Source organism: Sorex fumeus, unplaced genomic scaffold (assembly GCF_029834395.1).
Source record: "Sorex fumeus unplaced genomic scaffold, SorFum_2.1 ptg000111l, whole genome shotgun sequence".
NCBI lineage: Eukaryota > Metazoa > Chordata > Mammalia > Eulipotyphla > Soricidae > Sorex > Sorex fumeus.
The window spans coordinates 7,322,796-7,830,070 of NW_026606168.1; the positions used below are offsets into that span (position 1 = coordinate 7,322,796).

At 42.2% G+C, this 507,275-nt stretch overlaps 4 protein-coding genes, 1 non-coding gene and 1 pseudogene across 6 annotated transcripts; 3 read left to right on the top strand and 3 right to left on the bottom strand.

Annotated features, from left to right (window-relative positions):
* Nucleotides 1-104,565: 104,565 nt before the first annotated feature.
* On the bottom strand, nt 104,566-211,251 carry CEP152 (centrosomal protein 152). The gene is made up of 27 exons (XM_056135373.1): nt 211,158-211,251; nt 206,474-206,570; nt 196,722-196,825; nt 196,420-196,492; nt 196,072-196,338; nt 193,968-194,133; nt 192,334-192,474; nt 191,123-191,262; nt 182,677-182,877; nt 176,131-176,278; nt 173,297-173,388; nt 172,051-172,214; nt 163,352-163,556; nt 158,884-159,012; nt 157,889-157,998; nt 157,020-157,148; nt 156,751-156,886; nt 142,286-142,567; nt 138,513-138,644; nt 131,484-132,131; nt 126,833-126,953; nt 118,431-118,592; nt 115,513-115,609; nt 114,110-114,213; nt 111,831-111,987; nt 111,461-111,580; nt 104,566-105,574 (listed from the first exon to the last, which is right to left on the bottom strand). The coding sequence occupies exons 2-27, from the start codon at nt 206,561-206,563 to the stop codon at nt 104,566-104,568; spliced, it is 5,127 nt and encodes a 1,708-aa protein (XP_055991348.1). The 5' UTR covers nt 206,564-206,570; nt 211,158-211,251.
* A 15,876-nt stretch (nt 211,252-227,127) lies between these two features.
* Nucleotides 227,128-366,091, bottom strand: SHC4 (SHC adaptor protein 4). The gene is made up of 11 exons (XM_056135420.1): nt 365,339-366,091; nt 322,355-322,425; nt 288,649-288,712; nt 284,237-284,356; nt 270,695-270,748; nt 263,714-263,765; nt 254,585-254,708; nt 253,132-253,306; nt 251,312-251,372; nt 232,467-232,720; nt 227,128-228,068 (listed from the first exon to the last, which is right to left on the bottom strand). Exons 1-11 carry the CDS (start codon nt 365,951-365,953, stop codon nt 227,913-227,915), a joined length of 1,746 nt encoding a protein of 581 aa, XP_055991395.1. The 5' UTR covers nt 365,954-366,091; the 3' UTR covers nt 227,128-227,912.
* LOC130043131 (uncharacterized) lies at nt 238,757-238,850 on the top strand (annotated as a pseudogene).
* On the top strand, nt 275,546-276,161 carry EID1 (EP300 interacting inhibitor of differentiation 1). Its single transcript, XM_056135421.1, has one exon. The coding sequence runs from the start codon at nt 275,576-275,578 to the stop codon at nt 276,143-276,145; it is 570 nt and encodes a 189-aa protein (XP_055991396.1). The 5' UTR covers nt 275,546-275,575; the 3' UTR covers nt 276,146-276,161.
* An 18,797-nt stretch (nt 366,092-384,888) lies between the features above and the next one.
* SECISBP2L (SECIS binding protein 2 like) lies at nt 384,889-451,367 on the bottom strand. Of its 2 annotated transcripts, XM_056135418.1 has the most exons (18): nt 451,159-451,367; nt 441,007-441,185; nt 437,354-437,678; nt 434,063-434,198; nt 427,905-428,134; nt 427,593-427,617; nt 426,956-427,071; nt 417,818-417,952; nt 414,490-414,570; nt 413,646-413,813; nt 413,370-413,511; nt 408,558-408,730; nt 407,335-407,467; nt 404,107-404,269; nt 400,175-400,395; nt 397,697-397,851; nt 394,904-395,123; nt 384,889-389,125 (listed from the first exon to the last, which is right to left on the bottom strand). In XM_056135418.1, the coding sequence occupies exons 1-18, from the start codon at nt 451,180-451,182 to the stop codon at nt 388,443-388,445; spliced, it is 3,309 nt and encodes a 1,102-aa protein (XP_055991393.1). In that variant the 5' UTR covers nt 451,183-451,367; the 3' UTR covers nt 384,889-388,442. The 2 variants fall into 2 exon arrangements, with proteins under 2 accessions (XP_055991393.1, XP_055991394.1); XM_056135419.1 differs by lacking the exon at nt 441,007-441,185 and having other exon boundaries at nt 451,159-451,366.
* Nucleotides 389,350-389,453, top strand: LOC130043127 (U6 spliceosomal RNA). The gene has a single exon (XR_008795322.1). It is a non-coding gene; the product is annotated as a U6 spliceosomal RNA (small nuclear RNA).
* Nucleotides 451,368-507,275: the final 55,908 nt, after the last annotated feature.

Sequence of the window (507,275 nt, forward strand, 5' to 3'; positions counted from 1 at the left end):
TTTAGCATATCTGGTATGTCACGGGTAGCTTGCCAGACCTTGCCGTGGGGGCAAGATACTCTCAGTAGCTTGCCAGCCTTATGTTTAAGTGAAATAAATCAGAAGGAAGACAAATACCAAATAGTCTCACTTCATTCTTGTATTACATATAGAAAAGCAAAATGAGAAAATATGTAGAAAAGCAAAACACCAGGCGGAGGGGCAGAAAGTAGTGAACAATGAGAAAATCTTGGCCTTGGATTATAAAAATGAGACTATTAAGTAGTGGGCAGAGTACTGGGGCAGTGAAGAGGTGGACTAGAAGTAACATAAGGGGCTGGAGAGACAGTACTGCGGGTAAGGCTCTTGCCTTGAATGTAGCCAACACAGGTTTTATCCCAGGCACTGCATACAGTCCCCCGAGCCCCACCAGGTGTGATCCCTGAATGCATAGCCAGGATCCCTGAGTGCAGCCTAGTGTTTCCCCTTCCCCCACCAAAGAAAGGGAACATAAGAACATTCATGAAGGATCTTGGGCACTTTGGTGGTGTTAAGGAGTAACTGTACATCAAAATCATAAATGTTAATACTATTTTAAACATGTTACCATGACTACAACAATATATTTATTTATTTATTTAAAGTTTGTTCGTTGGGGGTTATGGTGCTGCCAGCAGGTCAATCTGTACCTGTGAGGTGAGTGCATCAGCAGCCTGATGGTGCCTTCAGACTTCCAGATACCCCAAAATTGCTCCTGTGCGTTTGGCCAGACCCCAAAAACTTGGGGCAAAGTTTACCAAGAAAGTAAACGGCCAAAAGTTAGGTATGTGGGAAACACACCCACAAACCACCTCCGGCTCAGCTATATAATTGGAGGCATGACCTCTCTGGTTCCTGATCAAACTGCTTAACGGCCATGATCCCAGAGACACAGAAACAAATCTCGAAACCCAGTGGCTTTTGGCAGAATTGCGTGCGGACCCTGCAGTAGGTTACCGGTGCTGGGCCAACCCAGGTGGGAATAGGTTTCATGCCTTGGCCTGTTCCCCCGGGTGGCTTTGTGGCTGCCATCCTTCAGAAGCCACTGGACAGTCAGGTTTGGGCCCCCAGTGACGAGACATGCGGGCCTCATGGGATTGGGGGGAGTCGGGCTTGTCCTCCCCATCCCAACAAGTCCCCAAGTCATCGCCCATGAACAGCCTCTCTGGCTTCTGATCAAGCTGCTTAATGGCCATGATCCCAGAGATTCAGAAACAAATCTCGAAACCCAGTGGCTTTTGGCAGAAATGCGTCCAGACCCCACAGTACATTACTGTCGCTGGGCCACCCCAGGGAGGGAAGGGTGTTGCCACTCCACCTGCTCCCCCTTGGCAACTCGGTGGCCATCATCCTCCAGAGGCCATTGGACAGTCAGGTTTGGGCCCATAGTGACGAGACATTTTGGGCCTCACGGGATGGGGTGGAGCCAGTCCTGTCCTCCCCACCCCAACAAGACCCCAAGTCATCGCCCACGAACGGCCTTTCTGGCTCCTGGTCAAGCTGCTCAATGATCCCAGAAACTCAGGAGAAAATCTCGAAACCCAGTGGCTTTTGACAGAAATTCCTCCAGATTTAAGTGTTAAAATTTCGGAATTTCAAAATCATGTGGCCCTGCAGTCACACAACATCATATGTTATTCATAACCAGCAATAGAACACTAATTGTCTACTGTTGCCTTTTTAGCAGATCTGAGTGTTGGAGTAAAATCTCAAATAATAATGGTGGGTCTGATGTTGAAATATTGAATGTGATCAAAGTAGAGAAAGAGTAATGTGGAAATCATCTGCCCCACAGGTAGGGGGAGGGTGTGGGATGGGGGTATACTGAGGTTTTTGGTGGTAGAGAATGGGCACTGGTGAAGGTACGGGTGTTTCATTGTATGACCGAGACTTAGACCTGAAAGCTTTGTAACTGCTCTCACGGTGATTCAATAAATAAAATTATAAAAAATGAAAAAAAAAAGAAGGTGGAGTTCATGCACAATTCAATCAGCTAATCAGTGGCTGAATAAATAGCAGTACTCCTACAAACAAACAAACAAAAACAAACAAAAAAAATTAAGTTTGTTCGTGATTGGGTTTCAGTCATACAATGTTCCAATGCCCATCCTTCCACCAGTGTACATTTCCCACCACCAATGTCTCTGGTTTCCAGCAGGCACTTTCTTCTCTCCTCTCCCCCACCTGTCCCTGTTTATCTCTCTCCTTTTGGGCATTATATGTTAAGGAAAGACCTAAACCTCTCCAGAAATTGATGGAGCCCCAGTGTCTCACACTGCCTGCTCATTCCTTTCTGGGAGGTTATATGAATAAGTAGCTCTGGCTCTGAAAAAGAAGGCACAATGGGGGCCAGAGTGATATTACAGTGGATAGGGAGCTTGTCATGCCTCTGACCTGAGCTCAATCCCTGAGCTCCCATATGGTCCCCAGAGCCCCACCAAAAGTGATCCCTGAACACAGAGCCAGAAGTAAGCACTGAGCACCCCATCTGTGATCCAAACAAACAACTCACTACCCCCCACCGAAAAAAGATAGAATTAAGTTACCTAGTTGAAAGTGAGTATCTCTCTGTGTATAAACGTAATATGTACTTATTCAGACCAGGAAGATTAAATTTTAAAGGGCTGGAGAACATACTTAAGGCTCTAAATTCAATCCTCTGCCCTATCTGCCCCCCTGAACACCACTGGAGTGTCCTTGCGAACCCCAGCATTGAACCAATCCCATACAACTGAGCCAAGTATTTGTGGGAGTGACCCCTGGTTTCCTGAGCACTTGGGAGTCCCCTTCAACGTTATCCATTTCAGGACCAGAATGATAGGAAGTGGGTAGGGCATTTGCCTTGCACGTAGCTGAATCGGGTTTGATCCCAGTATCCCATATGGTCTCTTAAGCACCACCAAGAGCAATTCCTGAGTGTAGAGCCAGGACTAATCCCTGCATAATCCCTGCATCACCAGGTGTGACCCAAAAACCCAAAAAAAAAAAACCCAAAACAAAAACCCAACTAGTTAAAAAAAAAGTTATCTACTTCATTTAACCCATTTCATAAAAGTCAGTTGTTATGTATTTAAGTATGCCAGAGCTGAGGCCTTAGCAGTAGAAATATTCTTTCTGCCTATAATAATCAGAAGTTCTAGGATCTTGAGAAAGGGTATTATAGTGACAACTAGATGGGAAGTTAGCAATGTTCTTCCCATTTTACAGTTTGATAGAGGTTAAGGCTTAAGGAAGAGCAGATTAAAATGAAATAGTATAGCAGCACTGCAAGTATAAAACAATAATACTAGTACCATTGTAAAAACAATAATAAATAAGCCATATATTAGTTTAAAATAATAAATATAAATCGTTGTATATATAAAGAGAAAAATAAAATAAGGTAAAAATGAAAAAATGGGCTAGCTAAAAGTAATATAAAATGATAGTTTTTAGAAAACATTTTTACATTTTGTGTCTGTATTTATATTTAGAACCATAAGAAATTTTCACTTCAATATAAAACTGTCTTTGTGAAGTGGAAAAAAAAAGAATACAGGTTAAAAAGTATATGCTAGATGGGACTGGAGCAATAGCACAGCAGGTAGAGCATTTGCCTTGCACGTGGCCGACCCAGGTTCGATTCCCAGCATCCCATATGGCCCCCTGAGCATCACCAGGGGTAGTTCCTGGGCTCAGAGCCAGGAGTAACCCCTGTGCATCACCGGGTGTGACCCAAAAAGCAAATAAATAAATAAAAAATAAAACCCTGAGTCTGAGCATCTTTAAATAAAAAAAAAATTATATGCTAGAGAAGAGGGTATTTTTTTAACTTTAATCATTTTCATAAGTTTTTTTCTATTTAAAAATATTTAAAGTTCGTAGGTTAAGTTTTCTTTTAAAAAAGCATTTTTCTGATTATTGGAGAGATAGTGCAATAGATAAAGTGCTTGCATTGTATGTAGCAGACCCAGGTTTAGTATACCACATATGGTCCCCTCGGACCCATATGTGGTGATTCCTGAGTGCAGAGCCAGGAATAAGTCCTGGAGTGGCCCTAAAACAAAACAAAAATTATTTTCCTGTCATTCCCCCACCCTAATGCAACCACTTTGCCTTGTTCTGTAGACTTTGTCCATAGGCTACATCCTACCCAATCTATCATGACTTCTTTCTATTGTTTTATTTTGAAGCCCCGTTATTGACAATACTATTAATAATAGGGTTTCATGCACCCAGTGTTCCAACACCACACCTTCCACCAGAGTGCCTCCTTTCTTCCACCATTGTCTAAGGGTCTCCTCCCAATCATACCCCTCACCCTTGGAAAACTCTATAGAACAGTTCTCTCAAGTTTGTTCGATTTCTTTTTTTTTTTATTTTGACCATTTGTTATTCGCTTACTATTCGTTATATCCTGCATATATGAGAGGGATTATCCTGTCTGTACCTCTTCTTCTGACTGATTTCATTCATTATGATACTCCCTAGTTCTATTCACATAGCATAGGGCAGACTGCATGATTTTGTCTTCTCCTATAGCTGAGTAGTATTCCTCTCAGCATCTAGACCACAGTTTACCCAGTCACCTGTTCTTGGACATTTAGACTGTTTCCAGATCTTGGCTATTGTGAATAGTGCTTCAATAACAAAGGAGATAAATCTCTTTTGAAACGGTGTTTCTGGGCCTTTCAGGTAGATGCTGAGAAATAGAATTGTTGGGTCATATGGTAGCATATGGTCAACTCTTAGAGGTTTATAGAAGTGTTCATTTTATTTTCTCATAACTCCTGAAATCTATGGGACCTCCACCAGGAATCATGTGACCCAATGTGGCAGGGAGGAGGGGTCCACAAAATTTTTGTTTTAAAATGAATTTACATTTAATTATCAGGAACTGCTTGGTTTGTAAACCTATTTTATATACCCAGGGTCATTCATGAAAAACCTTTTCAGGCAAAAAGAGGTCATGAGGGCTTGAGTGATAGCACAGCGGGTAGGACATTTGCCTTGCACACAGCTGAACCGGATTCAATTCCCAGCATCCCATATGGTCCCCCGAGCACCTCCAGGAGTAATTCCTGAGTGCAGAGCCAGGAGTAACCCCTGAGCATCGCCGGGTGTGACCTAAAAAGAAAAAAAAAACAGAGGTCATGAGTGGGAAAAGGTTAAGTAGCCCTGGTAACCAGGATATGTCTGGAATATTTTGTATTCTATTCAAAGAGGAATGTTTTTTCCAGCATTTCAATGTTTAACCTGCATTTTCAGAGATGGAGTTCATGGGTGAGGTTTGACTAGCTGTACTTCTGGCAGAAAGCGTGCACAACTGTTAAATTATGTTATTGCAATAACTTTCATTACCTCAGTCCCCCAAAGCAGCAGCTCCTCTCCACCCAAAACAAAAGCTCTTGTTCCCAGGCTTTATTTCAGCTGTGTTTTCCATGAGTTCTGTGACCCACCCTGGTATTCCCTGTCAGTTTTTCTAGCAGACATAACAGATACCAGCCCAACAGCAGAAGGGAATAAAGAAAAGGCCTGGACAGCAGGAAAGGACATAACATTGCATCCATCACAAATTAGAAACATATTCTCTCTCAGATCCATGGAACTCAATTTACCAAAGGTTGACTCTGTTCCAGACTCTGGTAAACCCTGCAGAAGCCACCAGAGAGTATACTCTGTTTTAGCTCCAGAGGGTTACACCCTCTCAGGTGGGACAAAGCCAGTGCATGTAGCAGTGATCAGCAAGCTTTCCATAAAGTGGCTGCAAATATTTTAGATATTGTGGGTGGAGAGGCAAAAGAAAGCAAACGTCCACAAGCATTCTGACAAGAATATATTATTGGTGCACATTAAATTTGAATTCCTATCATTTTCAATGTAATTATCCCTCTTCCTTTACATTTTTTAGCAATTTAAAAATGCAGTCATCATTCTTGACCTCCATATATGTCCATTCAGGTCCTATAAGAACAGGCTGTGGTCAGGTTTTCCCAGTGGGCTGTAGTTTGCCAAGTCTTAATCTAAAAGAAAGAAAAGAGCACATATAATGACTGGAGATCAGTCTCCCAAAGGGGTGTCACCCAGTCAGGGGTCCAGAGAGGAAATAAGTGGGGTAAGGTGAGCTGGTCCAGTCAGGAAGACTTAAATTGAAGAGATGGGATTTCAGCCCAGTCATGAAGGGAGGGTAGGACTTGGCTGCAGAGAACAGTCTGGGGAGAACATTCCAGGCGGAAGCGATGAGCATGAGGCAAAGGCACAGAGGGAGGGAGGAAAGATCATGGGCCAAAGGAGACATATGAGGTGTTTCCCATCCTTCACTGTGACACAATTCCAGCTCTTTGAGTTTTCTCTGACACACCCTGGGCTGGGTGTTCATGAAGGGGAGTGGGCTTTGTGGCCTGTAGGAGGAGGCCTTTAAATGACAATGATTAATCATATTATATGAATATTTATAGCATTTATCACATAGAACATGTTGGAAACGCTGAGACCCATTGTAGCTGTAGGTTAAAATTCATGGAGGACAAACTAGACTTCATCTTTCTTCAGAAGAGATATATATTCCAGTTTGCCACTAGTTTAAGGATTTTTTTAAAATAAATAATGAGATTTGGGGCGGGAGCCATAGCACAGCAGGTAGGGTGTTTGCCTTGCATGCAGCTGACCCTGGTTCAATTCCCAGCATCCCAAATGGTCCCCTGAGCACTGCCAGGAGTGATTTCTGAGTGCATGAGCCAGGAGTAACCTCCGTGCATCATCGCCAGGTGTGGCCCAAAAAGCAAAGAGAGAGAGAGAGAGAGAGAGAGAGAGAGAGACAGAGAGAGAGACAGAGAGAGAGACAGAGAGAGAGAGATATCTCCAGATCTTAGTAACATTCAAATTAACACTCAGAATCAAGCAGGAAATACCACATACCCTAAACCCAGATTTCCAGGACCAATCCAAAAATCTGAAGCAAATTAGTAAAGAGGAGTCCTTTTGGTTAGTGGCATTTATCAGTCTCTGTATCTACTTTTGTGTTTGTTTTTCACCTTTTCACTTTCACTCTGCATTTTTCTCTAAGTAGCTAATAAGTAGTAGATATTAGTGGATCCTTTCAAAAATGTTCTGACTCGTGGACTTTATTCTCATGATTTCACCTCCTGCTCATAAAATGCTACTAACTCCCAGATCTGTAACTCCAGTCCAAATCTCTCCTGGGCGCTTCCAGTGCAGGCATCCAAATTCCTACATGGTATCACCACCTCATCATCCCAGGGCTTGATCTTTAAGCCTCCAGATGGCCCAGAAGATTCTCATTCTCTCGTGCCCACACCTTTGGTCAATCCTCTCTGCTGCACTTCAGGCTACTACCTGTGATTCACTTCCAGAGGAAAGCAGGTGGCAGAGTTGGTGGAATGTGGCTTCTGAAATGAAACCACAAAGAGATTTTGAGCTCCATCTTGCCTGCCATCGCCCCACTCCCATCCCACCATTTTTCTTTTGTTGTTTGCTTTGTTTAAATTGATGGAGGTGGGACTGGAACAACAGCAGGGTGGGTAGGATGTTTGCCATTTGCCTTGCACATGGCCAGGGGTTTGATTCCCAGCATCCCATATGCTTCTCTGAGCACTGCCAGGAGTAGTTCCTGAGTGCATGAGCCAGGAGTAAGCCCTGTGCAACGCCGGGTGTGACCCCAAAAAGAAAAAAAATAAAATAAATAATAAATTGACGGAGGTCCTGTGATGAACCTCAATGTTGTTGATAATGGTTTTCCTTGAAGATATTCACTTGCCTTTTCTTGCTCTTCTGCTTGCTCAAGCTGTAAGCAGGCAGGGTTTTAGCTGGAAGCCAGCTGCTTGTGGCCTACTGCCTTAGGCAATATCCTGCAGCAAGAAAGTGAGAAAAGTCTTGGCCAAGGACTAGTGAGACTTGCAGGCGCAGCTACTGATGAATTAAACCCAGCTAAGAACCACAGGAGTAGTACTGCAGCACTGTAGCACTGTCCTTCCATTGTTTATCGATTTGCTCTAGTGAACACCAGTAACGTTTCACAACAAGTTGTGAGACTTGTTGTTACTGTTTTTGGCATATGGACTATGTCACTGGCAGCTGGCCAGGCTTTGCCATGCAGGTGAGATGCTCTCGGTAGCTTGCTGGGCTCTCTGAGAGGGGCGGAGGAATCAAACCCGGATCAGCCGCATGCAAAGCAAACACCATACCCGCTGTGTAAGTGTGGAAATATTCCTCTGACACTGCAAGTCCAGTCAGCACCTAGATTTCAGCTGTGAAAGACACCAAGCCCTGGGCACCAAGCTAAGCAGTGGCCGGCTGGTGACCCCTGCACACTGGGAGATGATAAATGGGTGGTGATTGAAGCTGCTATATTTTAAAGTCATGAGTTCACAAAATAAATATATAACTAACATCACAGCAAACCCCCTAAACCTGTTCTTTCTCCTATATATTAGCACAGCTGGTAGGGCACTTGCCTTGCACGCAGCTGACCAGGGTTCTTTTTTTAATTGCTTGGCCAGCCATGCGTCCACTCACCTACACTGACAATGGTGCTTGCTAGAGGGCCTTGATTTGTGTTTCTTGCATTTACAAAGGCTCCAAGGCATTTGCATTCCCTCTAGGAATCTGTAGGCTTAAAATGTGCCCCTTCAAGAGCCATCTGGAAATCAAGCCATTTATGTAACAGAACATGCTGCAGCTTGAACTTTCTCCATTTCTGCTTGATTCTGCAAGCAACAATATTAATGACATCATACCAGATATCTTTCCACGATAGTAACCCCCTGGGAGCTTTCCAGAAGATAGAAAGGGGGCAGAGAGAGTCTGGGAGGTTTTAGAAAATGATGTCTGTGGCTGGCAGGACAGCCACATAATGAGAGATGGGCGGAGCCTGGAATTAATTAACACATAAAATTTGGGATCTGGAGCTTCACTATGAATCTGCTGATATTTCAGAAGTTCACTGTACTATTGGGGCCTCAGTTTCCTCTTTCAGAAAATGAGGGGTTAGATTTCAGGGAAAGCAATGTCACGGTGACTTGCTTCTGAATGAGCTAAAGAATTAAACTTCTCATCCTTCACCCCCTACCGAGGTCATGAGTTGCCCCCCACAAGTGGCTCTCTGGCACGGCCATGGCTCCAGAGGCGAAAGGACTTAATCCAGAGCCCGGCAGCTTGAGGTGGAAAAGTGACTCAAGAATGGCCGAGATTAGTACCAGGAATTTTACTCCATTGCTTGGAGGCCAACCACACATGCTAGGGGAAAAGGGAGCTCAGATAGAGAAGGGAACACCAAATAAAGGTGTTGGGAGGATGCTCCCAGGATGGGAGAAGTATGCTGAAAGTAGACTATAGACCAAACATGACTGTCACCCATTGCCTCTTTTGCAAACCACAACACCCAATAAGAGAGAGAGAACAAAAGGTAATGCCCTGCCACAGAGGCAGGGTGGGATGGGGGGGATGAGGGGTGGGAGGGATACTGGGATCTGTGGTGGTGGGAAATGGGCACTGGTGGAGGGAGGGTGTTTGATCATTGTATAATCAAAACCCAAGCACAAAAAATTGTAAGTCTACAACTGTGCCTCATGACGTCTCACTAATTAAAAAAAAAAAAAGCAAAAGTGAATGGACCATGTGTTAAACTACAGCACCATGCCTCCCCAGGAGGGATAGGGTGTTGCTCCCTTCCACCTTTCCCACCCTCCCCCCCACCCCCACCCAGCAGCAAGGTGGCCACTACTTCAGAGTTTACAGGAAAGCAAGGTATGAACCAGTGGTGATGGGGCAACTGCAGTCTCATGGGAAGGGTGGCAGTACCAGCTCATCCTACCGAGGTCAAGTTGCCCTCCCAGGAGCAGGAGCGGCTTTCTGGCACAGCCATAAAACCAGAAAGAGGGAGAGAAAGAGAAAAGGAGGGAGGGAGTGAGGGAGAAAGAAAGTGAGAGAGAGAGAGAGAGAGAGAGAAAGAAAGAAAGAAAGAAAGAAAGAAAGAAAGAAAGAAAGAAAGAAAGAAAGAAAGAAAGAAAGAGAACAGAGAGGAGAAGAGAGAGTCAGAGACAGACAGACAGACAGACAGGAGGTAAATTCAGCCTGCGGCCTGGGAAATGAGCGTGTGCAATGAGAACATGGCAGCATCAAGGAGACAGGACAGAAAGAATGCTGCTGTGGTGGAACCATCAGGACTAGGTCAGTACTGATATCTCAAAAGCAATTTGGAGGGGAAGGTGAAAAATGATGCTGAGGGGTGAAGCTGATTGGCCAAAAAAGTGAACAAAATTAGAAAATGAAAGAGAGGAGAAACGTGGAATAAATAGCAATGATGCTGGCTAGAAATTGCATCGCATAGTAACACAACCACAAATTTTATGCTAAAATTGGTGGTGGGGGGGACAGGTGAAGTGCTATCAAGTAAATCTTTAAAATGTTTTAAATTATCATTTAGGTAAGATAGTTACAACAGTCTCAGCCTGCATATTCTTGATGAATAAAGTTAGTACACCTTTACCACCACCAAAGTGTCAAAGACCCTCCACCATCCTATCCTCTTCATGTATCCCCTAATCTACCGTTCTCTTCCTCCACCCCCATCCCCAACTACTTGATACCAGTTTTTCACTCAAAATCCAACAGTTTGTCCTCATTAGATATATTCCATCCCTTTATTATGATTCCCTATATGCTACAGATGAGTGAGATCATCTGGTATTTGTTCTTCTACCTCTGACTTACTGTGAATCTCTCCTTACTCTGCCAGCATTACTGAAGAAAACAGGGTGTGACAGGTATGTGGTAAAATACATTTATGTGGTGATTCGTGCTGTTTGGAGCTCCTGGGGGTTTGGATTTGTGAGCATCTGTAAAAAATTATATTCACCAGTGAACTAAAGTTGAGTTTTCCTAGAATCTAGGTTTGATTTCCAATAAACCTGCAAATTAACCTGGGAGGGATAAATCCCCTTGTTAACAAGCTTTTTTTTTTAAATTTTCAGATACAATCTTGTGTTCAGATTCTGATAAGAAATGGCAGGCATTTTTTAGTAATTAAAAAGAAAACCAGGAGATATCCTCTACCTACCAGAAATAAATATCTGGAGAAAAAAATTAAAAATCTATACATCTTTATTTGGAATGGTGGTAAGGATTAGAGGATTAAGAAACTGTTTTAGGAGCCTGGAGTGCTAGTCCAGCAGGCAGGATGCTGGCCTTGTATGCAGCTGACCCAAGTTCTATCCCTGGCACCTCACTTGGTCCCCAGAGCAATGCCAGGAGTAATTCCTGAATGCAGAGCCAGGAGTAACCCTTGAGCATGGCCCACAAGCAAAATGAACAAACAAAAAGACAAAGAAATGTATTAATTGGACCTGGGAGATAGTACAAAAGGCAAGACACTTGCCCTGCACGTAGCCAATCTGGGTTTGAAACCCCAGAACTACATATGCTTCCCTGAGCACTGCTCAAGGCTCTCTCAGTCCAGAGCAAGGAACCACCACCTTGACCACCACTGGATGGCCCAAAGCCCACTCCATTCTCCACTGGAAAAAATACTGCATTCATGAATCACATTCACTTATGGATGATTTGTGAATGGTAAATATCAAAATTTCACATGTATGCTCAAATGACATCAATTAAAGAGAGCTTTGCAATTTTTTTATGGGGAAAAAACATCCTTTGTTTAAAAGCTGGTAGATGGTACACTAACAAATCCCTATTTCCAGAGTGAAATTTGCAGCTAGTGATACCTTTCTGTTGCAAATCATAAGTTTAAATGCTTTCATGAGATACTCTAGGAAACAGTAACTTCCAGCACTTCAGCACTAAAGGCATCAAAGATAAACTGATATCTTCTTTTTAAAAATATAAAAATGTAGGGCCAGGGTGTAGTTCAGTAGAGCACTTGCTTCGCATGTCTAAGGCCCTGAGTTTGATTCCCAGTCATGGCCCAAACCAATACAAGCTTAGAAGTCTGAGCTTTGATCCATTTGGATCAGATGTCACTCAGAGCTTACCACCAGTGAAGAAGAAGGGAAAGACACCATAGAGAAAATGGAGAAGAAAATTGATTAGCTGCACCCTAAGCCTGGTTAGTTTTAGTTTACCCTTACCATTTTGATTTTATGACCATCAGATATTTACAAACTTATGTTATGTAGGCCACTATGGCAAGAGGACCACCTCAGCTAATAGCCTCCTTGTTCAATTAGTTTTTGTTAAGTTTTCTGAAGACTTTCACTCTGTGCTTAACTGAACATGAATAGCCAAAGCTGGGGGATGGTTCGGGGGCTAAAGCGCCTTACGTGTCTGAGGCCGTGAGTTTGATTTCTAGCATCGCACCTGTATGTTCCAGTAGAGATCCCCAGGGTCACAAAAAAGTTGTGTTGATCTCCAGCACACAGCAGTGCAAGGACATCACAATGAACCCCCACAACACGGTAGAAGGTAAGCTAGCAGTCAGGAAGCATTTCTGAAAACCGTATTAAACCCAACATTGAAGAAAACACACTTTATAACTCGCGAACAAGGTCCAAGACAATCTGGTGAGCAATGAAAGACTGATCTCTCTGCTACCAGTCAGGAAAGGGGCGGGAAGGGGCGAGTGGGAGATCAGATATAGGAATCTGGAAAAATACACAAGAACTAATAATATCAAAAACCTTTTTAGGGGGACCAGACCAATAGTACAGCATTTGCTTTGCACGTGGCTTACCCAGGTTTGATCCCTGGCACCCCGGTGGTCCCCCAAGCACTACCAGGAGTAAGCCCTGAGCGGAGCCAAGTGTCTCAAAACCAAACAGAAAGAACCAAGTGTGTGAGCATTACAACCAAGTGGGGTGAATGTGTCACCCCAATTATGGCAACAGCAGCAAAGGGAAGGAAGTGAACAGATGGATAACCATTTCCATTTCCACTGTACCCATCAGTTGGATAGCACCAGAACATGGAGATGATATATGGCTGTCCTATTGTTGACTGGACAGTTTCACCACTGTTTCTAGGACAGGATTGGCAATACTACTCTCCTAGGACTCTAGACCCAGAAGAGAGACTCAACCTGGTGTGCTTTGTTCAGGACACCCTTTGACATTTGCTTCTTTGCTACTTGGCTCTCACCAGGCCAACTTTCCTTTTGTCCGAGCAACTCCCTTGCCAGTTAGCATTCTGCTTTGGCCCAGACTTTATCTCACACTCAAAATGTGTTTTCTCTTCAAAGTGGACAATGGTGTTCTCTGCCAAGATCTCCTCTTTTGAACTGATACACCCACCCCGAAGTTGCTGGGAACTGCTAATAGCTTACAGCTGGCCTTTAACTAAACACTGCCCATGGCTGAGGGACTTACCTAACTCAAGGTGATACCCCCTTCTAGGGTGTGGTCAATATTTTCAACATTTCCAAAAGTTCAGCACTTATCCAGATGAAAGGACAGAAGATATAAATTACCAATATCTGGAATAAAAGACCAGATATTATTAAATATGAAGCATGAAAACATACAAACATGAAAAGGCTAAGAAAAGGCTTCAAATACATTTTGAAATTAAGCTACAGCAAGTTTGACAACTTTAATGAAAAGGAAAAAAATTCTTGAGAAATAAAAATTACAAAACTGATAGGAAAAAAACTAGAAAAAGCTGAAAAGCCTTCAACTTATGATTTAAAATATTTCCACAAGAAAAACACCAATACAAGTGCCCTCTCTGGTATACTTTGCCAAATATTTGTAAAAAAAAATCCGAGGATTATTTTAAAATAATTATTCTGAAAGTAGAAGAGAGGCAAACTCTTCCCAATTTATTTTATTTAATAATTCCTCTCCAAAACAAAATCTAAACAAAAATATTGCAAGAGAAAGTTCAGCACATCTTTTAGAATAGATAGCAACAATATTTAACAAAATTTTTGCCAGCTTCCTCTTTAAGCCCAGGTTCTCCCTTGAACACGTATCTCACTTGCTTTTCTCTATGTCTCTTTGCTTGTTATTTTTCCACTCTGGAGATGCCCTTGATTCTCTCTTGAACGCATATTCCCTCTCTTTCTCTCTCCTCACATCTTTCTAAGTATGCTTGCTCAACAGAAACAATCAAATTTCACTAAAATTAAAATGCTTTAGAATTTTTTCAAATCAAACCAATCAATGTATAGAAAGAAAATGTATTATTAACAAAAAACTTTACCACAGAAATGTAAAATAGGGTTATTTTTTTTTCTTTTTGGTCACACCCAGCAATGCTCAGGGGTTACTCCTGGTTCTGCACTCAGAAATTGCTCCTGGAGGTGCTCTGGGGACCATATGGGATGCTGGGCGTGCAAGGCAAATGCCCTACCCGCTGTATTATGACTCCAGCCCCAGGGTTAATATTTTTTAATAAAAGTTTTAATTGTCAATAAATTAAAATAAAATATATGACCACCTCAGGAGAGATTTTAAAAAGTTATTTAATAAAATTAAAAACTAAACTCTAGGAAAATATTTTAGTAAATGAGTAATGAAGGGAAAATCTCAGGACCAGAGAGATAGGACAGCAGAGAAGGTGCTTGCCTTGCATGCAGACAATCCAGTTTGATCCCCAACACCATAGATGATGCCCTGAGCTCCACCAGAAGTGATTGCTGAGTGCAGAGTCTGAAAAACTGGTAAAAGTTCCAAACAGACTTTCACCAAAGAAGATACATGGGTGCAATAAAGCATATGAACGGATGCTAAATATAGCAAGTAAAAATAAAATGAAATACCACTAATCATCTATTACAATGACCCAAATTCATAATAGTGTCAAATAGCAAATGATGACAAGAATGTATAACAAAAATTCACATTTTATTGCTCTAAATATGCAAAATGATACAGCTATTTTGGAAAACATTTTGGCAGTCTATTCCTACAGTCATATTGCTACTGTACATCCAGAAATCACGTTCAACGTAAAAACTGATTTAACTCCTGTCTGTGGATGTTTACATTAGCTTATTCATCACTACAAAAACCCGGAAGCTTGGAAGGAACTAAATGTTCTTCAGTAGGTGAATGTTTAAATAAATGGTGGCATGTCCAGATAAAGGAATAGTATTCCACCCTGAAAATGCTATGCCATGGCTACCCATGAAAAACACTGAGAAAAATTTTAAATATTTCTACCAAGTTAAAGAAGTCAACCAGAAAAGACCACATATTGTATGATTTCAACCTTACGACATTTCAGAAATGAAAAAACTATTGAAATCACTAACAGATCAGAGGTTGTTAGTTGAGAATTAGCTATAAGAAGGAATGAAAAATAGGCAGAATGCACACGTTTTTTCCAAACAGAAAATTCTTTTGTGTGATACAATAATGTTACATGAAAAAATGCTCTATGTCACTAATCATCAGGGATATACAAGTCAAAATAACAATGAGCTATCATCTCACACCACAGAGACTGGCACACAACAAAAAGAACAAGATGTCTCACACAGTGCTGGCGTGGATGCAGGGAGAAAGGGACTCTTCTGTTGGTGGGAATGCTGATTGGTCCCGCCATTTTGGAAAACAATATCGGCATTCCTCAAAAAGCTAAAATCTGAGCTTCCATACAACCCAGCAACACCACTTCTGGGAATATATCCTGGAGGTCCAAAAACACACAGCAGAAGTACTGCCGGCACTTCTATGCTCATCACAGCACTGTTCACAAGAGCCGGAACCTGGAAACAGCTTGAGTGCCTGAGAACAGACGACTGGTTAAAGAAACTATGGTACATCTACACGATGGAATGCATGAAGCTGTTAGGAAAAATGAAGTCATGAGATTTGCTTATAAGTGGATGGACATGGACAATATTATAGTGAGCCAAATGAGTCAGAAGGAGAGAGATAGACATAGAACGACTGGACTCATTGTGGGATATTGAAAAAAAAAACATATTTATGAGACCAATACCCCAGGGCAGTAGAAACAAGGGCCAGGATAATTGGTCCATGACTGGAAGCCAACCTCAACTTCTAGGGCAGAAGGCAGTTGGAATGGAGAAGGGACCACCATCACCAAGAGAGTTGGAAATGATCACTCTAGATAAGAATGATGTGCTGGAAACAGATAAAGGAACAAACATGATAACCTCTCAGTACCTGTATTGCAAATCATATTGTCCCAAACTGGGTAGACACAGAGAGAGAGAGAGAAAAAATGAGAGAGCGAAGGGGGGGGAGAGAGAGAGAGAGAGAAGGAAAGTGCCTGTCATAGAGACAGACTGGGGGAGGGAGCGTGGCAGAAGGGAAAATGGGTACATTTGTATATGTGGTGAGAAATATACACTGGTAGGGGGATGGGTGTTAGAACACTGTGTGACTGAAATTTGACCACGATAAGCTTTGTAATTTTGTATCTCACTGTGACTCAAAAATTAAAATTTAAATAAGAAAATAATTGTATATACAAAATGCCATTCTATGTGTGTCTAAACTCATTGAATTTACCCCTTCAAGAAAGAATCTAATAGCAACTCTGGATTTCAGATGATTAAGAGATAAAAATGTAAGTTCATCATAAAAAATGTCCCAATCTGGGTAGAAACCCACACTCCCTTCACCCCAAATTGATTTATAGGATGTTAAGCAACATGGAAAGGCTAAACATAGTCAGGGGCTATAGGGGAACTCTCTTGCCCTCATTTTTCCCGAGAACTTTAATAACACTGTAAAAAAATAATAATACAAGAAAAATGTAAAAGCAGGGCTGGAGTGTTCGCAGTGCGTAGGGCATTTGCCTTACACGCAGCCAACCCAGGTTCAATTCCCAATATCCCATATGGTCCCCCAAGCACTGCCAGGAGTAATTTCTGAGTGCATAAGCCAGGAGTAACCCCTGTGCATCACCCGGTGTGACCAAGAAAGAAAGAAAGAAAGAAAGAAAGAAAGAAAGAAAGAAAGAAAGAAAGAAAGGAAGAAAGAAAGATGTAAAAGTCCGAGCAAGCCAACTCTTTCTGCTTGGTGTATCCTGCTAGTTATGGCCAGGCCCTTTCCAACAAGATGAATTTATACAAAAATCTGCAAGAGTCAGGAGAAGAAATTATTCCAGCTTCTTTTCTCACTCTTCCTCTTGGTTCGCCAACCCTCTATGCCAGCTTTTGGAGATTCATGTATTTATAGTTCTTAGGTTAGAAGTAATACTGTAAACACAAACAAATATTTCTCTCAGGTGAAAGTGTAGATTCAGCTCCTGATCAAAAAGAGATCCTTGACTAAAACAGCACAAATAGGCAGGGATAGGATAAAAAGGATGGAAGAAAAAACTACTGAGATGGAAGACTGGACAGATGGACGATAAATTCTGAGAACTTCACCAAAAAGTTGGCTTTGATTTAAATCTAAAAAAAATTCCAAGCTTTTATGAATACCTGGTTTCAAAAGTACAATTGTTAAAGTCAACAATTTTTTTTGCAGATGGAATGCTATAAATTTCTCTGCCATTCCCCCGGATTTCTGATACTGGATAAATTAGTTCTCTATGAACCAGTTTTTCCCAGCTGTGAAAGAAAGACACTTCTTGCTTACTGCCAAGGCCATTCATGGGAGAGGGTGGAACCTGGTATAAATCATAGCAATGTGGTCCCACCCTAAATATTCTGACATAAATGGAACCAAATTCAAATGAGTATCAAGCATAGCTTTAAAGGAGAAGGGGAACCACAGAAAGGCAGCCTGCAGTCTCACCGGCAATGGCAGAGGACAGAATTGCCTGGCTGCCCTGCTCATGGTGGGTGTCTTGGAGAAGCATGAATCCTCCTCATAATGCAGCTGTGCTCGGCTAGTTCTTTTTTTTTTTTTTTTTTAGTTTTTGGGTCACACCTGGCGATGCACAGGGGTTACTCCTGGCTCTGCCTCAGGAGTTACTCCTGGTGGTGCTCAGGGGACCATATGGGATGCTGGGAATTGAACCCGGGTCTAGCCATGTGCATGGCAAACGCCCTACCCACTGTGCTATCTCTCCAGCCCCTCGGCTAGTTCTTAAAGCAAGCTAATAGCATTCCCTTGTATCCATCACCCCGAAATCATTGGTATGTCCCTGCCCTGCTGTGATTTCCCTTCTCCTAGTTCCCCTGGGTTCTAAGCTTTTTTTTTTCTTTTTGGGTCACACCCGGTGATGTTCAGGGGTTCCTCATGGCTCTGAGCTCAGGAATTACTCCTGGAAGTGCTCGGGATGGGATGCTGGGAATCGAACCCAGGTTGGCCGCATGCAAGGCAAATGCCTTGGCCACTGTACTATAGCTACAGCCCCTCTGTCACTGTCACTGTCGTCCCATTGTTCATCAATTTGCTTGAGCGGGCCCAGTAACGTCTCCATCGTGAGACTTGTTGTTACTGTGTTTGGCATATCTAATACATGACGGGTTGCTTGCCAGGCTTTGCCGTGCGGGCGAGATACTCTCGGTAGCTTGCCAGGCTCTCCTAGAGGGCTGGAGGAATCGAACCTGGGTCGACCAGGTTGGCCACGTGCAAGACAAACGCCCTACCTGTTGTGCTATCGCTCCAAATCTACCAGCCCCTCTAAGATTTTTTAAATAATATTCCATATCTCAGAATAAATTTATTGAACAAATTTAACACAATGATACTGGCATGTACCATTGGTGGCATACACTTGGATGTCCCATCTGACAGACTGTACCAACAGAAATTATTATTGTTACCAATATTTCATTATTACACTTTAGTTTGGTGCCATCCAACAGAGCAGAATGAAACTGCCAGATGGTGAAAAGCACAAATTGCAGTATCAATATTAATGTGTTAATTAGAAATATCTGCTTTTCGTAAAATGTATCTCTTGATTCTTAGAGAGTCACTAGCCGCTGGGGCCTGTCACGAAAACAATTAAATGTGAAAAGCCAACATGCAGTCTACTGTAAAATGCAAAGGAAAAATGGATGGAAAGATAGTAAGGATGACTCACATGCAGCCGACCCCAGTTTGATTCTCAGCACCCATACGAACCCGAACCCCCAGGCTCTCTCAGGAGTCATCCCTGAGCACAAAGGAAGGAGTAAGTCCTAAATACTTCCTGGTGTGGCCCAAAGAAGAAAGCCCCAAAAATTTAAAAGATGGGGAGGTAGGGGAGGAAAGAATGAGAGAGAGAGGTCCAGAGACAGATACAGAGAGAGAGAGAAAGACAGATAAAGAGAAAGAGATGCACAGAGAAGGATAGAGACAGAGATAAAGATGGAGAGAAAAGGAGATAATGGCCTCCATTACCAGGAGGCCAGGTAGTGCCGTTATTTGCTGAAGACTTGTGAGCTCTACCCAGGGAGAAATGAGGAAACCTGGTAGATCAAGATGCCGCTGAGAATTACCCTGGCTTGAGAGAGAAAAAGGAGAAAGCAAATCAAAATTATTTACCTATTCAAGGCTAAATAAAGTAACCTAAAGAATGAGCTAGTAACCAAATTGGTGCCAAGAGAAATTTTTTATCATCATCTGACAGAAAATATTTCAATCAGGGTCTCCTAGAAAGTACATTGTAAGGCAAAGACTTGCATGCGAGCACTTTATAAAGAGTGCAATCTCAAGGAGAAAGTGAAAAGAGGGTAACATAAAATACTATTTAATGCTGTTTCATAAAATTACTAAAATTATACACCTAAATATAGATGAATGCCTTCATGGACACCCGCCCTACTCTCTCTCTCTCTCCCCCTCTCTCTGTCTCTGTCTTAGAAAATAATAGGGTGCACCACAAATGATCTCTGAAAAACTTCCCAAAAATAGTATGCTCAACTTGAAGACTTAGGGAAAATTTTTTTTATAAATTGTTATAATAAATAGTCTTTAAATGAGTTATTTGAAGTCCCAGAACTTTACCTTAATTAGGAAAGAGGAGAAGCAGAGAAATCACCTAGGAGATGCAGGCAGTTGTCCAGGCGAGAGATGACAGCAGCCTGGCCTGCAGTGACACTGGTGGAGATGAAGAGGAGTGGACATAGGCAAAGGAGGGCCTGGAGATAAAACAAGTGAGGATGCTGATGTGGGGCTAGAAAAAAAGTCAAATATGAGTTCCAGGCTAGTATGGGCAAAAATCGAGTATCTGCTTCAAATGCTCCAGGATGTGTATATGGTGTAGCAAAGCAAGGTTGTGCAAGTGTAGGTCATTGTTGGAGCTGAGTGATGTGTATGAAGCCATCATTTATCATTTGCCACTCTATGCTTTAAGTTGTGTTTTTAAAAATATACTTATAAAGGTGTTGTGATTTACAATACTGCATAACATGTCTTGAGGGCCAGCAGAATATCTCAAGAACCTGGAATGCACAAGGCCCCAGATTCAATTCTTAGTACTTCATGGTCTTCATAGCACTGTGGGGTTTCCAGCACCACTAGAAGGCCAAGCTGAAAACAGTTGTAAAACACCAATGCAACTTTACTAGTATTCCAAAACTCATTTTCAAGGAAACAATCAGAACTTTCAAAAGATGGCCACCTGAACTAGGAGATACTAAGTGGGTAGGGTGCTTGCCTTGCATGTGACCAACCTAGGTTCAGTTCCCAGAACTTTGTATAGTACCCCCAGCACCAACAAGAGTGATTCCTGGGGGAAGAGCCAGGGGTAACCCCTGAGCAGCACCAGCTGTGGCCTAGAACCAAAACCAAAATAAAGGTGACTACAGCAGCATTACTTCAGATGTTGAAATAATTCATTGATTAACAAAAGGGTGGGCTGGAGCGATAGCACAGCAGGTAGGGAATTTGCCTTGTAGGTGGTCCATGCACCGACCCAAGTTCGATTCCTCTGCCCCTCTTGGAGAGCCCGGCAAGCTACCGAGAGTATCTCACCCACACGGCAAAGACTGGCAAGCTACCCGTGACGTATTTGATATGCCAAACAGAGTAACAAGTCTCACAATGTTACTGGGCCCACTTGAGCAAATCGATGAACAACGGGAGGACAGTGACAGTGAATAAAGGGCAACTGTTAAATGTATTATGAGATATTCATATGGATATGTTGTATGGGTATGATTTAAAAGTTAAAATCACATCATGAATGATTTGAGAAAATGCATGAATATAATCACAATCACACAATCACAACCATCCTGTTATTCGTCGATTGCCTCGAGCAGGCCCCAGTAACGTCTCCTTCGACCTAGCCCTGAGATTTTTTTTTTTTAAAAAGTGCCATATTCAAGGCTCTTTCAGAGTTAGGAGAATGAGACCCTTCATTGTTACTGGTATTTGGCATATTGGGTACGCCATGGGGAGTTTGCCAGACTCTGCCGTGTGGGCCAGTTACATTCGGTAGCCTGCCAGTTTGTCCAAAGTAGGAATGAGATGATAAGATGTCAGGGAGCTTAGTGTGATAATCTCTGGATCCTGGCCATTGTTGAATATAATGTAAAATGAAAAAATTTAAATTAAAAAATCCAAAATATAACCACATTTTACCACTATTTATAACACATATCACATGCAATTATCATATAATCAATATTAAATTTTTATATGCTACATATTGGTAATATATAATATTTTTTATTTGTGTAGAAAATACCAAACAAAAGCACACATAAAAATCTTAGCATAGTACTAGTGGGAATTTTAGTGATTTTTTTTCTTTTCTACCTATATAATTTACTACACACATGCATTAGAGATAAGAATTATTCTAGAAGGCAAGAAAAGAATGATTTGATAGAATTCATGTCCTCAGCATGGCTGTCAAAACCACAATTAAATTCTTTTCATTGTAGGATAATTTGGGCATTATTTACAAAGTAGTATTCCATAGTGATTCGATGCCATTCACTAGAAAAAAAATGATCCATGTTATATTTGTTAAAGGAGAGGAGATAAAGTTGGAGAAAACACCAAGAGAGGTAACTAGTGCTTAGGAAGTTCAGGGCAAATTTCTAGAAAGATAATAGGTCCAATTTGGAAGAATTCAAGTTCAATAGGGCTCATAAGAATTCTTCACCCATTTTCTTTATCAATATAATCTTAAAATTCCAGGTGGGGGGGGCTGAAGGGTGTGGAAATACATCATATGTTGCAGTTCCATGAATTCTAATTTCCTGATGAAAAGTAGAAGTGTATCATTTGATGACAGTTGCTACAAGAATGTGTCTACGTTACTTGCAAAACCCTGGGAGGCAGAGATATACCCTTTTCTGAGAAAAATGAGTAAACATTACAAGAATTTGTCATAAAAGTGCTGAAATTACAATCCAAGCTGGCAAGGTTTTCTAGTTTTCCTTTTCTTTCTAGTCTTCTGGGAAGGCTCTGAGCTTCCTCCACCCTGAGATTGGGGATCTTTCTAGCAGGCCTGACCAGTATGAATATGGAACCAGCCAGAATCTCAGAGTAAAAGTGTTGGTGAGCCCAGCAACTCAGCCTCTGACTCCTTGTTGTAATCAGAAACCTGAGAAAACTTTTCTTTGGGCTCCATTTCTTGGACAACCCTCTTTTTGTTTGTTCATTTTAAATAAGGATGGGGAAGGCGCCTAAAGAGCAAGGGTTATTTTCTTACAACTCTCTCTCTCTCTCTTTTATTATTTTTTTCAACATGGCAAGTTTTTCTCTGGAGACTCATTGCTTCTGGAGCACACAAGGGCATGTAACTGTAAGTTTTAGACACTGAGTGCCCCCACCTGCTCAGTACCCTTTTCTACGGTGTTTCACTAAAAAAATTAAGAAGAAAGAAAGAAAGAAAGAAAGAAAGAAAGAAAGAAAGAAAGAAAGAAAGAAGAACCAGCTCAGTTTATTCTGTAAATATTTCTATCACCTATGAACTCCTTTGAATTAAATAGGTATGATTTCTGCTCTCCAGTGAAGCAAGCTGGGCCTTTTGGTCTGGGAAAACCTACCATGGGTTCATGGGTTCAGGCAGCATCTGGCCCAAATGCAACAATTCACAGCTTGTCAGCCTCTTCAGTATCAAAAGGAGTCTCAAGTTGTGTTCTTTTTCTAGGGCTCCAAAGTGATGTTAAAAAGGCAAGACTTACACTTGAAAGAAATCCAGACTAAATGTACAGATACCCAAAGAACAGTAAACTAAGATATTATGATTTATTACAAGGATTTATTCAAACATTTAGACTGACTTCTGACTTCTGATGTTTGTGTGTTCTAGGACAAGAACTAGAAACAGTCTGTAAAATAAGTTAATTAGACTTGGGTAGCTTTGATATCTAGTGGGACATTCATGATGTATTTTATGTATCTTATATGTGACACATGATGATTACGACATATGAGGTAATGTTATACAATACATGGTGTGCATGAATTAAGAGAAAAATATGCAGCACATAATCATTTGGTACACAGATTCTTGAAAGCCAATTTATATTCTGAAAGGAACAGATTTTTAGCTCATTGAGTTTGAAGTTGCATATATTACCAAAGTATAAACAACCATAATCCTATTTCTTCTAGGCAAATTATTTTTTATGTTGACAAGCATAAAGTGACTTTTCTTCTATGGAAATTACTGGAAAACTTTAGCTCCTTAACAGGAAAACACCTTTCTTGAAGATGAATGAAACTTTTGAGATCAGATAACTAGAGAATTTTAAAAAGAGTGACATCCTTATTTAATTAATAGTTTCAAGTGGATACAAACTACATGATAAAGAATACCAGGGAAAACACTGTATCTATAAAATGTATAATGTATTTGTGTACATAAAAAAGAATTCTCATAGATGCCATAAATGTGAATTACTAAAGAAAAAGTGTTTTCTTGATAAAAGTAAAGTTTTTGTACCACTTCTTATGGTGCTGGAGGCGTAAGGGTAACTCTCAACACTCAGGGGTCTCAGAGGTGCTTAGAGGTTCATGATATGTTAGGTGTTGAACCTGGTCAGCTGCATGCAAGGCAAAGCCCTAACCTCAGTACTGTATCTCAACCCCCATAAAAATATGTTTAAGGTCCACAGAGATAGGACAGAAGGCAAGATCTTAATTTTCATGCATCCAACTCTGGTTCAAATTCCTGACACCACATACGGTCTCCACAGTGATCCCTGAACAGAGTCATGAGTAAACCCTAATAACAACTGGGTGTGGCCAAAACAAAACAAAAAGTAGGTTTGTATTTATCATTAATGCAGTAGATTTATGAGGGGATAATGAAGGGATGTCGCATTCTATTTTGTGGGGAAACATAGGGCGGGGTACATTCTTCCTAAATACCATCAACCAAAAGGCTTAAGTACAAAATTACATAGTGCAGTACAGTGTAGTATAGTGTGGTATGGCCAGGCATAGTGTGGTTTTGTGGAATCTGGTTTGACATAGTGCAGTGCTATATTATGTATCTATTAAAGTACTGTCCATAGTCTCTAGCCTAAGAAACTCCTGATTTGTTAGAGACTATATGATTAAATATGAAACAAAGAACAAACCATTGAAGACTAATGAATAATGGTTGCACACTGAGAAAACGTTTGGTTTGGAAGCTGAGAGAAAGGAGATTGTGAGAGGACCAATGAAGTCTCCATAGAGGAGGTGATACCTGCATTAGGTAGGTGTGACCCCTATTTAGGTCAAAAGAAGAGAAGGCTATCCTACTGAAGTAGAAAGGCATGAACATAAATGAATGAGCACTGTGTATTTGAGATATTAAGAGATCCACCTAAGAGTGGAAATTATGCATAGAGGAAAATGAAGAAAATATTTATATATGTTGGATCAGAAGTGGAGGATCTTTGGGTCAGAGAGACAGTACAGGGGTTGAGGCACCTGTCTGGGATGCATCCTATTTCAGTTCATATCAAAGCACTGCAAAATGGTCCCTGAAAGACCAGCTGGAACACGGAGCTGGGAGTTGACCCAAAACTGCTGGGTTGTGGCCCAACCCCAAATTAAAGAAATAGAAGTTCTGACCATGAAGGCCATGGGAAGCCAGGCAAGGGATCCATGTTTGATAGGAGCAGAGAAAGGTAAGAGGAAAGCAATGTGTAAGGAATATTTGTTGGTCCACAGACAGGATGAACTGGAGCCAGAAAGGGTGATGTGCTGATCCAAGAATGGGCTGGAGAGAAGGGAGAGAGAGATGGCAGTGGCAACAAAAAGGCGATAGTAATTGAAAGAACATGGGAATTCAGCAGTCTGAGTATCAGAGAGAGCATAAGTGACTGAACTCATGGTCTCAAACCTGGAAAATGAGAGAAGAAAAAGCTGATTTTGATGAAAGAGATAGAAAACCCAGGAAAGATGACCAGTTGTGGAGAGACAATTTCATTTCTATACAACTTGAGTGGCTTTTTGAAACTTTAAGAAAGAAGTATCTTTGAACTCTAGACGAAAACCAGAGATTTAAAAAAATTTAACCCATTTGTGGGACATTCAGAAGTCTGAGGTGGGAGCTGAAGCTGCGATAATGAAGGTTCCAGCATTTCTAACAGATATTGACTGAAGCGGGAAGAAAGGAGCCACAGATTCTGGGAGATCTTGTTTTTCTTCCTCACAATCATTGAGGAGGAGTGAATGAAGGCAACATATGCTGGATTCCTAGAATCCCTCCAAATGGCACTGAAGGGACTGCCAGGAGCCATGAAGAGACTCATTAAATGTTAAGCCTCTTGAGGTTCATATAGGGCCGCTACCTACTTGTAGACACAGAAAGTAACCTCAAAGAGAGCAAATGTTTTTCTTGACTTGTTCCTTCAGATCACACAAGCACTAATGTCTGGAACCCAGTTGGCACTCCATAAATATTGAATCAATGAGTCAAAGAACAAAACAAAATCTTCCTAAATATACATTTCCAACCTCCATGAAGATAAGGTATAAAGGAGTTAATACTTGTGACTTGGGCCACATGGGCCGTAGGACTGAGCAAACCACACAATGAACTGCATTTCTGTTGTGGAGAAATGGGAGATAAAAACACAACCAGATCCGATGTTATACTGCAGGATTGAGAGCAGGACTGAAGATGGAGCTTCAAGGTATGGGACAAAGAAGAGTTGCTCAGAGTGTTGGAAGCCATTACCTTTCCTCATTTCCCTGTTCTAGATAATAGGCTACATAAAGAAAGCACAGCACAGCCCGGGTGATCTCATACTTAGTAAAATTCCCTGAAGCATGCATAGTCATTGTCTAATTCAGGCCAATATCTGCAGCCAACACCACTCCTCCCAGCAGTGAAGCGGCACATGGGATCCACTGGGACATCGCCACCCCAGAAAACACGGTGTTCCGGCCACACATTCTTCCTGCATGTGGGATGCGGGGGTCTCCTCTGAAGGGTGGGGTTTTAGTTACAATGAGGCCCTTTCTTCCTAAGCCTGAGGGAGTTTGCACTCTTGATCTTGCCGGGTGGTTTTCTATGAGTTAAATTTAATAAGCTGAAGCTGTCTTTAGTCAGACTTTGGCCTTTCTGGGTGGAGATGACTAAACTTTTGTGATTTCTCACTCCCCTCTGATTTGATGGGTGGTGTTTCTGCCAGAAAGGGACAGAATCAGTCCAAAGGATTATCTTTTCCCATCAGAAAGTCTGTCTGTTGTCTAAAACCCTGATCAGAGTGCCTAAAATAAAGTACTTTCTCAAATTTTATATAATCCTGCAGGGTTCAAGGAAAGATCAACAGGTCCAGGGTCTGCTATTCATGGCCAATGGGGCTGAGTTGGTGACCTAGAATGGGCAATGTGAGTGACTGGGTCTTTGTCAAGCTGAGACTGAGATACCCACTTTGAAAATTCACAATGAGGAGACTTTGCAAACCTGGGCTGGGTGGATAAAACACATCTGTATGCCAATCAAGACCCTGGGCCAAACCTTCATTTCACCAGGTTCAGAGGAGAGGCAAGAGCATCTTGAAATAGAATGCAAGATCTTATGCCAGATCTCTTACTGGAGCCTGGGTCTCCTGGTGGAGAATTTCTTCACACTAAAGTAAACTGCTGGCCAAGACAAACCAGAAGCAGGAAACACACACACAGAGAGAGAGAGAGAGAGAGAGAGAGAGAGAGAAGGAAGGAAGGAAGGAAGGAAGGAAGGAAGGAAGAAAGAAAGAAAGAAAGAAAGAAAGAGAGAGAAAGAGAGAGAGAAAGAAAGAGAGAAAGAAAGAGAGGAGGGGAGGGGAGGGGAGGGGAGAGGAGTGGAAGAGGAGGGGGAGGGAAGGAAGGGGAGGAGAGACCCTGGAAACTGACATTTTCTTCTTAGGACACTTGCTTACAGCTTAAGCACACCATAAAAACCAAAGGAGAGGGAGGCCTGACCCCTTCAAAGCCATATGTGGACCTTTCTTGTTTCTACTCAACCATCTATTGAGCACCCACATGTCCCAAAGTCTTCTGAATAAGGGGGTATGAAGATCTAAGTCTGTTTCCACTTTCCCCTTGAGTACAGGTCAAGCAATACCAAAAGCGTTAAACTGGAAAGAAATATGGAGCTCCTTGTTGGCTTGGTTGTTGTGTTTTTGTTTTAAGTGAATGTTCCTTCATGTCAAAGTGGAGATGTAAAGAGCAATTCTTGAACCCCTGCTGCTAGCTAAATTCTCATTCAGATTTTATCCTCCACTCAGGAACCAGGTGGACTCAAGAACATGCTGACTCACGTGAGGTTGTTACTCTCAGGTAAGCCAGTATGTTTGTCTTTGCATGAAATATTTGGGCTCTATCTTCCTCCCTGAAGGTTTGAAAACTCTTCTTCTGTCAATTTTCAAGCTGCACACAAACATCCTGGTTCTCAAACAGATCCAGTTCACTCCACATCACAACTTCATGTTTTCTGTTGAGTGTCTTTCCCATCCATCAATCTGATATTTGAAATGTCATCCTTCAGGTCACAGTCCAAATGCCACCAGGAAAGATTACCTTGTCTGAAGTGGCCCACAAAATCACAATTCACAATGACTCATATATCTGAGTTTTATGAGTATGTGTTGAATATGGGATGGCAAGAGTAGGGTGAGCCTTATTAATAGATGATCTTGGGTTTTTATCATCTGTATCATTCCCCCCCCCCCATTTACATGTGTGTTTCAAGACAGAGACCCTATCTGCCTTATTCACCATCATTTTCCCTATGTTCCAAACAGTGCTTGGTCCTTAGAGAAACAGGACAAATATTTGATGGAGGAATTCAATTGTGTTCAGTGTCCCATAGTTAATCAGTGGAAGAGTCAGGTTTTGGACCAACTGTATCCAACTTTTAGTTCTTGACCTTAAACACTGGGTCTCAGAGCAATAACTTTGCCAGTGAATTGTCTGAGGAAGGATCCACTAGGTCTGGGAATCTCAAAAGCACTCACGAATCACGAATCACGACCATCCTGTTATTCGTCGATTGCCTCGAGCAGGCCCCAGTAACGTCTCCTTCCTCAGAAGCACTGGTTAAAAATAAAACAGCTAATAATCTAGTCAGAGTTCTACCATTCATTAGCACAGTGAATTATATAAGGCTAATTTTAAACAAGATTGTAGAGATCAACTACTCTGAAGACTTTGAAAATACATTGAGCACCAATAACTGTTACTTAAGCATAGCAACATAAAACCCTGAAATGAAAATTGGACAAAGCAAGTTTGCGGTAAAAGCACAGGAGGATCCTGAACCTGCCCTTTGGACTTAATCTTCACCCCACTTCATGTCTTCTTTGAAGCAACATCTGAATTAGTCCAATTTCTTACCAGCTCAACAGTCCCTAGAATCAGAATTTTTTTTCCATCTGTACAACCCACCCTACTGCTATTACAGCTACAAAAAAGCCCAACTTCTTCTTGACCCAGAGCATCCATTTCACAAAAAAGGGACACTCTGCTCTGGTTCTATGGCAGTAGGGAAAAGCCAGTGTCTGTACTGAATAAAAGAGTCCTTTATATACTTAAAGGCAATTTCTAAATGGCTGTGTTTTCTTCAACCTTTAAATACTTTCTTTTGTAGATTAAGGAAAATGATAGTTCTTATCCCAGGGGATTGTTGAAAAATTTCGGGACTGTAATGTGGAAATATTTAATACATATAACATCAGACACAGGTCAAGTTCTTAGTAAATAAATTTGAGCTATCATTCTTGGGATCGTCATTTTAGTCTTTATTTATTAACACTTCATCCCCCCTTACTAATACCACCACCGCCCACTACTACTATTACCCTCAAAGAAGCAGTCAAGTACACCAGTTAAATAAGTGCACCCTTGAGATAAACTCTGTTATAGAGCTAAAGACTTTACATATAAGTCAATTGCACCAGGACATTAACTTGGATTAGCAAATACAAGATACCAATTGATTTCTCTTCTATCCCTTGAAACTACTGAATTTTTAGAAAATTTTCAGGATCTGATTAATTTGAATCACTCCTGTTCTCTAAGACCTTCAGAAACAGCAACATCAATATCAGTGGGGAAATGTGTTAGGAATATGCATGTTTTTTTAAGCTCCACTATATACCTACTATAGTAGAATCAGCATTTTAACAGAAGTTCTAATAATTCAGACACTTCAGGTCAGCGTTAAAATTTGAGAAATATTACCAAAGCTCAATGTCCTCATCTGTGAGATAGGGTACACATTTTTTGTTTTGTTTTGGTCTTTGGCTATGGGGTCACACCCGGCGATACTCAAGGGTTACTCCTGGCTGTGCACTCAGAAATTACTCCTGGTGGTATGCCGGGGATCGAACCCAGGTCAGCCACATGCAAGGCAAGTGCCCTCCCTGCTGTACTACTGCTCCAACCCAGAACAATTGTATTTAATTCCTGACCAGGGTACATGGGAGAACAGAATGGGATGCTGTGTCTGAAAGTAGCTTTAGAAGAACTCAACCATTAATCAGTCCTTCAGTGCCAACCAGATTCCCCATACATAGAACTTATAAAACAAAGATTGATTTATAAAAAGAATTTATCAGCAGACCATCCTAATTGGCCTCTGCATCAATTATCGACTATCTGGATCTTCATCCTATCTTTTGCTTATAAGTAATAAGTGTTCTCTGGGAACCTCAGGAAATTCCAGTAAAATGAGTTCTGCCTTGATGTATATTCATGTTCTTGAGTCTGCACGGTTCCTGTGTGTTCATCTTTCAGAATTCACTCTGACCTATAGTTATTACTCCCACTCCATTTTATGGAACACTTTCAGCCAGCTACATGATTTAATGGACTTAAACACATCATGATTGCCATTATTTCATCACTCGTGTGCCTAAAATAATACATGACACATTTTAAAATGCATCTTAAGACTTATTTTCAAGTTTTATTATCTTGAAAATAATTTTAAAAATAATAAAATCTACTTATTAAATCTTGCCACCCAGGATATCTAAGTCTCGGGTCTAACTGGTAGTTGGGTGGTCAAAACAAATTTAAGAGATATTTAAACCCCTGGTATCAAAAGAAGGTGAAAGCCAAATACCACCAGGGCAGAGGTGGAGGGGGTGGGGTGGGGGGACTGACATATCAGTATAACTCTCTTAGGTGGCCCAACATAAAAACAAATGACCCAATAGTGAGTATAAAGCCCCCCAAGTGATTTCATGGAGGTAACCAGTACAAGCACTTAGAATAAAATGTTCCTTAAATTCCCTAGAGGGTTAGCTGTGAGTCACAAGCTATTAGGAGAATAAGCAGAAACTTGGAAGGGTTAAGAGGTAACCCAGGAAGGCATGATGGCAAAGACCCAAGGTGAGGATTTATGAAGACAGAATAGGTGGTCCCTCAGGTGCTTGGATGACTCATGGCACTCTCTAGCACTCTCCACATTACAAAAGGCAGCAAGAAGATAAAAGCAACGTAAGCATCAGAAACCCATGTACAAATGTTCAGACTGGGGACACAAAAGTCAACATCTTCCCCACTGATTCAGGACCATCAAGACTATCCTGCTGCCTCTGTTCATTTCCCAGTTGCTTTTTCTGTGAGTAGTTTCCTAACCAACTATGTCCTTGGGACCTTCTACCAACCTTCCTAGGGCAAATCATAGAGCGTACCAGCATCAAGTGAGCTCTGTGGAGCCAAAGCAAGCATTCTGACTTTGTGGCTGGAAGTGGAGCCTCATTCTCCATGGCCTTGTACACATGAGATAGAGAACAAGTCTTCAACTAGAGATCTCACTGACCAATATGCTTTTGGAACTGCTTTGTTGGTTTTTGTATAGATACTGAAGCAGGAAGGGATGATGAGATCATTTAGTTCCAATTCTCATTCAGAGAGAACTTACTCCCTGGAGATCAAAAATGTTTCAAGCCTACCACTCGGAGCTCTGAACTCTCCCTGACTAACTTACAACTGCAGAATTCTCCTCATCAAACTTATGAAAATTCTAAACAGTCCAAGTCATCCTCCCCTTGCATGTAAATTTCCTTGACCCTCATTTGTTGCCAATTCAACTTTAACTAGAGTCATTTATATTAGTTTTTAATATGATATAATCAAGATATCAGTGATGGAATGGGTGTATGATACAACCTGTCTGGCTAAATGGAGGTTATGACAATATTTTTGATGCAAAGTATAGATCCCCCAACCATATAAAAAACCATAATGATGGCTCTTTTGTATATTTCCTTCCTCCCCCCCAATTCATGACAGACGCTAGTGCTCCTCATGCCTCTCATCTTGGCTGTTTCCCCTCACTTTTCTTTCTACCCCGCCAACCTCCACTATGCCATGACATAGCTTGCTCCTTCCTTGTGGCTACAGAGTAGTAAACTCCCTTTTTAGTGGAAATCATCTGTGATTTATACCTCAAATCTTTCTGTACCTCAAACCTATTATTATACTCTATTTGAAAATATCGGTCAAGTGTGAGCCCAGGTTTAACTGCAAATCAACAAACTTGCCTAAAGAAAGAAGGCAATTCCACCAAAACCCCCCACCCCAGAAGGGTGCTGAGAAGAGGAATGGACACAGAGTACACCCATCCTGCTCACCAGAACGTCCTTTGTTATGCTGTCATCCCATTCACCTGCAGATTTAACTTTAGAATTGAGGCATTATGTTCCCTTTGGGGGCCTGACCAATGGGCTCCTACATGAAATGTTGTGGCCACATGAAAGTGTTCTAAGTGTGTAAAGCAATGAATAAAATCTGTTTCAGTGATTTGTAAAAAAATAATTATAATAATCATAGTCACGGTTCTCCCGTTGTTCATCGATTTGCTGGAGCGGGCCCAGTAACGTCTCTATCGTGAGACTTGTTGTTACTGTGTTTGGCATATTGAATATGTCACGGGTAGCTTGCCAGGCTTTGCTGAATGGGCAATATACTCTCAGTAGCTTGCCGGGCTCTCCGAGAGGGGCAGAGGAATCAAACTCCGGTCAGCCATGTTGGCTGCGTGCAAGACAAACGCCCTACCTGCTGTGCTATTGCTCCAGCCCAATAATAATAATAATAATAATTTTAAAAAATGTTGTAACCACGGTATCTAAGGACATGAGTTGTGTTGGTGTGAAACCCTCCAAGACCAGAAGATTTTCCCAAAGGGATGTTGTGGATGAAGGAGACTGGGAGAGAAGAGTGAGCATAGGGATCTTGAATTAGAAGAATTAGATTGGATTTGTGGGAAAATAGTACCAGCCATATGTCTCTCAAAACACGTATACATTCATGGCCAATATAGGAAACTTCTATATATTGGCCATGTGTGTATACCAGAGAGATAGTACAGTAGGTAAGGCATTTGCCTTTCACATTGCCAACCCAGGTTCGATTCCCAGCACCCCATATGTTTCTCTGAGGCCCACCCAGAGGTGATCCCTGAGCACAGAGCCAGGAGTAAATCCTGAGAGCTACCGGGTGTGTCCCAAAAAACAAAACAAATAACTAAAAGAAGATTCTTATCCAAACAGAATTAGCAGAAAAATACAGAAAGAACTGATTTTATGTAAAGGTAGGATGGTGAGGACTGCTCAGAATCTTCATGCTGCTCTCCCCTGTCCTTCTCTCTGCAAAGTGAAAAAAGTGAACCTCTGGGAATCAAGGACATAATGAGGAAGTGTAGGAAATACGTCTTCTTTTATCTCAGATTGAAGACTTTTAATTCAGAATTTTTGCAGTTTAACCAGATCAATGGCTGTGAAAATCATGCTCCAATTCTACCTATCTGAGGAATGTAGAAGAGACAGAATACTAGACAGAGAGATAGTTAATAAGGAAGAAGAAAATTAAACTTCTGCTTTGTGTTTCAGAGTGAATGTGTTTTAGCCACTTACGTATTTTTTGCAGGATTAATTTTTCAGGATGGAAAGCCCTTTTAATCTGTTCATAATCCTGAGAATTTGTCTGGTATTTGTATACTGGTTGAGTTAATTCTTCACATAAACCAGTCAGAACAGAGTGAGTGGGTTAATTATCACTAGGCTCCTAGATGAAATCAATCTCTTAAAACAGAGTAATCATTTTAAGTGAGATTTCCATAAACCTGTTTTAATAATAACAAATATTCTTAGTCATAATTTAATAGCCTTTGATGCATAAAAATAAAACAATCTTGTAAAAAATCTAAATAGAAACAACTTCATAAGACATACTTAAACTATATTTTAAGTATTTGCCATACAAATACTTCTATATTTTTCTAAGTAGAGTCTAATGACTGCATTGTGCTTTGACTTTTTAAATTTAAGACTTCTGGGGCTGGAGAGATAGCACAGCGGGTAGGGCGTTTGCCTTGCACACGGCTGACCCGGGTTCGATTCCCAGCATCCCGTATGGTCCCCTGAGCACTGCCAGGAGTAACTCCTGAGTGCAGAGCCAGGAGTAACACCTGTGCATCGCCGGGTGTGACCCAAAAAGCAAAATAAATAAAAAAAAATAAAATTAACACTTCTGAGATAATCTCTTCATCAGCCACCATCCAGATCACATGGCTGCTTCTCCCGGAAGGGAGCATAACATGAGGCCCCCATAGTCATGCCACCAGACTCTGCACCAGGCTGCTTCACTTGGGGCTTCCCAGAGGTGGGTGGGTGATAGCCCTCCCCACCCCAAGGGACCCAGCCCCAGCAGCCGACATCCACAACCAACTACTGCCATGCTCAAGACTGGTCCCCACACGCTCAGACCGAGCCTCACATATGAGTGAATATATTCCTGAACCACGAAAGCAGCTACATAACACAACATAAAACACTCCTTACCCATTCTCCATAATTACCACACCATATTTTATGGGGTTCAGACAGTAGGCAACGAATCATAGAGAGAAATATATATATATGCATACATACATACTTTCAGAAATATATACTAAAGCTCACATCACCCAAACTTTAACAACATATTAGTGATATCCTATAGAATGTCTTAATGGCGCCTACCAAAATAGAAAAATCTTCACTCTGTTTCCCATATGAACAATTTTTTGTAAGCATGTTCAGCAGTTCTTCATAACAGACAATACAAAATATATTCTTTCAGTTGTGCTTTGGGACAGGAATTGGGACTTGGGATGGAAACATCCTGAATTTGGTGGTAGGAAGGTGTAAAGGTGGTGGGATTTGTGGTTGAATATTAAATGTAATCAAATATTGTGAACTAACCTATAAAATAAAAAAATTAAAAATAAAATAAAATGAAGACTTTTATTAGACTACCTTTAAATTCACAGAAACATTGAGGGAAAGATAGATTTTCCATCTCTTCCCTGTCCCCCACTATCAACACCTTCCTTCCCTCAGAGTAGACATTAGTTATAGCTAGGAATCTCCTCTGACATTTCATTACATTCCACTTTTAGTAGTGTGCATGCTGTGGGTTAAGACAAATACATAATGGCATGTAGTCATCATTATGGCCTCATGTAGAATAACACTGTAGCACTGTCCTCCCGTTGTTCATCAATTTGCTCAAGCAGGCATCAGTAACATCTCCATTGTGAGACTTGTTGTTACTGTTTTTGGCATATTGAATAGGCCATAGGGAGCTTGCCAGGTTCTGCCATATGGGCAGGATACTCTCGGTAGCTTGCAGACTCTCTGAGAGGGACGAAGGAATTGAACGCAGGTTGGCCGCGTGCAAGGTCCTACCCACTTCACTATCACTCCAGCCATTGCCCTAAAACCCTCTGTGCTCTGCCTATTCAAGCCCCCACTAAGCCCTGGCAGTCACTGGTATTTTAATTGTGTCCTTATTGTTTCATTTTTAAGAATGTCATAATTTATTTTCCACTTTTCAGGTGTGTGTGTGTGTATGTGTGTGTGTAGGTTAGATAACACCTGGCGATGCTCAGGGTTACTCCTGGCTCTGCACTCAGGAATCACTTCTGGTGGTGCTCAGAGAACCATATGTGATACCAGGGATCGAACCCCCATCAGTCACATACAAGGCAAGTGCTTTATCCACTGTACTATCTCTCTGACCCTGATTTTTCTTTTTTTTAAAAAAAAATTCTTTTTGTTTTCTATTTGTGGATAGTGAGTGCTCCCAAAAGGTGTTTGGGGAGCCAGGGACTACTCCCAGTGATTCTGAGTCTATCAGATCTGTAGTTGAATTTCAGGGTGCAAGGACTCAGCTATGCTCAGGGACCACTAGCACCACCCTAGCAGTGTACCAGAGCCTCTGTGGTGGGGGACAGAAAGAGCATGTGATGCTGGGGATCAAACCAGGGTCTTGCATATATATGCATTATTTTCATCTAAGTTCTGTACTGTCCCCCTGCTTCTAGTGTTTTTAAAAAACATAAATTGCTTCTGGGGGATGGAAGGAATGGGTCAAAGTGCTCATTAAATGTGGTAGACAGTAGCTAGATCTTCGGGGTAGGCATAATATAGACACATTTGCTGAGGTGTGAAGCAACACTTCAGAGACATATAGGACAGTAAACCAATGCTACCCCAAATTGATTTTTTCTAAAATGGCAACTCTTAGTCTAAAGTCTTTGTCTACTTGTGATAACTGAGTTTGCCTCGTGTTTAACTGGAATCAAAGCTGCAGTAAAGATATTTAGAGCTTTCCCAATGTAGTTCCATAAATAGCATCTATGTCCATATTTCCATCCCAGACACATTAATAAGTTCTAAAGCACTAGACACTAAGTAACTTGTCCCCCAGATCACACATCTCTGAGTGACAGTTTTAGGACTGGAACCTAGATTTTTCGCACCAAAGCACATTATTTTGTTTCATGCCCTCAGGTTTCTGTCATGACTGCAACCGCCAGACCTCAAGATAGAGTAATGAGTTCCTGAGGCACAGTCATGTGTTCCAGAAGAATTTGCACAAGCGCCTAGAGGCAAGGTGGGTTAGCAGTGGCCATCTTGTTTTGGAGGCAAACCAGAAGAAACTATTCTCCCCGTTCACAGTGGGTGGGCTCTCTGGCTGCCTCCATTCTCAGTGAGAAGTCTGCACCAATATACGTCTTCCTCCTCAGGCTGGGACAATGAGATTCCATCACTTGTCAACACCTGGAAAGCTCTGGAATATTTTGGAACAAGCAGTAGATGTCACTTCTCGGTTTCTCAAAGTCCTCCCAACAGATCTTGCTTCTCTGATCTTTCACAGCCCGAGGGATGTCATTTCTTTTGTATTTTTTTTCCTTTCACCAACCCCTTGACATATTTCCAATTTCCATATTCTTTATTGAGATTCCTATTTTCTCAGTGCTGGCCTTCCTACTTTCAAGTATTTGACCTGCTTTAAAGAGCTCCTCATTTCTTCTAATAAGCCAGAATAAGAGTTGTATCATACATCTTGTTTTGTTTTGTATTTTTTCATCTTTAAACTCCAGCCCTATGGGATTAGTGATTGCCTCAGGCACAAAAAAAATATAACACAAACAAGGTTATTAAGTTGTTTTGTGTATGTTCCATCTTCTTCAGTTTTTAATATATCATTACGGTTTGCCTTCAAAATACCTACTAAAAATAATAAAATTGCCTATTTATCACCAAATTCATGATGCCAGGGTGGTACTTCTAGAAAATATCAATAAATTATTATCCAAAAAATTAATAATATGCTACTTTGTCTATATTTATTATATATATAAACATATTAAATTTTAAAAATTATCTTGATACAATTCTCAAAATTATTTTAGTAAGAAACTTTTTGGGCAAGCTCTTAACATTAGTTCCTGCAACATTATCCAAATTGTATGAAGGCATCTGAATATATTAAAATATGTGAAGTATTTAAAATGTTCGCTTGGGAACTTAAACTGTAGAAATTTACAATAATGATTTACAATGATAAATATTTAATGGGCCTCTGAAGGCAAATAAAAATGTTTGCTGAGTGTGGAAAATAAAGGCAGATCTTTTTTTTTTTTTTGCCTAGAGACATTCTTAGAATCCCTACAATCAATGGAATGGTGACAACTTGATCTTTTGTCACTCAGGAATGTTATAACTTTAAGAAATCTTCCTTCAATGCTATAAAGGATATTTGGGGATCAAGTTAAATGCTAACTCCATATAGAGCATGTAAAATTATTCCAATTCAGTGAGAAATAAATATGAGTACATCACCTGCTTTTTTCCAGTGAAATAAAATGAGCATATGTTAAAAATTAAGAATAAAATAGAAATTTAATAGAGGAAGACTGGGTGGAACGAGACCATGGAAAGAATATACTTGATGAGAGTCTGGGGCTCTTTCTGAAAGTCATGAATTAGTAAGATTCTTTACTAGTCTATATGGATCCCCAGTTTTAACATTTGTCAACTGAATTTATTTATCCAGTGGAGTACTTATTAGATCAATAGTCAAGTCCTGAAATATCCTGGAATATGCCTCCCAGCAAAATTAACACTTGATAAATGCACCTGGAAATAGACCAGTCCTATAGGGAGGGCAAGAAGCCAATACTTACTTGTTATTTTCATGAGGTGATGGTGTCATGGAATTCCAGAATATAAATCATATGGTTATTTCCCTATGGTTATTGTCATTGCTCTCTAGATTCATTTATCAGAAAATCCTTTCCTGGGGGTTCTATGGGACAGAAAAATGAATAGAACATTTAGTACAGCTCCCCTCTGGCAGAAAATTAGTCTGGGTGGTTTCTTCTGTTTTACTGTTCCATAAATTTGAGTCGATAGCATAAAAGGAGGCAGCAAGGGAGAAAGAGGCCATGGAACAGGAAAAGGAAGCCAGAGGGTACTGCTACACCATGTCCCACATTCACATCCAACCTACTTAGAGCTTAGAGCTGGATGGGAATGAAAAAGTCCATTAAGATAGGAAACTGCTTAAGTCCTAAATTCCTTACACTGACCACAAAGAAATAAACAAATTCTCTTATCATGCTTACAACTGTTTGTGCTTTGTTCATTTTGCCTATTTTCTGTCCTTGCTGGTAATAATGAAACATCTTGTGTGATGCTATTTGACCTCCTCTCAATATACCAACTACAGTCAAAAAGAAGCTTCTGATAGACATACACAGGCTGGAGTGACAGCACAGCAGGGTAGTCTTGCATGAGACTGACCCAGGTTCTATTCCTCGCTCCTCTCAGAGGGCCCAGCAAGCCACCGAGAGTATTTCGCCCGCACAGCAAAGTCTGGCAAGCTACCCATGATATATTCGATATGCCAAAAACAGTAACAAGTCTCACATGTTACTGAGCCCGCTCAAGCAAATCGATGAACAACAGGAGGACAGCAACAGTGACAGTGACCTAAGGAAGAGGGTCGCTGGAATAATTCTAGGAATCAAATCCAGAGCTCCCACATTGAAAGCATGCACTCCCATCCTTAGCCATCATCCTGTCCCCTTATTCTTGACTGATATAAAATTTATCTATTTGTTTAAATTAACAATGGTTAACAATGTACTGAGTGATTATATCATGGGTAAGTGATATGAAGACAGTGAGACCTTAAGGGACAGGTAGGAGGAAGGGGAATGCTTTGCACAGGGTACTAGCATGACATATGAGATGGAATAGTTTTTTCTGGACTCTGATTATGTATGTATATCTGTAGCACTGTAGCACTGTCCTCCCATTGTTCATCGATTTGCTTGAGCGGCACCAGTAACATCTCGCAAAAAAATTGTGAGACTTGTTACTGTGCAACAGTTAAGATTTGGAACATTCTAGTATATGCCTCACAGCAAAATTAACACTTGATAAATGTACCTGGAAAATAGACCAGTCCTACAGGGAGGGCAAAAAGCCAATACTTGCTTGTTATTTTCATGAGGTGATGGTGTCATGGATGGCTGCACTTTCAATTCTTTGGGAAATTCCTGGCCATTATTACTTCACATATTTCTTCTGCTTTCTTTCTGACATCCCAATTGCATGTATTTGGAATAGTCCTTTAAAAAAATTGTCCCACCGGTTTGGGATGTTTTGTTCTACTTGGTTTGGTTTGATTCTCATTTCTTTCTCCCTGCATTTCAGTTTGAGAAAATTCTGTCATTATCTCCTTAGCTGTATCCAGTCTACTGATGAATAAATTAAGGGCATTCTTTCCTGTTACCATTTTTAATTTCTATTGATTTGAATCCTTAAAAAAATTGTTATATCTATGCGTACATTGTCTTTTCACTGTGCATGTTATCTATTTACCATTGAATCCTTAAAATCACTAGTAATAGTCATCATTTTAAAAATCCTAACTGAACATTTCAAATATGAGTCATATTTGAATCTGATTCTGATACTTGTTTTGTCTCCAGAAATTTTTCTCTCCTTTCACCACACACTGTGTCTTTTTGTTGAAAAAATACAGTATTGAGTCATGGGAACTACAATAAACAGAATTTTAGTGCAAAAATTATATTTATCTGACTAATGCCTGGCTTTGTCTAATGTCTGAGGTGACTCTAGGCATCAATTCTTTTAGAGGACTTGCTTATATTATCACTTAGTCTGTGGATTTCTCTTAAATCTTTCAGCACTTTTACCTACAAGCTCTGGAGTCTTATTGGGGTGGAAGCTAGGGAATTAAAGTCTGTAACTAGTGACCTATATCGCTGGGCTTGAGAATATTCACTAGTGTTTCTGATCTCCCCATCTCCGTTATGGGAGACAAAAAGATGGGAAGAACCAGAGTCATGGCTGATAGGGGTCTGATCCTCAGCATCCCATATTGTTCTCCAAGCACTGCCGGGAGTGAGTGCTGAGCTCAGAGCCAGGAGTACACATTGAGTCACGAGCAAGCGAGGTATGGCCCACTGCCCACCCCACTCCACCCCCAAATACATAAAGCAGAGAGGGGCTAAAATCAGATAGAAAAAGGTGGGCTCAAACTCTGGCAACATTTCTCATTGGAAAGTAGGCTGTTACGATGGAAAATTCTTGGTTCTTTTTCACAACAGATCATCCCATCTGCCTGCCAGTATTATGAGGGAAACTTTCTCGGCTCTTAGTCAAACCTCATCCTTCAAGACACTTTCACACTAAAAGCTAGTCCATTTTCAGCCTCGGCTAATTCATCTATTACCAGTCCAATATACCTATCCGTGGATGGTTTCACTTGTTCTGTAAGTTAGAATACCTCAGCTGTCACTCTCTGTAGTTGCTTGTCTTCAGGTTCTAGAGGAAGAGTTAAAGATGGTGACTTTGAGTTTGTACAGCTTTTTCTTGTGAATGCAGAGACGATGACTGGTAGGTTCCTTATGTATCTGAGACCAACACACTGGATGTGCAACCTGCATTTTAATAAGTACATGAGAGAGACCAACAGATTCTAACAGAAGAAATACCAGACCTTTTAAAACAAACTTTCTCACTTTGAGAAATATTAAAACAACAGTTAGGCCCCAGCAGTCAACAACCTCCAGAATTCAACTGCTACCATGCGCACAGCTGCTCTCTACACTCTTGGGCTGAGCCTCAGCTACAAGTGAACCCACACAAAACCCAGGTATATAGGACTTGTGACTGAAAACTCCAAGTTCAATGGAACCTGGAATGGGTGACCTTCCCCCCATATCCCCCTGTTTCCAGCAACTTGTCAGTCACACCCACAAGCCACCTCTGGCTAGTGCCAGATAATCTCATCAATGTCCATGATCCAGAGACTCATTGTCCTCTCTTGGACGAGAGCATAAAATGACTCGCCATAGCCATGCTGCTGGATCCCAGGCCAGGCTGTTTCATTCGGGGCACCCTGGAGGAGGTGGGTGAGGCCCCTCTCTGCCCCAGAGAAGCCATCCCTGGCAACTGAAAACCTCCAGAATTCAACTACCATCATGCTCATGGCCGCTCTCCACGCACTCAGGCCAAGCCTCAGCCATGAGTAAACCTACGTCTGGACTGTGCAGTCACAAATACCTCATACCACTCATACTCCAAGTGTAGCATATCACATCTGGCGAGGTTTAAAATAGAAGGCAACTAATCTTAGAGGAAAATATATTTTTACAAATACATATATACATATGTATATATATAAATGCACACGAGGCTCAACCCTTAACAACATATTAGTAATCTCTTAATGGCCCCTGGGTGAAATACAACAACCTTCACACAGTCTCCTCTAAGGAAAGTTTTTGGAGCATTTTCAGGGGGTTATTCATAACAAACAATACAAAATAAATTATTTCAGTCCTGCTTGGGGGCAGGGGTTAGGATTCAGAATGGAAATATGCAAAATATGGTGGTGGGAAGGTGGAATGGTGGTGAGGTTGGTGTTTGAATATTAAATGTAATTAAATATTGTGAGCTAGTTTAAAAATAAAACTACAAAAATAAAATAAAATTTAAAAAACAACATTTAGGAAATTGATTATAAATAACTTGTCTCAATTGCTTTAGAAAACAAAGCCCCCAAGGAACATCACTAAGCATTTTGATTCAATGCTTCTGAAACAGTTCCTTAAAAATCCTTCAATTAAAGCTTTCCACACATTCACATCTTTTCCACAATGTTTTCATTTAGTGATGACATAAAGTAGATGTAAATGAAAAGATGTATGTGTATGGTTATGGTTATATTAAAATTAATAAAACTATGTAACTACTAGAAGAGACTTCAAGAAATAAAAATCATCATTGCTTTAGCACTTTTTTATGATAAAAAAGCAGAAGCATGTACAGGCTGGTGGTAGAAATTGCACACACAAATACACACAGAGGAACACACACATAAAAGAATTCAAGAATTACATTGTCAAATAAGAATTATTAATCTGACATCATCCTCATTAAAAATTCAGCATCTTATTATAAATGACTTTCCAGTAAGTGTCGCGAAATTTTTATTTCATACATTTTTTCACTAAACCATTGATGGAGAAAATGTTGACATATGCACATCCATTACAACATTGCTCATAATGGCAAAAAAATCAAATTAAACCACAAATACAGTAAAATTTTGCATCATATTTAAATACAGAAATTAACCTGTTGCTGAGAGGAAGCCTAGTCCGGAAAACCCAATATTAGGAAGGAAATCAAAAGAAACACTCATTTTGTTTTAGATTTTGAGGGAAAATAAAGAGGGAAAAATTTAATTCCAATAAACAAAAAGTGGATATTCCAATGAAATGAAAATGACTCTGTTGGAGAAGGACATAATCTTTCGGTGGATTATACTACACACATTCCACATTTATTGGAGTATAGAGAAAATAGCTGAATGTTACAAATATGTGGTTGACTCTATGACCCAGGAAATAAGCATCAGAGAAATCAGAAACAAACAGGACAATTAACAAAAGCTGTGACTACTTATGACAACCTAATGAGATTATAAAGAAATTGTTAAGATTTTCTGTAAGTAGAAAATGAAACTATGGATGGTTCTGATTACATATGATTTTTAAATGCCTGATTCTAGTCAGACAAGACAACAAGATAGATCTTGTAAAAGGATTCTGTTTGAATGGGGATAGGAAATGAACTCAACTTCCAAGAAGAATATATAAGGACTGTCACTCGGCATATAAAAACGTAGGCCTCATCACTTATTGTTAGGGGAATGCAAATCAAAGTGATAATGAGGAATCATCCCACACGAGCAAAAATGCATAGATCAAAAAAAGCAAACAAACTCAGAAACAACCAGTATTGACAGGATGTGGTGGAAAATGAATCCTCATTTACCATTAGTGGGGATGTCGTCTGATTCAGTCTCTCTTAAAAACAATATGGAGATTTCTCAAAACAATAAGAGCTTCCACATAACCCATCATTTCTACTTCTTGGCATTCTTCAAAAAACAAAAAAAAGTATAAAATATATGTACACATATATACATGTTCATTGCATTGCTAAGTACAATACCAGGATATGGAAATAAATGCCCAATAACAAATGAGTGGATGAAGAAGTTTAGGGTATATAGACACAATGAAACTCTACGCAGTTATAAGAAATCATGATATTAAGCAGATTTCCACTTGGCTAGAACTGGAGGATATCACTGTAAGCAAAATAAGTTAGAGGTAAGACAAATACTGAATCATATCACTCACATGGTATATACATAAATAAAACAAAGGTATTATATTACAATAAGACCTTAGCCCTGAATTACAGCACTGAGAACACCAAATAAGTGGACTGACAGTAACACAAGAGCATTCATTGGTGGAGCGTGTTGGCACATTGGTTGTGGGGAGGTGAAGTAACTGTGCACATCAAAAACATTAACACGATTATAAATATTTGGCCTAAACTAAGCTAAAAATTTTATTAAAGATGAATTCATACATTTACTACTATGCACATGGAACTAACGGACACCATGCTGAGTGAAGTCGGTTAGTATGTCAGGGACAAATACAGAATGACCTCTATAGTACATGGAAAATAAAGTAACAGAGAATATATACAGGAATAACAAATGGCTGATGGTAATCGATCCCGAGAGTCTACCTAGAGAACAGAGCTTGCCAAAGGAAGCTGAATAGGGTGAGGAAGGGAGTAAGAAGGGACCTTGACATCAGTGGAGGGATTCTGACACTCTGGTGATGGGTGTGGTGTTGGAATCTTATAGACCAGAAATTATTAACAGTATTATAAATCATGATGCCAAATATAAATTGAAAAAAGGATAGGGTTTTATTTATAATAAACATTTTAATTTTTCAAAAAAAATTTTCAAGTTTAATTTTATTTTTATAAAGTTGTTCACAATAATTTATTACATTCAATATCCTAACACCAATACCACCATGGTTACACCTTTCCACCACTATTATTTCTAATTTTCCCAACCACCATCCAAGCCTGCCCCAATAGCAAGGCTTTTGTATTGCTTGTTATGAATAATTCACTAAAATTAAAAAAGATTTCCTGAGAAGAAACTGCAAGAAGATTGTTGTATCTCACCCTGGAGCTATTAAGCCCTTGTATAAGAGATTACTAACATGTTCTTACAGGTTGAGCCTTGTGTGTTAATATTTTCTTAATCGAGATTGGTTGCCTTTGTAGTAGACATTTTGGAAACATGACATCACTGTTGACAAGGATGACAATCAATGGTTAATGATTAATTACCTAGATATTTGATGATATAAGGAAATAAAAATATATTATTAACATTTTTGTATGATTAAAAAAAGAGTAAAAGCATTTTCTATTGTATGTATGCTTTAAAGGAAGAATGGAGCGAGCAAAAAGTGGACCAAGGAACCAATCAGATATAAACAGGGATGAAATATATTCAGAGGAACAAAAGAGGTAAGGGAACAAAGGATTATTCTGGCAATCTAATTTAATTATTGGAAATTCAGCTTGAAATAAGAAACTTGGGCTCTTACCTGAATCAAGTTTAGTGTTTTTTATGGGCCGCGGAACCTGAAAGTGTAGAGGGCCCATTCCCAGCTCTCTGCTCAGGAGGTTGCTCCTGGTGGTGCTCGGGCAGTCATGCAAGGCTAGGGATCAAATCTGAGTCTTCTGCAAGCAAGTCTATACCCAGCCTATTGAACAATCTCTGCAGAACCTCTGCGCGTATTTTTTTTTTTTGGTTTTTGGTCACACCCAGTGATGCATAGAGCTTACTCCTGGCTCTGCACTCAGGAATTACTCCTGGCAGTGCTTGGGGGACCATATGGGATGCCGGGAATTGAACCCGGATTGGCCATGTGCAAGGTAAATGTCCTCCCTGCTGTCCTATCGCTCCAGCCCTGTACATATTTTTAAATGATTAGAGTGAAATGAAAGCTTTTGAAATAGATTTGCCTGTAGATTTAACTTGAAATCTATATTTCTTCATTATTTTCTCAAAGTTCAGGTGAAGCAATAGATGAAAATGGATATGGTTGGGAGAAGCAACAAAAATTATGACCATTAAAATATTTCAAGTATTTTTATAATATCTTCAATTATTGTTACTGAGTTAAAAATTCCCTTAGGTTAAAAAACTGTTCTAAGAATGTAAAGTTTAGCTGTCTACTAGATAGGAGTCCTAAAAAATGCCTTAAAATAATTTCTCTGATAAAGTTTAAGAAAGGAACCAAATTAAGGCCAGAGCATAGGGCACTTGACTTGCATACAGTTGATTTAGATTCAGTCCTGAGCACCCCATAGGGTCCTTTGAGTCATGCCAAGATTGACCCCTGAGCACAGATTCAGGAATAATCCCTGAACAGTGCCAGTTGTGGCTCTTCTCTTCCCACATCTCTGCCAAAAAAAATCACCAAGTTATAAACAGTTCATAATTATAAATAGATATGGGTACAATAAAATGTAAACATTTAAAATTGCAACTACTGTTTTATTATCTTTAATTTCAACAGCAGAACATGCTCACTTTAAAATTTAAAAACCATAGAAAACTTGCCTCACAAAAAAAAGGAAAATATATCCACAATGCCTTCAACCATAGTATTTTGGGGACCTTGAAGTAGATGCCAAGAAGTGGAATTGCCAGATCCTATGGAAGATCAATTATTAGGATTTTTGAGAAGTTTCCATAACGTTTTCAGAGTTAAAAATCTAAACAACAGTGAAGGAGGATTCCCTTTTACTTACATCGATGCCAATGCTGATTATATTCTTTCTGATTTGTGCCAGTCTCACTCATGTGTGGTGATATCTCATTGATTTAATTTGCATTTCCCTGATGATAAGCGATGGAGAACATTTATCAAATATATTTTAGTCATCTACGTCTCCTTTAAGGAGGCGTCTTTATCTCTTCTCCTCCCTTTCATGGGTTGTTTGCTTTTTTGTTGTTAAGCTTTACAAATGCTTCTTGGATATTAACTCTCTGTCAGATGGGTGTTGGACAGATATTTTCTCCCAGTTTGTGGGGTGTTCTTTTTATTCTATTCACTATTTCTTCTTCAGTACAGAAGCTTCTGAATTTAATGTAGTTCCATTTGTTTATTTTTGCTTGTTTGCTTGGCCACTGGCATTGAGTCATTCAAGATGCCTCTAGAACCAATGAATAAAGAGCTCTCTCTATGTTTTTCTCAACATAATTTATGGAGTCAGGCTAATACCAAGGTCTTTAATCCTTTTGGAATTGATTTTTGAGTACTGCATGAGATAGTAAGTTCTTTTCCCCCTTCCCCTTTTGGCAGGGGCTAACCTTTTCCCAGCAACATTTGTTGAATAGACTCCACTTTAAGACACCTAGATAATTATCAATAATTAAGTGTCTATATACCTGAGTGTCTGTTTCTGGGACTTCAATTCTATTTCATCGGTCTAAGAGTCTCTGTTCTATACTGTCTTAACTATAGTAGTTTTGTAGTAGAATTGAAAGTTGGGGAAGGAAACTCTTTTCATCTTCTTTTTTCCTGATTGTTTTGGCTATTCTGGGGGATTTATTACCCAATTATAAGTTTTAACAGTATTTGGTCTTAAAGTATTTGGTCTATGTCTCTGAAAATATACTATGGATACTTATTTCTATATGAGCTGCATTGAATCTACATAATGCTTTAGGTAGGGTGGCCACTTGGACAATATTAATTCTTCCAATCCATGAACAAAGGGTCTGTCTGTTTCCATTTCACTGCACCTTTTTTTATTCTTTTAGGAGGGACTTATAATTTTCTTCGTATAAGTCTTTCACATGTAATACTAATAGCAACTACTATAGTTGATAAAATAACATTCTTTAATATTCAGTGGTAGTCTATTTGCAACTGATAAATACGGTACTACATCCATAACTGTTCGGGTCATTATTCAAGCACCAGTAGGTTGTGACATAAAGCACTCATTAATATGAATCAGTACCAATGCCTGAGTACTTTGTACTCTCAGTTCTACTCTCTGAATACCACAGCAAAACATCTCCAGCTGCCTCTCTGTAGCACCTCAGCTTGTCACAAGTTTCTATTAGGAACTCCAACCCTTTGATATCATCACCCTTTTCCTGTGCATCAATCCTGATGGCTCTTCACTCCCTTCTTAACCAGCTTAGATACCATGGACAATCATTAAAACTACTCCCTTACATTCAACCCAATTCCATTGTCCTTCAATCTTTACACATTTTCTGCCTGGAAGAACTTTCCCACACTTGCCTAACTACCTCACTGCTACCATTTTTTCCCTCATTCACCTCACTCTGGTCATGACATCCTTGCCATTTCTGAACAAGTCAAGTACATGCATACCCCTGGGCCTTTATGCTTTCTGGTGCTCTGTCTATGAAGTGCTACTTCTCATGTTCACAGAAATCTTGTCTTTCTTTTGTCATGCATTTGCCCAAATGCCAGTTTATCATAAAAATCATTTCCTGAGCATCCTAGAAAAAAACATATAACATACCTATGTAGAATTAAGCTCAATTACTCATTTTTATTGATCTTACTGCCACTTTTCACACATATATCAAATATCTATTTACTTGTCTAACTCCTCCAAGAATTAAATTGTCAGAGCAGAGACTGCCAGTCTTCCCAATGTCTAGAATTCTGCCCAGGACACAGTAAGTGCTCAACAAAATTTTTAAACGAAGAAGAATAATAACTAGAAATGCATATGCTTCCCCACCATAAATGAAAACTTAGTAAAATCAAATTATTACAATCTGAGAAGGAAGTTTTTCTTGGCCATCACACCACTTTTTTGAAGTTATAGTATATGAATGTGGGACTCTTATGACATGGACTACAAACCACAGAAAAATTAAAATAAATCTCAGGCCACAGAGAAGCAGAAAGCAATAATTAAGGGCTAGAAACTGGATTAGAAACAATTAGTCACCCCTTGTTTTGCCAGAGTAGTTGTATCATGTCAGGAACAAGAGAGATCTGGGTTTGAATCTAATGTCTGGTACCAGTCTTACTATCCTGAGCAAGTGTGTTACTCTGATTCTGAATTTTCTGATCTATAAATGTGGCTAATCCCATACAGCATTCGTAAGAATTATATGCCATGATATTCTTTAAATATTTTTGACATAATGTTCTTAACACAGCCCCTGACATTTAATAAGCATTTAGCATATGCTGGTTGTATTTGTTATTTTAACACATTGTTATACTACTCTTCGACTCACCATAGCATATTTTATTAAGTGACACAGCAGTTGCACACACATCCTCCAAGAGAATTCTCTCAGGGCCAAGGGGCTATTTGCTGGCTCCCAAGATTCTTCACGCTGTGGTTAGATAGAATCACTTAGCACAAATATACACACTATACCATTTAGGGGTTTGTTCATTCAGAACTTAATGAAAAATACACAAATACTTGTGAGAAAAAGTAAACCCATACTCTGATGAGACCTCAATTCCATGACTTACACAAAGCCACTTAGAACATGTTTTCTATATAGTTCCTGTTTTTGTTCAAACACTGCAAGAAGTTGATGATAGGTCTCTGTTATGAGGCTAGGGAGGAGTCTTTATGCTGACTGGGTGAGTTTCCACTATGGGTTCCATGATGTTCTTATTCTATATTCTGGTTGATCTGTAAAGGGCATCCTTTACTGAGCTTCAGCACTTCTATTGCTAATCTGGATTCTAGTTTATGCGCTTCAAAATCCCTGAGTTTTGAGTCTCCTTATAAATACCATGAGTAGCTAAGGGATACAAAGGTCCGTAACAATCCCTTTCTTCTTAATCTCTTAAACATACTGTAAAACAAACTACAATGCGAAGGTAACAGAAAACAAGATAAACACAGAACCTGATCTCCCTTCTGGGTGGTTGAATCTAATAAAGAGCAAAGATATTGAACTCTGTGTGTGGTGAGTGTATGGGGTGGCGTGAGGGGGGAAATGGTAGGGTGTGCACACACACACAAGTATGTGTAAGAACTGGAATGAGTGGATTATAGTGTTCTCTGCAATACTCAAGAGAGGCACCACACCCTAATTTAAAATTCCAGGAACTTAAAGAAATTACATTTAAAGAAATATTTTTCAAGCCTTTTGACCATGACATACATTAGAAAAACAATCTAGAGCACTACTCAACACATATATACCACAACACAAAATCAAAATGACATTCCATGAACAACTAATTTTTCTTTTTTTATTTAATTTTCTATACTTTCTCTTACTGGTAATTACCTACTATGTTGATTTTGTGCTCTTTTAATTAGTGGTAGGGCAAATTTGGAGAATACAAATCTAATGTAAATACAAAAGATAAGTATCAATTAGCCAGTTCTGCTGTATAGATTAAAAGTAAATTCCCAGCAAAATATGTAATAAACAAAGCCCCAGAATTGAACTATGTTAAGTCATTTCCTCTTATCCTCTTAGCCTTTACAATCAATTGTCTGTTCACTTTCTTCTAGGATGACTTCTTCAATGATGAGATGGGGAGTTTAAAACTACACTTCCCAGACCCCTTGCAGCCTGGTGTTACATCTGAAATAGGTTCCACAAGTGAACAGCAGTACCATGATTCAAGATTTGGAATTGAGTCAAACCTATCTTGCCCTAGATTTTAGATTTTTTGTGCTGGATGCAAGGTCTTCAAAACAAGGAATACACATGGTATTGGTCAGGCACAGAATTTTGTTGTCCATTTACAAGCTTTGTCCACTGAAAGATACTTATTTTCTGTGGTGGCAATAACTTCCCGACAGATTGGGATTCAAATAATAAATTATTTAATATTATTTAATATAATGATAACCTGAAATTTCTGCTCTCTTTCAATGACCATAAACACTTAATTTTCTATGGTAAATTTCTTCTTAAAATACTTAAGTTGTATCTTGACTCAGGTTTTTCAGATTCCAAGATGAAAAATTGTATGCAAGTGACTTATTAAGGCAGTTATTTTAATAGAAACCATGAAGGGGGGATGGAAATGGGACTGAAAAAGAAGCTAAGTGTGAGTACGACTTTAAACATAGTTCTAACCTTAGCCAGATTCCACAGAAGTGCTGTGGAGGTAAATTAGTTGAGTCAAGATTACTGGGATTTAAAATCCTGACACTATTACTAGCTCTGGTCTTAAGTAGGCCATGAAATCCCCATGAAATCCCCTAGACAATGAGGTTCCAGAAACTTAAAAGCAGTCCTCTATAGAAACGAGGGTAGTTAAAAACAAGGGTTTACAGGGGTGGGAGCGATAGTATAGCAGACAGGGCATTTGCCTTGCACACAGCAAATCTGGGTTCGATCTCCAGCATCCCATATGGTCCCCCAAGCACCGCCAGGAGTAATTCCTGAGTGCAAAGCCATGAGTAACCCCTGAGCACTGCTGGGTGTCACCCAAAAAGCAAGCAAACAAACAAAAAAGCCAAGGATTTACAAGAACTGGGAGTTTGTCCTCCTGTTATTCATCGATTTGCTCAAGTGGGCCCAGTAATGTCTCCATTTTGAGACTTGTTGTTACCATGTTTGGCATATTGAATATGTCATGGGTAGCTTTCCAGGCTTTGCCATGCAAGCGAGATACTCTCGGTAGCTTGCCGGACTCTCTGCTAGGGGCAGAGAAATCGAACCTGGCTTGGCCCGGCTGGCTGCGGGCAAGGCAAACGCTCTACCGCTGTGCTATGGCTCCAGCCCAAGAACTGGGAGTAGGAGTCATAAATGCATGAAAAAGAATACACATAAGGGGTGAGAGTGGGAGACAGAAAAATAAACGCAGGGGCTAAGGTGCTTTCCTTGCATGTAGCCAACCCCATTTCAATCTCCAGCATCTGGTTCCCTGAGCACTGTCCCTGAGTACCTCCAGGTGTGGCTCCCAAACCAACACAAGCACAAAAACGTTGTGTGGAATTAGAAGGAATATGGAGGATATGGGTTCCACAGGATAATTTCTGTTATTCACCGGGTAATTACCAAACCTGACAGAGACAACTAACAACAAAGTTCACCAAGTTATTAGTTGCTCAGTTCTACTTATTATCATGTAGACTATAATAACTCACGCTAAATACTGAAGGTGAACTTACAACAAAAGTACTTTTTATTTTCAGAATTGTTATCTTTTATGTAAACATTAAACCTGGACTCCGCACCAAGCTGTATCCAATCGGGCGCTCCAGAGGGAAGCGGGCGAGAGTCCTCCCCACCCCAAGGGACCCAGTCCTGGCAGCTGACCTCCACTACCCAACCGCCGCCACGCTCCAGGCCATTTCCTGAATCACTCGTCTGCTTCGTGGCTGCGCAACACATCATTGAACTCTTCCTTCCCATTGTCCATAATTACCACACCATGTTTTATGAAGTTCAGACAGTGGGCAACAGATCATAGAGAGAAATATATATATATATATATATATATATGCCTCTCAGAGTGCCTGGCAAGATACCGAGAGTATCCCCCCTGTATGGGCAGAGCCTGGCAAGATACCCGTGTCATATTCGATATGCCAAAATCAGTAACTATAACAGATCTCATTCCCCTGACTCTGAAAGAGCCTTCAATCATTGTGAAAGATGAGTGAGGAGAGGCTGCTAAAATCTCAGGATGGGGACGAATAGAGATGTTACTGGCGCCCACTCGAGTAAATTGATGAACAACAGGATGACAGTGACAGTGATACGATGATGTAAACATTAAGCAAAATCCTGGATTCAACCCTTTGGACTTTAACTTTTTCTACCTCAGATGCAGAATTTTGGTTAAGTGTGGAGGTATTTCCTCCTATTTCCATAGATTTCTAGAAAGAAGAGAACAATAATAATAATTTTTTAAAAAACCAATAGCAGGCACTCAAGTTGTCAAGGGATCCTGTCATCCTACCACATAGCGCAAGTATGGAACCAAATTAAATTCAAACTCCAATGTAAAGTTCATACACTACTAGGCCCCCCTGGTGGTTTTCTCCATGAATGTGCAAAGAAGCGTGCAAGGGCATGTAAGTGAGCGGGAGAAGGAAGGAAGGAAGGAAGGAAGGGAGGGAGGGAGGGAGGGAGGGAGGGAGGGAGGGAGGGAGGGAAGAAAAAAGAAAAAAGGAAAGAAAAAAGGAAGGAAAAAAGAAAGGAAAAAAGAAAGGAAGGGAAAAGGAAAGAAACCCTTGTCATAGTTGAGAGAATAAGATTTACTTTTATGTGCCTGTCATAGAGGCAGGCTGGGGAGCAGAAGTTGCAGGGTGTTGGGAGAGAAACTAGGAACACTGGTGCTGGGAAATGTACACTGGTGGAGGGATGGGCGTTGGATCATTGTATGACTGAAACCCAACCATGAACAACTTTGTAATGGTCTATCTCCTGGTGGTTCAATTAAAATATTTAAAAAAATAAATAAATAAGAGGCAGAGTGAAATTATAGCAGTTAGAAATTTCCTTGCATACTCCTGACCCGGGTTCAATCCCCAGCACCCAATATAGTCCTCCTAGCACTGCCAGGAGTAATTCCTGAATGTAGAGCCAGGAGTAACTCCTGAGCATCACTGGGTGTGGCCCAAAAAGCCAAAAAGCAAAAATAAATAAATAAATAAAATGCTAGGGAATAAAAATAAGATTTATTTTTATGCAATACTATTTTTTCCCAAAGTACTTCAACTTTAACTTACAACTTGACAAGCAATCTTTGCTTAAGTTTACAAATTCTCTTCTCTTTTTCTGGCCTTTAACTTTAAAAACTATAATAAATGAATTAAATGTGTGCATTTAAACACCAGATGTAGAAATTAATTCACTATATAATTACTTAAAACACTGACATTCTTTCATAATTTCTGGTAAAAATTCACATCCAATATTTTGCTGACAAATATGTGTATAGCAGCAAAAATACCAATTAGAAACTCAACATACATCAGGAATAAGACATGACTATACCAAGGCAGCAATTTAAATTTTGCCATGATATTTCCTGTAGAATGTTTTTGCAGATTACTTGTATCTAGGCATCCTGGCACATTCCTGCCTAGTTGGTCCCATAAACCATGACTTCCCGTAAACCATGAACTCCCACAAGTAAGGGGATGCCAGAGCATTCTTCCTAAAGCAGCCTAGGAGACAGAACCCAAACACAGGTGCATTTCTTGACTGGTATATCTATTGGCACAAGCTGAATAAAAGAGGTGTTGGAGGCGTCGGTGTCCTTATCAACACAAACTTGGCCAAGAGCATTGATTCATTTGAATGCCTAACAACCCGAATCGGACGTTTACATTTGAATAGATGTGGCTCACTGCCTGCAGTTTCTATCTTCGTTGTCTACGCACCAACATCTCATTATGATGAAAGAGAAATCGAGAAGTTCTACATGGAGCTAGAGAAATTCTATAAAGAAGACCACACCTTCTACAAGATCATTGTGGGTGATTTTAATGCCAAGATAGGACCGAGAAGATCAGCTGAAGAACTTCACATCGGGACCCATGGCCTAGAATGGAACGAACAGGGTGAGAGACTGTCTGAGTTCATCATGTCGACCAAGACCATTCATGGTAACTCACAGTTCCAGAAGGCAGAATCTAAACGATGGACATGGGAGTCTCCCGGTGGACGATTCCACAACGAAATAGACCACATCATATTCAATCGACGGTTTTGCCTGACTGATGTCGCTGTTGTCCCAAAATTTCTAACGGGATCGGACCACCGTCTCCTTCGTGCAAAATTCTACTTCACAGAGCGGGGAGAAAGGGCTGCAAAGTTCAAAAAGAGAACTCCCAGAACGACCACCAACTGGGAACTCTTTGGTACTATTGCGGCAACATGGGAAGATGCCATTGTTGACAACATTGACGAGGAATACGATCGACTGGTTCAGCACCTCCATGAATGTGCGAGGAACGCCAAGAGAGAGATAGCCACAAAAAGTCGCCTATCTTCGAAAACTCTTGAGCTAATTCGCCAGCGTGGTTTGGCGCATGCTTCAGGCAACCGCAAGCTAACGTCCGAGCTTGCAAAGCAGTGCAGAGATGCGATCAAGGAAGACCTCAAAGAGAGAAGAGCAGAAGTACTGGTAGATGCGGCAGAAGCCGGGAAAAGTATTCGTAACGCCCGCCTGTCCTTCGCCAACTATAAGACCAAGATGACTGCCCTCCGACGTCCTGATGGATCCATCACATCCTCCAGAACGGCAATGGAGAAGATTATCCATGACTTCTACTCAAATCTCTTCGATAGCCATGTCCACTTGCCGACATACCAAATTCCACAGGATGGGTATGTCGTTCCCAAAGTTCTCCCTTCCGAAATCCGACACGCCATTTCGTCAGTAAAGAAGCAAACAGCACCCGGCCCAGACAAGGTCAGACCTGAACACCTGAAGAACCTGCCGTCAGTACTCATCAATACACTGGCTCGGCTCTTCACTCGCTACCTGTCTGAATGCAAGGTTCCATCTCAATGGAAAACCAGCAGGACCGTACTACTGTTCAAGAAGGGAGACATCCATGACATTGGCAACTATCGCCCGATCTGCCTATTGTCTGTCATCTACAAGTTGTTCACTCGAGTCATCCTGAATAGGATTGGCAGAACACTAGATGAAGGACAACCATGTGAGCAAGCAGGGTTCCGCAAAGGATTCAGCACCATCGACCATATCCACACGATAACCAAACTCATTGAGGTTTCTCGGGAGTTCAAGATGCCGCTCTGCTTAACGTTCATTGATTTAAAGAAGGCCTTTGATTCTGTTGAGACGGAAGCGGTCATTGAAGCCCTAGCCAATCAGGGCATACAAGCCCAATACATCAGGATCCTCCGTGAGCTGTATTGCGGATTCACTACCAGGATCTCACCATTCTACAAAGAAGTGATCGTTGATGTCAAGAGAGGGGTGCGGCAGGGTGATACCATTTCACCAAAACTCTTCAGTGCCACCCTCGAGAACATCATGCGACGACTGGAATGGGAAGGAATGGGAGTGAAGATAGATGGTCGGCAACTACACCACCTCCGCTTTGCTGATGACATTGTTTTAATAACACCAAACATCAGCCAAGCGGCACAAATGCTGGCCGACTTTGACCGTGAGTGTGGAAAGGTAGGACTACAGCTGAATCTTACGAAGACAATGTTTATGAGAAATAGCCTTGTTCCTGACGCCCCATTCGCTCTCAATGGAACGACCATCTCCGAATGCAACAGCTATGTGTACCTAGGTCGAGAGGTCAACATGACAAATGACCTGGCACCCGAGCTGCGCAGGAGGAAGAGAGCGGCTTGGAACGCCTTCAAGAACGTCGAAGAAATAGCTAAGAGGACGAAGAACCTCCGGCTCCGGGCACATCTCTTTGATTCCACTGTTCTTCCTGCATTAACATATGCCTCAGAGACCTGGGCCCTACGCAAACAAGATGAGAACGCCATTCAGGTCTCCCAAAGAAGAATAGAAAGAGCTATGCTTGGAATATCACGTTTCACTCAAATGAGAGAACGAATCCGGAGTTCTGACATCCGTCGACGATCAAGGATCAGGGACGCTGTCTCATTTGCCAAGGTGTCGAAAATCAGATGGGCTGGTCACGTAATGAGATTTAAAGACGACCGTTGGACTAGAGCTGTTACTGATTGGATTCCACGGGATGTCAAGAGACCGCGTGGCCGCCCACCTACCAGATGGTCAGACTTCTTTGTCAAGGTCATGAACGATCGGTTTGAGGCCCTCCATGTTCCCGGAGTGAAGAGATGCCATTGGGCTACACTAGCACGCGACAGGGACAAATGGAGACGTTACTGGCGCCCGCTCGAGCAAATCGACGACTAACGGGAAGTTAAGTGATTAAGTGAATAAAACTTGTCTTTCTTTACGGTAAAAATTCTATTTCTTAAGTTCAGAGACATAGAACAGGAGGTAAGGGACTTGCTTTGCATATAACCAACTCTAGTTGGAAACCAAGCACCACATATACGGTACACAGAAAAACTCCCTGAGCACAGAGTCAGGAAAAAGCCCAATTTCCTCCCCCCAAATTATAGTCCTTATATTTTCATAGACTAAGGATGAGTGAAGGGTGGTATGGCATAAATGGGATGGAACAGTATTCAAGATATCTTTTGATTTATACAATCCTTGAAAGGCTTTGTTTTTGTATAAAGGCCATTCAGAGGAAAGGAACCTATTTGAGAAAGGTGGTCTTACTATAGGTAACAAAAATAGATAAAATATTTATTAGACAATGCTAAATAAAATTTCTGCAATCATTTTAATATCCTTGTAAAGGATAATTCTCTAAGAAATTACTAACCACTCATTAACCATTGCTGCACAACAAATTCAGCAGTCTCAAACAATAACCAGGTTTTTTTAAAAAAAATTTTATTAGTGAATCACCATGAGGTACAGTTACAGACTTACAAACTTTTGTGCTTGCATTTTAGTCATACATTGGTCGAGTACCCATCCCTCACCAGTGCCTGTTTTCCACCACCAATGGTCCCAGCATCTCTCCCACCACCCCAACCCTGTCTCCTCCACCCCACTTCACCTCTGTGGCAGGGCATTCCCTTTCTCTCCTTTTGGGTGTTGTGGTTTGCAGTGGAGGTATTAAGTGGCCATCATGTTCAGACTATAGCCTAATTTCAGCCTGCATCTCCCATCCCGAGTGGACCCTCCTAGCATCCTTTACTTGGTGGTCCCTTCTCTATCTAAGCTGCCTCTTCCCCCAGCAGGTTTCTAAGCTGTGGAGTAATTCACCTGGTACTTATCTATACTTTTCTTGTGTGTTAGTCTCCCATTCTGTTACTTTATATTCCACAAATGAGTGCAATCTTTCTATGTCTGTCCCTCTTTTTCTGACTCATTTCACTTAACATTATACTTTCCTTGTTGATCCACCTATATGCAAGTTTCATGACTTCATCTTTTATAACAGCTGCATAGTATTCCATTGTGTAGATGTACCAAAGTTTCTTTAACCAATCATCTGTCCTCGGGCACTGGGCTTTTTTCCAGATTCTGACTAACAATAACCAGTTATTATAGTTCTTGAGTCTATGTGAAAACTTCCTGGGCTCAATTTTTTGTAGTCATCTGCAGGTTGACTAGACATCTCAGCTAATATTGTGTGGAGCTATGTTTAGGGTTAGAGAACTGTGATGTTTCATTCTCTAACAGGTAAGCTTAGGCCTATCCATGAAATAGAGGTGGCAGGATTCTGGGAGCAAGAACAAAATCACACAAAGATATTTGAGGTACAACCTTGATAATCATATGTTGCCATTTCTATCAAATATTACTGGACAAAATAGATTACAAATTCAGATCCAGTGGCTCAGAGAAATCTACTTCTTAATATAGCTGCAGAGTTGCACCATGAGGACAGGAGGTATTGTCAAGTCCATTGATGAAAGAGAAAATCTGGATATACCATGAAAGTCATGAAAAGGATGGTCAGAGAACTATTATCAAAATTTACATCAGATCCAAATTGTTCCATCAGTGAGTTTTTTCAAACACTTAAGGGACAAGAAGTTTCAGTTACCATAATGTCATTCAGAAAGCAGAAAAGACTTTTACTCTTTTATGAGCTGGTATAATGGTGATATTGACATGTTAAAAAAAATCTCGTTCCAATTTTAGTATATGTGCTGCCGAAGCGAGCTAGATCAGCATTATTTGTGATTATAAATCTAAAATTATTGACTGATACATTAACAATAAAATACAGACTAATAACAGAGATATAAACCACATAACCATGTAATTGATAGAAAATTAAATAACAAAAAATCTATTAAGATGATAACGTTCATCAAAAAATGCACTTCAGGGACTGGAGCAATAGCACAGCACGCGGTTGACCTGGGTACAATTCCCAGCATCCCATATGAACCCCCGAGCACCGCCAGGAGTGATTCCTGAGTGCAAAGCCAGGAGTCACCCCTGAGCATCGCTGGGTGTGACCCAAAAAGCAAAAAAAAAATATGCACTTCAGTCACCATAGTTAAATATGAAAAATTCATTTGGTAATATTTATCATTTAACTACTATTACAGTAGGAATTTAAAATGTTTATGTAAAATTGTTTAGGGCCAACTTCTAATATGAAGAAACATGTAAACAACCAGTTGGGTAAGATTATAGTTTTTGTGTTTTAGAAGAAAAGAAGGAATGCCCATGGATAGTTATTAAATATGTTTAGAAAGGGATAAACACATCATAAAAAGTTGCCATTAATTATTTGTGAAGGAAATTTTCTTAAAAGGGAGAGAGCAAAGGTAACACATGAGAGAAGATTTCTCACACATTCAAGAGAAAACACGAACTTCTTTAGAGAAGGGAGAGTCCATCCCATGAAGTGAAAACACAGAATTACACCACCCAAGTTGGGATGTGGAAATCCCCAAATGGAAAGCATATGGCAAAAAAATGTAAAGCAGTGTCTTTACTATACATATTTCAGAGATTTGAATACAGTAATATATTTCCAAAATATACCTAGTAGGTACTCTTTCTTAAAGAAATTGAGTCTTTTAAAAACACTGATGCAAAGACATGTTTCTTTACAATTAGAAATAAGTCAAGAATGAATCCTGTATCTCTTTGATTTAAAGTCATTCTAGATACTATGTAGCTGTCAGGAAAGATGAAGTCATGAAATTTGCTTATAAGTGGATAGACATGGAGAGTATCATGCTAAGTGAAATGAGTCAGAAAGAGAGGAACAGTCATAGAATGACTGCACTCATTTGTGGAATATAAAATAACATAGCTAAGACTAACAGACAAGGACAGTAGAGACAAAGGCCAGGTAGATTGCTCCACAGTTTGAAGCCTGCCTCACGAGCTGGGGAGAAGGCAGCTGGAGAAGGGAACACCAAGCCAATAGTGGTTGGAGAGATCACTCGGTATGGGAGATGTGTGCTGAAAGTAGATAAAGATGCCATCACTAAACATGATGGCATCTCAGTATCTGTATTGTAAACCCTAATGCTCAAAAGTAGAGAGAGTAAGAAGGAAATTCTCTGTCACATAGGCAGGTCGTGGGGTGGGGTGGGAGGTGGTGGGAGGGATAATGGGGACATTGGTGGTGGAAAATCTAAACTGGTAAAGGGATGGGTGTTCAATCATTATACGATTGAAACTCAATTATAAAATCTTTGCAACTGTATCTCACCATGAGTCAACAAAAAGAAATTTTTTTAAAGGTTAAAAAATAAAGTCATTCTAGAAGTGTTACTAAGACAATCACTGAAGCTAAAAAAAAAAACCCCACAAAACAGCAACCACAACAAAAACGTGATACAATTTGAAAAGGAAAAAGCAAAAAAATAATTATTATTTATTGCTGGTGATTGTCTACTTGTAAATAAAAAAAACTAGATGGCAGTTTAAGATATTAAGAAAACAGCCTTTTACCAATTAATATGTAAAATCAATGTATTAATTCTGATTAAAGCGATAGCATAGCGGGTAGGGCGTTCGCCTTACAAGCGGCCGACATGGCCGACCCGAGTTCGATTCCTCCGCCCCTCTCGGAGAGCCCGGCAAGCTACCGAGAGTATTCGATATGCCAGACACAGTAACAACAAAGTCTCCAATGGAGACGTTACTGGGCCCGCTCGAGCAAATCGACGATCAACGGGAGGGCCTTTACCTTTACCTTTACCTAGTCCATGAAAAATTACAATGCAGAATTGCTCCTCAAACCTGTGTTCTCCTTAAACACATATCTCGCTTGCTTGTCTCTCCCCTCACATCTTTCTAAGTTTCATTCAATAAAAACTTCTTGTTTCACTAAAAAAAGTTAATTAATAAAAAACATAAGCATCCAATACAACAATTTTTTATCAAAACTGCTCAAAACAAACAAACAAAAACTGTCCTCCCGTTGTTCATTGATTTGCTTGAGCGGGCCCAGTAACGTCTCCATTTTGAGACTTGTTGTTACTGTGTTTGGCATATTGAATATATATTCTATGTAGCACTGTAGCACTGTCCTCCCGTTGTTCATCGATTTTGCTGGAGCAGGCCCTGTAATGTCTCCATCATGACACTTGTTGTTATTGTATTTGGCATAGTTTGGGTAGCTTGCCAGGCTTTGCCATGCGAGCGAGATACTCTTGGTAGCTTGCCAGGCTCAGAGGGGCGGAGGAATCGAACCCAGCTCGGCCTGGCTAGCTGCTTGCAAGGCAAATGCCCTACCGTTGTGCTACCGCTCCAGACCTCAAATATTTTCTAATTCTCTTTGGAAATGTTCTCCCTCTTTTACCATGAAATAGAAGTATATTTGTTTAATTTCTACATATTTGAAATTTTAGTGGCATTATTCTGTTATTGACTCATAGTTTAATTGTTTCATGGTCAGAGAATATACTTTGTACAAATTTAATTTATTACCTACCTGTGACATGTATTCGATATGCAAACACAGTAATAAGTGTCACAATGGAGATGTTCCTGGACCTGCTTGAGCAAATCAATGAACAATGGGAGGACAGTGACAGTGATCTACAAAGATAATACAAATATGGTGAATATAGAAAATTAATTCTAAAATGAATAAAATAACTCAAAATTGCATCTTAGATCATTTCATTCCCTAGTTGATAATTATTGAAATGTTTATTAACAACTTCCTCTTTTGTGTTTTTCCTTGTCAACTCCACACCAAGCACATTTGTTTTCCTCTTTGATAGCCTCACTCATTTCAGAACCAACATCTGAATGAAGTCTACAGGTTTTTTGTTTTGTTTTGTTTTGGTTTGGTTTTTGGGTTTTTTTTTTTTTTTTGCTTTTTGGGTCACACCCAGCATTGTACAGGGGTTACTCCTGGCTCATACACTTAGGAATTACTCCTGGCGGTGCTCGGGGGACCATATGGGATGCTGGGAATCTAACCCGAGTCGGACACATGCAAGGCAAATGCCCCACTGTGCTATTGCTCCAGCCCTGAAGTCTACAGTTTGTGGAAAATTCTGCCTCTTATATACAGATTCTCTCCCTCAGCCTATAACAATCCCAAGCTAATAATCTCTAGGGCTCAGTAATTTCTGGGATAGTACATTCCCCAGCCCAGAAATCTGGAAAATGTACAATGGTATCAATGCCTAACACCATCTGCTCCACTGCTGTGAGCTTTCCCTTATTTGTCCCAAGACCCTCCAGCCACAACTCACATGGAGAAACAGCTCTCCCAGGGAAAACTCATTTTCACTGATTCTGATCTACACGTAGTATATATCTCATTTATAAACATATATAATAAATGCTAATTAAAACCACAGTAAAACTGTCTGTTTGTACAAATGGCAAAGATTGAATGTAATGCCTAGAACCGATGAAGAGATAAGCTAATGGGTGCTTTGATGATAATAAAAATATGGTAAACGTACAAAAAATGTACCCTTTATGATGAATGTATAAAAGATGTACCCTTTATGACTCCAAAAATTCATTTATGAAAATCTGTCACTGTCACTGTCCTCCCGTTGTTCATCAATTTGCTCGAGCAAGCCCAGTAAATATTTTAAGTAAATAGTTAATTAAGATTCTATAGAAAAGAGTTCCGCTACAATATTGTTTACATCAATAATAAATCAGGCATGTATAATATAATACTATGCAATCATTAAACATTTTATATGGCTCTAAGCTTAAGTGACTAGCCATAAGACTTATCAAGTTTATTTCAAAGACCACATACTTTTGTATTTCATCCCCCAAGATTTTGATTCAGGAAGTCTAGAATCAATTTTTTTAAACTTCAACTTCAGAGATGATTCTTACACAAAGTAATTCTAAGGAAGAACTCCTCAATTATAATGGTTTGTTTCAAAGTTATCTGAATTTCAGTTGTTACCATAATTATGGACACTACTGGCACATAAAATAATGTCCAGAAACAAATAAATTTAAGAATTTACTCTATGAGCCAAGCAAGATTTTTACACCTTTGGATTATTACTCAATATAAAGAATTATCACACCCTTGTAAATATGACATGGTGACCAAAAATACTTCCAAGGACTAAAACTTAAATATAAAAATTAAATTATAAGAGTGCTAGTAGGACACACTGTACACATACACGAGAAAATAAAGAAAAATCTGAAAGATTCTTACTCAGGATTTGTCCAAAATGAAAAATATTTTCTTTGTACACTTGAATTCTCAGAGACAAGATAAAACCTGGCATGGAGATGGAGAGATACTATAGCAGGTTGGGCACTTGTCTTGCATAGAGCCAACCCTGGTTTGCTCTCTGGCACTACATATGGTCCCCAGAGCACCACCAGGATTGATCCCTGAGCAGAGAGCCAGAAGTAAGCCCTGAGTACCACCACGTGTGGCCCCACACCCCTCTCCCCTACACACAAACACACACACACACACACACACACACACACACACAAACTGTGGCAGAATATATTGAAACAACACAATTTCATCAGGTTACCTTTATGACATCCAAATCACACAATTTTATTTGAGTCAGAGAGCAAGTGGTCAATCTTCAGTCAATTTAGTATTGGAAAAGACTCTTTTCCCAGCCTAAAACATTCCAACCTGAATGATTATCATAGTAGATAATAATCTATAGCAGATGGATATGCTAATACTCCCTATTGATTGACTTCCTTTCCTTGTACCTTTGAGGGAAATCCAGCTGGTTAATTCCAAAATAACTTAGTCCGTACCATATAATTTCTTTCATTTCTTCATAATTATCACAAAGAAGCAGAACCTATAACTGACATAAACACTGTTTAATGGAAGAAATGTAAAAGATGACTTGGGATAGTAGTCTGATGAAGGAACAAATAGCTCTTTGTTTCCTGAATGAAAGGCCTTTTATTCAGAGAGACAGACTTTTCATGTTATGGGTAAAACAAAAGCAAGCAGTAAAGTCACCTCCATCCTTTTGAGGCTCAGTAGGAAGAGAAAAAGGAGAAACCCTAGTCAAACCAGGGTCTAAAGGTCACCGTTCTGGGCACTTTTTACAGATTGGATATAATGGCAGATACATCAGTAGAGTTGGTCTTATAATCTGTGGGACCCCAAGGAAAAGGTACTCCTGCCATTTGTGTCAAAGGTGTTAAATAAGTTTTAAAATGTGATTGAGTCACTTCAAATGGCCCTGACACACATTGGCAGCAGCAGGTGAGGATGCAGTATCATGGAGCAGGCTCATGAGACTTGGGGCTGGCTTTCTGTAGCTGTTGGACCAGATGGATATGATATTGGCCATCTTCAGGAGTAGACAGGACCCTAAAGTGTTTACAGACAAAACACTATAATGTCAGGAATCTGCTTCAAAGTGAAGTTGTATATTAGGGAGAACATAAATAAAACAATTCACTATTGAGTAAACACTAAAGTTTAATATTTCAGATGTACTCAAAGTTCAAACTAGTGAATGATAGTCTATGTGTATAAGTTCTATATTTACAAACCAGAGACTTTATTTGGTCCAGAGAGTTATTATTAATTTCTCGAAGCAATCTCCGGTTCCAAAAGGAGATTGTTTGAAACCCTCCACAAAAATGCAGTCTAAAACCCGTGGGAAGGTTAAGTTGTGTCACTTTATTCCAGTATCAACTCAGGACATAGTGGGAGGTCTTTACAAATATACAGCCAGCTATCAATCCACAAGAACTCCAATCTTGTTCCCCTCAAACCCACGTAGAGTAGCTTTCAATTCCAGTGAATAAGCAATCCCTTGCAGCTTATTCTAAGAGGCAAATCCAATCACGACAGCCTGATTTCTATCAGCCAAGACACTGATAAGTCTTATTTCAAACTTTGGGACTTATCCCCATTTTTTTCCACTTAGTGTGTTTTCCAGTGTTGCTAACCAACACGTCTTGAAACCACCTAAATGGGTTTTGAGATCACTAAGGCCACAGCATTACTATTATGAGAAAACCAAGAGTTTCATTTTCTAAGGCAGTGGTTATTAGGTGGAAAGTCTGCTGAGACCCAAAGTCCCCAAATTACTATCTTTATTTCCCCTTTACTCTAATTTTAACCAGAGGTCATTCTCATTAAAAAGTCTCTGGGGTCTCTGATAAATGTAAGTTTTATACTTGCTGAGAGCTCCTTGGCCCTTTCCTGTGGTTGCACGCATGCCAGTCACCCAGCTGCTATCAATTAACATTCCATCAATTTCTCTGTCAGTTTGGGTTAGGCTCGACTGAGTCACAGGTATAGTCTACTTGGCAATATTTTGATCTCAGTGTGCTCGCCATACTAGAGTTATAATTTTTAATGAAGTCTTCATTCAGGAACAAAACATTTATTGAGGACTTCTTATTAATAAATGAAAAATACTTCTTAATAATTGAAAAACACTTTTCTGAATCCAGTGACAGAAACTGATTGTTCTAATTAGTAAAGACTAGACTAGTTTCTAAAAATATGTTACTAAACTGTGCTAGGACAAGAATAATAATTTTGGCATTTGTTTACATTATGTGAATGATAGAAAAAGGAAATAAAAAAAGGAATAGGAGGACAAGAGATAAGAAAAAGAAACACAAGTGTTTCTCATTACATAGAGAAGAAAAGGAAATACTATGTATGCAAGAAAAACAAAAAGACAAGAAAGAAGCAAGTGAACAATAAAAAATAATTGAAAAAAGAAAGACAACAAGGAGAAAGAAAAAACTAAAAAAATTAAATATTTTCTTTAATATGCTGAGCTAAATAGTCAAAAGTTTTCTTCTGGTAAAATACTCTGAAACACTGGACAAATATACATATGTTAAAAACCTACAGATCATTAAATGAACCATTGATATTGCAAGAAAACTAAAAAAATTAAAGAGATTTAAAATCATAAGAAAGCATGAATTGATAAGGTGGACCAAAGCTGAATCCAAAGGTTGAACAAAAAACAACAATATAGAATGACTGCATGTATTTATGGTATATATATATATGAAAAAAATAGTATGAAACTAATATCCAAGGCTATCGAAAATGGGACAGGAGGACCAATCAATGATGGCCAATGGTGTGGGAGATGGAGGGTAGTTAAGATAGAGGATAAGATATTGTCCATTATGACAATACTAGCTGGAAATGATCACTCTGGATAAGAACTGAGTGTTGAAAGCAGGCAAAGGAATATACATGATCATCTTTTCAGCACTGTTATGTATCGCAAATCATAATGCCTAAAATGAGAAAGAGAGAGAGATAGAAGAAAGTTTCCTGTCATAGAGGCAGACTGGAGTGGAGGTGGTTTGAAAGGGTGGGAGGGAAACTGGGTATGTTGGTACTCAGAAATTATATTAGTGGATGGATGGGTGTTGGAATATTGTATGACTGAAACACAATCATGAACAATTTGGCAATGCTCTCATGGTGATTCAATAAAAAATAAATAAATGTTTCCTGTTCTCGAGGCTGGAAAAATATCACGGCATGCAGGACGTTTGCCTTGTTCACAGCTGACCTGGGTTCAACCCCAGTCACCCCATATAGTCCCTCGAGCCTGCCAGTAGTGATCCCTGAGCACACCAGGTATGACCCCAAATTTAAAAAAATAACTTTTAAAAAAAGATGCTTCCTTTTCTCTTCTCCATATTTTTTCTGAGCTTCCAAATACATAAACATTATTTTTTGGTTTTGTTTTTGTGCCACACCTTGCTAGGCTCTGCACACAAGGATCACTCTTAGTGAAATCAGGGGACCATACAGGGCGCTGTGGATCAGATCCAGGTCTGTTGCATGGAAAGCAAGCACCTTAGCTACTGTACTATCGCTACAGTCCCTCAAATGAGTATACATTACACCTCTTGAACATTGTACCACAAATCTGTGGAATTCTTAAAGTCAGAAAGATAGTCCAGCAGGGTAAGGTGTTTGTTTCGCATGCAGTCCAATGCCTAGCATGACATATGGTTCTCCAAGCACCACCAGGAGTGATCTCTGGCACTATATATGGCAAAAGCTCTCCCCATGCCCCAAATCCTTGAAATTTTTTTCCTTTTAGTTTGGCTCCATTTATTATATATTAGACAATTCTGGTGAGCAGCCCATTCTCCAACTGATCCCCTGCTGCTGTCTGCAGATGTTAACACCATCAGGTGACTGTTATTTTTCAGGTAATTTCATTTCCATTAAAAATAGATTCTTTTTGTGATTTATATCCTTGATAAAATGTCCTATCTCCCTGATCTTCTGCTTGCTTTTCTGCCATTTCAGGTAAGGCTCACCTTTAGCTGACATCTCTGGGTCTGTTCAGGAAGTGGAAGCAGAGTCAGTTTCTCCCGTGTGGGTCCCAGCAACCTCCACAGCCAATCTATGCCACATTAGGGAACCCACAAGCACAGGTCCTTCCTGATCTTCTGCTTTCTGTTCCACTATCCTAGTTAGGCTTCTGGTCATTCTGTGAGGATGAGCAGATAAGAAAGAAACCTCCATCCTAATCCCTCGGCATCTTCCAATGGAGTTAATTACAAAGACTTACCCCCAACACAGCAAATTAGCAAACCAATGGGAAAAACACATAGAAGCCCACCTCGTTCAATGAGCAAAAAGAGTATCACTGAAGTCATAATCAACATCACTCAGCTCAGTATATCCTCAATGTTTTTAGTAGCACCATGAGAAGGATGATCAATTAGCTCAAAGAAATGACAGCACAGGGAGTCAGCAAAGCATAAAAAATTATGAGTTAAAATGAAAAAAAAACCTGCTACAATCAGAAATGACAGAAGTAAAAAGAATGTTAGGTGATATTAAAAAATAAAAACTCAGAATCACTAAATAGCAGAATAAAAGCAGCTGCACAAAAGTCAAGGAGCTCCAAGATGAGGAGGAAACTGCTAGGAAACCATAGAAGGTGAAAAATAGTCCAAAAAGAAATGAACAGCATACCTGGAAACTATGGGATGAGTTCAGGAGGAACTGTACAAGAATCATCGGAGTCCCTGAAGAACAGGGACAAATGTGGTGAAGAAACAACAGTTAAAGAAGCCACCAGTGGCATCAACGGCCTTGATCCAGAGCAGTGAGTTCCAGAAGACAGCAGCTCACTGGAGACCTCTCTGGACCCCCGACGGAGCAAATTCCACCAGGCACCTCAGATGGAGCAGGTGTGTGTCTCCACCCACTCCAGATGAAACCCCAGTGGCCACGAGTTTCCAGAAGAAAAACCCAAGTGCGCAGGTTCAGGGACTAAGACTCCAGACCACATGGCGGCAGCAGAGACAGGCCATCCTTCCTGTCTCCCCGGCCACTTGGGGTCCTGGCTGTCATGCCCACAATCTGCCTCTGGGTGCCAACTCATTGTGTCACCAGCTTTGATCCAGAGACTCCCAAATGAATCTCAAAATGAATTAGCAACCTACAGAGATGTCTCCAGACCCCAACCATTTACAACTTTAGAATTCCAGAAGTCCGAGGCCACTTTTGCAGCTGCATTACATCTCGTGATATTCATATAATAAGCAATAGAAAATAAATTATCATCTGCCCCTGTCAGGCAGGCTTGAATGGCAGTGGGAAAATTCAAAATAATGGTGATGGGAAGGTGTAATGATGGTGGGATTGGTGCTGAAATATTGAATGTAATCAATTAATTGAACAACCTTATGAAAATAAAATTTTTATAAATAAAATAAATAAACCATCAGTAAGAAATTCTTAGAGTTAAGAAACATAGGCAGCAAGATCCAAGAGGCCTGAAGGGTCACAGCAAAAATAGACTCAGCTAGAAAACCTGATCACACTGATCACTGACATTCTGTTGGTCCTCGAGCAGGCCCCAGTAACGTCTCCTTCGTCCTAGCCCTGAGATTTTAAAAAGTGCCACATTCGAGGCTCTTTCAGGGTCAGTAGAATGAGACCCATCATTGTTACTGGTTTTTGGCATATTGAATACGCCACAGGGAGTTTGCCAGACTCTGCTGTGTGGGCAGGATACTTTTGGTAGCGTGCCAGGTTCCCCAGAGTAAGACCTAGATAATAAGATGTCGCGCTTCCGGGAGCAGGGTTTTATAGTCTCTGGGTCTTGGCCAATGGTGTGGAAGATGGAGGGTTATATGTAACGCCTGGAAGATGGGGGATCTGGGTGGAGGAGGCCCCAGGCCCAATCTGAGCAGGCTTGGAGATCTACGCCCCGGGTCCCGCACACCTGGGTTCCTCTGCCGGTTCCTTCATGCGTGAGGCTCTTCCGAACGTGTGGAGAGTGCTCTTAAACATGGCTATGGCTGGAACCGAAGGTCTTCAGCTGCCGGGGCTCTGCTCGGGGTGGGAAGGAAAACTCAACCCACTCTCCTCCAAGGGGCCCCAGTGAGGACAGAAAACCTACAAGGCTCATCAAATTTAAAATTTCACTGTCACTGTCACTGCCCTCCCATTGTTCATCAATTTGCTCGAGTGGGCCCAGTAACATTGTGAGACTTGTTACTGTGTTTGGCATATCAAATACATCACGGGAGCTTGCCAAGCTTTGTCGTGAGGGCGAGATACTCTCGGTAGCTTGCTGGGCTCTCCGAGAGGCGCAGAGGAATTGAACTCAGGGCAGCTGCGTGGGCCGCGTACAAGGCAAACGCCCTACCCACTGTGCTATCGCTCCAGCCCAAATTAAAAATTTAAAAGAATCAAAGATAGAGACAAAATACTGAAAGCACCAAGATTTAAAAAGTTAAGTTACTTACAAAGGAAAGTCCATAAGATATACAGTAGACCTATCAAATGCGACTCTATGAGCCAGTAGAGTATGGAAGGACATAGCACAAAAACTCAATGAAATGAACATTTCAACCAAGGATAATCTATGATTTCAGATTTCAATGTTTGACTAAAAACATTGAGGATTTGAAGGAACTACACAGAGCTTCGTGGATGGGCAATAATTTAGGGAATTGTCTTGAAACCATTTTTTAAGGAGTGTTAAAAGAGTTCCCTTAGGAAAGAGTGCTGTCTCTCCACCTGCTCCCCCTTGGTGGCTCGGTGGCCGCCATCTTCCAGAGGCCATTGGACAGTCAAGTTTGGGCCCGCAGTGACAAGACACATGGGGCCTCATGGGATGAGAGTGGAGCCAGCTCTTTCCTCCTGCCCTAATGAGACCCCAAATCGCCGTCCACAAAAGGCCTCTCTGGCTCCTGATCAAGCTGCTTAATGGTCATGATCCTAGAGACTCAGGAACAAATCTTGGAACCCAGCAGGTTTTGGACGAAATCCCTCAAGATTTAATTGTTAAAATTTTGGACTTCCAAAATCGTGCGGCCACTACTGTGGCCACGTGACATCATATGTTATTCATAACCAGCAATAGAAAACAAATTGTCTACAGTTGCCTTTTCGGCAGATCTGAGTGTTAGGGTAAAATCCGAAATAATAATGGCGGGTCTGGTGTCAAAATATTGAACATAATTGAAGTAGAGAGAGAAAGTAATGAGAAATCATCTGCCCCACAGGTAGCGGGAGGGTGTGGGATGGGGGGGATATATTGGGATTTTTGATGGTGGAAAATGGGCACTGGTAAAGGGATGGGTATTTTGTCATTGTATGACTGAGACTTAAATCCGAAAGCTTTGTTACTGCTCTCACAGTGATTCAATAAATAAACTTATAAAAAAAAAGTAAGGTGGAGTTCATGCCCAATTCAATCAGCCGAATCAATGGCTGAATAAATAGCAATACTCCTACATTAAAAAAAAAAAAAGAGTTACCATAGGGACTGGAGCACAGCAGGTAGGGCGTTTGCCTTGCATGCAGCTGATCCGGGTTTGATTCCCAGCATCCCATAGGTTCTCTCAGCACTGCCAGGAGTAATTCCTGAATTTAGAGCCAGGAGTAACCCCTGTACATCGCCGGGTATGACCTAGAAAGCAAAAAAAAAAAAAAGTTCCCTTAAAGGACAGGAGAAACTTCCCATTGTGTGGCTTTGAGAAACTTCCCATTGCGTGGCACTCACTAACGGTGCATATGGTTGTCTTTTTTAGATTAAGAAAGGATAAAAGTAATTAATGGTCATGAATTGATTCTAATTCATTTTTTGATAATTCTGTTTTATTACAACAAATCATATGAGCAAGTTATATACCTGGTAAGGGAGAAGGCTGGGGGGTGGGAGGGAACCTGGAGAGAGTTGTGAAGTTTGGGGCCACTAGTGGTGGGATGGGTGTTGGAAAATTGTATGCCTGAAACAACTCTATTTTGAGCAACTCCTTAAATCAGTGTATTTAAAAAAAATTAAAACTACTTCATAAAAAAAATAAAATATCCCATCTCTTTATTCATTGAAAGCATATTTTCCTTTATATCACTGGGGAGTTATATTGCCTATTTTTAAATCTTTGCTAATTCTAATAGCTAGATCATAATCATAATGAGCTTTGTCTTTGTCATTTTTGTCAAGAATGGATTTTTTAATTTATATTGAGTAATTTTGGATTATATTTTCCTTTTTTCATTCTGGTTTTTGTTTTTAGGCCACCCCGGCAGTTCCCAGGACTAACTCCTACAGAGCACTCAGCAGGAATTACTACTGGGAAGTCTCAGAGAACACTATGGAATGTCAGGAATCTAACCCAGGTCAGTCACATGCGAGGCAAGCACCCTACCACTGTACTATTGCTCCGGTACCTATCCTTCTCACTTTTTACATTTATTCATTTGAATATTACGTGAGGAGATTCTAGATTCTGTTATATTCCTTTGAAGTATATTTATTATTATTATTATTGTTCCCTCCTTTCCTCCCTCCCTCCCTCCCTTTTGGGCATTAGTGGTTGCAATACAGATACCGAAAGGTCATCACACTTGCTCACTCACTGCTGTTGGCATACAGTTATCCAAAGTGATCATTTCCAACTATCTTTGTCATGGTGGTCCCTTATCTATCCCAAATGCCTTCTTCCCCAGCACTTGAGGCAGGCTTCCAACTGAGGACCAATTCTCCTGGACCTTGTTTCTTCTGTCCTTGGATATTAGTTTCATATATCCCACAAATGAGTCCAATAATTCTATGTCTATCCCTCTCCTTCTAACTTATTTCACTCAGCATGATACTCTCCAAGTTCATCCATTAATAAGCCAATTTCATAACTTCAATTTTTAAAAAAAATTTAGTAGTGAAACACCAAGAGGTACAAGAGGTACAGTTGTAGACTTACAAATATTTGTGCTTGGATTTCAATTATACAATGATCGAGTACCCATCCCTCCACCAGTGCCCATTTTCCACCACCACTGAGCCCAGTATCCCTCCCACCCTCCACCCCTCCCCCATCCCACCCTGCCTCTGTGGCAGGGCACTCCCTTTTGTTCTCTCTCTCCTTTTGGGTGCTGTGGTTTGCAAAGGAGCATTGAGTGGCAATTATGTTTGGTTTATAGTCTACTTTCAGTATGCTTCTCCCATCCTATGAGGATCCTCCCAACACCCTTTATTTGGTGCTCCCTTCTCCACAGAGCTCCCTTTTCCCCTAGCGTCTGTCCTCCAAGCCATGGAGTGAACCTCCTGGTACTTATCTCAGCTATTCTTGGGTGTGAGTCTCCTATTTTGTTACTTTATGTTCCCCAGATGAATGCAGTCTTTCTATGTCTGCCCCTCTCTTTCTGATTCATTTTGCTTAGCATAATACTTTCCATGTAGTACCACTTGCTTGTAAATTTCATGACTTCATCTTTTCTAGCAGCTACATAGTACTCCATCGTGTAGATGTACCAAAGTTTCTTTAACCAGTCATCTGTTATTGGGCACTCAGGTCTTTTCCAGATTCTGGCTATTGTAAAAAGTGCTGCAATGAACAAATAAGTACAGATGTCACTTCGACTATACTTTTTGCCTCTCTGGGATATATTCCCAGGAGTGGTATTGCTCTAGTATTACTCTCCAAGTTCACCCATTAATAAGTGAATTTCATAACTTTATTTTCCTAACAGCTGTATAGTATTCTATTGTGTAGATGTACCATAGTTTCTTTAACCAGTTGTCTATTCTCAGGCATTAGGATCGCTTCCAGATTCTGGCTATCATGACTAGCACTGCAATGAACATAGACGTGCAGATGGCATTTCAGCTGTGTTTTGGGGCCCCATATTGACTTTTTTCATGTTTTTTTAAAATCTTGCTCAGAGTTTATAATGGTGATTTTGAGATAAATACTTTAGTAGAAGCTTAATCAGACATTTTTGAAGTGAAGAGCTTTCCTAGCAGATTATAGTACCAGGCAACTCCTGGCACCTCACATGGTTCCCTGAGCAACACAAGGAGTAATTCCTGAGTGCAGAGCCAGGTGTGACCCCTCAGCATTGCCGGATAGGAAATGACATTTATTTGGAGAAAAGAAAGAGCAAACATTCTCTGGAGGATAGTAATGAAAGTTTCAGGGGAATTAAACTTTTTAGTGACCTTAAAATTACAGACCAAGAAATATAGACGAAATACAAAAATATCTATGCCAAAATCCAAATTTGTGCCCATCAGTGGTAGGAGGAAGGCAAACCTGGACTTATTTAATCAGTATTTGTTTTTTTAGGCATTTTTATTAACATGAAACCTTTCCCTCCTTGTGAAAGCTCCTCCCCTCAAAGAATTCTCTGAGCCCAATAATACACTAACTGAATTAATTTCTAATTTCCTCTAAAGCCAATGATTTATCATAGTTGATGAGCACCTCAGTGGCTGGGAATAAGCTTTCTATATCCATGGAAATAATAAGTTCATATGTTCAATATTGCCACTTGTTATGAGAAGATCTACTTAAAAACCAACTATGTGGGTCAGCAAGATAGTACAGGAGATAAGTCACTTGCCTTACATGTGGATGCAGCAGTTATGATCCAAATTCAAATTCCTGACACCATGTAATGGTGCTATGAGCACTGCTAGAGGTCACTGCTGAGCAACAGCCAGAAATCACCCTTGTGCATCACTGGACATTGCCCCCAAACCAAAACGAAACAACATGAAAACAAAGGGCGAGATCTTGGATAAGTCATTTCTCCTTTATGGTTATTTTTTTTAACCTACAAAATGAGGAGAGTGAACTGCTAACTTTAAGTTTAACCTTTTTGAAAATTAAAATTTTATAGATCCACATAGATATTCCACAGAATATAAATATGCTTGAAATACATTTTTAATAACTTTTTCCTCTAAAATCTATCTTATACTATACTGAGGGTATCATGTACTATATAAAAATCCACTAGAGGGGAGTAAAACATTAGATGAGAGTTTACCACAATTTAATGTAGGTATCCCATTTAAATCATTTTGGCAACTATTGCCTAAGGCTTATTGTTCCAATCAATCCCTTGTAATTGCTTTGAAGTTCAAAGATGTGAGGTAATCTCTATTTTCATATGGAAATCTTCTGTAGTGTATTATCATATCAGGGGCAAGAGTTTTTGTAGTGTTTAAAGTCACAATGGAATAAGCATACACATTCCATTTCTAGTCTTTCTATTTTCAGCTGAGTTACAGTGGCCTATAATCCTTAATTCAGAAGTATTTCTTGACAACTAATTCTTCCTGAAAGTCAAGAGCAACCTCGGAGTTGCTTACATACCCCTTTAATGTAAAATATTTTAAGAGCCCTCAAAACAAGAATGGCCTTCTAAAATATTTGCACCTGAAAGGGTGAAGGAAATATTCCTTCTGGGGGTCCCCTGGAGTGAAGGTTATTAGAAATCCACGAATCACTGCTTTAATTCTTTTATTTTGAGGAAATAAAGTTTCAGTATAATTTTTCATCTCTTTAACAGTAACGTTTTTAGAGGAAAATTTGGGCCTCATGTTCATTTTCCAGGAAAGGGGAAGAAGGAGAGAAACAAGGGTCCCAAGGAGTATCAGCACCAAGGTTCAAGTATCAAGAGGACCCAGTCACACATTTCTTCATTGGACAGGTTTCTGAATTTCTGCAGAATGATTAAGCTGAAATTGTACGTGTTTTAAACTGACTTGGAATAATCTTTGACAGATTTGAGTTATCTTGATCACTTGATCACGTGACATCCCATTACTCATCGATTTGTTTGAGCAGGCACCAATAACGTCTCCATTCGTCCCTGTTGCGTGCTAGTGTAGCCCAATGGTGTCTGCTCATTCTATGAACATGAAGAGCCTCGAACCAATTGTTCAGGGTCTTGATGAAGAAGTCTGACCATCTCGTAGGTGGCCGGCCACGCGGTTTTTTGACGTCCTGTGGAATCCAGCCGGTAATGGCTCTAGTACAGCAGTCGTATCAACATCTCATTACGAGGCCAGCCCATCTGATTTTCAGTGCCTTGACAAACATGACAGCGTTCCTGATTCTTGACTGTCGATGGAGGTCAGAACTTCGGATTCTTTCTCACATTTGAGTGAAGAGTGATACGCCAAGCATAGCTCTTTCAATTCCTCTTTGGGAGATCCAAATAACGTTCTCATCCTGTTTTCGTAGGGTCCAGGTCTCTAAGGCATATGTTAATACAGGAAGAACAGTGGAATTGAAGAGATATGTGTCTGGAGCCAGAGGTTCTTCGTCCACTTAGCTATTTCTTCATCGCTCTTGAAGGCATTCGTCCAAATAGCATTTTCCACTTAGCTATTTCTTCGACGCTCTTGAAGGCATTCCAAGACGCTCTTTTCCTCCTGTGCAACTCAGGTGCCAGGTCATTTGTCATGTTGACTTCTCAACCTAGGTACACATAACTGTTGCATTCAGAGAAGTTCGTTCCATTGAGAGCAAATGGAATGTCAGGAACGAGACTGTTTCTCATAAATAGTGACTTCATGAGATTCAGCTGTAGTCCGACCTTTCCACACTCATGGTCAAAGTCAGCCAGCACTTCTGCTGCTTGGCTAAAGTTTGGTGTTATTATAATGATGTCATCAGCAAAGCGGAGGTGGTGTAGTTGCCAACCGTCTATCTTCACTCCCATTCCTTCCCATTCCAGTTGTCGCATGACGTTCTCAAGGGTGGCACTGAAGAGTTTCAGTGAAATGGTATCACCCTGCCGAACCCCTTTCTTGACAAGGATGATAACTTCTTTGTAGAATGGTGAAATCCTGGTAGTGAATCCGTAATACAGCTCACGGAGGACCCTGATGTATTGAGTTTGAATGCCCTGTTTGGCTAGGACTTTGATGATTCCTTCCGTCTCAACAGAATCAAAGTCCTTCTTTAAATCAATGAACGTTAGACAGAGTGGCATCTTGAACTCCTGAGAAACCTCAGTGAGCTTGGTTATCGTGTGGATATGGTCGATCATGCTGAATCGTTTGCGGAACCCAGCTTGCTTGCACGGTTGTCCTTTATCTAGTGTTCTTCCAATCCTATTCAGGATGACTCGAGTGAACAACTTGTAGGTGACAGACAATAGGCTGTTCGGGCGATAGTTGCCAATGCCGTGTATGTCTCCCTTCTTGTACAGTAGTACAGTCCTGCTGGTTTTCCACTGGGACGGAACCTTGCTTTCAGACAGGTAGCGTGAGAAGAGCCAAGCCAGTGTATTGATGAGTACCTATGGCAGATTCTTCAGGTGTTTGGGTCTGACCTTCTCTGGGTCAGGTGCTTTTCGCTTCTTTACCAACGAAATGGCGTGTTGAATTTTGGATGGGAGAACGTTGGGAACGACATATCCATCCTGTGGAATTTGGTATGTGGGCAGGTGGACATGGCTATCGAAGAGATCTGAGTATACATCATGGATAATCTTCTCCATTACCCTTCTGGAAGATGTGATAGATCCATCAGGATGTTGGAGGGCAGTCATCTTGGTCTTGTAGTTGGTGAAGGACAGGTGGGCCAATGCTTTTCCTGGCTTCTGCCACATCTACCAGCACTGCTGCTCTTCTCTTTTAGGTCTTCCTTTATCGCTTCTCTGCACTGTTTTGCGAGCTCAGATGTTTGCTTGCGATTGCCTGTGGCTTGCGCCAAGCCACATTGGCAAATAAGATCAAGAGTTTTCGAAGACAGGCATTTTTTTGTGGCTATCTCTCTCTTGGCATTCCTCGCACAATTATGGAGGTGCTGAACCAGTTGATCGTATTCCTCGTCAATGTTGTCAATGATGGCATCTTCCCAGGTTGCTGCAATAGTTTCAAAGAGTTCCCAGTTGGTGGTCTCTCTGGGAGTTCTCTTCTTAAACTTTGCAGCCCTTTCTCCCAGCTCTGTGAAGTAGAATTTTGCACAAAGGAGATAGTGGTCAGATCTCATTTGGAATTTTGGGACAATAGCGACACCGGTCAGGCAAGAACGTTGATTGAATATGCTGTTGTGGTCAATTTCATTGTGGAATCATCCACTGGGAGACTCCCATGTCCAACATTTAGATTTGGCCTTCTGGAACTGTGAGTTACCATGGATAGTCTTGGTTGATCTTGGTTGACATGATGAACTCAGACAGTCTCTCACCCTGTTTGTTCCACTCTAGGTCATGAGTCCCAATGTGGAATTCTTCGGCTGATCTTCTTGGTCCTATCTTGGCATTAAAATCACTGACAATGATCTTGTAGAAGGTGTGGTCTTCTTTATAGAACTTCTCCAGCTCCATGTAGAACTTCTCAATTTCTCCTTCATCATAATTGGATGTTAGTAAGTAGACAATGAAGATAGAAACTGCCAGCAGTGAGCCACGTCTATTCAAGTGTAATCGTCTGATTTGGGTTATTATGCATTTGAATGAATCAACGATCATGGCCAAGTTTGTGTTGACAAGGACAACGACACCCCCGACACCTCTTTAGTCACATGTTCCAAGGAACAGTTTTTCTCCAGTGTTGAAAACAGCTTGATGTGATTGATGCCTTCTTGTCTCGGTCAGACCGATGATGTCATACTTGATCTTTCACGCTTGTACCATCAGGTCCTCGATGGATGCATCCGATACCAGCATACATGCATTCAGTATACAGACAGTCATTTTTGTCTTTTTTTGTTTTGACAGCCTAGTTAGGCCTTGAGTTTTTTTCAGTCTCTCCTTCCTCATCCTTCTTAACGCTGCCGTATTGGTGGCTCTTTCAGGATCAGGGAAATGAGATCCACTGTATTACTGGTTTTGGCATATTGAATACGCCATGGATAGCTTGCCAGGCTCTGCTGTGTGGGCAGGATACTCTCAGTAGCTTGCCAGGCTCTCCAAAAGGGATAGAGACTTTTAGGGAGGCCTTTAATCACCCTTGTAGGTGTTCCCATGGTTCAAACAATATTTGAATTCTATCAAATATGGTGTGGCAATCCTGGAAGATGGGTATTAAGTGTCTTACAATGTGTTGCGTGGCTGTTTTACAACACATCACAAGACACTTAATACCCATCTTAGTGGAGGTAGTGGAGGTCTGCTGGTGAGGTATTTATCTCGTACTGGTAGGGTGGGTCTTCTGTGTGTGTAATCCCTGGGTCACAGGCAGTTAGTGGAAGCAGACAGGGCAAGGTATGGTGGGGCTCGTCCACTACCTCCACTACCCAGCCGCCGCCATGCTCCAGGACACTTTCCAGACACTCGGTCCAAGACTCACGCATGAGTGAACCCCCACAGAACGAGGTAAGTGGAACTCTGAGACCTTGAACTCCAGCTTCAACAGACCTGGGAACAGAGATTCTCTGCCTGCTCCCACCAAACACAGGTGACCAGGGGATTATTTGAGTTATATATATTATATATACATACATACATATATACATATGTGTGTATGTAACCCTTTCTGAGTCCTAATACGAAGTGGTCTAGAGGAGCCCCATGAAAAGAAGCCTAGTTTCATTCTCATCTCTAAAATGCCCTGGACAAATGAGTGCAGTCCTTCTATGTCTGTCCCTCTCCTTCTGACTCATTTCACTTAGCATGATACTCTCGTCTATCCATTTATAAGCAAAGTTCATGACTTCATCTCTTCTGACAGCTGCATAGCATTCCATTGTGTAGATGTACCAAAGTTTCTTTAACCAGTCATCTGTTCTAGGGCACTTGGGTTGTTTCCAGATTTTGGCTATTGTGAACAGTGCTGCAATGAACATATAGGTACAGATGTCATTTCTACTGTGCTTTTTTGCATCCTCGGGATATATTCCCAGAAGTGGTATTGCAGGCTCATTTGGAAGCTCAATTTCTAATTTTTGAAGGATTGTCTATATTGTTTTCCAGAAAGGCTGGACTAGTGGGCATTCCCACCAACAGTGAAAGAGTGTCCCTTTTTCCCCACATCCATGCCAGCACTGGTTGCTTTTGTTCTTTTGGATGTGTGCCAGTCTCTGTGGTGTGAGATGATATCTCATTGTTGTTTTGATTTGCATCTCCCTGATGGCTAGCGATGTGGAGCATTTTTTCATGTGCCTTTTGGTCATTTGTATTTCTTTTTTGAGGAAACTTCTTTTCATTTCTTCTCCCCATTTTTTGATGGGGTTGGAGGACTGCACTCATTTGCGGAGTATAAAACAACATAACATGAAGTTGACACCTAAGGACAGTAGATACATAGGACAGATAGACTGCTCCATAGCTGGAAGCCTGACTCATGCGCAAAGGGGAGAAGGCAGCTGGAATAGAGAAGGGATCACTAAGAAAAAGATGGCTGGAGGAATCGATCGGGATGGGAGATGTGTGCAGAAAGTAGATTAAGGACCAAACATGATAACCTCTCAGGGACTGTATTGCAAAGCATAATGTCCAAAAGTAGAGAGAGATTATGGAGACTCATATCTGCCACGGAGGCAGAGGGAGGGTGGGAAAGGGGGGTTATACCGGGGATATTGGTGGTGGGGAATGTGCACTGGTGGAGGGACGGGTGTTTGATCATTATGTGATTATAATCCAGACATGAAAGCTTATATCTATCTCATGGTGATTCAATAAAATTAATAATAAAAATAATAATAAATTAAAAATAAATAAATAAATAAATAAAATTCCCTGGAAAGACTGAGACCATCCCTGCCAGAGCAGTCAGCTATGCTGTCCCCACTCACACGGTCAACTGTACCCAGGAGACCCTGGAGGCCCTGCAGTCACTGCGCTCTGCTGCTCAGTTCCTAGAATTATCCAGTGACCTTCTTCCTTAGGCCACTGAAACTGTCCTCTGTTGTTTGATTTGCTGGAGCAGGCCCAGTAACATTGTGAGACTTGTTGTTACTGTGTTTGGCATATCGAATACCTTACGGGTGGCTTTCCAGGCTTTGGCATGTGGGCGAGATACTCTTGGTAGCTTGCCGGGCTCTCTGAGAAGGGCACAGAAATTGAACTTGGGTTGGCCGCAGATTATTATTATTATTATTATTTTTGCTTTTTGGGTCAGACCTGGAGATGCACAGGGGTTACTCCTGGCTTTGCACTCAGGAATTACCCCTGGCGGTGCTCAGGGGACCATATGGAATGCTGGGAATCGAACTGGGTTGGCTGTGTGCAGGGCAAACGCCCTACCCGCTGTGCTATTGTTCTGGCCCCAAATCCAAATTATTTTATATATATCCCTCTCCCTTGCCATGACTGACTCAGTATATTTTATATATAAACTCACTCCCTTCCCAGAATTGTCTACAGATCTCCTGCTCACCCACCCCCAGAATGAACTTTCTCCCTTAGCAGCCCAGAAACACACAATAAGACTCAAGACTGAGCAGAGTGGACATCTCTCTCTGGGGGCCTCTACTGTGTCCATGTGACCAGTGAACTTTTAAATTAACTTCCTTTCCCTCACCTAAACTGTTTGCTCTCTCATCACTGCACAGCGTAGTCAGCAGGGCCTCATATGTGAACTCTTCTCCCTTCACCATAGATGTAATAAAATTCCTTGGAGACAAGGCACAGAAATTCAAATCAAATTAGGGAAACAATGTTATCCAACAGTTTTGCTTCCCTATTTTTTCCTCTTTCCAGCTCTCCTTCCACCCTTTTCTCTCTCTTCTCTAGCCCTTACATTTCATTCTAATAGCACAGATTTTTTCATTCGGCTAGTGGAGGGTTAATAATGAGGGAGAAACAAAGGACTACAGTGTCCAGATAAAAGAGACTGTGCCATTAAAGTTAAATATGAGATGAGTGATTTTTCACTGTGAGCACCATGAAATATTTGGGACATAAATTAAGACAGTATATACTATTTACCTGAAATTAAAAATCTCAGTGTACCATTCATATTTAAAACACATCTATCTAACTACATATGAGCAAATTTAGGACAGATGCACAAACATGTGACATACATATCTGTATGACATTCCCAGCTCAGTTTACACCATTTCTGCAGAACACTATGGACATGCAGCACTGTGTACATTCAGAGGTGACATCCTGGCTTCTGTTAGCAACCCGCCACCTCTTTATGCTTTGCATATCGTTAGAGGGAGCAGTATGGTGTACCACTGTGTACTACTGTCTTTTGTTAATCAGCTTCCTGTGATGACCCATGGCCTCGATGCCATCCAAAGGCCTCAGGGGCTAGGTTAGCATTAAGATTAGGATGCACGCACCAATTCATACTCAGAATTTCTCTTCCACCATGCTGATTCCCTCTTTCAGGATAAGTTACCTGCTAGCAATACTTAAGTGCCATTTGTAACAATAGCCGCCCTGAAGGAAGCTAGTAATCCTCAAATTATATTAGGACACCATAAGACTCAAGTCCAATAGATTCAATGATGGGTCTTAAATTTCCAAAATTTATCTTCTAAATAAATCAAATAACACCTGCATATATTTATGAATTATGTAAAGTTGTATAAAAAATAAACTGAGCTAGAAAAAAATTACCAAAAAACCATGAAATGTCATCTCCAGTATGAAGAGTCCAGTATACTGAGTAAGTTGTGAGACATATCACAGGTGGTTACTAATGAAGACAAGATTATTGACAATTTAAAATTCTTTTAAGTAAATCTTGGAAGAGAGACACAAGTTGCAGAGATCCCTCCAGACTCCGTGCTAGGCTGAGTCTCACCCAGAGCAACACAAAGGGAAGCGGGTAAGTCCTTCCTCCCACCTCAAAGAGCCCTGGCAGCCAAATACCTCCAGAACTCAATCGCTGCCATGTTCATGGCCAATCTTCACAGGCTTGGATGAGCCTCATCTATAAGTGAATCTGCTGAAAAACTCAGGTATGCGCGTTTTGTGACCGAAATCTCCAGGCTCTCACAACGTCAGGAATGAGCAACCTCCCCGTATCTCCCTGTTCTTCTGGGAGCCTGGCAGTCATGCCCACAAACTGCCCCTGGTGCCACACAAGCTCATTAATGGCAATGATCCAGAGACTCACAAATAAATCTTGGAAGAGAGCCACAACCTGCAGAAGTGTCTCCAGACCCCAAAGTCACCATCCAGTTAAAAATTTAACACCAGCTGTATCACCCTATTTAAACTTCTAGAATTCCTGGAGTGACATCTCAAACTCTACACCACTGATGTAACAAGAGTAGCATAACACATTTGATGGGGTGTAAAGAAGGCAACTGATCGTAAGTCAAAAAAAAAAATTTGCACACAGGCTCAACCTGTAATATATTAGTAATCTCTTGTACAAGGGCTTAATGGCTCCAGGGTGAGATACAACAACCTTCACATACTTTCCTCTAAAGAAACTTTTTTGGGTCATTTTTAGAGGATTATTCATAACAAGCAATACAAAATAAATTATGTAGGTCCTGCTTTGGGGGCAGGCTTTGGGGGTGATGGGAGTATTCAAAATAAAGGTGGTGGGAAAGTGTAATGGTGGTGAGATTGTTGTTGTAATAGTAAATGTAATAAATTATTGTGAACTTTATAAAAATAAAAATTAAATTTAAAAAATAAATAAATAAAATGCTTTTAAGAATAGAGGGACCAGAGATGGTACAAGAGAGGTACAAGAGATGAAGCATGTGCCTTCCTTGTGGCTGACCTGGGCTTAAATTATCCTCAGTATCACGTATGATCCCCAACCACTGCCAGGGTACACTCCTGAGCAGAGTCAATAGTACTGAGTACTCAATAGCCCTTGAGTACTGCAGATGTGGCCCAAGAATCTGAGCAACAAGGTGCAAAGGAAGATTTTCTTACCCCACACTACACAAAGTCAGCTCTCTGCAGCCTTATCTGACTGATAGCAGGCAGTCTGAATGAAAGCCTAAGTAAAACTTGCTTTGCAGAGATTTAAAAAAATATTCAAAAAGCAACTCAGCAGACCTCCCACTGCTTGCTGTGCCCACGCTCGGCCCATTTTTGAATATTTGAACATCTGGTTGCAGCCCAGGCCTTGTCAAACCTAGTGCCATGGGCTTTGTCAAATACCACACTGTCAGACCACAGAATGTTTCCAAGATCTGCTTGAACACAGCAGGAGAGTGGCTGCCAGGTGCTGGCAAACGTGAATACCAGGGTAGTTATACAAATCTGCTCAGTGTTATAGCTGCTATTGGGCACTCGTGAACACACCCCTGTTGATGCCCTGGCCTGCTAGACATCAGCATTACAGACATTGTCAGGTGCCAGCAGCACTGGGACTATCAGACCTGATGTAGTAACTGCTGTAGCATACTCGTGGAGGAAGTTCCTTGCAGCTGTCCAGAGCAACAGAGACTTAGCGTCATGGTGTCCGTCTGGAACCAGCAAACATGAATCAAGTCCGGATTGTTTTCCAGAAAATGCATGAAATCAGAACCTCACCTCTACCTCTCTCACAGCACCAGTCACCTTTATGATGAAGACAAAAGTCCAGGAAGGACCTCAACCATATCCAAGCTCCTCAACCATATCCACAGCACCAGTCACCTTTCTTTTTCTTCCTTCCTTCCTTCCTTTCTTCCTTCCTTCCTTCCTTCCTTCCTTCCTTCCTTCCTTCCTTTCCTTCTTTTTTTTTCTGTCACACCAGGCGATGCTTAGGGGTTACTCCTGGCTCTGCACTCAGGAATTACTCCTGGCAGTGCTTGGAGAACCATATGGGATGCTGGGAATCGAACCAGGGTTGGCCGCGTGCAAGGCAAATGCCCTACCCTCTGTTCTATCACTCAAGCAACCAGTCACCTTTCTTGATAAAGACAAAAGTCCAGGGAGGACCTCAACCATATCTAATCTCCCAAAGAAAAACTTCAAAGAATTAATGGTAAAGATTTTCAATGAATTAAGGAAATCAATAGAGCAGAATTCCAGAAAGGACAGAAGAACTATGAGGAAAAGTCTATCAGAAATCACTAAAGAACAGATAGTTGAAGTAAAAAAAAAACAAACAACAACAACAATAACCAAAAAAATAACCTCAAAAAGCCAGAGGGACTCAAAGCCAAGGAATGAATCAGTCTGTTTAGAAACAAAGTAATAAAACTATTAAAGAACACTAAAAGGAAATTTAATGAAGAAAATGCAAGAGATATCTGGAACAGCATAAAGAACATTTGCATTGTAGACATTTCAGAAGGAGGGGAAAGAAAGGGAAAGAAGTACTGGATGAAGAAATTATAGCAGGGAGATTTCCCAATTGATGAGGATACATAGAGATGTAGGGAGCTCAAAGAGTTCCATAAATAAAAAGAACTCCACACAAATATCTCCACATTTGAAGAAATGATATTTTCAGACAAATAACAATTAAAGAGATTCATAGTCAATAAACCAGATACGCAAGTAATATGAAATGGTTTTTGATAAATGCTAAGAATCACTTCTTGTTGGGGACGAAGTGATAGTCCAGCAGGTAGCACTTTGCTTTGAACACGACTGGAATTGATTCTCAGTATCCCATATGATTCCCTGAGCACTGCCAGGAGTAATTCCTGAGTACAGAACTAGGGGTAACCCCTGAGCATCGCTGAGTGTGACCCAAAAAGCAAACAAACAAATCAAAAAAAGAATCTAATTTTAGAACTCCAGATATATACTTTGTGATGATATGAAGACAAATATACTTCAAAGATACAAAGAAGTTGTAAATAAATTTGATTATTACAAAGCAAATCACAATTCCTAGAATTCATAGAGCAAAAATAATAAATTGCTTTATTTCAGTAATTACATTAAATAGCAATGGCTTGAACTCACCAACCAAAAGTCAAAATAATCAGATGAAAACTGAAAACAAATAAAATCTTCAGTGCTTAGAAGAAATACACGTGTGTGGGGTGAATGACAGTTAGGATAGAGAGGGGACCAGTATGACAAATAGTTGAAATTATCACTCTGGACAAGAACTGCGTGTTGAAAGTAAAGGGATATACATGATAACCTTTAACTATCTGTTTTGCAACCCATAATTACCAGGAGAGAGAGAGAGAGAGTGCAACCCATAATTACCAGGAGAGAGAGAGAGAGAGAGAGAGAGAGAGTGCCTGCCATAGAGGCAGATTGTGGGAGGGAGGGAAACTGAGGACATTGTTGATGGGAAATATATACTGGTGAAGAGACAGGTATTGGAACATGATATGACTAAAATTCAATCATGAACAACTTTGTAACTGTGTATCTCACTGTGATTCAATTAAAAAATAAAATTGTTTTTTAAAGAAAGAAACACACTTGAACTTTCATGGTAAAATAGGCTCAAAGTCAAAGGCTGGAAAACAAACAACTCGCATTTGGAAAAGGAATGAACAGCCATACTTAGACATCAAAATAAAAAGGTAATGAGAGTTGGGCATTCGACTAGTTCGGCCCTTTTGGAAAACAGTATGGACGATTCTCAAAAAATTAGAAATTGGGCTCCCATTTGACCCAGCAATACCACTCCTGGGAATATATCCCAGAGAGGCAAAAATGTATAGTCGAAGTGATATCTGCACTTGTTTGTTCATTGATGCACTCTACAATAGCCAGAATCTGGAAAAAACCTGAGTGCCCAATAACAGATGACTGGTTAAAGAAACTTTGGTATATCTACACAATGGAGTACTATGTAGCTCTTAGAAAAGATGAAGTCATGAAATTTACATACAAGTGGTACTACATGGAAAGTATCATGTTAAGCGAAATGAGTCAGAAAGAGAGGGATAGACATAGAAAGTTTGCATTCATCTGGGGGATATAAAGTAACAAAATAGGAGATTAATACCCAAGAATAGCCGAGATCAGTACCAGGAGGATTACACCATAGCTTAGAGGCCAGCCGGGCATTCTAGGGGAAAGGGCAGCTCAGATAGAGAAGGGAGCACCAAATAAAGGGTGTTGGGAGGATCCTCCCAGGAGGCAAATGCATGTTGAAAGTAGACTATGGACATTCTTCAAAGAAATGGAGCAAACACTCCTGAAATTTATATGGAACAATAAACCCCCACGAATAGCTAAAGCAATTCTTGGGAAAAAGAAAATGGGAGGAATCAACCTCCCTAACTTCAAACTTTACTACAAAGCGGTAATAATCAAAACAGCATGGTACTGGAACAAAGGCAGAACTGCAGACCAATGGAACAGAGTTGAATACACTGACATCTCCCCTCAATCATATGATCATCTAATCTTTGATAAAGGTGCAAGTAATGTGAAGTGGAGTAAGGAAAGCCTCTTTAACAAATTGTGCTGGCATCACTGGACAGCTACATGCAAAAAAATGGGCTCAGAACTCTGCCTAACACCATGTACAAAGGTAAGATCAAAATGGATTAAAGACCTCAACATCAGACCAGAAACCATAAGATACATTGAAGTCAAAGTTGGCAAAACCCTCCATGACATTGAGGCTAATGGTATTTTCAAAGATGACACACCACTGGCCGAGCAAGTGAAAACAGAGATAGATAAATGGGACTATCTTAAACTAAGAAGCTTCTGCACCTCCAAAGAAACAGTGACCAAAATACAAAGACAGTCTACAGAATGGGAAAGGATATTCGCCGAATACACATCTGACAAGGGGTTGATATCAAGGATATACAAAATACTGGTTGAACTCCACAAGAAGAAAACATCCAACCCCATCCAAAAATGGGGCAATGAAATGAACAGAAACTTTCTCAAAGAAGAAATCCGAATGGCAAAAAAGCACATGAGAAAATGCTCTACATCATTAATCATCAGGGAAATGCAGATCAAAACCACAATGAGATACCATCTCACACCTCAGAGACTGGCCTACATTCAAAAGAACAAAAGCAACCGATGCTGGCGCGGATGTGGCGAGAAAGGGACACTCCTTCACTGTTGGTGGGAATGCCGACTGGTTCAGCCCTTTTGGAAAACAGTATGGACGTTCCTCAAAAAATTAGAAATTGAGCTCCCATTTGACCCAGCGATACCACTCCTGGGAATATATTCCAGAGAGGCAAAAATGTGTAGCCGAAGTGACATCTGCACTTGTTTGTTCATTGCAGCACTCTTTACAGTAGCCAGAAACTGGAAGAGACCTGAGTGCCCAAGAACAGATGACTGGTTAAAGAAACTTTGGTACGTCTACACAATGGAGTACTATGTAGCTCTTAGAAAAGATGAAGTCATGAACTTTACATACAAGTGGTACAATATGGAAAGTATCATGCTAAGCGAAATGAGTCAGAAAGAGAGGGATAGACACAGAAAGATTGCATTCATCTGGGGGATATAAAGTAACAAAATATGAGATTAATACCCAAGAATAGCTGAGATCAACACCAGGAGAATTACTCCATAACTTAGAGGCCAGCCGGGTATTCTAGGGGAAAGGACAATTCAGATAGAAAGGGGAACACCAAGTGGAGGGTGTTTGGAGGATCCTCCCAGGAGGGGAGATGCAGGTTGAAAGTAGACTGGACTGAACATGTTCGCCACTCAATGCCTCTTTTGCTGATCACAACACCCAAAAGGAGAGAGAGAACAAAAGGGAATGCCCTGCCACAGTGGCAGGGGGGGATGGGGGGATGGGGGATGGGGGGGAGGGATATTATCCTGGTGGTGAAAAATGGGCACTGGTGGAGGGATGGGTATTTGATCGTGGTATGACCGAGATCCAAGCACAAAAATTTGTAAATCTACAACTGTACCTCATGGTGTTTCACTAATAATAATAAAAAAAAATAAGAATTGAACACAAGGCAAGCACCTATCTGCTGCACCAATGCTCCAGCCCCCTAGACTATTTTTTTTTAATTTCTTACATAATAAGACTTTTCAGTGCAGCAGCAGGAAGAAAAAAAAAAAAAGAAAGTAGACTATGAACTGAACATGATTGCCACTCAATGCCTCTTTTGCAGACCACAACACCCAAAAGGAGAGAGAGAACAAAAGGAAATGCCCTGCCACAGTGGCAGGGTGAGATGGGGGAATGGTTGTGGGAGGGATACTGGGATCCATGGTGGTGGAAAATGGGCACTAGTGGAGGGATGGGTATTTGATCATTGTATAATCAAAACCCAAGCACAAAAATTTGTAAATCTACAACTGTACCTCATGGTGTTTCACTAATAAAAAAGAAATAAAATAAAATAAGAGATGGGCATTACATAATGATTAAGGTATAAAGTAGAAAACAACATTCACTAACATGCACCAAATGAAGAAGCATCAAAATATATAAAGCAATTACTAATTGGCTGAAGAAAGTAATACTGTATTTACTCTAACCACTGCATAGATCAACTAGATCCCTACACACAATAAAAAAAAACAACAAAGAATAACTTTAAGGGCAAGATTTAGTAGACATATGCAGGGATTTCCATCCTCCAAAGAGCAAAGTACACATTCTTCTCCAGTGTACATGGGGCATTTTCCAAGATAGATAACTTGTGGGGACTCAAATGTCCATAAAACCATGAAGATAGAAATCCTATCAAGTATCTTTTTAGATCACAAAGCAGAAATTAATCATAAACATTGAAATTAATCACAAAGTAGAAATTAATCACAAAAAGAAAGCTGGGGGATATGTAAACATTTGGAGACTAGACAATATACTAGTGAACAACCACTGAGTTAAAGAAGAAATAAAAATCTTCCTGGAAGCAAATGAAAACTAAAACACAAAGTATTACAATATATGGGACAGAGCGAAAAGAGCAGTAAGGGGATTTCAGAGCAATATAGGTTTACATCAAGAAATAATTCAAAAAGATAACCTAATCTCAAATCCCAAGAACAGAAAATAACAACAAGTGAAATAAGTAGTAAGTAGTAGGAAGGAAATTATAAAAAGTAGAAAAAATTGAAAATTAAACCAAGAGTTATTTTTTAAAAGAATAAACAAGATTGACAAACTTCAGCTAAATGCAAAGAAAAAATAAAATGAAACTCTAATACTGAATCAGAAATGAAAGAGAAGAGGTTTTAACAGATACCACAGAAATACAATCACAAGAGATTTCTATGAACAATTTTATGTCACTGGAGAAGCTAGAAAAAATGGATAAAATTTAACAATCACACAACCTCTAATCACTCAAACTCTCAAAACAAAAATCAGGGAAAAATTTAAAAACCTTGAATAGACCAATTACTAACAAACAGTAATCAAATCCCACCCAAAATCAAAATCCAAGTAAAAGGTCCCGGGAGTGCTTTCAAGCCTTTAAAGAGGACGTATTTTTTAAACCTTCTCAAGTTTTTCTTAAAGCAAGTTAGACAGGAAATCTTCCTAATAGTTTTTGTAAGGATAAAAAACCCTGATACCATGAGATAGAAACATCACTGAAAAAATATTACAGATAAATATCCCTGTACACAAATGCAAAGATCCTCAATTAAATCTTAGTGAACTGAATTCAATATATATTAGAAGGATTAAAGACCATGACCAAGAGGAATTTATTCCATAGATGCAAGAAAGGTTTAATATATGCAAAACAACTTTGAAACACCACATGAACAAAAGTAAGGAAAAATATTTAATTATATCAATATATGCAGAGACATTTTTGAAAAATTGGGGGGGGGGGTTTGGGCCACACCCAGAAGTTCTAGTGTGCCAGAAACAAAACTGGGTCAGTTGTGTACAAGGCAAGGTACTTGTCCTCCTTATAGTGCTCATTTATGATACAAACTCAAATCAGCATAATAAAAACCCTATGCAACAAACTGATACCTAATATTAGACATAAAAGGCACAAGATGTCCATTCTCACCATTATTATTCAACACAGACTAGAAATCCTAATCACAGCAACCAAGCAAAAAAAGAAAATTAAAGGGACACAAACTGGCAAAGAATTCAAATTACTACTATTTGCAGATCACATACATAGAACTCTAAAGGTTCTATTAAACATGTCTTCATTTTTTTGTCTTTTTATTTTTTATTAAATCACCGTGAGAGTTACAAAGCTTTCATGATTGAATTTCAGTCACGAATGGTTGAACATCCATCCCTCCACCAGTGTGTATTTTCCGCCACCAATGTCCCCAGTATTCCTCCTGCCACTCCCACCCTATCTTACCTCTTGCCTCTGCAGCTGTCACCTTTCTTCTTACTCTCTACTTTTGGGCATTGTGGTTTGCAATACAGGTACTGAGAGGCCATTGTGTTTGGTCCTTTATCTACTTTCAGCACACATCTCCCATCTTGAGTGATCCCTCCAACCATCATTGACTTCATGGTCCCCTTCCCAACTGCTTTCTCCCCCAGCACATGAAGCAGACTTCCAAACCAGGGAGCAATCCTCCTGGACCTTGTCTCTACTGTCTTGAGTATCAGTCTGATATTATGTTATTTTATATTCCACAAATGAGTGCAGTTATTCTGTCTGTGCCTCTCTTTCTGACCCACTTCACTTAGCACAATACTCTCCATGTCCACCCACCTATATGAAAATTTCATGATTTCATCTTTTCTAACAGCTGCATAGTATTCCATTGTGTAGATATACCAAAGTTTCTTTAATAGTCATCTGTTCCTGGGCACTAGGATTTTTTCCAAATTCTGGCTATTGTAAATAGTGCTGCAATAAGCATACAAGTGCAGATGTCATTTTTCTACTGTACTTTTTTGCATTTTTGGTATATATTCCCAGTAGTAGTATTTCTGGGTCAAATGGGAACTCAATTTCTAGTTTTTTGAGAAACATCCATATTGTTTTCCAGAAAGGGTGGACTAGTTGACATTCCCACCAGCAATGAAGGAGAGTCCCTTTCTCCCCACATCCATGCCAACAACAGTTACTTTTGTTCTTTTGGATGTGTGTCAGTCTCTGTGGTGTAAGATGGTATCTCATCAAAACAAGTCTTTAAAGACAAAAAAAAATCCTATATAAAGTTCAGGCTACTAAATCAATACACAAAATCACTTGCATTTATATATGTAAACAGTGATACAGAAGAGAAGGAAAATATTTCATCTCATTTACAACTGTGTCACAAAAAATCAAATACCTAGGAATCAACTTAAAGAATGTGAGGCATATATTGAAAATTATGTAATTATTAAAATAGAGGGTGCAAAGAAATGGAAAAATATTCTGTTTATAGATCTGAAGAATTAACATTATAAAAATAACTATCAGACCCAATGACATTATATAGATTCAATGCAATCCCTAACAAAGTTCCAATGGCATTCTTCAAGTACATAGAAAAATATACTAAAATTGGTGTGAAACCACAAACTCTCCAAATAACAAAAACAATCCTGAGAAAACAAAGACAAGAAAGCACAGAGTCCCTATTTATTTAGTTTTGTTTGGGGGCCACATTCAGCAGTCTTAAGGGCTTACCCCCTGGCTATGTGCTTAGAGGTTACTCCTGGTGGTGTTCAAGGAACCATATGTGCTGTTGGAAATTGAACCCCAGTTGGCCACATGAAATACAAGCACCCTACCTGCTATATCTCCTCCCCCACAACCCAACTCACATCTTGCATTCCCTAATTTTAAACTGCTTTGTGAAAAGATAGTAATTAAAACGGTATGGCACTAGAATATAAGCAACTCTCAGACTAATGGAATAGAACTGAGAGTCTCAAAGTAAACCTTCAGTTACATGAACAATTTATTTACAACAAAAGAGTAAAGAGTATAAAGTGGAAAAAGTAAAATCTCTTCAATAAATTATGTGTGAAACACTGGTTAACCACAAGTGAGAAAAATGATACAGGCCATGATCTCACACTATACACAAAAATTAATTTAAAATGGATTTTAAAACTCTACATTAGATCTAAATCCATTAAAATACATCAAGGAAAACAGAATTCTCCATATTAATTTTAAAGAAATCTTCAATGATTTCAATCTACTGACAAATAAAAGCAAAACTAAAATAGCACTGCATCAAACTAAAATCTAAATCGTGAAGAAACTGACTGATAAAAAAGAGAATAAAACTTATAACTGATCATAAAACTGATAAAAGAGAAGAGAATTGTGAATTGAAGAAAATACCTGCAAATCATACATATGACAAGAGACTAAACAGCCAAGAAATATGAAACACTCACAAAGCTCAAATGTAATAAAAAGATTACAAAACTGGAAGAAGTAAGCAGATAGTACTCAAAAAATAGAGAACACCAACAGCCATATAAAAAAATTCTCATCATTTCTATCAGGAAAATGCAAATCAAAACCGTGATAAGTTATCATCACATATATTGTGGCCAGACTAAGCCGTCAGAATGCCCACACAGACTGTCCCGCAAACAGGCAGGCACAAGGGATCCATGAAAATGTGCAAGATTATTCATGACTGGTTTGGATGAGGCTGAACATCTCTTTAAGCTGCCTGCAGTAAATAATTTCATAAATTTCAGTATGCCGAATCATTCTTCCTCTTCTCACAGATCCTAGGTTCTTACTTAGCTGTTTATTTTCAGTATGCAGATCTCAGGTATTAGCCTAATTGTTTTTAGTATGCAGAAGTTTTTGACTTTGCATGTTCTCCCTGTAACTTTTTTATTGACGAATAGTATGAACAGTATGATGGTAACAAAAGGACACTCTACCTTTGTCACAGGGCCTGAGCAAACCCTGTGATCCTCTGTGAAAAATAATTTCTCTCATGTTCCTTTTCTCAGCGCCTCTGACTGCACGGATATTCATGCAACACTCAATACCAATGGGAATGACCTAAATTAGTGAAAAATAAAACCTCGTTCACTGCTAGTTGAAACAAACTGGTTCAGCCTCTATGAAAAACAGTATGGAGACTTCTGAAAATAATAAAAGTATGCTCCTCTATATTTATTGCAGCACTATTTACAATAGTCAAAATCTGGGGAAATTATTAACAGCTATGTGAAAAAAATGTGGTACATGTATATATAATGGAATTGTACTCAATGAGCATAGATACCTTACATTTTGTTAGAAAAAGAACTAGTGTGTGTTGCATGGTGAAATAAGACTCAGAAATATAAAACACATAATGGTCTCACTTGCATGTGGAATATAAAGAAAAAAAGCAGGAGAACAATGTTCTATGGAAACAAACCCTTAAAAATCTGGTGACAAGGACTGGAGTGATAGTACAGTGGGTAGGCATTTGCCTTCTACATGGCCAACTAGGGTTCAATTGCCGGCATCCCATATGGTCCCCTGAGCACTGTCAGGAGTGATTTCTGAGTGCAGAGCCAGGAGTAACCCCTAAAAAAATATGATAACAGAATGGATATTGGAAGCTGGGAACAGATGAAGGAATAGGCAGACAAAAAAGGGACTTAAGACAGTGGTAGGAGTACACTGGCACTTGGTGGTGGGTATAATGCAACAACACTGTAATATTAATGCTACTGCAATATAAATATTAACACTATCGTAAATCATGTTATGATGATAATTTTAAATGATATAAAAGAAACACAACAGTGGGATTGCCACCACTTATGCAAAATGAGGGCTACTTATACATATATTTCTGCATACAGACTTACAGAGATTCTATTTTCTTTCTTTTTTTTTTATTAGTGACAAACCAAGAGGTACAGTTGTAGACAAATAAATTTTTGTGCTTGGGTTTCAATTATACAATGATTAAGTACCCATCCCTCCACCAGTGCCCATTTTCCACCACCACGGATCCCAGTACCCCTCCCACGCCCCATCCCCCCATCCCACCCTGCCTCTGTGGCAGAGTATTCCCTTTTGTTCTCTCTCTCCTTTTGGGTGCTGTGGTTTGCAAAAGAGGCATTGAGTGGCAATCATGTTCAGTCTATAGTCTACTTTCAGTATGCTTCTCCCATCCTGGGAGGATCCTCCTAACACTCTTTATTTGGTGCTCCCTTCTCTATCTGAGCTGTCTTTTCCCCTAGCACGTGTGGCTGGCCTCCAAGCCATGGAGTAGATCTCCTGGTACTTAAGAGATTCTATTTTCAAGGTTGATGCCTACAGTGGAAGATATCAGTCAAGAAGGAACTTTCACAAAGTATTTTCTTGCAATTTTTATCATTTGTAAATATTAAAAACAATATACTTTTTGTTTTTAATCATTTAAAAAATAATAAACTTATTAATGTTTTCCATACATATGTGCACATACACATACATACACGAATGTGTCATTTCATTTGTTGCACCTGCCACACATTTTGGGGTGTAAGTAAAAAGCCTAGAGTAGGTAGCCATTGCTCTCCATCACTTTCTTAAGGCCTTTCAAAGTTTAATCTGTTGTGGCAGAGATGTATTATCCCCCCATGCAGGTATGGCCACTTACAATTATGTTCCTCCTCATCAAACACATGGCTTACACCTATGTACTGACCATTGGCATGGCCACTGATCCCATGTGCTTAACAGTATTGTACGATAAATATTAACCCGGTTGAGGAGGGGAATGGAAAAATCTCAATAAAAAGAGCCAAGTTTTCTGGACTAACTTTAGTGAGAGCTCCCAAACAAAGGAATACATTTTATATCCATTTAAATAGAAAACAGGCATCTCCACTTAGGATGTGCATTTTGATTAAGAGAACAAAATTGCACCACTTCAGAGGAGGCAGTAAGTCTACAAGATACATGGTAGAGGGGGCTTTCTTTCTCTGTCATTTCTCCAACAGAAAGTTACATTATGAGTTTGAATTGAAACAATTATCTATGGTCTCTAGAATGGAGGTAGGAAAGGGGAATGAGGACACATTAACTTATTTTGCATGTTAAAAAAAAACCCACAATGAAGCTTTATGTGATTACAAAGCTATGGATCCAAATGAGAGTGAGGTTTTGCCAGCTGGAACCATTGAGGAAAGAGCTCTTGGTGGTAACGCCACTATGTGTCTTGAGAAAACAACCAGTAGGGGTTGCAGGCTCAGTGGAATTTGCTTAATTGGTTGCACATTTGTCATTGTAGGTCAGTTCTTTGGGTGCTTGGAAACATAACTTCATTACATAATCAAATAGTTGCCCCTAATAGAATATGAGAACTAAAGAGTGTCAATCACGCTGCCATTTCCAAAAGTCTTTCTCTGTGTTCTGAGTTTGTCGAAAGCTAAGTCGTGCATTAAACCTTGGCAACCCGACCCGCCTCCAGAACTGGCACTTAACCTTTGAACCTTCTCTGAAAGACTACTGAATTGGCCTCTCTACACAGGTTAGAAGCCCCAGGAAGGGAGAGAGCAGCTGTTACTTCATGATCTTGGGCAGAGGTGCAAAGTCAGAGGTTTCCAATGTGTTCATTGCAGTCTTGGCACTGGTCAGTTACAGCCATAAGTTAATTACTCTGAGGAACTTAAAAGGACTTAAAAACAAAACATCTCTCTTCTTTGTGTTTTTTTTAATCAGCCCACATTCATCCATAAATCCAAACCTACATACATCCATAAATCCAAACCTACATATACCCTAATCTATATAAACCCAAAGATCTTTAAAGACTTATTTTTAAAATAACAAAAATTGTTTTGTAAAAGAGTTTCTTTTGCTAACCTTTCATTATTTTGGGTTTTGACATGATGTTTTATTTTTACTTCAGAGTGAGTAAATGCTTGCAAATATCTTGATTTGTTCTAGAGAAAATCTTCTTGGATACTTTACTTAGGAAGTAACTTGAAGATAATTTATTTTTAATATGTGATGCTTCTTGCCAGAGGCCCCCAGACTACTGAGCTACATTCAGCAGTGCAGGTCAGCCTTCCTTTGAAGTGTGGAAGACGACACTTCAGAAAGGAACATTTTCCAGAAGCCTTCCAACCCTCCCTTACAACTCAAACAGGGCTCATCGTCCCACCCCAACCCCACTCACTCACTCACATCAGGAATTGTGGCTATTGGGAGAAGTAGCTGAAGAGCTGAGCCTGAGGCCTGTGGAGAAGGAACAGACACACTCCTTTGCTCTGCCAACAGGGACGATATATGAAAAATAATGCTGAAGAGACAAGTGTCAGCTACATACCCTGCTTTCAAATGTCAGTGATGGACTACAGATTTGAACCACTTTTGATGCCAAAGCCTAATACTAATCACAAACCCAGTCTTCTAACCTGAGCAAAGCGTGGGTAGTACTAACTGGATTTGAGTTTATTCAGCAAGGAACAAATTTAATTTTAGGATGTTTTCAAAAAATATATAAAAATATATTTTAAAACAGGCTGGAGCGATAGCACAGCGGTAGGGCGTTTGCCTTGCACGCAGCCAACATGACCGACCCAAGTTCGATTTCTCCGCCCCTCTTGGAGAGCCCAGCAAGCTACCGAGAGTATCTTGCCCGCATGGCAGAGCCTGGCAAGCTACCCATGATGTATCCGATATGCCAAACACAGTAACAACAAAGTCTCCCACGGAGACATTACTGGGCCCGCTCGAGCAAATTGATGAACAATGGGAGGACCTTTACCTTTACCTTTATATTTTAAAACAATTCCTAATTAGAACTCCTAATCATCTTTTATATTTAGCAAACCATTTAGCATGAAGGTCTATTGCTGATATACTATGTTTTCAAAATACAGTTAGAGGCTGGAGAAATAGTATAGGGATTAAACTGCTTGCCTTGCATGAGGCTGGGTTCAATCTGCAGCACCACATAAGGTCTCCCCAATTTCTGCCAGGATTGAGCCAGGAGTAAACCCTGAGCATAGCTAGATGTGGTTCCAAAACCCACCAAAAAAAAGTATATATGTGAGTGAGTGTGTGCGTGTGTGTGTGTGTATGCATATACATACTTTTAATGCTAAATTGATACTAGTTCATAGACAAATTTTTGCAAATATATGAGTTCATAACCACTGAACAGTATCATGAATCCTAGAAAAATCCCCTCACCAACTTTAACCTTTCTTATCTGTAAAAGATAATTCTTAGAAAGGCTGGTGGAAAATAAAGGGTGTTGGGAGGATCCTCCCAGGATGGGAGATGCATGCTGAAAGTAGACTATAGACCAAACATGATTACCACTCAATGCCTCTTTTGCAAACCACGACACCCAAAAGGAGAGAGAGAACAAAAGGGAATGCCCTGCCACAGAGGCAGGGTGGGATGGGGGGGATGGGGGGGGGTGGGAGGGATACTGGGATCCGTGGTGGTGGGAAATGGGCACTGGTGGAGGGATGGGTAATTAATTATTGTATAATTGAAACCCAAGCACAAAAATTTGTAAGTCTACAACTGTACCTCATGGTGTCTCACTAATAAAAATTAAAAAAAAAAAAAAGGTTGGTGGAAGGATCAGGACAAAATTTATGATGGCAAACCTATTGTAGGAACCTTCCCCAAAATACATACATTCTATTGTTTCGTGTTCATAGCTAGATCAAACTGTAAGAAACTGAACAGATAAGCATTTGGGAAGCATTTATCTAATTAGAACAGAAATTTGAATTAATGGGATACTTAGAAACCATTACTGTATGAATGCTTGTTCATCTAAAAATCAAAATAAGTGTTTAATAAGACTCTTGCAGGGTAAAATGGGAAATTGCACTGTCACTGTCACTGTCACTGTCCTCCTGCTGTTCAATTTGCTCGAGTGGGCCCAGTAACATCTTCATTTTGAGACTTGTTGTTACTGTGTGGTTGGCACATTGAATACGTCACGGGTAGCTTGCCAGGCTTTGCCGTGCAGGTGAGTTATTCTCGGTAGCTTGCCAGGTTCTCCGAGAGGGGCGGAGGAATCAAACCCGGCTTTGCTGGACTGGCTGCACGCAAGGCAAATGCCCTACCACTGTGGAAATTGCACATTTTAATAAATCTTCAGAAACCCACTGGCAACCAATGAAACAACTGACATCTATAGGGCTTTTGTAATTATGAATGAACTGGACTCCTTATGTTCTTCACAAAATAAGTCAATGGGGTTCATAAAATCTAGGAAGAAAAATTTGGTCCTGTACATTATGTGCAATACATGATTAATTGTGGAATCAAATTTGTTATGTGGAAACAGAAATCTTTCAGAAAAGAACTATGCTTGAACCAAAACAAATAATTTAAAAAACCCACATTTTTGTTGTGTCTATTCAATTTACTCATCAGGCATATTTAAGAACATAGATTTCATTTGATCTCAAAGTTTTCATATTATTGCTGAATTTTATAAAAGAACCATTCCCAGTTACGTTACTTAAAATATATATTTCTTGGGGCTGGAGAGATAGCACAGCGGGTAGGGCATTTGCCTTGCACACGGCCGACCCGGGTTCGATTCCCAGCATCCCATATGGTCCCCTGAGCACTGCCAGGAGTAACTCCTGAGTGCAGAGCCAGGAGTAACCCCTGTGCAATGCCAGGTGTGACCCAAAAAGCAAAAAAAAAAAAAAAATTCTTTCGGAAAGAATGTATGTTTAAATGTAGCCTGTTTAAAGGACAAATATTTAATAAAGCCTTTGGGGTTGTTTAAAGTCAGTCTTTAGTTACATTTATCATTTCTTTCACCAAATCATTTTGAGGGCCCAGCAGTTTGGATCATACCTGGAGGTGCTCAGATATCACGCAGAGCAGTGTTCCAGAACCATGTAGCGACAGGAATGGAACATGGGCCTCCCGCATTAACAAACTAAATTTCAAGAGAGCTCTACTATATCACAGGTATTCCAGTTGCTTTGGTAAAACTCTACTTGTAATCTAGCTTCCATTTAACATTCTCTTTCACAAGTCCCCATGAAATAAGACCTATATTCTTATTTACGTTTTTAAAAAGCTACCCAAAAAAGCAAATTCAACTATTTCACACATGGAGCTACTGGCTAAACTCATTTCCTACTACTACAGAAAAAAGAAAGACCAAACACGAGGAAAGGAAAGAAACTATCTTTAAGGTAAATTGTGGGACCAAAGCAACAGTACAGCAGACAGAGCATTTCCCTTATATGCAGCCAACATGCACTCGAACCCTGGTGTGGCATACGGTCCCCCAATCCAGGAGTGATTCCTGAGTCAGGAGTAAACCCTGAGCACCACCAGGCATGACCCCCCAAACCTAATACAAACGAACACATAAAATGAATTTCAGCTCACCTCTAAGCCAAACCAAATAGTATAAGGAGGAAGCCCATGGACCCTGGAGTTTTGTGGAGGTTTTTTTGTTAATTGGACCTAAATGAAATTGATTCCCTAAGTAATGACAAATTCACACCAGTGACATAAGACATTAACAGCAGACAAATCTGAGTGAGAGATCCATGTGGATTATTTGAACTGATTTTACTAAACCTTTATAAATCTCAAACTATTGGCGGGGGGGGGGGGGGGGGGGAGAGAACATGGATGTAACTTGTGACTCTGCCTGAGCAAAGTCACAAATTATTTAACTCCTCCAAACCTCCAGTTCCTGCAGCCAAAAAGTGTCCATATGGAGCCAACTTAAAATTGCTCTGACAGGGCTGAAGCAATAATACAGTGCGTAAGGCTCTTGCACACGCCCAACCTGGACCCGATACCTGACAACACATATGGTCTTTTGGGCTCTGCCTGGACTGATCCCTGGTCACAAAGCCAGGACTAAGCTCTGAGCACAGCTAGATATGACCCCTAAATAAGTTTTGAAACATCTGCTCAAGAACTAAATGAACTAAGGAAGTGGGTGGTCTATATTCAGCCAGAAATTGGTACCTATAAATCAGCTGTAATCATTAATGTATGCCCACTGAAGCACAGGCACTTAAATCCACCACTGAAATCCCTTTCATTTCTGTTTTGGGGCCACATCTGGCAGTCTTACTTCTGGAACTGTGTGTGACCTTGCATGTGTCAGACACTTAGGTTTAATCCCTCGCACCACAGATGGTCCCCTGTGCCCTACCAGGAGTGATCCCTGAGGAAAAGAAGCAGGAGTAAATTCTGATCAATGCTACATATGGCCCCAAAACAAATAAAATACCACAGAAGTTGAACATACAAGAAACGATGATGCTATTAGAATCATCCCCTGTAAACCTCTAGACAAATCTTACCATCTCAACATGATCCAGTCACACTGATTCATTTGAAATCATGACTGCTCCCATCTTCCCCTCACCTGGCCTTATTTTTCTACATACCGCTTAACAGTTTCTAACATGTCATAACTTACGTACATTTATTGTCTCACCTGACTAGAATGTGGGAATCATAATGTGGGTAAAACTGCTTTGACATTCACTGTATCTCCACAAAATACTAACAAATAATCATTACATTTCAAAAATATTTGCTGAATGAATTATTAATCAATGGACAGATATTTTTCATAATGGAAGAAAAGCAGCGAGAACTCATTGTGAGGGCAAACAACAAAGATCTAGAAACAGTGTAACATATTACAGTGACAACAGGAAATTTTGAGTGTAGGAATATTTAATATGGTGATGGCATTTTGGCATATTGAATACATCATGGGGAGCTTGCCAGCTTTGCCTTTATCTGTTTTCTGTGTGGGCGAGATACTCTCGGTAGCTTGCCAGGCTCTCTGAGAGGGGTGGAGGAATCGAACTCGGGTCAGCCATGTTGGCTGCGTGTAAGGCAAATGCCCTACTGCTGTGTTATTGCTCCAGCCCATATGCCAAACACAGTTACAAGTCTCACGATGGAGGCGTTACTGGGCCCACTCGAGCAAATTGATGAACAATGGGAGAACTGTGACCGTGATGACATTTTTGAAAAATAGTTCTTGTTTTTCATAAATAAGGCTATGCATGCTAAAATATTTAAGGATACATTTTCATGGTGTCTGCAATTAACTTCATGGTTAAGGAAAAATACATACTACATATAAGCATGTGTGCCTGTGTCTATCTATGTTCACAAATACATCTAAAACAACCGTGGAAATACAATGATTGGTTCATTTCAGTCAGTTTTCCAAAGCGGGCTAAATAGGGGTTGTTGGAACTATAAGGGGAAGGAGGGCCGTGGAAACAAGCTTGGGGATTGTTGGAGGGAACTTTCTTTGTTTCTTACAGAAAGCAGATCTCTGGGAGGGTGTTAAGTGATTTCTTTCTGAAAGGGTGGTTGGCAAAATAAACTGAGGGCGTGGGTGGGTCTCTGATCTAAATGAAGGCTCTGTAAGTTCATTTTATATAGTCTTAAAAGTTTTTTAAAATTCAAAATTGGGAGATAAAGAAAAACATACATATAGATATTTCAGGGACTCTAGAAATGAGTCAGAGGTAAATAACAAATTATTGATAAGCTGCTAAACTTTGGAAGAGGAGCAGAACTTACATTCTTACCTGGGGCTACCATCATCTTCCCCCCAGCCTGCTTGGGGATGTCCTGCTGAGAGGGCAGAAACAGCGGTGAAAGTCATCAGCTCCTCTGCAGGAGTGAGCAGGCTTGCTCTGTAGTGAAAAGCAATGGACCCGTGATGTCTGTTTATACCATTAGTTAAAGCAGCAAAGTCAGAAGGTTAAAAACCGGCAAAAAGTACTAGTAAGGTTGGCTGAGAGTATGGTCCCATCTGGGATAAAAGACCTGGACATTAGTTTCTTAAAAATAACAAAACTAACTCTTCTCTGAATAGGAGAGTAACATAGGTCGAGAAGATCTGAGAACCTTCCATCATCTGGGCTGACTGAAGATATACTTGTAGTCAAAATATATTTTTGAACAGTCAAAAGAAGAGAATGTGGAGGAAAACTCATAGACTTAACTGACTGTGCACCCTACCATGGCTACACCAGCAGAGGGTAGAAGCTACTGACTCCAGGCTTAGAGCCACAATGTCTGGCCAATAATTTAAAGACCATCTGAGCGCTACAGATGGACGGGGCATCCCCTAAAATGTCAAGTTAAAAACTAAAATATGTTTGAATAACTGAGGTAGAGAAGTCAGCTGACATACACCACAGAAAAGAGATTTTGATGATTAAGTCCAGTCAAATTACAAAACAAGTAAATCAAAACAGCACAAATAATTGGTGGCAACCTCCCTCAGGGGAACAAAGATCAAATCCAGAGCTGCCACACTTATGAAAGAACTCATTTCCCACACATTCATGAAGCATATAAAGTGATAGGAAAGAGTGACCCATACTCAAGGGAAAAACAACTGCAGGGAGAGAAACCCAGGTGCTCATAAACTGAATTAATAAAGACTTCAACTCACAAAAGGACAAATGTTGTGTGCTGCTCATTTAACTAGATATTTAAAACAGTCAAAAACAGAGTGGAATCCCAGTTGTCAGGGAATTAGGATGCAGTAATGGGGTGGAGATGGGAATTGAGAGTTGCTGTCCATGGACATGAAGTTTAGTCATGTCAGATGAATCAATTCTGATGATCGGTTGCATAACCTGGTGCCTATAGTGACAACACTGTATTGTGTATTTTTTATTTATTAAGGCCAAGGACGTAGCTCAGTGGTAGAGCACACGCTTTATGTGTGTAAGCTCAGCTTGGCCATCAGCACCAAAAATAAGTAAACAAAAGTTGTAATGTGTTTAACATTCTAAATTTGTTATATGTTTAATATTTGAATTTGTTATATGTTTTTTTGTTTTTGTTTATTTTTTTTTCTTTTTGGGCCATACCCGGCAATGCACAGGGGTTACTCCTGGCACTGTACTCAGGAATTACTCCTGGTGGTGCTCAGGGGACCATACGGAATGCTGGGAATTGAACCCAGGTCGGCCACGTGCAAGGCAAATGCCCAACCTGCTGTGCTATTGCTCCAGCCCCTGTTATATGTTTAATACTCTAAAGGGAGACCAGGAAGATGACTCACGTGGCAGAAGAAAAACCGATCATGTGCAAGATCCGAGGTTTAACACTCAGTACTGCATGCCCTCAGCAGCACTGGGGAGTGGCACCCAAAGGGCCTGATGGCTTCATCTAGAGAATTCTAGGCAGAGCTTAAAGAAGCAATATCACTCTACACAAATGCCTTCAGAAACAGGCAGGGAAATAGTCCAACTTACTCTAAGATCCCAGTATTACTGTTTGACTAAAGCAAGTCAAAGATAGCACAAGGAAACAAGAGACCAACGGCACTTATATGAAACATCCACATGAAAATTCTAAACATATTGGCAAATAAAATCAGCAATAGAAAAAAAAATAAAGAGAAACATGATGAAGTGGTCAGATTTACATGACTCCATCACTGGAGCTCCCACTTCCTCTCTCTGACCTCGCACTCAGATGCTACAAATCCCCATGCACATGCTTATGTGTATGGCATAGGGAATGAAGTAATCTTATCCTTTCAAAATTATCTATTAAAAAATAAAATTACTATAATAAAAATAGCAAAAATCAAGAGACTTGAAAAATTTCAACCTCGAGACTGAGAGTTTAGATACAACAGGATGAAAAAAATCCATGTACAAGGAGCAAGTTCTCCACTCACGCATCTGCAGTTTTAAGTATTCACACGGGACATAATGCAGTAGGTGTGGGGATTTTCTGTTACACTAACAGTTGGAGAAGGCGCTCTGAGTCATCGAGAATTCAAGCAAGATTGCTGCAAAGGTGGATGCTGGCTTCTCTAACTGCATGTCATCTCAAGCTCTGAAATTCAGTCCCATTTTTCAGGCTCATTCACATGCCAACCACAGTTAAAGTGATTGTGCTTCCTAGACCTGAGGGATTCGATTTTTAGATTCTTGCAGTTGAGAGCATTGTTAGGAGTTTACTGCATCATGACATCCATCCTCTAAGTTAGCCTGGTTGAAAAGAACAGTGGAATAACCCACGAAAAGTTCATAACATTGCTGGGAATGAGAAAAAAGTGACAGCTACTGTTTTCAGAAAGCAGTTGTATATATCTAAAACTTTCATATACATCTCTGAGAATCTGAAAATGATTTCAGCTAGAAACAAAGTATTTAGATGGTTATTCATGTCGATGCAGTTTAGAATTATAAATCTACACTTCATTATAATAAACATAAGAATCTAATATAATTTTTATATTATCCAAAAATTAATTTAATATATTTATTTTGGGGGAGGAGCGATAGCACAGTGGGTAGGGTGTTTGCCTTGCACACAGCCAACATGGCTGACCTGAGTTCGATTCCTCTGCCCCTCAGAGAGCCTGGCAAGCTACCGAGAGTATCTTGCCTGCACGGCAAAGCCTGGCAAGCTACCCGTGATGTATTCAATATGTCAAACACAGTAACAACTCTCACAATGTTACTGGGCCCGCTTGAACAAATCGATGAACAAGGGGAGGACAATGATCCAGTGATATTTATTTTAATAAATTTATTTTATGAATTAAAATAAATTTTATAATATTGTTATTTACTAATGTCATTAATAATAAATAAAAATAAACGTATTTAATTAAACCATTAAAAAGTATAAAACCAAAAAGGAAATCATCTAGATGTCACAGGATTTTTTTTTTTTTTTGCTTTTTGGGTCATACCTGGTGATGCACAGGGGTTGCTTCTAGCTCTGCACTCAGAAGTTATTCCTGGCGGTGCTAAGGAACCATATGGGATGCTGGGAATCAAACGCAGGTCGGCCGCGTGCAAGGCAAACGCCTTACCCGCTGTGCTATCTCTCCAGCCCCTCACAGGATATTTTAAATGTCACATTAACTAATGCAAATGTCAGTTAAAAAATTGACCAATATGGGGCTGGAACAACAGCACAGCAGGTAGGGCTTTTGTTTTCCTTGCATGCGGCTAACCCGGGTTTGATCCCCAGCATCCCATATGGTCCCCCGAGCACCACCAGGAGTAATTCCTGAGTGCATGAGACAGGAGTACGTCCTGTGCATCACCAGGTGTGACCCAAAAATCAAAAACAAAAAAGATCAATACTTAGGAAATTAACCCAGAATACAGCTTGATTGTTGCAGCAATTCTTGTAAAATCTCTTTTCCACTAATTGTCAGCAAGGATTACAATTCTAAATAGGTATTTTCAGAAAAAGCATATGTAGAGTAATTCTATAATAGCTTCATTAGACATAGTTAATTTCAAAAATTAAATTTATCTGGTAAAAATACAAATCATAAAAGTCTGCAGTTTGGGGATGAATTTCAAATACACCACCACTGCCCATTATGAATTAAAAAATAATTCATAACAATTCTATAGACCATAAGCAAGTTTATTTAAATAATTTAACACTGCCTAGAGAACTAATTCAGAGGTATAAATAAAATAGATGGCTTAGTAAAAAAATACAAGCACCACACAAAAGCAGACTACACATACACCAAGGGCTTTTGGAAGATTAAGGCAACATTAATATCTCAAAGTAATTTTATGAGAACACTTTACTCATGTGATTGATAGATGTTATCAAAACATCTCAAAGTAAGCAGAGGCCACAATTTTTTTCAGTATGAAGTCTTCCCATCCAGTTTCCTTCTCAATATATCAGTGATTCTTCTTCTATACTGTACAGCAATTAGTCTTCATTAACAAATGGACTATCAAAGCCACTGTCTTGTTGGCTCAGCAGAGGAACCACAGCTTTTCTCAGAGGCAGCCGGTGCACTGGGGGTGGTACTGCAAAGATTGGCTTCTTAACATCTGATGCTAACAGATCAGTGTCATGAGGTAAGTGCCCAAGTCTGCCGGTCTCCTCTGGCTGGGAATACATGCGTTCTTCTCCCAGGTCCGGAGTCCGGCCACTCTGCCATGTCATTGATTGACAATTCATATTCTTCTCTGTAACTGACACACTGCTGGCTGCTGAAAACTGTTTGGAATGAACAGACTCAACGTGTGGATCCAGAGTTTCTTGAGACCGGCCGAAGAGATAAGACACTTCCTGAACACTGCAGGGTGGAGTGGCATGCCTGGACGGTTCGCCCACAAAGTCGCGTAGGTCTCCTCTGTCCTTTACTGGAGCTTCCTGAACACCCACACTTTGATTTTCCTCAGGGGTCGCATTTCCACCTACTGATAATGGAAGACGCTTACATACTTTTAACCCAAGTCTTTCGTTAGGACCTGGAAAAGCTGTACTTGTGCAAGCTGACTCAGGAAGACCAGGGGTATATCTAGGTAAGGGTTTGCTTCTACTAGATCCGAGAAGGGAGCATGTGGCTGAACCAAGAAGTGACTCTGAACCAGTGTCGCCGAAGTCTTTCTTCTGGTGCAATCCAAAACCTTTTTCACTTTCGCAAGAGAGAGTAGGAAGAACATCCTTTGGCAAACCATCTAGGTGTCTATAGGCACACCAGAAGTCTGTGTGTGACCCTTTGGAACCCACTTGCTTGGTGTCCCCATGCTGTATGCCCTCCATCCGCTTTTCCAGGTTACAGGCAGCTCTCCTCTTAGGGGCCTGGTCGCATGTATTCCTGAGCACAGTTTTTGTACCATTTGATTTGCTTTCCACGTGACAGGGGATATTCTGACTCAAGACATTTCTTTTTGATTTTTCGATTCTAATCAGCGTCTCTGAAGTCAAAAGAATACAAAGTTGGGGGAATAAAAAATTAGGAAAAAATTAACACTGAAGGGGAAGAATACATACATATTTTAAACATCATTCTCAAGAGTTCATCAACACTAGGCATTTTAAAATGTTCCTTGACATTGACTAAGCCCATTAGACAAATTTCAGTAAGTTTGTTATTAAAAATCTAATATATTATTATTGCTATTCATCTGATCTATTATTTTCTAGATTATCAAGAGTAAACTGCAATAAATGTAGCCATTTGCTTGGATGTCCAGTATGGCATTTCTAATGAAGAAACTTGACTACAAGAAACTCATTACATAACTATTTTATTCTTGTTATTTGGACCACACTCAGCAGTGCTCAGGGATACTTCTTGCTCTGTGCTCAGGACTCAGAGAACCACATAGGGTGCAGGCATCAAAAACTAGATCACCCGGGTTTATCACATGCAAGGTGAAAGTCTCATTACTTTTATAAAACCAATACACACACACACACACACACACACACACATTCAGGAATAGAAAATATCTCATTTAGTGTACCTTAGAAACTAAAGTCTGAAATAAAGGGTTTTTTCCTACTGGACATTATTTGCATATTGTCTATCTAAATCTCAACTTTTTTTCTGATCATATGCCACTGCCATTTTATATTTAAAGTTTACATCAATAATAGTTTAAAATTCACAAGAATAATTGCTTTGTGTCTTTCTTTGATTTGTTTTGTTTTGTTTTGGACCCATACTCAGCAGTGCTCAGAGATCATATGGAAAACCAGGGATCAAACCCAGGTCAGCCACAGGCAAGACAAGAGCTTTGTCCTCTGTACAAGCTCTCTGACCCCTGTACTTGTATTTGAATGTTTACAAACATCAAATAGGTAGACTCTTGAAATGTTTCAAGTTCTCCAGGAATTAAAAAAAATAAAAATAAAAAGCACTTACTCAGCCCTGGAGCGATAGCACAGCGGTAGGGCGTTTGCCTTGCACTCAGCCAACATGGCAGACCCAAGTTCGATTCCTCCGCCCCTCTCAGAGAGCCCGGCAAGCTACCGAGAGTATCTTGCCCACACGGCAAAGCCTGGCAAGCTCCCCGTGACGTATTCGATATGCCAAACACAGTAACAACAAGTCTCAAAAAATGGAGATGTTACTGGGTCCACTCAAGCAAAGCGATGAACAACGGGAGGACAGTGTTCTGACAGTGTTTCCTCAGCCCAGTGTCATAGTGAAGTTGCCAAACTTTCATGTACTTCCATCAGGTTTTGCTTTATACATTCTAAAGTGTTTTTTTTTTTTAATACACACACTGGTTTATGTTGGATAACACTGTGTTGTCTTTACTCCTACAGGGAGCTTAAGGTTTCTTGAGCCACTCCCACAACAGTGTAACTGAGGCACAACTAATAATCCTATATTGTTTTTCTCTTTTTTTATTTTATTTGTATGGTTTATTTAGTAATGTCCTTTTTATATAGACATAGGAAGATAATTGACGCTATGCTATGTAACATGGGAGTTAATTGACTCCAAAATAACATTTACTTCTGGGCATCCATATTTATGTTTGTATTGCTTTTCTGTTAGATTCAGCTAAAGTAAAATTAAATGGTATTTATCTTTTTCTGTCTTAATTTACATAGTATAATGCCCTCAAAGTCCACCCATCTTTTTTTTTTTTTTTTGGCTCTTGGGTCACACCCAGCGATGCTCAGGGATCACTCCTGGCTCTGCACTCAGGAGTTACTCCTGGCGGTGCTTGGGGGACCATATGGGATGCTGGGGATCTAACCCAGGTCGGCCACATGCAAGGCAAATGCCCTACCCACCGTGCTATTGCTCCAGCCCCCAAAGTCCACCCATCTTGCCAGAGAATACTAATCTTTTTTATAGTTGAGTAACATTCTTGTGTATGTGCATGCACCTTATAATCTCTATCGATTCATCCATGATGAACACCTAGATTATTTTCATTTCTTGAGTAACATAATGTTGCTGTGAACATAAATGTGCACATATTTTCAAATTAGTATTAGCGACCTGGGTTCGATACCTCCGTCCCTCTCAGAGCCTGGCAAGCTACCGAGAGTATTCCGCCCGCACAGCAGAGCCTGGTAAGCTCCCCATGGCATATTCGATATGCCAAAAACAGTAACAAGTCTCACAATGAAGACTTTACTGGTGCCCGCTCAAACAAATCAATGAACAACAAGAGGACAGTGCTACAGTGCCACTTTCCTTAAATAAATATTCAGAAGTGAAACTGAAGATTGACTTGCTAGTTCAAATTTTTTATTTAGAGAATTCCCCCCCATTTTTCAGCTATACCCTGCAGTACTGGGAGGTCACAACAGTACTGCAGGATTCAACCAGGGTTAGCCATGTGCTAGGCAAGTGCCTTATAGCCTGTACTATCTTCTTACTTTCTATTTCTGAGGAAAATAAAACTATAAAACTAAAGTCACAGAATAAAATGAGACTGCCAAAGGGAAGAAGTGGATAAGGGTGAAATATATGGGAAACAAGATAGAAACTCACAGAAAAGTGTTATGGAGCTGTAATATACAGCATAGTGTCTGTACTTATACACTGTTATATAAGTTGCCAGGAGTTTAATTTTAAAAGGTTTCATTACCTACAAAAAGCTTGTAACTATGTCTGGTAATAGATGGTAAGGACTTACCATGATAATTTCAAAATGTATACAAACACAGAATCATTGCATTGTTCATATAAAATGAATATAATGCTTATGTCAATTGAATGTCAATATAATGCTTATGTCAGAGTCTCCTGCCCCCACACCTGGCTGTCCTTGCCGGGGCCTCTTGGAGGGGAGTGGGTTGAGTTTCCCTCCCTGCCCCGATCAGGGCTCCAGCAGCCGAAGACCTCCAGAACCAGCCACCACAATGCTGAGACCACTCTCCGCACACATGAAGGTACCGGCAGAGGAACAAAGGCATGCGGGTCCCGGGGCTGAGATCTCCAAGCCTACTCGGATCCGGGCTGAGCATCCTCCACCCAGATCCTACACATTCCAGTAGGCGGGGGTCATACCCACCAACTGGGTCCCTGGCGCTGTGTAATCCCATCAACGGCCAAGACTCAGAGACTATAAAATCCAGCTCCCGGAACCGCGCAGCTGCAAATGCAGCCACGCGACATCTTATTATCTCATTCCTACTTTGGACAAACTGGCAGGCTACCGAATGTAACCTGCCCATGCAGCTGAGTCTGGCAAACTCCCCGTGGCATACCCAATATGCCAAATACCAGTAACAATGATGGGTCTCATTCTCCTAAGTCTGAAAGAGCCTTGAATATGGCACTTTTTTAAAATTCTCAGGGCTAGGACAAAGGAGACGTTACTGGGGCCTGTTCGAGGCAATCGACGAATAACAGGATGGTCGTGATCGTCGTGATCGTCAATTGAAAATAAACTAAACATAAATTCGTTATCTTACCCAACCAACCACAAAAAGAAATCAATTATGGTTTTTTGAAGGCTGTTCCTTTGTTATTATGAATAAAACTTTTCCCCCCACTTTTTAAAACCTGGTCCACATCCAGCAGTGCTGGGGAGAACGGGGCTGGTCTGGGCAGCTCTTGGTGATGACTGGCTTCATGATGCAGAATAAGTTTCATTGCTCGGGGACCACAAGACAACCTGGTGCTCTAACACATGAACATATTTCCTGGCCTCCACTGGAGATCTTATTTAACTCTAATTTACCTAATACCAAATTTCCAATTTCTCTACTATCAACATGGTGTACACTATTGCCCATTCTCCATTTTGAATCTCTGATTTTAGAAAAATAATATATCTGTATTTTCACTGACTTTGTTTTCGGGGGACTGCAACCAGTGATGTTCAGGGATTACTCTTGGCTCTGTGCTCAAAAAATTAACTTCTGACAGTGCTTGGAGGATGATGTGGGGTGCTGGGGAGTGAACCCTGGGTAGCCACATGCAAGGCAAGTGCCTTACTTGCTGTACTATCTGCCTGGCCCTTTTCAGAGACTTTTAACTTATGATCTTCTAATAAGTCATACCATTCACCAATCTGATTACTAGTATTCAACCTATTATTACTGTTCTATATAAACCATGCTTACTCATTAAATACTTCTTCCTGATTCTATTAGATTGAAAGCATATTCTTTCAAGTTTTCCACTAAAAAACTGAAAGTTACTTTCTATATCTGTCCCTATTAGTTAACCTGAAATTTTATTTTATTTTTGTTTTGGGGCCACCCCCAGTGGTGCTTACGGCCTACTCCTGATTCTGTGCTCAGGGATCACTCCTAGAGTTCAGGAGTCCGTTTGCAATGTCAGAGAAATGAACCGGGGTGTACCGTGTGCAAAGCAAGCAAGCCTTGTCTGCTGCCCTATCTCTCCAGCCACCCCAAAACCATAAAGTTTAATCTTTATACTCTACCTTGAAGCTATCCATCAAAGTCTAGAGTTATTAATATCTACATCCTCTCCTTGAAGAGGGCCAAAATCATAGCATAAAAATAGTTTGTGCAAGGATATTCCTATCCTCTAGTTTCATCCATCTTGCTGCAAAGTGCACAATTTTGTTATTTCTTAGAGCAACATAGTATTCCATTTTACATATATACACTGCCGAGCCTGCAAGCTACCCATGGCATATTCAATATGCCAAAAACAGTAACAGTAACAGGTCTCATTCCCCCAATCCTGAAATAGCCTCCAATATGGCAGCGTTGGGAAAGACAAGTATAGAGAGCTGCTAAAACCTCAGGGCTGGAACAAATGGAGACAGAACTGGCTCCGGCTCGAGTAAATCGATGAACAACGGGATGACATGATGACAGTGATGATTCTACTTCTCTAAGTTCCATCGTTTGCTGGGTCAATTTCATTTCCTTAGATATGTTTTGTTGCTTGTTTTAAGTCTGGTGTCTTTTGGGGTGCTGGCTTTCTATGATAATGTAATTATTTTTAGTTGAACACCTATTAGTTAGATGTTCTAAATGTGGAATCTATGTTACTGTGGCAGGGAAATACCAGGTGGTGGTGGTGGTGAGGGTGGGAAGGGGCGGTAACAAATCCAAAGGTGGAAGCTCATGAACTGCTCCTGCAGGGCTTGACCCTTTTAAAGGTGCTGGGAATAGAGTGGGACCGAACGAACTTCTGGACAGACAGATCCAGTAGCTCCGAGCATGTGGAACTACTGTAGGGGACGTAATTTCTTCTGATCTTACCCAGAGCAATTTCAGACTTGGGGGACAGAGAGCAGGAAGAGAAATAAAGAGGGTAACTGTCCGGGTTACTGCTGCTCTAGAACACCTTCCTACAACTGTCAGACTTACTACTTCTAGAACATGCCGCCTCTGAACCAGCAAGATCTTGCTCTTCCTGCTCTTGAACTCGGCCAGCTTGGAACTGAGCTTTTGGACCATCTTTTTAGACCGCCTCCTTACTGTCAAGGACATTCTTAGTTTTGGGTTTATCCAGTGTAACTTTTTACAACTATAATTTCTTCTTCTTCTCTATTTGCTTTAAAAATCTTTTTCATCATTTCTAGGGAGGGGAGAAGCTGGTATGCCCAGACCACATAAACTGGGAACACAGCTCGCTCTTCCTTTCTTTCTTTCTTTCTTTCTTTCTTTCTTTCTTTCTTTCTTTCTTTCTTTCTTTCTTCTTTCTTTCTCTTTCTCTTTCTTTCTTTCTCTTTCTCTCTTTCTTTCTTTTTTTGCGTTAACAAATTTCTGTTAAATTTCTAGCTTTAAGTGACAAAGAAAGGCAACTTAATAAACTAAATCTCCTGCTTCACACGCCCTACTCTCTGCACCCTGGACATGTTAACTATCATCTACCATAGAAGGGGGGCAAGAAATTCTTCATCTGGTGCATTTTGGCATACCTGATTCGGCTCTCTTGCTCACCGCATTTTCAGCAGTTTTAGAAGTGGGCGTTTCCAGCAGTTTTGCCATTGTAACCAGTTTGCTAGCAGCATTCATGATCTTTTTCTCAGCCCTGTGGGGGAGTTCCAGAATATTAAATTAATAGAGCATAAAGGAAAAAACTAAGTCTGCTTAGCCCCAGGATTTTGTTTTCCCGGTGACTCTGCCAGCATTTTGGGTGGCATGGCTACAAGCCTCTCCCAAGCCCCCAGTGCTGATCGCATAGAAATAGTTAATCTTGTGGTGAAGGAAAAATGCTTAAAGAATGACAGCACCCTGTCCTGGTACTCTCAGGACACACTGTTTGTTTAGATGAAACTCACCCTTCCTGTTTTCCATTATCATGCAGAATCTGTTGCAGGCAAATCAAATAATATTTACGCATCTTTCTGGAGGTTTCTTGCCGCTCTCTCAACACCTCTGCCTTCACCATTTCCGCGGCTCTTTCCCTACTCTCCTGAATATAACGCAGCATATCACCTGGATGTGGGGTGCAGAGGGATGAAATGAACAGAGGAATTCCACAGAATGCATGCTTGTTAGCATTTTAAAAAAAAAATAAGCACAAGAGGCAGACTTCAAAACAACTTCCTGGGAGATGAAGTGATCATCTAAGGCATATTTTAAAAATCATACTCCCACAGTCATTAAAGTAGGGTATTTTTTAGATTAACAGACTCAAAGGAGAAGAAATGCAAAAGTCCCTTGAGAAGGCAGACAGGTGTGTGTATGGAAAACAGCATTTTCACAAGGGAAGTTCCTTCATATTTTAAGAGATTACAGCAGAAACAAAATTTATTAACAAGAAAGAGAAACACATATTTTAAACATATATCATGCATATCTATATCCAGTTAAGAATAAAGAAATAGAGGCTGGAAAGACAGTATAGCAGGTAAGACACTTTCCTTGCACACTGCTGACCTGGACTCAATCCACAGCACCATATATGGGAAGGAGGAGGAGGAAAAGGAGGAAAAAGAGAAGGAGAAGGAAGAAGAGGAGGAGGAGGAAGAAAAGAGGAGGAAGAGGAGCAGGAGGAGAGGAAGAGAAGGAGGAGGAGGAGGAGGAAGAAGAGAAGGACAAGGAAAAAGAGAGATAAGAGGAGCAAAAAAGTATTCCAATTCTGCTTTCATTCAGCAACACTTTTGTATTTAACTGAGATTGCAGTTTTTAATATGTCCTGCCTCTCAGTACCAGCAACAACTAAAAAACATAAACTGAAAGATCACAAAGAGAATACGGCTTTGGCAGCATACCTGGCAATATTCAGGGGTTACTTTTGCTTTTTGAAATATCCACGTAATTTTGAAGTTCTACAAGTTATATCTAGTTCCTAATACTTTTCCTATTCATTTTGTTAACAGTAAGGCAAATTTAGGAAGAAAATTTCTCCTACATAAGCACTGGCTATTGTCCTGGAATCACACAAATTCTCTGCAAGATTGTAGTTTTTTAAAACCCAAGAAGTACTCTACTGGGAAATATAAACCAGACAGATGGTTTACAGGGTATGTCATATTATCTAGAATTGCAATGAACTTGGGGATAATTAAATTTATGGTTTAGTCAAATATCAAAATGAGAAACAACAGAACAACTTCTAACTAGACTCATTTTCCACAGTCCTTAAAAGTTTATGCTGGGAAATAATTGTTAATTTCAGAATTACATTGAGGTCAGGGAAGTAACTTCAACGCTATATATTTTTCATATATGATTCTGTAGTTACAGATGTGCACACAAAAACTTAAAAACTCTAGGGTTAGAACGATAGTACAGCAGATAGGGAGTCTGCCTAGTATTCGGTTGACCCGGGTTCAATACCAGCATCTCATATGGTCCTCTGAGCAGTGCCAGGAGTAATTCCTGAGCGCCAGGAGTAACCCCTGAGTACCACTGGGTGTGACCCAAAAAAGAGAAAAAAAAAAAACAGGCCAGAGAGATAGTATAGTAGATAGGGCTCTTGCCTTATACATGGCCAACCACATATGGTCCCTTGAAACCTCTAGGAGTGATCCCTGACCACAGAGCCAGGTATAACCCTGACCATCACTAGGTATAGTCCAAAAACAAACTAAAGAAAGAAATAAACTTATGACACTTTGCTACCAATTACTTAAATTATAAGACTATGAAATTTTAAAATGTGCTCAATGACAAAAATAGATTAATCAACAATATACAAATTACTCTAACCTCATGTCACTTTCAAAAGATTATTTTTTTCTTTTTGGGTCACACCCAGTGAATGCACAGGGGTTACTCCTGGCTCTGCACTCAGGAATTACTCCTGGCGGTACGCAGGGGACCATATGGGATGCTGGGAATCGAACCCGGGTTGGTCACATGCAAGGCAAACGCCCTACCTGTTGTGCTATAGCTCCAGCCCCCCAAAGGATTTTCACTTGGAAAAATGATTCAGTATTGCATAATTTAGAAAGATATCAAGCAAAGATCTCCCTTAAAAACAGGTGAGATCTTAGTACAAAGTAATTTGGAAAATACAACAAAATCATAACTGCTAGTTGATACTGAGATATTTAACAACAAAAGATTTAAATCATCAGTTAGAATCTTGGGTTTATCTTTTGAAACTTACGTTTGATTTTTTTTACAGCTTTGATGTACTGCCCACGAAGTTCCTCCAAGGCTTTCCCACTGTATTGCTGACAACTGTTTTCAATAGCCCCCTCTGATAGCGACCTTAAAATAAAGCATTAATTGCAAAAACAGATTGTAAGTGAAAAACTTCATTTGGGAAAAGAATGTCTGGTATATATTTTAATAAAATAAACTGAACTGTGTAAAAAATTCATATGAAAGACAATTCACCTTACAGTTAATTTTAAAGGTAAAAAAGGTAAAGGCCCTCCCGTTGATGGTCGATTTGCTCGAGTGGGCCCAGTAACGTCTCCATTGGAGACTTTGTTGTTACTGTGTCTGGCATATCGAATACTCTCGGTAGCTTGCCGGGCTCTCCGAGAGGGGCGGAGGAATCGAACTCGGGTCGGCCATGTTGGCCACGTGTAAGGCGAATGCCCTACCCGCTGTGCTATAGCTCCAGTTAATTTTAAAAGGAGAAAAATGGAAGCAACTTAAGCATTGTAGTTGCTTAACTAGATAACACCCACATGATGAAATATCTATGCTGTTACTAAAAAGTATGATGTGGGAACTGCCTACTGACATGGGGAAATGTTTATCTTAAGTGACGAGTTCACACCTCAGCACTTTTATGTGTGAACAAAGAAACTTCCATGATAGGGATTGGGAAGACTTTTTTCTTAATACATTTTGCTATATAAAATAATCCCGCACGGCAAAGCCTGGCAAGCTACCCGTGACATATTCGATATGCCAAACACAGTAACAACAAGTCTCACGATGGAGATGTTACTGGGCCCGCTCGAGCAAATCGATGAACAATGGGAGGACCATGACCGTGACCGTGATATAAAATAATTGCTATGCTTGGTATGGGTTTGATGTGATATAAATGAGTTGAAGATACTTAGAAATAAACTATTTATTATCACTACTATTATTGGGCTGGAGTGATAGCACAGCAGTAGGGCGTTAGCCTTGCACACAGTCAACATGGCCGACCCGAGTTCGATTCCTCCACCCCTCTCGGAGAGCCCGGCAAGCTACTGAGAGTATTCGATATGCCAGACACAGTAACAACAAAGTCTCCAATGGAGACGTTACTGGGCCCGCTCGAGCAAATCGACGAACAACGGGAGGGCAGTGACAGTGACTATTATTATTATTATAGTTTACACAACAAGTTCACTAGAGTGTTAACATTTTTGTTCTTGATGTACAGTTACCACATCTCACCATCCTAATGTGGTCAAGGCCCTCCAGCCCTATCCTTATGCCATTTCTAGTCCATCTCTTTATTCTCCCCTCTCCCTTCCCACCTGCTTGGTCATTTCAGTTTTGTAAACTAACGCCAAGGAAAAATAAGCAATTTCTTAAAAAAAAAAATAAACACCCTACCTTGGTGGTACATGACAAAGTTCTTGCAGTTCCTCCAATTTATTCTTCATGCCATTGTTTTCTTCTATTAATTCTTCAACAAATTTACCATTCTCTTCTAAGAGGGAAAGTTGGTATTTTATTGGTAATCTACTTTTTTCCCTCAGTCTTTCTTTCCATTCTGTTCCCAACACAAATATTTATAGAGGAGATGGAATCATTTCCAGTCGCTCCCTCTTGACAGAAACACCCTGTCAAATCTGTATCCAACCGCCATTTTGCTCTGGGTTAGGAACTACCCTGGGATAGGCTACAAGTTGTTTCCTATGCATGAATTTTCCACCTAGAACTGGAACTCTATAAAGAAATATAGTAGGTTTTCTAATTTCAGATTTTCTGTGGACCCCACTGTACTCTCTAGGCTCAGATTAGTCACATTGAGTGAGTATCTCTATAGGAAAGGAAACATAAAGCTGAAGCAGCTGCCATTTTCAGAATTAATATAAGATCTTCAATTCCTTGAGTTTTTAGAAAGGATGAGGAGACTAATAAAATCCATGTGATATACAGGCCAAAGCAGGAATTCTGACTGAGAAGGACATAGGTTTAAACCTTAACTCTGCTTTCTACCAGTTGGGTGAGCTTAGGCAAATTACTGAACTTGCTAAATGGGGATAACTTTTTCCTACCTTGAAGATTTTAATAAAATTAAGAAGTTAATGAACAGCATCTTTTACAATACCAATGCTTAATACAAGCTGTACATTTTGTGGGGTTTTGGGCTATACTCTGTGAGTGCTAAGGGGCACTTAGCAGTGTTCCAGGGACCAGATACAGTGCCAGGAGATCAAACCTGGGTCAGTCACATAAAATGCAACTGCCGGGGACTAGAGTGATAGCACAGCGGGTAGGGCGTTTGCCTTGCATGCGGCTGACCCAGGTTCGATTCCCAGCATCCCATATGGTCCCCTGAGTACCGCCAGGACTTATTCCTGAGTACAGAGCCAGGTATAACCCCTGTGCATCACCAGGTGTGACCCAAAAAGGAAAAAAAAAAAGCAAGTGCCTTAACCCCTGTACTATCTCTCCACTCCTAATCCATACATTTTAAAACGAGTCATTCATATCTTTAATATGCTACCCAGATCATGGAAGATGGAATTTTAGCAGTAGCCATATAAAAATATTATCACTTAATAGATTTATAATTGAGGGAAATGAAATCACATTATCAAATGACGCCCATTCACACTCTTACCTCTTCATTAGCAGCTATTTTGAACTAAGTACTAACTCTCCTGGATTATTTACATAAGAGCCTCAAAAAAGCAGGATGTGGTGCAAGGTGTTATGAATTACAGTTTATAAATATTGTGTATCTAACTGCCCTTGTCATTTCAATTTAGAAAAGAAGAAAGGTCTTAGTTTAGCAGAACATGAAAGACGTGCAGAGAAAGAAGCAGTGATACCCATCCTGGACTCTTCTGAGAGGGCAGGGTGAGGAGACCCAGCCAAAAGGCTAGAAGGGCTTTGACAACAATGTAAAATGAAGTGTTTATATTTCACACTGACTTGTCAGTCACTCAAAAGTGAAGGGTTTTTGTCAAGACTATCATGGTTCAATTTACGTTTTGGAAAAGGTCACTGTAGATGCCCTTTGGAGAAAGGATCAAAGCAGCAAGACTAGAAGCAGAATGACTCAGGAGGCAACATGCTATCCAGGCAAGTGAAGGAGGTAAATGTGGGAAGGGGGCAGATGACAATAAGCCCAATTATCAGGACCCCTCTAATGATATAATTACTAGGGATTTTTTCCAATGTGGGGGTATTCTTTTCTTCATTCAAGCCTTTATTACTGCTGGTGTGTAGGGGGTACCATGACCATAAGAATAAAAACTATTCCTTATTCTGAGGGATCTAATTGGTTGGAGAGGATATTAAACAAGTGAAAAATAAATACAGATGGTAACAGACTAGTTCAGTGCTCCATGGACACACAGCAATGGCCAATAGAATCCAGACTCAGGAAAAACAAGGAAGGCTCCAGAGTTCCTCAGGTGAACCCTAAAGGATAAGGAAGAACTAGGCTAAAGAAAGAACAAGAGGGCAAAGAATAGCAGCAAGTGATAATACTGTAGGTAACGCCCAGCAGTAAACTTCCTGACTGACTCAGGAATTGAGTATTTCTAATGCATCGTGTACAGAATACGGGGACTAAGTGAAAAGAGAATGGGAAGAGTGGGCCTCAGGAACAGTAGCAGGGTGAAGTGACAGCAGAGTAGGTGGGACACTTGCCTTGCACACAGCTAGCCCAAGTTCAATCCCTGGCACCTCAAACCAACCAGGAGTGCAGAGCCAGGATTAACCTCTGAGCACTCAAGGTCTGAGCCAAAACAAAAACAAAACAAAACAAAACAACTAAGCACAACAGCTTCCTTTCTTAAAGGGCAAGGAGAAATGGCATAAGGTCCATGAAGAACAAACCGGAAGTTTAGACCCGACCCATATGCCTTGTCTTCCCTCTTTGCTAGAATACTGCTCTCTTTAGCAAAGACTTGGCTAAACTTTTCTCAACTCTTACTGGAAGAAGAGTTCATTAATACTTTTTCCTACCAACAGCACACAAAGATACAATTATTCGTCTATTTTTAGCCCTCGGGGTATTGAGTCCTACATGACTCCAGTGGTCTCTCTCCAACGACTGGAATACTGCTTAAAACAGTAGCCAATCAAATGTGACCTTTTTACTAGAGTTCAAGTAACCCTTCTGAGTTCAGCATTAATTTGGTTAAAAATAGTCCAAATAATTTCATATCAATCCCCGTATGAGAATCAATGCCTATATTAACTTAAAAGGGAAAAAAAAACCACCACATTTGAACATTTCAGTCAAGCTCAAGGAGACTAATCCTGGTAGCAATGCGACTGTAAATGCTAACCTCCAATTTTTTCCACTACAGTTTTGTGTTTCCTTTCTAAGTGCTGAAGATGCCTACAGCATTTCTCCAGTTTTCTTTTCAGATCTTGACATTCCAGCTTTGCCTTTCCAAGTTCTTGGAAGCAGTGTTCACAGCATGGATCTTTAATTTCAAGGACCTTATCTGCAAAAATTAAATAATAGCAAACTTTTTTTTAATCAATTTTGGCTAAGAATGACCACACCCATCCTTCCCCGAAAGGGGGAAGGAAAACCAAGGGACATGACTAAAGGGTAGAATCTAACAGAAAGATGCATGATGCTTCAAAGAGAACAATCTAAATCTAAGCCCTAGTTCTGACTGTGTGATTCAGTGGATTATACATCCTCTCTGAGACTTACGCCACGTGTACCACTGAATAATACTATGCATCTTGAAAACTGCTAGGAAACCTCATGCTCAGGACTTAGTACTGAATACCATTCCCACCAAGAGGAACCAACGATCCTCAAGAAATGGATGATTTCAGTATTGGGACAAGGTATATCGGAAGATGAGACTGGATATTTTCCTGTTCCAGAAAATAAGAGATGACTCGAAATATGGGCTATTACAAGCATATAAGAGTTGGAGTGAAATAGCTAAATCTGAGACAATATAACATAATAAAGAATTACAAAATACTAGCTAGTATAAATTATAAAATAGTACGAAAAAAGAAAATTTGTGAGTCACATCAATAATTCTAGTAAAAATAGACAGATGGATGGATGGTAGATAGAGATTTAGATAGCCAGGCATAACTAGATAATTACTACCATAGACAAATGAGAGGAGAATTCTCAATTATAACATACCAAATGCTAGTCGCTAAAAGTAGATTGTAGGTCAAGAGTAGAAATAAATTATAATTTTGCTGCCACCAAGTTGTAAAAACTGTATCAGGCAAACACCATCAATGAGGCTAAATCTAGAAGAAAGTTTTAATGAGAAGAAAAATATTTTCATGATCTTGAAAGTTTCTCCCCACAGACTGTTTATAGTTGCAAGAGGAGGGGGAAACCCAATAATTATGTGGTGAAGGAACTGGACATGCCATGACCAAAAGTATACAAATATAATCCAGACTCAGGAAAATCAAGGAGGGTTTAGGAGCCTCACCAATAAAAGACCATGGGCTTGGTCAGCCTTCCAGATGTGATATAGCACATGCTATGTTCCAGGCAAAAAGAAAGAACACAACCAGAATTTAATCATGAAGAAATGTCAAACCAACCCTAAACGAGGAACATTCCATTAAACGTCAGGGAAGGGTGCAAGGTATTGCAGAAAATGTCTCTCAGAAATATCAATGCCACAATGGACCAGGAAAGGAAATGGAAATATCCTAGATTTAAAGATACTAAAGAGACAAGATGACTAAACATAACACCTGAAACCAAAAGAGTTCTACAAGGGAGTGGGGAAAAAAATGCCAAAAGGTATTAATGGCTCAAATTACAAAATTAGAATACAAACCTTAGGAGGCTGGCTTCCTTTCAGATGTCTTTGAGACTGTCCCAAGTTGTTGCACATATCAATAATTCCATTGCGTTCTTTTTCATTATTAAGTAGCATTATATTGTATGGATGTACCACAGCTTATTCATTCACTAAAGGATATTTTTCTAGTTTTGGGCAGTTGCAAAAAACTATAAAGCTTCACATACAAACCTCCTGTACATGAGTAAATATAGTTTTCATTTCTCTTCCATAAATACCCAGGAGCAAGATAGCGAGATAGCCCAGTAGCACAGTCCTCCCATCGTTCATCGATTTGCTCGAGCGGGCACCAGTAACGTCTCCATTGTGAGACTCGTTGTTACTGTTTTTGGCATATCGAATACGCCACGGGGAGCTTGCCAGGCTCTGCTGTGTGAGCAGGATACTCTCAATAGCTGGCTGGGCTCTCCGAGAGGGACAGAGGAATCAAACCCAGGTTGGCCATGTGCAAGGCAAACGTCCTACCAGCTGTGCTATCACTCCAGCCCAGGAACAAGATAATACAGTTAATATGGAAAGAATGCTAAGTGAAATGAGTCAGAAAGAAAGGGATAGACATAGAAAGATTGCATTCATCTGGGGAACATAAAGTAAGAAAATAGGAGACTAACACCCAAGAATGGCCGAGATTAGTACCAGGAATTTTACTCCATGGCTTGGAGGCCAACCACACATGCTAGGGGAAAAGGGAGCTCAGAGAGAGACAGGAACACCAAATAAAGGTGTTGGGAGGATCCTCCCAGGATGGGAGAAGCATGCTGAAAGTAGACTATAGACCAAACATGATTGCCAACCATTGCCTCTTTTGCAAACCACAACACCCAATAAGAGAGAGAGAACAAAAGGGGCCTTCCCGCCACAGAGGCAGGGTGGGATGGGGGGATGGGGGGTGGGAGGGATACTGGGATCCGTGGTGGTGGGAAATGGGCACTGGTGGAGGGATGGGTATTTGATCATTGTATAATCAAAACCCAAGCACAAAAATTTGTAAGTCTACAACTGAACCTCATGGTGTTTCACTAATAAAATTTTTTTTTTTAATTTTTTAAAAAATACAGTTAATACATCTTTAACTTCACAAAGAAACTGTTTCCTAGGGTAAGTGTATACTATCCTATCTTATCAGTAATATGTGATATACCAATTATTGTTCTATGTCTTTGTAAGACCACAGTATTTTTTTTACTTTAGACTCTTTATAGGTGTTTATTGATATAAATATTTCCAATTTTCAACTTTTTATCAACATTATTACTAGATTTAAATTGTTAATATTATTTTAATCATTTTCTCAAATTTCTAATAAAAACATATTTTCATATACTTATTAAACTTATTAAATCCAAGTGTTTCTCTTTTTCTACTTATTATTAACAGTGTCACCAAATCACAATATCTAAATTAAAATTGGAAGGGAGATTTTTTTTTTCTTTTTGGGTCTCACCCGGCCATGCACAGAGGTTATTCCTGGCTCTGCATTCAGGAATTAGTCCTGGTGGTGCTCAGGGGACCATATGGGATGCTGGGAATCAAACCCAGGTCAGCTGCATGCAAGGCAAACGCCCTACCCACTGTACTATCACTCCAGCCCCAAGATTTTTTTCTTTTTTTTTTTTTTATAATTTATTTATTTATTGAATCACTGTGGGAAAAGTTACAGAGCTTTCGGGTTTAGGTCTCAGTCATGTAGATACCAAACACATTTCCCTTTACCAATACTCATTTTTAACCCCGAACCCCAATAGACCCCCACCTCCCACCCCTCCCAATTCTTGTGAGGCAGATGAGTTCTAGTTAATACTCTATCTACTTTGACTAGATAGATTATTTCGATAGAAGATGCACAATTATTGTTTAGAGTTTACGACCCACCCCCCACAATCAGACATGCTGAAACAGCGTTGTGAAATGATTTGCTTTCTACAACTTGGTTTAAGAATAAAATGATGTCCGCGATAGCGGCCGCGCGGTTTTGAATTTCTGCTATTTTACTTATTGACCCTGGAAGAATTTCTATTAAAAGTTAGCTAGTTAAGAGATTGGTTTCTGTGCCCTGGAGTCGTGGCCGTGCCGGAGAGCCGCTCGTGGGGGGCAGCTGGCGACCTCGGTGGGGCGTGGGGGACGGCCCACAAAGCCCCCCTTCCCATGAGGTCCCTGCCGCTCCCGCCTCCAAGATTTTTTTCTTAACTAAATCAAATAATACCAAGGTATAATGTTATCAATACTGTATGGAAGCTCAGAGTCTCCTGCCTCTGAGCCTGCCTGTCCTCACCGGGGTGCCTTGGAGGAAGGTGGGTTGAGTTTCCCTCCCCACCCCGAGCAGAGCTTCGGCAGCTGAAGACCTCTGGTTCCAGCCACAGCCATGCTTAAGACCACTCTCCACACGTTCGGACAAGCCTCACGTATGAAGGAACCGGCAGAGGAACCCAAGTGTGCGAGACAAGGGGTGTAGATCTCCAAGCCTGCTTGGATTGGGGCTGGTCCTCCTGCACCCAGGTCCCCCATCTTCCAGTATGTAGGTGTTACACCACCAACTGCCCCCGGCGCCATGTAATCCCATCAACGGCCAAGACCCAGAGACTATAAAACCCAGCTTCCGGAACCGTGCGGCCGCTTTTGTGGCTGCGCAACATCTTATTATCTAGTTCTTATTCTGGAGAACCTGGCAGGCTACCAAAAGTATCCTGCCCACACAGCAGAGTCTGGCAACTCCCCGTGGCATATTCAATATGCCAAAAACCAGTAACAATGATGGATCTTATTCTCCTGACCCTGAAAGAGCCTCGAATGTGGCACTTTCTAAAATATCAGGATTAGGACGAAGGAGAGGTTACTGGTGCCTGCTCGAGGAAATCGACGAACAACAGGATGACAGTGATACAGTGATACCGTATGGAAGTAAATGGTATATATAAATATTCTTTGAGGCTGTTTTTACTTTTGTAACTTTTTAGTAAATTTTAAATTATCTTAAATTTGAAAAAAATTTATAAATGTATAAAAACTGTTAGGCAAATACATAATAATAGCTATTACTATTGGTAATATACAGAATTTGTGAAATGAAAATATGTTAAAATATTAGAAAAGAACCAGGAATCGGCCCTGAGTGTGCCTAGGTGTGAACAAAAAAGAAAAAAATAAATTAAATTTAAAAAATAAAATCTTTGGAAAAGAAGGTACCCAGATGGATTAAAGACAGAAACGCCACTCAGGGTGGATGAACCCTCATCACAGGTCAACAAGCTACAACTATAAAGAGATTTCCAAGGTGGTGAACTTTATTCTGGGGAGTGGACACAGGGAAACTGCACCAAACACCCAGCATGACAAGCCTATCATCCTACACAATATTGGAGTAAGATGCATGAATCTAGAGAGCATAAACAGGAGTCTGGGGCACTTGCAGGTGCCAGAATTCTTGAAACCTTGCTGCTATCATGCTGGTGGACAACATACTAAACCTCACTTTTCATACTAAAGACCTTAAGAACTAGTCAGCTTCTGCTTCCCACCACCCCTAGAGTACACACTCTGACATCAACAGGCATGAAGACCCCAGCCTCATCTTACATCCACCCCACTGGAAGCTCCCCAGTTACACAGAAGTTCTGCACAACTGAGGTAGCACTGGTGATCTTGAACCTGACTGCTGTCCCTTCAAAGTTGGCACACTGGTGTCTCCACACTTTTGCCATCTTGAAACCCTGGTCATTGCCCAAATCAACAAAAGGATGTTTAGCTTCCACCCATGGCCATAGGGAGTACCAGACAATGAAGAAAGGGAATAAGTCACCCACATGATGAACTCATAATATCCTGGGAAGAATGCCTTACATAGCAGAGCTACGCAAGCTACTAAGAAGATTTCAAAGTAACACTCCTAGTGATGCTTACTAAAATAAGATCAATGAAAGATAACGTCAACAAAGAGAAAAAGGACAAGAGAAATTAAGAAAAGTCCAAATAAAAGCTGGAGAGCTACAGATTATAGAAGATGAAGTTAAGGGGAAAAAATTAATAGAGTTAAAGAGATAACTCAAAAGATTGAGAGCTTGCTTCATGTATGGGAGACCCATGTTCAGTGGTCCAGGAGTGAACACTGAACACTGCCAGGTATGACCTGGAAAAAAAATAGTCACAGGAATTCCCAAAGCAGGAGAGAGAAAGTGGCAGAAATCTTATATGAAAAAATAACAGCTGATAGCTACCCTAAGCAGAGAAAGAATTTAGATTCCCAATTTTGGAGATCTCAAAAACCAAACTAAACCAAAGCAAATGCACAACTGGACACATTATAATTTAAATGGAAGATGATTGCATTTAGAATCAAAGATAAAGAGCGAATCTCTAAAAGAAGAATCAAAGTTGGGCTGGAGCAATAGTACAGTGGTTAGAGCATTTTTCTTGCATGCGGCTGACCCAGGTTTGATCCCCGGCATCCCATATGTTCTTCTGAACAGCACCAGAGGTAATTCCTGAGTGCAGAGTCAGGGGTAACCCCTGAGCATTGCCAGGTGGACCCAAAAGGGGAAAAAAAAAAAAAAAGAAAATGAATCAAAGTCACAAGCAAAGAGTCACATAGAAGGGAACCATAGAGAGAAGAGTACAAAATTCCACAAGTCAGAAGAATACAAAATAATGGATGGAAAAGATCTCAATCCCAAACAATCCCAAAATATTTGTGAAGGAGGATTTGAGTTTTTCAAACAATAGCCAAGGGACTCCATTATCACTGAACTGCAACTCCCCTCTAAGGGACATCTGTAAAAGGAAAAGTGATGAGGCTGGAGCGGTAGCACAGTAGGTAGGGCATTTGCCTTGCACGCGGCCAACCCGGGTTCAATTCCCAGCATCCCATAAAGTCCTCTGAGACCTGCCAGGAGTAATTCCTGAGTGCAAAGCCAGGAGTATCCCCTGTGCATGGTTGGGTGTGACCCAAAGAGCCAAAAAAAAAAAGTGATGAACTAAAAGTAATAAGATACCTTTAAAAAAATTGTGGAAGGAGAAAGAAAACAATAATGAGGATATTTTTCAAGTTTACTGATTCTTTCCTTGACATCTCCTTCCTGTTAAGTTTTAAGCAGAAATTGTATTGTTTCAAAATCTTTAGTTTCTTTTAAATGATTCCCATAACTCACCAACCATAATACTGGTCCTTCCAGAAACATAACGAGTAAGTTCTTCTTTCGCATTTTTTTTGCTCATTTTTATTTGCTTGATCTTTCTGGTCCAGCCTGTTTCTTCATTTACAGGATCATTCATTTCATTAAATTATCACTTCTTCAACTACATTATCACTTCTTCAACTACATTATCTGATGTTATTATTATAGACACTTGGTATTATTTTGCTCAGCTCAACATTTGGCTCAAATCAGGGTTGATCTATATTGATTTCTTCTGAGAATATTGCCAAAAATTACTTTGTTGAATAATTTTAGATTGTATACCAGATATTTGATATGCCTAATTTTTGGATTTGGATTTGATCTCTGGATTTGGATTTGGTCTCTGGATTTTTTTTTTTGATTCCTCTGAGAAAATATTCCTTTTGGTTTCTCTTATTTTCGGATTCACTCAGTAAGATTTACACTGTACAAAATCTTAGGTAGCAGCTGAAATTTATTCTCAATTCTTTTATTTCCTCATTAGTATGCTTTACTTTGACACATACTTGTGCAATTTAGAGGACTTAAGATATTCAGACATTACTTACCTACAAATTGTTTTCTAACCTTTCCATCACCCTTTACTCTTTAGGCTTTCTGATAACAAATGCTACCGGAAATTTACAGTTGCTTTATTTGTCTCAAACTTTCTTCTGTATTTTAAAGTATAGGAAGATGTCAAGTTTGCAATCCAGTTTTTACCCACTCTGCTACAGGTATCCTGCCCACAGGCTAGAGACTGTATAACGGAAACCCCACTGGACCACTAAGTCTTGCTATACTTTTCAAAAATAGCTATGCATTAATACATGCTCCAGCGCCTTTAGAAATCTGAACTTTTGATTCTTATTTATTTTATGGTTTATAATTATTATGCAAGAGTTCTAATTACAATATAAACTCATTTCACCATAGAAGTGGGACTCTCAAAAGTAAATTCCTGGGGTTGGAGCTATAGTACAGCAGGTATGGGGTTTGCCTTGCACAAGGCTGGCCCAAGTTCGATTCCCAACATCCTATATGGTCCCCTGAGCACCGCCAGGAGTAATTCCTGAGTGCAAAAGCCAGGAGTAACCCCTGTGCATTGCCGGGTGTGACCCAAAAAGGAAAAAAATAATAATAAAAAAGTAAATTCCTCATAATAATGTTTAAGAGTGGGCAGGAGTGATAGCATAGCGGGTAGGGCATTTTGCCTTGCACACAGCCAACCCGGGTTCAATTCTCCGTCCCTCTTGGAGAGCCCGGCAAGCTACTGAGAGTATCCCGTCCGCACAACAGAGCCTGGCAAGCTCCCTGTGGTATATTCAATATGCCAAAAACAGTAGTAACAAGTCTCACAATGGAGACGTTACTGGTGCCTGCTAGAGCAGATGGATGAACCGGAAGATAGTGCTAATGTTTAAGGACTATCAGAACCTTAGCCCCTCTTCCACATCAATTCTTGCTCCGTTTTCCCATAAGTCACCAACCATACTACTACCAGAATCATTATGAAGAGAAGGAAGGTCATTTGAAAGATAAAAAAGGACATAAATCAGTCCTCTCTTCAAAAATTAAAATGAAATCAGAAGGAGAGGACACATATTACATGGCAATAACATTACTTATTTGCTCATTCTAAAACACTGTACACATCTTTTATGCTCACAGCAACCCTCTGGAAACATTACTGTGGGTGTTACAAATACCAGTAGGAAAAAACTGCATTACCATGTTCGACGATTGTGTCTTGCAAGTCCAAGGGCTGAGCGCAGTGTTCAGATGTAGGTGCAGGATGTCCTGCCAGTACTCCAGGGTCTCCTGAGTCAGTGACCCCAGTGATCTTATTTGTCTGAAATAGATTATCTCCATAGTTAATGGCTAGCAAAAGTCTCCATGCAATTCTCTACTTGAAATGTTAATGGTTAAAAATACAAGAAGGAAACAATGCCTTAAAAACTGCTGTCTAGAGACAGTAAAGGAGTTAAGGTGCTTGCCTTGTATTGGGGCCAACCCCAGTTCAATCCCTAATAACACAAAGTCCCCCAAGTATCACTAGGATTGACCCCTTGGCACCACTGGATATTGTCCCAAATCCAAGCCATCCACTCCATCCAAAAAACTTCCCACTTAAACAAGCACCGTTATCTTTCATAAGATGTCATGCAAATACTGCCATATCTAAGTTTGAGTATCTTATATTTTCCAAATTAGAACCTTATCTGACAAAAGCCAAGATGGGCTGGCAATGAAAGATAGGAAATACATCTTTTACATACAACATATCTTATGGGTGTAAATAAATTTAAACTATTTTAGTGGCTTACATAGTCAAACCACAAAAGAGATTATATAAAGTTAGAATTCTTCTGAAAATCCAGGACACTTCTACGATAGCAGGGGACCAAAACTCATTAGAAACTAATGCCAAATATTTGCTTTTCATGAATCATAACAACAGTTAAAAGGAAAGAAAGGCTTTTAATGAACGTGATATATTATAGACTGCTATTATTTTAATATACAGTTATTTTGTAAGGCATGCTAGTTAAATTCCAATATTAGAAAAATTGAGGGTTTTGCACAAGTCCATTATTTCACTAATATTTATTGGTAGCTATTCCCTAATAGAGGTAATACAGCTACTAAATTTACTGATAGTAAGCAATGCCTTCAGGTAGTACTTTTACATTTTAAAAACTACTAAATCTCAAAAGAACAAAACAAGTGATCTTGAAAAATCTTTCTTGTTGAAAATCTTGTTGAATTACTTAAAACAAATCTAGATACTTGATTCTGGAAGCCTCGATTTTGACTCTGAGACACTCTCAGAAAATCAGATGATGACCAACTAAAGCAGAGGTCAGCAGATACAGGAAAAGTACAAGCTCCAAGCAATCAACAGGACTAGTTAAGGAATAATAAAGCTGAACCCAAAGTCAGTCCATGTTTGGGTTTCTACTCAAAACAGGACAAAGTCAGCATAACCAAAACTGGCAGGAAAGTTGCAAGTTAGTTTTAACTTGACATTTTGGTAAAGAGAATGTGCATCTGAGGTTTGCTTGAAAATTTTGTTTCAATCAATATTTCTGTTTTCTTTTATTCGTTATGAATTGTCATATTAAAGTATTTTAAACAGCATTTGGTTTTTAGGAATACTTTTAGCTGTATCCTAGCCATCTAATAAAACTTTTGATCACTATCTAAGTTATTTTAATAAGAGCACAGTTTATATGTTCTGAAAACTTTCTTATGTAAATTTGCATTAAGTCTTAAAAGCTATAAATTTAATAAATTTTAAATTATAGTTCATATTTATGAACCTTTTATAACCAAGTCATAATCTTTCTCTGCCCTCATATTTGGAGCTTAGTTGGCACTAAAACAGCAGAAATCAAGTAATTACTCTGACAAATGCCAGATTAGGCACTTTAAAGCCACCCTTTTCTTAGGAATGAAATCTGATCCAACAAGTCACAAAAGTTCTTAGACTCTTAGCCAAATTATCTGACTCCTTCTTCACAGAAGTGTAAGTCACATTAAGTCACACAAACGGTCTTATACAAATTATAAATACTATAATAAGTATTATAAGCCTTATAAGCAGTACTCAGTAGACTTGAATCACTGAGATTACCTATTGTTATAGCAAAAGCTTAGAAATGAAGACAAAAATTATGTCACTGCGTCTTTCAGATTCCTTCAGCTCTAAATTTCCATTTCATTTCAAAGACCAGCGATACAAAGGAAGCTTTTTCATGTGTATCTTACCAAAAGTCAAGGAATTAGGCCAGTGATCTGTTATTTATTTGCTTGCTTTGGGGGGTTAGAACCAACAGTGCTCAGGGCTTACTCCTGGCTCTGCACTGGTGTGGGGGGGAGGGAATCACTCCTTGGGGAACTTGGGAAACTATCTGGGGTGCCAGGGATCAAATCTCAGTTGGCCACATGCAACGCAAGCAGCCTAACCACCTTCTGTACTTCTGGCTCTGGTTCCAGGCCAGCTATTTTTGTTTTTCAACCAGCAACTGACGATATATCTATGAAATCATAAATTCTAGGAAGTTCCAAGTATAGAAGAGAAACTCAATTTTTTTCACTAGTTTAGTAATATAATAGTTATTAGCATAATAATAGTTATCATTAGGTATGGGCACCAAATGCTCCAATCCTGGTCATGAAAATCTTTAATCATAGCACCATAAAGAACCCTAAGTCTTTTGTTTCAAATATCTATCAGACAAACCTCATAATATTGACATTTTGTCCCACCCAATTCCAAATTAGAATCTGATACTAAGTCCGTTAAAACTAGCTTATCTCGGGGCTGGAGCAATAGCACAAAGGGTAGGACATTTGCCTTGCATGAGGTTGACCCGGGTTGGATTCCCAGCATCCCATATGGTCCCCTGAGCACTGCAAGAGTAATTCCTGAGTGCATGAGCCAGGTGCATCGCTGGGTGTGACCCAAAAAGCAAAAAACAAACAAACAAATCTAGCTCATCTCCAGGTCTAGCTAAATCACTTCTAGTTTTTTTTTTTTAATCAGACCTAAAGACCTAACTTATTTAATTTTAAGAGTGCAAAACTTTGGTTTTAGCAGATCTTCCAAGTAAAGTAAAAGCAAGTGTCAGGGAATGCTTATACAGTAAAAGAATACAATTTATTCTATGAGCACAAATACAGCATAGCAAAAAAGACCAGGTTTCAGGACTTTGTGAAAGTGAGCCGCAGCTCTATTTGCTTATTTATACCTCAGCATTCTTTCTATTTGGTTGGCAGATTTTGCCAACATGAAATACAAATTCTTCAAGGGCAAGAATTAAGACTTCCAAACTAGTTAAGAAGCTTCTAAGAAACCCTAGTTAAAGCAATGCATATTTCTAAAAGTAGTCATACCCAAAAAACAAAAATAGAAATAAGAGTTATTTTCTAAAATCCCAGGCCTTTACAAAGAACTACATATTATGTTAAGAAAAAGAAAATCTCTCTAAGAGCTAAATGCTCTGCCTCATACTTATGCACTATTTAAAAAGTTTTTAATTTTTTTTATTGGTTTTGGGGCAATACCTGGAAATGTTCTGGGCATACTCCTGGCTCTGTGCTCAGAGAACACTCCTGGCAGGGCTCAGGGGACCATATAGAGAGTCAGGGATAGAATCCAGTTGGCTACATGCAAGGTAAGCACCATATTCCACTGTACTATCTTTCTAGCCAAAAAAGTAAAACTATTGATTCATAAATAAATCTCAACAAAGATCAAAAAGTTGCAGAGATGATTTCAGACCCTGCGCCAGACTGAGTCTCATTCTGGACACCCCAGAAGCAGGTGGGGTGTGGGGTGAGCCCATCATCCACCCAGAATCCCCGCAGCTTTAAACCTCCATACTCCATAATCACCACCACGCTCAAGGCCTCATCCAAAAATTCATCTGCCTCTGGCGCCAAATAAGCTCCTTAACCAGTCATGATCCATAGACTCTAAATCTCAAAAGAGATCAACTGCAAAGATGATCTGCAAAGATGCTTTGGACTCCAAAGTCACCATCCAGTTAAAAATTTAACTCAAGCTGTATCACCCCATTCAAAATTTTAGAATTTCTGGAGCATATCTACACCATTGATACATCAGGAGTAGCACACCACATTGGATGGGATGTAATGTAGAGGGCAATCAATCTCAATTAAGAAAATATTAACAAACAAGGCTTAACCTATAATAACGTGTTCATAATCTCTTATACAAGGGCTTAATGGCTCCATGGTGAGATACAACAATTTTCACACACTTTTTTTCTAAGGAAAACTTGCTTGATCACTTTTAGAGAATTATTCATAATAAGCAATATAAAAAATTATTCCAAATGCAGTATAAAATAAATTGGGAATAATGATGGTAGGAAGGTGCAATGGTGGTGGGACTGGTATTGGAATACTGAATGTAATAAATCATCATGAGCAACTTTATAAAAATAAGTATTTTTTTTAAAAAAAGCAAAAACTTGGAGGTAAAAGAATAAATAAATATACGAACCTTTAGAAAAGTTTTTTGTTTTGTTTTGTGAAAAACTACACCCTGCAGTGCTAGGGGCTATTCCTAGCACAGAACTTGGGGGTGAGAGAGTTTGGGGAAATCCACAAGGTGCTGGAGATTGAACCTGGGCCTCCCACATACAAAGCGTGCTGAGCCTTCTGAGCTATCTTCTAGCCCCTAGAAAAACCTTTAGGCCACCAGTAGGAACATTAAGTCTTACTTTAAAGTACAAAACACAAGAAAAGGAAGTGGGGGGAAGGAAATCCCCGACTTTTTTCTTCTAAGATCCCACAGGTTTCCACAATCATTTTTGAGGTTCATAGTTCTTTTCCCTCCCGAGAAACACACCTTTTCACATTCTGAGCTAGCATTTTCTATTGCGGCGAGCATGTCTTGAAACGCTTGCTGCACACAGGTCTTGAGTTTTTCAAAATATTGTGCAGATATCCATTTTGATGAGCACTTTGACATAAGATCCAAAAGTTGCATGTTCTCCAAGTCACTGTCAAACTCCTTCTGTGTATCCTTCAGGAGGAAATCTAGTATAGTGAGGATGTCCTCCTCATACTGATAGATTTCTAGCTGGATCCGCCTGGCCTCCTGCATAGCCCATTCTCTACGGCTCTGGTCTAGACAAGCTTGTAACTCTGTCTCCTTCTGAAGAAGCAACTCCGTTTTTTGTTTCATGAAGTCTTCTTTAGCTGCCGCAAGCACTTCATTTATTTTATTTCGATGATCATCTAAAAACTGTCGGAAATCTTGCTCATTCTGTTCTTGGAGTTTTTGGATTTCTTCTTGCTTTTCTTTGTTCCACTCACTCCGGGCCTTCGCCAGCTCCGCTCTGATAACCACTGGGGTCTCCTTGTTCTTTAACTCAAGTTCCCTCTGTAGAGACTCAATCTTCTCTTCCAGTTCCTTTCCAGATAGTACATTTTTCTTCATATTTTCAAGTTCACTTTTCCACTTCTCTTTAGCTTCAGAAATAGCCAACAACATCTAAAGGATATCAGATGTATAATTAAAGGCCTTTATTATTATCCACAACAACAAAATAATAAGGCAACTATTTGGGTTAATCTCTAAATTTAATAAGGGACCATAAGTCAAATAAGACATTATTCTTAACATACACTTAAACAAAACTAAAGGATCATTTTTGCTTTAAAGCACCTAATAATTTATGTCTTGTTTAAAAGCATTCATTTTTAAATGGAGAACTAGAAATTTAAACTAACCGAAGTATATATAGATAGCCAGTGCTAATTTCAGTGAAGAAATTCATAGAATTTTTCAATACAGATGTGATTTTAATTTTACCGCAGTCCCCTTGAAATTAAGCATCTTTTACAGGAAGCAAAACCAGCCTCACATGGGAATCTTACTGAGAAATATTACAGACCCCTGAATACTTATTAAATATGGCCATAGCATTTTAATGCAACCTCAGTTCATTAAAAAAAACATCAAATAGCAAAATATTTTTTTTTCATTAAGGCAATTTTCTTTTACAACAGAATGAAAGAACTAGATTATAGAAAATAATAATACCTAAGCAAAAAAGGATTAAGGAATCAGGGAAACTGGGCTGCGGCTCCAGTTAAAACACTGTCACTGACAGTGCAGGGCAGCCCAGCATGGTGCTCCACAGGACAGGTTCTGGACAGACTGCTAGAATGACCTTACAGCAGCAGGGCCACAGACCCATTCACCTATTTCTTAGAGCCTCAGTTTTCTCCTCTATAAAATGGGAATAATCATGATGACCATTCAATAGAAAAAAATTTGTACTCAATTACAAAAGGAAATAATCCAATTAAAACATATAACCTGGTAGATAACAAAGATGCTGAACAAATAGTATGTAGCTATTACTAGTAGTGAATGTGTGGCCTTACCATAGTCACTCAATCTTTTTCACTCAGCGTCATCAACTATATAGAAAAGACTGGGTTAAAGACCTTGAGTCCCTTTTATTTCTATTATTCCCTGGGTAAAGTCAAAACCTAAGAATATAAGTTTCAGAAGTTGAACTGGGCCTCTCCAAAGCCTGGCCATAGCCATGGTGAGCACAATTATTCGATACTATACAACATTACATATACGCTCTGAATACCGATAACTTATCTGCTTACCAAATTTTTCAGTTATTATTATAATTGTAAAAATCACCTTCATTTACATACATAAATTTTAAAATACGTGTTTATTGGTCTTTTGGGGGTAGGCAGGGCCAGAACCAGGCAGTGCTGGGGGGATACTCCTGAAGGTACACTCAGGAGTGATCCTCGGAGGTGCAGGGATTGAATGGAATCTACTAAAGTGCAACGTAAGCTCCTTACATCCTGCTATCTCTCTGGCCTCCATGTTAGTTATTTTGTGTGTTGCTGAATATTTATAAAGGAATAAAAAATTCTAAATTCTATATTCAGCTAGTTCAAGTAACCCACTGCTGTTAACAAAAGAGCTTAGCCCTTTTGTCGACAGCAGAAAAATTCAGTAGATTTGAAACATCTTTCAAGATTACTTTTAGGGAAAGCATGTCGCAATAGAAGCCTGGAATTCATTACGAGGCAATTTTGGTGGAGGTGGTGGATCCCACGGAATTCAGATGACCCGCCCAACCTCAGGGAGAGTGCATGTCCTCTCATGTAAAGTTTTATAAGGAGAATTTGAGAGCATTAATCAACTCAGTGGTTCTTGATGTCACTACATACTAGGATCACTTGTGGGTCCTTCAAAAATCTTGATGTCCACTGCAATGGTAATTTTTAAGGAAAAGAAACAAACAAAAAAACCCGAAAGTTTATATGAAATCATTAAAAAGACCTCAAATAGCTAACAGCAATCCTGAGGAAGTAAAAGAAAAATAAAAACATAGTTTCAAACTATATAAAATAGGTATATTTCAAACTATACTATTAAGTAACAATAATTTTTAAAAGCCCAGAGGTAAAACCACACATTTATGAAAATGTAATTTATGACAAAGGGGCTAAGACCTCACAATGGAAAAAGAGTCTCTTCAAAAGGTGGTGGGAAAACTAAACAGTTCCATTCAAAGAATGAAACTAGACTTAACTCTATAACCCTTATATAAAAACATATTTAAAATGGATTAAAAGCCTAAATGTAAAATCCCATGTCATAAAATACACAGCAGATAACAAAATTGAAATATTTAGTGGCATTATCATTATCCGCTTTCTGGACGCTCGGGCCGGAGCCTCACGCAGGAATGAAGTCCCACGAAACTGCAGTAATGAGGAATTTTGTGACCTTTAACTCTGGACTCAATGGGACCAGCAGCAGAGATCCTCTGCCTGCTTCCCAAGGTCTCCAGTGACCCAGGGGTCACACCCACACCAGCCACACCAGATAATCTCCTCATAGACCACCCTCCAGAACTCAGGCTGTTGCTCCCAGAGGGGAGTATAAAATGAGGCCCCCATAACCATGCCACAAAACTCCATGCCAGGCTGTTTTCACTCGGGGCACCCCAGAGGGGGGCAGGCGAGAGCCCTCCCCACCCCAAGGGACCCAGCCCAGCAGCCAACCTCCAATATCCAACCACCGACATGCTCCAGGCCACTTTCTGGACATATCTTAAGACACTTCCTACCCATTTTCCATAATTACCACATTACCACACCATGTTAGATGGAGATCAGGCAATAGGCAACAAATTATAGAGAGAAATATATATATATATATATATATATATATATATATATATATGCCTCTCGGAGAGCCCAAAAAGCTACCGAGCATATCCTGCAAGCATGGGCAGAACCTGGCAAGCTTATATATATATATATATATATATATATATATATATATATGCCTTTCAGAGAGCCCAGCAAGCTACTGAGCATATCCCACAGGCACGGGCAGAGCCTGGCAAGCTCCCCGTGGCATATCAATATGCCAAAACCAGTAACTATAACAGGTCTCATTCCCCTGACCGTGAAAGAGCTTCCAATTGTTGGGAAAGACGAGTAAGGAGAGGCTGCTAAAATCTCAGGGCTGGGACGAATAGAGACATTACTGGCGCCCACTCGTGTAAATCGAGGCACAACGGGATGACAGTGATACAATGATCATTAGAAATATTTTGGGCACTCAACCCCCAATAGCAAAAAGAAATGTAAATAAAGAAAAACAATTGGAACTGTATTATAAAGCATTTCATAGCAAAATAAAACAAAGACTGAAAAGACAGCCTAATAAATGACAAGATACTTGCACTACATATATCTGATAAAAGTTTAATATACAAGGTATATAAAGAAGCATATGCTAAGAAGAAAAACAAAACCCCATTCAACAATAACAACAAAAAGTGGGCAGACAATTCGAAACATTTCTCCCAAGAAGTAATTCAGATAATAGTCAGATCAAAAAAATGCTCATCTTCAGGGAAATGTAAATGATGACCACTTATACTGTTATGAGAATGGCTCACATCAAAAGCAGCAACAACTATTGGAAAGGTTGTAGAGAAAAACTTTCATGCACTGCTGGTGGGACAGTAGACTGTTTCCACTTTGGAAAAAGGTCTGGAGCTTCCTCAAGACAGCTGTCATACCCTGCAGCAATCCCAATTTCGGAGATCTAGCTATTGATCGTGAAAACATACAAGAAAAGCTACACTCCACCTCATTGTTTATGGTAGCACGATTTACACTACCTACATTCTGGGATAAAGTGATTAATCAATAGAGTCCAAACAACAGATGACTGAATAACAATGACATGGAACATTTGATTCATGGAATACTATTCTGCTATTTCAAACAGGTTGAAAAAAGTTGCTGCTCACAACAAAATGGAACAAGCTTAAGTGAATCATAGGAAGTGAAAAAAAGATGGAAAAAGATAAGCAAAGGATTTTATAAAGATATAAAAATGGATAACAAAACAACACCAAAAAAATACTTAGACTGGGGATGTGATTCAAAAGCAAAGCATGAGCACTGCATGTGCGAGGCCTTGGTTCAGTCCCTGGTACTGCTGGGCCTCCTAAGACCATTAGGGATGGCCCCGACCCCCAGACCTTGTAAGAACAATCATGACAATTATAACGATTAATTCATTCATTCTTCATTAAATCCTGTGGGCATTGATAACAGAACTCACCTGAAGGGAAAGGGGTGGGGGAAAGGGAGCCGTGTGAAAAAATAATAGAAGTACAAAAAAAAAAGTTCCGGGGCTGGAGTGATAGTACATAGTACACAGCAGATAAGGCGTTTGCCTTGTATGCGGCAGACCTGGGTTGGGTCCCGGCATCCCATATGATTCCCCCAAGCACCGCCAGGAGTAATTCCTGAGTGCAGAGCCAAGAGTAACCCCTGAGCATCGCTGGGTGGGACCCAAAAAGGAAAAAAAAATTCCTTGGGGCTACAGCAAGATACAGCGGGTAAGGTATTTATTTGCCTTGCCGCTTGCTGCTCGCCCGTGGTGACCTTTCAGCACAGAGCCAGAAGTAAGCCCTGAGTACCACCGAGTGTAACCTATAAAAACAACACACAAATAAATTCTTTGCCCAGGTCACAGCCTGTATTCATAAAAACAAGGCATGGGAACGGAACCAGGCAATACAACTTTATTAAAGATCCTCGATCACCAACATGTAGCAAAGTATGGGAGCCAATGAATCAACCTACTCTGGACTGTGGACTCTACATTTCTAGGATCCTAAAGGATCGCACTAGCCTCCAGTTAACTCTCCAGTTAATCAGTATAAAACTCATCCTTTTCTTTTCCCAGCACCTATGGTGTGTAAGAAGGAGTACACACGCTACTACTTGGCTAGGTATCTTCTAGGATAGTGCTACTCACAGCCAGAGACCACGACGTCATACTGCCACAGGGCCTGTTTGAAACACAGCTTCTCAAAACTCACTCCAAATGCCCCCAAAATGGAATCTCTAAGAGAATTCCTGGCATCTGACCCAACAAGCTCTCCCAGTGGCTCTCACAGCTGCTCCAGTTTAAAAGGAAACACTCTCTCTACATGTCTGCATTCTCAAGCACACATGCAGACCTCCTGAATGTAAGGAAAGAAGAGGAGAAAGAGCTTAAGAAAGATCTTAAGAAAACTCTCTTATTTATTTTACTTTGTATATTCTAACCAACTTTATTATTCTTGACTTGTGCAATGGGGCACATATACACAGCATATTGTTCCTTCCCTCTAAAATTTCCCTTTGAAATATTTCAGCATATTAACAGATGTAGAGAATAAGATAATAGACCTCACATACGATCATATAACTGACAAAACTACTAAAGCAGATTCTACATTTATGTCACATTATCTCTTTAAACTTATTTCTTTACTTGTGGAATAAGTTTATTAATGCAATGTGCCAATTGTGTGCAATGTTACAATTATTTTCTAAAGTGGCTATGCTATCACAATCACAGGTGGTGGGGAGAAGACCCAAAAGGCTGGAGCAGGAATTTCCCTTGACAACACCCTAACAAACGCCTACCCAAGCAGGGGCAGGTTAGAAAAAGCCCTACTATAAAATTAGTTTTGTAAAGACAAGTAAGGGGCACTCTCCTCCTCAGAGATCCACCCCCTCCACGCCATCCTAACCAAGCTATAATTCCTTTCTTTTTCTTTATAGCTCATTCTCAATTTTAAAGTTTTGCCCACATCTCACTGTGAGATGTGTATTCTTGGTGTGTTCCCCTTTGATGAAGCCAGTTGGCTTTCTAGAACATGGTTCTCTCTCCATCCCTCATTCTCCCCCATATTTCTCTAAATTAAACTGTTTTCACTTGGGGGGGAAAAAGGCTGGAACCCATACTTTACATATGGAAGGGCTTAGTTCAACTGCATGGTCCACAGAAACTGGTTATTTGCAAAGAAAAGTATGCTAAATAATTAATGAGCAATGTATAAGATAGGGAAGGATATTACTGTATATTACTGTATAATAACAAAGAGACAAAGAACTGTTTCCAACTTCTTAAGATAGGGGAATGCAGAATAGGATTTGTTTCCATTATGGCGCCCTACTGGCAGTACTAGCTTTCCCGGCCCTCTCCATGCATATCTGGGTAAGAACAGGTCCTCCAATAATAAATAATTGGTTTTGTAACAACAAGGAAGGGGCATTCTCCACCTTGGAGATCCACCCTCCATCCTAACTGAACTATAATTCCTTTCTTTTTCTTTATAGCTCATTCTCAATTTTAAAGATTTACATATGGAAGGCCTTAGCTCTGAGGCTCTGAACTAAAGATTCATACGCATTATAGAAACAAATTGTTCACCAACACTGGGGGAAGGCACAAATTCCTGAATGAAGTGGACAAGGATGCCAAGTGGCCCCACAGACCTCTCTCTGCACTCAGGAGAGCACTTACCCTTTTTGCTACAGAACTCTCCTGCTGTTCTTCCCACTTCTTCTGTTCCACCCTGATTCGTGCTTTATACTCAGCAAGATCCGGCAGTTCTTCCAGCCAGCGATGACGAGCATTTTGCACAGCTACTTCGACCTGTGGGATAATTCAAGAAGAGATAAAATGAATATAAAACAACGACACATATTGTGACTACACACAGACATATAAACACAAAGGTAAAGTTGGTACTAGAGATCGTATTTTTACAAAAATGCTTATTCACAGGTAAATTCCAGGGAGTTCAAGATAGAGGAAAAAGGGAGAACTCCTATAAAAGTTCATATTCCTTAAACAAAAAGACCACCACACATGAATGGGTTGTTCTTCAAACCCACATTCTCCAGCTATGGTCCCAAAACCAAAGAAAAAAATGTTTTGCCTATTATGAACAATTGTTACTGTTACTGTGAACAATTATTTCTACTATATTATGCCTATTAGTTTTCTTCCACAGGTATCTTGCTTATTTCTATAGTTTGCTATTTGGGGGCTTTATTATTATTATTCACTTGTATCACTTGATATCCCGTTGCTCATCGATTTGCTTGAGCAGGCGCCAGCAAATTATTATTTCATGGGATGTCAAAAGAACACCTGGCTGTCCACCTATGAGATGGTCGGATTTTTTCGTCAAGATCCTAAACAAACGGTTTGAGTTTGTGTTTGTTCCTGGAGCGAGCAGACGCCACTGGCCTACGCTAGCATGTGACATGGACAAATGGAGATGTTACTGGTGCCCACTGAAGCAAATCTATGAGCAACAGGATGACAAGTGATACAAGTGATTATTATCGAATCACTGTGGATTACAAAGTTGCAAAGATATTCCTGACTGAGCTTCAGGACTACAATGTTCCAACATCAATCCTTTCACCACTGTCCTTGACCCTCCAATGTCCCAGCTTCTTCCTGTACCCAGTCCCAGCCCGCCCACCTCTGTGGCAGGCACATTTTCAATCTGCAATTGTTCTACTGTTCTGTTCTCTTCCCTATCCTATTCCCCCAGTCCCGACTCAGTGGTAAGCGTCCTATTTTGCTTACTTATTTCCACCCTGGAGAAGCCTGAGTTCTCTCTTGAACACATTTCCTCTCTTTCTCTCCCCCACATCTTCCTAAGCAAGTTTTGCTCAATAAAAATTACCCTGCCTCACTTTTAAAAAAACAAAACAAAACATAAACATTGAGTACTATTTACAATAGCCAAGATTTAGAAACATCCCAACTGCTCAATGATAGAGTAAAGAAGTCATTATATACACACATACACACACATGCACACATATGTAAAATTATGCACACATGTGTAAATATAATTATGTATATATGATTATGCATATGTCTATAAATGCATATAACTATTAATGTGTATATGTGTATAATGATATATTATGTATACATGTACATAAATAATACACATATATACACAATGGGAATACTACTATGTTAAAAAACAAAAAAAGATAAAAAATCCAAGCATTTTTGTAACAATAGTGGTGGGAGACATATTAAATAAAATAAGGAGAAAGAAAAATACCAGATATATCATGAGATCATGGGTAGGTGGTATATAAAGAAATGGAATAGACATTATCTAATAAAAATAACTTGTATATTCTAAGAACAGAACAGAGGGTCAGGGAAATGAACGAAAAGGGTTTTATGATAAAGGGATACTGACATTTTGGTGGTTGGTGGTGTGTATCCCTACAACATCTAAGTATTTACATTATTTTACATCAATATTACTTCAATGATATTTTCATATTATGGGGGTGGAGTGATAGTACAGTGGGGAGGGTATTTGCCTTGCTGGGTTCAATCCCCGGCATCCCATATGCACCCCCAAGTATGCCAAGAGTAATTACTGAGCACAGAGCAAGGAGTAACCCTTGAGCACTATTGGGTATGGTCCGAAAACCTGTCACTGTCACTGTCACTGTCCTCCCGTTGTTCATCGATTTGCTCGAGCGGGCCCATTAACGTCTCCATTGTGACAATTGTTACTGTGTTTGGCATATCGAATACGCCACGGGGGGCTTGCCAGGCTTTGCCCTGCGGGCGAGATACTCTCAGTAGCTTGCCGGGCTCTCCGAGAGGGGCGGAGGAATCGAACTCGGGTTGGCCGCCATGTTGGCCGCCTGCGAGGCAAACGCCTTACCCGCTGTGCTCTCGCTCCAGCCCAGCCCGAAAACCAGAGGAAAAAAAAACTTCCTATTATAAACAATCATTTCTATTATATTATACCTATTAATTTTTCCACAAAATTTATGATTTCATAAATCCAAAGCAGCGACCTTAATACTTTAATGGTGGCTTTTGGTTGTTTTTTTGGGGGGGAGTGTTTTATTTTTGCCTTTTGGTTTTTGGATCATACTTGGCAGTGCTCAGGGCTCCTCCTGGCTCTGTACTCCGGAATCACTCTGGTGGGGGGTAGGAGGGAGAGGAGGGTCGCCCAGGGGGCCATATGGGATCCTAAGGATCAGCTCAGATTGCTACATGCAAGGATGCAAGGCAAGCGCACCACCCACTCTACTATCTCTCTAACCCCAGTGTTGTCTTTTTAAAGACTTCATATTATATATTAAGTCTAAAATGAACCTCTAAGGACTAGAAACTGGGGGTGCCCTGTGAAGTCAAAACTATTTTCACCATGATATTCAGATAATATCTGTCTTTCCAGTCCCAGTTTCTCGTGTGCAAACACAGGAGACCTTCAGAGATTGTACACTATGTGATCTGTCACTTCTCTGGCACCCAATGAAATGTAGGAAATGTTGGATCATTCCTGGTTTTTAAAAATATTCCAGACTTATTTTTAAACACAGTGAATGGGTCTAAACTCAAAAAGCAAAGGTTCTTTCAAGTCCTCGACATTTTAAAAAACCACAAAATCTAAAATTCACAATAATAAATAATACAAATAACAATGATGCTTCATCTCACTATACTATTAACTCATACAAACTTTCCTCAATATGACATTTTTGGGAAACCACTTGTCCCAATTAAGAGGGAATTGGTTTTCTGAGAGCAGCCAAAGGAGGCTAATGGCATTGAATGTTGCCAGCATGTATTGATACAAAATTCCACTTAAAGACATGCCTGAAGATTCAGCTTGGCAAATTTCACAACAAATACTTTTAAGTACTTTATTCACCTTAAAGTTGTTTAACTATAACCGTTTTACTGAAATATTGTATATAAAGTGAAACTTTAAAGACTCACGATTAAAGTGTAACTCCTTATTCTATAAAAACAAAATCTTTAACCTTATGCATCTTAAAGCTAAGGCCAACCTGGGGCCGAAGTGATAGTACAGCGGGGAGGGCGTTTGCCTTGCACGCAGCCAACTGGGTTCGATCCCCGGTGTCCCATATGGTTACCCAAGCACCGCCAGGAGTAATTCCTGAGTGCAAAGCCTGAAATAACCCCTGAGCATTGCTGAGTGTGACCCAGAAAGCAAAAAGAAAAGACAACAACAAGAAAAGCTAAGGCCGACCTCAGAGGAGCATTTTTGTGAACTCAAAGATGCAGGATGATACAGGAAAAGAAAGGTGTCAGTTTTGTGACAGAAATACTGAAGAATATTTTAAGGAACAGCATCAAAAGTTCTCTAGTGAGGAATGCACAAAATTTTAAGACTAAGTTGTTAATTAATTTAAAAGCAGTATATTATAGGCATCATGAATAGATGGACAATTCCAATAATTTACTACAGTAGAACTGCCTAGTACCTGCTTGGCAATATTTGTACAATATTTAAGCTCCATTTCTGTCTCCAATTTCTCCAAACCCCCCTTGATGGCCCTTTCCTTCTCTTGCTCCAAGTCCTGATGGATCTTCTGCTTCTGCTCTTCCAATACGGCCGCCATCTCTTCCTTGGAAATCACATCAGTGGTGGTTACTTGGTCCGTCTGACTACAACAATCTGAGGTCTTCTTTTTCACTGCCTTTAGGGTTTGATCCAGCTTGAACTGCCATTCTTTTTCAAGTTGTTGAATAAGTTCTTGTTTCATCTGTTTTCATATGAGAAGAAAAATATTCAAATAAGTAACAACTAGAATGAACAGCGAGCCAAAAAGGTAACCACAGTTGTAATTAAAAACCATCGAGAAATCCAGTCAATAAAAAGAATCCTTAGATAAAAATCAAAAAGTTATTCGATGACCTTATCTATATGACAGATGACATGAAAGACTTCAATAAGTTTTCAGGCCAGGTTATACCTTGTAAATACTGGAAGCTTCAAAAACTGCCAAGAGCTTAACATGTCACTACAGAGACATACACAATTTTTCCATAAAGGAGAAAACTGACTGCTGGGGAAATGGGACAGAAGTTGGCCTTGGTGGTTCCCAGCAGTGAAGCATCCTGAAATCCTAGCATTGAGCTATCCCCCTGGTTGGTCAAGCATCACCAGGAATGGCCTCAGGGTTCCCTGATCATTGCTTGGGAGACTTCCCCGACTCCACACCCTGGCCCCCCACTCCTGCAAAAAGGGGAAGAAAATGTTTGCTATTAATACGTACTTTAACCATCAACTGACTTTCCATAAAGCAAGAACTTAGTCTAAGCAGGGCTGGAGCGATAGCACAGCGGTAGGGTGTTTGCCTTGCACGCAGCCAACATGGCCGACCCGAGTTCGATTCCTCCGCCCCTCTCGGAGAGCCCGGCAAGCTACCGAGAGTATCTTGCCCGCACGGCAGAGCCTGGCAAGCTCCCCGTGACGTATTCGATATGCCAAACACAGTAACAACAAAAGTCTTCCACGGAGACGTTACTAGGCCCACTCGAGCAAGAAACCTAAATAAAGTCTAAAAATTTAACACTTTTAAAAGGGTTCTCTCACTTTAACATTAGAATCACATTAGAATCTGGTTTGCTACACTATTCAATTCTATTCTGAAGTCTGCATTCCAAAGGAGAGCATATTTGGCAAAACCATCTTCAGATTTCTCTCCACTTTCAAAACAGCAGTGGGATGCACCCAATCTCAGGGAAAACTGTGAAACAGAAAAAAAGACTTATCCCTTTTCTTATTTCCTAACTCCTCTATATCCTGGGTTCTCAAACTGCTTAAATGCCAACAAGGAGCCCTTAACAAGATTGCTTCACTGGAAATGACCAGCTTGCACTGCACTTTATAGTCCAGACATGCTCACAAAAATGATTAGATTCACTGTCTAGCTCATCTCCCTGGTCAATAATGGGTCAACAAAGATAACAAAAACCTGCAGCAATTTAAACATAGGGGTTTTGTGCCACATACAAACACACACACACACACACATATATATGTATTTTATATTCAGTTATATGTTTATATACTTTTCTGAAATCTATGCATATGTACATCCATACACACAGACATGAATTACATAATTTAAATTGTAAAACCCACATCTACTGTATGTAGCAGGCTCAGGTTCGATCTCTGGAACTGCATGGTCCCCCAAATAGAAGGTCTTGATTCCTCTAAGTAACACTGGGTGTGGTCCCCAAGTCAGAGTTAAATCAAATAAAAACATCAAGTCTGTGTATGTACATATAGAAATACACAAAATGTACATATATGCATATATATACATAAATAAAATTTAAAGTGACAAAAAAAAGTCTGGTGCCAACACTGGATTAGTAACATACTCTCTGGGAAAAGTCATGGATGATGGAAAGTTGTAAGACAGAACAATAACCTACTATTCCACCTAGAGACAGCCCTAATCTCAATTAGTAGCAAGCTTCTGGACAGAAAAATCTAGCACAGGGGCTGGAGTGATAGCACAGTGGGTAGGGCATTTGCCTTGCACGCTGCCGACCTGGGTTCAGTTCCCAGCATCCCATATGGTCTCCTGAGCACCGCCAGGTGTAATTCCTGTACATTGCCAGGTGTGACCCAAAAAAACAAAAACAAAAAAAAAAAATTCTAGTACAAATAAGCTTGATAATTTGTTTCAATTCTCAAGTGAACTGATTTTTAAAGGTCACAATTTATTCTTAACTCTAGGAAACTCTTAGTATTCTAATCTCATTTGTTAAGTAGAAAAATATAATGTTTTTGTTTATAAACCTACATGATCATTGCTTCCTTCTAATCCACAGTATAAATTATTTGATAACTATATATTGGTATAGAGTTATTAGAATCACTTCACAATATGAAATAAGGTCATGGTTCAATTTTGAGTCCCCAACACCAAGTCCCATTGAATTGGGTTGAAAAATCAAGAGGAGGAACATTTTTTAAAAGTGGCAGGGTGGCATTGGTGGTATAGTGGTGAGCATAGCTGCCTTCCAAGCAGTTGACCTGGGTTTAACTCCCGGCCAACGCACACTGTCAGCTTGGAGTGGAGCGATAGCACAGCGAGTAAGGCGTTTGCCTTGCACGCGGCTGACCCAGGTTCGATTCTCAGCATCCCATATGGTCCCCTGAGCACCCCCAGGTGTAATTCCTGAGTGCAGAGCCAGGAGTGACCCCTGTGCATTGCCGGGTGTGACCCAAAAAGCAAAAAAAAAAAGTGGCAGTAATTATACATGAAACTCAATTAAAAATTATATTTCTGTTCAAGAAGATTTATTTCTCATCTGTTAAACTGTGTTTTTAAACATGGCTAACTAGAAAAGAAATTTAACTCACACTTGTTTCTGGTTTTTATCCCAGTATACTTTGGCTAACACAACTTCATTTTTCGATCACTGTTTAATATCAATTCCTTGTTCTTTCAGCCACTATCCTTTTCCATTATAATGGTATCTTGGTACTTTTCTTCAAGTTCCACCTGCAGTCTGTTTACATATTCATTTCTTTTCTTTAATAACTATTGTCTCTTTAAACAAAATTCCAGTAAGAGATCTCCAAGTTTAATTTATACTACCAATCTCCAAGTTAAATTCATAAAATAATGGTTGTAACCATGTAATCAAGAGCAGCAAGAGACAAATAATTTCCCTAAATTGTAACACTATCACTTAAATAAACTGCCTTGTAAAGTCATGCTTACATCTCAAATAATTAGACTAAAAACATTTTAATCCAAAGGACAGATTAAATCCGTTTAATAAAAAGGTTGTTTTCATCCTAAAGATGGTTTTATTAAAATAAAAAGCATGTTGGGTTCAAAGTTAATAGAGTAGTTAGGGCACATGTCTAGATGCATCTAGCCCGGGTTTAATTCCCAGAACCACATGGCCAGACATGTGTAGTTCTGAAGCATGCCCATACCCCCCTCTCCCCCGCACCAAACACCACCAAGGTGGTCCCCATAGATATCTCCAGAGATACACATAGTTTGAGTCGCATGCCATTCCCAGGTCTGGCACTGAAGAGTCAGTCTTATTTGCTGAGAATTGACAGTTGGGTCCCCAGACATCCTGAGCACTGCTTGGGACCTCTTCCCATCCCACCACCACCAAATGCTCTTCTCAAAAACAAACCAAAAAAAAAAAAAATCAATGAATGAAAGAAAAAGCTTTTAGTACAAAATAACTCTCAGAAGACAATTTTTTAAAAATAAAAAACGACTTATTCTTATATTCATATCTTATTCATCATGACGCCATCAATACAAAAAAAGTCAAAATTACCATGTCATCCTAAGAATTAGAATCTTATAAATCCTGAAAGACTTTTATTTCCATCATCATAGATTTAAAAAAAAATTAATGAGCTAAAACATCAAATAGGATACACCAAGTGTCGATTAAAGGTAACCAGTGTTCTCTATTTAATCCCTTGTTTTTTATTACAATATTGAAATTCTGAGAGTTTCTGCCAAAAAAAATTGTTGAAATGATATTTTGGACATCCTACTGAGGTGCCCTGAGAAGTCACAGAAGCTAGCAATCCACATTGCCAGAGCAGCATCAGTTACCTAATTGCTTAAGAGCAATAGAACTTCTGCTTAGAGCCTCTTTTTGGCACTCTTTCTGATTCAGAGTACTCTGGCTGCGTGGGAGTCTTCTGGTTCACAGTTCATCTGAATTATCCATCTGATCTTTCTTCACCACTGGCACATACCAAGAACACAGTTGTCTGTGTTTGTTCAGAGCTGTATGATTTCAAAAAACTTTCAGTGACTGGGGCACCTATTTAATCACTACTAAGTCACAGGGATCACAGTTCAACTAAGAATGTAGGACAGTCTCAAGAGCACAACTGAGGAGTTGCTGAGTGTCAAATCATTTATCATTTTCATTTGACTGTGCAAGGAAACCTACAAGTTGTCTTGTCTCTGTGTGTCTGTCTTTAAGTCATTCCCATATGGATCTACATTTTTTCTGTGTTCATCAGTCTATCAGTTAGCTTCATGACATGATATACCAGACAAAATTTAGTGCTTAAAAACAAAATCTTCAGGGACCAGAGCAACAGTACAGCACGTAGGGTGTTTGCCTTGTATGCGATCAACCAGGACTCAATCCCTACCACCACATATGGCCCCCTGACAACTGTCAGGAATGATCCTCGAGAGCAGAGCTAAGAGTATATATACCCTGCGTCTCATCAGATAGGGCCCCAAAACAACCCCAAAAATCTAATTCTCATGGTTCTTTGGGCCAGCTGGTGTTGGTTCTAGTCTAAGCCAGCTCACTCTGACCTCCGCAGTCTAAAATAACTTCACTCCTGTGTGTCATATTACTTTCATATTCAATAGGACAATGGTGATGACTCTAATCATGTGTCATTAGCCAGATGACTGTCCTTGATCCTGGTTCCACAGAGCATAAAGCTTGCACGCCCCAGTGCATCAATACTTTGCAAATCTGTTTTGGTTAATATTTGGGAATGTCCCCCCATTTAAGTCACCATGTGGCCAAGCAAGACACAAGGAATGAGAAACTCTACCTCTGGGAATAGTTACAAAGTCACAACAACGTTCAGGAATGTGGAGTCATGCAATCCACCAGTGAGGGAAACCTGGCTTCCTTATTTACAGAAGAAAAGTAGTAGATCTGCTATTCTCAAGGATCTGTCACTTGAATATACTACAGGAATATTGAATTCAGAAAGTTTTGCCCAGGGCCAGAGAGACAGGACAGCACAAGTCACTCACTTTGCATGTGCCCAACTCCTAGCCTCAGCATCCTATATACGTCCCCTGACCTCAACCAACAGTGATCCCTAAGCATCACTGGGTGTGGCCCCCAAAACAAAAACAAAACAGGGGCTTTGGAGAGACAGTACAATGGATAAAGCATGCTTGCCTTATATGTAACCAACCCAGGTTCGATCCCTATTACTCCATATGCTTCCTAGAGCACAGCCAGGAATGATTCATAAGCTCAGAGCCAAAAGTAACCCCTGAGATTTGCTAGTGTGGCCCCCAAAGTACATAAATCTTTAAAAACCAGTTTCACCCAAAAAAAAGAAAGGAGATAGTTCAATAGTTTTAAGATGTTTAAATTTGTTTTGCTTTGCAAGAGTCTCAGAGAACAAAAAATTAAAAGCTGCTTCCATATGTATCACAATATTACATGAGTCTTGTAAAGTAAAGGCCCTCCCGTTGATCATCGATTTGCTCGAGCGGGCCCAGCAACATCTCCATTGGAGACTTCGTTGTTACTGTGTCTGGCATATCCAATACGTCACGGGGAGCTTGCCAGGCTCTGCCATGCGGGCGAGATACTCTCGGTAGCTTGCCGGGCTCTCCAAGACGGGCGGAGGAATCGAACTCGGGTCGGCCATGTTGGCTGCGTGCAAGGCAAATGCCCTACCGCTATGCTATACCACATAAGTCTTAAAACACCAAATATTAACATTATGAACGGGAATATTAATCATCCTTCCCCTATCTATGAATCTTCAAGTTTCTCAGAAAATGACTTCCTTTTTTTTTTTTTTTTTTTTTTTTTTTTGCTTTTTGGGTCACACCTGGCGATGCACAGAGGTTAATCCTGGTTCATGCTCTCAGGAATTACTCCTGGTGGTACTCAGGGGACCATACAGGATGCTGGGAATCAAACCCGGGTTGGCCGCATATAAGGAAAATGCCCATCCCGCTATACTATCACTCCAGCGCCTCCCCTGGCTTCCTTTAAACAAGCCAAGTTAACAGGTGAGTTTACAGACTAAGAGTTACCAAGTGGTACATGTAAATAATAACTTTAAACTTAAACTTGAGACCTTAGACAGTACCTTGCAGTGGTCATGCCCAGTTCTACCCAGAGCAACACGTGATCCCCTAGGCACCTCCAATACAGTTCTGGAGACACCTGAGCACCATCAGGTAATCCCTGATACCGACAAGATGTTGCAACATTCAGATAAATATTGCTGAAAGAGGGCCATGAGTCTCCTGAGAACCACTTGGGTAGCGTCTGTTCCATCTTCTCACTTGACACTTGACCACTTGACATCCCGTTACTAATCAATTTACTCGAGCAGGCACCAGTAATGTCTCCATTCGTCCCTGTAGCATGCTAGTGTAGCCCAATGGCGTCTGCTCATTCTAGGAACACGAAGATCCTCAAACCGATCGTTCAGGGTCTTGACAAAATCTGACCATCCCGTAAGTGGGCAAACACGCGATCTTTTGACGTCCCGTGGAATCTAGTCAGTAATGGCTCTAGTCCAGCGGCCATCTCCAAATCTCATTATGTGTCCAGCCCATCTGATTTTTGATGCCTTGGCAAATGAGACAGCGTCCCTGATTCTTGATCGTCGACGGAGGTCAGAACTCCAGATTTTTTCTCTCAATTGAGTTAAGTGGGTTACTCCAAACATAGCTCTTTCAATTCCTCTTTGGGAGACCTGAATAGCATTCTCATCCTGTTTTCGTAGGGCCCAGATCGCTGAGGCATATGTTAATACAGGAAGAACAGTGGAATCGAAGAGATGTGCCCGGAGCTGGAGGTTCTTCGTCCTCTTAGCTATTTCTTCAACGCTCTTGAAGGCGTTCCAAGCTGCTCTCTTCCTCCTTCGCAACTCAGGTGCCAGATCATTCATGATGTTGACTTCTCAACCTAGGTACACATAACTATTGCATTCGGGGATGTTCATTCCATTGAGAGCGATAGAATGTCTGAATGAAACTGTTTCTCATAAACATTGTCTTCGTGAGATTCAGCTGTAGTCCGACCTTTCCACACCCATGGTCAAAGTAGGCCAGCATTTGTGCCGCTTGACTAATGTTTGGTGTTATTAGAATGATGTCATCAGCAAATCGGAGGTAGTATAGTTGCCGACTGTCTATCTTCATTCCCATTCCTTCCCATTCCAATTCTAGTCATCGCATGACGTTCTCAAGGGTGGCACTGAAGAGTTTCAGTGAAATGGTATTGCCCTGCCAAACCCCCTCTCTTGACGTCAATGATCACCTCCCCGTAGAATGGTGAGATCTTGGTAGTGATCTGTAATACAGCTCACGGAGGATCCTGATGTATTGAGTTTGAACGCCCTGTTTGGTTAAGGCTTCGATGACTGCTTCCATTTCAACAGAATCAAAGGCCTTCTTTAAATCAATGAACATTAGACAGAGCAGCATCTTGAACTCCCAAGAAACCTCATGAGCTTGGTTATCATGTGGATATGGTCAATCGTGCTGAATCCTTTGCAGAACCCAGCTTTCTCGCATGGTTGTCCTTTATCTAATGTTCTGCCAATTCTATTCAGGATGACTCGAGTGAACAGCTTGTAGATGACAGACAATAGGCAGATCGGGCAATAGTTGCCAATGTTGTGGATGTCTCCCTCTTGTACAGTAGTACAGTCCTGCTGGTTTTCCATTGGGACAGAACCTTGCATTCAGACAGGTAGCATGTGAAGAGCTGAGCCAGTGTATTGATGAGTACAGACAGCAGGTTCTTCAGGTATTCGGGTCTTACCTTGTCTGGTCCTGGTGCTATTCACTTCTATACTGACGAAATGGCATGTCAGATTTTAGAAGGGAGAACATTGGGAACGACATATTCATCCTGCGGAATTTGGTATGTGGGCAGGTAGATGTGGCTATCAAAGAGAACCAAGTAGAAGTCATGAATAATATTCTCCATTGCCCTTCTTGAAGATGTGATAGAACCATCAGGATGTCAGAGGGCAGTCATCTTGGTCTTGTAGTTGGCGAAGGACAGGCGGGTGTTGCGAATGCTTTTCCTGGCTTCTGCCGCATCTGCCAGCACTGCTGCTCTTCTCTCTTTGAGGTCTTCCTTTATCTCTTCTCTGCACTGTTTTGTGAGCTTGGACGTTCACTTGCGGTTGCCTGAGGCTTGTTCTAAGCCACATTGGTGAATAAGCTCAGGAGTTTTCAAAGATAGCCGTCTTTTTGTGGCTATCTCTCTCTTGGTGTTCTTCACACAATCATGGAGGTGCTGAACCAGTCGATCGTATTCCTCGTCAATGCTGTCAACAGTGGCATCTTCCCATGTTGCTGCAATAGTGCCAAAGAGCTCCCAGTTGGTGGTCGTTCTGGGAGTTCTCTTCTTAAACTTTGCAGCCCTTTCTCCCCGCTCTGTGAAGTAGAATTTTGCACGAAGGAGACGGTGGTCTGACACATCATAAGACACTTAATACCCATCTTGCAGGTTTGCAGCACCATATTTGATCAGGGTTCAAATATGGTTAAAACCATGGGAACACCTGCAAGGGCGATTAGAGTCTGCCCCAAAAGCCTCTATCCCTCTCGAAGAGGATGGCAAGCTACCAAGAGTATCACACCCGCACGGCAGAGTCTGGCAAGCTATCTATGGCGTATTCAATATGTCAAAACCAGTAATTACAATTGGTCTCATTCCCCTGACCCTGAAAGAGCTACCAATACGGCAGCGTTAAAAGGGATGAGAAAGGAGAGACTGATAAAATCACAAGGCCGAACTAGGCTGTCGAAACGAAGAAAGACAAAAATGACTGTACTGTCAATGCACATTCCATCTTCTCACCAAAAACAAAGCACAAGCAGGAACTAAGCTACCACATGACCCACGTCCTAACTCAACAGTTTCAGAAAAAGGCACCTCTCAAACAGAAAAGTACACCCTTTGACTTGGATTTTCTGTTTTAATAATTCTGTATCCAGCCACTGTTCACTGAAGAGCTGCAAATGCAGGGGAAATGATCTGCAGGAAAGGGCTACCCCAGACATCCCCATATTCTTCCACTTGTCTATGTCTATGACACATTTCCAAAGAAAACAGGCCCATCTTTGCCTATTATGGAGGACATAAGAAGTCCACATAAAGAAGTTCCCTCTGGACTTTTTAGAAAGGAAAGAAGGAAGGAAGGAAGGAAGGAAGGAAGGAAGGAAGGAAGGAAGGAAGGAAGGAAGGAAGGAAGGAAGGAAGGACAAACAAGGGAGGAAGGAGAGAGAGGAGAGAAGGAGGGAGGGAGGGAAGGAGAGATGAAGCAAGGAAGGAAGAAAGGAAAGAAGGAAGGGAGGGAGGGAGGGAGGGAGGGAGGGAGGAAGGAAGGAAGGAAGGAAGGAAGGAAGGAAGGAAGGAAGGTTGAATTTCTAAAATTTGGCAGATTACATCTAACTACAAAGAGAACATATGCAGGGGTATGGTGCCACCAGCAGGTCAATCTGTACCTGTGAGGTGAGTGCATCAGCAGCCTGATGGCACCTTCAGACTTCCAGATACCCCAAAATTGCTCCTGTGCATTTGGCCAGACCCCAAAAACTTGGAGCAAAGTTTACCAAGAAAGTAAATGGCCAAAAGTTAGGTATGTGGGAAACACACCCACAAACCACCTCCGGCTCAGCTATATAATTGGAGGCATGGCCGCTCTGGTTCCTGACTGAACTGCTTAATGGCCATGATCCCAGAGACTCAGAAAAGTCTCGAAACCCAGCAGCTTTTGGCAGAAATGCTTCCGGTCCCTGGAGTAGGTTACCTGGGAATAGGTTTCCTGCCTTGGCTTGTTCCCCCTGGCGGCCTGATGGCCACCATCCTCCAGAGGCCACTGTACAGTCAGGTTTGGACCCGCAGTCACGAGACAAGCAGGGCCTCACAGGATGGGGGTGGAGCTAGTCCTGTCCTCCCCGTCCCAACGAGACTCCAAGTCATCGCCCACCAACGGCCTCTCTGGCTCCTGATCAAGCAGCTTAATGGCCATTATCCCAGAGACTCAGAAACAAATCTTGAAACCCAGCGGCTTTTGGTAGAAATGTGTCTGGACCCCGCAGTAGGTTACTGTCGCCGGGCCACCCCTGGTGGTTCGGTGGCCGTCATCCTCCAGAGGCCATCATCCTGATTGGACAATCAGGTTTAGGTCCGCAGTGACGAGACATTTTGGGCCTCACAGGATGGGCAGGTTTGGGCAGAAATCCCTCCAGTTTTAAGTGTTAAAATTTCAGAATTTCAAAATCGACACTACTGCAGCCACGCGACATCATATGTTCTTCATAACCAGCAATAGAAAACAAATTGTCTACTGTTGCCTTTTCAGCAGATCTGAGTGTTGGGGTAAAATCTCAAATAATAATGGTGGGTCTGGTGTCAAAATATTGAATGTGATCAAAGCAAAGAGAGAGTAATTGGAAACCATTTGCCTCACAGGTAGGGGGAGGGTGTGGGATGGGGGTATACTGGGATATGTTGCGGGGTGGAGAATGGGCACTGGTGAAGGTACGGGTGTTTCATTGTATGACCGAGACTTAGACCTGAAAGCTTTGTAACTGCTCTCACGGTGATTCAATAAATAAAATTATAAAAAATGAAAAAAAGAAGTAAGGTGGAGTTCATGCACAATTCAATCAACTAATCAGTGGCTGAATAAATAGCAGTACTCCTACATTAAAAAAAGAAAAGAAAAGAAAACATACGATTTTTTTCAAGGTGATGAAACTGTCCTGTACCCTGATCAATGTATTCATTACTAAAAATGTCTAGAAAATTGAGCTGTTTGACATTTTAAAAAAGGGGGGAAAAAATCTGATGTTTTTAAGAAAGAAAAAAAAGTAACATACTGTAAAGTTTTTAGGGAAAGGCCAAATAACAGCAAATAACAGTTTAAACTTTCCTTCTTGTTCCAGTCTACAAATATTCCTGAATCAAAATATCAGCCAGTAGCAGCTATTAATTACAACTAACCAATTATATGAGATTCAAATTTACAGCCAAATTGATTCTTTTGAAAATACTAGAATGTATATTTTTTTTAAAAAGAGTCATACCTTCCTCAGAAAATTATTATGTTCTTGCCAATTTATATATTTTAAAAAAGAAAAGAATCACACTAGAGATGTTTTCCCCATTTTCATTTTTTAAAACATTACTGAAAATGAAGTCGGTCACTTCTAAGTAATTTAAGATCCCTTTTAACTTTTATACTGCCAGTACTAACTAAAATACAAGCGCTCCCTTTAGAAGTTCTTTTCCTACTACATGATATGTATATAAGACTTGTTTTTTTTACCATATTAACTAACCTACTCAAAAATAATCAACTAAAATATTAAATGAACCAAATTTTTCCTGTGCCCTTTAATGTTCTTTTACAGTTTGTGGAAGTTAACAACTATCTTTAGTAGAATAAGTAAAGTAAGTAAAGTAAAGGCCCTCCCGTTGATCGTCGATTTGCTCGAGCGGGCCCAGTAACGTCTCCATTGGAGACTTTGTTGTTACTGTGTCTGGCATATCAAATACTCTCGGTGGCTTGCCGGGCTCTCCGAGAGGGGCGGAGGAATCGAACTCGGGTCGGCCATGTTGGCTGCGTGCAAGGCAGACGCCCTACCCGCTGTGCTATCTTTAGTAGAATACTTTTTCGAAAACCTCTAGGTTGACTGTTTTACTCAAACCTTTAAAAATATTTTCTGATCCTGACACAGCAGTGAAAAAACCTGGTCGGTGGGCACCACAACACCTGGGGAATTCTTTAGGCCCCATACCGAGCTGATATCGCCAGGAGGTCCCAGATAGAGCAGGTGCAGTCTCCCCGCCTTCTCTAGATGGAACCCCAGAGACATGATCTTCTACAAGCATGGCTCCAGTATGTGGGCACCAGGACTATTCTTCAGAACTGCACGGCCGCTTATGTGGCCGCATGCCTTTCCTGATATACAAAGTAAGCAATGGAAAGTAAATGATCTAATGTCTGTCCCTGGAAGGCAGGCTTGAATGGTGGTGGGAAAACCTGAGCAAAATATAATGGCCAATCGAGTGCATCTGGACTGTGCATTTAACTACCGTGCTATGCCACCCTGTGAGGGAAAGGGTGTTTGTCCCTCTACCTGTCCCCCCTTGTGGCGGCAGCATGGTGGACTCCATCTTTTGGAGCCTAATGGATAGCCAGGTATGGGACTGCATTGACGAGGCACTCAGGGTCTCATGGAATGGGGGTTGGAACTGGCCCTGCTCCACAGCCCTGACAAGGCCCCGAGTTGCCGCCCACGAACACCTCCTCCAGCTCCTGAACGGCCATGATCCCAGAGGCACACAAACCAATCTCAGATACCACCAGCTTTTTGCAGAAATGCATCTGGATTGTGCATTAAACTATGGTGCTGTGACACCCCAGGAGGGGAAGGTTGTTTGTCCCTACGCCTTTTCCCCCTGGCGGTGGCAGCATGGTGGCCACCATCTTTCAGAGCCTAATGGACAGCCAGGTATGAGACTGCAGTGACAAGGCATGTGGGGCCTCATGGGATGAGGGGTGGAACTGGCCCTGATCCACAGCCCTGACAAGACCCCGAGTTGCCACCCATGAATGCCTCCTCCAGCTCCTGAACGACCATGATCCCAGAGGTACACAAACCAATCTCAGAACCCAGCGGCTTTTAGCAATAATCCCTCCAGACTTATTACTAAAATATCAGAAATCCAAAATCGCATGGCTGCAACAGCAGCCATGCAACATATGTTCTTCATAATCAGCAATAGAAAACAAATTATCTAATGATGTCCTTTTGGCAGATCTGATTGTTGGGGAAAATTTCAAATAATAATGGATAATTTGTCATAATATTGAACGTGATCAAGGTAGAGAGAGTAAAGTGGAAATCTGCCACACAGGCAAGGGGTGGGGTGGGAGGAGGGTATACTGGGGTTCTTGGTGGTGGAAAATGTGCACTGGTGAAGGGATGGGTGTTTGATCATTGTATGACTGATCAAGACTTAAACTGGAAGGCTTTGTGACTGTTCTCACGGTGACTCAATAAATGAAAAATTAAAAAATTAAAAGTTTAAAAAATTAAAATTTGAAAAAAAAATTTCTAATCCTTATGCAGGTGGCTTTCAAATTATGGTCTGCAGGCGGCCCAGAGTAGAAGGGAGGGTCTGGTGAGGCTGGAGGAGGTCAGAATAGGGAAGGATAGGAGAAGGGCCAGAGGCTGATATGTGATTGACTCCTGGTCACTCACCAATGGCCACTGGGAAAGATCTATAGCACCCTCAGGTCCTGAAATACAAGTTTCAGACTAACCCCAGGACCTTTCTGCAGTCTGCACATTACCCACTGTTCGACAAGGAAATGCAGTTTGCAACTCCCTCCCAGCTTCCCAGAAGAACTGAAGGTCAATGAGGTGTTAAGGGAGAAATGGGCTAGAGGATAATGTCACAGATGCAATGCTCAGGGCAGTGCTTAGACAGGACTATGCAGCATCACCTGAGTAGCCAATAAATCAATGCAAGAGGAAGACTCTTAGCTTCTGGACTCAAAACGAGACTGGCCCACTCTTGCTTATTCTAACAACTTCTATTTTTTTAATTATTTTTTTTAGCTTCCTAGAATAACCCTTAACAGAATAACCACTTTTCATTACATTCCATTTTCTACAAATAATTCTATTTCCTACTACGATTTTAATAGCCATTTTACAGTTTGCTGTTAGGGTTTGTGAATTTTGTCAGAGTAACACGGTTCAAGGTAAAGCTAAAGGTAAAGGCCCTCCCGTTGTTCATTGATCTGCTCGAGCGGGCCCAGTAACGTCTCCATTGGAGACTCTGTTGTTACTGTGTCTGGCATATCGAATACGTCACGGGGAGCTTGCCAGGCTCTGCCGTGTGGGCGAGATACTCTCGGTAGCTTGCCGGGCTCTCCGAGAGGGGCGGAGGAATCGAACTCGGGTCGGTCGTGTTGGCTGCGTGCAAGGCAAACGCCCTACCGCTGTGCTATCGCTCCAGCCCGACACGGTTCAAAGCAAAGCAAAAAAATAAAAGTCCATGGATGTGTTTCCCATATCACAAGAGAACATAGTGTTTGAACTGAAATTGAAAACGGTAAGGTCAGAAAAACAAAAAGAAGCCAACACAGTGTGAAGGTATGTACCTTCTCCTCCTGAGCATGATGCTCCTTTTCCATGGTCTTCCTGATACTTGATTCGAGAATATTCTTCTCTCTGCACACTTCTAGGTAACACTCCTGCACAGCAGTCAACTCCTTGTTCAACTTATCTAAGTCAGACCTTGAATATACAAAATGAGCCACAAAATGACCACACAATGCAAGGGCTATAGAATAAACAATATGCCTCTACATTATAGAAGAGGAAAATGTAGTCTCTGTAACACAGGACAGTTTGATTCATTTACTCTCACCTAAGCTGCAAACAAGTCCCTTCATAAACCTCAAAGAGTTGCTGCTTCTCCAACGTATGCTTTGCTAACAGGCTTTCCCGGATTTGAGATTTCATGGCCTCATGGTGTTGCTGGTAAGTCCTCTCACACCTAGGAAGAGATGAGAGACAGCAGCATCTAAGACCGTGCCCACAAGGCTGGAAATACCAACATCAGTTTGTCTCCTACCCTCCTTCCTGCAACCCAAATTATAGTGAAAGTCACACTGGCTTTCTCCAACAAAAGCAATAATCATTGATTTACAACAGTTGGCCTAATGAAAATATTTCAAATAGTCTTTCTCCATGTGCATCTAGAGAAAAACTAGAAATCTAGAGATGGGAGAATGTCTTCATCTGTAAAATAGAGGTAACTATCCTGGGCCAAGGAATTCTGCTTATCAACAAATTAATTAACTGAGATTATGAATCCAAAATCCCAAGTCAACTCGTATCTAACTTACAAATAAGTGATGTTCCAAAACTCTGTTTCCAAATTTATGATTTTGTATTTGGAAGACATATTTCTTCCTTCTGAAGAACAGCTTTCTAACCTAGCCTTTAAAATACAAGAACAATTTCTTAAACTAGCCTTTAAAATACCATTAAACTGTACTATTGAAGTGAAGTACTGTTTTGATGGTGCTATAGAGCCCAAACTACTATGGAACATCATTTCTATGGAAAACATGTTCCAAATTCTATTTTGAGAAGAAACAAACTCATCTTCTCCAACCCAAAATCTTGATAGGAAAGGTGGATTTCATTAATTCTCTCGATCCTTATTTGGAGGAGAGGAGGGAAAGCAAGGGAAGGTATACCAGGAAGACACTGGGCCTCTACAGGCTATACCTCTCCACAGCTTCCTGCTTATCATGGTCAAAATCTTGTACCATTTGTCTCATTTGGTTACATAAGTCTTGATTTTTACTTTTCAGTTTTTCTTCAGTTTCTTTAAGTTCCTAGATAACAAAGAATAAAGTGTTAAGAGGAAATAATCTTCACTGATTTGTCTAATCTCATCCTTAAACATCCTCCATGCTTTAACAGGACCCTGGAAATAGTATTTGACATATAATTTTTAAAATTCTACAGAAGAAAAGGCAGCCTGATGCTTTGACAAGAACATTGATTTATTTCTCGGGCACCTAGCTTTTTGAAAGAAGTAAAAGGTCAAATTTTGTATTTTAAAATAGATTAAAAGCAAATGTTGAGGCTGGAGAGAAAGTACAGAGGGTAAAGCACTTGCCTTGCACATGACCGACCCAGGTTCAAACCCTGGCATCCCTTATGGTTCCCTAGCACCACTAGGAGTGATTCCTAAGCATCGCCAGGAATGGCCCCAAAACAGCAGAGCAGAGCGTTGAATTCAGTCAGAGTTTTAGCTAACTCATGCCTTACAGTACGGCTGGGAGGGGTCAGGAATTTGTCTTAAGCGGTAGAGCACATGTATGACCCTGTGTTTGATCTCCATTACCCCGTATGTGATCCCCTCCTCATAGGGCCCTGAACACAACCAGGATTGGCCCTGACTACTAACAACAACAAAAGAAAATTTGTCTTAGAATTCAATAATCTTCTACAATCACCAAAATGAAAGAAAATACACCTCAATCAATCATGCTTGACAAAGAGGAAAATATGTTTCCACTAACTCACAAACTACTACCCTGTGACCACTAGGGTAACGAAAACAGAATAATCACCAATCAATATACTTACCCACTAACTCAAATAGCTCATGTATTTTCAGGGGGAAAAAAATTAAAAAACCATTAGTCTTGTGAAAAAAAAAAAAGTTAAGATCATGAAAACTCTCACCAAAAAAAGCACAATGTTTTAATTACCTGAATTTGTTGTTGTAAAACTTGAATTTCATTTTTTAGTCGCAGAATATCATCCTTCACCATCAAATCACAGGTAGAAGAGTCAGTACATAATGGATTAGTGTTTCTTTCACAGGCTTTTGCTTTTGCCTAATTGTTAAAAATAAAAAAATTTAAACTTTTTCAAGTTGATAAAATCCTCAGCACTCACTTTGAAATAATTCTATACATATTTTTAAAAACTGAAAAAACATTATAAATAATACAAATAAATAAAAAATACAAATAAATATCACAAAAACATCACAAATATTGTTCCCAGATAGAACCTCAATAAATCAAGACCAGGAAAGTTTGTTGGAGGCAAAGGAATACAAGGCAAACACCTCTCTAACCTTTCCCCCCCACCATGACATTTTTAAAAGAGTATTATCTAATTATTTTGTAGGTTGTCCCTTAAATTGGGTTTTCCTGGTGTTACTGAGTCTAAGTTCTGTACTTCTAGCACAAATGCCCTAGAAGTGGCAGATCATTATTTTTGATCAGTTGTGAAGTGGTGTCTCCTGGTACCTCTGTTTTCAAGTCACTTTCTCTACTTTTAAAAGAGCCTTATTAGGTGCTGGAGCAATAGTACAGTGGGTAGGGTGTTTGCTTTGCATGTGGCCAAGTCGGGTTCAGTTCCTGTCATCCCATATGATCCCCCAAGTATCATCAGGAGTAATTATTGAGTGCAGAGACAGGAGTAACACCTGAGCAACATTGCTGAGTGTGATCCAAAAAAGATTAAAAAAAAAAAAAAGGGGGGATGGAGAGAAAGCACAGTGGTTAGGGCATTTGCCCTGCACACGGCCAACCCGGGTTCAATTCCCAGCATCCTAAACGGTCCCCTGAGCACCGCCAGGAGTAACCCCTGTGCATCACCAGGTGTGACTCAAAAAGAAAAGAAAACAAAAAATTAACAAAGTGCCTTATTAAGAGAAATGTTGAGACTGTGTAAGAAAAGTCCCATGTTTCATCACTTATTTTTCATCTATTCTGTATTTATTTCTTTACATAATTCATATTGACTCGTGATTCAATCAACAGATAAAATTATTTTATTGAGTGCAGTTTATAGCATTGTATGTTTTAGTATACCCCCTCAAACTTTTTCAAATGTAGTCAACACACTATGTACTATCACAGTAGTTCAATATGTACAATTTCTAAGATTCTTTGATAGACTTTGGGCGTTTTTTGTTTACATACAAGTCATACAATGAAATTGTCAGGTAGTACTTAGTCTGCATTCCTTAAAAGAAGCTTTAGGGGCTGGAACGATAGCACAGCGGGTAGGGCATTTGCCTTGCACGTGGCTGACCCAGATTCGATTCCCAGCTTCCTATATGGTCCCCTGAGCACTGACAGGAGTAATTCCTGAGTGCATGAGCCAGGAGTAATGCCTGTGCATCACTGGGCGTGACTCAAAAAGCAAAAAAAAAAAAAAGGAAGACGCTTTAAACCAGGACTGTAATGGGTGGAGAAAGTATCAGAATTTGTCTCATTTTTCCGATTCAGTGGAGGGCAGCGGAATCCTAAGGTCCCTTGGCAGCAATTTGTTCCAGCTGCTGACTTTTCTCCTTCCACTTGACATCATTTCCCATGTATGCCATCGCCCCTACCCCGGGCAGAAGCGGGAGGAATACCTACCCTCATAATGTCTCTATAGATTTGAGGGTCCTAATGAGACATTAAAGGTTTGGGCCTATTAGAATGGACTTTCTTTTATTTCAACTTGACCTCTATTTTATCAATTGTAAAATATTCATTTTTATCTCTTTCCCCTCTGGAGATATTTTTGTTTTTTAATAAATTCATTTTTAGGCTGTTAAAGTCCTTCCTTCTTTCCCTCCCTCTCTCCCTCCCTCCCTCCCTCCTTCCTTCCTTCCTTCCTTTCTTTGTTTTGCGGGGAGAAGGTCTGGGCCACACAAGACAATGTTTATAATAATCATTTGTATTTCTTTCCCCACTGGAGAGATTTTGTTTTTTAATAAATTTTTTTTCAGGCTATTAAAATCTTTTCTTCCTTCCTCCCACTCTCCCTCCCTCAAAGGACTGCATGTGTTGCTGGGGATTTGAAGCAAGGTTGTAGCAAGCTGCAAAGAAGGTACCTTACCTCCTATGTGCTCTCTGTCTGTCTGTCTGTCTGTCTGTCTCTCTCTCTCTCTCTCTCTCTCTCTTTCTCCCCCCCCCACCTCCAACTCCTCACTAGTTATATTTTATTACTAAGAATGGAAGTAAAATCACACTAATAGACTACAGAAAAATGTTCTTTATAACCAGTTATCATACTCAAGTTTTGCCGTATTATCATACTACAAGCTCATGAGTACTGGTTACTTGTCAGCAAAAACAAAAAAAAATCCTTTAAAGAGAGGTAGTTAACCTACTTAAATGTCACAACAATTTCCTTTTCTGCAGACATCTTCCATGAAAACTTGAAATGTGATACACTAATCTGCTTACTGTAGCACTGTCCTCCAGTTATTCATCGATTGCTCGAGAGGGCCCTGTAACATCTCCATTGTGAGACTTGTTGTTACTGTGTTTGGCATATTGAATCGAAGACAAGTAGGCCCGGTCAGCTACAGGCAAGGCCGCGTGTGAGTTTGATTCCTCCGCCCCTCTCGGAGAGCCCAGCAACCTACCAGGAGTATCTGACCCGCGCGGCAAAGCCTAGCAAGCTACCCATGATGTATTCGATATGCCTAACACAGTAACAAGTCTCACAATGTTACTGGGCCCGCTTGAGCAAATTGATGAACAATGGGAGGACAGTGAGAGTGATAAAAGAAATATGCCGAGTGAGTCGGAACTGGCCCCCGAGCACTGTGCCAGGAGCAGCACTGCCAAGGCACGGATCTCCTAAAACTGATATTGAATCATTTATATCATTAAAGATTTTAGAAGACTGAACTTCTATGTATAATTAAGACTTCTATTTGCATGGCCTAATTACAGTTGCTAATTTGCTACATCCTTTTTTGTACTAAAATAATCCCTTTTTATTTCACTATGGATTTAAATCAAAAGTTACCTCTGTAACTACTTTACTAAGTGTGTCTTACAATCTTGCCCAACCCTGTTCACTGGATTTGTCATTTCAGTCAATCTTACTACACAGATGAACACGCCCATCTCCTTATGGATCTCTACTTGGGGCATTTTAACCATTAATTACATATAGTCACAGTGACTTGAAATGTTCCATAAATCAAAAATGCACACCAGATTTCAGGAACTACAGCACATACACAAATGCAAACTCTCAATAATCATTTTAAGCTGATCAAATAATAATAAAATATATAGCACTGTAGCACTGTCGCCCTGTTGTTCAGCAATTTGCTAGAGCGGGCACCAGTAATGTCTCCATTGTGAGACTTGTTACTGTTTTTGGCATATTGGATATGCCACGGGGAACTTGCCAGGCTCTGCCATGCGGGTAGGATACTCTGGGTAGCTTGCCAGGCTCTCCAAGAGGGACAAAAGAATCGAAACCGGGTCAGCCACGTGCAAGGCAAACACCCTACCCACTATGTTGTAGCTCCAGTCCTAAGTGCCAAGTATAATGATAAAATATCTTTCTTTCTTTGTAGAGTTTTGTTTGTTTTTGATTTGGGGGGTTTGGGGCCACATTCAGCAGTTCTCAGGGCTTTATCCTAAGGCTTAATCCACTGTGCTCAGGGATCACTCTTGGCAGGTCTCAGGAGACCATATGCAGTGCTAGGGATCAAACCCAGGTCAGCCACATGCAGGGTAGGCACCCTACCACTGTAATAAGTCTCCAGCCAGAAAATATATTATTTTTAGTGGCATGTCCATCTTTAAACTTGCATCCAACCCAGGTTCAATTCCCAGCACCACAAGGTCCCCAAGCATTGCCAGATGAAGCTTTGGAGATCCCCCAACATGGCCATGTGTGGTCCTGGAGGTCCCCAGCATGGATGGGGTGGCCCCGGTGTCCCTATCACCACGTGGCCTGTTCAGCATAACAATCATAGCAATCTTAGCCCCTTACATTGAACCACAGGCCAAGTTGGCCAATAACTGTCAATGAAGCCCCCAGACCCCTTAAGCACTACTTGGGACTTCCTGCCCCACACCAAAATAATTTCCTCTGAAGAGAAAAAAATACAATGTCTCTGAAAGATAAGGCTTTACTTTAAATGCATAAATTATGGCTCTTCAAGCCTGTGTTCTCCTTTGAACACCTATCTCTCTTGCTTGGCTCTGATTCTTTGCTTGCTGATTTCACTCTGGAGAAGCCTGGGTTCTCTCTTGAACATGCTCTTCTCCCTTTTTCTCCCCTTACATCTTTCTAAATAAGTTGTAGTAAAAACCATCTTGCTTCACACCCCTCCCCCCCAAAAAATGGGGGTGGGCAGGAAATTCTGTTTTGACTGAACCTTCTAAGAATAGCTTATGTGTACATACAAACTTGACAAACCTCAATCTCCATGCTTTTTCCTTCCTTCTCCGCTCCTTGCAGATCTTCAATTTTCTTCTGACAGTCTTTGAGATCATTCTGTAACTGAGACACCAAGTGACGCTTCACCGAGTTGCTCCCCAGCAAATGCCGCACTTCAGCCTTCAGCTGCAGAATGACCTCATCTTTGGAAAGCTCTTCACTGGGATGCTCCTGCTTCACAGAGCTAACAGAGAAATGATCACTGTCAAGATTGAATGAAGCTACAAGTCAAGTACAGCTAGTCCTTTAAAACTGAGAGACAGAGAGGGAGAGAAAGAGAGAGAGAGAGAAAAAAAAGTGCCTGCCATAGAGGCAGGCTGTGGGGGTGGATAGCAGGAAGGAAACTGGGATCACTGATGGTGGGAAATGAACGCTGGTGAAGGGATGGGTATTAGATCATTGCATAACTGAAACCCAATCATGAACAGCTTTGTGACTGTGTGTTTCACCATAACTCCAATAAAAGTAAATGTTTAAAAAATTAAAATAAAATAAAAAACTACTATATATAAAGGGGCAACCAGATTGGGTGAAATCCTGTGTATAGTTAATACACAGAATTGCAAAAACAATTTTAAGGTGTGTCATATACAAAGATGCCCCGTACAGATCGCCAGGACACTCTTTTCCTCTCCATTTCTTTGTATCAAAGTGGCAATGCTATCTAATGAAAATGATGAAAATTTAACAGGGCAAGAAATGCCAAGTTTCCAGCATAGTATCTGCCACGTAATGAACACTCAATAAGCAAACTGCTAAACGCAGTTACCATATAACTTAGCAACTGCATTCCTAGACCTATGCAGATAAGGAACAAAATCATATGACCATACAAAAATTTCTGCACAGTGATCATTACATCCATAACAGAAAGTAGAAACCATCTAAATTAACGTCTATCAGCTAATGAGTTAATAATCAAAATGCCATTTAATCATGTAACACATTGTTACTTGACTGCAAGATGGAATGAAACACAGATGAACTTTAAAGTCATTACATGAAATGAAAGAAACCAACCAAAAAAAGACCACATATCACCTGATCTCACTTATGTGCAACCGTCAAAATAGGCAAAATAGAACTTTGGGAGGTAAGTAGATAGACTAATGCTAAGAGGCGAAAAAAAAAAAAAGTAATGGGGAACAACTCGTAGAAGATCTTGAGCTTCTTCAGGCGATGCTGAAATACTTGAAAATTAGTTTTTAGCGATAGTTGCACAAGTCTGTGAATGCCACTGAACTGTACGCTTCAAATGGCTACGCTTTAAACCATAATGCCCATAAGCAGAGAGATTAAGAAGGAAACTGTCTGCCATAGAGACGGGGGAAGGTTGAGACAGGGGTGGGAGGGTAGGGGGATACTGGGGACACTGGTAGTAGAAAATGTGCACTGGTGGAGGGGTGGTGTTTAATCACTATGTGACTGAAACTCAAACATGAAAATTTTGTAACCGTAGCTCATAATGATTCAATTAAAAAAAAAAACAGTGGCTATGCTTTATGGTATCTGAAATCTATTTCGATAAAGCTGTAGATTTTTTTTAAAAAGCTGATATATTAGGGTTTTTTTGTATAAACACAAACCCAACCTATTTAGTGTTTAGGTATGAGTAATTAAGTCTTAAAAAACAAAACAAAAACCAGAAACTGATTGTCATAACAGTTCAGGTGGTAACTGACTTAAAGTTATGACTGGAAAGAGTAATGTGGACAGCTGCTGGTAATGTTTATTTCTTGGGTGGTGTTTCCGTGAGCATTCACTCTATAATCATTCTTTAAGCTATGCACTTAAGTTTCATGCACTTCTCTTTATATGTTATTTTTTTATTATAAGGAGATCAAAATGTAAAATAAAACTATAAATAATACTAGAAAAATACCATCAAGAAATCAGGAACGGGAAAAGAGTGATAGATCTACTGCATAAAAATTTTAAGCAGTAAAAGTGATAGCTATCGACACTGGCTAGGATTACAGAGAGAGGCCCTACCAAATTATGTGGGTAATAATGCAAACGGTAAGGCTGCGGGACCAAAAAGCCACAAATATGTGCACACCTGTGCAAGAACATCCATCGCATCCTACAGAAAAGGTCAAAGATGTGAATAAAGGCTTGACTACAAGAACATTTGCAATAACATCACATGATGCATAATAATGTTTAAGTGCATTAGTAATTAAAATAGCATTTTCATCCATATGCACCTATAAATCTAAATATCAAAATTTACTGACACTGAAAGACTGAAAAATGTACCAAGTTGAAAGACACAATAAAATGGTAGATCCAAAATTGTTTCTTTTAGAAACACACTAGAGATGTGGATTTTAGTTATATACCAAATTTGTAATGGTTTTCTTCATGGGAGCTGCAGATTATGCAGATTCCGATTTTCTTATGTTTTCTTAATTGGTATTTTCTAACTATTCCATAATAAAGGAGAGTATTACTTTAGAAAATAAATGGGGGCTGGAGAACTGGCTCCAAGGGTTGCTAAATGCTTAGCCAGCAGAGGCTCAGGTTTGATCCCCAGCACTGCACAGTCCCCAGAGTAGTTTTAGAAGGAACCTCCTCCAGCACGCCAGGTGTAGTCATTTGAGCCCCTCAAGTACAGCCCCCTCCTGCCAAATAAACACTCCCCCTAAAAAGGAAAGAACTGTGATAGTATATACCCTGAATATAATGTGATAAAAGTGGAACTTTTTCTCCATGAAATCTATGAGAAACACATAATCATGAGAAAAACCCTTTCACTACAGAGGGGGTTTCCAGTGCTCTTAAAACTCAGATGTCAAAAACAAAGAAAATTAAAAGCATTCACAGGAAACTTAATTCCTAAATCTAATATGGTAACGTAGGTATAATCCTGGTTAGAAATTTCTGTATTTTTCTGTAAATTTAAAATTATTCTAAAAGCTAATCCAAGAAAAAGAAAGTGCAGCATTTAATTTTTTCATTTTTTCAGTTTCAGGTGATTCCAAATAAAATGTCATTTGAATGTTCACATATTTACACAGAGAGAAAAGATGAATAGGCTTGCTTTTGAAAAAAAAATTAGGAAAGGAACTCCTGCAGATTCCAAATAAAAATGGAAATAGCCTATAATCCAGTGCGATGACTTCTAGGCATTTATCTGAAAAATATAAAAACCCTAATTCAAAAGTTATTTTATCCCTGTGTTCATAAGTAGCGTTATTCACAAAAGCCAAAACCACGAAACAAACTAAATGCTCATCAACAGAAGATTAGATGAAGAAGCTGTGGTATGTATACGCATTAATATATTACTCTGCTTTAAAAGAAAGAAAGGAAGGAAGGAAGGAAGGAAGGAAGGAAGGAAGGAAGGAAGGAAGGAAAGAAAGAAAGAAAGAAAGAAAGAAAGAAAGAAAGAAAGAAAGAAAGAAAGATGAATTGTGCCATGTGGAAGAAGAAGGCTGGATCTTCAGGGGACTATGAATAAACTATTGGATGGTTCCACTCATGTGTAGAGAATAAATCAGTTAAGCAAACAAACTGGTAGAAACCCACAAAGCTAGCTTAATTACAAGATTCAGTTTTTAAAAAGCTAGACTGAGTGAGAGATACAGGGGCTACCAGAGGGAAAGTGAGATGGGTGAAATGGGTAAATTGGTCTTTTGGGGTGGTGGGTGACACTGGGACATTGTTGGCAGGGGCAGTAATTCCAAAACACATATAAAAGTGAAGTGTTAAACCATACTCTTGAAATTTCACAATACGTTAAGCCATGAGAAACAGAGAAAATATCTCTCAACAAATAAATATCTCCACCAAAAATAGTAAAAGGCATACTTTGCAATCCACAACCTACCAATCAATAACAGCAACATATCTATCTATCTATATATATATGTCAATTTATATGAATATCACCTATTTGAAATGCTGGCAATTATTATTATATTCTAATATAAAATACATCTCCCCATGTTATGAAATTTTGGATTAACTTTAACCTTGCTGAAATATTATTTCGTCCAGTTAACAAGTTATGCATCCCTCCATGCATTTCTCATTGAACACTGACCCCTGGAAGAAAGAGCACAGCATGTACTTCTTGAGGAAGCCAAGTCAGAGAGCAGAGAAAGTGCTTGCTAAAATAATTTTTCTCTTTTTTTCCCAAAAGGGAAAAAGTCGGCAGTGGTGGCTGGTCCTACAGAAGGCTCGCTCCCCTAAGTCAGTTCCTCTCAATCTAAATAAACTGTAGTCCCTTATGAAGCCTGCTGAGAAGACCAAAGGGAAAAGGCATTCCACTTGTTAAATGTTTATTATTCAAGCTTTGCAGCCAACTATAATAAGGGAAAGGGGAAGCTGTCTGCAAGCCGCATGCACATTTAGCTACTCAAATGCCATGAAGGTGAAACAGAACACTGAAGGCAAAATCTGAAAATTTCCTAGGCAGCAGCTTGAGATAGGCAGAAGTTGGGGATAAAAGCTTGGATCTGTGCTATTATTTGATCTGTGCTTTGAAAGCAACTCAAGTTAAGCAAGAATTAAGATTCTCCACCCTGGGAAAAGCACTGCTTCTTCTTGTCCTAAGAACCATAGTCATGCAGAGACAGGGTAAGATCTTTTTCCTTAAGTCCACTCTCATCTTGGGCCTGGAGAGATGGTAGAGGGGGTAGGGCATTGCCTTGCATGTAGCCGATCCAAGTTTGATCCCGTTATCCTTTAAGGTCCCCCGAGTACTGCCAGGGCTGGAGCGATAGCACAGCGGGTAGGGCATTTGCCTTCAATGCAGCTGACCCGGGTTTGATTCCTCCGTCCCTCGGAGAGCCCGGCAAGCTACCAAGAGTATCCTGCCCTCACAGCAGAGCCTGGCAAGCTCCCGTGGCATATTCGATATGCCAAAACAGTAACAACAAGTCTCACGATGGAGACATCACTGGTGCCTGCTTGAGCAAACCGATGAACAACAGGAGGACAGTGCAGTGCAGAGTACCGCCAGGAGTGAGCTCTGCATGCAGGGGCAGGAATAAGTTCTGAGCATCATTGGGTGTGGCCCAAAAAACAAACAGACAAAATCTACTCTCATTTTGAACTGTGAATAATTATTTTTCTTTTTCCTCAGAGTCTCAATTCAGTTCTTCTCTACAAAACGGTTGGTGGGATGAACAGACTATCTGCTAAACTTCTTTATTATGTGTCAATAAATGCCTCATTGACTACCCTCTCTGTGCTTTCCTGACTCTAGATCCAAATGACTAGAAATGACATTCTTTTAACTCTGATCGTGATGTGATGCCCCAAGTTTATTTTCTATAAACTTCAAAAAAAATTAAATAATATTGGCTGAGTACTAATTAAATAGAAAGGGGTAAGTAAAAGTAGACTACATTTAAGTAGCTGTGAAGATAAAGTAAATCCATTGAAAAGATTAAATATATACATTATATTAATCCTCTAAAATTAAGGGGATAAAAAGAAAGTTTAAGGCAAAAATATTTCACTTTCATGTTAATATAGAGAAGATATACAAACAACAAATTTCTGAATTAAAAAGCTTGGTTCTGCTGCTAATAATCTGTCTTCTTGGGCAAGAGTTTGGCTTTTCAACTCAGGTTTGCACAACTCTAAAACGGTAATAATGGATCCAACATTTTTCCCAAAATTGAGATGAGGATCGAAGGCTTTTTATAAAGTATGTGTTGAATTAAAAGTGAATTAATAATAGTAGCCACAATTAAGCACCAATATGCACTAGAATATATTGCATAAATTCCCTTACAGTAATTATCTATTCGAATCCTTACTTTATAATCCTCAAGGATTAATACAAACATCAAAGTATCATTCACTTAACAGAAAAGTCTGATAAGAAAACAGACTTATAAAAGTCAAGAAATTTGCCCAAGGACAAATGGCACAACCATGATTCAAAACAAATCTGCTGCTCTTTCTACTAGCTTCTTGGAACAAATTAATCTGGTTTGAAAAGGAAATGAGACATTCACAGCAGCAAACTTTCCAGATGCCTACGATGAAGTTTTAAAACTTTAAAACTTGGGGGACAGAGAAATAATACAGCGGTTAAAGCACTTGCCCTGCATGCTGCTGGCCCAGGTTCTATCCCTGACACCACAAACGCCCCTTCCAGCCTTGCCAGGAGTCATCCCTGAGCGAAGAGACTGAAGTAAGCCCTGAGCACTACTGGGTGCAATCCGAAAACACAAAAACAAAATAAACTCATGTAAATCTGTCTAAAAAATAAAATCCAGGTGACAGTTCCAGTGATATGTAGGATATGCCTAGAAGGTGAGTGATCCTCAGTTTAATCTAAATGCTCCCAGCCCAGTACCAGAACCACTGGATGTGGTCCTAGTGGCTCCCCAAACATCTATTTTACATACAGGCATGTACTACATAAGTACGTTTGGTTATATCACACATTCATCTTCTTTCACTTTAATTAACCAACAGCAGGCATTCTGCAACTACTCGGGATCAAGCCTGTGGACACGCTGCTATGGATCATAGTTGCAGCCTCTTGTTTCCTCTTTGGAAAGCTGAGCTGTCTTGCTGAAGCAATGGCAGTACCTCTCCCAACACCCAGCTCCAGATGCGCTTCCCAGATAACTCTGACTGCAAACAGATTTGTAAAGGGAAGATGGACCCAGGAGAAGAGCCAGAAAGTCACATAACCTAGTTCTGTCATTTGCTTCTTTCTGATTTGTAGCTGTGAGTGTAGCTAAAGACTGACCTCCAGACCCACAGTCTTATTAAACTGAATTAGTATCTTACTTCACAGTGTCACTTTAGACTTCAATTTATGGAATCCCCGACTACTACTCTGGAAATAGACTTATAATAATGTTTAAAATACGTTGAAAGCCAATGTGAAGTGTGAACCTTTCCAGATATGTCTATATATTTCTAAACTTTTACTTAGCTACATGGCAACAAAAACACAGTGGGTAGTTATCACTCTCACAAACAGTAATGATGGCAAATTCAGACCAGAAAAATGGGCTAGAGCAATAAATAGGAGAGTGGGTAGGGCATTTGCCCTGGGCAAACTCCTGGGTATCCAATAGGGTTCCCCAAGCCCCACAGGAGTGATACCCGAGTGCAGAGCCAAGAGTAACCCCTGTGCATTGCCAGTGTGACCCAAAAAGAAAAAAAAAGACTATAAAATGAAAAGGTGGCATTGTAAAACAAATGCATTCACAAAAGACTTTCAGGCTAGAGCGGCTGTCCCCACTTTGATGCCCTGCACGGCATATGGTTCCCCAAGCAGGGGCAGGAGTGAAGCCAAGCATAGAGCAGGAGTAAGTCCTAAGCATCGCCTGGTGTGGCCAACTCTCTCTCCCTCCCCCATATAAAAGAAAGACTTTCCTAAGCCTGAACACAATCTCTTCCAAACACCCACATTTCTCATTCTTGTGCTGGGCCAGCAGAGCGAATAGGCAAAAAATAACCCCCTGCCCACAGCGCCGTTTCAGATATGTCTCTCTCAGCCTGACTGCACAAAATGCAAACTCACTCTGGGAGGAGAGAGCTCCCGAGTCGCTTTTGTGCTCAACTCCAGAAACTTGCACCTTTCTAAATTAACAAGAACTTTAAAATGACAGCCTCTTCCTCACCTATCTTTTAAGTATTTTATGAGGCCTAAACCACATCCCTCCCCTGCCAGTCCCTGGGAAGGACGATTAAGTATTCCCTCCCATCACATGTCCACACTACCTGTGCTAAGTGTTGATATAAAAAGTAATCCCTACTTTAAAACGAGTGTAGCTAAAGACTGCACATAATATGGCTTCTAGGGAAAATGAAGGCTTACTTCCTCATGCACTACTGATAAATGCTAGGTACTTAGTTTCAATATACAGTATTACAAAGAATATGGCCTTGGGGCTGGAGCGATAGTCGAACAGGTAGGGAGTTAGCCTTGTAGGCAACTGATCCAGGTTTAATCCCTAGAACCCCATATGGTATCCTCAGCCTGCCAGGAATAATTCCTGAGTACAGATCTAGGGGTTACCCCAGAGCGTCGCTGGGTGTGGCCCAAAAGGCAAAATATAATAAATAAATAAATAACAGAATATGGCCTCACCTTAACAGAAGATACTTAATCTCAGTTGTAAAATTTACTTTGCATATATTAACTAAATTAATCTTTCTTACCTTTTAATTTAATTTTTTTTTTATTTTTGCTTTTTGGGTCACACCTGGAAATGCACAGGGGTTACTCCTGGCTCGGCACTCAGGAATTATCCCTGGCGGTGCTCAGGGGATCATATGGAATGCTGGGAATCGAACCCGGGTCAGCCGCGTGCAAGGCAAACGCCCTACCTGCTGTGCTATTGCTCCAGCCCCACCTTTTAATTTTAGATAAAATTTCTAATTTTGTTAGAAATCACTGAAACTTACTATCCCACATTCAAGAACGCACTCTCAGTGGGCCAGAGCGATAATACAGCAAGTGGGTAAGGCACTTCGGTCTTTCCTGCAGCTGACCCTAGTTCCATCTCATAGAACCGCCTGAGCCCCACCAGGAGTGAGCCCTAAGTCCAGAGCCAGAAGTTAGCCCTGAGGACCACAGTGCTAGCCAAAAAAAAAAAAATCCCCTAGTCAGGTCATCATTACACACTTGGTGCCACTTATTTCCATTATAGTCAGCATGATAAATGTGGGCAATTAAAGTGTTTTCTTGATACCTCTTTACTTTAGACTTTTTCCAGTTGTTTTTTTTAATACCCAAATCCACATATGATTGAGTAAGCTCCACATTTAGCTCTCCTTCTGAGTCGCTCGGAAGTATTCCCAGTTTTTCAGCAGATTCATAGAGAGAAATTTCATCTTTTAGTTGTGCTACTTCTTCCTAAAAGACAAAAGTGAAAATTATTTCCCAACATAAATGAATTTGTTGCCCTCACTATGTTTCAAGTTTTATTTTAATAACCAGGAGAAATTTGAAACTCTTCTTCCAATACCTTACCAGCATGCGTAAAATATAACTTCAAAGGGTGGAGATGTGGCTCAAATAGCAGAGTCCGTGTTTGGTATACACGAAGCACTGGGTTCCAGCCCAGGAATTGCACGATCCCCAACCCCCAGCACTGCCAGCCTAATACCACCAGACAGAAGCACTATCAAGTATCAAGCCTGGCCACACATAAAATAACTTTATAAGGGCCAGCAATGAATCATGTTTTCAAGAAACTGAATGAATAAGTGGAAAATTAAATGAGGATACAAATATTAACAATTTCTCTCACACCTAACTTGCTGACATTTTGTCCTCCGTGAAAAGCATTCTTTTTGGGGGGGAGGAACAATGGTGGGGAGAAATGTTTGGGTCATACCTGGCAGTGTTCAGGGGATATTTCTGGCAAGTGCTCAGGGGACTATATGGGATGCCAAGAAGTGAACTTGGATAGACCACATTCAAGGCAAGCGCCCTATACACTGTACTCTCTCTGGTCCCTTTTTTGGGGGGGTAGGGGGGCATTCCTTAAGCTGGGAGGCTGATGGCAGCCTATTTTTATTTTTTCTTTCTTACTAATACGGAGCAGAGAGTAAACAGGTAAGCCAAAAACCCTTCAGTTGGCCAGCAGCAGTAATACCCGAAGTTCATCCTTCAGTGGAAAGTGTAAGCAGCACTGGAAATAAAGACACCCCACACCTGCAGATAAAATAATCTTCTGGAATGAGCTAAAAATAAGAGGAAGTAGACCTGGAGCAGAAGGGGCAGCCAGGCAGCCATACGAACAAGACTCTAGCCCTGCAGTTAGACCAACCCATGCTTGACTGCCAAAATATTGGGTGATATTGTGCATAACTCTCCTGGGTTTGTTTGGATCCAGTGACCCGGCTCTCAGAAAAGGTCCAGTTCAGAAAGGTGAGGCAACCATTATCATTATCTAGTTCAGGGACCCAGAGTCTCCTCTGAGTAACACTCACTTGCAAAGTTTTGTTCATGTTTTCACTCATAGCAAGTGACTTCTGTGCTTGAAGCAGCTGCAGACGGAGCTGAGATACCTCCTGTACTGAGCCTGTGGGGGGAGAATGAAACACACGTAAAGGGATCAAGTACCTCCTGTGTACAGCACTATAGACCACTAGGGCTCCAGAAGGCAGAGGTATGCTATATTATGCATTATCGTTAAGAGCATATAGATAAATAGCCAGAGGGACCCAGAAACAAGAAATCTGGTCAAAACACTTTCCAAGATCTAATAAAACTCCTCATATGTCTTTGGGAAGTCAAAGACAATGAGCCCCAACGATTTACAATGATCTAGCTTGGGTTCAACTTAGTCACATCAACAGATTCTTTTTTTTTTTTTCATTTTTGGGTCGCACCCAGCGATACAAAAGGGTTACTCCTGGCTCATGCACTCAGGAATTACCCTTGGTGGTGCTCAGGAGACCATATGGGATGCTGGGAATCAAATCTGGGTCAGCTGCGTGCAAGGCATACACCCTACCCGTTGTGCCAACAGATTCTTAACATAGCAAAAGTTCCTTAATTAGAGCTGAACATTCCAGTTCATAGAGAATCAAGGAGAAACATCTTTGGATCCCACTTCTACTGGGTCATAAGGAAATGATGTCTTGCTGCTTTATATTTCTTTCTAAATGTTTCATTTCCACCACCTCCACCCACCACATGTAAAGGAAACAAAGGAAGACCTTCCTGAAGAAACTTTAGTAACCTGGTTATTTTTAATGTATTAGCCTTCCATTTCAAAGGACTTTGTTGGGTTTCCTAAAAAGAAAAACCGGCATCTGGGAAATGGTTAAGCAAAGGAATAATGGCATATTATTCAACAACAACAACAACAAAAAATCCTATTTTCAAAGTATTTGATGGCAATAAAAGAAATTCCCTGAATATAATACAAAAAATATATATAAAAGAACCAAAAGAAGAAACCCTAGTAAAGATGATGGACCAAATTCTGCCCCCTTTAAAACACAAACACATATGAAGACAGTTTTTGACCTTAGTATTTTCAACTTTGAAATAAAACCCTCACACTGTCTGAGCAATCTGAACTGACTTCTTATGCCAGTGTGACTTTCATAAACCAGCTGATAACCACTGAGCTATTTTTACAAGGTGACCTATTTTATCAAACTTGGTAGTTTAATCAGTACAGTAGCAATCGTATAAACATTGACTACGTTACTGCCTTTTATTCTAAAATAATTTATGAAAATTAATGAGAGGTATTGCTGAAATTAAGAAGCCTCTGTCTCATACTCAATACCATGGGAATCATTCTAGAAGTCTGAAGCATGAAATAAAACGTAGGTAGGTGTGTGGTTAGATAGTAAGCAGGAGACAAAATGAAAGTGGTCAGAGAAGCAGTACATGGGTTCAGGTGCATGCCCTGCATGCATCAAACTCTGAAGGGTGCAATCCTAGAAGTCACTGAATACCACTGGTATAGTCCTAGAGGGCCCTGAATACTGGGGTGGCCCAGCTAACCCCAACATCACAGGGCGAAGCAGTACTGCATCTACAGGCCCTTATACAGAGCCACGACCCCAAATGGCCAACAACTGCTGCCAGGGGTCAGACTTCCTGAGCACTGCATAAAAGCCCTCTTCCCCCCCAAAATGAAAGAAGTTGTACAAAACACTGTATAATAAAAGATCAAGCCTGATTAGGAGGACTGGTCAATGGTTGGAATCAACCACCAGTGTGTGAGGGGCACAGGGTAGGTAAGGGGCTAGTGTGACAATAATAGCTATAAATGATCACGCTGGACAACAACTAAGATTTTAAAAGTATGTAAAGGGATATACACAACAACCTTTCAGTATCTGTATTGCAAACCACAATGCCCAAAAGGAGAGAGACAGAAAGAGACAGAGAAGGGGGAGGGAGGGATGGAAGGAAGGAGAGAAGAAAAGCTCCTACCATTGAGGCAGGCTGGGGGTGGATGAGGAGTGTAGGAGGCAAACTGGGGATACTGGTGCTGGGAAACGTAAGTGATGGAGGGTTGAGTGTTGAAACACTGTATGACTAAAACCTAATCATGTATAGCTTTGTAAGGGCTTGCCTAATGGTTATTCAATTTAAAAAAAAAATCTTTAAAAGCATAAGAAGAAAATAGAAAGGGGAAAAAAGATCAAGCTTGAAAAGCAAATATAATGGGATTTCACAACCATTTTTAGCTTTCAGTTGTGAAAGCAAAGATGTACTCTACTTCATAACACGTATGTTACTCTTCTATTCTTGCACATTTAGCTTTATATACTTTCAGAAATGGAGTCCCTACAAAATATAGCCTCTACTGCCTATGTGTGCATCTATTTCATTTGAGGGAAAAATTTAAATGTTAACAGCAATCCCTGCATAGTGGGTTCACTGGTTTTTTACACTTTATACTTGCCTATAATTTTCAAGTGATCTAAGGAAAACTCACTACAATTTTATACTGTAGCACTGTAGTACTGTCCTCCCATTGTTCATTAATTTGCTCGAGCAGGCATCAGTAACGTCTCCATTGTGAGACTTGTTACCATTTTTGGCATATCGAATATGCCATGGGGAGCTTGTCAGGCTCTGCCATGCGGGCAGGAAACTCTGGGTAGCGCGCCAGACTCTCCAAGAGGTACGGAGGAATCAAACCTGGTTCGGCCACATGCAAGGCAATTGCCCTGTGCTATCACTTTTATGCCCAACACTTTTATGCATATATGATTTTTACACTGATCTGGCCATCTTTTGTCTGTGTAGTAGACTGCCTTCTGAGGAGACAACAGTGCAGTCAAGCACCCACCTGACTGCAGCAAGTTGGCACACTGCTTCTGGCTTTCCTCAAGACTTCTGGTCAACCTGCTAATAATCTCTGTCTTTTCTAAGTTGGTGGCATCTTGATTCCTTTCCAGTTGTTTCACTTGGTCTTTCAAGCGACAGCAAATGTTTTCCTAAATAGAGAAATTATTCAAAAAGTCACTTTCATGATTAGTTCACATCCTACAGAGTCATAGCTGAACCCATTACATGGTGGTACCTTCCTACTATAGTGAGGTTACCGTGAACAGGATTGCAAGTCAGGAAAACAAATGGACCTGATCTTGGGTGTGTCATCATCTTCTCAATCTGTTGTTATTTCTTTTGAAATTATGCTGACAAATGTTGAATAGGGTCGTTCCTCCAGGACTTTCCTGCTCTACAGCCACAAGAAGCTATTATTCTAAAATTAGGTTTTATTCAAGTCAAAGGAAATGTGCCAAATTCCTATTTGCATTGTACACTGCCAGTAGAAGTGTTTGTATACATAGTTAGACAAGCCATTTGAACCCTGGAATTTGTATCCCCAGGCAGCAAGGATACACAGATAACAAAAGGAAAATCACACTATTTTCAACAGCCAAAAGCTCACTCTCTTCTGAGCAACCAAAAATAATTTCTCCCTATTCTGAACTTGTTTTAAACTTTATTTGTTTATCTGTTGTGTTCTCTCCTTCTGTCTTTTACTTGTTTCCCTTTATTTCTCTTCATAATCTCTCCAAAAATGCTTATAGGGTGTCTTATAGTGAGAGTTGCAAAGAAAATAATGTTTTAAATAAATGACAAAAACAGAAGGATAAATGTGAGTGTATATACCTGCATGTACCTACATAAAAGAAATCTATGGGAATATATAAAATAAGAGCTTGTGTGAAATATATTTGTTTCTTCGAAGAGAAAATGTGCTGCGGAGTAATGGGTCATGGAACTCCCGTGCCCAAGTAGGGAACTTTCACCTCTCATTCACAAAAGATTACAGGGAGCTAGTCATACAGCTGAAATGGTAGACTTCATGCCTTGTATGTTCATGGTTCTGGGTTCAATCCTTGGCACTGCTGGATATGTCCTCCAACACCAAGAAAAATTTAAATTTAAAATAATTTTTAAAGCTTCCCAGCTGACTTCAAAGCAAATAGCAAAGGATGAGAGAAGCATAAGAGTAAATTAAAATATCTGGTTAAAGCTGCCTAGAAAAGCCAGAAGAAAATAAGCACATGCAGTATAGGAGTTTCATGAAAAAATCTGGAAGCAGAAAGAAGGCATTTGGGGCCTGATATGTTGGTCTGTATTGGACCCATTAAAGTCCAAAAAAAAAAAAAAGTCTTCAGGATACTAATATAAGGCAAACTTCATATGATTATTAGACAGAATTTGCCCTAAACAGAGCAAAGGGATAAACCTTGACTATTATCCTTTCATGGCTTAAAAATTCCTGTGAAGTTTATATCCGATTTCATAATGTCTCCATGTTTGCTTTAAGTACTTTTTACCAATTTTTTTTTTAGTAAAATAAAGCTTTGGGGGGAAAAATATTTTTCAGAAATTGGTTTCTGTTTAGTCAATACCGCAAATCTTTTGCCACATTGATTCTAATGTCGAGTCCAGTTTGAGATGCTTGCTTGAAAGCATCAGTGTAACATGTCAAACACAATGAATAAGATGATATTAATGATAATGTGAACATGGGTTCAAAAGGGGGTAGAAAAACAAGTCACATTTTTATGCTGAGAAGATCACATAGTTTTTTTTTATAAGAGATTGGGAACAGGCACATGAAGTCTAAGGTAAATATTTTAAGGCAGCCTGAGAAAAATGACTATATATAATAAGTACTTAAGTCATGTTGTTTCCTATTGACAATTTAAGAGAAATCAATTATATTCATAAAATTAAAACATAAGTACTATAAAATCAACACAATAAAATAAGTGTTAATATGTTTAACAGATGATGCAAAACAAAATTAATAGTGCAAATGATGATTAGTAATTCAAGTGCGAACACAGAAGTCAAGACTGATAAATCTTTCTGAGACAAGTGTGGTAGCAAAGAGATAACAGCTGAACATCTGAGAGCAAAGAGAACTAAACAAAATTATGGTACACAGGAAAATGAGAATTTGGTCACTCACAGAGATCTGCTGCAAATCTCACAGCCAAGAGAAATATAGACTTTGGATATAACATTAAAGAAAAAATATTTGGTAAAGATCTTGACACAGAAACTGTAATCTAAAAGCTGAAGATTCAGTAAAAATCAGGTTAAAAAAAGCTTCTGTTTTAGTTTTGCTTGCGGGGGAGGGGTCATGCCCAGTTGTTCTGAGGGATTATGCCTGGCTCTGTGCTCAGGGGCCATTCCTGGAGGAGCTCAGGAGACCATGTGGAGTGCTGGGTACTGGACACAGGTAGCAATGAGGAATGCAAGAGTCTTGCCTATTATACTATCTCTCCCGTCCCTAAAAAAAAAAGGTTTTATACTATCAAGGAGATAAGGACTTCTTAGTAGTCTAACAAGAAATCAAGAAACTCTTAATGGTATAACAACATTTCTGAAAATAGCAGAAGGAGGAAGGGAATAGTTTGCAGAGAAAGATCTTGCACCATGTCACATCTATAAAAGAGAGAGGCACAAAACAGTTTTGGAGAAGGTCTAAAAAAGAGATAGTTTGTATCAAAGGGTTGTTATTCTCTAAGTTAAATTCTATGTCTTATCTTCTTTGCCACACCATCAAAACGAAGAGGAACTCAGGCAAAAGAATAAAGAAATGCTAAAACATGCTGTCCATGTTTACGATCTTTTCTACCCAGAAAAGAAAATGGCTTAAAGATGGTTAAGGAAAACATTAGATGAATAATACAATTTTACAAGCCATATTTTCTCAAAATATTACTAATTATGGACATTTTTTTAAAAACCACCTATATCATATATCACTGCTTCTTGCATCGCATAGACAAAAAGACAATCCTCATCCTGAATTTTCTTTAAAAATATAATAAGATACACATAAAGCCTGTTTAGATCATGATGTTTAGCAGTTGTTCAATAAAAGTGTGTTAAACGAATGGGAATAATATAACTGCTCAACAAAGTGGGCCTTTCCACTGAAAACAACTTTTTTATAAAGCAGTGATGTTCAACCTCTTGCACGGGGAGTTATGAACATCTTGAAAAAATCTGAATAAACTTTAACGAAAAAAACTGCATTTGGGGGCCAAGAAGATGGCTCAAAGGTTTGGTGCACAGGCTTTGCATGCTAGAAGCTGGGTCTGATCCCCAGCCCCACATGATCTTCCAGAACTGTGGGGAGCAAATCCTGAGCATCCCAGGCTGTGGCCCCAAAACAGACATGCCTTCAACTTATACCCCAAAGAAAAGAATATCCACAATTTCTGAAGATCTGTCAACTCAATGCCGCCTAGTTAGGACTGCATGAGGAGCTGCGAGGTTACACATCTGTAACTACCCAATGTCCCTTGTGCGAACATCTATGCTATTAACACCAGGAACATCCACATACAACTGTGTATGGATGGTGGATGCCAGAGGAACTGCTCAGATAGCAGACATTAGCAAACACATTCAGGCTTTTCTGAAAGAAAACTCTTCTATTCAGACCTTACTACTATTGTCCAAGAGTTGTTTTACTTTTTTTTTGCAACCTTCCCAACAGAATGTATTCAGAAAAGGTTTCTATGACACAAAAATATTTTTATACCTCTTTTTTAAAGGGGAAGGGGCAAAATGTAGTAGCGATATGTATGTATGTAGGTAAGTACCCTTTGTGTTTACATGACACTTGCACCTTTCTGATTCCAGACAGTCATCTCCCTCGCTCCTGCTTGCATGTATGACACCTCTCCAATTGGTAATCTCAATCTGGATTCTGAGATAAAGGAAACTGAGTTGTGTGTGTGGTTTTTGCTTGGGGGATTTTTTTGTTTGTTTATTTTTTGTGTGTGTGGACACACTGTGCTCAGGGCTTATGCTAGCTCTGTGCTCAGGAATCACATCTGGTGGTTCTCGGGGGCAATACATGGTGCTGAGTATTGAACCCTGGTCAGCCAGAAGCCAGGCAAGCAATCTACCTCTCTATCTCTCTGATCCCCTGCATAGACATTTTATTTCAATAATTTTGAGTCAGGCTGGGGATGTGGCTCAAGTTGCAGAGCACATGCTTTGCATGTGCAAAACCCTGATCTCCACCTGATACCACAAGGTTTCCCAAGCACCGCTAGAAGTGTCCCTGGTTCCCAGGATGTGACCAGCAACGAAGCATCAAATACTTCTGGGCTAAGTGACAGCAAACTTTCAGCACAAAAAAAAATACTGTAAGAAACATTCCCAGGGGCTGGAGCAATAGCACAGCGGGTAAGGCGTTTGCCTTGCACGCGGCCAACCCGGGTTCAATTCCCAGCATCCCATATGGTCCCTGAGTGCAGAGCCAGGAGTAAACCCTGTGCATCACTGGGTGTGACCCAAAAAGAAAGAAAGAAAGAAAGAAAGAAAGAAAGAAAGAAAGAAAGAAAGAAAGAAAGAAACATTTCCAGAAAGAAACCATAGAACATTAGAACACTGGGTTCATCACTACATACAGCAGTTATAAAATTATATGCAGAGGTTAACATCCAGACTGTGTTCTATTTAAAAAATAAATAACAGGTAGAGAGCTCAACAAGTTGAGTGCATGTTTTGCATATAGGAGACCTGGGTTCTTCCCTCGCCTGACACTCCATGACCCTCTGACTATTACCTGGAGCAATTCCGAGCACAGAGCTAGGAGTAGCTCACAAGCATGTCCAGGTGTGGCTCAAAAACCAAAAGCGGGGACTGGACCAATAGCACAGCAGGTAGGGCGTTTGCCTTGCATGCAGCTGAGCCAGGTTCGATTCCCAGCATCCCATATGGTCCCCTAAGCACCGCCAGGGATAATTCCTGAGTGCAGAACCAGGAGTAACCCCTGTGCAGCGCCGGTCGTGACCCAAAAAGCAAAAAAATCAAAAGCAAAATTAAATTAAAATGAGTCACAAAATGTCACAGTAGAGGAAGACCTTACCAATACCTTGAATGTATGGTCCAGGGGTCTGAAGCCAGGTCAGTGCAGAACCAAGACTAGAATCTGATGTTCTAGTCTAAGTTTTACCCATTGAAGTGAGCAGGATGTGGGAGGCGGGGAAGAGACTGGAGTGGGTACAGAGCTAACCACTCTATGAGCTCCTGCCAGTTCTCCCTTGGGAAACTGTGTCTGCATCAGTGGAGATAAAGATCCTCTCAATGCAGCATCCGACTCCACTCCTCATCATCTACATAGGAGCACTCTCAAAGAGCAACCCACTCCCAGCTATCACAAATGCAGACGAAAATTAATGATACCTAAATTCCTTCCATTAAAAATAATATAAAAATGCTTTGGGTTCCATTCAAACTTCTAGACTTTTCAGTAATTTGGCAGAGCATTTATCTTTTCCCAAATATATATAACCACCACCTGATCAAATTCACTTTACCCACACACACACACACACACACACACACACGGCCAGAGACAATGCTCAAAGGGGTTCAGTCCCAGGAAAACCTCTGACATGGTACCCCACGCATGTCAGAGACAGTGGCCACTGAGCACAGAGTCAAGGTATGGCACCAAAAAGAGTATGAGGAAAAGAAACCTAATAAAAACTCAATGTACACAAAAATGGCACATAAATAATTATTAATGCTACTAACAAAGCCTTATACAGTCTCACTTAAATCATGGAAAAAGTTAGGGGCAACTGTGTGCATAAAAAAAATAACCCAAATCAGAATGAATTTTAAGTATAGTGGGATTTTCCAGACCCTCCCATCTTATTTTTCTTCTCTATTTCCTTAGGTTAAATTAGCTCTGAAATTACATTAAGAAAAACACACTGTGCAACTCTATTATTTTCGTTCATGTTTTACCTGAGGCTTTGTAGCACAAGCAAACCTACTAGCTGACGCACACTCCACTTACAATATTCTATTCCTTTGGGTCAAAATAATAAACACTGAATGCTTTTAGGTCAGACTTTCTTCCTCTTTTCATTTATGATACTACTCTCAAAATAAACTCTTCTCTCCCAAGAGCCATTTCAAGATAACCTTTACTGACAGGTTAATTACCAAATTCTGGGAGGATGAAGAAAGAAAGCCTTGTCACTGGCTCACTCCCAGGAAGACTCTTAAGTTCCGGCCAACTCTCAGAACACTCATTCCTTTTAGTCTGTATTTGCTCTAGAACAATGTGAACATGTATAAAGACCCTGTAAATTATGAAATTCAGTTCATGTGAGAATCGAGAAAGTGCTAAGTGAGTCTGGAGGAAGAATAATTTCCAAATTATGCTCTCGGGAAAAATTCCTAGATAAAAGCCATTGAGGATTTATTCACAGCCTAAGACCTGCTGCTACAAACTCAGTTTCCTACTTGACAAACCACCAGACGCCAGTTCCACAAAAATAACCAGCATTAGTGGTTGATAAAATGGTGGGTCCCTTGAAATCATCCCGACCTGTTCCTTCAGTGCAGTGACTGTGGCGTCCAGATTGCTCTGTAAGGTCGAGACCTGCTGTTCATACTTCTTTGTGAGTCCCTTTACGATGTTCTCGTGCTGCTCTCTGGCCCGCTGAAGTGACTCAGAATGATGGAGCTCCAGCAGCTGCTGCTTCATACTTTCCAGCGCCACTTCAGTTGTTCTGGACTTCTTAATTATCTGGTAAGGACAAACAGGACATCCATGTTTACCAGGTTTTGACACCATTGATGAGTAACTCTAAAAATCAACCAGGCTTCCCAAGAGAGAAGCGAGGTTTGCCCAGAGCTGCCCAGATCCGTCAGACTTCTTGAGCTGGGGAGCCAGAGAGAGTACAGGGGATAAGGCACTTGCCACATGTCACTCCATGTCCAGTTTGAATTCTAGGGCACTAGCACAGACCAGGAGGCGCTCCTGAGCACCAGCGGGTGTGTCCCCTTCTGCTCCCCTCCAAAAAGGACTTTCCTAGCTGGAAACCACCAGGATTGCCAGGAACATCATTCACGAAGGGGAAAAACAAAACAAAACAAAACTGGTAGTCACCCGGGGAGAGTGAGAAAGGATTTTACGCAGCATGATGGTTATGTGGGTATCTGGCATGTAATCCTGCTACTATGGCAATGCTTCCCAAACTTTCTCACAGGAGTCAATTGTTAGGTCATAAAAAATGACTCTGCTTTGGGGCTGGAGAGAGAGTACAGCATGTAGGGTGCTTGTCTTACACTCAGCCAACCTGAGTTTGATCCCAGGCATCCCATATAAACCCCCTGAGCATTGCCAGGAGCGCTTCCTGTGTGCAGAGCCAGGAGTTATCCCTGAGCATCGCTGGGTGTGGCCCAAAACCAAAGATGACTCCGCTTCTTTACACTCTGGAAACCTGTCAGCGGTCACATACTAAAACTTCTCAAAGCACTTAACTGTAGAGCTGTTGCACAAGTGCCTGTGAAATTACATAATGACTCCCCCAGAGATATCTTCTAATCCCCAAAAACTGTGCAGATAATATGTTCTAGGAGAAGGGAACAGTAAAGCTGCAGCCCACACTGAATTTGCTAATCAGATCAACTGACAATAGGAATATCCTAGATTGTCTGGATAAAGCCGATATTATATATATATATATATATATATATATATATATATATATATACACACACACACACATGCTGGTCATTTAAATGAAAAATGAGGCAGCAAAGTATGAATCAGTGACACTGACTTGAAAGATGGAAATGGGTCACAAGCAAAGGAATGCAGAGCAACTCTGGAGGTCGGAGCATGGGTCCTCCCAATTGGCTCCTAAAGGCAACCTCGCCCCGCGGACACCTGGCTTTTCCAGCCCAGTGAAACTCATGTCAAGTCTTCTGACCTCGAAGCTGGGAGCTAATAAATCCATGCTGTTTGGGTTTTTTATTTTGTTTTGTTTGTTTTTGGCTTTTTGGGACACACCCGGCAACACTCAGGGGTTACTCCTGGCTCTGCACTCAGGAATTACACCTGGAAGTGCTCAGGGGACCCTAGGGATGCCGAGGATCATCGAACTCAGGTCAACAGTGTGTAAGGCAAACACCCTACCCACTGGCCCCAATTGCTCTGGCCCCAAACCACAATCCATTTTAAAGCATTAAGTCTGTGGCAAACTGTTACAGAAATAAGAAACCAGTACACTGGGTGATTCTGTGGTTTTGGTTTAATGCCACCCTATTTTCTGTAATACAATTTCTGATCTCAAAAGACTACAAATTTATAACCTTCTACAACATAGCAACAATTCAAAGCCTTAATAACTTTTATCAGTTCTTATAAAGTTAAAAATGGTAGGGGCCAGGAAAAGCAGGGTGTTTGCCTTGCATGCAACTGACCCTGACTTAATCCCCAGCAGTGCACATGGTCCTCCAAGAACTGAGCTGGGAGTAACATTGGGTATGACCCAAAGATTCCATTTAGGTATATGGTAATAATCTGTCATTAACAAATTAAAAAAAAAAAGTAAAAGGGGCCGTAGCCATAGTATAGGACCAAAGGTGTTCCCCTTGCATGCGGCTGGCCCCAGTTCAATCTCTGGCAGCACATACTCTCCTGAGTAGAGCCAGCCACAGCTCAAGAGGACCCAAGGGCCTGCTAGGATTACCCAAGTAATCTGTTTCACCACAAGGCCCTCATAGCACCATATCTTCAGGCTTTTGCGTTGAACTCCCAATCCAGTTGGCAAGAATCACGGGAGAGGCCCCGAGACCTCCTGACTTTGGTGGATCCCACCCCTTACCCTTCAGTTTAAAAAAAAAATAAGTTTGGGAGGAAATGTCAGTATATTCAACTCTGTTCCATTGGTCTGCAGCTCTGCTTTTGTTCCAGTACCATGCTGTTTTAATTATTACTGCCTTGTAGTAGAGTTTGAAGTTAGGGAGGTTGATTCCTCCCATTTTCTTTTTCCCAAGAATTGCTTTAGCTATTCGTGGGGGCTTATTGTTCCATATAAATTTCAGGAGTGTTTGCTCCATTTCTTTGAAGAATGTCATGGGTATCCTTATAGGGATTGCATTGAATTTGTATAGTGCTTTGGGAAGTATTGCCATTTTGATGATGTTGATTCTCCCCATCCATGAACAGGGGATATTTTTCCATTTCCTCGTGTCCTCTTTTATTTCCTGAAGTAGCGTTTTGTAGTTTTCCTTGTACAGGTCCTTTACTTCCTTAGTTAAGCTGATTCCTAGATACTTGATTTTCTGGGGCACAATTGTGAATGGGATTGTTTTCTTGATGTCACTTGCTTCTCTTTCACTATTTGCGTATAGGAATGCCATGGATTTTTGGGTATTGATTTTATAGCCTGCCACTTTACTATACAAGCCTATTGTTTCTAGGAGTTTCTTGGTAGAGGTTTTAGGGTTCTCTAAGTATAGTATCATGTCATCTGCGAATAGTGAGAGCTTAATTTCTTCTTTCCCTATCTGGATGCCCTTAATATCTTTTTCTTGCCTAATCGCTATTGCAAGTACTTCCAGTACTATATTGAACAGTAGTGGAGAGAGTGGGCATCCTTGTCTCGTCCCTGACCTTAGGGGGAAGGGTCTCAGTTTTTCCCCATTGAGGATGATGTTTGCTGTAGGTTTGTGGTAGATGGCTTTAACTATATTGAGGAAAGTCCCCTCTATCCCCATTTTGGCAAGGGTTTTCATCATGAATGGGTGCTGGATCTTGTCAAAAGCTTTCTCTGCGTCTATTGATATGATCATATGATTTTTATCTTTTCTTTTGTTGATATGATGGATTATGTTGATTGATTTCCGAATGTTGAACCATCCTTGCATCCCTGGGATGAATCCCACTTGGTCATGATGTATGATCTTTTTGATGAGTTGTTGTATTCTATTGGCTAGTATTTTGTTGAGAATCTTCGCATCCGTGTTCATCAGGGATATTGGCCTGTAGTTTTCTTTTCTTGTGGTGTCTTTGTTTCCTTTTGGTATTAGAGAGATATGGGCTTCATAGAAGCTGTTTGGGAGAGTTTCTGTTTTTTCAATTTCCTGGAAAAGCTTGAGAAGAATTGGCAATAGGTCCTCTTTAAATGTTTGGAAAAATTCGCTAGTAAATCCGTCTGGGCCTGGGCTTTGGTTTTTGGGAAGACTTTTGATTACAGTTTCAATTTCCTTGATGTGAATGGGTCTATTCAGGTACTCTATATCTTCTTGATTCAGCTTTGGGAGATGGTAGAGATCCAGGAATTTATCCATTTCTTCTAGGTTCTCGTGTTTCGTGGCATAGAGACTTTCAAAGTAGTCTCTGATGATCTCTTGAATTTCTTTAGTTTCTGTTGTGATATCCCCATTCTTATTTCTGATTCGATTTATTAGGGTTCTCTCTCTCTGTTTCTTTGTGAGTGTTGCTAGTGGTTTATCTATCTTATTTATTTTCTCGAAGAACCAGCTCTTGGTTTCATTGATCTTTCGGATTGTTTCTTTGTTTTCCATGTCGTTGATTTCTGCTCTAAGTTTTATGATCTCTTTCCTTCTGCCTGATTTAGGCTCTTTCTGTTGATCCTTTTCTAAGGTCTTGAGCTGTGAGGTCAAATTGTTTATGTGCATCGTTTCTATCGACTTAAGATAGGCTTGCAGAGCTATAAATTTTCCCCTTAATACAGCTTTCGCTGCATCCCATAAGTTCTGGTAGTTTGTGTCTTCATTCTCATTTGTTTCCAGGTATCTTTTGATTTCATCCTTGACTTCGTTCCTGACCCATTCATTGTTCAGCATCGAGTTGTTTAATTTCCAGGTGTTTGATTTGGTTCTCCGTGTCTGTGTGTGATTCACTTCTATCCTCAGTGCATCATGGTCTGAAAAGATGGCTGATACTATTTCTATCTTCTTGATTCTGTTGAGGTATGTTTTGTGTCCTAGCACATGGTCTATTTTGGAAAATGTTCCGTGCGCACTGGAGAAGAATGTGTATTCTTTCTTTTTGGGGTGTAAAGCCCTGTATAAGTCCATAAGCCCTTTCTCTTCTATTACTTCTTTCAAAGCCAATAATTCCTTGCTGGGTTTTGTTCGTGTTGATCTATCCAGAGGTGATAAGGCGATGTTGAAGTCTCCAAGTACTATTGTGTTGGTAGTGATGTCCTCCTTAAAATCTGTTAGCAGTTGTTTTAAATATTTAGCTGTTCCCTCATTAGGTGCGTATACATTTAAGAGTGTGATTTCTTCCTGTTGTACGTATCCCTTGATGAAGAGAAAATAGCCTTTACTGTCCCTTCTAATCTTTTTCAAGGTGAAATTAATGTTGTCAGATACTAGTATGACCACCCCAGCTTTTTTGAGGGAGTTGTTTGCTTGCAGGATTGTATTCCATCCTTTGACTTTGAGTCTGTGTTTGCTCTGGCTGTTGAGGTGAGTTTCTTGTAGGCAGCAGAATGTTGGGTTCTGTCTCTGTATCCATTTTGCCACTCTGTGTCTCTTAACTGGTGAATTTAAACCGTTGACATTGAGAGAGAGAATGGTTATGGGGTTTTGTGTCATGTTTCTGTGCGGGTGTGTTGTGGTTGTAGGGTTTGTCTTTTCTTATAGTAGCCCCTTTAGGCCTTGCTTTAGGTTTGGTTTTGAGTCTATGTTGAATGTACTGACATTTCCTCCCAAACATATAATCATCTAATTTTTGATAAGGGGGCAAGAAAAGTGAAATGGAGCAGGGAAAGCCTCTTCAACAAACTGTGCTGGCAAAATTGGACGGCTACATGCAAAAAAGTGGGCTCAGATCTCTACCTAACACCATGCACAAAAGTAAGATCAAAATGGATTTATGACCTCAACATCAGACCAGAATCCATAATGTTTATTGAAGACAAAGTCGGCAAAACTCTCCATGATATTGAAGCTAATGGTATCTTCAAAGATGTCACGCCACTGGCCGAGCAAGTGAAAACAGAGATAGACAAATGGGACTATCTTAAACTAAGAAGCTTCTGCACCTCCAAAGAAACAGTGACCAAAATACAAAGACAGCCTACAGAATGGGAAAGGATATTCACCAAGTACACATCCGACAAGGGGTTGATATCAAGGATATACAAGGTACTGGTTAAACTCCACAAGAAGAAATCACCCAACCCCATCAAAAAATGGGGTGAGGAAATGAACAGAAACTTTCGCAAAGAAGAAATCCGAATGGCAAAAAGGCACATGAGAAAATGCTCTACATCACTAATCATCAGAGAGATGCAGATCAAAACCACAATGAGATATCATTTCACACCACAGAGACTGGCCCACATCCACAAGAACAAAAGCAACCGGTGCTGGCGCGGATGTGGCGAGAAAGGGACCCTCCTTCACTGCTGGTGGGAATACCGGCTGGTCCAACCCTTTTGGAAAACAGTATGGACGACTCTCAAAAAATTAGAATTTGATCTGCCATTTGACCCAGCTATAGCACTCCTGGGAATATATCCCAGAGAGGCAAAAAGGTATAGTCGAAGTGACATCTGCAATTGTTTGTTCATTGCAGCACTCTTTACAATAGCCAGAATCTGGAAAAAACCTGAGTGCCCAAGAACAGATGACTGGTTAAAGAAACTTTGGTACATTTACACAATGGAGTACTATGTAGCTGTTAGAAAAGATGAAGTTATGAAATTTACATACAAGTGGTACTACATGGAAAGTATCATGTTAAGCGAAATGAGTCAGAAAGAGCGGGATAGACACAGAAAGATTGCATTCATCTGGGGAACATAAAGCAACAAAAAGGGAGAGTGACACACAGGAATGGCTGAGATTAGTACCAGGAATTTTGCTCCATGAATGGAAGGCCAGCCACACGTGCTAGGTGAAAAGGAAGCTCAGATAGAGAAGAGAGTACCAAATGAAGGGTGTTGTGAGGGCCCTCCCAGGGTGGGAGAAGCATGCTAAAAGTAGTCGATAGACCAAACATGATTGCCACTCAAAGCCTCTCTTGCAAAACACAGTACCCAAAAGAAGAGAGAGAGAACAAGGGGGAATACTCTGCCACAGAGGCAGGATGGGACGGGGGGGGGGGGGGGGGGGGATGAGGGTGGGGGGGGTGCTGGGACCCATGGGGATGGATGACGGGCACTGGTGGAGGTATGGGGACTTGATCATTGTATAACTGAAACCCAAGCACAAAATTTGTAAGCCTATAACTGTACCTCATGGTTTTTCACTAATAAAAAAAAGAAAAAAAATAAAAAAACACTTAAGATTATTTTTTGTTTATTTTTTTGTGCCACACTTGGCTGTGCTCAGGGCTTACTCCTGGCTTTGAGACCAGGGATCACTCCCAGCAGGCTCAGGAGACAACAGGAGGTGTCAAGGACTGAATCCAAGTCAACCCATGCAAGACAAATGCTCTACCCACTGCACTATCGCTCCAGCGTGTACACTTAGGAATATTAACAATACCTGAGTATCACTGCCCCAAACCAAATTGAGTTTTAGTCCAAAAACCAAATGATAATAATCATGTTAAACAACAACAACAACAACAACAACAATTGCCCTAAGTTACCAAATTTCAATCCACAATAAAGCTATAGTCATAGCCGTATAAGAAGATGAGTAGAGAAATACCAAGAAAAAAACTATACGTTAGATCAATTCTGTGCAGCAATATTGACTTAAAATATACTAACCACCTATTATATACATACTGGATTCATGTGATGGGATTATGAAGAGGAAGGAAGCCTATTCTTGCCTTCAAGATGTTCTAGGTCTAATATAACAGATGTAGAAACAGAGGAAGGCAGGAGACATAAAGGGGGAAACTATGAGCAGGGCCTGTTAACCCTCTAACCACACAGCATTCTGGTATGGAAAGAGCTTTCCAGAGAAAGACTTCTGACTATAAGTGCCTTGTATGGGATATTCAAGTACATAAAAACAATAGACTGCTGAATTTGAGAAATATAAAAGAATAGAGATGCCTTCCAGTTCCATCCAGGTTGCAGCAAGTTGCACAATTTCATTGTTCCTTGAAGCTGCATTAATATTTCATTGTGTATCGCATCATCATAATCTATTCATCTGTCATTGAACATCTACATGGGAGGGAACTTAGAAACACTGGTGGAGGGAAGATGACACTGATGGAGAGACTGGTGCTAGATGATCATTGTAAAGTTTTAAATAAGCAGGGGGAGGGAATGTCCAGCTCACAGGACATATATATCCACAAAATTATCTGTTCTGGTCTTGATACATGATGTCACAGACATGTATGCTTTTTGTTGCCTGCTTGAGTCCATCTGCCTGCATTGATGTTATGCGTATACAAAAGATCCTTGGAAGTAAAAAGGCCCTCAAGTCCCAAAACTAAGGAAGAGCATAATCAGAAAGATGATATAATGTTAAAAAGATTATTCAGATAATCATAAGAGAACTTGAGGAAGAGACTAATGAAGAGACTTGTAATAGATAAAATTCTCAATAAAGGACATACGGGTGGGACTGGAGCTATAGCACAGCAGGCAAGGCATTCACCTTGCGGCCAACCCAATTCCCAGCATCCCATAGGGTCACCAGGAATAATTCCTGACTGCAGGGACAGGAGTAACCCCTGTGCATCGCCAGGTGTGACCCAAAAAGCCAAAAAAAAAAAAAAAAAAAAAAAAGGAAAGGACATAGGGACATAGGGGTGGAGAGAAATGTAGAGACTCAAGCAAACTTAGTGGTTGACTGGATGATGGAGACCAGAGAGGAGCTGTGGTCTGTGGTCTTTCCAACTCTGGTGCAGATACCTAGGACATTGCAGCACAACTTCAAAATAAGGGTTGGAAAAGCATAACAGGGTACAAAAAGATAAATTTCAAAGTCCTTCTAAATTTAGTACTACAAATCTAAAAGTTTGTCAAGTGACATGACTTTTCTCTTTAATGACTAAGTTTTTACCATAGACATGCAAGGTAAATATCTACCTGTTCTTCATTGGCTTTTAATGCTTGTATTTGAGTCTCCAGAGCTTTTATTTGTCCTTCAAGCTGTATCTCTCTCTCCTTTCCATTCTCAAGGAGTTTCTGGGATTCACAAAGGCTGAGAGTCAAACCATCCTTTTCATCTAGAGTATTAAAATGTTGAAATAATGTTACTGTAGAAGGGCACCAATTGCTATATTCCTTACAAATATCAGATTTATGTCACATACAATTGGTATTGCACTCAAATCCAACAATGAATGTTAGTTCATTTAAAGTAGAGAAAATGATCCAAAAAATAAAAATAAATGAGACCTGTAGATAATCAGAAACACTTTCTTCAAAAATGTTACTGCATCAAAAAAAAATGTTACTGCATCCTTTTGTGGGCCGAAATAGTTCCAATTATTGCTAGATTTCTTAAATACTGAGTATCTGTATACTTGAGAGGCTACATACTTACGTATAACAAACCATCCTTACTAATCTAAGAAAAAATTTAAGGACGATTTCTTAGCGATTCCTGCATTGAACTCTTAATTTCACCCACCTAAAATTCTTCCCACATCCTTGACTCTAACAGTTCACTAGCTCTTTTCTCAAAATAAATTTTATGAGCATTAGAGAAAGAGACCTTTTCACTATCAATTAAGTTTGAAATGAACTAAAGTTCAGTCACAAAATTACTCTACAAATGAAAGTTCAACATTAACCCAAAACCCCAGAAAGCACAGAGGGCGAGCAATCACAGTGTGACTCTATATCGACTTTATGTGCTTCTCCCAGATATGGCACTGTTTTCTCGCTGGCACTACCAAAGAGTCCAGATCACCTACTCTCACTTGGATTTAAACAGTATGCTAATTTTTACTCAGAAATGTCCTATAAACGGAGTGCAAGACTTTTTAGGCATTCGGCTACTTCACCTAAAGTAAACTTACATAAGGAATTCGCAACATTCGAGTTGCTAACAAGGCTGTCAGCCTCACTCAGTAATGTTTATTGATTCTACCAGTTTAATAGAGAAACGGGGAAAATATACTCTCAAAGTAGTGTATTTCAAGGCAAGGTGTCTAAAGTCCTGGGTTTCTTGTTTCATTCCCATGAGCCTTCTGACCAAGAACATCGCCTCTCTCTGCTTTTTAAAATGAGTGAGGCCATCGGAAACAACATCGAGTGTATCTCAAAAGAAGCTCGGAGCTTAGTTATCTTACCTTTGATCATCAGTAGCTGGTGATTTAGATATCTTATTTGACGTTCACTTTCACTCAATTTTTCAACTAAATTATCCAGTTGTCTATCTTTTGCTTTGTTAAGAACCTGAAGTTGAATTACTTGCATATTCTCTGCAGCATCTCCTTTTGAATTAAAGACAACTAGTTAGATAAAAATATCAAAATAAAAATCTTTAATCATTAATGGTGATGTCTTTTTAAACTTTACACACTAAATTAATTTGGCAGATGGAGAACTCTTTTTTAAGGCATTTTTTAAATTTTATTTTATTTTTTATTGAATCACTGTGAGCTACACTTACAAAGCTTTCCTGTTTGAGTTTCAGTCATACAATGATCGAACACCCATCCCTCCACCAGTGCACATCTTCCTCCACCAATGTCCCCAGTATTCCTTCCCTCCCCCCTTCCAACCCCATCCTCTGCCTCTATGGCAGACAATTTCCTTCTTACTCTCTCTCTACTTAGGGCATTAAAGTTTGCAATTTAGATTCCGAGAGGCCATCATGCTTGATCCTTTATCAACTTTCAGCACTCATCTCCCATCCCGAGTGATCCCTACAACCATCACTGACTTAGTGATCCCTTCTCTATCCCAGCTGCCTTCTCCCCCTGCTCATAAGGCAGGCTTCCAAATATAGAGCAATCTTCCTGGCCCTGTCTCTACTGTCCTTGGGTGTTAGTCTCATATTATATTTTATATTCCACAAATGAGTGCAGTCGTTCTATGTCTGTCCCTCTCTTTCTGACTCATTTCACTTTAGCATGATACTCTCCATGACCACCCACTAATAAGCAAATTTCTTGACTTCATCTTTCATAACAGCTGCATAGTATTCCATTATGAAGATGTACCAAAGTTGGAGAATTCTTTTTTAAAAGATGTTAATAGAATATGTCAGAGTACATCATGTAGTTTTAAAAAAAGCATAATTTCATGGCCATTTCAGTTATATTTACTTATTTATACAAATAAATGTTATGGATCACAAAATTAACATATATACTTATTGTGGTACAACAGAAAATTTGTAAAGTCACTGGTTTAAAATGATTGTGAATCGCCATCATTTTGGCTAATTAAAAATAAGTAGCTGCCAAAGCAATACTTATGGCTCTATCTCCATGTGGTAAACCCCGGTTTAATCCCCAGCACCACATAGTCCCCAAAATCTGCCATGATGAGGGCTGGAATGATAGTACAATAGGTAGGGCATTTCCTACATGTGGCCTTCCTCGCACGATTTGATCCCATATGGTCCCCTAAGCACCACCAGGTCTGACTCCTGAATGAAGAGCCAGGAATAACCCCTGAGCATCATGAGGTGTGGCCCCAAAACAAACTAACAAAAAAGATCCTTCGGGAAAGACCTCTTCCCCCAAAGTAGGGCTGGGAGTAACCCCAGAATCCCTAGGTGTGGTCTTAATTAAAAAATAAGTATATATTAGTAACCATGGAACTGAGTTCACGTCAGTTTATTCATAAATGCTTCAGAATATATTTCTAGAAATTATGGGATTATTTAAAATAATAATAATAATCCTCAAATATGTTTAAAGTGACCAAATCTCATTGCTTTGCTAAGAAAAATATATATAAACTTGATACATACTTTCATTAGTTCCTAAAAATTGTTGTTGCAGGTCTTCAAACATGTCACCTCCTGCTATTTCCTGGGCTGGAGAGCCATTATTCTGTACAGAAGATGGGTAAGGTTTATATGTCACTCTATATGGTTCCAGAGTTGGATGACCAGGACCATGTGATGTCCCAAAGAGCTATTATAAGATTATAAATAAAATTCACAATTAGAATTTGGTCTTTTTTGGGGGTTGGAGCAATAGCACAGTGGGTAGGGCATTTGCCTTGCACATAGCCAACCCGGGTTCTATTTCCAACAACTCATATGGTCCCCCAAGCAATGCCAGAAGTAATTCCTGAGTGCATGAGCCAGGGGCAACCCCTGTACAAGGCTGGGTGTGATCAAAAATCAAAAAAAAAAAAAAAGAATTTGGCCTTTTCTTCAAAATTATTTGAACTCCACAACAATTTTATACTACATGGCTTAACTGTCATTTACAAATTTTATTCAGACATGTTTGCTTAAAAATAGCTTGGTAGGCAATTCAGCCTCATGACAGATGGAGGGATGTTAATAGTTGAGTTACTCCAGGTAGGCCCAGCCATCAGGAGCCTTGGTGAATGGGGGCAGTCCAAGTCATGAAACTCAGAGCCTGCATATATGGCCTCTAAGCATTACAGAGCTGACAGCCCAGTAGAAGCACAAAAAAATTAGATGGGAAAGTTGCGTAGAAGCCCACTAAGCTCAGTGAATGAAAACAATAACACAGCAGGCTCAACTCGCACCTAACAGTTCAGCATATCTTCAAAGGCTTCAGTAACACCACTACAAAATATATGTTGTAACAAGCTGCATAAAGTAAATTATTTTGTGCCTGCTAAGGGAGCAAGTGTGAGGGGTGGATGGGAAAAGGGGGACAGAGATGGAGGGAAGTTCAGTTTGGTGGTGAGACTGTTGTTGGAATATTGAATACATGAAACAGCTGTATTGTAAACAATTTTGTAAATCACGGTATTTAAATAAAGTATCACACCAAAAAAAAAAAGTTTAGTAGGGTCAGAAAAATAGTACAATGGGTAGGGAGCTTGCTTTGCATGCGGCCAACCCAGGTTCTACGACCTGCACCACTTATGGTCCTCTGACACCACCAGGAGTGATCCCTGAGTAAAGAGTCAGGAGTAAACCCTAACCACAGCTGGATATGGCCCACGCACAAAATAAAACAAAAATTTAGTATGCAACACTGTGAATTAAAAGTCTGCAATATGGAATTTCACCTTTAAATGATAATCTCAAGCAAAAAATAGGGGCAATTTCAGAAATAACACTTGAGAATTCCAATAAAGTTACATACAAAATATTTACAGATGACTAAGATTATAACAATGTTAAAAACATAAAAATGTACACATTCATTACTGAGCATGTAATACAATTCCTCATATTTAATAACTCATGGAATGAGATTCTATCTTATTCTACAGTGACATAGTTCAGAGATACTGAAAATCTTAAATCATTGAAAAACAGAAGATAGCTATTGGCAAAAGGTGCCATTCCTTGTCATTGAGAAAGTCTAAGAAACAACCAGCTGCATCACAATGTTTTCATTAAATTCCTCCCCAGTAAAGATAGTTTCTCTCCTGAACAATCATCCTTTATTCTGCTCCATCATCAGAAAATATCTTTGAAGCATTTCACTTACAATTTGTTCTGGGGTGAGAGAAAATTGGGAAAACTAAATAGCAATATCTACATAGATAAACTGCTTTTGAAATTCATCAAGATATTGTATGCCTGATACAATATCAAGATAATACCTGAATATAGCTTCTCACTAGAGAATAGTGAAATGATATGTAAGAAGCAGCAATAAATAAGAATGACTATTTTTTCTTTGAGAGACTTAACTTTCACTATTAACTATTTGTTTCTATAAACTCTCCACTTTAAACTTTTGACTTTAGATCATGCTTGCATTAGATTACAAACAGAAAATTGCACACCTAATTTAACATGAGCCTGAGTAAATTATGCATTCTCAAAAATTGTTAAACTTAAAATACCACTGCTTACACATGAAAGCAAATGTATGTACATACACAAATTTGTTAAAATCAAGCTTTTACACTACCTGAAAATGATTCCTCTGAGGGTCTGAAAATTTTACTACATTCTTTTGTTGCCCATTAAATTCCTGCTTCTGACCATTGGAATATGGCCTAAAGTTTTCAGGAAGGTGATATAAGTCAGTCTGATCATATTTACTGGGAGGACTGTAACCACTTCTGCCTTCATCTCCACATTCTCCAGGATGTAGGTCAATGGTTTTACTTTGTCTGTCTTCCCATACATTGCCACTTTCATCTCGAACATATAAATCCTGAATCTCACTCTGTTCCTATTAGATAGTAAGAGTAAAGTCTAAGTGCTAAGATTTGTTCCCACTTTCATCAAAGTCATTATCAGATCAGATACTTACCTTGACACTTTGAGATTTAGGCAGCATTTGGTGCTCATTCCAGGTCACCTTCAATTCTTCTGAATGATGTGATCTTAAGAAAAACCAAGACTTTAGATGGAAAGTTTATCATTCGTTTGGACAAAGAGATTATAAAGAACCCTCAGATTTTAACATTTTCCCCTTGAACCTTCACCTAAGAGTCTAAGAATAAACCTGGGTTTTGAACTGCTATTGCAATTATTTCATTGTTAGCAGCAGAGAATCGAAAGTCAGAGTCAGAGTATTGTCACACACAACTGAAAATCAGTGTAGGTCCTTACTCTCCCTCTGCGTCATCCTCACTGCAGTCGGAATAGTGGAGCTCGGGGGAAGACAGATCATCATCCAGCATATCATGAGGAAGGTCTGTGAGCAGCTGCTGCAACTGAGAGAGAGCCAGCATCAATATCATACTGATTTAAACCCCCAATGCCAAATCAAGATGGCCTAGGATGAGTGGCCTTGACTATAGAAGAACTTCTTCAGGGACCTGAGATAGTACAGTGGGTAGGGCACTTTCCTTACAGATGGTCAACCCGGCTTCGATCCCAGCATCCCATTTTGTCCCCTAAGTACACAAGGAGTAACTCCTGAGTACAGAACCTGGAGTAAACCTGATTATCACAGGATGTGGCTAAAAAGTAACTTTTGCAATTTCTTCATTTAACACATTTCTTAAATGCCACATAAATTCATCTTCATCATTTCACTTACAGAAAAGGGAATACTTAGTATCTGAATTTATACTAGAAGGGCTTACCTTATGCAACACAGCTGCTAAGATTTAAATACATGTACATTACCCAAAAAACTAAAACCCCTATCTGGAAAGACCCAGAGCAGACTGGGTCTCAGAATCCTGTTCTACCAGTAATCCAACCTTGGGGACTTGACAATCAGACATCCTCCAGGGAATATGAGCAGCCAGATGCACTTTGCCTGGGTGGTGAGAAAAACAGCAGCAACAGGTGGCCTTGAGGTCCTTACAAGCGGTAATGATGTGACAGAGCTCTCTCGGGAAGTAACTAAATAGTGGACAGCCTTATAATGCCAATAATTAAAAGACACACAATACTCTGCCCCTGCAAAGCAGCAGAGTAAAAAGAGAGTGGAAGGTTCTAGTTTTTGCAGATGGTACTTTCCAAAGCTCAACTCTAAACCTGATATAACTTAGGACTTCGTTCTTAAATGATTTCCTGTGAAAATCAGTTCTTTAGCATTCTGCCTATAAAAGCTAGGTGGGGTGAAATTCATTCAACGCTCAAGATGAATTCTGGTTTTCAAAAAACTGTCAACTTTATTGAATTTCATTATCTATCTATATATGTCTTTTTTCAAATTCCAGTGCAATGTCTTTAAATTCCTAACAGTTAAAAGACTCAAAGATTAATCTGTAAGTCTACAACTGTACCTCTTGGTGTTTCACTAATAAAAATTTAAGAAAAAAGGTAAAGGCCCTCCCGTTGATCATCGATTTGCTCGAGCGGGCCCAGTAACGTCTCCATTGGAGACTTTGTTGTTACTGTGTCTGGCATATCGAATACTCTCGGTAGCTTGCCGGGCTCTCCGAGAGGGGCGGAGGAATCGAACTCGGGTCGGCCATGTTGGCCGCTTGTAAGGCGAACGCCCTACCGCTGTGCTATCACTCCTAAAATAAAATAATAAAAAAAAAGACTCAAAGATTATAATTACCAAATAGGAGAGGAACTGGTTTTTTTAAGAAATTAAGCACAAGTTAAAAAGTAATAAATTGACTCAATCCTTTCACAAATTAATCTCATAAAAGCATGCAATAAAAAACCGCAAGATATAAATCTGTAGGATATGGAGGAGAAAAATGGGGTGCACTTTAGTCTATGGCAGAGCTTTGTTCCCCCACTTTCTTTTCTCACAATTTTTAAATGAAATATCTGAACACTGCATATTTAATAAAAACTTGATAGTACATATGTGGGAAAAAGTTAAATCTATTAAGTAAATTTTGGTAAAGTCTAATTTGGGGTAAGAAATGGGGTTAATGAAATGGGGGGAAAGAGATAACTCCTCAACCCCAAATATATTTCTAATACTAGATTTTAAAAGGTTTCCTCAATCCATTTGGTCTTCAAAGGCAGACTCAGAAATAAAAAAAATTAAATAAAAACATAGTCCAAAGTTATCTTCATCTTAAACATTGACACTAATTTCAGCAATGAAGCTCCTGATTTACTGACTCCCTGCTCTTAGGATAACTTAAGGAAAAATCATTTTGAGAACTCACAGTAAGAGAGTTGACCAAAAGACATAAAGAAATAGAAAGAAAAAAAGAGACAAAACTAAAAGCAGGGGCCTAAGAAAGAGAGTACAGCAGGCAAGGTGCTTGCCTTGCACATGGTTGACCTAGGTTCCATTCCCAGCCCCCCATGTGGTCCCCCAAGCTCTACCAGGAATGAGCCCTGAATGTAGATCCAGGCGTAAGCCCTGAGCACTGCTGGGTGTAACCCAAAAGCAAAAACAAAACAAAAAAAAACCAAAAGCAAACTAAAACACATCAACATATTCATACTCAACAGGGCTCAGATGAAAGATAACAAATGGTTTTCAAAAACAAAATTCACCAGGAAAAACAGTCTTTTAATAGCAGACCAACCTATTTTGTCTATAATTACACATAAGTGCCTTAAGTGAAAAGACAACCCCACATATTACCCAGGAAGAAATAATAAAACTTGCATACTTACATCAAGTAAGGATTCATGTACAGAAAGAATAGTTTCTTCTAAACCTTCAATGAATTTCAAGTACATAGCCACAGAGTACAGGGGAAACTTGACAAGGACATCTGAACAGTGGATTCCTCTGACACATACCAACAAAGCCAAATAAATAAATAAAAAGGCTACATGCTAACCAAGCAATTACTGTCGCTTTGTAGCATCACAAAAACTGATCTCCATGGACGAAAATTAACTTGATTATAAATAAATGCATTGAAATGCTCCTGAATCCATGGGAACAGCTTATCGACTGGCAAAACCTCTACGGCATTTGGTGTCATTTTATGTACATATATAAAAATATATGCAATCATTTTATATCTTCAATCACTTCAAAAAATTTGACCATCAAGCTCTTGAGCACAGTTGGATCCTGTTCCTTGACTTCTATATCTTTCACGAAGAAAGAAAATAAATGAGGTGAAATCCTTCAAATAAGGCCCTTCAGAAACAAAACCCCACCCCCAAGGCTTGCATCTCCTAGGATCAAAGTGTGCCCTTCTCACATTCACCACACACAGGTTTTGCTTTGGATCACTGAACACTATGCCACAAAACACAAAACTGCCATATCAATTTATGCATGTTACCCACAGAAACCCTGTTTTACTTATTAAAGATCTCACAACTATCAAAGATTAAAAGACAAAAATATTAAGACCTTAGAAATGAGACAATTTAATTTCACTCACTGATTTCAGTTTTAGATTTTTTTTTACTGCAAATAGTCATCTCAGAATGATGTTATTGTGCTTGAAAAGAATTTAATAATTAAAGGGAAACCACTTTTAATTATTTAGAGAAAAAAAAGATAATTTGCCACTGCTACACTTCCTTGAAATGCATTCTAAGTGACTCTGTAGACCTCTTTCCCTTTTCTACTTTGCATGTTTCTTCCCTAAATAAAAGAAAGTGAGCCTTTTATTCAAGGGAATTCATCAACAAAACATTTTATAATAACTCTTATAGAGCATTTTTAAAAACTAGGGCAAAATGAAAGAGAAAACACAAATGTTTTGCTAGAACTTTCAACTTAAACTAATGTCTTAAGAGCCTATAAGCCTTGCAATTCAAGAAAATAAGTTCTCATACTACAAAAAACGTAAGGTGTCTTCTCCCAAGAGAAAAGCGGCAAATGGAGAAACCAACATTCATACTTCCCTTTCAACAGGTGACCTCGGGAGTACACTGCAAAGGCTGATAACGTAAAAGTATACAGCTTGAGTATTGTATATATGATACACACTAAGCAGAATCTTCAATTTTACTTCAGTTTAACTTGGGAGCATTCTGTGTGTGTTAGTGGGTGGGAGTTCGGGGGGAGGAAAAAATGAGGGGTTAATGGCAGCTAGAAATCCAGAGATCCCATTCATAAAGTATGGAATGTGCAGAATGTAAAACAGAAAAAAAGATTAAATAATTCCATCCATTAAACAATGTTTCTGGGACTTAGTGCCACATACCTGGAAAGGATCTTATGGCAACATTTACATGACAATGATTAATGGCGATACTGTAAGTTGGTACTTAATAGAACTTTAGGCCTGGCAGGACACAAGAACTTATCTAAACCCAAATTCTTGTAACAGCGAGCAAACCAAGGCCCAGAAAAAGTAAAGGGCAAAACCCTGAAAAGTGAGAGAGCAACAGCCCCAGAATCAGTCCCAGAACACAAATCTCCCATTCCCACTGATATTTGCTCCACAGTATTTAGTTGGATATGGAACACACCTGGCTCTAACTTGATTTCTGTAGACGATGAAGCTTCAGTTCTGCCACAATTTAATTTTTTTTCCTGAGAAATAGCCATACATTAGGGGAAGTTATGGGGAAAACTCATACGATACAAAATGGGATGGACCGTTAACAAATGCTAAGGGAAAAAAATCAGAAACATATCTGAATACTCAATCTTTGTTTCTTTGATGTTCTTGATAGAGGACAAAAAAAAAAATCCCATGAAATAATTTTTTAAAAGAAATGCAAATAAATGCTAGCTTTACAACTCCCTCTAGTGGGGACAAAATACCAAAATGTTCCCATAATTACATCAAACAAGTCCGTTTCAAAGTGGAAGAATGGCAACAATGTAAACCTTATGATCATAAGCTAAATTGAGCATTATTGTTCTATTATACCAATATAAAAACCAAGAGGGAGTCAAATTGTTTGGCATCTGCCACTTAAACCACCTATCTTCCACACAAAACCATTTTCCAGATTTCAAAAAAGAAAATATCACAGGAAGAATTATCTTGATTTCATAGCTACTGAGTTCTTCATCCCCAAACCACCAAATCCAAAATACACACATACATGCACATATGTAAAATTTCACTCTCCAGAGCTAAGGAATTATCAGAGGTTACTTCCAGTAACCAGAAAGTTCATGTATACTCCAGCAAAACATGAGACCCAAAAGAGTTTTCCCAGCAACTCTAAAGGATATAGTCACCACTGTTTTTACACACACACACACATACACACACACACAATAACAATGAAATCAGAGTGTAGCCATTCCAGGTATTTTACAAAATCACTTTGTTACATGATAGAAGAGTTAGTAAAATTTTTCATATTCCCTTTCTCTGGGCAAAATTTTTTCAACCTTTTTTATTGACTGAGGTTCTGTGGTTTACAATATTGTTAATTCTGTTATGTGTGACATGAACAGTATTAGCATAATAGCACATCCTCCTCACCCACCTGCACCCTTATCTATCTGGCAGTGTTTAAGAGAGAGTTTCATTTAAAACACTGGGAGATTATGGACTTCTCTGCTATTCTTTGATCCACAATTTTTTTGTTATCTTTTTTTTACCAGTCTACCACTTAGAAACGATTATAATTACTAATTGTTATGTAAAATTTTTCTGTTTTTTAAAATTCTGGAGGTTTTTTAAAAATGGTACCTATTCATCAGTAGCTTAAGAGTATTTAAACTCACGGGGCTGGAGGGATACCACAGCAGGTAGGGTGTTTGCCTTGCACGCAGCCGACCCAAGTTCGATTCCCAGCATCCCATATGGTACCCTGAGCACCACCAGGAGTAATTCCTGAGTGCACGAGCCAGGAGTAACCCCTGTGCATTGCCGTTTGAGACCAAAAAGGCAAAAAAAAAAAAAATTTAAAAATAAAAAAGAGTATTTAAACTCGCAACATCATTTTAATATCTGACAGCTCTCTATCCTGGTCTGTAGCTTGAGAGTCTACTGTTCCACATATCCTCTGGGTACTGAATCACTATACACCCCTTCCTTTTCTGAAAATCAAATGCACTTGAGATCCCATTTGCTCCTCAGTGCAAATGATGGCGGGAAGAGAAACAGAAAAGGCATGATTCTAAGTGTAGAACTGCTAATGAGAACGCCATGGAAGCTGGAATTTGACGACTCATTCGCTGGGCATGTATGGGCAAGTATGGACAGAAATCACAAATGGCCCCAAACAACAAAACTAAACTCACCTTGTGTAAAACATGCTGCATTAACAACTGGCCATTCATACTAGAGGATCAAAAGCAAGATTATTCTCCCAAATTCACTCAGAGAGAAATCTCACAAACTCCTTAAGCACTGTCAACAGTAAATCAGATAGAAGCCGTGGAGCTGGTGTGCAGGACATACTGAGGAATATCGGCATTCCTTCCACATAACATTAATTGATTGACTTGAATTGAACTAATTTGTAATTGAACTAATTACAAAGTGATTGACTAAGTAGAGAAAATGATATGTATTAGCCCCCAACTGTAGCACTGTCCTCCCATTGTTCATCAATTTGCTCGAGCGGGCCCAGTAACATCTCCATTGTGAGACTTGTTGTTACTGTGTTTGGCATATCGAATACGTCACAAGTAGCTTGCCAGGCTTTGCTGTGCGGGCGAGTTACTCTCGGTGGCTTGCCAGGCTCTCCAAGAGGGGCGGAGGAATTGAACCCAACTTGGCCAGGCTGGCCCCATGCAAGGCAAACGCCCTACCGCTGTGCTATGGCGCCAGCCCTTGCCCCCAACTAGTAGTTAAAATCTCAAAGGTGTCGGGGGCTGGAGCCATAGCACAGCGGGTAGGGCATTTGCCTTGCACACAGCCGACCCGGGTTCAATTCCCAGCGTCCCATATGGTCCCCTGAGCACCACCAGGAGTAACTCCTGAGTGCACGAGCCAGGAGTAACCCCTGTGCATCGCCGGGTGTGACCCAAACAGTAAAAAATAAATTAAAAAATAAAATCTCAAAGGTGCCAAGGAGGCAGGTAGGGGGAATTGGTGTTTTCCCTTAACCTCTCAAGACCCTTTGAAGAGTTCTCTCTGCAGGATGGAGGAGACAAGAGCTTGAAAGGCTTCTCAAGATGCAAATCAGCCTCAGTTTGATCAGTTCATGTATTATTTTTAGAAACATTATGCAGCTGAATTTTAGGAACAATAAACTCCTGAGTAACTCTCTGGTCTCTTATCTCACTTCTTCCCCAGGCACTTCAAGAAGGTCAGGGTTTTGTCTCTATTGTTCTGGGGGCCACACGCAGAGATGCTACACCTAAGAGAGGAACCTGGGGTGCCGGAAATCAACCCAGAAATCAACCCGTCAGGCTCCCCTGGGCATCTGTCCTACCCCTTGAATTTTTTTTAAAAGGTAAAAACAAAGCGTGAAAGAGGGAATAAATTTTTTTAAAACAAATCACAAAGTAAAAACACTTTCAACCTAATTTATATGATCATCTCGTAGTCCAGTTAGCTATATATGTCTTTCCTTCCACAAAGCTAGATCCATCTCATTCATTATTATATTAATTCACCTCTTGAGTGCTCCTTTTTGAATCCATAAATTCCCTAGCTCGGCACATAAGCTATCAAGCTATCAATGGCTATGTTTTAATAACTTATACTTTCTTTAAAATTTCTTAAGCAATACCTCTGGAAGTAAGCTCTTTCTAATGCCCTGTTTATTTCCCAATATTTTTTAAAAAATTTTAAAGCCCTATCAGAATGCATTTTTCTTCTTTAACGCACACTACAGTAATTACTTCAACTGTGCTTCTCAAGAACCCCAGTAGCTAAATTTCAGCAAACATAAAGAGCCATGAAAAACCTCATGCTGTGAGTTCATAAAGCCACAGCATATGGTCATCCCCCTCCATAACACAGGAATTGCTATCATGGGCCCTGCCAAAACCTAGAAAGCCTAGCCAGGGTCACAAACTCCAACAATCCTTGGCAACACGACCAGGAATTTCTAGGAGTGACAGCGTGAGCACTAAGCCATATCTGTGTGTGATGTGGGGAACGGGGCAGTTGGAAAGAGAGGCTGCAGATAACAAGATTTCAAAGCATTTTAAGGCAAGTCAGAAATAGCATGGGTCATGTGAAATTTTCCAATCTTTAACTACAGATTCAAGGGCACAGAGAGATAGAACAAGGCTGGGTTGCTTGCCTTGTATATAGCTGGTTCCTGGCACCACAGAGGGTCCCAAGGATACCACTAGGAGTGATAATCTGAGCACAGGGCTAGGAGGAAGCCCTGAACACAGGTGGGTGTGGCCCAATACCCCCTCCCCATTTATTTTTTAAATATAGGCTCACCTTGTAAAATACACTGAATGAAACACAGACATCTAAATGAGCACAATCATGGAGCTGCCAGTTTTCTCTCTCGACCTAACTCCACTGCAACTCACACATACGTCTGATCCTATTTTTACTTCCTGTTCACAGGAAGCTATTACTTGATAGTAAAAAACGAATCATAATAAGCATGGTTTCAGTGCAACAAAAGCCTGTTATCATTAAGAAATCCGACTTAAAATTTGTAGCAAGTAAACTGACTTTCACTCTATTAGTTTCCACTACTTACTGACCAGTTCCTACATATAAAGAATTTGCTTGATTTGCTTGAGCGGGCCCAGTAACGTCTCTATCATCAGACTTGTTGTTACTGTATTTGGCATATTGAATACATCACGGGGAGCTTGCCAGGCTTTGCCGTGTGGGCTAGATACTCTCGGTAGCTTGTAACTATTAAATAAAACAAAACCAAAAAAATGAACTCCTCTTCTTACTCAGTTTCTCTAGTCTATTTATTATTTTCAGACATTCCCAACAGGGCCTGCTGGATGATTACACTGTCTCTTCCCCAACTTCAGGCTTTACAAAGTCTTGACAGAATATTCTCCTGGTGGCTTCTCTGTAGCTGAATCTTCCTTGAGTCAAGGAATATTTGAGTCAAAGATATTTGCGTCAAGCTCAAATATCTTCTCCAGGAGACCTCCACTCACCAGCCATTTACCAATTTCTCACTGTCACAGGGCTTTCCCTATCATTATCAGTTTATACCCAAACTATTTTATTCATTTGCTTACTTGCTTATCTGTTGGCCACCACTAGGGCAGAATCTACCCACAGCAAACAATTGTGCCAGACTTGCTTAAGGCAATGTTTCAAGCAACTGGAAACCAGGAGACTGTCACCAAGGAATCTCATCATGTATATGATGGCATCCTGCACCTCTGGAAAACTGTGTTCTATTCTTCTCCCAAAAGAGAAATCGACTCTTCTACCTTTTAAAAGACTGATCAGACTTTAGGGATAATTTGTTGCTACTGTTGTTGTCTGTTGCATAACACTGGTTTGCCCTTGCTCTTCCCACAGGGAGCTTACTCCCACCACTGTGCTCCTGAGGTACACCCAATTCCATCAGGCACTCCTAGTCCTATATTGCTTTTCTCTTTCCTTTATGTCCTTTGCATGATTTAGCAATATTCCATTTGTATAGACACAGGAAGACAGTTGATGCTATGCTTTTATAACATGGAAGTTAATTGACTCCAGATAATATTTACTCCTGTGTCTCCATATTTACTTGACTTAAGCCTCAGTTGCCCTTACTTCCTAACATCCCCAAAAGGAGGGAAGATAAGTATATATTAAGTATATAAGAAGTATAGTAAGTTAAGAGCACGGTCACGGAACAAACTCTCCCATGACCTGAAAAGAAGTAACTGAATAATGACCCTCTGGGGTTAGGAAAGACTAATTTGGCCTGAGGACTGTAGTCTGGAATATATAGTAAGATTTCCCCAGGAAGAGCCAACCTTTAGGCATAATATATCTCTTAACTGTGTTCATACAAAATAACTAGAAATATTAGAAGGGAGGGAGGCAGGGAAGGAGGGAAGCAGGCAGGCAGGCTTATAAATTCTCTTAAATGACATATATAGCATTTTCACAAGAAAATAAAATTGTTAAAGATTAGACTTAGAGTCTTTTTTCATCTCGGTAACTTACCTCTTTCTCCCTTTCATAGTCTTCTTTGTCATATTCTTCTTCATCTTCATTTTGTGTCTGCAGTGCTACACTGCCAAAGTCCAATGACATGGCTTACCTGGGAGGAGAATAAGATGTTTGGTTTCTAAAAAATGCCAAACAAAACTATACAAAAGATGTCATACCCAAAAAGACAGCAGTAACCTAGGAGAAAATATATGTAATTCATGTATGACAAATAGTATTCTGACTATAAAGAGTCCTTCCAAATTAATTGTGATTCACAGAACATAGCTGAATAGCAGCAATCCATAGAAAGGGAAAACATAAATAACTAATAAAGCTATGGTAAGACCTTTATAGAGCTTAGAAAGCATATCTTAATATTATGACCTTTGTCCACACAAAAAAAATGATTAGAAATCTGTGAGAGTGGGGCTGGAGCAATAGTACATCAGGTAGGGCATTTGCCCTGTATGCGGCCAACCCAGGTTCAATTCTCAGCATCCCATATGGTCCCCCGAGCATTGCCAAGAGTAATTCCTGAGTGCAAAACGAGGAGTAAACCCTGTGCATTGCTGGGTGTAACCCAAAAAGAAAAAGAAAATAAGAAATCTGTGAGAAAGAAATAATTGGGCAGGAGCAATCATACAGTGGGTAGAGCCCTTGCTTTGCATGCGAAGGAGGGAGAGGGAAGAAGAGGAGGAAGGAGAAGAGGAAGAAGAGAAAAGACAACTGTAAGACTAAGTTTCACATTTCTAATCTGAGGTGCTAAGTATGACATAGGTAGTATTCTCCACAATGCTTCATCCTTTTAATCACAAATCCAATGTCATACTTTACAAAAAATAAAAACTGTAAATCCTGAGTCAGTGATTGCTACCCCCCAAACCATTTGAAATCTGGCAAAGGCCATATTGTGCGCAACAAAAATAGAAGTAAATTAGGTTCCAGCATAGGAATAGGAAAAAACAGAAGTGGTGGCTGTGAAGCTATCCCTCTGTGTAGCTCCAGTTACAAAGGCTCAGGCAGAAACAGCTGCAGGAGATGGACTTCAAGCACTTCAGCCCAAAGGCTATTGCTGAACCACAAGATATGTAAACATCCCAAATGGTATATAAAGATCCCCATACAACACATAAATTACCCAGCACTTCAAAGCTCTAAATAATCCAGACAAGAAAGCAAACAGGTGGTGACAGGTTTCAGGCCCAGTGTGTCATTAAATTTGGAAGTGAAGTAACAACCAGAAAATCAACATGCATTTTACCATAAAAAAAACCTGTCAACTGTTAGCAGACAATAACTATGATCACAAACTTCTCCAAAACTCAACAGCTCTATAAAGATATTCCTTTAATCAGATCTAAAGTGCCTTTGATTGTATAATTTATCTCAAAGAACAAGGTGTGGCAATTAAATTGTAGCACATCACTGATTTTAAAATGAAACCAATCTTTGTACATAATATTTGAAAAGAAGAAAATGAGTGCTTTAGATAAATTATGGCAGCACTGGAGAATACAACCAGGAGGGTACTTGCCTTGCATGAGATCAACGCAGGTTTGATCGAGGAATCTAGCACCAACAGGAGTGACCCTTGAACTAAGAACCAGGATTAAGCCCTCAGCACCACTGGTTGTGGACGAAAAAAATAAAAACACCGGTGGCTGGAAAGACAGCACAGCTAGCTGGTAAGGTGCTTGCGTTACAAACAGCTGACCTGGGTCCAACCTTCAGCATCACATACGGTCCCCTGAACACCACCAGGAGTGATTGCCAGGAGCAACCCCTGTGCACTGCTGGTGGGGGCCAAAAATCAAAAGGCGGGGGAGGGGAAACAGAGTTGTCAGGGACTTTAATAATCAGAATAAGAGAGCTTGGCTTATGTTGTTGCTATCTGCTTTTGTTTTGGTGCCACACCTGGCAGTGCTCAGGGCAGAGTATTTATGCTTACTTTTCTAAAATTAGCAAACCGATTAATACTTCTCCTGGGTACCTTTTACTACTGACAAAACTATTTGTGTCATCTTGTTACATACACTCAGGTTGGAGGGTTTAGGTTCACTACACATTTTGCTACCCATTTTGTTTTCTTTATCTTCCTTGCAGTAAAACTCACCACTGGGTGTTTAGTTGGACAAAATGTTAAAAAGCACAAGCAGCATTATTTCTGCCTCATCTAAAGGCCTAAAATTAACTCTGAATACAGAATTAAAACGTATCTCCAAGATAGTGAAAGAGCTCGAAGAGTTGAGTGCACGGTTTGCATGTCTGGATTTTATCCCAGTCGCTGTATTGTCCCCACCCAGCACAGATCTAGAACGCTTAGTATTAAAGCACTTAGTATTAAAACTATCAAGGGCAGAAACACAAATATGTGTTGAATGAGTATGATACATTCATGTTCCCCTATAGGAATTATTTCAGTACAATGTGACTAAATATCTAATGTGTGTAGTTGTCCCTGTAAGTGGCACCAGTTGTCTCTGAAACATGGTCCCAGCCATGGGGAGTCTACAGTCTCTTAAAGAAACAGTGATTTAAATTAATCCTCACAGTTACATTTTAACAGTTTCTACAACAGAGAAAAGTGCTTTGCCTCACAAGCAAAACTGAAGTAAATTTGACCTTAAGACTTTCCTTTAAGGGCTGGAGCAATAGCACAGCAGGTATGGCGTTTGCCTTGCACGCAGCCAACCTGGGTTCAATTTCCCAGCATCCTATATGGTCCCCCAAGCACCGCTAGGAGTAATTCCTGAGTGCAGAGCCAGGAGTAAACCCTGTACATCACCGGTGTGACCCAAAAAGCAAAAACAAACAAACAAACAAAAAAAGCAGGACTTTCACGACTTTCCTTTAGAGGGGTTGGAGAGAACACAGCGGGTAAGGCCTTGCTCTAGCACAACCAGAGTTTTGATCCCCAGCATCCCTTAAGGTCTCCCCAAGCACCACCAGGAGTGATACCAGAGTGCAGAGCCGGTAGTAACCCCTAAGTGCAGCACTGGGAGTAATTCCTGAGCATCACTGGGTGTGCCCTGACCAATCCCGACAAAAAAAAAAATGAAATACATTTTCTGTTAGACTCCCAACAACAAAGAAAGGAAAGGAGGATTTTTTTTCAATTTTTAAAAATTTAAAGTAGAGTAGAGATGCAAGAAGTTATATTAGAAATAAATCTTAAAGGACACATTGCTGCTTTAAGTCAGACAACATGGAATCAACCCTGACTTCTGTTTGCAGTTATGTTACAACCTTATGCAAAATGTGTCCAAGTCTTCACTAAACTAATGGGAGTAAGAATGGTCCCTACCCCAAAGACTGGTTATGAGGATTCACAAATAATGCAGATAAATGGTTGTATTGTACTCATGGCATAAATAAGATGAATCCGGGCTGCCAGCTAAAATACAGGTTAAAGTAACCAAATACATTTAATAAAGTTTATGGGGGAGGAGGGCAGAGTTATAGTACAAAGGTAGGGCATTTGCCTTGCACACTGATGACCTGGATTGGATCCCCATAGCATATGGCTCCCTAAGCACTGCCAGGAGTAATTCCTGAGTGCAGGACCAGGATTAACACCTGAGCATCACCAGCTGTAGGCCCCAAAACAAAGAAACAACAACAAACCAAAAGTTTATCGAAAAAAGGTGCATCCACCTGGAAAAACTTAAGTTTAAATAATGCAATCTGTTGCAGGATGAATACGGTTCAAGTTGCTTTTCCAATGCTATTTCCCAGCGAAATCAATCTCCCCTTTGCATTCTTTTTTTTTTGTTTTGCAGCCCCTTGTACCCTGTGTTTCTTAATCTTTCCTTATGACTTCAACCTCAGCCTCTCGTTGTATGCAAACAAATCTTGGAGATATATACATATGTATATATATATATATATATATATATATATCATATGCATCATGCCTTGTTAAGGATATAGCGAAATTAGACTTAAATCAATTCATGGCTAGAAATAAACTAATACAAAATTGGGAGTGGGGTGCGTAAGAAAGCCCCAAGAAATAACAAATCCTGTTGACCTGACTGCCCGCCAATAGCTTCCCTTCTACACACCGCCCCTGGCAGATTCGCGGTATCAGTCTGCGGTCTAGTTACCCATCAGCGTTCAAAATTACAAAGGATAGATGGATTGACGGAGGGAAAGAAAACAGACATAACAACAGATGACAAGTCTTTGAGATCAGTCCTCATGACAGCAGTTTGCACGAATCGGAATCGAGTCGGAGCGCCCAAATGATGGAACCAGTTAACAACCACAGAGCAATGAAGTGGCCTTACCAAGGAACTCTGGCGTCAAGCACTGCAAGACAACTGGGTACCGCGAGATCGAAGCTGCAGGGGCTGCCGCCGGCTTGCTCGGGCTGCCAGTCACACGTACTTGGTCAAACACACGTGTACAAAGCAGCCACTGTGAGGCAGGCACCGCGCCTGGGCGACCCCCGCGACCGTCCCCGCGGCAAGAGGCAAGAAGGGCTACCCAGGTGCCCCTTCTAGATAGTTAGGAAGGGTCTCGACGACACATTCAAGTCCTAAGTGGAGCCAGACCCGCAGCCCGCGGACAGTCCATCATTGCGGGATTTGGGGAGGGGGCCAGCTGGTCCTTCGGAAAGCTTCAGCCAAGATCCCCAAGGCCTTACACCTCTTCTAATTTCATCCTCTCAGCTCAGCAGCGACGGAAAACTCACCTGAGGCCACCGGTGCTGTCACCGCCCGGAAATTACAGCCCGGGCCGGAGACCAACTTCGAGCAAACCCCTTTAAACTAGTCTCTAATTCTGAAGTTCCTTCCTTATCACACCCAAACTGGAGCGCTGAGGCCATTGAGGAGCAGCCGCCTCCTCCAATCGCCGTCTAGATACTCGCGTTTGTGGGCGGGGCCTACCGTGTCGGGGCGGGGAATGGAGGCGGAAGTCTTCTCCTCTCTCAAGCTTGGTTGAGAATTTCGCCCGCAGTTGCAGAGGCCCGGCTGTTTGAAAGCGGGCGCCAGAGGTGGCGGGAATCTGCTCCCATGCACCCATTGGTGAATTCCTCAGCCAATCACGAAAGGATAATTCTCGAGGGCGGGTTTATCGGTTGCCTAGAGACACCCAGGCACCACGCCTCCTTCTTTGCACTGCTCCCTAGCGTCTCTCACTACTTGGTCCTTGGAGACCGAGGCAGTGGCTTTTGCTCACCCGGTGGTAGTTTTTCCACTCCGTAGTCCCACTTCTCCGCTGCAGCACACCTCACACCTCACTTTTCCGCACCGGACCCCACCTAAGAGGTTTTGCAATTGGACCCTTCTGAGTTTGCAATTCGGCCCTTCTGGGTTTTTTTGGTTTTTCCTGAAAGGGGTGTGTATGGGGGGGGGGAGGGGGGTGTTTGTGTGTGTGTGTATGTGTGTGTATGTGTGTATCGGAGTTCCGAAATAACAATCTTTTTGTTGTTGCCTGAAAGGAATGTGTGTCTGTGTGTGTCTCTGTATGTGTCGGGAGGTTGGGGGGCCAGGGGAGACACCTACCTCCTTGCTCTGTTTGGGGATTGCTCGTCATGCAATGCTCCTATTATGCCAAGTTCTCTTTGTGAGCTCTCTCCTGTCCCTTCAATAGTCTCTTGCATACCAGGTCCTGTCTAGTTTATTTTTGTTCCTTTAATTACCGATGAACTGCAAATGTTCCTGCACCTATATTTTCACTGCCTGAATTTCCTCTCACGTGAACGTCCCTGTTAATTCGACCGCATTGCTCTGTCTGCAGTAACACCCATGGGGGAATGAACCTCCCGTGATGAAAGGATTCCAGCACCTAATTCACATATTCTTTTTTTTTCTTAAATTTTTATTAGTGAAACACCATGAGGTACAGTTGTAGACTTACAAATTTTTATGCTTGGGTTTCAGTTATGCAATGATCAAATACCTATCCCTCCACCACAACCAGTCCCAGTATCCCTCCCTCCCCCCATCCCCCCATCCCGCCCTACCTCTGTGACAGGGCATTCCCTTTTGTTATCTTTCTCATTTTGAGTGCTGTGGTTTGCAAAATAGACATTGAGTGGCAATCTTGTTTGGTCTATAGTCTACTCTCATCATGCACTTCCCATCATGAGAGGAACCTCCCATCACCCTTTATTTGGCGCTCCCTTCTCTATCTGAGCTGCCTTTTCCCCTAGCATGTGCGGCTGTCCTCAAAGCAATGGAGTAATCCTCCTGGTACTTATCTCGGCTATTCTAGGGTGTTAGTCTCCTATTTTGTTACTTTATGTTCCCCAGATGAATGCAATCTTTCTATGTCTGTCCCTCTCTTTCTGACTCATTTTGCTTAGCATGATACTTTCCTTGTAGTACCATTTGTATATGAATTTCATGACTTCATCTTTTCTAACAGCTGCATAGTACTCCATTGTATAGATGTAGCAAAGTTTCTTTAACCAGTCATCTGTTCTTGGGCATTCAGGTTTTTTCCAGATTCTGGCTATTGTAAAGAGTGCTGCAATGAACAAACAAGTGCAGATGTCACTTTGACTATACTTTTTTGCCTCTCGGGGATATATTCCCAGGAGTGGTATTGCTGGATCAAATGGGAGCTCAATTTCTAATTTTTTGAGGATTGTCCATACTGTTTTCCAAAAGGGCTGAACCAGTCGACATTCCCACCAGCAGTGAAGGAGAGTCCCTTTCTCGCCACATCCGCACCAACACTGTTTGCTTTTGGTCTTTTGGATGTGGACCAGTCTCTGTGGTGTGAAATGATATCTCATTGTTGTTTTGATCTGCAGCTCCCTGATGATTAATGATGTAGAGCATTTTCTCATGTGCCTTTTAGCCATTCGGATTTCTTCTTTGAGAAGGTTTCTGTTCATTTCCTCGCCCCGTTTTTTGATGGGGTTGGTTGTTTTCTTCTTGTGGAGTTCAACCAGTACTTTGTATATCCTTGATATCAACCCCTTGTCAGATATGTATCTGGAGAATATCCTTTCCCATTCTGTAGACTGTCTTTGTCTTTTGGTCACTGTTTCTTTTGAGGTGCAGAAGCTTCTTAGTTTAAGATAGTCCCATTTATCTATCTCTATTTTCATTTGCTCGGCCAGTGACATGACATCTTTGAAGATACCATTAGCTTCAATGTCATGGAGGGTTTTGCCAACTTTGTCTTCAATGTACCTTATGGATTCCGGTCTGATGTTGAGGTCTTTAATCCATTTTGATCTTACTTTTGTACTTGGTGTTAGGGACAGATCTGAGCCCACTTTTTTGCATGTAGCTGTCCAGTTTTGCCAGCACAATTTGTTAAAGAGGCTTTCCTTGCACCACTTCACATTTCTTGCCCCCTTATCGAAGATTAGATGATTATATGCTTGGGGGGGAATGTCAGTATATTCGACCCTGTTCCATTGGTCTACAGCTCTGTCACATATTCTTTTAAGCCTTATTCATACATTCTAAAATGGAGCCAAATGGTTGCTCATGAAGGTTTATATTCTGGATAACTTTTCTTTGTTTCAGCAATCTCATGCACCTGTGATGCTAGATTGGCAATATCTACCAATCTAGATCACTCCGGGGTTGAAGTGACAGTAGAGTGGGTAGGGCACCTACCTCACACTTGACCAACCAAAGCTCGATCCTCAGCATCCCAGTATGGTCCCTCGAGTCTGCCAGGAGTGATTGCTGAGTGCAGAGCCACGACTAAAGTCCTGAGCATTGCCAGGTGTTCCCAAACAAACAAAGAATGGATCGACCACCCCTAAAGCCTTATCCACTAGTGTATGGGGTTCTAGAACATAACACACTCCATTCTGAGAAACAGAAAAAGGATAATCCTTGACTGTACATCCCAAGATTCCCAGAGTGCTTTTGCTTCTTGCTAGTGTTTCTTTCCCCCAAATTGCACTTCTCCACCTACTCAGTCCACAAGATAGATAAGCTCCTCTGGTGTTTTTCCTGGCACACCCTTCCCTTCCTTGGCAGAACTGATATTTGCCACATCTGTGCTCTGTATGCATGTCTTCTTGGCCATACCCAGCAGTGGAAGGGGTCTATTATTGCTGGATCTGAACCAAGGTCAGTGGCAGATAAGGCAAGCACCTTCCCACCTGCACTACCTCTCTATAATAGTGCTTAATATTATAATTCATTGATAATTAGCTCTTTGCTCAATCCGATGATAATACCTGGAGGTATTTGGTTCTTAAGCATCTTGTATCTTTTATAATGCTCCTTGGTAGACATTCAGGCTAAATATGTTGGATAAATTAATGAGTTGAAAAGCGAAAAAGGCTTTTGTGCGGGTGAGGGACAGGGGGAGGGGGCACCAGGAACACTTGGGTTGTGGCAGTTGTTGAAACCTGAACCTGGGTGTCTGTTTGTTAGTGAGAACTAGGCTTGGAGACTTTTCACAAGCTGTTAGCATCCTATGCTCAGGGTTAAGATGGAATGCCCTGGCAAGTATGCAACGTGACCCTGGACACAAACTGCTAGTTTCTTAGAGAGAGGAAAGCATAAAATGTGTAAGAGAGAAATCACGTGATGAGACAGCTTTGTAATCCCATACATAGTCCTTCCCAGGTGAGTTAGCTCACAGACACTAGCTTGGGGTTAGTATCCCAATCCACAGGAGGAGAAGTGACCCCAAAAATCAAGTGCCTTGTCCAAATCTATACCTCTCTCATGCAAGAGGGTTGGAAGTTAAACCCAGCTCCTCTATCTCTAAATCCATAGAAAATACTTTAGTGAAATTTAACCACTGAGGGTACAGTTTTAAAAATAAATTCCCGGGGGACTGGAGCAATAGCACAGCAGGTAGGGCGTTTGCCTTGCACGCAGCCGACCCAGGTTCGATTCCCAGCATCCCCTAAGTTCCCCCGAGCACCGCCAGGAGTGATTCCTGAGTGCAAAGCCAGGAGTAACCCCTGAGCATCGCCGGGTGTGACCCAAAAAGCAAAAAAAAATAAATTAATAAATAAAAATAAATTCCCAGGGCTGGAGCAGTAGCACAGCAGGTAGGGAGTTTGCGATTTCCAGCATACCTAATGGTTCCCCAAGAGCCAACAGGAGTAATTCCTGAGTGCAGAGTAAGGAGTAACCCCTGTGCATCGCCGGGTGTGACCCAAAAAGCAAAATAAAATAAAAGTCCCTTGCCTCTAAAAATGAAATTTGAGAGACTAAAGAGATAGCACAGCAGGAAAGTCACTGTCTTCCACACAGCAGACCAGGGCTTAATCCCCAGCTCTCAAGCCCTTCCAGGAATGATCCCTAAACATAGAGCCAGGAATAATTTCTGAACAATACTGGTCATAACCCTCCCTCATTCCCCCCACCAAAAAAATATGGGGTAAGAGGAAAAACTGCCAAAGACCTTGAGTGCTGGACAGAAGAATATTTGTGTAATAGGTCAATGTTCGCCTTGCATTTTTAAAACAAACACACCTGTGAGCTGGGCAGGACACTACATCTACCAGGCCTGTTTAAAGGGACATGTTGGTGAAATGTGATCCCTCTGAATAAGAAGCATTTATAAAGATGACACTAAACCATCCTTTCTCCTTTTTTCTACCTTCTCTTTGACATCAAAAATTCAGTTTGATGTCAAAGTTTAAGAGGGCTGGGCAGAGAGTACAGTGGGTCTGGTGTACTATATACACAGCTGACTCGGGTTCGATCCCCAGCACTCCACCTGGGACCCTGAGTCCTGTCAGTGGTGATCCCTGAGCATACTCAGAAGTAAGGCCTGAGCACAGATGTGTGAGCCCCCACCAAAAGTCAATATTTTACCAAGTCTATGCAATGCCATGCCAAAACAAGAAGTGCTATCGTTTATAGAGCACTAAATTCAAAAGCGATCCAAAGAACGCAGCCGACCCAGGTTCGATTCCCAGCATCCCATATGGTCTCCTGAGTACCGCCACGAGTAATTCCTGTTGTGCAAAGTCAGGAGTAAACCCTGTGCATCATCAGTGTGACCCAAAAAGAAAAAAAAAATAAAAGATACCAAGGTCTAGGACATAGTTTGCCTAGCAAATATTAGACTTGAGTTTGATCCCCAGTGCCATCTACAAACACAGTGCTGCTGTTTGGGACCTTCCTCACCACAAGGGACTGCCCACAACTAATGTTTTACAACCCCATGTGAGTACACAATGAAAGATGTGGGAGCAATGAGGCCAATCAGGACCATAGCCAAAGGTGTAAACACCAGCACCAAGCTATATGCAGCCCAGATCATTACAATGCCAAACAACAACAAAAGAAAAGGGGTAAATCATTTTATTTTATTTTTTGTTATTTTGTTTTTGGACCCCATCCAGCTGAACTCAGGACTTGCTTACTTCTGTCTCCCTCCTGGCAGGCCTTAGGGGACCAAATATGCCGGGAATTGAATCCACATCAGCTGCATGCAAGGCAAGTGACTCGCCCATTGTATTCTCTCGTTAGCCACAGAAAAATTATTTTTAATTAAAATTAAAAATATCTGAGTTTGTACATTTACACAATGGAGTACTATGTAGCTGTTAGAAAAGATGAAGTTATGAAATTTACATACAAGTGGTACTACATGGAAAGTATCATGTTAAGCGAAATGAGTCAGAAAGAGAGGGACAGACATAGAAAGATTGCACTCATCTGGGGAACATAAAGTAACAAAAAGGGAGACTAACACCCAGGAATGGCTGAGATTAGTACCAGGAATTTTGCTCCATGACTTGGAGGCCAGCCACACGTGCTAGGTGAAAAGAAAGCTCAGATAGAGAAGAGAGCACCAAATAAAGGGTGTCGTGAGGATCCTCCCAGGATGGGAGAAGCATGCTAAAAGTAGTCTATAGACCAAACATGATTGCCACTCAATGCCTCTCTTGCAAAACACAGTACCCAAAAGAAGAGAGAGAGAACAAGGGGGAATACCCTGCCACAGAGGCAGGGTGGGACGGGGGGGATGGGGGGCGGGGGGGATGCTGGGACCCGTGGTGGTGGATGATGGCCTCTGGTGGAGGGATGGGTACTTGATCATTGTATAACTGAAACCCAAGCACAAAATTTGTAAGTCTATAACTGTACCTCATGGTGTTTCACTAATACAAAAAGAAAAAAAATTAAAAAATAAATTCCAGCTCTCTTAGCTACTAGCTCTTGTCCACAATAATTTATGTGTTCTCTCTCAGTCTCAACTTGCTTATTAGGAAGGGTGAGAAAAATTTTCACAGGACTATAAACTACAGGATGAAAAAATAGGAATGGCGAGGGAAAATCTCCTTCAGAGGAGTCTAAAAGTGATGAAATAAGAATGCGCAAAAGAGATTTAAAATATAGAAATAGTATTTAACAGTGCTATTTAACTGAGCAGCATCACATTTTTGTAGCATATTCATTCAACAGTACTTTCTAAATATCTCCTGTCAGGCTGGGTCAAATGCCTGCTAGATAAATGCTCTCCACAGAATCTGCTTCTACCCACAGCCATAGTGACCTCTCTACCTTATCACTTCCCCACAGCACCAAGATCTGGTCATACCTAATTTGATCAAAAGTGAGCACCATACACAAGCGAGGCCAATTACGCTTCCTTCCCCCAACAAAATTTTTGAAAGACTCCACAAAAAAAGAAGTTATGAAATTTGCCTATAAATGGATGGACATTTATATGGATATTCACACTGAGTGAAATGAGTCAGAAGGAAATGGACAGACATAGAATATCTGCATTCATCTGTGATATATATACATATATTTTTAAAATTAGTATGAGACTAATATCCAAGACTAAGAAAAATGGGCCAAAAGTACTGGTCAATAGTTGGAATCTACCAAAAGTGTAGATTTTTCGAAGGAGGGGCAGAGGGCATGTAAGAGAGAAAGGAGACCAGTATGACAATAATAACTAGAAATGATAATGCTGGACAAGACTTTTTAGTACTGAAAATAGGTAAAGGGATATACACGATAACCTGTCAGTATCTGTACTGCAAAACACAATGTCCAAAAGGAGAGAAAATGAGAAAAGACAAGTGCCTGCCATACAGGCAGTCTGTGGGGGTTGTGGGAGAGGGAGTTGGGGGTGGTTGAGGGAAACTGGGAACACTAGTGCTGGGAAGTGTACACTGTGGAGGAATGGATGTTGGAACCCTATATGACAAACCCAATCATGAGAAGCATTGTAATGATCTATCTCATAGTGATTCAATTTAAAAAAATTTAAATTTAGAAGAAAAAGAAAGACTCCACAAAACTGCATAAAGTAAAAACGTGAGTCGCACAAAAGAACACGGGCTATGACACTTACCTGTAGAGAATGGGAAATACACTCTCCATCATGTGGCATGCTACCTTGTGGACTCTATAAACAATTGTCTCAACCTTTTTTCTGGCCGTGGTCCCTGTCTGACCTTGTTTCCTTCCCATGGTCCTACATGTCCTACTGATTAGCTCCGTAGTCTTACATATGGCTTCTCATTTATATGATTGTCCTCTGTGGCCCCACTTGGGATCTCCTAGGAACCCACGAAGAGCTATATGGCCCCTAACTAGAAAATGATAGTCTAGAATAAAGATCAAAAATGTCTGCCACTGCACACCACTGAGGTGCCTGATTTTCACACCAGCATTTTCTTGGACTCTATGATATCTGAACTTGAAAATATCTCTTGACTTGAATTGACTTGAATCATGAAGAGCTGAATAGCATCCTTCAAAATGTCCTCTGGGCCAGAACTTCAGGATTTGATCTTATTTAGAACATGGCTCTTTGCAAATGTAATTAGTTCATAGGAAATTGTACAGGATGAGAGTGGCCTCTAAAACTCACAAACTGTCTTGCAGTATAGAAGGAAAGACAGCCAAGTGAGGTGGGGGGCAGAAATTAGACTTACCTGTTAGAATTCCCCTAAAGTCAAACACGTTCCCAGTACCTAGTATACCAGAAAACCAAACATTGTCACACCAGCTTCTGCAAAAAGGGTTTCAGGGTTTTTTTTCAAATTTTGTCTTATTTTGTACTTAGTTCAGATTATAGGAAATTCGGAGTAATGCTCAGAGCAATCTCCCTGTTCCTTTGTTTTAGAGACTACTTACACAGGTAAAAGGTTCTGAAAAGTTCTGTCATCTATTTCTTGAAAAAGAGGAAGTATGACTGCATCACTACTAGTTCAGGTGGTATGGTGCTTGCCAATCTCTAGCACTATATATGGTCCCCTGAGCACCACCAGGAGTGGTCTCTGTGCACAAAACCAGGAGTAAGCTGTGGAGCAAAAGTGGCCTTGAAGAAACAAACACATTGGAAGCAGTATAAAATGGGCCTTGAGGTCACAAAGTCATCTGGCCTCCTGGGTTTTATTTGTGCATTTATTCACAAGGATTTTACTGTAATAATTTTAAGTTCTTTTGGTGATCCTGAAAAGCAAAAGGCAAGCAAGGACAAAGAGTATGTGTGTCTATGAGTTTTAGCTTGTTCTTCTACAAAAGTTTTAAATATAGTTGGCAAATAATATTATGCCACTTTCAGATATATAGCATCATGACTTGAAATTCATAGCTATTGAGAAGTGATCACAAGTTCAGTGAACTTCATTACTATACAAATACAGGTGCATAATTACAATAACAATAGAAATCCAATCCTTATCACTAATAATCCATTACTAAAATTATTCACTCATAATACCCCTGAAATTTGTTGACACTTTACTAAAATGTGTTGGCTATAAATCTGTTCTATTTAGATATAGACAACACATTTTCAGGGCAAGTGAAAATAAAATTTTCTAGAAAACAATTTATAAGTTTGGGGAACATAAAACCATATGAATGAGATCATATTCCTCCCTGAAAAACAAATCATTCCTATTGTTCAAATAGCAAATGTTTTTCTTGTGATGAGAACTTTAAAGATTTGTATTCCTGGCAACTTAAAATATGCAATACACTATGTTTAGAATCCTTAAAATTAGCACATTAAGTTTTACCAAGAATGTTTTGTCATCATTTATGTGGGCACCACTGCAAAGTTTTATTTATATACACTTGAGGACAATTGAAATCCCCATGTTTAGAAGAAAGCTATGAATAGTCCCATTCCCCAAAGATCTTGGTTTCAAGAGTTATAATTCTTGCTTCTTGATTATGAACTATCTTTGCTTGGCTTCCTCAATATCAATTAAATTTTTGTGAGTAGTTCGGTTAACTAAATGTGTGTAGTGTTAAATATTTAAAGACATTATTTTGGACTCACCCCGTAGCCATGCCCCGGACCCCAGGCCAGGCTTTTTCATTCGGGGCACCCTGGAGGGGGATGGATGAGGCCCCCGCCCTGCCCCAAGGGAACCAGCCCCGGCAGCCAAAAAGCTCCAGATGTCAACTGCTCATGGCCCCTCTCCACACACTCAAACTAAGTCTCACCCATGAGGGAACCTATTCCGGGACCTCTCATACCTCACACCATTCATATTCCAAGTGTACTGCACCACATTTGATGGGGTTCAAAGTAGAAGGTCACCAATCTTAGAGGGAAATATATTTTCGCAAATGTAATAATTACACAAGTTCCAACCTCTAAAAACATGTTATTAATCTCTTACAGAAGGGCTGAATGGTGCCTGGGTGAAATACAACAATCTTCACACACTTTCCTCTAAGGGAATTTTTTGGAGCATTTTTAGTGGTTTATTCATAACAAACAGTACAAAATAAATTATTTCAGTTCTGCTTTGGGGTAGGGGTTGGACTTTGTGATGAGAATATCCAGTATGGTGGTGGGAAGGTATAATGGTTTTGGGATTGGTGTTTGAATATTAAATGTAATCAAATATTATGAACTACTTTATAAACATAAAATTAAATTTAAAAAATTAAAGGCATTATTTCATGCTTCTCCCATAATTTGTAAATGTCTGTTGAGTTGGAGAGATAGTACAGGTGGTAAGGCATTTGCTTTGCACATGGTTGCTTGGCTGCATCCTGGTTCAATCCTCAGCCCCGCATATGTTCTCTGGAGCACTAGCAGGAGTGATCCCTGGAGCACCAGCAGAGGTAAGCTCTGAGCACCATTGGGTGTGGCCCATAAAAACAAATGAATAAGTACATGATAGATCCAATCTTTTTATCACCAGTTGTCTATTACCAAAATCATCGATTTATAATTCTTCTGAAATTTCTTATACTTTACTGAAATGTGTTGGCTACAGTTTTGTTCTATTTAAATAACTTATAATAGATTCTCAAGGAAAGTAATAAAATTAAGATTTTTTACTTATATTTTGTAATATAGAATCTTATGAGATCATTATCCTCCCTTAGATGTAAGTCAACAGTTTCTTTTTGTTTTTTATCCTTTTGTTTCATTTTGTTTTGGGGGCCACACTTAGGAGTTACTCCTAGTTCTCAGAAATCGCTTCTAGGCTGGGCTTGAGGGACCATATATGATGCCAGGGATCAAACCCTGGTTAGTCACATGCAAGGAAAGTGCCCTATCCAATATACTATTGCTGCAACCCCAGCAATTCCTTTTTCTCCTTTTCAGTTCTTTATCATCACTGAATTATTTTTTTCCTAAGATAATTTCTTTTTAAATGTAGAGATTGAGGGAAGAAAGATACATGAGGCAGTATATCTTTTCAGTCATCTTTGGTCCAAAAAGTGTGAATGACAGTTACCTGAACTTAATACTTACGATTTCCAATCACAAAAGGTTTCTTCATCAGAAATATATTAAAAAGTATTAGGAGTGATGATGTCATTCAAGAAAGATCAGAGCTGAAAGAATTCTATTTTAACATGAAGTGCAGACGTTTCTGCATGTCACACACTCTGATTCTTGCAATATACAATCAATGACAAAGTATCCACACAAGACTTAAAAACTGGTCTATATATGGTTACAAAATATGCAATGCATGTGGGTAAAATACAACATTTGTAAGAAAATCTCAGCATTTAGCACAAATGTTCACTTGAATATTTAGTATAGTCCAATGATAGGATATGTATTTTAAAGTGGTTTGATGTGCTTTTCTGGTCCAGTTTCCAGAAGTGAACTTTGGGTAAAAGCCTGAGTATCAATTTATGCTCCTTTCCTCTTCCATATATATCTAGTCCTGGATGTAGCTTTTATTACTGTGCATAATTCTATGGTCTCTCTAAAACAGAGACCATAAGGTTGCATCTAGCAGTAATAATTTACCTATTATTGAAGAATAATAGCCTGCTTAGCTATAGTATGGATATATCACTATTTGCTTAAGTATTTGCCTGCAGAATGAATATCTTGGTTGTTTCCAGTTTAGAATAGTTTACTATGAACAAAACTGTAATGAACATTTCCTGTGTATATTTTCATATGAATGTAAATTTTCATTTTTTGGGGTTCTATATTGGTTTTATTTCCAAAAAAAGGAGAAAATTTCTTTGGAATATTCATAAATCAACAAAGGTTTACTATGAGCATAAGTTTTATTTCTCTGTGATCAATCTCATGTGTAGAATTTCTGGATATAATATTATCTGTGCATTTTCTTTTTGAATCAACCATCAAACTTTTTGAGAATGGCTGTAATATTTTGTGTTCTCACCAGGATATAATCTACTCCCTCCTCATTACTACCAGCATTATATGTGCATACAATCTACTTCCTCCTCCTTACTGCCAGCATTTAGCACTGTTGTCACTTCTCATTTTACCCATTCTGTTAGGCACGTGCTCAGACCTCACTGTGGTGTTAATTTGCATTTCCCTGTTGGCTGATGTTGGACATATTTTAAGTGCTTATTTCCCACCTATATAGCTACAGTGAAATGTCAGTTTGTAGTTTTTCCTATATTCTAGTTTCAATTCTTTTCACTACTGACTTTAAGCATTGTGGAGTTTTCCATATCAATTCTGGGAATTAGACCCTTATTGGATTAGGTGTTTTTCAAAATTATCTCCCAGTCTAAAATTTGTCCTTCATCCTCTTTCACAGAGCAAAATTCATAACTAGAAGCCACATATAAATGTGTGTGTATACATATATATGTATATATATTATATAGTTTTACTTTTAATGGACCATGTCAAGTGTAAAGCCCTTTGCTTAGCCCTATATCCTGAAGATTTTCTCCTGTGTCTTTTTTTCTTTTTCTTTTTTTAATTGAATCACTGTGAGACACACAGTCACAAAGTTTTCATGATCAGGTTTCAGTTATACAATGTTCTAACACCCACCTTTACACCAGTGTACATTTCCCACCACCAATGTCCCCAGTTTCCCTCCTGCCACTGCCTCCCCGCTCCCCCATTCTGCCTCTATGGTAGGCACTTTTCTTAATTCTCTCTCTCTCTCTCTCTCTCTCTCTCTCTCTCTCTCTCTGCTTTCGTGCATCATGGTTTGCAATACATACACTGAGAGGTCCTTTGCCCACTGTCAGCACACATCTTCCATCCAGAGAGATCCCTTCCAACTATCATTGTCATAATGGTCCCTTCTGTCTTCCAACTGCCCTCTCCCCCAGCCCTATTTAGGCATGCTTCCAACCATGGACAAATCCTCCTGGCCCTTTTTTCTACTGTCCTTGGGTGTTAGTCTCATACTGGTTTTGTTTTCATATCCCACACATGAGTGAAGTTATGTCTGTCTGTCTCTCTACTTCTGATTCATTTTACTCAGCCTGATATTCTCCACATCCATCCATTTATAAGCAAATTTCATTAATTCATATTTTCTAACCGCTGCATAGTATTCCATTGTGTAGATGTACCATAGTTTCTTTATCCAGTTGTCTGCTCTCAGGCACTCGGGTTGTTTCCAGATTCTGGTATGTGAACAGTGCATGCTTTTGGTGTAGGGGCAGTCATAGTAGGCCTTTGTGTTCATTCATAGTTCCTGGGTCCTACAATATACGAGGACGCTCAGACTCTCCAGATAGCTGTCCTGCAGTTCAGTCAGTCAGCGGACTCTGTCCCAGGGTCAGCCCAACCCGGTGCCTGGGTCTGCCTTCATCATAGCCTGAGGCCATGTGAGGACAGTCTTCACAGGATCCGGCTGAGAGACTCTCCCAAGCTTCTCCAGGAGTCGACCCAGTCCGTGGTAAGGTCTCCAGTTTCTCTTCCTATGTCTTTCTTTCTTTTTTTTTAATTTAATTTTTATTAGTGAAATACCATGAGGTACAGTTGTAGACTTACAAATTTTTGTGCTTGGGTTTTAATTATACAATGATCAAACACCCACCCCTCCACCAGTGCCCATTTCCCACCACCACGGATCCCAGTATCCCTCCCACCCCCCCATCTCCCCCATCCCACCCAGCCTCTGTGGCATGGCATTCCCATTTGTTCTCTCTCTCCTTTTGGGTGTTGTGGTTTGCAAAAGAGGCATTGAGTGGCAATCGTGTTTGGTCTTTTTTTCCCAAATGTTTAAGTTTTACATTTTACATGTAAATCTCTAGTTCATTTGCATTCACTCCTTTGATCCGGATGCTCAATTGTTCTAGTACCATTTGCAGAGACTACCCTTCATCCACTGGAGCAAATGTCCCAGCTCCTCTGGTGGAGTCACTTAGGGCGGGCTGAATCTCTCCTTTGCAGATCATCACATCATCATCATTTCTATGCAATTCCCCAAAGGCAGTCTTTCACACAGCTCTTTCTCCAATTCTTTTAATTTTTATTTAATTTTTGTTTGTGCGCCACACCAGGAGGTGCTCAGGGCCTACTCCTGGTCCTGAGCTCAGAGATTGTGCCTGCATTGATTTGGGAGTCCATATGGATTGATGGATACAACTTTGGTCAGTAGCATGCAAGGCAAGCACCCTTCTGCTATCCTATCTTTCCAGCCCACAGCTCTTTCCATTTCCATTGCTGCTCCCTTCCCTTCCCCCTTTAAGGGTCCCAGGGCTTAAGATTCTCCCTTAGGGTCACCCCACTGTCTGCTCACACCTTTGGAAAACGTCTCTTTATGAACTCTTCTCTAATTACCTCATTTAAAGGAGACATCTGTTTCATGTCAGAACCTGATACATCGTACAATGATAAGAGGCCCAAATCCCAAACATCAGGCATAGGCTCTCATTTGTCACAAAGCAATAATCATTTATTTTTTTTGAAAAATGTTTTACAGGTTTTTATAAGCAAATGAATTTCCACTTGAAGACAAAGATAAGTGTGTCATTGAAATAGCATGCAAGCAAATTTTCTGTTGTTGCTTCATTGTGTTTTGTGTTCATAGTATTTTGAAGCACAGTATTTGCCCAACTACTATACCATTGTAGTCAAATACTGATTATCCCTACGTACTTCTCACATTTTTAATACTCTCAGTTTCAATTTTTATAGGAATTTTTTTGTTTGCTACCCATTTAGCATTCTATTCAGTGAGACTAAACCACAGCTCTGTTTTTGTCTCTGATCACGGTCTCTTACCATAAGTATCTATGGTCTATACCCAAAGCAATCCCCTTGATGAGGACAGATAGTCAAGAATTAGGGCATATTAAAAATTCATGGAAAATGCATTATTTCCTAGTTGTATACAAGGAAACAAACATATCTAAGAAATTAAATACACTAGAAGTAAAATAGAGCCATAAGCCTTAACATAAAAATATTAAAGATGACTGTGCTTTGATTTTCAATGATTTCTATGCAAAGAAGTTTCCCATGTTTTATTTAAATCCTAGCAAATCTGTCAACATTGCAAACAGTAAGTTGTATCTACTTAGCCAAAATGAAATGGAGTTAAGGCAACTGTCCAAATAATTCAGAAAAACAAACAAAAGCCTTCTCAAATCACGGCTGTATCTCTATATGAAAGTGAAGTAAAGTACTGAAACCCTTTACAGTTACTCAAAACAAACAAATCCACTTCTCCTGTAATTACTTCTATTTTTCCAAAATATCCACGCTTTGACTGAAAAGCTTCAGGCATCCATTATCTGATCTCAGATGTTCCATTCATTCTGGAATACAGATATAGACTAAAGTGGGCAGGGGGGGATAGAATTTTTCACCTTAATTATATAGACATTCATTCCAAACAAAGAGAGAACTTGTTTTTAGAGATACACCATGTTATGACTAAAATAAACCTCTGATTTCCTCTAGCCCAGCCTACTTGTTTTTCCCTTTGAGTTTTTGTTTGTTTGTTTGTTTGTTTGTTTGTTTTGGGTTTTGTCTATTTGTTTGTTTTGGGGCCCACCAAAAAGTGGGGTCACTCTGTACTAAGGAACTACTCCTGGCAGTGCTCTGGGAACCATATGGGATGAATCCCAGAACCTGTCTGAGCATGCAAGGCAAGCACTCTACATGCTATACTATCATTCCAGCCCCTAGTTTGCTTACTTTATAAACAAGGAAAGTGGGGTCCAGATAGTGGTCTGCAACTTGTCTAAGGTCACACTAATGTGCCCCAATTTAACACTTTTCTCTCTGTTGCATTTAATGACCAGTTTTCATTTACCAAGCTTCCATTTATCACAGGGGGCAAACTGTGCTAAGTGATTTGTTCAGTATGTTTTCTCTCTTCTGCTCTTTGTCTGATAACATCTGGAAAGGGCACTCGGGTACAGGTAGGCAAGGGATTGAGATTCAGTCAGAGCCAGTCAACAGGATTTCTCCCCATACATTCACATAAATTCTGCACTTAAATGAGAATGAAACCAATCTGAACACTGTATGTGAAGGACAATGGTTTCTATGATTTTAAATCCATGGTGGGGTGGGAGTGATAGGGTGAGAAGGAGGGAAAAATAAGATTAAATTAGAAATGACAGATTCATTTGGCTTTTTCAGTATGTTACATGCTGCATACAGAACATCCAGATAGCCAACTCTGGGCAGCACCAAGTCAAGAATTTGTACCTAAATCCTTTAACAAGCAAGTGGACAGATCCATGAAACAGACCAATGTTCTCAGTGGTTCTGAGCCCACTGACACAGGCATAGTCCGAATTTGATGTCAACTTTATTTTTAACATTGCAGTGAACATGCTACTAAACAGAAAATGTACTAAAATCAATAACTATCAAGCAAATTGCTTCTTATTTTTGTAACAAGAGAAGACTTTTTGGCAAATGGTTCTGTAGTTATAGAACATGAAGACACTTAGAACTAATCTTCCCCAATATGAAAATGTCCCCAAAGGTTAAAAGGCACATACCACTGCCCCGGCAGTTCGCTCAAGTTGTCTTTAGCATGAGAAATTTTAATTGTGCTTTTTAGCTTGTTATCAACACAATATGGCCCTTTAAAAAAGTGACATCCGTGCTCATGTTTAACTTCTCTTCACATGGATGAATCCGTGTCCCCCTAATCTGATGTGCACTTTCTCAAAATGAATTTCTGTTAGCTCTTTGTTTTATAAAAGACCCAGTTCATGAGGATCTTGGAAAGATGCACTTCACAGCCTGAGATCTATCTTATCTAGAAACCAAACTGGAACTACCCCTTGTGTCCTTCCACAAAAGCCATTTCTTGAAATGTCAGCAGGATGGAACAGCCATGGTGTCAGTTGCTCAAATGCATAAGTCCTGGATTATTACTTTTTCTTACTGGTTGCTTGAGACTCACTTCGCTTCCAGAAGAGATGATTGGCAGACTATTATCCATGTGATAGCGGATAAGATGGCCAACATTATCAAAAACATGGTCCTTGGTCCTTACCTTGAAAAGAAGAGCAGACATGGGTTGGGTTTAATGATAATACTTCTCCTGACATAAGCGAGTATATGCAAAAATGCAACCCTGAGGGCAATAGTGAGATATTTTGTTGAATGAAGCAAAGAAACAGGATGGGAAGTAGCTCAGGAGTGGAGCACATGACTCATGCTTGGAACCACCAAAAAAGGCTGATGGTGGTATTTTTTTGATGGGTATCCTTCAGTTTTCTCATTCTCTCTTAGCAACCATCCTTCTATTTAGAAAAATAATTAGAACTTGTCACCTGATCTGAATTTTCAGTTGACCAATTTTCCATGCTACTACCGGTGGATCTATCCTATAATGTCACCATTCCTATAACTATTTAAATGGGTTGTAGAGAAGCCAGAATTCCACCACATTTTAATCCCAACTAGCGGAGTGCTTCTGTGACATCCTGCCTTTGTAGGAAGCAGGACCTTCTGAGTTTAACCTCTCCCGGGACAAATTCTGTTCCACAAAGAAGCAGCTTCAGACCTCTCTCATAAGTTTTTGTCTCTCCTTCCTGCAAATGTCACAGGAGCTAATTCATTTCATGAGCCTAAGATGCTGCTCTCTCTCAGACTCCACTGAATAGGTGGCCTGGCACATGCTCCTGTTTGCAAGAGAACGAAAAAGCACAGCCAACAGTGTTTTGTAACACCACCATCCCTCCATGAGGGGCTCTGTTCTATATATACACATGACATCCACACACTGATTGGAATAATGGGCCAAATTTGATATGGACTCAGACATAGATAATGCCATTGTGACTATGTTTATCACATTTCTTGATCTGGATCACTCTATTGTAGCTACAAAAGAGGGTAGTTGGTTCCTTGGATACACTCAGAGGATTACGAGGGAAAGGGCACATGGTCTCCAACTTACTCTCAAATGGGTACAGTCCTTGAAGAGAAGTCTTATCTCCTGCAGCTCATCCCCAGGCCACATCAAATCCGCCCTGCCAGCCTGTGTTCTTAATCCCAACTCCCTTTGCTTTCTGTGTCCCGGGTCTCCTGCCTCAGTTTGGGCTCACTCTCATGAGCATTATTTGATAGGGAGTTTATAGCTACAGAAAACAGTGCTCAGGGCTTACTCCTGACTCTGGGTTCAGGGATCACTCTTGGTAGGGCTCAGGCAGCCCTATGGAGTGTCAGGGAGAGAACCTGGGCTGGCTGAGTAGAAGGCAGACGCCGTACCACTGCCCTATCTCTCTGGCCCTCACATTAGCTTCTAATAGAAGCGCCTAATTACTTTCTCTGTCCTTGGTCTTTCCCTTTCTTTCCACCTGATCCTACAAAAAATGTTATATTAATCTCCCTAGTGCAAGAGATCACAAACCAGCCACTCTGGCTACATGCACCAGGAGATATTTTCAATCAGCTTGAGAGAGACCCGGGGGTAAGGCAGAAGCGACACAAAAAATGTTCTGGTATTTTGTATTTAAAACGGGGAAGGTTGGAGAGGTAACTCAAAGGGCGAAGCACATGCCTTAATGCAGGAAGGCTGGATTCGATCCCAACACCACATGCTCCCATGAACACTGCAGGAGAAACCCCAAACATAGAAATAGGAGAAAGCCTAAAAATAATTCATATAAAATTTCACATAAAAATATGGCTTTATGGGTTCCTTGGAAAGATCAACTCTGAGTGAGGGCAGTTGACAGGAGCGAAGCAGAGGTCACTGCCCTTCACAGTGAGTCACAGCCACCTGCATACTGTGTGTTTGGTCTCCTGCCCAGATTCAACACACTGTTACAAGGGCCTGCTGTTAATCCTCACATATTTGTAAACTTCTCAGTTTTTCCTACTACTAATATCTAGTTTCATTCACTATAACAAGAAAAGTTATCTAAGGACCAGAGAGATAGTACAGGGACTCTCTTGCAAGTAGGTTAAGGACCTCTCTTGCATGTAGCTACTCCAATTTTGCCCTAGCACTGCATAGGATTCTCTGAGTACCACCAAGAGTGATCCCTGAGCACAGAACCAAGAGTAAGCTCTGTTTATAGGAAAGGAAGGAGGGAGGGAAAGAGGGAGGGAAGGAGGGATGGAGGGAGGAAGGCAGCAGGGAAGAGAGGGAAGGAGAGAGATAGAAAAGGAGGGAGGAAGAAAAAAGAAACAAAGAAAGAGAAAGAAGGAAAGAAAGAAAGAAAGAAAGAAAGAAAGAAAGAAAGAAAGAAGGAAGAAAAAGGAAGGAAGAAAGAAGAAACAAAGAAAGGGAGAAAGAAAGAAAAAGAAAGAAACAAAGAAAGAAAGAAAAAAGAAAGAAGAAACAGAGAAAGAAAGGAAGAGAACGAAAAGAGAAAGAAAGAGAGAAAGAAAGAAAGATACATGGCACAATTGCAACCTCGAATTTATTAAAACTGGTTCGGAAGGGGGCCATAGACATAGTGCAAGATTTAGGCATTTGCCTTTCACATGGCTGACCCAGGTTTGCTGCTGTGGTTTCCTGAGCATTACCAGAATCGGTCCCTGAGCACCGCTGAGTGTGGCCCAAAAACCAAACCAAACCAAACCAAAATAATTAAAAAAAAAAAACACTCATTATCGCCTGACATGCTATGACGGTATTTATGACATAGTTGTGACTATTCCAAGTCTTATTTCCAATGACTTTGATCATTTCTTCTGTTTTACAGTCAGTTAAACTCCTGGTACTAAGATGGTTGAGCTGGCTTTCGGGCTATTTTGAACTCTCCAAAGCACTGCAGAAATTCTACTCAGTTTAATAGATGTGGTTATTTTGAATGCTTTGTCACACAAATCCTACATTTCCACTTCTCGAGGATCAGATTCTGGATCTGGCCTTAAATAGGAAAAACGTTCAGCAGTCAGGCAGAGTAGTGATCTCGGGGACCTCAAACCTCTTCTCAGATCTGTGGCTGGGAGAACCTTGAGCATTTTGGTGCCAGGTACCTCGATCTCTAGCTCCCTCTGGTGTCTCTCCGTATACTGCAGACTCTCCGGGGCTAAGGCAGGCCTCTCTTACCTACCTGCCCTTGTTCACAACGTCTGCCCCAGATATTTCTTATTGGTTCCCTGAGACTGAAAAAGGTACAAGGTCCCTGGACATCGGTCTGAAACACAGAGCAAGTAAATATCTGCTGCACTCAATGCCCCCTCTCAATATTCTTTCTGTTTTGTTTTTGCTTGGAGTGGCCACACCCAGCAGTGCTCCGGGGTTATTCCTGGCTCTGCACTCAGGGATTACTCTTGGTGGTGCTCAGGGACCCGTATGTTGTGCTAGGGATCAAACCCAGGGCAGCAGTGTGCAAGGCAAGTGCCCTACCTGCTGTTACTATCTGTCCCCTGACTCGATGCCATTTTACTGTCCTCTCTGCTCCTGTGATTCTTTCCTTGTGCTCCCTTTGGGGAAGGGCGTTGGGTCACACCTGACAGTGTCAGGGGCTATTCTTGGTGGTGCTCAGGGACTATATGCAAGGCAAGCTCCTTGACTCCATGTGCTTTATCTCTGGCCTCCCACGCTCCCCTTTTTAAATTTTTCCCTCGTCCAGGACTCATCTTACACCTCAAACCTGCAAAAAGCTTTCTCAGCTGCCTTAGCCGGAGCCACTTCTCTTACTCTGAGAAACAACTTAATGCTTCGGTCAGACTATTTTTATGTCATCAATCCTTAGTTTACAATGATTGAAGCATCTGTTCATGAAATTAAGCTGTTAGAGTAAGGGCTCTGTATGTGATGGCGAGGAACTGTCAGCTGAGATTCCCCATAGCTCATGGAGCACTGAATTCACAGAGCTGAACTGAGACAGGCAGAAAGAGGCTGTCCTCTCCTGATCCCCTGCGGGGCTCCATGCAAACCCTCTCGCTCACCTCGACTGAGCATTTTCTGCTCCAATAATAGGGTCAAGGGGGAAAAATCAGTGCTCTCTCTTGGGCTAGAGAGCTAGTACAGCAGGTAGGGCACTTGCCTTGCATGTGGCTGATCCGGGTTCAATCCCCAGTACCCCATATGGTCTTCTGTGCACCATAATTTCTGAGTGTAGAGTCAGGACTAACTCCTGGGCACTGGTGGGTGGTACAATACCAAAAAAATACATACATCAATATATAATATATATTATATTTGTTTTTGTTTTGCTTTTTGGGTCACACTCAGTGATGCACATGGGTTACTCCTGGCTCATGTACTCAGGAATTACTCCTGGCGGTGCTCGGGGAACCATATGGGATGCTGGGTATTGAACCCAGGTCGCCTGCATGCAAGGCAATCACCCTACCCGCTGTGCTATTGTTCCAGCCCCCATATTAGAATTTTGTCTTGAACATCCCTCAATATCAGAGAGTGGATGCATCCCTCTGAGCAATTTCATCACCCATCCTTGGAAGGCAGCACTGGGGGCTTTGATACCTTGCCTTCAGGATCCACCAGGAGAAGATGTTTGGCCTGGCCTCCCTGCAGCCCACTCAGCACATACTGGCCAGGGGACGTTGCACTTTCTCGAACCAGAAAGTCTCCATCCTTTACCAAGAGGCTCTCTGCCGCCTTCCTGCTCAGCTTGCCGTGGTAACACTCTTCGCTCCGCAGCTGCTGCTGAATATGTGGCGAAGGATGTGAGCTGGCAGGCTGAGCCTGGGCACCCGGCTGAACGGTTTCTGGTGTCTCTGTAGGCAAAACACACAGACGGCATCATCAGGCTACCTCCTCATCCACCCATGCATCCATTCATCAACTCTTTCACTCAGCAAATAATCTTGCAGCCCTACTATATGCAGGGCTGTGTCTAAATAATACTGTTTCTGGAACAAGTGTGGTTTTTGTTTCCAGAACTTTGAACAGACTCTAATTTAATGGCAGATCTAAACATTGCCCTTGGCTTCTGTTACCAGGAATGGCTTGCCCAGGTGCAGTGGTTTTCCTTACGGATGAGAAATGGAACCAACCCCTGAGAACTGCTTTTATAACGACAGAGAGAGGCTCTTTATGTCTCCGGGGCTCTGAGTTGCAGGGAAAAAAAGAGGCTTATGTTGTAACTGGATCACAGGTAACTTCTAAATTGACCCCAAGTTCTTTGAAAATGCCTACAGTAACTTTAAGCTGTGCATTTAACATTTGCTAGGCAAGCGGTGGGCGGGGAGGGGGGTGTTGAACCACACCCAGCAATGTTCAGGAATGACTCCTGGTGGCGCTCGGGGGACCATATGGGATGCCAGGGATGAAACCTGGGTCGGCCATATCCAGGGCAAGCTCCTTACCCACTGTACTATCCCTCTGGCCTTCCATTTAACATTGTAAGAACAAAAATTAATTAATGTGCTTCTAAAGATGCTTCTGACTCAAGACTTCAAAACTGTGCAGAGCCTCAGAGCATTCCTATAAAATTGTCCCTCTGTTGTTTGTTTCCTCCATCTGCCTGGACAACAAGGAATGGACCAGGTGAGAGAAGACAAGATGAGAGGGAGACACTGCCTGAGTACTCCCGTGGACCCTGCGGAGGAAGTGTGATCCAGAGTCAAGAGCACCGGAAATGCGATGGGATGTTCAGATCGCACTTAGTATGACTGATATTCAGAGTTATAATATTCTGCAGATCCCATTTACAAACTATAACAGGCACAGCTAGGAGCTATAGTTGTTGTTGTTGTTTTGCTTTTTGGGCTATACCTGGCGATGCACAGGAGTTCCTCCTGGCTCATGCACTCAGGAATTACTCCTGGCAGTTTTCAGGGGACCATATGGGATGCTGGGAATAGAACCCGGGTCAGCTGCATGCAAGGCAAATGCCCTACCTGCTGTATTATTGCACCAGCCCCTAGGAGCTATATTTTTTTATTGGGCTGGAGGGCTACCTGGTGGTTCACAAGGGCTATTTCTGACTCTGTGCCTGTGAGAGACCCCTGACAATATTTGGAGGATTGACTTTACGCAGTGCCAGGGATCAATCTGGATTTGCTGCACTTGGGTAAATGCCTTGCCTCTGGTGCCAGAGGTAAGTTTCTCATAAGTAGAGATCTCCAGCCCCCGTTGCTCTATACACATTCTCCCATTAGCTCTCATAGTTAGACAGGGAAGAAATGAGCCTTAGAACTGTTAAATGTCTAGGGTGCTGTACTGATAGCACAGCGGGTAGGGCATTTGCCTTGCATGCACTGACTCGGGTTGGATTCCCAGCATATGGTTCCCTGAGCACTGCTAGGAGTGATTCCTGAGTGCAAAGCCAAGAGTAACTCCTGTGCATTGCCGGGTGTGACCCAAAAAGAAAAAAAAAAGTTAAATGACCAATCCAAAATCACACTACTACGCTGTTGTCAATCTGGGATTTGAAGTGAAATCTGACTTCAAAACCCATACTCTAAAACCCTCGTCATGGAAGAAAAGTCTTTCTGTCTTCAAAACTGGTGCATCTACTTCACCTTTTGTGTTGAATTGAAGTTTAGGTGACATGGATGCAGTAGTGTTACTACTGGTTTTGGCGTACAAAGTTATTGCATCTTCACCTCCGCTGAAGTGCCCAAGACCCTCCACCACTGTCCCACTGTGTCACTTCTACTTTGCCTCTTCCTTCCTCCTCTCCTGCCCCCACTGATTGGTAATCTCAATCTTATAATCAAAAGCCAAGGGTTTACCATCACTCAATATTTTCTATTCACTTATTTTGTCCCTCTGTTTTCACAGATGAATGAGATCCTCCAGTATTTGTTCTTCTTTTATTTCACTTAAACACGATGCCCTCCAGTTCCATCCACTGGAACTGTGTGATCTAGAGTCAAGAGCACGGAAATGTGACAGAATGTTCAGGTAGAACTGAGTATGACTGACATTTACAGTGATAATATTCTGCAGATCCCTTTACAAAGTATAACAGGTCTAGCTCAGAGCTTTTTTTTGGGGGTTGGGGTGAAGGGCTGTTGCCATTATACTCGGTGGTGCTCAAGTGCTAATTCCCTGGCTTTGTGTTGCAGGAAACTATGAGATTTCCTCTTTCATTATGGCTGCATAGTATTCCATTGTGTACAGATATTGTGTACATTCTTTACCCATTCATTTATCATGGAATATTTGAGTTGCTACCATATCGTGGCTATTGTGCCAAGCACTCAATGAATAAAGGCATACATATATCTTTTCCAGTTAATATTTTCTGTATTCTTGGGGGTAGGTGACAAGAAGTGGAATGACTGGGTCATACTGAAGCTCTGTTTTTGAGATATCTTAATACAGTTTTCCCATAGAGACTGAACCAGATGTCATTCTCACCAACAGTAAGTGAGGGTTCCTTTTTTACCACATCCCTGTCAACTCTGCCTATTTCCTGTATTTTTGATGTTGGCTGTTTTCACTTATGTGAGATAGATGTTGTTTTGATTTGCATTTCCCTAATAACAAGTGACTTTGGAATATAGACAAAAGCCTCTGATAGTAGTTAGCAAAGCTATCAGGAGTAGGAACACAAAATTCTTTTTTTTTTTTTGGTTCACACCAGGTAATGCTCAGGTGTTACTCCTGCTTCTGCATTCACTCCTGGTGGTATGTGGGGGGCCATATGGGATACTGGGGATAGAACTGTGTTGAACTGATAGAACTAGGTTGTCTGTGTGCAAGGAAAATGTCCTATCCACTGTACTATCTCTCCGACCCCAGTAAGTAACATAAAATTCTTACGTCAGAAACCAGGCAAAGGTTTATGTCTAATAACAGAAATCAAATCTTTTCCCCTTTATTTCTTTATTCTATTATTTTACTTAATCACCATGAATTACCAAATTATTTATGATTGCGTTTCAGGCTTATAGAGTTTCAACACCAATCCCTTCACCAGTGCCCACTTCCCTCAGATATTCCCAGCCCCATCCTCCCTCCCCACCCCGTTTCCCTCCCATCCACCAGTCTGCCTCTATGAGAGGTGATTTTCAAAGAGAGAAAAAACTTCTGGCACCAAATTTACAGTACTGCTACTGACAGGGTTTCAACGCTCAACTCCCCCTCCTCCTCCGGGTTGCGTACTTCTCTCCATCACTGTTGTAGTTTCTTCCCTGTTCTATCTCTTTAACTCCCCTACTTCCTATGGAAGACCAGTTCTCAAGTTCTTTGTTTCCATTGTCTTTGGGCATTTATTCCACCATTATGTTCCTGTCTATTTTTTTAATGCAAAGAATCTTTTACATAGGAATTTGCTTTATAAACGCAAAGGATTGTCTACATATTTATGCAAGTGTCTGGCAAACAAGAGATCCTCTTGCCCCTGTTTTACACCTATACATGAGAGTTCTATAAAGTCTTTCAAAGCCAGTTAGGCAACCATTGCGCTGCTGCCCAAGTTTGTGCGGTACAGTCTTGTCCCTACTTAAAAACTATCTCTAGAAAATATAATTATGATGCAACCTTCCCAAATTTATCTTTAAAAATCTCTTGACTCTGTATCTAGTGACCAAAAATATTCTCTCCTCTATGGGCATTCAAGCTTTCTTAGTGCTGCCAGAAAATGGCTGAAGAAATGTGTCCTGATTTAGTGACTAATCCTCACAGTTAGCCTGGGTTTTTCTGCTTGGTGGCACAAGGAAGAACTTCTGATGAGTATCTATGTGTGGGCTCGTGTATGTGAGAGAAAAAATGTTTGTATGAGAACTGGGGAGATGAGCAAATGGGGGGAGTGGGGGGTGGGTTACAGATTATTCCAGAACAGCTTTTGACTTTTTCTTAGATTGTGGTAGATAGCTCTTGGACAAGCACAAAAAGAGAGAAAAATAGACATGATATCATCTCTAAAGGAGGTGACAGATCATGGGCCAACCAAGGATATGGACATAATTTTCCTAACACAATTCTCCAAATTAGCACAAGGACAACATACGCTGTGCTGGGAGATTTCAATCACCCAAACATTTGCTGAAAACCTAATTCTGCTAAAAGCAGCATATCTGACAGATGTTGTTAAATTTTTTTTGTTTTTAGTTGAGAAGTGACATGTGCTAAGTTTTCAATTTGGGGGGTCTTCCAACTGATGCTCTCCCAGTGATTCTCGGACAACCTGTAATACAATGCAAGGAACGGAAGATGTGATGCTGCCTGAGCCCTGCAGTACTGGCGGTACCTGGGCACACCCTGCAATTCTCTAGGGCCTCTGGGATTGTACTGTACAGGGCACTAGGGAACATACAGTGCTGGTGATGAGACAGGGCAGCTACATAAGACACAGGCTGTGAACCCCATACTATTTCTCCAGGCCCAAAGTTTAAAACATTTTAAGCTACTTAAAAAATTAAATTACAAATAAAAATAAAATTACATACATTCATATTAACTTATTATGCCAATACACATACCAATCTAATGTACTGCATTAATGCATGTTAACATAATACAGTAATAAAAGCCATAGTTATGAGTTAAAAAAAATTAACAAACTGGCATAGAGCATGCAAGCAGACTAACAGAAAATGTAAAATAAAGGTCCTGAATAGTTTGCAGAAAATGTATGAAAAAGCCACAGAAACAGGTTGACAGAAAATGTATAATAGAGGGACTGGAGTGATAGTACAGCAGGGAAGGCATTTACTTTGCACGAGGCAGACCCAGGTTTGATTCCCAGCATCCCCTATGGTCCCCTGAGCATCACCAGGAGTAAATTCCTGAGTGCAGAGTCAGGAGTGAAGAGTCAGGTGTGACCCAAAATGTTAAAAAAAAAAGAAAAAAAGGAAATAAAAGAAAATGTATAATAAAGGTTCAGTAATGGATTCACCTGCATACCTTATGTCACCATAAAATCCTCAGCACCACACAATTCTCACACCCTGTTTTTCAAGTCCAAAGATTGGTTTGAAATCTTTTAAAAATCTTCACATAATTCACATAACCCATTAAAAATATATTTATAATATTTGCAGGGCTGGAGCGATAGCACAGTGGGTAGGGAATTTGCCTTGCACGCAACTGACTTGGGTTCAATTCTTCAGTCCCTCCCAGAGAGTATCCCGCCTGCACAGCAGACCCTGGCCAGCTCCCCGTGGCGTATTCATATGCCAAAAACAGTACCAAGTCTCACAATGGAGACGTCACTGGTGCCTGCTCAGGCAAATCGATGAAAAACGGGTCGACAGTGCTACAGTGCCACAGTGCTACTACTACTGCATCATAGAACTAAGTTTTAGCTGGGCACACAGCCACCTAGCTGGAGTAACGATTCAAGCCCCCTGAGAGATAAGTTAGGATGTGTTCTGCCTTTGGAATTATGTCTGCCAATTCTTTGTGACGTGATGTCTTTTAAAGGAATGTAGAGGTACATCCCCTTATTTTTCTTCCACCTGGCTGAAACCTAATGATGGGATGATGAGAGTTGTAGTAACTACCTACAGCTAGAGATTTAAGCCCGGATCAAGTTCAACTTAGTCCTGTCCACTGTCTCCAGTCTTTGGGATACTGAGTAAGTTAAACTTCATTTATTTTGACACCCTTTTTAATAGACAGAAGGCAAACCTTTGTTTGCTTGAGTTATGAGTATCTTTTTTTTGCAGTGGAAGATTTGATTAGCAATTTGATTGTCACCTGGTGTGGGCCATCTACTCAATTGCTTTTCTAGTAAATATGCTGTTGCTTTGAAAAATGCAGGAGTTGAAAGCCATTGAATGTATACTTCTAGGAAGTTACTTTAAAAACCTGATGTCTAGGAATGTTTTTTCAATAAGCCTTTTGTTCTTTGTTTAGTGCTTGTTTCGACAGCACATATACTGAAATGAGAACTTAACAGATAAGATTAGTGAGGATGAGATGCAAATTCATGAAGCATTCCATATTTTTCAGTGGAAAATAACTTTTAAAATATATATATATAAGCTGTTTGTCTAGCAAATATTACTTCACATAAACTCCTCTATAGTGAATAGTCTAGTTTACCACAGAAATCTTAATTCACTGCATAGCCCATTATCCCTGGCCCCAAATGTGCCTCTAGGGTGGACATGCAGATTTACTTCAAAAAGGGACCAAATGCCTCTCTCGGTCAGCAGCCAGCCTCCAGCCGGTGATTGCCTCAGGGCTGGCTCAGTCTTGCCAAGGGCTTCCCACTTGTGGTCCACATTCTAACATGGAGGTAATTGAACTAAAAGGCCTAGGAATGGGGGGTTGAGTGTGGAGCATCTCTGAAATCTCTCACTTGCACTCCTTGGCCAAGACTTTGTCAAGCCTCTCTGATAATTCCAACTTTCCCTTTAAGCAAGCTTGCTTCCTCTCCTTCCCTTTCTGACTGTGATTCCAATCAAGATGTGACCTTTTGTTTACCCAATGGCTCAGGAACTTCATAGACTCATTGTCACTGTCACTGTCCTCCCGTTGTCCATCGATTTGCTTGAGCGGGCCCAGTAACGTCTCCATCGTGAGACTTGTTACTGTGTTTGGCATACTGAATATGTCACGGGTAGCTTGCCAAGCTTTGCCGTTCATAGACTCAAAACCAAACTTAAAAGAAGGACTAAAGGGACTACTGTAAGGCAAGAAAACCCCCTACAAGCACAACAAATCCCTACAGAAAGATGGCACAAAACCCCCTGACAATGGAATGTGCCTGCCACAGAGGGGGAAGGAGGGGAAATAGAGGGGTATGAGAGAGATCATGGAAACATTGGTGGTGAAGAACGGGCACTGGTGGAGGGATGGGTACTCGATCATTGTATGACTGAAACGTAAGCATGAAAGTCTGTAAGTCTTTAACTGTACCTCACGGTGACTCATTAAAAAATAAAAAATTATTTTAAAAAGTAAAATAAATAAATTACTTATTAAAAAAGAGAAAGACCTGACCTTGCCAAACTCCTTGTCAGTGTCCACATCCAGAGTCAGAACTGTATTATTTGGGTGCCAAGACTGATCTTGGAAAGCTTGCCGCAAGAGGACCCCAATTTCCAGCTGGTTGGAAGTGAGAACCTGCATTTCTTAGTCTAAAGAGTTAAAGTGCTCCTGGGGAGCCAAGTCAGCAAAATCTCCTTTTAAATTTCTCCTTGCCACTACAGCTACGCCAGCTGGAAGCCTGCCCATGGCGGTCCTGGAGGGGCTTCTCAGGCTAGTGAAAGAACTTTCTCAGCCACTGGTTCACCATCTTTGGAGCAGACCTAACTTGACATCAAGCCAATCTCTGAACCCAACCAGCTTCAATATTTTATGAAAAGCATTTTTTGTTTATTTATTTTTTCAGTTGATTATGGCTTTTGGCTTATTTTGCTTTTATTTATTTATGTTCCTGTTGATGCCTATGGCCCTGGAAGCAAGTTGGCAGGAAAATAATGTTTGTCTTATTGTATTTTCTCTCAGTAAATGGTTGAAGATATCTTATTTGACTTTTGTATAGATGGCTTACTAAGGAATCTGAAATGAATAAAATTAACACCATGCCCAAACAGGGCCAAAATCATGCCATTGTTCCACGTGAAAACAAGCAAACTCAAAATTATCTCCCAGCATTGATAGCTCATCAGCAAAAGCATACAGAACACAAAGTTAGGAGTTCACTTAAAGTGTTTGAAGAGATCATTAAAATCAAAGTCCCAAAATACTGACATCTGTGGCCTTGCCACAAAGTTTGAATCTATTTTGACTATTGCAAGGGATTGGTTTCCTCTTTTAAATATATTTTGCTACTTGAAAATCAAAAGATTAAAATAGCCTTCTTTAAAATGAAAGACAGGACTGGAGCAATACTACAGGAGTTAGGGTACTTGCTGTGCAGATGGCTGACCCAGGTTTGATTCCAGGCACCATATATAGCTCACCACACCTGCTAGGAGTGATTCCTGAGCACAGAGTCAGGAGTAAGCTCTGAGCACCACTGGGTATGAGCCAAAAGCAAACAAAAAATTCATAAAGAAATAAAAAAGTATATAGTTAGACAGTGGTCTCAACAAAGGTCTGCTCAACTCCTGCTCACCTGCACCATCCAATCCCTGTGAATGTGACCTAAGTTGGAAAAACGTCTCTGCAGATTGGAATTATGTTAAAAATCACAAGATAAGATCTTCCAGGACTGGGATGGTTTCCAAATCCCGTGACTGTTGTCATGTAAGAAAAATGAGAGAGAGAGAGAGAGAGAGAGAGAGAGAGAGAGAGAGAGAGAGAGAGAGAGGAGACACAGAGCCCAAGGCCACGTGAAGATCTAGGCAGAGATGGGTGTGTCCAAATGCCAAAAACTACTAAGAACTGCTGACGCCGTCAGATGCTAGGAGAGAGGCCTGGCATGGAGTCACCTCCAGAGTTTCCAGAAGGATCCATTCCATCTCCACTTAAGTCCTCTGGGCTCCAGCCCTGTGACAGCACATTCCTTTATGCATGCTGCTTTGTGATCCCTCGCTTGTGGTGTGGCCACTTGTTCCAGCCTCCGTGGGAAGCCAACACAGACAGTGAACAGCTACTTACTTTCATGGGCTCCCCAGAAGGTGAGATAAGCCTTGGTTTTGGGCATAGCTAAGTGTACTTGGAAGAGCCTGTGTATTGATGTAGCGGGGGCCATGAGAGAGGTCCACTAAACATGTGTGCTTCAGTAATGAGGTGTTTCCTTGGGACGGCACCTGTCTCTCATGTGCATTACCTGCAGTGATTAGTCATGCTTTTTTTTTTTTTGCTTTGCAAACAAGAAATCAAATCATGTTTGAGTCTTGGGTTGAGCAGAAGTGAAAGTCCACTCCTTCGCAAATGAGGGTTGAATGTAGACTTTTAGGTTGGACCTGTAAAAACAAGCTGAACAACAGTCTTGAGAGAGAGGATCCTCTCCTTGGCTCTCTACTCTGCCCTTCCACTGACCCCTGACTTCCACAAACAGGAGACAAAGCAGGAAGATCCAAAGCAGGTCTATGGGGAAGAAAGAGGGCTGACTGCCCGCCCACCAGCACAGACCCACACCCAGCACTGCCTGGGCTGTAGTGCAGGAACCAAGAAAGCCCCTGTGCCATCTGGAACTTGCACATCCTTTAATTAAAGTACCCTTCAATAACACGCATTACTAAGTCTTAAACTATGAAGAGTGGAAGGTCTGGCTTCTCTATCTGTCCAAGGTTTTGTTTTGCCAACTCTGTCTTGCACCAACAGCTGTGTTCATTCTGCAATTGAACAGGTCTTAAGTTATCTCCTGCTTACTCTGTTTTTTTTTCTTCCATCCTATTTTTAGCTAAAACAATCTTTTAAAAAGTGAAAATCTGTGGCTGGAGTGATAGCACAATGTGTAGGACATTTGCCTTGCATGTGGCTGACCAAGGTTAGATCACCAGCATCCCATATGGTCCACCATGCACTGCCAGGAGTAATTCCTGAGTGCAGAGCCAGGAGTAACCATGAGCATCACTGATTGTGACCCAAAAATAAATAAATAAATATAAAGTGAAAATCTAAGATAGTATAATAGTACAGAAGGTAAGATGAAGGTAAGTGTAGAAGGTAAGATGGTCTTGCATGCAGTGGACCTGTGTTAAATCCCAAGCACCATATGCAACCCTCCCCAAGCACCACCAGAAGCCACTTCTGAATCAACAGGAAGGAACTGCTCCAGAGCATAGAAGGTTATGACCTTCAAAGCAATAATTAATTAAGTAAAAATCTGGTCCTTTTCCTCAGAGTCTTTAAAACACTTTACTTGGGGCTAGAGGGATTAAGGTACTTGCTTTGCATGTGATAGACCTTGGCTCATTCCCTGGCACTCTGTATGTTTCCCTAAGTATCTCCAGGAGTGAGCCCTAAACCCTTCTGGATGTAGCCTCTCCCCAACAATAAAACAATAAAAACCCCTCACTTGCTTTCCACTGAGCTTTTGTAACACTCGAAGTGTTTGACAAGCTACAGGCTTGGTGCTCAATTGCACGTTTTCTCTTGTGACCCTCAGCTCTCAGATTCTCTGGGATCACATGGGCTGCCTTAAAGCGTAATATACACCCCAAGACCATCTTATCCAACTGTTAAGCTCTTTCGTCTCCGTTAAGCTCTTTTTGTCACCTTCAGGAATCAATTTAAACATCATTCTTGGGGAACTTATGATAGTACAATAGGTAAGGTGCCTTGCACACAGTCAACCCATGTTTGATCCCAGAGACCCATGTGGTCCCCAATACCCCACCAGGAGGGCTGGAGCGATAGCACAGCAGGTAGGGTGTTCGCCTTGCACACAGCCAACATGGCTGACCCGAGTTCGATTCCTCCGCCCCTCTCGGAGAGTCCGGTCAGCTACCGAGAGTATCTTGCCCCCATGGCAAAGCCTGGCAAGCTTCCCATGACGTATCCGATATGCCAAACACAGCAACAAGCATCACAATGTTACTGGGCCTGCTCGAGCAAATCAGTGAACAACGGGAGGACAGTGACAGTGTGACCCCACCAGGAGTGATCCCAGAGCACAGAGCCAGGAATAAGCCCTAATATGTCCTCAAACTAAACATTTCTATTAGGACCTTCCCTCATCTTCTCAGAGGAAACCAAGTTTCTCTGCTTTCCTCATGATCTGAACTTCATCTTAGAAGCCCACACCAAAAGAAGAATTCACTCATTGATTATGGTTTTTTTTTACATCTGTTCTGAATGTAGACTCTGTTCTATAAGAACAGGGCTCCTGATGGCAAATTCTATTGCTGGCCCAGCCTAGCGCATAGCACACCATCAACAATTACTGAATAAAGGAAAGTGAGTACAAAGTTTCACTCTTCACGAACTAGTGGCATGAATTCTTCACACCATCCCGTTAGCACTGCTTCAAAAATGGCAGGATACAGGCTAGACAGATGGTACAATAGCTACTGTTTGCCTTGCACACAGCTGACCAGACTTCAATTCCAAGAATCCTATATGGTCCTCTGAGAACCGCCAGAAGTGATTCCTGAGTGCAGAACCAGGAATAACCTCTGAGTATCACCAGGTGTGATCCAAATACCAAAGACAAAAAACCAAAAAAGAATAGCAGGATGTATCATTTTTTTCTTTTCTGCCTAAGTGCATGCATTTATAGCCCAATTCTCCTATTATTGAGGGATTATAGGACAGCATACTGGAATTTATTTGGAGATGGTTCTGGGAAGATATCATTTTTGTACTATATTTACAATACAAATTATTTTTGTAATTTTGAAATTATTTTTAAATAAAAATGAGCAGGGTCAAGGCTAAGTGGGGAAGCTTATATTCTGCATGCAGGGGAGGGAATTTATATCTTGCATGTAGAAGGCAGGGGTTCAATCCCCAGTGCCACATGAACCCCCAAGCACCTTGGGAATGAATGCCGAGAATAAAATCAGGAGTAGTTTCCAGAACTGCTAGGTATTGCACCAAAACCAAAGAGTTTTAAGATAATTTCTAAACTGTCAAGTTTGAAAAAATTGGTCTCTCAAGTTAAAAACAGTCAAGACTTGAAATGTAGATTTGTATCTATTCCATTAACAAGTGTTGTTTAGTGCCTAGAGCTACCTAGTGGTAGTATTTATTCAACCACTGTCATTACTAAGATTGCTCTTTTTGGGGGGATCAGAATACACCTGGCTGTGCTCAGGGCTTGTTCCTGGTTCTGTGTCCTGGGATCACTCCTGGAAATGCTCAGAGAATTATTTGGGGTTCTGGGATTGAACCCAGGTTGGTGCATTCAAGGCAAGTCCCTTAACTACTGTACTATCTCTCCATCTCCTAGCAGGATGGATTTTAATTTTTTTTGTCTTTAAGTCTAAAATTGGGGCTAGAGCGATAGCACAGCGATAGGGCGTTTGCCTTGCACGCAGCCAGCCCGACCGAGCCGGGTTTGATTCCTCCGCCCCTCTCAGAAAGCCTGGCAAGCTACGGAGAGTATCTCGCCTGCACGGCAAAGCCTGGCAAAACCTCGCAAGATCCCCGTGACGTATTCAATATGCCAAACACAGTAACGACAAGTCTCAAAATGGAGACATTACTGGACCCGCTTGAGCAAATCGATGAACAACGAGAGGACAGTGACAGTGAAGTCTAAGTTTGAAATCTTCTATTTTGTGTTTAATAATACATGTATCAGATATTAGTATTTGCATATTTAACATATGCGTGATTTATTTATTATTTTTTTTTCTTTTGTTTCTGGTGCCACACCTGATGATGCTCAGGACTTACTCCTGGCTCTGTGCTCAGGAATTACTCCTGCTGGTACCATGCAGAGGGCTGGAGATTGAAGCTAGGTCAGCTGCACGCAAGGCAAACGCCCTACCCTCTGTATTATCTTTTTGACCCCTGATTTATCATTTCTTTAAATATATCTGCTCAAAAGAATTTACTGCAAGTGGAACAAGAACAACAGTGTAAGAGTTCTGCTCCTAAATTAGTATGGGATGGGTGTTAGAATACTGTATGACTGAAATCCAGTCATGAACAGCTTTGTAAGGGATTATCTCACAATGACTCAATAAATAAATAAATAAAAAGTTTGAATACAGTAATAAAAAAATAACAAATGTTACATTTACCCAAGGAAATCTGGAATTTTACATAAGCTATAAAACATTTTGAGAAAAATTAATTTTTTATCACACATTGTTGAAGTCTCCTGCCCCCGCGCCTGACTGTCCTCGCCGCCGGGGCCCCTTGGAGGGGAGCGGGTTGAGCTTTCCTCCCCGCCCCGACCAGGGCTCCGGCAGCCAAAGACCTCCAGGACCAGCCACCACCATGCTGAGACCACTCTCCGCACACATGAAGGTACTGGCAGAGGGACAAAGTCACGCGGGTTCCGGGGCCGAGATCTCCAAGCCTACTCGGATTTGGGGCAAGCATCCTCCACCCAGATCCTCCAAATTCCAGTAGGCGGGGGTCACACCCACCAACTGGCCCCCTGGCGCCGTGTAATCCCATCAGCGGCCAAGACTCAGAGACTATAAAAACCAGCTCCCGGAAGAAGAACAGTGCAGTCTCCTGCCCCCGCGCCTGACTGTCCTCACCGCAGGGGCTCCTTGGAGGGGAGCGGGTTGAGCTTTCCTCCCCGCCCCGACCAGGGCTCTGGCAGCCAAACACCTCCAGGACCAGCCACCACCATGCTGAGACCACTCTCCGCACACATTCCACATTCGCGGCCGCGCGACATCTTATTGTGACATCTTATTATCTCATTCCTACTTTGGACAAACTGGCAGGCTACCGAATGTAGCCTGCCCACACGGCAGAGTCTGGCAAACTCCCTGTGGCATACCCAATATGCCAAATACCAGTAACAATGATGGGTCTCATTCTCCTAAAGAGCCTTGAATATAATCTCAGGGCTAGGATGAAGGAGACATTATTGGGGCCTGCTCGAGGCAATCGACGATTAACAGGATGATTTGTGATTTGTGATTGTTGAAGGATTAGAGATCCAAAACTATGATGATGTCCATTCTCCACACATTAATATACAGATTCAATATATTCTCAATGTAATATCCCAAAGTATTGAAAGGTTCTTAATAAAATGTTTTTCTTATTGGTTAAAAATAAAATTAAACAGCTTACTGAACCTCTCTAATACTCAGCTTCACAGGCGTCAAATAGGAGTGCCCAGCTTTCATGAAAGAAAGTAGAATTAAATGATGGAATGTGGGTGAGACACTGAGCAGTGTGTCTACCTTGTAGTAGCTGGTATTCAATAAGCATCTGCCCTCCTGACTCAGTTGTTGGCTTTTTCATCGATGTTGGGCCTCTGCACACAATGCTTGTCCCTTGTTGCAAGATCCACACTGCCCCTTTCTTTACCCATCTCCCTTCCTTATCCTGTTACATTCCGCCCTGAATCATCCTCCTTCAGAATGGCTTGCTCCTTGACTTTCCCTCTAGCAGTGGTAGGTGCCTCTTTATGACACATACAAAGTATTTGTTTATTTCTGTGCTGCTGCTTGAAACACCAAACTCCGTGAGCCCTTGAGGAGAGACTAGATTCCATATCTGTGTAATTTCCGCTTCTGAAGCAGATGCTTCGAAGGAAAATGTTTGTCAGATGAATGAACAGATGACTCAATACCTTTTTTTCCCTTTCCTAACACCCTCAACCTCACACACTGAAGACCTTGAGTTTACCCCTAATCCAGGGAGCCCCCTTGCCTGCTCCTCATAAGCACTGCCATAAGCTGTGTCTTATTTATACAAAATATTTCAAAATACAGTTTATCTAGAACATATTCCTTTTTTCCCCCAAATGTGTCATTATATTTAAGTCAGTAATGCTGACTCACACAAAAAAGAAAAAGGTGTCTCACCCTGTTCCCAAATTTAAAATTATATTAGGAAAAAGTGTGTGGTTGATGAAAGCTTACCCAAATGTCAGCCATGATGCATTCCAAAAGTTCTATTATTACCCTGTAAAGCTATCCTGAAGATCTGTGACAGAAAGTATATATACATAGACAGCATATACACTGTGAGTATCAAAGTTTTTTATTTGGTTTTAAGCCCTTAGGGTTTTAGTGGGAATTTAGCGTCATTTTCTATTAAAAATATCAACATTTCCACTTTAATCTAAAGGCTGTGGAAACATCATTCCATTTTGCTAATTATTTTTTTTCCATAAGGGAACTGAGGATTAAGGATAGAGGTCTTTCATATGTCGGGTAATAAATACACTTAACTCCCTCAACAACCATAAGCTTGACACCATATTTGTAATACACCAGAATTCAAGTTTTAAGTCAATATTTGAATAAATAAATGTCTTGGTAGGGAAAAAAACCAACCCTTCTGGAAAATATTTGTATAGGTGTCTCTCAAACCCTTATGAATGAAATCTCTAGGAAAAACCATAGCAACTGTCTCTTTGCTATTCTAACAAATGTTATTAATTTCCTCACCTGTCAAGAATTTCAGATCTCTTTTTAAACGCATGCCTAAGGAGTCACAGGAATGCCTCAAAATAAAACCTTTAGTTCTGGACTGTCTGTATATGACAGGAAATTTGTAGGAAAATCCTTCCTGCCACAATAGATGGGCCATTATGGTAGCTCCTGGCAACTCCGTTGAGGGAGTACCCTCCCTCACATTTGATTTTAGTGACTGGGATTTGGGAAAATGGTATCAGTGAGTGCCAGTTCCTACTAAACTTTAGAATGTACTTTACTAAGAACACAAAGATTTCCTCAGTGATATTTCAAGAAGGAAAAATATTCAATTGGAGGACTTTTTGTGAGAATTACAAAGATTATAAACACTACCCTTCTCTTCCCTTCAATTCTGAAAGGTCTTAGTTATGGACTGCTACTAACTTCCATAAAGGAAGGCAGTATTCTGATGTTCTGTTTTCACTCCAAACTTTCCCCACAATGAAAGAGTAATAAAGACCAGGTACTTACAACAGAATTTCCTGTTGTCATTATGAAATGTGTCTAAGCTTCAGCACAAGGCAAGTCAGCATAGAAGGATACTGTGCACTTGTCTATGCAAAAGCCAGTGTAGCTAAAATTAATTTTATGGGAAAATGTATTCCAGGCCCGAAATAAATGTTCACCACAAAAAGTATGTTCATGAGTTTGGATCTGCTTATGGTGGCTTTGGGCATGCATAAACCATGAAAATATAAGGGGCTACAGTTGGTTGGTTTAAAAGAGAAACAAAATCAAGATCAACAGGAACAATAAATCAGATTCTTTGACAAGGTTATACTTTCAAAAAAATCTTGAATAAAGTTGAAATAATACTTTCATACTTTCATAATTTCTTCATAAATCGTTTGGGGAAGGACACTTTAAGTATGCAAACTTAAAATCAAGGTGAGAGCTCTTGAGGTAAAAATAAAGAAAACATGCCTGCTTTCTGCCATTGTCATGTTATCTAGCATAATCAACACAAGTCAGAAATGTTCAAGATCTTCATTCTGCAAGACCTCTCATAAACAAGGAAACTGAGGCCATGAGGACATGCCATGGCGACTGTTGAGTGGAGAGAGAGGAACTGAGCTGAGAAGAAAGATATTCTGGCTGGAGACATGCAACAGGGCACTTGCAGTGCATTTGGTTAACACCAGGTCAGGCACTTGCTTTACATGCAGTTAACCCTGGTTCAATTCCTGGCACCACCACCAGAAGTAACTTCTGAGCACAGGACCTGGAAAAGTCTCTGAACATTTTCTGGTGTAGCCCCCGAACATCACCCCTGCAAAGGGAAGAAGGGAAGAAAGAGAGAGGGAGGGAGAGAGAGGGATAGACTAAGAAAGAGACTCCCTTAGGGAGATCCTCTATAAACCCCTTCAAGATATTTCCCTGCTACTTGTTCCCATAACATCTCAGGCTTTGAAACGCCCAGTGCATCTATAAGCATTTGTTTCAGATGTGTCTTTCTGGGGAAACAGCCAACAATATGAACACCAGTTATGTCCCATCTTAGAACTTAGAACAGAGCCTGACCCATAGGAGGGTCTCAAGAATAGTCACTGAGTGAACTGCTGAGTCAGTGGAAAATACAGAATGAGGAATAAACAGGTCATGGAGATATTTATATGAGAAAGTCAGCACAGGTGGAAAATGATTATGATATGACAAGGCATGTGTGGTTGAATTCCAGCTAGAAAACACTAAGGTAGTGCAAATAAGGAAGTAAGGAATAATATATAGCTCCCAGTGATCCTAGCTTTTAAAAGACATTCACATTTACTGCTATTTTAATTTGCTTTTGTCATGTTATCAAGAATTAGTTTGACACTTTGGTGGCAGTGGTGTTCAAAAACTTGTGCATTAATTCCATCATTGAACACTATGGTAACCCTATTACTTAAACTTTAATTTTAAAAAATTTTAAGAAATAATTAGTTTAAAATTTTGACAATTTTAAATAATGATCTGAAATTTTAATTTCTATCATGAGCACCAATAATTTTATTTTTAAATTTAATTTATTTATTGCTTTTTTGGGGGTCACACCCAGCGATGCATACAGGTTACTCCTGGCTCATGCACTCAGGAGTTACTCCTGACGGTGCTGAGGGGACTATATGGGATGCTGGGAATCGAACCCGGGTCAGCCACATGTAAGGCAAACACCCTACCCACTGTGCTATTGCTCCAGCCCCCAGTCCCTATAGTTTAAGTTTTCTATTTGTTTGAAGGTGACTGGCAGCAATGGCTAAATAAGTGATGCTGCTAATTTACCGCCAAAGATCAATTTAGCACATCAGTATCTATTTCCTTAGGACCCATTATTTTAAAGAATATTAAATATTTCCATATCTCACTATTCTGTTTCTGTCTGGTGAGGGAAGGTGGCAATCAGAGATGAACTCAAAACAATAAATCTTCACATATTCCTGTTGCATAAGAAATAATGCATTTAATATGTTACATGGACATAATTTCATAGAAAGAATATAAGCAGCCTTGAAAGTGATCACCTGAGTATCAATCTCCTAATTTAAGTCACTAACACATAGTTATTTAACTTTATCCTCCATTACACTACTTTCAATAAATACTTCAAGAATAAGTTCCTCCCCCTCTGCCCCCATCCAGAGGAAACAAAAGTCTTCCCTGCAGAAGAAAACTCTCATGCTCAAAGAAATAAAGGATCTCAAGGGGCCAGAGCAATTATACAACCGGTAGAGCATTTTGCCTGGCATACATCTGACGAGGGTTGGATCCTTGGTACCCCTTGTGGTCCACTGAGCCTGTCAGGAGTAACCCCTGAGCACAGAGCCAGGAGTAAGCCCTGAGCTTCACCAAGTCCAGCCCAAAAGGAAACAACAACAACAACAACAACAAAGAAATAAAGTATCTCCACAATTTATAATAATGAGTAATTAACGTAACCACTTGGTTTCATGAAAATATTTTCCCAATCTGAGTGCTGAGTTTCTCTATTTGTGTTGTGTCCAATGTGAATGATCACTTGCAACGATAAAACGTGAAATACCAAGGCAAGTGAGGGTAAATGGACCCTGAATTGGGACTCTCACATTTCAACTTTCTTTTTGCTCCCTTTGCCAAGCAGAAATAAAGATGTTATCTTAATCCTAATGTATTTGACAAGCACCAATTTTCACATTAAATTACTGTCTGGCCTTTGTTGAGGTGGAATGCCCTTGAGTTTTGAGTCACGAAAGCACCTTTTTGTCAAGAGAGCTTTCTTGATGTCAAAACAAGTTCAAAGGGGTAGAAAGATAGTATGGCAGAGCGGCAGAGTGAGGGGAGACTCATGCCCTGGGCCTCTCACAAAGGCCCCATGTGCTTCCTTGTATACACATGACACCCCCATCAAACACACTCAAGCAAGGACCACACACCACCATATGCCGAAATAGGAATCAGAAGAGTGGCAGATGGAAGGATGATTGTACCTACCTACCGCCCTGCTTTGTTCTAGGCAGTTCTCATATACACTGCTGCACTTGGCATTTCCAGGCTGTATGGACAAGAAAATGGGAAATATTTACAGAGAGAAAACACTCATAAACTTTCAAACAAAATAGTACTCCCAGCAGAATGCAGTTTACTTCCTCTCACCTGAATCACCTGAGAAGCCTGAAGCAGGAACAGGTTTTAGAGGGGTGCATAGAATCCTCATATTGTGCCTGGATTGGGAATTGCAGAGGTGGGTTTGACGGGGGTTGGGGGGAGAGAGAGGTGGGGAAGGGTCGACTGATTGCATATGACCTGGGTCCTCAGGGTGACCAGCTCTGTTTGCGTCTTCCTATTTGAAGACTGAATACATGTCTATTTTGGGTTTGTTTTTGTTTGTGCTTTTGGATCACACCCAGCAATGCCTAGGGGTTACTCCTGGCTCTGCACTTAAGAATTACTTCTGGCAGTGCTCAGGGGACCATATGGGATGCTGGGGATCCAATCTAGGTTGCCTGCATGCCAGGCAAATATCCTGCCCACTCACTGTGGCCTCTGGAGACTTGGCCTCTGGAGACTTGGCCAGAAAGTGTGATTTGCAGGATACCTGTGTAAATACCAGCCATTTCACAAGCCTCTGTCTCAAAAGATTCCCAAATTTACTTGGTCTTTTCAGGAAAAAAAATATATATATATTTCACCCCTTGGAAATTTTCCTTCTTAGTCCACCCTTCTTAGCTTAGAGTCTACCTAACCCTGGTTGGTGGACCGGAGCCTTTCTCTACTGCCACTTGTTCCAAGTCACTTTTTATTACTGACAATTTCATGCCGCCAAAGGACTTCAATGATGCCTTATTCAAACAGCTCACTTCAGTAACAAGATGAGGATGCACTGGTGCTTTGGAGAGATGGATCAGGATCCTACCTGAGATGGATCAGGTGGTGCAGGATAGGAAGGCATGAGGGCATGAGGGACGAAAATAGACATGAGAAAGAGACATTAAGAATCATCTGAGCAAGTGAGGGCCAGAACTTTGAAGGATGCAACAGAAATGGAAAAGGTTGGAAAAAGAAAAGGAAAGGAGTCAAAAGATATTTTCAGACATTCCTAGGTTTGGAAGACTGGATGACATGGGCACAAAGTGTAAGAAAAACAACAGATTGAATTGAGGAAAGCATGGCAGTACTGTTAACAAACGAGAGTGAGCCAGAAGAGGACCCTGGGTTAGAGTGAAGGAGAAAATGCTGAGTCGTGTAATGTTCCAGCTACTAAGCACAGACCAGATCTGAGAACTATAGCGTGGGCAGGGATGCAGAAAGAAACACAGTGTATTCTAGAAATCTGTGGGTGCAAGGAAAATGCAAAGAAGGTTATTAGCTGTTAGTCGGGTTGTTGGAGTTGAAGTTTACTTGCACAAAGAGGGAAAAACTATGAGAGAGAGAGAGAGAGAGATTAAAATTTAAAAAAAAAAGGACCCCAAGTTGGCAGGCGGGGATGAGATCCAGAGGTTAACTTTGGTGTCAGTAGCTGAGAATCACAGAGCACAAAGGAAAACGCAGAGACCGGGAAGCTGGCGAGAGTGTATTGGTCCGAGCTAGTCTTTCCAGTGAAGTTAGCTCTGAGGTGTCCTGCTGAGGTCAGGCTGGGGAATCTGGAGTTTGATTTATCCAATACAGGCACCGGTTACTCTCAGAAATGATTCACTCTCTGGCTCCTCACCCACCGAGCTTTAAACTAGCATTTGGAAACCCTCAAGTTAAACTCCTCAGTAGTAAGGACAGAATTAAATCGCTCACTCCACTGACCTGAAACCATCACTTACCAAATAGCACAACTTCTCACACCGGATGGGGCAGTAAGCCATTTGCTCTGTGGCTTGAACTTTAATACGCATGTCTGAAACACCACCGATGGGCGGCTGTTTCCCTGGGATTTCATTGTAATATTCATGATCTTCTCTCTCCTCACCATGTGAGCCTTCAGTATGCACTTCCTCACTGTAGACGAAAGAAAATAGGACCCCCAAGGGCAGACAGAATTCAAATGCAGTCGGGGAGACAGAGGATTCAGAACTACTCAAATTCTTCGAAAAAAATTTTTTGCCTTGATGCTTCAAGTTTAAAGCTGTGTTTAAGTGTTGCCAAACATCTGGATGGAAGCAACCAGATGTTTGAGATGTTTCGCTTTCTGTAGACAATTAAAGTGGAGGGAGCCAACAAAAATTGCCAAGGGCGATATTTCTGTGTCATTCTCTAGTGATTTTATATATATGTGTGTGTATGTAGCATAGGTACATACATTATATACACATATGTATATGGACATTGTACACATATAGTAATACATATGCATATATTATGATAGCTCTGAATGTAAAACACTTGTACCAATAAATATAAAAACATAATTTTTTTCTGGACATCTCCAGAAACTTTTATTGTTCCATTTTGAAAATGCTCTGCTCAGAGAAAGTTTAGATATTATTCTTTGAGCAGAGTGCCTGATCCAGTTACTCCGCCAACAAAGAAAAGAGAATAAAAGAGCATAGGCCAACTGTCCTGTCTGCACAAATCTGGAGGAATATATGGGATTCATAAAGACATATTAGAACCACATGTGGCAAGCGGGTAGATTTATGTAAACATGCATTACTTTAAAAATTAAAAGAGAGCAAAAAAATAAACAGAACTTTTCTTCCAAATTGGAATTAGTAACTAAGTTTTATATAAAAAAAAGCATAAATCAAGTCCTTTTGGATTGAACTGATTCCATCTACAACCCACAGGGTTTTTGTCAGACTCATGCATGAATAGAGCAATTGCTCCAAAATGTGGGTCTATCCTGGGAAAAAGTCAATAGCAAGGCCTTTGTGTAACCGCGTTCCTGTGCTACCCTCCACCACCTCATAAAGAGTGCTGATGTCTTGAGTCATGTCATCTTCAACCCCTGCCTCAGTCTAGCAGCAGTGAATCTATTTACTAAGAAAACCAGACATTTGAATTCTTATGATCTTTTTTTTGGTTTTGTTTTGTTTTGTTTTGGGTCACATCAGGTAGTGCTCGGGGTTTTCTCCTGACTCAGGGCTCAGGGGAGTATATTGGGTGTCAGGGATCGAACCCAGGTCAACTGCGTACAAACCTAGTACAATTGCATTATACTATTTATAGAATTGATGGTATCTATCTGCTGTATAATCGTTCCAACCATTAAATGTCATATTAGTTTTAAAATGAAAAAAATATATATGAAGTCAAGTTATAGGACTCTTGGCTGACCTTTCACAAGAGGTATTCAGAGAAGAATTTTTCAAATACTGTTTAAACCGGAGTTCAAAAGCTTGCCCAATAGTACTGATGACATCTTGGGCCATTCCGTTCCGGCATTCCAATATGTGGCAGGCTGCAAAAAGACACAGAAGAAGAATATTATAGTAAATTTTCAGTAGGAGATAATTATATAGAGTCAAAATCCTCCCAGAATGTGAACTGAAAACAAATTCAAAGGAAGCAGATTTACAAACTCTTTTCAACTCTGAGCTCTGGTTTATACAGATAAAGTTTTATTTCAAATGCATCAGAAAGGAAACATTGATATCTCACCTCAAAATATGTACATATTTTACATATCAATATACACACATATTTATCTACAAAATTTGAGGCAGGTATTTAGGGTCCATGATTTTATAAAAGTGAACTGATCTTGAGTTCTCTTAAAACTCATGTTTAGTATCAGCTGTAAAATTCCACACAGTAAATGCTTAAGGCAGCAAACTGACAGGAAGATGAGATCCTGGCTTTGCATGATACCCCCAGAGATCTAAAAAGATCACTTTTCAGCCCACTTCTCCAAAATGAGACTGAGTTGCTAGTGAAAAGGAGGTGTTAAAATACTTCCCACTTCAAATCAACCCTCAGTCTAGGCATCGCTACTCTCAGTTAATAATGATCTTCTGCACTTTCAAATGCTACTAAAAGGTAAAGGAACAAACATGATAACCTCTTAGTATCTGTGTTTCAGACCATAATGCCCAGAAGGGGAGAGGGAAAGGGGTAGGGGGAGATAGGGAGAAGAAGAGGGAGAGGGAGAGGGAAGAAAGGGGAGAGGAAGAGAAAGAAAGTGTCATAGAGTCATAGAGGCAAGCTGGTGGGGGGCAGCGGGAGAGAAACCAGGGTCATTGGTGATGAAAATGGACACTGGTGGAGGGATGGGTGTAGGATCATTGTATGACTGAGACCTGATCATTAACAGCTTTGTAACTATGTATCTCATGGTGACTCAATTAAAAAATATAATTTTTTAAAAAAAATGCTACTAAAGAGCTATCACCAATACCCATCAAAAACATGGCTTTTATGAAAATAACATCACAAAGCTATTTGTGTCTATACATATTTAAATCAAAGTTACTTCATCGGATAAGCAGTTACTGAACAGGGGCCAGATTTTACAAACAACTTAAACTGTAGAAAGCGATCTAATATTAAAACAACCAAGAAAATGTGTTACTGATACATAAAAATAGGAGATTATGTCTGGGGACTATTAATGAATCTCCCCACTCTATGAAATACCATTCTTGCCTTGGTTAGAGTATGGTGTCATGCTTAGGAGCTGACAAGATAAAGATATAACTGAAATTAAAATTGAAGTTTTATAAAGATGTCATAAAGTTCTAAGGATGACTTAAAGATAGAGGCAAAATAAGTCTCATGAGCACTTATGAAATTATGAGAAAGTTCTTTTTCTGGACCATGTGTGGTATGCTGGGAATGGAACTCCAGTCAGCAGCATGAGCCCTGCCCGATGTAGTATTTTAGGTGTGGTTCTGAGTTCTTCCCATTCCACCTGTAGTCACCCAGTGTCACAGCCCTATCAATGGGAAATCAGTGAAAATTTGAAAGTAGGGTGATTGTTTTTTTAAATTTTATATTAAAAATTTTTCATCTGGTTTCCAAATTGGGGAGTCAGACAAGAAGCTGAGAACAATGAGTAGAGGATGCCAGACCCTTTCATTTGTTTTTACGTATTTACTTTGGTTTGAGACCATCCCCGGCCATGCTCAGGGGCCGTCCCAAGCTCCGTGCTGGGGGGTGATCCCTGCCAGGGGCCGCGTATGGTGCTGAAGATTCAAACTGAGTCACGACCAATACAACTGCCTGCAAGGCGAGCGCCTTACCCCCCTGCACTCCCTCCCTGGCCTTCCTGAGGACCTTCTAATAAGACTCTGGATTTGTTTTTAATAAGCAAATTTTGTATTTGCTTGTTTGGTGAGTTTGCGTTTGGTTTTGCGGCTAGAAACCTAGAAATTCTGAGTGCATCTTCTCAGATACACCACTAGATGGTGGTATGTGATTAGAGCACAGAAGCCGTGACTCCCCCCCCCCCCCCCCCACCACCCCCCTTAATCAGAAACAAGACCTAAGGAGAGAACCAGCAAGCCAGGCCACTGCTACAGCTATGCATTTATTTTATAAACATAAACGAAAACAAACAGGTTATTTTTGGGGGGTCATACCCATTGATGCTCAGGGGTTACTCCTGGCTCTACACTCAGGAATTACTCCTGGTGGTGCTCGGGGGACCATATGGGATGCTGGGAATCGAACCCGGGTCGGCCACATGCAAGACAAATGCCCTACCAGCTGTACTATCACTCCAGCTCCAAACAAGTTATTTTTAAATGATTTTATGTCCGTTTGTGGTGTGTGTGTGTGTGTGTGTGTGTGTGTGTGTGTGTGTGTGTGTGTGTGTGTAGAGATTCAGGATTCAGAACCATGGTCTTGCTATGTCTAGTATGATGGTACCATAACCCATAACCCATTTATCCGTCCAGGTAAACTACAGACTTCACAGACTCAAGTCAAAGAAAATACTTAAACCTTTCTGAAATCCCACACACTGGAAATCTGAAGGGGGAAAATATAAATTTTCTCATTTATGGCAATGACAGGACCAGGCTGTATTAGTCACTAAGTAAACTTAGGAAAATATTCTTATTGGAGCTTACTGTTTTTCTGCAGAAAAGGCCTTTTTATAAAAAGAGAAGCTCACAAAAGGGTCATAGCCAAGAAGGAAAAAATGTGGCAATTGCCCTCACTGGACTAATAACAAAGAATCAAAAGACTGGGAGACAGTGGAAAGACTAAGGATTATTAGAAGGGTCCCTGGCTCTCCTGGTCTCCACTTCCTGCATCCGCTGCTCCTCATCCCTGAAGTCTGGATCCTGTCTTCACCCATCTACCCAGCCTGAGCTTTCCAAGGTGACCAAGAGCCTGTTTACTGCAGGACTAAATCACAGTTTTCAAATCATTCCATGTGTGAGGCTCGGGGATTCCTGCTGGAGAAACTTACTCTTCCTCCTTCTGATTTTCATTTTCTCTCTGCCTACTTGCCCTGCCATCTGCTTCTTCACCGACTGCTCTGACTTACTTCACTGCCAAAGACCCCAAGCTCTCTCCTTTCTGGCTTCCTCCCTCTGTGCTCTTACTCATTCTTGGATCAATGAAGTTGCAGTTCACCTAAACCTGCACCTGAGCATAAAAAATGTCCGTGTGCCTCACCCCTCCAGCACACACCCCATACACACACACCACTGAGTCTTGTCTTCAGATCAGCACACACAAATGTATACACATACACACACAAACACACATACACACAGAGAGAGGAATCCAACTCACCAGATCCTCTGATAATAATGCCTTTCATGTTTTGTTTTGTTTTAGTTTTTTGGAGGGGTCACATTCAGCAATGTTCGGGACTTACCCTGGGTTGAGCACTCAGGAATTACTCCCGGTGGTACTCAGGGAACCATATGGGATGCTGGGGATCTGATCCAGGTCAGCTGTGTGAGGACAAGTGCCTTCTCCTCTGTACTATCTCTCCAGCCCCATTAAATTTTTTTTATTACAAATATAATAAATATTCATTGTAGAACTTTAGAAAATAAAAAGAACCCAAACAAAATAACGACTGAATTTCACTCTCCAATGATAACTGCTATTGATATTTTGACACAGTTTTTCTAATCTTTCTTGTACGGTTATCTGCAAAAAATTATCTGAGGTCACCCCATACATACTGATTCAGAATTTCCTTTTTAAAAAAACAAATTCCAAGTTCTGTGCTTAGGAATCATTCAGGGGATTATATATGGTGCAAGGGATTAAACTGGAGGTCAACATGTGCAAGGCACATGACTTAACCCCTATGCTATCTCTCCTGCCCTCATAACTTTCATATTGCATGCAATTCAAGCTGAAGATTTCCCCCAAGTTACTATATATTCTTCTATAACACTACCCTTAATTGCTACATAAGGGTACACTCAGTAGTTCATTTAAATAGCTGCCTCTTAACGAATATTGATTACATTTAGTTTATCGATTAGATCAATGACAATGATCTTTATCACTTAGCTTTTTCCCCTATTCTAATTATTTCTTTAGAAATGAAATTTGGTTGGTTCAGAAGTATTGACATTTTTTATGCTTGATGCAAATTTTCAAACTCTTCTCTAAGACATTTAGATCAACACTCTCAACACTGGTGTTCAAGAGTCATCATTAATATAAGTGACAATTGACCTGTTTTTCAGTATTTCTGATTTGATCATGAATTAGTACGCTGAATTATAATGTGTGTTCCTTTGCTAATAATGATGTTCAGTTTTTTTAAAAAAAATTATGATTCTTGGTGCCTGTTGTTCTTTAGCAAAGAGGTCTAGAGTTCTTCACCCTATTTACTGGCTGGGGGAGCTTAGGAAAGCCACATTAAGTTCTCAACTCCAGTGTTAGTGAGCATCTACATAAAAGGAATTATCACTGTGCCCTCGCAGGGTTATTGTGTGACAGAAGAAGACAATCCAGGCAAAGAATTACAGACCAGCTTGTGGCATTCAGAAAGCTTGCAAAGGAAAAAGAAAAGGTAGTTGCACCACCATCACACCACACACACACACACACACACACACACACACACACACACACTCCTCTTCTTCTATAGGATCATTTTCCTTTTTGTAAAAATACTCATTTCTTTTCTTTCTTTTTTTTATTATTATTAGTGAAACACCATGAGGTACAGTTGTAGATTTACAAATTTTTGTGCTTGGATTTCGGTCATACCATGATCAAATACCCATCCCTCCACCAGTGCCCATTTTCCACCACCAGGATAATATCCCTCCCCCCCATCCCCCCATCCCCCCTGCCACTGTGGCAGGGCATTCCCTTTTGTTCTCTCTCTCCTTTTGGGTGTTGTGATCAGCAAAAGAGGCATTGAGTGGCGAACATGTTCAGTCCAGTCTACTTTCAACCTGCATCTCCCCTCCTGGGAGGATCCTCCAAACACCCTCCATTTGGTGCTCCCTTTTCTATCTGAACTGTCCTTTCCCCTAGAATACCCGGCTGGCCTCTAAGCTATGGAGTAATCCTCCTGGTGTTGATCTCAGCTATTCTTGGGTATTAATCTCATATTTTGTTAAAAAATACTCATTTCTTTAGTGGCAAGTCACCATTTTAAATAACACAGGACAATAAAAGCTACTATTTATAGCAGATTTCCTATCATCCCGGCATTGAAATATTTGCATTGCATACAATCTCTCATTAAGCACTCAGGAGCATCAAGCTTCTATTTCTTCACCAGCTATCAAAAGTTCTATCAGTTCACAGTTTGGTCCAAACTATCCCACCCTCTCGAGGGTAGAACATGAACATGAACCCTCCTGCCATGATAAACAGATGATTTTCAAATTCAATTCTACAGTTTATGGGCTGATTTTCTGACCTCCAGCATCACTTGTACAGATACAAGTGCCAAAAATCATCATTGCAAAATTTCAGTGGAATACCAAATGTCAGAATAATTTTTCAGAGTGCAAATTCTTCAATGGCCCAAGCAATCTTCCAGAAGGCAGAACCCCCGCAAACAGTCAGGCCTATTTTCAGCTTTGGTTCCCCTAATTCTTACTCTTTCCAATCCCTATACCCTCCCTCCTCCGCACCTTTGCACACACTCTCACACTCCATCCCAAATACACAGTCCCAGGCCAGATCATACTACAGCTCTTTTACCTGGGCCTTTATTTATTCCACGCCGACTTCAACCCTACTATGTGCTGAACTGTTTTTACATTCCCCCTTTTCTAGAACACATTCTACAGGATATGCTTCTCCTTCCCCCTAAGTAATGAGCCCATGGTGGCTAAAGAGGATTTTTCTTCCAGTGATTAGCCTTTCACAGATTGGCATGCCTTGAATAAGGGTGTGTCACTCAGAGCTGTGTCAGAAGCCTGAGCAGGAACAGAAATGCAGAGGCTGAGGGGATAGAGAATCTTAACACTAGTGGTTGAGCAAGCAGTGGGTATATGAGGAGAACATAACGCGGCTCCTCGGGTCTCTCTAACCAAGACGAACAGGAATGAGACGAATGGGCAGGGAAAGGGGCACTAAGTGGCAGCTATTAACTTCTCAACTCACAAAAATCATTCTGTGTTTCTAAGTCAGCTACCAGAGACATGTTTCCGAGGAATTTTCTAGGGAGGATAAAAGATGAGATAAGAGAGGAAGGGAAATAATAATTTCCTTGTACCATCTTAGTTATTAATCCTGGCTATTGCAGGTAGGTGTTATAGATCCCACAAGAAGAAATTGAGGGACTGGAGTGATAGTACAGTGGGTAGGGAATTTGCCTTGCACAGGACCCATCCGGGTTCGATTCCCAGCATCCTATATGTTCCCCCGAGCACCGCCAGGAGTAATTCCTGAGTGCAGAGCCAGGAGTAATCCCTGTGCCTCACCAGGTGTGACCCAAAAACAAAAAGAAAAAAAAAGAAGAAGAAATTGAGGGTTAAGTTTCAGTGGGGGTGGGGGAGGGTAACTTGACTGATGTCATATAATCAGAGGTGGTAGACGAATCTGGGTTCTTGCCTGGTCTCACTTCAGAATCCTCCTTACATATACTGACTGGGGACTTTGAAAAAACAGAAAGAAAAGAAAAGAAATGTACCAGAAAATTTTAGTTGGTTTGTTTTCTGTGTCCATTCTTTTCCTAACTCTCAAATTCTAACCATTTTGTCAGCTGAAGCACTCATAAAAGCCTTCTCAGAATCACCCCTCCCCCAGGACATTCCCAGTCTCAGAATGCCCAGAGCATCCCCAGGGGTCCTCTTCCAGCAGCTCTGCTCTGGCCTCAGGGCAGGAGCTTTCAAGGTAAGGGAACTATATCTTTGTCTCTGCCTCTGCTGTTTCACTTAAGCAAGGGGTGGGGATGTGATTTGTAGGCACCAGGTTTCTGCTTGGCCATCAGCCTTAGCAATAAACATTAATCTTTGCACTCATCACCATCACAGAGTCTGACATGCCCAGAAAATTTGATATCCGATGACAAGTCACTAAATATAAAGATGTCCTCATCAATCTGTTCACCCTTTCCCTCAAGTCCTTTCCAGGTTGGGAGAAAGGTTTTCTCGACTTTCCCACATAGATTTCAGTTCTTCTTTTCTAGGAATTTTCTCTTGTATGTACAGTGGTGGGGGAGAGCCCGGAGTTACACTGGGCTACTCCTGACTCTGTTCTCAGGGGTCACTCCGGCAGTGCTCAGGGACCCATATGTTTTGCCAGGATTGAACCAGGGTCAGCCACATGCAAAGCAAGCACCAGAGCCCTGTACTACCTCTCTGGTACTCTGTGCAGTGATTCTCTGGCAAGACTAAGGCAGTAATTAGAAGAAGTTGCTCCTTTCTGATGTCCTTTGTTGCTGTGTTTTGCTCCTACACCTATTAATCCTCTTCACTAATTCTTGTCTCTGCTTCTCTCTTTTCAGCGATTCTTTTTTCTGCATTTCACTGGAGTGCTGCACAGCATTTATCACCTGTGTCGTTTCTCTGAGCCATATTCTTTTGGCAAGCATTAACTGAGCATCTACTTTTGTGCCAGCTTCTGTTTCAGCAGCTGCCTCTCATGATTTTGTTTCTGACAATTCCAATAATTTCCAAATGAATCTCACTGCCTTATGTTCCCCTTGCTTGATCTACTGCACCCTGTTGCCAAATCAATCTTCCTAAAGATCTGCTTTGTAAATGTCACTCTCGAGCTATTTGCTCTACTTATTGGCTCTGCCCAACAAGTCCTCTTGGGTGCCTCTTGGACTTTTCTTCTCTCTTCGCAATCTACATTCCAGTAAGCGTGCCTGATCCATTTGCCCCACTAACACACCATGTGCATTTCCATCTCTTTGTCTCAGAACTTTTTAAAGGTCCCAATTCCACTTACTCTGTGCATAATAAGGTTCCCAACTCTGACAAAGGATGACAACCAATTTGTAGGTTCTAGTCAAGGAGGAGAATTGATCTAATACTCATCCCTAAGGAGAGTCTCAGGATCCCGAATGTACAGATGGGGCAATCCAATGGCCTAACAAACCTCAGGCCCTTAACCAAAGTTTCTTATGTCATCTTGTTAAATCCTGAGACAACAAATTCAATCAACTCCATCTTTCATTAAACAAAAAACACTAAGCATCATCTAGTGGTTAGACATTGTGATCAAAGCCTGGGAAACAAACAGTGAATAAGATAGATGAGTTTCTGCCCTCATGGAGTTTTCAGAAGAAAGGACAGACATAAATACATCAAGAAGTTAGTGACTAAAATAACAGCCATGTAAGATAAGTCTTAAGAAGAGAAACCTGAGCCTGAGAGACAGTACAGAGGTTAAGGAACCTGCCCGGCATAAGGCTAGTTGGAGCCCCAAGAATTACACATGGTCCCCAAGCAATGCCAGGAGTGATCCTGAATACAGAGTCAGAAGTAAAATCTGAGCACAGCTGGATGTGGCCATAATTCTCCACTGCTCAAAAAAGAAGAGAAATCAAGTGTTGATGATGCAGTAGGGAAAGATGGGCAGCAGGAGAGGGGAAGTGCTGAGAGTCAAAGAAGGTACCTATGGAGACAATTAAACTGAGCTCCAACTTACCAGGTCCTTAAACAATTGTTCAAGCTACACACACACACACACACACATACACAGCAAGCAATGTCCAGGCTAGCAGAGGCTAATAACCTCATTGGCTTGGACTTTAGATACCACTCACTTCTCCATTGGCAGTCAACCCCTTCTACTAGAATCAAATACCATCCTGTCATTCACAAAAATAAGAAATAAGCTTTTTGGTGTAAGGGTCTCTCAAAGGAGTAGAATTGAAAATTTACATGTACATCTGTGAATTGCTCTGCTGGCAAGGCTACTCATTTCCAACTCAAATACACATCATATTTCTAAAAATCCAATATAGGACTCCAGTGATCCCCATCACTGTCCACTGAAAATAACCACTTGTTACTTTTCAAAGTTGGTGTATAATAGCGCTTAAGAAAATCTGAAAGTTGTTTTCCATACCTCGTTGATTAACTGGATCTTTAGCTACATAGGCAACATAGTCTGTGGTATCCTAAGGGGGAAAAAAGAGGAAGAAAAAATAATTGAATTTAAAATAAATTAATCGTACCACTGAAAAATAAGAGTAAATTTAGGACATGATATTTAGGCAAAGATGTAAATAGTATGTTTTGATTTAGAGAGAGAGGGAGAAAGGAGAACTTAGGAGAAAACAAACATGGACTATACAGTTGAGCAGTTAACACATATTCTCTGCCTTATGGGGACAAAATGAGAAGATTAAAACTCTTGAGGCAGACCATGATACAAAGAATAAAAAGCCACACAAGCAAGGAATGTGTTTAAAAGCATGTCTTTTAAGGTTAGGAACCATGATTGCCTTTTGTGTTAAAAACTAAAATTCCAGGAGCTGGAGAGATAGCACAGCGGGTAGGGCATTTGCCTTGCACACGGCCGACCCGGGTTCGATTCCCAGCATCCCGTATGGTCCCCTGAGCACCGCCAGGAGTAACTCCTGAGTGCAGAGCCAGGAGTAACCCCTGAACCCCTGTGCATCGCCGGGTATGACCCAAAAAGCAAAAAAAAAAAAACCACTAAAATTCCAGAAGTCACGCAATCACAAAGATGCAATAAATTACAATTTTTCAGATGACCTCAGAGATACCAAGTGAGACAGAGAATAAGTCAATAGAAGAGATATTGCGTCTTCCATTGCTCTGTGTGTGTGAAGTGCATGCAAACTGGAGGGCTAATAAGGCAAAAAACAAGCATTTGTGATCAATTTACAGAAAGAAAAGATCATTTTTGAAAAGGAGAACCCATGGAGAACCCTAAGGAGATTAAAAGGGGATCTGTTGCCAGTGCAACAAAAACAAACAAAAAGTCACTTGGTAATTCTGACTTTTAGTGAAAACAGTCAGCTGATGAATGATAAGATTTTAATAATTAAAGAAGCTTTTTGTTATCTCAGTTCTTGGGGGAAAAAACCACACGCAATGCCATTTGCAGATGAGAAGTATGACTCTCTGGAGGGAAAATGCAATCAACTGGCAGGAAATAAAAACCCATGTTTGTAAAGCCCTCAAGGACAATCACTTAATAACTCGCAATGAATCATACAGGAAGCAGAACTAAGAGTCAGCATAACTTGTCTTCATTCATTTTATTTTACTTTTTTTCACTTATTAAAAAATAATACCTAAGATATAATCACTTTGTGCAAAGAGATTTGATATATCTTTCAAGTAAATATGGTAGTTGCTGTGAACTTGGTTTCATGAGTCTAGTATCAAAGCAGGATTTGCTGTGGGGGGCTTAGCTGCTACCTTTCCAGTTGAAGTAATTTGGTATGAAGTCGTGTGATAAAGACATGATGGGGGAAAGAGACTCAGTTTCCTCATCTTCAAAACAGTTTTCAGGGCAGAGAGAGAGAGAGTAATGGGGTTAATGTGCTTGCCTTAATACAGATAAGCCCAGTTTGATCCCTGGTGCTGCATATAGAGCACCCCCACGAGCACCACCAGGAGTGAGACCTGAGTACAAAGCCAGGAATAGCCCCTGAGCACTGCTTGGTTCATCGATTTATGGTTCAAAAGCAAAAACAATGGCCGGAGTGATAATAAAAAAACATCCCAGCAGGTAGAATGTTTGCCTTGCACGCAGCCGACCCAGGTTCAATCCCCGGCATCCCATATGGTCCCCCAGCACTTCCAGGAGTGATTCCCAAGTGCAGAGCCAGGAGTCACCCTTGAGCTTGAGCATCGCCGGGTGTGACCCAAAAAGAAAAAAAATGAATAAATAAAACTATCCCAACATCCTTATAGTCTTAAGATGCTAAAATGATCAAAATCTAAAAGATGATAAAGCATGTTCAAAGTAAAACTCAAATAATGGGGGGAAATAGATAACAACATACTTGATCCCAACATTTTCCTAATGCCTGGATGATATGGAGAACACATCTGCAGATTCAGAAACATCACTCCAAATTTTCCTCAGGGCTAATGGATGGCCGGAAAATAATTGGATTTTGAGTAGCAAGTCAAGGTGAGAGAAAGCAAAGAATGAGGAAGGTTTCAAATTTTGGAGGGTATTTGCTAGAAAGAAGGATCCTACACTGGACGCCCTCGGCTTTTAGCTTCCTCCTTGGGTCTGGTTAACTATGAGATGGCAAATTGTCTCAGGCAGTGATTTTTAGAGAATTCAGACGGTCCCATCTGGTCACTCTGCCAGGCCCTGTGGAATAGTTCACATGCTTCCCACAGCACTTTAAAACAAGGCTGACCAACCCCCATCCATCAGACAAGAGCTTGAAGGGGGACATAAGCCAAGTCTACTTATCCCTAAAGTCAGGCACTCAAAACTTCACTCAGCAGACCTCTACTGTCAAGACATCTATCTGGGTGGCTCTCACTTTCTATTTTCAATCCAAACCAGTGAGCTTTCTCACAATTCTCTACCAGGGGTTCTACATAGACCTGGTGCTTTGGTACGACAAAGGAACCTCAGAACAAAAAGCTCATGGAGACATTCTGAGAAGTGTTAGGATTTTGGACCAGGGGAATAGGCATCAGGCAGGCCAGCCAAAAGTCCATGAGGTTGTGTGTACTGCTCTGAAAATGACAGCAACCCACGAAACTTAAAACGGGAAGCGTGAGGCTGACAGCAATGATATACTCAATGACACTCAGAACTCATTACTTTAAATATCCTAGAGAAACTATTTGAGATCCTCCCTGGGTAACCGATCCCTAATTAGGAGAAGACACCATGCTGGCCTTCCCAGCTGGATTCAGTCCCCTCCTCTCTGTCACCCAATGTGAATGTCCCTTTGTGTCACCAGGAAGACAGAATACAAGGCTGGAGGAGGTTCTGCTGGTATGAGGTTCGCACTCTGCTAAGTGTCAGGTACCTGGCAGGCCCCTATCAGAGACAGAAGAGAGCTCTTAGAATTCATTTGCATCTGCAACAGAGGGCTAGTAGGGGGTTCCCAAGCTGGGCTTAGGAGGTCCAGGGGCCCCCATAGAGATTCTCAATCAACCAAGCAGTCGGCTCAATGCAAGGTCCAAGGATGAGATGCTGCTCACACCCTGAGGTGCCTGGGATGACCCAGATTAGCCCAGCAGTGCTGGGGACTCCAGGGCCACACCTGGGTGCTTCAGGAACCCATTTACTTTTATTTGGGAGTGTCTTCTTTTGTTTCGGTTTTGGGGCTACACCTGGTAATGCTCAGGAATTACTCCTGGCTCTGCACTCAGGAATTACCCTTGGTGGTGTTCAGGGAACTATATGGGGTGCCAGGAATCAAACCCGGGTCTGCTGTGTGCAAGGCAAGCTCTATACCTGCTGTGTTATCATTTGGCTCCCAATTTACTTTTAAATGATGGCACTTTAAAACTAAGATTTTCATTTGAAAATATTTATACCCCAAACTGATTAGTGAAGAATAGTGAAAATTAGGAAAACCAAGAACTTATTGTTAAAATCAAATAATGATATTTAAATCCAGTAAAAGCGAATTTTCTCTCATTTGTTTCAAAGTTCCGAGGTAGACATAAGCATATCTGAGTCTGACAAGCTTAAATACTTTGAGTCAAAGAGAAGACAGGAATTATTGAAATATTCTTAAGGATTGCCAAAGTTAAATAGCTCTTTTTTGTGTGTGTGTGGGGGGGCCACACCCAGTGATGCTCAGGGGTTATTCCTGACTCTGCACTCAGGAATCACTCCTGCAGGCTCAGGAGACCATCTGAGGTCCAGAGACCATACCCAGGTTGGCTGCATGCAAGGCAAGCGCCCTCCCCGCTGTCCTATCACTCCAGGCCTAAAACAGCTCTTGACTATCATTTCATGCACACAAAGTTATCCCAATGCCTTAGTGAAGAAACTTGCTTAAATATTTCTGATGCCAGTAAAGGAAATAATGATTATATGGAGCAAACATAGAGTTTTACTCCTTTTAGGAAAGATAACCATTTTCCTTTGAAATATTTAGCATAAAAATCAAACCGAAACAAAACTTTGCAATGATGTCAAATCTGCCAGATTTGTTTTTACTCTCATCCCATACCTTTTTGGGGTTTCTGGGTGATACATCCTATCATTTATGACCCTAAATTTTATGACTCAATTGAAAGTAATAAACTAAATATAGTAGAAAAGAAAAAAACCCTGTTAGGTTGGATTTTATTGTCTCACTTCTAAAGAATAGAATGTTTAGCGATCAACACTTTGTCAACAAGAAGGTAATATAGTCTCAATAAGAGTCACTGTCACTGTCACTGTCCTCCCGTGTTCATCGATTTGCTCGAGCGGGTCCAGTAACATCTTCATCATGAGACTTGTTGTTACTGTGTTTGGCATATCGAATACGTCACGGGGAGCTTGCCAGGCTCTGCCGTGCGGGCGAGATACTCTCGGTAGCTTGCCGGGCTCTCCGAGAGGGGCGGAGGAATCGAACTCGGGTCGGCCATGTTGGCTGCATGCAAGGCAAACGCCCTACTGCTGTGCTATCACTCCAGCCCTCCCCCTCAATAAGAGTAAGGTTAGCATATTTCCTACACATTTTCTTGCTCTCACCAATATGCAACAGTATGAATATCACACTCTTTTTGGTAGGGTTTTTTTTTTGTTGGGGGTTTCACACCTGGTGGTGCTCAGGGGTTACTCATGGCTCTGAACTCAGAAATTACTCCTAGTGGTGCTCTGGAGACTGTATGGGATGAAGGGGCTCAAACCACAGTGAGACACGTGCAAGGCAAGTGCCCTACCCGCTGTACTATCACTCCAGCAATGAATGTCACACTCTGCCTTCTTTTAGCCTTCTATGCATTCACAGGCATAAATAAATAAATAAATAAATAAATAAATAAATAAATAAGAGCCGGAATGTCACAGAGAAGCAAAATATTTTACCCACTCCCTTAAATAATACATGTGTTTCCTGTTCAAGCACAGACTTCTAAACGTCAGTGCCTCTCTGGTTTAGGAGTGCCCCACTGTGGTGGGGGGTTGGTTGTGTTTTGTTCTGGCAGAGAAATGATGTGAAAGGAAGTCAGGAATGACCCTTCATAGTAGAGAGTGGGTTGGAGAGAGTGCCACCCTCATTACCCAGCTCATGAAGAGGAACAGCTACCCAGCATCTCAGGAGAGGAACAGCAAGTCCCCTCCACCAGTGCCCACCGGCCTGGCTACTCATTCCAGATAAGACATTCTAGGTGGCTTATGCTGTCCGTCAGAATAGCAAACAGGCTTCCCTTCTTGTACCAAATCCAAGTGACTAGTAAGATCTACCTGGAATTTCATGTTGAGAATTCTAAGTCTTTTCGTTAATGGCTTTTTCATGTTATCAACAAGAAATTTAGTGGGATGTTCTAAGGATCAAACCTAGAGCTTCCTACCTGGGAAGCATGCACTCTACCACTGAGTTACAGCCCCAGTCCCCAAGAAACTTTTGAGACTATAATTTCATGACCATTAACCTGACAGTGTTATTAACTCATCTACTCATTAATTTTTAAATCATAATAGTTTAAAAATCAATGATAGAAGTATTTTTTCAAAATTTTTACTATCTGATATATGTATCTGTATAGGCTCTGGGGCAGCTTGGGAAGGCCCTGGAAGCTTTCCCCCTCACTGCCTGCGTTGGGTAGTCTCGGGCTGCTCCTCCAGCCAGAGGTGGCCCATATCATGGGCAGCTGGAGGAGGAAACAGGGGCCAAATAGGTTGGTTGATCAGTTGCCGTTTATTCCATTCTCCCCACACACCTGTTTTAGTCTCTTTGAGCCCCCCATTCTAGTCTCATGCTGCCCCTCATTCTCGTCTCCTCCTGTCTCCCCCGTTCATCTCTCATCTCTCTAGGCTCCATCTTGCAGCGTGGTCTCTCTCTCTCTCTCTCTCTCTCTCTCTCTCTTTCTCTCTCTCTCTCTCTCCAGGCGCCTGCTCCTGAATTCTGCCCCTACATCCTCTCCCTCTCTCCCCCTTGCTAGTCTCTCCATGCTCCATCTTGCTGCCAGGCTCTCTCTCTCTACTCTCCAACTCTCCAGCACTGGGGGTAGACACTATACTTAGTCCAGTAGCAAAATCAACATAAGAAAGCCCTTCCTTTGCTCATGAGCAAAATACCACTTAAGGTGTTTTTCTCCTTACCTCAGTCCAATAACTTAATTAACATCTTAATTAACATCTTAATTCTACTTCTTTATATTAGTTTTTTTTGTATGGACACGAAAAGATAGAATGAGTAAGAGATAGATTGAGCTTGTAAAATGGCTCTCTTGGAAACATCTTGACACAGACTCAGACTATAGCTGGATTAATCATTCTTAACCCTAGTAGGGTCTAAATCTAGTTATTACTTTTTGGATCATGACAGCATTTGTCCATAACTTATAGTTAAGCGTTATGGCACTTTGACCAGGACCATTTTGATGCCAGGGTAACACACAGCTCACAGCTTGCCCTGGGTCCATCCAGTCCCTCATGGGGACCCTACTTTTGGAGTGCTAGGAAGTAAGGGCAACTGGGGCTTAAGTCCAGAGAACAGATGTCCAAGAGGTAAATATCATTTAGAGTCAATTAACTCCCAAGTTACAAAAGCATAGCATGAACTGCCTTCTTGTGCCCATACAAAAAGGACATTGCTCTGAATTAACAATCAAGGGACTTAAGGAGAAGAGAAAAACAATGTTTACAAGTCAACAGAGCACAAGGAAAGAAGTTACAAACAAACACAGAGGAATGGGAGCACTGTGATGGGAGTAACCCAATAAACCTAAGCTCCCTCCAGCAAGACAGAAAGGACAACCCAAACAAACAAAAAGGTCAAACTATCCTACATATAGCTATTTACAAACTATAAACTATATATTTACAAACTATTAAACAATATTTAAGAAAAACCCATGTTGTGGCTTGTAATATGTTTTACATGGAAGTTTCAAAACTCTTAGAAAAAGAACTTTATGAATCAATACTTACGGGATCCCCTCCAGAGGCAAATGAAATAGACTGCATATGATGATTTGCAATGATCTAGAAAATAAACAAAGATGATGTTAGAATCATTTTCTCCTAAGTCATATAACTGAACATGTGGGGGGGGGGTGTGTATGTGTGTGTGTGTTTGTGTGTTTCACCTGCTCAGCATTCTTTTGGAAACCATCCTACTCACATGCCATAATAATTTATCTAGTCCATGAGGTTCAAGTGACTATCATGCTCATTCCATTGTCTTTCTCCTTGAAGATGGATGTAATTCTGGTCTAACCCATTAGAAAACTTCATCACTTGTACACATCAGAGTAAGACCATTTCTAAAAGGAGGAACTGAGATGGATAATCCTAGTGATTCCTCCTCTCTTCATTTAAGGAACAAGCAGGCCAAGGATTCTGGTAGCTACATCTTGGGGCAACATGTGGTAAAGTTGCTTTTAAAAACTAAGCTTTTTCTCTGGAGGAAATCAGAGCTGAGTATTAAGAGAAGACAAAGTAGTTGTTACCTTCATTTCATTACTTCAACCAACATGTTCCACCCTTCCTTTTATCTTTTTCCTCATATAGATTTCCTTTTATCTTTTTAATGTGTTTTTTTTAAATATGAGTTGGGCTTCAGTCTTTAGCAACCTAAAGTATCCTTACTAAAGCCCTATTAAGGCTTCCAATAGGAAGCAAGATTGTCCAAGGGAACTGCATTATTTAACCAAGAAGATGATTTTTTTCATATGTGAGTACTAGGGCTGCCTGTTTGGAAACCACGGTACAGTGACCAATGTGAAGAAAAGTATTTGTTATACTGTTGTGAAGGCTCAGAAACCTTTAAACCAAATGGGAGTCAATTAGTGACTCCTGTCTTAAAAATTATTTAATAGAGTTTCAAAATGACCAAGCAAATTTGCTCTTTATATGCAACATAATTGAGAAAGCATGAGCACCAAAAGATATTCTCAAGAAAGGTAACAACCGCCATCCCTGTTCACTTTTCAAACTGGAAACAATCCCAGTGATGACTGGAATATCCAACCAAGGGACAACTACACAGCAACCTGTTTCTTGCGGGGAGGAGAGGACGAAGGGCAAGGTCAAAGAACACATGCTGCATACTTTAATTGATATAACGTTCAAAAACAGGGGAAAGGGCCTGGTTTTGCTTCAGGTAAGGACTAGTGGTGACTTTTAAGGTCAAGGAAAAGAAAACGTGGTTTCCTTAACTCCTGCCAATAATGTTTCTTGATCAGGTGGTTGTTTCATGAATATGTTCTTTTTGTGATAATCAAGCTGTACGCAGGATTTTTTTCACTCTTCTATACTATTCTCTATATTTATATTTATCTTTCAGTTTAAAATGAGTGATAAAAGACTGGAGAGATAAGTGTATGGGGTAAGGCAAATGCCTTGCAAGTGGCTAACCCTGGTTTTCTCCCCAAGATCATCATGGTCCCCTAAGCACTGCTATCACTACCCTCCACAATGGCTGAATCCAGAAGCAGCATCACAGCCTAGAATTCTTGCATTGGCCCAGTGGGCTGAGCCAATGAACACTGGCCCTGTGGGCTGAGAATTGCTGGGAGGAGGCCCTGGGTCTCATGAACACGGCTTGGGACCCTCTCAAAGAAAAGTTAAAACAAAATCAATACACAAAGATCAATATCATTCTCCTGTATCAGCGTCAGTCAATTAGACACTATGGGGTAGAGAGGGAGGTTTTTGCTTGTTTGGGGACATACCTGGTGGTGCTTAGGATTTGCTACTGGCTCTACACTCAGGGATCATTCCTGGTGAGGCTGGGGAGACAACAGGGGGTGTTGGAAATTGAACCTGATCGACCACATGCAAGGCAAGACATTTTTATATGAGTACCTAAATACAAAACATATACATATTTAGAAAAAAACACCTAAGACTACTTGGGAAATTTCACTGAAGCATATGAATAAGAATTAGATAAATGGAAAGATACACGTTAACTTTAAGGACAAGAGAGTAACATCATAAAGATGTGAATTCTCCCCTAAGCTATTCTAGAAAACTGATTTCCCCCTAAATTTATAATTCCATGTATTTATAAAAATAATTCCACCACGTCATTCAGGAAACTTCTCATGCTGCTATTCAAATTCACTGAAAGAATTAATGGGTGGTAATGGTGGGAAGAAGGCTGAAGCGACAACTCAAAGGGCTGAGCACACGATGCCAGAGGCCCAGAGACCAGAATGCAAAGCTGGGATCAGCCCCAGAGCACTTTGCAGCTTGCCCAACCTCTCCAAATCCAAACAATTTGTTTCTGGAAGTTTTTTAGGGGCTGGAGAGATAGTATAGCGGGTATGGTGCTTGCCTTGCACATGGCCAACCCAAGTTTAATCCCAGGCCCCTGTACTGTTTCCAAGTCCAACAAGGAGGGATCCCTGAATACAGACCTAGAAGTAAACCCTGAACACCAATGGGTGTGGCTTAAAAATCCAAAACACAAACAGAAAAGGGTTTTCTAAAAACAAAAGTTAAGATTTTCTTACATTTAACTAAACACCTACTCATTACCTGTTTTTAAAATTCATACAGAAGACCAAATGTGCAAGAAATGCTATAGCAATTTCTAAAGAACAAAGAGACAAAGGTTTCCCTGTCAGCAGGGCATATTATAAAACTACAGACATTCATTAGAATGCATAGTCTAAAAACAGACTCACATATTCATAGACTTCCAGTCTATGATAAATGTGGCATCACACAGCGGACAAAAGGACAAATGGTTAAATTAGTGAAACTGGCTGAATTTGCTATTATATATAGAAAATATATAAATAGATCCTGTCTTCATACTATTTATAGATATAAATGATTCATAAAAGGGCTATAAAGAACATAAGCAGACAGATAAAAGATTATGCTTGTATTCACGGAGAGAGGAAAATCTATCTTACTAGAAAGAAAAAGGCATACAGTAAAAAGAACTTCGAATCTAATTACAAAACACCTTTGTGTAAGACCCCTGAAAGGCAGAGCATGCTCCAGACCCTGTTTGATCCCCCACATCACACAAGCATGGTCGTGCTGTGGTCCTGGTGGTCGCTGGCACCCCAACACTCCAGCTACATAACAAGTTCAAGCCCTTGCACAGAACCTCTAGCCAACAGAGTGACTGAAAGTGGCCCTGACCCCTAGGCTATTGCTTGAGAAGTTTCTTCATCCCCCAAAGCAAAGACCCCTGAGACAGGACAAATGACCACAGGCAAGAAGAATACATGTATAAAAAATATGCAACAAAATATTCATAGATTATAAGATATTCCTACAGTTCTACAAATCAGTAAAAAAATGAGGCAGTTAATTTTCAGGAGAAATGAAAATGTTTGCTAACCACTCAAAGACAATCTTCAAAAAATCAATACTTCAGAACAAGATGGCATTGAATTTGTGGAACTGCAGAAGTTAAACAAAATCCTACGTGGGTATTTTCAAATAGTATTTAGATAGAGCATATATTTTTACAGAAATTTTGGAGAACAACTTGACAGGATTTATTAAAACAAAATATGCATATTCTATATTCCAGCCCTTTCACTTCTACATATTTATTCTAGGAAAATATTTGTCATAAGGTTGTCACTAGTTTATAGTATCACAAATTGGCTGCTTGTAGGTCAGTTGTGATATAATTATTTGAAGGATTGCTATTAAAATATTTATCTGTACCAACAAACTTTAATATTCAAGCCATTGCTGCAGGTTTGATTTACAAGTTGAAGAAAGTTCATGGAAAACATATAAAACACAAACAGGAGTTTTCCATGAAGATATCAAGAACCTTGCAAACGCAAGTGAGAAGGACTTAAAGAATAAACACGAATAGAGTGATTTCATTCTCTAGACTTCCCCAGGCACCTTTCTCCAGAGAAATGGGCCAAATACCTCATCACTGCAATTTGATGAGCATGGATAATGTAACTTATTTGTGAATGCAATCTTTTTTAACTTTATTTAAACACCCTGATTTACAAAGTTATTCATAATACAGCTATTACAGGCATTCAATGTACCACCACCAATCTCGGCATCAATGTGACCTTCCCTCCATCCACCCTTTTCCCAGTTTCCCATCTATTCCCAAGCCTGCCCCCTCAGCAGACACGAAATTGTTCAGTTTTTATTACTTGTTACATCACACACTAAAATAATTAATATTAATAATTCCCTTTGTCGTGGGGGTTGTTGCTTAGATACATGGGATGGCACATGCATGCTGGCTCTCTGAGGTTGCACAGGCATGCTGATGCTCTAAGGTTGCACAAGCGCTGGCCCTCTGAGGTTGCACAGGCATGCTGATGCGCTAAGGTTGCGCGTGCATGCTTGCCCTCTGAAGGAATGTAATTTTTTTTTAATGAAGAAAGTAAAAGAGCTGAATGGGCTGATTCTCAATGTATTGATAGGGAGAGTTGAGAACACTGCATGACTTGGCGGTATGGGCTCAGAAGACAGGCGGGCACAGACAACGAACGGTTAAAATCTTGGCCTCCCCCGCCCCTTCCGCCCCCCTGGCCGTGCCTGGGCGCGGAGGGAGGAGGAGGAGGAGGAGGGCGGGGGCTGGGGGGACCGGGCGTAACCGTTAGAGACCACCTGCTTAGCAGCACCCTGCGCGGCAGAGGGATGGGCAGAGGCGAGGCCGGAGCGGGGCGGGGCCGGGGTCTGCACGGCCGCCGCCGGCCTCCCGTTCCCGCGCGCCGCACGCCCCGGCCGACCCCCGCGGGGGGCGCCGCGCAGGCGCAGCGGGTCACGCGGGCGCGGGGCGTCGGCGCAGGCGCACGGCGTCCCGCGGCTGCCCCAGCGTCCCCGCGCGCGAGCTCGAGCGCGAGCGGTGCCGGCGCCATGTCGGAGATGAGCGCGCTGTGCGAGCTGTACGAGGAGTGCGCCGAGCTGCAGATGGACGTGATGCCCGGCGAGGGCGACCTGCCGCCCATGGAGGTCTCGGGCGGCGGGCCCCGCGACGCGGCCCCGGGCGCCGGGCGCCTGGAGGAGGAGGGCCCGATGGAGGAGGAGGCGGCGGCGGCGGCGCAGCCCGCGGGGGGCCGCGGCCCGGCCGGCCGGCCCCGCGCCCCCACCCCCGCCGCCGCCGCCGCCGCGCGCCCCGGCCTCCCGGGCCTGGAGAGCGAGGACGAGGCCGAGGACCTGGACGACTGGGAGGACGACTACGAGTGCCCCGAGGAGGAGCCGCTGGGCGGCGCGGGCTGCCGCGTGTCCGCCGCGCTGGAGGAGGCCAACAAGATGTTCCTGCGGACGTCCCGCGCCCGCGAGGCCGCCCTGGACGGGGGCTTCCCGCTGCACTACGAGAAGACCCCCTTCGACCAGCTCGCCTTCATCGAGGAGCTCTTCTCGCTCATGGTCGTCAACCGCCTGACCGAGGAGCTCGGCTGCGACGAGGTCATCGACCGGGAGTGAGCGGCGCGGCGACGCGGAGGAGGAGGAGGCGGAGGAGGAGGAGGAGGAGGAGGAGGAGGAGGAGGAGGAGGCAGCGCTCGAGGAGGGAGACCCGCCGCCCGCGCCTCTGGGCTCGTTCCGCATGGATCGTGCCAGCGAGGAGCGATCTTCGGAGAGAAAAAAACGGTTTTGTTTTGCCTTGTTTTGTTTTGCAGAGTGGGACAAATGGGGCAGTGGCCGCTCAAAGAAGCAACGTTCTGAAGAAAGAAAGAGGATTTTAGGATTTTTTTTTCCCAAGACCGTCCCCACGGCAAAGGCTTTGACTTGGTCATTGATCCAGATTTACTTTCCTTGCGTTGGAGGAGGAAGAAGCTGTCTCACCGTCAGGGCTGGTTATGCAAGAGTTAAGTCATGGCGAGGACGAGCTGCCCGCACAAGAGCCCGCTGATAATCACGATCCAGAAAAATAACTGATGATGCATCCGACTTGGGACATGCAGTGTCTGAGTTATTTGGACTGGAAAGCCTGTTGAGAAATCTGAAGATTCCACTTTGTGATCTGTCCAAGCAGTGGCTAAATCAGAAGGCTAAGTCTTTTTGTGTGAGATTGAATTCGTAATGCCCCGAAAGAATAAGCAAATCCAAAATGAAGTATGTATTATGTGTGCTGTATCTTAAAATGTGCTCCTAAGAGCAGCTGAAATTTAATCTGTACGTGTATCTTGCTCATTTGTGACTTGTAATTAAAGAAAATTCATTGTCAATCAAATTTTGATGTCCTGAATATTCAGATTTAGATATTAAAATGTATGTAAAAGAGCAGAGAAAAAAACCTATTTCCAACACCCTTGAATACTAGAATAATTTCCTGCTTTATTTGCTCTCATTTTTATTCAACTTTGCAGGCAGAAGACTGGTTGAATTTTACATTGTAAGAACAGTTGAGTGAAAATTGTCAAGTCAAAGGAAAACCCCATCTCTGAGGAAAGATTTTATGAACAATTACACCATCAACCTTTTAAGGTTTTAAAACCTACCCATAAATCTACCTTAGTTTATGGTTTCTCTCTTGTCTCCTCCTCTAAGCTTGTTACTGGTTATGCACCAGCATTCAAGATAATAAAATTTCTTGTTCTGTGTATTTTGTTTGACTGATAATATTGCATACACACTTCCCCCCGATTCTTTATTGTACTATGTATTACTGCAGCCACTTTATCTTAGCCACTTTCATAGGGAAAAATATTCTGGCTTCAAATATTTGACTTTAAAAGTAGTATATAAAAATATAATGAATTCTAGAAGAATTACCAACCTAGGGAAACCTGCCTTATCAATGAGCATGTTGCTATGGTTATTTCATTAAGATGCCAATGTTTGATAAGAGTGTCAGAAGACAGAGCCTAGTAAAACAGTGTATTAGCAAATCTTCTAAAAGGTACAAGATACTTCTCTGTATGCCAGTAAAGGACACATATAAAACAAGACAACAACTCAGCTTTTATGTTTTAATTGTGTTATGGCGAGGGAGCTTCTTTCCTGTAAAATAAAGGACAAATGTGGTCATAATCACTCAAATCCTAGGATGGTGGGGAGAATAGTCAGATGGGGAAAGACGTGACAGGATGCTTATTGGTACAGTAGCACTGTCCTCCGGTTGTTCATTGATTTGCTCAAGCGGGCCCAGCAACATCTCCATTGTGAGACTTGTTACTGTGTTTGGCATATCAAATACATCAGGGGTAGCTTGCCAGGCTTTGCCGTGTGGGCGAGATACTCTCGGTAGCTTGCCCGGGCCCTCCCAGAGGGGTGGAGGAATCGAACCCGGCTCAAACGAACCCGGCTCAGACGAACCCGGCTCAGCCGGGCTGGCCGCATGCAAGGCAAAGGCATGCAAGACTACTGCTGTGCTACCGCTCCAGAGTGGCCGGACCCAGCAGACCCGGGTTCGATTCCTCCACCCCTCTTGGAGAGCCTGGCAAGCTACCGAGAGTATTTCGCCCGCACGGCAAAGCCTGGCAAGCTAACTGTGACGTATTCAATATTCCAAACACAGTAACAACAAGTCTCACAATGGAGACATTACTGGGCCCACTCGAGCTTATTGGTACATAAGCATCTAATCTTACTCTCCCATGTCTTTTCATGTTTCAAGCATAAGTACAAAGCTGTAGTCAGATGAACTTGTGGAAAAGTAATTGCTTATGTGCTGTAAGTAAACAGTGCTCTGAAAAATAATATTAATGAGGCTGTTAGTACACAGGTATTATCTACCTCCAGACAGATGCCAGCAAGTCGTTTCAGAAAATCTTGAGATCTACACAGAAGAGGTTTAGTTCCCTTTCTAGGCCTAGGAATGAATCAATGGGGAGAAGAAAATGGGCAACCTCTCTGTGGGTCCCGTACAGGTCCGAAGTAAATATGAAGGCTCTCCTGAGGAAGAAAGCTAAACTCTGTCACTGAATCATTTATTTATTGGTTTGTTGGTTTTAGGAATCAGTAGTAATCCAATAGTGTTGAAGTTAACATTTACTGAGGGAAGAAAAAGGAAACATTTTAATATCCCTTTAAGGTAATATAAAATCATCAGTATGTCCTTTAAGAGTCATCACAGACTACAGCTGTTTGCCATATTCAGATTTGAGCTCCAATACTTATTCTGTAACTGGGTAAATCTCTGCTTTGGGGTTCTGAACTGAAGGTAGGAATAACTGGATATCTTAGAAATGGTGAGGATTAAATGAAGTGTGTGTGTGTGTGTGTGTGTGTGTGTGTGTGAGAGAGAGAGAGAGAGAGAGAGAGAGAGAGAGAGAACACAAACTAAAGGCTAAAAGGTTTCGAGGAAATTCTGATGTAGGTTTTGTGATGGGTGAGAGGATAAGAATGGAATAGGAAGAAGGACTTTAAACCAATGGGAACACAGTGTGATTTGGCAGGATCTACATCTATTCATATATATTGCATATACTTGCTTGGATCAGATGTCCCACATTGTTTGCTCTATGAACACATCTATTTTTGCTTGGCTCGTACCTATAATTTTCATTTCCTAATTGAATACCAACACAATCATAAATCACAGAATAAAACTCCAAGATTTCTATTTTTTTAGAAGTGAAAAAACTGCAGTAACTGCAACTCAAATCTTTACCAGAGTGACATGGTGAGGATGGGGGAGATAGGAGAGGGGTGGTAAGAGTGGAGGCAGGGGCGAAGGGGGTTAAGGTGGGGAGGGGGGAATCAGATTGACCTTCTTATCAGAAAAGTATTCTGTTTACATAGTTCCCAGGATTTTCTCACCAGTACAAGACCAAGTGACATCATTACGCATCATATACCACTGTGGGGTTTTTTTGTTTTTGTTTTTTGTTACCTGGACAATTTGCATTAGCTGCTGGCCTCTATAGAATTTTGAATTTGCATCTTCTTATGGAGGCTAAAGAATGTCTCCATTTTCCTTCCATTGCCAGTTTTTTCTTGCTTCCTATTAAGTATCCTATTAAGTATCTATTAAGAAATAATGGGAGGGCAGAGGGTAGAGAGATAGTATTGTTGGTCTAGTGTTTGCCTTGGAAGCGGCTGACCCAGGTTTGATCTTCAGCATCCCATATGTCCCCAAGTGTATGATAACACTGTTTTGTCCTTCCTGCATAGCCTCAGGTAGTTTAGGTATAATGGGTTGCTCCCATCACAGTGCTCCTATTCCTCTGTGTTTATTTGTAACTTCTTTCTTTGTGTTCTGTTGACTGTAAATATTGTTTTTCTCTTCTCCCTAAGTCCTTTGCATAGTTTATTCAGAGCAATGTCCTTTTTGTATGGACACAAGAAGACAGCATGCTTTCGTTATGTGACTCTCAGTGATATTTTCCTCCTGGGCATCTGTTCTCTCACCTAAGGCTCAGCTGCTCTTTCTTCCTAGCGCCCCCCAAAAGCAGGGTCCTGGATGGAACCAGGGCAATCGGTAAGCTATGTGCTACCTGGGCAATGAGATGGGCCTGGCCAAAGCGCCATAATGCTTAACAATAAGTTAAGAGCTTGGTCATGGACAAATGCTGTCATGATCCAAAAAGTAATAACTAGATTTGGACCCTGCTAGGGTTAGGAATGATAAATCTGGCCTGAGCACTGTAGTCTGAATCTGTGGCAAGATGTTCCCAGGAGAGCTGCCCTACAAGCCTCAATGGCATCTGTTACTGTGTCCATACAAAAGTAACTAGTATTAAGATGTTGATAGTTATTGGACTGAGGAAAGGAGAAAGATACCTTAGGAGATATTTTGCCTGGGGCAGTCAGGAAGGGCTTTAGAATACCTTTTAGGTGGGCCCTCAGGAAGGGCATTCTTATATTGATTTTGCTACCTGACTGGGTGTAGTGTCCGCCAGTGCTTCGGAGTTTGAGAGACGAGAGCTGGAGAGAAAGAGAGAGAGAGAGAGAGAGAGAGAGAGAGAGAGAGAGAGAGAGAGAGAGAGAGAGAGAGCAGGGCAGCATGATGGACTGTGGAGAGGCTAGCAAGGGTGACAGAGAGAGAAGAATGTAGAAGAATACAGGAGCAGGCGTGTGGGCGGGGGGAGAAAGAGAGAGAGAGAGAGAGAGAGAGAGAGAGAGAGAGAGAGAGCGCCCAGGCTGCGAGATGGAGTGCGGATGAGAGAGGAGAGAGGAGATGAGTGGAAGAGAGAGGAGACGGGAAAGAGGAACAGCGTGAGACCAGAATGAGCAGCTCAGAGAGACTGGGGCACACTCCGTGGGGAGAATGGAATAAACGACAACTGATCAATCAACCTATTTTGTCCACCCTCTGCCCCATGGCTTGGGCCACCCTGGCTGGAACAGCAGCCTGGGCCCACCCTGAACGCTGGTGGCTAGGGGAAGAGCCGTCGAGAGCTCCCTCCGGCCGCCCCTAAAGAGTTTATACACCCAAGCACTGTCAGGAGCAATCCCTAAATACAGACCCAAGGGTAAGCCTGTCATCTCCAGATGTGGCCCAAACCACCACACATACACCACCACCAAAGGAAAAAAAAATAATGGTAGTGGGAGCTACTGAGACAAAATTTTGTTTTGTTTTGCAGTCACACCTGTGGTGCTCAGGGCTTACTCTTGGTTTTGTGCTCAGGTCATTCCTGGAAGTGCTTAGCAGACCATACTCAGTAAACAAAATCACTTAAGTTTTCAGTCAAAATTATGCTTTGGAAGTGGCAGGGAATGAGTGTTAACATTTCTTAGTATTTAACTTAGAACTACAAAGGATAGCCTTGAAGAAATGCTTTTACTGAGTTGTTTTGTTTGTTTTGGGGGGGTCACACCTAGTAGTGCTCAGGGTTTATTCCGGCTCTGTGCTCCTGGTGAGGCTCTGGGGACCACACAGGGTTCCAGGGATAAAATATAGGTCATATACAAGGCAAGTGCTGTGCCCACTGTGCTATTGCTCAAGCCCCTCTTTTACTGAGATATTATTGAATAACTCCTTTTCTCATGCTAAGCTAAACTAAACTTTTTAGTCATAAATGATGGAAGGGTACCACCTCTAAGTGTCAGAATGGTTTACCCTCCACCCAGGTGTGTTGTACCTTCCATGTACACTCCGAAATATTCTGTAAATCAAATGCCAATGGAATGCCACTTTCAGAGAATCAATTCAGAACCCAAACAGACAGCAATCAATCTGTGGTTTTCGTTTTTATTTTGGAGTGGATTTTTTTTTGAGGGGATACACCTGATGATGACTCCTGTCTCTGTGCTCAGGGATCACTCCTGGTGGAGACCAGGGAATTCTAAATGGTGCAGGAGATAAGTGCCAGGATGGCTGCATGCAAGGTAAGTGCCTTTACCCACCCCGCCCCACTCTCAGACCCCCTCTCATACTATCACTGGCCAGGAATCTATTTGTGTGGGGTTTGGTTTTAATTTGTTTAACATATTTTTTTAAAAATTTACTCCAGGACCTGGAGCAATAGCACCGCAGATAGGGCGTTTGCCTTGCACACGGCTGACCCGGGTTCAATTCCCAGCATCCCATACGATCCCCCAAGCACCGCCAAGAGTAATTAATTCCTGAGTGAAGAGCCAGGAGTAACCCCTGTGCATCGCCGGGTGTGACCCAAAAAGCAAAAAAAAAAAAATTTACTCCAGTCCCCACATCATTGTTTTATACTTGCAGTGCGGTGACAGCAGACCCTCCACCAGAATAGACAGGAATCTATTTGAACTTTTCAACATTAAGCACTTTATAACACTACATAAGCAGTATATTTTATTCTGCTTTTGAATTGTGAAAATCAATTTGCCATCAAAATGGCCAAGAAATGGGGACTGGAGCAAGAGTGCAGCAAGTAGTGCATGCCGTATGTTTCCCTGCGCACCACCAGGAGTTGTTCCTGAGCACAGAGTCAGGAGTAACCCTGAGAACCACTTGGTGTGGCACCGCCTCCCCCCAAAAAAGGCAAGCGTATATTTTAGAAGAAAATTTTTGTATAGACTATGTTAACAGGTCAAAAAAATTATATATTATAGCATGCTTTCCTTAAGCACTGAGTATATGAAAATGTCTCCAAGAATCAGCAAGTAATAAGAGGTTCCAAGTAATGGAAACTGATTTACATTCATTGTTTTACTTCATCCTCTAAATAACCCTTGAGATATGTACCATTGTTAAATCCATCTACGTCTTCTCAAGAAAGATTCCTATGAGTAGATATTAAAAATTTTTTAATTTCACTTAAGAGAAAAACTGAGTAGAAATGTGTATTTGGAACAGAAAGGCAACCTTATTTGTTACAAAGTGTGAAGATTTCAACCTATATGTAACCTCTTAGTGTTTTATCATTACAAAGTGATTAAGTCTTCAATGAGTTCTTGAGCAACAGCACTCTATATTGTAAAGATTTAAGTATTAGAACCACAAGTAACTAAATATTATATAAAATTAGCCTCTGATACACCTAAAGCTGATACAATTAAAAGTAAGCTTTTCAAAAATGTATGCTAATTTAAGACTTTTTTTGGCCATTTGGGTCACACCTGGTGATGCCTAGGGCTTATTTCTGGCTCTGCACTAGGAATTACTCCTGGTGGTTCTCAGGGAACCATATGTGATGCCAGGGATCAAACCCAGGTCGGCCACATGCAAGATGAATGCCCTACCCACTGTACTATCTCTCCAGTCCCTTTAGATGCATATTTAACTGTATGCCTAAATATCTTTCTCTAGCGGAAGGGGAGGAGTAAGCCCTGGCTCTACACTCAGGGGTGACTCCCGGAGATGCTGGGGACCTTATGCAATGCAAGTCATTGAATCCAGCTCAGCTGTCTGTAAGGTAAGCAAGCACATTTACCCCCTTTACTAGCTTTTCCAGCCCCACTGTCTGCATGTCTTTTACACTTGCAACTGCATTTAGCTTGTTTGCTGTTTTGGTTTTGAGTCCATATCTGGCAGTGCTCAGGGCTTATTCCTGCTCTACACTCAGGGATCACTCCTGGCAGGGCTTGAGAATCCATATGGGGTGCCGGGGATTGAACCCAGGTCACCCACATGCAAAGCAAGTTGTACTATCACTCCAGCCCCCAGCAATGCTGTTTTTAAAGAAATTAGTTTACAATAAAAATTCAAGCATATGTGACATCATGAACCATCAAAGAAAGAAAAATTATGTTTATATGAAATATTTTATGCCTTCAACCTCATGGATTGGAAGAAAACATTTGCTACTTAAATTTCAGTTAACTAGAACATGAACCCTAACATCACCCCTTTTCTCTTTTTTCATCTGTGTCCCTGGTACAACACGATATTTTAATTATGCTAATAGAATTACTTTCAAGGGTCAGAAAAATGTCAATGACCAATTTAGGGATATGAGTTACAAAATAGTATCTGTTGGTTTTTGCACCTTAGTTTCTATTAAAACACCAATTTGGTAAGAACAAATATGCAGACAGTTAAATGTCCCCATGACGGTTGTCCTAATTATCATTATGCATAAATTCTTGGCAGAATTGTTCCCTATGCCTTATTAAATTATAAGGACACTGTTTAAATATTCGTTCTGTTTATTATACCCAGGGTCCTGCAGAAAATAGGTAATATGCAACTATAAATGACATTTATGACCTTACCTGTTGGTTCTCAAGACTCATCAGTGTGAGACTGCATGTTGAAACGGTCAGTTTTATGTTCATTCCAGAAAACTGAAGATTACTTTTGCCAAGAACTGTTGATTGGAACTTGACTGGAGGCTTTAAAAATAACAAAACAACACTGCAAGTTACGGGTTTTGTTACAGCATAAATTTGTGATGCTTATTATTTTTAAAATGGACCAAAGTACATGCTCTTCCTCCCTTAAAAAATCAAATGAGACAGAATGATATATTCAATAAAAACTCTCATTTTAGTTGGAAGGTAGCAAATTATTCAGTAAGCACAGAAGTTTGAGTTCTCAGAAATTTTCCTTCTTCCCAAAAGCTGGGAGTAGGGACATGATTTGTGTAAAGGAATTTCCTGTGTGAGTTTGGACTAGTGAACTCTCAAGTCCTTTTGAACACAACAAGTCTAAAAAAAGTTGCCATCTAGGTTTCTTGGGATGATCAAAAGAGTACAAAATACATATTACGCCAAAATTTATGAGACTCGGTGAAAGCAATGCTCAGGGGAAATTTTATGCAATAAACACACTAAAAAAGAAAAATCTCAACAACCTAATTTTACAACTTCAGGAACTCAAAAATGAAGAACAAACTAAACCCAAAGCTGTCAAAAGAAAAAAATCATAAAAATTAGAATGAGGATATAAAGACAACAGAGAAAACCAACAAAACAAGAGAGTCCACTTTGATCAGTATATTTAACAAATTAAACAGACTAGGAAAAGAAGACCCAAATTACTAAAATCATAAATGAAAATGAAGTCATTATTACCAGTTCAATAAAAATACAGAGAATTATAAGAGAATACTAGGGACAATTGTACACCTTATTGGATTCTTTAAGTGAAATATAGAAAAATTCCTGGAAACAATCTGACCCAAGACTAAGCATAAGAAAATATATGTAAAAAGAATCAGGATAAATCTATAACTTAAAGAAAAACCAATTTAGCAAAAATGTAGAGACATTTATGCCCTTATATATGGTTGGTAAAAATGTACGATGGTACAATCACTACGGAAAATAGTACAGCAGGGTCTCAAATACTTATTTATTTGTTCTTTTCTCCTCAAAAAATTTTAAGCAAAATTAACTCATGACCCAGTAATTCCATTTCTTATTCTATATCCCCAAAGAATTGACAGCAAAGGCTCGACTAGACATTGGTCCATTCATGTTCCTAGAAGCATCATTTACAATATGAGCATGGAAAAAATGCAAGTGCTCACTGACAGATGAATCAATAAACAAGATGTGTTATATATACACGCAACATGGTGTTATTCAAGCTTGAAAGAAGAAAACACATACTGTGTAATTTCACTTTTATGAAGTACTTAGAATCATCAAACCACAGCGATAGAAAGTAAAGGTAAAGGCCCTCCCGTTGATCGTCGATTTGCTCGAGCGGGCCCAGTAACGTCTCCATTGGAGACTTTGTTGTTACTGTGTCTGGCATATCGAGTACCTCACGGGTAGCTTGCCGGGCTCTCCGAGAGGGGCGGAGGAATCGAACTCGGGTCGGCCATGTTGGCCGCTTGTAAGGTGAACGCCCTACCACTGTGCTATCGCTCTGGCATTATAGGAGGTGGAGAGAGAAGTACAAGGGGTTTCTTTCCATGAGTAGAGTGTTTCAGTTACCCAACAAAAAAGAGTTTAGGAGATGGGTGGATATGGAGATGGCTGCCCAGAAATATGTACTGTATTTCATAAAATGAAATGGTTGATTTTGCTGTTTGTATTTTACCTCAGTTTTCCCCCACTTTATTTAAACACCATGGTTTACAAAGTCTTTCATGATGCATATGTTACAGGCATTCAATATTCCAACACCAATCCAATCACCAGTGTGACCGTCTCTCTACCACTATCCCCATTTACCTAATCCCCCCCCCCATCCTGCCCTCTTAGCACACCCAAAATAATTTATTTCATACTGCTTGTGCTGGAGCGATAGCACAGCGGGTAGGGCGTTCGCCTTACAAGCGGCCAACATGGCCGACCCGAGTTCGATTCCTCCGCCCCTCTCGGAGAGCCCGGCAAGCTACCGAGAGTATTCGATATGCCAGACACAGTAACAACAAAGTCTCCAATGGAGACGTTACTGGGCCCGCTCGAGCAAATCGACGATCAACGGGAGGGCCTTTACTTTACTTTACTATACTGCTTGTTACAACAAAATGGCTAGTGGGTTTACAGAAAAAAAAATACTTCTATAAAGAAAATTTGTGAAAATTGTTATAGCTCATCATTACCTCAATGTTTTTAATTGAAAACTGTCTAAAACTATTCAGTGTTTGGAAGACTTCCTATTAAGCTGATGTACTCAGTAAGTGCTATGAATGGAAATTAATTTTAAAATCTCCCCATTTGAGGTTGTGGGTACATTGGTGAGGTTTGGGAATTATGTACCTTGGAAACATTATTAACAGATTAACAGTGCTGTAAAGCACAGAACTTCAATCTGTAAAACAAGTTTTTAAAAAATCCGTTCCTTTCCCCGCCCCCCCCCCCCCTCAGTCTTTACAGATGATTATTCTGGAGTAATGACAACCTAGTTTGTTTTGCTTTGTGTGGACTGTATACTCCTGAAGTGAAGCTATCTTAAATAACTGATCCTGCCTGTTAGAATATTACAGTTGAAGCGCCCTCTTTCAAAGGTTATAAGGAGCAGGAAGAAGCTAAACTACTTGGGGCCATGGTTTCTGTTAAAAAAGAATAGCAGGGCAATTCAAGTGCCTTTTGTCGGAGATTCTCATACCATGTGGCTCAGTTCAGCCACTGTTTGTATCAGGGAGCTCAATTTATGCAAAGTGGAGAATGAGTTCTTAAAAGAGGCAGGGTAGGGGCTGGAGCAATAGCACAGAGGGTAGGGCATTTGCCTTGCATGCAGCTGACCTAGAGTTGATTCCCAGCACCCCATATGGTCCCCTGACACTGCCAGGAGTAATTCCTGAGTGCATAGCCAGGAGTAACTCCTGTGCATTGCCAGGTGTGGTCCCAAAAAAAGCAAAAACAAACAAAAAGAGGCAGGGTAGTAGGGAAGTAGAGCACTAAGTCAGAAATCGGAAGACCTGGATTTCACAGGTCTTCATCATGCTAGTGACTCAGGACTAGTCCTCTTTCCTCTGAGCCACAGTTTGTAGCTGGCAAGAGGTGGATCTGGAAGTTGGCTAAAATTCCTACCCTATCTTAAGAGCCTTTGTAACTCCCCATTGGACTTTTTAAATAAGCAAGCATTCTAAAATTAATGAATTCTATTCATTTAATTTTTATACAACTATATAAAATAAGTGCTATTTGCTATCCTTTGACAAATAAGGAAACAAACTCAAATGCTATATCATTTCAAAGTCTTCTGGTTCTCCCAAGAAGAATGCAGTGTCCTTTCCTTACTTTATGATTTATTTGTTTTTGTGTTTTCGGTCACACCTGTCCATGCTCATGGGTTATTCCTGGCTCTGTGCTCAGGATTGACCCCTGGTGTTGTTCAAGAAAACTTATGTGGTACTGGAACTGAACTATGGTAGGTAGGCTACATTGTAAAGAAGAGATCTTGTCCCCAGAGCCATTTCTCTGGTCCAAATGTTCTTTTGGTATATTTAAACAAATTTTGTATTATAGCTATTTTTGCATTTTTTCCATAATGCCTCAACACCAAGAGTCTTTCATCTGAAACACCTATATGAACAACTGCCAACTTAGTTATGCGCAATTAATATTTCTGAATAGTGAGAGCTTATAATACCTAGGGGTTAAGTTTGCAAAATAAAGAATAAACGCATGATGTGTTATGCAAAAGAGATAAGAAAATTATGACTCCAAAAGGTAGAATGACGTATCCAAGACCACATTGTTAGTGGATGGCAGAGGCAGGGTTTAAATTTAAGTGAATCAAATATCAAATGCGGGCTTTCTTTCAGCGTGAAAGTCCCTTTGGTCACCCCCACCAGGACTTATAGTCTGAAAATGGTCAGGGGATCTATGTAGAATCTAAAATGTTAAAACGTAGAATAAATACGTTATGCATTTGAAATGGAAAGGGGTCAACCTGGCCATCCGGCTAGGCACTTTATATAAACAAGAGGGCCTCAGAAACTTGTGATAGATGCCATTTTCTGAGATGAATAGAGACTCAGGTGGAGAAACCCCAACTTGAAGTCTAATGTCTTTCTCCACACTCCCTCTCTGAACATCCAGCCAGACAGTATCGTCTAATCAGCTGAATTTGGGAGACCAGAAGCACAGTGTGAGCAGCTGTGATAGCATGCCAAGAAATAACAGCTGGTTTGAACTTTGAGTCACCCGGTGGAATGAATGAACAACCATTCTCATTCTCTTTCCTGTTTGGAAATGTAAAAGAAGACCATGCCAATAGTTACCTTTCGTTTTTTAACCGCTCCGGATGCCCCAGGAACAGCCTCACACAGACGGCTTATTGCTTCCCTACAAAACAGAAAGCATAAGATGATTTAATCCACTCACCGGCACACAGTAAATGCTCCACAGACATTAACAGGCACCAGGAGGCACACACGCCTGACAGACCAACCTTTCTGTTGTCCCATAGGATAACCCACTGAGTTTAGTCCTGAGGAAGTATAAAACCAAGAATATCCAGCATCACCTTAACCCTGAAAGACTGCATTGGAAGAGGTCAATTAACTTCCTTTATCTTTCCTCTCAGATTTTTCAGAGTTAGGTGTGTGTATGTGTGTGTGTGTGTGGGGGGGGTCCCTTTTAACCAAAAAGGAGGAGTGGGACTTTATTGTCTTAGAATATTCCCAGCTTTATCTTTAGCAAAAGTCTCTGTTCTGTTACAAGCTTTCTCCTAACAAAGAATACAAAAGAAGCTGACCCTGGAGGAAGTTTAAAGGAATCAGGAGAGAAAAAAAAAACTTGAGGGGGTCTCCAATGGAGCCTTATTGACCAAGTTACTGCTACAAGTCATTGAGCGTTCATGTCATTTCACAGAAGAAAAGAAAATCAATAACAAATTTCCTCCTTTGCTTATTTTTTCTGCCTGCACTATATATTGCACTTCCTGAGAGAAAGGCACCACTAAAGTAAGCCGTTGAGCCTTAATGGAAGTGGTGAACAAACTGGCGCCCTCCACGCCTGAAATGCAGTTATAACTAAGAGCTTTTGTCTCTGAGAGGCTGAGCATCAGACCCACCCGCCCCCTCAAGCATTCATTCCCTGTAACGTGAACCTTCCCCTTGTGGCTTTCAACACATGTATTAAACTTTTCACAAAGCAAATGGAAATATCTCAGTTCTTTCACAGATCCCTTGGAGAGCAGTGCTTAAATTAGTAAACTACATTAATGCACACACACATATGCAACATCATATCACAGTTTTTACGTATATGAGATGTTTTTTATTCCCAAATGCAGAATAGAGAGTATTAAAAACCCATTAAGCAAAAAAGGGGAGGGGGTGGGGTAGCTGAGGTGTATCCCAGTGCAAGAGCATATATCTTGCATGGATTACATTAGATCCTGGGTTCTATACCTAGCCCTAAATTATGTAAGTGCAAAACATGTCATCAATGCTATTGTGCAAGACATTTGGAAAGAACAAGCAAATATTCCCAGGAAAGCGCTCCATCCCACCCCACAGCCTGGAGGGGCTGAATGACTAAGAGCTTTCTTCAGTGAACTACAAAAAATTTACCCCAGAGAACAACAGGCACAATGGGAGGGTGTGGAAAAGTCCACTGGACTTGAGGAGTGAAGATAGTAGCCCAGAAGAATGCCAGCACCACCAGCTCTGTGATTTCTGATAAAGGTTTTCGGCATACCATGATGTAGATATTTAATGAGCTCAAAAAAATAATGATATGGGTACAAGGAAGTATAAGAGTTAATTTCTAATGAGAAAACTACAATCAGAAGTGATGAAACTGAAGAGTATGGTAGGTGAAATAAAAACTCAGTGGAAGGCTGGGGGGATAGAATAAAAATGAAACAAATGCATCACCAACAATACTTTACCCAGCTAGATTATCAGATTTGAAGGAATGATATAAAATTTCATGGACAAGCAACAGCACAAATTAATAAATTGGAAAAACAATTTTAAAAAAAGCAAGAGCTCTTTTTAAAAAAAATAAGCAAGACTGACAAACCATTAGCAGGACAAAGAAATAAAGAAGAAAGATAGAGAAAAAGAGAGAGTAACCTAATCAGAAATGAAAGGGAAGATATCAAAATAGATGTCACAGAAATAAAAAAAAACACAGGGAATTGCTTTGAAAATATTTATGCCATGCAACTGGAGAATCTAGAAGAAATAGATAAGTTTTTGGACTCCTGTTACCTCCCAAGATTGAAAGAAAAGGAAAAATAGTGTTAGTACAGTTCAATTACTATCATGGAATTCAAAACAGTAATCAAAAGTCTCCAAAAAACAAAAGCTCAGGTCCAGACAGGTTTACTACTGAGTTATTCCAAATGTTTAAAGAAGATCTATTCCCAATTCTTTTCAGGCTTTTTCAGAAAGTTGAAAAAACAGAAATCCTTCCAAACAGCTCCTTGAGGCAAACATTACCCTGACATCAAAAACAGAGACATCACTAAAAAAACTAAATGATAGATCTATATTCCTGATGAAGATAAAAGCAAAGATCCTCAGCAAAATATTAGGAAGCCAAATTCAATAATACATCAAAAAGATCATACACCATGCCCAAATTAGGTTCACCCCAGGGTTGCAAAAATGGCTTAATATTTGCAAGTCAGTTAAAGTAGTAGGCCTTATCAACATAAAGAAAAATAAAAATCATATGATCATATCAATAGGCACATAGAAAATATTTTATAAGATTAAAAACCCATTTGTTATAAAAATACTCAATGAAATGAGGGTTGAAGAAATTTTTCTCAACATAGTTAAAGTAATTAACCACAAACCCACAGCAAGCATTATATTCACTGGTGTAAAGCTGTCTTTACTCTACGATCAGGCACAAAACAAGGCTGCTCACTTTCATCAATAGCATTCAATATAGTATTGGAAGACCTTTCCATAGTAATTAGTCAAGATATTAAGACCATCCAGATTGGAAAAATGAAACTCTCATTATTTGCAGATAATGTAATAGTATCCTGAGAAAACCCTACCAAAAAATTCCTAGAAACAATAAACTTTATAGTAAAGTGTAAGGCTACACAGTTTATGCACAGAATTCCATGACTTTTCTATATATGAGTAAAAAAAATAGAAGAGTCAGAAATTTTTAAAAATCCCATTCACAATTATGCCTCAGAAAATCAAGTGCCCAGAAATCAGCTTAACCAATGAAGTAAGCTGATAGTAGACTAAGGACCAAATATGATGGTCTCTCAGTATCTCTATTGCAACTATAATGCCCAAAAGTAGAGAGAGAGTAAGAAGGAAATTGTCTGTCATAGAGGCAAGGGCTGCGGTGGGTTGGGGGTGGTGGGAGGGATACTGGGGACATTGGTGGTGGAAAATGTGCACTGGTGGAGAGATGGGTGTAAGACTGAAACTCAATCCTGAAAGCTTTATAACTATATCTCTCGGTGATTCAATTAAAAAAAAAGAATTGAAAGAAAATTACATATTCCCACTAAAAGATACAAGAAAATGGAAACACATTCCCTGTTCATGTATTGGAAGCATTACAAGTCTCAAAATGAAAATCCTGCTTAAAACACTATAGATTCAATATAGTCCTTATTAAAATACCCGTAACAGGGGCCAGAGTGATAGCACAGCAAGTAGGGCGTTTGCCTTGCACGCGGCCGACCTGGGTTCGATCCCCGGCATCCCATATGGTCCCCCAAGTACCTCCAGGAGTAATTCCTGAGTGCAGAGCCAGGAATAACCCCTGAGCATTGCTGGGTGTGACCCAAAAAGCAAAATAAATAAATAAATAAACAAAACAAAACAAAAAAAAATACCCGTGACACTATAGAAGACATAGATCAAATATTGTTGAATTGTATATGGAATAAAAAAAAAACCTGGAATAGTTAAAGCAATCCTAGGGGAAAAGAAGATGGCAAGCTTCTCTTTCCCCCATTTTAAATTATATTATAATATAAATATGTAGCACTGTAGCACTGTCCTCCCATTGTTCATCGATTTGCTTGAGTTGATACCAGTAACATCTCCATTGTGAGACTTCTTGTTACTGTTTTTGGCATATTGAATTCGCCGCAGGGAGTTTGCCAGGCTCTGCCAGGCTAGCGAGATATTATAGGTAGCTTGCTGGGCTCGAGACAGGTGGAGGAACTGAACCCGGGTCTGCCGCATGCAAGACAAAAGCCCTACCTGCTGTGCTATCGCTCCATATAATATATATATTATATGGATATATATAATACACATATATATACTGTATATATATATGGAATACTACATAGTTTTAAGAAAAGATGAAATCATGCAATTTGCTGCTGCGAGGATGGATTTGAAGAGTACCAAGCAGAGAAAAGTTAGTCAGAGGAGAGGGACAGATACAGAACGTTCTCCCCTCATATCTGGGATATAAAGAAACAGTAAGGAGATAACTAAAGCCCAAAGGCAACAGAAACAGAATCAGTCTTTAGTAGGAAGCATATCACTGCAGGGGGAACATAGGGAGAGCAGAGAGGGAGAACACAAACAATGCTGGAGGAAAGCTGACAGCCTGGTGGAGGATGTGGTGTTGGAATGATTTATGCATGAAACTCTGCCATTAGCAGTATTGTAAATCATGGTGCCTAAGATAAAATTTAAATAAAAAGATATGGAAGCAACCCAAGTGTTCATTGATGAATGAATGTGTACGCCAAATGTGGTATAATACGATGAAGTATCAAAAACAAACAAACAAACAAAAAAACAATCGATGAAACGTCAGGATGTTATGCAAAGTGAAGCAAGCCAGTCACAAAAAGACAAATACAATATGATTCCACTTAGCTAGATGCATAGACTAGTAAAAGTCATAAGGATAGAAAGGAGAATGTTGATTGTCAAGTGCTAGAGTTCTTAATTCACTAGGTCAAAGTTTCCATGTGAGAAAGGGAGAAGTAGGTAGGTAATGAGGGCTGCACAACAACCAATTGCACTCATTTTATCTTTAGAACAGTACCTTATAGAAAGGGTTACGAAGATTACATTTTGAGCCCGGGATAACATGGTGCTTTTATGCTTGCCTTGCACAGTTTACCCAAGTTAAATCCCCAGCACCACACATGGTCCTCCAAGCACCACCAGCAGTGATCTCTACGGACAGAGTAAAAAGTAAACCCTGAGCATCACCTGGCTCCAAAACAAAGCAAAAGTTTTAAAAAGATGCTAAGATTTGTGCTATATATATTTCAATACACTTTCAGTACTCTTTATTTTTGGTGGGGGCACACTCAGCGATGCTCAGGGGTTACTCCTGGCTCTGCACTTAGAAATCACTCCTGGTGGGGCTGCAGCTATAGCACAGCGGGTAGGGTGTTTGCCTTGCATGTGGCCGACCCGGGTTTGATTCCCAGCATCCCATATGGTCCCCTGAGAACCTCCAGGAGTAATTCCTGAGTGCAGAACCAGGAGTAACCTCTGTGTAGTGCTGGGTGTGACACCCCCCCTCAAAAAAAAGTAAAAAAAACACCAACAAGAAATCATTCCGGGGGGAGGATGGGGGGTGGGAGGGATGCTAGGACCCGTGGTGGGGGAGGATGGGCACTGGTGGAGGGATGGGTACTTGATCATTGTATAACTGAAACCCAAGCACAAAAATTTATAAGTCTATAAGTGTACTTCATGGTGTTTCACTAATAAAAAAAATGATAAAAAAAAAATCATTCCTGGTGGTGTGCTCAGGGGACCATATGGGATGCCTGGGATCAAACCTGGGTTGATAACATGCAAGGCAAGCTCCTTACCCTCTGTACTATTGCTCTGGCACCCTCGATATACTTTTTAAAAATGAAACATTAAAATAAATCTTTTGAGATTTCAAGATTGATTCACAGATTCTCTCTCCCAGATAAAGAGGCATGTTTGTAAACATCCATATTCAATTTTAGAGGGCTGAGCTCCTCCACTTCCACTTCCAGAAAGTAATCTGTGGACCTCACGGGAATCCACAGGTTCCCTGATTAAGAACCACTTCTCTAGGGCTGGAGCGATAGCACAGCAGGTAGGGCATTTGCCTTGTATGCAACTGACCCAGGTTCGATTCTCAGCATCCCATATGGTCCCCTGAGCACCATCAGGAGTAATTTCTGAGTGCATGAGCCAGGAGTAACTCCTGTGCATCACCGGGTGTAACCCAAAAAGCAAGCAAGAAAGCAAGCAAGCAAGCAAGAAAGAACCAATGCTCTAATCCTGAGGATGACTAGCCAGGGAAGTCTGCCTGGCATTCTATATTATTAAGACCATTATCCCCACCAATCAAGGAATTAAACACAGATCCCTGCCTGGATTTCAGCATAAAATGGACGATTTCCTGAATCCAGGCAGCTCCTAGGAAAGGATCTTCAGGTGGAATGACACACAGCAGCTATATGGGATGGGGACATTCATTGAGAAGCATGACTGCATGGGCCCCAGACAGCCCCAGATCAGTTTCAGAGGCTTCTAAAGTACAAAGAAACAGGTTGGGGGTGTGCCACACATGGCTCTGTGTTCACATCCACTCAACTGGGGAGCAAATGACTGGGAACTGGCTTCCTGAGTCACAGCCAGCACTGGGTGTTGTCTCTGTTGTGGCTGTCCATCTGGCTGCAGACTGCCATTCCTGAGATGAATGCTGCCCATCGCAGGCCAACAGCTGAGCAGGCTCATGACTGATGGACACTTGCTTAAGCACGCCAAGAGACTCAGTCCCAAGCCTGGGTTCTGTCCCCAGCAACACATGGTCCCCTAAGTGTTGCCCGAAGCAATTGTTCTGCATAGAGCTGGAATTGCCCCTGAATCCTACCAGTGTGACAAAGAAAAACAAAACAAAAAAAATTTAATTTATATAAAAAATACATGGTAATCCCAAAATATATAAAAAAAAAAAAAGTAAGAACTATCAATGTGCTATCAGGGAAAAAAAAAGCTGGAGGGGGAGGGAGAGACAAAGAAACAATGACTTTAAAAACTACCCAAAACATTTATCTTGATCACTCTCTATAAATGTCAACGCATTAAACTTCCCTGTCAAAAGGTACAGAGTGATGGGATGGATCAAGAAACAAAACCCAGATTTCTGTTGCTTAAAAGAGATACATTTGAATATTCTTATGATAAAAATCAGGTTAGAATGCTGGAAAACAGTCATAGCAGGAGATGAAAGTCTTTTTTTTTTAAAAAAAAAAAGAACAGCAACACTTTTATTAAACAAAACAAAATTCAAATTAAAGAAAGTAATAAGAGATAAGATTAACATATATGCTAAGAATATTTAAAACTTACCAACGTAAATAAACCAAAATATTAAAAAGGACAAAATGTTCTTAAAGCAAAGACTAACAGTCCTGGTTAGACAATGACTGACAGTTACAGTATAATAGTTTGAGGCTTTAACATTCTACTCAGTAGTGGACACATCACCAGACAGAAAATTAATAAAGAAGAAACCAGTCTGAATTAGGAGTTATGGGTTCTGGACTTTATGTACAAGGACCTTCACCACCAAAAACCAAATATACTTTCTTATATTTGGTTATATTTCCTATAACCAAATATATTCAGTGCATAAAGACCATCCTCCAGGACAGTCCATGTGTTGAGAAATGAGACAAGTATCCATAAATAAATAAAAATTGAAAACATCTTCTTTGGGAAAGTGTTTGTTTATTTCCTTGACCTATCAGTGGATGGGATCACACCATTATTATTGAACATAAATTGGCATTCCTATCTATAACACTTAGGCAAGAAAAAGTTATTAAAGAGACTCAAACTGGAAGTTAAAAGTCACTATTCCTTGATGACATGAAAATATACGTTAGAAAACCCTAAAAACTGAACCTAAACCTTTAGAAATTAATAAAGGAGTGAGCAAAAAAAAATCAATCCATAAAGGTCTGCTGGATTTCTATCTGCAAACAATGAGCTAAAGAGAATTTTTAAAATACATTTATAACTGTGTCTGAAACATAAAGTAGCTATCAATTTAGTTAACAAAGAAGAAATGTGGGGCCAGAGTGATAGTTACTTGTCTTGCAGACTGCCAAACCAGGTTCCACACCCAGTACCCCATTTGGTTCCCTAAACCCCACCAGAAGTGATCCCTGAGTATAGAGTAAATCTTGAGAACCACCAGGCATGGCCCCAAACAACCCCCCAAAAGAGATGAAAGATTTATATAATAAAGTTACTAGAAGAAATAACAGAAGATGAGGAAATGGGAAAATATTACATGTTTACAGATTGAAAGAATTAGCATGGTTAAACTAATCATCTTACACAAAGCATTATACAAATTCCAAACAATTCCCATCAAAATTCCAATGGCACTCTTCAATAACATTAAACAACAATACTAAAATTTGTATGGAGCCATGAGACTTCCTGACTAGACAAAGAATTACAAGAAAAAAATAAAATGGGACGCATTGCATTTTCTGACTTTAAACTACACTATTAAGCTACTGGACTAGAGTGATAGCACAGTGGGTAGGGTGTTTGCCTTGCACACGGCTGACCCAGGTTCGATTCCTCCGTCCCTCTTGGAGAGCCCGGCAGAGCCTGGCAAGCTCCTCGTGGCGTATTCGATATGCCCAAAACAGTAACGACAAGTCTCACAATGGAGATGTTACTGGTTACCACTCGAGCAAATCAATAAACAACAGGATGACAGAGCTACAGTGACAGTGCAGTGCTATCAAGCTACAGTAATCAAAATTGCTTGTTACTGTAATAATTCAGACCAATGAAATAGAATAGAGAATCTGGAAGTAAATCCTCAGAGGCAGGGATGGACAGTTAATTTATAACAAAGGAGTTGGTAAATTGAGTGAAAGAAAGAAAGTCTGTTCAACAACTGGTTTGGGGAAAACTGGATTATCACATGCAAAAAAAAAAAAAACCAATGGGCATGACTTTATACCACATACAAAGTTATTTCAAAATGAGTCAACAACTTCAATATTGGGCTCAAATCCACAAACTACAGGAAGGTAATGTTGACAAAACCCTCCATGGTATTAACTTCAACTATGTCTTCAATTATTTGACTCCATTGGCAATGAAAACAATGGCAAAGGAAATAGGCATAATGAAACCACAAAGTTCCTGCAATATAAAAGTAACTGGGGTTAAAATTGAAGGAATCCCTGCAGAAAGCGAAAGAATATTTACACACCATGGATGTGACAAAGGGCTCAATATATAAGGTACTAATGAAACTCAAGAAGAAAATAAACAATCTCACCAAAATATGGGAAAAAATGATGAACAGAGAGTTCTTCAAAGAAGACATACAGATGACCAACAGGCAAATGAAAATGTGCTCATCATGACTGATTATCGGGGAAATGCAAATCAAAACAACAATGAACTATCACCTCATACTAGGAGAACTGCCAATATTAAATGGTTCAGAAACAATAGCGCTAGCAAGGATGCAGTAACAAAAGAAGCCCATTCACCTTAGCTGGGATTTCATCTGGTTCTATTTCTCTGAAAATCAGGATAGGGACTCCTTCACAAACTGAAAATAGAACTCCCATATGACCTAAGTGTTCTAAATCTTGGCATCTGTCCCCAAGACAGAAAAACATGAACTCAGAAAGATTTATGCACACCCATGTTCACTATAGCGTTACTTATAATAGCCAAATCAGGAAATAACACAAATGCCCAAAGACAGATAGGGATTAAAGAAATGTGGATATAAGGGCTGGAGTGATAGCACAGCGGGTAGGGCATTTGCCTTGCACGTGGTCAACCTGGGTTTGATTCCCAGGATCCCATATGGTCTCCTGGGCACCTCCAGGAATAACTCCTGAGTGTAACCTCTGTGCATTGCCAGGTGTGACCCAAAAAGCAAAAAATAAAATAAAATAAAATGAGGATATATAGATTCTACGGGACACCACTTTGTTACAAGAAAAGATAAAATCTTGCTTTACTGGGTGTCATGTTCAGCAAAGTAAGTCTCAGGGGGAAGAATAAATGCTGGATGGTTTCGTTCATCTGTGGAATACAAAGAAACAAAGCAAGGGAATGGACAGCATCGAATGATACCAAACCCTCAGCAGAGCTAAAAGTAATAGGGGTGTGAGAATGAGAGCAATGGGGTAGACTACAAAGGGTGTCACAAGAAGGATGGTGGAGGGTTTGGGACACTTTCGGGTGGTGCTATAACTTCATATGCCAAAAGCATAAATACTGCAAGCCACCTAAGTTAACCTCAATAATAATAAGATTTAATTTTTTAAAAAATAAAATGCAATTAAATTCATATATCTGTATGTATATATACAAAGAAGAAGGAAGAAGGAGACGTTTCTGGTGCCTGCTCGAGGCATTCGACGAACAACAGGATGATCGTGATCATGATATATAAATATATACACATATATATGTATATATATAACAAATTGCTCAAATTCTACTTGCTTGCTGATACACCCTGCCCCAACACACACAGTTAACTCTTCTGTTAATGCCAATCCCATGCATTTTGTTGCCTTTCTTCACAAAGATCTTTTCTTCCTCTCAGACTGAGACTAAGAGATTAGCTGTAACCTTTTTAAGAACAAATAGTACTTTTTGTGCTTTCCTGGCATTTCAGCCACACCCTCCAATATAAGTGCTGACTTTACAAATGCTGAAGGAAAGGAAAACAGGGGAATCTCACTGAACTAGAGGTGCCTTCTCAAACATCTGTGTCTCCCTAGCCTGCTTGGCGCTGACTTCGCCTGACATTCTTCTGCTTGCACGCAGGCAGCAGACAGCCTGTCTTAGAGGAGCAGTGGTTCCGATTTTAATGGCTAAAGGTCCCATCCTGGGAGCCTGTACTAGAAAGAAAAAAGGCAGAAACGCCCGGCAGAACCAACAGTGGACACTTTGTTTATTGTTTTGCCATAAGAGATGGAAGGGGAGAAGTGGACTGATGTAAGAGAAGGAGAATGCAGTTGAAGATTTGCTTTTAAGCATATAAAACCCTGCCAACACCATAGGACCAAAAAAAAGATATTTTGTCTGTCTTAACAGAGTCCAAGCTAACCATCCAAACAAAGCCACCTTTCTTCACGGATGCCCTGCCTGCAACAGTGCTGAAGTTACAATCTTTCTGTGTCGTTAACCCTTAAACAGTTAAACAGTTAAGTTCATCAGCAAGTAATGTTGCCTCCCCACTCCCCCTACTCCCCCTCCTCACTCCAGGTTTGGAAAGCACTAGCACAATGCAAGGAGAGAGAATATTTAGTGAAGGAGGAGGGGCTGCTGGATAGATAGTTTCTAATGAATGTCAAAATGCTGTAAATAGGAAAGCCAGAAAATTAGTAACATGAAACCAGGCAAATGGCCCAATGGAATGGTTGAAGGAAATTGGCCCTTTTTACTCATGCACTCACACACACACACACACACACACACACACACACACACACACAGAGTGAAGGAGTGGTTTCAATATTGTACAGGCAAATAGAAGTGAGAATAATTTTAAGCACAGTTAGAAGTGTCTTTCCAAAATAAAACAAAAAAATTGCAGGCAAAACAAAAGCATTTGTGTTTCCGAGGGGACTAACCCTTACTTTTGTGTCTCCAACAAGAGTCTTAAAGAAATGAGTTTAAAGTGAGGAAGGGAAACTTTGCCACCCGAATCTCTCCAACCACTTTCCTACTGAAGGAACTAGTCAATGAAGGGACTTGCTATTCCCACTCCTAACCATTATGTTGCTTTAATTTGGGGGAACCTAGTAGCTTCTCTTTTGAAATGTTTGCCTTCAGAATATCAAGGCTCAGTGATCCATGTGGTCACTTTTGCTCAGCTTGCTGAAATGAAAGACATCCAAGAATTTGTGTGAGCCCTCAGTGAGACAGACACCATTTAGAACATGAGCCTGCCTCCTGCTGATAAGCACACAATGAATGCCTCAATGCACATTGACCAGCTGAGAAAGGAAAGCTTCCAACTCCCTTTGTGCTATTATCAAGGGGCATCACCCATGCACTTTAGGAGAGCAGGCTAGCCCATAAAATACATCCTTTCTTTTCATCTAGAGATGCGCCTGCTCTCAGGATGCTCAAATAAAACCTTCCAGGGCTGCCCACGGTATTTGCTCTCACCATTGACTTATCCAACTGCTCCATTCAACTGGAATTATAGTTAAAATCTGATTCTAAAGTACTTTTGCAATTCTACCGCACTCAGCCACCACAGGACACAGGTGGTTCTGTCTGCTGCAGGATTTTTGCCGTTTGGTCCTGATGCAAATGTTGACCTTCAAGTGCACAGTAATGAAATTAAAGCTCATCCCATCCCCACTATCTCTCCTCCCCTGCCAACTTCTCCTGGTACTGATTTTCTCTATTCCACACAAACATTTCCTCTAATGGTCTCATATTTTTCAGGGAGATTGCCCACATTCACAAGTTGATAACAACGATTACACCTTCAAGTGTTTAGGATTTACAATTTCAAGTATTTAAATTTGTTGAAAATGATCAGGAGAAATGGGGTACAATTTCATATAAAACACACTGGAAATTTATAAATCCAAAAGACAGTCCTTTAGAGCAAACTGCACTTTTCAAAACAACTTTGATTTTAATAAAAAAAAAAACTTATGCAGCTATTTCTTTTGGTGCTAAAAAGTAAACTTTTTATCAGTGTGTGTGGTCACCGAGGAATCAAAGCTCTCACATAGAGAGCTTATTTATTTTTACTTATTTATTGTGGTGTTTGGGTCTCACCCACCGGAGTTTGGGGGTTATTCTTAGTTCAGTACTCAGAGGACCTGTGGTAACAATCAAACCCTGCGCTCCTATATTCAAAACTATACTACAACCCTTTGAGTCATCCCTCCAGCCAAAGCTCATTTTTTGAAAAATCAAAATAAATCCAACATAATCATCCCTTTTATTCACCATGTATCATTTCAAGTGATGATTCTCTCTTTAAAAATATTAGGCTTGGGAAACTCATCTGGTCAGAACAAACACAGACTCAACGTTAAAGGATGGAAAACAATCCTGAGAGCAAACAACTCCCTCAAAAAAGCTGGGGTGGCCATACTAGTATTTGACAACATAGATTTCAGGTTGAAAAAGATTAGAAGGGACAGTAGCGAAGGTCATTTTCTATTTATCAAAGGGTTTGTACAAGAGGGCTGGAGCGATAGCACAGCGGGTAGGGCGTTCGCCTTACAAGCGGCCAACATGGCCGACCCGAGTTCGATTCCTCCGCCCCTCTCGGAGAGCCCGGCAAGCTACCGAGAGTATTTGATATGCCAGACACAGTAACAACAAAGTCTCCAATGGAGACGTTACTGGGCCCGCTCGAGCAAATAGACGATCAACGGGAGGGCCTTTACCTTTACCTTTACCTTGTACAAGAGGAAGAAACCACACTATTAAATGTACATTCACCTAATGAGGGACCAGCTAAATACTTAAAAACAACTGATAACAGATTTTAAGGAGGACATTGTAATACAATAGTAGTCAGAGATTTCAACATTGCCTTATCACCTCTGGATAGATCAACAAGAACAAAACTCAGCAAGAAAACACTGGCTTGAAGAAAGAAATAGAAGAGAGAGTGCTAACAGACCTATACAGGGCTTTATACCCCCAAAAGAAAGAATATGCAATCTTTTCCAGCGTACATAGAACATTCTCTAAAATAGACCACGTGCTGGGTCACAAAACATAACTCAATAGAATCAGGAAGATAGAAATTATATCAACTATCTTTTCAGACTCTCCACACTCCTTCCCGGAGTCCCTTGGAGGGGAGCGGGTTGAGCTTTCCTCCCCGCCCCGGCCAGGGCTACGGCAGCCGGAGACCTCCAGGACCAGCCACCACCATGCTGAGACCACTCTCCGCACACCTGAAGGTACTGGCAGAGGGACAAAGCCACGCGGGTTCCGGGGCCGAGACCTCCAAGCCTACTCGAATTGGAGTCGAGCATCTTCCACCCAGATCCTCCAAATTCCAGTAGGCGGGGGTCACACCCACCACCTGGCCCCCTGGCGCCGTGTAATCCCATCAGCAGCCAAGACTCAGAGACTATAAAATGCAGATCCCGGAACCGCGCGGCCGCATTCGCGGCCGCGCGACATCTTATTATCTCATTCCTACTTTGGACAAACTTGCAGGCTGTCGAATGTAGCCTGCCCACAGGGCAGAGTCTGGCAAACTCCCCGTGGCCTACCAAATATGCCAAATACCAGTAACAATGATGGGTCTCATTCTCCTAAAAAGCCCTGAATATAATCTCAGGGCTAGGATGAAAGAGACGTTACTGGGGCCTGCTCGAGGCAATCGACGATTAACAGGATGATGAAATGAAAAAAATGTTGAACATTGAGTGCGTCAGGAAGGAAGTCAAGGAAGAAATCAAAAGATACCTGGAAACAAGTGAGAATGAAGACATGAGCTACCAGAACCTATGGGATGCAGCTAAAGCCGTGTTAAGAGGAAAATTTATAGCCTTGCAAGCTTTCCTCAGGAAGAAAGAAAGAACCTACATAGATAACTTGACTTCACAGCTCAAGATCTTAGAAAAAGACCAAAAAAAAAAAACCAAATCTGGCCAAAGGAAAGAAATAGTAAAACTTAGAGCAGAAATTAATGACAAAGAAACCCAAAAAACAATTCGAAAGCTCAATGAAACCAAGAGCTGGTTCTTTGGGAAAATAAACAAGATTGATAAACCACTAGCAAGACTCACAAAGAAAGAGAAAGAGAAAATCCTAATAAACCAAATCAGAAATGAAGAAGGGAACATCACAACAGAAACCAAAGAAATTCAAAAGATCATGAGAGACTACTTTGAGAGTCTGTATGCCACAAAACAAGAGAACCTAGAAGAAATGGATAAATTCCTGGATTCCTACAATCTACCAAGACTGAGCCAAAAAGACTTGCAATACCTGAATAGACCCATTCATATCAAGGAAACAGAAACCGTAATTGAAAGTCTTCCCCAAAACAAAAGCCCAGGACCAGATGGATTCACTAGCGAATTCTTCCAAACATTTAAAGAAGACCTGTTGCCAGTTCTCCTCAAGCTTTTCCAGGAAACTGAAAAAACAAGAACTCTCCCAAACAGTTTCAATGAGGCACATATCTCCCTAATACCAAAAGCAAACAAGAACACCACTAACAAAGAAAACTTCAGGCCAATAATCTCTAATGAACATGGATGCGAAGATCCTCTACAAAATATTAGCAAATAGAATCCAACAATTCACCAAAAAGATCATACACCACGACCAAGTGGGATTCATTCCGGGAATGCAAGGATGGTTTAACATTCGGAAATCAATCAACATAATCCAATATATCAACAAAAATTAATATAAAAACCATATGATCATATTAATAGAAGCAGAGAAAGCATTTGACAAGATCCAACACCCATTTATGATGAAAACTCTCACCAAAATGGGCTTAGAAGTAACTTTCCTCGAGATAGTCAAAGCCATCTGCAACAAACCTATGGTAAGCATTATCATCAATGGGGAAAAACTAAAGGCCTTCTCTCTAAGATCAGGGACAAGACAAGAATTCTCACTCTCACCACTTCTGTTCAATATAGTACTGGAAGTACTTGCAATAGCATTAGGCAAGACAAAGATATAAAGGGCATCAAGATAGGAAAGGAAGAAATGGAGCTCTCTCTATTCACAGATGATATGATACTATATCTAGAGAACCCAAAAGCCTCTACCAAGAAACTCCTAGAAATCAATAGACTTCTACAGTAAAGTCGCAGGCTATAAAATCAATACCCCAAAATCCATGGCCTTCCTATACACAAATAATGAGACAGAAGAAAGAAACAGGAAAAACAATCGTGCCCCAGAAAATCAAGTACCTCGGAATCAACCTAACTAAGGAGGTAGAGGACCTCTACAAAGAAAACTACAAAATGCTACTCCATGAAATAAAAGAGGATATGAGGAAATGGAAACATATCCCCTGCTCATGGATAGGAAGAATTAACATTGTCAAAATGGCAATACTCCCCAAGGCACCATGCAGATTCAATGTGATATCTATAAGGATACCTATGAAATTCTTCAAGGAAATGGATCAAGTACTTCCAAAATTCATTTGGAACAACAAACGCTCACGAATAGCTAAAGCAATTCTTGGGGAAAAGATAATGGGAGACATCACCCTCTCCAACCTCAAACTCTACTAAAAAGTGCTAACAATTAAAACAGTATGGTACTGGAACAAAGGCAGAGCCACAGACGAATGGAACAGGGTAGAATAAACGTACACAGCGGGTAGGGCATCTGCCTTGCACGCAGCCAACATGGCCGACCCGAGTTCGATTCCTCCGCCCCTCTCGGAGAGCCCGGCAAGCTACCGAGAGTATTCAATATGCCAGACACAGTAACAACAAAGTCTCCAATGGAGACGTTACTGGGCCCGCTCGAGCAAACGTACACACAACCCCAAATATATGAACATCTAGTCTTTGATAAGGGAGCAAGAAATGTGAAGTGGAGCAAGGAAAGCCTCTTTAACAAATGGCACTGGCATAACTGGACAGCCACTAAAAAAAATGGGTTTAGACCTCGACTTAATACCATGCACAAAAGTCAGATTGAAATGGATTAAAGACCTCAACATCAGACCAGAATCCATAAGGTACATTGAAGACAAGGTCAGCAAGACCCTCCACGATATTGAGGCTAACAGCTTCTTCAAAAATGACATGCCACTGACCAACCAAGTGGAGACAGAGATAAATAAATGGGACTATCTTAAACTAAGAAGCTTCTGCACCTCAAAAGAAACAGTGACCAAAATACAAAGACAGTCTACAGAATGGGAAAGGATATTCACCCAATACCCATCTGATAAGGGGTTATTATCAAGGATATACAAGTTCAATACCCCAAAATCTTGTGTTTGAACTCCACAAGAAGAAAACATCCAACCCCACCAAAAAATGGGGCAATGTCAGCAAGTGAAAACAGAGATAGATAAATGGGACTATCTTAAACTAAGAAGCTTCTGCACCTCCAAAGAAACAGTGACCAAAATACAAAGACAGTCTACAGAATGGGAAAGGATATTCACCGAATACACATCTGACAAGGGGTTGATATCCAGGATATACAAAATACTGGTTAAACTCCACAAGAAGAAAACATCCAACCCCATCCAAAAATGGGGCAATGAAATGAACAGAAACTTTCTCAAAGAAGAAATCCGAATGGCAAAAAAGCACATGAGAAAATGCTCTACATCATTAATCATCAGGGAGATGCAGATCAAAACCACAATGAGATACCATCTCACACCTCAGAGACTGGCCCACATTCAAAAGAGCAAAAGCAACCGATGCTGGCGTGGATGTGGCGAGAAAGGGACACTCCTTCACTGTTGGTGGGAATGTCCACTGGTTCAGCCCTTCTGGAAAACAGTATGGACGATTCTCAAAAAATTAGAAATTGAGCTCCCATTTGACCCAGCAATACCACTCCTGGGAATATATCCCAGAGAGGCAAAAATGTATAGTCGAAGTGACATCTGCACTTGTTTGTTCATTGCAGCACTCTTTACAATAGCCAGAAACTGGAAGAAACCTGAATGCCCAAGAACAGATGACTGGTTAAAGAAACTTTGGTACATCTACACAATGGAGTACTATGTAGCTGTTAGAAAAGATGAAGTCATGAAATTTACATACAAGTGGTACAATATGGAAAGTATCATGCTAAGCGAAATGAGTCAGAAAGAGAGGGATAGACATAGAAAGATTGCATTCATCTGGGGGATATAAAGTAACAAAATATGAGATTAATACCCAAGAATAGCTGAGATCAGCACCAGGAGGATTACTCCATAACTTAGAGGCCAGCCGGGTATCCTAGAGGAAAGGGCAGTTCAGATAGAGAAGGGAGCACCAAATAAAGGGTGTTTGGAGGATCCTCCCAGGAGGGGAGATGCATGTCGAAAGTAGACTATGGACTGAACATGTTTGCCACTCAATGCCTCTTTTGCAGACCACAACACCCAAAAGGAGAGAGAGAACACAGGGGATTGCCCTGCCACAGAGGCAGGGGGGGATGGGGGGATGGGGGTGGGGGGATATTATCCATGGTGGTGGAAAATGGGCACTGGTGGAGGGATGGGTATCTGATCATTGTATAATCGAAACCCAAGCACAAAAAATTGTAAATCTACAACTGTACCTTATGGTGTTTCACTTAAAAAAAAATGGGGCAATGAAATGAACAGAAACTTTCTCAAAGAAGAAATTCGAATAGCAAAATAGCACATGAGAAAGTGCTCTACATCACTAATCATCAGGGAGATGCAGATTAAAACAACAATGAGATATTATCTCACACGACAGAGATTGGCCCACATCCAAAAGAACAAAAGCAACTGGTGCCGGCGCAGATGTGGTGAGAAAGGGACCCTCCTTCACTGCTGGTGGGAATGCCGACTGGTATAGCCCTTTTGGAAAACAGTATGGAGGATTCTCAAAAAATTAGAAATTGAGCTCCCATTTGACCCAGCAATACCACTCCTGGGAATATTTCCCGGAGAGGCAAAAAAGTACAGTCAAAATGACACCTGAACTTTTATGTTCATTGTTGCATTATTCACAATAGCCAAAATCTGGAAAAAACTCGAGTGCCCAAGAACAGATGACTGGTTAAAGAAACTTTGACACATCTACTCAATGAAATACTATGCAGCAGTTAGAAAGGATGAAGTCATGAAATTTGCAAACAAGTGGTTCTACATGGAAAATATCATGCTAAGTGAAATGAGTCAGAAAGAGGGACAGACATAGAAAGACTGCCCTCATCTGGGGAATATAAAGTAACAGAATGGGAGACCCAAGAGTAGTAGAGATAAGTACTAGAAGGTTTGCTCCACAGCTTGGAAGCTGGCAGCACATCTGGGGGAAAACTCAGCTCAGATAGAGAAGGGAACACCAAGTAAAGGGTGTTTGGAGGACTCGCTTGGGATGCGAGACACACGCTGAAAGTAGGCTAGAGACCAAACATGATGGTCACTCAATACCTCTATTGCAAACCACAGCACTGTAAAGGAAATAGAGAGCAAAAGGGAATGCCCTGCCATAGAGGTGGGGTGGGGGGGAGCGGGGGGCTACTGGGTTCATTGGTGGTGGAGAATGGGCACTGGTGGAGGGATGGATACTTGATCATTGTATAACTGAAACCCAAACACAAAAATATGTAAGTCTACAACTGTACTTCATGGTGTCTCACTAATATAAAAAATACATTAGGCTTGGGGCTGGAGTGATAGCACAGCGGATAGGGCATTTTCCTTGCACTCGGCCAACTCAGGTTCGATTCCCAGCATCCCGTATGATCCCCTGAGCACCGCCAGGAGTAATTTCTGAGTGAAGAGCCAAGAGTAACCCTGTGCATTGCCAGGTGTGATCCAAAAAGCAATATATATTTAGGCTTATGTTCATAGAAGGGATATTGATATTCCTTAAAAACTACTGGCCACTCAATGATATCCCATTTGGATTTACCCTCACCTTGATTGCTCAGTCTGCTGGGAGAGATACTTGTTTGGCATCATCTCCTTTCCCCTTTAAGCCTTCATTCCTGCAATGTTCCTAGAGGAAGGGCTCCTTAAACCCTGAATTTTTTTACTCAAATCCCACCCCACAATCTGTCTTCAGTCTCCCAATCACCATCCCAGTGGTGATAACGAATAATCTGCATTCTCATACCCATCTGGTCACCTTGATGCCGAGAGGCCTTATCCATCTGTCCTGCAAAGAGCATTCATGTTATACACATGAGTTCTGAACCTTCTCTACACATTGAAAAAGGGGCCGGTGGGGGTGGGGGAGTCGGGCATGGGAGAGCTTTAATAAATTTAAAATCTAGGGCTCATAAACATTCTCATTTAATTGGCAGAGTGTGAGGATTGGAAACTGGGAATGGTGCAAATTCTCTCAAGGGTTTGTAACATACCTAAGGTTGAAGAAGTCTCTCTAGCAGCCCTTGGCACACCTTTCCTATGGCTCAGGCACCAAACATCTTAGGCTTGGGAGCCCACAGACCCCGTCACAACCCTTTTAACTCTGAAGGTTAGCTGGAAAAGTGGCCACAGACAACATGTGGGAAACAATTAGGACAACACATAAACTAGTGGACATGGTAATACGCCACAGACATGGACATGAAATATGAGTTCCATTGAATTTTTACATGCTAAGAAATATTTTTATTTGGATTTCCCTTCTGCCATTTAAAAATGTTAAGACCGTTTTGGGTTTGGCAAGCTGGCAAAATCAAAATCACATAGCTGGCTGTGTTTAGCCTGAGAGCCATGGTTCGCTAACACCTTGTCTGAAGTAAAGCAGAAATAAGTGTGGCAACATTTGGATCAGGCTGTTGGAATCTTGGATAAGTATGGCAACATCTGGATCAGGGTGCTGGAATCTTGGAGTGCTCCATCCAGTAGCACTTTCTAAAGAAAACCCAAAAGGACCACGAGCAGGAGATACTAAATTGCACCCATATATGACAATCTAACATGGACTGGTCTAAGGAGGTAGCACAAAAAGCTGAGCACATGCTTTGCATGCAGGAGGCCCCTGTTTGATCCCTGGAACCACATGATGCTCTGAGCACTGCCAGAAGTCACCCCAGAGCAGACCAGAGCAATAGTACAATGGGTAGGGAACTTGCATGTAGCCAACCTGGGTTCAATCCCCAGCATCCTATAGGGTCCCCAATCACTGCCACGAGTGATCCCTGAGCAGAGAGCCATGAGTCTGTCCTGAGCACCACAGGACGACATTGTCCCAGAAACAAACAAAAATGTGACCCCTGAGTCCTGAGCCAGAGTGATCCCTAAGCACTACTGGGTGTGGCCCAAAAACAGACAAATAAAATGTATGGATCTCCTTCAAATGCAAAGGTCTTAACAGGACTCATGCACATTAAGGTTTGAATTAATTTGTTTCTCTTTAAATACTCTCCAACCTCAATTCATTGAAACTGAGATATGGCAAATAGCTAACAATTTATACTTAGGTTGGGGAATACGTGTCTCTGCCTGTTGGACAAAGTTTGTGTGAGTATGAGTATATGTGTATGTGAGTTCAGGGCACAATATCTACACATCTAAAAGTTTTTATAGATTCTTGTGGGTAAGTGAACAGACCATGATTTTAGCTGCAATGTATTTTTAGAAACTACTTTATAAAATGAATCATGTTTTCCATGCAGAGATACCATAATTGGGAGTTTCATTCCTTGACCAGGGACTCTTTCAACAAATAAAATATAGACACTGTAAACAGTCTGTCATGGCACAGAACTAATGACCATTTTATAAACATCTATAAATATCTAAAGTACTACAAGATGCCTTAAGTCCTATAAACGGGGCATAAACATATACAAAACCTATACACATAACCTCAAAGTTCCTTGTAACGTCCAGTCCTCTAATAAAACTATAGCCCAATTGGAATATGTTCTGAGAGTAATACACCATCTACAATAATATTAAATATTTGACTAACAATTTTGAAAATTTTTGTGGACATTTGAAGTAATGACTTTAATAGTCCAAATCTTTCTACTTTAGATGTTCAAAAAAATAAATTAGCCTAATATCTTCTTTTCTTTTCAAGGTATTGCCTCCTTTTGATAAGTCTTTTTCTCCTACTTTTTCCTTCCCATCTTGTGCTCTCCACCATTATTATTCCAATTTATGATTACTATAGAACTATTGTGCTGCTACAGTGCAAAAGTCCAAAAACAATGAGTCCAGGATTAAACTCCAATCACTGTCATAACTGGAAATTTGATATTTAGGAAGAGTGAACCAGAGGAGCCAAATCTTTATGCTCTTGCCCTGACCCTTTGTTCTTCTGTGGATCTGATTGTTCATAGATTTTCATGTTCCATAAACTGATCCACATCCTTTCAAAAAGTCCTATTGTACTTAACTAAGAAAGTTGGAGCTGTAGTGGAGCACAGTGGGTAGGGCATTTCCCTTGCACACTGCCAACCCGGGTTCAAATCCTCCGCCCCGCTCAGAGAGCTCAGCAAGCTACTGAGAGTATCTCGCCCACACGGCAAAGCCTGGCAAGCTCCCTGTGATGTATTTGATATGCCAAAAACAGTAAAAACAAGTCTCACAATTTGTTGGTGCCTGCTAGAGCAAATCAGTGAACAATGGGAGGACAGTGCTACAGTGCTACAGTGATAATACAGTCAGAAGGGCATTTGCCTCATATGCAACCAACCCCATTTCAATCCCTGGTATCCCATATGGTCCTCCAAGCACCGCCAGGAATAATTCCTGAGTGCAGAGCCAGGAGCAGCCCCTGAGTATTGCTGTGACCCAAAAAGCCAAAAGAAAAAGAAATTTGCACAGTGGGTGACAAAAATATGTCAAGATGATTACTAATAAGCACCATGTAATCCCATTTTAGATTTTAAGTATTCGACTAGGAAAATTTTGCCCCAGAGTTCTAACTCTAATGACTTGTTCTATCCAATGACTTGTCTGGTTTTTCTTTTGCTGTACACTACTTCCAATTCCCACACAAATCCAGATTACATTTTGTAATTAGGAGAAAAATAGTGGGATATTTTAAGAGGTAGCTGCTCCACCAAGGACTGACTTCAAGGATAATGGCCATCATCATCATCAGAGCCATGTTGTCTCTTACTCAGACACTTTTTTTTTCTGAGACACTCAGAACAACCTTTATTCCCTTCGATGCCTTCCACCATCTCTTTCTAGTCACAGCTACAACTTTCTTTTTTTCTTTTTTTTCTTCTCTTTTTTTTTCTTTTTTGGGTCACACCCAATGATAGTCAAGGGTTCCTCCAGGCTCTGCATTCAGGAGTTAGTCCTGGTGGCACTCGGGGCACCATATGGGATGCCAGAGATCAAACCCAGGTTGGCTGCATGCAAGTCAAATGCCCAATCTGCTGTACTATTACTCTGACCCCAACAGCTACAACTTTCTGGGCTCCAAACTGAAGTCATTTCAGTAGGAAATATTAAGTGATACAAGGAGACCATTTGGAGTGAGTGAGTCTGGATTTAAACTCTGGCAGAGGAGCTGTGTGATCTCAGAAGGACACTCCTCTTCTCTGAGCCTCAGTTTCCTCAGACGTCCAGTGGGAAATTATAGTGCTCTGGATGACAATGGCCCATAAGAGAATATGGATGCAAGAGCTCTAGGCTGTGAACAACCAATGTTAGATGTGAAATGCTCTGACTCCTTTCTCACCCTGCTAATGTCCTCTTGGCCAGCCTGGCTTTGAGTTCAGCTTCTTTGTTAAGAAATCAGACAAGGCCACTATGCATTCCCTAGCAAGTCTTTTTAGCTGTAGGACCTTCAAAAAACCCAATCCCTGAAGCCATAGTTATCTTGCTTGTCCAAACTCTATGTTTTCCTATTACATAAAACTCGCTTATACCACACTGAGTCTTCCTAAAATGAAGCTTAAACTTCTGAAAATTTGAACTGAGACCTATGCAAAAAAAAAAACTTCACCATTTTAGAGTTTGGGGTGGTAGTGAGTGAGTTCACAATGGTGTGCGACCACAAATTCAAATCCTTGGAGTCTCAAATGTTCCGGGCATGATGTGAACATCTCTACTGTTTGTGGCTCTACTCTCTGTGGTCCCCAGCACCACAAGCAATTTCTGATCACCCTGCAGCCCGATGTGTGTGAGCACCACAAAAGGAGGGGCAACTACCTTCAGGCACTGCAACTGAAAATACGTAGGCATTCTACATTGAGAAGTGCCACAGGTGGGTGTACCACAACCACAGCCCATGGGCCTCAACCAAGAGTATGAGCTGCGGTGAGCATGTGGGCAAGTGCCGAAGTTAAAGAAGCACAAACCTCAGCAAGCTTTGCAACCAAGAGAGCAAGCACCACAACCTGAAGTGCAGCCGCTAGTGAACATCACTGCTGACACTGTGAGTACCACAGCCCGGTCTGCATTTGGGCCTAGTCAACCCAACAACCCACACAAACCCAAGGGAGGAGGGAGGAGTGGAATAAAAATAAACAAAACTCAAATCAAACACAACTCAAAAACACAGTATCTGTCCTTTTGTGACTGGCTTTATTTACCATCATGTCTTTTTTTTGGGTGGGGGGGAGGTCACACGCGGCAATGCCCAGGGTTTACTCCTAGTTCTGCACTCAGGAATTACTCCTGGCAGTGCTTGGGGGACCATATGGGATGCTGAAAATTGAAACTGGGTCAGCCGCATGCAAGGCCCTACCCGCTGTGCTCTAGCTCCAGCCCCACCATCATGTCTTGAAAGTACGCTGTGGTTTGAATACTACCAGGTAGGATATTTGGGAGGAAATTAAGCTACGAGGATGGAGCATTCTTACATGCTGTCAGAGCTCTGATACAAGAGTTCCACAGGGCTATCTGACTCCTTCTGGAACGTTAGGATATGAGAAGGCATCAGTTACCCAGAAGACCTTCACCAGCCTTCACCAGCCAGGCAGCACCTTGCTTTTAGCCAAGCAGCTCCAGAACCGAAAAATGCCTGCTGTTTTGAAGTTCCTGAGTTCACCTGTTTATTATGATAGCTTGAACAGAATGAGCAGAATGATAGGGTTCAGCCATGCTGAAGGTGTGTCAAAGTTTCCTTTCTTCTGTTTCAATTCATTGAGGTGACAAACTGACAAATAAAATGATCATGTACTTGAAATACACATGTGGTAAGATGTGTATCAATATGTATAGGAAATAGATTTTGATCATCATTTAATTCATACATTCATCACCTCACATATTTATCTTTTGGGAGATGGGGTATGAATACTTAAGATTTACTCTCAGCACATTTCAATGATATAATATAGTATTATCAGCTATCATAACCACGCCGTGAACTAGATTTTTAGACCTTAATCATAGCTGAGTATCTTTATACCAATAGTTCCTCATGTCCCACCTTCCCAGTTACTGGAAGACATCAGTGGTATCTTTTTCTATGAGCTCAATTTCAGTGTTTTTGTTTATTATTTTAATTTTTTAGATTAAATAGATAAGTAAGGTAAGGTAAAAGGTAAAGGTCCTCCCGTTGTTCATCATTTGCTCGAGTGGGCCCAGTAACGTCTCCATTGGAGACTTTGTTGTTACTGTGTTTGGCAAATAGATAAGTAATAACAACCAATATCTGTTTTCCTGTCTGGCTTATTTCACTTACCTAATGCCCTGCAGGTTAGTTAATAGTGACACAAGTAGCAGAATAATTCCCTTTTTTTCAAAGGCTATCAGTCCGTTGAGTGTGTGTACGTACGTATACTACACTCAATATATCCTCTTAACCAGCTGTATATATTTGGGTGACTTTTATACTTGAGATATTATGAATAATAAAGAAAATGTGTGTATATAATGCAGAATGTATTATTTAGCTGTTCAAGTCGCTGCTTTTCAACATTTGTAAAAATACAACCAGCAGTGCAATGCTGGAGAATCAGAAGTTGTATTTCTTAAGAAACTGCCATATTGTTTTCAACAGTTGTTGCACTATTTTACATTTAATTCACAGAGTTCTAATTTCTTCACATTCTTACCAACATGCTTTTTTCTTGGATTTGTTTTTTGTTTTTATTTTTAACAGTCATTTAAATAAGTATGGTGTTGTGTCTTTCATCCTGTGTTTTTTGTGCATTTCCTGAATGATAGTGTTGTTAATCTTTTCATATTCTTATCATTCATGTGCAGATCATCTTTGGAGAAAATTCTGTTTAAGTCCTTTGCTCAGTTTTTAAAGGGGATTTGGATTTTTTTAATTGTTGAGTTGTAGTGACTCAACAATTTATATGCTCTGGACATTAACTTTTTATCAGGTAATATGACTTGCACATATTTTCCCCATTTCTGGAACTGCCTTAATCACTCTGCTTCTTGGCCCTTCACCTGTTAATTCAAATATTAACTGTGTACCTGTGTGTGAAAGGCAGCAGACTAAGGACTGAACCAGAGGAGCAACTGACTTTCAACCCCTTCTTCTTCATATTTGACTCTGTTATGCTGTCATAATTTTTTCCTGCTCTTTGGGTACATTATTTTTTAATTACTAGCTTTTTGGAAGGCATCAAAAAATGAGATTTTAGTCTGGAAAATGCTGTGAGAAACTAACAGACAGTGAAAGTTGAAAGTAGAAGAGATGGTCATTGTGTGTGCGCGCGCACACACAAGCACACACACACACACACACACACACACACACACACATTTACGTATACTGTCAAAGTCTCAGGCCAGGGTTTTCTGCCATCTGCACAAACATGAAGCAAGCAAAGCCTTACCCCAGAGCTGGCCAGTAAAGTTTTATTGTAACTGCTCTGGCCAGCTGATAAAGCTGGTGGGTCTGGGCCGGAGGCTACCCACCAGACCCTTTCTGAGTCTTGACGTTGCTTCCTGCCCCAAGGATTTCTTTAACCTTGGTACATCATGTTCCTGCCAGAATGCTGCTTTTCTATCCTTAGCAGGCCACCAGGATCTTAAACTTCAAAGCTTTGATTTTTTTTCCCCCTCTTTATAAGTTTTCTAAATAAATTGCTTCATTGGAAAGTGTTCCCTAGCCAGGCAACACTAACTCCAAGATCTTTTATCTCTGCTCTGGTGGTCTTTATTTTACAGGCCCTGTGGGCTGCAATCCTGCTGCTAATGCCTTGGTGGCCTCAACCACAGCCTCCACACAGAGGCTGCTGCACAGACTCCCAAGCCTGACATGGAGATGCACACCCCAGCCCGTGGGTAGCTGCCACCAACCTCATTCCCACATTCCTTGGGAAGTTTAGATAAATCCCAGCCTGTTTTCAAACAAACGCTTCCTCATTCAATGCTCTTATAACCAACACACAGATACTTGACCTCTACTGAATACTTTCCCTTGGAATGTATTCTCACATGTCTCAGAAAGGCTTTATGTAAATATTCCACTGCATCTTAGATCTGCTTTGTATCTACGGGTTGTGCATGTATACGCATGCGCATGCACAACACACACACACACACACACACAGTGTGCATTTGTCTCAGAAGAGCTGCCTTTAATGTCCGATTGTAGCCAAAGAATCAAAATTTCAAGAGAGTGAATTAAATCTGCAGAATCGATTCTCAGGAGCAATAATGTTACACACAGGAAATTAGCCCAATTATAATATCCTCTGAATTATGGTCTCTGCTTTCCTGCTGCTCTACTTAGTACCAAATCACCCGAACAGCCGGCTTTCCGCACAGAGAAGCAGTTCAGAACTAGTACACACCTACGCCCGGTATGTTCTTTGCCACAGCATGGAATGGAATAGAATGGAATGGGGCAGATAAATCAACCACAACATGCAGCCCCAGGGGCTCGACCTGAGCAAGTGATTCTTTAGCCAGGACCCCTCAAAGAGAGTCTCTGGTTCTTTAACAGCTCCCCCCTTTCCCTCCCAGGCCCTCAGGAATACCCATCACAGAAATGAGACAATCTGGGGTTGAACTGCTGCTTCCCAGCTGTCGGGAGCCTCCTGGGGGTGGATCTTGTGCTGGGTGCCTCCAGCTTAGCCTGGCTGATTTGATTACCAATTAGAAGTCACAAATGTAAGGCAGGAAGCACAGGAAGAGGACAGAGCAGTAAGACAAAGATCTGGAGGTGTGCCCTGCTCCCCTGGGGAAAATTATGCCCTGTGGCAATGTATTAAATGTCACTGCTATTCATGGTTTCCTTGAAAGTTCTATTTTTCAGAGCTGAAGTTCAAACCCTATGCATTGAACAAGTTTTGTGTATGTGTGTGTGTGTGTGTGTGTGTGTGTGCATGTGCGCATGTGTATGTGTGTGCATGCACCCACATGGGCTTGAAATTAAATTAGTGAGGGCTGGAGCGATAGCACAGTGAGTAGGGTGTTTGCAATGCATTCAGCTGACCTGGTCGATCTGAGTTCGATTCCTCCACCCCTCTCTGAGAGCCCAGCAAGCTACTGAGAGTATCTCTATCTCACCCACACGACGAAGCCTGGTAAGCTACCCGTGATGTATTCGATATGCCAAACACAGTAACAACTTACTGGGCCCACTCAAGAAAATTTATGAACAATGGGAGGACAGTGACAGTTTCTTTTCTGAGGCTTTTAAAATCACGATGAGCACATAACAGCAAAACACTGTTATCTTTTATTTTCCTTTTCATTTTAGAATTTTTGATGGAAGGGGTCATACCTGATGTTGCTCAGGGGCAATTCCTGGCTCTGTGCTTAGGGATCACTACTGGTGGTGCTTGAAGGAACCACGTTCTCTGCTGGGGATCAAACCAGGGTCTGTGACAGCACCATGTGAGGATTGCGCTTTATCAGCTGTACTGTTTCTGGTTTCACTCAGTTGTTTTTTGGCATGATTTTCATTATTTTCCCACTGATTTTGGTCTTTGTTTTCTAGGTGAATTTTTTGTTTGCTTGTTTGGGGACCCTACCTGGCAATGCTGGTGCTGCATTCAAAGAATCACTCCCAGCAGTGCACCAAGGACCATATTGGCTGCTGGGGATTAAACACAGGTCAGCCATGTGCAATTTACTATGATTGAAATCTGGTCTAGGATTGGTCCAATTTTAGTGAAAAGAGTAGAATAAAAAGCCATCCAAGATACTCTTTCAGGGACTAAATCCAGTAAGGGGGGATGATGCCAGGAGCGTTTTGGAAGGGGTGTGGTTTGGGGCACTGCTAAAAACATGTGTGGCCATTTGTCCTTTTCCTTGTCTCTGCTCTATTGGAGTGGACTCTCCAATAGAGTGCTCTAGGTTCCATACAGTCAACTCTCACATACTGAGTGGATAGGACCCTTTTGATGATAAAACTCTACTCAGTTCTGACCCAACTGCTGGGTTTGAACGTGGCTCCTCCTTTATGACCAGGAATGTATATTGCTCTCCTTCCCTCTATTTCCTGGGACAGGCACTAACTAATATCTAGAGATAATGGGACCATCTACTGGAGGTAGGTCTTCACCATAAAGTGAAATTGTTGGTACGTAGATTGGCAACTGGTTAACAATTAGCATTCTCAAGTGACTGATGGTAAATACTAGGAGATTGTTACAGTTACAGTCACACAAAAGTAAGTTCTTGAAATTCTAACTGATTCCTGGGGGTAAATTTTTTGATAGGGGCCCCGCATGGCAATCCTGGGCTAGGTGGCCCGGCCTGGAGCTCCCCTAGAAATACACATTTATGGATTTCATATGCATTAGACTTGTGCTCTATCACTGTGGCTAGCTTCCCAGCCACTACACTGGAAAACATTTCTCTTGGATTAATTAAGATTATGATCTAAAAAAGATTATGATCTAAAAAAGATTATGATCTAAATGAAACAGAATACATGAAAATTAACTCTAAACTAGTATGAAATCTGATTCAACACTAATGTTTTAATGGTAACAGCCAAGGCACTTAGAAATAGAGCAACTTGGATAGTGTGGTTGGATGTGAAAAATATCAGGAATTATGGGGGCTAGAGAGAGCACAGAAGTGAAGGTGTTTTCCTTGCATGTGGCCAACCCAAGTACCAGCAGGAGTAATCCCTGATGACCTCTGGTGTGGTCACACACACACACACATGCCATCAAAATATATAGAAATTAAAATAATAATTTGAAAGAAGGGGAAATTTTAAGACAGGAAAGACTAGAAAGTAGGAAAGTAGTGTAGAATTTAGAGGTTTGACAAACCCAGGTTCCATCCCCAGCACCACAGACGTTCCCCTGAACCCTCTGGAACACAGATCCAGGAGTAAACCATGAGTATCACCAAGGGTAGCCTAAAACCAAAACAAGCAAATAGAGATTTGGAGAAAAGTGAATCCCTTAACACTAGACATATGAAGATATGGGGTCACTTGTGGCTCTTATACCACTCACGTGATTCTAATGATCACACTAGACCCAAAATAAATTGATTAGGGATGTAAAGGGTCCTGATCCCAAATAATATGGACCCTTCAGTCCACATATAAAAGGAGATCTGTTTACTATTATCTCCTGTAACACTGAAGCCTATAGCCTTTGGAGAATAACCTCTAAGGCCTAGAATTTCAAGGATTTCCCTCTCCTTGACCAAATATGTAAACTCCTGGAAAAACAAAGAATGAAAACAATTTTTTTTCCTATTGAATTTTCTTTGAAATGCCTGCAAGGAACTCACTACTTAAAGGACCCCTAAGGATGAATTCAGCAACCATCTTTTTTTTCTGTTTCTTCAGTAAATTTAGGGTTTTATAAACTGCTTGAAGTAGAGCAAACCTATCACTGCGGCAACATATTCAATGTCACCGCTATTGATGGTTCCTTGAAAGTTCTATTCCTTAAAACTTCTTCCCTTTCTCCTATCTTACCTTCTCAGTGGGCTTTCTCCTTCTAAGTTAGAAAGTCCCAGGTCTATTGCCAAACCCATAAGCTATAGTATCTCTCCAGCTCTCCAGCACCCAGGAAGCTATCCAGAAAGCCAGGTAAAGCAGCCTGAAGCAGAGAGACTGGGTTAGTCTGGCATACAGAAAGCAGCTTCACTGCTTTTCAGCCACACCTGAGATAAGGTTCCTAGGACACTGATGGTTGGTTCTCCTTCCTCAAGACAAAGTATGCGGTCCTATCAGAGTTTCTTTATCCTCCCATTCAGTTGGTCTCTCCCTCCAATGAGTTGGGAGAGATCGTTTACATCTACTCTAAATGGTGTACACATGCTTTTACCAAACAAAGGTTGTGAGTCTTGTCAAGGTTGACACTGGATGCCGATAGGAGCCTGGAGTGTCCTTCTCCCAGAGGACCCCTCCCCCACCTCATCACTAGATCCCCACCAGAGCCTTGCTCAAGTGTCAGCTCCTCTCAGAGACCTTTCTCACAACCAAATCTAAAGAAAACACCACCCCCTCAAACTTCCACAAATCTGTTCTGCACAGTCTGCCATGCTGGCGGCAAACCCAGATATTTCTGGGAAATATCTCTAAATACTACACAGGAGACTTTCCACTGGGTGTGTGCTCTAGTCACACACGGAATCTTCATGGCAAAGATCAAAAATAGCCTTTAAGCTTTCAGTAGGAAAACACAGACTTACACACTGATAAAGATTTTTTTAAATGGGTACTAATAAAAAATAGATATATAGCCAGAAGGGAAAAGCACCAACCAGCAGCATTCTTCTACAGGACAATCTGGTTCTATGTATCAGAAGCCTTCAAAATATTTCTTTTCTTTGACCTAGTGGTACGCTTTGGGAGACATTATCCTAAATAATATAAGCCAGTGACAAAGGGATAAATGCTCTATGATTCCATTTATAGGATGCACTTAGAGTAGCCAAATTCATAGAGACAGAGAATGATGATTGCCAGCGGCAGGGTGGGAGGGGAGGGTTTGGGAAGAGGAAAGAATGAGAAGTTCATTTCATGAACAGAGAATTTCAGTTTGGGAAGATAAAAACATTCTTTCTGTAAATGGATGGCAATGTTGGTTGTGATATGCCACCTTACTGCCATGAACAGTGCATAGAAAAATGCTTAAAATGACAGGTTTTTAGGTTCTATGTCTCTTACCACAATTTAAAAAAGTCTTTAGGATATCTAGCAACACTAAAATGTTCAAGTCAGGAGCTATAATATCAAAATTATAATATCAAATCAGGAGCTATAATATCAAAATTATAATATCAAATCAGGAGCTATAATATCAAAATTTATCAAATGTTCATATAGAAATTATGACATGCTTGTGTATGGATACAAAAAGGACAGATTGATAGTCCCAAACACAAAATAGTTATGAGATACTATGGATGATTTTTAAATGTTCACAAGAATAAATACAGCATTTTTATGCCAGAATATACAATTTGAAGATTCATCCTTGAGGCCAGAGTGATAGTACAGTGGGTAGGACATTTGCCTTACATGCAGCTGACCTGGGTTCAATCCCTGACATCTTATATGGTCCCCCAAGCAATGCCAGGAGTAAGTCTTGTGTATAGAGCCAGAAGTAACCCCTGAACATCACAGGGTGTGACCCAAAAAGCCAAAAAAATTGAAAAAAAAATAAAGACCCATCCTCTACCTCTTTATCCTCTTACCTCTGTTATAGTAATGACACCTGCTACTAATGTGAAGAATACACTGTGTGCTTGTTTTCTCCCCCTAGTGTGGTTCTGCAACTGGAATGTAAATTTTACGATGACAGAGGTTTTGACATCCTTAATTCTTGTATTTTGGGTTTTGGGGAGACACCCAGCCGTATTCAGGGCTTACTCCTGGCTTTGTGCTCAGGGATCACTCCTCGCAGGGCCTTGACTGCTGTACTAACTCTCCATTCCCATCAACATCCTTAATTCTTAAAGTTTTATGTCCTCTAAGGGAACTCCATAAACAATTGAATGAAAGTGGATGTATCAATAATTAAATGAATGGATGAATAAGTGAAAATTCAGTCCTTCTTGGGGGAAAACCAGTGGGCATTTTTCTGACCTGTGGGCCCCATTCTAGGTACCGGAGCAGTCCCTTCCTCTCATATGTAATATACTATTGGATTGGATTGGAAGAAGGACTTTCCCCAGGGCAGGAATTATCAGGAGTAAACAAAGCTTAAAATGTGTTCAAAGTAGATCTGGCAGAATAGACTCTAGTCTAGAAACCAACTACATGAAGTAAATAGAGAGATAAATGGACTGAGAATGCAAGAAGATTTAAATTCTGGAAAGTAGTGAGGTGTAAATCTGCATTTATTCAGTAATTAACTCTGGGCCTCTTCCATGTGCCAGGGACCAATTTAGCCATAAAAGAGTATACCACTAACAATAACAAAACCCACCATTATATTATGGGTGAGAAATTGGAAAGACAGAGCTGAACACATTATAGAGTCTGCAACAGTATTTCCTAAAGTGCATTTCATAGAACCCTAGAGGTACTTGGGATGTTCATTTATATTACATAAAAGAAAGGCTTTGGGGACCAAATCAATTTAGAAAATCTTGAAATAAAGTTAATTTTTTTAGCTACAACACAAGATTTCTCTAAGTCTTTAATAGACCACATACTGTGACTCTTCCAAAGAGCAGTATACGTCCTTTTCCTGATCCAACAGAACATTACAGACCCATAATTCCACACTTAAGTATTATCCTCCATTCAGGATGAGAAGATTTCTCCTTTGGAGTAGGTAACCTGTAGCTGTGGTTGTAAATGGGCATATTACTAACCCTCAAGGTGCACATGGGCACCTCATGCAACAGATGTCCAAGTCTTCCGAATCACTCACAGGAATCCAGGGTTCTCACCTTACCCCCTCACAATTTTTCCAGTTACCAGTGTTTGTGCTCAATTATGCCTTTTTTCATTCTTCCTTTGAAATTGGATTTTAAAAACTGCCTTATAATTTCTACTTCTGACTTAAACTGTGTAATAATGATTCTACTTCCCCTCTATCTCCTGGAGACCCCTGGGTAAGGCCTCCCTGCTTTAACTCTTGTGTACAACCCATTCTATGTAGAAGAGGGAGACTTAGATTAGAAGCAAGAGGGATTCCTATCTGGATGCTTTCCATGTGAAAAGCTTGGTCTTTCTGATGTGAAAATTCTTTCCCTCATCTTATCTTTGGTGATTTTTTCAAATACAAGATTTTGTAATGCCTTTATTCTAGGCATACTTTTAAATACCAGTGTCTGGTAAATCAACTAATCCTCTATCACATCATCTGAACAAATCTTACCTCAATACAGACACTTCACACACCATTGGGCAATCATGATGAATAAACTCACCCATCCTAAGTCCACTATGCTAGGTCAGCTACAGAAGCAAAATCCAACGATGCCGTTGAAGACTTGAGTGAGACTACTTGGAGAAAGATTGGTTGGTCTTTAGACTGTAGCCCCAAAGCCCTCCCATTTTTCTTCTCTTACCTTGTAACTTGTGTTCTCATCCCAAAATCCAGTGACCTCATTGATTGCAGCACTTCAATACAACCCATGTACTTGAATAGAAAAAGAAAAGAACAAGTAAGGAGCAATAGCATTCAGATGTCTCTTAGTTTTATAGCAATTCCTGGGAAATACTTTAAAATAATTCCTAATAGCAAGTTGTATTTGCATAATCAGCCTATCCATGTTATTTCCAACTATTAATGCACTTTTAAAGTCCATAAATAAATAACACAACTAAATTCAAACAAAGACAAATGTGAATGCAGTGGTAAGAGCTCTGTGCATTTGTTTATTTGGGAGGCGGGGAGATGGGTTCCTCCTTGGGTGTGACGGGGGCCACTGGAACTATATCAGATCATTCCTGGGAGAGACCAAGTGGTGTCAAGGATTGAACCCAGGTCCCCATGCATGCCAGTTATCTGCTTCAGCTGTTTCAGCCAGCTCCCCACTCTAATCAAATGAATTTCAATCCTGACTTTGCTGTTTATTAGTTATGGGGCCTCAGCAAATTATTCAGCTTCTCTCTATCATTATTTATCATTACCACTGGTAAAGTGAGGATTCAATTGGAATACTATGGGAGTTAAATTATTTCACACTGTTATTTTAAGCAGCTATAGGAACATGCATTACTCAAATAGGAAGCAAAAGTAAGTCCAAAAATGTCAAGTCTTGGGGCCAGAATCATAGTACAGCAAGTAGGGCGTCTACCTTGCACGCAGCCAACCCAGGTTCGATCCCCAGCATCCCATATGGTCCCCCAAGCAATTCCAGGAGTGATTCCTGAGTGCAGAACCAAGAGTAACCCCCGAGCATCATTGGGAGTGACCCTCAAAACAAGTAAAAAAATGTCAAGCCTTCTAAGGACAGAAAACTAGCATACAAATACATATCATACAGGATTTAGTAAAGAGAATCTTTATTTCTTTTATGGAAAATTATGTATATAGAAAAGGGTTGAGGTGGGTCAAGAGCTATATCTTACATCAGAAACTAGTTCATTTAACTTGGACAGAGAGTACTGGAAGAGGAACTGTGATTTGCAAAGTTAGAAGATGATTTCTCTTTCATGGAGCACCAGTGAGAACCACCACGCCAGCCAGCGGCTGAGACAATGATGTGATTCGATCTGTGTTTGAGGAGCCTTAAGTCCACAGCAGAGGGAAGGTGGTTAAACAGAGGGAATGTGCGATGCTCCTGTGTGTCAGGAGGGAAGTAATGACAGCCCATACCAGGGAGAATTGGTGGCAAGAGGAAGGAGAGAACAGAATCAAGTGACATAACGGAAATAGATACTCCAAGATTCGGCAGTTGCTGTGATCTAGAGACTAGGAGAGCCGATGACTCAAGGATGACTCAGACGTTTCCAGCCCACAGAGCACAGGGAGCAGGGACTCCATTAGCAGCAACAGGAAGAGCCGCTGGAGGGGAAGAGGAGGAGAGGTGTGGGACTCACTGACTGGAAGTCACTGGTAAGGCAGCCAGGAAAAAAAAAAAACTGGCAGTTGAAAATTGGATTTTTGGAATTGCGGAGAGGAATTAAGTCTGGAGACGAGACTTAGTTGTCTTCTGTGCAGTTTGGGGAGAGGAAGTCATGCAGTAAATCCCTGAGGCAGAGACGTGGTGAGGGAAAGAGCATCGCTTTGGGAATGAGCTGAGAGCCGACTGAAAGTGATCTGTGGGCTCCTTGGAAACCATATGCTCCCTCAGTAGCTTGCCTTTGGAAGCTCCCAGCCTCCCTCTGTTTGGAAACAGCAACAACAACAAAACCTGAACAACAATAAAACAAAACAACTGTGGAAAGATGGTAAGAGCGAGGTCTGGAGTGAGGCTCCTTGTACTATTTCCTTTGTGTGGGAAGTCTCGGGGACCCATAAGCAACTCTTGGCCAACAGAGTGTGTGCTTCAATGCAGAGCCTGATGCTGCTCAGGCCCACCATTTCTGAGATGCCCAGGCCGTTCTGGTGATGCTCGGGGCTTCCACGGGACCCCACACAAGCCAAGCAGATGCCCTGACTACTTCACTAGGCCTTGCCCTGATAACTAGTGTTTCTAATTGGATATGGAAACTGAGTATTTTTCTAGTAAGTGAGTTCACCAAGTGCTGCAGAGACTGTGTTGGTAGAGACAATAGCCTGGCAGTCCCCAGCTCCACTACTATCTGTCACGTTCTAGGAGTCCCTAGAATGGACACAAGTTTTGGGAATATTCATTCTGTACGGGACCGGGGCGTAGATCTCCAAGCCTGCTCAGATTGGGACAGGGGCCTCCTCCACCCAGATCCCCCATCTTCCAGGCGTCATACCCACCAACTGCTTCCCGGCGCTGTGTAAACTCATCAACAGCCAAGACCCAGAGACTATAAAACCCTGATCCCAGAAGAGAACAGCGCAGAGTCTCCTGCCTCTGCTCCTGGCTGTCCTCACTGGGGCCCCTTGGAGGAGGGTGGGTTGAGTTTCCCTCCCCACCTTGGGCAGAGCCCCAGCAGCTGAAGACCTCTGGTTCCAGCCACAGTCATACTTCAGACCACTCTCCACACGTTCGGATGAGCCTCATGCATGAAGGAACTGGCAGAGGAACCCAGGTGTGTGGGACCCGGGTCATAGATCTCCAAACCTGCTCGGATTGGGACTGGGGCCTCCTCCACCCAGATCCCCCATCTTCCAGGTGTTACACCCACCAGCACCATGTAATCCCATCAACAGCCAAGACCCAGAGACTATAAAACCCTACTCCCGGAAGCACGTGACCGTATTTGTGGCCGCGCGACATCTTATTATCTAGGTCTTACTCTAGAGAACCTGGCAGGCTATCAAAAGTATCTTGCCCACATGGCAGAGTCTGGCAAACTCCCCGTGGCATATTCAATATGCCAAAAACCAGTAACAATGATGGGTCTCATTCTCCTGACCCTGAAAGAGCCTCGAATGTGGCACTTTTTAAAATATCAGGGCTAGGACGAAGGAGACATTACTGAGGCCTGCTCGAGGCAATTGATGACCAACAGGATGACGGTGATACACTGATATTCTGTCCAATGACACCAAACCTCCCAAAACTCGAAGACTTTGGGGAAATAGCTGAGGTCCAGAATTTTCTGTCTAATAAACAGAAATTATTAGCAGAGTAAGATAGAAAGCTCATGTCGGGGCTGGAGCAATAATACAGTGGATAGGGCATTTGCCTTGCATGCGGCTGACCCGGGTTTGATTCCCAGCATCCTATATGGTCCTCTGAGCACCACCAGGAGTAATTCCTGAGTGCAGAGCCAGAAGTAATCCCTGTGCATTGCCAAGTGTGACCCAAAAAAATCACTTCTTAAACACTTAACTTCCCGTTAGTCATTGATTTGCTCGAGCGGGCACCAGTAACATCTCCATTTGTCCCTGTCGCGTGCTAGTGTAGCCCAATGACATCTGTTTGCTCCGGGAACATGAAGGGCCTCAAACCGATTGTTCATGATCTTGACGAAGAAGTCTGACCATCTGGTAGGTAGGCGGCCACGCGGTCTTTTGACATCCCGTGGAATCCAGTCGGTAACAGCTCTAGTCCAGCGGTCGTCTTTAAATCTCATTATGTGACCAGCCCATCTGATTTTCGATACCTTGGCAAATGAGACAGCGTCCCTGATTCTTGATTGTCGACGGATGTCAGAACTCCGGATTCTTTCTCTCATTTGAGTGAAACGTGATATTCCAAGCATAGCTCTTTCTATTCTTCTTTGGGAGACCTGAACAGCGTTCTCATCTTGTTTGCGTAGGGCCCAGGTCTCTGAGGCATATGTTAATGCAGGAAGAACAGTGGAATCAAAGAGATGTGCCCGGAGCCGGAGGTTCTTCGTCCTCTTAGCTATTTCTTCGACGTTCTTGAAGGCGTTCCAAGCCGCTCTCTTCCTCCCGCGCAGCTCAGGTGCCAGGTCATTTGTCATGTTGACCTCTCGACCTAGGTACACATAGCTGTTGCATTCGGAGATGGTCATTCCATTGAGAGCGAATGGGGCGTCAGGAACGAGGCTGTTTCTCATAAACATTGTCTTCGTAAGATTCAGCTGTAATCCTACCTTTCTACACTCATGGTCAAAGTCGGCCAGCATTTGTGCCGCTTGGCTGATGTTTGGTGTTATTAAAACAATGTCATCAGCAAAGCGGAGGTGGTGTAGTTGCCGACCATCTATCTTCACTCCCATTCCTTCCCATTCCAGTCGTCGCATGATGTTCTCGAGGGTGGCACTGAAGAGTTTTGGTGAAATGGTATCACCCTGCCGCACCCCTCTCTTGACATCAATGATCACTTCTTTGTAGAATGGTGAGATCCTGGTAGTGAATCCGCAATACAGCTCACGGAGGATGCTGATGTATTGGGCTTGAATGCCCTGATTGGCTAGGGCTTCAATGACCACTTCCGTCTCAACAGAATCAAAGGCCTTTTTTAAATACCCAGAACAAGATAAGCGGAACTCTCTGAGACCTTGGACTCCAGGCTCGGCGGACCCAGGGACAGAGCTTCTCTGCTTGCTCCCACTAACCACAGGTGACAAAGGGATTCTAATCAGGAGCCCCACCCTACCCTGCCCTGTCTGCTTCCATCAACCACCCAGGGATCGAATTGCGCACAGGCGACCCACCCTACCCAGATAAATACCCCACTGGCAGACTTCCACTCTCGACACTACTCCCACTACCCAGCCGTCGCCACACTCCAGGACGCTTTCCGGACCCATTATAAGACATTAAATACCCATCTTCCGGAATTGTCGTACCGTATTTGATAGGGTTCAAATATGGTAACACCTACAAGGGTGATTTAGAGGTCGCCCCAAAAGCCTCTATCCCTCTCGGAAAGACTGGCAAGCTACCGAGAGTATTCCGCCCGCACGGAAGAGCCTGGCAAGCTATCCGTTGTGTATTCGATATGCCAAAACCAGTAACCACCAACTGGTCTCATTCAACCAAAAAAGTAAAAAAAAAAAAAAGAAAGAAAGAAAAAGTAGAAAGCTCATGTCAGAATTGTCAGAATTGTCCTTAAAGGCAATTCCAAAGGTCCAAGCACTGTGCTGAGGTAGATTAGAAAGACTATTTTCACAGTGCAAATAACTTCTAGGCAAGGTGAAATCTATAGTGGTTCCCAGGGGAAATGAGAGAAGGGAAGCACAGAGACAAAGATCCTTTCCATGGTGGGTGTGGTGGAAACACAGGCATTCATGTAAAAAACTAACCTCTGATTCCCTCTGAAATCCCATAATATTGTGAACCAATAAAAAAATCAATTAAAATCAATGGATGTGGGGGCATTGGGTCACACCCAGTGTTGCTCAGGGGTTATACCTGGCTTTGTGGTCAAGGGACCATACGTGGTGCCAGGGGATTGAATTGGGTCAGCGAATGCAAGGCAAGTGTCATACCTACTATACTATCTCTCTGACCTATCAATTAACTAACTTTTAAAAACACATTTTTTAGAGATTGGTTTTACATCCTCACTGGTTGCTCATGCTTTTCCTTCCCTTCAGTGTCTTTCCCCACCCCAGAACTTAGTTTCTGATGTGCTTCCCCCTCATCCTCCCCGGGAAAGAGCGGAGCCTCCCACAGTCTGGGGGACAGTCTATGTTGTACCCCCTGGAGACCCTCTCTTACAGAGCCCTCTTTCCTTGAGGCTGTCAATCATTGATTTGATATGAGGTGAAGCCACCCAGCCTTTTATAGCAAACTTTTTGAAAATGTGATTAATTCCATAGTCTGATGGACTGATTTTTTCATAAATGTCTATCAGGGCATGTCCCATCATTGCTTAATTCCCTCTGGAATTTATCATCCAAAGAAGCATATAATTACAAATCCCCATATCCTGTGTTTTCCAGATCTTTTTACCCCTCAGCTTCATCTGCATCACTCTCTCACTAGCCATTGGTTGCCACAAAAATTTTAGTACTTGAATAAACTAATTTTTTCCAAACACAGGGCCTTTGCACTTCATAAGGTCCACTGAGCACCACCAGGAGTCACCCCTGAGCACCACTAGGTGCGGCCCAGAACAACAACAAAAATGTTTTAAAATAAATTAAAAAAACTGACTCCTTATCCTTCAGGATCAAATTCAAGTGTCACCACTTCAAAGCCTACTCCTGTCCTGCTTCATCACAGATTCCATTTGTCACCTTCATGCCATTTGTTGATAATGAGATTAACTGTTATTCAACTTTTATCACTTGTCTCATTTTCTTGGCTGTAAGTTATAAAGACCACATCACTGCCATATTCCCAATACCTGGGACAGTGCTTAAGCTCTGGAGGGACTCAATAAAAATGGGTTAGAAGTCTCAAAGAAAGCTTTTATTGTTGAATGCCAACAATATCTTTAAAATGAGGAGGGAGAAAAGATCAAGGCGGTGACCCATCTCTGGGTTCTGGGGAAGGAATGAGGAGGGCAGAACTGAGATCAAGAAAGATACAGGAGCTACAGGCCAGGAAGTTAGATAGCTTCAGGTTTTGATATTTCTTTGACATTTACTCCACCTTTGTTATTTTTGTTCTTCTGCCTTTCTTAGAGAGTAGCAACAATCAACCCGAATGCAGAGGGGGTTACAGTGAAGTGGGAATCTGAGGAGAATGCGTTCTATTCACGCTAGGGATGGGAAAGGGTTGGATGGGTTAGAGATAGGAATTCTCTGAGGGGGGAGCATCAGAGAGTAGGGAAGAGTCTCAATCTAATGGAAAAAATTAGTACTGATGGGATTTGGGTTATCAATGAGAAGGATATTTAAGAGAAAATAGGCAAGGAATAAGTAAGGCAGGAAGAGATGAATTTCCCAAGACTCTTCCTTTTTAAAAAAATAATATTACCTTACCCCATCCACCACTCAAGTGCTCATAACACTCCACTGAAGTCCATAATCCCCTTCTCTTCCACTCCCCCACTCCTTGGTGCCTCAGAATCTATTACTATTATTGTTGTTGTTGTTGTTGTTTAGGTAACATGGTTACAATAGTAACCAAAATTACATAAAAATAGTTACGGTTTTGATGCACAAAGTTACTGCCTTTTCCCACTAAAGTACCCAAGACCCTCCATCACTGTCCTTATGTTTTGTCTAGTTGACCTCTTCCTGATTCCTGCCCCCTACTGCTTGGTAATCTCAGTTGATTCATCTAAGGCAAGACTTGGTTCTTCATCACACTCCAAAGCCATAACTACCTTACCAGCCTCCTTCTAAGGCAGGTGCAGGTTAGGCTTCTAGGTCCCTTCTCTTCACTGAAACCTCTGACTTCCCAGACCTGTTGGTTCACAAAGACCCACGGCACCTGTTGCCAGTCTCATTGTGATTAATGGAAGGAAGAGACGTGAATCATGGCCTGAGGTGATCATGACAATGAGTACATCGTTGCCCTTCCACACAGTCAAGTGCGGAGGATGGTTTCTACCTCTCAGTGCCAACAGTAGCGTTAAACTGAACAAGACGGATAGAGATGATGGGGCTCTCTGTCCTCAGGGATAAGTAGAATATTCTGAAGAAATATGAACCATGGCCTGAGGAGAGCATGACAACGTGAAGGGAAGGGATCGATGCCTGATTTTTGCCACAACTACTCCGAAGTCCAAAAAGGGCACTAGCAATCCCCTTGACTGTCATTGTCCATTTCACACAGAAACCATTTCTGTGAGGAAGCAGAGAGAGGGGAGAGTATCACAACAATCTGACTATGTCTCTCTTTCACCTGAGGCCTGCATGAGCAGAGAGCAGCTGGATGGAGAAGCACAAGAAAGAAGTTCTGAAAGTATAGTTTGTAGCTGTGTTGGGGATGACAATACCTTCATTCATTTCTTAAACTCAGATCTGCCGAAGACAGAGGCTCTGTTCTCAAGAGAGCCTGTCCCAGAAGTACAGGACAACCATGAAAGAGATGATTTATCTTTTCTTTCTATGAGGTTAGTCATTGTTGTTAATTCCATTTAAAAGATGAGGAAATTAAGGCCTATTAAAGGAAGTGCCTGGCTCAGTTTCATTTATTCAGAGAGATTGAATCAGGGTTTATTTTAGTGTCTGCGGTCCATTTGCGAGCCCCTGTGAGTGAGTCTTGTGTAACTGGATGGGTGAAAAAGGAAAGGATCATCCAGCTGGCTCCTGCTGTCCTTGCCTTGGGTCTACCAGGTGGGTAACAGATGATCTGGGGCCACAACGGTGAGAAAAGGCATATAACTGGGCTGTCTGGGGCCTTTGGGGGTGGCACATGAGACAGAAGACACTCCCGCATTCCTGACCTCGTGAGGACACTAGGAACCTTTATGAGCGGTCCACAGGGTGTGAGAAATTGGCGGAGCTCAGCAGGCTCGGACAACCTTCCCATTCAGTACCTGCGAGACAGTTTACCCAACTTCCAGTCCCCTCTCCCTTCGTGCCCCAAGGCAGCAATAATATTTTTGTACTGTCTGAGCCTCCACCGCTTGCTCCCAGGGAGAGGTGAACAGCCTATTCATGACTGTGTACATCCAGATTTGGACATTCCAGAGAAGACATGACCGAGGTTTTCAGAGAGAAAGAGCGAGAGCTGGTGTCTGAGAATGTCTCATCTGGCAATGATGGGTTTGGGTGTAAAACAAAGCAAAAGGTTATATCTGTAGAAAGAAAAAGTCTGATGGATATATAAGGAACTGTTAGAAGTCGCTACCTCTGAGAATCAGAAAGAGGTGGGCAGTCTTTTACTTTTTACTTTATGCTTTTGTGTTGCTTATAGGTTTTATAGACTTTGTACTTGTGCCTTGTGATTTACAATGCTGTCGGTGGTACTGTTTCAGAAATCCAATGGTGCTAGACCTCACCCATCACTTCACTCTTAGCAGCTCTCCGTGCTTATATGCTTTTGTCAATAAGGAGGCAGCATCATCTTAGAGTTAAAAAGAAAAAGAAAGAAACATCTTACCTTAACTTCTAAAAGATCCTTTTTTTTCATAATTACTAGCAATAAGCCCTCTTTTGCTCCCCTCTTCCTTAGCATGGGACTTCCTCTGGTCTAGTGTTGGAATACAAGGAGCTTAGGTTTATCAGGTTGCACCCATCACAGTGCTCCCGAGTCACTTCCATTCCTTTGTTTATCTGTAACCACTTCTATGCTCTCTTCCCCAACGAGTTAGTTAGCTTTTTCCCCCTGATCAGAATCTGTTAATTTGTGAGGTCAGATCCTTCTAGGACACTGAACTTGTATTGTAAGTTAGTATTGCCTTTCTCCTCTCCTTATGTCTTTTGAATAGTTTAATGCAATGTCCTTTTTGTAGAGATACAGGAATGCAATTAATATTATGCTTTGTAACTTAGGATTTGATTGGCTTTCAATATTATTCACTCCCGGGCATCTGCTTTCTCAACTTAAGCCTCAGTTGCCCTCACTTCCTAGCGCCCCCAAAAGCAGGGTCCCAACGAGGGACTGGATGGAACCAGGGCAAGCAGGTAAGCTATGTGCTACTCTGGCATTGAGATGGGCCAGGCCAAGGCGCCACAATTCTTAACTATAAGTTAGGAGTTTGATCATAGACAAATGCTGTCATGACCCAAAAGTAACGATGAGACTAGGACCCTGCTAGGGATCGGAAAGACTGTCTGGTCTGAGCACTGTAGTCTGAGATCGAGATGGCCCTAGGAGAGCAATTCTACAAGCTTAAAGTATTTCTTACTGTGTGCACACAAAATGATTTATATTATGTATGCTTATATGTTTGTTGGACAAGGAGAGGAGAAACACACCCAGGGGATTCCATTCTAGGGTGGGTTGATCTGAATTGGGGGGCACATTCTTTTCATCATCTTGAGCCATGACCTCCACTTCTTTTCTAAGGTGGGGGCTGATACCACACTCTCCTATCCACGCCAGTCCTTAATACCCAGCACAAACTGCATCCTTAAGGCAGATCTCTTCACCTTAGAGAACTCCAGAGTTGCCCATTTATTCTGCTTTAAAGGATCTAAGAAACTGCATTTTCATAAGCACTGAGGTGATTCTACCTTTAGTGGTCCAAGAACCACTGTGAAGAAAACACCAGTCTTCAAGAAAAGAGTCAACTTTCTTTACTTGGTTGCTAAGGCCCTCAATGTGTATCACCATGCAGGAGTCAGTTCTCTATCATAAACCTTTCCTCTTCTTTCCTCCAGGCCCTGGAGGCCCACCAGCAGGCATAGCCCCAACTCTTTCTCTCCAACAAAGAATAATCACAATTTTAAAATTCATTGCCTGATAACTAAGATAGTCACAAGTAAAATGACTCGATAAAAGAAAGTAGTCAGATGAAGGCTAATTTGTGTCACATGATCTACAAGCAGAAGAAAATCAACCTACTCACACTAGCCCCAAATGACATGTAGGAATCTGGCTTTTCAGGAGAAGTCAGAAATTAGACTTCACCTGTGAATTCTCTTGCCTTCAAAGAAACCAAACAGATCACAATGAATAATTTTTAAAAAATCAAATTAAGGACCCAGAAGATGGCACATAGAGTGAGACTGCATGCTTTGCAAGTGTGAGACCTCAGTTGAATGCCCATCCCCACATGGTTTCCCCCAACCCCCATCACAGGACTGTGAGATCTGGCCCCATGCTCAAACAGCCATAATTTTCAGCCCTAGCACTGAGTTGTCTGACCATGCTAGCCAAGAGGCACCAACAGTAGATCCTAGGGCGCTAAAACACTGCGTAGGAAGCTCCCCACAAAAAAAGTAGAAAAAAGGAAAGCAATTCCATTTACACAAGTATTAAAAAATAAAATATTCATGAATATACTTAAAAAATAAGGTAAAAGATACTTGAAAACTATAAAACATTAAGAAGATCAAAATTAATGGAAGCATATTTTATGTTTATGAATCAGAAGATAGCAAATTGTCCCCAAATGGATCTACAGATATAACTCAGTTCCTATAGAAATCTTAATGAATTATTTATAGAAATTGATAAGCTGATGCTAAAACTCACATGTATATGCAATAGACTCAGACTAAACAATCTTGAACAAAAAAGAAGTTGGAGGAATCACATATCATAATTTCAAAACATATTGCACAGCAACACAATTAGTCTATTAAAAATTATTTTTTGTTTGGAGGCATGCTAACAGTGCTCAGGGGCTATCTGCAGCTCTTTGTTCAGGAGTAATTTCTAGTAGTGCTCAAGGGACCACGAAGGATCAAGCAGCCTGGATCCTATATGGAAATCATATAACACAACCCTTTGAGTAACCTCACTCCACAATTAATTTTTGACACTGATTTTTAGGCCCTCCCGTTGATCGTCGATTTGCTCGAGCGGGCCCAGTAACGTCTCCATTGGAGACTTTGTTGTTACTGTGTCTGGCATATCGAATACTCTCGGTAGCTTGCCGGGCTCTCCGAGAGGGGCGGAGGAATCGAACTCGGGTCGGCCATGTTGGCCGCATGTAAGGCAAACGCCCTACCCGCTGTGCTATCGCTCCAATGAGGAAAAATACGGTATTTTCAATAAGTGATGCTGGAGCAATTGGATATCCACAAAGAAAATAATAATATTGAATGCCTTCCCATATGCAATATAAAGTGGATCCAAGAATGACACGCAGAAATTAAAGGATAAAATTATCAAAAAATATATATATATAAAATGTCAGGACCCTGGATATGATGTCAAAAACATGTGCAATCAAAGAAAAGTAGAACAAACTTGATGAAAGTTAAATCGTTTTGCTTCAAGTGACCCTATCCAAAAAATGAAAAGATCACGCAGAGAATGAAAAGAAAATTTGTAAATGACATATATGCTAAAGAACTTGAATAATCCACTTTTACAACTCAGCAATGAAAAGCCAATTTCCTTTTTACACAGACAAAAGATCTGGACAGACATGTCTCATAGAAGACATAGAAATGGTCAGTAGACATATTGCTTACTATTTCATCAAGTAGTGCACACACTGGAGAAAATAGCTTGGCTGTAACTCAAGAAGTTAAGCTTAGAATTACCATGTGACCCAGTCATTCTGCTCCCACATATATGCAAAAAACTTCAAGACATATGTCCACAGAAAAATTTGTACACTGGAGCCAGAGCTACAGTATAGTGAGTACGGTACCTACCTTGCATGCAGCAGACCCTTGCATGAAGAAGTTCTGGCCTCACACATGCCAGATCCCTGGCATCCCATATAATCCCCTGAGCCCACCAGCAATGATTCCTGAGTGCAGAGGCAGGAATGAGCCGGAGCGCCGCTGGGTGTAACCTCCAAACTAACAAAAAACAATTTGCACATAAATGCTCATAGCAGCACTATCCCTAACAGCCAAAAAGGTGGAAGCAACTCAGATAACCATCAAGTAAAGTAATAAAAAAAAGTGGTATCTCATGCATGGAATAATATTTGACAATAAAACACTTGAACCACTGACTCTACAATATGAATGAACATCTCAAATATTTTCCTAAGTAAAAGAGGGTAGTCATAAAAGACCATGTGGTGCATTATTTCATTTATATGAATTGTCTAGAATAGACAAATCTATAGAGGCAAAATGGAGAACTGGGGGTCAGGACTGGGTAGTTTAGTGACATAGCACAGGCCTTGCATTTGGAAAAGTGGGGTGCTAGAGATGGAGCATTTCTTTGTGGCTGAAAGAATGTTCCAAAATTGGTCGCAGTTGAACAATTCTGTGAAAATGCTGGAAATGACTGAATTTTCCATATCATATTATTTCATGGTGCTGAGTATTAAACTCAGGGCCTCACACATTCAAGGCATATGATTTATCACAAAGTCACATCTCTAGCCTTTAAGTGGGTGACTCGGATAGTGTGTGAATTATATCTTCATTCAGCAATTACCAAGCCACAATAGCAACAATAATAGGCCAGAGGAATAATATCTGCATGCAGTGTGTGACCTTAATAAAAACTCTCAGGCCATATGCCTGAATGGATGAAGAACAAATAACTATTGAATGAGATATCCAAAATCATGATAGCTGTTTGAAATTTTCAGTGCCCTACAGACTAGAGTTCACTGGCCTTTCTTTAGGTTCCCAGAGCATCTTGGTCATACCCCAAGGTTGCTGTAATTCACCTACTTAATTGTCTAAACCATGTGCTGGACTGTGGGCATCTCAAGGGCGCATAGTGAGTCTTAATCGTCATTATCTCCAGCACCTCTTACAGTGCAATATATGATTTACTTGAATGAAGTAGCCAAGGAATGATATTCAGGAAGTCTCAAAATAACCTGCATCCTAAGTGAACCATCTGTAATGTGCTCCTTAAAGGAGCATATTACCAGTTAATATAGTTCTGAAATGAAGCTGACCCAAGCCATCCCAGTGCCAGACATGACTCAGAATGTGAGTTGTGAGGAGAAAATGACAAGTTCTTCCCTATTTAGCACAATGCTAATCGAATGAAACCTGGGCAGGTAGCAAAAGGAGAAGGATCTCTCCCCTGGAATATGAAGAAATACTAGATGCAAGTTTAGAGGACATTCAGGGAGACAAACAAGGAAATAGGCCCCTCTGAATGCAGCTCAGTGGAAGAGGCAGTGATCTGGATAAACACTGGCTTCCTGCATGACCTTACAGCACCACTGAACTCTGACCCAAGAGCACAAGGATACTGATATCTGCCATTTTAAGTCATCTTCTGCTCACTTTTCTTTGGGGGTACTCACTGCTGACAGAATTACTTTTCTATCTGTTGTCAGGCTCACTTAACTAGAAGTTTTGTAGCAAAGAAATGAGACTGCTTGATCCCTGTTATCTAGAACACTGCCTGGCACTATGTATTTCAATACACAGACATTTTGAATTGAGTACAACATGGTTTTCAATATTCAAACACCTACCCTGCTGGAAGCCCTTTCTCCTTCTTCAGGTTAAAGAGTCAGAAAATCCAGAACACATGTTTGTTCACAGGTCTAGGGGCTCAGCAACCAGAAAAGCATCTATCCTCTGAGTCTTGAGTTGTGATCTTCAAAAAATATATTGTATGTTCTGACTGTTCTTTCACACACAAAATTTTCCTCTCTAGAATTCTTGTCTGAGCAAAGCAAGGCTACAGAGTGAGTAGGTGGCACATGGATGAACTCACTTTCTCCGTTCTTTCCCTGCAAAATAGAATCCTTCGGCCACAACAGTTGGAAAGGGCATCTATTTTCTTTAGAATCCCAGTCCTACTCCCTCTAAAGCAAGCTGAACTAGCAATCTCCTGGGGATTTCAGAATAAAATAATAAATATTTTGAGGTGATCCAGAAAAGCAACTCTAAAGTTTGATTTTGACCGTAGGCAACCCAGATCCTGCGAATAGAGTGAGAGTCTGGAAGACACTTGGGTGGGCCTCTAGCAGACTAGGATGTAGATGGTCTACTAGTGTCCAAAGAAACTGTCAGTTGCTCTACGTGGGCGAGAAAAGTATGACAACCATCTGTGGCACATGAAACCACTATGTGGTGCCTCATACCAACAGTCCCACTCCCATTGAAAGTCCCTTACTTCAGGGATTTTTGTGAAGTGAGAGACCCTACAGATCTCTCTGCCTACAGATCCCAGCACAAACAGCTATTCAACAGGAAATCACCTCTGAAGCTATAGGCAAACACCAAGGAGAGCTAAGAGGGCTAGGGCCTCTCCTCTGAAACCTCACCCCTCCATGCTGGGAGAAACTAGTAGAAACTTCTGCTGCTGGGCTCAGTGAGAAAAGGCCTCTTAAGTGATGTGGTGCTTTTGCTGGAGCTGTCTATACTCATGAGTTTCACTCAATTGATTCTCATGATGATGCTCTGACAAGACATGGGTGGGGGATATAGGCTGCCCCTTTTAACAGGTGGGCAAACTGCTTCTCAGAGATTTGGTTGTCTGATCAAGGCTGGTTAGGGGAGAAGAATTCATCTTTTCTGCACAAAGCATTAAGCAAACCTGGAAAAGTCTATCATTTAGTCCATCATTCAAATGATAAATCTATAGAACCCATTCAAGCCAGTAACACCAACTTAAATAGACTTAACAGGGAGCCATTCTATCAACAAAGCATTGATAGAATGCCCTCCCCCACCCCACCACCACAGAGTCCAAGGTGATGTTTAAAATTAAAAGAGGACAATAGATAATATAGAGAGGTCAAAGTGATTGTCTTGCACACAGCTAACCCTGGTTTGAAAGTCAGCACCACATATGGTCCCCTAGCAGATCTAGGAGTAAACCCTTAGTGCTGCCAGGTATGGCCCCAAGATTAAATAAATAGAATGAAATGAATTCAGGGTCTGGAGAGCTGGGACAGGGGTAAAAGTGCTTGGTTTGCATGTGGCTGTTCAATTCCCACCACCACATAAGGCCCCCTGAGTACCACCAGAGGTGGCCCACCCCCCAATAAATAAATGAATTCAGGTAACTGATCATTCCTGGACTGAAGACACTGCATTGTTTCTCTTCTGCGTCCACCCACCTCAACTCTCACTATAAATGGCAAGTGTACTGCATGATAAGAAGAAAGAACATAAGGGAAGTCTCCTCTCCAGGTCACTGTGCCTTTCTATGCAATTATGACTCACCGTGACTTAAGAGTCACGCACCGTGGCTGCGTCCATTGCCCAAGTCCAGCAGTACTGAGCTTGCTTCCAGGCATGTCAATCAGCCCCTATTCTCTCAGAAAACTGGAATTGATTCATACAAAAGTAAACTGTCATTGACCAAAATATTCTCAGTGCATTCTTCACAAAAACTCTTGGGGAACTTTGCATCTTATACTCAATTTTCATATTGAGATTGAGATTCAAAAGCAGCCTTAAGCCAAAGTCCTTTGGGGGAAGGCATGAAAATGTGAATCTTTTCCAGACTCCTAAGAAACTTTTACAAGATGTTTAACTCATGTAGAGCCCTCATTTTAGAAGACCAGAAATGCTATTTTTTCTCTTGTTCTTGGAGAAGATTCTCTAAACTAGCGGGACTGGTTCCCCATGATGAAAATAAGAATGAAAAACTGGCCTGCAAGCTGGCCTTCCTCATATTAAGTTGCTTTTGTAATAGCAATTGACTCTTCCCTGATGGATGCTGAGAAATCCCAAGTTGTATCAAAGCATAAATACATGCAGAAGAGAAACCTTAACAGGGCTGCTTACAGGAAGAACAACTGAATAATTGATCCCACCAACCCTTAACCAGAGCCCTATGATTAAAAAGGCAGGCTTTTTCTTATCCCCTGAAAGGCTCTCATTCCTCTGAGCACTTGATCGTCCTCTTTTGTTTTCATTCATCTACTTCCCCTACTCCTTTCTTTGCAACTGCAGACTGTTACCCAGTTGCATCTAATTTCTTTTTTTAATCTTCCGAGCCCATAGTAGGACTTCACTTTCTCTGCCTTTTTCAAGTTGGAAGTGCACTTCTGGATCTGGCTAATGACATTCAAACAGACTTTAGGTGTAATTTTCCGCATTCTTTTCTCTTACAACTGGGAAACACAGAGCCTCCGCCTCCCCCTCCCCATCCCCACTTACCTTAGTCCAGTTCCCCAAGGAGGAATCCCTAACTGCAGAAGCCCCTGGGGAATTCACTATAGACACTAGGACTAGGCAGAAGCAAGAAATAAGCCATTTTTTCCATCTAAGACAACAAGATATGGCATTACTTGCTCATGCAGAATAACCCAGTCCATTCTAACTGCAAATGGGGAGGAGGTAGATAACATGCCATTTGAAAGCAAGAGTCTTGAGAAACAGGACTGGGGTTGTATCCAACTTTGCATCTACTTGGGGCTGGAGAGATAGCACAGCGGGTAGGGTGTTTGCCTTGCACAAGGCCAACCCGGGTTCGATTCCCAGCATCCCATATGGTCCCCTGAGCACCACCAGGAGTAACTCCTGAGTGCAGAGCCAGGAGTAACCCCTGTGCATCGCCCAGTGTGACCCAAAAAGCAAAAAACAAAAAAAAACACAACTTTGCATCTACTAGCTACAAAATGTTGGACAAATAGCTCTATATCTCCAAGTCCTCCTTTCCTCCCCTATGACATAGGGACAATGGCGTATCTGTTTCACAGGGCTATTATGAAGATCCAGGTAATACATGCTATATGGTTCAAATTAGGTCATGCTAAACATAGACAGTGGCACATGGTCAAGAAAGTCTTCCAATCTTCCTCTGTCTGTCCCACCTGCCTCCTAGTTAAAGGGATTCAATCATGAGGTTGGGGCGATAGTACAGCACGTAGGATGTTTGCCGTGCATGTGGCTGACCTGGGTTTGATCCTCGGCACCTCATATGGTTCCCTGAGCTTCACCAGGAGTGATCTCTGAGCAGAACCAGAAGTAAGTCCTCAGCACAGCCAAGTATACTCCTCTCCCTCTCCCCAAAAGAGGGGGACTCAATAGGGAGCACTGTTGGGTACTTATCTAACTGCATAGTATTCTGGAAGTGTGTAGGAAGGGTTCCCAGCCTCACAGAACCCAGGGAGATTTTTCAGAAAGTTCCTAAAGGGGTTGTTGAGGGAAGGACTTCCACACAATAAGGGCAATAAATGCAAGAGATAAAAGCAGAATCATGGTTGCTCCAAAAATACCTCAATCTTTAATGTGACAGAAGAGATATGGCTGTGGAGTATAGACAGGGGCTACCAGGCATTCATTGTTTTAGCTCATTGTCAGCCTGTACAGTTCAACAGGCTCTTGAAGGATAGAGCTGGGTCCCCATGACTTGTACTCTTAGACTCTGGTACATGATCCCCAGAAACATATCAACAGACCCTCCTAAAATGTCTGATGATTAGAATCACATTTAGACCACCCAAGCTTTAGTGTGATTCCAATTTCTCCTCATCATTCCTTAAGTTTCTAAACAATACTTCCACCTAGCCCATTTCTCAGACCCAAATAAATGCAAGCTAAAAATATAGCCCAGGTCATGAATCATAAATGAGATGGAAAAGCAATGACTCATAGAAGTTAATCTGCTTCCCAGGAGAGTATTGCTGGATGTCCTTTGCTCTGAAAGGTTAGGCAAAATGCCAACATCATTACTGCGCAGATAAGGCGAGTGCAATTCCCATACCTGCCAGTGGGTGCCCATCTGGCATTCTAAAACTCTCACTTAATGGCACCAACGGGCAGCTGCCCTGGGTACCCCATAAAGGCAATCAAGGAATGCGCCCAGACAAAGTTAACAAGGGTGCTTAAAGTATACACCCCAGAAAGTGTGCAGAGCCCTGTCTAGCATCTCAGTGATCAACAACTCCCAACAAATTACAGGTCATGGCCATACTTTGCAGCCAAGTCAACGCCTTTGTACAGTAGCTTACAGATGGTGTGCCAATAATATTTTGTCTCTGGTCTAATTAAGTTAGGAACTTAGCTGAATTTAATAGTGAGGTTGTATCTATAACCATCTCTTTTGCCAACCCATAATCCACTTAAAATGCCACATCTTTGGGTTTTTGTAATCGTATTTCTCAATTCTGAACTCCTAAAAAACTATTAGATAAATTATGCCCTATAGCCAAGAATCATGTAAATCTAACTCAATCTTGAGTGATCATAACCTGGAGTTGTTTTGTTGTTGTTGTTGTTTTTCCTTGAGTAAAAATGTTTTCTGGAGAAACACCACACCTGCGAGGGAGTCTGCCAGTACTCCTGTCGGGGAGATAGACGTCATAGGCCCCATCAAACTGTTTTCTCTTTCCTTTCCTCTATCTAGCAGTGTCTGCACCCTGTTCCCCGTTAGCATAAATTTTAAATTTATGCTCCTACCTGGTTTATCTGCTTAAGTCCCACTCACAATAAATAGTTTAAAATCTTGGGCAGCAGTATACCTCACTAAACCTCTACTTAAAATGATGAGCACTATTGAAAATGTGACCCACAAAAGCCAGTTGAGAAAGATGAACTTTGCTCCTAGTTGTTCCCGTGTTTAGACACACAGGGTGTTCCCAGGAAGGACATGGAGTCGATGGTGGTTTCAGTCCTCCTGGCACTCTAGGATTCTCCCCTTTCCCACTCTGTGGTTATGTCTGGAGGCCATGGGGTCAAAAAACTCATTCACACAACCTCTCTTCAAGTCACAGCACTGACATCCTCCATGAATGGTCAGTTCTTTCAGGCTGAAACCACAACTCCTATTACTCAGTCTCCCCATGGTGATAAACCACTGAATGATACTGTACCAATTTTCAGCTTCTATGATCGCCCTGAAAACGAAGCCACCAACAAAATACTTTTGCAGAATCACCGCCCAAATGTTAACCATCTCTCATTACACTTCTTTCTACATGAGACACAAGGGTTTTCTGTAGCTCAAGAAGTGCAGACACCTGATAATTGGGTGAAAAGAATACTAGGACTGGATGGGAACTTAGAGATTATCCATTCCAATCCTTTTGACTTTTCATGAATGAAAATTAAGTGAAATATCTGATGTCACTGAATGTTTAAAGGGCAGGTTGAGTGGAGTCCAGTAAATATCAAAAAGTCTGAAATGGACAAGGAGAATAGAAGATTATGATATAGTGGATGTCAAAGGCTTACAGAGTTTCATGAAGGAGGAGACTGTTTATTGAGTGCAGGGCAGGAGAGAGGAGCAATGGAATAAAGAGCTGGAAAATGTCCACTGGAATTCGCAATTGTTTTAAATGTCCTGAGTGGAACGATAGCAGTGGAGCAGTAGGAACAGACGCCAGAGAGCAGGAATGGGAGAGTATGGTAGAGAGGTGAGGAGAGTGATTTCCTTTCCATTTTATTTCGAAAAACGTGCATTTTAACAAAATAGGAAAGATAAACTGAAGGGAAGGGTCTTTAAAGATGGGACAGACTTGCACATGGTCACATGATAAAAAGACAGACAATAATAAGAGAAGGGGGTTATTTGATGAGACCACAGTCCTTGGAATCGCAGAGGTGCAAACTACCTATGAAACAGAAAAGGCCTGCCTTGAATGCATCCTTTTAATAATGAGTCAGAGAGTCCCCCAAATCAAATAGCTTCCAAAGTTGCAACAAACATTGTCCTCTCCCTATGTTGGATACTATTGGGTGGGGGAAGGGTTTCTTTTATCTTTTTTTTTTCTGGAGGATGCCACACCCAGCAGTGTTCAGGGCATACTCCGGGCTCTACATGAGTGCTCTTACTCCTGAAAGATCAGGTATCACTCCTCACATGATTGGGAGATTATTTGAGGTACAAGGATAGAACCTGGTTTGGCTGGGGGCAAGACAAATGCCCAAATTGCTCTACAATTGCTCTGGCTCTGGTGGTGAGGATGGGGGCAGGGGGCAGGGGGCAGGGGTGAGGGTTGTTTCTTGAATATTCCTATAAACAATCCAAACAAGACTAAAATTCTGCAAGCAAAAAGGCTACTATGGTGGACAGTGGCAAAACCCTATAACTTCGATAACTTCAAGGTCACTTCACTAATAAATCTCAGGAACATTGTAATAGGAGCAGAAAGGAGTGACCTATTTTTTTTTAAAGCCCAAAATTTTTGTCTAAAAATTCTGGGTTGAAAACCTTTGTTTAAACAACTTTATTTAAAAACTTATGTTAAAAAACTCAAAAACTTCTCACTGAAAACAATTCTTTTCCCCAACCCCATTTACATTTGAAAATGTTATTTTCAAAGCACTAGAGTGACTTGAACAATGTTTTGCAAGCACAGCACTCTATACAGGTATGGAAGCGTGCCAAAGTGTGCACTGCATCGTAGATATCGGATTCTCACGCAGATGTGTGAATCAACCCAACAGTGTCTTTAGGTTACAGTGACATTGTCATAAAGCAATCCAAGAAAAGTGTCAGGTTCAATGTTCTCATTTAGTATTCTGTTTACTACCTGATGTATATGTTGTCCTCCTTTATAATCCGAGGATTTTTAGTTGAAAAGAAAAGGAAAGTGCTCCAGTTTCCTTTAAGATTTGTAGCATAAGGTAAAGTATTAGAACGATTGGTTATTTATTTATTGTGACAGCTGTGTGCTGACTTTACTCTTGGCTCTATGTTCAGGGATCACTGCTGGTGGGCTCATAGGACTTATGGAGTACCAGAGATGGTACCCAGGTCAGCTGTGTGCAAGGCCCTCCCCTTGTACTCTCTCTCCAGGCCCTAGTAATATGACTTTCTTCAATGTAAGAAATGAAGAAACAGGATTATGGAGTAAAGAGAGGTCAACTGGTCATAGGTAATAATCAGGGCACTAGTTCAAGTTTGAAAAACAAGAGCTTCTCTTTTTTGAGGTCCCTGCCATAAAGGTAGACGGAGTGTGGGGGAGGGGAAAAGAAACTGGGGACATTGATGCTGGGAAATTACACTGGTAGAGGGATGGGTGCTGGAACATTGTATGACTGAAACCCAATCATGAACAGCTTTGGAATGCTCTATCTCACAGTGATTCAATAAAATAAAAAATTCATATTAAGCAAGCAAAAACAAGAAATCCTCTCTTGCCCTAGCCTACACCAGGGAGCCCCAGTCCCTGACAGCCCAGAATCTACCTGATGAGGGGCTCACAAATGGAAACCAGGAATGGGTGCATCCAAGCCAATCATTCCTATACTATCTGAAAAGAGCCTCTGTTCGTAGTATCATTTTCTTCAACAGTCTTCCCAAGTCTCATATCCTCCAGAAAGACCTCTCATCTTCCCCCTGAAGAATGAAAACGGACAATCCAACCATTGCCCACGCAATGCCTGTTTTTATTGATAGTTTAAGTCTACCAACTTTGAAGTAGTTCAGGGATGAGCAGCTGTAAAGTTCTACCCAGCTCTGTGTGTCTCATCCATCTTCAAACATGAGCTCCCAGGAAGCCGTGGTCAAGGCTGCATTGCTTATCTAGATCCTTTCACCCATTCCCTTGCCTCCTTTCTTCCTAACTAACTAAACCACCAAAGTGATCATTTCCCATATTTCCTTGAAGCTAGGAGGTGAATGAGGATGTCATTGGAGAACTTAAAAAAAAAAACAATTTAAGGGGCCGGAGCGATAGTACAATGGGTAGGGTGTTTGCCTTGCACGCGACCGACCTGGGTTCGAGCATCCCATATGGCCCTCCAAGCACCACCAGGAGTAATTCCTGAGTGCAGAGCCAGGAGTAACCCCTGAGCATCGCTGGGTGTGACCCCAAAAAAGCAAATCAAAAGGGTTTGCCTACTCAGCCAAGAGGTGTACCACTTTCGTGGCTGCCCCCCTCACTGTCCTGCTTGAAAATTGGCATAATATGTGGCTGAGAGGCTCACCTCTTGGAAGCCAGTAAGATCTAAGTTATAGAGCAATCTATTCCTGAGAGAAAGCACTTTCTCTTTCCTGGAGAACTCCACAATCAATACTCCTCCTCAGGACCCCAGGCCCTTTGACAGCAGTGCCCAGGTCTGATCCTCTTCTCCAGCTTCTTTCCTCTCCTCCTGTCCCCAAACTCTTTCTTCCCCTCAGCTGGTTCTCTCCAGGTGACAGCCTAAGGAGGTGAGGAAATCGGGAACTTCTCCACATCAGCCAGGCCATCTCTCTCCTGCTCCATGGCGGTGTGCTCTAGGACACTCTCCCCTCTTCACTGATCATCTTCCTCTCTCTGTCATACATAACTGAACTCAACCTTCCCCACACAGTTGCTCTGTCTGGGTGAGGCACGATGTTTGCAGTCCTAGCCTTTATTTTCTTAGAACTTTGAAACTTATTATCGTTTTTCATAAAAGACTATAAGAGCTGATGTTGAATAAGGGTGTCTTTGTTTTTTCAGTGGATAGAGTATGTTATAACTGCTCCAGAAGAGTTAACATTTTTCAAAACTTATCTTCATTTTTTAAAAATTTTTATTAGTGAAACACCATGAGGTACAGTTGTAGCCTTAAATTTTTTTGTGCTTGGGTTTCAGTTATACAATGACTGAGTACCCATCCCTCCACCAGTGCCCATTCTCCACCTCCAATGCTCCCAGTATCCCTTCCACCCCACCCAACCCCCATCCCACCCCACCCCTGTGGCGGGGCATTCCCTTTTGTTTTCTCTCCCCTTTTGGGTGCTGTGGTTTGCAAAAGAGGCATTGAGTGGCAATCATGTTTGGTCTATAGTCTACTTTCAGCATGCACCTCTCATTCTGGGAGGATCCTCCCAACATCCTTTACTTGGTGCTCCCTTCTCTATCTGATCTGCCTTTTCCCCTAGCATGTGAGCCTGGCCTCCAAGCCATGGACTGAACCTCCTGGTACTTATCTTGGCTATTCTTAGGTGTTAGTCTCCTATTTTGTTTCTTTATATTCCCCAGATGAGTGCAGTCTTTCTATGTCTGTCCCTTTCCTTCTGACTCATTTCACTTAGCATGATACTTTCCATGTAGAACCACTTGTATGTAAATTTCATGACTTCATCTTTTCTAACAGCTGCATAGTACTCCATTGTGTAGATGTACCAAAGTTTCTTTAACAAGTCATCTGTTCTCGGGCACTCGGGTTTTTTCCAGATTTTGGCTACTGTGAATAGTGCAGCAATGAACATAGAAGTGCAGATGTCATTTTGACTGTACTTTTTTGCCTCTCCAGGATATATCCCCAGAAACGGTATTGCTGGGTTAAATGGGAGCTCAATTTCTAATTTTTTGAGAATCGTTCACACTGTTTTCCAAAAGGGCTGTACCAGTCGGCATTCCCACCAGCAGTGAAGGAGGGTCCCTTTCTCACCACATCCACGCCAGCACCAGTTGCTTTTGTTCTTTTAGATTTGGGCCAGTCTCTGTGGTGTGAAATGATATCTCATTGTGGAGTGTTTTGCCAACCTTGTCTTCAATGTACCTTATGGATTTTGGCCTGATGTTGAGATCTTTAATCTATTTTGATCTGACTTTTTTGCATGGTGTTATGTTGAGGTCTAAGCCCTTTTTTTTCGCATGTGGTTGTCCAGTTATGCTATCACCCTTTGTTGAAGAGGCTTTCCTTGTTACACTTCACATTTCTTGCTCCCTTACCAAAGATTAGATATTCATACATTTGGACTTGTGTGTACGGATATTCCACCCTGTTCCATTGGTCTGCGGCCCTGGCTTTATTCCAGTACCATGCTGTTTTAATTATTACCGCTTTGTAGTAGAATTTGAAGTTGGGGAGGGTAATGACTCCCCATGTCTTTTTCCCAAAAATTGCTTTAGCTATTTGTGGGCGTTAGTTGTTGCATATGAATTTCAGGAGTGCTTGATCTATTTCTTTGAAGAATTTCATGAGTATCCTTATAGAGATCGCATTGAATCTGTATAATGCTTTCAGGAGTATTGCCATTTTAACGATGTTAATCCTTCTTATCCATGAGTAGGGGATATGTTTCCATTTCCTTGTATCCTCTTATTTCATGGAGTAGCGTTTTGTAGTTTTTGTTGTAGAGGTCCTTTACCTCTTTAGTTAGGCTGATTCAGAGGTATTTGATTTTCTGGGGCACAATTATGAATGGGATTATTTTTTTATGTCACTTTCCTCTCTCTCATTATTTGCACATAGGAAGGCCATGGATTTTTGGGCATTGATTTTATAGCCTGTGACTTTAATGTACAAGTCTATTGTTTCTAGGAGTTTCTTGGTAGAGGATTTAGGATTCTCGAGATATAGTATCATATCATCTGCGAATAATGAGAGCGTGATTTCTTCCTTTCCTATCTGGATGCCTTTAATGTCTTTTTCTTGCCTAATCACTATTGCAAGTACTTCCAGTACTATATTTAAACAGAAGTGTTGATAGTGGGCATCCTTGTCTTATCTTGTCCCTGATCTTAGAGGGAAGGCCCTTAGTTTTTCCCTGTTGATGATAATGCTTGCCATGGGTTTGTCATAGATGGCTTTGACTATCACATCAGAAACCAAAATAAAAACCAACAGAAAATCAAAAAAAACTCTTGTCCATGGTTCTCCAGTAAACCAGTCAGGTCAGTGGGCTGGAGACGGGGGACTCCTGTATTCCAGCTCTCCTTCCACAGTCTGTACCTTCCTCCTTGTGTTCCAAAGTTTGACTAGTTTGATTTCTAGAAACTGAGTTGAAATTTAGTATTGAAAACCACCAAGACCCACCCCCTCCACCAAAGTATCATCATTTTCAGATGTCCCCCACCCAAAGCTAGTCAGTACCCTAGTTATAAACCAACAGCCTGAACACATGTGCAGAGAATCAAGATAACTTCAGCGTTCTTCCCTAATAGAAACATGCTGACCACACCCAGCAGTTGGTGTTTCCTAAGCAACACTCAGCTATTGGCAGACACAGCCCCCCTGTACTAGGGTGAGGTGCTCAGCCTATTAATGTCTCCTAGTGGGACCAAAGGTCAGCTTGGGAGGACCTCAGCATCTCCGGTTCCAATCCAAGTGGGGGAGGCATGTTCCTTTTGTTTTGTTTTTGTTTTTTTGGGTCACACCGGGCGATGCTCAGGTGTTACTCCTGACTTTGCACTCAGGAATCACTCCTGGCGATGCTCAGGGGACCATATGGGTTGCTGGGAATTGAACCCAGGTCAGCCGTGTGCAAGGCAAATGCCCTACCTGCTGTGCTATTGCTCTAGCCCAAAAGCATCTTCCTTGACAGGATCTCTGGGGCCCCAAGCGCCCACCTGCCCAGCAGTGCCTGGCTTGGGGAAGTGATTACATGCAGGTGAGGAAAAAGTTGAGCTATAAAAAGACAAGAAACAGATTCTCACTGCAAAGCTGAGGATACCTGTATCAATGAGGGGACTGGCATGCACCCAGCCACCAGGCAGAATGGCCCCCAAGGCCTCTTGCACATCTGCCAAGCAGAATCTCCATCTCTGCCCTCAAGCCTGCATCTGGGGATATCTGAAGACACTTAAGGAAAAGCCTGCAAAACTCCAAAGCAAGCTTTGGAGAGCGGGTGATTATCCCAGAGTAGGGGCGTTCATCTTCACTCCCCCCTTTTTCTTAATGGAATCATACCTACTGGTACCGGGGGCAGGGGGTCTGGTGTCACTGCTGAGACACTTAGCAGTGCTCAGTGGGCCTTGTGGTGCCAGGGATGAGTCCATGGCTCGTCCATGCTAGGCATGGCTTGAAACACTTGACAACATTCACCTTTTATCTTCTGCATTGTTTCAATGTTTTCCCAAATGAGACATTTCAGAAAATTCAATAAAGAAAATAATTTAAAAGAGCTCAGGAAAGTTAGTCCTCATCACTCTTCCTCTCAAGTTCTCCCATTTTTGGAAAAATGCAAGAGAATAGTCTCATTCCCCTGTTTGCCCCACCATGAATGTTGGGTAAATAAGTGTTTAAATATATTCATTCACTGCATTAACCATCACGGGTTTTGGCAAACGAAGAAGCAAAACCAAATTGGTTCATGGTAGAACTGATTTCCAGTCATTAATTCAAAAATTCATTATGAATTTTTACTGGATGACAAACAAAAGCTACCGAGAACAAATTACATCTACCACCTTGTAAAAAAATTATTTTCTTTTTGTTTAATGTTTATTAATTAACTGGAGATGCAAGAGGTAGATAAAAAGCAGAGAATCAAAAACCAAAATTTCCACTAAATTTTAGACTGGTCAAAAGGTCGACATCAGTGGTAATAACTAAAATACCACCTTTTTGGTTTTCTTTGAAGAGAGGCAAAGGACCCTAAATGAGTTTCTAAGTTTATACCTCCATCCCCAGAGATTCCCTTCTCATTTCTGAATCAGTTTTATCTCCAGAAAAGAGGATTCTGCCAGACATTTGGAATATCTTCTCTGTTCCTCTCTGTGGTTTTTTATTTTCTATTTTGCCTTGGGACACTCTTTCCCTGAACAGAAACCTGTTTGATGAGTAAGTACATTCATTAAATACTACTTGCTCTTCAAGGGTAAATTGTTGTTAATAGGGAAAGCAGTAGAATGTAAACTATGATCATCATTTAGGTAGATAATAAACAAACTGATAAAACATGTGGGTTTCTTTAAATGTCAGTCACTTCGGTCGAAGGGTCACGCCTGGTGCTACTCAGGGATCACTCCTGGCTTTTTGTTCAGGGAACCACACAGTACCATACTCAAACTGGGGTCAACCATATGCAAGGCAAGCACTTTAGCCCCTGTACTAGATCACTGGCCCTAAAAGCTAGTCACTTGTGAAAGTGACGTCAAAAGCTCTGGAAACGCTTTATGACAGGAAGTTGTTTTTCAGGGAGAGCAAAAGGGGTGCTGTTAGGGATTAAACCCGGAGTTTCATCTACATGAAGTAAGCTCTTTATCACTGAGCTACCTCCATGGCCCACAAGCAAATTGTATTTTAAGACAATAAAATTAAATCAGGAGCTGGGAATGTGGTTCAAATTGTAAACCACAAGCTTTGCAGGCGCAAAGCCCTAGGTTGGATCTTTAGCATTGCATGTCCTTCAGATCACGCTGTATGCGCAAGTGACAAGTATGCACTCCCCTACACAAAATGATGAAACAATAACAATGTTAACTGAGACGTGGCTCTGACAGCTCTAAAATATTTTTAAATGAAACTGATTCAGGGCTCTGGGTGCTTTGGAGATGCCTTGATGAGTGTATCTCACTTGAAAGCAGGGGTGGAATCCTTTTTCTGCCCAGAACCACTTGGATATTATTCATAATATCATTCACCAGCCATAGAATACAGGCAGGCAAGCCAAGGAGAACCACCTCTGTCTTCCTGGATAGGGTCCCAAGGCCAGGTCCCATAATTTTATAGCCTGCAGTTCTGACATTCCCCACCTCCTCCTTTAAAGAAACTGGGTAGAATTGAGGCAGTAGCAATATACTTCATTCATTGCTCTTAATTGTTCTAAAACTAATAAGAGAAAAGGCCCTGTCTCCATAACACAAAAACATATTTACTTAAGTTTGACTTCTGTGTCAGTAAAATACCAAAACCTTTTTATCAGAGAAGCATCTTTGTACTACATATACTTAACAATCTGGGCCACTATATATACTATATATACACTATATATACTTAACACTGGGCTGCTCTTGAAATCACCCACAGTGGTTCTACCTTAACAGGGACATTCAGATCAAGTAGCCCCTGCTTGTCTTCACTCCCTGAGTCAGTCTCCCCTCTGTGGCCTGCTCTTCTGAACCTTACCCTTCCTCTCCACTGCTTCTCCTCCAGGCCTTTTCTAGCATATCCTCCAGCCCCAACTCAGGCCTAAGATTGATCTCTGCCTCCTTTCTTTTCCCTCTTGATCATACCTTTCTTTCATCCTATCCCTACGAGTGTTCCTTTCCTTCATGGGCTGTGTGCTAGGCAAATGCCCTACCCTCTGTACTGTCTCTCTGCCCCCACCCCAACTGATTTGCCTTTGAAAGGGCTTCCTTACCTCCAGGCATGTAATCCTCTTCACATGACTAATTACTCTTGTCTTCTAGCAAGCTTCTACACTCCTAGTCTGATATCTAAAAACTGCTCATATCTGGCTCAACTCTTAATTTGTTATCCACCAGACTTTTCCAAGTAAGCTCTGTTTTAGTTTAATGCAAATCAGGGCTCTGCCTGTAGAACCAATATTCACAATAGCTTAGGAATATCTACATTCCCATATGTTTCCTGAGGATTGCGTTGTTTTATACCTCCCATGGTTCCACTCATATGTTTTTAGAGCACACCCCAAATGCCATGCTCTGCCCCATTAACCTCTGAGCACCCAGCAAAACATTGTCTGCAGCTAGTGCAGACCTAGTTGACCATTTTCTTTAAGCAAGTAACATTCTGCTTCCCACTTAATGAGCCTCTTGCTTCTTCATTTTTGTTTTGTTTTGGTTTTTGGTTGTCTGTGGGGACACTCAGCATTGTTCAGGGATCACTCCTGGTGGTGCTCAGGGGACCCTTTGGCGTGCTGGGGATCAAATTTGGGTCAGCTGATGCAAGGCAAGTGCCTTACCCGCTATGCTATCCCTCTGGCTCCCCCCTCTTGCATTCTTATTGTCCATCCCTTTCACGAAATAGGAGTTCCACAAGAAGATGCTGCATAGTACAGTCCCAACCTAAGAAATTGTGGTGGAAAGGGAAGGAGACAGGTGTGCATGGGAAAGGTCAGAGGGTGGAGCTGAGAAGACTTCCAGAGGAAGGAGGTCGCACGGGCAAAACAGGGTGAGTGGCCTCCAGTAGCCAGGGCCCATATGACACCCTGCAGTCCCACAGGATATTCCAAGAAAAATCATGGAAATGTCGGACCATAACTTGAGACAATGGGGTCAACCAGTAGCATCAGTGGGCTTTGGTGGGGAAAAGGAAAAAGTTGAGAAACAGCTCTAGAGTGAGCTCTGATTTCTTTTCCTTCCTTCCTTCCTTCCTTCCTTCCTTCCTTCCTTCCTTCCTTCCTTCCTTCTTTTCTTCCTTCCTTCCTTCCTTCCTTCCTTCCTTCCTTCCTTCTTCTCTCCCTCCATCCCTCCCTCTCTCCCGCCCTCCCTTCCTCCCTCCTTCCTTCCTTCCTTCCTTTCTTTCTTTCTTTCTTTCGTTCTTTCTTTCTTTCTTTCGTTCATCAAATCGCTGTGAATGAGATAAACCCTTACAAAGCTGCTCATGATTAGGTTTCAGTCATACAACGTTCCAATGCCCATCCCTCCACCAGAGTACATATCCCAGCACCAGTGTCCCCAATTTCCATCCCATTACCCCTCACCGCAGTCTGCCTCTATGACAGGCACTTCTCTCTCTGTCTCTCTCTGTCTCTCTCTCTTTTTCTCTCTCTCTCTCCTTTTTGGCACTGTGGTTTGCAATACACATACTGAAAGATTGCCGTGTACATCCCTTTCCCTACTTTTAAAACTCAGTTCTTGCTCATGAGGTCGGATATCTGACTGAGGGATCCTGCTGGTTGAGAGGAGAGAGGAGAGAAGGAAGGGAAGAGACAGCCAATTATGTATTTGGTTTGTAACAGCTTATTTCAGTATAATTGTTGAGAAGAAAGCAAGAAGTAATAGGCCAAGCTTGGATTTCCTCTCAGTTCTCATCTTTCTAGACTCCTCCTTAGGTTCTGGGTTTTCATTTGGTCCAACCTCTTTCTTCTCCAGAACCCCTCCTCCCTTTCCTTTCTGTCCCTCTAAAGTTTGCTCTGCAACCAAAGCCCTTTCTCCCTGTCTACCCACATCCACTACTAAAGGGGCCATTCCAAAGCAACCCTCTCTCCCAGTTTTAGCCCCTCCTACCGAGGCGGCATCCATTCTGTGGGCATTGACTACAGAAGTCACAAAAAATAATGTCCCCTCCATTCTATTTTATTTTCTGCCAAGGATTTCCACCTGATTGCTTTAAGGTCACCTTGAATGCAGCACATGACAAATAAAACTCACCCCAAACCTCAAATCCTTTCTGCTTCCACACTTCTGTCTCTAATGAGCAACTTGCTTCTTCTCACTGTCATAGCCTTATTTCCATTTTGCTTCTCACCTACTCTTGTTATCCTGTCTCCCTCCTTTCAGACTCCCTCTAAGTATTATAAGCCACACAGCCTTTCTAGAATTTGCCTCTGAGGTTATGGCCATTCCCCTGTTTTAAAAAAACTCAGTAGATTCAAGGACAGAGAGTTATCCAGAGGGTAGGGTGCTTGCCTCGCATGTAGTCAACCCTGGATCTATCTCAGGCACAGCATATGGTCCCTGGAGCACCACCAGGATTAACACAGATCACAGAGCCAGGAATATGCCCAGATCACAGCCAGTTGTGCCCTCCCCCAAATAGCCAGTAACTTCTTGCTGGAAACCTCAACTTTAGACACTCAAACCTCAACTTCTTCCATCTGTCTTACTCTCCCTCTGCTCTCCTGCAGATTCCTCATGCACTGCCCAAGCAAGGCAATTACTCACTCTTCCCCCAAATGCCTCCTCCCCATTCCCCCCACTAAGTCTTCGCTACATCCCTCTCTTTGCCTAGAAACTTCTTGCCTCTCTGACCTTGGAAGCCTTTTCTCAGACTCGTTTCTAAGCCCTCCTCCTTCATGAAGCCTTTCTAATCATCTCACAGGGAAGGCGTCCACCTTCCTCCCTTAACTCCCCACTTGGCCTCTCTGATCGCTTCAGCGGCACACGTTCCACATGGGCTCTGGCTACAGTCATCTTTGTGAAGGGAGAGTCTTCGCTCTCTCTTCACAGCTCCACAGGTAACAACCATATCTTTCAGGAGACTGTGTCAAGAGCCCTGGCTCTGGAGTCAGGAGACCAAAATTTTAGTCCATGCTCCTCCTCTGATGAGCGCTGGAAACTTGGAAGGCTTAATTTGTTATGAAACCAAATTCTGTGGTCCAATGCCCGAGGCCTGAGGCTAGAGTGAAGGGAGCGAGGAGGGAAACTGACTTTCAAGGAGCTGGAGTTGGCACCAGTTAAAAGAACTGAAGTTCGAATTATACATTTTACCATTTCCTACTGCGTGATTCATAGGAATCATTATCTGATGACAGGCAGGAAGAAGCCTAATGTCTGGGGTTGTCCTTAGAGCATTCAGGCTTTTTCCACAAGCCACAGGCTTTTTGGCACGTTCTCCCTAACTTAGAGAAAAGTCCAAACCTTAAGATAGGTTTTTTTCTTAAAATTGTCTTGCAAGTTAGCTGGTGAAACCCTTCGTGTGTTTCCCTTTGGAAATGAAGTTACCAAGGACAGTAGGTGACTATGGGTATGATGCCAGGCTATTCTGGAAGGCCATCTAGGCCAGATGTGTCTGAGCAAAAGCTAATCGGCCACTGGCCGAAAACGATGTCCCAGTGAAATGCCAACATCAAAGTTAGTCTGTCTCAGACATTTCAGCCACAGCCCTAGACCTTTAAAGTTCATTCTCCTCCCTTCTCCTGGGACTGGTATGTGGCAGATCCTGTGCTAAGCTCTTGAGCTGAAATGTTCTCACTTCATCCTCTCCCAAGCCCAGGAGAGAGTGTACCGACTTGACATTATTTCCCCGGGAACAGCCACCATTCCAGGAACTGATGCAAACAACTCACACATTCCCATGCACACTTATTTCACCCTTGAGCTTTGCAAGCCTAAGGTCTCTGCCACCTTGTCAGAGTGCAGGAATGCTCTCCGAGTTGAGTCAAGCTCTGCTTCCATGGCTCAAACTCTGACTCAAGACTGTCCTGTTACCCCAAAGATGAATGCCTTGGTCTGTTCCCTAGAAGAAAGACTCAGGGGCCAGAGCGATGGCACAGTGGGTAGAACATTTGCCTTGCATGAGGCTGACCCGGATTCTCTCCCCGGTATCCCATGTGGTCCCCTGAGAACCACCAGGAGTAATTTCTGAGTGCATGAGCCAGGAGGTACCCCTGTACATCGCAGAGTGTGACCCAAAAGCAAAAAAAAAAAAAAGAGTAGAGCAGCAGCCCAGCCATCAAAATGTGCCTTTGTCACAGGCAAGAGGCACCATTTATTTATGTGGAAAATTCTCTGGCCACTTATTTACATGGAAAACTTTGTGAGCGTTCCCAGACCCCCCCAAATAACCTACCAAATCAAACCAAGTAGCATATAAAACTTAAATCACTCTCACAGGGAGTAAAATCTCCCGAGTGAAACTGTAACTACACGGCCTAGGGCATGTGGCCTCCAGGGCAGAGTGGGGTGGAGCCACACACGCAGAGAACAGCCGACACTGAACAACACTGACCCCTCTCTCTGACTTCTGTGGTCAAAGCAGAAATCCTCTAGGGTTTCTTTTGTTAGAACACGGATGCTAATGCAAGCCTTCCAAATGTAGCATGGCAGTGTAATGTAATGTAATGTCCTTCACAAACTGAGGGACGCCTGTGTTCTGAATGGGACCCTGGAAGACCAGGGTTTGGAAATGTCTTATTCCAATGTCACAGGTGGAGTGCTCCAAGAGGCAGACTGATAACTTAGGGAGGGATAGCGGCTGTGTCCCCTGCTGGTGGCCTGGTAGACCCGGGGGATGGGGCCGAGAACTGCCAGCTGGGAGAGGTTAGTTGAAATTGTTTTACTTAACAGGCATCGCCCCCAGCAGGATTGGAGAGACCCCAGGGCCACGCCCAGTGGTTGGGAGAAAGGGTGCAGGTGGGACCAGGGATAAAATTCATGCTCTCTTCGGAGCCCCTAAATGGTCGGAGTTTGTTATGTGGATGTCTTGGCTTTGAAATGTTAGACTCAAGCCTAGTTGTTGTTTTTTTTATTATTATTATTCTTTATTTGACCAAACCAAACTTGCCACTGAGCAGTGGGTTTATGTGTTCCAGATTCTTTCGGGCTTGGTCACTGTTCTGAGCATTCTTCTGCTCTCTTTTCGCTTCTGTCTATCTGTCTGCCTGTCTCCCTCCCTCCCTCCCTCCCACTTCCCTCTTTCAAGACCACCAGCCTCCACAGATGACGCAGTTTCCAGTTTTCCCCAAGAAACATCAGTGGCCTCACTCCTACAGAATCCTTGGCTGCCTGTGTGTGAGTCTGGCCAAGGGATGCAGTGCTCTCCACTTCATCAGTGTCTACAGACAGAGGTGGACTTCCCTCCTCGAGTTGTGTCTCCCCACCCACCATCCGCCACTGGAACATCACTCCCTTGGATTGCTGGCTGCTTCTGGAGTTCCCGTGAGCTTGTTTAAGCCATTTGCTTCTTCAATGGCATCAATGAAAAGACCATGTTGGTATTGTTGGTATCTCTGGGCATTGTGACCCTCAGCCTGCATCCTGGCCAGGCTCCAGTGATGTGGCAAGGCCGCCCAAGAGGATGACTGTAGAGTTAGCCAGGTGAGAGTCTCAAATGGAGGCCTAGTCAGGGACACTTCCTAGAAGATCATCAAAATTCTTAACAGTGGCCTCAGAATCCAAAACCCACTACCGGGCAATGAAATAAGCCCTCGGATTCACTACGGGGTCCAGCTTACAGTCTGGATCACAAATAAGGATCTAAATTGAACTTGTTGTGCATCAAGCAGGCTAGGAGTTGAATTTCATGTGATTTAAATAAATAAATATGTCAATGACATTTCTTGTACAACTTGTTAAAGGCTCCAAATTTATACTTTCTTCTTCTTATTATTTTTGCTACAACACCAAAAAATTCCATAGAATGAGTTTATTCTAGTCAATGCTTCCCATAAAAAATTCAGTTTGGGGGGCTGGAGCAACAGTACAGTGGATAGGGCTTTTGCCTTGCATGCAGCCGACCCATGTTCAATTCCCAGCATCTCATATGGTCCCTGAGCACCATCAGGAGTAATTCCTGAGTTCAGAGCCAGGAGTAACCCCTGTGGATCCCTGTGTGTGTCCCAGAAAGAAAAGAAAAATTCAGTTTGGGAACAAGAGTGAGACACCTGTCTTGCACGCAGCTGACCTGCATTCAATCCACAGATGACACGTGGTCCCCTGAACCTCTCAGGAGTGATCCCTAAGTACAGAGCCAGAAGCAAGCCCCAAGCAAAGCCAGGTGTGGTTGCCAGAAAAAAAATATTAATTCAGTCCTTTGAGGCCTCTTGACTTTTCCAAAAACCCCCTCACAAAATTCTCCTGTTTCAGATGTAATCTTTTCCTACAATAGTTATTTGTGGTCAACTTTGAGGTCTTCATCTTTCAGGCACCATTAAACTTGATACTTCTATGTAGGTAGGAACATGTGCCGCTGAGACTGTCAGGAGGTCTGGGTCATTAGGAGGGGACCTCGCTACTTCAGAACGCTGCTAGAAGAGAGCCGAGGGCAAGCCGTCTCCCGAGTACTGTGTGGCTCGTAGGCCCACCCTGGCCATGGAACCATCACCACCAGGAAACAGGGTAGTTTCAATCCAGTTCACAGGATGGCATGGTGCTGGCTTTAGTGTACTATGAAACAGAGGTAAGAAGGAGTGCTACGCATATGCTGCCTGAGCCCACGCAGCCGAGCACATGTGGCACCTGAGCACATGTGTCGCCTGCATCTCCCCTCTTGATATGTATACTTTCATTCTTTTGTATCTAAAGCTAGGATGTGTGTAGGGACTCTCTCTGCCCTTGGAGAAGCCCGTGTTCTCTCTTGAGTGTGTTACTCTCTCTCTCTCACTCTTTCCACCTCCACACCTTAAAGAAAACCCTCCAAATAAAATCTATTTGCTTTAAAAAAAAAAGAAAGAGAGAGGTGCTGTAGAGGCAAAATGTCCCCAAAGGTGGTGGAGTCTGAATGAAACAGGCCAGTTCACGCATCTAGCAGAAGACTGGGTCCAACATGGACAAGCCACCATTCACAGGCATCTCCCTAAACAGAAGGGCAATGAAATTGAGGACTCGGTGGTAGAGACATGTCTCCCATGTGTGAGGCCCTAGGTTTAATCCCTGGCACTGTCCCCAAAAGAAGGGAGAGTAAAACCGGCATTTTGGGTTCCTTATCACTGTTCCTGGCTCTCTTTCCCTCATTAGTTGATGAAGGCAATTTTCATATAAGAAAAATAAAACTTCCTGGGGACCAGAGAGATAGCACAGAGGGCAGGGAACCTGCTTGCATGCAGTCCATTCAGGTTCGACCTCTAGCATATTATGAAGTTCCCAAGCACTACTAGAAGTGATCTCTGAATGCAGAGCAAAAGAAAGGAAGAAAGAAAAAAGAAGGAAGGAAGGAAGGAAGGAAGGAAGGAAGGGGAGGGAGGGAGGAAAAAAGGAGAGGAAGGGAGGGAGGAAGGAAGGGAGGAAGGAAGGAAGGAAGGGAGGGAGGGAGGGAGGGAGGGGAGGGAGGAAAGAAAGAAAGAAAGAGAGAGAGAAAGAAAGAAAGAGGGGCTGGAGTGATAGCACAGTGAGTAGGGCATTTGTCTTGCACACGGCCGACCTGGGTTCGATTTCCACTATCCCATATGGTCCCCATGATCACTGCCAGGAGTAATTTCTGAGTGCAGAGTCAGGAGTAATTCCTGTACATTGCCGGGTGTGACCAAAAAAGAAAAAAAAAGACAGGAAAAGAAAGGAGGGAGAAAGAAAGAAGAGAGGAAGACAGAAAGAGAAAGAAAGGAAGGGGGAGAGAGAGAAAGAGAGAGAGACAGACAGACAGAAGGAAAAAGAAAGCAGGAAGGCAAGAAAGTATTTTTGACTGAGGCCACTCTTGACAATGGCCAAAGGTCATTCCTGCCTGAGTGCTCAAGGTCACTCGCTGAGGGACCACATGTGAGCCCAGGAATCAACCCAGGTCTCCTGCATGCAAAACCCGCGCTCCAATCTATTGAGCTTTCTCCCCAGCTCTCAATTATTCCGATTCTTAAAATAATTTTCTTGAAAAAGTAAAAGTATTTTAATCAAGTAGTGATATTTGGCATATCTCATTTAGATCAGGGGATGAGAGCAGGTGAATTAGAATAGAAGTAGAAAACAAAAGTGGTATGCGTAGAACTGAGAACTCTTGTCAGGGACCCACCACTACTGCTTGGGGCAAGTCTCTCCACATCTCCAAACCTGTTTCCATCATAATATAATAGATTTGGACTTGAGGATCTCTCAGACTCTTTTCATTGCCTGGTGGGCAAGAACTAGACAAATCAAGGCATATATGGAAGTTCAAAACCAACAAAATAGATAACAATTACGAGGATTTCCCTAAGTTCGAGCAGAATCTATTTCTACAACTCCAAGAAAGAACAGGAAGAAACAGAAAGCAAAAATTAACGCCCCTAATACCAAATTGGCCCGTTTGGCTGGGATGATTTCCTCCTACCCACATCACCTCCCTTTTGACTGAGAACAGAGGGAAATGAGGGAGGAAAGAAGGAAATGAGCAGAGCTAGAGAGCCTTCTCTATTAGCCATGGCTGCCTGGGCTGCACTGCTCAAGATGGGCTCTATTCTGCATAAGCCAACTGTCTTCAGGTTTTCTGGCATTATAATTTACCTCTCTCTGAGGTCTGAGTTGCCAGATTGTCTATGTGGATAGCAGTCCTCTTTCTTCTACCATTTTTGTCCAGAAGAACAGAGAGAGCAGTAAACTGCTGCTCCTATATTCCTTAATGTGGATGCTAAAACCCAGCCTGGAGCCAGAGATCACACAGGGGTTTAGGCCCTTGTCTTGCATGCACTGACCCTGGTTTGATCCCCAGTAGTGTCCATGGTCCTGCTAAGAGTGATGCCTGAGCACAGACAGGAATAAGCCCTGAGCACCATAGAGTGTGGCTGAAAAGAAAACAAAGTTGAAAAAATAAAACAAAACAAACACATCCTGTCTTAACCCACACAAACTATGTTCCTCAAATCCCCATCACCAGGGTTCAACCTGACTGCTCATTCTCTGCTCTTGCCCTGAATTCTACCGAGGGATGCTTTTGGTTCCACATCCAGGCTTGGTTCTCACTATGTCTTCCAAAGAGACCAACTATACCCCTATCAATACAACAGGTCTTTCTGCTCTACTAGAGAAGCCGTTTCAGTGTGAGGTAGATGGTGCTGAGGATAGTCATGCTTCTCTGAGAACACAAAGATGTTAGGAATGATTTCCTCTCGAGGCGGGGGGCGGGGGAGGGGTGGAGGACAAAGGCTAGAAAGGATAGTTACAGAGGAACAGAAATCTGAATAAAATGCTGATTGGGTACACTGGGAATGTGGGGGAGTGGTATATCTATGTATCCGAAGCACAAACTCAACAACACTGAAAGCATCAGATCCAAACTCTAAGCACTAAACTTTAAAATGTGTCTGTCAAGGTGGCAGGCAGAGGGAACAGGAGGAAAGTTGACACTGGTGGAGGGAAGTTGACACTGGTTATGGGATTAGTACTCAAATATTATATGCCTAAATCTCAGCTATCAATAACTTTGTAATCCATAGTTCTATGATTAACTTGGAAAAAAATATATAAAAAGAGAGACACAGTAAAAGAATATTACTTCCTTAAGGAACCTGTTTTTCCACCAAAAGAGATCCAAACAGATTTCCAACCAATAGAAAAGGAGATCTGGACTCCTACAATCTTCAATCACATTTGTTCAGATTTATGTTCTTAAATATGAGAAAGTGAGTTTTGAAGAGGTGAAGTGACTCACCCAAGGCCACACAACTGCTTAGCACCAGACTTGCTACTTTTAAGGCCTCACAACTTCTAGGGTGTTCTCTGCTGTGGGAAAGATAGCTGGGGTGAAGAGAACACTGTGGAACATGGGGAATTTTGCAGAGAGAAGATGAGACAGTAGCAGTTATTAATTCAGTAAAATGCATTAGGATAGAGAGGGTGAATGGTAGCTGTATGCAGTGAGATAGGAAAAGAAAGAAACTTCGTCAACACAAATTCATGTTTACTCACAAAGCTGATGAACCTATCACTGTATCACTGTATCACTGTCATCCTGTTGTTCATCGATTTGCTCGAGCGGGCGCCAATGATGTCTCCAATCGTCTCAGCCCTGAGATTTTAGCTGCCTCTCCTTACTCGTCCTTCCCAATGGTGCCATATTGGAGGCTTTCAGGGTGAGGGGAATGAGACCCGTTATTGTTACTGGTTTTGGCATATCGAATATGCCATGAGGAGCTTGCCAGGTTCTCATGAGCAAGAATACTCACAGGGACATATACTTTTCAATACATGGTTTTGGGGGCTGTAATGGGTTGAACTATCAACTATAATGGGTTAAACCATCACAGGTTAGAAGAAGGCTCAACCCTCAAGATCTCTGAATACGATCTTAGGTGGAAACAGAATCTTTGCAGATGGGAAAAAGGCAAATAATGTCATACTGGGTTAGTGCAGTCTATAATCTAGTGTTTTGTTAAAAAAAAAAAGGGGGGGTGGGGCCAGTGCTATAGTACAGCAGGGAGGGTGTTTGCCTTGCACACAGCTAATCTGGGTTCAATCCCTGGCATCGCATGTGAGTGCAGAGCTCAGTGCACCCCTGAGCATTGCTGGGTGTGACCCAAAATAACAAGCAAACAAACAAAAAAACAAAAAGGGAGGGCCAGAGAGATAGCAGAGGAGTCAGCTGTGTGCAAGGAACCTGGTTTGATCCCCAACACCACATAAGGTCCCACCGAGCCCCTCCGCAAGTGATCCCTGAGCACAGAGCCAGTACTAAGCCCTAAGCACTGCCGGAAATGGTGCCACCGCCCGCCCCCCCCCCAAAAACGGGGAAATTTGGACACAGAGACAGGATAAGATGCTGAGTTTGAGGTCAGGCATCGACAAGTCATAGGACACTCAACATTTCTTGGCACCAGCAGCAGCCTAAAGAGGCAAGAAAGAACCCTCTGCTAGGGACCTTAGAGAATTGATGATTTACCTGTTTCCAGCCATATCTCCACCCCCCTTGCCAGTCATATCTCCCCCCGCCGTGCCCCTGGCCCCCCCCCCCGCCCCCGAAACCCAGCATTGTGAGAAACAAACATTTCCAGTGCTGAAAGCTCAGGAGTTTGTAAAGCCTACTACAGCCCTGGGAGATAACTGCAATCTGGGGAAATGGTTGGACTGAAGCGAAGCAACTGAAATCATTTCAATCAAGGGAACAGGGCCAGTGCTGTGGGTTTACTAATTAAAGCTCTCAGCAGCATGGGGACCTTCCTCCCAGCCACTCCACGCACACACTGCCAGGCCCACCTGTCCCGTGTGGGCTGGGGTGACTGCGCATCAGAGTGAGACAAAGCTGAACTTGAATCCTCAACCTGCTACTTCCTTAGGTAGTAAAGTGAAGACTAGATTACAGACTCCAGGGACTCAGAGTCCTCTCTTGCAAAACACAGCCTTTCTCAGAGTTATTTTGAAAATGACTGCCATTTTGTTGCTCCGTTTTTGTTTGTTTGTTTGTTTCGTTTTGTTTTTCCTCTAATTGCCTTTGAACTAAGCTAAGGCCATGAAACATGTGGCTGTTAGGACAGGAACAGTGCTGAAGATTAAACACCTTGTGTGTGGAGAAAGGTATTATAGATGGATTGGATGCTGGTGACGGGCTCATCATCAGGGCACTCCAAAGCAACCCTCTCCTTCTAGAGGTGAGAGCCTGGGTGCCATGGTCTATTTTCCACATTCACACAGGCCATCCTGGGCCTCTGAGGAGACTTTTGAGTTAATGTTCGTAGTTTGTGGATGCACAGAGAAGTCTGTAGTTGACTTGGGGAGCCCTTAAAAAGAAGCAAGACTTAATTTTAAGGGAGGAATAAAGACTTGGCATCTTTAATGGCCCTCGGCCTCCTCCCTGCTTTACTCAGATGAGGGTCTGGCTGGCCATTTCTGGTTCAACATCTCTAAGAATGCTTTGCATGTGCAAGGTCCTGGCTGCATCTTCTCCCACCAAGGATGGCCCTGGAGGCTTCCAGTACCACTAGGCCCAAGCTGTGAACTATTAAGTCCCCACACCTTAGCTGAGTGTCCACAGGAGTGGCCCTCAGGTCTTCTGAGCACGGTTAGGGAGGCAAAAATTTTTTTTCATAAAATTCATATGGTTTATAAAGTATTTTTGGCTGAAAAACACATGTTCATCAGTAATTACACATTATTAGACCTAAAGAAGAGTCATTTACAAAAAATTATACAGAACGCTAACTCTAACGGAGGGCAGATGGTAAATGTACTACTACATGTGTCCAGAGTGCTGGGTTTCCGGCACCGAGTCCAGTTAGTAGACTCAGCAGGTAACTCCTTGCATCCTTCCAGCTTGCAAAGTCGGAATTTTATTAAAACGAATGAATTCAGCTTTCCTATGGTATCTGATGAACTGGTATTGGCAAGAGTGTCACTGATGGGGTGAGGGGTCAGCACTTTCCCTGGAATCAACTGTCATCACCAAGGAAAGACAGTGTCCTCACCGAAAACCAAAAACTGGGCCTGAGAAATAGTACAAAGGTTAAGGCGCTTGCCTGGCATGTGGCTGTGACCACTATCCTGGTCTGAATCCTGTACACATGTGAGGGGTTCCCCTGAACACGCCAGATGTGGTGGCCCCAGGGCACAGAGCTTGTGTCCCCACACCACCAAACAAAATCAAACACTCAGATGGAGACCCTGCATGGGGACTTGGAGACCACAGAGCAAGTCTTTCTACGCTTAAATTTCTAGAGGTGTGTGGGATGGGAGAGCGGCCAGAAGGTCAAGAGGGAAGGAGGGGCAGACAGACTGGAAAGGGTATTGAGGAGGTTTGACTTTAGGTTGGGTTTGGACAGTCACTCATCTGCCCATTAGCACCTGGCCAACACTTAAGTTGGACAATTGAGAATGTGCCCAAGAACTTTGAATAGATACATGAAACTATTTTCATTATGAACCAATCACTGTGCAGAAGGGCAGGAGCTAAGTGTCCTAGAAATTTATCATCCTTAGAGGTTTGAGCTGTCGCAGGCTGCTTTCAATGAGCCTTCCATTGTTCATTCTTTGGCCTTCCTTGAGATCTTGTCCACCGGTTACAGTTACTAGACTATATCTCTAATTGATACCTTCAGATCAGACTTCTCGTGCTAACATAGCATGACTCTTTTTTTTCTTTTTGGGTCACACCCGGCGATGCACAGGGGTTACTTCTGGCTCTGAACTCAGGAATTACTCCTGGCAGTGCTTGGGGGACCATATGGGATGCTGGGAATCAGACCCAGGTTGGTCGTGTGCAAGGCAAACTCCCTACCTGCTATCACTCCAGCCCAGCATGACTTTTAATGGTGTGTCAAAAGCATCCTGAATCCCCTTCCCCCAATTATGTTCTATCACAGGTATCGCACATCCAGTTCTGAGGCCAAAGTTGAAGCTCTGCTTTCCTCTCTGCATTCCTTCATCACAATCCTCCACCTCCTCCACCAACAGCAAAAACAGATTCCCCAATCTGTTCCATCAACGGCCACACTTCTGTTTGTATTTTGACCTCAAATGAGCTGATCAATACCCAGTGCTATTGAGACTTCCTGCTGAGTTTCCTGCATCTTCCTCTCATCTTCCCATGGTCTCGTGCATCAGGCCTAAACTCCCAGAGGGTCATTTGCACAGTCTCTGACCATCTAATTCCCTCACCACCACCACCACCCCTTTAATCTATTTCAAATCAATCCACAGATGAACCTTTTTGAAACCACCATCGCCAAGTCAATGCGTGCACATGAGCCTGTAAGTGTGCTTGCCTCAAGCTAGTGTTAACAAGCCCCTCACTCAGTGTGCAAGAGCTTAGGGTAACAGCTCCTTCCTCCGCTGGTCACCAATGCTCTACATCCATGCATATACCCTCGTCCTTTCTGAGAGCACCAGCTGTGTGCCAGCCACGTTCTCCCTGGCCCACTGTCCACCAGCAGCTCATGCTTCTCAGGAAAGTCAGCATGTCATGCTTCTCTGCCGTCGACACAGAGAGCCTGTCTCTGCTGCTCTACCTGCCCTGCCAGATGTCTCTTCTCCCTGCCAATCCCACTCTGCTCTCTCTCTCCAGATGCACTCTGTACCTGAAACCTTCCCAGGAGAACAAAGCCCAGCCCACACAACCTTTCCTTCTCTTCCAAATTCCCTCTGCATTCACTTGCATGGGGTATTCATCACTAATTCTTATTGTTTCACATGCACCCACTGCACTCCCAATTGGAATGTCAACTCCAGAGGAGCAAAGGCCACTACAGCTCAGACATCTTGATTTCTCCCAGATCTGCATGAGGGCACATACAAAGCCAGAAAGGGTCTTGATTTTGCACACTCCATCATGGGTCAGACCCACCAGCCAGAGCATAAGCGGGGGGTGGAGGTAGGGTGAAACCAGCTCCCAGCACCAGGCTAGGAACCAACCCTAAGATTTTGTTCCGTGTATGTTAAAGACTGAATTAAAATTTTAAAGATCATCCAGGTCCCTTTCATGCCCTGTATACCTCATGCACAGAAATGTCTCCGAAATACAATGGCCGGCACCACCTACTGGGGTATCCAGCTCCCAGCAAATTTGAAATTCTGCACCCTTTTTAGATCGGAATAACAGTAGTGGCAGTGGAGATGGGGAGGCCACATCAGGCTGTCCCCAAGGAGGGGGACACAAAGCCGTGACCTACAAGTCAGCCCCAGCTCACACCCTTGAACCACAGGTCCCCTCGACTGTGACCTCGGGCAGAACCAGGTGAGGCGGAGGTCTCTTACAAAAACTCGGGAGGACGCCCCCTTCCCCCAGGAGTTCTTAGAAAGAGCGTGAGAGGGGAGTGAACTTACCCGCACGTAGAAGTTCATGCCCATCCCCAACAGGTGCTGCAGAAAGAACCTGTCTGGCCTGCTCCCCGGGGTGGGCTCCCCGGGGCCTGGGAAGGGACAGGCATCCGGGGTCCGGGTCAGACAGGCGGCCCTGCCACCCCCCAGCTCCTGCGCGGGCAGCTGCGGCAGAGGCGCGGTTCTGTTGAGAGCGCCGGTTCGGTTGGGACTGGGTTCGGCGGGTGCCGGGCTGCTGGGAGCCGAGTCCTGGCTTTCTTGGAGCTTCAGCCGGGGCACCTCCTTGGTACCCAAGCAAAAGTTTTTCAGACTCAGCAAGGTGGCCGGGTTGGCCAGCTTCACGCTGGCCAAGCGCGGGATCAAGGTGCACAGCGGGGTGGGGCTCTCCTGGGTGGCCGAGGTGGCATCTTCGGGGGGCAGGTGAGGTGCCAGGGCGGGATAGGGAGGCTGCGGGGCGCCCTTGTTGCCCACCGAACCTCCTCCGGGATTGCCTTCATCCAGGGACGTGATGGACTCGTTCCGAAAGCGACTGTACTTGGTTCTGTGCAGCATCCCGGGATGCCAGAGGAGTCCTACATAGAGCACCAGTCCGGCCAGGCTGTCCTGACCGCGGTCTCGCATAGCCCTGGCGGTGCTGACACTGGATCTGGTTGCATAAACCGCCTCGCCCGCCTGCTACATGCGCGCTCCTGGGCGCCCGCGCCTCCGCGCCCCGCGCCCCCTCGCCACGGGCCACCCCCTGGATGACAGCCCCGGGCCCGGCCCCTCCCCGGCCCGCTCGGGCGTGCTGGCTGCAGGCAGGCGGCGGCCGCAGCCGGGGCTCCCCTCCTGGGAGGGCTCCGCGGGCCGGGCCGGGCTGGGCCGCTGCCCCGGGCTTCCCTCCCGCCCGGCTCGGAAACCCGCCAGCCCCGGGCCGCGCCGCGGTCGCAGCGGTGCGGGACAGAGTTAGCGGCCGCCACCCCCAGCGCGGCCTGCCGCACGCAGCAACTTTCGAACCTGCTCCCTCCGGCGGGGCGGGGCAAGGGCTGGCCGTTAACCCCTTATTTGTTGCAGGGAGTGCTCATTCCGAGGCGCGGCGGCGGCCCACCGGCGCCCCGGGGCCCTCCTGCGGAGTGGGCGGCGGCGTCGGAGGGAGGGTCGCCCTCCCTCGGAGGAGCTGGTCTCGCATCCCGCCCGGACCACGGGCCTGGGTGCCGGGAACGGCGCGGTTCCGCGGTCTCGCCAGGACGGGCGGTGTCCCCCACCCCGCGGGGCTCCTCTCCCCGCCGCGCCTCCCTCCCCGACGGGCTCCGAGCTTCTTTCAGGACTCCGCTCGCCCGCAGGAGACTGGGAGATGCGGAGGAGAAGCAGTGTTTAAATTTTTATGAATGAACTTTGCTGAATGAATCTCTCTCTCTCTCTCTCTCTCTCTCTCTCTCTCTCTCTCTCTCTCTCTCCCTCCCTCCCTCCCTCCCTCCCTCCCTCTCTCTGTATGTGTGCAGGCTCATAAATCTGTGAATGAAGCTGAGAATAGCTATAACTGACTGATGGTCTCAGGGGTGCTCGGTTTTTATCCAATCAGGTGGCAGCCTGATGACTCATGCACCATAAATATACTAAACTAGTAGCCAAGAGAAATAAAGCTGGAGGAAGAGAGATTCTTGCTTGTTTGTTTTTGTGATCGCCCATGCAAGGGTTAAAAGGAAATGCCGTCTTTTACTATAAATCCTCAGCAAGTTGAGAAGGAGCAGGTTCAAAAACTTATTCCCCACCCCACCACCACCACCACCACCACCACCACCCTTTCGTTCTTTTTCGTGGTTGAGCTGGCGGCGAAAGCCCAGCAGAAGAGCTAAAAATTAGATCCATTGTTCCAGGGATATTAGGACATATGGTACACTACTCCTGAGGGAGGCAGTGATGCATTTTTCTTAGAAACATAGCTCTTTTTTTTTTTTATTGATTGCTGGTTCCATCTCCCATCTGGTGCAACTTCCTGTACCAACTAAATGTATCCTGAAGATGTGATGACAAGTGCAAGAGTCTGGGCACACAGGAAGCTGAGAATGGAACCGGGAAAGGGAAATGCAGGTTCTTTAGGAGAAGAGGAAAGTGCTGAGACAGGGGAGGGATGTGGATGTCACTGATGAAGGCCCTGCTAAAGGTGACCTTACTGGGTATGAGGGAGGTGGGGGGGGGGGGGGGACCAAGGTTCTCATGCCAGAAACTGTTCATTAAGTCAAACGGGAGAACATGCCCAGAATCCTTGGGGTTTAGGGACTCCACTTGGATTGCACTTCTTCCTCTTGGCTGCATTAGGGTCTTGTGTATTCATGACATGGGCCTCCTCAGACTTGCTGGCATCCAAACACAGATTCAGAATTAAGTGCTTGCTTGGGAGTCACCAAAGGGTCTTCTTTCTCGCTCACCTAAAGAAAAAAGGTGCCTTTGGGGCCCGAGACCCAGGACATTAGGTAGGATGCTTGTTTTGTCCTCAATCAACCCCAGTTTGATCCTCGGCAAAATATATGGTCACTGAAGTCCCACCTGGAGAAACCCCTGAAGATAGAGGCAGGAGTAAGTGCTAAGTGGAAGGAAGGGAGGGAGGGAGGGAGGGAAGGGAGGGAGGGAAGGGAGGAAGGAAGGAAGGAAGGAAGGAAGGAAGGAAGGAAGGAAGTCTTTTCACAGCATGTGTACCAAAACTGTTAGATTGGGTCTCTCTTGGGGAAGGCCCTCTTGTATCTGCAAAACCTTCCCCTACAATCAGGGTTTCCCTCCACTCTGCTTGTGATCCCCACATCTCCTCCTGGCAAAGCGAGGGAAGTGGCTGAGGAGTTTGAACATATCTGGAGAGCAAGACATTGGTGAAGCAACTAACCTGGAACCTCTGATTCCTAACTCTTCTTCTTCTTCAGCCCTGCTGTTCCTCACCCCCGTAACCCCTGCTTGCTGCCCTGGGGAAGCTCTTTTACCCTCCTGTCTGCCTGGAGCAGGGGTCTCGTGGCATGCTCTAGGGGTTCGTTCCCAAGAAGCAAGGGCTCAGCTCCATATCCCACCCATGCCTGCCTCCTTAGGTACGTGCAGAGCACTTGAACCCAGGCCCCTGTCCTTCAGCTGCGACTCAGACTCACTTTCTCTCCAGTGCCATCCTAAGCCGTTAAAAAGGTTAGCCAATGCAAACACGAAGAGGTAGACAATGCCAAGCAGACCTCTTTGAGGAAGTCCCACTAGTGCCTTTGATGGAGGTGAAAGGAACCAGATTAGCAACTAGGCAGTAGGGATCGAAAAGTGGGGGGTGGGGGTGGGGGGGAGCAGAAGGCAAAGACAGGAGCTGAGCAGCTGTCCCCAAAGCCAACAGAGGGCTCCTTCACAGAGCAGCGTTCAGCCCAGGCAGGAGGTACGCAAGGCTTTATGACTTGCTTTCTCCCAGATATCAGACAGCCACACCCACGAAACTTTCTTCCAAACATCCTTTTCAAATGATCACTGTCACTGTCACTGCCATCCCCTGGTTCATCGATTTGCTCAAGCGGGCGCCAGTAATGTCTCCATTTATCCCAGCCCTGAGCTTTTGGCAGCCTCTCCTTACTCGTCCTCCCCATGCTGCCGTATTGGAGGCTCTTTCAGGGTCAGGGGAATGAGACCCGTTATTGTCACTGTTTTTGGCAGAGCAGATATGCTAAGATATGCTATGGGGAGCTTGCCAGGCTCTGCAGTTCAGGTGCGATACCCTCCATAGTTTGCCAGGGTCTCCAAGGGGTCAGGAGATTCTGTGTTGCTCTCTTCTGGGATCTTTATTTTATAGGCTCTGGATCTTGGCTGTTGATGAGATTACATGGTGCTGGGGGAGGTTCGTGGATGTGGCTGCCAGACTACTTGAAAACGGGGGACCTGGGTGGAGGAGGCCCAGTCCCGATCCGAGCAGGTTTGGAGATCTCAGCCACGGGTCCCGCATACCTGGGTTCCTCTGCTAACTCCCTCATGGGTGAGGCGTGTGGAGAGTGGCCTTTAGCATGGATGTGGCTGGGTTCTTGCGGTTTTAGGCTGCCAGGGCTCTGCTTGGGGCAGGAAGGGAGGCTCAACCTGCCCCCCTCCAAGGTGCCCCAGTGAAGACAGCCTGAGGTGGGGCAGGAGATTCAAATAATAACTTATGAAAATCATATTAACTCAAGCTACTGAAGCTGAAGTGAGAGCACAGTGAGTCAAGTGTTTACCCTGCGTGCAGCCGATTAGGGTTCGATCCTTGACACTGCCTATAGCTCTTGAGTCCCACCAGGACTGAGCCGTGAGAGCACAGCTAGGTGTGGTCCCCAGACCAGACCAAACCAAAACAAAAATACTACTGTTCATGAAACAAAAGACAGTTACCTGTGTTCTCATCCAACCACTTTACCAACTTGAGGTATTTGATGCTGTTCCTAGCACTGCTTCCAAGCTGCGGGAACAGTAGTGAGAGCCAGGGTCAGGCTGAGGGGTCCCTCCAGTCTAAGAGCAGAGCCGGTGCAGGGTGTCAGTGTGTTTGCTGCCTTCCAAGGCACCAAAAGCATCTGCAGAGAGCCTAATAAGCCACACTGCAGCAGAGGTCACCGAGGCTCAGAGCCACCCTGGACATCCAGTTTATCCAGGCCCACAGCCCCTATGGTCAGTCGGCCGACTCTGTCCAGCTTCAGACCCTTAGCTGCTGTGGTACCAGCCAGCATGGTGAAGAACTGAACCCAGTCCTGGCCATTCATGAAATGTTAGCTTTCTGTTTCCCTCTACTTGAAGAGTAGAGCTTTAATATTCACGCCAGTTACCTCACTAAATGGCCCCGGGGGAACCTAAATAATAGATTTACCCCCCCCTAAAAATTATTAGAGCCTGGCAAGAATTCAGGGGTAGAGCAGTGGCTTTGCAAGGCTGAGGTCACATATCTGATCCCTGTACTGGCCCACATGTGCCAAGCATCATCCCAGTGGCAATGCCAGGGATACCCTGACACCACAGCAGTGTGTGGCCTCAGTGTGCAATCTCTGGGAGAGTGAGGAGGAAGGAAAGGAGGGAAGGAGAGAGGGAGGGGAGAGAGAGAGAGAGGGAGGAAGAATGGAAGGAAGGAAGGAAGGAAGGAAGGAAGGAAGGAAGGAAGAAGGAAGAAAGGAAGGAGGAAGAATGGAAGGAAGGAAGGAAGGAAGGAAGGAAGGAAGGAAGGAAGGAAGAAGGAAGAAAGGAAGGAGGAAGAATGGAAGGAAGGAAGGAAGGAAGGAAGGAAGGAAGGAAGGAAGATTGGAAGGAAGGAAGATTGGAAGGAAGGAAGGAAGAATGGAAGGAAGGAAGGAAGGAAGGAAGAATGGAAAAAAGAAAGAAAATGGAAGAATGGAAGGGAAGAATGAAAAAAGGAAGAATGGAAGGGAGGAAGGAAGAATGGAAGGAAGGAAGAATGGAAGAAGCAAGGAAGGAAGGAAGGAAGGAAGGAAGGAAGGAAGGAAGGAAGGAAGAAGAAATTAATACTTTGCAAAAATTTTAAAAAATTATTATTGGCTTTAAAACAGTGGAGTACCATAGCTCTTCTTATCACCCCCTTTGGAAAATGGGGTTCTGTTTAGACCACTTCAGGCTTGAGATACCCCATTCTCTTCAAGGGTGCTTATTCTAAACCAATATAAACATATTATTTGCTTTGTTTGGGTCTTTTTTTTTTGGTTTTGGGGTGACTCTGGGCAATGCTCAGGGGACCGTGCAGTGTCAGGGATGGCATCCGATCTTCTTGCATGCAGAGCTCATCACACTCTAGTGCTCTGAGCTGACATGAAAGGTTTCTAAGAGACAGCCTGCCATGGCTGGACTTCTTGCACACAACAAGCCGGTTCAAGTAACAGCTAGAATAGTAGGGTCCTGCTAGGACTCATTCAAGGAGCAGAGAAGGGGCAGGAGCCAGAGTGACCACGCAGCATGTAGAGCCGATCCTGTGGGGAACTGGGTGGAGGAAGGGTGTGCTGAAGCGGGGGGGGGGGGGGGGGGGTGAGGTGGACACAGAAGAAGACAGGAATAACTGCGGGGTGGAGGTGGGCCAATTGCTCCTTTGGAACAGGTGGCTTCAGGCTGTAGCTTACCGACCCCTCCTGCCGCCTCCATTTCTCTCAGACTTCCTGAAGAGCTCTGCTGGCTGCTGGGATTGGGCGGAGGATGAGTCTAACAGTCCCCAGAAAAGAACAAGAAAGAATTACTAAAGCTCTATGGGGGAAGAGGTTTTTTTTTCTACCCAACAATATTTAATATTTATAAAAAGCTCTTGACAGAGCTCAACATAGCTTTTGTTTGTTTGTTTGTTTTTTGTTTTGGGGTCATACCCGGCGATACACAGGGGTTACTCCTGGGTCTGCGCTCAGAAATTACTCCTGGCGGTGCTCAGGGGACCATATGGGATGCTGGGAGTCAAACCTGGGCTGGCTGCATGCAAGACGAACACCCCACCCGCTGTGCCATTGCTCCAGCCCCTCAACATAGCATTTTAAGGACAGAGAAGTGAAAGGGTGAGTCTGGGGGGGAGTCACTGCACCCCTTTGTTGCTCCTCTGACACAAGTGTTTCCTGGGTTCTCCTGCACATCCACACGGATCAGTAGCCGGTTCTCTGGTGATCATGGTTGGCCCTAACTGGCTCTTCTGGAACCAGGACAAGTTAGAAACTGCCCCGGGGAAAGAGTCTACTCTTTGTTGTAAATGAGATAAAGTTCCATCCGAATATGCTCTGTGAAGAGTTAGGCGTCTGCACAAGTTAAAGAAGATGTATTATTTAGAGGGTCAGCTGCAAAACATAAGCAATCAAGCAACCAACCAAAAGCCACAAAAAATCCAAGAGCAGTGACTTAATTTCCAGTAAGTAGTCATGGAAAGATATTGGCAGTTTGCAGGGATAACTGTACCCCGGCCCTGCACAAATACACAAACTATTTGCAGTCTTGTAAACCCATGTCAACTCAGTTTTTAAAAAATAATCAAAATGTCCTTGAAGAAGTTCAGGGCTAGTGTCAGCTATTGATAATTTCTATAGAGTAGATCTTTTTCAGAGACCAAAACTGCTGAGGAAGCGCCAGCCATCGCTTCTGCATCCCAGGCAGAAAATGAATCAAAGGGTCAAAAAGGACTGACTTGTCCATGCTCTTGAAAAAAACAGCCTAAAAGCATGATAGAGTTTTCACTTACATAACACTAGCCAGAACTCAGTCACATGGCTGCACCTAGCTGTAAAAGAAAATGGAACCTTCTCCCTCTGGAAACAAAGGAGCTTTTGTCTGGGTTTATGACAGCTACACACACATACACATACACACACACACACACACACACACACACTTAGTGGTTTTTTTTTTTTAACTGGAGAAGAAGAGAATAAATATTACTGTAAACACTCATCATCTCTGTCATGGTAATATATTTGGAATTCCTTCCACCTAAGACAAATTGAAGGGAGCGCAGGATAAAAATGTCCTTGGTCAATGTGGCCCAGTTTTGTGCCTTTTTTTTCTGCACACACACAAAGCTTTGAAATGCCCCAAGCAGACTCAGGTGCTGTCAGAATAGAGGCTGGGATCTGCAGGGATATTGGCTGGGGTGCAGTATTTAGGACTCCACAAGCTGGCCAGGGACTCCCAGGGCCGGCAGTGGCGGCGACAGGAAGTCTATCTAGGCCACCGCAGATGGCAGTCTGAGAGGGTAATGGGGGTCAGGGAGAGCTCTCCAAAGGCAGTGAGTGGGCGTGGGACAGGTGGTCAGCATGGTTACCGGGGCGTCTGACTCAGAAACCAGGTTCCTGTCCTAATTGTAGACTGGCATAAGAAAGAGGCCAAGAGAAGGGGGGTCTGCATGAAGGAGACTCTGCCCCCCAAGTTGGCTCTTGCAAACGTCACTCCTGATCCTCTTTCCTTGGACCACCTTCACTAGACAAAGCTAAATGCTCACTTTGTGCGGGCAGAGATGTCACTGCGGGGAGAGAGTGGGGGGCTGAGGTACATGCCTCATAGCTCTGGGGTCTTCAATGTCCTGACAGTCTCTCAAGGGCTTTTGGGAAAATGCTTTCCTGATGGAGAAGGCAAATGAAGGTGGCACAGCCCACCCCCCCACCCCTCCCAAACCTCCACCCTCTTCACCTCTGCTCGTTCAACTCTTTTCCCCAGTCTCCACCATCACTGAATCCCTGAAACAAGACCAGTAACCACCTCTAGATATAGCATTACACGAGAAAAAATAAACTTTCATCCATTTGAGCCTTGCAAGTATCCATCAGCTATCTTGTTTGCCTTCAAGTTATGGGCCCGAAGATGGCTAATTGACTACAACTATGGTGACAAGTCCAGCAGTAGAGGGATAGGAGAAACAATGCAAGGGGTAAGTTCCTTGCCTCACATGTGGGTGACCCCCACTCCATCCCTGGCACCATATACGATTCCCTGAGAACCCCAGGAGTCATGGTTGAGCACAGGGCCAGAAGTAGCTCTTTAAACACCAACAGGTAGTCCACCCCCCTCTCACACTCCCCAAAATAGGAGTACAAGACAAACCAGGCCTCTGCATCATTGTGAGAAGACGCTCTGGAATCTGGTAGAGAAAATTCAAATGCAGTACAGGTTAGCTTGGGTTCCAGTGTGGGACAGTGGAGGGGGACAGATAGCCTTGTCCTTCTACTGGAGATGAAACCAAAGAAACCTTGCAAATGTGAAAACATAAAGGAGCTTGAGGTGGGAAGATTAAGTGGACCCAATCCAGTCACATTTATTCTTCCAAGCAAAGAATGTTCCAGCTATAGTAGAAGCTGAGAGACTTGGAACAGAAAAAGGAGACTTGAGCAGGAGCAAGAATTAACCGTAGGTGACCGCTTTGAAAAGGGGCAAGTCAAGGGTTAGACTGATAGTACAGAAAGTAGGCCACTTGCCTTGTACATGGCCAACTCGGGTTCAATCCCTGGCATCCTATATGGTCCCCCAAGAACTGCCAGGAGTAATTCCTGAGTGCAGAGCCAGGAGTATGCCCTGAGCATGGCCAGGTGTGACCCAAAAAGCAAAAAAAAAAAAAAAAAAAAAAAAGGAAAAGAAAAAGAAAAAGAAAAGAAACAAGTCAACGAAGTTGCACAGGGTCCTGAGCAGACAGTCAACAACAAAACAGAGATCTCAGAGTCTCAGCAGCAAAATGGAATAACAACAACCCAAACCCGAAGGGGGGGGGGGCAGGACCAAAACAAAAGCCCAAGGAATGCTTCTCTGGAGCCTAGAGAGAGGAATGTAGATTAGCTAACACTTCGATCTTAACCTAGGGAGATGTGCCAGACTACTGGCCCAATGGTCAGAGCATAAGAATCAAACTTGAGCACCACTGAGCCTGGCTCCCAAACATCATTATCAACATCAACAAAAACATGATAATTGAGAATCTGTATAATGGGTATTATGAGAACCATTGTGGGGTCATGGAGATAATACAGTGGGTAAGGAGCTTGTGACCTGCATGCTGCTGACCTGGTTTGAATTCTGGCACCACATAGGGTCGTCCCCTGAGCACTACTAGGGATCACTCCAGGGCACAGAGCCAGGAATAGCTCTTGAGCAACTGCCATGTGTCAACCAAACAACCCCCCCCCCCCCCACCACCTAATATGGATTGTGGGGCCAGGACTTTGCTCAAAGGGCTGGAGCGACAGTGCAGAGGCAGGGACTTCAATCCCCAGCAGCCCCTGGTCCTCCAGCAACACAGACAGTGGTGTGAGGGCACCCAGAGGGGGAGCAGTGCCCACCACCTCCGATGTGGACACCAAACAAAACAGTAAGTCAATATACAGTGTGTACAAATGCATATCCATTGTACCATACATATCCACTGCTCCACTTTTCCTGCAAGTTTGAAATGTTTTTACGGTCAGATCTGAAGGACGACCGGGAGGGATGAGATTTTTGCTCTGCAATCGCTTTGCATGCGGCGGCCCCTGGTTCGATTCCCAGCACCCCTGCCATGAGCCCCGCAGGATCCCTGAACGCAGAGCCAGAAGTAAACCCTGAGCACAGCCGGATGCGGTCCAACCACTCCCCGCCCCAAACACACCCCAACCCTCCCCCTCAAAGAAATATTTGCAAGAGGAAAAAATGTACATAACCTCCTATGCATTCCTAATTGTCTTAGAGCACGTTTCTAGCAGTGGCTTTGCTGGGCTCCAGGAGGATGCGCCCCGCCCAGCTGAGCCGAGGGCCGGAGGACGGATTTTCCCAAGCGACGGAGCACGGGAGGCGGGGGCTGGAGCGGGCGGCCCCGAGCCCCGAAGCCCCGGGTCGGGCGCGCTCGGGGTTCGCTTTCGCACGGCCCCGCTGCAAAGGCCCCGCGCCGCGCCCGGCTGCCAGGCGCGCAGCATCAAAGCTGCAGGGCCCGGGAAGAAAAGGGCCAGTGTTGGCCGGCGCAGCTCCGAAGCTCTGCTCGGGGGCCCAGCGCTGGCGGGGGAGGGGGCAGGGCGCTGGAACCGCGCGCAACAGAGTGGGCAGTCAGGCCGCGGGGGCCCCGCCGGCACAAAAGGGCCTCAGTGCCCGAGCCGCGCAGCCCCGGGGGCCCGGGGGCGGCACAAAGGGCGTCTGTGTCCCCGCGGCCCTCAACGTCACCTTTGTCTTCGCAGGCCAAGTCAAAGGGAGGTGACCGAAGAAGCCTGCGGGCGCTCCGCCCGCGCCCGGGGTCTGGTCCACAGACACGGCCAAGTTCTGCTCCCCCCAAGATGCTGGGAATCCAGATGAAAATAGAAACGTGCTCGCTCGCCCGTTGGCTGGGGCAGTGGGCAGCGTCGATGCATCCAGCCGCGTCCTCAGGTCGGGGCCAGCCAGCGGGGGAGGGGGGGTGGTACGTGCAGGGTCCTAGGAGCGACGCTGGGAGGGGTGCCCAGGAAAATGGGTTCCAGAGTAGTAAGAATTCACCCTGTTGGGGGGGCAGAGGTGGGGCAGGGGCGGAAGGGAAATGAGAGGAGGCAGATTCCTATCCATCAGCCCCTAAGCGGTAAATACGGCCCAGCTGCCTCTTCCCTAAAGCTCGGGTCATTGTGCCACAAGGACAAAGAACAGCAGGAGAAAGTCGGTGTTGGAAGGTTCCAGGCAGCTTTACCCACAGCTGACCTCTACTTAGCTCTCCTTGGGTGAGCAGAGGCCGGCAGGAGGTTGGCATCTGCCAGCAAGTGATGGGGGAAGCCACTGGCTGAATTATCTAATTCCAGCGGCTTACAGCACAGGAACAGCTGCAAGGAAGCAGATGCCCAAGTCCCACGCATTTATTATTTCTTCAGACAAGTGACAGTCCTGCCTCCTCCAGCCTTAGCCCTGAACTATGGACCTGGTTGGTCTGGGAATCTCCAGGAGGAGATTCTCCTGACCTCCTGAGCACTGCTTGGGGAAGAAGCCGGGCACAAAAGTAAATAAATAAGGGCCAGAAAGATAGTACAATGGGTGGAGCACATGTTTTGCAGTCAGGGTAAGGCGTTTGCCTTGCATGTGGCCAACCCGTGTTTGATCCCCAGCATCCCACATGGTCCTCCAAGCACCACCAGGAGTAATTCCTGAGGGCAGAGCCAGGAGCATCACCTGAGCATTGCTGGGAGTGACACAAAAAGCAAAATAAATAAATAAGTAAAATCAACACACAGATTAAAAACAAAAGTGTTGGGTAAACTGGAGGGCATGAGATCAAGTGCAAGTCATTGAGGCCATCAACAACATTGCATCAGAACTATTCAGAGGATGGGGCTGGAGCAATAGCACAGCGGGTAGGGCATTTGCCTTGCACTCGGCGAACCCAGGTTCGATTCCCAGCATCCCATATGGTCCCCTGAGTACCTCCAGGGGTAATTCCTGAGCGCAGAGCCAGGAGGAACCCCTGTGCATTGCCGGGTGTGACCCAAAAAAGCTCGAGCGGGACCAGTAACGTCTCCATTGGACTTGGTTGTTACTGTGTTTGGCATATCGAATACGTCACAGGGAGCTTGCCAGGCTCTGCCGTGCAGGCGAGATACTCTTGGTAGCTTGCCGGGCCCAAAAAAGCAAAAAAAAAAAAAAAAGAACTATTCAGGGAGGGCTGGAGAGACAGTGCTGCTGGCTTCGCCTGACTGGCATGTAGCCAAGCCTGCATCAATTCCCACCACCGCAAGGCTCAGGAGGACATGCTGAAGTGTCGGAGATACCATCCTCGGTAACCCACAGGAGGACTCGCCTTTGGGAGGCAGGTCTGGTGGACACTCTCCTCTCTGTTCCCACACATGTTTATATCCAAGTATATACAGCTGGTATGAGCAGACACGCCCTGGAAGCTGTGTGCTATGAAGCCGGTTTTGGCAAGGGCTGGAGCGATAGCCCAGTGGGTAGGGCATTTGCCTTGCACGCAGCTAACATGGCCAACCCGAGTTCGATTCCTCCGCCCCTCTCGGAGAGCCCGGCAAGCTACTGAGAGTATCTTGCCCTCACGGCAGAGCCTGGCAAGCTACCCGTGATGTATTTGACATGCCAAACACAGTAACAACAAAGTCTCATGATGGAGGCGTTACCGGGCCCGCTCGAGAAAATTGATGAACAACAGGAGAACAGTGACAGTGACAGTGAAAGAAGCACAGAGGCAATTTTCTTTTCACTGTCTACCTTTCTCTCTCTTTCTTTCTTTCTTTCTTTCTTTCTTTCTTTCTTTCGTTTTTGGTCTATCTTTGGAATTTTGCACCACATGTAGACAAGTGCTTATTTTAAAAACAACTAGGATTTTTCATTTCTGCTGGATTGTTGTGTGTGTATGTGGGGTGGGGGGAGTGGAAGGCAGAAGGTACTGGATACCAAAGACCTGGGTTCTCATCGCTTCTCTGCCCCTGGATAAAGGTGGAGAAGAATCCATTATCTTTTCTGCTTCCCCATTCATAAAAATAAGTGTAGGAATGCCTTCCTCTGGGGCGTAGGGAGATCAGCCCAGAACTATATCCCAGGGGAAACCAGGGTGCAGAGAGGTGCTTGCAGGGCTGGGGACCCAGACGATGCTCTTGCTGCCACCTTGAAGAGAGCACTGGTCTGTCCAGGAGAGAAAGAGGTTTCAGTCCTCACTGGACTTTTATGGCTGGGTCCGTGGGAAGCCCCAGAATCAAATCTTCCTGTCAAGCCTTCAGGCTTCCTCTGCCTGTCACATCACAAACCCGCATGAGGGATTCACTCTGCTGTTTGGTTCTCAGTAGCTGGCAAGTGTTGGGGTCCTGGCCAGTCAACCCGGCACACTGAAGTACAATCCCCTTGGCTGCTGGACTTACTCCCTCTAGGAGAGGGAGTGGGAAGGGGAGAAGCCTCTGCCCTGGCCCTCTGTGCACTGCGGACACCTGCTGCCATCGAGAAAGAACCACGCAGAGGGGAAAAGCAGCAATCCATTTATTAGCTTTCGCACAGGGGTTTTTATACATACATCTTAGGGGGCAATCGACGTGTATCACATTTAACTTGTCAGGCTCCATACAGATGTTAGTTAATGACTGACATCTCCCGCTTTCAGGGCCAGGTGTATTAGCTCAGGCTGATGGTAACTGTTACATCCCTCATCCTCAGCCAGAGTGCCTACATGGGTGGGGTGCTGAAGCAAGTCCCTGGGCCCCTGTAAACAGGGCCAACTCTTTCGTTCAGTGGCAGGGGACTGAGTCAAAGTCTCAGGCCGTTACTGAGACCCCACCAGGCAAGGGCGCAGGGCGGGGTCCTGTCTGGTGGGCGGAGCTAGACAGTAACCTTTGGGGAAGATTGCTCTGGTTGATGCTGCTGCTCTTGGGCTGTTTTCTGCTTGGTTAGAGGAAAATCCCACAAATAGCCCTTAGGTCTGGGCTCAAGAATGCTGTAAGCCCCCCAACCCTGAAAGCACAGTTATAGCTTACCTAGTGCTAAATCAGGGGCGAGAGAGAGTACCCAGTAGAGCACATGCAGGGCCTGTGGGAGGTCCTGAGTTTGCTCTCCGCACTGCGTGCCCTCCAATTCCCACCCCAAGCACCATCCAGGGTGATTCAGGCATTTGAACCCTGGATTGTTAAGCTGATAATCACAAAAGTGGCCCAGGGAGCCTCCTGAGTATTATGGAGGGTTGCTCCTCCCCAAGAAAAAGGAATGAGAGATAGAACTGGGGCTAGGGGCACGGGTTCAAGGTTCTGAGGAACAGAATGGAAAAGCACGGAGACTGGAAGAGCTGGGTTCCTTGCTACGCCTCCCTAAACTGACGTGACTTGGGATAGTATCAGACTGCGCCTGGGGCTTGCTGCTCAGTGGTCAGGGAGGGCACTGGGTGCAGTTACTGCTGAGTTTCTCTCCACACCAGAGATGTTCCATCTGGGGGATGACCTGGGTTGTGCCACCCGGCCTCACCCACGCCGTTCATCAGTGCGAGTTAGTTGGGGGGCCAGAACACGGTGGCCCTGGGTTGTTACCTGGTGAGTGACATACTTAGATCACTTGTCACTTGTCCTCCCGTTGTTCATGGATTTGCTCGAGCGGGCACCAGTAACGTCTCCATTCATCCCTGTCACGTGCTAGTGTCATCCAATGGCATATTAGGGGCTCTTTCAGGGTCAGGGGAATGAGCTCTATTATTGTTACTGTTTTGGGCATATCAAATACATCACGGGTAGCTTGTGGGTGGGATACTCTCGGCAGCCTGCCAGGCTCTCCGAGAGGGAGAAACTGCATCACTCTCTTCTGGGAATTTTGTTTTATAGTCTCTGGATCTTGGCCATTGATTAGATTACATGGTGCTAGGGGCAGTTTGTGTGTGTGACTGCCAAGCTACTGGAAAATGGGGGATCTGGGTGGAGGAGGCCCAGTCCCAATCCGAGTGGGCTTGGAGATCTCAGCCCTGGGTTCCTCTGCTGGTTCTTTCATGTGTGAGGCTGGTCCGAGCATGTGGAGAGTGACCTTGATCTTGGCTGTGGCTGGGTTCTGGAGGTTTTCAGCTGCCGGGGCTCTGCTTGGGGTGGGGAGGGAAACTCAACCTGCCCCCCTTCAAAAGGGCCCCGGTGAAGACAGCCTGGCGTGGAGGCAGGAGATTCTGTGTTCTTCTAGATACCAGGACAGCTCAGCGCAGCAGTCCCAGGGCAGTGGAAGCCAGGGCCTGTGCAGCGTCTCTGCACAGGGCGTGTGGTTCCAGTTCCAATTATGGCCCATTTCATGGCTGCTGGGGAAACTGTCCTGAGTTCCCAGCCAGTGGCTCCTAACTCTCTGCAGACCTGTGTGTGAGCTTTCCAAATCCGGGGCCTGGGGCGGGGGGCACCTCACTCAGCCAGGGGACCGCAAGCAGAGACAGGAATTCATTTAAAATACATTCACGGGCTGGAGCAATAGCACAGAGGGTAGAGCGTTTGCCTTGCAGCCAAGCCGGGTTCAATTCCCAGTATCCCATGTGGTCCCCCGAGCACTCCCAGGAGTGAGATTCCTGAGTGCAGAGCCAGGAGTGACCTCTGTGCATTGCCAGGTGTGACCCCAAAATTTAAAAAATAAATAAAACTCCCAAATGGCCTCACACAGCAACTTAATCGGTTTTTGTCTTGAATGGCAAGGGGACTCACGCTTCCTTGATGCGCCTGGATTGTGAAATGAAGCCCCACTCCTGGGGAACCCTTTCCTGGGGGGGCAAAACAGGTTGTGATAACTAAACAACGATGGCTCTTGTGTTCCGTTCTCCTCTCCAGACTGGCTGCTCAGGCCTCCACAAGCCCCTGACGCTCCCACAGCCTGAGAAGCGGCAGGAGCAACCTGCAAAGGGCCTGTCTGTGTGGAGCTGGGGGGTGGAGTGGGGGTGGGTGGGAAGGCGGCTGGATGCCCCTGACAGTGTCTAGGAGACACAATCTAAATCTTATTAAGCCTGCTTCGGTTGTGTAGCCAGGCCAGAACCACTCAGGGGCAGGGCCCTCTGCTAGCCCGCAACTCGTGCTTCTTTTGGAATATTCACCAGCAGCCTGACCAGAGGGGCCTCCCCGTCCTTTTTGCTCCTCACATGCCTGCCCATGTGACAGGAGAAAGTGGGAGATGTGGGCTGCGGCACTGGCATGTGAGCTGGCCGAATCCTTCTCCAGGAAGTGGGGGAAGGGGAGAGGACTGCTTTATCCAGGAAAATCTGATGTGTGCGCGTCCACCCTGGAACATCAGAGGCAGCCTCAGCCTGTGCCATTTGATGGCTGAATGCACAGCCTCCTTCAGGGTCCCAAGCCTGTGTGCATAATAAGTATGTGCATGTGTGTGTGTGGCGGGGGGGTGGCAAGGGGTGGTGGTGGTGGGGGGGATCAATCCTATGCAAAGTAAGAAGTGCAGCAGCCACTCTGGTCTCTCCTCACTACATGCCAGTGAGACTGACAGAAATATTCCTGACGATTGCTCTGGAGAGAAAACAACCTTCCAGAACTTTCACAGTCTCAACAACATATGATGCGTGCCCTTTGTGTGTGTGTGGGGGGGGGGTGTGCTAGAGGGCAGAGGAGGAACCAAGAGAGAAAGCTTCCAAGAACATTTAGACTTCTTTTTCTTTTTTTCCATTTAGACTTTTTTAAGGGCTGGAGCGATAGCACAGCAGGTAGGGCGTTTGCCTTGCACATGGCCAACGTGGCTGACCCGAGTTCAATTCCTCCGCCCCTCTCGAGAGCCCAGCAAGCTACCGAGAGTATCTCGCCCTCACGGCAGAGCCTGGCAAGCAACCTGTGACGTATTTGATATGCCAAACACAGGAACAACAAGTCTTACAATGTTACTGGGCCCTCTTGAGCAAATCGATGAACAACGGGAGGACAGTGCAGTGCTACAGAATTTTTTTAAAAAAGCTTTGTGGTCAGGCGAACTAGAGAACATGAGCCTACCTACCAGTCTGGAAAATGCTGCCTGACACACCAGAATTATTTTCCTCATGGACAGTCAAGATGCATTAGGGGATACTAAAACATCTGACATTAAGGAAATTTGTCCAATAGAGAGTTTGCTTATTTGCATGACCACTAGGTGTTGGTGAGTCCTGTCTTAAAACGCAGGCCCCCCAGCCCACTGAGCATGGGTTTCTTAGTTCCAAACCTGGGAGCCTCAAGGAGTAACAGAGAGTACAAGGGGTATTTGCCTCAGATGGGAGATGTGTGCTTAAAGTAGACTATAGAACGAACATGATGGCCAGTTAATACTTGCATTGCAGACCACAACACCCTAAAGGAGAGAGTAAAAGGGAATGTGCTTGCCAGAGGTGGGGATGGGGGGTTGGGATGGCGGGTGGTGGGCAGGATACTGAGATCATTGGTGGTAGAGAATGGGCACTGGTGGCGGAATGGGTACTCAATCATTGTATGACTGAAACGTAAGCACTAAAGTTTGTAAGTCTGTAACTGTCACGGTGATTCATTAAAAAATACAAAATAAATTTTTTTTTTTTACAAAAGGGTGTTTACCTCACACCTTGTTGACCCTGGTTTAGTGCCTGGCACCACATACAGTCCCAGCATCACCAGGAGTAATGATTCCCTCAGTGCAGGCTAAAAATAGCCCATGACCACTGTTGGCTTGGGCCCCAAATCCCACCACCAAGATAAAAAAAAAAGTTTAGGGGGCTGGAGTGATAGCGCAGCGGGTAGGGCGTTTGCCTCGCATGCGGCGGACCCAGGTTCGATTCCCAGCATCCCATATGGCCCCCCAAGCACCACCAGGAATAATTCCTGAGTGCATAAGCCAGGAGTAACCCCTGTGCATCTCCGGGTATGACCCAAAAAGAAAAAAAAAGTTAAAAAATTCCAAGGAGAAATAAATTGACCCAGCCTGAAATAACTACTAGGAGTTCCTAGAGTGGGGCCCTAGAGGTAGTGCAGGACTTAAGGTGTTTACTTTGCACATGACTGACCCAGTTCAGTCGCCAGCAGCACCTGGTCCGTGTTGTGTGACCCCAGTGCAGAGTGGGGAGTAGGCCCCAAGAACTGCTGGTTGTAGCACAAACCTGTATTCCCTCCTACCCCAAAAGCACCCAAACCAACCAGTGATTTCAGGGTCTTATTGCTCTTATTGCAAATAAGACATTCAAATCCCCTGGTGGAGCTGGCAGGAAGAGGTGGCAACACCAACCAAGTAAGGGTCAGCCGAGCCAGGCAAAACAGATGCCAGGTCATTGTCTCATACAGATTTCCTTTCAAAGTTGGGTTTTTTTTGGCTTGTTTTGGGGTCACACCTGGCGAAGTACTGGCTCATGCATTCACTTCTAGCGGTGCTCAGGGGGCCATATGGGATGCTGGGAATCGAACCCAGGTCGGCCATGTGCAAGACAAACACCCTACCTTTTGTGCTTATAGCTCCAATCCCGGGGTGTGTCTTGGGGGCCACACCTGTACTCAGGACTTACTCCTGGCTCTGAACTCATGGATCACTCCTAACAAGGTCGGGGGGACCGTATGTAGTGCTGGTGGGGAGGGGGGAGGAGAGGGAAGAAAACCTGACTTAGCTGCACGCAGGAAAGACACCTTACCCACAGTACTATCACTCCAACCCTAAATGTTTTTGGTTTGTTTTTTAAATTATATGCTTTGTCTAAAATACCTTGGGACTGGGAAGATAGTTCAAGAGGCAGACAAGATGTTTAGCACGTGCCAAGGCCTGAAGTTTGATTCCCAACATTGCACACATGCCCCTCTGTTCCCAGCACCACGGCTAGAGGCACTCATGTCCCTGCACTCACTGGTATGGTTCTTGTAGACTTCAGCACTGCCTGCCATGGCACCAGACCCCCAAGCTCCTCTGGGTGTGACCCCCTATAGAAAGTTAGAATTCCTGGGCAATTTCATCATCTTGATTTTTGCTATTTCAAGGAAACTGACAGTAGCACAAATCGAACCTTATTATAGTATTTACAAGGGCACAATCTGTTCTTTAAATCTTGACATAGAAGACAGTTTGGTTTATTTCAGGGATCAATGATGAGGTCACTAACTAGCCAGAAGGGAGTTGGTTATGGGACAGGTCCAGAGCTTTTTGTATTAAATTGTATTCCAGGTAGTTATCTCTTTAGCAGTTTGCTATCACGAGTAGCAGGGAGAATCTTTATATTTCTGGTGCAGTGAAGGGCTTGGCATCGAACTCAGGGCCTAGCCTATGTAAGACAAGTGCTCTACTGCTGAGCTACCTCCCTGGCCCAGTGAGGAGACACCTTTGAAGAAGGCCATCTTGGGCTGATTGGGACACCACAATCATGCCCAATTTCTGAGTAGCCCTTATGTGCTAGTCAGTTCAGGGGCTCTGCCAGGTGGTTCATTTTAACAGATAACACCAGCTATCCAAAATCGGCTTATGGGGGGAAGGAGAGGACCAAACTGGGTGTTTGGGGCTTATTCCTGGCAGGGCTCAGGGGACCATATCGGGTGCCAGAGATTGAACCTGGGTCAGTCAAGTGTTCTGCCCACTGTACTCTCTGGCTCCCAAAGTAGACATTTTTGTTACTGCTTCATTTTTATTACTATTTCAGCATCTTCTCGGGCAAACATAGGAAAAAACACTACACAATGCCACAAGCCAGGCTTTTCTTTACTCAATCCTCGATACTGTGCACAAATTATGCATCTATTCTGGAATAAAAGACAGAGTCATAACTAATTAGTTTATTAGTTAAGAATTATTTCCACTATTATTTACATAGTGCAATAACTGTTATTACCCCTAAAATGTGATATAACAATCCTTCATACAGCAAAAGAACAAAATGAAAATCCCTTCATGTTGCAATTCATATTCATTTTGCTAATTCTTTATTAGATCATTAAAATTAAGACATTAAATTATAAATTCATGTGATATATTTAGAAATTAAATTACAAAATAATACAAATACTTTTAAGGTGTGATGTGCCAACGGTTTTAAGTCTGTGTCATTAATTAAGATTCAGATTTCAGATTAGGCTAACAGTTTGGTTGATTCCGTGACTACATGAAGACTGGAAGGAATAAGGAAAGAGGAAGTTGTAAATAAATTATTTCACAGAAAAATTTTAAATTCAAATCAAAAACAAACTTTTTAAGTAAGTTAAGTTAATGTTCTAAACTGCTGGCACAATGTACAGAAAATATTTAAATGACAGGAGTAAGCAAAGAGTGGCTTTACAAATAGTAATACTTCTTTATATATATATTAAAGTAACAATGTATTAAGTTTTTAAGTGTTAAAGAGCTGAAAAATGAATGGGACTGTTCACTACTCATTTGCACATTACAATTTCCACACCCCACCACCCCCAGCTTATTAAGAAATCAGACAAGTACATTATTTGGATATTAATTTCTCAATATTTAAACTATGTCCATTCCTTTTGACTAACTCTTTTCCAAATACTAGAAGCATATAAAATACCATCTCTGCAAAAATGACGTCCAGTGAAAGCCTTTAAAAACTTTTCAATGTATAACAGATTACTTTTCCCAGGTTTAGTCAAAAGAAATATATTACATCATTTACAAACATATTTAAACCAAAATTAAGCTATTATGAACACTTGTCTTGTGTGAAGTAATCTCCACAGCAAACAAACCCAAACTGCTGAAGCAGAAATCTAGTTTGGAGAGTACGATTCATACTGTAATTCATATGCTTATGTACTGAAATAGAAATCTAATTATTAATTATTGCCAGTAAAACCTTTACACACCAAGAAAAAAAAATAACTCTGGCCTGTAGTTCTTGTGATGATGACCCCTTCCTCTGTGACACCTCTGTGTAGGTCTCTGCAGAGATACTCATCCCCTCTTCCAAAATAAAACACTTCCTAATTGTCACAACTCCTACATATAATACACACAAAGCCCCGAATGTACCCAACAGAAACAAATTAGAAAGACATTATTAATACTTAGTCAAGCCTATTTTCAACATAGTAGCATTTCCTTTAATGAATTTTGGGTCACCCTCTAAAGGTGACCTGTCTTGTATACAAAAGATTGTGTGGTCCCTTGATGCTGCTGGCAGAATGCACTGCAAGTTCAAGTGCATAGAGAGCACATAACTGAACACTTGTAAAGTCTAGAGCAAAAAAATAAATAAATGACTGGTGTTCTGGAGATTTTTCTCAACTTTTTCTATACAAATGTCAAAAACCTACAATGACAACTCTCGTTCAGAAAAAGATACAAAACACGAGAGACCTTTGAAAAGCCGTTACCTCAAGATCAAGAGTTCTATGAATTACTGACAGCAAGCAAAGGACATATACACCAAAAAAGTATGAAAGGTTTTCTGAAATTTATTCTTGAGATTGTCAGTAGTTCAAGACCTCTATCATTTCTTTAGCCCAACTAACATTTCCAAATGTGTTGACATTTCAAATCTGCCACATCTAACTCCATGATTACTCTTCCAGGGGCTTCATTCCTTGCCACTGCATTCCTTTCAGATCTGGGTAATTAGGTACTTAAGTCGGTACTAGGGAGGACCAGCTTACACATGAAAGTAACAATAGTACCCCTTTCAGTAAACTGACCAAGCTGAAAGATATTTCCTATAGAGCAATGCTTCTAAACTTTAAAAATTCACAAACACTAAACCATCAACCAAGAGTCCACTTCAGGAATAAAATGCCAGCTGCATAGAACCTGTAACTACTTCAGTAGTCCAAATGAGTTCAGTAAAGAACCTGCCCAATTCTTCTCTCTGGCCTCTGAGAGGCAAAACCCTAGCCTTTATAAAAATGTAGGACAGAGAAACAGTTCTTTCCTTCCTTGGTTGGCTTTGTGCCTATTTACGTGAGCTAGATTAAGCATCAAGCATGCATGAGTGTACGTGTGTGTATGTGTGTATGGGTGCATGTGCCTGGCTGTGCTGTTCAGCTGGATGATAGGTCACAGGAGACTGGAGGGAGCACAGAAAAATAACGCATGATTCTCCCACTAATAGACACACCTTACAGAGGCCACCACCAGGGGGTGACTGATGAGCAAATAAAATGTAGTTAATTTAACTTCTCCCGAGCAAGCGTACAAATTCCTAGAAAAGGGCAGAGGTAAGTAACAGAGATGAAGAATACCTGCGTACACTCAAAATCATCTAATGGTTTCAACACAATTAGAACGACTTTCTCTTTTCTTTGAAACTTCCTTTTCCAAATCTTGATTATCGGGATACATATTATAAACTGTATAAAGGTCCTTTCCTTGAACTCCTATTAATCACTACAGCTGATGTTCTGGAGAAGGTATTCAAGGCTAAAGGCAAAAAAAAAAAAAAAATCAGATGCATTTAAGAAGGTAAATGGAGTCTCACTCAGGACAGGCCTGGACAGCCAAACCACCGCACGCTCAAATGAAGGGGGTCACAAATCAGATGCATGCCTGAGACCACCACAGGTCAGACCATTTCCAGACGATTTGCTCGTAAGTGCTGCAGACATGTAAGTGACTGGCCGGTCACCGGTCAAAATGTGTCACCCTGATGTGACCAAGCCTATGTGCGAGTATACTTGAGACAAGTGAGAGCAACCATGAGACACCACCTAAATGGTTCCACCATGAGTGACTTATGGGTGTCGCTTGTTAACCAGTCAGCGGCCATCAAGCACAGTGGGTACTCTGTTCACCTCAATTGTGGAGGCTCTGTTTCAGCAAACCCCAACTCTGACGGATTATAAGAACCAGTGGTTTCCTAACCAACATCTGTGACTCAAATGAAAGCTGCACCAATTTGGAACATACTCTGTGGATTTAGCCTCGGCCTATAATTTATTTTCTAACTCTACCTCCAGTTCTTTTTTTAAAGAAGCCCCGGACATCATTCTGGCCAGATAAATTACAAGTGAGGGCAGAGTCTTGAAGCAAACACTGGAAACTGCTCCCTTCTTTAGAACTTAACTTTTACCCTTTAAAATGTCTTTACATAGGCATTTGAAATTAAAAAATGTGCCAGGCACATTTCTTTTTTCAGTCATTATTTTCCTTTACAAAATAAGCTCAAACAACTCTGAATTTTCCACACAGTTCTTAAAAAGACACATAGATGCTAACTAAAAGCTAAGCCATAGATCATAACAAGGAAAAGACAGTTACAAAAATATCTCTGTCAGGAATTAAATACATATATTAAATACTGGACAGTGCAAATGTCGAGATGAAGCACAGATTCTAGCAGAGTGGACGAGAGAGCGGGAGTGTCCCGGAATCACACACTGGGGGGCAGACAATTAGCATCGGGCCGTTCCTTGCTGGGCGAGCCGCAGGTGCTGGGCTTGGGCAGCTCCTGGCTGGCCGGGGGGTCAGCAGTCCAGGCCTCACTGTCTGCCCCGGGCTCCGGCGCCTCGGCTGCCTCTGCTTCCTCCTCCCCACTGTGCTCTGTGTGGTCTTCCTCAGAACCGTTGAGGGTTTTTCCCAGCTGCAAAGTTTCCATCGTTCTCTGGGTCTCTGAGACCCAAGATTCAATTCTACTATTGAGCTGAACTTCTTCAGATATGGGTTCGTGGGCATAGTCTTCCTCCTCCTCCTCCTCTTCATCATCCTCCTCCTCCAGCATGCCGGGCACGAGAGTGCTGGTGGTGCTGGTGATGGAGGAATTCAGGAGATCGCGGCAGCTGCCATCCAGAGAGCCCGTCTCTGTGCTCTGCTGCGAGGCCCATTCCAGGTCATCGGGCTTCGCGTCCTCCTTCTCGCCGGTGACGGGCTTTCCCGGGCTGGGGGCTGAGGTGGGACTGCCCGCACCCGCTGTTGACGGCTGCTTCCCCATGGCGGGCGAGTCAAGGGCGAGTTTACTGGGCTTCTCGGATGCGCTGTGCTTACAGGAAACCTCTTTCTCATTTTCTGATGTTTCCAGTCCATCTGAGGTTTCCACCATATTTCTCCAATTTGTTTCTGCAAATATCAAACAGATTTTTTTTTCCCTTTAAAGAGAACACTGCTTGGGAATCATGAAATGTTTAAAGAAAGAACAACAGGAATTTGGTGGCTCACCAACTGACTGGAAAAGCTAGAGCTCAGTCTATTCTAACACTAGTATAAATGATAGAAAGGAAAACTACAAAAATGTGCTCTGGCAAGACAAGTGTATCAATCAATGCCTCAAAATATGAAAGATCGTGCTCGCTTCGGCAGCACATATACTAAAATTGGAACGATACAGAGATTAGCATGGCCCCTGCACAATGATGACACACAAATTTGTGAAGTGTTCCATAGTTTTTGCAAACTACAACAGCCGAAAGGAAAGAGAGAGCAAAAGGGGATGCTCTGCCACGGAGGCAAGGTGGGGGGGGGGGGGGGGGAAGGGCGGGGGTGCAACTGGAATCATTGGTGGTGGAGAATGGGCACCGGTGGAAGGATGGGTGCTCAATCACTGTGTAACTGAAACACAAGCACAAAAGTTTCTAAGTCTACAACTGTACCTCATGGTGTTTCACTAATAAAAAAAAATATATGAAAGATCTTATACAGGAGCAGATACTCAAATACATATATTCATACAAATATGTATAATTTATGTATTTATAAAAATCACAGGGTGCAGAGCCAGAAACAGTTCTCATCTGACAGGTTTCTATCATGCTCCCTCAGCAAATTACATAAGCATCATCTTTTGGCCTACAAAGGAACTTCCGCTTCCATTAGTAACAAAGAAGTCATCCATGTGTTCTTAACACTGGTGAAAAGTTATGTTTTATGATATATGTGGCCTGGCTTATCATGTTTCTTTGCAGGCAAAAAAAAAAAGCATTATTGTAATATTTTAGTATCATTCTCTAGGTGCCAGGAATCCATTCCAGACACACACATGCAAGCCTAGTGCTTTGTCACTGAGCCACATCCTTTATCATTTCTAATAGGAAGTGTTTCCTCCTAAGTACCATCACAATATTTGCATTTTTTTACACACTGTCTTCCCCAATTTATTGATTCACTGTTTTCGTTTGTGGGTGCCTCTCAGGTCATAACCTGTACCACCATCTCTCCAGATTCAGTGCACTGGTCAGCGCTGAGTAAGAGGACTCTTTAATCCGACTGCTGCATTTTTTAGCGAAACCAACAAGACAAGATCAAACAAAACAATCAACCACTCCCACTCCTGACATCTGCATGAGCTTTAAGCACGGACTACCATTTTGGACCATTTCTCATGGGCAAGAACCATGCCACAGAAACTAGGCAGGCAGTTCTGGCCCCAAGCATCCTCAGCAATTAGCTTGAATTTTCTAACTGCAATTTCATCAGTCCGCACTGCATTCAGACTCATTTCAAAAACATGACCCTGGAGGCCATGAGATGCAACTTGGGTCCCTGTGTTCTCACAACTTAAGTGCTTTTACGGGATTTCTTATACTGAACACTGTGGGACTTTCATGTCATGCCAATCTTCCATAGAAAAATACATCAACTGCTCTCTTCTTCTTTGCCACCTTTTGTAAGGCAATTATTTTTGCCAAATGCAACACTGCTACTCAGCTAAAGCTCCAGACAAAATAACTCATGAGAAAACTTAAGATACATGGGGCAGGCTAAATGATGTTATTTTGTAACACAGTGGTAATAATCTGATTTGTTTCTTTCTTTGGGGGGGGGGTCACACCTGGTAGTGCTCAGGAATTTTACTCCTGGCCATGCCCAGGACGTATTCCTGGCAAGTTCAGGGGACTATACAGGATCCCAGAAGTCTGGTGCCTTCCCCACTGTATTATCTCTCCAGCCTCCTGGATGACTTTTTTCATTTGAAGTCTATGTTGTCTGACATAAATATGGCCACTCTGGCTTTTTTTCCCCTCTCTTTTGGGTCACACTTGGCAATGCTCAGAGGTTACTCCTACACTGCACTCAAGAATTACTCCTGGCAGTGCACAAGGTCAGCCGTGTCCAAGGCAAATGCCCTATCTGCTGTATTATCACTCCGGCCCCCGCTCTGACCTTTTTAAGGAACTTATTTGCTTCTTGGCCTTTGACTTTGAGCTTCTGTTTGCCCTGGCTCTTCAGATATGTCTCCTAGAGGAGGCAGAAAGTCGTATTCAACTTCTGACTCATCCTGCCCGTCACTTGACTGTGGAGTTCAGGCCACTGATGCTGACTTAGAGCACTGAGGCGAAGAAACTGACTGCTACCAATTTGTGGAAGTTACTGTTTGTCAAGTTCGTCCTGTCTTTTCTTTTATAGCAGCTTCTTTAATGCTTCTAACAAAACAGGTTTCAAGGCCCCAAACTTCCTAAAGCATTATTCCTTCAAATATATCCATAAGGCATTATTCCTTCAAATATGAATGATAGTCTAGCCAAATTATGTATTCTGATGAGGGCTGATTTCACTGAGGTTTCAAGCCCGCTCCCCACCCACCCGCAGCCCAATCTCCCATGTTTCTCTTCTCATATCCTGTGCTTCTCTTTTGGCCCATACTACTTTATTTGATAGCTCTGCTATGAATCTTACAGGCTTTCCTACATTGCATTCTTTCTTTGACCATGATATTGATTTGGGGGGGTGTGGTGGGGGCACACCTGTTGGTGCTCAGGGATCACCCCCAAAGGAGGACTATGACGACCATATGGGATGCTGTGTCGGCCGCATGCAAGACAAACGTACTACCTACTATAGTATCACTCCGCCCCATGATCTTGCTGCTTTCAATATTCTCACTCTGGCTTTGGCTTTTGCTATTCTAATTACAATGTGTCTTGGGAGCATTTCTACTAGGGTCTATTTTCACTGGGACCCTTCAACCTGATTTTCTCTTTCTCCCTTACCATATACTGAACTCATCACTCTAAGTTGTTCTTTCCATACAAGATTTATTTCCTACTTTACCTTTCACATTCTACTGATCCAGTAAGAATCATGCTTAAATGTTAGTGCCTTTGGGAGCCATTTCCTCAGAGACAATTCACTAACTGGAACTCCCACAGCACTTCTGAATATATATTTCATAAATGCACTTGTTTCTTATTTGCTGGTTCACACTCTTCTGTCTCCTCACTTTCAAACTCATCTCTGTATTCCTACACTCGGTGGCATACACAGTAAGTGCCGGGGGAGGAGGTTTGGGAGGAAGACCTACTTAAAGTATGATGCCCCCAGAAATCTTTAAGAAGAGCTAAATTAAAAAAAAAAATTATGTGCCAGATAAATAGCACAGAGGTTAAGGTGTTTGCTTCACCTGCAGCTGACCCCGGTTTTAAGCCCAAGTCCCGTATATGGTCCCCCCAGCACCACCAGGTGTGTTCCCTGAGCATAGAGCACTAAGCACAGTAGACCCTGAGCTCGGGCAGATATGGTCCCAAAACCTACTCCACCAAAAGAATTTTTAGATGCATATTTGTACTTTATTTCAATAGTTGTTTTCCTGCCTACGAAAGTACCAAAAGCATTCACTTGGGGTCTTAGAAAAAGTTCCACCTCTCCCTTGCCAAGGAGGAAAGAGGAAAGTGAGACCGAGCAGGTCCTCCTCCCGGATACTCGGGTCAGCAGAGTCAAGTGAGGAAAGAGATGAGACAAGTGGGATGGGGGCCGTTGGCAGCAGCACCTGGTTCCCCAAGCCGCCTCCCCAGCCTAGCTTATAAAACCTTAGCTAAGAATGAAACATTCTAGATGACTCAGCAAACCCTCCTCATTTTGCTAAGAAAGACCAGTGATTAATCAATTATGCATGAAGTCCCAAGGAAAAGTATGAAACAGCCAGAGAATCCAATCTTGAAATACTGTAAATCCAGAGCTTTTTGGAAACAGTTCTTAAATCTTTGAAAGACTCTTTTTATAACTTTTCCCTGGTGCAAATGAAGATCACGGTTATTTACCCAAACCCCAGCTGTATGAATTTATCTTGCAGTCTGACTTTAAGATCTCACAGCTGAGGTAGAGAGACTGATCTCATTTACAGGGTTGGCATTATCTCTGGACAAACTAGCTTCTGTCTCTAAGTCAGGACCTACCCTCCAAATAGTTTCCGTAACTGCCTCTGGTTTTGGAGTTTTGTTTGTTTAAAAAAAAAAAAAGAGCTTTGTGAGAAAAGCATTCCAAGCATCAACTACAATCACAGACAGGATACCAGAGATGGGAGTGTGAGAGGAAAACCGGAGTTCGGGTTTTGAACATGTTCAATGTTAGCTGGTGTTCTACTAGACTGACTTCGAGAGATTAAAAAGAACAAAGAGATGAACAAGGAGTCACACTGTTCCCCAGCACCACTCGAAGGACCTGGAGCACTGAGTCAGAATAATCCCCCAAGCGTGCTCAGTATGGCCCCCAAACGAAGCAAAAACAAACAGAAAAGGAACTAGAAAACAAGTTATGTGGATTTGTAAGACAGAGCAAAAAAGACAGTTACTTTAAACATGATTATTTCTCTTTTCTTTTTGGTTTTGGGCCCATACCTGGCAGTACTCAGGGATCCCTGATGGTGGCGCTTGGGGGACATACCTGGTGCACTTGCATGCAAGACAAGCACCTCGCCCGCTTTGCTTTCTTTTGTCACCGCCCATAACTGGTTCTTAATCTTGTTTGCTTTGTTCTGGGGTCATACCTGCTAATGCTCGTGGGCTGTAGCGGTGGTGCTCAGAGGACTGCACGTGCTACTGGTGAACTGAACCTGGGTTGTGGCCACGTTGGCCTGGGCAAAGCAAGTGCCCTACCTCCTGTAGTATTTCTCTGATGCCTTGAAACTATTTCAAGTATTATGCTCTAATTTTTATAACAGCTTTAATAGGATACATAATTTTTTAAGTTATTTCTTTTTGATTACTATCAGATTTAATGCAAAAACAAATGTCACGAGGGACTAGAGATGTGACACTGTGGCAGAGAGCAAGCCTTGCACATGCTGTGTCCTGGGTTTGAGATCACCCCCCACCCACCAGCTGCCACCGGGGCCATGCCCTAGCACCAAACCCTGTCAGGGGCAAGCCCCCAGCACCAATAACAACAGTAATGAAAAACGTTACAGGTCTAGAACTTTTATCAGCTTAGACTTCAGGTCTTTCACTTCCTTAATAAATAAAAACTTTCACTAGTTGGGAGATTGCATAGAAGGTAAGACACTTGCCCTATATGAGGCTGCTAAGGCAACTGAGGGGTCACTCCTGAACTCGGACCCAGAACCAGCACCGAGCACCACTGGATGTGGCCTAGGACAGGAATAAAGAAGCATTCAAGGACTTATTTAGTTATAGGTCACAAAGTAAGTCTATTTTATGACTGAGATACATTTTCTGCAGGGTCTGGATGGGGCTGTGCCACACCTAGCTTTGCTCAGTGCTTACTCCTAGCTCTGTGCTCAGATTTTTTTTTTTTGGCAGTGCTGGGGATCAAACCCAGGTCTCATGAATGCAGGGAGTCTCTGAGGGATTACTTCCTTGCACTCCATAATTACAAACATATAACAACAAAGATTTTAAAACTATGAATAAATTCCAAGATCTTAGTAAGCCCCAGCTCCCAATAGCCTGACTGTTACTTAACCTGCCGGTTGAGGGGTGGGGGTGCCAGAGTGCCTCGTGAAACATGAATGACATTCCTGATCCTTAATAACATATTTAATGGAATTTTGCAGACCAAAGTTTTGAGCAAAATCTGATTAAAGATAAAAACACAAAGGTAGCATGGAAAGTCACTTTCAAAATGATTTTATAATCTGCTGTTTTAAATGGGTCTGCAAAAACTTACCATACTCCTTTTCATTGACTTCAGAGATGGGCTCAGAAATCACGCTGCAGAAGGAAATGGCGCTGGCTGCAGAGGGGTTCCGAGAGTGCCCCATGTGGTGTGGCACCTTCTTTACATTCTTCAAGGCTTCCTCGGCCTGCTCCTGTTCCATGGCTGCAACCATATCCTTATACGCTTTCCTGGCTTCCTCAGTTAACTCCACCAGCTTATTAAACAGGCTCTAGAAATACGGAATTTTCATTAGGTCACATGTTACTCTAGTTTTCAATTCCTATTATCAGTAATGGGCTGGAGCATTTGCCTTGCACACAGCCACCCCAGGTTTGATTCTTCCGACCCTCTCTGAGTATCCCGCAAAGCCTGGCAAGCTCCCCATGACGTATTCGCTATGCCCAAAACAGTAACAAGTCTCACAATGGAAACGTTACTGGTGTCTGCTCGAACAAATTGATGAACAATGGGAGGACAGTACTATTATTAGTAATAATTATCTCTGGTTTTAGAATCGTATTTCAATTAGCACAAGATCTAACTGATACATGCCCCAAAAAACCTTACAAAATAGCAGCAGCTTATACACGCTGCTTGTTTAATTCTGACAAGCCTTGATGAAACTTGATTCAAGAAATGTGAGCAAGTGTGTTGTATCAACTCTTCTGGCATCATTCATCAGTTCAACCACTGTATCCTTTAGAATCTGGCTGTACAATGGGTAAAAATTAAAAGACTGAAAAAACCTCTCTGTTCTCAAGGAAACTCAATGAGGCTGAAAGAATGACTACAGATACAATTCAAGCCATGACATCTTAAAGACCTCAAGACATACAGAGTACTATGACTTTGGGGGGTCAACAGTGTCTTGTCTTGAAAGTGCGAGGCCTTGGGTTCACTCTCTGACAATGCAGAATAAAGTCTTTTGGAGGGAACATCAACTCTGTTGGACATCAGTAAGGCTTCACAAAGATTAATATAATAATACAGGCCTGAAAACTAGGGAAAATTCTGAAAAGTAGCAATAAAGGGACAGAGAGATAGTACAGGAAGTAAGGTGCTTGCCCTACATGTGGTCGACCCCACGTATTTCCTGAGTGACCCCTGAGCACAGAACCAGGAGTTATCCCTCAACACAGCTAAATGTGGCCCAAAAGAGAAAAAGAAAGGAAAAGTGGAGATAAGGTGGTAAATAAGCATGTAAAAGTATAAATAAAGGTAAAGAGTGAAGAAAGTCTAAAGTTAGTCTGGGGAACAATAAGGAACTGTATGAGTTAGAGTATCAGAGAATGACTGCATGTAAAGTGAGGTCTGAGGACAGAGAAGATGGCAGTCTCCAGGTGAATGACTTGACAGAAGAACACAAAGGCAAAAAGAGAAATCAAATAATCTGGCTAGTGAGGACATTAGAAATGATGGAAACATAACATGCAACAGACAGAAACAAAGACAGAGGATAAAAATTTAAAATAAAGAACTAGGACGAAAATGCAGAGCAAAATGGTCAGAATGTGGTGCTAAACTGTCCCTGGGGTCTCCCTCAGTGAAGGGCAGCAGGAAGGTGCAGAGGATAGAAAACGGCTGTGCTTATCACACAAGAGCCATGTGGCTCTGGATTGTGTTTCAGTAACTATGATGAGGCTCAGGGAAGACCCAAGTTTCTACAATCCACCAGAAAGACAATGATTTTGAGCCACTGTCTCAAACACCAAAATAATTAGTTCAGAACTGAGTAGATACCATACAATTTGCTAAACAAACAGTTATTCCCTGCGCATGCACAAGGCAGATTACAGGTGTTAGAAATATAAAGACAAGGGGTGTGCCCTCAATGAATTTACAGTAATTTTTAAATAAAAAAAAAATTCATCAAGGCAGGTATTTATAGCCAAGAAAAGCATGGGCTATTATAGGAGCATAAAGGCTAAACAAATAGGTGAGCAGAAAATAATTTCATGGCTGGTGCAAGAGAAACGGAATGGATAGATGAATGAGGGGTATGAAAACATGGTGATCGCATAGGAAAAGACATAATCATAAAACACTATACTTGGGAAGAGAGAAAACAGTGGGTCCGTGGTATCGAAGAACCAACTTCATAAAAAATATCAAAGTATCATAATTTAGTATTTCAAATGAGTGATTTGTACATAGCAGCTTCTATGGGCAGTTTTTTTTTTAAATAATTAACCAACTGTGAGATGATGATGAAGGTATCATGGGTAGAGAAAAATGCTTTAGGAATTTCATTTCCTACAGGAAATCTCCCATGAAAGGATTCTCAGAGCTGGAAAGAGAGCACTGGGGTCTTTGTGTGCAAGGTGCTTGCCTTGGACACAGTTGACCCTGGTTTGAACCTGGGCACCACATATGGTACCCCAACACAAGTGGGTATGGCCCCACTCCGTCTCCTCACCCTCAGAAGGGAAAAAATACTAAGATTCTTTTCTTCCATAATTTCTAAAAGTACAAATTATCACCAACATACTGACTGAAGAAAATCAGTTTGACTCCTGATCTGACAGTTAAATAAATCCCCATGTATTTCACAGTTAAACTCAAAAAGCAAAAAAACATACTACAGCAGAAAAAGCAGCTAAAATTTTGAAATACTGTGGGGCTATTTCCCACCAAGTGACTTGTTTAGTCTTTCCACACTGAGAAAGGATGTGTAATCACCAGAAAATTCCATCATTCACGGATCGTGATGAGCCTGTACTTCTTCAAACACTCCAGCCTGACACAGACAGGTGAAAGCAGCACAGAGCACTGAGGGGGAGTGTGCACATCCTGACGTCTTACCTCGGCACCAAAGTAGTTGAAGATGCCCACCACACTGACGGGAACCAGCTTGTTCACACAGCGACCAAGAGCTTTTCTTCCCAGGGCAAACACAAAGGGGATCTCCTGTTCCCGGGCCATGGCTATGACATTATAGAGCGCCTCATCCAGACCACCTACAACAGTCAACACACACACACGCACACACAAACATTAATTTAATTAACTCCCAAACAGAGATGATTAAGCACCCAATGGCTACAGAATAAAACAGAACACTGAACTTTTTTAGTTAGTGACTGTGTTGCTATTAGACACACTAGCAATTCTCAACAGGACAAGGATGCGAACAATATTAAAGGAAAATAGGAAATGGCCTACCAAAATACTGATAAAACCAATCTACATACCTGAGGAGTTGAAGAGATAGATGCTGGCATAATAGATTTAGAATTTACCCAAAATATTTTTTAAAAAGATAACTACCCAATCAAAAACACAGACAAAGGATTCACTAAACATTTCTCCAGAGAAGCTATTTAACTAGCCAATAAACATATGAACAGATGTTTTACATTATTAGCTATTAGGGAAATCAAAACCATAAAAAGATAACCCTTCGTATCTATATTACACCAAAAACAATAACAATACCAAAACTGAAATGACAACTCTTGGTGCAGAGAAGAATGTAACTATCTTACATTGCTAGAGGGAACGTAAATAAAAAAACCTTTTTCTCTTGAGGTTTCTCAAAATATTATAACAGAACTACCAAATGACCCAGCAATTCCACTCCTAGATATATATGCATATGCTCAAGAGAACTGGAAACCAGTGTTCAAAGAAAGTGCTGTACACAAATGTTTATAGCAACTAAACACAAATAGTCAAAATAGCAACAAATTTTGTCAGCTTTGTGGCAAATTCATGTACTAGTCATAAAAATGAGAAGTGCCATTTTTATTAACAGTATGGATAAATCTTAGTAGCATGAAATGAAACAAGCTGAGATACCAAATACCATGTATTACAGGATTTCATTTACTGTCCAGTAGGTAAATTAAGAGAGAAAGCAAATTAGTGGCTACCAGGAACTGGGATAAGGGAGAAATGGGAAGTACATGTTTCATGAGTCACTGTTTCCTTTGGGGATGATGAAGAGTGTTTTGGAGTTACTGGTGATGACTGCACAACACTGCGTTTAATTTCAATGTTTGGGTTTTGAGCATCACAGAGTGATGCACTAGGGCTTCTCCTGGCTATATACTCAGAAGTCACGACTGGCAGTGCATGAGGGACCAGGCAGTGCTAAGGGCTGGACCTGATCATCCAGCTAGGGAAGCATGCGTAGTCAGCCCTTGAAGCTACCTCTTCAGCCCCAAAGTATCATCCACTTTGGAGACAACTGTCTCGATTATATGTGACAACTGTTACTGCTATGGATCCATTATGAAAAATGTCTATTACTGCTAACCGATACACTGGTATACTATCACCATCTGAAGGGGTTGCTCCATGAAAATGGATAGGTATGGGCTAAGTACGTGGCTCAGTGAAATCAAGTTTTACACACACACACACACACACACACACACACACCCTTCCTGATAAAACACACACCCACAACAGCAGCTATAGTGCATGACAAAGTACATAATACTTTGTGTGTCCTGGCTAAAGAAATGAACATTAGTAGTCCACACTTCGTACGTAGGTCAAGTAGGTCTTTCACTAATGTTCACAGATGGGGTTTTCTTTTTTTTTTTTTTGAATTTTTATTAGTGAAACACCATGAGGTACAGTTGTAGATTTACAAATTTTTGTGCTTGGATTTTGGTCATATCATGATCAAATACCCATCCTCCACCAGTGCCCATTTTCCACCACCAAGGATAATATCCCTCTCCCCCCATTCCCCCCATCCCCCCTGCCACTGTGGCAGGGCATTCCTTTTTGTTTTCTCTCTCCTTTTGGGTGTTGTGATCAGCAAAAGAGGCATTGACTGGCAAACATGTTCAGTCCAGTCTACTTTCAACCTGCATCTCCCCTCCTGGGAGGATCCTCCAAACACCCTCCATTTGGAGATGGGGTTTTCTTTACAATCCAACCTCAATTTTACCACTTAATTTCACCTACCAAAAGACTTAATTTTCCTTCCTTACACTCAATATTTTGTTATATAGCTAGATCCTACAAAGAAATGGTTAGTAGCTTTCTAAAGTTTCTAATATGGTTTCTAATCTAAAATTCACTACTCATTATGCTGGAGAAAGAGTTCACAGGAGCTGAGCACATGTTCTGCACGCAGGAGACATGGGCTCAGTCCCCAGCAAGCACCACATGGTCCCCAGACCTATACTGAGAGCAAACCCCCACCCTGAACTGAAGCTGCTCCTCAGCACTGCCGGGTGTGGCCTAAAAATAAAAACAAAAATTCACTGTATATATTACAATTAAGCTAAATGTCCAAATGCATCAAAGGAAAAATGTTCATACCTTTTGACTGGATTTTTTCACAGTTTGGAGAAATTATAACACATTTGATTTTGTTTAACTTCATATGTTTGGTGACCTCCCGTAGGCCCATAACTAGTCGTCTCCTTGCTTTGGCTCTTGCGGGATCCTTTTGATAGATGCGTTCCTGGAAACTCACAAGCTCTTGGAGAAGAAGAGTCACACATTCATCAATCTCTTTGCAAAGAACCTGGTTACAATATCTGTAAAGAAAATAAAAAAGAGCTAAGTGCATGCTAATTTATTTTTGTTTAACTGTAAAATGGCTCAGAAAAAGAACACATCTGTTCATTCTTTAATCTTATACTCAGAAAAACAAGACAATTTCTCTGAATTACACCAGGATTCCTAAGAAGCTGAATCAAATGTTAGCTTGCAGTTGAAAAAAAGATAAAATGCTGGTGTAACAGTACAGTGATTAAGGTGCTTGCCTTGCATATGGCGGACCTGTGTTGAAGTCCCAATATCCCATATGGTTGCTCGAGCCTACTAGGTGTGATCTATGAGCACAGATCCAGAGGAAGCCCTGAGTACCACTGGGTGCAGCTAAAAGAACAAAACAACCCCCCCAAAAAATACAACCAAAAAATACATGAAATGTTTGGTAAATGTGTGTGTATATATATGTGTGTGTATATGTATATATACATATACACACACATATATATATACACACACACATATATGTGTGTGTATATACATCCACGGCCATGCTGGGACCACTCTCCACATGCCCGGACGGGCCTCATGCATGAAAGAACTGGCAGAAGAACCCAGGCATGTGGGTCCCGGGGCTGAAGTCTCCAAGTCTACTCGGATTGGGACTGGGCCTTCTCCACCTAGACCCTCCATCATCCAGTAGGTAGGCGTCACACCCACCAGCTGCTGCCAGCGCCAGGTTGGTCCCATCAATGACCAAGATGCAGAGACTATAAAACTCAGCTCCCGGAAGCACGCGGCCGCAAATGCGGCGACGCGACATCTTATTATCTTTCCTTTGGAGAACCTGGCAGGATACCAAAAGTATCCTGCCCGCATGGCAGAGTCTGGCAAACTTCCTGTGTCGTATTCAATATGCCAAATACCAGTAACAATGATGGGTCTCATTCTCCTAATCCTGAGAGAGCATTGAAATGGCTCTTTTAAAATCTCAGGGCTAGGAAGAAGGAGACGTTACTGGTGCCTGCTCGAGGAAATCGACAAATAACAGGATGATCGTGATCGTGATATATGTAAATATATGTATGTATGTGTATATATACTTACATATATATAATTATTTCATCCTAACAAATACTAAATTGTAATAGAAAAATAATTTCACAGATACTAACTGAACATTTATCCTACATGCTTAAATAAGTCAGTCTCTGGGCACTGTCTTCCTCAATCATAAAATAAGAGGCTGAGAAAATAAGACAGCCCCAGAGTCAGGGACTTGAGTTCTATCTGTGCATAGCATGCCAACTTCCCAGGTCCCCAGAGGACCACTGCATGTACAGCTAGTGAGTCAAAGCACTGCTGGGTCTGAGCACTGACCTGTGCAGCCCAACGGGACAATTACAGGCTCCCTGAGCTACTTGGGAGGCCCAAAAGGGGTGAAAGTTTTAGGGAAATCAATAAGATGACCCCATTAGTAAAGGTTTTTCTAGCTCTGAAAACATTATGGTTATGCAGAATGAATTCAGTAATCAAAACCAAAATGAAAGATGCCTTAAATTAAAAGTCAAATGTGGACAAGGATGAGGCTCAATGGCAGAATACATTTTACATTTATGAGGCCCTCAGTTTAATATCCAAAAACTAAAGAAAAATATATGCTTTTACGTTAGGCAAAGGAATAGAATGAAGCTCATGGTGAGTTCATGTTTAACTCAGAAAATACAGAAAAATAGAAAGAAAGTAACTGTAATACCACTATAGTACTTAATTTCAGGATACGATGTCAGTCAAGTTTACTTAATTCTTTGCATGCTCCTACTTGGCTACTTCTCAACCCTCCAACATGAGCTAGGTACTTAGAAAAAATGGTGCTATTTCTAATAGAGGAATAGCCACGCTGGTAAATTTTCATTTCTAAATAACATTATAGAGTGGAAAAAAAAATTTTTAAAGAGTATGAAACTTCAGAAGAAGTAGCACTGTCCTCCCATTGTTCATCGATTTTCTCGAGTGGGCCCAGTAACGTCTCCATTGTGAGATTTGTTGTTACTGTGTTTGGCATATCAAATACATCACGGGTAGCTTGCCAGGCTTTGCCATGCGGGCGAGATACTCTCAGTAGCTTGCCGGGCTCTCCATGAGAGTCAGAGGAATCGAACCCGGGTCCATCGGGCCGGCCACATGCAAGGCAAACACCATACCCGGAAGAAGTGCTATTATTAATTGAATAAACTTTGAGAAAAATTAACTATCATAATCAAAAGAATACAAAACTAAAGAATGCAATTAAGATATATTGAAATGCAACTTCTTTGATTCTTTCAAGCTGTTATTTCATACATATGCAGCATTTTATTCTCCAAGTGTTTCATTTGCTCCACATCTGTTATTTGACATTTAATTAACTCCCCAAATCTAAGTAAGAAGTAGTTGCTCAAAAACAATGGTACAAAGAAAAAGAACAGAACAAACTAAAGTGGTTTGGATTCAAAGATCTCAGATTTCATGTAGATTTCACACCTGGGTTTCTTTAATGTCATTTTTAAAGGTGAAATTCAATTTATAAAGACATTAAAAATCACCAAATCCTTAACAGCAAAAAATGTCTACTTTTTTTCCTTCACAAACTTTTTGCTTTTTGCTTGTTTTAAGGATTTTTTTTACTGAAGCATCACTACATGATAACGTTAATGTTAGGTGTGCACCACTGAGAATCTGCATTTCCCTTTATCCTATTTCATATCCACCCAGCCCCATCCCTCTAGCCTTCTCTCTTCTAGATGGAAATTTTCATGAGTTTACTTAGCATTTTTGCCAGGCAGGGGATTGAATCCAGTGCCTCACATATACAAGGCAAGTGCTTTACGGCTGAGTTATTTCTCTTGCCCCATGCAGATGGGCATCTAAAAACTTAGAAACAGGCCTGGGGTATGGTTCAAGAGCACAGCTTGCATGTAGAAGTCCTAGGTCTGATCCGTGATACTGCACAAAAAACAACAGCAAAAACAAAAAAACCTGCTTAAAATGTTGTATAATAGGTTCACTCCCTATGTTAAATTTCAGAAACTTGCTATCTAAGAGGTTTTTAGAAGAGCCAATAAAATAAAACAAAAAGCACTTGGAGGAGGAAAAAAACACTCACAAGCCAGCATTTTATGCATGAGACCAATTTCCAGGGTAAAATTACTATCCAACATAAAGAGTACATAACTGTCAAATCATTTTCACATGAATACTGACAGAAGGTGCATGCTTTAAATATAATGAAAACAGGGGCTGGAGCGATAGCACAGCGAGTAGAGTGTTTGCCTTGCAAGCGGCCAACATGGGTTCGATTCCCAGCATCCCACATGGTCCCCTGAGCACTGCCAGGAGTAATTCCATAGTGCAGAGGCAGGAGTAAACACTGAGCATCGCCGGGTGTGACCCAAAAAGAAAAAAAAATATATATAAAATGAAAACAGCTCTTAAAATCTGAAAGACAAAAACTGATTATCTTGGGTGTTTTATGTACACAACCAACAATACTTCACTCCAAACTACAATCAAGAAATTAAAACTGGGGCTGGGGCAAAAGTAGGGTGTTTACCTTGCATGCGGCTGACTTGGGTTTGATCCCTAGCAACCCCATACTGGCCTCTGAGCCCTGCCAGGAGTGACTCTATGCTCATGAATAGAGCCAGGAGTTATCCCTGAGCACTGCTGGATGTGACTATACCAAACTTTGTAAGGAGAATAAGAATGAAACTTACTCTCTAAATCTTTTGCTGTGGATTTTGGTTATTGTCGAAGATGCCATTGGACTCCCTATCCCAGAACTCGCTGGAGAGCCTTGTGACACGGGAGTCATACAGTACGGAGAATTCTGACTTGCTGGAGAGAGTGAAGTATCACTGGGCATGCTCAGTCCAGTATCTGCAGAGATGTGGGGTAAGAACAAAGAATTTAGGAACCTAAAGTGATGAAAAACTATATATTTATCAAAATTTCAGGTGGCAACTGTCATCTACGTCACTTTCAAATTCTTCAGAACTTAACAAATTGGGCGTTACTCATTTCACAAACATTTCTTATACTCTACAAAAATCACAATCTTCCTATACTTTTAAATACATGTACCTTAAAAAAAGGGGGGGAGGGGAGAATGTCTTCTGGTTCAGCCGCTGAAATGTAAAGCAACTTCTTTTAAAAAAAACTACAAATAGAACTTTCACATGACCCATTGACTCCCACTTGACAAAAAATAAAATAAAATAAAATAAAATAAAAGCAAAAACATTTATTTGGAAAAAAATTTGTACATTTTTATTATAGCAGCATTAAGTGCAATGTCAGGCTATAGAAACAACCCAAATGTCCAATGAAAGACAAATGCATTCATAAACTGTGATATAAAACACAGTGAAATATGAGGCATCTGTAAGAAAAGAGGAAATCTTTTTTGCTGCAATGAGGATGGAACTGGAGGGCATCATGTTATGTGAAGTGAGTCAGAGAAGAACAAATTAAAAATGATGGAAAAAAATCCAAAACCAATAACAAATGATGTCACACATCCGCAGTGCATAGACAATTCCGCTGCCGCTGGCAGTGGTGACTTCTACTGTCCCAGTTCACTCCTTGTCCAGCCACCACCCCATCTCCTTCTCCTTTGGGCTCTGCTTCTGTGTCCAGGCAGCTGTTCTTTCAGATGCTATCTCTGACTTGTTACTTCCTTCAACTCCTGCTTCCTTCCTAAAAAGCTAATATTTGTATCTAGGCCATGAGTTAGCAAGTTACACACATTTTAAAAAAGTCTCCCCAGTGAACTGTAAGCTTTTTGTGGCAGGATCAGTCTTACTGCAGTGTTGTTTTGGTTTTATTACACTTTCGTCCTCTCTACCCCGCCCCTAGCTACCAAAATACATGCGGTAGGTATCTGATAAACATTTGCTGAATTTACAGACAGATATACCAAGATATTAAAAAGCCTTCATATTTAATTCAGTAAGGGGAAATCCTAACAAAGTCTATTTTAGTCTAGAGGAACAGCACAGTGGCTGAAAGTACCTGCCCCCGCAACCCTGCAAGCATATGGTCATGAGTTCAAATCCCCAATTCCCATATGCACTCTGCACAATTCTGGCAGTTCTGCTATTTGACCTGACAACAGCCCTTCTGCACGTGATTCCAGGTGCCACCAAAAAAAATACAAAACAACAAAGTCTGTTTCAGCTGAAAGTAAACTCATTTTTTGAAACACAACTGAATACTAACAGTCTATGGGTAAATTAGACATAATTTTTTTTTTGCAAAAGAATAAGGAATATGGCAGCAGAGAAAGAAAATGAATGAGGTTGCTCTTAAAAACCTTTCTTCCACAACAGCTTAGAATATACAGTTCTGCACAAATCCCACGAGGAACCCTAAGTGCTAACTACTTAGAGGCAACTGAATCTAACTGACAAGCTGAACTCTGCACAGCACTGGGCTTTGCAATTCTTCAGTGTGGCCTATTTATTCATCTCACAGAGGCAAGAAAATCAATAACGGGCCCATAGAAAGAGTGCAGTGGCTTTGGAGCTCCTGTCTTGCAAGTGTGTGGCCATAAATTCAAATCCCCCATGTCCCACATTCACCGAGAAGCTCTGCTGCCTACCCTGGCTAGCACAAGGGATTTCCAGCCACACCAGAGCCAGGTGTGTGTGAACACCACAAAAAAAAAGGTGCACAATCGGCCAGCACCAGAACTATATGCACACGCAAGCACCAAGGCCAGGAAGTGCAAGCTCTGTGAAAGTCACAACCACAACTTGTGTGTCTCCACTAAGAGTGAGAGTCCTGGCAAGCACCATAAATTAGAGTACAAACCCACAGGGGGCCAGGGCGGGGACGGGACAGGGTTGCTGGGACACTGGTAAAGAGAAGCAACTGTTCTGGGTAGTGGGTGTGGAGTCAGACCGAGAGATGCATTAAGCTATGAATAATAGTATTGGGAGGACATGGTAATACAAACAATACTATTCATAATTAAACTACTGAAGGAAGGTTTTAGCAGTGAGCCAAGTGTGCGCGCACTATAACCCCCAGTGAGCACCAGGGCATGTAAGCCCAAGTTAGGTATGTGTGCAACCCCCACCCCTACCTCTGTCGTCACAACAGCAATGACTCGGAAGGAAGGGGGCAAGAAATGGTAAGAAAGAAAATTCATTACAAAGGCCAACAACTAAGACTCAATGAAAAATAGCCCTGCAAAGATAGTCAATAGTGCTCTGTAAGACAACATGTAAATTTTTTGTGTGTAACATTACAGATGAGATTTCACATGCTGAAGTCATTATTATAAGGAGTCACGAAAAATCAGGACTAAAGAAGTCTCAAAAAATGGTTTATAGGCCTACTAGAAACTAACACTTGGCCCCCTTGCTCATTTTAACTCACCTTCAGTGAGAATGAAAAAGACAAACTCCAGATGATTTTACTCATGTGCAGAGTATGAAGAAACAAAGTAAGAATTTTAGACAATCCCTTGTGGAAATAGCCAAGATCAGGCAGTAGAACCTGAACTGAGGACGCTTGAGGGGGTGTGGAGAAAAGAGGCCTGGAGATAATGGACATGGACGGATCCTGGCACTCTGATGGCATGGAATAGTAGCACTTCAAGTACAAAACAATAGTACTGTACTGTTGTAAATACACACATGAACTTTTTTAAATGTATTTTTTTAAGAGGAGAGTGGCAAGTCCTGGGCACTTTAGTGGTGGTAAAGGTGCAGTAACTTTAACATCAAAACCACAAATATTAACGCTACTGTAATCTTTTTATATACACCACAATAAAAATTTAAGAAAAAAGTAAATATCTTCAAAAGAAGCCTCTCAAAACCCGAATTTCTAAAAAATATGAAACCCATCCTCTTAGAAACAAAAAGATTGATAACCTACTTACCAACTGAAATACTCATGCCACTCTGTGGAAAGGAGCAACCAGATGAACTTACCTTCCTGGGAAACAATTTCCTGTGGCAAATCATCAATAAAATCTAAGTGCATTTCTACTGCTTCCTCGGGTCCCATAAGATTATGGTCCACAGTCAGACGGCCCTTCTTTTCCTCTCTTTCTTTCAAAATAACCTAAAAGTCATTGCCAGTCTTTAATTACTGATCATTTTTAAGCTGAGTGATAAAATAGTCACTCTTACACAGTTACAGTATTTCATCCAAATATGGGTATGTTTAGTTGGCTACAAGTATTTGACTGGCAAAATGGTAAATTTAACACAGGCAAAAAGAAGTACTATCTTCTTTCTGTGGCTGAAAGAAGTACTATCTTCAAGATGAGGTACGCCAGAGCACTACTGCAGTGGTAGGGCACTTACTTGCCTTGCACACGGCTGACCTGGATTTGATCCCAAGTATCCCATATGGTTGCCCAAGCCCACCAGGACTGATCTCTGAGCACAGAGCCAAGAGTAAACCCTGAGCACTACAGGGTGTGGCTCAAAAATCAAACTGAATCCACAATAAAAAACTCTATAGCTGTCAAAAAAAAAATCCCCCCAAACCAAAAAACCCAAAACCAGTAACTGTCAAAACTCATCTATTACATCCCTATGCGATTCTTTAAAACTTCAAATCCTGGGTGACATACTAGAATTAGTAACAATAACAAAAGGTGCCATGAAAGATTTAGAAACTGGGTCATACAGTCACATTAGATTGACATTTTGTAGTTTTCGATTATTTGGACAGAATACCTCTTTCTGCACCTCTTTTAACAACAGTGAGTGGAGAGTAAGAGAGTTATTGTTCCAGATCTACAGATAAGCAAGAGGAGGATGAGAACTACCTGCTTGCAGCTACCTAATATATTATTCAAATCCAGGATTTCTAACGGTTCGGGTCCAATGCTCCTTTCCTGGGCCACACTCAGTGGAGCTGTATATGTGGGAGGGGCCCCCAACAGTGCAAGATACTCCTAGCCTGTTGAGCTCTCTTGGGACCTAGGAGCCAACGTGTCCTGTGGTGGTTTTTCAAGAATTCATTCTCCAGAACCTTATTCAACACAGGATGGTACTTGGTGTTGATGACTCCCCAAGCCTCACATGAACTCTCATAAGGCTGCATGATTGTGACCATTCCCTGGAATTCCGCTACAATGTCACAACTACCTTCACGAAACAAAGCTATGTTGAAAAATAAACATACACAGATTTTGGCTTACCTTTTTAAGTGCTGTGGGCCGTTTTAGTTTTGCAATATCCTTCTCTTTCCCTTTTTTTGCTTTAGAAGAGGAAGCAATGTCCAAAGAATTAAAGGATGTCAAGCAGGCCTGACCTTTGGCTAAAGGCTTTCGATTGGCAGAATCTTTAGTGTGAAACGAAGCTGCAGTGACCACTGGAAACAAACACGAACATTAGTTATACTATTATAGTCACCATCAAAAACTCCAAAAATTTCTAATAATAAACAAGACCAGCATCTTCTCACGGGAAAAAATATAAGCTACAGAACGTCATGGCTATACAGTGTCCCTCAGAGAGCCTTCATCCATCTTTCTTGCCTCCCTAGGAGAAAGACAAAGCACCGCTAATTTAGAGGCCCCCAACCAGAACAGTCTACCATAGCATCTGCAAAGCATGGTAGTTCCTTGAGTCTGGTTCTCAGCCAGGACCGTTACACTCTGCAGCATCCAAACCCTGTAACTCTCCTTATTCCTATTAAATGTGCCACACACAATGATCACCCCCAATGAGCTACTCCCTGGTCCCACCCATCTTCGCTCTTCACCCCACCCCTGGATTTATCTGCTACTCCTTTCCTTTTGCATCTTTCTCCGCATTTCTCTCTGTCAGTGGAGAATTATGAGGCCCCCTCGGGGCCATGCTCAATACCGCGGAGCAATTATTCATGCCTGATACCCTTCTCCTGCTAGTCCCAACCCTCGGCAGGCAGGCTCTCTCTACACTCAATCTTCTTACTTGAGCAGAGCTGTATTCCTGCCATCTCCCGAGCAGACAGTCCAATACAAATGTAAAGGCCCCCAAAAAGGAGACAGCAGGAATCCTTACTCCTGTCCAAGGCTCATCAATCTCTATTTTAAAAATGTTATTTATTATTATTTGTTACTGAATCACCATGAATAAAGTTACAAAGTTGTCCATAATTGGGTTTCAGTCACACAATGTTCCAACATCCATCCCTTCACCAGTGTACATTTTCTATCATCAATATCCTCAATTTCCCTCCTTCTATGCCCACACACTTCTATGACAGACACTTCTCTCTCTCCCTCTCTCTCTCCCTCCCTCTCTCCTCCCCCCCTCTTCCCCTCCCTCCAGCCCGCCCTCCCCCCCCCCATTTTGGTTATTATGGTTTGTGTACAGGTACTGTAAGGTTATCATGTATCTCCCTTTACCTACTTTCAGCACTCAATTCTTGTCCATCCTCTACTCTGTTTTTTTCTAGAGTCTGTCGCCACACCCAGTAGCGCTTTGGAGGTTATTCTGAGCTCTGCGCTCCGGGGTCACTCCAGCAATAGTGAGGCAGGGCCATGTGGTGCTGGGGATCAAACCTGGGCCTCCCACATACAAAGCAAGAACCCCGAAAGTCTCTGAGTTAGTCCCTGGCCCCAATCCACTCTGCTCTTACCCCACCTCTGGACTGATCTCCTATTCCTTCCCTCTTGCATCAAGTGCTTCTAGAACTCAGTCCATTCCCAACAAACTTACATCTCACAGAAGAAAAGAAAAAGGCAAACCAGGCTGGGAAGATGGCACAAAAAGTGTGCGTGCTCAGCAGGCGCCTGGATTTGACGCCAGGCCCAGAACAGTCCCCAGCAGCCCTGGAGAAACAGCCTCCCTATGGATGGACAATGAGGTGCGGGGAGGCCCCGAGTACTGAAACCAAACAAGCACCTCCACCCCTCAGAGAATAACGGCAACCAACGAAATTCCTTTCTGACTGGCCTTCCCCTTAAACTGCCTTTCCTTCCTTGTTAACAAGCCAGCACATACCACTGGTGACTAACACTTCAATGAAGTTTAATTAACACAAATTGTAGCACCAGCGCCAACATGTTCCACAGTCCATTCTTTCCCATCACCCCTTCCTGGTCCCTGCAATCGCCAGTGTCAAGGTGGCATGTAACACCACAGGTGCCGCATTTTAATGCTCTGAATCTGCACTCCAGTGATTTTCAGGGGCAACAGCTTCTCCCTCAATTCATTCCTTAATGTTTGTGACATTACACTCTCCTTGTTTCTGATTCTTCTTCTAGCCCTAAGCATGAATATTCCACAGCTTTTATCCCTAATTAACTTTTCCCCAGTTTTCTTTCCACTGACAATCGTTCCTATTTCCACAGCAACACTGAGGGGCAGATGAAGTCAGCGTCCCCCTTTTCTTTACCTTCCCCCCCAGCCCCGGTTTTTTCACCCAGCTGTGCTTAGGGCTTACTCCCGATGAGCTTATAGGGGTGTTGGGGCTCAAACCCGGGTCAGCCACGAGAGCACCTTACCCAGTATACTATCTCTCCAAGCCCTAGTTTCTCCGGCTTCTCAATGAAGTTGTTGGTCAATAAATGAATGAATAAGTAAATACATAACGTAGGAGCAAGCGGAAAAAGCAGGGTTGCAGGGTTGTGAGCACATGCCTGACCTGGCTACAATCTCTGCTTCACAAGGTATAGTTCTGGAGACCCCAAGTTCCCCAGGGCCCCTGGAAAAACCACATCCCAGCACTCAACTACCAGGCTGGTTGGCCAAGTATCACCATTAGTGGCCCCCAGCACCCTGCACACTAATTGGGAGACTCAAAATAAATAAAAAATAAATAACCAGGTCTCCACAAAAAACACTTCAAATACAAGGCAAAACATCTATTCTTCTAAACAAAATACTTTTTCCAGGGCTGGAGCGATAGCACAGCGGGTAGGGCGTTCGCCTTACACGCGGCCAACATGGCCGACCCGAGTTCGATTCCTCTGCCCCTCTCGGAGAGCCCGGCAAGCTACCGAGAGTATTCGATATGCCAGACACAGTAACAACAAAGTCTCCAATGGAGACGTTACTGGGCCCGCTCGAGCAAATCGACGATCAACGGGAGGGCCTTTTATCTTGTCCAACAGGATCATAGTCTTTCTCACTATTACAGTCTTCCTCCAAATAAGACTGGAATCATCCTGAAACTGTTTCTATGCACTAATGGTGGAAAATAAAATAAAAATCATCAAATCCTATCAACTTCTTACAATCCTTTCAGGCCTTGGTCTCATCCTTCTCTTGGACTTCTCAAGATAGTTAATGCCTGCCCAATAAACACTTTCCAAAACAATTACTGGTGACAGGTTAGACGTTAATCTATCCATCAAGAATCCTACTCCCGTTTAAAGCCAATTCCAAATGCTATCTTATATGAAGTCATTTCTAAGACCCCCCTTGTATCTTGCAGCCAGCATACTTCATTCTCCTCAGAAACTCTGTTCTTTCCTAAACAACTGTGTATAAGCCATTTGGGTATAAGCCAATCTCCCCAACCAGATCACAAAAATATCTTAATAAACATTCTACAAGTTCCTAACATCATGTTCTACATGTATTTATACATATACATATTATATGTATACGGTGTGTATATATATAAACATTTTCTAGAAGAGTCGAAATTGTAACACTAAATCAATCAAAATAGTCAGGCTTATTATCTCTTCCCATAATACTCAGTATCTACTGAGAGATTATAACTGAGACACTCTGCATGCACTACCTTGTCTTCTCAAATGATGTAGGGGCAGAGATACTGCCAGTGGCCTGACAGTGCAGTGCTCACAGCCAGCACTTCTGGGGTCTACCAATAATGTCACATAACACCGATGCTATTAGGAGCCCATTGGGGCCACACCAAGTGCTGCTCAGGAGGTTATGGGGCAGGGGGCCATCAGTGCAAGCCACAGACCTGGAAGCCTCCCACATGGAAGCCTTGCATGTACTCTACCCTTCTGAGCCAGGTTCCCAGTCTCGTACTATGACTTTAACCAACAACTTCTTAAAATTAATGTTCATACCAAATGGGCAACTAACCATAAGCTTAAATACTTTATAAGATGAACTAAAGTTACACTGTTACTTTGTTGTTGCAAGAAAAGCAGCAAGAACAGCAAAAAGAGACAATTCAATTTTTCTCCAACCCCAGAGCTTATACTGGAGTCTTTCCCTTTCTTTTATCTTATCCCTCATCCTCTAAAACAAAGGCTATAAAAAGAGACAATGCAGCACTAGAGCTGCTGAGCTCTAAGTTCTATGAGATTAGATAAAATAGAAATGACTATGTGGGTAAAAAGCCAAAATCATTTTCTCTCACCCACACACACGCAACTTTATCACAACTCCCAAGTTTCCCATTTGCTTTTAAATGGGATCATTTAAGAGAGGCAGAATCAAATTACTTAGGACTTTTTTGGTGGTATCAAGCCTGGGACCCCACTGCTGAGCTACAGTCCCCGGTCCTATTTATGATTTCTGTTTCAAACTTTGAAGGAAAATATTTTGGTTGCTCAAAACACAAGCCACTGGATTTTCAACAGAGGACCTGAAAGAACAAACAATACTGGTAGCTCAAGAAAGGATTCCAGGAGCATGAAGAGTCAGCCGTGGGCTGGGCATTAACAGCAGGGGGCGCTAAACTGACCAGAGCAGTCTGTGCAGGAGAGACGGCCAGGGAAGGCAGGAAGGGTGACAGGTGAGAGAGTACCTGGGTCTGGCTTTACTCCTGGTGACAGGAGCAGCCGCCAGAAGGCTTGGAGCAGTGGTGTCTGTTCTAAAGGCTGACCCTCCTTCAGAAAGGCTGAGTTAGAGGGAGGGCAGTCGGGGTAGGGGTGTGGCGGAGGGTCGTGAGCACGAGAACAGAGGCTTCCTGGGCCACAGATCAGAGTTGGTGAGGAGCTACACTCTGGACTCTTGTTTTTAGATACAATTTAGGTTAGCAATATCCAAAATACATTAACAAAGCCCAACAGCAAATTCTCTGACGTTCTTACCTGTGCAAGACAGGGGCCTGGTGTTCGTGATCTGCCGTGCTTTCATGGCTTGCTGCTGCTTTTCCAGGGCTGCCAACATGTCCCCCAAGTCTAGCTGAACAGGTGTTTTATTCTTCTTTCCAGCAGCCTTTGATAAAGCTTCCTGCAAGGCAACAATCAGAACATTTGTTGTTTTTTTGCTGTAGTATGAAAATATGGTAATTTAAGACGACTCACTTTTTCAACCACTGGTCCAAGCCTACCAACTGATACTGGTTCATATAAATGAGTACATACCTGTAATTTTTTTTGCTCCATACTTATTTCAGAATATTCTTGAGCTGTGGCAAGGGCTGCTGCTAACGCTTTCTTCTTCTGACTTTTTGCACGTTTAGGAACTGAGGTTGTAATGGGAATTGGAGTCTGCACTATGTTGATTGGTGAGTTTTCAGGTAAATCATCCAACTGAGTAAGGGAAACAGAAAAATATGTTCATGATCCCTTAGAACCCCAATCATAAGGAAAGACAATCCAAACTGTGGGTTGCTTAGGGGTGTAACTGACTAGACACAACAAAGGATTAATGCCTTAGAGAACTGAGGGAGTTGCGGGAACCGCTCCAGGCTGGGGAAAAGAAGAGAGCAGACTGCAACAGGGGAAGCTTCTCTGGATCCTGGACTAAACACAAAACAACTCTGCTCCAAAGTAAATTTTGTTCAAATAAGCAGTATTTTAGTACAGACTGTGTATCGTGTAGTGTCAATTAACGGTTCTATGTTTACCGTTTTAACTAAAGAGTCTGTGTTTTCATTCTACGAAGGAAATATTAAGGACTGAACTGTTTCTTAATATTTAATATTTCTTAATATTTCTACCATGCTGCCCCCAGATCTATGTTTAATATTTTTCAACATAATTTTTTAAATGTTCCATTTTGTTAATTACCATTTTTCTTAAAGGTCACTCATCATTTTGGGGGGGCGGGGAGGTGAGCCACACACAGAGGTGCTTACTGATGGCTCTGTGCTCAAATACACTCTGGTGGTGCTTGGGAGACCATATGGGAATCCGGGAATTGAGTCAGCCACGTGCAAGGCAAGCGCCTTCCATCACACTCTCATTGGCCCCAAAAGTTACTCACCACTTTTGAAGAAAGTTTCTGTTGAATATTCTCATCTTTAGCATTTCCATTTTCATTCAATTCTCGAAATCTGTTTTCATCCTGAAAAGTATCACATTTTAAGTAAAAAAGAGAATTTAGATTAACTTTCTTTTTGTCTGATCGTGCTCAGGGCTTCCTCCTGGCTCTGCACTCAGGGATTTCTCCTGGCAGGGCTTGGGGACCCCATGTGAGGCTAGGGCTCAAACCTAGGTCGGGTGCATGCAAGGCAAACACCCTACTGACTGTACTCTCTCTCCAGGCCTCAAAGCAATAAACTTTTTTTTTTTTCGCTTTTTGGGTCACACCCGGCAATGCACAGGGGTTACTCCTGGTTCATGCACTAAGGAATCACTCCTGGTGGTGCTCGGGGAACCATATGGGATGCTGGGAATCGAACCCGGGTCGGCCGCGTGCAAGGCAAACGCCCTACCTGCTTGTGCTATTGCTCCAGCCCCAAAGCAATAAACTTTTAAGAAAAACTTAATAATTCTAATTAACAGCAGTGAAAACTGGGGGAAGAATTTTTAACTTTTTAGTACTGGTATTTTAAGTCATTCTTTTGGAGGGGCCCCCAAAAACGTGTGCAGGTAACTCTAGGGGCCACTCCCGGCAGTACTTGGCCAACTACACTGGACGGTTCGAGTTTAGGGCACCAGAATACTGTGTGGCACTGCCCTGCAGTGCTGAGGGGCACAGGTTCCCCCACTCCCCCACCCCTGTGTTGCTCAGGGGGCATGCAGTGCTGGAGATCATCCAGGGTCTTATGTACACCTCTGGCTCCTGTTCTCTGCCCCACCAACTTAAATCAATCTGAAGAGAATACATAATCTCACTGGGCCAGAGCGACAGTAACTCCAGAGGGCTATGGTACCTGTCCCATCACACGATTCCCCAGGTCTTGCCAGGGATGATCCCTGAGCAAAGAGCCAGGAACAAACTTTGAGGACCACCAGGTGTGGCAAAGAAAAAAAAAAGAAAAAATCTAATTTTTCCTATTAAATGTAATTAGCAACAGGGACAGGTCAAATATGTTCACCTCTGGATCTCTTCATCTACAAATACATTAGTAAAATTCCTCACCTTAGATGTATGTATTAAACAGACTCAAAAGGGATTTTGTTGAGACAAAAGGTGGCCCAAAGGGGCAGAGTTCATGCTTTGCATGCGGGGCCCTTAATCTATCTCCAGCACCACCTGGTTCCCCAAGCACCACAGGGAGCAAACCTGAGCACCACCTGGGGTGGCCCAGACACACACACCCAAAGTACAAAGAAAGAATGTGCCAGCATAATCACTGTCATCTTCCCCCATCCCTTCCCTCAGAGGTGGTGGCAGCTCCATGATCAGAGGCTGCACTTGGTGCCTTCACACGTGGGTGGCGATCGTGTTATCTGGGGGTTATGCGGCCTCGCTGCAGCAGACATTTGGTACTTCGTTGTGGCACCAGAGATCTCAGAGGGAAATGCAGTGAGGATGACACCAGGCAGAGGCAGCAGTGTTGAGGACGGAACTCAGGGTTTCGTGGCTATACGGCAGGCAGGCTTTATCCCGAGCTATCTATAGGCCCATCTCAAAAACTTCCTGACCAATATTCTCCAAACAATGAAAACTGTATCTCTAAGTATATGCATGGAACCCATCATATGGTGAAATGCAAATACCAGACCTCTGAAATGCATACACTACGTGTGTCTGTGCGTGTGCACGCGCACGCGCGCGCCTTGTTTGATGCCAGCAATCAAACACCAATGCATTCAGGCCACACATATACAATATTCGAGACGTATGCTCAAATCTTTTAAGTCTATTACGATGGTCATTTAGCATGGTATTCATCTCCATTTTTGTTTACTCTATGCTCAATTATTAAGCCATTTTACAGAAACTATGAGCTGATCAAAACAAGTTACTCAAAGAAGTTGAGTGACTTACCATATTAATTACAACCAAATTCTACCCATTCTTTCTTTTTTTTTAATTTTTTTTAATTTTTTTTTATTTTATTATTTTTTTTTAATTAGTGAAACACCATGAGGTACAGTTGTAGATTTACAAATTTTTGTGCTTGGATCTCGGTCATACCACGATCAAATACCCATCCCTCCACCAGTGCCCATTTTCCACCACCAGGATAATATCCCTCCCCTCCCATCCTCCCATCCCCCTATCCCCCCCTGCCACTGTGGCAGGGCATTCCCTTTTGTTTTCTCTCTCCTCCTGGGTGTTGTGATCAGCCAAAGAGGCATTGAGTGGCAAACATGTTCAGTCCAGTCTACTTTCAACCTGCATCTCCCCTCCTGGGAGGATCCTCCAAACACCCTCCACTTGGTGTTCCCCTTTCTATCTGAATTGTCCTTTCCCCTAGAATACCCAGCTGGCCTCTAAGTTATGGAGTAATTCTCCTGGTGTTGCTCTCAGCTATTCTTGTCTACCCATTCTTTCAAATCAACCCTGTAGTTCCTATGTTGCCCCAAATTCAAAATGACCCGTTCCTCCTTCCAAGCAGGGCTATGCTTGAGCAACACTAAGGCGCGAACAGTCTCCTATCTCTCTCTGACACAGCAGCCACCTGGAGGACATGTCCTTCCACCTCAATGAATTATTCAGAGCACTTTACATATGTAATAAGCCTGCAACCCAGAGGGTGGTAGAATAATGAAACAGAAATATTGCAATCAGGGCATAAACTCCCAATTAATGAAAGTGAAATAGCCTCTTTTCTTCAAGATTCTCCCCCTGACTGGCAATGCTAATTAAGCTGAACTAGTCAAACAGTCAAAACCCTGACATTAGATCAAACAACAAAAACAAACTATTTAATACTGCGACAAGTAATTTATAATGTAATAGAGGAGCCACGTATCAAGACATAAAAAGTAGGGCCCTGAGGGGCTGGAGCATAGCAGATAAGGCTTTGCACACGGCCGACCCAAGCTCGATTCCCAGCATCCCATATGGTCCCCTGAGCACCGCCAGGAGTAACTCCTGAGTGCAGAGCCAGGAGTAACCCCTGAGCATCGCGAAGTGTGACTGAAAAAGCAAAATAAATAAATAAGAGTAGGGCCCTGAGCACCACCACATGTGGCCTGGTGGGTCCCCACCACTGCATCCTCTGTCCCTAACATCCAACCACCTGGCCTGGAGTGGCTTCAGGTCCCTTGAGCACTGTTTGGCAGAACCTCTCCACCACCAAAATTTCATAAAAGACATAGCAAGTACTTTTCATAAGTTGTTTACAATGTAACAAACCAAGTTTTTGAATGAAAACTTTTGCCACACCAGTTTATAAACAGAATTTGAGCAGTACCTCAAAATATAAAGACTCAGAATTAGGGTCGCCTCTGTGAGACTGAGTGGGGTTTAACTGCTTATTATCTTGTCTCTTCTGCAAATTCTGTCTTCTTTCTGAGGAAGTGCTATGTCCTCGGCATCTGAAACCAACCTAAGGAAAGCCCAGAGAGAAAACAATTTTATTATATTCAAGAAAATGTTTTATTCAATTACAATATATTTGCAGAAAAGTCTAAGTATACAACTGGAATTTCCATGAAGAGCATAATTTGCTATGAAACATTAAAATTTTTGATAAAGCCATTATAAGGAAAAATACAAACGTGACAATTAACACAAGATGTTTAGTTCCTTGGGAGGTAAATGTTAACACACATTTTCATAAGAAACAACCAGAACTGCCAATAACCCAGATGCCCTTCACATGCACAAGGGCTAACGAGCTTTTGCTACTCCAGACGATGAAACAGTGAACAGTCACTAGAAAAGAATGAACAATTATTAATCCCAAGGACCTGCGTGAATCTCCACAGGCCCAGTAAGGGAACAAGTCTACCTTTTTATATAAAGCAAAACGAGCAGCTATGTGTACTATACATATTAGTATATACAAGTATATATATAATACAATAATACAATTATTATAATACATGTTGTATAATAATAATACAAGTATTATTTAGCTATAGTCACCATGGATAACTTTACACTCCTAAAGTGGAAGTACCAGTACCCAAAACTTAACATTTTAAACAGAACCTAAAAAATGCAAGAGCTGGAGAATTAGTTCCAGAAGGGCGGGAAAGTCTGGGGGCATTCTTGAGAAACTGGCGGGGGGCAGGGGGGTGGAAGCAGCAGGCACACTGGTGTTGGGCGTGGTGCTGGAACAATATACGCATAAAGCCATCATTAACAGTGTGAAAATCACAGCACCCCGGTAAAAAGGGAGAATGAGGGGAGTACGCAGAACCTGAAACAGCCCTACACTGAGATGCTGGTACACAGAGCCTAGACGATATCAAAATAACGACATAGACTTGTGGCCACCGAGTAATCCCAGGCTGAGCAACTAGGCTAAGAAACATGCTGGTGCTGGAGAGATGGTGCAGTGGGCTGTAGCCCTGCGTGGGACCCCAGCCACGCCACACTGCACCATGGAGAGCAACACCTGAGAACCGCACTAGGAGTGCCAGGACCACTAGGTCTGAGTGGGAAGGACTGGGAGGGGGAAAAGAGGAGGAGAGAAAGGAGGAAGAGAGAAAGAGAGAGAGAGAAAGGGAGGGGGGTAGAAAGAGAGGGAGAGAAGGGAAGAGAATGGGGAGGGAGGGAGAGAAAGAGAGAGGTAAGGAGGGAGGGAGTGGAGAGGGAGAAAGATAGGGAGAGAGAGGAAGGGGAGAGGGGCGAGAGGTACAGAGGGAGAGAGAAAGGGAGGGGAAAAGAAAGGGGGAGGTGAAGGTAGAAATGTGCTAATAGACTTTTCTATTCTTAGAAAGTAGGCTATATGGCATCATTATCAATGTCATAAGGCAAATCTAATTCTTCTTAAACTTTTTGTTTGTTTGGTTTGGGGTCACAATCAGCAGTACTCAGGGCTTGCTACTGGTTCTATATCAGGGACCAGTCCCCGCAGTTCTCAGGGGACCATATATGATGCTGGGGATAGAACCCAGGTCAGCCATATGCAAAGCCAGTGCCTACCCACTGTACTATCTCTCCACAGACTCTTAACGGCTGAATAGTGGTTTCTAGAGGAGAATGCTATGAGAAGGATTAGAAGACTCAAGCTTCCATAACCCATTTACTCAATAAAAGAGAAAGAAATCTAGGAACAAGCATATGAAGAATATGTATACGTACAGAAACTCGGAAATATGTAATTTCCAGAAAACCAAACTACTGAAAAAGAAACATAGATGTACTGCTTTCTTGTGCAGAAAGATTTCATATCAAAATGGCCACCTATCCTCCCAAATTAATTTAACAAACAATTCAAAGGAAAACCTGGAAATCCAGAAACAGAGATCAACATATAAGGGAATTTTATTAGGAGATAAAGATGGTTATATCACATCAGTGAGTAATCTGGTAAGAAGCTAGTATTGGGTGATCTGGTTTACCACCCAGCTGGAAAATATAAACTAAAACTCCTGTTCGTACCATCCAGTAAGATAAACTCCATGTAGAAAAAAAAATAAAATAAAATAAACAGATCTCCAAATAGAATCACTCAGCTGTTGGGCGAGAGTGGGGGGTAGGGAATCAGACATAAATAAGATAGAGAAAATGAGACAAGCTTCTTCTTACTCCTGCAGAAATGGGATTTTCTAAGTATGATTCAAGACTCAGAAGTTGCTTTATTTATTTATTTTTGCTTTTTGGGTCACACGCAGCAATCAATGCACAGGGGTTACCCCTGGCTCATGCACTCAAGAATTACTCCTGGAGGTACTCGGGCGACCATATGGGATGCTGGGAATCAGCTATCGCTCTAGCCCCCAGAAGTCATTTTAAAATGTAAAAATAGGGCCAGGGCAATAGTACAGTGGATAGGGCATTTGCCTTGCACACAGCTGACCGAGGTTCAAACCCCATCGTCCCATACACAGCATGTCAGGTGTAACTCCTGAGTACAGAGCCAGGAGGGAACCCCTGAGCATTGCTGATCCAAAATACAACATAAATAAATAAAATTTAAAATAAATAAAATGTAAAAATCACTTTCTTGGGGCTAGGAAGATAGCTCAAGTTGCAGAGCACATGCTGAGCATGTTCCAAGACCCCAGCACTGCATAACTCCTAAGACTGCTGGAAGTGACCCCTAAAAAGCCAAAAATAGGGCAAGGACAAAATGCAAGGGTTAAGGTTCTTGCTTTGCACATGACTGACCTTGGTCTGGTCCCTGTGACACTGCATATGGTCCCTGAGCACTGCCAGGAATGCGACTCCAAACAAAACACACACTGAGTTAGAGACATAGTAGAGGTATTAATGCATTTGCCTTGCACAGCTGTCCCTGCTTCAGTCCCTGGCACCACATATGGTCCCCCCAAATACCACCAGGAATGACCCCTGAGCACAGAGCCAAGAGTAAGCCTGAGCACTACTGGACGTGCCCCAAACCCACAAAAAAAAATTAAAAATTAAATAAAATTTCTTGAAAGAGAAACAAAATTAAAAAAAAAAGAAGTTAAAAAAAAAAGAAGAAGAAGAAGTCTCATCACTGGCCACCACCAGACCCCTGGCTGTTTCTCCTGAAAGGGATCATAACACGAGGCCCCCATAATCATGCCACCAGACTCCGATCCAGGCTGTTCTACACAGGGTGCCCCATGGGAGAGGCGGGTGAGAGTCCTCTCCCCACCCCAAGAGACCCAGCTCCGGCAGCCAAAAAACTCCACAGCCCAACCACCGCCATGCTCCATGGAGCCTCCCATATGAGTAAACATATTCCTGGACCATCATAAGACACTCCCTACCCATTCTCCATAATTACCACACCACATTTGATGGGGTTCAGACAGTAGGCAACAAATCATAGAGGGAAATATATATATGCATATATACATATTTTCAGATATACGTACCAAAGCTCACATCACTCAAACTTTAACAACATGTCAGTGATATCCTATAGAATGTCTTAATGGCTCCAGCCAAAATAGAACAATCTTCACACTGTTTCCTATATGAACACTTCTTTGTAAGCATGTTCAGCAGTTCTTCATAACAGACAATATAAAATATATTATTTTAGTTGTGTTTGGGACTGGGCTTGGGGCTTGGGATGGAAACATCCCGAATTTGGTGGTGGGAGGGTATCATGGCGGTGGGATGGGTGTTTGAATATTAAATGTAATTAAATACTGTGAACTAACTTATAAAAATATTTAATTTAAAAAAAATGAACACAGAGGCCTGGAAGACAGGACAAGGCACACAACGTGCACACGGCAAGGCAGGTCTCTGGGACCACGCTGCACCCCACCACTACACCAAGCATTGCTGGGTAAAAGCGTCAGGCTTGGGCTCAGGATTAAGGCTATGTCAGAATATACAGGCTATGCCCTATCAAGAATTAAAATGCTAATAAAATGTTTTGAAATTATTATAAATCAAACAGCAGGGTACAGATTCAAAAATAATCTGATAGTGTGAGGCATATAAACTATTAGGTACTAATCAATGAATAAAATTACATGCAAATCAGAGGTAAGAATGTATTGTTAAAAAGCCAGAAAAACTGTTGAGTATTTGATTTCTAGATGACTTTAGCCTAAAAACAACAGAAATTACAGAAGAAAAGATATACTGAATTAACAGGAAGACTCTGTGATGCCAAAACTCAAGTATGTACAAAAGTTCAAATATAAAGAACTCATCAGAAGTAGAAAACAGAGTTCAACATCTGGCTCCAGGAAAACAAAGTAAAACTTAATGTACTATATGCATTTGCATAATCTTCCCGTTTTCTCATTTTACTATACCTAACTAGTAATGAAGTCTGTTTCCATATCTGTATTATTTTCCCCCAGTGGGTTACAGGTAATAAGAGCAATAGTGCTGATACAGTAAGTTAAGTTTGATGGCCCTAGCAGTTATACTTTGAACACAAGTTTCAGCGCTGAGGTTATTTTGCAGACTCTGATTATCTAATCTATATAAACAATTCTTGGTTTAGGTCTTTTGTTTTTAGTGAAATAAAACTAGATTGCTTCACATGCCTGCCATAAACAACAATGACTCACGTCTGCCAGACCCACAGGAAAGAGGACATTATTCTGCTTGTTTTCGTGACAGTCTAATTAATGTGAGGGTTCTAGAGTACATGACTTCAGGGATGCCAAGTATTTGGTCTATTTATATTTAATCCATTGGTTACATTCTTATTTCAGTTCATCCATAGGTCGATTCAAATAGCTCCAATTCCTTAATTAGACTTAAGGGGTCCAGGAAAGCTATCTAAAACTTGAAAAGGAAAACTACTGATCGATATACAACTTCTTGTGTCTAGCATTCGTCACCCAACCCTACTATCTTACCCTCAATGGGATGGGAGGCCAAAATACTACAGAGTACGCACAGGAGCTGGGGCTGCAGCAGGTGCCATCCCAGGACCTTTCAGAACCCTGCTGGAGTGCTCCTGGCCACCCCAAATCTCATTCTTCCCCAAAACAGACTCAGAACAAGAAATTCCTACAGAGAGCCCCCACCTAGCAAAACAACGAACCAGCTGGGACTGCAAGACAACTACTAAGAGTGCTTTCTCCAAGCACAGAGCAGACCACTGCCAGTCCACATCTGAGTGCTGTCAACAAAACCACACCCTCCCCATAGACAGAAAGCACTGTGCCGAGGGCCACGGAGACAGCACAGAGGTTAAAGCAAGAACTTGCCTGGCATGCAGCTAACTCTGATTTGATCCCAAGCACCACCAGCAGGGATCATTGGGCAGAGGGTCAGAAAGAAGTCCTGAGCATCACCAGGTAGCCCCAAATGTCCTGTAGCCTCAAAAAAGAAAGCGCCAATCTGGAAACAACCCGAGTGCCCGAGAAATGATAACTGGGCAAAGAAACTTTGGTACATCTACACAATGCAGCTGTTAGGAGAGAGAAAGTCATGAAATTTGCTTATAAGTGGATGGCCATGGAGAGTATCATGCTAAGTGAAATAAGTCAGAAAGAGAGGGACAGACATAGAAGGACTGCACTCTTGTGGAATATAAAATAACTTAATATGAGACTGACACCCAAGGACAGAAGACACAAGGGCCAGGAATACTGCCCCATAGTTGGAAGTCTGTCTCATGAGCTGGGTGAGAAGGAACTGGAATAGAGAGGGGATCACTAAGACAATGATGGTTGGAGGAATTGTTCGAGATGGGAGATGTGTGCTGAAAGTAGATAAAGGACAAACAAGATAACCTCTTAGTATCTGTACTGCAAACCATAATGCCTAAAAGTAGAGAGAAAGTACTGGGGCAATTGTCTGACATAGAGGCAGGGGGAGAGTTGTAAAGCGGGGGGCAGCGTGTACTGGGGACATTGGTGGTGGAGAATGTGCACTGGGTTGGGTGAGTGATCACTATGACTGAAACCCAGGCATGAAAGCTTTGTAACTGTATCTCACAGTGATTCAATAGAAAAAAAAAAAAGAAGAAGAAGAAAGAAAGTGCCATGCTGATTTCCCACAGTTGGTTAGAAAGGGCGCCCCAGTGCCAAATGGTCCTCCCTGCAAGCCCAATGCCATATTCTGCTCCCTTCACTTACCATCACAAGTCGGGACTGAAGCCCTCACTCCTCTGACATCTATCTCTACACAAGTTAACCAACAATGGTACAGGCAGCTGAGACCTCGAACCCTCAGCTGCGACCTGGGCCTGCTCACACCAGACCCAGGGGTGCTGCTGGGCACACAACCTTTGTCCTGTGGTCACCGCCTGGACTCTTCACACAGCTGCCCTTGAACACTCCAACTACACATCCTCAACTGCTCCCCAGTGTTGCCACTAGATACCTGTGATCTTGAACCTCTGGCTGTTGTCTCGGCCTCCCACAGCTGAGACCAGGCACTGACAATTGTCACTCCCCAGTCACTAACCAGGTGCTACAGTCGATGCTGGGCACTCAAATAAACACTCCCAGTCACCCGGTCCTGCGTGACCCAGAGCCACAGCTGGGGCCAGGCACCAGACTCCAACAACCCAGGTCCCTGGTCCTGTACAGCCTCTCTCAGAGCATCGGACATCAGAGTGACATGGAGGAAATCCACGCCACAGATACATCAAGACAAAAGCCTGAGAAATAACACGACCGAGTAATGCAAGCAGCTGAAATAGGACGTCAAAGTACTTGCTAGAGATGCTCGTTGAAATGAGAGAGGGAATGTCAACGGAGTATGAGAGAAAGTTAAGAGCTAAAGAACAGAGCGACTAAAGAATAGAAATATAGTAAGAGAAGCCGAAAGCAGAATGGAAGAACCGAAAGTGAGCGTCAAAGACTCAAAAGAGTTGACCAAAACCTTACAAAAGACCAGCAAAAAATAAAAAAAAATAAAAAATAATGACAATAATAGAAAATAGCATCTAGAAGAATATGTACATCACAGGAGCTCCAAGACTAGAAAGGTCACACCCAAGCAGACACAGACCAAGAGAGATTACAATGAGACTGCAAAATCAAAGAGAGAGAGTTCTAAATGCAGCAAGAGCAGAGGAAAAAAAAAATCACATGTACGGGAACCGTAAGATTGCTCAATAGAATCTCTATAGGCCAGGGCCAGAGCTATAGTACAGCAAGGAGGGCACCTGCCTTGTGTGCGGCTGACCTGAATTCAATCCCCAGTATCCATATGGTCCCCTGAGCACTGCCAGGGATGATTTCCTGAATGCAGAGCCAGGAGTAACCCCTGAGCATCACCAGGTGTGTAGCACCGCCCCCCCCCCAAAAAAAAAGAAAGAAAAGAAGCTCTACAGGCCAAAAATAAGTGGTTGGGGGGGGGGAACGGGACCAAGAAGACTCTACCCAATGAAGAGAGAATAAAGAAATTTTTAGGAAAACCTCTAAAGGAAATCACCACCACTTGCTTCTGTGAAAGATAAACTCCACTTGAAAGTGGCAAGATACCTAAAAAGCTAAATGTGGGAATGAGTAATAATGAAGATTACTTACTAATTTATTGTGGGGGAACAGAGGAGAGGCAAGAGCTATAACAGAGTGTGTCTGTCACTGTGGTGCCATGGATCAAACACAGGGTCTCAAACACGAGAAGCAGATGCTGTACCACTGACCTATATCCTGAACCTAAACCTATTTTAAATGTTACTGATTCTTGGGAGTTGGAGAGATAATATGGCAGGTAGGGTGCCTGCCTTACACACAGCTGATCCAGGTTTGATGCCCACTCCTGCCAGGAGTACCCTGAGCACCACTGGGTACTTCTTAAAAAACCCCAAACCAATCAAAACGCAAAGAACGAAATACTTTAAAAATTCTATACAGAGACTAAAGTCATTGCAAATGAAGCAAGACTGGATGCTATTATTTGATAAAGTAAAATATCACAATATATTTAATCACAGAAAGGTTAGATGGTATATCACTACACGTAGACCCCCTCCATTCACACTCCGCTGTTTCATTATGTAACTTTATTGAGGGCTGCTAGCCAGGGCTCAAACGCAAGCCTTCCTCATACAAAGTCCAGTCCTTTGAGCCATCTCCCCAGTCCCTTTCTTTGGTTTTAAATATATACTGTTGTGAGAGCGACATCCCCCAGTGCTGCAGGGGAAGCAACCAGAGAGTAAGATTCAACTCGACCCCTTGAGCCACATCTCTGGTCCGGCCACTTCAAAGTCATGGATATATTCAACTTTCAAAAATTCAGTAGAGAGCACCAAATAAAGGGTGTTGGGAGGATCCTCCCAGGATGGGAGACGCATGCTGAAAGTAGACTATAGACTGAACATGACTGCCACTCAATACCTCTTTTGCAAACCACAGCACCCAAAAGGAGAGAGAGAGAGCAAAAGGGAATGCCCTGCCACAGAGGCAGGGTGGACTGGGGTGGGGGGGTTGGGAGGGATACTGGGATCAGTGGTGGTAGAGAATTGGCACTGGTGGAGGGATGGGTACTTGATCATTGTATAACTAAAACCCAAGCACAAAAATTTCTAAGTCTACAATTGTACCTGATGGTGTTTCACTAATAAAAATTAAAAAAAAAAATCAGTATAGGGGCTGGAGCAGGTAGGCAGGTAGGGCATTTGCCTTGCACATGGCCGACCCGGTTTCGATTCTCAGCACCCCATATGGTCCCCTGAGCACCGCCAGGAGTAATTCCTGAGTGCAGAGCCAGGGATAACCCCTGTGCATCACCAGGTGTGACCCGAAAAGCAAAAAAAAAAAAAAAAAAAAAAAAAAAATCAGTATGGTCTAGAGAGAGGTAAGCTTTGCTCACAGGCTCCTGGATTCCATCCCTTGCCAGGTGTGGTCTAATAGTACGGACCCCCACCTTGGTCTTAAAATTACAAAGACAAAAATCAATTTATTCTTTAAGAACATCAGGAAATAAAAGAAACTATCCCTCAAACCCACTTATATACCATTTACAATAACATCTCACACAAGTCAAATTTCTCCAACCAAATTCAAGCTACCTGTGAATTATTTCTTTGCTCCGTTTGTCTTCCACCTCTAGAAAATGCCTGATTTTTTTCCATCCATGGTTTTTTCTGAGTTGCCTGGCAAGTTACATTAGACCAATTTACTCCACCTACAATAAATGAAATTTTAAGTATATGATTTATTTAAAGAACATTTAAACCTACATTGTCCTCTAACTTCATATACTGAAATTCAGGCACCATAGATGTAATACTAAAATCTTAAGTGGTTACACTTGCTCTTCAAGCCCACGTTCTCCCCTGAACATGTATTTTGCTTGCTTGTCTGTTTCTTTGCTTATTTCCACTTTGGGGAAGACTTTCTCTCTTGAACACATTATTTCCCCTCTTTCTCTATTTCCATATCTTTCTAAGCAAGTTTCACTCAATTAAAAACTACCTTGCTTCACTAAAACAAAAACAAAATTTTGAGCGGTGTCCTAATTCTAAGTAACTGCAGTTACATTTCCATTTTACCAGCAAAACCGTATTTTCAAATCAAAGTGAACCTTAAAAGATTTCTAAATTTTTGGTCGCATCAGCAAGATTTTTGCTACAAGGGTTGTAAGGCAGACTTTGACATGAACAAAGAAGAAAAATGTAGCAAAATTACTATGCAGAAAATAAATACCTGTACATATAGATGAGTCCATGTGCTAAAAATAGAAACAAAGAGACGATTATTTTTAGCCTGAAAGTCAACAATTTGCAAAACATTACATAATTTACTCTAGTTTGAAGCATGCTTATTACATTCTTAGCAAAAAAGCTCTCCTAAGGATTTTTTTCATAATAACAATATGCAAGGTACATTTTAAACCACTTTTACTATATGAACTGCTAATGAAAAGACACTTTGGCAAAGGACATAAAGGTAACACCGACATGATGACAAGAAACCAAAGCAACGTGACTGACAAGAAACCAAAGCAACGTGACTCACATTCCCAGCGCTGGAATCAGGGTTTCTCAAAACCCCTGCTGTGGGCTGGTTGTTGCTGTGTTTGGGGCTGCAGTAGCCACTATCGCTGTCGATGTCGGCTTCACTAGCCCCCTGCTCACTAGAGGACTCAGCAGTAGGGTGGGAAGTTCTTCTCCTCCTGCCTTTGGACTTCCAGAGCATTGTGCCAGAACTCTCCGAGAGAGACTTGTTAGCAATGTCTGATGGGAAGTCTAGAAGATGAGGAAAACGTGACTGTCCCTTACCAAGTTGATTAATTCTTGTTCAACAATCACCAAATTATTAAGAACAACAACAACAAACCCCAAAGATATATAACTCTGCAAATAAAGAGAGTAAGTGATCCTCAGAAATTAGGATGTGCCCGACAAGTAGCTTTACAGCAAGTGTTGAAGGAAAAAGAATAAAGGGGCTGGGCAGGAGAAATAGCTCAGTGGGTTGAGTGCTTGCTTTGCACTCCTGGTCCCCCAGCACTGCTAGGAGGGATTCCCTGCTGAGCCTAGGATACCCCCCTGCCCCCCAGTGGTTCTGAGCACCTCCAGGTGTGGCCCAAAGAGCAAAACAATAATAATGAAGTAAAATAAAACAGTAAAGGGCTAGGGAGAAGGCTGGCTGGTAGAGTGCAAGCTTCAGATATTCAAGGTCCTTGGACTCATCCTTTATATTCTTCTCTCTCAAAAAAAAATAAAAAAGCATAACACACCACTACCACCATCATCTACATCACTTAAGTAGAGCATCACTGATCCACTCAAGCTCACTGTGTGCTCCCTGCTACATCTGTGTCCTCTTCTTCCCTCAGAGGCTCTGTATTCCGAATTCCACACTTATTGTCTCTACCTGTCTAGCACTACCACAGATTTTTGATTCCTTTTAGATAAATTATGTGATTTTATAGTTTTAACTTTAAAAAATTAAATACTATCCGTATTTTTTCTTTTTTTCTATTTTTGGCATTTGGGCCACAATCAACAATGGTCAAGGATCATTCCTGGAGGTGCTGGGGGACCATATATGGTGCCAGAGATTGAACCAGAGTCTGCTGCATGCAAGGCAAGGGCCTTAAGATCAGTGCGGTCTCTCTGGCCTAAAAATGAAGTCATATGGGTGTTGGAACATGATATGACTGAAATACAAACATCAACAACTGTGTAACTGTGTATCTCACTGATTCAATTAAAATAATTTTTAATTAAAAAAATTAAAATGAAGAAGTCATACTGTCTATATTCGTAAGTGAATTGCTACCTCTCACCTCAACATTTAAGATTCTGATACAGGTGATTAATTCATTAATGTCACCGAAATGGAGAATACCTACGAAGAGACACATCTCATGTATTGGGGGGGTTCTGTTTGCAATTTCTCAGTGCCAAGGACTGAACACACAGTATCATGCAGGCAGGACAAGTGCTCTACAGATGAGCCACACCCCAGCCTCTCTCAGAATGTATTTGTCTTTGCATGTGGATGGAATCCCTGGGTTGTTCTGGTTTTGCTCTTAAGGAGAATACTGTCATAAACACTCCTAAGCAGATACACATGTGCATGTGAAAGTGTCGCTACAATGCCATCAAGGGGTTTTTTTCCCCTGCTTTTTGGGTCCCACCCAGCAATGCTCAGGGGTTACTCCTGGCCTTGCACTTAGCAATTACTCCTGGCAGTGCTCAGGGGACCATATGGGATGCCGAGGATCTCTCCTGGGGATGGCACATTCAACTTTACTTGGTAAAGTCATTTTCAGAGGTAGATAAAACCATTTACATTCCAACAGCAGAAAATAAACAACTTTTACATTTTTACATTTATATTTCTGCTGTTTACATTCCAACAGCAGAAAATAAACAACTCCACTAATCCACAGTCACCAAATACTTCACAATAGTTCTACCTGGGTCTAAATTGTCTAATTTTTGCGAGTTGTTGAGTATTAAATTATGGCTCATCACAAATTTTAATTTGTAATGCCTGCTTAAAGAGACTGAACATCTCTCTCCCAATATTTTCAATCACTAGTATCCCTTCAACTTTACTCTTTGGATTTTTTTTTTTTTTGTATTTCAGAGCCATAGCACAGCAGTAGGGCGTTCGCCTTGCATGTGGCTAGCTTGGCCGACCTGGGTTCAATTCTTCCGCTCCTCTCGGAGAGCCTGGCAAGCTACCGAGAGTATCTCGCCTGCATGGCAAAGCCTGGCAAGCTACCCATGATGTATTCGATATGCCAAACACAGTAGCAACAAGTCTCACAATGGAGATGTTACTGGGCCTCTCGAGCAAATTGATGAACAACAGGAGGACAGTGCTACAGTGCTTTTTTTGTATTTTAAGAATTGTTGGGGTTTTTTTAAATCTTATAAAATCTCCTCCTAACCCAACAAATCACAAATTTCTCTTTTTCTCAGTTTGACCATACATAATTTTCAATAAAGCATTTGTACTGACTTGTGCTAATATTATGTTCCAGGTTCTTCATAATTACAATGTAAGGGTCCACACCACTCTACTGAGTGAATGCCCCGGACTGTCTTGACATAACACCTATTACTGACACTGAGAATTTTTCAGTGTTTGTATTGGTGTGCTGCAATGTGTATGTGCTTTAGTCAAACAATCTCTTTTCTCCCTTCGGGGGGAGAAACCATCTGGATATATTCCCAGAATCCAAATGAGAAAATCAAAGTACTATTCTTAACAACCCAGAAAGCTGTTCTAGCTCCCTGGCACTGTGTCCAGGAGACTGAGTGCCAGGTGGGATCACTTCCTCAATGTTTCATCTCAACTCTTTATATGTCCTAATGCTGATCTTTCATTGGTTATACACAGAGTAAGACTCTTTTCCAAGATAAAATGAGTTCTTTCACAGGAATTCTAAATTTCAGAAATAGCTTCCTTCCTGTAGTCGGAAAGATTATTCACCTACATTTTCTTTCATATGTAGTTTTCCCATTTACATTCTTAATCCATCTGGGAAGACTCACAAGGGATCTAAACTGGGAATCTGTAATGCTGTAACTGCCTTTTTCCATGAGTATTTTCATATACATGTGAGCTGTTTCTGAACTTTGTTCTAGGTTCTGTTTAACTGCTACATATTCTAAGTCTATTGGGATTAAGAAGGCTTTTTAAAGTATTCTATCTAGAAGAAAAGTTCTTCTCCACATATGTCCTTGTTCTTAGACCAGTATTTTTTTATTTTTCTTTTTGGCTCACACCCAATGATGCTCAGGGGTTACTCCTGGCTCTGAACTCAGTAATCACTCCTGGCAGTGCTCAGGGGACCATATGGGATGCCGAGGATGGAACCCAGGTTGGCCGCGTGCAAGGCAAAGGCCATACTCACTGCATTATTGCTCCAGCCCCCAGACGAGAACTTCTTTGTTTTAGAATTAATCAACTTCACAAGATGTCCAAGAATTCTTTTGTTTCTAACGTAAATGGCATTTTAAATTTTGTCTGTTGGATCACTCTGAAAAGTAATTAATGCTTGCCTAATTCCTCTGCCATCTACTAAACAATATAAGCTTGTGTTCCAGAGTGAAAACTGAGGGGACTGGGGAGATAGCTCAAAAGGCTGGAGTGCACGTCTGGCACGCATGTAGCCCTGAGATCCATCCCAACACCCTATTAACCCCCAAGTTGCTCCAGGCATTGCCCTGTTGACTGCCAGCATCACTGACTGAGCAGCACTGCACTGCCAGGCAGCAGACAAGGCCAATAAGCAGGATGAGGACTTCCTGCACAGCCAGGAAGAGGACTGTCGGCAAGGGCTCCAGGGGAAATGTATGAAAGGTAAAACTGGATGCAAATTCCTTTAAACGATAACGTTTCATTCTATCAACGATCCATACTAATTAGCCCTCAGACCAAAAATTAATGACCCAAAGTATAGATAGAATGGACGATCCTCCAAATTTAAGAATCGCGGGGCCAGAGACAATACAGGGACTGGGGAGCATGTCTGACATGCAACCAGTATCTCCTTCCCCATGCAACACGAGATGCAGCCCTGGAGACCCCAGAGCACAGCCAGGAAAGTTCAAGAAATGAGCAGCATGGCAGGGCCCAAGAAACACCACACCCCTAAGCACAGGCACTTAACTACTGGTGTGCTGATCAAGAGTGTTAAGCACTGCTCGGGAGGCCCCCACTAAGAAAGCGTAAGAATCCTGATGAGGCCAGAGGAACAGTGTGGGGGTTAGTGAAGGTGCTTCCATGCACTTAGCTGACCCGAGTTTGATTCCTGGCACCATGTATGGTTTCCTGAGTATTTCCCAGAGTATTCCCTGAGCACAGAGTCAGGAGTAAAGACAGAACACAGTCCAGTGTGGCCCAAACCTCTAACCCCCTTGCAAAAGAAATATACTGACAGAATGTATAATCTACCCAAATCACACCTTTATATATCATAGTCTCCTTTTCTACTTCTGATATGCTTCAGATTTTTGTCTTGTGATTACTTAATGAGGAAACTAAAAAAGATTTTGAAGGGTAATCCCAGGTTTTAGAATTCAGATAAGGGACACAACAAAGCTCATCATCAAATTCTGATTCTTTTCCTAATCATCTAATCATTATCAGAGTCTGTTAATCTCAGTGCTTTACCTCTACAAGGACTCTACTATCAGCAAGACTGTTTTTAATGGATTCCAGATCCATCCCTGTTCCCAATGAGTAAGAGCAACTTAAAAACCTCAAGAAGAAATGTCCAAAGGAAAAGGTATACCAAAATGCACCAACTAAGTCTGTTCAAGATGCACCAACTAAGTCTGTTCAATCTATTCCACCACACTGGAACAGAAACTTAGGAGGGAAAAGCAGTTATTGCGCCCTTAGCTCATCTAGACAGGAGGAGTATGAACAGATCCAATTCCTGCCCGTAGTTCATTAACAGGGATTTCTTTGTGTTTTTTTTGTTTTTTTTGTTTTTTTTTTTTGCTTTTTGGGTCACACCCAGGGATGCTCAGGGATTACTCCTGGCGGTGCTCGGGGGACCATATGGGATGCCAGGGACTGAACCTGGGTCAGCACATGCAAGGGAAATGCCCTACCGGCTGTATTATTGCTCTGGTGCAAGGATTTTTTTTACTAGAATAACAATGGGTAAGGAGAAACAGCTTTTCTATAAGCCAAGACCAGATACACAAATTGGAATTTCATGATATAAACTAGAAAATAGCTAGAATACTATAAGGCACTTATTAATATTAGCCTATTATAAGAACAATGCTTTTTAATACAGGGCTCCCTAAAAACTTTTTTGTTTTTATTTGTTTTTATTGTTTTTATTTTTTACCATATCAGCAATGCTCAGGGATTACTCCTGGGTCTGCACTCAGGAATCATGCCTGTCAGTGCTTGGGAGGACCACATGGGATGCCAGGGATTGAATCCTGGTCAGCCATGTGCAAGGCAAGCACCTTACTCACTGTACCATCTTTCCAGCCCCACAAAACTTTTGACAACAGATCTGACTAGTTTAAAACTTTTCATTGTATGACAGTTTGTTTATAGGTGTCATCAATTTTGGTTCAGATCTATGCTAACTAAAGTATGGCAGAAACAAAGATATTATAGAATATTAGAAAGCTATGGGTTTTAATCTAAATACAAAAACATGTACAAAATAGACTACTGATAAAATGAGTCCAATAAGTTTCCACAATGCATACAAAATTCCTTCTCTGATTTCTGAACTGCTCCACTAACTATAAAAAGCAAAGAAAGCTTTGGTGCAGGGGTGATAGTATAGCAAGTAGGGCACTTCCCTCGCACATGGTCAATCTGGGTCAATCCCCAATACCCCATATAGTCCCCCGAGCCAGGAGTGATCACTGAGCACAGAGCCAGGAGTAAGCCCTGATCACCACCAGATGAGCACCCCCATACACACCCTCCCCCCCAAAAAAAGCAGGTAATGTTCAAACTGCTCAAAACTGTGCTTACGCCAGCAAGCTGGAAAGAACATCAAGAACATGAATTGTTTTATCCTTTCTAGAAAATTTCACAAAGGGCAAGGTACACTGAAGGATGAAAGTCTGGAACTCTGATTAAGTAGCACAGTGCACAATTAAGAAGTCAATGTATAAGACAATCAGTGATGCGTGTGTGTGTGTGTGTGTGTGTATATGAATCTGTCTTACCTGTTTGCTGTGACGCATCTACCAGAAGCACAATTTTTGATCGATTATCAGGACCTGTTGCATTTGTCTCTTTCTGTGTAGCTACATTTTTGACCAGTGGCCTTTTGCTTTTTATGTGCTGCTGTAAAAGCTGTTGCTAATTTAAGTTAAAAAAAAAAAAAAGAAAAATTAAGATGCCACTTAATTGTCTAAACATTATAAAATATACATCCATTATAAAATATATCTTATTGTATATTCCAAGTCCATGATCCCCCCCTTCATTTTTTTTCCCGTTCTTTCTTTTTAAAAAGTATTACAGATCAGGGACAATCCAAGTCCAATCCCCAACACATATTGTCCCCTGAGCATGGTCAGGAGTGATCCCTAGGCAGACCCAGGAATAAGACCTGAGCACAGCTGCGTGTGGCCCAAAAACAAAGCAAAAAAAAGGGGGGGGGGTATCATATCACATTCATTTTTGTAATTTATACAATATATCTTTAAACTTAAATCCCTAAATTTAATGAGGTTGCTCAGCAGAGTAAGGTACATGCCTTCTGTGCAGGTGGCCTGGGTTAAATTCCTGGTACTGCCCACACCTCCGCCAAAAAAAGCAAGGAGAGCAGGAAAACAGTTCAGGAGTTAGGGGTACATGTCTCAGATTTGTAGGACCCAAGCTTGCTCCTCAGGCACCACATGCCACCCACCCCCCCAGCACTGCTGACTGTATTCCAAAGGCCCACAAGCCCCATCATGGTGTCCCTGATGGTCCCAGCACCACACTGGCAGGCTGAGCACTGAACCTTGAGTCCTGGGTGGCAAGAATTATCAGGTGTAGCTCCACATTCCGCCATCCCCACCCCAGCTCTCTGAGCATTGCCTGGAAGGTATTCTTAACACCCCTAAAAAGCTAAATACAATTGCTGGGAACAAATTCTGAGAAATTATGTTCCTTCAGGCATTTGCCTTGCCGGCTGGCCTGACCAAGCCAAGTTCGATTCCTCCGCCCCTCTCGGAGAGCCGGGCAAGCTACCAAGAGTATCTCGCCTGCACGCAAAGCCTGGCAAGCTACCCGTGACGTATTCAATATGCCAGACACAGTAACAACGAGTCTCACAATGGAGACGTTACTGGGCCCGCTCGAGCAAATCGATGAACAATGGGAGGACAGTACAGTGCACTGCAACATTTGAAAGTTATGTACTATTACCATCACATTTCCAATATGTATTTCTTCTCATTCTCAAAGTCCCAAAAGGATATCCCTTGGCCCAAGACTTTCCTTCAAATTCTCCCCTTCAACAGAGGCCAATTTCACAGCACTCTCTGCTGCTTGTGTTCTAATTTATAATAAGCATGCTACAGCACAGCAAAGCCTTTTCACTGAAGAAGCCAGACGACTAATGGAATCTAGGAAAGTATGAAGGCCCTGATGAGTCAGTCACAATCGAACAAATCACAATGGTTTTTGCCAACTCAGTCTTGCTGAGTTGTTTTCCTCATTTGCCTTGATATTTGGGCCTCAACAAAAAAGCAGTCTTTTAGGTAAGAAGCAGTTACTTAAAATAACCTAATTCTCTTGAGATTTCAAGGTTTTCATGTCTTTTGTTTCACTTAGTCAAAAGATTGGATCTAAAGATAGATGGTAAATTTTACATACTTCTCTTTCATCTCTCCTGGGGCCCTCAGAGACCCTGTGATCAAATAACAGCTAAATTCCCCTAAAATAACAAAGTGCTTTTTTCCTACTAAATTTTCACAATAGAGAATGAATAGAATCAATGAATCACAAACGTTCTTGTCCACGTTTTCCTCCCTGTTTAGTTCTGAAGTCTGAAAAATTTTAAAGTGCAATAGCTAGTACAGGATTCAGACTAGCCATTATTAATTTATTAACAACTGCCACTGTATAACTTTTGTCACTAAATTAGAAAAATCTGGAATACTTGTGATGATCATCGTATCAACTCTGAAGGAACTATAAATCAAGTTAACCAACTAAATGTGAAGAACAATGGGCTATGGAGAGGGTTGCCTGAGAACAACAACTGGTAAAAGAAACCTGGTACATCTACACAATGGAATACTACACAGCTGTTAGGAGAGATGAAGTCATGAAATTTACTTATAAGTGGATGGACCTGGAGAGTATCGTTCTAAAGTGAAATGAGTCAGAAACAGAGGGACAGACACAGAAGGACTGCGCTCATTTGTGGAATATAAAACAACATAATATGAGACTGACACCCAAGGACAGTAGACACAAGGGCCAGGAAGACTGCTCCATAGTTGGAAGTCTGTCTCATGAGCTGGGGGAGAAGGCAGCTGGAATAGAAAGAGGATCACTAAGTCAATGATGGTTAGAGGAACTGTTCGGGAGATGTGTGCTGAAAGTAGATAAAGGACCAAATGTGATAACCTCTCAGTACCTGTATTTGCAAACCATAATGCCCAAAAGTAGAGAGCATGGGGGCAACCTTCTGCCATAGAGGCAGGGGGAGGGTTGGAAAGGGGGATGTGATACTAAGGACACTGGTGGTGGGGAATGTGCACGAGCGGAGGATGGGTGTTCGATCACTGTATCACTGAAACTCAAACATGAAAGTTTTGTAACTATTTCACGGTGATTCACTAAAAAAAATAAAGAAAGAAAGAATGCCACTAAAGGACTAGAATGCACATGGGAGCCCTGGGTTTGATCCCTGGCAGCACAGGGTCCTCCAGAAGACGAGGTACAGCCCCTGCACATTGCTAGGTGTGGTCTCAAACCAAAAATGAAAAAGAATGAGGGCTGGACAGAGATGGCTCAAAGGGTAAAGACACGTGCTTGGCATCTGGAAGCTCCTCTTTGGCAACTCCAGGAGTGACACCAGAGCAGCAACCAGCCAGCACTTCCAGGTGAGCTCCAAAACACAAGGAGAATGAAGGGCACTTGGCTTGCATGCAGCCAACCCAGGTTTGATCCCTGGCACACCAAGTAGTCCCCCCAGTGCTACCAGGTGTGATCCCTGAGCAGAGCCTTGTAACCCCAGGCACGACCCAGAAACAAAAAAGGTGGGCTGGGGAGTGGCCACAAAAGGAGTCTGATATGATGAGTATCCGCTGTGCAAGGGAAAAGCCTGGGTTTTGTGCCCTGGCACCATCAGGAGCAAGCCCTTAAGCGCAGAACCAGGAGCAGGCCTCCAAGCATAGGAGGCTGTGCTCCCTCCGAAAGAAAATCTTAAAAATAAATACAAGAAACAAATTATTTATGCTAGCATTAACAAGAGATGTCTCAAACATAGAGGCCAATCAAAATCAATCACTTACTTTTGGTACCACTGGTCCCCTGTTATTGTTTCTGCTTCGATGACTAGACAATGGGAAGACTTGACCAAGCTGATTTGGACGCTCAGTGCATTCTGTGGTTAAAGAATTTACAGTATTTGTGGCCTGGAAGGTGTTGGAGTAAGGTGCAGGAAAAGGATGGTAGAAACCCATAACCTGAGCACAGGGAGCTGGCATCAGCTGATAGTACGCATACTCCGTAGAAACAGGTGGCTGAGCAGATAGGATCGGGTAGGCAAGGTATGGTCCGGCAGGGTTTGGATTGGGCTGTTGCCATCGTATATCATTGTTATACAATGGAAATTGTCTGTAAAAGCAAGTCAGAAAAAAAGCAGATCAGCAAGTCAAAGTAACGCTGGAGCCAAATCTCTAAACAATGATTTAACAATGACTCTGGAAAAGATACAATTATAAACTTCTAAATTATTTTTGTTAAGCAACAGTATCAAATAATCCAACCAGTTTTATTAATTCAGAAACTTCATTATTGGGGGGATAAGGGGTAGTGAGGGATAGATCCTCCCTAGCAGTGTTCTGGGGGGATGGGGGGGTGGATCAGGGTCCCCCTTGAGAATTCTCCGAAAACCAGGTTAGCTCTTGTAAGAGGGCCAGAGGATGTAGTGCTATTCAGGCCCTGTGGTGCCTGGAACCATTAGCACACCCCAGCAGTGTTCAGAGGCCCCCAAGGTGCAACCAGCAATATCCAGGAGGCCTATGATACCAAGGATTGAACCACTACTACCTACCTGGCCCTATGTTTTATTATTGTTTTTGTTTTGGAGGGTCACACCTGGCAGTAAGTTCCGGGCTTACTTCTAGCTCTGTGCCCAGAGTTCACTCCTAAAGGTCTTCAAGGGGCCGTATGGGGTACCAGGGATTGAACCTTGGTCAGCAGAGTGCAAGGAAACAGAAAAAAGTACCTGTTGTACTGTCCTCCGGCCCCAACTAACTCTGTTATCCAGCTAGCCAGCTGACACCACCGAAGGTACTAGTTTATGGGCGCTACTATAAACAACCTTCCACCCGTGTTTCAAGTCCCTCCGCCCTGATCTCGCCTTTCCTGCCCCATCCCTCCATCTTCCAGCCGCCTTGTTTCGCAGTCTGTTGATCATGCTTTATGATCTGTGTGTACTGGTCCCCCAAATTCCGGTATACTTGTTGGTTTTTTAATTGCAGTGTCCAAGATCAAATCCAGGGTCTCACACAGGCAAGGTAAGTGCTTTGCCACTGAGCTATAGACCTCCACAGCCTCTCTCCTTCGGTGGTGCCAGAACCATCAAATCCAGGACTGCACCTCTCAAGGCAGGTATTCTACTACTCAGTTTCATCCCTGTACTATCATCTGTCGCTTTGTCCTCAACTTCCTCTAGATATTTCTGCCTGAGAATTAAACACCTGCTGCTGGATCTGGGAATAAAGGGGGGGGGGGGGGGGGAACCTAACCATGCTAACAACTGGGACAGATATCTATAAAAAACATCCCACGGTATCTCTGAGTAAGATGATCACTGCAATGGGCAATTTGATTCTTCCACCTCCTACTCCTCAGCTCGCTCCCAGGCCTCCTACTCCTCTCCCATATTCTCTAGGCCACTTGGCCAAGTTCAGCTCTTTTCCTGGCTACCCTCCTTGGCAATGAAAGCAGGACTGAGGTCCAAAGAAGAGAAAGAGGTAAGTCTGTCCACTGCCATCTTATCCCTAGCATTTGAACTTCTGCTAACACAGTTCCTAAAAAGCACCAGCAAGACTCTTCCTCCCTATGGGAGGCTGCCGCTGACAAGTGAGGGGCTGTGGGGAGCTAGGGCAAAGGACTTTTCTCACTACTCCCAAACAGAGCAAATCAGAAAAAGGCCTCTGCCATCATTCTAAAAATAATTTTAAATCATCGGCTGATTTGTTTCTTCACAAATTCTCAAAGACTATTTGTAAGGAAGGAAAAAAAAATCAAGGGGTTGGGGAGACAGTACAGCGGTAGGGTGCTTGACTCGAATGTGGTCAGCTGGTCCCCCGAGCCCACCAGGAGGGATCCCTGAGAGCAGAGCCAGGAGTAAGCTCTGAGCCCTGCTGGATGTGGCCCAAAATTAACACTGTACACTAAGCCATTTAATAAATACAAAAATGTATTATAAAATGTAGTTTACAAATCCTCTGAACATAGTCCAATACAGACAAAAGATTTTTAATGTAAGTGATAACTTCAATTGAGGATCCCCTAACTTCAATATTTGTTGAAAAGCCACTAAGAGTCTCAGATTATTCATATAAGCTCTAGTACTTGAGAATGTTTAGTCATCTTAGCGATGATGTCTTGGCACACCAGGAAACCACAGTGGGTTACAGATGACTGCATTTCCACACTGTATTAGTGATCACATTCACCTTCATATAATGGGTTATATATGTGCAGAAAGGGCTGATTGCTTAGAGAGTGGAGCCACCAGCCACTTCATCCATTTATCCCTGAGTGCAGGGTAAGTAATATTTTTTGTATGTGCTATCACTTCAAAAAGGCTGAAATTATTTTCTTTTTAATGTTTATTTTTGGGTCACACCCAGCGATGCTCAGGGATTTCTCCTGGCAGTGCAGGGGGACCACATAGGATGCCAGGGATCAAACCCTGGTTGGCCATGCACAAGACAAACACCCTATCCACTGTAAAGTATTTTTAACCACAATAAAATGAACTACAGGAATGAAGTGCTAATCATTTGGACAGTCTAAGCATGGTAATAAAGACTCTAGTGGGCCAGAAATACCACAAAGGTTAAGGCACTTGCATGGCATGCAGCTCCAGCCTCAAACCTGTTTCAAATCCAAGCACTACATATGGTCACCTGAGCACTCCCCATGTGTAACCCCTGGGCACAGATTCAAGTGTCACCCAAAACAAAACAAAAAGTCAAAAAAAGAAAGACTAGAGTAACTATCATAAGTTATATATACACTAACCACTAGATCATACATTATCTGCTCTGCATCACTTTGTGATAATAGCATAGAAGCTAAATTTAAACAGAATTGGTCTAAAGTATGTCAATTAACCATAAAAGCTTAAAAGTTAAGAATTATCTTTTGTATTTTCTTATAACAGATTGCGTTGGCAATTAAGAGCAACGTGATAAGATGTCTGATCCTAAGAGCTCCCATCACTTTCCTCTTCTTCATTTCACCCTTTTGAGTTAATTTATTTCAAATGAAATTCAATGCATTATTTTAAAAGCTATAAACAAAGAGCTCCTTTCTCTCTTGAAAAGAATTAGAAAATAATTTAGGTCAACAATTTTCAAAGTTTTACACCATTGGGATCTATGTAATCCTCCTAAAATAGAAAAATAGTTACTGTTTTAAAGTTACCAAAGAGGGCCAGAGCGATAGCACAGCGGGGAGGGCATTTGCCTTGCATGCAGCCGACCCGGGTTCAATCCCCAACATCCCATATGGTCACCCAAGCACCGCCAGGAGTTAATTCTTGAGTGCAAAGCCAGGAGTAACCCCTGAGCATTGCTGGGTGTGACCCAAAAAAGCAAAAAAAAAAAAAAAAAAAGTTGCCAAAGAAAAAGCATGCTGTCCACCTTTGCTATTCCCAGGCCTCCTTTGTGCCCCCCGCCCCCTTAAAAATGAATAAATAAATTACCTATTAGACTGGTTTTCTTGCACAAATGGATAACAAGTAATCAGGTAGCTGGGAATTGGAGTTGGTTCTACACCAGAAACATTTCCATTCTCGTTTGGGAGTGCCATAGGGATCATAAATGTATCGGGATTCTTCTTCTGAGGAATAAAAGGTTCTACCTCAGCTGACAGCTTGACATTCTTTAAAAAGAAAGTGAAACATATTAATGAGCAAAAAAACTTAAATAACACAAATTCATCACCGAACAATACAAAATACAAGCAGTAATTGTCTCTCTTCTCGGAATTCACAAAATATCCAAAGAAATAACAATGTCAATTTAAATAACTGAACATGATTGTTATTTAAATAAAGTCAACTAATGAAAATAGGGAAAATCTTATCAAAGGTTAGTACATTTCAATGAAATCATTTCTTGTGTAATGAAAGCTGTTAAAACAATCAAGAGTACAAGGAAGTGAGACCTCAGAGTCCAAAAATAAAGTAGGAGTATGAAACCCAACTCTCCAGACAAAACAATGTGTTTTTAAGTAAGTTTGTTATGGGGAAAAATCATTAAACAGAGTTCTGAAGGATAATTATTTTATATTTGTTTGAACAGTCTAAAAAACATTCTATTTCTGTCTACTTCAGGAAATTAGATTAGTATCATTAAATTAAAAGGAAGGAAAATGTCTTAGCTTAATTTTTTAAAATATTAAACTTATTAAAGGGGAAAAAAATCTGGTTCAGCTAAATTGGGGGATGGGGGAATTAGTCCTATTTCTGGGTAAACAAGTTCAATAAACTAATCCCTAATACATGTTTCTTTTGCATTTATTTTGTAGTTTGTCCTACAAAGAAACTACAGGGATTTCTGAAAGTCTTTTAAAATTACAGTATTTAAGGATGCATGTGCATGTGCTGAAATCATGAAAAAAAAAAAGGAATCAAGAGCCATAAAATTCAAGAGATCTTAATGAGGGAAATGTTACTGGGAAGACAGTACTGACTGACTGGGCTGAAGGCTGAATCTTTCCGGATGTCATGTCCACAGGTTGTGCAGCTTCTCCTGAGCAGCTGTGAGCCATCTCAGGGCCCCCAACAGGGGTTACGGGGAGAGTTTTACTCAGTGCCTACTCTCTTCTTTACAGAAATTTTGTAGATGAAGGCTCAAGTTTGGGGCTGTAGAGCTTGGACTTGCCTGCATGTAAGAGAAGTTAAGGCACTTGCCTTATATGCAGCAGACCCCAGTTGAATCCCCAGCACACATTAAGGTTCTCCAAGCACTTCCTGGGAGTGAAGCCTAAGCACAGAGCCAGGAGTAGCCCCACTGTATTACTGTACCGCCGTTCTCCCGTTGTTCATCGATTTGCTCGAGCGGGCCCAGGAACGTCTCCATCATGAGACTTGTTACTGTGTTTGGCATATTGAATACGCCACGGGGAGCTTGCCAGGCTCTGCCGTGCGGGCGAGATACTCTCGGTAGCTTGCCGGGCTCTCCAAGAGGGGAGGAGGAATCGAACTCGGGTCGGCCATGTTGGCTGCGTGCAAGGCAAATGCCCTACCCGCTGTGCTCTCGCTACAGCCCCAAATCAAACAAAAAGAAAAACTCAAACTTTGGAGAAGGCACATAGTCAAGGTCCCAAGGACTCAAAACATGAAATGACTTAAATAAAAACTTACTGACTTTAAATAATGTTGCCCATGTTACACATAATTGTAAAAAAAAAATCAAAATACACACACATACATGGGAATTGAGAAACTTCTATATCCTCAAGGGTGAGGCTTATGGTATTATTCATCCTGTAAAAATTCATTTAATTGTACACTGGTTTTAGAGTTTTATTTATATTTACTGAGACATTAAAAATAATTATAAAAGAAAAAAGACACATGTTAAAGGAAAATGTTAAGGATATTAATATTACAATCTAAAAAGATACTTTATTCAAAGTTTTCTTCTTCTTGACCATTCCTGGTGGTGCTCAGGGTTTATTCCTGGCTCTGTGCTCAGGGATCACTCCTGGAGGAGCTCTGTGGTGCCAGGAACACTAGGTTGGCCACGTGTAAGGCAAGCACCCTACCTGCTATATTATCACTCCAGCACCCATTAGAAGACTTTTAGTGGAACAGAGATGGTAACGTAAGTAGGGCCCTTGCCTTTACTGCGTATGGTCCCCTGAGCCTCACAGGAACTAATTCCTGAGCACAGAGCAAGTTCGAAGGCATGAGCACAATGAGGTGTGGCACAGTAACACCCCCCCCCCAAACAGAAGCTTAGAAGCTCCTTTAATCTGCAATTAAAATATAATACAGTATTTCAAACTCTGAAATCAACTGCTTAAAAGCAATAGTCCTAACCAGAACTTTTCCCCAAGAACACTAGGGTGGCATTTATCTCCCACCAAAACACAGAGCCCAATAACCTTCCTCCCTACCTGATCTAACTCCAAAGTGTACATTTGCACAAGTAATCAGATCTGAAGTAAATAGTGTAACTGCCTTTGTGAAGTTTTGTGACCTGAAGGTGGTTTAATTCCAACAAAGGAGACAAAAGCTCTTTCAATGCATTATAATAGTATATGCTACTAATTTTCACTGTAATAGTTCCAAGAACTCAGTATTTATAGAAGGAGAACCGGATGGAGAGACAGCTCAGTGGGCTGAGGGTATGATCTGCATACAGGAGGCCCACGTTAGACCTTCAGCACCACATATAATCCCCTGAGCAATGCTGAAGCAGCTCCTGAGCACAGAGTTGGGAGGATCCCATGAGCACCATAAGGTTTGACCCCCCAAAACCAAAATAATAAAAAAAATTAAAATTCCATAAATTTTGTGCTACATTCTCAGTATAAGAAACAATACTAATTATAGAGTTAAGACAAATTAAATATGATATCTCAAAAAAATGGGAAATTAACACAGATCCCAAAATAACGCCAGCTCAAAAATTTAGTAACAACAAATTAAAATTCTAACTCAAAAGTTGCAACCAATTTTTATACCTATTATAAATTCAGGCAATCCACTGTTCAAAAGATGTTATATGTAATTAAAAAAACTAATGTCTGCACATATACACTATTCTGTAAATAGAAAAAGCCATAATGGCTTCTATTCTAAGTACAATCCAAGATATCAGGGTTCAACAACAAAAATCCCACTGAAGAGATCCTTTGTTGTTAGTAAAAAAAGAGAAGCTTCTGTAGTCAACAGCTGCACAAACAGAAGATGTCACTAGCAGGAACAGACTGGCAAACTTTCTCCTACAGTTACAACTCTGGATGGCTCCTAAAGTTGCTTTTTGCGATTTGGAGTCCACCAAGTGTAATATACATCTTATTATCCTGAAAAGTACTGTTACAATCCCAACCTATTACTTAAAAGTTTAAATAATAATCAAGCCTATACAGCACCATCAGTTCTGTTCAGACATATAAATAGATGAAGCAGATATCTGTAAAAGCTGACATTATGTTGTAAACAATCTAGAAAATTCTAAGAAATTATCAGAACACTAAGCTGTCTAAATAGTTTATTAGACAAATGTAGATAGATCATTGAGAGTGTATATAAGCCAACAAATAAGCCTTTAGTACAAGTTCTGGGAAAAGCACTAGTCCGTTTTAGGAAAGATGGGCAAACACTGCCGTTAACCACACATCAAGAGGAAATGCACACTAAACTTCAAGATAGAACCTCCACAAGGGTGCAAATACCTTTTCCCGATGAAGCAAGAGAAAAATGACACCCACTTAAAACCAAAACTGAAGCAGAACATAATAAGGCACTCTCCCACAGGGAAATTGATTCTGTGCCACACACCTACAGGGACAGAATGTGGAAACCTCCCATAGTCTAAGGTAAAAATATGACATATTAAACATTAAGGTATATTACATCTGACTGGCCAGATTCAAATGTCTTCTGAAAGAATCCATTACATGAATGGGTAAGAGATACCTGTTGTGCACTGCTTTGTTTGGAATGACACAAAGTATACCACTTGCCAAAACTAAGTGTGTTTGTGTGTGTGTGTACTGACAGAGATAGATGTACATATACCTGTGCATATACATAATGTTCTGCAAAAGTTTAAAAATTAAGAAAAAAGTTAATATTTAACTTAAGAATGCACATGAGGAGCCATAGCAATAAAACAGCAGGTAGGGTGCTTGACTTGCATGCGGCCAACCTTGGTTTGATCCCCAGCATCCTATTTGGTCCATCAAGCACTGCCAGGAGTAATTTCTAAGTGCAGAGCCAGGAGTAACCCCTGAGCATCACTGTGGGAGCCCCCGATCCCGTGGCCACCCCCCAAAAAAATGCACATTTGATTTGCTAGTCATACATTTGTTCCTTTTATCTTATAGCAAACAGAATCAACAGGCCAGAGTGATGGTACAGAGAGCAGGATTTCTGACTTAAACATGACTAACCTAGGTTTGACTCTCAGTACAAAATATGGCCCCAAGTGCCCCAGAGGGGTGCAGGTAAGGTCCCTCCCGGCCAAGTGGCCCAGCCTCGGCAGCCAAACTCAACCACTGCCATGCCCCCAGTCACTCTCCACACACTTGGGCCGAGCCTCAACCATGAGTGAACTTATCCCTGGACATCTTATACCTCATACCACTTCAAGAGTAGAGCACCACATTTGATGGGGTTTAAAGGAGAAGGCAACCAATCTTTGAGAGAAATATATTTTTACAGATATATATACATATATATACAGATATCACTGTTCATCGATTTTCTAGAGCAGGCCAATAGCATCTCCATTGTGAGACTTTGTTATTGTGTTTGGCATATCAAATACATCACGGGTAGCTTGCCAGGCTTTGCCATGATATATATATATATATATATATATATATGTGTGTGTGTGTGTGTGTATGTATGTATATATATATACATACACACACACACACAGTTCATCCCTTAACATATTATTAATCTCTTAAGAAGGGCTTAATGATGCTGAAAGTAGACTATAGACCAAACATGACTGTCACCCACTGCCTCTTTTGCAAACCACAACACCCAATAAGAGAGAGAGAACAAAAGGGAATGCCCTGCCACAGAGGCAGGGTGGGATGGGGGGTGGGAGGGATACTGGGATCTGTGGTGGTGGGAAATGGGCACTGGTGGAGGGATGGGTATTTGATCATTGTATAATTGAAACCCAAGCACAAAAATTTTTAAGTGTGCAACTGTACCTCATGATGTCTCACTAATAAAAATTTTTTTAAAAAAAGGGCTTAATGGCCCCTGGATGAAATACAATAATCGTTACACATTCTCCTCTAAGAAAAGTTTCTTTGGAGCATTTTCAGTGGTTTATTCATAACAAACAAAACAGAATGAATTATTTTGGTTCTGCTTTAGGGCAGGGGTTGGGGTTCTGAATGAAAACATCCAAATATGGTGGTAGGAAGGTGCAATGGTGGTGGGATTGGTGTTCGAATATTAAATGTAATCAAATACTGTGAACTACTTTATAAAATTATAATGAAACAAAAGTGTGTGTGTGTGTATACACACACACACATATATATATATGGTAAAGGCCCTCCCGTTGATCGTCGATTTGCTCAAGCGGGCCCAGTAACGTCTCCATTGGAGACTTTGTTGTTACTGTGTCTGGCATATCGAATACTCTCGGTAGCTTGCCGGGCTACATATACATACACACACGTCCCTGAAAGCCCTGCCAGGAGCCATCCCTAGAGCAGAGCTAGAAATAAGCACCAAGGGTGTGGACCAACAACAAACCAAAACCAAAATCTAATGCTATTAAAATAGAAACCCCATGGGGCTAGACAGACAGTAAATCCTGCAAGGCACTTGGGTTCAATCCTCTGCACCCTATGTGGTGTCACCAGTCCTGCCAGGACTGACCCCTAAGTGGAAGAGCCAGAAGAAAGCTCTGAGCACTGCTAGGTGAAGAAAACTAATCGACAAACAGAAAAAAAAAACAGTATTTTTCATTTGAAACTAGTTTTTAATTTTCCTCTTCAATTCTCCAGCTTAAGCATTTATCACTGTACATTTGTCTCAGAATATAGTTTCAGCCATATCCCATAGGTTTTATTACTTGTTCAATAACTTATTTTATTTTAACTTTTTCTTTGAAAGTTTATGGGAAAATACCTTTTAAGCTTCTGATTGGTATCTTCGCTGGAGTCTTTTTTTTTTAAAGTAGTGTGCATGGTGGTGGTGTTTTATAGTGCTCAGGGATCAAACCTAGGACTCACTGTGACCTACATATGTGAGGCATGTTCTCTACAACACAGCTACATCCCAGCTCCCAAAGTATTCATTTAATCTCATAGACCATTTAGCTTCCATAAACACTGAGAGTATTTCTAAAGAAAAAAGATTTTATAGTAGATTTATAATATTTAGTTTGCGATGGTTATTAAAGTTCATAAATTAAAGGAAAGAATTATAAGCTAGATCATTTAGTAACTTCATTGGTGAATAGCAACTATGCATGAAGTCATACGTATTTATTACATACTTGTTTTTCTAAGAATTAAGGAGCAGTCTTTAACATCAACAACTCTGAGGCCGGAGCAACAGTACGGAGTAGTGTGCCTTGCCTTGCATGCCGCCCACCGGAGCTCAATCCCAGCCGCCACATATTGTTCCCCAAGTCCAACCAGGAGTAATGCCTGAGCAGAGTCAGCAGGAAATTCTGAATACTGCCAGGTATTAAATATGGGTATTAAATATGGTATTAAATATTTATTAAATATAAATATGGCTAACATATAAATCAAATCCAAAACTTCAATAATTCTATAAAAGAAGGTATCTAATGCTAGTGCCGAGGAAGGAGCTTCCATACCACACTTGCCTAAAGGGATGGTGGTCCAGGGAATGCGGAAGGTATGCCAAAATATTAAAATCAAGCCAGTGACATAACACGAGAGTGTGTAAACCTCCAATGTGTTGTCACGCCTAAGGCCTTTGTTTACTTTTTTTAAATATCAAACTGTCCTAAATTTCCTAAAATAGAAACATTCTGTCTTCTATTAAAAAATGAGTCCCATGACTTAAAGTTCACATCCCTTTATACCACTTTAAAAGAACCCATTCCGCCAAAAAAAAAAAAGCATTGTGTCAATTTTTTTTTTCTTAGAATACCTCACTCTTGCAGCTAAAACTGAGCAAACTGTTTTGACTTAATACAATCTTGCTAAAAAACAATACTCCTGAGATACTGTCCTGGTTCAAAGTCCTTCAGTTATTATGCGACTAAGATGCTCAATTTCAGCACGATATTCCCAGTAATTTACCTAATTTCCTTTTATTATGTTGATCAACATTGACACAATTTATTCTTTTATACAAAGATATGTATTTTTGAAAACAAGTAATTCAAAAACAGCAGTATGAATGCCATCAAAGAAGAAAAGGCTCAGATTTTGATTTTAAGTTATACTTGTGCAAGTCTCCAAAGAATTTAAGATGAATGTAGAAAGTATGCATTAAGTACTGCTTTATTTTAAAACCACACTTCTGTGAATTGCTAACTAATACAATAATACATAACTAATACAATATTAAAACATAAGCTTTAAAGCCATTTTCATAAAGCATTTTCATAACATCTGAATACAAAGCAACAATGGTTTAAATAAGGAGAAAAAACATGGCTGAAAATGTAAATTGAACACACAAGGTCTGCTTTTTAAATTACTTTTTACCTACTTAAATTCTCTTCATTAACTATAAAGGTATTTTATATTTTTGTTCCAGATAAACTGGAAAAGCTATAACAAAATAGTGGAAATAGGGGCCAGAAAGATAGTATAGGTAGGGTGTTTGCCTTGAAAGTGTGTGACCTGGGTCTGATCCATGGCACCCCATATGGTCCCCATATGCATCCCATATGCATCTTCAGGTGTAATTCCTGAGTGCAAAGCCAGGAGTAACCCCTGAGTATCACCAGGTGTGGCTCAAAAACCAAAAAATAAAAATTTTTTTTAAAAAAAGTGAAAATAATCCAGGACTCCAAAAGATGAAATCTTTCTAGCTTAGCCACCAACCTATCATTAAATGAATGATTTTTAGCCTTTTTTCCAAGACAAAAAGAAAACGGGGGGGAGTCTTGTACCAGGAAAGTGCTAATATATATATATATGAAAATTATTCCTTCCTGATCATTTTGGGGCCTCTAAATTAATTCACTACAGTATGAAGCAGGTAAAGTAGCTCAATTTTCCCAGTGTTAGGAAAGGGAAAGTGGCTCAAATTATTCCCTCACCTAAGAGAGCTTGGGGAAAGTGGCAAGTGACAGTACAGGAGGATAAAGAAGAAAAATTCACTGAAAACCTTTAGAGGCCTTTCCCCCCCTAAACCTCACACGTCTACAAGCATTTTAACAGCTGTGGATGGGAGGAAGAGGCTCTTCGGTTCAAATAATTTACTCAGAGTATTTGTTCAAAGAAATCACACAAATAGCTGTGCAAAAAGTTACCCTCTAAACAGTTAATTATCTTTCCCCTAGGATGAAAGGGGTCATAAGTATACATATGGTTGCATTACTGGTTACAGTTCTGACATCCTCAAGGACCGAAATGCGTAACCCTTTCGTTAGTGACACACAACAAGAAAATCGTTCAAGACTATTTCCAATTTATCTCTCGGGCTTGGCCAACTGGGCATTTTTGATTCCTAACTTCAAAAACGGGTTTTGTCCAATTGGATACAAACTGTATACAGAACCCTCCGGCTCACAGCTAACAACAAAAGTCTATATATTTACCAAAGGCTTCAACTGCTTTCGTTTTGGTAAATCCATGCCAGGGTTCAGAAAAACTCAATCCCGGTCCCAGTTCCTACTCACATTTGGAAAAAAAAAAAAAGCTCCTGCGAAAACAAACACACACAACAAGGCAGCTGCGCTTTGCCGGTTCCTCCCCAAAAAATAAATACATAAATAAAATCAAAATGCACTCGCCAGATAATGCACACTCCAGAAATCTGGGAATCTTGTCTCATTTAACTAGGGGCGAGTCATCCATTGGCAAAACAATCAAGCAAATTTTCCTTGATCTATTTGCCTAGTTCACCACTGGGTAAGGCCTGCAACTGAGTGGGGAGGACGAACAGGGAATAACTTCGATTTCATGAAATTAACTAGTCTTAGAGGTCTCGAGAACGGAAAACGCTGAATCTTGGGCCCGGGGGTGGGGGAGGCGACGACTTTATTTCTACCCAGGCGGCACCCCCGGCCTCGCAAGGCCCCGCCGGCGCGGACAACCAAGAATCCGACGCAGACAAGAAAAACAAAACGGGAACACTCCGTGGGACCATTTTGTGACTCGGAAAACGCACTCGGAAATAAAACTCGTGCTTCAGGCCCTACCCCTTTAAAAGAAGAAAAAAGAAAAACATCATCTCGATTCTTCGAAAAACGCTGTTTGGACTTTGGGTTTTTGCTAAAATCTTGGCTAGAAGGGCCAAGTGGAAACTGAAGCAAAAACAATGCTTCGCTCAACAGAATGCACGGCTCCGTAAAAAAAAAAATAATAAATGATTAAAAAAAAATAAAAACAACAGCCCCTGGCCTTCCCCTGCCGCCCCGCGTCCCTGCATCAGGAGGGATCACACATCCTCGACGGTCCTTCTGGGTGAGAAGCCTCCCGAGGCCGGTCCACCGTGAAAACACATTCCAGAGCTGCAGGGGCTGGGGGCTGGGGTGACGGGGCGAGGGGGGAAGGGGGGATGCGCCGAAGTTACAAACCTCTCGGGTGAGCGAGGACAACTTGCGAGACTTGGGGCCCTTCCCGCGGAGCAAAGAGGAGGCGCAGACGCGGGTCGTCCCCCGCCCACACACAAACCCCGGCCTAGGGTGGGCGCGTGCCGGGGGGCAACCGGGGGCTGGGGGGGGTGGGGGAAGCCCCCCAAGCTTGCGGCAACAGCATCTGGAACAATGCACGGGAGTAGGCGCCGGGAGACGAGGCTGCCGGGCCGGGCCGGGGGGGGGGGGGGGGGGGTGGGGGGAGAGGGGCGCGACGGACCCCCGAGGAACGCGAACCCGGGAGGCAGCCGGCGACCCCCCCCACCACACACACCCACACACACCCACACACACACACACACACCCCATCACCACCGAAGCCCGGCCGGGCGGCCCAGCCCGACCCCGCGTACCTGCTCTGCGGGGGCTCGGTCCATGGCGCCTGCAGCCGCGACGGCTCTCGCTAGTCCCGGGGGAGAGCGCCGCGGGCCGCTTTCTCCATGGCCCCGCTCGGCCAGCCCCGGGCTCGGACCTCCGCCCCGAGCCGTCGCTCCCCGCCGCCGAGTCCGGGCGACGCCACTGGCCGAGGAGGCGGCTCCAGCTCCGGAGATGGAGGCGGCGGCGGCGGCGGCGGCGGCAGGCTCGGGGAGGGATCATCTGGGACGGAAGCCGAGGAGGGCCTAAATAGGCGGCAGGCGCACTCGGAAATGGAGGCGCGCGCAGGGGCAGGCCGGGGGCGGGGCCGCGAGGGCCAGGGGGCGGGGCGAGCGCGGGCGGCCGCGGGGCCGCGGGTTCCTTGGCTCGGCTGATCCACCCCAGTGCAAAGGCCAGGGGGTAGGGGCCTTCCGCTGCGCCGAGCTGCTTTCAGGGACGCTCTGCTGGCCCTCTGGACTTTCTGACCGCAGGAGTGCTCGGGACACCTGGAGGCAAACTGAGTCACTGCCCTGTGATCTCAGCCCTTCTCTTAGCGACGTTGGAAAAGTTTTAGCTGCCCGCTGCTCTACCTGTGGGTCCTTCCTGGTAAACCCGTTTGGAAGGGTAGAACACCACAGACTGGCCACCGGAGAGAATGAGTCAGGAGACGCCACACGTACCAAGGAACCCCCTGCCAGGCCCAGGCTGGCTCATATCTGGACTCACCTCCAAGCCGAGCTCGCCTTTCTCCTAACCCTTCATTTAACCCAGAGTCTGTGTCATACTGCCCAACAGGCAATTACACATTCTGATGCCTCCCCCGGCTGTACTTACTGGCTCCTTTCTCCAGCTCACGAGCTCTTTGAGGAGAGAGATTTCCACGAAACTGGACGTTGGTTAGCCAAGAGTATTCCGGCAGACAGACTGACAGTCATAGCCGACACAAACCCACCCCCAGGAGTTCCAGGGTCAGCTCCAAGGCTCCGAAGGAAAATGGAAAGCTATGAATGCTAGATTAGACTTAACTGGAGGAAGAGAAGGACGTGAATACAGATGACCGAGGGGAGGGAGGTCTAGTGCAGGTTACTGACAGCTGCAAGAAAATAATTCTTAAAAATTGCTTTGTCATGCTTGTAGAGACATCAGCGGAAACTGAACTGCCTTTTCAGTAAGGCTAGAATGTTGGTGTGGTTTTATTTGAACAAGACTCCTCAGGGTCTGTGAAGCCCTAAAATGTCCTTAAGTTGATACTATATGGGTATTGGGGGGATGAGAGAGGGGGCCACAGGATCTGTGCTCAGGGATCACTCCTGGGTCTGTGGATCACTGTTCTGGGGATCACTCCTGGCAGTGCTTGCGGGGAGAAGGGAACCATATTCAAAGCAGGGGATGAACCTGGGGTGAACCACATGGCAAGTGCTTTAACCCCTGTGCTAGCTCTCCGGCAGCATGTAGTTTTGATCTGGTGTAGGCAGCGATGTTAGGTCCATAAGATTTATATCAAGGAGCTAGTTCAAAGGGCTTGAGTGAAAGCTTTGCCAGCCAGAGGATCAAGTTCTTTAGGGGCTCCCTGCCACCCTTCCAGCAACTGCCCAGCACAGTGCTAGGAAATAACACCCAGGTCCTAGCACTGCTAAGGGTGGCCCAAAAAAACAAACAACAAGAACAAAAATACCATATTCAGTTTGACTGAATGTTTGTAAGAAGGAACAGTTATTTGTATATAGTGATCTCTCATTTATTTAGTTTTACTGACTTTTCTGCCTCAAATATTAAACACACATATTATACACACAAATATTATACACATACACATTCATATATGATATATGAGCATCACATGAATGAGACATCCATACATTGTTAGGGCTCTAATTCCTATCATTGGATACTGAATGAATTTAAATTTGCTTAGAAAAATGGAGCTGTTTATAAGATGTAGTTATGTCAACTAACAAATGATTGTTCTCTGCAATTGAAAGATAAAAGAGCTCTGAATTTTCAGAATGCCTCTACACTGGTGGTTTTTATTTATGTGATTCTCCCATATGAGTAAAATGATACATCATATACAGTAATAACAGTAATAATGCAGCCATAAAAATACTATGGTAGTTTGGTTTTCTTTTTATTTCCCTAAGGAATGTCCTGAGAAAATGTAATTGTAGGATCTCCAAGGATCTTTCCACATTTTCAGACTTTCATAACTATGACATAGTTCTTATCAAGAATCTTCTGTGCCTGGGGCTAGAGCGATAGCACAGCAGGTAGAGCGTTTGCCTTACATGCGTCTGACCCAGGTTCGATCCCCAGCAACCCATATGGTCTCCCGGGCACTGCCAGGAGTAATTCCTGAGTGTATGAGCCAGGAGTAATCCCTGTGCATGCTGGGTATGACCCAAAAAGAAAAATAAAATCTTCTGTGCCTAAGATACTTAATTTTAAGAATAAACATATAAGAAATTATGATTTTAAATTATCAGTGTCTTCTTATTTACTAACACAATTTTTATGAAAGTTTCAGAATAGCACTAAATTTTAAATCCAAAAAGAAATGACATTTTAAAATACTGTATTTTTTAAAAGTTAAAAAATACTTCGTTTTATAGATAATTTGTATTTTAATTATTTTGTTCAATAGCAAATATTCATGTACCAGGGTACTGGACAATTAGCAAGATATTATGTGGGCCCCGACCATGTTTGTCTTGTGGGCAAGGCAAGACACACACAGAACAAATAAATTAAGGCAAACTAAATGGTATGCAAAAGGAAGTTCTGCTAGCTCTGCCATAATGTGGGATGGGAGACCAGGGAAGTCATATCTAAGTAAGTAGCATCTAAACAGAGACTTGCAGTCAGAAGGATAGTACAGCAGGTAAGGCACTTGCCTTGCACATAGTCCAAAAGTTCTGTCCCCAGGTTCATATGCGGCCCCCAGGGCCCAACTAGAAGCATCCCTGAGCACTGCCAGGGGTGACCCAAAAACAAAAAAGTAAACACAGACCTAAAGAGAGACTAGGATTATGATCAATAAAGGAGAAGTAGGAAGTTTGTTCCGAGAAGCGGAAATGGCACCTGTGAGAAAGCTGAGGTAAGAGAGAATCAAATTCTTTCATAAAAGAGCACACAAAGCACAGCCCAATTAAAAAAAAAAAAACAGGAAAAACAATGAGACTACAGGATGAGAGGGAAAATTCAATAGAACCAGCAAGGTCTCTCAGAAGACTTGAGGACACAAAAACCAGAGGAAGGGCTGGGGAGATGGCTCAAAAGGCTGAACAGCAAGCTTTGCAAGTGGGGGACTAAGTCCCACCCCTAACTCCATGTGGCATTTTAGTCGAAGGGAGCCAGGAGTAGCCCCTCTCCCCTAGCTCTGGATGAAGCCCATCCATCCCAAAAAAAAAAAACAGATACAGTGACTGGAGAGATGCAGTGGTTGAACTACTGGCTTTAGAGGTATTTTGATCCTAGTTCCAACCCTAGTGTCACATGATCCCCCGAGTACGCACCAGGAGTGGCCTCTGACCACCACTAAGTGTGACCCAAAAATGGAGAAAAAAAATCCTAGAAGGAGAAATTGGCCTCTACTGGGAATAGAAACATTTAGGGACGCATCCAGCATAACAAGAAGAAAGACTAGTATGACTAGATACCTTGATTGGGGAACAGTCTGCCTACTGGCTTCCCTTTCTCAGTGAAGTAGGAGGAAATGCTATCTGCTGATCATGAAAGTGGGCAGTTGTGATGATCCTGAGCATGTCAATATTCAGTAGACAAATATTGAGGACTTTTACGTGTACAAAATTAAACCAAAAAGATTTTTTTGCTTTTTGGGTCAAACCTGGCGATGCACAGGGGTTACTCCTGGCTCTGCACTCAGGAGTTACTCCTGGTGGTGCTCAGGGGACCATATGGGATGCTGGGAATCGAACCCGGGTTGGCTGCATGCAAGGCAAACGTCCTACCCACTGTGCTATCTCTCCAGCCCCCAAACCAAAAATTCAAAAACACTAGAAATATTGAACTTGGGTGCTAACCAATGCACAGATCTATGCAAGCTAAGTCTCTACCAAGATAATGTTCCATTAATCTCAGCAGGTACTCGGTTTCATTACCCTTAGTAGGTTTTTGGTTTGGAGGAGACATCTGGGGACTTGGTTTTCGTCTTGGTTCAGTTTGCTGTTTTATTAGGCAGTGCTTAGAGGCTACTTCCACCATGTTGCTTGGGATTACTCCTGGAAATGCTCAGGGGACCATGCAGAGCCGGGATTCAAATTTGAGCCTCCTGCAAGCAAAACATGTGCTAGTCTTTTGAGATGCCACCCCATCTCCCCACGTTCCCAGCTTCTTCCCCTGCAGAGATTTTAAAAGTTTCTCTATGCACTGTAGCACTTTCCTCCCAGTGTTCATCGATTTGCTCAAGCGGGCACCAGAAACATCTCCATTGTGAGACTTGTTGTTACTGTTTTTGGCAGATCGAATACATCATGGGTAGCTTGTCGGGCTCTGCCATGCGGGTGGGATACTCTTGGTAGTTTGCCATGCTCTCCGAGAGGAATAGAGGAATCGAACCCGGGTCGGCCACATGCAAGGCAAAAAAGCCCTACCTGTTGTGCTATTGCTCTGGCCCCAAATTTTCTCTATATAGAATATATTTTTTATCACAGTAGTTTTCTAAACTACCTATTTCAATGTTTGTCATATAACTAGTGCCCAATACCTGTTTGTCGAACAAGTAAATATGTGATAAGATATTAAATTAGATTTCTTTCATCCACCATTGGACTTCATTAGCTGTGTGCATTTTGTTAAATGAGCAGGATTCAATAAGATGCAAATAGAATTTTCTTTAATTTTTATTCATCTGACTTTTCAAATTCGCTTAGATCTGGCCTAGGGAGATAACTCAGAGATCAGAGGAATATGCTTTGCATGTGTAAGGACATGAGCTCCATTCCCAGCACCAAATGACTCCTAAATCAGAACAGAAGTAGCCCTTGTGGCTCACAAACACCAACAGGTGTGGCCCTGGAGGGCTCCAGTGTCCAGCCCTGTCGTTGAACTTCTGGCCAGGCAGAGAGTTCAAAGGACTGGAGCACAGACTTTGCAAGCCAAGATTGGTCCCCTGAGCCTTCTAAATACTAGATAGGGGGTCCCTCTATAGAAATGTTTGCAAAATTCTCTGAGAACTGCTTCTTTTTCTGCCCTGGATAAAAGCTCATGTTCAGGCAAACCATATTCCTTGTTAAAGTCTGTCCTTTTTCTGCTTTAGGTTGGAAGTTTGCAGTAGAAGATATGGCACAATCCACTTTTTAAAAAATTTACTTATTTCGTTTGGGTTTTGGCAGTATTTAGGGCTTATTTTCTACCTTTTACATTGGCCTTCTCCAAAGGTCAGAGGTTGATGGGGTTTTTAGATTCCTCCCCACTAGGGCTGTGGGGGAGCCTGGTGCAGATCCTCAGATACACCACATGTCTGAGACCATTCTAGGGACACCACGGATGATGACCTTGACCCTCAACCTTTGGGTTTCTGAGTGTTTATCCCTCTGCTTGATCTCCTGAGAGCTCGCTCCAAGAGTTTTTAATTTTGTTTTTTATTGAATCACGGTGATAAACACATTTGCAAAGTTATTCATGTTTGGATTTCAGTCATATAATCTTCCAACATTCCTTCACCAGTTCACCAGTGTACTTCCCCACTTTTCCTACCACCAATGGTCCCCGTTTCCCTCCTACCCTCTAACACCTCACTCCTACCTGCCTCTATGGAAAGCATTTCTCTCTCTCTTTCTCTCTCCCTCCTCTCTCTCTCTCTCTCTCTCTCTCTCTCTCTCTCTCTCTCTCTCTCTCTTTCCTCTTGGGCCATATGGTTTGCAAGATGATAATGAAAGGTTATCAGGTATATCATTTTCAACTATTACTGTCAAGCTGATCCCTTCGTCCCCCACACAATCTTGTGGCAAGCTTCTAACTATTGACCAGTCTTCCTGGCCCCTGTTTACCCTCACCTCTGATATTAGTTTCATACTATAATATACATATATGTCTCTCACAAATGAATACAGTTATTCTATACCTGTCCCTTTCCTTCTAGCTCATTCGACTCAGCATGATATTCTCTATGTCCATCCATTTCTAAACAAATTTCATGATTTCATTTTTCCTAACGGCTGCATCATATTCCATTGTGTACACATACCATAGTTTCTTTATCCAGTGATCTGTTCTCGGGCACTTGGGATTTTTCCAGATTCTGGGCTATTCTGAATAGTGCTTCAATGAACATAGAAGTGTAAATGGTGTCGAGGATCCTCCCAGAATGAGAGATGCATGCTGAAAGTAGACTATAGACCGAACATGATTGTCACTCAATGCCTCTTTTGCAAACCACAGCACCCAGAAGGAGAGAAAAAACAAAAGGGAATGCCCCGCCACAGGAGTGGGGTGGGATGGGGGGGATGGGGGCTTGGGAGGGATACTGGGAGCATTGGAGGTGGAGAATGGGCACTGGTGGAGGGATGGGTACTCAATCATTGTATAACTGAAACCCAAGCACAAAAAATTGTAAGTCTGCAACTGTACCTCATGGTGTTTCACTAATAAAAATTAAAAAAAGAAATAAAAAATTATATAAATTCTAATGCAAAAAATAAATAAATAAATAAATCATACCCCAAATAGAAAAAAAAAGTGTAAATGGTGTTTCTGATGACAGGCTTTTTAACTGTTGTGGTTTCTCGGTGGTTTCTGGATACAGTTCTCTTTCCCCTCTTTTTCACCTTCCTTCCTTCCTTCCTTCCTTCCTTCCTTCCTTCCTTCCTTCCTTCCTTCTTTCCTCTTTTCCTTTTTTTTTCAGGGTGCGGTATCAGGAATCAAACCCAGGTACCCTGTGTGAATAAGCCAAGTGCTCTACTGCTGAGCCACATCCACAACCTTTAGACAAAATTCTCTATCTCCAATCCTTGAACACAGTTTTCTCCACTTGATAGCGGTAACTCATGGCTATTCATAGAGCCATCCTTCTATTGGCCCATCAATCCATTTTCTTCCTGGCACAGAGCAGAGAGAACTGTACTCTTTCCCCTGGGAAAGCCTCATGTCTCCACAGACCAGTGTATTTTCTTTTTCTCTCTTCGTGTCTCTAGTCTTTTTTGGCTCTCTCAGAACAGTATCAGATCCCAGGGCTCTGTATTTCCCTGGGCTCCAGAAGACATGTATCAAGTTCTCCCAGTTTTCTCCCAACGCTCCTCTCACCTCACCTAAGGTAAGAGGAAGCATCCCCTTCCCGTCCTCTGGGAGGCGTGGGTAGCTATCAGGTATCTGTCTCCAATGCTCTCCTGAAGTCTTTACCGCCCCTCCCCACCTTCTGCAACCTAGGAGTGATGATTAATTCAAGGCCTCTCACTTCTTAGCATATTTTGCATGGTAGACTAATACGCTGCTTGAGGACTAATGAATTAATGGATTAATGAATTGTCCTTAGAGGCCCAGCCAAGTCCTCCCTGAATGTGGTCTTTTTTTTAAAATGTTTTTATTAGTGAAACACCATGAGGTACAGTTATAGACTTATAAATTTTTGTGCTTGGGTTTCAGTTATACAATGATCAAGTGCCCATCCCTCCACCAGTACCCATCCTCCACCACCACGGGTCCCAGCATCCCTCCCACCCCCCATTCCCCCCCACCCCCCACCCCCGTCCCACCCTGCCTCTGTGGCAGGGCATTCCCCCTTGTTCTCTCTCTCTTCTTTGGGGTACTGTGTTTTGAGTGAATGTGGTCTTACATGTTCATTTACGGTCACAGTCACGGTCCTCCCGTTGTTCATCAATTTGCTCGAGCGGGCCCAGTAATGTCTCCATTGGAGACTTTGTTGTTACTGTGTTTGGCATATCGAATACGTCACGGGGAGCTTGCCAGGCTCTGCCGTGCGGGCGAGATACTCCCGGTAGCTTGCCGGGCTCTCCGAGAGGGGCGGAGGAATCGAACTCGGGTCGGCCATGTTGGCTGCGTGAACAAATATTTGTGTGAGCACCAATTCTTGACAAGAATTGGTCTACGTAATAAGAATGCAATAGTAAATAAGACAGTTTTCACTCATGAAATTTATCATTTAATCCAGGTGACTCAATAAGCAGATAGGGTATGACCTGTGTGAGTAGTACAGGAATTAAGGCACTTTGTCTTGCACATGACAGACTCAGGTTTGATCCCCAACACTGCACATGGTCCCCCAGAGCACAGTCACGGCTGTTCTTCACTTCAGAGCACAGAGCCAGGAATATTCTGCTGAGCATGGCTGGATGGGGCTGAAACAACATGCCCAAAAATATAGTGTGACGCCAGGCATGCACAAGCACAAGCCCCACAGCTCAAGGAGTATGGTGTGTGTCGTCTCACATACACCCACACAGCACACAAACCCAGCTGTGGGAGTAGCATATTTACTGTGGTCCTGGTTGAGGGTCACAGACAAGGTTGCAGAGCTCACACATTCGCCCTCAGGAATGTCTGGGTCACAATAAAAGGAGTTTGGATTTAATTTTAATTCCAAAGCCTTAGGGGATTTTGAAGGCGTGTGCTCAGGATTTACATTTTGACTGAAGACTACAGATCGACTGTCAAAAAGAATACTTAATTTCCAGGACAAACCTGAATGTTTATTTAAGCATTAGATTACTTATGATTTCATCATGAGATTTTCATCCTAAAAGGTTTTAGGGAGCTGGAGATACAGTACAGGAATTATGGTACATGTCTGGTATGTGGCCAATCCCAATATAAAGCCCAGTTCCCCCGCCCCCCAGCGTCACGTGGTCCCTTGAGCACCACAAGATGCAGCCCTGAAGACCTCAAGCACTGCTGGGGTGACTTGGTCATCCCCAAAACCACAGGGCCCACGCAGCATCTCCCTGCTAAGCCCTCATGTTGAACTGCCAGTCTGGTCAGCTGAGAATCTCTGGAAGCAGCCTCATTTCCCGGAAGAGACCCGTTTCTTCCCAAAATTTAAAAAAAAAAATTTTTTTTAAAGAATAAAAAAGTTTTATTTGGGCCTAGAGTGATGGTACAGCACACTTGTCTTGCATGTAGCAGACCAGGGTTGGATCCCTGGCATCCATAGGGTCCTCCAGAGCACCACCAGGAATGATTCCTGAGTGTGGAGGCAGATGTAACCCCTGAGCACTCCTGGGTTAACCCACCACCATCACCCGAAAACAGAATATAAAAATTTAAAAGTCAAACATATAAAAGTTTAAAATAAAGCAAGATCAACTTCTCAGAATCACAGTTCCTGCCTATTCCTGTACGACACGACTCACCAGGAGTTTGCCTAAAAGCCCACTTTAGCTAACATCAGATGAGGAGCAAGAGATATTTACTAACTCTGCGGATGGATGGAACTTTGGAGAATGATCTCACCTCCCTTCCTTTCTAAAGGGAACTGACCACTGTGAAATGTTATTCATCTCAAAATGGTTCATTTCACTGAAGCCCTCTAGAAACTGAATTCTATGCTCCCTTTTTTGTTTAGGATTGGAAGCTACACCTGGCAGTGTTCAGGGGTTCCTCCAAGTTCTGGGCTCAGGAGTCCTTCTTGGTGGTGCTCAAAGGACCACATGGTGTCAGGAATTGAACCTGAAACTCCTGTATTTGCAAAGCATGTGCTCAGCCATGAGCTCCGCCAGCCTTGAAGTTTTTACTTTTTTTTTTCCTTTTTGGGTCACACCCAACAATGCACAGGGGTTACTCCTAGATTTTGCACTCAGAAATTACTCCTGGCGGTGCTCAGGAGACCATCTGGGATGCTGGGAATTGAACTTGGGTTGACCGCTTGCAAGGCAAATGCCCCACCGGCTGTGTTATTGCTCCAGCCCCAAAGTTTCTACACTTTTAAGAATATATCTCCACACTTTTAGAATATATCTTTATTTTAGTTTAAGAGCTACACCTGGACGTGCTGAGGAGCTATTCTTGGTTCTTTGCTCGGGAGTAACTCCTGGCAGTGCTCAGGAAGACTGTATACAGTGTTGGAGATTCGAACTAGGATTGGCAGATTGCAAGGCAAGTGCCTTAACTCCTGTCTTACATTTCTGGGCTTAAAGCCTGTCCTCTGAAGATGTTTTGTGAATATTTTTACATGCCAATGATTATTACATTCATGTAGAATTGTAATTTCTCTTGTGTGTTTATTTCTGCTTGCCCTTTCCACACATATTTGTGACTCAAAAGCCTCTAACTTACTTCCTAAACTTATCTAACCAACCTTTCTTGCAATTGCATTCACTTTCAAAAATTATCCTATTTATGTAGCTATTTCAAAGATTTCAATAAGTTTTTGTATAAAATTATTAGCTTTCACAACCACCATTATTTTATTTATTTATTTATTTTTTGCTTTTTGGGTCACACCCGGCGATGCTCAGGGGTTACTCCTGGCTCATGCACTCAGGAATTACTCCTGGCAGTGCTCGGGGGACCATATGGGATGCTGGGAATCGAACCTGGGTCGGACATGTTGGCTGTGTGCAAGGCAAACGCCCTACCTGCTGTGCTATCGCTCCAGCCCCCACAACCACCATTATTACTGCAATTTATTATATTGTTGAACAATTAATTGAGGTCCAGGAAGATAGCTCAAAGGGCTACAATGTGTGCTTGATAAACAGGAGGTCTGGGGTTGCCTGACACTCCATGATGCCCCAAGCATTGCTGGGAACAATCCTCCAAGCAAAGAGCTGAGAGTAGCCCTTGTGCACTAGTAAGTATGCCCTAAAAAACAACAAAAAAATAGATTTAAAAAAAAACCATTAACTGAGGGGGTATGGTGCCACCAGCAGGTCAGTCTGTACCTGTGAGGCGAGTGCATCAGCAGCCTGATGGTACCGTCAGACTTTCAGATATCCAAAATTGCTGCTGTGCCTTTGGACAGACCCCAAAAACTTGGGGCAAAGTTTACCAAGAAAGCAAACGGCCAAAAGCTAGGTATGTGGGAGACACACCCACAAACCACTTCCGGCCCCGCTATATAATTGGAGGCATGGCCTCTCTGGTTCCTGATCGAACTGCTTAACGTCCATGATCCCAGAGACTTAGAAATGAATCTCGGAACCCAAAGGCTTTTGGCAGAAATGTGTCCTGTTCCTGCAGTAGGTTTCTGGCTCTGGGCTACTCCAGGTCGGAATAGGTTTCGTGCCTTGGCCTATTCCTCCTGGTGGCCCAGTGACTGCCATCCTCCAGAGGCCACTGGACAGTCAGGTTTGGGCCTGCAGTGACGAGACACACGGGGCCTCACTAGATGGGGGTGGAACCGGCCCTTTCCTCCCCATCCCAACGAGACCCCGAGTTGCCACCTACAAACAGCCTCTCTGACTTCTGATAAAGCTGATAAACGACCATGATCCCAGAGACTCAGAAACAAAAATCGAAACCCAGCGGCTTTTGGCAGAAATGCATCCGAACAGCATACAAGGTGGCCACCGCCTCAGAGCTTATTGGAAAGCCAGGTATGAGCCAGCGGTGACAGGGCAACTGCAGTCTCATGGCAAGGGGGGCGGTACCGGCTCATCCTTCATGCCCTACTGAGATCACGAGTTGCCCCCCACGAGCGGCTCTCCAGCACAGCCATGGCTCCAGAGGCAAAAGGACTTAATCCAGAGCCCTGCAGCTTGCGGCAGAAAAGTGAATGGACCATGCGTTAAACTATGGCGCTATGGCTCCCTGGGAGGGAAAGGGTGTTGCTCCCTTCTGCCTTTTTCCCCCCAGCAGCAAGATGGCCGCCACCTCAGAACTTATAGGAAAGCCAGGTATGAGCCAGCGGTGATGGGGCAACTGCAGTCTCATGGGAAGGGGGGCAGTACCGACGCGTCCTTCATGCCCTACTGAGGTCATGAGTTGCCCCCCACGAGCAGCTCTCCGGCACAGCCATAACACCAGATGCACAGAAACCAACCTCATAATTATCTGGCTCTTTGCAGAAATACAAAATCATTATATGATTATATGATTCTCATAACCAGCTATAGAAAACAAAGTATTCTACAATTCCTTTTCAGCAATTCTGATTGTTGTGGGGGGGGGAGAGTCTAAACAATAATGCTGCATCTTTTGTCAAAATAATGAATGTGATCAATGTAGAGAAGAGTTAAGTAGAAATCATCTGCCTCACAGGCTTTGGGAGGGGTAGGAGAGGGGTATAGTGGGGCTCTTGGTGGTGAAAAATGAGTACTGGTGAAGGGAAAGGTGTTTGATCATTGTATGACCGAGACTTAAACCTGAAAGCTTTGTAACTTTTCCCACAGTGATTCAATAAATAAATATAAGAAGAAAAAAATAAATAAATAGAATTATGAAAAAAAGTAAGGTGGAGTTCATGCCCAATTCAATCAGCTAATCAGTGGCTGAATAAATAGCAGTACTCATATATAAAAAAATCATTAACTGATTGAAAACCATAACACTCTAAATAATTTACCTATATTTGAAAATACCTATTTTAGATGCTCAAGGACTCTAACACACTCATATTGCTTACCCCAGAAAAATAACCTGATGGAAGGGCATCCCAAATTTAGTCGCCAGAAGTGAAATAGAGATTTAATCATTCGACCTCCCAAAGACCAACACTGAAGGTCAAGCTGAATATCAGAATGTAGCCAAATAATTTAGCTAAACTTAAATATTTCTTTATACCTCCTTTTTTAAAGAATAACATGATCAGGTGATAAGAAGATGGTTAAAGTGACAGATAAGGAATGAAAACTGCATAAATGTAGTATTAACCAAAAACTGCTCAAGGTGGGCCCCCAAGTTTGATCAGCGGTTGGAGCATGTGCTTTTCATGGAGGAGACTTGGCACCACTTGGCCGCTCGAGCACTGCCAGGTTCAGTCCCTAAGCATTCTCCAGGAGTAACACTCATGCATCACCAGGGTTGACCCGCATCGACACACCCTCCCCCAATTGCTAGAATACTTAATACCCGCACAAAAATTTCTATATATGAGTGGGAAACTGATGAGGGAAGAAAGGAAGGTCTCTTTGGTAATATCAGTGGAATGATGGAAAGATCACTGCTAGACTAAGTCAAGAACTTCTTTTTAAAGTCTTGCAGCCCATGTGTCATTGAAAGTCGCTTTTTTAAAGGGTTGGGAAAGCTGTTCCAAACTCTGTGCTCAAGGGCTGCTCCTGGCAGAGCTGTGAGGGAGGAGGGAAATATCATATGGTGGCAAAGTTTGAATCTGGGCATCCTGCTTGCAAAGCAGGCACTCAAGCATTGAGCTGTCTCTCCAGCCAGGTCACCTAAGTTGTTTAAGCCCCACCGTCAACTGACTCAGAATCCCTGAGGCAAAATCTTCATCAGTCCCAGTAGTCATCAAACTATCCCAAAGATCTTGTCCCTGGACTCTTCAAACCCTCCAACGGATCTTTCCCTCTCAAAGTAAAAGCCTAAGTCCTGAGAGAGACAAGCAGCTCTAACACCGTTCCTGCCTCAGGGCGGTTGTCCTCATTGTTTCCTCCACAGGAGTGCACAGGGCTCCAGCCCTTCCTGTAGGCGTCCACCAGAGTGTGACCTTCCCAGGCTACCTCACACAGCAGGCCTGAGCGATAGCAGAGATCCTGTCGCAGGCTCTCGTTCTGTCCTCTCAGCATTTGTCAATGGGAACCCTGAGCACAGAGCCAGGAGTACCATGGAATATGGTCTCAAACTATTAAAAATAGTTTTGTTTTGGGGCCACACCCAGGATGCTCAGGGGTTACTCCTGGCTCTGCTCTCAGAAATCACTCCTGGTGGTGTTCAGAGGACCATATGGAAAGCCAGGGATTGAACCCACATCAGCCGTGTACAAGGCAAACGCTCACCCCACTGAACTCTTGTTCCAGCCGCCCCAAAATTTGTTTTAAATAATATGAATGTCATCCATCTATAAATTCTTTTTCCCATTCTAGCTTTTTTTCTTCACAGCACTTCTTTTCATCTGAAATGCCACGTATTGGCAGTCTCTTGCCATTTGTTAGGTGGGACACTGCCCAATTAATAAATAGTTTAATGAAGTGGAGTAGAAAAAAATACTATATATTTATTTGTTTTCTTTGTTTTGTCCCCTGCTTGGGCTGTTTAGAATACGCTTGTCTGTAGCAAGTCCATGTTTATTGTTGCTGTTCCAAATAGACTGTCTTGGAGAGCCCGGCAAGCTACTTAGAGTACTCGGCCATACAGCAGAGCCTGGCAAGCTCCCTGTGGCGTTTTCGATATGCCAAAAACAGTAACAATAATGGATTTCATTCCCCTAACCCTGAAAGAGCCTCCAATAAGGCACCGTTGGGAAAGACGAGTAAGGAGAGACTGTTAAAAGCTCAGGGCTGGGATGAATGGAGATGTTACTGGCGCCCCTTCAAGCAAATTGATGAACAAGGGGATGACGGTGATACAATGATACAATGACTCCAAATAGATACTGTACATGTACTTTTCTCAGCCTCAAGGCTGCCGTGCTGGCTTGCTGCCTGCTCCAAATGTATTCTCTGCCTTCCCACCTCACCGACTTAGCTCCTGCAGCTCTTCCTACTTAGCATGCCCTTCCGGTCTTGGGGCTCATTTCCTTTGTTTCCAGGATGAGAAGGATCCTCCTGGAAATATCTCTAGCTTGTTGTATCACTTCCTGCCTTAAATGCTTTGTGTACTATGTATTATTATTTATGCAATTATTTCCTCTCTCCTAGTGGACACTCCTTGAGAACAATGTTGCTCAACGATGTTTATTGAAGGAACAAATGAGCTTGCCTTCGGAACTGACTCAGACTGTCATCCCAAGAAGGAACAGAGATAATTAAGTAGTAGATTGATATGGCACATTCCCTGAAAATATAGGTTGCATGGAGGTAAAACAGAAGATGGTAAGGACCAAAAATGATTTGTGAGCACTGGAGAGGTACCACAGAGGTTAAGACAACTGCCCGCAAACAGCTATAGAGGTTACGCTGGTTTGAATTCCAGCCCCACCAGTCATGTCCCCTGAGCCCAGAGCCAGCAGTGATCCCTGAGCCATGACAGGTGTCCAAAAACTAAGTAAATAAATAGTGGTTTGTGGATGAGGAGATTAAACACACAAAAGATCAGCCGTCATAAACGACTTTGTGAATCTGTTTTAGGTAACACTGGCTTGAAAAAGAACAAGTGTCTGGGGCAAGCAGATGAGTCAACAGAGTAGAGTACATGCTTTGCATACAGAAGTCCCAGGTTCAATGTCCTGTACCACAAGGTCCCCCCAGCACTACCAGGAGTGACCCCTGAGCACCAAGCCAAGAATAGCCTCTGTGGGGCTGGAGTGATAGCACAGCGAGTAGGGTGTTTGCCTTGCACGTGGCAACCCGGGTTTGATTCCCAGCATCCCGTCCCCTGAGCACCGCCAGGAGTAATTCCTGAGTGCAGAGCCAGTGCAGAGTAACCCCTGAGCATCGCTGGGTATGACCCAAAATGAAAAAAAAAAGATAGCCCCTGAGCAGCAATGGGCATGGCTCAGAAGACAGAAAACAGACAGAGGTGCTGGTGAGATAGCACAGTGGGTAAGACCTTGCCTTGCACATGGCTGACCTGGGTTCGATCTCCAGCACCCCATGGTCCTTCGAACCCTATCAGGAGTGAACCCTGAGCACAGTGCTCACAGTTAAGCCCTGACCACTGACAGGTGTGGCCCAAAAATTGAAAACAAAATGAAATCAAACATGAGTAGATTGCATAAATGGTGTCTGGAGTCAGATAAAAAGTTAGATGTGGCCTTCATTTTTATGGCGAGGAGGTATTCGGGCAACTCAGTTTAAAACAGGAAACGACATCTCAGGTTTATTGCCATATCCTTCAGGCTGAGATAGTTTCATAAACTTCTCCAAAACACAATTTTATTTTTACCTAAGATAGTGAAAGCAGGGGTCGGAGAGTTAGCCAAAGGGCTGAGCACATGCTCTGCACGCAGGAGGCCTGAATTCAATCTCTGGCTCTACACAGTTCCTGAGCACACCATCACGCCCTCTTTGTGCACTGTCAGGAGGAGCCCGCAAGCACTGCTGGGTGTGGCCCCCAAACAAAAACCAAGACAAGGTAGTGGAAATAGTCACAGCCGCTTCATGTGGAAGTGCTAAATAATCTAAGTCTGATAATCATCTTCAGTTCAACTTTGAAAACTTTTGTGAGCTATCTGGATCGGTCAAGTGAGTGACTCACATCCTTAACAGAGCTTCTCTCTGGAATGTCCATTCTGAACCAGCAGATGCCAGCTTCATCCCTGGGGCCTGATCTTTTTGAGCCAGGAATTAATGAGACTGGAGCTGTGAATGCCTAGCTCTCATTTCACCTGGGCATGCTATCACACTTCCCTGGGACTTCCCATCAACTTGACAGATCAAGACATTTATAAGCTGACTCAGTGGGAGAAAATACCCACTTGTTGAATAGCTAACATCAGAAGAACTAATGGCTCAGGGAAAAAAAAGTCACTCTCCAAAGAATACAACCAAAGAAGCCTAATAAATGAGACACTTATTTTTTCTTTTTTCAGAGTGAGGTACATACCTAGGGTTCCATGAGGTATCGAGCATCAAACCCAGGGCTCCTGCATGAGATCCAGAAGCCATGTCTATGATCACACCCCCCTGCAACCTTTTTTAATGTTCTTTGGTGGGAGGGGGTTCTCCCAGGCAGTGCTCAGAGGGTCTGGAGGCTACTCCCAGGAATTATCAGCAATTATCAGCTTGGCTGTGAGGGTCTGAAAGTTCATTCTTCATATTGGCCCTGCAAGACTGGGGAACACCAGGGTTTTACCCAGACAGGTTCAGTGGACCGTGCAGTGCCTAGAGTGGTAACTGGGGCCTCTGCATGCACACAGGTGTTCTAGCTCTTTAAACTATCTCCATCGCTATGTTTTAAATGTTTGTACACAAAAAGATTAAGAGGCCAGCAATATAGTACAGGGGTTAAGGCACTAGCCTTGCATACAACTGATCCTGGCATCCCATATGGTCCCCTGAGTATTACCAGTAGTGATCCCTTAGCACAGAGGCAGGAGTAAGCTCTGAACACATCCAGGAATGAATGACCCAAAAACAGAGAAGGAAGGAAGGAAAGAAGGCAGAGAGGGAGGGAGGGAAGGAGGGAGAGAGAGAGAGACAGAGAGAGAGAGAAACAAAGAAAGAAAGAAAGAAAGAAAGAAAGAAAGAAAGAAAGAAAGAAAGAAAGAGGAAAAGAAGGGAGAGAGAGCCCAAGAGCACCATCAACATGAGCAGAATGAAAAAAGAAATAAAATCGCCTACCAAGTCACCTTTCTAACATGGAGGATTTGTGTTGCGTGGAGGTAAACAGAAGCAGCTCTGTTGTGTTATAGAATATCCACCCACTCTAGAAATAAGCCAAGAAGTAATCATTAGCCCCACTTTGAGGCTGTTACAGTGAGATCTGGGAGCTTGTGAGGAGCCTGAGAGGGAGGGGTAGCGGATGGGGGATGGAGGCTCAGAGAGACTGAGCACTAATCCAGCCGTGTGCCTCCCTCAGCCTGACACAGGACTATCACTGACCCCAGAATACTACAGCTTCTCCCCACGGCCTCAGATTCATTTATGAAATAAATCTGGAATCTTCATAATGGCAATATACATTCGAACTCCACCGCCGAACTGTCTGGCTCCTGTATCACCATAGTGGGCAGGAAATATTAGGAGCAAAATTGTCATATAGTTGACTTCTGAATAATGGCAAGCTATGGACACCATCTTTTCTTTTAATTTAATTTAAATTTTAAAATTTTTTATTATTTATTTACTTATTTATTTTTTAGTGGAACACCATGAGGTATAGTTGTAGACTTACAAACTTTCATGCTTGGGTTTCAGTCATACAATGATCAAGTACACATTCCTCCATCAGTGCCCATTCTCCACCACCAATGATCCCAGTATCCCTTCCACCCCCACATCCCATCCCCTCCCCACCCCACCCCGCCTCTGTGGCAGGGCATTCCCTTTTGCTCACTCTTTCCTTTATGGTGTTGTAGTTTGCAATAGAGGTATTGAGTGGCTATCGTGTTCGATAGTCTATAGTCTATAGTCTACATTCAGCACACATCTCGTATCCTGAGTGATTCCTCCAAACATCCTTTACTTGGTGTTCCCTTCTCCATCTAAGTTGCCTTTACCCCCAGCATGTGAGGCTGGCATCCAAGCCCTGGAGCAGACCTCCTGGTACTTATCTCAACTATTCTTGGGTGTTCGACTCCCATTCTGTTATTTTATATTCCCCAGATGAATGCAGTCTTTCTATGTCTGTCCCTCTCTTTCTGGCTCATTTCACTTAGCATGATACTTTCCATGTAGAACTACTTGTATGTAAATTTTATGACTTCATCTTTTCTAACAGCTGCATCGTATTCCATTGTGTAGATGTACCAAAGTTTCTTTAACCAGTCATCTGTTCTCGGGCACTCGGGTTGTTTCCAAATTTTGGCCACTGTGAACAGTGCAGCCATGAACATAAAAGTGCAGATGTCATTTTGATGTACTTTTTTGCCTCTCAGAGATATATTCCCAGGAGTGGTATTGCTGGGTCAAATGGGAGCTCAATTTCTAAGTTTTTGAGAATCGTCCATACTGTTTTCCAAAAGGGCTGAACCAGTCAGTATTCGCACCAGCAGTGAAGAAGGGTCCATTTTTCGCCACATACACGCCAACACCAATTGCTTTTGTTCTTTTGGATGTGGGCCAGTCTCTGTGGTGTGAGATGATATCTCGTTGTTTTGATCTGCATCTCCCTGATGATTAATGATGTAGAGCATTTTCTCATGTGCCTTTTAGCCATTTGAATTTCTTCTTTGAGAAAGTTTCTGTTCATTTCGTCGCCCCATTTTTTGATGGGGTTGGATGTTTTCTTCTTGTGGAGTTCAACCAGTGCTTTGTATATTCTTGATATCAACCCCTTGTCGGATGGGTATTGGGCAAATATCCTTTTCCATTCTGTAGACTCTTTGTATTTTGGTTATCTTTTCTTTTGAGGTGCAGACGCTTCTTAATTTAAGATAGTCCCATTTGTCTATCGCTGTTTTCACTTGCTTGGCCAGAGGCATGTACAGACACCATCTTAACAGAATAATAATAATAAAAGAATCAGTATAGAATGGACAGTATCACATGATAACAAATCTGAGGCTCTGGATTACAGAACTGGGAGTAGCGAGTCAGAGGGAAAGTGAGGGGGAGCATGAAGGGAGCCACAAAGGGGTCTCCACTACCAGGGGACACTGGTGGAGAGTCCTGGGAACTTCAGGGGAGGTGAGGGGTAGCAAATGTGTACATCAAAACCATAGTAGTTCAAACATGTGGCCAGACCTCTAATAATAAAATTTATAATTTTTTTGTTTATTTTGGGATCACACCTAGTAGTGTTCAGGGCATACTCTTGGCTCTGTGCCCAGGGATCACTCCTGATGGGGCTCAAGTGATCCTTAACTATAAAAAAAAATCCTAACTTTGTGTTAGAGATAGACTAGACAACAGTACACCTGTGCGGTGAGTTTATACCCTAAAACCCACCAGCATAAATACTCAATGAAGGAAAGAAATTTTTTTTCAGCTCTCAAGACTCTTTTATTTTTTGGTGGTGCTCAGAGCTTACTCCTGACTCTGTGCTCAAGATTACTCCTGGCAGTCTCGAGAGACTATATCAGATACCAGGGATTGAACTCAGGCCAGCCACTTGCAAGGCAAACACCATACTGTCACTCCGGCTCCTCCTCAAGGCTCTTCTGACTGATCCAGTGAATACATTGATATCATACAGATTCCTAGCAGAAAAGCACATTCATTACATATACATGTGAGCTAAGGAGCTTGAAAGCAGAAAACTCCAGGATCAGTTGGGCCAACTGAAGTACCTAAGTCATCCCTAGACCAGGACTGAGCTGGGGCCTGGATCTTCAAAGCAGAGGAAGATAAAGAAGAGCAGACGTTTTGTAATCAAATGTTTGCCTGTCGCACAGATAGGAGGTTGGTCACCAAGATAAAAAAAATAGTTAGGGCCCCAGAGATAGCTCAATAGGCTGAGCCACATGTACACACATGCTTAGTTTGCAGGAGATCTAGTTCACACACCCTGTGTGGTCCCCAGACCCCACCCCCACCCTCCAGCGGAGCCCCATGTCCTCCCCCACATCAAAACCATGGACGTGGCCCCCAAAGAGATTAGAAAGTTGTCTTCTGCCCTCACCACTCCCCAGTCCACTCCCCCACCCTCCCCATATGAGCCTTATCCACTTGGCACTGTCATTTGTTTTTGTTTTTGTTTTCTTTTTTGGGGGGTGGGGGTCACACCCAGCAATGCATAGGAGTTACTCCTGGTTCATGCACTCAGGAATTACTTCTGGTGGAGCTCGGGGGAACCATATGGGATGCTGAGAATTGAACTCCAGTCAGCCGCGTGCAAGGCAAACGACCTACCCGCTGTGCTATCGCTCCAGCCCCAGCACTGTCCTTTGTGAGTCCCACCAGCAAGCATGTGTGATCTCCAGTCAAGCACAACAACCACGACAAACGGAAGAGGTTATTCGTATTTTATCTTGTTTTAATTTGGGGAGGAATTGTTGTGTTTTGCGAGGTTGCTCTGGGGATAATATAGGACTCGAACCCAGGGTTCCCACATGCAGAGCAGAGCATGCCCCCACCCCGCTCTCCTCTTGGGAGAGAATATTTAGAGCGTTTGCCTTGCACGCAGCCAACATGGCCAACCCGAGTTCAATTCCTCCGCCCCTCTCGGAGAGCCTGGCAAGCTACCGAGAGTATCTCACCTGCAGGGCAGAGCCTGGCAAGCTACCTGTGATGTATTCGATATGCCAAACACAGTAACAATTGTCACAATGGGCCACTGGAGAAAATTGATGAACAACGGGAGGACAGTGACAGTGATTATCTTCTTGTAACCAGAGAGCATAGGGGCTGAAGCTTTTGCTTTATGTGTGGCTTTCCAGCACCCTGAGTCCTCCCAGGAGTGTTCCCTAAGCACAGAGCCAGGAAGTAGACCCTAAGCACTGCAGGGTCAGCTGTGTGCAAGGCAAGCTCCCTACCCACTCTGTTATCACTTCAGCCCCAACAACATATTTCTTGCTGAATTTTTTCTCCAATTCATTTATTAGTTGAACTTGGATTTTCTGGGAAGACTAGATGAGCAACAGAAAGGAACACTAGAATTGCTACTGGACCACCACCAACTTCAGTTTTCTTGGCTGCGATGACATTCAGCTCTCTCAGCTGGGCCTTGATGGCTATCAGCTCAAAATAATTCACATGCCAAAGTGGCACATTTGGCCTGACCGGTTCAGAAAACCTTCATCCAAAACAAAATACACCATCAAGGCTCTGTTTCTCTTTGTTTTTCTCTGTTTCTCCCCCACCTTTTCACCAGGTCTCGTAGAATCTGAGCTAGCAGAACTCTGAAGGGTCACCATCCTGGTCTTCTGACTTGCTGGCTCACCTGCCTTGTTTCTTCAGACCAGCCATTCATTTGCCTGCTAGTAGACAGTGGACTCTGGATTCAGCTGTGCTGGAGCCATACGGGGTACAATCCATAGGCTCTGAAGTGGTCAGGACCACTGCAGACAAATTATTAGGAACAGCAGCCCCTGCCCATCAAGTTAGAGCAACCCAAACCGAGATTACAACAAAAGGAGCAAGTGGGTGCTGGAGAGATAGTACAGAGGGTAAGGCACTTGCCATGTGTGTGGTCAAACAGGGTTTGTTAACTTCTCATTTGGCCTCCTGAGTCCGCCAAGAGTGATCCCTGGGAGCAGAACCCTGAGCATCTTCAGTATGGCAAAAAGAAGAAGGAACCAGCAGGAGGAGGAGGAGGTGGAAGGATGGAGGGGGAACTAAGCCAAGGACAAGGAGGAAGAGGAAGAGAAGAAGATGGCAGGATTAGAATGTGAACTCCCCACACAAAGGAGTGTGGACATAAATAAGGACTTCAGGAGACACTTGACGCTTTGCGGGACTCAGGCCCACACAGGCAAGGTGGAAGGCTGCATCTCCTGGCATGAGCCCTGTTCCTTGACCATTCTGTTTGTAGCTCAGTCCTTGGAGCAGTGCCCTGGTGCAAATGTCGCCAATGAATGTTCAGACTGGGAGAAAAAGAGGAACTGAAGAACTCAGGCTCTAGGGGAAAGGTTCTTTTGACAAGTTCACACACGGAGGACAGAGAAATAGTTTGGGGCTCTGGTAGGGGGAGTGTAGGGTGTCCCAATCATCTGGAAACAGAGTAGACGTGGTCTGAGGGGAGCTCTGAGGAAATGGACCTGTACCTGCCTCCAGGCCCTGAGGCTGGATCTGCTTGCTCTGCCCCATAGGATCCGTGCTCAGTGTGTAGCCAAGTGTGTCACTATTGGCCATTGCAACAGCAACACAAAGGGAAGAGGGAGGGATAGTGAACGCATGCATACTTACACACACACACACACACACACACACACACACACACACACACACACACCAGCTTCACAGTGAGGCTACTCCAGAGGCTCCAATGTCCTAAGAATGCTAAAACATTTTTCCAGAGAAAGGAAAATAAATTGTCTCCTTTGTAGGCCATAAATTGTGTTTGTAAGAAGGATGGGAGGGAGGAGCAGGAGAGGACGGTCAGAAGTAAACCCTGAGCATCTTCAGTATGGCAAAAAGAAGGAGCAAAGAGGAGGAGGGGAATGAAGGCAGTAAGGGCAAGCCTCAGAACAGAGATCAAGACTCAAACCCTGGGGTTTCTCACAGGCCCCTGCCCCCAGCCCCCCTTGCAGGTCCAGTCCCATAGGCATCAAGAATGAGGTGTCAGGAGGGGAACTCTCCAGCCCCTTCCCACCTGACCAAGCTCTGGTTCCTGATTTAGGAGGGAGGGAGTTGGGTCACACCCAGCAGAGCTCAGAGGCTACTCTGACTCTGTGCTTGGGGGATTTGAACCTTTTCTTGTGCCCAGGGACCAGGCAAGGCCAGGGATCAAGCTGCAGGTCAGGTGAGGACCTTCAGCCCTGTACTATCTTTCTCGTCTAAGTTCCCTTTTCTTTCTTTCCTGTTCTTCCTGGCCCTGTCTCCCCTTTGTATTTGCATCTCCGTCTTTCTTTAATCTCTCCAGTTATCTTTTCATTCCATGATTGCTTTGCTCTTTGCAGGGAGACAGTCATTCTTTAAAAGATTGTTACACTGGCAAAGGAATGGAGAACACTTTCAAGACCAGTGCATTTAGTGTTCCTAGTCGGACTGAAGTCGGGCCTTGTGAGTTAGCAATGGATGGCATTTCGAAAAGAACAGTTGTGCTAAGGCTTGGCCTTCTCCGCCCGGCGCCCTGCAGCTGCCTTTGAGCTGTCTCCTGGAACATCTTGCAACTTTACTGCTGGCAGGGACAGATGTTTTCGTGGTGCTATGGGAATCCATGACTCAGTGCTGTTACTCTAATTCCTTCTGAGATCGAGCTTGGTGGGGGTTTGGATTTTGTTTTGTTTTTCCCCCTGTGTTCTTCAAATTGTTGGTATGATTAATTTGAACTCAGTTCCAAAACATGAAGGTATTCAGTTCACTGCCAGAGGAATGTATGTTCCAAGGAAGGATATTGTATTCAAAGGGGCATGGTGCAATACTATTAGAAAACTGAACAACATGACTTGGTAAAAAAAAAAAAATCACACATGCTGCTAATAAGAGTGTGATATCATTCCTCCAATGCATATTTAAACATGGTAGAAATGATAAAAACTATAAATTGTGGTAAAGTGGTAAAAAATGTTGGAAGGAGCTGGAGAAATGGTACAGCGTGTAAAGCATATGCCTTGCAGTAGGCAGCCCCAGGTTTAATCCCTGGCACCCCATATGGTCCCCCAAGTCCTGCAGGAGTGACCCCTGAGCACAGAGACAGGAGTAACTCCTCAGCACTGCTAAGAATGGCCCTCCCCACTTGCCCAGAAAAACTTTTAAGAAGGTCTGGAGCGATATCACAATGGGTAGGGTGTTTGCCTGTACGTGGCCAACCAGGGCCCAGCATCCCACATGGTCCCCCGAGCACCGCCAGGAGTAATTCCTGAGTGCAGAGCCAGAAGAAACCCCTATGCATTGCTGGGTGTGACCCAGAAACAACAACAAAAAAAGAAAAGAAAAACTTTTAAGAAAAGAAATAAATGTAGGAAGAGAGTTGGGGGTTGGCTGCTGTGATAGAACTCATACCTTGCATATGTGAGGCCCTGAGTTTGATCTCCGGTACCTCATGATCCCTCAAACACTGCCAGGTATAGCCCCACTAGTCCCTGGACACTGCCGGGGTGGCCCCTCATGGAAAAACAAAACTGCAAAAATGTGGGAGGGTTGTTTGAAATAGGCTATTCAAGAAAAGCCTCACTGAAAAAAATGACGTTTAACCAGATCCAGAAGAAGAAGGGAATGAGTCATGCAAGTGTCTGGGAAGGAAAAGTAGAGAGAGAGTAAGAGGAAAATTGTCTGCCATACCATAGAGGCAGCGGGAGGGGTGAGATGGGGAGGGAGTTACTTGGGACATTGGTGGTGGAATATGTACACTGGTGGAGGGATGGGTGTTCGATCATCGTATGACTGAAATTTGCTTTTCAGTTACAAACATGAAAGCTTTGTAACTGTATCTCACGGTGATTCAATTAAAAACAAATAATTAAAGTCCCCCCACCAAAAAAAAGAGTCTGGGGAAGGCAGTTTTACACAGAAAGGATCATCACAGTAGAAGAGACATGGGAAAAGACAGACCAAGGTAAGCAGATCCATGCAGGGCCAACATGAATGGTTTCAGTTGGATGGCAATTGCAATTGTGATGAAAAAAAATCTTTGGTAGGATTTGAACAGGAAAGTGACTGATCAGATTATGTTTTTTGAAGATCACTGGACTCTGGTTAAATAATATGTTACGTATTGCATAGGCGTATACTTAAAGGGGTGGAAGCAGTGAAGGAAGATGATTAAAGGGGTCAGAGTGATATGTACAGTGGATAGGGTGTTTGTTTTGAATGCGGCTGATGTGGGTTGATCTCCAGCATCCCAAATGATCCTCCAGGAGTAATTCCTGAATACAGAACCAGGAGCAAGCTCTGAGCATTGCTGGATGTGACCCCAAAAGCGAAAAGGAAAAAAGAAAAGAAAAGAAAAGAAAAGAAAAGAAAAGAAGATTAGAGAAGATGGAGTTGGGCTGGAGAGAGTAACTAGGTTAAGAAGTTTTCCTAGATTGCCTTTCCTGGAGTAATCTCTGAGCACAGAGCAAGAAGTAACCCCAAAATGCTGAGCACCTCTGACGTTTAACCAGATCCAGAAGAAGAAGGGATCCAAACCTCTTCTCCATCTCCAAAAATAGAGAAGCCAAAGTTAAAGAGGTCAGGGTGCTCAGGAATGGGACGTATTTTGTAACTAGGAAAAAGAGGACATGGGTACAGAGAAAAGAGTACAGTGGGTAAGGCACTTGGCTTTTGTATGTGGCTGACCAGGGTTCAATCCCCAACATCTTTAGGAGTGATCTCTGAGCACAGACAAAGTGTGTACTTACTCCTTTGACCTGCAAAAAAAAAAGAAGGAAGGAAGGCAAAAGGGAAGGAAGGAGGGAAGGTCAGAGGGAGAGAGGGAAGGAAGGAAGGAAGGAAGGAAGGAAGGAAGGAAGGAAGGGAGGAAGGGAGGGAGGGAGGGAGGGAGGAAGGGAAGGAGGGGGGAGGAAAGGTGGAGGGAGGGAGGGATAGAGGGAGGGAGGAAGAAAAGGATTTGATAGATTTTGGTGGGGATTGTTAAGGGAGGAAAAGAAGATTTAAGATGACTTCTAGGTTTTCTGCCTGAATGATGGGTGAATGACAGAGACATTTAATGAGTCTGGAAAAAACACTTTTTTTCCTTTTCATTGAATCACCATAAAATACACAGTTACAGAGCTGTTTATGGTTGGGTTTCAGCCATACAATGTTCAAACACCCATCCCTCACCAGTGTTAATTGCCCACCAACAGCTTCCCTCCCACTACTACCACTCTCCCCCCCCCCCCCCGCCACCAATACACACGCACACACACACACACACACACACACACACCAGTCTGCCTCTATGACACACACTTTTCTCCTTTCTTTTCTTTTGGGCATTATGGTTTGCAATAAAAGTACTGAGAGGTTATCATATTTGTTCCTTTACCTATTTTCAGCCTGCAGTTCTTATCCAGAGTGATCATTTCCAACTATCACTGTCATAATGGTTCCTTCTCTATCATAACTGCCTTCTCCCATAGCACTTGAGGCAGGCTTCCAACTGTGGACCAATCCTCCTGGCTCTTATTTCTACTGTCTTTGGGCATTAGTCTCATACTATTTTTTTATATCCCGCAAGTGAATGCAATAATTCTGTTTGTCCCTCTCCTTCTCACTCATTTCATTCAGCCTGATACTCTTCATGTGCATCCTTTTCTAAGAATTTCATGACTTCATTTTTTTTTTGGTGACTGCATCATATTCCATTGTATAGATGTACTATAGTTTCTTTAACCAGTCATCTGTTCTTCAGTACTCAGGTTGTTTCTAGATTCTGGCTATTGTGAACAGTGCAGCAATAAACAAAGAAGTGCAGATGGCATTTCTGCTGTGTGTTTTTGCAGCCCTGTGGTATATTCCCAGAAGTGGTATAGCTGGGACATATGGGAGCTCAATTTCTAGTTTTTTGAGAAGTGCCCATATTGTTTTCCAAAAAGGCTGGATCAGACAGCATTCCCATCAATGATGAGTGAGAGCCTCTATCTCCCCATATCTTTATCATTACTGGTTGTTCCTGTTCTTTTTGATGTATGAGGACTAGAAAACTTTTTGTTGTTTTGTGTTGGGGTCACACTGGCAGTGCACCAAATGAGGTGCCAAGGATCCATTTGGGGCCAACTGCATGCACAGCAAGCATCTTAACCTCTGTATGATCTCTCTGACCTGGAGACTGAAAACATTCGGAAGAAAGACTGTAGTAAGCCCAGGTTCTGTGTAGCCAAAAATTAAGTTTAAGATTGCTTCTGGGGCACCCAAGTGCAGGTGCCAAGTAGGCACTTGTAAGGCAAACATGCAGCTCATTGATGGTAAAGTTTACTAAGTCAACAGTTAAGAGATGTGGATTTCCCAAAAGAAAGTTCCCCTACCAAGGGCATTACGGACCCCTGCTCTCTGTTTTGATGTGATACAACAGGGAAGCCTTGCGTCAGATATTGAAGTGTTACCTAGCTTACAGAACTCAAAACTAAATTTTCCAATGGTGCCTCCCTTTTTCTGTGGTTTATCTTAGGGCCATATCCGGTGATTCTTTGGGAATCACTCCTGGCAGTGCTTGGAAGAACATATATAGTTCCAGGGATTGAACCTAGGTCAGGTACAAGCAAGGCAAGTGCCCTACCTGCTATAATATTACTCCAGCTCATCAACAGTGCCTCTTGAGTAATCAAGACTTGGCATTTACAAAGAGCCCAAACTTGCGACATGGTAACATACGTTTGCAGAAGTGGGAGCTGTGCAAAGAAGGCAGAATTATAAACCAGTGTCACCCCAATAAAAATAAACAGGTCCCCAAGTTATTTCCACTTTTTAGAAGCTTCAGTGTCAAGAGAGCAAAGGAGAGGAAGAAGCAAATGCACTGATTGAAGCAGAAAAAAAGATGAGGCACAGGTTCAAGGAAACCGAAAGTTCATGCACCTTTGGAAACCATAGGAGTCAAAAGAAGGATTGTCAGAGGCAGAAGTGCAGGCACAGATTGCTGGATTCCTTGCTACCTTCTCAGCTGTCTCAGGGGAACTCACACATCCAATCATCTGATAACTACCACCACCTTTGAGTCCCCATCTTTTTGTTTGTTTGTTTGTTTGTTTGTTTGTTTCACCTTTTGTGTCACACCCGGCAATGCACAAGGGTTACTCCAGGCTTTGCACTCAGGAATTATTCCTGGCGGTGCTCAGGGGACTATACAGGATGCCAGGAATCAAACCCGGATTGGCCGCATGCAAGGCAAATGCCCTACCCACTGTACTATCGCTCCAGCTCCTTGAATCCCCATGTTGCTCATACCAACAGACCTTCTTGGTCCTCTACCCTGGATCCCTAATATTCTACACTGTATATATATATATATTTTTTCTCAGTTGTAACTGAATGGAACACAAGTACAAGGAATCATCACTTCTGCTGACTTAGTTGAAGAAAAAAGCTAGGAGTAAGGAGACTAAGGAAGGACCAATGAGCGCATGCACTCCTTTGAACGTTGACCGTCATCTCAGTAGGAAGATTGGCCAATAGAAGCAGGGGAGTATATGAAATACATGTGCCCTAATATCCCACTTATTCTCTTCAGGCCTGCTAACCACTTTGGGAGTTTGTGGTGAATTCTTTTTAGAGATGGGCCATGGGGTTTCTGCATGAGGAAAGGCCGCCTTGAGAGAGCATACTGTGTAAAAGTTGCTGGCTAGGAGCCCAGTACCATACCATTGAGCCACATCACCTGACATCAGATGATCTGGATTATTCACAGAACACTGAGGTTCAAGATTGCATCACATTCAGAGGGCTAAGGACCTGTGCCTCAGGGTACTTCAGAGTGTTTAACAGAATTAGTAAACAGCCCTGCACATAGAAATGGATGATTTTTCTCAGCCATGACATTTAAATAATCAATAAAGGTTTTGCTTATAGTATTTTCTCATGAGACATTGTGCTCGGATTCCTGAATAAGCCAGGGCCTGTTCAACATTTATCGTGTTCACACAGCTGAGTTCCCCGAGGGCATCTTTGCACAGACAATTTCTTGTCCTTTCTAGAAGCCTTCTGGGAAGCAGCACAGAGCCAGGACGGGACATCTGTGGCACTGAGAAATCTGACAGAAAAAGGTGTCAACAGAGTTCTCAAAGGATTTCTCAAGAGACTGGGAGCTTAGGAAGGCCCGTTCGGCTTTTTTAAACTGGGTCAAGTCTATTTGGCATCTCCTCCTTCAAGGTTGTTGCTCAACAAACAGACCCCAGTTCTCTGCACTCGTTTTCCTGGAAACTAGCAAGATATATGCTTGCTTTTAATATAATAAAAACATAATAAGAGAGGTCAAAGGGACAGTCCAGGAGGTAAAGCACTTGCCCCAGCCCCACTTAGCACTGCAAGTCCAACCAGTAATAAACTCTGAGCACAGAGCCAGGAGTGTTCCCTGAACACCACTGCGTGTGGGCGAAGAAACCCTGTCACCCCCCCCACCCCCCCCGCCAAAAAAAAAAAACATAAAAAGGTTTAGTTATCTTATCAAATAAGATATCTTCAAATCATCATATATAGTATCAGGGATTTCTTAAACTATTTATATTTGTAAGTTCTTTTCGCCTAATAATAAGTGTTTATGTGGTGCCAGGTATTTAAGCAGGTATATAAATCAAATATTTACTGTTAATAACTACTAAATTTATTTTCAAACATGTTTCTGTGACCTCCCACATTCAGTTTTGTGACTCCAGGTGGGAGTTTAAGAAGCTTGTGCTAGATCAATAAGTGCTCAGAATCATTAACAAAGAGCACAACTTTGAGTAAGCCAGACCAGAGTTTTGTGGAGTATTTATTTATTTATTTATTTATTATGTTTGGTGGAGGGATAAAGGGATACCAATAGTTTGAACCCAGGAACTCATATCTCTGTAAGACACAGGGCCTGTCACTGCCTCCTTTGAGTCAGAGTTTTGAGTTTAGCTTTGTCATTTACAGCTGTGGGCTGCCAACTCGAGCGGAGGGAGGTAGGACGCAAGTAATGGGCTGGGCATGGGACTCAGTGATGTGTGCCTTGTGCGTGAGACTCTATTTCCAGTGCTGCAAAAAATATTAAATAAGACGGGTATAATGGCAGTACTTCCCTCAGAGGGTTTTTGTCAGAATTAAGTGAGTCAATAATCTGATTGTAATCTTGTAATCAATGTTACAAGAATACCTAGAACATAGTTTATAATAAATTTTAACAATTGTTATTAACATCGTTTCCTTCTTTCTTTTTGAGGGGAAGGCAGGGGAAAAGGGCCACACTTGGTAGTATTCAGGGCTGCTCCGTGGTCTATGCTTGTGGATCAATTTCCAGAGGTTCTTGGGGGACCATGTGGGGACCTTCTGTATGCAAAGCATGTGATCAGCATGTTGACGGTCTCTCTGGCCCCTTTTCCACCATTTAAAATAGCATGAACTGCTGGCAACGCAGACTTGGAGGTTTTGTCTTTGGAACCAGTTTTAGCCCTACTCAGGAGTTAGGGGTACTAAATTCAAGGTCTATCCCTTAAACTTTCTTCCTAGTCACAAAATCTTTTTTTGACTTTTTGTCGATCTCTAGAATCGAAGCCAGGACCTCACACATACAAGGCAAAGATTCTATAGCTGAGGCACATCCCAGGCCTTATCATTGTTTTTAAATCCTAGTAATAAAGAGATTTTTTTCACAGCTATAAATTCAATGCAAACAAGAGTCTTAAGTAAATTCTTCATTAATTTTTGGTTAACAGCGTATGATTTCTAACATCAGAGAATGAAGTTTGATATAAATCTGTTCGCACAGTTTTCGGGCCTCACCCATTGATGTAAATTTTGGATTAGCTGAAAGTTATCAGTGACCTGTAATTTTATTTAGTGAGCTAAAATTCACAAATATAAAATAAAACAAATCTTACTGTTTTTGAGCCATAGCTGGCTGGCTGTGCTCAGGGATCAAGCCTGGAAATGCAATCTCTGTGTTATCCCTTCTGGCAACCTCTTTACTATCTCTCCAGCTAGAAAATCATGTACATTTTAACAGGTACTTTTAAAACATTTAGAACATTCACTATCATGTTTATCTGGTTCAAAACCATTTTCATTACCCACAAAGGGTGTGATGAAATAATCATTCCCCCATTTCTTTCTCCACAGCCCCTGGGAAACCAAAAAACTGCTCTGACTCTATGAAATTACCCATTCTGGACATTTTATTTAAATAAAATTATAGAATGTATGACTTTCATATTTGACTCCATTCAGCTACAGTGACTTAAATTGAAAGTAAGAATGTAGCCCCCTAAAGAATTCCCATCCCATTGTCCCATCATCTCTGCTCTCCTTGCAGAAAAATAGATAAATACTTATTTCTATATCTCCTTTCACTGCTTCACAGAGATCCTGGTCTCTAGGATTTCAGATTCATTCCTCAGCTGCAGAGATGCTTAAATCAACAGTGGGTGGATTCTTGGGAAAACTTTAGGGAATTGTAAATCTTTTCAAACATATCAAGTGTCTGGGGAAAAAAATGTTGCTTCAACATCTGGAGACTGGCAATGGTACAATTCACCCTGTCATTTTATAAGGGAAGGACTTTGAAGTCTGATGTTATTGAGACTACTTTAAGACACATATAATCCTTGAGGCACTTACTCCCAAAATAATTTATCTAGTGAATGTGTTTAACATGCCAGCACCTTCTTGGAAGACAAAATTTCTGCCCATAGTTACTCATAGTCCACTGGAGAAAAAAAGTAGCACTGTTCTCCCATTGTTCATCGATTTGCTCGAGTGGGCACCGATAATGTCTCCATTGTGAGATTTCTTGTTACAGTTTTTGGAATACCGAATACGCCACGGGGAGCTTGCCAGGCTCTGTTGTGTGGGCGGGATACTCTCGGTAGCTTGCCAGCCTCTCTGAGAGGAACAGAGGAGTATAACCCGGGTCAGCCGTGTGCAAGGCAAACGCCCTACCCGCTGTGCTACCACTACAGCCCTGGACAGTGCTACAGTGAATGTGTTTAACATGCCAGCACCTTTATGGAAGACACAATTTCTGACCCATAGTTCACCTGGGACCCTGGAAGCGGGGGGCGAGTTGAGTTTCCCTCCCCATCCCGAGCAGAGCCCTGGCAGCCAAAGACCTCAGGTACCCAGCTCATGCTCAAGGTCAGTCTCCTCACGGTCAGACAGCCCTCACACATGAAGGAACTGGCAGAGGAACCAGGTGCACCAGTCCCGGGGCTGAGATCTCCAGGCCCGCTCGGATCGGGACTAGGCCTCCTCCACCCATGGTTTCTGACCCATAGTTTTTTTATGGGTCAGAAACTCTCTCTCTCTTTTTCTCTCTCCCTCTCTTTCTCTCTCTCTTCCCCACCTCTCCTTTTCTCTCTCTTTTTCTTCCTCTCTTTTTGGGGCATTTTTTTCTCTCTTTTCCGGCATTACATTTGCACAAAATCCCCCATTTTCCAGTAGCTAGGCAGTCACATCCACAAACTGCCCCTGGTGCCATGAAATTCCATCAACGTCGAAGATCCAGAGACTATATAAAACAAAACTCCCAGAAAGACCTCTTATAGTCTAGTTCTCCTTCTCAGAGAACCCAGCAAGCTACCGAGAGTATCCTGCCCACACAGCAAAGCCTAGCAAGCTACCTGTGATATATTTGATATGCCAAACACAGTAACAGTCTCACAACATTACTGGGCCCGCTCAACAAATGGATGAGCAACGGGAGGACAGTGACGTTGACAGTTTGAGGAGGGTGTGCCTCCCAAGCGGTACTCAGAAGGCTTGAGAGCTCCTGCCAGTTTTTCTTCACCAGCTGGGACAGAGGATCAGGGCCAGGGCCCCAGGATGTGCTGCTGCTCGGGAATTCTCTGTGTAACTCACTGTGTACCATTTCCTGCCTCTATGAGGCTGTGTGCTATTGGGGTGTCTGTCTTGTGGTAGAGACAACACACACACACACACACGCACGCGCGCGCATACACACACACACACACTCCTCTGTCTCTGTCTCCCTCCCCCGCCCCCCCTCCCTTCAGCCTTGGTGCTGGCTGGTGGAATCTCCCACATTCAGGGAGTGCTCACCAGGGCCACTTCAATGCTCATACATATGCTCACTAGGGAGCTGGCACTCATGGCCACAGTGTCCACACAGCTTTCAAATTGTGGCGCTTCCTGGTTGCACCCATTGGTTGTGGTCCAGCTAGAAATTGCTGCTGCTTGTATAGTACCTGAGGCGCTTGCCTTGCATGCAGCCAACTAGGGTTTGATCCTTGGCACCACACAGAGTCCCCTGAACTGCACCAGGAGTGATCCCTGAGAACCACCAGTTATGCCCCTCCCTCAACAAACAAATGAAAGAATGAAAATAAAAGGAGAAAAGAGGGAAGAGAGGGAAAGTGGAGAGAAGGGCAAGGAAGGGGAGGAAAGGGGAGGAGAGAGGAGGGAAGGAAAGAAGGGGAAGGGAAAGGGATGGAATGGGAGAGGAGGGAAAGGGGAAATTAGGTTTCTATACCAGGATCACAGACAGCAGGGTTGCCAGGATTGAGCATATGTGGGGGTCTGAAGGACTGAACTTTCGGCCTCACTCTCAAGAGGCAGCCATCACACATCAGTTCCTTCCCCCATTTCCCCCCATTTGCTTAATGGAGTTCAACTCTTTTCTCACCTTCTGGGTTGCCCTCCTTGGACAGCAGCTGTTACTTGATCACTGCAGACTCTGATGGTCTGCTTATCTTGCAGCAGCTAAGAACATCTTTCAGTCACTGGGTTCAGATCCCACCTTGCGCCTTCCCAGCTAAGTGAATTCTCTGCCCCTCAGTGGAAAATGCTTTCTAGGGGCTGGAGAGATAGTAGAGGGTTTAAGGGATATGCTTTGCCTGCAGCCTATCCTCAGCACATCATGGCTTTCTGAGACCACTGGTGTGAACCTAGAGGCCCCTGAGCACCCTCCAAGGGGCCTGGGTGATCCCTGGAACCTGTACCTCAGGGCCCTAACCCTGACTTTCAAGCCCAGTTGGCTGAGAATTCTTGGAAGTCCCCCACCCCCTGAAAAATGCAAGAGCTGCTGCATAGATACTTTTCAAGATGGCTAGCAGGTGATGGAAAACTGTTCATCACCACCGATTATTAGGGAAATGCAAATCAAAACGATCAAGAGCTATCACCTGACAGCAGCACAAATGATCCATATCAGGGCTGGAAGGATAGTACAGCAGGGAAGGCGTTTGCTTTGAGTGTGGCTAACGTGGGTTCAATCCCTGGCAGAAAGGGAATATATATATATATATATATATATATATATATATATATATATATATAATCAAAAGGGCAGAAACCAAAAAATGAGGCGAATAAAGAAGCTTTGTTTACTCTTGGTGGGAACACTATCTGAACCAGACTCTTGGGAAAACAGTTTGAAAATGCCTTGCAAAATTGGAAATAGAGCTACCATGGTATCCAACAATCCCATTCCTGAGCATCTATCCCAAGAATATAAAATCACAAATTTGAACAGATATTTGTCCATCTATGTTCACTGCAACACCACTTACGAGAACTAAGATCTGGAAACACCCAAATGGCCAGCAACAGATGAGTGGGCAGAGAAACTGTGGCAATATGCACGTTGGATTTCTACTTAGACATGAGATTTCTACTCAGATAACAAAAGATTCAAGGATCAGGGTTATGGCCTACTGGCAAAGTGCATGTGTGACATGTGTGAAGCCTTGGGTTCTATTCCAATTACAGTAAGGAAAAAAGGAGGAAGGAAAAGATGATAAAACAAAAGACAGAAAGAAAAGAGGTTGGGCCAGAGCGATGGAGACTGAAACACATGAGCTGCATGAAGAGAAGGCCTGGAGGCCTGGATATGATCCTTGGGATTACATACGGTTCCCAAGAACTGCCAAGAGTGACCCCTGAGTACTAAGGTGAAAATAGCTCCTAAACACTGCAAGATGTGCCTCCAATGCTCCCCCCCCCCCCCGCAAAAAAAAAAGGAGAAAGGGAAAGGAAAAAAACAAAAGATGAATGCTTGCATTTTGCTACGACTTGGATGCAACTGGAGAGTGTTGTGCTAAGCAAAGTGAGTCACAGGGAGAAAGACAAATACCAGATGATCTCACTCATGTGCAGAGTATAAAGAAACAAAACGAGGGGCAGACAATGGCCAGTGGAAATCAACTCTGAGATCCTGCCAGCCTAACTGAGCCTGCAAGACTGAAAGTGTGTGTGTGTGTGTGTGTGTGTGTGTGTGTGTAGGGAGTATATTGCCATAGAGGAAGAGGCTTTGGGACAGTGTGGAAGAATAATGGCACTCCGACTCTGGGAGTGATGTAGTGTTTACCTCAATGTGTTTGCCTAAAACACATCTATCTATGAATTATATTGTAAATCACTATGCCTCAATTTTTAAAAAATTTTTATTAGTGAAACACCAGGAGGTACAGTTGTAGACTTACAAATTTTTGTGCTTGGGTTTCAGTTATACAATGATCAAGTACCCATCCCTCCACCAGTGCCCATTCTCCACCACCACTGATCCCAGTATCCCTCCCACCCTCACATCCCCCCATCCCACCCTACCTCTGTGGCAGGGTATTCCCTTTTGTTATCTCTCTCATTTTGAGTGCTGTAGTTTGCAAAAGAGAGAGACATTGAGTAGCAATCATGTTCAGTCTATAGTCTACTCTCATCACACATCTCCCATCCTGGGAGGAACCTCCCAACACCCTTTATTTGGTGCTTCCTTCTCAATCTGAGCTGCCTTTCCCCCTAGCGTGTGTGGCTGGCCTCAAAGCCATGGAGTAATCCTCCTGGTACTTATCTCGTATGCCTCAATTTTTTAAAAGAAACAAATAATGAATGTATGTTGGTCAAATAACTAGGAGCCTGACATCACTGTGATTCCAGCTATAAGATTTCTGGAAAAAGCAAAACTCTGAAGAGAGGAAATTGGTAAGTGAGTGAGTCACAGAGGCTTGTGAAAATATGGGGATGGCTGGCCCGAGCAGTGAAACCCCCTGAGCTTTGCTAGAGGACCGTAGACACCTGACATTGTCCATTTGGTAAAGCCCATCAAATGTACCACACCAGGAGTGGTTCTGCTGCAAGCCTGGACTTGGGGCAGTGCATGCAGCCCCCCCCCGAGCACCCCTTTCCCATTCAGGTGCAGCTAGAACATCTAAAGTCAAGGGCAGTCCAGTCTTTTTGCTCTGTTTCATATGAAACCCAAACTACTTTAAAAACAACAACAACAAAAATGAGGGGCTGGGGCCATAGTACAGCGAGTGGGTAGGGCCTTGCATGTGGCAGACCTAGGTTTGATCCCCAGCATCCCATATCCCTGAGCACCAGGAGTAATCCCTGAGCATCACCCAGTATGACCCCAAATTCCTCCAAAATATATATGAGCTGAGCACTCGCACCTGACGCGAATCAGTGTGATTCATGTGTCAAGGCGAGTATAAAGAAACCATCCCTGCATCTGCGGAGTAAGTGACTGAGCAAATAATACTGCAAACTCTCATTTTTTCACACATTTTTCCCTAAGTAAAATCTATGTTGACGTCTGAAGGATGAGGAGGAATTAATCCAATAAAACAGCACGAACAGGGAAGAGAATGTTCCAGGAGCTGAGGCAGAAAATCAGGTAGGGTACAGGCAGGCCCGAGGAGTTGGAGCATGGTGAGCTGGGAGTTGGGGGTCACCGGACTGTGGAGGACTGGGTACCACCACTAGGGCTGGGCACTTTGCTCAGCGGGCAACAGACTGAAAGGAGGAGACTGATGTGGTTGGGGTTTAAAAGATGCCCCTTAGTTGTTGTTACAGTGACAAGGACTCTCTCTATCTCTGCCCCCACACACACATACACAAACACACACACACACATACACACACAGCTGGCTGTGTTGTTCACACACCAGTTGTGACACTTGCCAGGTTCGCACAGAACTGCAGTGCTCACACACTCAGTCTGGTGCCTGCCAGTTGTCATACTCCTTTTGTTGTGGTGCTTGCACAGTCGCTCACTTGAATCTTAGTGCTCACTCCCATTCGCTGCAGTGCAGCCCAAGATCACCCTCAGCGGCGGGGCCCGGGCTGCTCTGCGCATGTGGGCAGCCCTGGGAATCGAACCCTGGGCTCCAAGTTTGCCAGGCAGGTGCTCGAAGTCACAGAAACATCCAAAGCTTCAGATTTAATTTGCTTTATTTTGTGTTTTTGGTTTGGGGGCCACACCCAAAGTAGCTCAAAGGCTACTCCTGGATATATACTCGAGGGTCACTCCTAGTGGGGACCATGTGTCGTTCGGGGATCAAATGGCCGCATTCAAGGCAAGTGTTTTAACACCTGTATGCCTCTCAGGAATCCTACATTGAACATACTTTTGAATCTGGGGTGGGGGTGGAGAGATGGCTCAATGACTGAGTGCATGTGGGATTGTGTGCGGGAGGCCCAGGTTCAATCCCCAACACCTCCTGGTCCCCCAAACAGCTTTGGAAGTGACACCTGAGTATGACAGAGTGCCCCCCAACAAAACCCAGGAAAGAATCTCTGGCGGTTGGGTAAGAGAGTAATTAAGAAAGAACCATGTGAAAGCAGCAAGACCAGTGAGGAAAGTGCTGGCCAGTCTAGGGGGAGGGAGCAAATGTGGGATCCTAGGCTCCCTGCCGACAAGTTCAGGTGGCCATGAGTGACATGGGGGAGGAGGAAAGGTATGTGGCAGGGCAGGAAATGTAAGCAGGAGCTCCTGGAGGATCAAGCTGGATAAACTGCCACAGGTCTTGACACAGACTGTGTCTTATACACTTTCATTGTACTGATACGGAATAAAATAATAGAATAATAAAATGATACAAACATTGTGGGGCTGGAGAGATAGTACAGCAGGTAGGGTGCTTGCTTTGCACGTGGGTGACCCAGGTTTGATTCCCAGCATCTTATATGATTATTTAACACTATGAGAATAATTCCTGAGTGAGGCCAGAGCAATTGTACAGCAGCTGGGGCATTTGCCTTGCACGTGGCCAATCCAAGTTCTATCCCTGGCATCCCATATGTTCCCCCGAGCAGTGACAGGAGTAACCCCTGAGATTTGCCAGCTATGACCCAAAAAGCCAAAAAAAGAAAAACTAAAATAGAGTAATTCCTGAGTGCAGAGCCAGATTACCCCTGAGCATTGCTAGTGTCCCCAAACAATAACAACAATAATTCATTGTGTTATGACTATGTTCTAGACATCTTCTGTGCTCTTCGGAGGGACTCATTCATTTCCTCCTGGTTCCAGTTATCTGTTGCTTCCTAATAATCCCCCATCGACTTGGTGCCAGCGGCCATCTATGTTTTGCTCCCAACCTGCAGCGTGGACAGGGTACTGGGGCAGAGACTCTGCTGCACACCTGATGTCAGCAGGGACAGCTAAGAGTTTCCCACTGGACTCTCACTCACCTGCCTGCAATGGGCCTCCTGTGGACAGCAGCTCCCTGTAAAAGCTGCCCTGGTGCTCAGTGCTCACTATTTCTGGGTGTTTTGCTCACCCGTCCAGCTTTCTCCAGAATTCGAGCATTTCCAAAACATAGAACATGTCTTAATGGGGCTGGAGTGATAGTGCAGTGGGTTGGGCATCTGCCTTGCATGCTGCCAACCCAGGTTTGATCCTTGGAACCCCATATGGACCCCTGAGACCACCAGGAATGATCCCTGATCCTTTAGCACTGCTGATTACACTGATGGGTCACTATCTGTCACTGTTACTGTCCTCCCGTTGTTCATCGATTTGCTCAAGCGGGCCTAGTAACGTCTCCATCGTGAGACTTGTTGTTACTGTGTTTGGCATATCGAATATGTCACAGGTAGCTTGCCAGGCTTTGCCGGGCAGGCGAGATACTCTCGGTAGCTTGCTGGGCTCTCTGAGAGGGGCAGAGGAATTGAACTCAAGCCGGCTGTGTCAGTCACATGCAAGGCAAATGCCCTACCGGCTGTGCTATCACTCCAGCCCACACTGCTGGGTAACCAAAATAAATAAAAAAATACACACCCTAATTTCTAATTGTTCCTAGACCACCTCTCCTTGGATGTGGTCTCCACCATCATCCCACTCTTGTTTCTGTCTCAGATAGTCATTGTGGTTCATGCAGAACAATCCAGGGGAAAAGAGCTAGAGAGACATCGGTAGTGGGGTCTGTGGACATGAGTGAATGAACCGGGTGAGACCTTTCTGAGACCATCTTAGCAGTTCCATAGAAGAGGACTTAGAGATGGGACTGAGGGGCCAGGACATGGGACCAAAGTTGGTCCCCACCCTCCTCTCATGAACCTTCTATGAACAGGCTGCTTGAATAACAGATGGAGGGCACAGGAAAGGAATCTGAGCCAGGGGCTGATGGGAGATGGAGAAGCAAAAACAAGTGGAGAGTCTGTTGAAAGCCAGTTGCTCACTCTGTCTGAGAATCATGTCTCTCAACACATTGGTCATCTTCATCAGGATCCCATAGCAGGCTAGTTAATGTGCACTCGGCCTCGCACCCTCTAAATGTGGATTCTTCAGAACCACCAAAGTGATTCCTTGTGTAAATGCTGGCCACCTCCAGCAGTGCTCTGGCAGTCGCTTGGGCTACACTCAGCAGAGCTAGAAGAGAAACATGAGGTGTCTCCTACATGTGCCCAGTGTAGGATTTCAGGAGGGTTGTTCTTAGGCCACGCCTGGTGGTGCCCAGGGATTACACCGGACTCTAGGCTCAAGTTTTCCTCCTGGTGGTATTTTGGGGACCATACAGTAGTACTACATTGTAGGACTGTCCTTCCATTGTTCAACATTTTGCTCAGTGACCAGTAACTGGCACCAGTAACGTCTCCATTGTGAGTCTTGTTACTGTTTTTGGCATATCAAATACACCATGGAGAGTTTGCCAGGCTCTGCCATGCAGGTAGCTTGGAGGGCTCACTGAGAGGGACAGAGGAATGAACCCAGGTCGGCCACTTGCAAGGCAAATGTCCTACCCACTGTGCTATCGCTCCAGCCCATGCAGTGTCAACATTAAACCCAGGGATCCTGCATGCAAGGACCATGCCTTTCTAGCTATCTCTTCAGCCCTTCCAATGCAATGCTTAAGTACACGAATCAGAGAATTCTGATTTAACAACTAGGGCAAGAGAAGACTGCTCATATTCAGATATTCAGATTTTGAAGTGTTCCTCCCTCCCCGCCCCCCCAAACTTTGGCAAAGCTAAAGAATCTCATGTTCTTTAGAAATTTATTTGAAAAAGAAAAAGCCCCAGCACCAGTGTTTAGTCTATGTGAATTCCATCCCCATAGATCCTCAACCCAGCCTGCAAAGACTTGAGAAACAATGGAAAAAGAGGTCTTTGTCCAAAGATCCTATCTCACAAAGGCGCCCACCCCCGGGTTACCCCCATGCCTAACCAGGAAAAAAACAGTCGAAGAATTCAAACCCTTTATTCATTCTTTCCATTCCCTGTCCCAGGTTTTTCTGTTTCTTTCTTTTCTTTTACTACAGATTAAATCCTTTCCTCTTCCTTACTAAAGATTTTACTTAATTATTTTTTTAATTGAATCATCCCAAGACAGTTACAAAGCTGTTCGTGATTGGGTTTCAGTCATAAAGTATTCTAACACCCTTCCTTTCACTGGTGTACATTTCCCACCACCAGTGCCCCCAATTTCCCTCCAGCCACTCCCAACACTCCCGCCCCCTCTACCCTCCACTGCCTGCCTCTATGACAGGGACTTCTACTAAAGATTTTTTTTCTTTTTGGTTAAACCCGGCTATGCTCAGGCTTTACTCCTGGCTTTGCATTCAGGAATTACTCCTGGTGGTGCTCAGGATGCTGTGGGATGCCAGGGACTGGACCCGAGTCAGCCATGTGCAAGGCAAATACCTTACCCACTGTACTATCACTCTGGCCCATACTAAAGATTTTAAGAGCAATTTTTCTTGTAGATTTTAGTTAATTAATCCAATATGAAGTATTAATGTAGTTGTAGAAAATGTTCAGTTTTTCACTTTGAATAAGAGACTAGAAAGGAGGGCTGGAGCGATAGTACAGTGGGTAGGGTGTTTGTCTTGCAAGCGGCAGACCTGGGTTTGATTCCCAGCATCCCATACCGATAGGTGTAATTCCTGAGTGCAGAGCCAGGCAGGCATAACCCCTGAGCATCGCTGGGTGTGACCCAAAAAGAAAAAAAAACTAGAAAGGAATTCTGCTCTTTAGGGATGAGTTTTAAGAACAGTTACTGAGTATACTAAAAAAAGATGAGTTCATATCTCTTATGAAGTTGTAACTGGTAAAAATTATGCAAAAAAAAAAGTCAGGGTCAGTTCTTCACATGTCCAGATTCTTGCCTTAAGGGCTCTCTGGGTTGTCTCAGTAGCTAAAGATGTTTGTCTTGCAGGTGTGAGGCCTTGAGTTTGATCCCTGGTACCATCCATATGTGCCAAGAGCAGTTTATGAAGCTCTGCTCTCTGGGATCCCTGGCATCACCACAAAGTGTGTGATCTCTGGAATATGGCCTGGTGTGCACAAGCGCTGCAACTAATTGTATGACCCTTGGTGAATCCTAGAACCGAGTCTGTGGCCTCTGGACACCACAACGGCAACAAAGGGAAGGCAAGGAGAAATGAAATGAAATGAATTAAAGTAACTTAGAAGGCTGGAAAGAGAGTACAGTTGGTAAGGCACTTGCACGCCGCTGACCCAAGTTCGGTCCCTGGGACCCCATATGGACAACGAGTACTGCCATAAGTGATCCCTAAGCACTTCCACGTGTAGCCAAACCCCCCAGCCAATGACTCAATCAAATAAGAGAGACAAAAAAGGAACTATCCCCTGACTACTCCTACCCCCCGCCCCATGCTGGGGTTCTAAGCAGGGGCCTCATACATGCAGGGAAATGCTTCATGGCTAAGTCATGGAGCATTTTTCTTTTTTGGTGGTGCCAGGTAACCACCAATTCCCATGCCTGCAGAGCATATATGTGCCGCTGGGCCATATCTGCTACCGCAAAAGTGACAAAGTTAAAAACTTGTATTTAAGGTCGGGGCGAAACGGCCCCAATGGTTGGAGTACATGCTGAAATCCTGAGTTTGATCACTGTCACCATGTGCTTCTGGGGGGATCCCTGGGTACCATGCCAAGAAATAGCACCTAAGCATGTGTGACCCTTCCCCAAGTGAACAAAAGAAAAACTTGGTGTTAAGCTTCAATTTGGACTTACTTTTAAAATGGTTTGAGAGTTGTTTGAGAGATTTAAAATGTGGTTTGGGAGCCAAAACGGGGACGTAAGACCAAGACCCAGAGGTGACTTCTTACTTGCTAGGGACTTTGTTTTGCTGCTAATTTCCTGCAAATGGCTTGACTTAGGGCAAAAAACTCACATTTATTGAGTTCTATGGGAGGAATTAGACTCACTTTATCCACTAAGCCTAAGATGTGTCACTGTGGTCATTTTTTTTTTTGCAAAGAAAACGAAGATTCTGAGAAGAAATAATTCATTTCAAGTTGGCAGAGCTGGTCCTTGCCAAACTACAATAACCTAGAAAAAGGAGGAAGGACAACTGGGTGACAGATAAAGGGTTGATTTCACTGACAATTAGTGTATTGTTTGTGCAGCTAATGGGCTGAGCCAAAGCAATGAGAGCCAAGAAAACGTTGCCTTTTTATCAAAAGTAAATGCTGGGCCTGCAGATGAAAGGACCACTGGAAGTTCTTCCGAGAGAGCCATAGTTGAGATTTTCTGAAAGATAGGGTTGAAAGTAAAATTAGATTGTACAAAAATGCCTGAAGGAGACTGAAGGAGATTGAGTACTGTGCTTCAAATCCTTTATTAAGCTGTTTGTTCTACCATTAGAAAATTGTGCAAGAGATAACAAGATAAGATTACAGAGAATTTATTTTGTGAAATAGAAAAAAATTGCACAATGTCAATTTACACAACAGAAATTTCTCCCTTCATTTCTTCTCTTCCTTCCTTCCTTCCTTCCTTCCTTCCTTCCTTCCTTCCTTCCTTCTTTCTCCTTCCTTCCTTCCTTCCTTCCTTTCTTTCTTTCTTTCTTTCTTTCTTTCTTTCTTTCTTTCTTTCTGGAATTCAACCCAAGGCCTCATGCATGCAAGGTGAGACTTCTATTGCTTGGTTATATCCTTGGTCCCAATTTAAATCTTTATTTGTTTATTTATTTCTAGTAAGAGGTAAACCAAAGAGTTAAAATAGGGCTCATAGATGTGTCTCAAGTAGTAAATCACGGAGTCGCTTTGTGGGGACCAAGTCATGATCTTAATTTGCCTTGTTTCCCCTCCCCACTGCCTTCAACAGTGCTAGGTGTGACTCTGGTGGCCCTAAGCACCAATAGGTATGGCCCTCCCACAGCAACAAAAATCAATGGACTGAAAAAAAAAGAAAGAAAAGCATGAGGAGCCTTAATGGTAGTACAGCGGGAAAAGCATCTGCCTTGCACACGGACAACGTAGGTTCAATCCCCAGCACCCTATATTGTTCCCAGAACCTTGCCAGGAAAGATCCGTGAGCACAGAGGCAGGAGTAAGCCATAAGCATGTCAGGTGCAGCCCCTAAACAAAACACAGCAAAAAAGATGTGCCAACAAACTGTAATGTGACAAATTAATATGTCACAGGTATTGCAAAGGTAGTTCAAAGGGTTCAGTACATGCTTTGCATGCAGGAAAACTGGGTTCTATCTCCAGCAGAGACCCAAAAATAGACTCTGAGCACTGCTCAGTGTGACTCAAATACCACCACCACTACCACTACCACCACCACCATCCCCACTGAAAAAGAAAAGATTTTGGTAAAGAACAGAAAACAATGAAAACCTCTGAGGTTAATACTAGTCTTACCTCTGAGCATCTGCCTGATGTGGTCTAGATGCCTACTGCTCAAAAGAGTTTGAAACTTTTATTAAATTCCTAGATCAGCTGGTGAGACTCAACACAGGATTCAATCTAAATTCAAGCACTCTAGGGCCTCATCATCCAAGGGAGCAAGCAAGAATGAAAGGTGGGAGCTGAGAGGTAGATGTTAGTAGGGAGAGATTTGCCCTGAGTCTTTATTCTCCTTCAGACTGTCACCCAATTTCATGTAACTTGCAGACCACATATCAATATAAGTCAAACATGCTAGGGATATATTTGTGAGCATTTAAATGTGTTATATATTACCAGTCATGTTTGATAGTACTATTCCATTCACCTGGTTGCAAGACATTCCCTCCAATGACCACCTCCTTAGCAAATAATCTTTAAAAAGACTTGTTTGGAGGGCAGAGAGACAATGCAGAAGGTAAAGTACTTGCTTTGCAAATGGCTGACCCTGATTTGAATCCCCGGCACCACATATGGTCTCCTGAGCACTGGAAGAGGCGACCCCTGAGCAAAGATCCAAGAGAAGATCCTGAGCACTGCTGAATATAGCCCAATAACCCCCACCCACCCCTACCAAAAAAAAATCACAACACAAATAGTTTTTTCCCCTATGAGTTATAGTATTCTACCATTTAAGTAGCAATAACTAGTTATCACTCCTTCTTCCACTAAACTTCTCAGTAGCATCCTAATGAAAGCAAATCTAAACTTTTAGATGATCCACCAAACAGGAGCTGGAGCCGTAGTATAGCAGGTTGGGCATTTGCCTTGCACTCAGCTGACTCAGGTTCAATCCCTGGTGTCCTATTTGGTCCTCTGAGTCCACCAAGAATGATCCCTGAGTGCAGAGCCAGGAGTAAGCTTTGAGCACCACCAGGTGTGGCCCCCAAACAAACAAAGAAATAAAATGATCTACCAAACAAAGCAATATTACATAAGTTCAGATACCAGGATAAAACAATTTGGGATTAAATTGTTTAGAGAACATGGCCTGCCTTCCTCTGTGCTTTAAGATAATTGAACATTTTATTTATTTATTTATTTTTGCTTTCTGGGTCATACCCGGCAATGCAGAGGGGTTACTCTTGGCTCATGCACTCAGGATTATCCCTGCCAGTGCTCAGGGGATCATATGGGATGCTGGGAATTGAACCTGGGTCGACCACATGCAAGGCAAACAAACACCCTACCCGCTGGGCTATCACTCCAGCCCCAATAATTGAATACTTTTTATTAATGTACTATATATTATATCTGTGTAGTCTGTTTAGTCTCTTATTCCCATCAGCGTAAGAATTCTAGCTATTTCAGTAGGGACGGAGCTCAGTGGCAGAGTACATGCTTCTCATGTAGAGCCACTGGATCCCATCCCCAGTGAACCTTCTCCTGCCCTCACACCCCCACCAGGCAGACTAGTCTCCAGGCTACTTTATTTTTCGTATGGAATGATACATTGCTTTTAAGCTGTGTATTGACTTCTAGTCCAGAAGAAAAAAAAAATGTCTGGACAGCTTACAAAAGCAGAATGTGCTTGACAGAGTTGTAAAGGAAACTTTGAGTGGAAAATGGGAAGAAAAATCCACCCAGGTGCTTGGATCCTGGGCCTCAACCTTGGACTCACCATTGCTACGGTGACTGTCAGGATGGCAGTTTCCAAACTGTATTTCTGAAGTATGGAAAGGGGTGGAGGCTTCTAGAAGCTCCCCCGCTTCTGATGCCCCTTCATAACTACCTCCTGAAATGTGGACTGGATCTTGCCCTATAACCCCGCCCTTCTTCCAGCAGTTTTTACAGACAAACCCTCAGTGTTGCCACTAATAAAGGTTCTCTTCTGTGGAAAAAAAAATATTTGAGTTGAGTGCAGTTGTTTGAGTTCTGCTTTCCAGAAGTGGGCCCCAAACATGGTTCTCATCTTCTTGGCCATGTGATGTGGCCAGGAACCTGGTCCACAGTAACTGTAAGACCTGTAACATGGGCCCATGCTGAGGTGATGCAGCACAACTCTGACCCATCTGCAGAGTGGGAGCACCCTCACTCTGGCCAGATCTGAAGGGCTGACGGAGGGGACCCCATTGCCTCAGCACTGGGCTAAAGCAACTACCCACAGCCTCACCATCCTTGCCCCGACAGCACAGCTGAGGGAATATTGGGGAGGAATATTTTGAAAATAGATTTCACTATAACAACAAAAGCAGACACAAAAAATAGCGCACAGAGTCAAACTTGGAGCAACCCCTTCCAGATGAGTGGTTTGTCAAGAGTCAACCTGAAGAGGCAGCTATCAGAGGGCTTAGGGCAGAGACTTCAGATACTTGGTCAGTATTTGCTTAGGTGACCTTTTTCTTTTTCCTTTGTTTCTTCTTTTTTTTTTTTTTTGCCATACCCAGCTGTCCTTAGGGTTTACTCCTGCCTCTGTCCTAAGGAATCACTCCTCGTGGTGCTATGAGATGTCGAGTATCTAACCTGGGTCAACTATGTTCATGGCAAAAGCCCTACCTGCTATACTATCTCCAGGGCCCTGAACTAGCCTCTTTATCCTCTTCTGCAGAACCAGCTTTCATGGATTTTATTTATTAGTTTATTTATTTGCTTTTTGGGTCACACCCAGTGATGCTCAGGGCTTGCTCCTGGCTCTGCATTCAGGAATTACTCCTGGTGATTGGGGGACCATATGGGATGCTGTGAATCAAACCCAGGTTGGCTGCGTGCAAGGCAAATGCCCTACCTACTGTGCTATCGTTCCGGCCCCAGCTTTGATGGCTTTAAAGATGACTGGATCTTCTTCCTTGCTAAGGTCTGGTCCAGGAGAAACAATTTTCCAGCACCTTGAAGGACATACCAGGAACAGGTCTGTGATTGCCTAGCACATGGGTGCTAAATCTACATCGATAAAAGATAACATGTACAAACTGCAGGCCTGACAAAAGACAAGAAGCTGAGAAGGAGGGCAACAATCACAAGCATTGTGTGGACTCAAAGCTCTGTGTGACTGTGTGGTGCTTGGTTTAACAGATTTTGTGGGGGTGCAATGAAAAAGCTTTTCATCCTTTGAATTAAATAAAATGCAGGATGGTTGGGAACGTGGCATAACTGGGGAATTTGTCTGCTCTGGGGCGGGGGGGAAGACAAAATAGGACGTTGAATAGGAGGATGGAGCTTGTGAAATGTTGACATTTTCTCAGATTCCACTTTAAAGAATTTGCAAAATCCTCGGTCTGTAATTTTCAACAATGCATTGAAGTAGGATGGCTACATGCCTTTTAAAAGTTTTTGTTTAAAGTTGTAGCACAGGAGACTGGAGTAAAGCAGGAAAACCCCCAAAGAGCTAAAGACTGGCCAGGGGAGTCTCTCTGGCCCTTGAGAGATGCAAGTTTTTTTTCAAAAAATAAACCACACACGTACTTTTTTTTTTTTTTTTATTCATGCAACATTTCATTTTATTACTTCCACTAGGGGGCTGGAGCTACAGCACACCGGGTAGGGCGTTTGCCTTGCACACGGCCAACCCAGGTTCGATTCCCAGCATCCCATATGGTCCCCTGAGCACCGCCAGGGGTAATTCCTGAGTGCATGAGCTAGGAGTAAACCCTGGGCATTGCTGGGTGTGACCCCAAAAAATAAAAAAAAAAGAAAAAAAACTTCCACCAATGAGTTCATACTATGAGACTGAAATTTTTTTTCTTTTTGGGTCACACCCGGCAATGCACAGGGGTTACTCCTGGCTCTGCGCTCAGGAATTACCCCTCGCAGTGCTCAGGGGACCATATGGGATGCTAGGAATCGAACCCGGGTCGGCCGCGTGCAAGGCAAACGCCCTACCCGCTGTGCTATTGCTCCAGCTCTGAGATTGAATATTTTTGGGGATCCATTGCATTAGACTTTTCTTCCAAGTGTAAGTCTTCCCACCTTTGCAATATATTAGGAAAACTTTGATGACTTATAAAGGTGTTATCTTTATTTTTCAGTTTATGAATAATTGAGAAGAGGATGATGATGGTAAAACGAGTGAATTCATTCTATAATTTCTTACGTGGACACATGACAAGCATTCCACTCTCTTCTTTGTTTTTGTCTCGGACTGATTTTGCACCGGTGCCATAACAAGTGGAGATAGGCTCATGTCACACAGACGCATGACTGCTCTGATTCTCCTACTCATAAGACACAAAAAGAACAGCTTTTCACTTTTAAACGATGCATAAAATAGTTGTATAGATGCACATATCTATGCTTTTTAAAGTATCTTAACCACAGTGCTTCATTCTAATAAGGTAATTTGAGCAGTGACAGATGTATTGTGCAAAAATATTCCTGAATAATTAGATTATGCTCATGAATTAGAGATGATTTCTTTTCTTGTAATTTTATAAACACTAGTTCAGTAAGTCAGAATAATGAAAGAACTTTCATTTCCAGGGATACAAATTTAATTTTAAATAGTTAAGCATAACATGACTTTAAAATAAGATCTTCATCTAGCTTTAAATTATGAGTAGCACATTTTACCGTTTCACCAAACACTACTAGTATTCTTTCTTGTAGAAATGGATAAAGCCAATATTTTTCTTTCTTTTTTGGGGGGGGGCGCCCACACCCAGTGATGCTCAGGGGTTTCTCTTGGTTCTGCACTCAGGAATTACATCTGGCAGTGCTTGGAGACCATATGGGATGCTGGGGATCAAACCCAGGTCGACTGTGTGCAAAGCAAATGCCTAACCAGTGTACTATTACTCTGGCCCCTAGGCTGAATCTTTTGATTGTAAAAAAGCATTTTAAAAATTGTAAAATCTTATCTCGCCGAAGGTTGTGTGTTCGCGGGCTCACAGGATGGCACTGTCTCACCGCCCGCTCTTGAGCCACTGTGTGTGGCCTGGATCGGGACGGCTGTTGGCCAAGGGCAGACGAGGGCCAGGCTGGTCGATATCAATAGTAGTTTATTCCAATCCTCTTCACTCCTGTCTGTCTCTGTCTCCTTCTCTCCTGGGCCCCAATCTGGAACCTTTCTCCTTCTGGCTCTGGCTCTGGATCTCTGGAGCCCGAGACCTCTCGCTTCTGACTTCCCTCTTCGAGCTTACAGTCTTAGTTTATATAGCAATCATGTAAGGCGGTGACAAAAAGGTGGGTTGAATATTAAATCAACAATGAGAGGTAAAACCACTCCTCCAGGAGATTAACTCAAGGATAAAATCTCATCTAAAGGGGCTGGAGCGATAGCACAGCGGGTAGGGCATTTGCCTTGCACGTGGCCAACCCAGGTTCGATTCCCAGCATCCCATATGGTCCCCTGAGCACTGCCAGGGGTAATTCCTGAGTGCAGAGCCAGGAGTAACCCCTGTGCATCACCGGGTGTGACCCAAAAAGCAAAAAAAAAAAAAAAAAAAAAAAAAGAGAGATTACTCCAGATTTCTAGGAGATCTGCTCAAGGGTGGGATCCCAACAAGGGTGTGTTCTTTCCTCAGCTAGTAATCTACTTAAATAGTTGTAGTAAATCTACTTCTAATATTTCTAGCAATGCCATTCTGTATGAGCACAGTAAGAGATATAAACATCTCATTATACATTCCGCAGTACTCAGGCTGGGTTAGTCTTCCTAGCCCTAACAGGGTCCTAGTCTCCTCGTTACTTACTTTGGATCACGACAGCATTTGTCCATGATCATGCCCTCAACTTATAGTTGAGTATCGTGGCGCTTTGGCCTGGCCCATTTTGATGCCAGGGTAGCTCACAGCTTGCCCTGGGTCCATTCAGTCCATCATCGGGACCCTGCTTTAGGGGTGCTAGGAACTAAGGGCAACTGAGTCAAGAAAGCAGATGCCCAGGAGTAAATATTATTCGGAGTCAATCAACTTCCAAGTTACAAAGCAGAATATTCACTGTCTTCCTGTGTCCACACAGAAAGGACATTGCTTACAATACAAGTTCAGTGTCCTTAGATGGGTGTGACCTGATAAACCTAAGCTACCTGAGGAAGGACAAAATAGTGTTATCCTACAAAAAAATAAGCTTAGATTAACTTTTTTTTTCTTTTTTGGGTCACACCCGACAATGCACAGGGGTTACTCCTGGCTTTGCACTCAGGAATTACTCCTGGCGGTGCTTGGGGGACCATATGAAAAGGTGGGAATCAAACCCGGGTTGGCTGCATGCAAGGCTAACACCCTATCCTCTGTGCTATTGCTCCAGCCCCAGATTAAATATTTTTAAAAACATTTAAAAATGTTTAAATGTTTGGATGAAATAAGTTTGGATGAAATAATCTATGAGGACACTTTTTAATTATTTTAATCTTTCAGAAAAAATTCCTTCCTTCCTTCCTTCCTTCCTTCCTTCCTTCCTTCCTTCCTTCCTTCCTTCCTTTCTTCTCCAGCAAGTGCTCAAGAGCTACTCCCAACTCTGCTTGGGGGAACCATGAAGTGGTGAGCCTCAAATCTGGGCCTCCTGCATACAAAGCATGTGCTCAGCCTGTTATGCTGCCTCTCTGGCCCTAGATCAAGGTTTTATGTTTTGTTTTGTTTTGTTTTGTTTTTGTTGTTCTTCATTTTTTTTTAAGGGCATCATGAAGAAAGCAAAAACGGGAGCCTTCACATGCTCTCTAGAGAGACAGCGCTGTAGCAGGTGACGGCTCCTCTGACACTCAGCTGCCCTCAGACAGTGCATAGCTTCTCGGGGCTTTAACTTGCGCATTTACAACATGAATAGTCCAACTAGGTTACTTCCAAGACCCCTTTCATGCTACCACCTGCTCATTTTAAGCAGACCCGAAGCCTTAAGCAGACACCTGCCTCCGAACAGAACTCTACACCTGTAACATCTACAGAGCGTTCCAGGCCTTGTCAAGCATGCTAGAGTGGAAGGTGACACTGGCCCTTCAACTCAAGCTGGTTGTGCTGTCCAGATAGAGTCTTTCCTTTGTGTCTGTATGCTTCTCAAACCGAGAGGGTGGGTCAGTGATCTCCGGGTCAGGGAAGTGCTTCTTTTTCTGGGGAGTGCCAGGGTAGTGGGTACCCACAGTTCCCTTTGTGTAGTTACACAAGGGAGCAGAGAGCAGTCTTTGCCCCAGGGCCAGCTCTGCTAGGTCCTCGCTGCTCATGACAAAATCTGTGCACAGATTCATTTGGGCTCCTGTAATCTGGCGGCCCCCAGTTGACTTGACTTCATGTAAGCTTCTGATCCCTACATGGCTGCTTCCTATGTTCACCTGTGGGTGGGTTTTTGCCTTTGACCCTGACCCCTGGCCTCATAGTGGGCCCATGCCAGCTCCTGTGTCCTGCTGGGCCTGCTCTCCGGTACACAGACACTATGGATCAACCTCATTCCATTGTCACCCACACCTTGTTTTGAAATCACAATGATTCTTTGCACTTAAGCAGGACTTTCTCCAACAGAAGAGAAAGAGGCACCTTTCAAAGGTCGTGTTTCCAAATTAAAAACTTGTAAGATAAACCAAGAGTCAGAGATAAATGAGGTGGGAAAACAAATGCATTTAGAATTAGCCAGGTCTACTGTTGAGACGATCCCAATTTAGTTGGCAACATCCCGGGCATCCTGGTCAGAAGCCAGATGAACATAGTCATTCTCCCCAGCAGGTTTGGTAAGGGGTGTTGATCTGGACTACCTCAGTGTCACAGAGCTTTCCTACCTGTTGATCTGTTTGTGTTGTCTTTGAAATTCACAAAGAATCCATGTACTGTTGGCTGAGCTGGAGTCTCCACAGGACCTTGGCCTGTCCTCAGCCACAGCATTTTGAGGCTTCAGAAGGTGGGTGAGGTCTTCCTCCCTCCCTCCCTCCCCCCCTCCCTCCCTCCCTCCCTCCCTCCCTCCTTCTTTCCTCCCTCTCTCCCTCCCTCCCTTCCTCCCTTCCTTCCTATTTCCTTTTGTCCTTTTCTTTCTCTTTCTCTCTTTTCCTTCCTGTTGCCTTTCAGCCATTCTTTCTTGACTTCCACTTCAGCGAATGGAGCAACAGGTGCTTCCTTCTCAGCTTTCCATAGCTTCTTCATCAACTCTCTGGTACAGGGGCCAAAGAGATGGTTAAGCAGGGAAGACACTTGCCTTGCATGCAATCGAACAGGGGTAGCTCAAACCACCACTTCCTCCCACCCTCCAACAACAATAACAAAAAAACATTGACCATTGACAGAAAGATGTTTAACATGTGTCATTTATAAAATTGAAATAACCAGCAATGAAAGGGTAATAAATTAATACCTCATTCTATGTTGAATTATTACTCAGCTTCCAACATTCATAAGACCTTGATGATGATGTTAAATGCATATATGCATATATATATATATCCACTTGATCAAATCGATGAACAATGGAGGACAGTAGAGACAGTACATATATATAATTTGGGGTGACATTTGGCAGTGCTCAGGGCTTACTCCTGGCTCTGTGCTTAGGAATTACTTCAGGGGGGAGTGGCCGGGGGAACATAAGGGCTGCCAGTGTTCGCACCCAGTTGTCCACATGCAAGGTATGTGCCCTTCTTCCTGTATTATAGCTTCAGTCTTTAAATGCTTATAATTTACATTTTGGTCAGAAAATCAGGATTGGTTGGAGATATAGTTCAGTGGGAGAGCTCATGCCTTGCATGTGTGAGGTTGTGTGCCAGGCACTGCCAAAAATAAAAATCAAGATTTTAAAATTGCATATAAACAATGGCCTGACAAGGAAATAACTAAGAGAGCTAGCTCAAAGGGGTTGTGTGTATGCTTTGTATGCTGGAGCCCCAGGCTCAATCTCTAGCACCTCATGGCTTCGCAAACACCCCCGGAGTTAGCCTGAGCACAAAGATAGGACTAATCCCTTCATGAACACCACTGGATGTGGCCCAAAACCCCCAAAAGCCAACGAAACCCAAATCCCCAATTTACTTTTTTTTTCTTTTTGAGTAAAACCCAGCGATGCACAGGAGTTAGTCCTGGTTTATGCACTCAGAAATTACTCCTGGCAGTGCTTGGGGAACCATATGGGATGCTGGGAATCGAACCTAGGTCGGGCTGCGTGCACGGCAAACTCCCTACCCACTGTGCTATTGCTCCAGCCCACTGTTTGTTGTTTTTGTTATTGTTTTGTGTTTGTTTTTTGGGCCACAGCTACTCAGGAGTTACTCCTGGTTCTGCACTTAGGAATTATTCCAGTAATGCTTGAGAGACCACATGGGATGTCTTTTTTATATTATCAAATTTACTCATGTGTACATGATTTACGTAACTTTACTGAGTCACAGTCAGGACCATCAATCAATTGGAGACATTTCATCGCCCCGGTAAGCCAGTAAGGTGCTTCATGCTTCTAACAGTTGATGCTTATCTTTCTACTCCTGACTCACTGCCTGTTCCTCTATTTTCTGTCTTACTGAATTTGTCTTTATTGACTTTTTATGTAAACAAAATTATGCCATACTATTTATGACCTCTTATATCCTGCAAGTGTAATTTAGCATGATTCTGAGACTCATCCAGGTATCACATGCCTATCTATTTCCTTTTATTATTTAATGTTCCGTGATATGAAGGTACCTCGCTTTGTCTATGTCTTCGTCGACTGATGGCTATTTAAGTTGTCTCTGGTTTTAAGCTGTTGGGTATAATACCACTAAGAGCTTTCAAGTACAAAGCTCCATGGAGACCTGTCCTCATCACTCTTGAGTAAGCACTTGGGAGTGAAATGTTGGATTGTGAAGTAGCTTTTGGTTTTACTTATCCAGAAACTGCCAGGCAGTTTTTGAGAAGCTACATGCACTTTAATTAATTCAACTCAGGATATCAAGTCTATCTGTCAGTATTTGGAGGTGCAGCTGTCTCTGGCCCCTGGATCCTGCATTCAGCAGATCTAGAGTTGACTGAGGGGGTGTATTATAAAGCCATAACCATAACAGACTGTCCCACAATCTTAGAAATGACTGGAATTGGCTCTGTAGCTTTGTATTTCCTTATGCTCCCAGTAAACCATGAGCACTCTCCTCAGTTTTTCAAGGCTGTGGAAATTTCTATTACAAGTCATTTATGTATTCAAGAAGAAAGAATGCCCTGTGACCTGGCTTCTTTGGAAACTAGTGATTGCCATCCAGTTAGCAAATAGAATCTAATCATCAAGAATCTAACAAAAGTTGACTACCAGCTCATAATTCTGCTAGGTGCCATGGGTCATGAGAAAGAAATCTTGGACTGGAGCAATGGCTTTAAAGGCTGAATTGAGGGGGCTGGAGCAATAGGAGAGCAAGTAGGGCGTTTGCCTTGCATGCGGCCGACCCGGGTTCGATTCCCAGCATTCCATATGGTCCCCCAAGCATCACCAAGAGTAATTCCCGAGTGCAGAGCCAGGAGTAACCCCTGTGCATCGCCAAGTGTGACCCAAAAAGCAAATAAATAAATAATAAAGGCTGAATTGAGCTGGTCAGCACCACATGGTCCTCCAAGCACGGTTGGGAGTGCCCAGCTGAGCACTGAGCTGAGAGTGGCCCAGAAGCAATGTGTCATGTGTCCCCAAACCTCTTTCCTCCAAAAAAGCATCAACAAAAAAGAAATTCTAGGCTGTCTTTGCCCTCAATAAACTTGGGACTGGGAAAACAAAACTAAGCATGTTAAACAGAATAATTGAGGATAACAGATTGGGGGAGGGAGGCAGTGAACCAGAAACATTAAATCAGACAGGAAGGCAGGTAGAGGCCCTGTGATTTTTTTTTCCTTTTTGTTGTGGTGATGTGTTTACTGTGTGCCTGGCATGCTTCCAGTCAGTGGAGACATCACAAAAACAGAGTAGGTGAAGTACCTATACTCAGAGCACTTATGTTGCAGAAAGATATGATAATAGGGGCTGGAGTGATAGCACAGTGGGTAAGGCATTTGCCTTGCATGCAGCCGACCTGGGTTCAATTCCCAGCATCCCACGTGTTCCCCGAGCACTGCCAGAAGTAATTCCTGAGTGCAGACCCAGGAGGAACTCCTGAACACCGCTGTATGTGACCCAAAGAGGAAAAAAAAGATTATGATAATAAATAAAAATAAGTAAAACAACATGGTCTGTTGAATGGCAAGTGATTTGGGTAGGGAGGAGTGTGTGTGTGTGTGTGTGTGTGTGTGTGTGTGTGTGTGTGTGTGTGCGCACATGAGCACATGAGAAAATTAGACTAGGGTGGGTGGGCAGGGATCATGTCCCTTAGGATGTGAAAATATATGTTATAGTAATTTGGAGAGATAGTACAGCAGGTAAGGCGCTTTCTTGCCTTATATCCAGCCAATCCCGGTTCAATCCAAGCACTGCATAGGGTCCTCTGAGGACAGAGCCAAGTGTGGTCCCTGAGAATGGCTGGGTGTGGCATTTCATAAAAGAAAAGGTTAGACTAATACATAAATACACATAAATAAAGTGCTCCAGCTTTATTGCAAGAACCAAGAACCAAGTGCAGTGACTGACCTGAGGAGGTGAATGTGTTTGCGGCTTTGAGAATCTGCAAGGGTTGAGAATCTCAACCATGTGGCTGAGGGAGAGCAGAGGAGGGAACTGGGTGAGAAAAGTCCAGGGAAAGAGTCATCTGGGCAGTGCCCTAGACAACATTTTAATACCTTGTCTTCAGGCTGGAGTGAATTGGGAATCAGACATAAGGTTCCCAGCAGAGGGGAGAGGGAGAGAGAGAGAATCACACAGACACACAGACACAGAGAGAGAGAGAGAGAGAGAGAGAGAGAATAAATGTGCTCATGTGCTTGAATAGAACTCCTATGTCATCTATGCTGAGCTGGCAGAACAGATCTGAAGGATAAAGCCATCGAGATGACTTGGAGACAATTAAAATCACCTCCTAGGATCCTAGGAGATGACTGGAACTGGAGCTGGAATGGCTGTTGGCATGGGTTGGTGAGATGTGGCTGGTGTGGGGATGTTTGGAAGCCAGGAGTCATGATAAACAAACATGGTGTGTTTGGGGGGACAGTGAAGACCAATTCCTGATGAGGGCAGAGAAGGCTTAGTGGAAAGGGGGTGCGGATGAAACTGAATAATTATGGTGGGACTGAGTTCAGGAGGAAGCATCAGGGGAGGCGCGAAGGCAAGTGCTGTCTTAGCAAAGCTCCACGAAGCTCCCTGGGGCAGCAAAAGGTGTTTCTTATACTTCCAAGGCTAGATGTGCCAATGCAAGGTTCTGGCTGGGTGGGTCCTAGAGAACCTGGTTGGAGGAGGTCTCCTGCTTGTAATGTCTTCACTTCAGCCTTTCCTCTTGAGCTGGTGGCACTCAGGGGGTCTTTGGAAGAGCTGGAGATCAAATCAGGATCAGTTGCATGTAAAAGGCAAATAAGCATACCCACTGTACTATCTCTCTGGCCTCTAGCTGTTCTCTTCTTAAAGACAGCATTAGGGGCTCACCCTTATGACCTAATTTAACCTTCATTACCTCCCAAGAAGCTGATCTTCAAATGCATT

Coding starts and splice junctions, on each gene's coding strand:
- CEP152 (XM_056135373.1), bottom strand. CDS start 206,563: ATGTCATTGGACTTTGGCAGTGTAGCACTGCAGACACAAAATGAAGAT. Junction 182,878..191,122: donor TAAAAGCCAATGAAGAACAG/GTAGATATTTAC, acceptor TGTCCTTACCAG/ATAATTAAGAAGTCCAGAAC. Junction 159,013..163,351: donor GAAAAAGCATGGAGATTGAG/GTTTGTCAAGTT, acceptor TTTAACAATTAG/GCAAAAGCAAAAGCCTGTGA.
- EID1 (XM_056135421.1), top strand. CDS start 275,576: ATGTCGGAGATGAGCGCGCTGTGCGAGCTGTACGAGGAGTGCGCCGAG.
- SHC4 (XM_056135420.1), bottom strand. CDS start 365,953: ATGCGAGACCGCGGTCAGGACAGCCTGGCCGGACTGGTGCTCTATGTA. Junction 270,749..284,236: donor TGAGTCTTGAGAACCAACAG/GTAAGGTCATAA, acceptor TTTATTTTCTAG/ATCATTGCAAATCATCATAT. Junction 254,709..263,713: donor AGATCCAGTTAATCAACGAG/GTATGGAAAACA, acceptor GTCTTTTTGCAG/CCTGCCACATATTGGAATGC.
- SECISBP2L (XM_056135418.1), bottom strand. CDS start 451,182: ATGGACCGAGCCCCCGCAGAGCAG. Junction 413,512..413,645: donor TGGAGCAAAAAAAATTACAG/GTATGTACTCAT, acceptor GTTGCCTTGCAG/GAAGCTTTATCAAAGGCTGC. Junction 389,126..394,903: donor AGTCAATGAAAAGGAGTATG/GTAAGTTTTTGC, acceptor TGATATTTGCAG/AAACAAATTGGAGAAATATG.